Raw genomic sequence first — 576,716 nt, forward strand, 5'->3', positions numbered from 1 at the left:
AACCACTCTTCCTTAATAACTGGCTAGTTACACGGTGCACAAGTTTGCATTGCTCTATACTCACATTATCATAAACCATTTCCAATTTGATAAAGGGGATCTCATAGTAAAAATGCAAGCTATTATAATTCCTTGCATATAAAACAGAAAATTGGCATGGAGAGCTGATTCGTTTGCTTGCAATTTTAATCGGAAAAAGCATAGACAAGTATTACTTGTCTGTAACATGAATTTTCATGAAATGCTCTCTCTCTCTCTCTCTCTCTCTCTCTCTCTCTCTCTCTCTGTATCTGCATTAAAAAGACAGTTCCTCCTCCCCTAACACACAAATTAGCATACACACATGCATCTGCACACAAGCACACATCTTTCTTTTTGCCTTAGGTCAGTGTTTCAGTAAACGATTCCTAAGTCATTTTGATGGGGTATACAATAATACCAAAAAAAAAAATCGAGACATATTGGTTTTGTCTGCTGCCTGATAGACAATATTGATTACTTGTAAATCAATTGGATCAAGAACACTTTATCTGCTATCTTTTACACCCTCAGTTATTCATTGACTTTGCTCTAGCTAAGGAGGCAAGTGCTCTGCTTCACTGTCATCCTTCTGTGGTCTTCTGGTGGACACTCCAAGGTGCAAGAGAACAGTAGATTATATATGCATTGGAAGATATGAAGCTGCCTTGTCCTGACCCATTGGTCCATCTAGCTTGCTACTGTCTACACTAAGTGGCAGCGGCTCTTCTGGATTTCAGGCAGGGTTCTCTCCCTGTCCTACCTGGACATGCTATTGGGGATTGAGTCCTGGACCTTCTGCATGCAAGGTAGATGTTCCAGCACTGAGCTTTGGTCCTTCCCCATGGCAGGGGAAAGCTAACTTGTACTGTACTGAGTCATGCCCATCTATGCCTGTTGTTATTTTTAAAATTCATCAGCATTTTAGTACAAATGTCTCCTAATAGACACATTTTTACAAAGCATTTTCCCCTAATATAATGCATTTTGCACATTACTTTCACCAAAGTATGCAGTTCTGCCCCCCCGGGGGGGGGAATGCATTTTTGTACACATTACTTGGCTGGAGAACTATACTACAGAATTTAGAGATGTGTGAATTTGAAAGAACGGCTGTGTTTTGGTCGTGTATTGTTTTGCAAAGTGCAAATTTAAGTGGATCAACTCACTCCCCTATGCCTATGCACTGCTGATCACAGAGATATGTCAGCAAGTGCCTAAGACAGGTGACCTTGCCCTATTCAAGTTCAACCATAAGGACATAAGAAGAGCCTACTGGATCAGACCGATAGCCCATCTAGTCCAGCATCTTGTTCCACAGTGGCCAACCAGATGCCTCTGGGAAGCCCACAAGCAGGACCTGAGTGCAACAGCACTCTCCCCACAGTTGACTGTCAGCAACTGGTATTCAGAGACATACTGCCTCCACTGATGGTGGAGATAGAATCTAAGCATGCCAAAAATTCCTTCCTTCCTTCCTTCCTTCCTTCCTTCCTTCCTTCCTTCCTTCCTTCCTTCCTTCCTTCCTTATATTTACATGTGCTGGAAATGGTTGCATATCACTTGAACCTGAAAGTAGTCATATCCACTCATTGCCTTTGGGATGTTAGAAGAGGGATGGGGTTAGAAAGACAAGCAAACAGTAGCCAAGTGCTGTCTTAATCATTCCCGTCCACGTTTCACATCTGCAGAAGGGGGAAGCACCCCCAAACGCACCTGAAAGCAAACCTGCAAGGCAGGCATTGAAGTTTTGACAGGCAGGGAAAGAAAACTTAATTAAAGTCGAGAGAGAAATTGACCTGGGGTGGGGGGGGGAGAGAGAGAGAGAGGGAGAGAGGCAATTAAAGGCTATTTGGGGACACAAATTGTAAATAACTCCAACTATAAAATATTCATTTTTTGATATGGAGAGGGGTGGGTTTTGAATATTTCATTGCTTTTCCTCTGTCCCCAGTGCATTTCTGAAGAGAAGGGCTCGACTTCAAAGGGTGGGAGGCCTTACTGATGTGTTCGGTCTGCTGCTCCATTGAGTCTCTGCATGTCTATCAATGGCTTATAGCATGTTAGCCTTAGAGCCTCACCCTGTGAAAACCTGAAAGGTGATTGGTCCGGAAGAAATGAGTCTCATTCTGAGAGCATCAAGCAACCCCATTGTGTCTATGGTGGAAACAGCTTGAAGGTCTCACCACCTTAGGTCTTTTGTCAGGTTATATCTTCTCCCCACTTTTTGCCCCTGTAGTCTTTTGGGTTTGGATGCTACTGAGTTAGGCCCCATCTGCACTATTCATTTAAAGCATCAACATACCACCTTAAACAGTCAGGGACTGAAGCATCCTGGGACCTATAGTTTGTTAAGGCTTCTGAGAGTTGTTAGGAGGCTCCTATTTCCCTCACAGAGCAACAATTTCCAGGGTGGTTTAAGAGTCAATCCTTCTTCCCAGGAAACTCATGCCCATAGATTTCAGTGGGTTGTCTCCAGCCAAGTTCTACTCAAACTAGACCGCGTGAAGTTAGTGAATCTCAGTAAGCCATGTCTACTATTTTCAATGAGTCTAATCTGAGCAGGTCTAGCAATGGGTACAACCCAGTAGTTTTATTCTGAATAGGAATGCAATCCTTTGCTTATAGGGTGTAATTCAAAGTACTGGTGATTACATCTAAAGCCCTAAATGCAGAAGCTGGTTGCTGGGAAGGCTGGAGCCACTACACCAGCTTCCCAGCAGGAGGGTTGCTGCTGCTTACTGGAAGAAGGAGGCATCAAGATAGTTGGTGTGATGCAATAATCTGGAACTCCTGCATCACATACTAGGTACAATGCAGGTAATGTTAGGTATATCAAAATACCATTGAAGTCACTAAGACATAAGTCAATATAGACTTCTGTGTTAGGAACCTAGAAAGCTGCCTTACACCGAGTCAGTCCATCTAGCTCAGTAACGTCTATATTGATTGCCAGCAGCTCTCCAGGTTTTCAAACACAGAGGACTTTTGCAACCCTACCTGGAGATGCTGGGGATTGAATTTGGAAACTTCTGCAGGTGAAGCATGTGCTACTGAGCCTACACATATGAAGCAAGCAACATCCAAATCCGGATTATGATTGTTCAAATTTTGTCACTCACTATCTCATAACTCATGCAAAGGGAGAGGATGCCCATCCCTCCGCCATTAATATAGGATCCCTGATTAGCTAAGTGAGCCAGCATGTATGTGGTATTTTCCATTGACTTCAACAAAACTTTGGCACCCCCGGCTTCCTCTCTGCAGCTTCCGATTCCTTTCAAGTTACAAAGAGCAAAAGAAGGGAGTGGGTGGGAAGAGAGATTAAATATCAATAACCGTAACTCATTTGCAAATGAGACTCTTCACAATTTTTTCACATTGCATATTTCTTGAAGATTGGGATGAGAACTGATTTTGAAATACGCAGGCAAACCTCACTAGCTCTGGAGAACTAAGGAACTCGGGCTGTTTAAGGTTTTTCAGGGTCTGGAATTCTCATCAGAAGTGATTCTGACACCGTCCCCCTCTCCGGGTAACCTCGGAGCACCTCTTTAAAATTCCAAAACGCAGGGCTCATGTTTTCTGTGTCTCTCTTTACTCCCCATGTGATGAAAGTGAAAAAACTAAAGAGAACAAGAGCCTCATAATGGCGTGCTTGTATCCCTTTCATTCATCGGGTGTCAAAGGCTTATAATGCGGCTTCAGAAAACACACACACACACATACATGCTTAGCGGATATTTCAAATACAGATAGTGAACTCTGGAGGGACTTTGAAAAGTATCAAATTAGGGTTTGTCAGATGGGTTTCCTTAAATACTACAGATGTGCAGTACATAAACGGGATAATCTTTTCGGAGCTCAGATACCCCTTAAAAAAAACTTGACAAGCAATTAATCAATAAGGAAAACATGCTGGGGGTGTATACATTTTGGCACCTCCTTCATTGAAATATATAGCTCTCAGCACCAGCAGAACAATGTATAGTAAAATAACAGCATGTTGTAAATTCTCATTAGTGATGCCAGTGAAGTTCTCCAGGCTCTGAGTTAGATGCAGAATTTTGGGACTCATTAAAACAACCTCAAAGAGGTGAGCTTCATAAGACCCAGGGCTGGCACTAAAAGTTGGCATCTTTCAATGGTCCACACCTCCACAGGGGGCCTACTAACAAGAACCCCCAGACCTGCTCATGCTCCTCATTGTAACCTGCTTGCTGGTCCCCCCATCTCTTGCTCTGGGTCAGGGAACTGTGGTGGTAAGAGGTTTCAAATATCTGCTCAGCCATGGCGCTCAGCAGCTGACCTGGCCAAAATGCCACCTCTCAACCTCAGCTACTTCATAAGATTACTGTGAAGATATTATTATTATTATTATTATTATTATTATTATTATTATTATTATATCACTCTAAGGTCTCAGGACAGAATACAACAGGTAAAACACATTAAAAACACTTTAAAACAACTTACAGTCACAAAAATAAGGTGGATCCTAAAAACATCTCAAGTGTCAAAAGCCAGGGTAGAGAGGTATGCCTTCAGCATTCAATGAAAGGTGCATAATGAAGGTGCCAAAGATGTATTTGTCGGGAGGGTCTTCTTAAAGTCAGACTTGAGTCCTGCTGGACCAAGCTAAAGGCCCATTTGCTCCAGCATCCTCTTCTCGCAATGGACAACCAGTTGCCCAGAGGAAACCTGCAAGCAGAAGTTGAGCCCAACCATGTGCTCCCCTCCTGCAGCTTCCAGCACCTGGTGCTCAGGGGCATCAATGGAGTTGGTACCTATCCCATGTGACTTGTAGCTGTTGGTAGCCTTATCCTCTACGAATGTATCTAATCTTCTTTTAAAGCCATTCAAATTGGAGATCACTATATCTCGTGTAATAATGGGCCATCCCTTTTTTTTTGCTGCTTTACGAGAAAAAGCTACAAACAAAATACTTTATGACACCCAAATTCAATCCATCAGGGAGGATTTTAAGTTGGCACAAGTTGGCCATTTCTGGTTTACATCAGGATTCTCCTAACTGGTGCCCTCCAGCTGTTTTGGACCTCATCAGCCCCAGGCTGGATGGTCAGTAATGAGGGATGATGATAGTTGTAGTCCAAAACATCATGTAGGCACCAGATTGGGGAAACCAAGATTAGAAGTTATTGGGTGGCCTTAAGTCACAATCAAGGAGAAGAAGCCAGGATGAATGGCAGAAAGACCACATGTGTCATGAGGCAGTGTGGGATTAAAAGCTAGGAGACAAGCAGCAGGATGTTTTGTACTTGTGTGGATTAGGTGCAGAGAGAGGATTTAGAGCAGAAGTCACCAGTGCGGTGTCCATGGGCAAAATGGACATCTTCCCTGGACCCCTCAAGAAATCCTCTGCACCCCATGTCATTGTTCTTCTGGCAACGAGTTAGAGAATGTGGTCATATTTTTCTCCCAAGAATACACAGAGCTGAGAAAACAAGTTGGAAGTCTGACCATTTCCCCACTTCCTCCTTCAGCTCTATGAGCCTTCCACGGCTCCGGCTAATTTTGCTGGATCCAACTTTCACTAAGATCCCATGGGAAAGCAAAAGTGTGTGTATATATGTAGGCACTTTTTGTTTTTCTGTGTGTTGAAGCTGATTTGTGGGGAGAGGGGAAAGAAGTGGCCAGTAGGGTGGGGTGCCCACGGCCCTAGTTAAAAAAAACTGAATATGCCCACGGGCTTAAAAAGGTAGGCAACCATTGATTTAGAAACATAGGGTCCCACAGATCAGCACTGCTAAGCAATCCAGAGCTGGCCCTCTGTCTCAAATTAAAGAGAAACAACACAATCATGACATATTTGCTGATCCCCTCTCCTAATTATAGCTTTAAAGAACTACCATTTCAATTCCAAAGTCGTAAACATTTGCGTGTATCTGGAAATGTTTATCTGGGGAGTGATGCTATCGCAAAGACATCTATTCACGTTCTCACAAAAGTTCTGGTATGCGTTTCAAAGAGGCTTCCCAAGCAGTTACAGTTGTACATGTCCAAGGCGGAGGGAAATACCTGTGTTGAAAGGTAGCTTTGCAATTCTGCGCCTACAAACTCACTTACCTGGCAGTAAACCCCAGTGTGTTGATTGATACTTAATGCATCATCTTGGATAGTCTGTTGCCGTAAATCAACACCCACAGCTTTCACACTGGTTCATTTTATTTCACAGGGTGCGTGGTGTGTTTTTTTACCTAAACCCTGATGGGCAGTGGCTGTGTATACAGCCTACACTGAAAGCACATTGTTCCCCCAAAGAATCTTGGGAATGGTTGCTTCTTCTTCTTTGGCGACCACAGAACTACAATTCCCAGCACCCTTAACAAACTACAGCTCCCAGGATTCTTTGGGGGAAGAGATGTGCTTTAAATGTATGTACACAGCCAGGGGAGCATGGCTTAAAACTGTGACCAAATTGCAACAGTTCGTTTTCTTTTATTCAAACCTTCATTAAACTACAACCCTCTCCTTTTCTTGCAGATCCAAGCATGTTTGCTTTCCTTTCAGTTCAAGTTGTGCGCACAGCAGGCCAGGTTCACCCCCCCACCTCCCTCCACCCGACTGCCTCTTCTTTTACTATTAAAGAGCTTCCTTGATGCAGCGTTCTGTCACAGATCTTAACTCAAAATCATTTATTTAACATCTGCTCTGTAATCATTTCTCCAAGATTTACTTCCTTGAAAACACAACTGGGACACTTGATCCTCCCTTGTTTTCAATCTGTGATAGCCTTAAAAAAAATAATAGTAAAAGACGTTGTGAGTGGGGAGGGGGAAAAGTCAAGCTGACACCAATAAATTGTAATGACTCATTTCTTTCACATTATTCCTGCTTGGGTAATTTCTGGGAGGAGGTAAGCTGCAGAGACACTCAGAGGCAGCCTTGCAGAATTACAGAGAAATCCATTGAATATGCACTACAAAAATTTCTCCTCTCTCTCTCTCTGTGTGAACACTTACAACGAAAAGAAACATTAATTCAATTATAGGACCTGGAATAATATGTGTATTCCATATTAATTCAGACATATGACCAAAAATGTTAGCCGTCTCATCTGGGAAAGGATATGGAAGTGATGGAAAAGGTTCGGAAATGGGCAGCCTAAATGAGCAAGTGGCTGGAGCAAATTTTCCATGAGGAAGTGCCGAAATATGTGGGGCTTTTTAGTTTCGAGAAAAGGCAAGTAACAAGGGGGTGAGAGGTAAATGACAGAGGTGTATGAAATAAGGCATGGTGTGGGGAAAATGGGTAGAGAAGAGTCTCAAACCCACCCCCCCACACACACACTACATAATGCTAGAATTCGAGCATTGGCTTTGGATCCTAGAAAAGGTCTCCTGAGAGTTATAGTGCAGCAAATGTTCACCACAACTGAATATAGGGCCTTTTCAGTGATGGCTCCCATTTGTGGAATACCCTCCCTAGCGAGGCATACCTGTTTCCATCATTATTAATTTTCAGGAGGAATTTGAAAACATTCCTATTTACCTATCCATTTCGTGGCTGTAGAACACTGAAACCCTGAGATAACCGGATGAAATGATATGCTGAATTGAATCTGTTAACTAAAACTCTTTTTAGATACCCCCCTCTTTTAAAAAGTTTTTTAACTGTAGCTGCTTTTAGAATGCATTAACTGTGTTTATGATGCTTTAAAAAAGTGGGCACTTTTGCTGCCCTGGGTTCCTTAAGGAAGAAGGGCAGGATATAAATTCAATTGATTGCAATGACAATATTAAATGACTGCAATTATAAGGGCTGTAGCCTTATAGTAATGGGCATGACTAACTTAGGTCCATTAATTTCAACGGGACTACTCAGAGTAGAATTTAGTTGGCTAGATCCCTATAACTTGATTTCATTGTAGTGGATGTTTTATACTTCTTTATATTGTAAGCTTCCCTGAGCTTCTGTTTGGAGGAAGGGTGGGGGTATAATATATATATATATATATATATATATATATATATATATATATATATATATATGCAGGTTTTGGTGTCCTCGGGTGTCTTCCCGTGTAAAAGTTGGGGTGTCTAGGCGACGTTTCGACGAGGTCTCACTCGTCATCTTCAGGCTGGTGCTTTCGGCTTCTTGTTACTGGAACAGAGCAGGATCTCAGTGTTTGAGTTCCTATAAATACTGTTGAGGGGGTGTGGTGTATAGCCTCCAATGTTCTGGGCAGAGAGGAAGTTCCCAGGCTAATGTGCCTTTTCTTCTTTTGTTCCTTAATTACTTGAGGGATATCTTGAGTGATTTCTTGGGTGATATTCTGAGTACCACTTAGGTGGGTCATTAGGTGTGGATTAGTTGCTAAAGCCTTCGTGTCTTGACATCTTGAGCTTTGTGAAGAGTTTTTCTGAGAAGATGGCTGTACTGCACTTAGTTGTGCTCTGGCTTGGCTTCGTGTATAGGGGCGAGCTGTGGTTTTGTGTCTTGTGCCAGCCAGATCTGTGTAGGGATTGCAGGGGGGTGCAGCATCCGGAGGTGCCACCATGGTTTGGCTACTGGATGGTGTCTGTAATTTATCTGTGGAGAGGGTCTGGGTTTGGGTCTGGTGTGGTTGATTGGTGATGGCGTTCTGTGTGCCTCTGGATCTGGTGTCGGTTTTTGTGGGGAGGGCTAATTTCCAGATGTCTGGCAGGCGGGATGTGTCGTCACGCTTGTTCATGTTGTGAGGGTGTTTCTCTATCTCGATGGCTTCCATGATTATTCTCTTGTGGTGATGTTCCATGTTAAAGAGCAATTTGGAATCTGCAAAATTAATTTCGTGTCCTGTTTCTTTCATGTGTTGGAAAAGAGAGGAAGTTTTTTCTTCTTTTTTGACGGCATTCTTGTGTTCTGCGATACGTGCATTTATTCGTCTGTTTGTTTGTCCAATGTACGTGGCTGGGCAGACTTTGCAGGGTATTTCATAGACCCCTTGGTTTTCCAACTGGATTTTATCCTTGGGGTTTCTGAGGATATTGGCTATTTTTTGGTTGGTGCAAAAGGCTGTTTTGATATTGTGTTTATGGAGGATTTTGCTAATTTTATCTGTAGTGCCCTTGATATAAGGAAGGAGGGCCATGCCATTGTTTTCTTCTGTGTCTTGGTTTTTGGGGGGTGTTTCTTTTTGGATTAGCTTCGTAACCCTGTTTTGCTGGTATCCATTGGCGATTAACACATTTGAGAGATTCTGTAACTCAGTTGTCAAGTGGTCTTTGTCAGCCAGGCGTTTGGTTCTGGAGATGAGAGTCTTGGCTACGGAGTTTATTTGTGCAGGGTGGTGGTGTGATTGTGCATGTAAGTAGCGGTTGGTGTGTGTTTTTTTCCGGTAGATAGTGTGTCCTAGGGAGCCATCAGGTTTTTTGTAGACTAGGACGTCAAGGAAGGGAAGTTGGTTGTTGGCTTCTATTTCCATAGTGAATTGTATTTTGGGGTGTAGGCTGTTGAGATGTGTGAGGAAGCTATCTAGTTTTTCCTTCCCGTGTGGCCAAATTACAAAGGTGTCGTCAACATATCTGAGCCACAGTTTGGGTTTGTGTTCTGACTTGTCTAAAGCATTGGTTTCAAAGTGTTCCATGTACAGGTTTGCGATGACCGGTGAGAGGGGTGATCCCATAGGTGCTCCTTCTATCTGTTTGTATCTTTGTCCATTGTGGATGAAGTACGTGTTGGTTAGGCAGTGGTTGGTCAGGTCCAGGATGTATTCGGGGGGATTGTATTTGTTTTGAATGGCTGTCAAGGCTTCATTAATGGGCACTTGTGTGAAGAGAGATACAACATCGAAGCTCACAAGTAGGTCATTGGGATGTAGGTTTTGCTTCTTTATTATTTCTATGAACTGGAAGGAGTTTGTAACGTGTGAAGAGATGGATTCTGCATAGGGCTGAAGTTGCTTAGCGAAAAATTTAGCGAGATTTTGTAGAGGTGAGCCTATGGAGCTGACTATTGGTCTGAGTGGTGTTCCTTCTTTGTGTATCTTGGGGAGGCCGTAGAGTTTGGGGCATCTGGATGATTTTTCTCTGGGGATGATTCTTAGCTGGATTTCTTCACTGATAGGAGAGGCTTTTATTTTGGATTTGGTGGTTTTTTCCAGATAGGTGGTGGGATCTGTTTTTATAGGTTGGTAGGTGGGGTCTTGGAGTAGATTTGATAGTTTTGCTTGGTAGTCCGATGTGTTCATCACAACAGTGGCATTACCTTTGTCTGCTGGGAGAATGATTATGTTGTTGTCTTTCCTCAGGTTGGTGAGTGCTTTCTGTTCTTCTTTGTGTAAATTGCTTCTGGGTGGTTTGCTGGAGCAGAGGATGTTGGTGACTTCAAGTCTGATTTTATTGGCTTCATCTGGGTTGATTTTGGTTAGGCTAGCTTCGACTCCGCATATGATGTTTTCCGTGGGGATGCGTCTCGGGGCGACTGCAAAGTTGAAACCTTTGGATAGTACTTTGGTTTCAGTTGAGGTGAGGATCCTGTCTGATATGTTGTGTACTGTTTGTTTCATGGGTTGTTGTGGAGGGTGGCTGGGCTTCTGGCGTTTCTCTAGTTTGTGGAGTTTGTTGGTGTGTGTGTCTGTCTTATGTGAGGTCTCAGTTTCAGCTCTCCAGACGGCTAGTTGTTTGCATTTGTCCCAGAGTGCAGGGTGGATTTTGTTGACGACACCTTTGTAATTTGGCCACACGGGAAGGAAAAACTAGATAGCTTCCTCACACATCTCAACAGCCTACACCCCAAAATACAATTCACTATGGAAATAGAAGCCAACAACCAACTTCCCTTCCTTGACGTCCTAGTCTACAAAAAACCTGATGGCTCCCTAGGACACACTATCTACCGGAAAAAAACACACACCAACCGCTACTTACATGCACAATCACACCACCACCCTGCACAAATAAACTCCGTAGCCAAGACTCTCATCTCCAGAACCAAACGCCTGGCTGACAAAGACCACTTGACAACTGAGTTACAGAATCTCTCAAATGTGTTAATCGCCAATGGATACCAGCAAAACAGGGTTACGAAGCTAATCCAAAAAGAAACACCCCCCAAAAACCAAGACACAGAAGAAAACAATGGCATGGCCCTCCTTCCTTATATCAAGGGCACTACAGATAAAATTAGCAAAATCCTCCATAAACACAATATCAAAACAGCCTTTTGCACCAACCAAAAAATAGCCAATATCCTCAGAAACCCCAAGGATAAAATCCAGTTGGAAAACCAAGGGGTCTATGAAATACCCTGCAAAGTCTGCCCAGCCACGTACATTGGACAAACAAACAGACGAATAAATGCACGTATCGCAGAACACAAGAATGCCGTCAAAAAAGAAGAAAAAACTTCCTCTCTTTTCCAACACATGAAAGAAACAGGACACGAAATTAATTTTGCAGATTCCAAATTGCTCTTTAACATGGAACATCACCACAAGAGAATAATCATGGAAGCCATCGAGATAGAGAAACACCCTCACAACATGAACAAGCGTGACGACACATCCCGCCTGCCAGACATCTGGAAATTAGCCCTCCCCACAAAAACCGACACCAGATCCAGAGGCACACAGAACGCCATCACCAATCAACCACACCAGACCCAAACCCAGACCCTCTCCACAGATAAATTACAGACACCATCCAGTAGCCAAACCATGGTGGCACCTCCGGATGCTGCACCCCCCTGCAATCCCTACACAGATCTGGCTGGCACAAGACACAAAACCACAGCTCGCCCCTATACACGAAGCCAAGCCAGAGCACAACTAAGTGCAGTACAGCCATCTTCTCAGAAAAACTCTTCACAAAGCTCAAGATGTCAAGACACGAAGGCTTTAGCAACTAATCCACACCTAATGACCCACCTAAGTGGTACTCAGAATATCACCCAAGAAATCACTCAAGATATCCCTCAAGTAATTAAGGAACAAAAGAAGAAAAGGCACATTAGCCTGGGAACTTCCTCTCTGCCCAGAACATTGGAGGCTATACACCACACCCCCTCAACAGTATTTATAGGAACTCAAACACTGAGATCCTGCTCTGTTCCAGTAACAAGAAGCCGAAAGCACCAGCCTGAAGATGACGAGTGAGACCTCGTCGAAACGTCGCCTAGACACCCCAACTTTTACACGGGAAGACACCCGAGGACACCAAAACCTGCATTCCTGTACCCGTGAAAATCTACGAAAGCATATATATATATATATATATAGAATAAATAACTATCCCAGACTGAATGGCTGCCCTGCATTGCATTATCTTAAAAGAAAATTTGTATGCATTTCCAGCTGATTTCAACACTATTTTTCATCGGCCTTCCAGAAACTGAATATCAACTGGAGGATGCGTCAGTTTTTATACTGCTGCTAAAAGAGAAAAATGTTAACAAATAAAAACAAACAATGATATAATTGACAATCAGTTTGCTTGACCTGAACATCTCTCCATAATGAGCCAGGATAAATATTCACAACACAGTCCCTATCCTGGCACACAGAAGTATATTTTATGGTTTCACATAACATATTATGCTGGCTGTCTAGAGTAGCATGCTTAATGGTAATTTAGACTCAGAGATCTTTTTATGCATTCCTTCCCTGTGCCTGCCATAATTTGGAAAATGTCATAATTTGGATAATAGGTATGCTGATATATAGAAAATATTGGTGTCATCCAGTAATCTTTGCCATGCACCAAGTTTCAATGTGCTTATGGGATAATGTTAATGCAGGGAGCCCAATGCACATGGGTGTTCCTTTGCATGAACAAATCAGGTCCTTCTGCTCAAGTAAATGCATGCACATGTTCAAGAGATCCATTTGATCACATATCAGTCTCAGGATCAGGGCACTTGATCCTCATTTTTAACAATGCTTCTACAAGACAACCTGCTAGCACACCTTCAAAAGCTGAAATACCCAGGTAAATCCAAAGGTTTGCAAAAGTCCAAAACCATATTTTAAACCCACTACTGAAATAAGCAAGCCTCACCCATCTACCCCCCCAAAAAACTCAATTAAGAGTGGTCTTCTTGCTGAGGAGGAAAATCAAGCTGACTGGAGAAACATCTAGAGCCCAAGAGGAGGCAGCAATTCCAGCTGGTGAACAACATTAAAGCAAGACAGTTGACAGGGGCAGACTATCCGCAGCAGTCAATTCCAGTGCTCAAAAGTCTACATGGGCTTCCCATACAAGATACAAGGTTCTGGTCAGTGCCAGATTTACCTATAAGCTAAACAAGCTATATCTTAGGGCCCCACTTGCTTGGGGGCCCCAAAAAATTTAAAGGGAAAAAACACTGGATGTACATTTCCAAAATATTAATACACTTCTTCTTAATAGTATTTTAGTTCAAGAATTACTTTGATAAAATACATATTTTGTTATGTGCAAATGGTTTAGAGGATGCCTATTAGCAGTGGCAGAGCTTCATGCTCCTGCACCGGGGGGTGGAGAGCAGGTGGGGCTGAGGCTGGCACGCGTCCCAGGAGCATGGCACGCGTCCTGGGGGCGTGGGTGCTGCCTGTAGGGGTGTGCCGCCCAATGCAGGCAGGGGGCAGCCGCGATGGCACCCCGCTGGGATCATGCTGCCAGGGGCGGTGTGCTCCCCCCCACGCCTCTTCCTCCTCCAGTGCCTATTAGGTCCATAAATTACCATATAGCATATATTCAACACAAAAAGCAGTGACAATTTGTTGTTGACAAAGGACAGCTGGACATATAAAGGGCCCCATTACCTTCAGTAGCTTAGGGTCTCATCAAACCTAAATCCAGTACTGGTTTTGGTTTTCAGGTCCAGGATCCCTCAAGGAGAATCTAGCCCCTTATATCCCTGAGGCCTTGGGGGAGTCACTGTTAGTTGCCCCCACGGCTCGCATACACAGGTCAAATACACCTGTAGTACAGGCCCCAATTGTATGGCACTCCCTTCTAGATAAGATCAGACAGGCACCCTCCCTGTTGATCTTCAGTGGCTACTGAAGACGACTTCTTTTTATCCCAGCAGGCAATTTTAACTGATATTTTATTTTATAGTTTTAACTGATTCTTCTTCTTAGTATTTTTTTGGTATTGTATCTTTGTAAACCACCTAGAGACTGCTTTAGTTAAGCTGTATATTAAATTGTTTAAATAAAGGAACAGAAGTGAGGGGATCTTTCCCTGTGCGGTTTAGCTTTTAATCGCAATGTACACCAGACGCAGCGGAGCTAAACACATGCTACGTTCACCTGGCCAGATCCTCCCTGGGCATGAGGGCAGGAAACCTGCCACAGTTCAGGGGTCCAGGCCCCAAGCCATAAAGAAGACTGCATAAGTGGGGGGGGGGAGCAGGACAGACATGAACACTGAGCCCCTGGCTGCACGATGCATCCCCAGTGGCTGCCTTGGGATGCCAGGTGCTGACACCAGGCTTATCTCTGCTTTTAAATTTGGCAGCACTCAATGTGCTTGCTTTGATTTTTATTCATGCACTATGAAATCAGAGCCTCCAAGTGTCCTTATTTTTCAGGGACAGTCCTGGATTTACAGAAGCCATCCCGTTTTCTGATTTGATCCTGGAATGTCCCACTTTTCCTTAGGACATCTCCATTTTCACCAGAGAAATGTTGAATGGTATGGAGTTAGCTGACCCCCGCAAGCCACCTGTATAGGGAAGGTTTTTTTTAAAGCTTAATGTTTTATTATGTTTAGATATATGTTGGAAGCCGCCTAGCGTGGCTGGGGCAACCCAGTCAGATGGGTGGGATGTTGTTGCTGTTGTTGTTACTATTACTATTATTATAATATCAATTAGGGTGTCCCTATTTTCATTGGAGAAATGTTGGAGGGTATGTGAAATGTGTGTGTGTGCTGAGTTATGGATGGATTCCTACACAGCAGTCTGTTTCTGAAAGAAAACCAGGGTGAATGCTGTGTCATGTCAGACATGGCTCTCACTGTAAGAGTTTGAGACCCCTTTCAACACTGCACAGGTATGGACAGACAGACTGGCATTCTGGAGCAGTGGCATAGTGTGGGGGTGCAGGGAGGGCCGGCCGCACCGGGCGCAACATCTGGGGGTTAGGGGGAACAAATCCACAGGTTAGGGGGCGCAAATCCACGGGTTAGGGGGCGCAAATTACTTGCCTTGCCCCGGGTGCTGACAACCCACGCTACGCCACTGTTCTGGAGCATTATTCCCAGTGCTCTTCTTGAGCCTGTGGTGCCATGCTGAGCTTTGGCACTTGTATCCCAGAAACTAAACTAAAAAAAAAAACCTACCATCTTCTCAATGCCCCATTAGCCTCCATAACCTTTTCAGCAGATCCAGTCAAGTTTGCAAGATTACACACACACACACACACAGAGAGAGAGAGAGAGAGAGAGAGAGATGGAGAGAGAGAGAGATTGCTCCTTCTTCAACATCTTCCTGGCAGCTTTGGACCATCCTCCAATAAATGCCAAAGGGAGGCAGGGATGGAGGAAAAGGGGGGAGAGCCCAATGCACAGAGAAACTCCCCTCAAGCCAGAATGGCTCTGCCAAGTTCAAAAGGTGAAATAAATGAATCTTTACACATTATAAGAACAAAATCAACATTCTTCAGTGGCATAAAGTGCCTGGAAAAAGCAGCAAGTAAAAGCAGGTGTGAGGTGCTCCCTGTCAACTAACGACTGCTGATAAGCTTCCCATGCCTGGTTCTGCTTCATTTCAAACAAAATTGGGGCTGGGGGGGCGGGAGAAAGGGTGGGCGGGGGGAGAAAGGGAGAGTGGGGAGCAGTGGGAGGAGGAGGCAGAGCAGAAATAATTGCTGGAGCTCCGAGTTAGCTGAGAAAGCCTGGGGGCTAAGATCAGCGAGAGAGATTTCATCCTCTTCCTTTTATTTCTATAACCTTAAACGTTCTGCTATTATAAAAGTCATCCTGTCAGCTTCCCCTCAAGCTTCAACAGCGGGCCCGTTTTCAAATTGTATCAATTGGCAAAGTGCTGGGCTGAAGGATTTTCATCTTGATGTTAAGGGTTGACACTTTAAAGATGAATATATATATATGTGTCCAATTCCAGCAACCTGATCTGTTAAAAGATGGATCCACAATTCGCTTATCCCAAGGAGGTGTTTCTAATAACATATGGACATAAGAAGAGCCCTGATGGATCAGACCAAAGACCTACCTAGCCCAGGACTTATTTACTTACTTATTTCCGATATTTATAGATGACTTCCCCCCATGAATGGTCTCAAAGCGGTTTACAGGGCAATCAATAAAACAGTGCGCCAGTCAAATAATATGGGGTTTAAAGCGGTAAAAACCATAGGTGGAATCGTGAAAGAGGTGTAATGCAACTTACTTAAAAAACCAGCTGGAACCAAAAGGTCTTTGTCAGGTGCCAGAAGTTCAACAGGGAGGGAGCATGTCTTATCTCAGCTGGGAGGGACTTCCACAGAGTCAGGCCCACGGCAGTGAATCATACCTGGTGGATACAAGTCATGTATCTGACCACAACAATCTCAGTGACTGAGCAGGGATATAAGGAATCAGGAGGTATCATGGACCCAAGTTGTTAAAGGCCTTGTAAATTAATACAAGAACCTTGAACATGGCCTAGTAACGCATGGAGAGACAGTGCAAGCTTCTAATATTGCATTCAGACATGGGGAATATTGAATTTGTTTTCCTGATTCTCTTTTCTAATGTTCCTTCCACACTGTGTCATTGGACAACATGGCTATTCCTCCACCCTATCCACATGTTTACTTCAGTTCCCCCCTGATTTTTACTTGAAAACTATATATAAATGCTGGTAAAAGGTAAAGGTACCCCTGACTGTTAGGTCCAGTCGCGGACAACTCTGGGGTTGTGCGCTCATCTCACTCAATAGCATAGCTGTCAACCTTCCCTTTTTTGTGGGAAATTCCCTTATTTCAGCACCATTTCCTGCTGCTTCCCACTGCTATCCCGGATTGTTAGATATTCCGTAGTCTGTCCCCGGGACAGGTGAGGCTGCTGATCCCTTATTTTCAAAACTGAAAGTTGACAGCTATGCTCTATAGGCTGAGGGAGCCGGCGTTTGTCAGCAGACAGCTTCTGGGTCATGTGGCCAGCATGACTAAGCTGCTTCTGGCGAACCAGAGCAGTACACGGAAACGCCATTTACCTTCCTGCCGGAGCGGTACCTATTTATCTACTTGCACTTTTTGGCATGCTTTCAAACTGCTAGGTTGGCAGGAGCTGGGACTGAGCAACGGGAGCTCACCCTGTCGCGGGGATTCGAACCACTGACTTTCTGATCGGCAAGCCCAAGAGGCTCAGTGGTTTAGACCACAGCGCCACCCACATCCCCTTATAAATGCTGGTACACCACCACAAAATTCATCACTGCACTCCCATTATTTTCCAGGTTAAGGGAGCTGCAAACAGATTTTTTCTTGAATCACATAGCATGAAAATGAGTGCTAAAATGCACTATATTCCATTAGTTTCCCAGAAGAGGCTTTTGTGCCACGTGAAAGCTCAAATATAATGGAGAAAATTAACAGTTAGGGAAAGATCAGGGAAAGAGAACAAACTGCTGTGTGAATGCAGCTTCAGTACATACATACATACATACATGCATACGTAATTTTATTTGTATGCCGCCTTTCCAAAGATCATACCTTGCCCAAGGTGGCTTACAATATGAAAAATAAAATAAAATACGTAACTACAGTGGTACCTCGGGTTACATATGCTTCAGGTTACAGACTCCACTAACCCAGAAATATTACCTCGGGTTAAGAACTTTGCTTAAGGATGAGAACAGAAATCGTGCTCCGGCAGCGCAGTGGCAGCAGGAGGCCCCATTAGCTAAAGTGGTGCTTCAGGTTAAGAACCATTTCAGGTTAAGAACGGACCTCCGGAACGAACTAAGTACTTAGCCCGAGGTACCACTGTACAACATAACAAAAGTAGTCATAAGCAATAAATAAAACATTTAAAAAAATATACAACCAAACTGAACCATTTCCACAGAAATCACATCATAAAAACAACATCAGCAATAGCAACAACAGCAACAACCCTACCAACCAAAACACCCAAACAACACCCTGGTCTCCCAGGTCCTAGCCTGAAACTCTAACCACTGCACCACACTGGCTCTCCGTGATGTGTTTGTGGCACCCTACCAACTCACTTCCCATCAGATTGCTTAATCTTTCTTTCTTTCTTTTCTTAAGCTAGTGTTCATATAACACTCTCTACACATTGTCTTACAAGTTGCCTTAGGTGTTGCCATTGGAGAGGTGGCAATTAAATATGATGGGTTTGCTCTCAGTAGAACTACCCTTAACCTCTGGACAGGGTTTCTAGGAAGGTCACTCCCCCTCCCCCAATAAAGTCCCACTTCATAAGGACAGAAGACCAACCCTGCTGGATCCAGCCAATAGCTAACCAGACGCCATGGGACACCCTTGACAGCAGAGCCTGAGCGCAAGAGCAATTCTCCCCACCTGAGATTCCCAGCAGCTGGTATTCAGAGCAACACTGCCATGTCAGTTATCCCTTCCTAGTTTCTGATGCACATCCCTGAGAAATGACTGCCCCATTTTGCCACAGACGTCCTCTTGAAAACGTTGGTGGCACAGATATGAGTAGTAAGCTGCAGTAAACTCCCTTCCCTTCCAACCCTCCTCCCTTCCTCCCCTTTCAGTCACCTTCTAGAGTGAGTTAATGTGGCCGAATGTGTTTGATTTGCAGCTATTCTCAATCGAAGCGTTCAGCCTCACAATGGATCTATTAAATGTTCTTATGCGGATTTTTAAAAAAGGAAATTATGAGCCTAACTAGATGTGGAACAGCCACATATGTTGTCTGCCATCTGCCCCATTAAATGTACAAAGCAGGGGGGAAGGTCTATTTCTTATATATATTAAAAGAAACATCAAAGGGGGTCAACATTTGGGTGAAAGAAGTTGAATCTTACCCTTTACCTGACTTCTATATCCCTGTAATCCATTGAACTTTCCTCCAAACTCAGTTCCCATTTAGAGGAGGGGTCATAGCTCAGTGGCAGAGCATCCCAGGTCCAGTCTCCACATTTTCAGGTAGAACTAGGAATTTCTCCATATGGAACCCTGAAGAGCAGCTGCCAGTCAGTTTAGGCAATGTTGAGCTAGATCACGGGTAGGCAAACTAAGGCCCGGGGGCCGGATTCAGCCCAATCGCCTTCTAAATCCTGCCTGCGGATGGTCTGGGAATCAGCGTGTTTTTACATGAGTAGAATGTGTCCTTTTATTTCAAATGCATCTCTGGGTTATTTGTGGGGCCTGCCTGGTGTTTTTACATGAGTAGAATGTGTGCTTTTACAGTGGACGCTCGGGTTATGAATGTGATCCATGCGGGAGGCACGTTCGCAACCCGCAGCGCTGCATCTGCGAATGCGCGGGTCACAATATGGCGTTTCTGTGCATGCGCAAAGTGCGATTTAGTGTTTCTGTGCATACGCGAGCGTCGAAACCCGGAAGTAACCCGTTCCAGTACTTCCGGGTTTTGGCGCATCTGTAACCCGAAAACGCGCAACTTGAAGCATCTGTAACCCGAGGTATGACTGTATTTAAAATGCATCACTGGATTATTTGTGGGGCATAGGAATTCGTTCATCCGCCCCCCCCCCCAAAAAAATAGTCCTGCTCCCCACAAGGTCTGAGGGACTGTGGACCGGCCCCCCGCTGAAAAAGTTTGCTGATCCCCTGAGCTAGATGGACCGACAGTCTGACTTGGTATAAGTTAGTTTTCTGTATTCCTATGTGAAGAGATCAAGGCTGGGAGAAAGTGATAAGGTAGTCTGGGTATATGAGGAAATTCAGCAATTCTTGGTCAAATTACTGCACAAGGATCATTTTTTTAATTGAGCTATCAACAGGAGAAGGAATGCTTCACCCTCACTTCTCTGTCCACTGTGGTGCTGATGAAAATTCACCTTCCCCGACACCAAATATTTATTTATTAATTAATTAAAACCCCATTATGTGGCTTTGCATCATGGCTAGTTAGTTCTGCAGAACTTTTCCAGGAAAATAATTATCTACATACAGTGGTTCGTCGGGTTACAAACACCTCAGGTTACAAACACTTCAGATTACAGACTCCACTAACCGGGAAGTAATACCTTGGGTTGAGAACTTTACCTCAGGATGAGAACAAAAATCGTGTGGTGGTGGCGCAGCGGCAGCAGGAGGCCCCATTAGCTAAAGTGGTACCTCAGGTTAAGAACGGTTTCAGATCAAGAACTTTGTTGTGGTATTCTGTTCCTTATTTGGTTGTGCAAACCTCTCTTCTGAATAATGCATTCTATAGGGTAGGGGGCACTGGGGGTGAGTTTCTAGAACCAAAGGTGTGGGGGACTGAAAAAGTTTGGAAACCACCGTGTTCCCCACCCAATCTAGTGCTCCCCCACTCCAAGAATTTGGGCTACAAAATTCCCATCATCACTCCTGCTTATTGGCCATGAGGCTGAGGCCAGTCATCACCCAAAGAGAGTGTCTGGTTGGAAAAGGCTGGGATAGAGAAAGCTGACAAAGAAATAGAGGGATAGAGCAATGATTATTATGTAGATAATTCTGTCTACCCTGGTGTGACCAAAAGACAGAACCAAGACTGATCAGTGCAGATGAAGAGACAGGCTACGCAAATAAAAGAAGTCTTGATTCTCAGTGGCTGGTATCACCACAAGAAGCAGGTTTAGCCTCCTGGTTTCTCAAAGCGCATTCCTATACTTCCTCCCAAACAAAATGATTCCCACCCATAGGAACAAACTCCTAGGGGACGGTCCCCCCCCCAAAGTGGATGGGCATTGCCATTCAAATAGAGTGCATCATGTGATCGGTTATGCAGGGTGGGGCTTACCTGCTCCCCCGATATTTTATTCAAGTTGGCACCCCTGTTTCCATCCACCCAACCTAAAGTTCCATCTCCACATCACTTCGTAAAAATTTTAAAGTCCTTTTAAAATCTGTCCATGTTCTGTTCTTCTAATATACGTATTTTTGTATGATTTTTTGCCTAATATCTTCTTTGGAGGAAATGAATTTTCCCCCAATATGATGCATTTTTGGTATGTTGTTTTCACTATTTTTATGCACGCTCTCCGCCTAACATATATGCATTTATTTCATTTTACATTTTGCCCAAATGATTTGTTTATAGGACTGCACCACTAAATTCAGAGAAGTCCAAATTTGAAAGGAGAGCTGTTTTTGTTTATTTCTTTGTTTTGGATAATGCAAAAAGTAGGTTGGCTTGCATTGAAATGTGTCCAAAAGCAAATTCTCCCCTATCTCTCCCACTTACATGAGACTAGAAGCTGACCTTTACCTGTTCTGGCTGTGAGTGGCAGCAATCCCCCTTTCTGTTTCCCCTTATGGTCCTTGCAGTTTAGAAGCTCTTCCTCTCCAACTGTCCATTTCAGTTTTCCTCACTCTGGCCAATGGTAGGGCCAGCACTATCAAAGAGGTACAGAAGGTACTGGACTCTTGCACTTTTAAAATGGTTGTTAAATAGAGGAAACTATTATTTTTTTACTACTAGAGATGCTAGAAATGGACTGAGTTTCTCTCAGTTTCTCATTTTTGTCCAGTCTTACGTTTGGTTCTACACATTTCCATATCAGTTTATCATTTTTAAAAAACAACAGTCCTCATGAAAATTCACCAGTGTGCGAGTGCAAATTTATCCCAATGTACATGCTAGTTCGCTATTTTGCCTAATATATACCTTTTTGCTTCACCCCAGTACATGCAGTATGGTGTAATTGTTAGCATGTCAGACTTGGACCTGGGAGACCTGAGTTCAAATCTCCACTCAGTCATGAAGCCCACTGGTGACCTTGGGCCAGTCATTGTCTCTCAGCCTAACCTACATTACAGAGTTGTTGCAGGGATTAAACGAGGACAGGGAGATTCATGTATGCCACCTTGAGTTTCTGGGTGAAAAATGTGGAATATCAATGCCATAAAGAAATAAATTTTGGACACATGGCTTGGCTAGAGAACTGCATTGCAAAAAAATAATTCAGAGAAGTGCAAATTTCAAGGGATGACTGTGTTTCGGTTCACATGCTGTTTTGGAAAGCACAAATCAGGGGAGTTTGCTTTTAAATGCCAACTGAAATAAAAATTTCTCCTCATTCATACCTGCAACAATTTGCTGAACTAAATAATAATAGTGCAACGTTCCTCCATAAACCTAGATGAGGTTGCACATCCAGTCATCCTGCTTCCTGATTCCATGCTTGTTGACAAAAGCGTAAACGCAGCAAAGCTACTGCAAATTTAAAAAAGGTGCCACATAAACAGTTTAAGTGGTACATACATAAACACCAACTCTAAAATGACTGTTGGGAACTCTTAGCTATAATTGGCATGTTTAAAGTGTGCATTTGGGTGTGGGTGGGTGCAGTCAAAGCCTTAAATGTTAGCCTTGTTTTTCCGGGGGGGGGGTTGGTTGATAGAGGAGGGGTTGTGTTGAGAATGTCGACAGATTTGACAGAAACTGTCTTCATTGAGAAACCTTGTTTTGAAGTTCCTTTGGAAATAAATGGACAAAAGGAACAGGCCTAGCTCTGACAGGAGGCAGGGATTCCAGACTTCAAATGCAAACATTATGGGGGGAAAACAAGCAACATCTGCAAACAGTAAGTACTTATTTATATTTTATGGAGTGTGTGCTTGGGATTTTGACAGGTTTGGTTTTTTAAAAAGAGAGGGAGGGGGAAAGGAGAGACCGTTCTTATATTGGACTCAGACAAAGGGGCGAATGTCCCTTTTTAAAAATGCATTATGCCATTGAAAAGCAGTTGAAGGCGGCCGTCCAAGCCTCAGGTGAGACGGAATGACCCCCTCCTAACCTGGTCTAACAAAACACATATGCAGCCTTTGCAAGAGAACAGTTTACCGCTAGTTTCTCAAGGTCAGGACAAGGCAGACACTGGAGGGTTAGCATTCTGCAAGCTTTTTCCCCTGGCTGCCAGAGGCGCCTTTGAACTTTTCCCTTTTGAACAAATAGGAAGCGAAACTGTGAGGAAACAAGCGCTTGGAATCACAGAGCGGAGAAACACACACAAAGAGAGAGCGAGGACTGAAGAGAGAGAGAGAGCTGGAGAGAGAAAAGAATCCAACTTTCAAACTAGCCAAAAAGAAGCTTCCCATTTAATTTGAGGTTTTAAAATAGGTCCTTGCTTAGCGTGAAATGTTTACAAGTGCCACCCCTCTTCTCCCACAGGTTTATCCTTTTCTTTTTCAAATAAATTTATCTAGCTAACTAACTAACAACTAAGGCCACTTGGCAGGTATGCTGTGCTGTGTGCTATGAAATATTTAGTGAGGCAATAGCGACTCCCTGGGCAGCATAAGAAAACCACAATTATAGTTGGAGAGAAAGCCAGGCGCAAACAGAGGAAGTGGTGTGTGTGTGTGTGTGTGTGTGTGTGTGTGTGTGTAGGGGAGTGGAGGGGGCATGGAGTACAAAGAGAGATAAAGGTGAAGCTTTCATCAGATCTTCCTGTCCAATAATACACTCAAGCTTGATCCATATGTTGTGCTGGCTGCAGTTTGCAGAGGGGCAAGGAATCAAAGTGTCGCGGCTCTCCAAAATGTCAATCGTTCTCTAGTAAGGAATGTTGTCTAACATTTTCTCTTACATTGCTAAAGAATTTGCCTTGCGGCACAATTTGGAAGAGCCCTTTCCTTCCAAAATGCACACATCATCTACATATATGATACATCCCAGTGAGGAACAAGGCCTGCTTGTGTCAAGAGTGTGTAATATGATAACACAGTGGACTTCCCTGCTCCCTACGACAGTGGAAGGAAATGGATATCTTGATGAAAACGGGTCCTTCGCCACACCTCTCAGGTTACTGAACCCTTTTCTACAAACAGACAGTGCCGCAAGCCACTTCCTGGTCAGCATGATCTAAGGGAGGGTTCGCCACCAAGGAGGGAAACTGGAGACATCTCAGCTTCTCACCGTCGCTAATATTTCCCTAATCCTCCACCAGTGACCCCAGGAAAGCTAATTTAGCTGTGCTCTTGGCATATCTGTGTATCACATGCCTTTGCATTCACCACCCATCTGCCTGATTTCAAGGCACCCATTTCTTTCTTTCTCTATCCCACCCCTGGAGGTAGCCAACCTCTAAATAAGCCATTTATTGCAAAGCTGGTTCTGAGGTCTCCAACACGGTGCCCATGGGCATTGTGGCACCATCAGGCACCTTTCTTGGCACCCATCAAGGCCAATTGTGTTTAGTTGAGGCGAGGCTGCTTATTTTGCAGTGTAGTGGGGTCACGACGCTCACCTGACCTCTGGGGGTCAGTCGCGTTGCTGGAAGAGTGGGAAGGGCGAGGTAGCAGCAGGATCTGTGTGGTGCAAATACATCAGCAAGAGTATCCCATTGGCTTTGCTGGTCCATTTGCATTGCACCAACTTCACCACAGTTTCACCCCTTCTCCTCTGCTTCCTGGTAAGCAGCAACAATGCAGCCAACCAGAAGCCAGGTTAGCATTGTCAGACCATCATGCTGTCCACTGCTGAGCACAGGCCATCACGATCAGCATCTACTGATGGCCTAATTCTCCCTATTTTCCCAAGCATGTTTCATAGTTGGTCAGTTGCGTATTTGATGGCTTTCTCTGATTTTTATAGATTTACGGGTTCTCAGTTGCTGCTTCTGTGATTTCTGTATTGATTTTATATGATGCCATGCCATATTGTTTTATTGCACGTCTCCCTAGGAATCTTGCAGCAGAAAGACGCTTATAAATGTATTAAATCATTTTTTTAAAGGAATAATGGATGCTTAATTGGGAGCTTGGGGAAACACTGCTAGGTTTGAACTGTTTGAATAAGGGTCCTGGAAGACCCTTTGTACAGTTTGCTCCTATGCTTTCTCTGGATCCAACATGTCTTCTTGTCAGGTGATAGCCATGTAACATTTGCCTCCCCTCCTAACGCACAGGAACAGATTGGGCCACTAAAGAGTTCATATGCAATATTTAATGGAAAACTGGCACCATTTCTTTCCCTTCAGAGGGGGATATATCGTTCCCAGGTGGCTCTGAGTCCCCTCTAGTCACTAACTGTAAACAGCAACAGAAATCAAAAAGTCACAAGGGTGCAGCTGTCATTAGTATGTAAATTTTAAAAGCTCAGTCAAAACTATCAATATTTCCCACTTAATTTATTACTCTATGAAGATGGATGATAGTAAAGTGAAACATTGATTGTCAATGTTCTTTTGGAAAAAAATGGTGATGAAGAAAATACTCAAGGACAGCGACCTCAAAAAAAAAAAAAAAGCATCGTCTCAAAATTAATTATTGTATTTCATTCCTCTCTCGCTATTTTTCCTCCCTTTTTGCTGTTCAGTGCAATGCAGTTTGATTGCTTTTTTAAAAAAAAAATGAAGAAAAGGAATATACCATTTATGTAAAGAGCCATTTGAACATTGATTAGATGTAAAGGCAGGTTAGCATTTTTACAGTATCGACAGAAAGCCATTAACGGAGCAACCTATGGACATGGTCACTGAAAGTTAATCGAAGGGAATAGTAATTCAGTAGTGCTTTGCATGACAATCATGCAAGTTGAGTCCATCTGAGTCAGGGAGATGGAGCAGGGACTGATCCCCAGCAGGCCGGCAGCCGTCCCTTTTCAGCACACTGCATAATTCCTTTTATATTATCATCACTGGGTTTAAACCATCCTGAAAAATGCAGCGTTGTTGTCGTTGCATTGTTACAACCCATGCATTTAAACATCGCAAATCGAATTCTAGGTTTCAGTCCAAGCTACACTGGGGCACCCTTCCAAGTAGATGAGCATAGGATGGAACTGATAGTTGGTGTTGAGCCATGACAAAACTAAAACAGCAAGGTAAAAGAAAATCCTAAAACAGTATATGAACTGCAAACCATTTAAATCAACAGGATATAAGTAATCAAGGGATGACTTCCAACGTCAGTCCTACTCAGAGTAGACCCACTTTCAGTATCGATTATCACATAGGATACATACACACGCCACTTTCTGACAACAAGGCCCTCAAGGCAGTTACAAGTTTGTTTTTTAAAAAGGTATGCAATAAAAAATAAAAAAGATGATAATAAAATGCAGAGAACTGCAATGAATAGGAGCAACCAGGAAACAAATATTTGTGGAGGAAGGATAACTAAAGCAAGCTAAACTCCTGGCAAAATTGCTCACCTTAAGACCAAGAGAAAGAGAGGGAGGCAGGCAATTGTGTTTGTATGCACATGAGTGCCTGTGTTCACACATGCAAGCTCACAGCACATAAACATTATTAACTTGGGCCTTCTGATTTAAAATCCCAACACAGAGTATGTTGTCTGAGGGGCTTTCCCAAAGCTCCTGTGTTGTTTGTGGGTGTCGCATGAGTCAATTGCTCAACTTTCTCTATGGCTATGCAATTTCAGTCACGAGTGCTTCTTAAAGGCAAAGTGTTGGGTTCTGGGAGAGTGAAGCATCACCCTTGTTGAAGTGAGAAACTGCTCAATTTGAACTCTGAATACGGGATGCCTGCTAAAAGCCTGGTGTGATTCCTCCCCACCCCACTTTTTAAAGAGAGCTCTCATCCTCTTCTATTTAAAGGAAATCAAAACTGGAAAAAATAACAACCAAGGATGCTAAAAGCTTTCAGGACACAAACTCAGAGGCGTTTAGCAAAGGTCAGCCCAGGCTGTGATGAAAGGAACGCTGAAGCGTTTTGTGACTAGCAGAAGAAACTAGTCTCAATGTTTGTGGAACTAAGTTAGCGGGTTAGGACTGCAGTCAGGGAGAGAAACTTGGTGACACAGAGGGAATGCATATATAAAGGGAACAGCTACCAGGAAGTGGCTCTGCACAAAGTAGGGCAGGAGAGTCGGAGATATCTAGGAGTTGAATGCAATCTTGTTTCAAATTACTTGTTTTCTATGACTCCAATAATATCACTTGAAACACTTCGGGGGTGGGGAACCTCAGACCACATTTGGCCCCCAACCCTCTCAATGTGCCCCTTGGGATCCTCCCTAGGTCATGTCTCCTCTCAGGGGCCACACCCTCTGTCAGTGCTTTTGCCTATCTGGAAAATGTGCCATTGAACTTTGCTTGCCTGGAAGGAAAGTTGAGAGATGGGATGTGTGGGTGTAGAAAGCTCTGGTGTTTGCATGGCTGAAAGGTAGCCTGCAGGACAACAGAAGGGTCACATTCATTGCTGCCGCTACATTTGCCTCTGGCCCCACCCACTGCTGGTATTTGGACCACAGAAGATAAGAGGGCTGCTGGCCCATCTAATCTAGAATCCTGTTCTGATCAGGCCCTGGAGATTTGAATTCATTTAATGTAGCTAGGTGTTCCCTTACCACCTCTTTTCCAATCTTGGGGTGCAGCTCCCTCCTTGAATCATTTATTCTTTTATCACCAGGTTGGGCACTGCCTTCCTTTTGGGTGAGGACAGAGGCAAAGTAGGTGTGGAGCAGTTCCACCATCTCTCTGTCACCCATCTTCTCCATGCAGAGAACCTACTGCTTGCGTGTTATTCTTCTTGCTTTGAAAACCCTTCTTCAATACTTCTTGGGACCTGATTTTGTTAGTTTGGACTAATGTTAAGCCCAGCCAAACTGACAACTTTCCCTTCCGCCATTCTGAGCCCCTTCACTCGGTGGAATGTTCTGTGTGCTCACAGCAGCTCAGCCAATCAGTGTCAGAGTCTTCACTGCCACATACGCAATCAAATATAGATCTTCTCTACCAGGTCCGGGGTATTTTTTTTCTTCCAACAAAGAGAATTAATATTTACTTCCTCCAGACTCTATTCTGCTCCCCCACCCACCCCCACTGCACCTGCCCCAATATTCAAAACATTTATTCAAGGTCCCTTATGGAATCAATGAGCCAGGCTTGAAGTTATTTGACATCTCAATTATTCCAAGGCCAATATAGAAAGCTATTTGGCGAGTGTCAATCAAGAGATCATGGGCGCTTACAACACCTGGGTGGGGAATCAGTGAAAGGGGAAATTTGGGGTCTGTCACGTCTTAATGCAAAATATCACTGATTATAAAAACCATTTTCATAAGGCACCTTTTTCTAGACACCCGTAAAGCCATTTCAAAGTTTATTGAAAATGATAACCATAAACATGGAACATGGTGTCAAAGCTTGCCTCTCTGCTAATTTAGCAGCATTGATTAAGTTATTTAGTGATGCTTTTGAATTGGATTGTCAGGTCTGGGCTCCAAGATGTGGGTATCAAAATTGCAAGCTTGTGTTGTCTTTTCAGTAGACAGCTGAGCAGTATTCAAACCTTTCATTTCCACTCTAAAAAGGAAGAGATCTCTCATATATATATATATATATCCAACTATGTCATATTCAGATCAGATCCACTGAATACAATGTATGTATTTCAGTTGTGTTAACTGATTTCAGTGGATCTACTCTGAGTATGACTTAATCTACATTCAGGTAGCATTTTTTCTGTTTTCCTAGCATTTCCTTCCCTGATCATTCCTGCCACTTATGTGATTATTCATATGTTGTAAAAGCCACTTTTGGAAATCTAGTGGAATTTAGTGGATGTTTAGCACTCATTTCCATGTTTGATTTTTCCAGGGGGGGGGGACCCATTTGCAACCCCATTAACTTGGAAAGCCTTGGGAGTTTTGCACTGTAATTTCACGCAATAACATTTGGGGCAGCATCCTTCCATACACTTCTTTCCTGCTGCTTGAAATTTAGCACGACATGGAAGTATATCCATCAAAAAGCCACAATTCCATAATACAACAGGTAATGGAACTTTAGGGTCAGTGAAATAGAAGTTCCCTCCTCCCCCTCCCCAAAATGATGGAGAGTCTCCAGGAAAAAAATATCTGCAAAGGGTCCATCTTATGAGGAGGGTATAAGGAAAAAAGTCCCAAAAACTTTCTCAGGAAAAGAACTTTTGGCTAGCTTTCATTTGTATCTAGATCCAGATAATGAGGGCGGAAATGAAGAAGGAAAAAACCCACCAGTTTTAGGCTGCCAGCTTAACCATGTCTGCTCAGAAATAATTCCTGTTGAATTCAATGGGGTTTATTTCCAGGTAAGTGGGGGTAGGACTGCAGCCTAAGTATTTTTTGAAAGGCTTGCTGAGAGCTTTTTTTGACCTTTAACTACAGGCATGGAATTTTTCAGGGCAGACAGAAGCAAACCCTGTCATCAGTTCCATCTCATCTCCTAAGCTTAAACACACCTCACAGTGTCTCACCGGTTTTGGGGGAAAGCCCCCGGTATATTAAGGGCATCACACTTATTGACTTCATTTTTTAATATTAAACAGGTGGGACTCAATGGCCCCCATATTGACACTCCTAAGTCCATTAATGACCCCTGGTGACATCACTTTAATTTACGCTTTGAAAGGGAAACGGCAGCCTTATGAGTCAGGGGCCAGAGAGAATATTGCTTATATTAAAGAGCTGTATAAAAAGAACATCAGCCCTGACCCGCTGAGGCAAAGTTGATCACTCCAAACAATATTTCCAACTCTGCTGTACAGGAGAAATAATATTATGAAACGTCTGGGCTCCCTTCCAGCCAGAAAGGTTGAAAGATCCCTATGTTTATCTAAGTAAGGTGATGAGGTCCTTAATATTTAGTTGGGAGCTAAAGGGAAAGCAGCCTGATTCTAGGCTAAGCTCTGCAGATAGAAACCGTATAATTGTAAAAGTCCCAGGCTACTGCATGACTGCCGAGCCATGTGTGTGTTCACCTTAATGTGTCAGCAAACATTGGCCGACAGCAGGCTGGGTGATGGTTGCCCTGTCTGCACTTTAGAGCTCTTGGCCAAATAATAGTGGGGAGGGGCCATAGCTCAGAGCATCTGCTTTGCATGCAGAAGGTCCCAGGGTTCAATCCCCAGTGGCATCTCCCAGTAGGGCTGGAAAAGCCTGCCTGAAACCCAGGAGAACTGCTTCCATCTAGACACAATACTGAACTATATGGACTAATGGTGACACTTAGTACCAGGCAGCATCCTATGTTCTCAATACACCCAAGCAGATTCCCAGTGTTGGACCAGTCATCGACGAATGTTCACTCACACACCTGCTGCTATCATATATCAACCGAAAGCCCTAAATGGCTCTTATGAGGGTTGACGCCTTATACCTGAAATGGTTCCCATGCCTTTAAAAGCTGGGCAGCAGGCAGAAATTCCACTGGTGAAACTCTGCTACCACATTTGAATAGCAGGTACTAATCCCACTGGGGAAGACGGAAACTGCCTTTATCCTGAATCAGACCATTGCCTCAGCTAAGGGGCAGGGGACCTGTAGTCCTCCAGATATGGAGTTCAGTTCCCATAAACTCTAACCATTGGCCATGCAGGCTAGGGGTAATGAGGGTTGAAACCCAATAACAGTTTCCCCACTGCAGTCTACACTGATTGAGAGGCACCACCCAGGGCATCTGGTAGGGGAAAAAGTCTTTCCTGTCAACTTTTGCCTCCTACTATACCTGTTTTTGCAAGACATTTCCTCAAATACAATGCATTTTTGTATGTTATCTGCAAAAAATGTGCTATTTATTCTTACTTTCCCCTAATATAAATATTTTTGTAGCTACATTTTGGTGGGAAAACTGCATTGCAAAATTCAAGGAAGTCCAAATTTCAAAGGATTTTGCTTCATGCAGTTTTAGGAATTGCAAATTATGGATGTAGTTTCTCCCCCAACCCTGCTGGGGTATGCTAGGCTTTTGTTTTGTTTTGTTTTCATAATGCCCATAATTCTAACCCTCAAATACCCCATAAAAATAAAAGATTCTAGAATGACAGCCATGCTGCAGAAACAAAGCTTGCTGCTTCCACTGACACCAGCAGCCTTAAAAAAGCAATGTTAACAAGAGGCTAAAAATGAACATGAATGCGAGTAATGAAACAAACGCCAAGTTAATGAATGAACAATGAAACAAATCCTCCACTCCATTAATGATTAAATGAAGATCTTTTAGCAATGAAAATGAATGCACTAATGGAAAGGGGATGGAATCTTGTATAGACCTAGATTTCCTTGGACCACTACTGATGGGGGCCGTGTCTGGCTGTAACACTAAACTGAGGGTGGCTGCCCTGTGGCCCTCCAGATGACGTCAAAGTCCAACTCCCATCAGCTTGAGCTGATGGCCAGAGCTGATGAGAGTCCAACAGTACCTAAAGCAGTGCAGCCTAGCGCCCCCGCTGCCACTAAGCCATTGTTTAGTGTGTCATAGGTCCTTTTATGCATCATGCATTGGATTTCAATGTGCAAATGTAGGAGTAATAGTAAATGATAATCATTTTCCTTTTTATCTTTTACAACCATCTAAAAGTCCTGCCCTTCCTTAACATCATTTGCAGGACTGGCCCAAACATTAGCCAGAATGTGGCAGGAATGGCAGGCAGAGGTTGCTGGGAACATCTTGCCTTGCTGTCCCCCTATCAGAGAGGTGGTGAGCCTTATCCTCACCTGTTGCTCACAGGTGTAGGTGAAGATGCTGTTCCATTGCTAGTGTTGAAAGTAAGACTGAACTGCCAGTTCATTCAGCTTCTGTACATGTAATTGGAGCTGGAAGAAGAAAGCCAGGTACTACCTTGTCCTTTGCCTCAGGCTGCAAAATGTCTTGCGCCGGCCCTGCTCTTTGATCACCTTACGCCCCACATAGGCAAAAACATCTCTGTCCTTTTTTCCTTCGCCTCCCCCCCTTCCTCTCTTTTCCTGGGCACCGGCCCAGCCTGTTTCCGCAGCAGCTCCAGAGCACACAGTGCAATTTAAAGATATTGGCAGCCAGCTTTCAATAATTCCCTGTTAGATTACTGTCTGCGGAAGAGTATATATAACACAACAGCTACAAATGCTTGGAGCAAAATCTTCAATAACAACTCCGTGCTTATGATAACTTTCCCAATTTCCTGCGCCGACACCACCCCTCTCTCTTTTGCTCGCCTCTGTAGCAGCTTGTTTCTATATTGAACATCTGCCTTGGGATCGACTGTCACAAAAAGTAATAAACACATCAATCCAAAAGAAAGAATATTGTTGCAGCTTCTCTCTCCAGCACCCTCCCCCCCTCAAACCCTTCCCGAAACCAGCTACCCCCACCTCCTCTGACTACTTAACCAATCAAATTGGCAGCTGGCAGCGTGAAACTAAAGAGAGGAAGACTCAGAGGCGCATTTGAGCGCAGGACATTCCTAACGATCCTGCACACCTGCTGCCATTTTGCACACTCAAAACTGCCGGCGCAATCTTAATAAGTTAATTACCATTTGAAGCGCCAATTATGGATTTCAACCTTTGTTTACAGGTATCAAGCAATGGGATTAATTTGTAAAGCTGTTGCTGAGCCAATATTTTGACAGCTATTCCTTTGATTTCATTGAGAGCTGCAGGAAATGAAGAGGGAGGTGTGTGTGTGTGTGTGTGTGTGGAGGGGAGGCCCTCTTTAACGAAATATAAGGAAAAAGAGCAATAAGCAAAAGCCTTGTCGCTTATTACCAATAGACCCACAACATGGTGAAAGTGACAGTAATTAACATTGTTCTCACTTTCCCCCTCAGGCTTTGGCAAACACAATGACAACACCTGAAAGGAACAACAAAAGCAATTTGCCATTCCCACTTATCCTAATATAAATATCCACAGATTATTCAAACGCAATGGAGATCAAATCTAATCTTGCCACACTGCTTGTAAATTACAGATTACATTTTTTTCTGCTGTCAAGTTTTATTGATTTCAGAGAAAGTAGCAGCAGCTGATCTGGGAGACCAATCTAAGAGCAAAACTACCTACAGGCATTTAAAACAAAATAAAATTAAAATGCTACCATACCTTGAAACTCACTAATACAGACATCTTGCAATCTGTGAATAAAAAGTGTGTTTGCTTTTAAGGTGTACACAAGCACCTGGGAACGAGGCTTTATGCAATGGGCAGCCTCTAAGTGACTGTAGCAGCTAAACTCCAACAGCTGCTCCCAGCCATAAGCAGAAAGCCCTCTTCCATCAGCTGCTCATCATTCAATTGCTCACCTGCTGCTGTCTTTGCTGTTACTCTACACTCCTGGGGTTGCCATCATAGCACCCATGGGTGCGGTGGCACCTTTTGAGGACTTCCCCTGAAACCTATAAAGCATATGAGCCCTGCCACTTACTGTCCCTTCTTAAGATGGCAAGTGTGGTTACCTTACCCCTCCTTGAGAAGTGCAAAGAAATGAAATAGGAAGCTCTTTCCCAGTTCTTCCTTCGACTTTATAGGATTTCAAGGCTCAGGGCAACACCTGAGTGACTGAAAAGAATGTAGAGCACCCAAGAGGGTAGGAAGGAAAGGGGAGTGATCTTGAAAACTAGAGGGAGGGACATGAAGTGAAAAGAGGAGAGAAAGTGAGGTGCCACAGGCATCAGCAGAGAAGGAGATAGAGTGGAATGAGTATTATGTGAGCAAGGGGAGAGAGAACATAAGAAGGGATCTGCTGGATCAGGCCAGTAGCCCATCTAGTCCAGCTTCCTGTTCTCAGTGCCCAACCAGGTGCCAGTGGGAAGCCTGAAAGCAGCCCTCCCCCCCCAGATGTGATTCCCAGCAACTGATGTTCAGAGGCATACTGCCTCTGATAGTGGAGGTAGAATAAAGCTGTCACGGCTAATAGCAATTAATAGTTTTAGCTTCCCCAAAGGTGGGGAACCTTTGGCCCTCCAGATTTTCCTGAACTACAACTCCCATCAGCCCCAGCCAGGGATGCAAGTCTGCATCGATCCCCATCATTTTTACAAGGGATGCCCTCAATTTGTTGTTGGTGGTGTCTAGTTGTTTAGTCATGTCCGACTCTTCGTGACCCCATGGACCAGAGCACGCCAGGCACTTCTGTCTTCCACTGTCTCACACAGTTTGGTCAAACTCATGTTAGTAGCTTCGAGAACACTGTCCAAACATCTCGTCCTCTGTTGTCTTCTCCTTGTGCCCTCAATCTTGCCCTCAAAGCCACAACCCAATCACAGGTCACTGCTGTCACTGCAGACGATAAGCAACCTGAGTAGGTGATGCTGAGAAATTTCTCAAAATTCCAAATGTGCTTACTGGTCACCCATGTTTCAAGTATCAGCAATAAGCACAGGTGGAGGAACGGCAGCAGTAGCTCTGAGGGAAAGTGTTGGAAGGGTGATCTCTGTCAGAACTGTTAGCTGCTACAGTCATGCAGAGGCTTTTCCACCACATGCATCTTTGCTTAAACGTCTTGCTAAGTGAGAGTAGGCTAAGGCAGCCAGGTTGCAATCTTGGCAGTTACTTCTGTAATGGGCCTCAGGGCAACTTGCCCCCTGGATATACCCTAATTGGATCTCATCTGACCAGTACTGGAAAGCAAAAGTTGTAATAGCAGGGGAACATAGCAAGCTGCTTCATTGGTCCACCACTGATCTGTCTAGCTCAGTATTCACACATCTAACTCAGTTTTGTCTACACAAACTGGTAGTAGTTCCTCAGAATGGCTCTCCAGAGTTTTGGGCAGGAGTCTTTTCCAGTCCTACCCAAAGATACAAGGGATTGAACCGGGGAACTTTTGCATGCAAAGCATATGCTGCATGTAGCCCATTTGCCCTGTTCAGGAAGGCTGGACAATGAAGCAACTCAGAATGGGAGATTATACAGCAGCCAGAGGCTCCACCCCTTCCTGGACCTCAGCTACACCCTGATCAAAGAGGTACCTCCACGTACTTCCTGAGAATCCTCTGGGTAGCTAGTCAGGCACTTGGGCGACAGCTCTGCCTCATAACCTCCTCTTCTCCTGTGGCCCTGGGGAGAGATTGTGGGGTCTCATGAGAGCCAGCCAGGCAGCTGGCATGAGGATTTCAAGTTCTACAGCAGATGTCTATATCTGATAAGTCATCCAAGTCGTTGGCAATGTGGAGATCTGCTGGAGGTCCCAATTCTTATTGCCCATCATCTGGGAAGATTCAAAGTCCGTGCTGAACCCTGACACTAAATTGTGGCCATTTCCAAAATGGAGAGTGTGGCTTTTCAGCAAGCAATAGGACCTTAACCTGATAATAAACACCAAATCCCCAGTTCATAGTTCCCCTTCCCTTGAAATGAGTTACTGTTTGGAATCCTAACTTTTTTTTAAAGCGGATACTTACATACCAGTAGATCAAGGCTGGGCTATGATTCCCCACTTTTCTATTACCAAGCTTCTTCCAACATGGCAAACATCAAAAGCAAAATTGCCTGTCAAAGCAGCTGTCTTCCTAGCAAGCGTGACACAGAGAAAGTCAAGTTGGAGTTGAGAGTCTCTCTCTTTTCTTTCTTTCTTCCCCTCCAAGGGAAGAAGGTGTTCCGTTTTTAATATACAAAAGCATGCCAATTTCCCGGAGCCGGCATGGCAGTCGAGGAGTGTGAGCAGTGCCTTCGACAACAATAGCCAGAGGGCACTTTAGGCTCCGCAACTCACCTCCCCGATTGGAGCTGAGAAGAACTACAATCGGGAGATGAACGAAAAATAAATAAAGTGCCAATTTCACCCGGAGCTTTTTCCTATATTGCAAAGACTCCACTCCTGCCTGAATTGGATTCTGTCATGAAACATTAATTGAGTGAGACAACTAAATATTAATAGAAGACTAGCAATAAATAAATAACTAATAGGTGCCCACCTTTTTGGTATCTGGGCGCGCAAATCTCTCCTCTTCCTCCCCATGTTGTAGGGGACCCCCAGGTTGCATTAACGGGGAGGAAGCACCTTCATTTCCCCCAATGAAATGAAATTTCCTTAGTCTAGGGGGCCTAGACTAAGCCCTCGCTGCCAGGCTGGCTCTGAATTGGCAAGCCCAGGGACAAAGGAACGGGCTCTGAGTCCAGCAAGTGTGCTATGAGCCAGCTTTGGGTGGGTGGCTTTAAAAGAGGATTAGAAAAATTCATGGAGGATAAGGCTATGAGTGGCTTCTAGCCCTAATGGCTGTGTTCTCCCTCCACTGTCAGAAGCTCTACACTCCTGAATGCCAGCTGCTGGAGCTGCAGAAGGGGAGAGAGCTGCTGCACTCAAGGGTTACTTGTGGGCTCCCCGTAGGCAGCTGGTTGGCCACTGTGAAAACAAGACTCTGGACTAGGTGGACACCCTTTGGCCTGACCCAGCAGGTTCTTCTTACGCTCTTGTTTTCTTCTGTTCTTATGAGACAATTAGAATCATAGAATCATAGTATGGTAGAGTTGGAAGGGACCCTGAGGGTCATGTAGTACACCCCCCTGCAATGCAGGAATCTTTTGCCCAGCACCGAACTCAAACCCACAACCCTAAGATTAACAGTCTTATGCTCTACTGACTGAGCTATCCCAGCTTAGGTTTGTTCACACATTATACTGAACACAGGCAGAAGCTGTCTCTGCACATGTGTTAAATTTGCAAGTTTGTACAGCTCAACCATGGTGTACACAGATTGTACCATGGTCGGATGTTACGTGTGAATAACCATATGTACGAGTGCACAGCTCAGCCGATTCATGCGCAGGTACACAGATGGAACAGACACTGGATGCAACACTGATTCAGTATTCATGTTATTTACAGCACTCTACACATTTCCCATAAAATCAAACATACATAAAAATTATCAATAAAAACCAGGGTTAAAAACAAGCTAACCTTCTTCTTCTTCGTCTTCTTCTTTGTTTTTTACAAAATATAAATAAAACCAGCCATTAAAAATATTCATTATAAATTAAAATTACATATTAAAATACATGTCCACTTTAGTTAAGGAGATAAGTGCTCTGGTTAACAGTCATTCTTCTGAAGCCTTCCAGCAGACACTCCAATGTGCCAGAGAACAGAACATCTCTGCGTAGGAAGATAAGAAGCTGCCTTGCACTGAGTAGACCATTGGTCCATCTAGCTCAGCACACTGGCTGTAAGTAGCTCTCCAGGATTTCAGATAGGAACATCTCTCACCTGGAGATCCCAGATAGATATTACACACAGGACCTTCTGCATGCAAAGTAGATGTTCTGCCACTGAGCTATGACCCTTCCTCAGTTGTAGCCCAAATACTGGAGCTTATGGGAGTTGTAGTCCAAAACAACTAGAAGGCACCAGACTGGGGATGCGAATAATGCTGGCATAATGTGCCCTTCCAGATTCATCCATGCATTCTATTTTCAGGTGCTCTTTTTAAAGAATACTTTGGGTCTACATAAAAAAGATACAATGTCTGAAGCAGCCCTAAGAGTCTCCCTCCCTCCATCTCTCTCATTTTCTCTCCTGTTGAGGGTCACCCCCACGACCACGGAGAGCAATACTCTGTTTCAGAGCACATTATCACTGATTGGCATTCAAAGTGCCTTCATTGAGTGTTTCTCTGGCCTCCTAATGCAGATGAGGTCTAAAAACCTTTCCCCCATCTGCCTCCGAGGCTTAAGTACATGAGATCCCGGTGCCATTGCGCTAGCTTATATTTTAGCACTAGGCACAGCTGAGAAGATTTATGCCCCTCCACGTGACTGTCCCATCCATCCATCACTATTAGCCACAATAAAATCTTTCTCCTTGTTTTTAAAAGCCCTTTGAGTTAGATTCCATTATGGAGTTAACATATCACAGATGGTCAAGCTGTCATTCAAGGCAAAAAGAGAAAGGGGTGGTGGGAAGCAATGCTTTGCCGTCTTGGGATGCTGATTAACCAGAGATCAGGATGGTTGACCCGCCCTCTGTGAGCTTCAACACATTGAGAGCTCTGCATGCAAAACCAGGGAGAATCCTCATCTGAGGGGAATGGCTTTCCTGTTCCAAAACGTCAGAGGCACCATGAGATGATCCTGCTGGATCAGCCCAGAGGCCCATCTAGTCCAGCATCCTGTTCTTCCACATGCCTCTGGAAAACCTGCAAGCAGGACCCATGCAGAAGTGCACTCTCCCCTCCTGTGGTTTCCAGCAACTGGCTGGAACCATACCACCTCCAACCATGAAGGCAGAGCATAGCCATCATGGATAGCAGCCATTGATATCTCTGTGTTCCATGAATTTCTCTAATCCTCTTTTAAAGCCATCCAACTTGGTGGCCATCACTGCCTCCTATGGGAGCGAGTTCCATTGTTTAACTCTGCACTGCATGGAGAAGTCCTTTCTTTTACCTGCCCTGAATCTTCCCACCTTCAGCTTCATTGGATGCCCATGAGTTCTAGTGTTATGAGTGTAGGAGGAAAACTTTTCTGTATTCACTTTCTTCATGTCATGCATAATTTTATAAATTTTTGTCATGACAGTTCTTACTTGCCTTTTCTCTAAATGAAAAAGGTCTCAAAACGTTCTATGAAGTGGTATATAAATTGTTGAAACGAACAAATGGGTAGTCAAGATGATGCCCTCCAGATGTTGTTGGACTCCAACTCCCATCAGCCCCAGCCAGCAGGGCCACTGGTTATGGATGATGGGAATTGTACCCTAACAACTTCCAGATGGTGTCTTGTTGACTCACCTTGGTCTACAAAATCTCAGTGCTGTTTACATTATCTGACAGAAGCTGTCTAAGGTTGCAGGCAGGAGTTCTTCCCCCAACCCTACCCAGAGATACTATGGGTTGAATATTGGAACCTGGTGCCCTATAACTGAGCCAAAACTCCTCTTTCTAAAATAGGAACATAGGAAGTAAGCATCAGATGTTGCCTTATACAGAGTCAGAAAGTCTTTCCCAGTCTTACCTGGAGATGCCAGGGATTAAACTGAGGACCTTCTGCATGCAAAGCAGATGCTTTGCCACTGAGCTATGGCCCTTCCCTTAAATTGTTCAGCATCAATGGGCTAATAGCAAAAGAAAACAATCGCCTTTGACGTCCACAAATACAGGGCCTACCACACAGGTGCCATGTTTTACAACCCCGCTCTATCTTGTCATTCACGAGAGTTCCCCGAACAAATTGCCTGTCATATTTGAAGATAAAACCTGACAGTGGCAGAGCTGACAAGTTGTCCTCAACCCTGACATACAACACAGAAAACTTGAATTTCGCTCGACTCTGCTGTGGATGGGCTTGTCTTCAGAGATTCGTGGTAGAGCAGAGCACCAGCAGGAAAGAAAAAGAAAGAAAGGGAAGATTTCAAAATACCTCCAACTGAATGTCAGTCTTTATTTAAAATATATATATATATATGGCTTTATATAGGGTTCTAAGCACTGGTTTGGCCTTCCTCATTTACTTATTTTACCACTGCCCCCCCTTTTACATCCCGTGTTGTATGTCTCTGTAAAAATAATAACACAGGGGCCTTTTAAGTAATGAAAACACTGAAGCAAAAGGGGGGGGTGAGATACATTTTCATTACTCTGTAATACAGAAATGTATTTTCTTTTATAGGCCATTTCATTTAAAATATATATAGAAAAAAAGCCCTAAGAATATGTTCTATAAATAAGCACTAAACAGCAATTACCTGGCAGTTTCAGTAATTATAGATCTCATGCTTCCTCAGTGGCTTGCCTTGTGAAGCTATTGGATTCTGCCTCGAAAATTACCATAAAGATTCTGCCTTAGATAAACAGATAAGGTTACATCTATTTGCAAGAGCCTTTCTAATTACCAGAGAGGATAGCTGGGGATTGCAAACTTAATGATATTTTGCTATTTCACATGACTGACAAGTTAGATCTGTCGGAGAGCGCAGGTGACCACTGATCCTTTAGTGAACACAGGGAGTTGTCTTAAACCAAGTCAGACCATTGGTCCATCTATCTCAGTGTTATCTACCCTGGGTGCTATCCAACTGACTTGTTCCGTCAGCACAAGGATTTCCACTTGTGCAGTGGAACTTCTTCCCCTCTCCTCACCCCATGCCCTCCCCAAAAATCAGCCCCAGATCCCCCAGATTTAGTGGGCACATGCAAGGGGGAGAAAAGCTCCATTGTGCAAGCAGAAATACTTGCGCTGATGGAACAAGTTGGCTGCATACCACCCCATGACTGGCAGCAGCAGTTTCAAATGAGAGACATTCCCAAACCTACCTGGAGATGCCAAGGATTGAACCTGAGACCTTATGCCTACAAAGCTCTTCTGCTAAGCTGTGTCATGTCACTAATGGGAAGGTTTGGCCTCCTGGAAGAGAGCAAAAGCAGATTTGTAAAAGGATCTATATTTACATTTAGGGTGGCCACGGCGCCTAGAAGACAGCCCTCTGTTTAAAGTCCTCCAAGTCAAGGTTAACAATAAAGACCTATAAGACAGGTGAGTCAAGGCCTTGATGTTGCCTATTAAAAACACTTAAAAAGCAACCAGTTCACAAGGGCCTGTTGGAATAAAACAAGGAAGGGCACAGTCTAACTTTTCTAGGGAAGGGAGTTCCAAAGTCTGGGAGCTCAGTGTGGACAGAGGCCCTCAGCTTTGGATGTGCCATTCATACACACTTTAGGACTGCGCACACCCACTACACTTAACGCATATGGCTTCCTCCAGGCCACACCCCTTCCCAGGCCACACCCCTCAAAGGTATCACATTCACGCCATACATTTAAAGCACATGGATCCCCCTAAGCATCCTTGGAACTGTAGTTTTCCATTTTCCGCACCCTTCAAAAACTAAAGTTCCTATGAGTTTTTTGGGGAAGTCATGTGCTTCCAATGTGTGGTGTGTACACAGTCTAAGTCTGGTGGCAGAGATGCATGAATAAAGATATGAGGTGACAACAACAAGAAAGGTCAGAAAAGCACTATATTCTTCCTGACAGTTCCCATTGTTACCTTGTGATGTGTGGCTTATTGCCTGGGTTCTTCTTTGATGTGTTTTACTTTATATATATATATATAAAGCAAATGCTCAGTGTTAAGGAAGTTAAGTGAGGAGATTTAACCTTATAAAGACATAGAATTTTTCAAGGGAGGAAAAAACATACTGTTTTGGGGTTTGCCAGAACAGAGGGTGTTGATCAGTAAAGCAATATAGCCATCACCTTCTGGCATAACATAACTCTTTCCTGTCGAAGTCTATCTAGAGCTTGAAATATCTGTCTTTGTAAACACCAAGCACTCACATTCAAAATGAGTTGTAGCCAGAGGGGATGCAGGAAAGAAAATTTAGGGTCTGGAATTTGGTTGGTATTCAGACAACGACAGCAGAGGCATCTAAGGAGGAAGATTTTGTTCTGTGCAAGAAATTGCAGTTGCCAAGCTGATCGGTGCTTCACAGAGGCCCCTAAAAGAGCAGTGGGGGGGAAATGGGGCACTGTGCCACCAACAGCAGTCTGTGCTCAGCTAGCTCCCACCCATCTACCTTCTGAATTACAACTAGCCCAGAGGCTGGTATTAACTTGTTAATTACAACTAGCCCAGGTACCGGTACAATGGCTGGTACTGGCAGACACCTTCCTCCTGCTTAGTCTCACTGTTACCTTTGTAGAACTCAACTGGGAAGAGGATGGAGACAAAACCAGAATTAGTTGGCTCTGCATGCCATTGGATCTTTGGCTCCACCTACTGTTGGGCTCCCTGCCTTCCACCCTACCAGTCCCGTCACTTCTAAGGAAGTTGTGTGGGAGTGAGTTGGCTTTTGCATAGGACTTTGGTTAATATTATTATTACCTGTACTTCACCAGCAAATCTATTCTTAATTTAGATTTATTTAATTTTAATTTTATTTAATTAATCTTAAATTTAAATTAAAAACAGTTAACACAGATTAGACTCACATCTCAGGTATCAAAGGTAAAGAAGAAGCCAGGCACTCCCATGTATGAAGGCAGTGCAAGGGCTCATTATTAAGACGACTATGTGCCCAGGCTAGCATGCCTAAGAGGCTGGATCCAAGCATGAGTCAAGGCACAATAATTTCTATAACTCAGCAGACCAGAATATTAACTGTGAGGATCAAGATCCCCTTGATCTCCTAAAGCCCAAGCAAGCAGATGCATCTTTAGGCGACGTTGCAAGATTATCAACTGGGGGGGACAGATGACAACAACAAGTGTTCCTGTTTGGGAACTCCACAAATAGGGTGCCACAAGGCTTACAGTGGGATCCCCAACTGCAAAGAGAGAAAAAAGGCTTCCTGTTTTCTGTCTCTCTAATTGTAGATGCTGGACGTGGTTCCTGTTGGGAATATGGCAAGATGAAGGATACTTGTAACCAGAGAGTACCAGCATCTCTTTGTTCAGAGGTGGGGGACCTGTGGGCCTCTAGATGCCCTTGGGCTACAGCTGACCATGCTGGCTGTGTCTGATGGGAGCTGGAGCACAGCAATATCTGGAGGGCACGAGGTTCGTTGCCTCTGTTGCTCAGACTGTTAGGCAAGCCCAACTCAGAGGAGTCAGGTCACATCACATTATCATTTATGGCAAATCAGCATAAAGGAAAGGAAATGGCTTCCTTGTTGGTGTTTCTGGTTTCAATGCATTTCCCTTTTTTTGGCCAGAACTAGATGTTGGAATATAGGCTGAACCCAATATTCCCCATTCTCCAGTTTGTGTTTTTATGTGGCATTAGTCTTTTAATTTAGTGCCTGGGCAGAATGATCCCCTTCCATCCCCTGTCCCCCGACCCCTTTTCTCCTACCCAGATGCGACCCGATCTACCTGCTTCAGAGACAATGGATGGGTTTTGACCCATGTTCTTGGAAAGGTCGTTGAAGAGCTCATGCCTTGTGGAATGTGGTTCTTACCTCCGTGAATCATTGTAACTAAACGCTGTAATTATCATTCCCTTGAGCTGCATCAAATGTTATTTAACGGCCCGTCTTCTCATTGTGGCCTGTCTCTCAAAAGTCTTTGTGCCCAAGGGACTGGCAATCTATTACCGAAGGAACTGTTCTGACCCCATTAGCCAGGGAGGCAGAAGTAACTTTGAACTACAGACAATGGAGGTGTGAGAGGACCGGCATTGGCAAGGGAAGGAGATCAGCATTAGGAAACCATTAAATAATGGAAGGCCAATGTTGGGCTCTGGCACTGCCTGCTTTATAAATGACCCTCCTGATGTTCTGCACACAGGAACATAGAAAGAGCCTTGCTGGATCGGACCAAAGCTGGGTACTGTAGGGGCAGAGACCCAGGTCACAGATTTGCCTCTGGATAAATTGAGATTGTTGCTGGCTGAAGTGTAGGAATGGGTGAATCTGTCAATTTCTGTTTCCTCCATGTCTCATTTTTCTCGTCTTAAATTCCATTCCTCACATTTCTACAGAGGTTTGTGATTTCAAAGAAAAAGAAGAAGCACTCGTGAAATTCACCAGCATTTTTAAAGAGAACTTCTACCACTCACTGTACACATTTTTATATGCAATTTTACTTAATAGTGTCTGCTATATAATGCATTTTGTTTTATTTTTGCCAGTGTATCAGCTGATCTCTGGGGCTTGCGAAGTGCTGCACAATGACTCTGTGTAAGCCCTGACAATCAGTGTAAAGCAGGCATAGGCAAACTCGGCCCTCCAGATGTTTTTGGGACTACAACTCCCATCATCCCTAGCTAACAAGACCAGTGGTCAGGGATGATGGGAATTGTAGTCCCAAAACATCTGGAGGGCCGAGTTTGCCTATGCCTGGTGTAAAGAAGAAGAGTTTGGATTTGATATCCCACTTTATCACTACCCTAGGGAGTCTCAAAGCAGCTAACATTCTCCTTTCCCTTCCTCCCCCACAACAAACACTCTGTGAAGTGAGTGGGGCTGAAAGACTTCAGAGAGAACTGTGACTAGCCCAAGGTCACCCAGCAGCTGCATGTGGAGTAGCAGCGGAGATGCGAACCTGGTTCCCCAGATTACGAGACTACCGCTCTTAACCACTAGACCACACTGGCTCTCCTTACCTTTGAACTGATTTTTATTATGCATTCCTGGCAACTTACAATTGTCTGGAATGGGGAGGGGCAAGCTATAAAGGTTAGTAATATGCACATTTATGACAACGGCTCTCTTCTTAGTAACAGTGATGTTGCCTGGCTAGGTCTTCTCACTGACTTTGCTTCCTTTACTGGAGGTACAAGAATGCAAGAGCCTGCTGAGTCAGAGCAATGGTCCATACATTCCAGCATCCTGTTCTCACAGTGGCCAACTGGATGCCCAATATGGAAAGCTCACCGGCAGAACCAGATCACAACAGCACTCTCCCATTCTATGGTTTCCTACAACTGGTATTTCTTTTTTTCTTTTCTTTTTTGCTGGTGTGGTGGGGACAATAGAATTCCTTTGGAGAGGGATACGTTAGTGGGTATGGATATGGGTGAGCTCTTTAAAGTAAGTAGGTCATATTGCAACATCTTTCTAGATTTTATATTATTTACGCTATGGCAATCCGCTGGAGCCTTGCAGTACCTCTATCAAGTGAAACCACGCAATGTTTAATGTTCTTGAGTGATTGCTTTATCAGGTAGTCCTAGAGGTTAAAGGAATAAAAAATAAACAAAAATAAGCTATTTGTTTTTCATGTAGCTAACTTAAACAAAGCAATGGCTCCGTACATAGCTTTCAGCTTCCTGAGGGTTTAAATACTCATAAAATGACAAGATGCATTTAAAAGCTACAAATTCTATTAAGTTCCCTGGGCAGGATTTCATTTCCACTTCTTATTAGAGGTCATTAAATTTACTAGATGTTAGTAAGATCCTTGTAAGCAGGCAATATGAAGGCTTGCTAAATCCATGTGCTACATATAATGATGCAACTATAGAAATGATAATGAGCTGCAGAAATAAACCAAAGTCTCGGATTTTGTATGTTGGAACACAGTAGGCGATTCTTGGAAATTTGAGAACAATGCATGCTAATGCAGTGATAAGCCAGAGTTTGTTAGAGATGTGTTAATGCAAGCCCAAAATGACCTCCTTTATTTTGTACACACAACCCGCTCTGAATGACATGGAAGTGGGGATGGTGTGCCAAGGTTTTTCAGGGGTGTGGGACTGAAATTCAGGGTGGGAGGGGAGGCCAAACTCACCTGCCCCTTAATTGGTACTTCTCTCAACCAGCCCCTGAGAATGACATTGGGTTTTAGTAGGACTCTGCCTGAAGCTTCTGGGTAAATAAATAAAATGCAGCTCCCAGAATTATCTAGTGGACTTCTTCTTCTTCTTCTTCTTCTTCTTCTTCTTCTTCTTCTTCTTCTTCTTCTTCTTCTTCTTCTTCTTCTTCTTTTTGGTACCTATTAGTTCCCATACATGATGCTATGTTATCACATAGCATTGTTCTCAGAGTCTGTTGGGGGGAAAAGATGGCGGCTATCATCTGATGGCTGATGAGTTTTGGTCTCACTGCAGTTTTGCCTTCACTAAAGTGTACTGAGAGTTATCCCCTACTTCAACTTGAACCCTTTTCCATATTCACACTTCAGCTGTTTCATAGCACACTGAATATAGCACACAAATTTTAGCATTGATTTGTTCCACATTTGAGGCTGAATAAGTGGGAAAGTGGGGTATAAAGGTATAAAAGCAAACATTGCTTTCTAGCTTCAAGAAGTCAGTCAAAAATATGGTGATGTTTATGAAAGAGTTAATTAAAAACTCATAGGTCAAGGACTTTAGCCAAGCTAGGCATTTTGTTTATGCATCTGTTGTGTTTGGCAAAATGAAAGCAGAAGCTGAGAAGCACCATATAGAGGCTGATCTGTACCTCCTTAGAAACAGTGAAAAGACACTAATACCACCATGCAAAATCAAGCTTTCTAAGGAATACTGGAGCACAAGTCATCAGACACACTTAGTTTCAAAGTTATGCCATTGCTTGCAGAAAGAAATCAATTGTCCAATATATTAAAAGCAAATCATTGCGGTTGTTAAAGCAATGGAATATTTTAAGCTTCAAATGCATTCAAACTAAATGAAATCTTTTCTTTTCTTCTTACTGCTAAAAAATAGTTCCACTGATCAAGGCAATATGCATGAAAAACACCAATGAGTTGTGGCTTGGTTTTGTTTTGTTTTTTAAAGCAGGGGAGTTTGTAGGAAATGAAACATCCAGCACAGTAGCATTACCCTATTCAGTGTAATAAGAGATAACGGAAATCCTATACACCAAATAATTCATTCTCTCTCTCTCTCTCTCTCTCTCTCTCTCTCTCTCTCTCTCTCTCTCTCCCCCCCCCCTAATCAAAGCAATGAATCAATATTGTTGACAGAGAATAAAGCATCTGAAGATCCATAACATGCTGTGGTGAGGCCAAAATCCAGCCTGAGCCATACCCAGAATTACTTATAGAAGCAAAACACAGTTACGGAGAGGGAAAGTCAAGAATGAATTAATCCCTAGTAGAACGTAAGCTCAGTCCTCTAAATGCCTAGCACAGGGGTGGGAAACCTATTTCAGGCCAAGGGTCATATGCCCTCTTCAAGAGGTTGCATGTCAGCAGTGGGTGGGACCAAAGGCAAAAGTTGGCAGGGCCAAAATGTGAATTTTCAGGTCAGAGGAACCTTTGGTGCTCCCCATGTTGCTGAATTACAATTCCCAACATCCCTAGACATTGGTCATACTTGCTTGGGCTGGTGGGAGCAACATCTGGAGGACCAAAGGATCCCCATGCCTGTGATGTGCAAATTTCGAAGGAGCGTGTGTTTTGGAAACAGCAAATTTGGTAGGTTTGCCTTTAAATGTGAATTTAATCAATCCCCCCCTCCAGCAATACCAAACCCAAACAGAATGCCAAATGGGCAAGCTGAACCTAAGACCTCATTTCAATCTCTGCCAACAAGAGATCATGGGTGTGAATAGTGCACTGAGAATTGCACCATCCGAAACCAGGGGCTTTCTACGGCAAACTTTTAAGAATGTCCGATTATTACTTCCATCTTCAGCCTAGTGAGATGATAAAAGGATTTCATTTTCTGCCAACAATTTCATTCTGCTAATGTAAAATCACCTTTAGATCTGATTTTGTTTTGGCTTTTTGTTGTTGTTATATATAGAAAAGAGCCCCATTGCCTTGAGCGGTTCACATTTGTATTGGCTCCATGTTTAGTTGAGAGCTTTTTGTAAAATTGATGAATATTGTCTAAAGGCAAGTGCAGACAGGCAAACAGATCTGTATCTCCCGTAATCCATTTAGCCTGACACACATGTGCCGGGGACCAATTTTACTGCAATTCTTTCAGCGATGATGAAAAGTAAATGCAGGCAAAGTCGTGAACTTCATTTTGCAAGGAACCCTTTTGCAATCTAATGAAAGTCGCTAAAGAGAGGCATCTCTTTTCCACCTGACCCTGGCCCTCTGCACACAGCGGAGTCAATAAACAAACACCAGGCGTAGGGAAAGGTTTGTGTTAAGAATGCTTTTGTGCATCAAATGATGGCCAGGTGGCACACAACTTCTGAATAAAATATCTGCCTCATAAAGTCAAGTAAGTTGGAAGGAAGGAAGGAAGGAAGGAAGGAAGGAAGGAAGGGAGGGAGGGAGGGAGGGAGGGAAGTGTGTGTGTGTCATGAACTGGCAGGACTGCAGGGAGGAAGAGAAGGAAGAGGATCCTGGTGAAGGGTGAAGCGGGTACTGGGTCACATGGGGGCAGGATGGGGAAGGGAAAGGAGAGGTTGGTGTAGGTAGTACTCACAGAGTGACACAGAGTCTCCTCAAGCCCAGATGCTGCAATCAGCAGGCACAGTATAAGAAGGCAGCAGAGCTGAGGTTCTGTGTCTGCTCAACTGGCAGCGTTGAGCAGCCTCTCCTTGGACCATCAGGGGTTTCTACTTCATGCTTGATGCTGGACTGCGTCCTGACTTTGGACTTGGGCTGACCCTGAACCTCGTTTCCTGACCTTTGGCCTTGGACTTTGGACCTTGGACTGTGGACTATTGTATATTTTTAGAACCCATCTTATCTCTGTGATTATAAATTGTAAGTTGTTATAAACGGTTGTTAAACATTGTGATTTGTTGTAGCCTGCCCTGCAACCTTAGGGTGAGAGTGGTTATATACATTATTATTGGAAAATTGTTAGAAGTGTATTGGAAATATAGTGAATATTAAAATTTTATTTTACAAAAATAACTTTACAAAGAATGCACATGTGAGAGGCTGATAAAAGCTGAAGCTGGTGTTGGACTCTGTGCATTGGCAGGCCCAGCTCAACCAGATATAAACATCAGCAGGCTGCAAATGACACCACATGGCAAAGGCAGGCTGTCTGATATCATAGGACCATCGAATTGTAGAGTGGGAAAGTAGGCCAAGGGTCATCTAATCCAACCCCTTCCTTGCAATGTAGGAATCTCAACTAAGGCATCCATGACAGATAACCATCCAACTCCTGTTTTAAAACCTCAAAGGAAGGAGAGTCCATATCCTTTCAAGGGAGTCCATTCCATGGTTGAACAGCTCTTACTATCATAAAGTTATTCCTGATGCTTAGTTGGAATCGCCTTTCTTGTAACTTGAAGCCATTGGTTGCTTTTGTCTCCCTTGCTGGTGCACAGAGGGGGAGACAGACTGGAGGCTGGAGAGAGCACCTCCTCAGGAATTTGGGGTTGTATTGAACTAAGTTCTGCTCAGAGTAGACCCATAGAAATTAATATACCTAATCTAGTCATGCCCATTAATTTCAATGGGTCTGCTTTGAGTCTAACTAAAACTGGCCTTGGGCTACGAGTTCTACTTACCTTTGTCCAAGCTTAGCCTTTACAGGACAGGGATCAGAAACATTAAAGGAGGTCAGGAGGAAAGCCCATTTGGGTCCCTTGAGCTACCCACAAGCAAGGAAGGAGACCATGGAGCAAGGTGGTGCAGATCATAAAGACTTAAGGGTGAAGCAAGGTGTTCATGGTGATTATGCGACAAATGCACAATGGTAGCCAAGCTGCCAAACTTCTTTAGGAAGAAGGAACACTCACTGTCTCCTCTGGAGTAAGAGGTAGGCTTGGGGCTTTGAGGGTATCCAAAGGCTTTTTCATCTACCTGGACCTCAAGGATTGTGATAGCAACTTCGGCATACCAAAGCTTGATACTATATATAATTGTAGCAGCATAGATATGTTATGGAAAGTATTGGAATCATCCAATCAATTGAATGTAGAGGAGTTAGAGGAACCGACTATAATGTCAAAACTAACTATATATTTATAGGAAAGGAGAACATAACGATTTTGTTCAATATTGAATACTTACATTGACTACTGGAAAAAGCTAGCCATATGCTTCAAAGATAAATTATGTATATAAAATGCTATAATGTATGTTGTGTAAATTTTAGAATTTGTTTTGATGAATAGAAAACAAAATGAATCTTATTAAAAGGAGAGATGGAGAGACAGAGAGACAAAGAAGAGCAGGCAAAATGGATTGAGGCCACAATTCATATGACACACACTATGATGTACCCCAAGACATCCCCACCAGCCCTTATGCACAGTTGCTGTTGGAAGAGGTAACAGAACCAAGGAGGAGGGGATTTTGCTGGAATTCTGTTCCAAGCAGAGGTGACAGTCAGATGGTGTTTCAAACCCAAGTGAAGGCTTCCACAGAAGTTCAGGACTAAGCAGGGCCATGGACAGCTCCATGGAGTGTACAGGCTAGAGACTACCACATAAGCACAATACACAAACGTCGGAGTACTGGGACACCAAGGACATGGGTGGCCCAACTGCCTTGGACCGTAGAGGTGGTGGCATCAAAATGTGTTCCTGAGATTTTGGATGTACCCCTCCCATGCCACATCCTCCTTGAAATTCTGGACTCATCTCCTGAAGATGTGGAGTATAATCCTGGGGTCACACATGCAAGACCCACTCCTGGTGTCCCTGTGCATGGGGAGGTCTGAAGTGGAGCCAGTGAGCACAGGGATATTGGGGTTTGGGCTTGTGTGTGTCCTACTTTCATTATTATTTATTAAAATTCTCTCGCAGCCTTCCTCCAAAGTTGCCCAGGGTGGCAAGCATGTCTTTCATAAGACTGAGTAGATGGGCTAGCACACATGGATTCAGACAAATGCCTCAACAGGACTAGAGTATATAAATGAGCAAATGTCCACCAAGGAAAGAAACCAGAATAATCAAGAGCATAAAACCTATACAGTGGTACCTCGGGTTACATACGCTTCAGGTTACATACGCTTCAGGTTACAGACTCTGCTAACCCTGAAATAGTACCTTGGGTTAGGAACTTTGCTTAAGGATGAGAACAGAAATCATGCTCCGGTGGCGCAGCGGCAGCAGGAGGCCCCATTAGCTAAAGTGGTGCTTCAGGTTAAGAACAGTTTCTGGTTAAGAACGGACCTCTGGAACGAATTAAGTACTTAACCCAAGGTACCACTGTATAAGCAGAGGTTTGCTTGGAACTGAATGTGCAAGTATGAAAGAATTCAGTCACAAATATTTACATTGTAATTGGTGAAGTACCACCGAGGAGATCCTGAGAAGCAGCTCACGCAAGTGTTGCTTGAAAAGACCCCTGTGTTTTAACCAGTACTTTTTCTAGAAAAAGAGGTGCTGGAATTTGACAAGAACGCCTCCCTTGTTCTCTTATAATGGCGCCCACCTGAGAGGTGCCAGAACTGAGTTCTGGTGAGTTCTGGCTGGAAAAAAAGCCCCTGTTTTAGCCAAATTCTATTATATGCACTAACCAGGCTCCTAATGCAAAAGGAAATTAGCACTGCAGACAAAAAAAAAAAAAAGAAGAAGCAGCATTCAGTCGTCAGCCCCATTTGTCCCTTTCTTCTTTACAGAAGGCTTTCAACTTTCATGTGAACACCCTTGTTTTCCTGTACCCTTTATGAGTGTCAAGTGGATTTTGCCACTGCGAATCTCACAGCTTCTAACAATGCTTAATTAAAACAGAAATTAATCACAAATCAGCAGTAAAGGAAACACAATTGCTTTGTTCTCCACATTGCCACTTCAGTTTCTTTCAATCTGTTACATTTTTGTTTCGAGGCAATCACTTTGTCAGGACAGAGGATAACTGTGTTTTTCTTTTTCTTGCCAAAGCAAAACGTCCCTCATCTTCTATTGGGCTTGCCCTGTGATTTAAAAACAAAACAAAACAGTGTTTCTTAACCAGCGATAACTGTGCACACAGTGCCGGCTAGTATTTTTTATTATTTTTTACTAAATGGTTAAACGAAGCAAACACAACAGAGATTCAACGAATCTAAGTCTGGAGAACCAGTCCACCCACCCACCCACCAATATATCTGGCTTTGCACTCAAGCACACAGATGCCCAAGGAAATATATTGGGGGTATATATGTATTTATCTCCCCAAGGAATTTATTATTTCAGTTTTGACCCTACCCATTTTCAAGGGCTTAGAAGTTGATAAGAAGACTGTAGAATATGAGCTAAGCATTTTTTGTTTAGTAGGCCTACGAAAATAAGGTTACCAGTTTTTTTCAATGAATCTGGAGACACTTTTCAACTTCCTACTAAATAGATGGATTTTGTCAGGGGACTGATTTGTAAATCTGGGGACTGTCCCCAGGAAATGGGGACATCTGTTAACCTTACACTAAAATGAATGGTCCCATGTGGGTCATGTCCACTAATTTCTATGGGGAAACTCATCTGCACACCTAGCACTGGATAAACCTATTGTCAATAAAATCCACGGAGTAAGACAATATGTAGCATGATATGGCTTGCATCCAAAGAGGAAACATATGGCCCAGTTAGGATGTAAAACAATCCCAGTCTGACCCTGGTTCTTTAGCCAGAGAAAAAAAATCATGCTGCTGTGTGTACCTTCCTTGCCCTTCTCCTCCCCAGGTTTCATCTCCTGGTTAGGAAGCAGGGATTAAAGAAGAGTGGCAGATGAAAATGATGGACTTTGCAGAACTGGCGAAACTGACGGGAAGAATCTGGAACCAGCGACATCAAGTATTCCAAAAAGACTGGAACAAATTTATATCATATTTGAAAGACAACTGTAAGCAATTAACATCATTAGCAGGGTTATCTGAAGATTTGTAAGATGAATTAGTTATTTATTCAGGTGGAGTATTTTAATATTTTAAGTAATGATATAACAAGAATAGGAAAGGAAGTGAAATTGAAACATGTAAAATTTAATTTTGTAAACCTTTAAGTGGGAGACAACACTGAGCTAGCCTGACCCTGTATAAGGCAGCTTCCTATGAATATTGTCTCTTCTGTCATTTCTCCAAAGATGAGCAAGCCACCCTTTCCACTGGATGTGGTGATTCCTTCCTTCCTTTAACCGATAATAAACAAGCCCCCTTTTTATTACAGCGATGCAAGTATAAAAATCCTGAATATGAAAAGAGGGAAACTTCCTAGCTTGGCAACAAAGACATGGGTGCTGCAAGGTGCCCAGATGCCAACTGAAAAAGACCCTCAAAAATTCTAGAGGTAAAAAGGGTGGGAATTGTGAACATCTGAGCACAGCTGGGCCTTCTTCTGAGTTAATATGCAGTTTAGTGTGAAGTAAATTCTTACCTTCACCCTCAGCTTGCAGGCCCCCTTTAGGTCTGGTGTCTAGAACAATATTTTGATAACTCCTGACAAAGCCCATGCTCTATTATCCTTTGCTGACTATATTGAGACTGCAAGCATATTGTTGTGAAGTGTCATGGAATTTTTAAAGTGAAGAGTGGAATTTGAGATGCCACAATGGACATTTGGCCTTGTTGATTCCCACCCCACCTTGGACAGCTGATGCACAGAGCCTTCACAACACATCTTAATGGATGAGGAGACCAATCCAGGAATACTGCCACTGAATTTGAAGTTTGAGAATGTCCTAATAAGAATATGAATTGGGGTTGGACCAATAGAGGATGAGGTGGCACATTTCATGAAACAAATCATCCTTGCCTATCACCCCAGCATTGTCCTCGCTCTGAATTGGTTTTGTGATAGCTCTATGTAGCCAAATCAGTATGGTATTATAGCAACATGATGTTCTAAGGTTGGTTACTTGATTCCTGAATGTCTGACCCTGTAGTCAGAAGGAATATCTATCTATGTATGTATGAAACATGCAAAAAAAGATTTTGGAGGGTGTTTTTCAGATAAGATTTTGGTGGCCCAGAAACTCTCTTTTTGTACTGAAATGTTCAAACACAAAAAAGACTCAACCATACTAATATTTAGTATCTCAGTAGCACTTTTATTCTATTTAAAAGAATTCACATTGTTATCTTAGCACAATCCTCACAACAACCCTGAGAGGAAGGTCAGTATTATTTATCATATCCATATTGCAGATATTGCAGAAATTCAGTCCAGTGACTTCCCAATAGCTTAGTCTCTTATGGAACAATCTTGGACAAGTTTCCTTAAAAATAAGTCCCATTGAGTTTAATGGGATATACTTCCATGTTGGCATGTATAGGATTGCAAGACTCTGTCACATCCTATGCATGTCTACTCAGGCAAAAGCCACATTTAATGTAACAGGACTTATTGCCAGATTAAGTGTGTAAAGGATTGCAGCCTAAGGCAGGTTTAGTGTTTGCATTGGGTACTGGGTAGCATTTTTCTCTAATTCAGTGTTCCTTTGTTTACCATCAGAAAAAAGGGGAAAAATTGTGCTAAAACAATTTGAAATTGGCTCTTTACTTCACATAGCCCATCTGAAACACAGCAGGGCACCGGCTGCCTACCCAACTTCAAAACAAACCACAGATAATCTTACTTTCATGTTCTGGTGCTTGTGATGTACACTTTTGGTTAACTTCTTAACTGATTATGCAGCCAGAATATTACTTGGTCCAGAATACCTCCCCCCCCCCGGGCTGTTTCTTCCTCCACCCCACTGTTCTCAGAGACATCTAGTGCCTCTTACAGAAGAGGTTTCTTTGCAAAAGAACCTCATTCAGTTCATGATCAAATTGCTCCATCTAGCACTCTAGAAGACTCTGTAGCTCAGCTATTATTTCTTCAAGGTTGAATGGCAGCGGCATGCTGGCATCGCCTTCTTGCCAGTAAGGATGGCATTCTGGCTTTTCATCCTTCGGTAAATTCTCCACAAGTTGGGAATGGCACCTAAAAAAATAAAATAAATCTATAAGATTAAAAGTGAATTAGGGGATGCATTTAGGGATATATTATTTCTCATGTTTGCCTATTAATGAAAAGGGGGGGCACTAAAGGACTATTAACCAGTGAAGTCACAGGATCTTTTCTGCCTTTATGCAAGTTTTTCTTTAAAAAATAAATAATTTCCTAGAGGAATATTTGAGAAAGCCCATCACAAAGAAAACGCAGTTAGCGCACCTTTCGAAAGGGGAATTATTTTTTCATTATCTCTCCAGTCTTATTTGAAGTCAGTCAGCAGTCTATGCCATTGTGTGTGGATTTCTGTGATACTACTAGATTATTGGGAGAGATTAAACCAAATTTACTGCATTTAAGGTCACAGCACAGATTAAACAATATTGCAGAATGTGGTTTGCAAATCTGAGAGTTACAAATCCATCAGGTTTGGGGAAAAGTAACGAGGAGGAGAGTTGCTGTTGAAAGATAGATGCAAATGAAGGTTAATAACAATTTCTGCTGATGAATAGATGGGCAAAACTTCAACAAAATTAAATTAAGAGGTTAGCGTTTGCTAGGTCCCCAGAGAAACCCTTTGAATTACAGTGTTTCTTATTAAATGGATTCCTCATCAATAGTAGTGAAGTCTAATTATAATAAGCAGCTAAAACTGCAGTCCGGCACAGAGAAATTTTACGAGTAGTAAACCAACACATCTTGTAAGATTACTTTGTAATAAAGACTGCCACTTATTGGTCTTGCATTAGTAAATTTGTAGCAATTCAGTGTTTTCGGTTTCAGGGGGTTTTGTGTGGGTTGTTTGTTTTAATTTGCCAGATGCTGGTTAATTAGCTAATGTTTATAAAGGAGTGAAAGCCGAAGAGAGGCAAGTATTATTATAATATAATCAGCCAAAAAAAAAAAAAAAAACCAAACCCAAAACAACAACAACAACAAAAAGGTAAAAGAAAACTAAATATCACAAAAAGGAACTATTTTAGTAGCTCATTTGTGGTTTTAAGTTTTTAAAAGTAGCTATGCAGCAATTTAATATAACGTAAGTGACTGGCACATGCAAGAAGATATTTTATGACTGAGAGAAAATTGACCAAGTGATCAATGCATCATGTTAAATAGGCTGAGCTACAGTAAAAACCAATGGAACTAAATACCTGTAAATGAAAGTATCGTCTTTTATCCATCTATTTTATTTATCACGTTCAAATGCTGCCCAATAATAATACTGTCGTGGGGAGGGGGTGCTAAAACATGAAATATTAAAATACAACAACCCACCATAAAAAAAGAAAATGGCAGATTTAAACAGCAATTTACAAGATCTAAGAAACATGGGGAAATGAAAAGATATTTGCCTGGCGACCTCATAGTTTGCACCAGGTGAGCATCTCTTCGGAAAGCAATGCACAGCCAGAGTGCCGTCATTACAAAGGCCCTTTCTCCAGGAGTCATCTGCCAATACCTCACTCGGCGGGGGCACCTGTAGAGCATTGGAAGCTGCTGTATTCTGAGTCAGACCACTGGTTCATCTAGCTGGCAGTAGCTTTCCAGGTCTCCAGGTAAGAGTCTGTCCCAGGGATCGAACCTGGAACCTTCAGCATGCAAGGCAGATGCTTTACCATTGAGCTACAGCCTCTTAAGATGCTCTAGAGGTCCAGGTAGAGCTACATAGGGGAAGAGGTGGTCCTTCTGGTAACCTGCCCCCAAGTTGTTTAAGGAGTTAAAGCAAGAGACGCATAGAGAGAGAGGAGAGGGAGTTCCATTGAACAGCCAAAAGCGCTTGCAGAACTATTTGTTTAGATGCTGCCCATTATTACTGTTTTGTTGCTTATTCAATTTCTATCTCAACCATCCTCCCAAAAGAGCCCTGGACAGTAAACATCAGAGCGGTAAAACAATAAAATTAAATATAAAATAGTTGTGTTTTAAATTTTAAACAATTAAGAACATCCACAAAAGGCAAGACAGAAATGGTTTTATAAGTGAACATAAAAAGAGCAAAGCTGAGGCGGTTCCCTACTCCTCTACCATTCTATGCAATGCAGGGATGGATCTTCGGTTTATGAAATTTTCTACATTTCAAACGTACAGAAAATTTAATTTCCACTTCCCTTTGAATAGAGGTATTAATTGAAGCACATTCATGGCTGCTAAATTTCACATGCTCTGCCACTTTATTCTAATGCATCTTTAAGACGCACTAGACTAAAGTGGCAAAGCTCATTCAGTGAATGAGAATGTCACAATATATCGTTGACCGTTAATTGTACATAAGGCACCAGAGGCATTTAAGCAAGCAGGAGGCTAGGAGAATGCTCAGAAAAGCAAGTGAGTTTGGAAAAGGAAAAAGACCGGTAAGGGTTTGGCATTTCTTTATGCATAAGAGATTAAGAAAATTCAAGAAAAGCACTGAAAATGTTAAACAACGAAGAACATCCAGTGAAAACAGCACGGGGAGAATATGGATAAAGTATCTCCTTCTTAAAAGACAATTCCTGAATCAGGCAAGCCAAATAGAACTTTTTTTTCTCTTGCTGCGGGGAGGGAAGGAGGGTAGTGACAAATAAAACATAGGTCAACTGCCACATCTTTGCATTTGCAATGGGGGAGATAACCGACTCATCTCAACAATTAACCAATTAATGCTTCCAGTGGTTTCTACAATGATTAACACACACGACTCTCTGGCCACTTCCCTACCCTGACCCTCTCTGGGGAAAGAATGGGGGAAAAACCCACACCAAAGAAAAGAGGTCATCTTCCTCTTGGGAATTATTGATGGCAGGAGAATCCCCAAGAGAAAACATACGTCAACTTTACACCCATGTTGGTATGCGGTTAATTGCGGCTCCAGCCTCCTCCCACACTCAATCCATCGTACATTACAGCACAAGGACAGTATTAACACGTAACGTTCCTATATATCTTCAGCTCCCCACATCGGCCTGTGATAATAGCATCTGTTAACATGCACTAAGCACTATTATGTAGCACATCACTTCATAAATAATAAGATTAACCGACCTCGGGCCCTCTGAGAAGAGTAATGTGTTCAAATGTTCTCATTATTTATTTAAAACAAGAATTAAAGGAGCACAAGCTACTTTTGACAATCCTCTTAGCATAAATATTAAACTGTTTGCATTGATAAGCTGCACCGTGTGGAAGAACAGTAGATTTGTTGGGCGGGCCGCCTCAAAACAGTTGTTGAGGAAACACGGTTTAGTGAGGAGGGCTCTCAATGGTTCCTAAGCGATTCCGGAGCCCACTGCTGGAGATATTTCCCTTCCAACAAAATGGCAGAGAAAGAACTCAGTTATTAAGCAGAGAAGACTGAAGCTGATTACAGTCATACCTCATGTTACGTCCACTTCAGGTTACGTTCTTTCAGGTTACGTCCCGCAGCGACCCAGAAGTACTGGAAAGGGTTACTTCTGGGTTACACCGCTTGCACTTGTGCAGAAGTGCAAAATGATGTCACGCGCATGTGCAGAAACGGCGAATCACAACCTGCGCATGTGCAGATGCGCCGCTGCGGGTTGTGCTCTTTTCATGTTGTGAACAGGCCTCCGGAACGGATATTGTTCGCAACCAGAGGTAATACTGTATAATCTCAGACTAGGAACTTGCTTTGTGTTCTCTCTTGGTTAGAAAAATATGAATGTGCCATTTGCTGGGTGCTGTGGGTCAAGGGTGGGGAACCTCTGTCCGTTCAGAAGTTGCTGGTCTACAACTCCCATCATCGCTAACCATTGACCATGCTGGCTGGGATGGGTGGGAGTTATAGTCCAACAACACCTGGAAGGCCAGAGGTTACCTGCCCTAGCTCTTGGTGAAGACTTTCAGTTGCTTTTCTACACATTACTATACCAATCTTCTGGAATGTAGAGGCCATTCACTTAGAAGTACCTAATTCACCAGGTCGTCTTAGGGCAAAGGCACTCTTTCTGAGCCTTAACTTCCCACATCTCCAAAATATGCATAATATACTGACCTACCCAACAGTTAGAGGTCACATCGAATGAGACTGCACCCAAACATTAAAAGAATCAATAATAATAATAATAATAATGTACCCCACTGATCTGACTGGGTTGCCCCAGACACTCTGGGAGGCTTTCACAGCTAGGAAGTCCACAGGGCAATAGCCACTTCCCACTGTTGGTCTATCTTAAATGCTAGGGTTGTCATTGCCAAGGGCCCAACCACTGCTCCTGCTCTGTAGCAGCTAAATCAGGGGGAGGAACATAGAAAGTTGCCACATACTGAGACAGACCATTAGTTCATTTAGCTCAGTATTGTCTACACTGACTGGCGGGTCTGGGTTGGGGGAAGAACCAGTTTTTAAAAATGGTTTCCTGTATCAAAACCCAATTAAAAATCTTGCTCCACAAGTAGTTGGCTCAGCTAGAACCTTCCTCACTAATATGCTCAGTTTTTCCTTCTTCCAGAGGGGTATACACAGTGGGAGAAATGGATTCCTCTCCCCTCCAGTCCAAACTGGTTCAGTCCACTCTTATCACTCCAGGATCCTACCATTTTTGTTGCGTGGATGGAACTGGTCTAAAATGGTGACTTCTCCTGGAATCTGGAGGAGACAGCTGGTTCCTTCCCCTGTGGCTTTACTTACATTTAGATGATTAGGGTGTCAACTACATTAGGAGACACTGGTCACAATGCTAAAATTAACCACTTTAGCTAAAGTGTGTGTTAATTATGGGTATGCAAGCAGTCAATAAAAGGTTAATGTAAGAGTCAAAGGGATAAATTTATTTCGGGATTGCATCACTCAAGAGACTAAAAGACTAACATTATGCTTGGTGTTTTTAATCAATAGGTTTTATACTAATGTGCTAACCATTTATTTTAAAACATTATTCTCCCTTCTTCCCTACCCCCCTTCTCCCTAGCTAAGATTTGCAGCTCGTAAGGGGGAGAAGCAGTAGGGTGGGCTTTTTTCTTCATCTTTTTGTATTCCTGTTAACAAATAGTTTATGTAAGCTTTTAGACCTCTGCTTTTTGGCTATTGTCTCACTTTGGCCCACCATGTAGACCATCTGAATTAACAGAGGTTTCTAACTAGGCTACACTTGCACTGTATGTTCACTGTATGTTCAGTATGTATCATACTGCTTTAATGGTCATGGCTTCTCCAGAAGCATCCTTGGAATTGCAGCGGTGGCGCTGTGGGTTAAACCACAGAGCCTAGGACTTGCCGATCAGAAGGTCGGTGGTTTGAATACCCACAATGGGGTGAGCTCCCATTGCTCAGTCCCTGCTCCTGCCCACCTAGCAGTTTGAAAGCACATCAAAGTACAAGTATATAAATAGATACCACTCAGGCGGGAAGGTAAATGGCGTTTCCGTGCGCTGCTCTGGTTCACCAGAAGTGGCTTAGTCATGCTGGCCACATGACCCGGAAGCTGTACGCCGGCTCCCTCGGCCAATAAAGCGAGATGAGCGCCGCAACCCCAGAGTTGGCCACGGCTGGACCTAATGGTCAGGGGTCACTTTACTTTAAGGGTGCTGGGAGGGGGAGACCCATATTCCTAATTCCCAGCTGCAATTTCTAGAGTTCCCTGGGAAGAGGGATTGGTTGTTAAACTGTATCTTTGTGAGTTCATAACAACTTTTAGCAACCTTAACAAACTATAGTTCCAAGCAGTGCTTTTTTTCTGGGGGTACTCATACCCCGAAACATTTTGTGCATCTTTGTACTTTTGTCCATTTACTGTATTTATTTTCCCTGATTTGAACTATAAAGTGGTGATTTTTTGAGTCAAAATGAGAGTACCCCTAAGCATTTTTTAAAAGAAAAAAAACACTGTTAAAGTTGTTGCAAATGGCGGCAGCGGGGATATAATAAATTATATATAATTTGATGATTGAATGCATCAAATGTCTGAATGCAACAGCAGCAGCAAATACTGATTGTATTTGCTGGATTGATTTCCATTCCAGACATTGGACAAGAAAGCAAACACTGGCAATTTCTGCTTCCGTTTCTGTTTTCTTCATAATTCTATGACATTCCTAGGCAGGGCAATTGTATCTAATAAGCTGGCCTTGCATAGTTTGCACCCCTCTCAGAGAGAGAATGGAGAGGGTACTATTTCAGACATCTCTTTAGATTCTTACAAGAGACATCATCACAAATCAAAAGCAGGGATAGGGAAGATTCAAAGCAACTGAAGATTTGCCTTAAAAATTAGGGAGTTGACCCTTCAGTGTAACAGAGATGTTTGCAAGTCTTTTATTCTTGTCAGCCACATTAAACTTGGGTTATATATTTTTAAGGTGTACAAAGAGTCTGAACAATAAAAATAGTTAACATGATACCATATGTTGGAAGAAAGAAAGGGGTAGGTGTTGTCCATTGTGGCATTAAGCATATGACAAATAATGATATACCTAATTTTCATCTTTCCTCTTTCCTATAGCCAATTGTCTGCTCAAACTAACTGTTAACATGTGGAAATTTATGGCAGCCAATTAAGGTTTAGGGTCCTCAAGTAGCAGAGAACAATTTTATACCCCAGGACTATTTGTCAGTATGTCAGTTACATAACAGTGGTGATGAATGAGCTACCTTGACAACTAAACAGTTAGGACTTCGTGACCTCTGATCTTGGTCACATGATAGGGTCACCTGAAACTCACTTTGCTCCTACCTGACTGCGTGTAACAATATAGAGGTCAAATGGCTTGGGTGATTATATGTATCATGTCTGAGGTGGCCCAGTTATAAGCTGCAGGGTATGGTCGTGTTGAATTCCACAGCTCCATTGCACAAAAGCTGTAGAACAACTTCAGAAATGCGCCCGACAAAAGAGATACGATTTCAAAGGAGGATAAAATAACTTTCCTCACGACTCACTAGAATGGATGCAGTGTTCTTCCAGAGCAACAATGAAAACAAAACACATCGGTTGCAACGGTGACTCTGCCATAAGGGGGAAATGGACTGCTGTGCTGCCATTGATTTAAATTTATGCTTTTCCTTCTCTATAATATGAATGTTAATATGTGGCAATGATATCAAACAAAACCACTTTCCAATTTGTCCCAGGAAACTCTTCTAAGCACACCAAGACACACACTACAAAGCTTATGAGCTTGATTCCACTCAGTCTCCCCCCCTTTCACCTCTAGCAGTGTTCAGAGACTGCCACAAACGTAAAATGGAGCCCCTGAACTGTCTCAGGTGAGTATATAACTTCAGTATCTATTGTTTGGGACTGTGAACTCTCCCTGAATGAGGTTTAAAGCCAGTAAAATTGAAAACGAATTCAAGGTGAAAAATGTATGTGGATATGTTCTTATTTAAAGCATCTGTACCCCACCTTCCCATCTATAGAGCATGGTCTAAAGCAGGCATGGCCAAACTTGGCCCTCCAGCTGTTTTGGGACTACAACTCTCATCATCCCTAGCTAACAGGACCAGTGGTCAGGGATGATAGTCCCAAAACAGCTGGAGGGCCAAATTTGGCCATGCCTGGTCTAAAGCACCATTGACAAACTACACTTGCCAGGATTCATTGGGGGAAGCCATGACTATCTAAAGTGGTATGGTACTGCTTTAAATAATGTATCGCGCTGATGAGGCCTAGCTTACAAGGGGTTTTGAATTGCATGCAGGCCTGTGGCTCTCATTGGGTGATGGGTGTGGATATTTCTTTATAACTCGGTAATGGTGCCCACCCTGTGGAACGCCTTCCCACCAGATGTCAAGGAAATAAACAACTACCTGACTTTTAGAAGACATCTGAAGGCAGCCCTGTTTAGGGAAGTTTTTCATGTTTGATATTTTATTGTGTTTTTAATATCTGGTTGGAAGCCGCCCAGAGTGACTGGGGAGGCCCAGCCAGATGGGTGGGGTATAAGTAATAAATTATTATTATATTATATATCTCTCATCAGGGCCAGCCCCACCATTAGAGAGAGTATGGCACCTGCCTCAAGCAGCAAATGCCAGCCCCCAGCCATTTCCCCTGAGTCACTTAAGTTGGTCTGTTCAGGGCCCCTATGCTTTCCTGCTGCCCTCAAGATATGGTGCAGGATGTTGTCCCATTGAAGTCAGATCCAACTGCTAGTCTGGTCAGAATCTGTACATGGAACAGGGACGGGGATCACCTCAGGCAGCAGAATGTCTATCCCTCCCATGTAAGAATGCCAGCATGGTCTTGCTTGCATTTCACATCTGCCTGTTTCTTTTTCTGGGTGATCCACAAAGCAAGGAATCAAATGATAGACCTTGGTTTACTGGGGGTCTGGGGTGAGAGGGTAGTAGAATTCCAATTGACCAACATTGCTAAATACCGCAGCATTTGCAGATACATGAAGTCTTCTGTTCAATATAAACTGCAAACTTTACATTGCAGACCCTACGCAGGCCTCCGGGCTGTTTCTGTTCACAGAGTTTTACAATCATGCAAGTTGAAAGAATACATTTGGAATGCATGAGGGGATCATGATACATATGCATGTGCACACCTCCACATAGATATACAGACTCTTGTCTCACCACTCTGAAGGTTTAATAAATTACGCATATATTTTTGGCAACACAGTTCTGGATTCCCACAAGAAGGTTCTCGCATCTGACCAGAGGGCTGTGCAGCAAATCCTTCTCCACTCTTAAGCCGTATGACTCTTGTATCGCAGATGACCAACCTGGGGCTCTCCAGGTTTTTGTCTGACTACAACTCTCATCACTCCTGTCCATTGTCCACACTGGCTAGAGCTGATGGGACTGGGAGTCCAACAACATCTGGATGGCCACATGCAAGTCATCCATGTTGCATGATGCAATAAAACGTATCTCAGCACGTGATCCCAACCTCAAATGCATAAGGAGAATATAAGAACACACAGAGAACCCTCCTGAATCAGGCCAAAGGCCCACCTAGCATTCTACTACTACTACTACTACTACTACTACTACTACTACTCTGTTCTCACAGTGGCCAACTAGATGCCCTGATAGAAGGCCTGCAATCATCACCTCAGGTCAATAGAGCACTCAATAGAGCATTCCCTCCTCCCTTTTTAATTGTTTTTATGGAAGATTTTCTTGGGTTGCAAAAGTAAATACATTGTCTCTGTTTCCAAGTCACAAAGCCCTTTCTATAGATCACTTCTATTCAATGTGAGGTGTTGATGTTTTTATATAGTATAAGGTTCATTCAGCATTTTAACTGAATTCTGGTTTTGTGGTTTTAACTGATTTTTATTTTTATTGTGCACCACTTAAGAGATGATTGTAATTAAGTTTGAGATAACTCATTGAAACAAACAAACAAACAAACAAACAAACAAACAAACAAACAAACAAACAAACATGTAGATGTCATAAGAGGCAAAGAGAAGTGAGGCACATCTACAATTACAAACTGAGGTTATAGACATTAGTTGTATACACACATCCTTTTATTCTAGAATAAATGGAGACTAGGTACTACTATGTAGTCCACATGCAATCTAGATCTATTACACCCCCCCCTCCAAAAAAAGAAGCACTTATTGAGAAACAGGTTTAATTCTGATTTTTATTTTATTTAAAAATACTCATTTCCCACCATGATGGGTGGGAAGTCAAGGGCACTATGGAAAACTAAAAGGGTGGCTTGTTCCTACTGCCTGGCACTGCTCAGAGTGGTAGGCTAAAGAAAGCAACAGTTTTAAAGGCTACCTCAGTATCAGCATCAACTGGGGGCACTAGGGTCCTGGCAACAGCCCAAGGACGCCAGGTGCTGATGGCAACCCTGGCTACTGCTGTATTAACCTTAGAATTGGTTGGTATTTTGTGAGCTTTGAATTTTAGCACCAATGCCTACCCCGCCACCCTCCAACTGGAACACCAAGAATCAGGAGAGAATAGAGCATTAAGGATTTATACTGTGTTGTCTTCTATTGACTTTGTACCTAGTACACCAGGATAAAATTAATCTCAATTAGCCCTGCTAATATAAAAACAACCATGTTTTTCTTCACTTCTGCCTTGCAAGAGACCTGTGTGTTTTGGTTAGGGCTGGAGACAGATGAGTTAGGTGCTAGATGTTACATTTTCAAAAATGGGGGAACTGTCATTATTTTTGCTTTATCCCAAGAGACAAGGCACATCCTCGCGTCCTGAAATCCACTCAAATCTGCATAACTGTTCCTGTGATTAACAGCTTTCTTGCCACTTTGTAACATTTTGGCTGGACCTAGTAAAGGCATTGTCATATTGTGATTAAGCATGGCATGTCCAAACTCAAACTTGAAGACATTGGGGTAAATGGAAAAATGGGACATGGTGATATCCATCTAAGTGCTTTTGGTAGTGCATGACCTTGTGGATCTGCAATGGACCTTCCCCTCCCTCTCTTCTCCTCACATGCCCCCTAAATCTGTTCCGGAGTGTGGGGTCCTTCAAGTCTCCAGCGCAGATCTGAGGAGCATGTGTGTTTGTGTATGCGTCCGTGGGCATGCGTGTTGGGATAGGAGAGGGAGAGGAGGTTCCATTGCACAAGAAGAAATAGTTGTTCTAGCAGACACAAATAGCTGGACTTGTTGTCTCCTAACCCTACGAACCTTGGTGCTGATGTCTCCTTAGATTGCATAGGGAAACAAAAGGCATGCTATACACAGAGTATAAGGCATGAGCAGTTTCCATTGCCCCAATTATTGGCTTTATGCACTTTCAAAATGTGTTTCCAATCTCTTTGTATTATCAGCCTGGACATTACTTCCAGAAATACAGATAAGGTTAAGGCTGAGAGAGCCTAACATTCAGGACCAATGCTTTGTTTGTTTTTTCAATCATCACCAACATTTCTCTTCCTCTAGGTCATGAAGATAGCCTGGACAATGTTAGGATTTCTATTTTTTGCACCGGCAGCCAAAAGCAGTGACGCAAGAGCAGCAAGGGAGCTATGAACTTGCCCAAGTTATTTTACTAGAGCTGTATTTACATTGGTCCAGAGACCTTCCTTTGATTCACAGGCTATAATGGAAAACAAAGGAGAAGGAAGAGAAGTGGAAAGAAAAACACAGCAGAGGAGATGGTTCTTGGAATCTGGAGATGAATGCATGATGTTGCTTTAGACCGGGGATGGGGAACCCGTGGCCCTGCAGATGTTGTTGGACTCCAGCTTCCATCAGTCCTAGCCAGCACAGTCAATGGTCAGGGATGATGGAAGCTATAATCCAATAACTTCTGGAGGCCACAGATTCCTCATGCCTTGCCTTAGACTAAGTCAGACCCTTAATCCAGTATTGTCAGCTCTGCCAGGCAATGATTCTCTAGGGCAGGGGTAGGCAGCCTAAGGCCTGGGGGCCGGATGCAGCCCAATCGCCTTCTCAATCCAGCCTGCGGACAGTCCGGGAATCAGCGTGTTTTTACATGAGTAGAATGTGTGCTTTTATTTAAAATGCATCTCTGGGTTATTTGTTGGGCATAGGAATTCGATCATATTTTTTTCCCAAAATATAGTCCGGCCCACCACATGGTCTGAGGGACGGTGGACCGGCCCATGGCTGAAAAGGTTGCTGACCCCTGCTCTAGGGTCTCAGACAGAGATGAGTTTTCCCTATCACCTATTTGATCATTTAACTTCAGGTGCCAGACTGAACTTGGGATCTTCTACATACTAAGCATGTGTTCCACTCATGATCCTCTGCTCTACGAGCATTGAGAACTTCCTGAAGACTTCGCCAGATGATTCATTTGATCATCTGTACAATCCTACAAACACAAATTGGATGAGAATAGGTCCTGTGTGTGGAGCTGGGGGGCCTGCAAATAGCAAGGTCTCCAACTATGTATACTGTTTGTACACAGGTTAGATATCAAACAGTTACACTGTTGAGAGAATGCATGGAGATTAGAAAGGGGCTTGCCACCACTATCTCTTGCATGCTCATTGTTTGCACAATAGTCATGCTAAGAGGAATTGGGTATGACATAGTTGGTCAGGGTGATTCCAATTTTGAGTATATTTTGTAAGACCTGAAAAATGTGTAGAAGGTAGATCAGTTGCCCTAAGAGCTCAGATCAGAGAGAATGGGGTTTCTGGACAACCTTTCACAAACGCTCATAAAGTTTCCAAAAAAACACTTCTGCCGAGCCTGCAGTCCTCATCCCAAAAGGAAGTCTAAGCATGTGCTAACTTCATTTTAGCATCTGGTTGTCCACTCTGGGAAACAGGATGTTGGACTAGATGGACTTTTGGTTTGATCCAACAAGGGCTTTGTCGTTTTTCCTTTCCTCCATATGTCATCTCTTGCTTCTTTAATGTTGCAGTTTGGCTAACCGGGAGGAAATGTGGATTTCCATCCTGTTGATTTTCATGACACACTGTAGCCCATCCGTGGCTTGAGGACTGGTGTCTTGCCATTCCTGTGTTATGGTCAAAGCATTTGGACATTTTTAAAAGCATGTGGGGAATTTTCCAAGGCCAGCGAGCAGAAAGGAGCAGAAGACTTAAGGAGCTAATCTTCTCCTCTTCTTCTTTTCTACGAGAAAGCAATTTATATTGGTTTGCCTTAAAAATAAAATGAAAAATGAAATTCACATTGCACTAGTGAAACACTGGAAAGCAGGAGGTCTAGGGAATTTAAAATCCCCCAAATACAGAGTTTACTATACAGCAAATGCTGTAAATTAATGTCCCTGATTACCTATGATCATAGCTGAGATCTGAGATGCTTGCTGCTTGGTCATAAAATGAAGAAATGGAAAGCAGATGCATACGTTGTAAATACTGTCCACTAGTCATGGGGTGGGGGGATGTCTCAGTGGAAGAATTCAAGCTCTGCATAGGAATACAGGAAGCTGTCTTTTACTGAGTCACACCATTGGTCTACCTAGCTCAGTATTGTCTACACTGACTGGCAGTGACACTCCAGGGTTTCAGGATCTCGCCCAACCCTCCCTAGAGATGCTGGGGATTGAACATGGGACCTTCTGGATTCAAAGCATATGCTCCACAAAATATGTTAAATTACATTAATTTGGTTTCAGAAAACCAACACATTTGATTCTGGGAGAAGACCCCGTTTCGCATAAAAGCCTAAGTGTGCAATGGCTAATGAATTATTATTTGGACAATCTATATACTGCTTAATTAGAATAGTCACTGAGAGGCATACAAGAGGCATCATTAAATCAGACTAAAAATGAGTTAAAACTATAAAATCAGAATTCAATTAAAATGCTGGAATAAAAAAACAGTCAGTAGGCACCAGAGATTCAGTAGTGAAGGGACCTGTCTAACCACAACTGGAAGGGAGCTCCACAAAACTGGGCCTACAAAACCGGGCTTTTGGGTGGATACAAGCCACACATCTGAGACATGAGGGAACACTAAGCGTGATTCCCTGAAGACTTCAGTGATTAGGCAGGGATATAAAGGATTAAGGGGTCCTTGAGGTACCCTGGACCCACGTTGCTAATGGCCTTGTAAATTAATATAAGAACCTTGAATCTGGCCTAGTAGCGTATGAGCAGCGTATGACAACTGAGTCATTCACCACAAGTCACTATGGTGGGACAATTGCCATATTTAGTTCAATAAGCCCACATACCCACATATTACAGGATGAAGATCCATTTGGTTGGAATTCCAGGCACTGCCTCCATAGAGTGCCACTCTAGACTCTTCAGGGGGAAATCTAACCACTTGTTTTATGGATTCCTATATACAGCACTGGCTCTGAGCCATTCCACTACAAAGGCCTTTGAAGCTTTCTTCTATTTCACTTTAGGATGGTAAAGAACAAATAATGGCAAAGTCTTCCTTTACACCAGAGCTCGTCTGATGTCTGTCTACAGACACTTCAAACCTTCAATTTATGTCTAATGCTGAGGATTCGTAGAGAGGGGGTGGGAGAGAGAACGAAGAGGTAATGTAATATCCCGAGATCTATGGAAGATTGAAATGACCTTCAGAGTAAACTTGGGTGTTGTTCTTAAAATTGCCCTTGCCTGGATTGAAATGACAAAATTGCTTTTCAATTGATGGCGTGCCTGGTTCTAAAATTCCTTGCTGGATGGAATCATTGGCACAGGGCATAACCTAATGAGAATAAAGTAGGTAGAACCCCAGGCGTAAACAAAGTGGCTTAGGCTGATCCTTTGTTAGTATTTATGAATGAACTGTGAATGAGTGCTTATACTTTCGGTTTCATCCCCTTCCAGAGCAAATGTTCTGTTAATACATCCAGAGAACAGCCAGTTAAATTGGATAATGGAATCAGTCACAATATATTTCAACATGTTCTATATGTGACAGTGCTTGGGAGCGAGTCTTGGGCTTCCAGATATCCATACACTACATATAAAATATTTATTTATGAGAAGGGCCATAGCTCAATGGGAGACCATCTGCTTTGCATGCAGGAGGTCTCAGATTCAATCCCTGCCATCTCCAGGAAACCCCTTGTCTGAAACCCCAGAAATCTGAGTTTATTTAGCATCACTGAGCTAGATGGAACAATGGACTGATTCAGTTATGTTCTCAGGTGAGTGTGCATCCATACGCATATACAACCTGTTCATGCCATCCATATCTTCTTGTTTGCAGTCCACTCATATACTGATATAACCCATGTGGGCCTCGCACAATACATGATGATGCTGGAGCAAGATTCAAACACTTGATGTCACACATTGCTGCGTGTCCATATTAAATGTTGGCCAAAAGAAATTCATAAATGCAGTAAATAAAATCTAGGAGAAATTATCTTGAAGTCTACTGGCTGAATTCAACCACCAATTTATAAATACCTTCTAGTGTTTCTGAAAGAGGTTCAGAGTTCTGGAGCAGCCTCAGAGAATCTGTAAGAGAGATTCTGTAACACCTCTCATTCTGACTCTGATTTCTCTTAACGTGCATGAGAGATTTGACACACTAAGGCTATAAGCAGGAGTGTGTCGTTCATTGAGCTAAATAGTCATGGCCATTGCTACTCAAGAACATGGCTAGACCCCAGTGTCTTGCTACAGTTTTGACACTATGTTGCAGAGCTATGGAAGAACACCGGAATGAAGATGACTGCAAGTGCCTTCTGCTTCCATTAAAGCATCCCCATAACAAGTGTCATTTGTGCCACCCCTGCTGCAGGTGTAAGGGGTTAACAAACCAACATAAGAAGAACCCTACTGGCTCAGACCAAGGCCCCATCTAGTCCAGCATCCTGTTCTCACAGTGGCCAACCAGATGCTTATGGGAAGCCTGCAAACAGGACCTGAATGCAACAGCACTTTCCCAATAGGTGATTGCCAGCAACTGGTATTCAGAGGTGTTCTGCCTCCAACAGTAGAGGCAGAGCACATCCACCATGGCTAGAAGCCATAGACCGTCTCATCCTCCTCCATGGGTTGGGACAAACTGTGGGGCAGAGAAAGGCAGTGCTTTAGGCATGCCTAGCTAAAGGGTTTCAGACAGCGATGGGAAACCTCAGGCCCAGAAAAGCATGAAGGAAAGCCGTCACAGGTATCGGAGCTCCACCGCAATGCACTCAGAGTCACTCAACTTATATTGGGCGGCTTATCTGTACAAAACATATCTCCATCACGCCAAGTGTACATTGGCAGAAACCTCCTTCTGGCACAAAGCTGCTTTTGAGACTTTACATGCAATAATTCAGAAATCCTACTTAACATTATCTACCACGAGCCCCGGTACAACCAGCCTATTCAGCAAAACACAAAAGGATTCTACTTAACTTCCTCTGGACGCTGCCGCTGCCTTAGCAGAGGTTTAAAGCTAATCGCATGAACGGAGGTGTTTTTCTAATTAGTAAAGGCCTTCACTATGTGCTAAGAGGCTTGGATGGATCAGGAGGAGGATCAATATTTCCTTCCCATCTGTGCTTTAATCAACTGCTGTGCACTCGCGTACCTGAGGGTCTGGTGTGGATGCACAGGTTACATTTTCCAGAGACAGAAACAAATATCAGCAAGGCAAAGCCATGGTTGCTTTTGTTTGAATGGCAGGAGTAGCAGCAGCAGCAGCTACAATTAGGGCTGTCACCCAATTAAAGAAATCTTAGTTGATTCTTCAGGGTCAATTAATCAATCAATTGATTAAATTTGCATAACTTCCATTTCTTTATTTGAGGCACTTCCAGCCAACTCTTCATTAAATTAAATTAAATTCCAGGATGGGATGCTATGTAATAAACATAATGTAGAAAGCATAATAAAAACTAATCATTCTTCCCTGTAATCTGATCTGTGGAACTAGCGCTTCCACAAACGCTACACAAAGCCCATTCCATATTGGTAAAAACTCTATATTTTAGTGTGGCAGCACCTTTATTTTGGAACTCCTTGCCCACTGACAACAGGCAAGTGCCTTCACTCTCCTGTTTTCAGCGCCTGCTAATTTTTTGTTTGTTAAAGCAACTCTACTCAGATATGTAGTTCACCAGCATTTGTGTGTGTGTGTGTGTGTGTGTGTGTCTATGTGTGTGCACACAAAATCTATGTTTTAACTGCTGGTTTTACCTATATAGTGATTTTTTTTGGTCAATTTGTTTTAAACATATTTCAATGTATATTTTATATTTTTATGTAAGGCGCTTTGAGGTTTCTACAACTCAATGGCATACAATTTCTGTTCAATAAACAAATAAGAGAAGTCTTCACCAATGTGGATGGCTTGCTTTAATCCTATCAGTAACAACATGCCCCCAAATCAGTAGACAGTGCCAATGATCTGAAATGAACTGCAGTATACAAATATTAAGATGCACCCCCGCCCAGTCACATTTCTCAAGGTAAGACTTGCACAAAGAGAGAGAATGAGAGAGAGAAGCTCTGTAGGTGAAAGAAAGCCTTGGCCGTGCCGTGTTCTCAGTTGCCTCTTTAAGGCGTCTTGGAATTGTGTAAACTGAGAAGGTCATACTAAATCAAAGGACATCATCTGCCTGTTCAAAACGCTATTAACGGGGAAAGCAGTCTTGAGCAGTGCATTACGGCCCCAAGGTCACCTGGGAAACCACTGGGCCTCACTGGTTACCCCGTAACAGCTCTCGCAAGCAACTTGATTAGCTGAAATAACCCCCGTGCCCTTGTGACTGGACTTGATGGGAAGTCAAGTTTATCGGCAGACTGCTAAGCTGAAACTTGCACCTTCCTTCCTCTCTCTCCCTCCCTCCATCCCTCGCTCGCTCGCTCCTGCCACCCCCCACAACTTCTTTTTTCATCAAGAAAACAGCTTGGCTGGGAATTCAGATGACATATTCAGTGCTAACACAGAGCTAGCGCGGCATAATGGCAAAGAGACCAGGCCGTGAACCAGGAAAACGGCTGGTTCAAGTGACGTCTTGTCCATGAATTGACTTGCCAGCATTAAAGATGATACTGTTCTCTTGCCACACCCTTCCATCCCTGGTGCCACTGATACAATACGAGCATTTGTAATAATGGCCCACCTTCCCGGGGCTTAAAGTTTTTTTTAATGAATATTTTTATTCAAATACTTTCTAAACATACAAATAACAAGCACCAGCATAAAACAGAATCACTGTACATATGTTGTAATATCGCTTACTATGAAGTCCAGCAGCTTAACTTAACGAGTCTCCCCACAGGTCTCCATAAGAGTTGATGGAGGGATTATAGTATGGCTGGATCTGTTAGTGCATATAATAAAAACAAAACCAGATAGCATCCAAGTATTTTTTCTGTTTTTATAGGCTTCAATCTTCCTGTTAACCTTTTGGCTGAAGCAAATTGCCAAATGTTTGCATACCCCACCTGCCCATGCTTCTTACAAAGTTCAAGCGATTTGGCCTTAAGTTATGTTTATACGAACAATTTCCAAACATTATTATTGCATTGATATCCCACCTTTCCTCCAAGAAGCTTGAGGTGGCGTGCCTGGTTTTGCCCTCAGAACCACTCTGCAACGTAACTTTGGCTGAGAGACACTGACTTGCCCAGAGTCACCCGGCAAGCTGCTTGGGGATTTGAACCCTTGTCTCCCAGGTCCCTAGCTAGCAGGATCAGTGTCAGGCATGATGAAAGTTGTGGTCCAACAACAGCTGGGGACCAAGTTTGAAAAACACTGCTTGACCACTACACCACACTGGCTCTCTACATTAACAAGGTCAACTAACGTCCTATTGATTTCACTTGGTCTATCCTAAGCATGACTTGGGCCCCATCTGCATTATATACCTAAGGCAGTATCATACCACTTTAAACAGCAATGGCTTCCCACAAAGAGAACTGTAATTCATGAAGGGTGCTGTGAGCTCATTCCTTCACTTTAGCCAGTGGCACAGCGACCTGGGAGTTTTCCTCTCAACCAAGGATGGGGGACCTCAGTCCCTGGGGCCTTCCAGACCTCTCAGCCTGGCCCTTGGAGCTCCCTCTAGGCCAGGGTGTGAAGATTGCAGATTTTTCAAATAAACATTAGGAACACTAGAAGCTGAGGTTTTCTGAGTCACGACTGTTAGTTCATCTAGAAGAAGAAGAAGAAGAAGAAGAAGAAGAAGAAGAAGAAGAAGAAGAAGAAGAAGAAGAAGAATAGTAGTAGTAGTAGTAGTAGTAGTAGTAGTTTGGATTTGATATCCCGCTTTATCGCTAACTGAAGGAGTCTCAAAGCAGCTAACATTCTCCTTTCCCTTCCTCCCCCACAACAAACACTCTGTGTGGTGAGTGAGGCTGAGAGACTTCAGAGAAGTGTGACTAGCCCAAGGTCACCCAGCAGCTGCATGTGGAGGAGCGGAGACGCAAACCCAGTTCACCAGATTACGAGTCTACTGCTCTTAACCACTACACCACACTGGCTCTCTAGATCAAAATTGCCTACAATGACTGGCAGATGTTCTTCAGGGTTGCATTACATAAGAAGGTAAGAAGAGCCTGTTGGATCAGGTTAGTGGCCTATCTGGTCCAACATCCATTTCTCATAGTGGCCAACCAGATGACTCACACAAACCAGCAAGAGCACAAGGGCGCTCTCCCCTCCTGTGGCTTCCAGCTGAGCTATGGACCGTCCCTTCCAAACTTCCTAACAGCATAGGTTGCTCTATAGTGGAAGAGGGTGCCTGGGGCAGTGGAGGAATCTCTTTTGCCAGAGGCAAAGATGGGACCTTCTACTCTCAAAGCAGCTGCTCTGCTACTGGGCTCCGGCCCTATCACGACTTTCGCTGGTGACTTAGCCAATCTCAGTCAGAAGAAATTGTGCCAGATCCGTCAGCCAGCAGCACCACAGCAGCCTCGTACTCCATCAGCATCCTAAAGACAGACAAGGGCCATTCGCTTGACTGAAATGAGCCCAGTTCTCGGCAGGGTAGCCATCAGCCTGTAACATGCAAGCAGTTTCTTCCTCTCCGCCGCCCCCCTCCCCGCCCAGCTCTCTCGCTCTCTCTTTGCCTTTAGGTATCTCAGCCAGAAAAGAAATGTAACTATAATTTCATCTGACTTCAATTGTGTTCAAATTACAGCAAAAAAAGGAAGCAGACAACAAGCTGTAAATATTTAAAGAGACAGAAAATCATTGGGAATCACGCCTTTATGAATATTTGATGAAGAAAGGTTAGCTCTACTGCTGGTAAATTACAAGAAATTATGTCCGTCATGTGACTCTTGTCAGCAAAGGTTAATACAAATAGGTTTGGATTTAGTCAAGATGACAACGGGGATTAAAAAAGATTTGTCCTGTCTTCACCGCAATTAGTTTCCCCCCTTCCTATTATTAGTGTAACAGAGTTTATCGTTAGGATTATGGCAGCCAAGCTATACCTCTCGGAGAAATCATTTTGCTTCTCATAATACTGTGGCAGTTCCACAATGCATTTTTCATCTCCGCTAATCTGGCTCTTAATTGTGCATTTCCGGAGGGAAAGAAAAGGCCGTTAACCCACCGAGTGCCACCAATTCTTGGCAGATATTTATTTATTAAAATTATTGATGCCCCCGAATTTCCATCATGGACAAAAACGGAAACCTTGCATTTGATAACAACCTTTATAAAGTAACACCAACCAAGCAACTTTTTAAAAAAATAATACAATAAAACATACAAGTAGATCTACAAACCACTGCTGGGTTATCAGGCACGCACTGAAAAGCACAGCTGAACAATAATTCATTTTTTTAAAAAACCTGATGCCTAAAAGCATACAACTGGGTTTCCAAAGGCATGGAATATTCCATAGCCTGGGTGACACCACCAAGAAGTCCCTGTCAAACATTTACCAGGCTTAGGTTTCTTGAACTGCTGATTCCCAAACTCTACATTGGGGTGCACCAATGTGCCATGATAAGTGCTGAAGTGCCCTTTGAAATATTACACCACCATGCTGGGTGCATCCTGTATAATCTCTCTGGCCTTGTCAATAGATGAGCAGTGGTACCATCCCAAGGAATGTAGGGATGTGTCAGGATTCTGTGATGCAGTCCATGCTACAGCAAACAAGAAATCCTGGAAGTATCTGCACTTTCCAGAAAACACAGTATCCCTGTTAACCTTCAGTGACCCAGTGTATGGGCAACCTTTTCCAGAATGGGAGGACAGGTCACCAGCAAACTGCTGATGTTGTAGATGATGATGATTTCTTACCTGCCCTTCACATAAGGTCCCAAGATGGATTATAACGATTTTAAAATACAATATTAAAACAATATGTTAAAACAAAACACAGTCAAGAGAATATAATGGGTCCTATATACATCGAGAGAGAGAGAGAGAGAGAGAGAGAGAGAGAGAGAGAGAGAGAGACGCCAGGGTAATGATGCATGCAATGAAAGTAACATAATGAAGGTGCTGGGATATATTAATTAGTGCTATGCTGATTCCAGCCTACAGATTCCACAGATTCTTCTCCTTCAAAAAAGAGGAAATTGTTTTTGTGGGGAGTGGTAGATTTTCCATAACATTTTCAGAGGGGCCACAGTTATCTACTCAGGAGTGGGAAACCTGGGCCACATTTACTGGTGGGCAATGCTCCAGAGGTTGGTTGCCAGTGGTGGGTGGGGCAATGTTTCTTGGAGACTATGCATACTGACCAGATAATGTGCACATTGCCCAGAAAATGTACAAAATGTAAGTAAAATATGCACAATTCTCAAGGTTTGTTGGGGATTATGCACAATGATCAGAAAATGTGCACAATTCCTTCTTTATGGGAAAATATGTGCAGATTCTGTATGAGGCCCAGGGAATGTGCCCAATGACCAGTTTAATGCACATTTAGAGGTCAGCTTAACATTACTTTATTATACACTCATCCAGTGCTATTTTTCAAGAAAAAGAGGTTCTGCAACTCATAATGAGTGCCTCCCTGGTTCTCTTACAATGGCAATGGCGCCCACCTGAGAGGTGCCAGAACTGAATTCCAGCTGAAAAAAAGCCCTGCACCATCCACACTGAGCTTCCTATCTTTCGTTATATACATATTTTATTTTATTTTTCTGCAGACATCTATGGAAAGGTAGGGCACACATTTACCAATTAAACATTTCCCTTGTCAAAACTTTGCAGCCAAGACCTCTGAGGCATCCCTCCAACAAAGGGAGAAGTATAAAAGCGTGCTAAATCAAGTTGCATGGAAAAAGCAAAAGGTAACATGCAGCCGCAGACAAAAGGGGTTAACCCAGCAGCCAGCCAAAATGATGAATCGGAATTGGCGTGCCTGGCACAGTTTGATCGCAGGCATCGGTACTTTGGGGATTCCACTGAGATTTGCTTCTGCAGCCGCAGACTCTTCCTTCCACACTTAGAGCCACGTGGAAGGAGGACATTTAACACATCAGGGAACCTTGCTGGATTATCAGATCAACTGATCAATACCATTGACAATACTGCTGTCTAAAAGCATTGGGGCCTGCCATCAGAAATGTACACAATAACCGAACGTTCAGGACCTCTGCCGATACATTACCTTTGACCCGTTGCTTCCACAGTGGGCCCAAGAGGCCACTGGCTCTTCCTTCCTGAGCTTTTCCACCTAACTGACTTCCAGCTGCCTGCTTGAATCAAAAGCACCCCTTCATAGCAAACCGTGACCCGGGGAGGAGGAGGAGGAAGGGTAAGAGAAAGAACCTGGAGCTACAACCAGAGTCTCTGAGGCATAAAAAGCCCAGCGATTCAGGTCATTCCCATTGCCACTCGGAGGCAGTCATCTCGCCGTCTGCTTCCATCGGGCTTGTGTAAAATCTCATCAATGCACTCTGCATCACGGGGACTCGGTGGGATACAAATGGCTTCTTCGTGTAGTCTGCTTGCTCACAGAGATTTGAGTTACCTGCAGAGTAACTTTCCTGCTCTGTGACACACACCTGGCCCTCCTGAATAGACATCACGACAAATTTCAACTTGCTGGATTTAACGCTCTAAAAAGCAGCCCAGATTTTTATTGCTCCCGTTGAAGTTAACTCTGAAAGACAGAAGGACGGGGCTTCGTCGATCTGAAAAGACTTCAGAATGCATTAGGGAGACCCAAGAAGAAGAAGAAGAAGAAGAAGAAGATGAAGAAAAGACATGAGGGGGAAGGGAGGAAAGAATACCCATTAAATCTGGAGCATCAATGCAACGCATCAGGTTTGACCGTTGTACTTGATGTGTTGTTCTTATGGGCATCTCACCATCAAAGAGGAGGGAGGGAGCAACCTGTTCCGGAGAGGAAACATCACTCAGATCAAATGTACTACATAGGAAACATGGGCTGGCAAGGAAAGTTTGAAAACAGGTGGAAAAACCCCGATGAACTGCAGTGACGACAAATGCAGAAGATGTTCCCTTAAATGTGCAAACATCCTACGAAAGATCAAAGGTATCACAGGGTGGATGAAATGGGGCTGATTGATTCACAGCTGGCTTCTCAGTATGCTACAACCAGAAGGCTGCACGGGAGCACAGAAACACCGGAAGGTGCCTTATACGGAGTCAGACTCATTGGTCCACCTAGCTGGATATTGTCTACACACTGACTAGCAGGATCTCTGCAGGGTTTTGGGCAAGGGACAGTCCCAGCACTTCCTGGAGGGTCCAGGGGTTGAACCAGGGACCTTCTGCATACAAGAAGATGGTCTACCCACTGAGCTATGTTTCTTCCACTAACAGGCAGCAGGCATTGTCCTTGTGTGTGGGAAGTCTGGTGCTGTGTGTAACTGATGCTGTCCTTAAACTACATATTTATCTGCTCCATTTCTCTCCTGCTCTTCACCCCAAAAGAGCCCATTCTGAAGCAGTAATGCTCAGCTGTGCCTACTGCTGTATTGGTGATTTTCTAAGGGAGAGGGCAGGCACTGTGCATGCAATGAGACATTAGGAAGGACCAAATAATGTACCAGGTCCTGTAAGAAGAAAGCCCACAATTTGAATCTTCCATCTGCCATAAACTTGCTAGGTGGCCTATAATAACAGTGATTTACCGTACAGGGTTGTTCTAAGGGTTACAAAAGTACGTGAGACTAGCCAGGGGCCCATCTGTTCCAGCATCGTTTTCTCGCAGTGGCTGATCAGATGCTTATGGGAAGCCCACAATAAGGACTAAAAGCAGGGTCTCTTTCTGGTCCTCAAGACGCTCCCCAGGCAACACCCCTCCCCAGGCCTCTTCCATTACTGGCCTTCCTTGTGTGCATTGGCCTGGCTGGAAAGTGTCCTTGATATTACAGTGGTATCTTGGGTTAAGAACTTAATTCATTCTGGAGGCCGCTCTTAACCTGAAACTGTTCTTAACCTGAGGCACCACTTTAGCTAATGGGGCCTCCTGCTGCAGCTGCGCAATTTCTGTTCTCATCCTGAAGTAAAGTTCTTAACCTGAGGTACTACTTCCAGGTTAGTGGAGTCTGTAACTTGAAGCGTCTGTAACCTGAAGCATCTGTAACCCAAGGTACCACTGTAATGCCTTTCCCTTGCAGGGGTAGACGGCGGAGGGTTTGTGCATGTGAAAACCTCTGATTTTTTTGTGGCTGGATTGCAGCCAACTGCAAAAGGTAAGAGTCATATCCATTGTTTGTGACATTACTGCCTTTGGCCACACACACCACTGGGCTGTGGCCTTTGTGGAATGTTGCCCTTGAACTGAAAAAGGTTCCCCAGCCCTGAGATGGAGTGTTGAACCTGGACCTCCAGACCTGGGTTCAAATCTGTATGCATCCACATAGCTCAGCCAGCCACCTTGGCCCTACCACTGCCTCCAAGTCTAACCAAATCCACAGGCTCATTGTGATGACTGAAAGGAATCAGTTCAGATAGACTACTCTTCAAAAAAAAGGCAGAGAAACTCAAGTAAAATCAATGGACTGGGTGTGTTTTCACATAGCGATCCTGTTTCGTATTTTCCCCTGGTTCAGTTCTGGGTGGGTGGGTGGGGAATTCTGGCTTTCTCACTAGACTTGGCATTCCAAAGTGCATAAGAGTTTGTCACGGTAAGCTTCACGTGGTATAAATTCAATTTTTATTGCAGGTTTATTAAAGAATAGTTGTTTCACCAACAGTTAATTAAATCTGCTATCTAAATTGAACAGAAAATTACAGGGCAGGCAAAGCTTGTAAAAGACTCTATTACAGATAAGGACATACTTGGTCATCTGAAGAGTTTGACATCAGTTTTGAAAGCAGCATTGTGTTCCCAAACTCCTCGGCAGTTTTCCTGAGCCACTTTTGTTCTTTCCTACCCATTCATTACCAAGTCCCATTTGCTGAACAACTTCTCTGTTATTTTAAGGTTCCTCCCCCCCATCCCGCCCACCATTAATAAAGCGTGATATATTTTCTCTGCAGGCAAAAAATAAAATAAAAAACTCTGATTCTCAGCCTTTAAAGCTGAGAATGCCCTAACATTTCATTTCGCTTTGATGGCACAGCAGAATACACTATGTTTTAAATGCAAAAGCAATGGAGTAGTGAGTTTAGCATGTTAGTCCAAGGAAGAGCTTCAACCTAGATAAAGATGCAGGAGGAAGAAGAAGATGCAAACAGATTGCCTTTTCCTTGTCATCCTGCTCAAAGATGGGGAAGGGCTGTAGCTCATTGGTAGGGCATCTGCCTTGCATGTAGAACGTCCCAGCTTCAATCCTCAGCATCTTTGGGGAAGAGATTCCTTGTCTGAAACCATGGAGAGCCACGGACAGTTGGGGCTAATCCACAATTCTGTTTGCCCTGCCGTTTTCTCCTGCAAAAACATGCAGTTTAGCCCTGAATTGGAACAAACAGCAAGCAGGTTTCCCATGGATCACTGTTTGTTCCGATTTAGTGCTAAAGAGTGGGTTTTATGGGGGAAAGCAACAGGGCAAGGGCAAAACTGCTTGGACCCATGCACAGAAAGCACAGGGCAAGCAGAAAACCACTCAGACTTGTGCTTTCTAGGCATGGGAGAAGCAGAAGTGTGGACAAGCTTGATGGATCAAAGGTCTAGCTCAGCATTAGGAAGCTTCTTATGTGTCTATGAACCACTAGATCAGGGTGGGAAGGCCTTTTCAGCCCCATTTCCTTCTCTGCTATCTTCCAGTAGAGGGAGGGGTCAGGCACAAAAGCAGAGAAAGCAAGAATTGCAGATTTTAGATTTGTACCTTGGCTAGTTTCTATAGAAGCTCACACATTCCATGAGTTAGAATGACAAAGACAGCTCACCATTGTCTTTGCCATTCTTGCTAATCATTACCAGGACATTTCACTGCACAACTTGCTTTACAATAGCTATCCCATTTATTCTCACCACAATACTGTAAACTAGATTTAAAAGGACAGCAGATTTCTAGGGTCATCTAGAGAGAGTCATAGTGGAACAAGGATTTTAATGTTGGCTTTCCACATGCAAGAGCTGACACACTATCTACTGCTTCACATAGGTCCAGTTATAAATACTTGGTAATAATTCCTGTTCCTTACTTCAGATATTCTAGAGAAATTCTTCATGCACGGTTGGCATGGAGACATTGTGTGTGATGGGGCAATGCACATCATAGGGACTTTTGACAACCTCAGGGTCAGAGTCACATATTTTGGGGGAACAAACTTCTGTCCTTCCTGGACTGTATCATTGTACTTTAGAGTGCAGGTATGAATCTCCTTATATGTAGAAAATTAATTTGGGGGACAGAAAGGTTAGACACTTTCATATCGATCTGCTAACTTTCTACATGCAGGGATGTTTATTATTATTATTTTCCCAAAGAACAGCATTAAAAAATGCAACCCCCCCCCCCTCAATGCAATCTGAAGTAGTATAGTTCAGGAAGGACTGCAACACGTGAATCAATTTACTGACCTTGCAGTTTGAACCATAATCTTTCATTGTCATCAGGTTCTTGGGCTGATTTTCCATGACAGATTAAAGTGGCTATTTTGAAATTATTTCACCTTGCCTAATAGGGAAAAAATGTTTCAGCTCCTGTCATGGATTGTTAAGCTGGCAAAAATATTTCTGTTTATTCCAATTAGTGAAATCATTTGCTGGTAGGAGACATTTCAAGATAGAAGGATCCACTTTAAAAATAAACCTTGCCCCACTGGGAAACTCATCCTTTGTCTGACAATTCAGGCAATGTTATTTAGAGATTTTTTAATTGCTCAGTTGATCTGCGGGCAAATCTCAATAATCAAAACAATATAAAAACTGGGCTGGGTGTGTGATTGTCTTTTTTTTTAATAATTGTAATAAAATGCTGGTAACATCTGGGGAATGATAACTTGTCCAAGATTGGCAGTGTCAGAATTTATTTTCCAATACATCTTTGTGTCTCTGTGTGTTTTCTTTAAAAATTATAACCATTTTTAAAAAGTTCTTGTTAGCTCTGGGAAAGAAGGACAATGTGACATATTAATGTTTATTGGGACAATTGAGCCTTGTTTAACGGTAATTAGCAGGGAAAGCAGAATGCAACTAGGTCTCCCAGAAGCACTGAATAATGTTTGCAATTATTATTATTTTAAATTCTAAGTCACCTACACAATGTCACCTACAGAATGTAAGTTAGAAATATGAATAAACAAATAAAGGAGGCCTGTCATCCTTCAAGCCTGTTGTGCAAACTTCATTACAAGGGGGGGGGGGGCAGAATGTGGCCCTGGATTTTTCTACCTGGCCCTCTGGAAGCTCCTCAGCTACATCTTCCCTCCCCAGGCCATACCCTTCTCCCATCTTGCTTCACACCCTGATTGGCTGTTTCTGCCTGGCTGGAACATGACCTTGAATTGCGATTGTGACTCAAGCTTGCCTGGAGTGGGGGATACAGAAGGGCTTGAGGGTGTGTGTAATGGCAGCCATTGTTCTGCCCACCTTTGCCTCTGGCCCTGCCCACCACTGCCACGTGGCCCCCATCAGGTTGCCCACAAGGGAATGTGGCCCTCGAGCTGGGGGGAAACTTCTCTAGTTTCAGACAGGGAGTTTCTCCCAGCCTATTTGGAAATGACACTGAACCCAGGACCTTCTGCACGGAAAGCAGGTGCTCTGCCACTGAACCAGGGTCCTCCCCATGCAAGAGAAGCATCATCCATGGGCCAAGTCCACGCCTGACCTTTTGGTGCATGAAACTGACAGGCGCCTCGTGTGATTCTCTCCCCTGACCAACACTACCCAATTTTCTACTTAAATCTGTAATTCTGAAACCGGTTCCGTTTATTTGGAGGGATGGGAAGGCAAGGCATGCCGTTATTGAGACCAAAGGCACCTTTCAAGAGTGCCAGGAGAAAGCCAGCCCTTTATCTCCCTCCTGTATGCACACCGGAGAGTGTGGGTCAGAGGCTATTGCCCTATGTGAGCAGCGTCGGCCTTATCAGAGTAACACACATATCAAGCTGCCGATCAAAGCCCAACGTGTGCTCAAAAGGACTCAAAAACAACAGCTGAAGGTTATCTTTCATCATGCAATATGACTGTTGGATATTATGTATATTGACTGGGAAATGTGCACAATTCCCTCTTCATGGAACTATTATGTGCACATTCTCCATAAGGCCTGGTGTTATGCACATGTCTGGTTGTTATGCACATTGACCTCTCAACTTGCATTCCCCTTGACATATACAAATCTTCTCAACAATTACAAACAATCATGAATCCCATCTGGTGTGCAGAAAATTAAAACCAAGAGTTCAACGTTCAGATAAATGGGGTGGGGGTGGGGAGAAAAACAAGTTAAAAGCAAAGCTATATACAAAGATCCAAAAATCATTAGGAAAGGGATTGAAAATAAAATGACCACTATTATACAACCACCATTATACAAGTCTGTGGTGTGGCTGCACTTGGAACACTGTGTCCCGTTCTGATAGGTTCCCCTCAAAAATAAAAATAAAATTGTAGAGCTGCAAAAGGTTCAGAAAAGGGCAACCAAACTGATTTCTCCTTGTGCTGTGGGATGTTCTCCCCCTCTCCACACCACCCCCATATGCCTCCTAAATGTGTTCTAGGTTAAGAAACTCCTCTGGAGCAGTTTTGGACGTGGGGGTGGGAGAAGAAGGGAGGATTCCCATTGCACAAGCAGAAACCATTGCACTGCTGAGTCGCAGCAGTTGAATACTGCCCCTCAAATTCTTATTGATGTCAACCAACTCTTCAATATGGAAATTTGAACGACAGCAAAGAAACGACATCTGTGGTCACCTATGATAATACACCACTTGAGAGAGAAAGAAGGGCTTCATTTTAACATACAGATGCAAAGCAAAATATCTTGCCGTGCCCTGGTATGCAGCTGGATTATGAGTATCTGGAAGGGAACCTTTATGCTTGGTCACCCCATAAGCGGTAGACAACTGGCTCCTCTCCTGTAATGTAGTACTTCATTAAAACTCAAGACTGTTTGGCAGGCACAGACACTGAGCACGGCTTACAGTTCACATCTGTTGGTAATGACAGGAGGCTGAGTCTGTTTCTTCCCACTAAAGACCAAGTACACAATCCAGTGCAGTTAATCAATAAGATAATGGAATGAATCAATAGCAAAGATTTTTAAAAGGTCTTAATTAAAGAAACACTTGCAGATACAAACGACGTCTTCAATCTATTGATGGTACCAGGGTGGGGGGATAAACGCACATGCACACACACACACACACACACACAACTTTATTTTGCATGCATGCATTTTGCTGAACCACGCAATTGCTTTGGGGGCGGCCGGAGCTACCCAACTAATCAATGTCTTCTCTGCTCCGGTTGGGTAAATGGCTCTACAAAGATATTCCAAAATGTGTTGCCTTTAAAAGAAGACCTTGTGGTATGGTGGTGAACCCACATCTTGTGTTATTTGTTTTCTTGGACAGACTGCTCAATTACCTGGGTACAGGATCAAATTGGCTGAACAGACCCTTTTCGGCTCTGAAGATGCAGATTTAGAATAATTAAGGAACACCTAAATTGATGGATCCTATTAATGCAAAGGAAGCCTCCAGCGGGCCCTCCAAGCAAACGTTGTCAATAGTTTTGATTCCTCCATGGTTGTGTGCCAGACACTGTTTTAAAGAGACATCAATCTGTAATGTCAGCATTTATCTAACGAACCTTCAAAAATCAATGTCCAAAACAGTCCATTACATGAATACACCCTATTTGTACATTTTCCACGAGAGGTTGGAAAAAGCTAGATGTTAACCTCATAATTAGAACAAGGGGCTGGACAGTCTTAAAAGGACCAAACAACATGTTCAGGGTGCCCTGGGAGGATTTTGGCTTCTTTCTTTCTTTCTTTCTTTCTTTCTTTCTTTCTTTCTTTCTTTTTGCAGTCCAAAATAGTTTGTAATACAGAGATCTGCTTAAAAAATCCCATTGGCTGTACACTCCTTGGTCACTGGTATCCAAGTCATGCCAGTAGGAGTTTGAGGCATACCTGGTCAAGAGTAATAGTGCTCAGTCTATGTCTAATCATTTATTACAAGTTGTTTTCACCATTATCATGTTGTTATTATTAATTCGATCTGTTTGTCACTTGTTGTCACTTGAAACCTGGAAATCTCCAAGTGACTTAAAGCACTGTTAAAAGCACCAAATAAATATTTTATCCCCTCAAACAGCACACACACACAAACACAAACAAAATTAAGAAGTTATGGGAAATCCAACTCCCTCCCCAGCTCAGCTACAATTTGGGCTCAGCAAATTAAACTATTGCCCATCTAAAATGGGGAGGGGGAGGGGGAGGGGGGTGGAATTCTGAAATTCACACCCTGTTATGTTCCCTGTGGTGTCCTACTTATCAAGCCCTGGGACATTTAGTTTCCAGGGCATAGTAAGGACTCTGGGACCCTGGGAAAATAACATTTCCTAGGGTCTCTGGTGCCTGGAATTGTTGCCATGTTTAAGCCAGGAGGAAAAGAGTCACACTGGCTAGGATTATGAGCATTACATGCAGAAGATGAGTATTATGAGGATGCATTATGAATGGAAAAAGTTTGTCTACCCTGACTAGTATTAAAAATTCGTAATTACTGAAGTTAGTGCAACTATTTGCTATTGTACTGTGCAGCTCAGCAGCGTAGCTGAGATGTACAGAGGGTGCATATGAGACCTTTGGGTATAGGGTGGTATAGAAATAAAATTATTAATAATAATAATAATAATAATAATAATAATAATAATAATAATAATACAGCCTGGAAGGGAGGGACACTTAGAATTGCAACACAATTCACTGCACATGACCTTCCCAAAAGACTGGGCCACCTCTGTAGTACACAGAAGATTTAACAACTGCAGGGAATCAAGATGATCCCAATTATTATATGCTTTTCCACATCTCCCCTGCTAGACGCACCAACTTGGTTTCTTGACACTGCCTTGGAAATATACCTGACAGTTGCGTTCTCTCTTTTTCCCTTGGCTATTCTGTAGGGAAGTCCACTTAGCTCCCCCCAAACTTGTGGATGCTTCCGAGCTCTCTTCCTCCTTTTTATTTCTTGTTAGCATTTACTCTCCGCTCAGGCTCACTCTTCTGTCTGCGAGATTCCTTGAAAAATGATGTTTTTGACACAATGTCAGCCAGGAGGAAAAGGTTTAAGTTTGCTTCTCTTCTGCTTTTATTGTAAGCCGGCCCACATGATTGTCATAAAGCTGGGGTTCTTCTGCCTTATAACAAGGGGTGACAGGTATTCCATTCAAAGCTCTAGCAGATGGGTTGTCTTGTAATCTCTCTTTATTCCCAGTGACTCTCCCGCTCGCTCCCCTCTTCTCTACTGTCCAGAGTGTTTACTCTAGTTGCTAGCATGTAACTGTTAGGCATGCCTGAGACAGTTCAAAGCACTGACGGCCTGGTGAATTAGTTGGAGTAGGATGCTCGCCGGCTTGATTGGGGAAGCTACTTCCAAGCAAGCCAATTGCCAGATGTCTGTCCAATTAAATAAGTCTTCCCCAAACTTTTGATATCTGAAGACCCCCTCCCTTTAAATTATAAATCAGAGCCATGCTTCATCCTTCAGTTCAAAAAAGCTTATATTTAAAGGGTGCTGGTGTTAGCAGTCTGGGGTTGCAGGGGACTGAAAACTCGTCACTATTTCTGCAACGTCCTGGAGCTGTCCAATCAGCATTAAAAGGGGGACTTTTCAGCCACTGTCTGCTCCAAAGCTAAGTATTTGGGAACACCGAAAACACAAGGTGCTTCAGTGTCAAGAGAATGGTGGGCAATGGTTCTGCCACGTACAATGGAACTTCATGGAAAACACAACTGAAGTCAGTCCAGAAGAAGCTATTGGAGCACTCCAAATCATCTGTCCATATATGTGCCCATATAGAAAACAGTAGATCCAGCTGAAAGGCAACATGTGGAGATCTGTACTGATCATTGCACTGCACCCCTAATTATTGTTACTGCAGAATTACAAGATTATTGTATAATCTTAGAAAGGGTGCAGCTGCGACTATCATAAAGGGACCCTGCACTCCTAAATTTCTCACCATGGTACTGAAAGTGTGAAAGGGTTCACAGGAAGCTGCCTTACACCAAGTCAGATCCCTGGTCTATCGAGTTCACTGTTGTCTACTCAGACTGGCAGCAGCTCTTTGGATAGGGGGTCATTCCCAGCAGGTAATACCGGGGAATCAAACCTGGAGCATTCTGCATGCAAAGCAGATGCTCTCCTACTGAGCCACAGCCCTTCACCACATTAAAAAAAAATGACCTGCTATCATGAACCTGACCATGAGAAGAAGCCAGGCCCCCAAAAGACAGGTGAACCAACTGCATTGGGAGAACTGTGCAAGCTGTGGAGGTGCTAAACACAGACCAAGGTCCATCCAGTGAACCTGAGTCAGATACCATTGAACTGGGACCCCCCGAGACAGTATCCTCTGACCTAGATGCTCACGAGGAACTGGTGCCCTTTCTACAACTGGCCTCCGAGACTAGGATGCAGCACCCTAGTAGGTCCTGACCCGCCAGCTGAAAACCAGTGCTCTGGGCGGATTCAGTACATGAGCCGAGGAAGTATGTAATGAACACAATCCAAAATCAATAGCAAGAAACATGAGCAGCATCTGAATAATATTTGGTTGAAATAGGCTGACGGCGGAGAGAGCAAGCCAGAGACATACATCGATAGCTGTAACTGAGTTGTCTACAATTTTTGTACAATAAGAATTTGAGTACATATCAATAGAGCAATTCTTAGGGTGAGCAATAATAATGATGAAAATCAATGTCGTAAAACAAAAAGTTAGCTCAGCAGACAAACTCTCTACAAGCTAGGCAGGCCTGGGCTTTGAACTGGAAGCAGTTCACTCCAGTCTTTTAAATCTAACACCCACCCGTTGTTGTTGTTGTTGTTGTTGTTGTTGTTGTTGTTGTTGTTGTTGTTGTTGTTGTACCTTCTTCCCAAGAAGGCAAACAACACGTGGTAAAACAATAAAAACATATTTTAAAAATTCCAATTAAGATGCAGACTGGGAAAGATCTCAAGTGAAAAGGTTTGTTGACAGAGGAAGGTCTACAGGTGAGGCCTAAAAGACAACAGAGATGATGCCTGTGTAAGATTCAAGAAGAGTGAATTCCAAAGCTGCCACAACACTATAGACCCAATTCCTACGCTGTGTAGAACGAACCTCCTGATAAGGTGGTATCTGCAGAAGGCCCTCACCTGAAGAATGCAAGCTCTGCTGGTGAATTGGGTATAAAAGGGGTTAGATGATTAAATGAATAGAAAGGAATGATAGGGAACCTATGGCCCTGCAGATGGGATTGGACTACAAGTCCTATTACCCTGACAACTGTCCAGAGCTAATGGGAGTTAGAGTCCAACTACACCTGGAAAGTCACAAGCTCCCCAGCCCTGAGCTAGGGGAATAAAATGTGTTCCCAGTGCTGCAATACACAAATATGTATAAAAGCAGGAAGATACCGAAAGCTGGTGGAAATGGCACTCTTTTATTTGCATTTTTAATTGAATTGTTGTTTACTAGGTGAACAACTGTGACTCAATGCATGCTTATTCTGAAGGAAGCGTTCGTTAGGGTTTACTCCTGGGGAAATATGAATAGGATTTTAGCTTATCCTGTATCTATTTGCAATCCTACATCCATCCATTTAACTGGGAGTTAGTTCCACTGAAAACTGTGGGAACAAACTCTGAGCAATTATGCATAAGATGGTGATGTAAATTGGTTAGATTGATTCATTCCCCCACCCCAGATTAATGGGAAAGCAAATTTTTATAAAAGTACTTCCAACAAAACCCCACGAGCAGTAAGTGGCATCTCTGAAGAGAGATCCACTCCTTCTCTTACATAGAGGCAGAATGTCTCTTCCAAGATGTTAATGTAAGAAAAGCCTGCTGGATCAGGCCAGTGGCTTATCTAGTCTGGTATCCTGTTCTCATAGGAGCCAACTAGATGCCTATTGGAAGCCAATGAGCAGGGTCTGAGTGCAACAGCACAATGGATTGTATCCAGCGCCGGTCCTACTCAGAGTAGACCCACTGAAGTTAATGGACATGGCTAACTTTGGTTCATTAGTTGCAGTGGGTCTGCTCTTAGTAGCCCTTAGTTGGATACAACCCAGTACAGTGGGACCTCGGGTTACATACACTTCAGGTTACATACGCTTCAGGTTACAGACTCCGCTAACCCAGAAATAGTACCTTCGGTTAAGAACTTTGCTTCAGGATGAGAACAGAAATCGTGCTCCGGCGGCGCAGCGGCGGCATTGGGAGATCCCATTAGCTAAAGTGGTACTTCAGGTTAAGAACAGTTTCAGGTTAAGAACGGACCTCCAGAACGAATTAAGTACTTAACCCGAGGTACCACTGTAATAATATATGAAAGGGGATATATGTATTTCTAAGAACGAAACTGGGCCTGTAAAGAAGTGGGACCGACACTGCAGTGATCTTGTTCAGGATTCCAGCCAGCCATGTTCATTACCAGGCATTCCATCCTCCCTCCTCATTTTCTGCCGTTCCTTCCCAACAGCATTCTGTGCCCACTGAGCATGCTCAGCATTCACCAATCTGCTTTGGAGTCCCCCACTCCTTGGGTTGATCTGCCCCTGTTGTGTGTGGGTGTGGGCTGCTTTGTCTACATAAGGATCTTATTGGTATACATCAGGGGTGGGTAACCTTTTGCCCCACAGAGGTTGCTGAATGGCAACATCAGCCCCAGCAAGCACGGCCAATGGCCCAAGAGTTGCTGTTCAGCAACATCTGGGGGGCGCACTGGTTCCCCACATGATGAGTGAATTAACATGCTCCAGCCAAGGGTTTGTGAATTTACTCCCCTCACTTAACTGAGAGGGTTATTGTGAGGATAAATGGGCTAAGCATCGTAACGTGTACCTGGCGTGCTAAAAAGGGCTGTTGAACGTGAACAAATAATCATCAAAATGCAAGGGACGCTCCATCGATGTTGGCGGCTCCGACCTGCATTTAAAAGGGGGGTGGGAGTAGGAGAAGGAGCAGCTTAGCCTTTTGAACACCTGAAGTTGGCTGCCTTGTTTGCATTTCGCCGAAAGTACTATTGAAAGTAAACAAGGAGCTTTGGTGAATTATTTAGCATACAAATAAACCAGGAAAAAAAATCAGGCTAAGTAGGCCACTATGCGCTAACTTGGATTGAAATATTCATCTGTAAATAACTCCTCAATCTGCTGCTTTCACGTACAAATACTACATGGAACATTAGCCACAAGTAGCTTCCAGGGATATTCAGGCTCGCTGGAGAGCAATTTTTATGTCTAGTGGCATCTGTGGGTAGTGATATGGACTGAGTCTTAATATAACCAACATAAAATTTATGGGAACACTCAGAGCAATAGCAACACACCGTCAGACAGCTGGTGGCTGATGCGTAGCACATGCGGATTTTATATGCGCTGCGTAAACTAACCTTTGCAATAAAGATTTAGCAGGTTTATTAGTTTAGGAAATCGCTATAATTAAGGATAATTCATAATGGGCGCTTATCCACTCTACGGCAATCGCTAGCTTAATTTGGGCTCCATTTCTTTGAGCCATAAATAAGTGCGCCGCTATCTTCGGCACAGATGTGGCATTCAACCTGTTCAAGTTGGTTGGTTTTTGCTTGTGTTTTAATCAAAAGAATTAGGAGATAAGCCAATAAAATGCAGTGTGCTTGAAATGAATTAGCGAGAAAACGCAGAGTGGAAGTTTGCAAAACTCCACTAAAAAGTAGTGTAGCTCCCAGGCTGAACACAAACATTGCAAACATTTCTACGTATGGAGAGGATCCTTACCATACGTTTTCCGATCTGGGGAGAAGGGGCATATATGGCTGGAATAATTAACGAAGGGAGAGGGGAGGGGAGAGAAATACGAGTTTGACCTTTGTGTGCCATTTCTGTTCCACGGCGCCAGTAATTGGAGGTTTGACCTTTGTGAGTACCTGGCAACTTCCTTACGTTCTTTTGCCTTCCAAATTGCCTGCACACAAAGGAGAGCCCCAGAAAGTACTCCTGCTTAAGTAGGGATGTGTGAACATGTCAATTTCAGTTCCTGTCAATTTCTCATTTTTCCAATCTTAAATTCAGTTTTCCACATTCTTCTAGATCGGTTTGCAATATATATTTCTATAAATTCCTCATTAAAATTCATCAGCATTTTAGTATGAATTTCTCCAAATATATACTTGTCAGGGGTTCAGGAGCAGAGACGCAGAGAAGGGAGGAGACAGAGAGCGAGGGGGAGGAATACGAAGGAAGGATGAGTGGGGATGACGACCCGAGATCACCGAGCCTGTCTAGCGAGTCCGAGGATTCCCAGAAGGGAGCGCCAGCAGCCAGAGCAAGGGGGGAGAGCAGGGGGACACCCCAGGAAGAAGGGTCCAGAGAGGGATCAGAAAGCAGCAGTTGGAGATCGGGACCCACGTTCCCAGCCGGGAGCAGCGGGGAGAAAGGGGACCAGATATCGGGCTCCGGAGACTTTCAGAAGGAGGGAGGGCATGAGTCAGGAGTAGTCACGCCCACCTCGGGGAGCGAGGAAACGATCAAGAGGAAAGTGGAGAGTTGGGCGCGCGCGCCAAGTTCAAATGTAACGGAAGCTGGCGCAGCCAGCAGCCCAGAGAGTGAACCGGGTCCCAAAGCCCGCCGCAAGGAGGCGGAAGGGTCAGGGGGGTCCGCGTCAGAAGAGAGTAGGAAAGGAGAGACCCAGGGGGGCAGGAGGACCCAGAGACGGAAGGAAAGGCGCAGGAGGTGGAGCAAGGCTAGGGTATTAAGCTGGTGCGCTAGAGGCGGAGACTCAGACGGGTCTTCGTCGTTCTGATCTAGAAGAAGTAGGGCTACACGTTGCAGTTTGGAAATGGAACCTGTAATCCAATAAAGACTCTTTGAAACTGAACGCTGGCTGACTTGGTCCTATGTGAGCTGGGACTGGGCGGCAGCCCTGACAGTAAGACCCGTCTCTCAAGCTTCTGACACCTGATACCTCGCAGCGGAGACAGAAGCAGCTGGAGGAGGGGATCGGTGTGTGGGAGCAAGCTCACAACGGTTGGCAAAGATGACGGAAGCAGAGAAAGTTTCAGCGCTGCAACAGGCAGTTACCCAATTGAATGCGGAGGTACTGGCATCCAAGAAAAGGGAGGAGGATGTGGCAGCCGCCTACCGAGATCTCCACGCCAGGTTTGAAGCATGGGTTAAGCATGGGCAGCCAGGACCCAGACCGAAGGGGGTTGGGTTGGCACGGAGAGCAGGAGGGCTGGTGGCTCACTTCGATGGGAATTTACAACAGTACCCCAACTTTCGAGCAGATGTGATGTGCGCACTGCAACTGCTGGCAAAAGACTTTAGAGATGAGCAAGAGAAAGTGGGGTTTATACTGTCCCATTTGCATGGGGATGCGAAGGCGTGGCTGCGCAATTTGTGGAGGGATAAAGATCCGGCGCTTCAGAGTGCAGATGCCTTTATCAAAGCGATGGATGCATGTTTTTTGTCTACCATTGATGTGGATCTTGCCCGACGGGAGATTCATGGACTGAAACAAGGGAGGGCGAGCGTCCGGCAGTACCACGCCCGCTTTTTTGCGCTGGTCAGTGCATTGGAATGGGACCGGGACTCGCCCCCAGTCAGGGACCTGTTCTGGGAGGGTCTCAGCTCTGCTGTGAAGGATGAAATTGCGAGGGGGGAGAGGCCCCGAAGCACGCAGGAGGTGGTCCAAAGGGCGCTGACTGTGGGGGTGAGGCTGGAAGAACGTCCATGGTGCAGAGATGAAGGACGTGGAGGGCGCGAAGCAGCGAGAAGTTTCTCTTTCGTTCCAAGGGAAGCAGCGCGTGTGCAATCCACACCTCCGCCAGGAGGGGGAGTGGAACCTATGGAAGTGGGAGGCGCCAGGGCTCAGTCAGCTAGCAGAGCCTCTGCACCGACAGCAGTCAAGACTAAACCTCCTAGAGGGACCAGGAAGTGTTACATATGCGAGAGCCCTCAACACTTGGCGAAAGAGTGTCCCCAGAGGAGCTCCAAGCACACTGCAGCCTCCGCAACGGTGAAAGTGGCCACACAATGCAGCGAAGCCCAGCAGGGAAACGACGATGTCTGGCTGGAGACAGAGGCACTGGGGCCCAGCCAGACGCATCAGTGAAGCAGTCCCCAGCGATATTGCAACCCACGGACCCCCTCCCACCCAAACCAGTAGTGCAACTCACAGCGTCTCTCCAGCTACCCAATGGAGTCACCATCGAAGTGCCGCTTTCTGTGGATTCTGGAAGCAACGCAGACTTTATAGCACAGGATTTTGTGGAGCAGCACGCTATAAAGCTGCTGCCTGCCACTCTGCCCCTGCAAGTCGTCACAGTGGATGGCAGAGAGTTGCTAGGGGGGCAGGTGGTGAAGCAGACGCCACCAATGGTGATGCAACTTGGTAACCACAGGGAAGTCATCAGTTTTAATGTCACCCGACTGTCGGACACGCCCATTGTGTTGGGCATGAGTTGGCTGGACAGGCACAGTCCAACGCTGGCTTGGTACCAGAGACAGCTGATCTTCGGCTCCTCTTACTGCGCAGAACACTGCATCCTGCCCAGGCAGGAGGGGGAGGAGGAGGACTCACAACTGCAGTTGGGAACGTTGCAAGCAGTTCCCCACAAATACGCGGACTTTCTGGAGGTCTTCTGCGAGAAAGAGGCAGACAAGCTACCACCGCACAGGCAATATGACTGCAAGATTGACCTCCTGCCAGGGGCGACGCTGCCGAAGGGGAAGCTATATTCCATGTCTGAGGACGAACTACAGGAACTCAAACAGTTCATCGATCACAATTTGCAGCGCGGTTTCATCCGGGAGTCCAGCGCAGTAGGGGGCAGTCCTGTTTTCTTCGTGAAGAAAAAGGACACGCCCCAAAAAAGATTGGTCGTGGATTACCGCCTCTTAAACAGAATGACCAAGCCCTCCGATTTCCCTATGCCCAGGATTGACGACCTGCTGGCGACGGTGCGCAAGGGACGCGTGTTCACCAAGTTGGACCTGCGAGGAGCGTACAATCTCATCCGCATGAGGGAGGGCGATGAGTGGAAGACAGCCATGTTCACGCCTCTGGGCACCTACGAATATAGAGTTATGCCTTTTGGATTGCAAAATGGCTCCCACGTTTTTCAAGCTTTTATGCATCACGTGTTGGCGGGACTCCTCTACAAGAAGTGCGTCTGCTTTCTGGATGACATCCTGATATTCTCTGACTCGCAGCAAGCACACGACCAGGACGTTCGGGAGGTGCTGAAGAGGCTGCAGCAGCATAGACTGTACGCCAAACTGGAGAAGTGCCAGTTCGACACGACGGAGGTGGATTTCTTGGGTTACAAGCTGTCGGACAAGGGGCTAGCCATGGACAGCGCCAAGGTTCGTGCGGTGTTGGATTGGAAGAGCCCGCGCAACCGGAAAGAGGTCCAGAGGTTTGTCGGATTCGCCAATTTCTATCGCAAGTTCATCAAGGGGTTCGCGATGCAGACGGCAGCTATTACGGACACGCTAAGCTCCAAGAAAAAGAAATTCATCTGGACGGAGCAGGCGGAGCGGTCCTTTCAGACACTCAAGCGTCTCTTCGCGTCGGAAGAGCAACTGCTGCATATCGACCCCAGCAGACCGCTGAGGGTGGAGACAGACGCGTCCGATAGAGCAGTGGGAGCGGTACTGCTGCAGAAGGACCCGCAGGGGGTCTGGAGGCCGGGGGCGTTCTACTCCAGAAAGCTCAGCAAGTCGGAGCAGAACTACACCATCTGGGATAGGGAGCTGCTTGCCATTCATGCAGCTTTCAAGGCGTGGAGGCACTTCCTGATCGGCGCCAAGCACACGGTGCAGGTCTGCACGGACCACAAGAATCTGGAGCACTGGCGCACGGCTCGGTTCCTGAACCAGAGGCAGATCCGTTGGGCGGAGTTCTTTGCTGACTTCAATTTCCGAATTGAGTACGTCCCGGGCGACACCAACATCATGGCGGATGCCCTGTCCCGAAAACCGCAGTACCTCGAAGAGGCGACGCCAGCGGCGGCCATGCACATCTTCGCGCCAACAGCGTGGGCGTGCGCTTCAGCCACAGTAGACCTGGATGCGGTGCGAAGGGCGTTGACGGACGACTCATTCGCGCAGGCGAAGATGGCAGAGGTGCACAAGGGCACGGCGAAGGGCGACGAGTTCCAGATACGAGACGGCTTGCTCTTACGTAAAGGGGCCGTCTACGTGCCGGGAGACGAACTTCGCGCCCGGGTACTGCAGCAGCTGCACGACGCACCCACGGCCGGGCACTTTGGCACAGAAAAAACGGTGGAATTGGTCGCAAGAGACTTTTGGTGGCCCAGACTGAGGGGGGAAGTCGCGGACTACGTCGCGAGGTGCGACACCTGCCAGAGGGCCAAGCCGGTGCACAAACCACCGGCGGGACTGCTGGAACCGCTGCAAACGCCGTTTGAACCATGGGAGAGGGTGGCCCTGGACTTTGTCACGGATCTACCCAGCTCGAGAGGCAAGACAGCTGTACTAGTGGTGGTGGACTTGTTCACCAAGATGGCACATTTCATACCGTGTGCGAAGGTGGCCACGGCAGAACAAACAGCCAAATTGTTCATAGATCACGTGTTCAAAGTGCACGGGCTGCCACGGTCTATACTGTCCGACCGCGGACGCCAGTTCATCTCGAATTTCTGGCAAAAGCTGATGGGCTTCCTGAACGTCAAGATCAACCTGACATCGGCAAGGCACCCGCAGACCAACGGGCAAGCGGAGAGGGTCAATGCCATCATGCAGCAGTACCTGAGATGCTATGCCAATCAACAGCCGGCGACGTGGGTGGATTACCTGCCGCTCGCCGAATTCGCCTACAACAACACGAAACACGTATCCACAGGGGTGACGCCGTTCTTCGCCAACAATGGGAGGAATCCCAGAACCTTCCCGGGACTGGACAGAGTGGGGGAAGGGGAACCACAGACGGCGGACGCTTTCGCATCTGAGTTGCAAGAGGTCCACGATCAACTCAGACGGCAGCTGGAGCTGGCGAAGCACGCATACAAGGTCCAAGCTGACAAGCACAGGCGAGTTGGCGAGGAGATCCGAGTGGGAGACTGGGTCTGGTTGGCAGCCCACGCGGTGCCGACCCGATCGTTAGCCAAGAGGAAGCTAGGGCACAAGCAACTCGGTCCATACCGAGTCGAAGCGCAGATCAACCCGGTGGCTTTCCGGCTGGTGCTACCGGAGGGTTCCAGGATGCATCCGGTGTTCCACAGGTCGGTGCTCACTCCCTACAGGGCACCGCACAGGTTCCAGGAACCAGGAACGGCACCGAGTCAGTCTCCGGAGCGGACGGAGGTGGGAAGATTGCCACAGCAGGACCCCATCAACGAAGTCACGGAGATTTTGGACTCCAGATGGGGGGAAGACGGAGTAGAATATCTACTAGCAAGGGAGGGCACCCGGGCCAGTACTAATAGCTGGGTGCCGGACTACGCCTTGGAGGAACCCCTGCTCAAGGATGAGTTTCATGCCCTTTTCCCACACAGACCTATGCCAGCGGGCTTCTTCGATGACTGGTTGTTCACGCCCACGCTTTCCTCCAGCACGTTCCATGGCTTCGACTCGGAAGGGGAACCCGCACCGCGCACACGTTCCCCAGAGGGGTCACCGGAGGGTTCGGCGTCCGACAACTCGTATTGGTGGGACGATCGGCCAGAGGAGCAGTGGCGCCGGAAGTGGCAGGAGACACCAGGTCCAGCGACAGACGCAGAGACGGACATGGACGTTTGCGGGGAGGACCTTGGTTTCGAGCACGGCGGCACCGAGATGGAGGCGGAGGAGACCACCGTTGACGAACGCGGGGAGGAAGACTCGGAGGTCTTCAGTTGGCGGCCAGCAACGGGGAGCGAACTGTATCCGACATTCACTCCCGTGATGACGGAGCACCCACCAACCACCCTTGAAAGCGGGGAGGGGGGAAGGGGGGGCTTCGAGGGGGGGATGGATGTCAGGGGTTCAGGAGCAGAGACGCAGAGAAGGGAGGAGACAGAGAGCGAGGGGGAGGAATACGAAGGAAGGATGAGTGGGGATGACGACCCGAGATCACCGAGCCTGTCTAGCGAGTCCGAGGATTCCCAGAAGGGAGCGCCAGCAGCCAGAGCAAGGGGGGAGAGCAGGGGGACACCCCAGGAAGAAGGGTCCAGAGAGGGATCAGAAAGCAGCAGTTGGAGATCGGGACCCACGTTCCCAGCCGGGAGCAGCGGGGAGAAAGGGGACCAGATATCGGGCTCCGGAGACTTTCAGAAGGAGGGAGGGCATGAGTCAGGAGTAGTCACGCCCACCTCGGGGAGCGAGGAAACGATCAAGAGGAAAGTGGAGAGTTGGGCGCGCGCGCCAAGTTCAAATGTAACGGAAGCTGGCGCAGCCAGCAGCCCAGAGAGTGAACCGGGTCCCAAAGCCCGCCGCAAGGAGGCGGAAGGGTCAGGGGGGTCCGCGTCAGAAGAGAGTAGGAAAGGAGAGACCCAGGGGGGCAGGAGGACCCAGAGACGGAAGGAAAGGCGCAGGAGGTGGAGCAAGGCTAGGGTATTAAGCTGGTGCGCTAGAGGCGGAGACTCAGACGGGTCTTCGTCGTTCTGATCTAGAAGAAGTAGGGCTACACGTTGCAGTTTGGAAATGGAACCTGTAATCCAATAAAGACTCTTTGAAACTGAACGCTGGCTGACTTGGTCCTATGTGAGCTGGGACTGGGCGGCAGCCCTGACAATACTTTTTTGCAGTTTAGACTAATATACACATTTCTTTACAAAGCAATTTCCCCATTGGTACTGTATTTTTGTATGTTATTTGCACCAATATATGCATTTTTATGCACCCCTTACCCCAGCAGAGGCATTTTTGTACACCCTATTTGACTGGAGTACAGCATTGCAAAATTCAGGAAACAATGCTGTGAATTTCAAAATATAAATATGTTTCAGTTTGTTTATGGGCAATGTAAATTAGGCAGACCCACCTTTAAATGCACATTGAATTGAATTCCCCACCTTATGTGTGTGGTAATGGGGAACCGAATTCTGTGTCCAATACCTCCTGCTCCCCAAATTCAAAGACCAGAATAACTCAAAAGTTCTACAGCAAAGATCAGCCTGCAAAGTCCAAAATGGCCTCTTCTGCCTCTGAAGCTGAATGAACTGTGCTAAAATAATGCCAGTTTGAAATTAAGAGAAAACACAGCTCTCATAAGGAAAATATGGAGTTCATAGGGAATGAGAAAAGTGCATTGTTTTGCGGAGGCAGGGGGAGATACAGTGGTACCTCGGGTTACGGACGCTTCAGGTTACAGACTCCGTTAACCCAGAAATAGTTCCTTGGGTTAAGAACTTTGCTTCAGGATGAGAACAGAAATCGTGCTCCGGTGGCGCCGCAGCAGCAGGAGGCCCCATTAGCTAAAGTGGTACCTCAGGTTAAGAACAGTTTCAGGTTAAGAACGGATCTCCAGAACGAATTAAGCTCTTAACCCGAGGTACCACTGTATTCAGAATTCATCTAGTACCTTCCACTTTTTATTCAGTACCATGGAAATTTCCAATCTCCTAATGTCGGAATGATAAGGAATTTTGCAAGGCTCATGTTCCACCATGTCTGGGTGCATAACTGCCATGGGGGAATCACGGAACTTCCTGATTCATTTATCATGACATTTTATATACATTTTATATACAACCTTTCCGTCAAAGAAGGTAAAATAGGTGCCCTGTCTCCATCGGCCCATTCTGTCCTCCCACAGTCCTCCTCTGTGAGGTAGGTTAGACAAAAATACAATGACTGGCCCAAGGTCACCCAGTGAGCTTTGTGGCTGAGTAGGGATTTCAACCATGGTCTCCCAGGTCCTAGTCCAGCACTCTAACCACTATGACACACTATCTCTCATCTTTCTAGCACTCACAGCAGCTGTTTGCAGCCTGTAACTATGCAAGAATTTACTTGATGGAGCGTATTGAAGTACATGTGGGCTTTCCTGTGAATTGTGAAGAACAAATAACAATTCATAGCATCAAGATGGTTGGGCCGCCACTACAGCAAAGCAAAGCCTCAATGGTTAGCTCCTGACTAAACTCAGTGATGTACAGTTGTATCTTGGAAGTTGAACGGAATCCATTCCAGAAGTCCGTTCGACTTCCAAAAATGTTTGGAAACCAAAGTGTGGCTTCTGATTGGCTGTAGGAGCTTCAGAAACTGCAGAAGTCCTGTCAGACATTCAGCTCCCAAAAATAGGCCACAATCTGGAACAGACACTTCCAGGTTTGCGACTTTCAGGAGTAAAAACATTTGGGAACTAAGCTGTCCGAAAACCAAGGTACGATTGTATATGATTGCATTTTCCAATCATATGGAGTTGTCCAATCATCCTTTTCTTTGAAAACTGCCTTCATCTTGACAGTTTCTAACACAGGGACCACCAACATGATGCCCACGGGCGCAGTGACACCCTTGAGGAATCCCCCTGGTGCCCATGAAACCTCTGAGCCTCCCTGGTCCCTTGGGCATAAGGTGGTGAACGTGGCTGCCCTTTTCTCCCTAGAAAAAGTACATAGAGCTGAAGGAGGAAGGGGGAAGAGAGACCCTTTCCCCCCACTTCCTCTTTCAGTCCTGCTTCTCAAGGCTCAGATTAATTCTGCTGGATCTGAGTTTTACCCAGATCGCTTTAAAAAGTAAAATTTGTTGGTGCACACACATATGTCTCCCCTTTATGTCTGTCTGTCTTTGTGATTGCTCATCTGGGGATCTGGGGGAGAGAAGTGAACAGAGGGGGGTGTTGCCCATGACACTCACTAAAAAAATCCAAATATGACCATGGGATGAAAATGGTTGGTGAACTCTGTGCTAACTCTGCAAAGATACTATTTAAATATAGTATACTGTTCTACCACCATCTTGCTGCTTGACACAACATCGCCATTTGGATGGCACTTGTATGCAGCAACCAATGGGGCTTACTCTCAGGTAAGTGTGAACAGGATTGAAGCCTTAACTACGGCTAGACTGTGAACATGCCTCATCCACCTGATTGCTCCTAATATGCCTGATGCATAAAATCACACACTCTTCCCCCCTCCCTTTTAAAAGTATTTGAAACAGAATAAGAAAATTGTCTTTCTGATTTGCAAAATCCCTCATAATCCTTCAACAACATGTTTGAAATAAATGAAGGGGAAAACATGAACGCATTTCTGAGTTCATCAGTTAGGTATTGGGACCTGCAGTTGTAATGCTCATTCATTTCTCCTTCCTTTTCAGTCTCCTTTCCTTTCATTAGATTTGCAGATGGGGACCTCTATTGGTCTAAATAAAATGTCTCAAAATAATGGAAAATGCAATTAAGACCATTGGGGTAGATATGGCTAAGATGAAGCAGGTTGGAGGTTTAGAAAATTATGACTGGTGGGGAGAAAGTTGTTTCCCCACTTGATCTCATTAACTTAGTGCTGTGCTGAAATTTGTACACCAGAGGTTCCCATTTTTCTGCCTCGATCCCAGGGCACTTGAGAATCTCTTCTGAATCTCAGCAGGTTTTTAAGCTTACCATATCATTGCAGGGGGGCCAAGGGAAAGTGTGAGAGTTTTCCTTCCCATTTTTTCCAGCACTATACAGTTCCTGCAGCTGCCTGAGCTTCCTGATCTGAAAAAAAGTTGTCCCGTGATGACTTCCCATGGGCTTTGATTGACACGTGCAGATTTCAGACTCCTGGTGAAATGGTTTGTAGAAGGAAAGAAAGGGCACACACAAAACTCCCACAAAAGACCAGTAAGTGCATTTTCAGGCACAATTTTGTTTTCCCTTAATTCGCAGTGTATGGCTAGCGGTGGTGGGGAAACAAAGGAGGAATTTTCAGCACAGCACTAGAATTTGGTGCAACTGCAGTACATGTTTGTGCCCTAAAGGCCAGGGATGGGGAACCTGTGACTGACAGCGGCTCTCCACAATTTCAGACAAGAGTCTTTTCCAGTCCTACATGGAGGAGCCAGGGGTTGAACCTGAGACCTTCTGCATGCAAAGCAGGTGCTCTACCACTGAGCCACTGTGCTTCCCATCCCTTTGCATACCAGAAGCTGGAAGCAAATAACGGAGGACGATTGCTGCCATTTGGGGCTTCCTAGGGGCATTTGATTTGGAGCTTCCTAGGGGCATCTGGTCATTTGCTCTTTGAGAATGTTGGGTTCTTGTTCTGATTCAAAACAGGGAACTGCCCCTAGATGGTAATAACCTTAATGATACTAATTTGGTTCAAGTTCTAATTCAATCTCATGCGGAGCATTTGAGAGCAAAAGGACCACTGACATGGAGAACAAACCCCAGCGTTTTCCTTGTGCATTTTAGGCCTGGGCACAGTTACAGCTATGCAGCTATATAGCTATAGATGCACATCATAAATAAATATATATAGCTGCGGAAAGAAGAAGGTGCAATGGTGTACATTAAAGTTAACCTTTTTCCCGCAGTCGCCTGGGGCCCTGGCGCTCCAGCCTTCATGTATCTACGCAGTATTTTAGCTCTGGACTGACACATTGCTGTGTTGCGCTGGATTTTCAATCCTTCATGACTATCTATTTGTCACTTGCAGGTGAGTGGTAGCACTCAGGTTGATCCCTAGCCACTTTAACAGTTACTTATCTGTCTTTATGGATTCATCCGGTGTGTCAACTTGGTGCATAACAGCATTACTGTCAGGGTGACAAAACTGTCCCTAGAGTGTCACAAATGATTCCCCTCTCTGGATGGATGTAAGCAGGTAGAGACAACGCACAGGCAGAGTCTGGCTGCCCCCCCCCAAATCTTCCTATTGCATTCTTGCCTTGGGTCTTAATTGCTGCTTACAAGCACAGTCCAAATACCTAATTCAGATTAAAATAGGACTCTCTTGAAATGAATGGGACTAAATGAGAGAGGGGGTGGGGAGAGAATCTGCACAGTTAGGTTAGTCGTTCCTTGGTGGGATTCCCATTTACTGTATCTTATTATGAATCAATGTAGTGTAGTCTTTTTTCTTTCTTTCTTTTAATAAAGGGAAAACCAACAGGCAGAACTATCCTGTCACGACACTAACGAAGCTAGTAACAGGAATACAGCTGTTAATGCCTCCTCTTATTTGAACTACTCATTCAAGTGAGTATTCTTATGGCTTTACTGCACTGAGTTCTCAAGTTTTACGCAAAACCCATTGACATAAAAAGGGAAGAAAAGAAAGTCAGGGCACTAGTGAACCGAAGCTTGAGAATAATGACTACAGATGGAATTTCTTACCTATGTTAAACAAAAATAGCTGATCAATTATCTGCCTTTTAGCCGATTAAGTGGCTATCCATAGTTTACATCCTAGCTACGGTTTGCTGCGGATTTGCAAATCCTGATAGAGGTGTTTAGCATTACCCATGGCCAGAGCTGGTGCAACAGATGTTTCATGGAATCACGGGGAAGCAGCAGGCATAGATTCTCAGGTCTCCTGTCTTGCAAATCAAACTTTGAAGGGAGCTAACATTCATGTCTACATTAGGTCGAAGGACTAACCAGACAGAGACATGTTTTTAAATTTAAAGAAACCCCAAACCCAAAATACAAATATTGCTGCACTAAAGGGGGGTGATGGAAGAGAGTAGTAGTAGTAGTAGTGCAATTTTACATGCCAGCCCACACTGCTCTTTCAACTCCCCTTATATTTACCATTTCAGTACACTTCAATTGGTTTTGAGATGATACAGTAAACACAGGTTGAAAGGTGAGGTAGGTGTATCCTGGAACATATAACTTTTCCAGCACATGTTGAACAGGGCACGTGCCCACTCAAAAGTGTATCTATATCATGCTAAGTGAATGGTGAAAATGGGCCCCCCAACTGGGTTGAGCAAAGCCATTTGAGTGCCTGACCAAAGCTGGTGCTTTCACAGTTCTCTGCTTCCACACTTGTGATGGGACTCCAACTCCTACCACATCTGAGTACAGCAGGCTAGCTTGAAGGATGCAGGGCAGACTGTGAAGGACACAGAGCTGTGTCCTTCAACATCTTGCTGTTGCTTACTCATTGTTCTCTCTAGCTTCTGCTCAAATGCTGGGGTGGGGAACCACATTCACTTCTGGGTAACTTTCTGAGCAGCAGAACATGCCAGCAGCAGGGCAAGAGGCAAAACTGAGCAGAGCAAGGAATGTAGACTTTCTCTTTGTACAGTAAGCTAGTTTCTACACACATACACATCCCTCTCTATCCTCCACTCAGGCAAGAAAGAGTCATTATCACAGTTCAAGGGCACATTCCAGTCAGGCAAAAAACACTCAAGAAGGGTGAGAAGCAAGACCGATGATGGGTGCAGCCTGGGAAAGATTTCCAAGGGCCTAAGGTTCTCCACCTCCTGAAATGTGTGACCAAACTCTCTTCCTTTCTCAGTCACACTGCCTGTGATTCCTTGGAAGGCTGTGATGTGGTAAAGCGACCAGACAACACATGCCAGCTATGCAATAATTGCTAGTGCCAGGACGCTGGGTTAGGAGGATAGGAATAGCTCAGGAGGACTGGACCAATCGTCTGTCTGAGGCAGCTGCCCCAATCTGCCTAATGGTAGGGCCAAGCATGACCCAAAGCATTATTCTAAAGTCTGGTATCATTTATATTCTAGCTGAGGGTAGGGACGCTGGGTAATGGTGGCAGCAGAACAGCAAGGATGGGGAGGCTGTGGTCCTCCAGGCATTGCTGGATGACAACTCCCATCATCTCTGACCATTGGCCATGCTGGCTGGGGCTGATGGGAGTTGGAGTCCAACAGCATCCGAAGGGCTGAAATTTCCCCACCTCTGGATTTCAGCATCACCCTGAATTTGTTGGGACTTTTTGTGAACTTCCGTTATTTTCCCTTGCAAAGTGGTCTGGTATGTTCCTTTTCTCCTCCCCAGCCCCGAAAAAATAATAATAATGGGGGAAGGGGTGGTGGAGAGAAACCACATCAAATAAACCTAGAAGCAATTTAGCAAAACACCTGCCCGTGAAGTCAAAAAGGCAAAATATCTAAAGCTTCTCATGGAATCTCTGACCTCAGAGGCTGACACGGTTTGATAGGAAATTTAATGTAATAGCCGGAGAAAGCCAAAGGGTCTATTGTCAGCAATGAAGTCCAAAAGTTAGCAGAATTAATATAAGGATACAATGGAAGTGCCCTCCAGGGACAAGGCCGCAGAACCCAGGTCAGGAGTAAAGGCGGGGTGGGGGGATGACTCTGGAAGTCATTTCACTATGACATTCTGTCATTGCTGCTAAACAGAAAGCAAAGAAAAAAAGAAAATCACCAGATGCTTCTGTGTGCATTCTTTCCTTATCTAATATAAACTAATAACACTGACGTTCCAACGCCCCACCTAAGCTGGGGAGAGATTCTCCAGGGACTCCAGAGCCCCCCGATGCCCCCAATCGCTGAAATGCAATAAGAATAAGTGTATGTGGGAGTCTGTTTAGCAGACAGCAATGCTAGCACTGCAGCCCATCAAAACTCAATAAATCTCAATGTTTCAAACAAGAGACGAAAATGATTCTCTCATCATTTTCATGCCAGGGACGAAATCTTTTCTGAGCTAGAGCCTCCCTCCTCCCCATTTCTTTCCCTTTTTTGCAGATGATTTATGCCCAGGACAGATAAGTGCTTAGTAAAATAGGAGGGGAATAAATGATGAACAGAAAGTAAACAGAATAAGCACTGTGGCGGCTCCTAGTTATATGAAAAGTGTGTCTGATTGCTAGGGGTGTGGGGAAAAGTGTGTACATGTAAAATTTAATTGGATTACATCTTAATTCTTGAAAATATTTTGGAATCTATTTATATAAGTCGGTCCCCTTAATTTTATCCACTCTCCCAATATTCTCTCATGTTCTAGGATGCTATCTGTCTAGGTTGCGCCACTTAATTCTTCAGAACAGGTACATCTTCTTTTAAAGAGTAAAGCATGGAGTATGCCTGGGTAAAGTAAAAGTAAAGGGACCCCTGACCATTAGGTCCAGTTGTGGCCGACTCTGGGGTTGTGGCACTCATCTCGCTTTACTGGCCGAGGGAGCCGGCGTACAGATTCCAGGTCATGTGGCCAGCATGACTAAGCCGCTTCTGGCGAACCAGAGCAGCGCATGGAAACGCCATTTACCTTCCCGCCAGAGCGGTACCTATTTATCTACTTGTACTTTGACATACTTTCGAACTGCTAGGTTGGCAGGAGCAGGGACTGAGCAATGGGAGCTCACCCCGTCACGGGGATTCAAACTGCCGACCTTCTGATTGGCAAGTCCTAGACTCAGTGGTTTAGACCACAGCACCACCCTGCCTAAACAACAACATATTTTTTTTAGCAGGTGCCGCAAACAATGAAGGTGTCAGACAAATAACAATATGCAGGGAGTTCCAGGGAGTAGATGCTACCACACTGAAGGATCTATTCTTTGCAGGTGCAGAAAGAGCACCATGTGGCACTTGTAAAACTGCACTTTTTGCAGAGGGAAGTGGTTGAGTGGGTGCATATATGGGTATGGTCACAATATGTTGAGGACTTTATATACCAATAGTAACACATAGGATTGCTATTACTAGTGACACCTTCAACTGAATTCTTACATGCCAGTTTGTCGACACAGGTATCATGTTTTTGTAAGCAGGAGCATTCCAGCTATGTTTTTTGCTGCTGGAGACCCCAGATGTGGAATACTCTCCCCAGAGAGGCCCACCAGGTACTTTTTCTTGAGCTGTTTTCAGTGCTTAAGTGACGGCCTTTTTATTTTCTCAGACCCTTTAAATAAGCAGTTTTTAAAGGACCGGTTTTATTCTCTGTTGCAAGTTTTAGGCTGCATTCATTTTCTTCCTCTTAGGGCAAGGAAATTTTCTTGGGAAATGGTGCAGCGCCTTTTTGCATCTTTGAACAGCTGCACAATAGATGTGGCCAAAAGAGTTTTGGATGAGTGGTTTGGGGGGAGTGGGTGGCTCAAAAGCCCAACCACACATTTGGAATGCCCTGCTGGATCTTTGGTATGATCTTCAATAATCAGACCCACAAACCAGTGCTTCACTGAAGGCAGACTATTTTCACATTGATAAAGAACTTCCAACTGATTTGGATGGAAGTCAAGCTTCTAGTCCCTTAGGATGGAGAATCATAGAATCATAGAATCATAGAGTTGGAAGAGACCACAAGGGCCATCGAGTCCAACCCCCTGCCAAGCAGGAAACACCATCAGAGCACTCCTGACATATGGTTGTCAAGCCTCTGCTTAAAGACCTCCAAAGAAGGAGACTCCACCACACTCCTTGGCAGCAAATTCCACTGTCGAACAGCTCTTACTGTCAGGAAGTTCTTCCTAATGTTTAGGTGGAGAAGTGGGGGCGAGCACACCAGAATATGCACCCAGCATGGCTTGACGGCCTGCATGGCTTCTCCTGCCCCTAATTTGGAAAAGCAGACCAAATGCCCAATCCTAGGCATGTTTACTCAAAAGTGTCGCTGCATCTGGTGGGGCTTACTGTGAAAGTGTGCACTGGATTGGAAGCTAAATTATGCAAAATTAAAAATAAATAAATAAAGCCGAGATTCATATGGTTACATATCTACCAGAGCTTTATTTGGGGGGGGGGGGTTCCCTACTGCATTCCCTTGTGTTCCCGCCCCCACTACAAAGTCATATTTGATAGTTGTGGGGGACACGACTGTGTAATGCAGCCGGAAGGAGAAATTGGCAGACCCTCCCAGTGTACACATAGGGATGTTTAATTCTGCATCCTGGCTGCTGCACCTTTAGTCTATGGTGTTTAATTCATACTGATCGCAAACCCCAGCTTTTCCCGGGGCAAAATTTAGGCTGCGTTAGTGCCTTGCATATCAAGCACTGCCTTCAACAACGTTTCTGTGCCCTGCAGTGATTTGCTGGATTGCAAGAGATGCGGAAGGGAAGGAAATCTGTATTCTTCAGGTGGATGTAACTGAAGAAACTGCAGGGAGGCTTTGTGAAAAATAAGCAGATCTGAGTGTTTGAATAAACAATAAGATAGCGGCAAAATCAGTCAAGCCGGAAGTTGGCCTTTTATTTAAGGCTGGTTGGTTTTCTCATTTGCATGTAGGGGTGGGGGGTGGGAAGGGAGAGAGATGGTCCCTCTCTTCTTCTTCTTTTAGTTTTTAGAGATTTACTTCCTATAGCCAGCTATGGAGATGGAGAAACAAGAATCTAATTATCCTTTTAAATGCCCAAAATACCATGTCCACCAAAAGCCCGCTGCTCATTAGCAGTAGTAATTAACTTTACAACTGTCAACACAGACATCGCACGAGCTGACAGATAGATAGTAGCTCTGAGGGTGCTAATAAATCCGGAAATAACAACTTGACACGCAGATGCACAAAAGGATGCAGGTGATAAAGAAATGTTGACATCAAATCTAATTATCTTCGAAATGGCCAACTACTGCTGAATCCCCCCAGTAATGCAGCGTTATTGCTCGTGATCAGCCCCTCCGGAACAGCTCTTAACTGCAGCATACAATAGAGCTTTTACAGCCCCTTGTCATATCAATTGAGGACAATATCAAAAAGGAAATTATGAGTGTCGTGACCTCTCTCTCTCAGTAAAAATTACATATATATATATATATATATATATATATATATATATATATATATGGGAGAGAGAGAGGATCTAGTGACGAGTGTAGGCTCAGCAAGGCATAGCAGATTACCCCCTTACGAGTTTTAAAAGACTGGATGATATATGACATTTTCATCAGGCACTTCGGGAACGTCACCGAGAGGGAAAATAAAGGGTCTGAAAAGAGACGATGAGGTGAATTATGCAACTGTAATTGCCGATCATAACCTGATATGAGCTGACAATTGCTCTGTTTTCATATTGAGATTGCCGAAAATTGTCAGAAAATGCAATGGCTCCTTAATGTGGCCTAGATCAGGCTAATATTTTGATCATTTTTCACTCGGCTGCTAGGTAAATTTGGCTTCCTTAACACCACTTGCACTGGCCCAGGGCAATTGCGGGGCCCAATTTTACTCTGGAAGGGAGAAAATATGTGTAAACTACAATTTTTCATATTTTTCTGCATGCATAAGAAGATGAAACATCTTTATCATGTGTATTGTCTGGCTCAGCTTATACAAAATATTAGTTTATCTCCCTGGCTTGGGTTGATTCCATAAGCAAAAGACATAGATCTAAAGGAGAAGCAATATGCTATATACAAAATAGAGCCATATTTTATGCAGCTTCATTTCTAAGATTCTTAGGAAGCACTTTGGAAAAAGCAAGCACTGCAACCATTATTTTTCCCCCACCCGGGGGAGGGGGCAGGAGTCCCTCCCCCTCAAAATGCATATACCTTCCTTGAAAATCTCTGCAGAATTCAAACCATAGCAATCCACTTTAAGGTGCTTCTATGGGAGATGTGGTGTTTTAAAGGTGTGTTTTTTTAATTAAAAAAAAAACAATTTCTGGGCAGGGGATGAAAAAAAAAAAGAATGTCTGTAAGGCAAACAACTCATTTCCCCACTTATGCAGTGGATGGATATTGGTTAATAAAAGTCATTTGCTTAAATCCAGCCAATGCAAAATTAAAAATAGAAATAAAATAGAAATCTACACTAAAATAATGGGATGGAAATCTTGGTACTAACCATTTGGTGATAATGATCAGCAATAATACCTGGGGCGGAAAGGTCAAAGCCCATCCAATTCAGGAGAGGGAGTAATTCATTGTACATGCCTGTCTATAAGAATTAGTTTGATCAAGTCATTATCTAGACAGTTAGGTGTTGTCTGTCAATTTGACCTTCCTCCAAATATGAATCAACAAACTTCCATGTGGACAAAGGACACTTTGATTACAGATTCGGTTATTTGGACATCTTTGCTAACCTGACAGGCCTTAGTGGGGAAACAGGAGCATGAGAATGTGTAGGCATGCTCATGGAATGTGAAGACACACTCCCGCTCATTTCTGGCTTTTGTAAAGCAACAATAACAGAACTAGGACCAAACCTTTATTGAAATGCAACTTGATGTAGTACCCTTTTGCTTTAAATGTCAATATTTCAATCGGAAGTAAACAAGCAAAAAAAAGGAGAGAGAGAGTGTGTGTAAAGGGGATTAAGTTTCTTTGTTAGCATTTACATTATCTGTGTTTAATTCCTTATATATCCCCCACCTTATCTTGCAGCTTCAACGCTAATTGCAAAGCAGCATTGGTGTGGAGTAATGATCCTCTGCACTTTGGAAAAACCCAGCACATTTCTGGCTACTAGAGATAAGGGCTCCCTTTGCAAAGTTGAATATATATCTCGATCAACTTCTTTCAGGCTTCGTTTTACATGCCTGGCCTCCCAGAGACCGAGATTTTGCACCAAATTGTGTAATGTGGGGTGATATCTGCTCCGCTGAAAGAATCTTAACCCGGCTGGTTTTCAAAGGTTTTGGAACTAGGGATATGCAGTGTTATACAAAAATACTAACACTTTACGAGGTTGCTTGCGTTATCCAGCTATTTGGAGGGATATCACGCAGGAAATAAAACCATCTTACTTAATGTGGAGTGATTTCAAGCACTCTGTTCCTAAATCTATTTGTCAGTGAGTACGGTACTATGAATTTGCCAATTTCAGTTTCTGCCAATCTCTCATTTTTCCAGTCTTAAATTCAGTTTGGGATTTATTTATTTTTTTAGCATACATAATGAAAATTCATCAGCATTTCAGTGTCAATTTCTCCCAGTGCATACAATTTTGTATGCAATTTGTATAATAATAATAATAATAATAATAATAATAATAATAATAATAATAATAATTTTATTACCCACCCTAAGGTCCCAGGTTGAGTTACAGCATTGAAACACAGTATTAAATACATTTTAAAAGAACTCACGAGCCTGCAAATAAGGTGGGTCCTCAAAACATAGGATAGTGCATTTTGTATGATATTTGCAGTAATATATTCTTATGCACACCCCATATGCATCACTGTACACATAACTTGGCTAGGGAACTGCATTGCAAGATTCAGGGGAGCACAAATTTTGAAGGGTGGCTGCTTTTCGGTTTCAGTGTTATTTCAGAAAGTGTGAATTACATAGGCTGACCTGTAAGCACAACTTGAGAAATGAGAAATTGTAGCTGACATATTTGCCCATCTCTTCCTCCTAAGAAATTTCGAGTTCCAATGAGTATTTTGGAGAGGCGGTTAGGTTGAAGGCATGACTTCTCTGTGGCCATGCAATGTGCTTCACAGTTGAGTTGGGGGTGGGTTGGGGGTGAACGTGGGCTTCTTGTGTTGCCTTGGCTTCCACTCAAAGATGCAGTACTTGCACTCTCGGCTCAATTACAGTGGTACCTCGGGTTAAGAACTTTGTTCTGGAGGTCCGTTCTTAACCTGAAACTGTTCCTAACCTGAGGTACCACTTTAGCTAATGGGGCCTCCCGCCGCCGATGTGCCGCCGACGTGCAATTTCTGTTCTCATCCTGAAGCAAAGTTCTTAACCCGCAATACTATTTCTGAGTTAGCAGAGTCTGTAACCTGAAGCGTCTGTAACCTGAGGTACCACTGTACTGTCAAATAGTCTATTCCAAATTTTACTGCAGTGCCCAAATATGGATCTGGTTATGAGATATGCACCTGTAGCTATTTAAGAGCTCTAAGGTTCATGGCCTAAGACATTGTATCAACACTTGACATGCCTCCTGAGCTCCCCTGCTGAAGAGCAAGGTGGGCACAGTCATTTGTGCTGTTGTCATCCTGAGCTTCGGGACTGGGCAAGCCAACAGACACTCCTGTGAGTAGGTTGGGTTTGCTCATGCCATTACAGCTGTTGTTGCGTCCTTGTGCAGTTGACATGACTGGTTCACTGTCTGATCCAGCCTCGCCAAAGGCAGGGGGAGCTATGATGTTGTGAGGTGGTGCTAAAATCAAGTCAGGAGGCACCTCCTTGGCCCTTTGGGAGTCTGGTGTTACTGAGGCTCTCCTTTGCCTGACAAGTCTCTCCTCAGTGTCCAGACTCACACCTCCCAAACCACTATGCCCCTCCCCAGGATCTGATTTCACAGCCTAATCTCATTCCTTCTTTCCTTCAGACCAGGCCTGCCAGGACACCTAGATGGGGCTCATAGGTGTTTCAGGACAACCCCCTAGGCCAGGGGTGGCTAAACTGTGCCCCTCCAGATGAACTACAACACTCCATCATCAACACACCATGATGGAAATTGTCATTTGGCAGTGTCGTTGTTCTAGACACTAAAAATATTGCATGGGCCACAAGCAAATTGGAGCTGCATGGGGAAAAAACATTTAGGACTGGGGTGTTGGCTGGGCATAAAAGAAAACAAACTGGAGACTCATGCCAAAATTATTATGACTCCTATTACCGAAAGCATGTGATATCAGTTGCTGTCTGTGTAAGCGATCCATGCAGCAAGGGTGTGGACATTTTGAGAAGCCTTTCCTAGCCATTTTATACTCAGGCTATCATCACTGCGAAATGTTGCAGTCTCCAGTGCTTCTGTTCAGAGTTCCAGCCAGCCATGCTCCATTCTATTTCCCCTCCATCAGATTTTCCACGCCCTCAATAGCAGCCAGCATTTGGTACCCACTGAAAATGCTCTGTACTGATTGGGCTGTTTGGGGTATCCTCCATTAGTCCCCTCCTTTTTTGCACCACTTCAAAATTTCAGGCTCCTCACAGTCTGCTGATACCTCCCTCATTTGTGTAGCTGCTGCTGTTTGGGCTACGAAAGTATCCATGCTTGGAGTTTGCTATTAGTATATATTTTGAAGGGTGGTAAATGTTTTCCCATTGTGAAAAAAGATCTCATGCTTCACCTTGGATATATATATGCATAGTTCCTTCTTGCAACTGGAGTAAGTAAAGTGCTTATTTTGGGGCTGGGTTTATAGAAGCTTTCTCCACAGACAGAATAACTTGACAGCCTCCTAACCAAGTCACAGAAAGTGAGTTAATTTCATCTTTTTGTCTCTGTATCCCCCTTCCGGAGACTTGGAGAGTCTGCTGGTGCTGCGGTTGCCCAGCAACTCCAGAGCGGCAGCGCATCACCAATTTGCTAATTGTTCCCAGCATTTTCAGCACTACAAATCAGGACATTGATGGGATAAATAGGAAGCAGCTGGGACTTCCAGAGTATGTGCTGCAGACTGAAAAGTGAGAAGATCAGGAATGGGCAGGAAAAGTAATGTGAGGAAACAATAGCAGTGGTCATTGCTAATGTGTCTGTGGGCAAAGTTATGGACTTCTATGAAGCTGACTTCAAGTTAGATTAGGTGCAGGGAACCTCGGGCCTGGGGCAGTGCCAAATGTCGCCCTCCTAGCTTCGCTATCTGGCACTCTGGTCATTGCTAATGTGTCTGTGGGCAAAGTTATGGACTTCTATGAAGCTGACTTCAAGTTAGATTAGGTGCAGGGAACCTCAGGCCTGGGGCAGTGCCAAATGTCGCCCTCCTAGCTTCGCTATCTGCCACACCCCTCACCAGCCTGCTTCACACTTTCTGCGTGTGTTTCTGTCTGGCAGTCCTAGCCAGCATGGCCAATGGCCAGGCATGATGGGAGTTGTAGTCTGGCAACATCTGGAGGGCCACAGCTGTGGAGAATCCATGGCCCGGCAGATGTTGCTGAGACCCCCAACTCCCAACTTCCCTGACCCACGTTGACTGAGACTGGTGGGAGTTGGAGTCCAACAACATCGGGAGGGTCAGAAGTTCCCCATCCCTGCTCCATGGCTTCACCTAAAGATCAATCCAGTCTTGAACTGAACGTAAGATTCGCTTCCATCCCTGATATTTTTCAAAATCCCATTCAAAGAAACCCAAGACCACAAGTCTTTTGAGCTGCTCAAAGTTAATTCAAGATCTATTCATAATCAAATTTCATCCTGGATTTTCTGGTTAGTCTAACAGAGTTAATTCCCCTAATGTTGCTGATTCGCGGAAGAAGTCTCTAGCGACTGCGCCAACCTGGGATTCTGAGCAGCTGTCAGAAGGTACTCCGAGGGATTCCATATTAGCTGGGATGCAACCAGGCAGAAAACCCATTAGATGGTGCTAAATATACTTAATCACATCTATTAAAGACAAAAATGGACTTGGTAATTACAACAAATAACCAAACTATAAGGGTGGGGGGAAGTTCATGGGATTTAGGGTGGGGGCGCCTGAACCATCTGAATTTGTCAATGGAGAAAAGGTTTCCCATCATAAAGCCATATATCCCCTCCCATACCTGTGCATCCTGCTACCACAAATAAGCAAAATTCCCTTCCACACCCCACCTCTTAAATAGAAGGAAACTTTTCATGCCGATTTCAGAAACACATGTCCCACACAACCCCTATACATTTTCATGATATGACTGCACCATAAACCCATTTATTATTTGGAAATATATAATCGAGTGGAGACATGGATCCCACATATATAAAGTCCCATTAAAAGGGCTACATTTTCTCTCTGCAACCATAAAACACCTCTTAAAAAAAGAACACAATCCCTTTGTTTCCAAGCCAAGCACATATAACTAAGACAGCTTGCCTTCTTTTAAGTAAATAAAAAAATATGATTTGTATTGAATAAAATGAAAGATTGCATGTTCTTTGTAATTTAGCAATAAAGCACATCGGAACACATGCTTACTGCAAGCTGACCCTTGCCTTTGAGGTGTCAAAAGTCAGATGCTTTCAATGATTCAGAAACAGCATAGCAATTAAATGCAAAAATAAACCAACCAACCAACTAACCCCTAGAGTACATCAGATGCAATAGGAATCCCAGGGCCACAACGATTCATAATCATTAAAGGTCCCCTGAATTCTCACTGAGAAAAAATTAGGGACAACGTACAGAAATCCAGTCTAGGGGTGCCTCTGGACTGTCAGTATTATGGAGGAGAGATTAACGGGCGTATTGGGAAAATTGGTTCACGTAATTAAAGCAGATTGAAGTGCTCTAATGCTCCACCACAGCAAATCCAAAGGAAGGTGACTTTTTGCTGCTAGGAAAGTGATAGGAAAATGCATTGGAAAGTGCAGAGTGAAAAAAAAAATTAATGGGAAGACATATAAACACCCTGCAGGGAGTTTCGCATTGTGCTATGGTGAACACCCCATAAAATGCTTTGCAAGCAAGAAGCCCTCACTTGCACTGACAGGACTTGTTTGGTGAATCCCGTCCCTGCAACCAAATCAAGAAATCAGTTTTGTTTGGAGGGGATTTCCATTCATTTTGCCATTCCAAGCCAACTGTTTAAATTATGTTTTATGTTCCTCCTTTCTTTTGCGGGGGTGGTTATAAATGTTTTGATTTAATTGTTGCTTGTTACTTTAGGCACTATTTTGGTAAGTGGAAAGGGAGGAACAAACAAATATAGTATCAGGTCGTTAACATTCTTACTGATTCAGATGAAAGAAGCATCTAACATAAATGATCTTGAGGATCCCAGGTAGAAGTCCTCCCAGGACTTGCTTTCTTAGACCCTTTAACTTAAGATACTTGTAACGATGGGCAAATCTGACAATTTGATTTCACTATTTTTCATTTTTCCAATCTTAAATTCAGTTCTCCATATTCCCACATTTTTTTTTAAAAAAAGGCCTAACGAAAATTCATTTTAGTACAAATTTCTGCTAACAAGCACATCTTTGTATGCAATTTAACCTAATCTGAATATTCTTTCAAAGCAATTTCCCCCTCATATAATGCACATTTGTACATTATTTTCACTAATATGTAAGTTTCTATGCATGTATTACCCCAGTATATGCATTTTTGTACACATTCCTGGAGCGGAGAACTACACTGCAAAATTCAAAGAAATGCAAATTTCAAAGGATAGCTATGTTTTTGCATATTTTTTCTTGGGAAGTGTGACTTAGGTAGGTTCCCCTTTAAATGCAAACTGAATCAAATTTATTTTCCCCTCTCAGATATTGGGAATTATATTTGGATTTGCCAAGGGTGATTCCCATTGTTATGTATGGTGTGCCTAGATGGTGAATATTTGATCTGGTGTTCTTTACACAACAAATAAGGAGGCAGTGACAGCCACCAGCTTGGATGGCTTTGAAAGAAGATTCAAACCATGCAGAACCAAGCTATCAGCCACAATAGCTGTGCTCTTCCTCCACAGTTGAGTTCAATAGATTTAATATTTCCAGTTGCTGGAAACCACAGGAGTGGAGAGTGCTCTTATGCTTGGGTTCTGCTTGAGGCTTTTTCAGAGGCATCTGGGTGGCTTCTGTGAGAACAGGATGCTGGACTAGATAGGCTACTGGCTTGATCCAGCAGGCTCTTCTTACACTCTTCTGCTGCTGTTTCCCCATATTATTGGAGGATGGATGGCGGCTAATGGATTGAGGCTGAATCCTGACAAGACAGAAGTACTGTTCTTGGGGGACAGGGGGCGGGCAGGTGTGGAGGACTCCCTGATCCTGAATGGGGTAACTGTGCCCCTGAAGGACCAGGTGCGCAGCCTGGGAGTCATTTTGGACTCATAGATGTCCATGGAGGCGCAGGTCAATTCTGTGTCCAGGGCAGCTGTCTACCAACTCCATCTGGTACGCAGGCTGAGACCCTATCTGCCCGTGGACTATCTTGCCAGAGTGGTGCATGTTCTAGTTATCTCCCTCTTGGACTACTGCAATGTGCTCTACGTGGGGCTACCTTTCAAGGTGACCTGGAAACAACAACTAATCCAGAATGCGGCAGCTAGACTGGTGACTGGGAGCGGCTGCCAAGACCATATAACATCAGTCCTGAAAGACCTACATTGGCTCCCAGTACATTTCTGAGCACAATTCAAAGTGTTGGTGTTGACCTTTAAAGCCCTAAATGGCCTCAGCCCAGTATACCTGAAGGAGCATCTCCACCCCCATCGTTCTGCCTGGACAATGAGGTCCAGTGCCAAGGGCCTTCTGGCGGTTCCCTCACTGTGAGAAGCTAAGCTACAGGAAACCAGGCAGAGGGTCTTCTCAGTAGCAGCGCCCACCCTGTGCAACACCCTCTCATCAGATGTCAAAGAGATAAACAACTACCTGACATTTAGAAGACATCTTCTAAAACAGGCAGCCCTGTTCAGGGAAGTTTATAATGTGTGACATTTTAATGTATTTTTAGTCTTTGCTGGAAACTGCCCAGAGTGGCTGGGGAAACCCAGCCAGATGGGCGGGGGTACAAATAATAAATTACTATTACTTTTGCACAGTGCTCCAAAAGCTCCCCTCACTGTCAAGAGTGGCTTTTCAAGTGCATGAGAAGCTGTAGCATTAAGCGGGTGAAGAAGACCCACTGCGCGCGCGCGCGCACACACACACACACACACACGACTATGTCAATGATTCCTTTGAACCTAAGAAGTGCCCTTATACCAGGTCAGACTATACAGCTAGCTCAGTGTAGTACCCTCTTGAATGACAGTGGCTCTTCCAGGGATGGATCCTGAAATTTTCTGTGTGCCAAGAAGGTGCTGTATCACTGAGTGATGGTCTTCCCCCGAGGGACAAGGGTGAGCACACAGATGCCCACCACATCGCTGGGCAGACTCACACCATCATTTCTATTCGGTTAACAGCTAAAGGTGCTGTGTGATTATTTTGTAGAGACAAGGCAAAATCCAGGGTGCAAAACACAATGCCAAGCATGTTTACTCAGAGGTAAGCCCCACTGTATTCAAAGAAGGTTTCACAGAACTGCAGTCACAGAAAATAAGCCCCCTGCAGGACATGGAATACATATTCTGAATAGCCTATACATGACTGTTGTTAAATAAACAGTAGCCGCTGCAGTTAAACAAGAGCTTGCTACATTACACAATCCATTTATATGGAATTCATTGTCATAGGAAACGATGATGACTACTAGTATAGATGGCTTTTAAAGGATTAGACAAATTCGTGCAGGACAAGTCTCACAACTAAGGGTGGAGAAACCTGCCGATTTCAATTTTTCATTTGCATGCTCCATCTTAAGTTCCATTTGCCCCATTACTGCACCCATTTGTTATGCATTGTGTGCATTTTTCGATGCACATTTTTGTATGCAATTTTGCATAATATGATGTATTTCTGTGTGCTGTTTTCACTAATAGACACATGGGTGTATGTAATTTTGAGATGCAGAACTTGGCTGCAAAATTTGGAGAATTTGGAGCCAAATTCAAAGACTCTCTCCCCCCCCCCCGTCTCCATCCACACTCCCAATGACAAAGGAGCAAAATAGGAGAATCTCCACATTCAGAGGCAGATCCAGGAGAATGTTTACTCCACCAGGGTTTCTAGGAGCAACTCTTTGGCCATCACTGTAGTTAGAGGGATGAAGTGGACTGTCCTTTTGGCAATTGTTATGTTCCTAATATCAGACACTCCAGTCATGCCCTTGCACAGAGTGAATCTGAACTGAAGCAGTGTAATAGATAATCACACTGCAGGTTTTTACTATTTACATTTCCAAAGATTTGTCATTATATTGTTTTAATTCTATTACAGTTTAATTAATTATATATGTTTTAGCTTTATGTATTTTATCTATGATTTAATTGTATAAGCAGTCTTGAGTCTGGGGAAAAAGTGGGATACTACTACTACTATTATGATTATTATTAATAATAATAATAATAATAATAATAATAATAATAATGCCACCTCATCAACCACATAGATGTGGCAATGATAGTCTTACTTATCATTCAGCTTGCTGCTGATCTGTCTCAGGTGCTAACATAAACCTGACAGTTATTCTAAGCCAGTGATGGCCAAACGTGGCCCTCCAGCTGTTTTGGGACTACAACTCCCATCATCCTAGCTAACAGGACCAGTGGTCAGGGATGATGGGAATCGTAGTCCCAAAACAGCTGGAGGGACAAGTTTGGCCATCACTGTTCTAAGCACTTCCAGAGCAAGGCTTGAACCATTTTTTCAAACAAGCACATAATAAACGACATCATGTTCTAAGAATCCACCCTCTACCATTTACTAGGACATTGTGTTCGAATAAACTATCCCTCACCCCACTTGCTTGGTTACCCACTTGGGGTACTTTGGGGTGTGGTACTTTGTATCCTTGTTTATGCCAGTTAGCATTATTCTATGTTTTTATTTTTCCATAGAAGATCTACCAAAGTGACAAGCACTTGTCGGGGTGGGGGGCAGTCTCACCGGCAGATTTGCTAAATTACATGAGTAATTAAGTATGCAGAGCTACAGCTGTTGAACAATGGTGGCTTCCAACAAAACGATACCCAAAAAAGGAAAATAACCAGGCATCTGGTTTCTCTATCGAAATATCTTTCTTAGGGTCTGGATCTTAATTTTTTACAGTTGACAGCAGTATTATTTCAGCCAGTCGGCGGCATCTGGATGCTAGATAAACACACACACACACGCACACACAGAGCGAGTGAGCGAGAGAAATCAACAACTCTATGCACTTTAATTAATTGTGGAGAGATTACATGGTCTTCCAACCGTGTAGTCTGTCATCAGCAGGCATTACAGATTTATATTAGATGTTTCTCTACGGTGTCAAGAATAATTAAAAGGGGGGGGGGAGTGATGCCAGCCAGCAATACTTTACATCAGTGGCAATTCCGGAGGAAAAGAAAATCACCGCTGCCAAACCATTTAAAAAGAAGATGTCAATTTTGGTAGCCTGACTGTGCGAGGAATAAATATTAGGATGGTAAAGCAAGCCAAAATATTTAACCACCTTGAATAATGAGAGGCTCATGTTTAATCTATCAGACCCACCAGAATTGGAGTGACATGTCAGAGTTATTAACGGAGCAGCCACCAAAATACAATAACTAACATATGTTTTCCTTTTCTTTTTCCTGAAACGATTTCTGTCCAACTGCTTCTTTTTATTCGTCGGAGAAGCAGAAGTGCCAAATGCGCCCATGCATCCTAGCTATTTTCAATTGCTAATTTCCTTCAGTAGAAACTAACCAAGCAACAACAACCAAGCTTCGATTTCAAGATCTCTGACTCCCTGACACTTGTGCGAAGGCCCCATCTGCACAGTATATGCAAAGCAGCGTCATACCACTTTAAGCAAAGAATTCTGAGAACTGCAGTTTGCTGATAGTGCTGAGAGTTGTTAGGAGACCCCTTACTCCCCTCAGAGAGCTACAGTGTCAAGTGTCCCCCGCGAAGAGGGATTAAATGTTAAACCACTCTGGGAACTGTAGCTCTGTGAGGGGAATAGGGGTCTTCTAACAACTTCTCAGCAGCTTTAACAGACAACAGTTCCCAGGATCCTTTGGAGGAAGCCGTAACTCTTAAAGTAATATTGCTTCAAATGTGTGGTGCAGAAGGAGCCACACTGAACAGGCCTAGCTTTAGCATTTCAGAAGGGAGTGCAGGAAGGAAGGGTCAGAAAATCCCCTAAACCTGAAAGAAGTGGGATGTGCAAACTGAGAAATCTCATATGTTGTCTCTGACCTTCTTGAATGTTCCTTGCAGAGCTGAGAACAAGTGCACTTTAGTAGTTAAGAGTATTGAGTCACATCCATACCATATATATTTAAAGCACATGGCTTCATCTGTAGAATTCTGGGAACTGTCATTTACTCCTCACAGAACTACAATTCCCAGCACCCTTAAAAACCAATGTTTCCAGGATTCTTTGCGGGAAGCAACATGCTTTAAATGTGCGGTGCAGATTAGCGCTTAGAATAAAACAAGGAAAGCTCAGGTTCAAATCCCTTCTCAGCCATGCAGATGAACTGTGATCAACAATCACAACCTCTCAGACTAGCCTACTCCTCACAGTTGTTTTCATTTCAAAATTGCTCTCTGCATGTATTTGTGTGTGCAAACCATCAACACTATCCTGAACTGAGTGTTATTGATTGTAACATATCAATAAAAAGTAAAAAATGATGTGGAGAAAGTTGGCCCCGCTTCCCCCCTAGAGGAAGGCCTTAAAAAACCCTTGCCTCCAATTGGAAGATATATCCAACTTACTTATTTGAAAAATTTCTGTCCCGCCAACATTAACTACACCACCACAATCAACAATAAAATTGCATTCATAAAACAAATACAAAATCCCCGTAACTGATTGCCATTTATTGTGGGAAGAGAGTGCAAACACACATGTCAAATGTTTATGTTAAGTTGTGGGTGAACATATCAGTCGGCACAGTGATTCTTCAAATAGCTCTTGTTTATTCACAGGCCAGAACTGAACTGAAGGGTTCAGCCAGCCTGCTTATATAGAGCTCCACTAGAACGCAACAGTAACCATTTTCTGTAACTACCCAATCACTGAACGTCACTTTCAATTCCTTATTTGCATATGTGGACCTGAGTGAAAACTATCTACAGCATCCCCCTGCTGGCCCAGGGTGAGAACTTCAGTACATAACAGTTTACATTAAGAACATATGAGGAGCCCTGCCGAATCCAACCAAAGGTTTCTCTCTGTCTCTCGTAACACTAGAATTTGTGGGCATCCAATGAAGCTCAGTGTTGGGGCATTCAGGACAGATAAAAGAAAGAACTGCGTCACAGAGCACATAGTTAAAGTATGGAACTCACTCCCACAGGAAGGTGTGATTGCCACCGGCTTGGATGGCTTTAGAAAGGGATAAAAAAAATCAGAGGAGAAGGCTACTACCCAGCAGAGGGTCCCTTGTACCCTTGGCAGTGAGCTGTACCAGCACCGCCCAATCACTTTACTGCAATAGCCACATTAGAAATCACCACATTTTACATGACCCAAGTACTCGAAGCATCTGAAGTGAGGGCAAGGCAAGGAGGAAGGGTGGAAAAATTCACATGCCTTTATGCCATGGTGCAAGAAGGACAGGAAGCTTCTCCTGAGTTTGATCTCACCGCGACAGCAGTGGTGCATCGCCACACACAAATACGTCATACATGCTGTAGTCTGGTAGATGATTTTTGCACACACCCCTACCTGGGCCTTCGCCCCCGCGGGAGGCAGTTTTGCCAACCCCTAGCTACACCTCTGCAAGCTGCAACGTCTATGCTCTGCCTCCAGGGCCAGAGACAGTAATACTTCCGAATACCAGCTGCTGGAAACTGCAGGAGGGGAGGGTGTTTTTGTGGTCGGGTCCTGCTTACAGGTTTTTCACAGGCATCTGGTTGGCTGGACTAGACATGCCATTGGCCTTTTATGTTCTTATCTAATCCCGCATCCTATTTCCCACAGTGAGTCGCCAGATGCCTCAGAAACAGGCTCAGAAGCAGGGCCTAAGTGACAGGAGGTCACTTCTCCCCAGCTTCAGTTCCTGATCCCCTTCTCCAAATCCCGGAGGTTGCATGCAACCATCATGACTGGCAGCCATTGGTAAAACTAGCCTTCCATGCCTCGGGTCTCTGTGCCTGCTCAAATTGCCAAAATTAACGGCCACCAACAAATCTTGGGTAGCAAATCCCACAAATTAATTCCACAATGAGTGAAGCGGTATTGTCTTTTGTCTGCCCTGCCTCTACCAAACACCAGGCAGTATCAATTTCTTCCAGGACAGTGAGGAACAGAACTGAAACGAAATGCGGGAAGGGAGCCAGCTTGGATGCAATCCATAGTCTACTTCTGCAATATTGGAAATAGCTATACAGTACACACACACGCATTGCAGGGTCATACATTAACCTATAGTATCAAGAATGACCTGGAAACTCAGATACCATGAATGTGTCTGGGAAAATGGCCTTTGTATCTGGTTACCTTGTCCCTTTTTCTTCTGCGGTGCAATGACAAGTTGGCACCGGGAGCCGTGAACAAAGCTAGGCGGTAGCTACTGAACCCACCCTAGCTTTGATGATGGCTTTGATCAAAAGTGATGTATCATATTCATTAGCGCTACAGAACACCTTAGTCTCCCCATTCTCTGTGCGTACACCAGAGGGAGGGGGTGTCTGAGCGTTATCTGCCAGAGTTCTCTTTTCCAATTATCGTTTCTCCACTGGAGAACTTATACCTTGCGATGTAACTTTCAGGTCCAACAAGCCAAGAAGTGACAACAATGCAGCCTCTGTTAAAGCTTCATTTGTACTGATGGACAAACGTGTTACGGTTCAAACAGCCTACCAATTAGTCCGCTCCTTATCATCGAGCTGGGAAGAGGCTGAGATGAGAAATATCCTGCTGCATGTCCTTCAGATATACCTCTCCTTATATCAGAAAGTTAATTATTATTTGTATGTTAAGACAGAGGGATGCGGGTGGCAGAGGGATGCGGGTGCGCTGTGGTCTAAACCACGGAGCCTAGGGCTTGCCGATAGGAAGGTCGACGGTTCGAATCCCCACGACAGGGTGAGCTCCCATTGTTCGGTCCCACCTCCTGCCAACCTAGCAGTTTGAAAGCACGTCAAGTGCAAGTAAATAAATAGGTACCGATCCAGCGGGAAGGTAAACGGCATTTCTGTGTACTGCTCTGGTTTGCCAGAAGCGGCTTAGCCACATGACCCGGAAGCTGTCTGCAGACAAAAGCCGGCTCCCTCGGCCTATAGTGCGAGATGAGCATGCTACTCCAGAGTCGTCCGTGACTCGACCTAATGGGCAAGGGTACCTTTACTGTTTATGTTAAGATATATGTGGATGGAGGTTATGAGCTTTCTATGATTTTTTTTTAGCTTAGTTCTAGTGTTCCCTCCTAGCAGCCCCTTGTTCCAGACAGGATCCAGGTTCACTTTCATGGGATAGATGAAGGAGGAAAATGTCAGCCCCCCCCCCAAAAAAAAATAGAGTGTGCCAATGACATTCCGCCACCTTGAAAGGAGGGAGAAGGAGCTAGTAAGCAACTCAATGGAATATATACATACATATATATATATATAAAATAAAGAGCTAGGATTTAGAAAGCTGCCTTATACTGAGCCAGACCACTGGTCCTTCTAGCTCAATATGGACACAGACTGGCAGTGGCTCTCTGGGGTTTCAGGCAGAAATCTTTCCCAGCCCTACCTGTAGACACAAGGGACTGATCCTGCAACATTTTGTATGCAAGACAGGTGCTTTGCCACTGAGCTACAGCCTAACATTTTTTGTAATGTGGAGGGGAAGAGACAGGAGGAAGCAAGGGGAAAACATCAGAGGACTGCACACCTTAAGGGTGTAACTTTAAAAATCGGAGGAAATAGAGTCAAATGAGTGTTGAATTTCTTAGACATGTCTTTGGTTTGCAGTTATCAAGGTTTACTCAGTAAAATTTCTAATGGTGGACAAAGCTACCTGAAGGAACATTTCTAAATAACAACAGCAACCTTTGACAAACCAGGAGTCAGAGACAAGAGGAATGAATGAATCCACTAGCTAAATGGCTCCTGAAAAAGCCAGGCCTTGGCTTCCTGCCAGGTGAATTGTGGAGTAGGGAAATGACACACCTGTATGGGGAAGGCATTGCACGGCATTGTTGTCACAACTGGAAGGGCCCAGTTCACAGTGGATCGCTTCCATTTAAGCACAAGGATGGTCAAAAATAGCACTCGCATTCTCATTCCATGTGCGAAAGTGGACTAGACAGCCAGAGGGAACTGACTTCAACTGTTGCGAAGGAGAACTTCCTCTCCACTGTGCCCAAAGCACTAGGCTACCTTAGCAGGCAGGTAGCATACAGAAGCTCTGCCCTCCAACAGAGGGAGGGACGGAGCGAGATGCTCAGAAGGAACAGGCAAGGGGCTGTCATTGCTAGCCACCAGCCTCTGCTGCCTACCTCACTTTGCCTAGTGGTAGGGGTGGCCCTGCCTAGGCATCTTCTCTTCCCTTGCACAATGGACCCGTAGTACATGCTAGCATCATCAGCAACAAGCAGGAATTCAGTGGCAGAAATACAGATGCAGGAATTAATTAATTAATTAATTAAAGTCACTGATTAAGCGGCTCTTGCTTTCAGCCTGTTACTGGAAGTTGTGTATATCTCTATGAGAAATTCCTCATTAAGTTCAAATTACGAAAGCTTTTCGACATTACTAACCAACTTACTTTTAAACTTTTTTAAAAAGCTAATCAGGAAACATCTAATTACTCATATTACTGTGCACTGTCATAGCAGTGTATGTTATTTTCCCTCTGGCGAAAAAGCGAAAATAATAATTGTGTGTCAATTAAAAATAATATACTTGTTGTAAGGTTAACCGAGCGCTGCTAATGCAGGAGCTCTGTTTTGAGAAGAAATAACAGCGAATTAGCCCCATTAGCTGTTCTGGTTAGTTCAGTTTTTCATAACACTCTTTTAAAAATCTCTACCCTACCCTAGTGGGTCTGAAAAGACACTTAAAATGCAACAATAAATCACAACGAGGAGACAAGCGAACAGGCAAGCAAGCAAGCAGTCCTTTCATATTTTGAAGGGGGAGAGGTTTGGGTGGGGAGATGTAATAGAAAAAAGAAAAGTGAGGGCCAAGCCAAATGCTTTCATTTCAAAGGAGATTGGATGGTAATGCAAACAAGATTTTCTAGACCGAGGATTCTGTCTAAGCAATATTTTGCGACTAATAACAGCTATATATACTTATTGAAATCCCAGGCTCAGCAGCACCCCCAGTTCATGGGAGAGTCACCCTTTAAAGCAGCAGAGATGCTGGGAAAGCTGGGCAGATCCTCTCCCCCCACCAACTGCCCTCAAAAAGGTAGAGGGATAGTTCTGTGCTGGTGAATGTATATATTGCAATGCAACTCTCAAGCAGTGAAACAAGGAAGCAAGCCCCCTCCTTCTGCAGAGAAAAACTCACATCACAATCCTTTGCATGACTATTCAGAAGTAGGGATGGCAGAGAAATTTGGTTCCATTCTCTTGGAAAGGCAGAATGACCTAATTTGCACTTTCTGGAATAATACGCAAAATGAAATACAGCCACCCTGTGAAATTTGCATTTCTCTGAATTTTGCAATTCAGTTCTCCAGCCAAGCAATGTGTACAATGATAAACATATTTAAGTAATGTGTGCATAAAATTGCACAAAAAATGAAAATATCCTATAAAAATACATTCCATTAGGCAAAATTGCATACAAATACGCATTTTTATACCTTTTCTACATAGGTATGCCATGTTCCTGCCTTGCAGTTCACCTGGTGTTTTTGAATGTGTGACAGGCAAAATTGCATACAGAAATGCACATATTAGGAGAAAACTGCACTAAACTCCTGGCGAATTTTCATGAGGACTTTTCGGGGGGGGGGGGGAATGCAAACTGAGGTGGAAGTGTCAAGAAAAACTGAGAAATTGAGAAAAGCCGAAATGGCCAGATCCATCTATCCCTACTCAGAAGTAAGTTCCATAAAAATCAGGGGAGTTTACTCCCAGGTTCCTGGGTGTATGGTTGCAGCTGGTTGCAGGCACCCATGGTATGATTTTACTCCTTCCTTGCCCAGCCAGTTACAAAGAAACAAAAAAACAACAACAAACCACTTTTCAGAGGTGCATGCGCGCTGAACATGTGCATGCACAATATAAGAAAAACATTGAACCTGGATCCATTTGCATACAAAGCAGATGCTGTACCACTGGGCTACAGCCTTTCCTCTGAGGCTGGCCCTGCTCCCAAGTCTGCATCTTGCATAACAGCTGGACAAAAAGATCCAACTTCTTTTAGAAGTTAGAAACCGGGACAGAAGTGCTAGCGAGAAACTAATGCAATCATCCCTACATCTGCATCTGCCCTAAGTGATATTATGCCATTTAGGGTCTGGTTGCTTCTTGAAGAATGAAAGGCCTAACATTCTCTTTGGAAAGCAATTCCTACATATGCAATATTCCACATCCTCTCCCCAAACCTACAAATGATAGAAGGCACAGTGTTAATGTAAGGGGAGATCGATGTACCTAAAAATAAAATGAAATAAACTTACAAAGCCATGATTATATTATTGGAGTGTATATAAGTATCTGGGACGGAAAAGGGAGAAAGGACGCCATTTTGATGTTGTAAATGAATCTTCTTGTGAGGGAGATTTTTTAAACACACATACACACACAGATACACACAAATTTGGATTCAGAAACTCATTTAGGTTTGGGGTTAAAATGGAAAATCTGACCAACTGAGTCCTACCCCAACTTTCCATAAGCAATTTAGCATTTATTAACACTCCGAGGCAGGTAAAGTTGGTTACAGAACCTCTGTTGGAGTAAAACCACAGAGTATATAAAAATTGCATTTAGCAGTTAGGAAATAAACACCTAGGATTTTATTTGCTCGATTCAAGAGGCCCCCAAACTTTCGCCTTGATGTGCTTTTATGCCAGAGGCCTTTGCGACACACCTTTTAACCTTTCAGCACTCAGAAGTACAGCCGAGAGGGCTAAAATGTGGGTGGGTGGGTGGAAATGTTGTAAAACATGGGACACGTAATAAATTGACTTGCGGGATAGTGCCAATAAGAGCTCTAAGGTAAGCTTCTATGGAAAAGGAGCAGAAGCATTTCATACAACATACCCACTATTTTTTTAATACCTATGCACGCTGTGGAAGCGCATCAATGGGTTGAAAATAAGGAGCATTTTTTTTAAAAAAAACAAAACACGTCTATATTCCACAGTAAATTAGGGAGAGGCACAAATATCTGCAGGGGTCAGATACCTGGGAGGTCGGATGCCATAGCTGAGTGGTAGGGGCGCATAGCAGTAAGGCGGCTCCCTGCAAATTCTAATACAGCTTGATCTGATCCGCACCTCCCAGAAAAATGCATGGAGATTAACCTAGTTATGCACCAGCTTTTGAGCTGCTCCAACGAAGATCTGGACTAAAAAAAATGTTTGTTTTTTTTAAGTGCACACACACACATTTAGAAATGTGTAATTTGAGAGAATACAGGTTGTAGGTGTCCCACAAGCATCCAGCTGGCTACTGTAAGAACAGGATGCTGGACCAGATGGGCCATTTGCCATGACCCAGCAGGCTCTTATTTTGTCACTGACAGGGATGAGTTAGAAGGATCAATACTCTGACAGAGTATAAGGCAGTTCCAATGTTAACCTGAGCAGCCCTTAACACATACACTCTTTATTTCTCATTCTGCACCCTCATCTTGGTTTCTCTCCCATCTCCCTGTGCATAAGGTCAAACTCTTGGAGCCCAGCCTTTAAATTAAATCAAAAGGTGCATGCAGCACAGCTCTCCTTAGCAGGATGTTGCATTTGATACTGTTTACTCGGCTAGCAACTTCCAGGCTTCCTTGCTTCGGGGCAAAAGCAACTACTACACAGTGTCAGATAAAGTACTTTATCTGTCAACAGCACTCTTGTGAATTAATCATAATTCAATAGGTTTACTAATCAAGATTGGAGATGAATGTTCTGATAAAACAATCAGATTTGTCCCATCTATCATGAGTTGACAGCTGCTGGAGGCAGAGTGCTCACTTGGCATTACTACCTGGTTCTGATCATCAACGTGTGGCCCAGCCAACCACTAAGCACTGTTCAGGATTATAGCAATGGACCTCTCAGCATATTCTAATTGATTCCTCTCTTGTCGAACCAGCCCCCTTCCTCCGAGGTATGCAGGGCTGCCTGGGTGGAGGAGTGCCCCGATGAAAGGATCCTCCCATCCTGTAATGCATTTTTGAACAAGGAGTTCACTGAGAAATTCTCCCTTTAAATAACAGAGATAGGCCTAACCTGTTGACAAAACTGTGGTTTGATTTATGGGCAAGGTAGGCAAGCCCTGCAAGGAGCTGGAAAGGGTGGGGTGGGAGTGGGAGTGGGGTCACCGGGACAGAAAGGAGATAGATTTAATATATTGTTAAATGTTACTAATTACGAAGCCAGTCACGTCCAATGTCACTAAAATTGTTCTCTCTTTTGCCCGCTTCTGCATTCTTTGGGGGTAATTTACAGCACTGCTCGGAGCGCTCTGCTGAAGTTGAAAGCATAAAATGAAAGCTTTCATTGTCTATTGACATATTTTTCTTGTTAAGCAACATTTAAAGTATCAGGACAAGATGCTGTAATGGTGGGTTAGTCTACCAAGTGCAAGTTCAGCCTGTCGTTGTCAATAATACATTAGCGTGGGAAAAAAATAAGAGAAGGATTGATTGGTAGGAGTGTGTGTGTGTGTGTGTGTGTGTGTGCTTAGTGTTGTAGAATTGTGTAATACAGTACAACTGTTCATCAAGATATTTAGGGGTGGGGACCTAGATATTGAAAAGACTACATGTTTCCACATGAAGCTGCCTAGTTACAGTGGTACCTCGGGTTAAGTACTTAATTTGTTCCGGAGGTCCGTTCTTAACCTGAAACTGTTCTTAACCTGAAGCACCACTTTAGCTAATGGGGCCTGCTGCTGCCGCCACGCCGCCGGAGCACAATTTCTGTTCTCATCCTGAAGCAAAGTTATTAACCTGAGGTACTGTTTCTGGGTTAGAGGAGTCTGTAACCTGAAGCGTATGTAACCTGAAGCGTATGTAACCCGAGGTACCACTGTATTAGGATTATTGGCAGAGGCACTTCTCCAGGGTTTAAGAAGGTGATGACCAGCAAATATGTTGTGTGTGTGTGTGGTGGCACTCCAATTCTGGAATTATTATTATTATTTAGGCATGTCAGTTCCTTGTTACCCAAAGTGGCTTGCTTTCAAAGTCACTCAGTTTCATGGCTGAGTCAAGACTGGAACCCTGGTCTCCCTGATCCTTGCCTAACGCTCTAACCACCACACCACACTGGCTCTCTATTGGCAAAAATGCTCACGATATACCATTAAAGTAAATCATACGAAACACCTACCATTCATTCATATGTAACAACTCATAACAGACACAGGAAGCGTTAGCAGCACAGTGGCAACAAAAAAACCGCATCATTTCAGTCCATGAAAATCTTGTAAGTCTTTTTTTTTTTTATAAAATTTTTATTGATTTTACAACATTTTTAAGAAAAACAAACAAACACTAAAAATGACAAACATACACGTATAGTTTCAAACGTGTTTTCATAAACCTCTTTTCTTGGACTTCCCCATACCCCCCCTCTCTGCATCCCAATGTCCATAATTCAACTAGCAACTTCCAATTGTTACTTTCCAATCTCTATCATCTTAGTCCTCTTTTATAGTCTAGCCTTGTATCCCTGTACCCTTTTGCTTCTGGAAACCACAACATTTTAGCATTCATTAAGTTTATAGTAGTCCTTAAGATAGCTTTTAAATTTTTTCCACTCTTCTTCCACCGTCTCTTTTCGTTGGTCACGGATTCTGCCTGTCATCTCGGCCAATGCCATATAGTCCATCACTTTCATCTGCCATTCTTCCACAGTGGGTAAATCTTGTGTCTTCCAATACTTTGCGATGAGTATTCTTGCTGCTGTTGTGGCATACATGAAAAAAGTTCTATCTTTCTTTGTCACCAATTGGCCGACAATGCCCAAGAGAAAGGCCTCTGGTTTTTTAGGAAAGGTACATTTAAGTACCTTTTTCATTTCATTGTAGATCATTTCCCAGAAGGCCTTAATCTTCGGGCATGTCCACCAAAGGTGATAAAAGGTACCTTCAGTCTCTTTGCACTTCCAACATTTATTATCGGGCAAATGATAGATTTTTGCCAGCTTGACTGGGGTCATGTACCACCTGTATACCATTTTCATAATGTTTTCCTTTAAGGCATTACATGCCGTAAATTTAATACCGGTGTTCCATAACCATTCCCAGTCAGCTGACATAATGTTATGTCCAACATCCTGAGCCCACTTAATCATAGCCGATTTAACTATTTCATCCTGTGTGTTCCATTTCAACAGCAAGTTGTACATTCTAGATAAATTCTTAGTATTGGGTTCTAACAGTTCGGTTTCTAATTTTGATTTTTCCACCTGGAAACCGATTTTCCTGTCCTGTTTAAAAAATTCCATTATTTGACGATATTGGAACCAATTTTCTACTTTATGCTTCAATTTCTCCTGACTTTGTAGTTTGAACTTATCTCCATCCTGTTCTAAAATTTCCCAATACTTCGGCCATCCGACCTCCATATTAAGTTTCTTCACTGCTTTAGCCTCCACTGGTGACACCCATCTAGGGGTTTTATTTTCCAATAGATCTTTATATCTTATCCAAACATTAAACAATGCTTTTCTAACAATATGATTTTTAAAGGCGCTGTTAACTTTATCATACCAAAGATATGCATGCCAACCAAAAGCATTATTGAAACCTTCCAGATCCAAGATGTCCGTGTTCTCGAGGAGCATCCATTCTTTCAGCCAGCAAAAAGCTGCTGCCTCATAGTACAATTTTAGGTCCGGCAGGGCAAAACCCCCTCTTTCTTTAGCATCTGTCAATATCTTAAATTTAATTCGGGGCTTTTTGCCCTGCCAGACAAATTTCGAAATGTCTTTGTGCCACCTCTTAAAACATTCCATCTTGTCAAGAATCTGCAAGGTCTGAAACAAAAATAACATTCTAGGCAATACATTCATTTTAATTACTGCAATTCGGCCTAACATTGACAATTTCAAATTTGACCATATTTCTAGATCTTTTTTAATTTCTGACCAACATTTTTCATAGTTGTCCTTATACAAATTCACATTCTTAGATGTTAAGTAAACCCCTAGGTATTTCAGAAAATCTTGTAAGTCTTTACCTTGCACTGGAAAGATGTCAGTGAAGGCGCCTGGCGGACCTCACTGCGGAGAGTATTTCACAGACAGGGAGCCAGAACTGAAAAGGCTCTCTCTTTTGAGCCTCCCTCGCAAGAGGCATCTGGAGTAGGGTCTCAAAAGGCCCACAATCCCTAGGACATCTGCAGTGCCAAATAATAATTTTATAAGGACTAGCCGATGCTTTTGTTTACAACAGCCCCTATTGTCCTCTGAAATACAAACCACTTTTGAAACATGGGGGGGGGGGTCAATACCTCCCTACCCCACCTGGAACTCACTTGCTTAGCATGGATAAGAGGAGACATGATGGCTATCTAAAGGATGTCACATGGATGACGGAACAAGCTTCTTTTCTCTTGTTCTGGAGTGTAGGACCTTAACCAATGGATTCGAGTTACAAGAAAGGAGATTCCAACTAAGCATCATGAAGAATTTTCTGATGGTAATAGCTATTTGACAGCGCAGCAGACTCCCTCAGTAGGCTCTCCTTCGTTGGAGGTTTTTAAGCAGAGTTTGGATGGCCACCTGTCATGGATGCTTTAGCTTTGATTCCGGCATTTCAGGGGGTTGGACTAGATGCCCCTTGAAGTCCCATCCAACCCTACAATTCTATGATTCATCCCCCCAGCCACATTATTCATACCAGTTGCCAAATTGGGAGAAGGCCTTAAAGGAGGATCCACATCATTTAAGTCACTAATAATGAGAAGGCATTTATTAAGCTTACAGAAGCCTAACAATTTTACAAAAACAACAACCCAAATATAGTGTGATCATGTTTGTGCCTGTACTTTATTTATCTTCCCCCGACTCTTAATTTTTTTCACCCCCACTTTCTCTCCCTTCTTCTATTTCCAAACCTAGATTCGCTTAATCAATCGTGAACCACATATGGGGTCAAGGGAACCTACTTCCTTCTCTGATAGCCTCCAGTGCTTCCACTCCCAGGGATAAAAATGTTTTAAATAGAGTTATATTCTAGCAAAATCAATATGTGATTACTGCAAAGATTTGTATTGATTCTCCTGTTCCACTGCAAAAAAAGATCTCCAGAAATGGACGGGGGGGGGGCACCTTTATGGTTTACTTCCCTTCTATTTTCCACTTTGCAAATATTTGGGCAAGCTCAAAAGAAAAGGAAGGATGGAACTTGATTTCATAAGCCAAACTACTCTTCATCCAATCCAATCCAATCCAATCCAATCCAATCACCTGCATGTTTTTTCTCTCTCAAATGATTTGATTTTCCCTTTGAGTTCTTCTTTGATAAAGCCTGACATTCCTGTTTTGGGTCAGGTCTCTGAACAACTACTGTGCCACAGCCACTAATTCGCTTCTAATAAATAACCGCAATATGGTCTAGCCTAGAGATGTGAAGGCCTGGGGCAGCAGCCTCTTCTGGGGGGCAGGTAGGTTTCTTTCTCTCCAACTCTTCCACCTTCCTCCAAAAAGAAATTAAAAACAGAATGCCACTTTCTTTCGTTGCTTTTTCCAGGTCTTCATTTCTAGTCTAGCCTGTCTCTGAGCATAATATCAGGATATCCATTTCTTTCTCCTAGCGACCTTGCATTTGTTCAGTTGGGTTCCATTTTGACTGCTGCAACCCTCTATGGCAGAAGAACTGATTTTGGTATTGTGTGCCTTTCATGTCCATTTGCTTCCTTTTTAAAAAAGCAACAAAACCCAGGAGGCAATGAAACTGCAAGCAAACCAGGGATATACAACCTGGGGCCACTCTAAAAGGGCATATTGAGAATACAATATGCAAATTCTGAGATGAGCTAATCTGCATCCATGGGATAATGTGTGCATCTGAAATTACTTATCCACTGGCTTTCTACATGTGTTCTGACAGAGTTCTTTGCTAAGCATTTTTATCAAAAACATTAATATACATATATTTTGAAAGAGGAAACCTTTTAAAAATATGTACTAAGGAATTTAAAGGGGAAATTTTGTGCAGATTAAAACACACACACACACACCAATAGAGAAACAGGATGAAATAGCTTTATGAGTGAACACGCCTGCAAGTAACATTGACCACAAACACGACTGATTCACCTAGACTCAGGAGGGGATCACAGTCAACATTTTGATTTGTAAATTCTAATGCACTCCCCTCTCTGCCAGATGTTGTCTGTATTGCAAATCTCCCTGCCAGCTGTCTGCATTGCAAATCTCTCTCCTTCTCTTAAACATCTTGCCCATCTTACCCTTGTCCATATATTGCTAGAAGACATTGTGTAATATAGGAGTAGGTAGATGCCTCTCTCATCCACCATGGAAAGAACATGTGAGCTGAGTGTTCACAATGATACTCAATGGTGTAGCAGTCTCATTTCCATGAAAAAGGGGAAATTAGTGCCTCGTATTATTGTATTAATTTACACGCCATTTACCCATGGGCATAGCCAAGAGGGGTGGGGGAGGCAGCTGCCTCCCTAAATCAAGTAAATCAATAAAAATACATAACTAACTGAGGTTCTGCTCCCCCCAACATAAAGCCTGCCCCCCCAAACAGAAATTCTGGCTATGCTCCTGCTTGGGTTCAGGATGCCTCAAGGACCCACTAATCCCTTATATTTCCACTCAATCCTAGAAGTCTTTCGGCAGAGTCGCCATTGGTGGTTTGCCATGTCTTGGATGCACGGCCTGTATCCGCCAGCAGCCATGCATACAGTATTGTGGGCCCAATTTTATGGAACTCCCTTCCATAAGGGACAGCCCACTCCCTACTGAAGACTTTTATAATTATTATTCCACTAGGCATTTTAATTGGATTTTATAGCTGTAATTGATTTTTTATTGTTTGTTTATTTGTAAACTGCTTAGAGAGCTGTAGTCAGCAGTATATAAATTGCTTAAATATTTTTTTAAAAACTGCATGCAGAAGGTCCTGGTTCAATTCCACGGCATGGCTGAGAATCTGAAACCCTGGAGAACTAGCGTCAGTCAGTCTTGACAACATTGCAGATGGATGAGCGGTTTGAGTCAGCACTGAGGCAGCTTCCTATTTATCCATAATATATATAAGTAGAATGAGTGGGCTTAATTGTGGAAGAATACTTGTTTCATTAAGTTCTTGGAGGGAATGGCAAAGGTTGGAGGGTGCTGCAATGGTGCAGTGGAAATGAGGTGGGGTAGAGCTCTGGTGCTTTTTTCATAGCAGGTACAATGACATCATTCTCTACTGGGATAAACTGGAGAACTGGTCTGGCCTTCATTAGGTAGGCTAGGCTCAGACCCTGACTGACCCAAGATGATACTTTGAACTGCATGGTTGGTCAGGGATGTAAATCCAAGTCTCTTCAACCAAAGTCCAACCATGGCACCATCTTTTGCCAGTTCATCATTCTCTGAGCCTCAGATGAACTTGCTCTTTGGAAATTATTTATTGCCATTTATATCCCAACTTCTTTTCCAAGAATCTCAAAGAGGCGAACCCGGTGCCCCCCCTCCATTTAATTCCCACAACAACCCTGTGAGGTAGGTTAGATTGAGGCAGTAGCTGGCTTCCCAGATCATCTTCAGTGAGCTTCACAGCCGAGTAAGGATTTGAATCCTGGTCTACCAGGTCCTAGTCCGATACACTAACCACCACACCACACTGGCTTTCTAGCTATTGGGCCACAAATGCTCACATACTTTGGACTCTCCATGGGGGAATGGCTATTGACTATGGGTTCTTTTGGGGGCAGCACAGCAATGGGGGCTGTCCTGATGAATGGGAGCAAAGCTTTATATGTGCCACTTCAACACTGGGTGACTTAGGATTCACTTCTGCAAGCACTAAGAGATGGATAGAATGGCAGCGAAAATAATATTAGCCAGCCTCTTATAAGGAAAAATAAAGGGGTCTTCTGTCTGTGCAGGTCTGGAAAGATGCTAACCTACCTGTGTTTTTTGCACAACTAGTTTCAGCTGCAAGTCTGGTAGGTAGCAACAGCAACATGTGACTTGCACAAAAGAAAGCATCCTCTTTTCCTTCCCGATCTCCATCACATTATTTCAAAATGAAATTTTAAATGCAAGGAGCTCCATTCAAAGACTCATCCACCCCATTTCCACAATCCTTTCCATCAAAAAGCCAAATCCATTACATTAAATGTGTAATATAGAAGCAATAAGTAGAAAAATCTCATTTTTTACACAGTAGGCATTATGGACTTGCCTGCCTGATCTGTGAATCAAAAGAGGCCATCATTCCATTCCCATTCAGGAACACTAAATTCCTCGACGTACAAACTGTATATATTTTATTAAATAAACACAAACTAGGATATAATGGCATGCATTTGTTTTCATTACAAGTCGTAATGCAATATTTCTCCAAGGCTTGCTACATTAGCATGTCTCTCCACGTTCCTGGTGCCTTTGAACTTCCTGAAAAGCTACATCTGTTTGCTCCCTTGTATACAGCAGAAAGTTACCAAGCGAATTAAGTTTTAATACAAATTGCTTTGTTCCCTATTAAGATTGATGTTGGACACTGTGTACTGTAAGTTGCAAAACTTGCAATTACAGTTCACTGCAATTATCTCTGGTTGTTAATAGCACAAGATAGCATGTCACTTTCTACCCAGTGTATAATTTATCATTTGCTTTTCTCTCTCTCCTTCTCTCTTTCTCTCTCTCCTCGCCCCCACCTCCTTCCCCTCCCTTCTTTCCCCATGAACTCTTGTGGTATTTCCAAATGTATAATCTTGTTGTATTTATTTCCCAAAGGCCCAACAAAATGAACACAAGTGCTGACTAGAACAAACTAAAAAGCAGTGCTATTGACAAGCCGTCAGTTGTGTAGTAATGAACACCCTGCCTCGACTTTCACCTCGCCAAGCTAACAGCTTTAATTTATGAATAAAGCAAACGAGAGACAACCTCCAGTTTTTATTATACCCTCAGTGCTGTTTCAAATAAAGTAATTAGAAGGTCAAGATGCAGGGCGAGGGAGCCAAATAGAAATGCAACCTTTCTGCACTGGCTTTTTTTTTTCTTAAATAAAATCTTGAGTGTTCAAAGAGCATTTTATCCCTCATTTTTTTTTCCAGCAAAAGCACCACAACTCAGTTCCTTTGGCCAATGTAGCCAATCCAAAGCAGTGGCATTTCGATTGCTTCGTTTATTAATGAGCTCCATGTGGAAAATAGCCATGGTGCTTAATGAACATCAGTCTCAAGGTTCTCTGCCTTTGGTGTGTGATAGCAAGCAAAAGGTGAGGCTGTTGCTGAAAATATATAGGAAACAAGCCAAACCTCTTGCAGGGGAATAGTTGCTTCTGATGTGTAGCAAAAGGAACTATTGATAAGGTCTCAAGAGGAGCAAATTCTAGATTATTATTAAAATCTGGAAGAGATTGAATATTTGGGCCCAGTTTAGAGTAGGCATGTTAAAACAACCTTCCCAGGATGTTGTGCAAGCATTATCACATTTAAACCAGGAGCAACACATCAGCATGCCAGGGGCCTGGGATTATGTTTCACTGATATGCTAATGCAATAACACATTGGTGCCATTGGTTCAGGGTAAATGGAACCTCACAGGGTGTAGGAGCAATGCTGGAAAGGGGTGTGGCCTGGGTAAAATCCTGAGGCCCAAATATAGAGGCGGCCTGGCGGCTCCCCACCCCTGAACCGGGGAAAATACATTACCTCTTTCTGGAGGGCTTTTGAGCAGATTCTTTCCCATGAGATTGTTTTTAATGGAAACTCAGTTACTGTGTTGTTATCTCTCTGCTGTATTTTGATTACATTTATTTATGGCTTGTTTTACAGGGTGACTGCATGGCAGGCAAGCATTCATGTACAGTGCTTGCTATGTGGTGAATCAGACTGTTTGCACGTCCCTGTGCTCCTGCAATACCAAATATTGTTTCTTGCACTGGTAACATATCCCTGGCTTGAGCTGCTTTGCTAAACTTTCAGCGGCAAAACGTATCTCAAGCATGATAATATTCAGCAGTATGTCCTGGAGACTGGACAAATGCATCTCTCGAATACGATATATTCTTTCTGCATAGAGAGGGTTCATAATGTACATACGATTCATCCATATTATGCCAACAGAAGTAATGTTTTAGCATAACTTCTGCAACGTTAGCACTTATGTCCAAGTTCAACTGCACACTTGTGCAGAACTTCGGCACTAATGTCGATTTGCATATGTGAGTAGACAGTCACAGGCATTACATCACAGACTGGATTTTCATACACATAACTTCTGATGGAATGTCTTTTTAGGGACTAAGGGAAGGGCCATAGCTCAGAGGCACATTATCCGCATTGCATGCAGAAGGCTCCAGGTTCAATCCCCGGCATCTCCAGGTTGCTGGAAAATTATCGTGGGATGACTCAGTCAGGTGAAGCATGAGACACTTGATCTCAGAGTTGTGGGTTTGAGCCCCACATTGGGCAAAAGATTCCTGTATTGCAGAGGGTTGGACTAGATGACCCTCAGAACCCTCTGATTCTATGGCTCCTTCTCTGAAACTCTGGACAGCTGCTGCCAGTCCGTGTAGACAACATTGAGTCAGATGGACCAATGGTCTGGTTCACTAAAAAAACAGCTTCTTGTTCAGATACAGGTTATCCAGTGATGTACCAACAGATGTGAGCCATTCAAATATGTGTTCCTGGCAAAAACAAGGTTCATTTTAAAATGGTCTCTGGTTATACTGAAAATACTATATCTAAGGTCTCAACCTATTCATAAAAATCCCTTATTCAAAGCCTAAGCCTGCAGCTTCCTCAAGGAAAGGGTTAAACCCAAGCTCATATGGGCATTTGATTGAAAACTGGTTGAATATTATTTCAAAGGGCGGGAAGGAGGTGTATTTTAAGAAATTCCAATTACAGATAAGTAATTTGCTTCTCTGGCTTACTAAGCTCCATTTCATCCTTCTGTAATTTCAAGTGCCAAACCCTCCCCCCCTCCTTATTTCAACAGATATTTTGAGGATGAGAATCTGATGTCAAAACTTAGTCAAACCCTTCATGAGGGTGGTTGGTTGTTTTTTTAAACCTAAGTTAGAATTCCGTTTCTGAGAATAAACGGATATGGATCAGAAAGATTTTTCTACCAGCTAGCCTCCCTTTCTGGATACAAGTTCACAAGCAATGCCTTTAATCATGTTTTTGTTGATTATTTATTAGTTTCTGAGGGAAATCAAAGGATGGACAACCTAAAATATGTCTTCCATAAAATATTTCCTGACTCACAAGCTGTAGTAAAGAATTTATAGGAAGTGTCTTTCATGTGCCGATATGACCTGATTGAGGGATAAAATATATGTCTTCCGCATGCAGGCAACATGCAAATGAGATATGGTCCCAAAATGGAGCACTATATCATGAATATCTGACTGAGTAGATGTTAGCCGCTCACTACCTGAGTAGGTAAATCTGTTGGGGTTACCATGAAAGTCTGAGCAGAGAAGATTTCCATCCTTTTGGAGGAAATTAGAACATAGAACGATAATGTTAATTTAAACTAGAAAGAGAATCCTCAAATACAGTACATCTATTTTTTAAAAGGAACAACTGGTAATCTGGACAATTCCTGATGATGATCTATATACTTCTAGAATAGAATTCAGTATTAAGAAACTCAGTACTAACAAAATCTTTAATCCACCACCTGCTCAAGTTGTGAGTTAGGCTTTGAGAAAACACTAATGTACTTACTACCTTGATTGGTAACATGACACTAATTAGGAGGGGTTTGACAGTCAGTCCCTCTTCAAGGGGAACTTTGGGAATTGTAGCTCTCTGAAGGGGATAGGGGCCTGCTAATAAATCTCAGCACCTATAACAAACTACAGCTCCCAGGATTCTTTGGGGAAAGCCATGACTGTTTAAAGTAGCACCATAGGGCTTTAAATGTATGTATGAATGTGCCCTTAGCCTGCGAAAAGGAGCAGGAAGGCAGTGAAAGCTTGCCCTTTAGCCAGAAGAACTCCTTTATCCTTGTGCCCAGGTTGCCAGCTATTTTTCTCCAAAGCTCATGCCCTCAAATATCTATTTAACTCGCATCTTAAATGTTTTCAGGATCAGATGACATGACTTCAGTAGCTGTAAGGTTTCTTTATCTTGTGTTTCTTTCTTTTTTTTAGTATTCAGTAAAGATTTATATAAAATAACTTATGGAACAATAGTGAGTGATTTACAGCTTTGAGTCACACCATTTTGAGGTTTGGGTTGGGTTTTTCTCCCCTCTTTTACAAAAACAGGTCATTACTTAATTCCTAGGTGTGTTTGTGGGAAGGAAACAAAGATAAATTTGTTCGCAAGTGAATCGGCGCCCCAGGTAAGAGCCCAGGTGTTCTTTCAACTATGCTGTGAGACGAATTTCTTCCTGGCCCTCCAGGAACCAGTTGAAGATGGAGACCAGCTGGCCTATCTTCAAATCTTACATACCAACATCTTTCCCTGATTCGTAGATTTCCTTATAACCCCAGAGGTTCCACCCATACTTAAAGCTGGGGGGGGGGGGAGGACAGAATTTCAAAGACAATGCCAGTTGAAATGCCTTCCTTTATAGTCTGCTGTAACTCAGACCTTGGGATGTAACCCTGGTGCACTTTATGGAATTTATTTCCATGAAAGTAGATGTGCTGCAAAGTTCTTCCAGGGAATAGGGATGGTCCATCCCATTTCGCAGCCTGAGGCAAAACAGGAAGCTGCCACTCTCCCCACCACAGGGTTGTGAAGCTGCAGCTTCCAGATTCTGGGAAGATATTGCAAGAAGTCCATGAAATCTCTCCAGGCCCTAGAAATGGCCCACCTCCACAGAAGAAGGGGGGGCAAAGCAGTGGCAGTGAGATCTCACAAGAGTTCCACAAGATCTCGCAAGATCTCATTGTGAGGTAGTGTCACTTCTCCTGAGCTTCTCCAGCTGTCGCAGCCTGTCTCACAGGAGCCGGGCCCTTTCTAGGATATTACCTGCATGGTAGTCAAGAATTTTGAAGGAAGTGCTTCTGTCAGGGAATTGTTGATCCTGCTCATCTAGCCCAAAGGTGCTTACATACTAAGGGCAGAGGGAAGAACTCATGGTGATCAAGAATTAAAGGTAAAGGAGAACTAAAATGATTTTTATATATAAAAAAATTTTTAACACATAGTTAGACATACAAAGACAGACAAGGAAGAGGCTAAGGAGGCAAACACAAGATCAAAAACAGTCAGGATATTTTTTTACCCACATAGAGAGTGAAAATCCATGCCAACCTGACCAGAGGGCAGGGCAGATCTGGAGGGCAGGATAGCTCCTCCTCCTGGAAGAAGAGGCAAAGGATTTGAAATGCTCTGCCTACCCAATTCCGTGAAAGGAGCCATCCTATTAACCAGATGTCTTCAAGTCCACTCTGGCAAACTGTTCATGGAACATTCAGTCATGAAAACCCACCTCTCTTGCAGAATGAAATGGTATAGGCTAGAGATGGAAGTTTAAGGAAAAAATTGCAGCTCAGTTGTAGAGCATCTGATTTGCATACGGATGGCCCCAAGTTCCATCCCCAGCATCTCCAGGTAGATGAATGTCCCCTCTTTGTAACCATGGAGAGCTGCAAGCAGTCATTGTAGACAAGACACTGAGCTGGTTAAACCAATGGTCCGACTTGGGTGTAAATCAGCTTCTGTTTACTGCCTTATTTGCTGTTTGGAGAACTAGGCTAATTTCACCAAAGTAAACATATTAACACTGTTTTATGTTTTGTAAATTTTACATTTACACAAGTCCTTTTACAGCAATCGAAACACATACACTCTAATTACATGCCTTCATCTCACTTATGTCATTACATGCAATTATACTTACTAGTCTAAAATACCATAGCAGTGCAACAACAACAACAAAACTTCTACAAGAAAACTTTAATTAGAAATCTATTAAACATAGGAGACACAACTTTCAAAGAGACTGACCTCATAGCTGGCAGTGGGGATGGACCAACCCTATAAAAATCTGTGCTGCAGTATTGCTTTATAGTTAGGGCTCAATGTGAAAGAAAATCCATATACAGTGGTGCCCCGCAAGATGAAATTAATTCGTTCCGCAATTTTTGCCTTCTAGCGAATTTTTCTTCTTGCGAAGCACGGTTTAAACGGTTTAACAAAGTCGCAAGACGTTTTCGTCTTGCGAAGCAAGCCCATAGGGGAATTCGTCTTGCGAGGCAAATCGCGAATGAAAAAACCTTTCGTCTAGCGAGTTTTTTGTCTTGCGAGGCATTCGTCTTTCGGGGCACCACTGTATGTGAGTGCAGAATAGGAAAAAAAGATGTAGCATAGATTATTTTTATGTTTATTTCATTTTAATCACATTCTTCCTCAATATATACATATGGTTATCCCCTTCTCCATTTTAACTTTACAACATTAAGCACATTAGGTACATTAGGCTGAAAATGTGACTGGCCAAAAGTGGGGAATTGAACCTGGGTCTACCCAATCCTAGCCAACACACCATTCTTTACACCTCCCTGTTCCATAAACAGCTTCCCATAACAAAAAAGCTACAGTATCATTACTATTATTTTCTGACAAGATACTACTTATTTATAATAGTCTCCAAGCGGTGTACCACAAGCTTAACAAATGCAACAGAGATACAATCTAATTGTATGACTTTAAAATGCCTCTTAAAATAATAAAAAGGTATTTCATCAGTATAACTGAAATGCATGAACATATCCAACTATGCTCTAGCCTTTATTGTATGTGTTTGTGGTGAATGATGGCTGCCTGGATCTAAAGCACAAACCATTTTGACATAAATCAGGGATTGTGGATCTCTGGCCCTCCATTTGTAGCTGGACTCTGAAGACCCATCAACTTTGATGGTCAGCCATGTTTGCTGGGGGTGGTTGGAGTTGGAATCCAACCACATCTGGAGTGCCACAGGTTCCCCATCCCTGGCATAAATGAGCATGACTAAAATTACGGTCATGTTATCCAGAGCGAGTTCCCACCAGCATGTCTACTGAGAAAACTGCACTGCTAATTCTTCACTGCTGCCGAGCCTGTTTACATTTTCATGTAATCCTGCCTTCCCATCTTCCCATACAGCTGTTTGCCTTAGCAGCTGTTAATCACAGAACTTCAAGAGATGCTCATATTACATAATCATAGGACTGCAACAGGAGTGCTTCAGTAGAACATTCGAGACCAGCCCACATAAAGCCTGGACTGCAGCAACATCACTCCTGTTGAAAAGAAAATGCTATTTCACCATCACAGATTCTCCCGCAGAATCTTGTTTTCTGAGGTTGCCAAAAATGCTCTAATAGAGATCCTAAAAGCTTGTGAACAAATCAATGTCCACTCCCCGCCAACATCCTTGACATTCATGCATTGATTGCACAGAAACACATGTTTAGACACTCATGTGTACACATCCCTTCGCAGATATTCCTGTTCAATGCTCAAGTGTTGGAGCTCACAGGGCTTGTGTCCCCACTCTGCCCCCACATATTAGCCCTATGCACAGAGGCTAACAAATAGGGATTCTGCCTTTTGACAGAGCTTCACTTCATATAACGCTTAGAAGGCAAGGGCAACTGTTTAAAATGGTAGCTTAAAGTTTTAGCAGACGTATATGCCACGGGTGGAAAGGTCTTTAGTAAATTGGCTAGCTGTCATGCAACATCATTTGCACGCGTGTTCCAAAGACCCTGGCTCAGGTCTCATGTCTAAACTGCACATACACATACACCCTTCCCTACCGCAAGAGTTCAAATTCCATCCTAGTAAATTCCAGGTTAATAATGTGACTCCAGCAACCAAACCACATTTTGCAACATTTACTCAAGCAAATTAGCTCATAAGCCTGCTTAAAACCAATTGCTCCTGGAAGAAGAACTGTTAGCTGCTTGACAATATTGCCTTCGTGCTGCTTAGGCATCTCTGTGATGAGAAGCAGATGCATGCAGGCCACTTCATTTGATTGGGAAGGAAGAGGTCTCTGGGATATATGACAAACTCTGGGAACGTGGCTCCTTTAACACTAGCTTTTTATGAGTCACTTTGTAGGCAAACTTTCATTAAGAGCAAAGCAAAAAGTTCTCTGAATATTTGGGGCAGCGAAAGTCCCCTCTGAGACAGCAATTGGGATGGCAGAAATAGTGTCTTATTTTTCCTAATTGCTGGAAATTGGCTTGAAAGAAGGAGATGGAGAACAAATGTTCATCAGCCTACAAAAGTTACAATAGGAGCCAATTCTCTGAGATTACAGGAAGCAAGGTCTGGTCCAGAGATCTGGGCCCATGGTCACATCTTTCATCTGCTGGGAACTGGGGTAAGGCCACCAGGGTGCAGATGCCCATCACTATAAAACTGTCCAGCTCACATATTTGTCCTGGATGCCGGTTGCTGGGAATGACATGCACAGAGAGTGCTGTTGCCTTCAGGTCCTGCTTTCAGACTACCCATAGGAATCGGGTTGGCCACTGTTAGAACAGGAATGCTGCACCAGATGGGCTCTTTAGCATAATCCAGCGCTGCTCTTCTCTGACATTCTGCTGGCTCTGTTTAGGCAAGCATCCCCCTGAACTTGAACTTTCTGATCTAATTGTTTTAATTTTTCTTTCTTTTTTTGTTGTTATGCTTTTGAGCAAACTTGCTGAATTGCATATTTTAAGTATGGTTTTGCTTTCTTGTGCATTTTCATTATTTGTGGATATTTTATACCTACATTGGCTCCCAGTACGTTTCCGAGCACAATTCAAAGTGTTGGTGCTGACCTTTAAAGCCCTAAACGGCCTCGGTCCTGTATACCTGAAGGAGCGTCTCCACCCCCATTGTTCTAGCCGGGCACTGAGGTCTGGCACCGAGGGCCTTCTGGCAGTTCCCTCACTGCAAGAAGCCAAGTTACAGGGAACCAGGCAGAGGGCCTTCTCGGTAGTGGCGCCTTCCCTGTGGAACACCCTCCCACCAGATGTCAAAGAGAACAACAACTACCAGGCTTTTAGAAGACATCTGAAGGCAGCCCTGTTTCAGGAAGCTTTTAATGTTTGGTGTATTATAGTATTTTAATATTTTTTGGAAGCCGCCCAAAGTGGCTGGGGAAGCCCAGCCAGATGGGTGGGGTATAAATAATAAATTATTATTATTATTATTATTATTATTATTATTATTATTAATCGCTTAGAAGCTATTGTGACATGTAAGCAGTATATAAATTAAATAGTGCTGCTGCTGCTGATAACAAATTTTCATGATGAAATGATTTTTAAAAATCTGGAAACTGATGAGGAAATGTGGAGAACAGAACATAAGATTGTAAAAATGAGAAATGGAGAGGAACCGATATTGGCACAATCTCCCATTCCTACTGTGATGGATGACCCATTTAAGGTTGGTTTGTGGGCCGGGTGGAAACTTGTTAGAATTCCCAAAATAATGAGCTTCCACACAGCTGTCTCCTGTCAAGGCTTTGAGGCCGGCGTTGAAAGGTGATGAGAGATACGTGAGGGGTAAACGCCCATTATCAGCATTCTCTTAAAGTCTGGATTGGAGGGAACTCTCAATAGCCACAGCCAGACCAAGGTCAGTGTCCACTGAGACAGACCTTTGAATATATCTCATCACCCAGTCCTCTGTGATTTAAGTGTAAGAATTACAGTGGTGCCTCGCAAGACGAAATTAATTCGTTCCACAAGTTTTTTCTTCTTGCGGGTTTTTCGTCTTGCGAAGCACGGTTTCCCATAGGAATGCATTGAAAATCAATTAATGCGTTCCTAGGGAAACCGCTTGCCAGGCTGGCGGTGCGGAGAAGGGCTTTTCTCCGCACCGCAAGCCTTCAGGACAGGTACGGGAACAGAGGGGAAGGGGCGCAGCGCTTTCCCTCTGTTCCCGGGGCTTGCGTGGGAGGAGGGTTTTTCCTCCCCACCGCCAACATTCAGAACAGCATTCTGAATGTTGGCGGTGGGAAGGAAAACCCTCCTCCCACCCCAAGTCTTCAGGAAAGCCATCCGATGCCGGGCGGCGGGAGAAGGCTTTCCCCCTCCCCCTCCCGGCATCGGAGCTTCGTCCCGATGCCGGGCGGCGGGAGGAGACGTTCCCCCTCCGCCGCCCGGCATCGGGGCTTCGTCCCGATGCCGCGCGGCGGGAGGAGACGTTCCCCCTCCGCCGCCCGGCATCGGGGCTTCGTCCCGATGCCGCGCGGCGGGGGGAGACGTTCCCCCTCCGCCGCCCGGCATCGGGAGGAGACGTTCCCCCTCCGCCGCCCAGCATCGGGGCTTCGTCCCGATGCCGCGCGGCGGGAGGAGGCTTTCCCCCTCCGCCGCCCGGCATCGGAGCTTCCTTCCGAAGCCGGCGGCGGGAGGAGGTCCGAGGACAGTGGGGAAGACGCGCTGCGCTTCCCCGCTGTCCCTGAGATTTCCCTATGGGCTGTCGTCTTGCGAAGCAAGCCCATAGGGAAATTCGTTTTGCGAAGCGCCTCCAAAATGGAAAACCCTTTCGTCTAGCGGGTTTTCCGTCTTGCGAGGCGTTCGTCTTGCGGGGTACCACTGTATCTTGTCATAAGGCAGTTTTTGTTATTTTAGCCTCTGAGCAATTTTAACCTATGTAATTATTTGAAGTTTTTTTCTTTCTGGCCACTATCCAGGCGGAGTTTACCTTCCTCCATTCCAGCATTCCTGGAGAGGCCAAAACAAACAAGATGAATTTTAACAGGGAGAAATGTAAAGTATTGCACTTGGGCAAAAAAAAATGAGAGGCACAAATACAAGATGGGTGACACCTGGCTTGAGAGCAGTACATGTGAAAAGGATCTAGGAGTCTTGGTTGACCACAAACTTGACATGAGCCAACAGTGTGACGCGGCAGCTAAAAAAGCCAATGCAATTCTGGGCCTCATCAATAGGAGTATAGCATCTAGATCAAGGGAAGTAATAGTGCCACTGTATTCTGCTCTGGTCAGACCTCACCTGGAGTACTGTGTCCAGTTCTGGGCACCACAATTCAAGAAGGACACTGACAAACTGGAACGTGTCCAGAGGAGGGCAACCAAAATGGTCAAAGGCCTGGAAACGATGCCTTATGAGGAACGGCTAAGGGAGCTGGGCATGTTTAGCCTGGAGAAGAGGAGGTTAAGGGGTGATATGATAGCCATGTTCAAATATATAAAAGGATGTCACATAGAGGAGGGAGAAAGGTTGTTTTCTGCTGCTCCAGAGAAGCGGACACGGAGCAATGGATCCAAACTACAAGAAAGAAGATTCCACCTAAACATTAGGAAGAACTTCCTGACAGTAAGAGCTGTTCGACAGTGGAATTTGCTGCCAAGGAGTGTGGTGGAGTCTCCTTCTTTGGAGGTCTTTAAGCAGAGGCTGGACAACCATATGTCAGGAGTGCTCTGATGGTGTTTCCTGCTTGGCAGGGGGTTGGACTCGATGGCCCTTGTGGTCTCTTCCAACTCTATGATTCTATGATTCTATGATTCTATGACTGCCATGCCCATACAGCTCTCTTCACTCACCATTATTATGTCTACTTCTGGGTCGAAAATAGTAATGTTTATTTCGGCCTCCTCCTACTGCGTATTATTTCAGAATCTAACTCACTCCAGCCTTCCCTACTAACGTTCTAACTATCCAGCTGGCTAGAAAAAATAACACACACATCTCTGAACATTCAAAACTGTGTATTCTAAATTTTGCTCGAGAGTAACTGAACCTATCCCATTGCTACCACCATGTGATGGTGCTTTGAAAAGCTCAGTCAAAATAGAAAGATGGCTCAGGAACTCAAACCAGGTCAAATTTCATAAAATCACACCCAACTTTACTAAAACAGAACTCATACAAGAGAGAGAAGTGGGTAATCTCACCACACCTATGACTAACCTAGAGAGCTCCCTGGCTGAGTGGAAATGAACGTCACACCTTTTTATGTAGGCAACGCCATTCATCATGGCCTAGAGGAGCAATGAATGTCTCAGGAAACAGCTATCATGAAGATGCTTATGCATGAAGCACATGATGTTCTTGAGCATCATCACTGGCAGAAGCATCCTAGATAGGCTGAAGCTCTATACCCATTCCCACACAGGTTGGAAACCTGGGGCTCCCTATGGGAACACTGCACCACTCTTCAAGCAGCATCTCCTCTCTAGCCTATCTAGAGGAATTCACTGTACCTCCAGAAAGTATCTCTCTCTGTCTCTCTCTCACACCACATCCAGATACTAGTTTTGGGGAATAGTCATACCTTTCCTGCACTTGTCTTTTATAAGGATGCTAGTTTACTGTACTTTCATGACAGAATCGACTGCATTCAAGAGGTTTCTTAGACTCCCTTTTCTTCTCCTTTGCACATTGGTTTAGTGAGGTAATTGCAGCCCATATGTTTGCAAAGATCCAAGTCCATATGGCAGCACAGGAAAGAACCAGCTATTCAATTAAATTTTTAGTATTTAAATTTAAATTTGGAAGAGGTCCGTTAGGGCCCTTGAGTCCCGGTCTTGTTAGTCTTCTTAATCCTTCTTCCCTTTTTTGCAAGATGCTGGGAAATTACATCAGTGCTCCAGCATCTGCACAGGCTCCATATTCTCCTCCAAGCATAATTGAAGGCTCTGGTTATAGCCAATAAAGCCCTAGATGGCTTAGATAAAGCATATCATAAGAAACCGTTTCCTTCTATGAGCCTCATAATTATCCCGGAGATTGATCAAGGGCGCCCTTTTAACCAACTCCGTGCAACTCTCCATTGCAGAGGACCATACTTATGAGGGACCCAGTTAACTAATCCTTCCTCATCAAAAGGAAAGAGGTTTGCACAAATGCACTCATCAGAATTTTGCAATGCAGTTCTCTAGCCAAGTGCAGTAATGTAGACAAAAACTACATCAACTGTGGTAAAGTTCACAGAGAAATGCATAAACTAGTGAAAATAAAATTACACTGGGGGGAAACTGCCTTGTAAAAATGTGCATATGAGGCAAAAAGGCATATAAAAATGTGTATAGTAGGAGAAATCCACCCACAAATGCTGATGAATTTTCACAAGGACTTTTCTTTTTTAAAAAAGCAATGTCAAACTGGTGCAATAATGTGGAGAGCTGAACTTAAGACTGGAAAAATTAAGAACTGAGAGAAACAGAAATCAACATCTTTGTCAATCCCTGCCACAGAATCAGTTACAAACACCAAATGTAACCACGCAAAGTTAATTCAGTTACAAGCTTGTACAAATGAAAGCACCATATAGAAGCAAAGAAAGGATTTGCTAATGTAATGCTGTGAACATTCTGCTCTCACACGTGTGGAGATTCATCTTATCACAGGTTCCTGTGCCTCATGCATTACCACACAATCAATGAGTGCTCATGTGACCTCCTCACATAGGACCTTGAAAGATTAGGGGATGTTGTCCCTTATTTTTGAAGGAGAAGAATGGAAATCAAACCTCTTCTGAAACCTATCCCCCTTTGACATGTCCCTCATAGTCTTCCTCTGCAGAAGGTGATCTGAGAGAGCTATGCCCCAGACATAATTGATCCAGCTCTCAATTAGTGACTCTGACTAGGCTTTCCAGTGATGAGCAACAGCCATTTCTGCTGCTGTCAACTGAAAGAACACTAGGTCCTTGTGTCCAATCACTGGTTTTGTGTTACTTTCCAGTGACAGGGGGGCTAAGGATGGATCAGGCTTCAATTCCCTTTCATAGTTCTCATAAATTGATGGGGAATGGCAAAACATCAACAACACACACGCAACACACATGAGCGATGTTCAGCATAGCACTAATTCAAATGCTCCCAGCTTTCATCCAATCTGCTTTTATAGCTTCCTTTCCTTTATCTGCTACTTCTTAAAATTTATTACACTTTCATTAAATATCCTTGCCTGATTGGAGTTCAGAGGTGAGAATCTGTTTCAGGGCAATAATAATAATAACTTAATGGAGACCCTTGTTAATGAGGTATTAACAAGGAGGTCTCCAATCCTTATTTCTACTGATTTAATTCAACCCATGCTACTGTTATTGCCATGTCACAAAGAGTGGGGGGGGGGGGAGCCCTCAGATCATCCATTATTATAGCTATCTGAAGATTTACTGGCCTGTCTTATTAAAATAATCAATTAATGCAGTCGTAATGCCAAGATCTAGGCCAACCTCGCAGGCTAAAGGGGGTCAACGCCTAGTTGATAGGTGGTTAGCTGACCTCCAAAGTAGACCTAAGGTTTGGCATGGAAGACTCAGCTGGGGCATAGGGGGAAGGTTACTCTTGAAATAAAAGTGGTTTGGGTGTTAAGAGGGATATGATAATATATGTAGTTACTAGAAGGACAATTCAGACATTCACATTTTTTATCCCGGCGGGGGACGGGGGACGGGAACAGAATGGGTAACACTGGAATTGAATAACCACATGCTTTTTCACAAAAAATCAGCAAGCTGAAGTTTAGATCCTTGTCTTCAAACCCTTGTGGATTTTTCATTCCAGTGGAATTGTATCATGCCCTTTCTTCTGTGAAGAGGAAACGTTACATCAGGCTTAATCCTCCCACTTCATGGAACAAATGTAGTGACTTGGTTCAGGGTCATGCAGTGGCTTCATGGTTGAGTGGGAATTTCAGCCCACTCAGTCATACATCGTAGTCCTACACATTAGATACTATGCCACACTGGCACTGCAATTCACATCAGTTGTGGTTGCACTGGAGGAGGGTAGAGGTGCGAATCATTACGATAAAGATGGGGAAATTCAGATGTTGTTGGACTCCAACACCCACCAGCTCTACCCAGCATGGCCAATGGGGAGGGGCAATGGGAAATAGAGTCGAGCAACATCTGAAGGGCCACATATTCCCAACACTGCACTACACAATGGTCTGGTTCATTAGGTGAATTGTACTAAATGATACAAACAGGGGCTGGACACATATGAAGGTACCATATCCTAAGTGAGATCACTGATCCATCTCAACCAGCCTTCCCAACCTGGTATCCTCTAGATGTTGTTGGATGGCAACTCCCATCATCCATGACTCAGTAGCTCTGTGACACAACATGAGAAAAAGGTCCAAGGTTCAGCCTCTAGTGTCTCTAGGTAGGGATGGGAAGGTTTCCTGCCTGGAGACCTACTGCCAGTAAGTGTAAACAATACTTAACGAGATGGACCAATGGCCTTGCTTCATATTAGGCAGCTTCTTACATTCCTATTTTGTATGATCATTGGCCATACTGCCTGGGGCTGATGGGGAATGCAGTCCAAAACATCTGGAAGGCACTGATGGAGATGGATTGTGGATTAAATCTATAAATTAAAATGTAAACCTTCTGCCCCACATGTGTGGGAGAAATATGAGAGTATGCAGGCTGCAAAGGCCTTTTAGCAGAGTAAAAAAGCTCACCACAGGAAGCAGTGGTGGCCACCAAATTAGATAAGACAAATTCATGGGAATAAGGCTATCAAAGGCTACTAGCCATAATGGCTATACTCTGCCTCCACAGCTGGAGGCAGTAATGCTTCGGAATACCAGTTACTAGAAACCACATGAGAGTGCTCTTGTGCTTGGGTCTTGCTTCCAGGATTCCCACAGGCATCTGGTTGGTCACTGTGGCAACAGGATGTTGGACTAGATTGGCCATTGGCCTGATCCAGCAGCCTCTCCTTATGTTCTTATGTTTTCATACCAAAGGCCTGGCTGTCTGCTTCTGTTGCAACCCCAAGTTAGATTCTTGCTTCTCAAAGTTTTCCTTCTTCTAATCCTCCTTGTTAAAAAAACAACTTGCTATTTTTGAGTCTTTTTCTTTTTCCGCTCCCCCCTCCCTACAGCTTCTGGCAACCAACAGCATGCCAACATTGGGTAGCCCATCTGAACCTTACTTCGGAATCAAACAATTTTCTCAGTCTCGCAGAGTCTGAATCGCTCCAGCTAAATCGAGAGGATTTACCTATTGAACGCTCAGGCAGGCTCCCTTTCAACTCTGAAAGAAGGAAGAATTATGAGACTGGAGTAATTCATTGAGAGCTATCTGTCCTGGAACTTAATCAAAGGGATTAGGACTTGGAAAGGAGTGGGGGGGGGGGGAAGCCCACAGGTGAACCTCCAGGAAGCATACCAAGCAGTTATCAAAAACATACAAGTTCAAAGCAGCTCAATTTTCATATGTTAAAAGTATGTGGATGGAGCCCGGGGCTTGTTTCTAGGTAAAGTGCTGTGTTAAAGCTGTTTGTACTTGCATATTTTACAGACAAGGGGAATGAAGCAGTGAGTGGCGGAGCAGTATTTAGGGTCCACCTCGCCCCTCTTGCAACGCAATAAATCAAGCCTGGTGAGACGTGAACTGTTGCTGCATCCAAGTTTCACATGCCCTCTCCCCGACTTTGGCAGTCACAACAGATATTCATTTACCTCATCAACAACGGGGGCTGTCATAACACACACAGGCAAAGATGTTATATGCTGGGGTAAAGGTTGGAGCTGGGGAGAGGGAAGAAGGCCTTTCCATAATTGTTATTAATCGTGTCACTGGGGCTGGTCTAACAGCTTTATTTAAACTCCCAATGGAAAAGGAGACATGTGGCAGGCTGGGTTTTATTTTATTTTATTTTAAACACACACAGTTTCTCTTCTGAATAGAACAGCAGCAAATGGTCCAAGTTGGGGCATCATCTGAGCCTGGGCTGATGGGGGCTTAGACACCCAACCTGTTGCCAATGCCAGGGCGCAGAGATGAGCATACAAAACAAATAGTGGTTAGACCCAGGCTTTCCATTGTTTGGTGTCCTACAGCCTTCCCCAACCTCTGGCACCCTACAGCTTTGACCTACAGCTCTCATCTCCCTATTGGTGGCTAGGGCTGTTGGGAGTAATCGCCTGGCAATAGCTGGAGGGCACCAGGTTGAATAAATCTAGTGCTGTCTCCCCTCAAAAGCTATGCCCATGAGGTGTATGGGGTGTTAGGGGAGGGGTAGTACCTCTGGTGCGGGACAAGTTGTGATCCTTCTGGGTTAGTTTGTCCATTTTTAATCCTCACTCTGCACTCACTTGTGGCTTCTAGAAGCTGTCAGTGATATCTGCCACACCCCGGGAAAGGCTTTGACTGGTTGGCTAAACCAGGTGAAGGTGGCCAATGGGTCTCAAACTCTCCGTGAATTAAGGTCTTCTCCTGCATGCCAGGGCAGTCCCTGGAGGATTGAGTGGGTGTGACCAATTGTGGGTCCAATGGTCAAGAAGGCAGTTTCTGCATGCGCTGTAGGGGGAAGTGAGGGGCAAATGGGGATCATCAACCTGGGAAGGTAGCCCATCGAGGAGAAGGTGCACTGTCTCTCGAGACGGATGGATGCCAACTTGCCTGCACACTTGATTTTCAGCAAACCGAGTCGCCGAAGTCACTTGATGGGAGTTGGAGTCCGCCATCATCGGGGGGCAGGGGACACACTTGTTCCGCAATCCTGCTTTACAGGCTGCACCCGTAGTATGTTGCTGATGCTTCTTTCTCCAAAAGAAAAAGAAAGAAAAGAAAATCCCAACAGGAAGGGAGAGAAAGAATCCTTCCCTCTCCCTTCCTCCAGCTCTACTATAGATAGGAATGAAGGGCCATCTAAAGGTAGAAAAAAGCAAGACATTGCTGACACTGCTGCAAAACTTGCAGGACGGGGTCACTTTTTTATTTCTTCCCCATTCTCCATGGGGGAAGGTTTTGCTCCCACCATGAGTTTTATCATACAGTGCCATCCATGATGCCTTCTGCTGCCTCCAGCACAAAAAAGGGGGGGGGGGAGGAAAAGGGAAAATAAATAAGCCACCACTCATTTTCTTCATGGAAAGCATAGAATAAAGGAGAAGCAGCTATTTTTTCTATTCCCATAAGTTTCTTGTGGTAGGAAGCAATATTGTCAGGGAATGTCACAATAGCCTTTTAACTGCGCTCTCCAGGTGGAACTTTCTTATACAAATTTGACCATCAGTCTGCCTAGCTTAGTATTATCTATACTGGCTAACAACAGCTCTCTGGGGTTTCAGGCAGGAAGCATCTCCCAGCCCTACCTGGAAATGCTGAGAACTGATCCTGGGACATTCTGCATGCAAAGCTCTGTTACAGAACTATGGCCTATCCTAAAGATGAGGCTTGGAGAAAGTCAGCAGAGGGCAACAAATATCCAGGGCAGTTAGAGTAAGCTGCCACACAGTGGGAACATAGCAAGTGAGCCTCTGGTTCCTGCGCCAAACTCGGCCTGCTAGGCTTCCTCATTTGGCGCTGTTCATCTGCCCTACACACGATGTCACACACAATGTCAGAAGTGAGGCAGGTAAGGGATAGGCTTTCAAAGAAGCCAAAAACTAGCTTTTGATAGGGGGGGCACGCTACATTGAAACAGCTGCTAAAATGAAGGGGGGAAATTGCAGTTTAGAAGCATCTTGCTCTATGCGTGGTGCTTAGAAGTTCCAACTTTGGGACTTCAAAGCACCAAATCACCAGGACAGCAGGTGATTGACAGGTGGCTCCATTCGCCTGTCCAATTTGGCACACGAGGCAGATCCTGATAAGGATCTGGCCTGTGGAGCCAAAAGGGTACCCTACTCCTGAAAGAAACCATACATGGAAGTTCAATATCATAAACAGCCAATTGGACAAAGAGTTGCTGTGACACAGACATGATGCAGAGTAATCTGAAAGATTCATTTGCAAATATCATAGCAGAGATACACAGAAACAAAATTCACACTCTGTAATTCAGTAGAAGGGTGGTGTTTAGGATCTTGACACTTCAGGGATGGCATAAGAAGATGATGCCTGATAAGCACGACAGTGAAAGGCATAGCTCCCTAAATTTGCCTAAAGTGAAAGCCACAGAACATGCCAAGGTTGAGCTGAGGTCCATAGCTTCTCACAGGGACTGCGGTCAAGTGGCTCAGGATGTAGAAGGTCCTGGGTTCAATCCTTGGCTTCTTCTGTTAAAAGGCTCTCAGCAGAGTTGGAAAGACCCCCTGGAAAGATGCTGTCAGTTGAAATAGACCACAAGACGAACGTGGTACCCTCTAGATTGGTGCTTCTCAAACTTGAGTTTCCAGCTATTGTTGGACTACCACCATCCCTAGCTAGCAGGACCAGTGTCAGGGATGATAGGACTTGTAGTCCAACAACAGCTGGGGATCCAGGCTTGAGAAACATTGCTCTAGATGTTGCTGGGACTACAACTCCCACCACCCCTGATCATCAGCCATGCTGGCTGGGGCTGGTTATAGTCCAGAAAATCTGGAGGTCACCAGGTTGGCTTTCCCCAGAACAGAAAATATTGAGACAGAAAATCCAGTGCCATGTCATGTTCTATGGCATGTTCCTCTTTCCCATTTCATAGCTTCAAGTGCTTTCAATGTGTGGCTCCTATTGAATGCAGAGCCAGAGCTGATGCTGGAGACCATGCAACAATCCTGAAAACTTATTCAGCATTTCCACCACTGCCAGTGTCCTTTATTTTAATCTAACGTCTCAACAAGCAGACTTCAACCCAGTGAACTCAGGATCCCACAAGTCCAAGACGAACAGTCCACCCATTGAGTATTGAATTTTCTGTTCTTTTGCTTGCTTCTTTGCCTTTTAAATTCTTGTGCTATTTAAATGAATTAACATATGCAAATAAAGATTGACAGAGCTCTCCTCCCCCCGCACACACACCCAGAAACCATTCCCCGGAAGAGAAAAAGGAAAGTATTGATGTGTCTTAATTACTCAAAAACTGTGTCTTCTATTTAAAGCCAAACTCATAAATAAAAGAATTAGCATATCATTCATTTTGTCATTTCTACTCTCTTCTAGGAATACACAGCTTTGTTTCCTTCAGGTTCATATAAGTTGTGCATGTGTGTGTGTCACCTTTATTTTTTAAAAAGAATAAATATTCGCTTCATGGTTGCAAAATTTTGGATGGGGGAGAGGAGGGTGAAGGGAGGGCGTTTGCCTGAAAGAAAATATGGCTTTAATAGAAGTTTTACATCTGTGTGGTATTACGTGCATGTAAAACAGATGTAACCTAATTACATTTTCATTTAAATTGCTAAATAGCTACTTCAGGTTTTTTTTGGATTTTTTAAAAAGAAAAAGCTAACATAACATACAAACAACAGTTACTATAATAACAAGTGTACTTAGAACTAAATGGGATGGATCAAAGAGACATCAGACAAAATTTGAGCTGGTCTTTGAAAAAGATACAGTGACATAACAATGCTGTATTGATTTACTTAGTAATTTAACGTCTCTCTAGCTCAGCCAGAAGACACAGCTCAGTTTAGCAGAGACACATGGAGGTAAATCCGTTGAGTTTATATAAAGACTTCGAGTTGCATGAAGATTAGATGTACTCTACTGGAGATTATGTAGCAAAACCCCAAATTGGAAATTAGAATGCTAATGCAATACAATCAACATGATTACAGTTTGAATAATGTTACAAATCGGACAGCAGCTACAGCCTTGCTATTTCGTTTCTTTTTATGTCTCACGAGCAAATTCTAAGCATATTCTCCTGGCTCAGGTTATAGGAGGTCATCTGTTTGACTGTTGCTAGCATAACAGAGCTTTCTCTGCCATAAAAAAATAAAAATAAAATTGCCCCTTTTGACTAAGAGTAAAAAAAAACTAGGGATGGGTGGCTCTGTCTCTCATGCTCACCATCTTAAGTTCAGGGCACCATATTTCTGCAGCAGTTTGCAAATTTATTTATTTATTAAAGTCCTTGCGAAATTTTCTCAGTATTTTAGTGCATCCTTCTCCTAATATACACAGAATTGTGGAGTTAGAAGCATTAGGAAGTGGCATTCCTTTGTGAATGAGAGATATAACTTTGTAGTCAGAGGGAATGATTTTACCCAGGAAATATTTTATTTTATTTTAGTTCTTCCACCCCAAAAATCATCTTTAAGGTGTCCAGCACAAAGGCTTCCATATCTATTTGCCTGTAATTCTGTAGGTTTTATTCACTCTGACGAGGCTACCACGCCTGAAAATTTCATCCAATTCTGTCAAAAGGGTGGATCCTCTTTTTCATTTCTCAGTAACTGTCCACCCTCTCCCCTCAAGAAGCCTTCCAACCATGTCCTAAACTTTGCCTTAATTCCTGTTTTCCCCCATCCCCATTTGAGACTCAGGAGTGAATGTGACAATGGACCTGATGAAGATCCAGAGTCATCAGAGGAAAGTCCAAGTAATGACCCAGTAGAGGACCCGGTAGAAGAGGTCCTGGTAGTGATTATGTAAGTCACCTCTTTGCCAGGCATATAACTCCTATTTCAGCTTCTTAATCTCCAGGTGTTCCTGGATCAGTTTTAGATGCGACTTTAATGCCAGGGAGGAGTCATGGACACTTGAACCCATCATTCAGCTTTACCTTTTGCAGCTATTTTGTGTCTTCTTTCACACATAGAGACTTTGTAACTTAGTGCATTATGAAAACATGAGAAAGGGGTGGGGTGGCAGGAAAACTTGCAGATGAGAAGGTGGACAGCAGACCACTTCAAGGCGGAAGCAGAATTCAGAGTGAAGTTGGGTTCAATTTGGTAGCAACTCCAAAATTAACAACTGGGGGAGCTCACTTCCATCATTTTAGTTTGCAAAGTATTTCTTCATCCTGAGCTTTGGTGGTCAAGCAGTCCAAACTTAAACATCAAGAACCGTCATGGGTTGACTGACGGCACAGCCTTGCCTCTGCTCGTCCTGACCAAATTATCTTTATTAAAAGAAACACAAGTTAACTTGTCTGGGAGATGCTATTCCGGTGGTCCCTCCCGTGTGGTTCCAGATAGAATATCGTCTTTTGAAAACTTCCATCTTTAATACGAAGAAGTCTCCTGCATCACTATTTATAGAACCAGAACTCTTGTGATCTCTTGAAACAAAAAAGGAGCTGTGGGTGGGTGTGCGTGGGTCCCCCACCCCCAAATTGGCAAAAGCAACAGAGGCGTTACTTTATCATGAAAGGCTCACTGTTTACAGTGATATACATTAAAACACCGACACTTCTGAAAGATGAACAAATCCTCTGACCCTGTTTTGAAGTGCCAACACACTCCAGTGTTTGCATCTTAAAATATTTATTCCCTTCATAAAATATCTATGTGCTGATCTCAGTCCCTCAGCAGTAAATATTCTTATTTTTCACATTAGCAGAAGCCCCAAAGAAACTTGAGCCTGCAATCAGAAAAAACAACAAATTTCTGGTTTTTTTGTAAAAAAAGAATGGTGGTTCCTATTTAAAATATTACTGTTTTATTACCAGTTGCTGTCTTCAGATTGAGGAGACTCTTTGCTACCATATAAATGCAAACCGTTTGCTTGAGGAAAATAAGAGCCTGCTGGATCAGGCCCATCACCCATTTAGTCCAGCATCCTGTTCTCACAGAGGTCATCAAGATGCCTATGGGAAACCCACAACCAGGACCTGAGCATAAAAGCACTCTCCTCTCCTGTGGTTTCCAGCAGCTGGCATTCAGAAGCATTACTGCCTCTGATCATAGATGCTGAGCACAGCCATTGTAGCTAGTAGCCATGGATAGCCCATTTATCCATGAATTTGTCTAACCCTCTTTTAAGGCCCTCCAAGTTGGTGGCTATCTTTGCCTCCTGTGGGAGTGAGTTCCATAGTTTAACCATGTGCTGCATGAATATATACGTTGCTTCCTCTGTCCTGAAGGCTCAGCCAGTCTCAGCCTTTGCTGGGGCAAGTTGCTCATTCACTTGGTTCCAACAGGCCTTCCTAGCTGGATAAATGGGTCTTTGCCACAAGTGCCTATTTTGCATTGTTTTAGCCTTGTTTTAAATGCATCGCCTGGTTCAGAACATGAGACAGGCTCACATTTGCAGCAACTATATTTACAGTAAACCATGAGTTCCATTCCAAAATCTTTTGATATTTCAACTTGCTACAAAGACAAGTGAGGTTGCTAAACAATGAGCCTCCATCAACAGTCTTTCACCTATCATATTTCTTTACCTAGTTCTTTTTAAAGAGGCTGCAATCTGCTCATCCCCGGAGTAAGGTGAAGTCTCCTCCTTTTTCAGATAGCATTTGTGAAACTGGTTGCACTAGCTGTAAGAGTCCTAGAAAGGCACCATATGACGATTTCACTTGCAGGAACTCTGTACCTGGGACAGGGAGTCTGTGGCCCTTCAGAATGCTGTTGGTCTCAAACTCCCAGCAGCACCCAGCAGCATGGCCAGCCGGGAAGTCCAACAGCAGCAGGATGCTCTGTTCCTCTCACTGTAACATACCTCAATGGTTTGGGCAAGTAACCCTAAAAGTGAGAATTAAAGACACAATACAGTGGTACCTCGGGTTAAGTACTTAATTCATTCCGGAGGTCCGTACTTAACCTGAAACTGTTCTTAACCTGAAGCACCACTTTAGCTAATGGGGCCTCCTGCTGCTGTTGCGCCACCGGAGCACAATTTCTGTTCTCATCCTGAAGCAAAGTACTTAACCCAAGGTACTATTTCTGGTTTAGCGGAGTCTGTAACATGAAGCGTATGTAACCCGAGGTACCATTGTAACTACTTTTAACATGCAGCTTCTATGTTCCCCTTTAAAATGGCACCCTGTCCATTTTAAACCATATAATACTGGTTTAGAGTTAATAGCAAAACACATTTCGAACCAGCAATTGGAATACACTTTGCCCTGAGAGCAGCCCAGGTATCAACATTGTCAGGACTTAGTTTCCAAAGGCCTGTCTGAACAGGAAGGTCTTCGCCTGCCAGTGCAAAGATAACAAGGAGGGAGCCAGTCAATCCTCTCTTGGGAGGGAATTCCACTCCAGTATAGTTTCCCCCCTCCGCTTGCTGAGTTAATGCACTGTGCACACTGACTACCACACACACTTCACAATTTGTGCCTTTGTAACAGATTCTGGACATAAGCCCCACTTTTAAGCCTGCACTGTTCCAACCCTCTATGTGACCACCAAGTCACCCATCTGCATGAAAGGTTTTGATTTCCTCATCCACGGGATCTTGGGGGAAAGAAGTGGACACTCATTATCCACACTAGGCTTGGAGATCCTGAAGGCTACAGAACAGCCTCAGGGTAAACAACTGAGCTTCCATTAAGCCCGGGCTGTACCGCTGGCTGATTTCCTCTAGCAATAATATCCAGGGTCACACGTGCAGAGAATTCAGAGCTGAACACTGCTGGAAGAATCCCGACCAAACACCACAGCTGCATCTCCCCATACTGTTTAGTATGATGTTTTGAAAAAGAATAGCCACCTCTCTATTCAACATGAGTACCGAGCATTAGGGAAACATTCCGCCCCCCCCCCAATAAAATAAAATAATACTTTGGTTACTATGGCTATACTAGGGAATTCCGGGGGGGGGGGCATTTTTCTCAGTTACTCAGTCTGATTTTTTATATATATAAAAAACCAAAGATGTGTATATTGGGGGGGGGGGTGAAATATTTGCTTGTGCTGTGAAATACTAAATATCTTGCACCCTCTGGGCATTAGTATAAAGGATTCAAATTAAAAGAAACAGCTTGACAAGTGGGACCTGGGGGGAAAGGTAGCAATGTGGGGTGCTTCTCTCCATGATCTCAGATGCTCCACTTTCTTCCCCACTCTCATTTTCATCCCCACCCGCTTCAACAGTCAGCATTACTTGAGTACTGATCCCCTGGGGCATTTGGGGGTCCTTTCCCCCACCCCAAATAAATTAATCTACTACTTATACCCTACTAATATCTACCTCTTACGTACATAATGTTCTGCTTGGGCTACATAGAGACTGTCGCTCAGAGCCTTGCGTATGTGAAAGATCAGACAAACCTGGTACCCAAAATAATTAATTTGTAGCTGCAACAATGTAAATGGCTTGGGCAGCTTTGTTACCCCCGCAGCAGCAGCAGCCTGCTTGCAAGAACTGGGATCCTCCTTCAGTCACTAGTGGGCAAAGTTGCCATCTCATGATACAGAATCTGAGATGGAACAGCAGTGCAGAAACTGCATCCAGCTGTCTAGGACTAAGAACATAAGCCCTGCTGGATCACATGAAAGGTCCATCTAGTCCAGCATCCTGTTTTCTACAGTAGCCAGCCAGATGCCTCTGGAAAGGACAGAAGAAGGGAAGGCCTTTCCCTGGCATCTCCAGTGCAGAAAAAGAAGAAGTCTCAGATAGAAGTGGTAGGAAAGCCTGAGAGACCTCGAATTGCTGATACCAGTCATAGAACAGGGCTAGATAGGGCACTACAAAAGTAGCTTTATGTGCACTCAAGAGGAAAGGTTGCAGCGTTTAGGACTTTTCAGTTCCAAGAAAAGGCAACTAAGAGCTGACGTGACAGAAGTTGGCAAAATCATGTGTGGGATAAGTGGATAAAGGAAAAGTTTTCCTCCCTCTCTCTTAACACTAGAACTCCTGGACATCCAATGAAGCTGAACATGGTAAGATTCAGGACAGATAAAAGACAGGATTTCTTCATGCAGGGCAGTGATGGCCACCAACTTGGATGGCTTTAAGAATAGACAAATTCACAGAGGATAAAGCTATCAATGGCTACCTGTCATGATGGCTTCTTCTGAAGAGCATTTGTTGGAAACCAACAACATTTACATCCATTGCTCTGCTCGCTTTTGCCTTTGGTCCCAGCCACCAGTGGTGTGTAAACTTCAGAAGATTGGCCAGAAGGGAACGTGGCCTCTTAGGTTGAACAGGGTTTCCCATCCCTGATCCACAGGGTTTCAGCTTTGAGTTCTATGGTGATTGACACTGGAAGCTGCTGGTTAGACTCACAGCACTGTCTACTTACGCAGAGTCTCAGGCACGTCTTTCTATTGCCTCTTCTCTGCCCCTTTAAACTGGAGATTCTGCAGATTGGATGTGAATCCTTCCGCATGCAAAACCTATGCTCTCCTATTGAGCTGTGGTCTCTCTCTGCTGAATCTTGCGGATACATTTTAAAATGATGACTTTTCCAATAATACTTTTGCAATCTGATTCGGAAGAAATAATGTGCAGGGTCGGGATGGGGGGGGGGCAGAGAGAAGATATAAAAGGAAGTGTGGGTAGCAAACATAATTCTTTCTGGGACCATTAAAAGTTTTATAAGAATAGCCTTGTGGGGCGTGGGGGGAGCCCTGGACATTTTGACTATAAATTAATTGAAGCCATTGGACCTCTACCTGCATAAAATCATTACGTTGAACAATTAAAGCTTTCGCAAATGTTAATGACCTAAATTTAAAGATGTGTCCTCCCCTATTAAACTGAAACAACACCTCATGCTGTTTAATCAATACTGACAGGATGGGAGCATTAAAATAACGTGGCACTTCAAGGCTGGCACAAACAGCTACTGCGGAAAGAGATCTGGGGGGTGGTTTTTCTTTAAGTATCGAGACTCAACTCTCTGCTCTGCTTACTGGGTGACAGAAACAGCAGTGAGAGTAGATTTTTAAGAAAGCAAAGCACTGTCACATGTGTATGCAGCTTGAGGAGGCTTATTTCATCATGCTGGCTTGGACTGGCATCTACACTAAATAACAACACTATATTAAAACTCCGAACTCACAACTCCCAAGAAGCCTCAGAGTGACATTTAAAATAATCCAGTTATCACCATTCAGTACATGAGCAGAAAATGTCAGTGACAAACCCAGAGCACTCAGAAGTGCCAGGTAGCCATCGCCTTTGAAAATGAGCTTGCAGCAGAATGTCAGCAGGGATCCATCCACTACCCTAGGGCTACATTTTACCCTTAAGCGAGTTTGGCTATTTTTACACAATTAGGGAATGTGCTCATAAGGGACAAGTGGCTTCATCCATATGAACAACCCCTCCTTTCCCAACAACAACAAAAGATGTTTGAGCTTAGGATATGAAGAGGTCACCTGCTTTGATCCTCATGAGCTCCCAGTTCACTTCAAAGGAAGGACCGGTGGAATGGATCACATTTGCTCAGGTGAGCTGAAGCTGCTGCTTCGTTCTGTCACTAAAATTATGCCATTTTAATTATTCTTATTGTTTATAAGGTGTTCTGTATATATTGGTACAAACTGCATTGGCATCTTATGATTTGGCAGTATATAAATATTGTGATGAAACAAATAAACAACGTGCATTGCTCAGGCCTGACACACCATCACAGCCACAGTGGGAGGGCGAGGCAACACCACCAACAGAAAAGGCAGGGGAAATACCTTTTATATCACTCACCGCACCCACCCACCCACTACACAGTGCTTCTAACAAGCATCAGGATTATAAGCACCAAAAACCATCTCCCCTAGGGATAGTGGAGGTTCTGAGCATGCATGTGGAGGAATTTTGGGGGCAGGAGGGTAAATAAGCTGAAACATAATCCTGATGGAGAATTCCACTGATCTGGATGGAGGGAGACAACTGGTTTCTGGAGGGGGCTACACCCCCCCCCCCAGAAGAGACAAGTATACAATTTGGTATGTGTGAAATATGCAGAGTTGCAGATAGCACTGGTGGCCATGACTACCTCAGTGGTGCTTGTTCTGGTTACATCCTGACTACATTACTGTAATGTGGAGCTGCCTTCTCTTTTTTTTTTTAACTGTTTGGAAACTTCAGCTGGTACAGAGTGCAGCAGCGAGGAGATTCATAGGAGCTAAGCCATCAGAGCATATTGCACTCATTCTACCCCACTGACACTGACTGCCTATTTGTCTCCTGCTCCAATTTACAGTGCTGATACTGGCCTTCAAATGCATAAATGGTTTGAGAGCACCTAAAGGGCCACTTGCACATCCATGAGCCTGCCTGAGCTCTACAATTGGCCTCAGGGTCCCTACTCTGCTGGCAAAGACACGGTGCATGGATCCTGAAAGGCAGGACTGCACAAAGTATTTAATACTTACACTGTGTGGAAGCATTAAGATTCTCATCGTAATTTTCCATGAATTTTGTAAGAGCAACTTAAATTTTCCATGAATTTTGGAGTATGAATGAGATTTGTAAGAGCATTTAATCTTAAACTGAAGAGTTGCTGTGGGGGGGTGGGGGTGGGGGTTGTTGCACATGAAGCCACAATGTACAAAGTTTCCTGTGTCCGGCAAATCCATTCAAAGAACCAGAATAATTTATCCCTAAAATTGCGCAAGTCTCTGTCTCTCTGAATATATAGTGCGGAGGATCGATCTAGATCCAAAAAGATATATTGTTGAGACTGAAAGAACCTTTAGTCCAAGACAAAGGACAAAGGCTTTATTTTAATTAGCCAAATTTATCCTGGGGAAAAAGAACATCAGGTATATAACACAGAAGAGTCTTTTAATATAAAAAGGACAGATGGCAACATCACTCCTGGGACTTGCTTTGACTGCCCTAAGAAGAAGAAAAAGCCCATAGTTTTAAAAGGCTTTGAGAATTCCCGAAGGATTGTACATCTAGATACAAGAAAGCTTGAACAGAACAGATCACAGTCCATTTCAGCAATGTTTTTCTGCTCTTCAGGAAGTGGCCAATGAGTGCCATTTCATTAAAGCCTGAAACTTTTGGCATACCAGGATGATATCTGTCAGTGGAGGAAGGGGCTGACAATGCAGAAATTTGGGGAGGGCATGGATGAAGGTCCACATTGGTGTATGCCCAGATGCATGCAGGCACCTACCCATTAAGTATTTGTCAACAAAAGTGAATGGAGAAGGTTTGTGTGCTCATCCACAGGATCCAGTCAAATGGGCAATCCTTTTTTAAAACATTATTTTTATTAATTTTTACAATAACAAAGCATCGCATTAAAAAGAAAAACCATACATCAAAGCCTTAAATAATTATATATAAAATCGACATTTACTCCATAACCTGGGACTACAAGTCCCCTGACTCCCCCCCCCCCCATGGTTCCCTTGTTTTCTGTTATTCATACATGACCATCCATTATTTACCTCCTTTTACATTCCAATTTTGTACTTGGTAACCCTTGAACATGTTAAAGCCATGTGTGCATTTAATACACACGACTCTCAAGATTGGTTTTCTTGTGCTAACTGGAATCAAAATGCAAGGTTGCATAATTAATAAACACTGGATAGAGAAACCCCAAATGCACACAAGAAAACACAGAAATCTGCCTTATACCAAGTCAGACTATTGGTCCATCTACCTTAGTATTGTCAACACTGACTGACAGCAGCTCTTCAGGGTTTCAGGCAAGGAACATTCTTTGTCTTTCTTGAAGATGCTGTGCATTGAACCTTGGACCTTCTGCCTGCAAAGCAGAGCTACAGAAACCCTCTTTCTAAAGTGTGTTTTAATTAAAAAAAAATAGATGAAGTTTTGAGAAAATAAATGTGCAATGTGTTTTGCAACACACATCATTCAGATTCATGCTCTCAACTTCATGGGGTTAAGGTTAGAGGATGCTGAATGGATCTTCTGTACTCAAGAAGCTACCTAGTGGGCCCACGGCTGAGCTGGGAGGTACAGATCCAGGCTTCATAGGCTCAGACACCACAGTGGCTCTCAAACAGTCTTTGCTCAGGGGCAGAGAATCTGGTCTGCATGCTGGAGGGTCCAGGTACAATCCCCAGCATCTCCAGGTAGGGCTGAGAGAGAACCCAGTGTGAAATCCTAGAGAGCTGTTGTCAGTCAAAGGGAAATGAGTCAGGTGGACCAATGGTCTGACTCTGTGTAAAGGAACTTCCTATGCTCAAGTCCTTCAGCCGTCTCAAATATAGTTTACAGTGCTCCATCCATGGCATTTTGTTTTGAATGCTGTGCTAACCCTAAATTATTAAATTGTCCACCCCCATCGCTAATTTTATATACACAGATTATAAAGTATGGCGGCGCATGCGCACCCATCAAGATATGATTTGCACCCTTTTCTAAATTAATCCAATTATTCAAATGTCAGTTAAAACTGTCAGAAAGCCAGTCCTTGGGCTGGACCAAAACTGTTAAAAATTAAAACTGTTTTACTTCGTTTAGTCTCTCTGCCTTCTTAATGTAAAACCCATAGTCTTGACAAAAAGATGTGGGATTTGACACCCAGTGCAACACAACCCTGCTTCTGTCATACATGCATAATTCACTTTGGAAATGTGTGCTCGCTTTTAAAATATTACTAAAATATACATGTAACATATGCTAATCTGGCCTCTTTGGCCCGCCGGCGAGAGCCAATAGGTTAGATGTAAACTTTGCCAAGTGCATATACTGTACATAAAGGGATTATAAATGAAAGGGAAGAGAGCGCTTGTCCCTAGCTCTCTGTCTTCAGCTCCGGCCAAACTGACAGCCCCAAATCCCTGCAACATCTAACATGCCCTTCCTGTGGCGAAGACAGCCTGTTCTCTGAGTCTTAATTACATCCCAGCTGACTGCCCAGCCTTGCCAGAACCGCGCAACAAACGACGTACCTTCGCTGGCAATATGGTCTGCTAAACAGGCTCCCATTCACACAGAAATAAAACTTTCAACAATGAAGAAGGGGACACACCAGAGAGGGAGGGAGAGAGAGAGAGAGAGGGCAGGCAGCTATCAAGAGGATGTGAGAGGAAAGAAGAAGGGGGTTGTTGTTTTTTTGGGGGGGAGAGAAGCTTTTTCCCAGAATCCTCCAGGACTGGCAAGTGGCAGAATGCGAGTCAAGAAGGCAATCCCTCGCTCGCTACAGAGGCCTCTTGCGCCAAGGACTGCTGTTCTTCAAGATGGGCCGCTGTTACGAAGACTCGGTAGATTAATGATTGTTAAGGAAGGCTAACCAACCCCACACTGCTTAGGCCATTATAATTACAGGAGAACAGCAGGCCACATTCTGCAATGGCAAATGGTATCATATGTTTCCCTGGCTGGTTTGCAAAAGAAGCTTCCTTTATGCAGGCACTTCAAGGTTTAAAGCTTTCCCTTCTCTTTTAAAGGAGAGGGAGACCTTAAAAAGAAGAATATAATGAAAGGATTAGAGCAACACTTTATTCTTTCAAAAAACTGCTTTCAGGCCAAGGTTTAATATTTGGAAGCTTTCTCGACAACTATTTAACCTCAACAATGGCTGTGCTCCTAAATGTATTTAAGAGGCAGGACAACACACTTCCTCCCCAATTCTAGCCTTATTATGAAAGTGTTACATGAAAGGCATTGGGTAGTAGCCAATGCTCCTCCTACTCAGAGTAGACTCATTGAAGTTAATGGACATTAATAACCTATTAATTCTACTCCATGTAGACCTTTGTTTGATACAGTCCATTGATATCTTTTAAATGTTGCACTATTTGTGGATCTGTGAAACAAAGTGTCTTTAAACAAATAAAAATATAGCTCTGAACGTCAAAGAGGGTTACTTCTTACTAAATTCACAGAGCCGGTAGCACTACAGAGATGTTTAATTTATTGTATTGCATCTTTGTAAACTGGTTAGAGACTACTGTAGTTAAGCGGTCTATAAATTGTGTAAATAGATAGAAATAATCTCTCTCCATGTGCACTTCATGTCCTTCTCAGATCTGCTCCAGGTGGTTGAAGGAAACCCCAGAACAGATTTATTGAGGGGGGGATCCATTGTGCAAGCAGAAATTCTTGCACAAATGGAACAAGCACTACTTTGGACACATGAAATTTCTGAATGGTTTAACAAATAATTCTTCTTCAAGGGGAACTCTCAGAATTGTAGCTCTGTAAGGGGAAGAGTGGTCTGCTAACAACTCTCAGCACCCTTTACAAACTACAGCTGGGATGGCTCAGTTGGTTGAGCATGAGAGTCTTAATCTGAGGGTCAAGGGTTCGAGCCCCACATTGGGCAAAAGATTCCTGCATTGCAGGGGGTTGGACTAGATGACCCTCATGGTCCCTTCCAACTCTAGAATTCTATGAATCTACAGCTCCCAGAAGTCTTAGGGGGAGGCCATTGCTGCTGCCCCTTCTTCTTCTTCTTCTTCTTCTTCTTCTTCTTCTTCTTCTTCTTCTTCTTGTTTTAAATCTTATATTTATGTTTTTGTACCATTTTTGTCAGGGAACTGACATTGGAGCTAGAGGCGGAGGGAAGGCTCCCAAGTGATGCTGGAGAAGGACCCAGCAGGGAGAGAGGCAGCTCATCAGCTGGGGAAGGAAATCAGCGCAACACCAGGGATAAAGGGGGGCAGATGGGGGAATCGGAGAGAGGGCTCCAGGACTCTTCGCCGGACACCAGCGGGGAGAGCACGGGTCCTCCGCTACCCACACCCTCCCTGCGCAGAAGACTTTCGCGCAGGGAGAGTAGGAGGAGACTTGGCGTCAAACAGCTTTTATGCTGGAAAAGGTTTAAGAAATGCCCACTGACGGATTCTGCTAGCGACTGAGGCAGCCACGAAGTGAAGGGCTGTCCAGACAGAAAAGGTTTAACAAGGCAACACAGCCAGGAGTGGCAGCAACTTACGCATGAGCAACCCCTATATTCATTACAATTTTAAAAACTAACTTCTACCTGTTTATAGTACTTTAGTAAATCACATTGAGGTGCATGTGAAAGGCTATTCATAAATTAATCAACCCAATATATAAATAGCACACTGAAAATTTGTGCTGTTAATGGAAGTTGGGATTCAAGCTCCAGCCAGAGTTTCATGAGGCTCTTCAAAAGATGAAATGACAATAGCATAAGGTGGGACCAGTTTATCTGCTCAGGAATGAGTACATATCTTTTCTGCAGGAGGGGGGTTTAAAAATGTCAGTTGTTCTACTGTTTGCCTTCTCTGGAGAACTCCAGGTTTCTTGGACTTGGAGATGGCGGAATCAAATACAGGAAGCTAATTCTGTATTTAGTTCGGATGTGTTATTGTTGGAGCCAACACACAGGAAAGTGAACTATTTCCCCTGTGGATTTTGGCAGGATATTGTTCCCGCATTGCGTTGGCAAGGAAATGTTTCCTCCTGGGCTGGACATCAGATGTGGCACCCCTAGTGGAGTAGCTGCTTGGCTTTTACGTGCCTAGCGAGGAAGTGAGGAATTGGAAGGAGGAAAAATGTGAGTAGTGTGGCAGAAGGACAACAGTCCCTGCCTGTGGATTGTCTGCAGTGAGAGGGCCTTCAGGTGCTTTCATTGTCTTCTAGAATCTCGGAGCTCCAGTTATGCAAGACAAAAACAGCATTTGCTCTGAGACATGCCTATTGGACATAGACAAATGTGACATCACGCAAATGGTTTGGGTCTGATAAATAGCAGTTTCGCTGGGGAATTTTAATTTTTAAAATACCAGAACATAGGGACACGGGAAGCAGTATTATACTGAGTTAGACCATTGGTCCAGCTTTCTCAGTACTGCCTGCACTAGCAGTGGCTCCCCCCCCCAACCCTATCTAGAGATGTTGCAGGACTGAACCTGGGAGCTTCTGCTTGCAAAACAGATGTGGGCTTTCCCAATTACTTCCTTGTCATTGGCTGCAATGGACAGGGAGATGGTCCAAGAAAAAAGAGAAAAAGGTGTTTATTCCACACACAGCCTAGTTAATAATAATAATAATAATAATAATAATAATAATAATAATAATAAATTTTATTTATATCCCGCCCTCCCCAGTCGAAGCCAGGCTCAGGGTGGCTAACAACAATCAAATAATCAAACAGTCAAATAGTCACACAATCTAAAAATATTTCATTATAAAAATTAATTAAAATCAAATTGATGGCAACCAATTAAGCAAAATTCTGTGCAGGTTGCCAGAGGAGGGAGTCAGGCTGCGCCCTGACCAAAGGCCTGGTGGAACAGCTCTGTCTTGCAGGCCCTGCGGAAAGATGTCAGGTCCCGCAGGGCCCTAGTCTCTTGTGACAGAGCATTCCACCAGATTGGAGCCGCAGCCGAGAAGGCCCTGGCTCTAGTTGAGGCCAGCCTAACCTCTCTGAGGCCTGGGATCTTGAGGATGTTATTATTTGCAGACTGTAGGTTTCTCTGTGGGGCATACCAGGAGTTAACCAAAGGAGCTCAATGCTGTTGGAAGCACCATCCGGGGAGTCACCCAGGACTGTAGATTAAAATATGCTGCTGTCCTAAGCAGAAAAATAAAGATGGGGAACCAGTGGACCTATAAATGTTGTTGGACTCCAACTCCCATAAGCCCCGGCCAGCACATACAATAGTCAGGGATGATGGGAGCTGCAGTCCAACAGCACCCCGAGGGCCACAAGTTCTCCATTCCTGCAATGAACGGTTTCTAGGTACTGGAGTGATTCTGCCCACCCACGCTGGCCACGGTGTAGTCACTGCTATTGAGGGTGGTAGTTTGCTTGGGCAAATCTGGCCTTCCTAGCTCTTGGTGTGTTTTGACTTCCTGACTTGATCCTTAGCCCTCTGAGATGTGACCAGAGAGCATAATTCCATTAAAGTGAATGTCAGTTTATCAAGAAAGTGCACCAAAGCTTCTTGTGATGGGAGTTACCACTGTGACTGGTAGAGCAGACACCAGAGGGGAGAAAAGTAGGATTTGCCAGCACAAGTGGCTAGTGGAGGTAGAACCAATGATAGGAAGAAACCTAATTCTGGTTTTGTCCCCATCTTCCTCCCTGCTGAATTCTAGAAAGGCAACACTAAGAGGACTAAAAAGGAGGAGGCTGGTTGTATGTAAGAAGGCAGGTAGATGGGGACTGGCTGAGGACAGACAGAGTTGGAGGGGCAGTGTCACACATGCCCAAATAAACCAGCCTCCACATAGTTCAACAACATCTGAAGGGCCACAGGATCCCTGTCCCTGGTTCAGAAGTCATAGTAGTAGCAACTCTATTCATCCTCCATGAAGGAAATATATCATGCTCTTACTGTATATTTGGAGTGAGGGGGGGAGGGAGAGAAATATTCCATCACGGGTCTAATCATGCACAGAAGTACAATCTCAAAAGAAGCATGAGATGGATGCTGTGTTCAACAGGCACTCATAAATCAAACTGAAGAATGTTAATACCTGTTGCAATTTTCCCCAATTTATTATAGGAAATAACAAACATAGGAAGCGATTAGAATGAAGGTGGTGGGTAGGTGGGAGGGAGGGAAGAGATGAGTTCAGGTGGTGCAGCGTTAGTTCAACATCCAGGATCAAATGTCAGCGCACATTAACAAATTTCCATTCATTTTTATCCACAGCAACGGAGACACGCCGCAACCGGCTTTAATAGTTTGGAATGTCAGTCAGTTAAATGACTTTGTAAAGGCACTCGAGTGCAGGCAGACAGCGACAGTTTAATTAGGCAGTTTTGCTATAATTCTATCTGGGAGCTGAAGGCAGCAGACTAGGAACAAGTGTAAAACTCTGCTCAGTCCCAAGTAAGAAAAGCGGGGAAAGGGAGAGAGAAGATACTTTTGATGGCAGGTCCTTTCATTTACTCTGGCGTCAGGTTGGCTACAGGTGAACGGGAGCAATGTAACCGCTACAAGAAGAAGAAAGGTGAGGTTAAGAGACCAATCACTTGTCTTATATTGATTTCGGGACACTATGTCCCAGATATTTTTCCAAGATAGAATGACAGCTCTTGAGCCAGGCTTCATGCTGGGAAGAGATGAAATTGACGAGGGCAGTGGGGACCAGCGCTCAGCAGAGGTTGGTCCATTAGGGCCCCCACCAACCTCAGTAGGCCCCCACCTGCCTGCCTGCCTTCCTATTTATGACCAGTTCAGGGGTTGGCACTGCCTCCTCCTCCCCTTAAGCATCAGTGTTGCCCTTGCAGAAAACAGCAGGGCAGATGGGCACAGGCTAGAATTGTTCCTTTCCCAGAGCTACAATTCCCAGAGTGGTTTTGACAGGGAACTCTGGGAACTGTAGCTCTGGGAGGGGAATAGGGATCTGCTTGTTGTTGTTGTTGTTTAGTCATGTCCGACTCTTCGTGACCCCATGGACCAGAGCATGCCAGGCACTCCTGTCTTCCAATGCCTCCCGCAGTTTGGTCAAACTCATGCTGGTAGCTTCGAGAACACTATCCAACCATCTTGTCCTCTGTCGTCCCCTTCTCCTTGTGCCCTCCATCTTTCCCAACATCAGGGTCTTTTCCAGGGAGTCTTCTCTTCTCATGAGGTGGCCAAAGTATTGGAGCCTCAGCTTCAGGATCTGTCCCTTCCAGTGAGCACTCAGGGCTGATTTCCTTAAGAATGAATAGGTTTGATCTTCTTGCAGTCCATGGGACTCTCAAGAGTCTCCTCCAGCACCATAATTCAAAAGCATCAATTCTTCGGGGTCTGCTAACAATTCTCAATACCCTTAAGAACCTACAGTTCCCAGGGTTCTTAGGGGGAAGCCAAGACTGTCTAAAGTGATATCATAGTGCTTTAAAGGCATGGTGTGGATGTGGCCTAGCTGGTTCTGCCTATCACTGGGTCTGGCTCCACATACTGTTTGGTCTCCCTGCTTTCTGCTCTATCCATCCCAATGGGCACCAGACACCATTCACTGCATTTGTATTATTACACTTCATTTAATAAATATATTACACTTGGGTTTAAAGGGGGGGAACATAGATGTGGAAGAAGCTAAAAATATTTACCATGCTAGGAAAAAAAGTGAAGGGTTGGAAGCAGTACTTAATCAGCCTATTTGTTGTCACTGCCACAAATCCTGTGAGTTAAGAGGTCAGAATCAAGTGCAATTGGTCCTTAAAAAAATATATCTCAGGTAACCCCACATCTCTGGTAATTGAACCCATTCTGCCCAGTCAGAGGTCCTGTCAACTCATATTCAGTGTCGGTCATTACTGAGAAATGTTTCATGACATGTTACACTGAGAGGAGCACTGCAGCACGACTCAAAAGATTCCCCTGGCACCAGAGGTAGAAGACAATGGAAGCTCTTTTCAAGATTGGCGATGTTTAACTTCTCTCTTTTTAACTTGCTGGTGCTCTGATTAGCCGCCAAAGTATTTAGAACCTCATAAATGGCAGAGGTTTTTTTTTAAAAAAAAATGCAAAAACAAAAATAGGAAAGCTCTAAAGGCACCAGCAGACAAACCACTCTAGTTTTACATATCTAACATAAAAGAACCTATTCTCTAGGACTTTCATCCTAGCTTTTTAATGGATGATTTGGGGCATCCAACCAAATGAAAGACAAGCAACCATTTAAAATAATGTAAAGCTTTGTTACAAAGAGTTTAAACCCTCATATACCTTTCAAACAAAATTCTAGTGGGATAAATACATGGCTAAACAAGATATGAGACAAAGCGCATCACTATTAACGTCACCCATTTTTTGGCACAGGTTTAGCCACCTCTTAGGATATTGCCACAAACTCAGCGTGAAGGGTTTTTTTGATGTAGAGGTGGGAACTCTTCGTTGACGTTTTGATACCAGACACGATTTTGAATCAAGATGGCAGACTGGCTTTTGCGTGGCTGGAATGTAGCACACTGTGCAGAGCCAAGAGTGACACCCCTTGTCTGTCTATTTTGCCTCTGGCCCTACCAACCAATGGCCCCTGAAAGGTTTCCACATGAAGAAATGTGGCTCTTTGACTGGAAAAGGCTCCTCTTCCATAGAGTAGGAAAAACTGCAGTTTGATGGACAAAAATAATCTGCATCTACCAATATTTCCACCCTTAGCTCTGCTTCCACAAAGCGTCTCCCGATCAAAGCTAGAGAAATCTCAACAAGCACTACCACCACAGCCCAAGGATCGTAATTAATGGTATTCAGGCCTTACAGCCTAGCAGGGGGGGAAATGTGTTGTAACAATTTTTCTAATGCTGAAATACCACACCGCCAAATGTTCCTGTCAAAGAGCGGTTTAATTACTTTGGCACCCACGCCACTTATAATCACCTGTCATTAGCAACAACGCTTGCATCTGTTTACACGTCTGTCAGAATCGGCAGCCCAGCTGAAGCCGACGGATGCAAGACATCGCTTGCTAGGACATGGCCCCAGATGGGCAAAGGTCAGCTTAAGGTTATCCATCCAACCCTCCACCCCCACTTGGCCCCGAGTGGGATGTGAAGAACTTCTGAGAGGTATAGAAGCATACAAGGAGACACTGAAGCTGGCTTCCTCTTAATAGAAGCGCAGGGGCTCGTATTCAAGCTTAACACCCCTGCAACTGTTTTAATACCAAGATGAATGACTTTAAAGAGCACTGTCTGCTTGGGAGCTATGGGGCTCAAGCGTTCCTTAACATGATGTAGGGCTGAAATGTGTGGGCAGAGGAATTATTCAGCCTCACAGTCGTTTGGGAGCAGCCCTGGAAGGAAGAGAAATCACGTGGATATACGTACATGAGCCTGAAGAACCTCACTTACAAGAAACTACTCCCAATGTGAAAACTGCAGTGGTGGAGCCCCACAAGCTGGCTGCATCACCTCAGTTAATGAACATCTTTAACTATAACATACCATCTAATATTTTAGGGAGATTTATGCTTAGGGCATTCAATCAAGCAGATGAAAGGGGGCCAGCCCCAGGGCAATGTGGGAACCTGCTACTACAACAATCCCTCAAAGGTTTTAAAGAGCTTTAAACAATTTTATTGTTTTATTCTCTCTGTAAACCTCTTTGAGGTTTGTTTTTTTTAACAACCAAATAGCGTATAAATTTTATGAAAGACATAAATATATAACCTCTGACAAAGGAAAGTCCACCTCTTTCTGAGGCGCCCTGTTCCACCATCAAAGGGTTCTCCTTAATATTTAGTTAAAATCCCCTTTCTTGCCATTTGAACCCACAGGTTAAGGTACTGGTGCTGTTATATGGCCTTCTACACAATCATCTCAAGGTGGTGTACAACAAAAACAGCAAAAGAGCAGTTAAAAACACAAAAAAGAGCAGATATGTTTAAAAGAAAACTAAAATCATTCAAGAGAGACACCCCATTCATCCAGCTCGGAAAGCCTATTGGAATAAAAATGTCTTCAAATGTTTCCAGAAAGTGCAGATTGTGGGGACCTGTCGTATCTTGGCAGGAATTGCTGGTCCACAGAACAGGGACAGTCACACTAAAAGCCCTGCTATGAGTTACTGTGGCTTCTGAGATCTTTGGAACTTGCAGGAGAACTGGTCCACAGGGATCTACTGGGTACATAAGGGATAAGGGATCTTGCTCTATTATCTATGTGACAGCCCCTCAGATATTTGAAGGTGGCTACCACATTGGCTTGGCTCTTAATCTCCAGGTTAAACTCACTTAACTCCTCCAACCTATTTCAAAGTAAGAAGAGCCCTGCTGGACTCAGCAACCTGTTCTCATCGTGGTGAACCAGATGCTCATGGGAAGCCTTGCAAGCAGAACCTGAGCACTACAGCACTTTCCCCACTTGCAGTTCCCAGCAACTGGGACTCAGAAGCTTATTGAGAGCCAGTGTGGTGTAGTGGTTAGGAGCGGTAGACTCGTAATCTGGTGAACTGGGTTCGTGTCTCCGCTCCTCCACATACAGTTGCTGGGCTAGTCACACTTCTTTGAAGTCTCTCAGCCCCACTCACCTCACAGAGTGTTTGTTGTGGGGGAGGAAGGGAAAGGAGAATGTTAGCCACTTTGAGACTCCTTTGGGTAGTGATAAAGCGGGATATCAAATACAAACTCTTCTTCTTCTTCTATTGCCTGACAGTGGAGGAAAAATGTAGCCATTGCAGCTAGAGGCCATTGACAGCCTTATTCTCCATGAATATGCCTATTCCTCTTTGGAAGCCATCTACCGTATTTTTTGCACCATAGGACGCAGTTTTTCCGTCTTAAAAACTAAGGGGAAAAGTCTGTGCATCCTATGGAGCGAATGCAGGGGGGGGGGCAGGCAGGAAAAGTCCCCAAGAGCCACACACAAGCTTCGTGTGGCTCTTGCGGGCTTTTCCCCAGGAGGGAGAAGGGAGTGATGCGGTCAGTCAGTCCCTTCTCCCTCCTCTAGAAAAGCCTTGCGCAATCTCTCCAGCCACGGGGAGGCTGCGCAAGGCTAAAGAGGAAGCCCGGGCAGCGAGCGCGATCCATCCCCTCGCTGCCCGGGCTTCCTCCTTAGCCTTGCGCGCCTCTCCAGTCGCGGGAGGCTGCGCAAGGCTAAAGAAGCCAACTTTTAAAAAATCTCTCTATCTCTACCTCTTTTTCTTTTTTCGTCCTTTCTCCACCCCCTTCTTTTCCTCTAGATCAGTGTTTTTATCTAGATTAACGTTTTAGTTTGGTGGGGGATATTATAAAAAAGGAAACTTTGCAGCTTTTATTTTAGTATACAATAAAAACAGATTAAACAAAACACAAAAGAAGGAAATAGCACAGAAGAAGAAGAGAAAAGGGAAAGCCATTTACCAGAGGTAGATCTTAACCCTTGCCTCACCTGGGAGCTTCTCTGGGCAGGAATTCCCTAGGCTTAAGTGGGGTGGGGGGAGAGTGGCAGGTAGGATGGTACCTACCTAGACACTGAAGCCACATGTCTCTCCAATGAAAATTGGGAGTGGGCATTGTGTGAAGTGGCTGTGGATCTCCTGCCGCAGACGTGTAGGACTGTATAGAGTTGGGAGGGCCACCCGAGAGTCATCTAGCCCAGCCCCCTCACAATGTAGGAATTACAGCTAAAGAACGCTGTCTTGGCTTCTTTGCTCTTTGGGGCTGGGGGGGGGACCCAGGCTTCCCCCGCAGCCCCGAGAAGCCTGTCCCTTGCTCTTTGGGGCTGGGGGGGGAATAATATTTTCCCCCTTGATTTCCCCCTCTAAAAACTAGGTGCATCCTGTGGTCCGGTGCGTCCAATAGAGCGAAAAATACGGTAAGTTGGTAGACATTGCCACATATTTTGGGACCAAACGCCATAGTTGAATTACGTGCTGTGTGAAGAAGTAATTTTCATTGCCTCCTCACAGGACTTCGTATCCAAGCCTCTTATCATTTTCAACACAACTTTTACCTCCACAGTTTGCATCGTGATATGCTCACGGAGATACATCTCTGGTTTTCATTTGGTGGAATTATGTGTCATTATCAAGGGCCAAGATGTCTCACCCTAACAGTCTGCCTAAGCTCCCTGCTACTTGCTTCAAATTTGTCCACAGTTGTGGCTGTTCTCGGAGTTAAGGATAACTCATCTTCTTAATCGGTTGCAATACATCCTCAAAGCCAGCTCTTTTATTTGCTTAAATTAAGTGCTCACTGGGAATCCCTTAATGATGGGCCTAGGCTTTCAAGGAATGGAAATACCAGCATGCTTACATTACATCTTGCATTATAGAAACGTCTGCAATTGTTAAAAGAAACATGTGGCAACATTTGATGCTAAATTTGAAATGCATTTTCTGCCCCTGTTACTCACCTGAAACGGAGCCAAGATATCTCTTTGCTTTGCATTATAGTGAAATCCAAACTGGTCTGAATGACTATAAATGGTTAGTGTTTGTCTTGGCTCCTACCTGTATCAGATTCAGACTAAGGAATCTTAGCAAAGAAATTACATGGGATAAAATGGATATTTCTAAATTACAACCCAGCAATTCCAGGGCCCTGGTATATCGGTTTTCTGTTTCATCTAATCCTGCTGGAGAGAAAATTGTGTGGATCTGACAACAAAGGATCGAAAAGCATTTGCTTTCATGGGCCAAACGCTCCTTGTTTTGATTATATTGGAGATTTTAAAACAAAATAAAGATCAAGATCAGTTACAGCTTACTAACGAATCAAACGGTTGTAGGTTTGAAACAGTGGGAAACTTGGAAAAAGTTTAAAATTAGGCATCGTGGCACTCTCTCAAGGCCAAACTATAAATTGTAAGGAACAAGGGGCTGCCAGTGAACACACAGTCCTTTGTCAAATTCCCCGCTTCAAAACGTATTGTGCAATTTACACTTTGTGTTCCAAATACACATTACCTTGTTCTATTTATTTATTAATACTCATTATCACTGAGTGTTTGGCCACCCATTAGTGGCAGCCAGTGGGGTGGGGCACAGTGTTAACCATCATTTCTTTGTCTTTATTCACAGGGAAATGGACAATGTCAGCATCAAAACCCTGGGGACAGACTATCCTCCAGGAGTTGAGTCTAGAGATTCATAGCTGGAGTGGGAATTGCCCCCCAGGGCCAACCCCAGAATTACTTTTGCATGAAGAGCTTGTGATGCCAGTGCCCCTCCGGCCTTAGGATATCACCATGTTCTCTTCCAGATGAGAGGGTCCCAGCTCAGACCGCAGTTTCTATCAGAGTCAATGACTGCTAGAGCAAGTTGAGCCCCTTCAAATGGTGAGGATCCTCCCAGCAAATGAAGAGCTAGCTAGAAACAGAGACATGGCTTCTTCCATTTCAGGCTCAGTCCGAGGGCTCCTGCTGCTGAAGCAACATCTGAGCTCTGCCCTCAAGAGCTCTCGAACCTGAGCCCTGCATAAAACTGTCTAGGGAAGGGGTTGGCCAATGTGGCTCCCTCCAGATCATCCCTGACTATTGCTTATGCTAGTTGGAGCTGTTGGGACCTGTAGGCCACAACATCTGGAGGGAAACACATTGGGTATTCTCACCTCACCTCCACTGAGGTCAGCGCTCACAACAGAACAATCAGTGTCCACTCAACAAATGGCATTTTGTGTGCACCATTGTGATCACCCCTCAGGGCTGCAAACTTCATCATCTTACAATGACAGGGATAAATCCTGCACCCGTCAAAATTGTGGCATGGACTATACATGTAATGAAAACAATAATAAGGCACTGAATCGCTGAACAAATGGAAGGGATGTGCCAAAGGCGCTCAATGCCTCGGACGCCATTTGGTCTAGGGCTGGCCCTGGTGCTATAAACATGGCCATAAGAATAAAAAGCACTAAACACAACAATGACTTGGGAATGTTAGAAAATCATGCTGGAAAACTGCCTAGATTTGTCTGTTCAACAGAACTGTTATTTTATCACGGTCATAAAAAGCATTTTATTTTTTTTAGAAAAAGAAGAACAATTTAAATGAGCTGTGATTAAAATAATGAACCCCGGAGCCGAAGCATTTTAGATAAAAGATACATTTGGTGTTGGGAGAGATAAATTACTTATGGAAGCTAAGTGAACGTCTCTGCAGCAAATGCACTGCCACATGACGGTGCAGGGGTTGGGGACAACATAAAGAAGTTTCCACTTGCATCATTAGCTTCCGCTATAATGAACGAGGCGCTCCATGTGATGTATAATACAGAAAAGAAAACACAGCTGCTTTGCTTCGGCAGGGGAAGTGCATAGGTGCGATGCACCTGAGTCTTCGCACACTTAATAAGCCCTCTATAGTGAGGCTGGCGAGCTCATAGCATCTACTGCTGAAAACCATTATCTATGGATAATTAACTATGTCAGGACACTGAGGTCCTAACATGAGGCCCTCATAATTCCCCACTAAGGCAGAGACAGTATAACATTATTGTAATATATTACTAATTTTTAAGAATAAGGCTGTATCATTGTTGTCTTATTCGGGGGGGGGGGCTACAAAACGGCCCAGTTTTTAAATGAACGCTGCTTTGCTTCTACAGTTTGAAATTCTGCTACCTCCTCTTCTCTGCCTGCTTTTATTTTTTAGTATAGGGATTTATATCCCACCCTTCAAAGAGATTCCCAGGACAGCATACAATACATATCTTGCTGCACATTTTTTAATGTCAATTCAGAAAAGGTTACTCAATTATAGTAACTGTCCTGTAATACAATTATTTTGATTTTTTATTATTTTGGCTTGTTCCTCCAGTTTTTTTAAAGGTAACCGTTCAAATAATAATTTAGAATGAGAATCTTTTGATATGATTCTGAGGAGAGTGTAAGGTTAAACACTGTCTTGTGCCGTATTACTTCAAAGCATTGTGAAGACATTCCATTTATCACCAATCAATTACCTGCCTTCATTCCTTCTCTTCAATTTGACAATGTTTTGTCAATTTAATCATAAATACCATCTTCCAAGCACTTAACAGCCAGTCTGTTAAAAGGGTGGATTGTATCCAGCTAAGCAGTATCAGAATAGACTAGCTAAAAATCAGTGGGCATTACTAAAGTCACTTTATTTAAATGGGTCTACTCTGAGTACAATTTACTTGGATACAGCACAGTGGGTTTACTTTACCCATATCGATGACTCTATGTACCTCCTTTTGATTGCTAATGACAATCAAACATTAAACAAATATTAAACATTAAGCAAACACGGAAAAGGAAAAGAAGTGTGCAATTTTGTATATGTGTGCTCTATTATTAAATACCATGATTGTTTGGATTTGTTATATTTGTAAACAGTTTTCTTATATGGTGGTCAGATTTATAAAAAACTCACGGTCCTAAAAATTATATTTCTCTCCATTCATAAAACAGTAAATCATCAATTCTCATTTATAGATGTTGACCTTGCAATCCACTTTATCCTCTCAAAGCATCTCCCTCTTTTTAGAGGAAGGGAATGTTGGAGGAAATTTAATAAAATAAAATAAATATTTTAATCACTCAATAAAAAGGCTTTTTGACACATGGAGACAAAAGCTTGAGGACATTTATTAAGAAGACTGCCTACCGTGTTGGGCTTTGTGCTACTTCATAATTAAAATCGCACCTGAGCAGAGCCATCTGTGAGTGTGCATTCAGTCTCTGAGAAAGCAAGAAAATCTCCCCCCCATACACAAATGACAACATATTTCTGCACAACTCTTACGTGAAATAATATCAACCCCTTTCACACCAAAGAAATCACAAAAATCTTTATAGAAACCCTTATAAAGTAAGTGGCTTCAAAGTCCAGCTGTATCCCTACCATAAAGAATGGAAGGGCATCTCATAGAGAATCTTGTTTCTCTAGTTATACCAATGGACTTTAAGGATGCTTCATACAGAGTAAAGCCCTAAAGCAGGTGTAGTAAAAATGTGGATCTGTGTCGCAAAAGGACAGTTTTGTTCAGTCTGGAATTTAAACTCGGAGATTGTTTTGATTGGTTTTAATATTGTAATTGTACATTGTTGTAACCTTCCATAAGGAAGGGAAGGGAAGAAAAATGATTGATAGATAGGTAGATAGATGATAGATGATAGATAGATAGATGATAGATAGATAGATAGATAGATAGATAGATAGATAGATAGCAGTGTTCCTCATTCTCAGAGTAGACCCACTGGGCATGGCTAACAGGCCCATTAATTTTAACTGGTGTACCCTGAATAAAAGCTTAGTTAGATGCAAACCCACTAAAGCAAACCAAACTAGGTGGCTGTTCTTAAGACTTATATGTAGATCAGAACAGCTAGCATCTGGATTATATTTCACCAAATTCTGCGGTGCTGTTTTGGTTCAAAAATGTGTACAAAAATGAACCTTCTATGCGGGATACGTGTACCAAAACAAAAAAATCAAGAGGATTTAAACATGAGTTTTTTCATGAACCCTAAAAAAACAAACAAACCCAGAAACCTGGATTGAATGGATTCCTGAATGGACACGGGTGAAACTGATGCCAAACTGAAATAGGCTGATGTTGTCTATCCCTGGTTGTAAATGAAGATCACCAGTGTGTGGGCTTTAAATCATGCACTGGGAAGGTTTGATTGGCAGTGATTTCCTAGCATACATACATACATAGAGTAAAGCAGTTGGGCATAAGGTCTTCACAGTGCCATCTTAAATGAGTGGTCTGAATGCACCCAGTGAGGCAGCAAATTTAAAGCTAAGCAGGCATGGATCTGATTCAGGGGTCGCTGAGAAACCAGGGGAAACTCCAGGTTATCTGCTTGCAGCTTTCAAAAGGAGGACGTACGTTTAACACAAGCCACTAATTTCACATTATCAGATACCGGGGTTAGCCTTGGTCCACAGAGATGAGTGGTTAAGTAGAGCTAAAAGTGGGAGATTGGCAATTATACTTATGACAAGGAATGGTTAAAAAGATCAATGTTTATTGACCACAATGAAATATATGGATTCTTTATCAGTTATTTTTTGTGGGGAGAGGGAATAGAGAGAGAGTAGGAATCCTTTATTTGTTATTGGAACATGAGAGTTAAAGGAACATGAAACTTTGAGAAATGTATTGTCATTGTTAGATTGTCAGTGTACACCCAAGATGTTTGGCATCTTGTCAATTTCTCTTATTTTTTAGTTGTAATTATGGCAATAGAGTAATTGAGAACAATTTTTTAAAAAAACTATTTATGGGTTGTTTTATGACTAATTTGAAAGGCATTTCATGAAAAACAAAGAAACCAATTACTTTGATCCAGGTAAAGTTAGCTGTGCTAGCTGTGACTATATCAGTGTAATCAATGTAATGTTACTCATAACTAATTTAAGTTCCAATGCTTTCAGCTGTTATGTCATCTATTGTTAATTAAAAACTGTGCACCCCACTTTTCTTTTAAAAAGGCAAACAAAGGTAGATAGCAACATCATTAAAAACAACAACACACCAATCCAACTAATTAATTTGAACTTTGCCTATGATCCCAGGCTCACTTACCTGGGGGGGGGAGCCCATTGAACTCAGTGGAACTTACATAGGATTGCTCCAAATGTCATGGCTAACTTCACTAGGATTGGGGCAGCTATTTGTCCTCTGTTCTATTTATTTTATATGCAGTATGACCTCGTCCATCAAACTCACCTTGAGCTGGATAGGGGCTCAAATCAGACCCCACAATAAATTAATGTCGCTCATATGGTGATATAATGATATGGATCTGCAATTGCTTTGAATAATGGAGAACTGTATCAGGGGGAACCTACAGTATAAATATTTTTAGCTGCATGCATGTATTCAGCATCAGAGGGTATTTTTATTTCTGCATGTCTACAATTTATAAGTGCCTTTCTTGCTGACTGAAGGGGGGTGGGTAAACAAATGTCAAGACAGATCTCAATTTTGCAATCTGCAAATCCATAAATAAGATCCTATACAATAAAACCTAGATCTCAGTTAAATCAATGGAAGTTCTCTCAGGGCCAAGGTTTCTCTCTATAAAGGCAATTTCCCAAATGCATTTTTGACCTGGTACTGACCCTACCTTGAAAATGCAGTTTTCTTCCAGGATTGTTGATGCAACAGAATACAACAGGGCTTTTGGAATCATTCCCTCTTTGGTCTATTATTTCCTTCCATGGCATTTGCCTCCCCCTCCCCATTCTTTTTTTCAACACACACACACACACACACACACACACACACACACACACACACGTATTTCACTGAAAATATTTCACAGTTCACATGTGCCAGTAAGGTGCCCATCAGCCAAGTTTTAACACTGACTTTTAAACCAGCAAATTTTAGTATTCTCCTCCTCAAATAGTAGATAAGTATTACAGAGGGGTAACTAAGGGAAGGAGTAATAAGGGCATGTGCTTGGGGCATAAAACAGGCATCAAGGATCATGCACTACACTGACAGTTATGAAAATAAATATTAATTGATGTAATGGTTTCATTAAGCACCTTTTTGAGGCAGCCAAGGAAAAGCCAGATACTGATAGAGTGAGGGGCTTAATGAGGGAAGTAGAATGACTGCAGCCTAACACAGTAAAGCTCATTGGTTTGTTACTACTAGTGTAGAAGCATAAAAAATCAAGAAATGGGAAAGGAGACTGCAATTCTGTATCCACTTAGCTGGCAGTAAGCTCCATTAAAATCAATAGGATTTCAATCTGAGTAGACTGGTGTAGACACAGGATTACATTTGAGCAGCTATGGGTAGGATTGAGCTGTCAAAGCTGTTGTTGTTTTTTTATCAAATTGCATTGCATTACCTATTTCACAGAACTTTATCATACATTTTGTTGAACCAACCTTAAAACTGATCTATGATAAGGCATTATTTTACACAAAGGTCCTATATTTAAATCAGAAGGTATTATCTTTCCTGGTTGGAAAAATACATTGCAATACTTTCATGGGGGTTGCAGAGGGCAATGAAACCTAGGATTACTTTACATCTTCATAATTCATGTAACATTTGTTCATCAACATATTCTCCTTTTCTTTTCGCAAATATAGATCAGTCAGCATTCACTGATTTAGACAAATGGAGACACTTCCTGTTGGAGAACATGCTATGATTACTAAATACATAGTTTGCTGAATATTACCTTGCTTTGATAAGCCACTGTGTGTGTAGGAGATTTTAGCCCCACCCCAACTAATAAATAACTAGAAGCCTTGCACCTGATGTTGCTGAGTAATTCTAAGAAGCCACAATAACAGTGCAGTTTTGAAAGGTTCAGCCCTCCATCTTGATTCAAAATGACGTATCCAAATGCAGACAAAATCCTGTTTTTTAATCTCAAGAACCATCATGCAAAATTTGGCTATGCTATCTTAAGAGGTATCCAAATACACAGGGGATACAAAATAATCAACTTTCCAAAAAGATGGCTAAAGTTGCCATTCTTTAATGAATTGCATATTATAACTGCATATTGTTTGTTCACAGGTGTTCTGCAGTTGGACAGATATTCACCCCAGACAGCTAAATTCATATTTATTTACCTTGAACTCTGATATAAAAGTTGAGATAATGAAGAGGAAGAAAACACACTGTTATGAGAGACAAAAGGTTTGATTTCCGCCCGCCCCCTTAAGATGCAACAAAGAGAATGAAAATACTTCACTTTGACTATTATAAATCCATGATACCTGAAACTTTTCTGATGAACTAATTTTGCAACGAAAACTCACCCCCCTCAGAGTGCGCATGAAAATAGAAGTGAACAGATGTCCCCCTCCCCTCCCCTCTAAACCCATTCCTCCCTACAATTAAACCAGCAATGATTTTACAGACCAGTGAGTTGCTCCAGCGTGTGAGCGCGCATCTGTGTTTGTGTTTACGGGGCTAATCACTCGTGTCTTCGAGCATCTCCCCCCCCCCCCCATCCTGGCTCTTCCTACACCCCTCCAACTCCAGTACATAACCACTGCCATCAGACAGTATCAAGTTCGCCTCTCCCTCTCCCTCCTTTTCTCTTCCTGCACTTTGCAGATGATGCCTCTAACCATCATGACAACAGCGAAGGCAGGAGGGAGGTCTCCGTACCTGCCTACCTAAAACAAGTTTCTGTAAAGTAATGAATAGAGACAGCTTGGGGACCATCCACCTGCACCAGCCTGCCTTTTACTGCTTGAAAAGCAAAACCACGAGGGATTGGCAGAAGGTACTTGTCTGACAGGGCCAGGACAGGCTTCCTCCTCGGTGACAGCCCGGGCCTTGCCTCTTAAACCTGACCCGCCATAATTCCTTCACAATGCAGCAGCAAAGCAGCTGACAGTAGCAGCTGCATCTCTTAAGCGAGATGGATGGAATTTTCATAACTAGTTCCCCAAGTTGCATTTTACCTTCAAGATAATTTATGAGCCGCTCCAGAGCCTTGAAGAGACAATATGCTTGCCATAAAATTAACTGTAACAGTCTTGTAGGTTATAATTAACACTGGGAGGGTAGCACCAACTGGGTGAAACACATGGCATAATTGATAGTGAAACTGGAAATTAAGGGGAAGCTAACAATATCATTACTGTGCACGTCGCTTGGGCAAAACCAACGCTTTCCAAGGGGTTAATTGCACTCTCCTTCCAATCTACACATCTCTGGTGGGGAGTAGATGTGTGTCCCGGGTAGGAGGAAAAGGCAAAAGAGGCAGGGATACTTGGCAAGTCCACTATTGCACCTGGGCTGGTGGATTTGCATTATGGCTTCCTGACAGGAAGAGACATATGCATGGAACATGGCAGCATCTAAACATCTGGCGCCAAGGACACCACTGATGAATGGGGGAACCTCACCAGATATTTCATTGTCTCAGTAAATGGTGACCTTAATCTGCAAACAGTTCTCCTCAAAAGTTTCCCTCCCTGCTAGGTAAACACCCCCACCCAAAAAACGTATGCCTATTGGGACTGGCAGAGTGGATGGCAAGGAGGCCAAAAGTAGGTGGAGCAAGAGGCAAAACAAAAGCACCCCTGACTGGTCAGGAGAAAGGAGTAAGTAAGGAGGCCAGCCAGTGGGGATAGCTGAGTGCAGGCTGTGGATGGTGGGGCAGTGCTGTATTTGCCCTATTGGAACTGTTGGCCTCCATCTTGAGCAGCATCTCAGACTCAATTCTGATCCAGGCAAGTGGGGGCAGCCAGATTAGTTGGCGAAGCTGCCCTGGAGGCAGAGGTACTAGATATAATAATAATAATAATAATAATAATAATAATAATAATAATAATAATAATAATAATTTATTATTTATACCCTGCCCATCTGGCTGGGTTTCCCCAGCCACTCTGGGCGGCTTCCAAAAGAATATTAAAATACTGTGATACATCAAACATTAAAAGCTTCCCTAAACAGGGCTGCCTTCAGAAGTCTTCTAAAAGTCTGGTAGTTGTTGTTCTCTTTGACATCTGGTGGGAGGGCGTTCCACAGGAAGGGCACCACTACCGAGAGGGCCCTCTGCCTGGTTCCCTGTAACTTGGGTTCTCGCAGTGAGGGAACCGCCAGAAGGCCCTCGGTGCTGGACCTCAGTGTCCGGGTAGAACGATGGAGGTGGAGACGCTCCTTCAGGTATACTGGACCGAGGCCGTTTAGGGCTTTAAAGGTCAGCACCAACACTTTGAATTGTGCTCGGAAACGTACTGGGAGCCAATGTAGGTCTTTCAAGACCGGTGTTATATGGTCTCGGCGGCCGCTCCCAGTCACCAGTCTGGCTGCTGCATTCTGGATTAGTTGTAGTTTCCGGGTCACCTTCAAAGGTAGCCCCACATAGAGCGCATTGCAGTAGTCCAAGCGGGAGATAAGCAGAGCATGCACCACTCTGGCGAGACAGTCTATGGGCAGATAGGGTCTCAGCCTGCGTACCAGATGGAGCTGGTACACAGCTGCCCTGGACACGGATTTAACCTATGCCTCCATGGACAGCTGTGAGTCCAAAATGACTCCCAGGCTGCGCACCTGGTCCTTCAGGGGCACAGTAACCTCATTCAGGACCAGGGAATCCTCCACACCTGCCCGCCTCCTGTCCCCCTAAAACAGAACTTCTGTCTTGTCGGGATTCAATCTCAATCTGTTTGCCGCCATCCATCCTCCAACCGCCTCCAGACATTCACACAGGACCTTCACCGCCTTCACTGGTTCTGATTTGAAAGAGAGGTAGAGCTGGGTATCATCCACATACTGATGAACACCCAGCCCAAACCCCCTGATGATCTCTCCCAGCAGCTTCATATAGATATTAAAAAGCATGGGGGAGAGGACAGAACCCTGAGGCACCCCACAAGTGAGAGCCCAGGGGTCTGAACACTCATAGATACCAACCCATGGCACAACATCGCCTGAGCCAGATCCTGATGGTCAGATGCCTCTTCAATCCCAAATTGGGACCTCCAAAGGCAGTAAAACTTATGCCTCCTGAAGAGCCAGATTCCTCACACCAAGGACCCCATGCATATGTTCATTTTTATGTACTCATCCCTTATACAACCCTGCAAATTGGGTTAAGCTGAGAAACAGTGAATGATCCATGCTCTCCCATTGAACTTCATGGCTGAGTCAAGATTTGAAGCTGACTCTCCTTGGTCCTCATCCAACACTGACTCATTAGGAACACTGGTTGCTAGGAACCAGAGTGTGTGGGGGTGTGGGAGGGGAATTACTTTGTCGTGGGAACAAAGGCATGGATCCTAACTTTCCTTTCATGAATGGAGTAGAAAGTACCAGTACCCTTGCAGAAAGTACCATTTGAGACTGCAGTGCCCTTGGGAATGATATGGTGGTGGGTATGGTGAGAAGACTGCAGGTGGACTGAGGACTTTATCTGAACAGAGGAACAACTTAAGGCAAAGTTTAAGGAGCACAACAATGGGTAAGGATGGGTCTGTTTTTAATGGAACACCCCATTTGGCACAGTTTGAACATATAGGAATATTTTAACTTCTCTTAATGTAACAACCCAACCTGGCTGTGAATTAAGATATGCTAAGTGCATGTTCCCCCCCCCCAAAAAAAATTCTGCTCTATAACAGTTGCCTTAAGAAATGCTGAAGTGCGATTATCTTAACATCTAATTCATCAAAGGAGAAAAACAAGGAAAAATACTGATGCTGCAGAGTTGATGAACAGAACCAATTTTATAAAAAGGCAATCTGGAACACCATCCAACCACTTACCCATTCTCTAACAAGGACCAGAAACTGAAGGTATTTATTCGTGTCTTGCATACACACACACACACACACACACACACATATATATATATATATATACACACAAACATATATGTCCCTGGACAAGATATTGGAAAATGGTTTGATAAATGATGGAACAGTGTCACCTACAGGCAAGATAAGCAGTTAATAAACCGCCTCCATCCTCAGCCACTTCCCCAAGCTGACAGCTGAATTTAGACTTTATCTATAACCTGGAAAATACATGGCAAAGGAAATGACTAAGATACACCGGGGACACCCCTAGTATAAAATAAAATTACTACTCTTCATGTGTGGCAAATTGTCTTCTTAAGATAAACACACTGTACAGCTAGCGATTAATCCATTATGGGGCGGACAAATTGCTAACCTTTCCTCTCCAGGGCATTTCTTCAAATCAACCTTGACCATGATGGTCAAAAATCATTCTGATTAAAGGGCTAACACGGCAGCTAAAGACAAATTTGGGGGTGTCAAAAGTACACTTATCTCTCCTTAACATCAAGCAGAACGCCTACATAACTCATAAGCTTTGTGGAAATGTTATCCATGAATCTACCAGCCCAGAAACTAAAAATATGTACCGGCCAAGCTTATTATAAGTTTGGGAGCAAAGTTCAGAAAATATATGAAACCAAAACACCCAGCTAGCAAATATTAAATAGCTATTTACATTCTGAAATGAGGTCTTTACTGGGTTACTATGTTCACTAGATTAGTGTAAATCTTCATGAGCATCTTGGATGAAGATGGAGATCCTAATTTGTACACAGAGTTATCACCTATCCTAGGAGGTCAGGGCAGTCCGAAAGAGCAATGAGCATGTCCATGGCAGAGAATGGCTATTTCATGTCCACCTTGAGATCCTAGGCTCTCAAGGAGCTTCTGGATAGGCTTAACTATCTTCTGTATATGTCTTCTGCTTTCACAATACAAGCCGCAAAGGAAGTCCCATTTTGAGCTGGTAACAGTAAATACTCATTTGGGCCACGCTAAAGAAGACACATGCAGCAGTGTGATCTCATGCATGTTCAGTGAGTAGAGACGGAGGGGAAAACTGTTGCATTTTAATGAGTTGTGCTTTTTGAACCAAGACACAAATCGAAACAGCTATCCTTCAAAATTTGCATTTTCCTGAATTTTGTGATTCAGTTCAACAACCAAACAATATGTACCAAAAATGCATATATTCATGAATATAACATACTAAATACCTTATATTAGGGGAAATTGCTTGCAGAAATGTGTACATTAGTTAAAACCACAGGCCAAAGAAAAATAATATGTGTTTATTAGGAAAATTTCTCACTAAAGGGCGGAGAAATTTTCATAAGGATCTTTTCTTAAACAAACATGCACAAATTGTTGAGGAAATGCAGAGAAGTGAATTTAAGGTTTGGAGAAATGAGGAAGTTGCAGAAGCAACATTGACAGATTTGTCCATCTCTACCCATAAGTAAGTCCCAGTGTGATCAGTTTGTTTAGGAATGCAGTCCTACTAGAATTCCACCTCTGAAGCAAAGAACATCTGGGCTCAGCCAAGTGTTGGGAAGCACCACTGCTGAGCTCCCTGAAGAAAGTATAGGTTACAAATGGAATAGCTAGCTAAATTTGAAGGAGGCCATTCAGCCACTGGGTTGTATCCAACTAAGTTTGACTCACAACGGAACAAGTTCCTCATGCCCATTGATTTCAATAGGTCTACTCCAAGTAGAATTTAGTTGGACTAATATTATTTGCTTTTGCCAAAAAAAAGAAAGGAAAAAAGTAGACTACCTATAGCAGCAGTAGCCAAAATGGCATCATTCTCCATATGTTGGACTCCCATCATCCTATGTTGGACTCGCATTAGCCATAGTAGTTGAAGCTGATGGGAGCTGCTGTCCAACAATCCGTGTTAGAAACTGAGATATTAAAGTTAGGAGCCAGTTAGGAGCCAGCACCTTAATTAAAGTTAAGGTGCCATTTAAATGGCACCTTAAACCTAGGTTGTGGGCGCAACAACGGAATGTCTAGTCACACTTTTTTTATAACAAGAATACAAAGCTGAAAATGTACAGTATGAACTGCAGCTAAAATATTATGTTCATTTTTCGCATGGTCTAGTCCCACCCCTGCCCACCCCCCTAATATTCTTAAGAGGATCTCTTCTCCTGAGAGTAGCTGGAAGTGGGGAGGCAGAAAAAGGTCTTCCTTTCCTTCCACTTTGCAGTTTTAATCTGAACCCTTAGGTGCAGTACTGTGTGCACTAGAGCTCAGAAACTGTTGCACTAATAAAATTCCCCATCACAAAATGTGCCTAGAACAATAATAAATAATAATAATAATAAATTTTATTTATATCCCGCCCTCCCCAGCCAAAGCCGGGCTCAGGGCGGCTAACAACAATAAAACAGTACAATGAGAGTTTTGAACACTGCCAACAACATCCAGAAGACATCATGCTGCCTAACCCAATCTACAGAATTATCTTCAAAGACTGCCTGCAAATGTTAACCAAGAATGGGCTTATACAGGGTGATTTTACAGATTATCTTATATTTTAGAGTTTAAGGGTACAAGCTGATCCTCAATGGGATGTCACAGATGTTCTAGGTTCACAAATATTTTAAATTATATGTTTATATTAATTAAGTTAAAGCAAATTAATAGGGGTGTAATGATTTGGAGGTCACAATGCACAATTTTTTAAAAAAAATGATGCATAAATCTTGCTCAATAAATAAATAACTAGTGGGGGAAAGTAGAGCGGGTTTGAAGGAAGTGCAGAAAACAGGAAGTGACTTTACATCCGCTAAAAAGGGGAGTGGTTTCAAATCCTATTGAAAGTAAGTGAATGATATGCCACAGCACCCCACCACAATATGAACACCAACCAGGTCAGGTGGGGAAGGAGGGGGCAGATAGCAACACAACTCTCTCTCTCTCTGTCTCCCTCTCTTTCTCTTTCTCTTTCTCTTTCTCTTTCTCTTTCTCTCTCTCTCCCTCTTTCCTCCTCTTCATCCAGCTACATTATCCATACCTTCTCTCTCTGCCCTGTCCCTTTTGTGTCCTGCCTTTTTAGATTGTTAAGCTTGCGGACAAGGACCGTCTTGTTCTGATTGCACAAAAGCTGCACAGGGAACCTCTTTAGTGAGGGCACACATGCTCTAAATAAATACATACATTTCATCAATAACTTCATTAAGGTCTTTCACTTCTCAATTTTCCAGGTCCCATCAATGTTGCCTTTGATGGAAGGAGGTGAGGGGAGCGTTACTAACTTCAATATTAAAGTTAACCCTAAGGGCTAACTCTATGATCACTGGATGGAAGACTTTCTTTAAAAAAAATAAAAAATACAGAACTGCTTTTAGAACTCTGTTACTTATTTTAGGGTTTTTTATATTAAAAAAATGAAATTGTTTATTAGAACATTTGCTTTGTTTTTGTCTTAAAAGATACATCTGTTTGCCACCCTGGGCTCCCTAGGGAGGAAGGGAGGGAGATAAATTTAATAAATAAATGAAATGAAATAATATTTTAGACTGATCTTTTTCAGCAGCAATTTCACCAGTATTCTAGAGATTTCCTAGCATACTCAAAGCAATATGAAAATAAAAATAAAATCATCACTGGTGGGAGGGAGCAGTATTAGGATGCAAGGTGCCAGTGGGGCTTAAGAGGAGAAAAGGCATTTCTTCAAAAGGTTACCCCTCTCTGTAGTCATGGCTCTCCAGAAATTCCAATGGGTTATAAAAATGCTGGTCTTCCAATGTCACCTTCTGTCTCTACCTCCTCCCCCTTCCCTCCTGCAGTTCTCATCTGTTGCTATAAATAATTTTTCAGGGGTCACTGAGATCATTGCTTTAAAAGTAACATCTTAACAGAAGGAACCATTACCCCAGACCAGTGTATGTTGACAACCTAGCTTGCACCAGAGATTTCTTTGGCTGCCGCTTCATTGTTGAGAGCAGCGACTGCATGTGTGCGTGTGTATATATTATTCCAACAGGGAATTAGCTGTGTGAAATTCTAAGCAGAGCACAGGTTTGAAAGCATCTTATTTTTTTTTTTTTACTGTTGTTATTCTCTTAAGGAGATAAATCAGAAGCACCCTTAAGAAGGGTAGGGCTCACACACTATGAATCAGAGTCCATACCCATAAATATATGGCAGTCGTTTGCATCCCAAATAAAAATCCCTACCTTTCATAAAGCTTGTGCTCTTGCTCACCTGGAAGCAAATTTGGCTCATTACGGAATGGGTGGGATACCTGTGCCCCTCCAGATGCTGCCAGATGACACAGCCCATCATTCCTGTGTTGGCTGGGGCTGATAGGAATAGGAGTCCAGCAATAAGGACCCAGCTCCACTATACAGCTAAAGCAATATCATAGCACTTGGAACAGGGAGATTGCCTTGCCCAATAGACGCCCACTTGACTGCTTCAGTCTGCAGAACTGGCACTGCTACAGGTGTCACACAATACCCACGTTTGTAAGAAATCTATGTTGTAGTGTGGTTGCACTTACATTTTGGAATGGCATCTCTATTGCTATCAGGCAAGCACCTTCAGTGTACTCTTTCTGGTGTCTGTTAAAAACAGTTTTGTTTAGAAGAGCCTACCCAGATATCCAGAATGTTGATGTGTGTTTTGATCTGTTTTTAGTTTACTGCTGATACTATTTTTTTTCTAAAAGTTTTAAATTGTTGTAAACCTCTTTGAGGGTTTTAATTTAAAAAAAAAACCCGATCAAGTAGTGTATAAATTTTATGAAATAAAATTAATAAATTAAGCAGTCATGGCTCCCCCCAAGAAAAAGTATTCTGGGAACTGTAGTTTGTCCATGGTGTTGAGAGTTTCTAAGAGGAGACCTCTCTTCCCCTCACAAAGCTGCAATTCTTAGACCGGTTTTGCAACCAATCCCTCTTCACAATAAACTCTGAGAATTGTAACTCAGTGAGGGGAATTGGGTGTTTTAACAACTTTCAGCATCCTTAACAAACTACCATTCCCAGGATTCCTTGGGGGAAGCCACAGCTGATTGAAGTAGTATGATACAGCTTTGTGCATACTGCAAGTGAGTCCAGATAGATAGATAGATATGAAACATCCTCATTAAGCAACATACAGTCAACCCTTGGTTGTTGAACTTAATCCATTTCGGGAATCTGTCCAATTCCCAAAATGATTCGAAAACCAAGGTGCAGCTTCCAGTTGGCTGCAGGAGCTTCCTGCACTCAATCAGAAGCCGTGTCAGATGTTCGGCTTCCGAAAAACGTTCGCAAACCTGAACACTCACTTCCTGGTTTGCAGCATTTGGGAGCCAAAACGTCCGAGTACCAAGGCGTTCGACAACCAAGGTACGACTGTATAGCACACTAACTAATAAATCAACTAAGCCAGACGAAAGAAAAATGAAAATGGTCATTGGATGTAAAATGATGGGAAGAAACATGAGACTTGAAAATCCTGCATGTGTTCTGAGGGACAAAGCTTGCCCTTGACTTCCACAGCTTCTAAATGCTTCATCATTTATGAGGGATACCAAGCTGGTCAGCTGAGATCTTTTACTGGATTGGGTTCCATATCCAAGCGTGGGAGTTATCTTGATGAAGAGCTGTGTGACTCAAAAAGGCAGCAACAAAGGCTGGCCTCAGAAAAGATAACACCTGATCTGATATCCTCTTATACAACACAGTGCCATATATAACTTCACCTTGGTTTCTGATTATCCATGCAAGTGGTACATGGCCACTAGAAGGGCAGATAGTTAGATATTTACAGACATAAATAAGTGATCACTTAAATCATCTGGGGAAAATTCTACCCTGCCAAAATATTAAAAAGGTAAAGGTAAAGGACCCCTGACAGTTAAATCCAGTCGCAGACGACTCTGGGGTTGTGGAGCTCATTTCACACAGGCCAAGGGAATAGGTGTTTGTCTGCAGTTTTTCTGGGTCATGTGGCCAGCATGGCTAAGCCACTTCTAGCGCAACCAGAGCAGTGCATGGAAACACCATTTACCTTCCCGCCAGAGTGGTACCTATTTATCTACTAGCAATTTTGGTGTACTTTCGAACTGCAAGGTTTGCAGGAGCTGGGACCGAGCAATGGGAGCTCACCCCGTTGTGGGGATTTGAACCACCGACCTTCTGATCGGCAAGCCCAAAAGGCTCAGTGCTTTAGACCACAGTGCCACCCGCATCCTATGCCAAAATATTATAGGGCGGTAATTTTCCACCATTGTGCCTCTACTATGGAATGCCCTTCACAGCAACCATCAGCTGCTGCAGATGGATTGTAAAGATACATCTTTTTGCCCAGGTTTTCCTTAACCCATAAGATTGGACCCTATTTCTTTATTTGTTTGGATAACTAGATTAATAATAATGATAAATCAAGCAAAAAGTCCTGAATAGTCTGGGCCAGAAGCTGGGCCTTTTCTTTCTTTTTTTTAATATAATTTTTATTAACAAACCAATCAAGTCACATTAATTCCAAATTACAAAGCCAATTTTTTAAAATTTTTGTTGGGGGTATCCATGCTTCGAGCTCAGAAAGGGATCCAAACATCTCTCTTGCTGCTGCTTTAATGTTACAGTTCTGTCCAAATAGTATTCACAGTTCTATCCAATCTTCTCTTTATTGTTTTCCTCATTTTCTTGTTGTTGTCATATATTCCTTTCTTTGTGACCTCTGATAGTCTCCACAAGCGGGTTGAAAACAGACATTGTTTATCCTGTGTGGATTTTCCGTTCCTCCAAGAGCCATATTTCAGACAGACAGATGCCATTTCCACACTTCCGAACGATACATTCTTAAAGTCTGCCCATTAAATCCTCGCAGGTCTGACAGTCTCTCCTCAATCTTAGGGGGTTCTGCCAGGTTGAACTCACATTCCAGTTACCATGGTCTCCTCCCCCTCGATCGTAAATCCAGTAGCCAGGCCTGCTAAACAAGTCTCTTTTTATGACTGCGCCATTCCAAAGGCTCTTCATTCCTTCCCTGATGTTTCACAAACCATGTCTTTGATTAGTAATTCATTTCCACAGAGTTCTTAATCATCCCGCTTATAATCAGTAATTGCAACAGTTCTTCTTGGGGGGAGGGTTGTTGGGTAATCACATAAGATAAAAGGGGAAAAAGTCCCCCCCCCATTCCGTCCCATTCCTACATACCGACCCTTTGATGTATCTTCTTCTTGTTATGTTTTCCTGTTAAATCCAACCAATTGCTCCACTTCACAGAGGTCACTTCAATTAGCAGTCTTAACTCCCGTTCTTCGCTCGAAATATGTGCATTTGCTTCTCTCTAATTGTTTATTTTGAGCTCCTGCAACTAGGCCGCACGATCAGAGACAGCGTCAGGGAGAGCCATCTCCCACGAGGGCTGTGTGCCTAGTGCCCTCACCCCCTTCTTTTGAATCCGGGGGTGATTTATGGCAACCGCAGGCAAGGCAGTGTTCCCCATTTGCTTGGGGTAACAAGGGAGGCTGCATACTCCCATATCAGCCTCTTAATTACCTCGTGTGAGCCGGAGAGATGGAATTGTCGGCCATCTTCCAATGCGCCTCTAGCGGCCCCCCGAAGCTGGGCCTTTTCTTTCAGCTAGAACTTACAGGAACTCAGTTCCGGCACCAGTGACATTCTAAGAGAATGAGGGAGTTATTCATGGTGAGGTCCAGCTCTTCTTTCCCCAGAAAAATAGTAGTGGCCAGAAGTATATAGAACCCACTCCCACATGAACCTGCCCTCCCTCAGATCATTTTTGGAGGCCCTGCTCTCTATGCCCTCAACTATCTGAGATGTTGATAGATGATGAGAAGTCAAGGGGCCCTCCTCATTAGCGACACCTAGATCACAGAAGTCATAGAATCATAGAACTGGATGGGACCCTGAGGATCATGTAGTCCATCCCTTTGCTATGCAGGAATATGCAGCTGCCTCATATGGAGATCGAACCTGCAACTTTGGTACTATCAGCACCATGCTTTAACCAACTGAGCTATCCGGGCTATAAGTCCCTTCTAGAAAAGGCTCATTTATCTCCTTTCTTTAGTCCTCACATCAAAACTTTGCTTGTCTCTTCTATTTGGGGGGGTGTGAATCTTTTGAGAGGAACACATAAAGCTGTCTTATATTGAGTCAGGCCATTGGTTTATCTAGATCAATATTGTTTACATTGACTGGCAGTAGATCTCAAGGGTTTCAGACAGGTCTCTCCCAGTCCTACTAGGTGATGTTGGGGACTGGAACTGGGATCTTCTGCATGCAAAGCAGATGCTCCACCACTGAGCCACATTTTGAGTCTTAACGCTTCAAAAGGGCTAATATGGGCATGTGTGAATTGGAACAAAGAATTCATAAAAGAAAATATGAGTTCAGAGTTTGAATGGGGCAGCTGCAATGCTGGTTTACTAACCTAGATTGTCATATGCACTTCATCTCACTTTAAAATTGTACTTATTATGAAGTGCAACAAAAGCACCAAAGGCCCTACCAGTTCTGAACACCACCAAGATTTTGGGGTCATTTCTTGGGAAGGTGAAAAAATGTAATCCATCTCTGGGATAGTTTAAATCCTAAATGTCTATTTTTTATATACAGTTTCACCTCCTGTGCTCAGTATGTGAGCAGGTTTTATGAAGATTTCCTGTTACGAGGCATAAGGGACGTTCAGAAAAAGGGACCTAAGAAAGTATGGATGGATGTCTTGGAAATCAGAATCCTCGACAAGCAGATTAAAAGTAAATATTGGCTATTTCCTTGTTCCCCAGGGAGTCATTTTGCATTCCCAGTTGCAACACCAATTTGGTACTTGAAAACCAAGCAAGAGTCGCACACTTTCCTCCTGCACAAGCCGGCTGCCTCTGGCAGACACCATTGTTTTTAACAGGCACAATGACAGCTGATACTAATGCCACTTTGTGGTTCAACTGTCAGATGATGGAGCTAACACTCTGTCTTCACAGATTATACATTTGTCAGTCCTGTGATGTGCTGGGCTTCTGCCATCCTACACAGCCAGGAAGCCTGACCGTTTTAATTCCCCTCCACTTGCAGAGTCCGAGTGGTAAGGATAGTGGTGGTGGTGGGGATGTCACCAAGCTACCAGAATTCCAAGCCACCTCTAACTATCTTTCACGTACTACAACTACCAAAGCTGGTGAAAACAAGGAACACAGTCTGAATTCACATCATGGATTACAGAGTTTGGAATGCTTGTTGTTGAGGTGCAGAAGGCATGCTGGTCTATGTCAGAGATTCAAAAATGGGGAACTGAAGAAAGAAAGAAAGAAAGAAAGAAAGAAAGAAAGAAAGAAAGAAAGAAGAGAAGGAATCCCAACAGTGCTGATTTTAGGGTGTATGGTCACATTGTGGGTGAGGAACTTGTTGCTCCCCAGAAGTGGGCTCTAGTAGCAGTAAAACAAGAGCTGCCCAAGGTTCTGCTTGGCCTTGAACGTCTGCAGGAGGTCCCACTCAGACTGCAAACACCATCCATCTACAGCAAGGAGAGACAATCAGGTGTCCCGTCCCGTCCCGTCCCCCCGAAGTTGCTGGACTCCAATTCCCATTGTCCCTGACCATTGGTTATGGTTGGGGCTGGTGGAAGTTGGAGTCCAACAACTTCTAGAGGGACACGGGTTCCTTGGTGATATCTCTCCTCTCTCAAGCTCTGGCCATTTCCACAGTCTGCTTGGTTTTGTTTCTCAGAAAAGAGTAGAGTGGGGTGGGTTAACTTTCTGAAAAATCTAAGGTAAGAGAGTGACTCAGAAGCTTAAGGAGCACCCGATCCAGCTTGAGATATCTTGTTGGTAAGGTGACCCAAGGCAGGAACCCAAGTTCTTGACGTAATTCACCCTAATTGGCTTCATTATTTGGAACATGCACAATCCTAGCATTTCCACTTTTTTAGGGTGCTGAGGGGGTTAGGTATGGAAGAAGAGTCCCTGTCAATCTTACTAGCTGCCAGCAGCCACAAGAAACTGAGAAGTGAAATATGGAAAGGATTTGCTGCATAATTATTAACCAGGATACAAAAAAAGGGTGGAGGAGGTCAAAGAAAGAAGGTAATGAGAGTTGAGGATTTGAGAATGATGGATTTATTTTTGTTTGTTTGCGGTGTATTTTTGTTTTTTGAATTTGTATTGTTTGATGTGGTTTGTTTTTTCTTTGTCTTTTCTATTTTCTTTTTTTGCTTTGTTTTCTCTTTGTAATTTCAAAATTTTTCAATAAATATCATATATATATATATATATATATATATATATATATATATATAGAAACTGAGAAGTGACAGATATCAGAGGCATAAGGAAATTACTGACAGAAGACATTTTTTCCCTAAATTGAGCATAAAGGCAATTTAATTTAAATCAATTTTACCATTCATATGGCACTTTAGCAAACTGCTACAGTAACCAAATCTATAAACTATTTGTCTATTGTGTTAAAATTATTATAAAACATGGGTGGGTATGTGTTTTTGTTTTATTATTCAACTAGGCAATAACCTCTGATTAATTCCTGTTTGGAATCAATAGTTTGAATCAATTAACATTTTCCTGCTGTATAAGATGAATAAAAACTATTATTATTATTTGCCTTGGGCCATGATCTTTTATTATCTGTTTTTGTGTTTACGGTACCAGCCCAGTGATGCCTAAAAGCCTGGGGATACCTAAAATGTTCATTGTGCACCAGCATCAAAGCTAGAGAGGCATCTTGGCTCCAGAATGTAGAGACTAGTCTTAGATTCAGGTTTTTGAAGAAGCTTGCAAGAGAACTGATAAAGAAGTTTGTTCAAGAACTAACAAACACTTCACACAGAGACACTCACCTTTATTAGCTGTGTGTTACCAGCAACAACCATTTCAATGAGTTCGAAAATGTTATGAGGTTTGTCTCCTAAATTAAGAGGTGCATGTGATATCATACTGAATTCTTTTCCATAAAATGTCTTCCTAAGCCACAGTTGGAATTAATGCAAAGAAAGGTCTACATGCCTACATAGAGTACACTTTTTAAAAACAGAAATACATTTTATCTTTTTAATATCTATCCATCACACTAATCCCCACTGAGACACATCTTTCATGGTTATGAAAACTCTAAATAGCCATGATGCTATATAAATGAATAGCTACAACCAGCATTTTGGCATAAAATATGCAGTCTTTAAGCAGTTAAACAGCAGAATAATCTGCCCCTTGCCATGTTTGATGAGAAAAAGCAGAGAACCTATTATTGTTGATTAAAAAGCAGTATTGAGAAGACTCAGTCCTCTGCATGCTTACCTGACTGTAAGATCCATTAAAGTCAATGGAACTTACTTCTCAACGCAGATAGCATAGGATTGCACAACTTTCATAAACTAAAGGAGGGATGAGATAGATACTAAACTGCACTTTCCCCTCTCTTCTCTTTGTCTCGTCATGGGTTCATTTCTTCCATGGTCGCCATTAACTCTTAATCTATTCCAGCTCTCCTTATGGGTCATTGATTCTATATGTACCGTGGTTATTTTAAAATGCTTCCCTTTGGTCAAAGGGGAGGAGAGGAGAGAAGAGAAGGGGGGGGGGGGAGAGAGAGAGAGAGAGAGAGAGAGAGAGAGAGAGAGAGAGAGAGAGAGAGAGACGCCTTGAGCCAGATGGGTGACTTCACACTTCATTTATCAAACCCAATAGACTAGGCCCCATCTCCCTATGCTTGCTTATTGCAGTTAAATTTCCTTGCAATTTGGTAATAATTTTCATTATCAGACAGTGACCCTAAAATACAAGGAGATTCCTTCCCCCCTCCCCACTTTTTTGTGGGGGGTTGTCTTCATGGCAGGTTTGAAATTCACAGCCGCACTCTTTTAGCTTTCCGACTCTACAGTAGGACGTGAGAAGCTGCCTTTACTTTATTAAGAGAAAGATGACCTCTTGTAAGCAGAGGTCAAGAAGAGGTCAGCTCAAAGGCCTCAAGAAGCTCTTTAACAGCTATAACAATCTGTCCATCAGACCCTATCTCGCAGAATAAACAAACGGCAGCCTTTAGGAACCTTTGGTTGATTCTGTTAACACTCTGAGCATATTCACATCCTTCCTCCTTCCCTATTTATATCCTGTTCTTTTTCCTATAACTGCTGTCGCTCTGTGTACTGGGTCGCTAACACACCAAGTCTGCTTTAAAACAACCAACAAACACTGGGCAGCTTGATCCTCTTTAGATCCAGACAGGGATGCTGCTGGAAGACTTCCATCCCCCAGAATGCTCTCTGCCCTGCCAGTGCAAGAAAAGACCTGAGATGGCTGGATAAGGAACTTCTGCAAACTTGACTAGGATTCAAGGGGTGGGTCTGTTGTAAGCACATTACAAAAATCAAGAGGATTTCTAAGAAATAAAAGACACATACCCAAGAAGATTCTAATAATTATGATGATGATGCATTGCAAATTTAGCCAATTAATATCAGTTCATGTTCAATTTTATAGGAAACGAAGAGCTACCATTTTAACACACGACGTCATCTGCTAAGCCATGGTTTGTTTAACAAGCTATGAGTTAACCATGGGTTGTAGCACATGCAGGCAGGTAGGCAGGCAGGCAAAGAACCCATGGCTTGTTTCTCCAAAGTCTGGCATAGTTTTCCAGCAGCTCTTCCCTCATGTCTTTGCAGTTTGGTGAGCATTTGGTGTTCAGTGCTCAGACAAACCATAGTGAAGGAAAGGTGCTGGATTCTCATATAACACCAAACGGTGGTTGAAATAAATTGAAGTCCAAAACCAACAACAAACCACAGCTTCACACCATGGTTTCTTGGCAGTAAACAAATCACAGTTAAGTGACTGGGCAGGGTTCATGCATAAGACTAAATTAGGGTTTAATAAACCACAGTAAAATAAACCTGGCCTGGTAATATGAGCTAAGCAGGTCACTGGCTGCATTTGCATGGACTTTGCATGGTTTAGCTCTACATGGAGAAGCAAGTGGAACATTGTGTCTGCCTCTTCCTCCTCCTATGCACCCAGGAAGACTTCTGTGAAAATTATCTACATTTTCAAAGGAAGTTGACTTGTATTATATTGTATTGTATTCTGGCTTACATCAAACTTCACAGAGTTTCAAAAACAAGACAACTTCAAACCATGGATTAGAAACTGGCTTGTTTACTTGGGGACCTTCTGTGTGCAAAGTTTGCCCTGTATACCCAAGCTATGGTACCTCTTTAGGATTGTCTCTGAATAATGAGCAAGAATGAGCAATGGCAAGCTTCTCCAGAAATGGAGTCCAACCAAACTGGAACTACTATATCTTCGCAATCAGATTGCCATAGAAAAGCAGCCCTCATTGCATGCTAGTTCAACTCATTCTGCATGCTAAATAAATAAAGCCTGCTCAAGCAAGCTGCATTCTGTACCAAAAAAAATGTTGAGTTCTGCTACCTTAAGCAAATTTTCACCACTACTCCTTCGTACTCTGCAGACTTCTGTGTTTTGCTACTTGTGAAAAGACCAAAGCCAACAAGACCCAACCACCAAATATCTTGCCAGCTGCCTTGCTGGGTTCTGAGATTTCAGCCAGCACTGCTGAGTTTTCAAGACTGTTTTCACACCCATCGGGACTAGAGATTCAAAGCTTTTAAAATAGAAGTTTCAATTCTCACAGAGATGAACGGAACATGTGCTATGACACATGCCTGTTGTTGTTTTACACTCTCCCACAAAACAGTGGCATGCACACATGAAGCCCTGCTCATTCCTTTTTGGTACATACTGCAAGCACTTTGTAGCTGACACACTCCCCAAGCTCACAGGATGAGTCCAGGTGCAAGGTTCTTGTGTTAATTTATAAGGAACCACAGAGCCTAGGGTTTGCTGATCAGAAGGTCGGCTGTTCGAATCCCGTTGCTCGGTCCCAACTCCTGCCAACCTAGCAGTTCAAAAGTGCGTCAAAGTGCAAGTAGATAAATAGGTACCGCTCCGGTGGGAAGGTAAACGACATTTCTGTGCGCTGCTCTAGTTCGCCAGAAAGCGGCTTAGTCATGCTGGCCACATGACCAGCTGTACGCTGGCTCCCTCGGCCTATAGAGCGAGATGAGCACCGCAACTCCAGAGTCGTCCACGACTGGACCTAACGGTCAGGTGTATCTTTACTTTTACCTAATCCCTCATATCCTTGCCTGAGAACAGAGGTCATTAGGGGAGACAGTAGTCCACCACTGGCTTAGATGCACAACTCCTATCCACTAGAAGTTGTGTGTTAGCCCAGTTTTATGGAACTCCCAGCTGAGAACAGACAGGTTCCCCCCACTTGCTGAAGGTTCATTTAATCCAGCAGGCATTTTTAATTAATGTTTGGTTTTAAGGATTCAACTGGAGTTGTTGTTTTTTTTTAATTGCATCTATATATAGTGCTTAAAAACAATTGTAGTTCAGTGGCAGTAGAGCAGCAGGTGGTAAGCCCTCCTTAAGGAGTGGTTGGATGGCTATCGGTCATGCTCTGGTTGAGATTCCTGCACTGCGAGGGATTGGGCTAGATGACCCTCAACTCTATAATTCTCTGCAATAAATAAATAAAACTCGGAGGAGGCAGAGAGAAGGTAAAAGCTGCCCTCAGCACCCAGCTCAGATGACTCCAGCACTCGTAGAACCCCAGCTTGCCACCATCTCCATGGCTTTAGGAGGCTGCACTACTCTTAACTTCATAGTCTAAAGAATCCAGTCCAGAAACCGCAGCAGAGCCGCAATCCCACTACACCACTGGATTCAAGCACTTCCCCAATAGGGCAGCGCCCCTTCCATTATAGGAGGCTTCTTCCAGTGGGCCTTTGCCTATGCTGGCTGGGACTCGTGGGAGTTGTAGTCCAACATCTGGAGGGCACCGCATTGGCCAACCCTGCTCTTTAGCAGGCATGGCTAATTCATGGCTCTCTAGACAGTGCAGGACTGCAACTCACGTCTTCCCTAGTCATTGCCCGCACTGGCTGGGGCAGATGGGAGTCAGAGTTCAACACCTTCTGAGAGGCCACAAATTAGCTACTCAGGGCTACAGCCATTACTTGAGTGTCAGGACAATATAGAGTGAAAACTCTGGGGAAGAAAAGGAATATGATTTAGTGGGACACACATCTCAAATTTCCAGTTTTACAAGGGAGCTCACAGCCAAAACTACAGTACTTGTATAAACCCGTTAAATATACACGAATACTTACAGAGTCTCTCCCCCCCCCCCCCAACCAGCTCTGGCTGTTTTCCCTCTGATCTACTTGACCTAAATTTCTCCAAGTTGCATTGTTCATAATATGTCTTCTCTAATGCACAACGTAAGGTAATTAGAGTCATCTGTATTTAACTTCCAGAGAAGGGGAAAAGGAGAGAGAAAAAAATCTATTATCTAATCTGGCTGATCCCCTGATGGCTTGCTGAAAGTAAAATACTATAACCTATTGCCTGGCCTTTGACAAGCGCTAATTATTTCCTGTCGAAGCACATTTTTCTTGTGTAATTCCAAAGTACACAATAGGCTGATCTCTAAAACACAGGGCTGCTCCTCCAGAGCCTCGGCGGATGTTTTATAACTTTCACCACCCCAGCGAACGCTTGACGGCTACTATCGTCAGCGCCTCCATTCCAGACATCTCTCCAAACCTTTGAAGAGGTAAAAAGTGCGGGATATGGTAACAGTCTGTTTATGTGGATCATATGGATGGGACTCTTTAAGATAGGTCAGTGTGATGAGAAACATCAAATGTGAGTCAGAGGAGAGGGGAAACCGATTACAGTTATTTAATACTCTGGGGCCACTGTCTTTTCTAAGGCTTTCAAGACACCATGCTCTTGAAATTTTCTTTCAGGTGTTTAGTTTTAATGAGGTCTGCATTTCGTCTGCTGCTAAGTCTCTCCCCACACATGCCCCCTGTTCCTCCCCTTCCCCTCTCCACCCTGATGCCTGCAAAGTACTTACCATTTTTGTTCTAGAAGCTAAATTATGTCTGTTGGCTCCAGCTTCTGACTAAATTGGTAGTTGTAAGGGAAAAGGCCAGAAAACCGTGTAACTAGATTCTTTCCAAGAGGGAGTCCTCTCCCCCTCATCTCCCTACGGTGCTGCTTGGTGATTATTTGTCCTGCTAAATTGATCCACTCACTGAGTTACATTTGTTATGTTTTCTTTAAAATATATGTATGTGCACACACTACCCTGACTTTTCCATTTTTAGTTTGTTACATTTTTAACCCACAGTGCTCAGTCTAAACAGAGGAGGTATTCGCTGCTGGGCACAGACCCTGTGGAACTGAAGGCGAAACTTCTAAAACCTCAAATCTGGTGGGTAGAACCCATCTGCACAAAGAGGCACAAAGAGAAGAATCCATTTAACTGGCTTGAGGAAACCAACATCTGGTACGGTGTTGTCCCCAGAAAGTGGGCATTCGCTGCTAGTTTGAAACACTAATCTAGGCACAGATACACTGGTTCAATTCAAAGTGCTCCCCCCCCCCCACACATAGAAAGCCCAACCCAGCTCCAGGCCTCAATTATCTTTCAAAGTGGCTCTCCCATTATGAACCTGTCTGTATTCTTTGGACGTCTTTTGAGGTCCTCCTCTGGGTGCTCCCTATAAGGGAGTTTTGGAGGGTAGAAACAAGGCACAGTTCTCTTCCACTGGGGCTCCCAGTTTGTGGAATGCTTTTTCCAGTAAGATCTACCTGACGCCATCATTAACATTCTATTGGCACCAAGTAAAAAAACCAACACCTTTATCACTTCTCCCAGACATTTGACAGAAGATGATGATTTGCTGGATATGTTTTGCTGGTCCCCCCCCCTTTTCTTTTTTGCTGCTGTTTTACTGGGTCATATCAGTTTATTTATATACAACATTTCCCACAAATTTGTGCTCAGATCTGTGTGTGCCCCAATCTCCCAGCCATATAATGCTGTCCAAACTGTCAAATTCTTGTTTTCATTTTTCTCATGCACAAAAATGTATCTACGGTGCAGGGCCCAACACACAAATATGTTTTGCAGACAAACGCTTGTTTTGAAAATGCAACAGTAGAGGGATGGCCAAATAATTTTTTATTTTTTTATTTTTTAGAAAAAGGAAGGGAAAGTATCAATCAGTATTTAATAAAATCTCACTTTAAATGCAAGAGGCAACCCAAATTAAAGTTTTGGCTGACAACAACCCTGCAGTGTGCCTTTAGTCCCTTCTACCATCACCATCATCAACACATGGTGAGCTAAAGTCAACTGAGAAATAGGCCGAGTTCTTTTGGGTGTGGGAAAAGCGATTGGTAAACTTCAGGTCAGGGATGGGGCAAACAGAATGCTGTTCTGTAGAAAAGAAAAACAACGTCTCTGCACTTAGAAAACTAGACATCAAGGAGAAGAGTTCTAGCCTTGCTTGGGACATGCCAGCTTTCGACGTCTTTCCAGCTCTCATAGAGAATTCCATCAAGTGCATCCCCACCACCAGTCTAAAGCAGTACGGGCCGGAAACAGGCTTACTACCTCCTCAACTTTGAGGGGGCCTGGCCCTTTTAAAACAAAATTGAGGGGGCTGAGGTGCCGTCAGACCCCTAAAATAGGCATGCCTGCATCACGTCCTCACCTTGCAAGCCAATCCTGCCGTAGCTCCTGACGCTCTTCAAGAATGGGCAGGAGGCAGCTGATTCGTTCCTTCCTTTGTTCCTCCGCCTGTTCCTCTTTCCTGAATTCACAGAGCAGTAGGCTTGTCTTGGGGAGCAAGGGAGAGGGGTGGGTTGGAAGAAAACAGAAAGGGGGGGGGAGGCCATAAACATTACAATCCAAAAATAGGAAACAAAGCATAAAATTAATTAAAAAGCCCATAAGCAAATAGAGACAGTAAATCAATGGCCCTTCTTTCTTTTTTTATTACGGTTCCCCAGCTCCCAAATCAATACAGTAAATGATGGTCCAAAATGGCCACCATCTATCTGGTTTTTAATCAAAGTACACGGAATGCAAGGTAAAACCTCAAAGCATCGTTGCCCTAAGTAATACCACAGACCAGGCATTCCAGGTGTAATTTTCACATTTTTGCCAGACAGAATTGCTTTTCTTTTGTCCTTGTATGGGTGAATTGTTATTAGAAAGTGTGCATGAGGCTTGCTCCCCTCCTCCACCACCCCACCTCTAATGATTGTGGGGGGAACGTTTTAATTTTTCTTGAACTTCACCTGTTACAGACAAGAAGAAGTAGAAAATCTCTGTAATGCTGATTTGTATAGCGATTTCCTACTTCTCCCTTTTAACTGCTTCTTATTCTTTCCCTCCCCTTGTTCATAAAATGAATCATTCAGCAAAATAATGTTTGCATTGAGAAAAACACTGTCCGGGTGTTGAAAACACAGCCATGTCTCTTTTAAGCAATTTTACAGCTATGTAAAACTGTAAGAGAATCTAACATATAAATCACTCTTATGGCCAGATACTATACATTTTTTTCACAGAACTAAGTCCGGCAGAATTCAGTGAAGTGCACTCCTTAGTGGGTGTGCAGTGGGGCACGCGTCTTAGATAGTTGAAAGGAAAACTGGAAGCTGCTTAATACAATATCAGACATTGATCCATTTCACTCAGTATTGCCTACACTGACTGGCAGTGGCTCTCCAGGGTTTCAGGCAGTGGTCTTTCCCAGATCTACCTGGAGATGACACTGTCAAATGCCCAAGACCCCATGTTCACCTATCCTTGATGACTTGAGAGCCCAACAGGTTCGCTAAGAGAGTAACATCTGCTAAATAAAGGAGTTCGAGACTCCCAGAGATCAATTCTTCACTGAGATGGGATAGGGCTTATGGCAGCTGTCCAGGCTTGAACATGGCTCAACTTTGCTCTGGAAGTTGCCAGAACAAGCTGCCTACTTGAAACAGTCCAAGCAGTCCAAAACCTAGCATCTGACTGACCATCTTGTTTCAAGGGGTGGAGAAACTGAAGGGCCCAGTTTGGATTTAGTGGACTTTTCTGGAATTTTCCCATTTGAAAGGGGGAGAGATGAGGTCAGAAAAAACCCTGAGTTAAGTTGGAGAAAGTCTCAGTGGGTTTGCCCAACCCCAATCAAAAGACAATGTTGTAATAACAACAACAACAACAACAACAACAACAACAACAACAACAACAATAATGCTGTTGTTATTTCCCACCCTCCTACTATCCTTAATTTATTACTAATTCTATTAAGCAATTTCTTAAAAATAAGAATTAAGTCCATATAATATAATTAACACAAAACCAAAATAGCCATGTCTATAATTAGATGGCTGCACCCAACAGATTCCAAATGACTTTTTTTGCTGAAATTGTGGGCAGGATTGAAGCCTAAGAGAAAAAATATGGTTCATTAAAGGGTTTCCAATGTTCATCCCATTTTAGGAACCTGAGTTAAATAAAGGGTTAGAAGGTGAAAAGATGTGCCCTGACAGTGAGAGGTCAAGAGTTCAAGAAATGTGGTCAAAGATGTTATCAACTGGGAAAGCCGTTTCCTCAAATCAACACTGATTTTTTCTTTTTTAAGGAATCCATCAAAAAGTTTACTGGTATGACTCCTGTCCCTAGAAGATGGGAGAGTCTTCTTCTGAATGCTTTGCACACTATCAAAGAAAGGTCAACTCTGGGTTCTTCGTCTATGTAATGATCTTTAATGACAGACAATTGTCTACAGAAACTTTGTTTTACCCAATGTTGAGTGAAGCCTTCAGATTTGAAAACTGGACTCAGCTTTGGTTCAGGGCATCCCTCTTCTTCCCCCAAGATGTGCTTGGCACACAAGGTCAGCAGAACAAACAAACAAACCCTGCAGGTCTGCTTTATCTCATCAGTCTCTCAGCAGAGACTTTTTGGAGGGTGCTAATGCTTAGGACCTGATGAAGCTATCTTTCCTCTGCTCCCTATGCTGGTGAAAGCACATCCTGAATAGGCCCCAACAGAGATAACAAGACATTGCTTGCCATTGGAAAGTCACAAGCAATGTTTTTAGAATCATTATTCTCATCAATTAACTTAGTGCTCAGAAAAAGCTCTGGGCTCCTGTCACAGCCACTCCACTTCTTGCAGAACAGTGCCATGATTCCACACATTTCATTTCTCCCTGTGTTCTGGAAAACAAATACTCCAGATTTAAACCAGAGCAGAGAAGGCTGTTTTCACATCTTGCTTTATTTTGTCAACAAATGAGGTTTTCACCAGGAGATCTAATGTACTCGTTAGTATTTCCAAAGAGATTAGCAGGATAAACCTCTGAGCCCTTGCTAAGCTCTTCCCACTTCAAGGAAAGCAGTCCAACAGCCAATAATCAATAGCAAAGAGAAATGGCGGTGCGGATAAGACATGTGTTTGCAAGCAGTGAGATTCACCTTCTGCTAATTGTCCAGCTTGTTTTAGTTGCTTTATGGTGGGGAAATGACAGTATCGTGACAAGAGTTGAATGCAACTAAAAGTAGAATTTAACTTGAGATCTTGAAGGCATGCATGTTGGCTAGGACTTGGATGGTGTATATCAATGGTAGCTTGTATATCTCATCGGCATACACAGCATGTAACGGGGCCGTGTTGGCAATTGCTATGGTGAAAGTGGCTGGCATGTTTTAAGTTATCACCCAGCAATTTGGACATATTACGCTCAAACACTGGTCCTATTTTGTTTACAGCATGTCATGCTTGATATCAAAGTTTCACTCAACAACTTTTTTGGTGCGGAGGGGGGACCATGTTGAAAAATGGTACTGTGTTTGTGGAGTGGAAGAAAGCAAAGGGAGGAGAGCAGAGAAGTGACGAGGAAAGGGGAGGGGGGAAGAAAAGAAATTGTTTATAAAATCCAGCTGCTCAGACGTTGGCGCCAGAAACTTCTCATCCTGCTACTTTTACGCCTGCAACCCCTTTTACCTCCCCACCCTTCGCCTTGCACAGGTATAACTAAAATGTTGACTTCAATGCTTCGGAGAGCACTCAACTGATTCTGTAACATGATTAATTGCCGAAGACACGGCGGACCATATGGAACAGGGAACGCATCAAGTAATTCATACTTCTGTATATGATCATTTTGGCCCCTGTTGTTTTAATGTACAGGAAAGAGCTAGTATAGCACAGACCTGGTGTCTTGCCCTTGACAGCCCATTAAGAAATCTCAAAGCACCTAGTTGAAGTTATGCTGTTGGCTTTTCAATAGCAGCCCAATAAAACAGGAGCAAAGCTTTTCCAGCGAGTCTTAAATCTTTCACATATAGTACATTAACCACTGCTGCTAAAAACAACTGGTTTCTTATGATAGGAAATGGGATTTGATTTCTAGCCTCTGCATACTTACCAAAAGCCTTTTTCTGACCTTTGCAGGGTTTACAAAATTGTTGCTTCTCCCCCCACCCCCCAGCCAAGCCTTTTTCTTTCCTTTCAGCAATTTTCCAAGGGTTTCTTTTTCTTTTTCCTTCTTGGCTGCGGTGAGCCTAATAGACTTGTTTAAAGCTCAGTACATTCTACTCTTACACTTGCGATATGCAGCCTATACAATGAAGACAGACTCATGGGAGCTAACAGGCAAGAGATTATTATTAAGAGCTTTCTCCCCCGGAGTCATAGAAATCATGACAACAGGTAAAAACATCAGCTACCCTCAAAGAACCTATAAAATAAACAAAAATAGAAATGGGGTGGGGCAACCTTAATGAAAAATACAAAACACATACAGGCTTCCTATCAGCTGAAATAACAAATCATAAGGCTTCGTTAAAGAAACAAGATCAATCTATTAATTTAAAAAGCATGTTTCTCTGGAATTATGTTGCTGGAAGATTGACTGGTTGGGCTGTATCCAACTAATTCCTACACAGAGTAGACCCCTTGAAATTAATAGGCTTAACAAAGTTAACCATGTCCATTAACATCAATGGGTCTACTCCGAGTAGGACTCAGATCAGAACTCACTTATTCAGCTACACATGGAGGGTGAAATACTGGGGTCAAATAAGACCCCAGACATCAGGGATTTGGGGGGGAGGGAGGGGAGAATGAGATGAACTTGGCAATGACTCTAATTTAAGCTAAAATGAATTATGGAGTTTTAGTTTGTTTATTTAAAACATGGTTATATCACCCTCCAACTCAAAATCTCAAGTGGTTTACAAAGTTTCCAGAGGGATGGCCCTATTAATCTGTGATGGAAGCAAAAATAATGATGAGACTTGGGATACCATGAAGCTTTCATAGAATGGAGTACAAATAAAGCAGCAACAGGTAAACATAGCAAAGGGAGGGGAAGCACATCAAAAGGTTAGGAGTAAGGTGCTTCAGTCACAAAGGCCTCCACAGTATTAACCGTGACCTGGTGCCAGACACCAAGTCCTTGAAGGATAAACCAGACCCACTCCACAGGTCAAGGACCTTGATGAACAGGAAGGGCTCTCCTGGAACCAGTACAGAGGACCCCTCAGAAGAGCCCTCTTGGAGCTCTGAGGTGTGGAGAAGGTGGAGCCACCCTTCAGTCTTCAAAGTGCTGGTGCTAAGAGGTCCAGGCACAGGAAAAATAGTGAGGACTCATCTGTGGGTCCACAGTCGCCTTGTGAGTAACCCAACCCTGAATACACCTGTGTTACCTATAGCAGTGGTTAGGGTGTTTGTCCTCAGACAGTTTTCTGGGTCATGTGGCCTGTATGACTAAACCGTAACAGACAGTCAATGCCTTTATTGTTAGAGCATACATAGAGTGCCGAGGATTAGAGGGGAAGTTTTATATATATTTGTCCGTATCCATTCATGGTAAGCTATGAACCCAAATGCATAAGGAAGTCAAGTAAGTGGGGGAGGTGCCTACTCAACATAGATGTCAAATTCCAAAACAAAAGTCTCTCTCTTTGGGTCTCTCTGTTTTCATTGCAGCAGTTAAAACGGCAATAGAGGAAGAATACTGTTTCCCTTTGAAGCCACTTAAAATGACAATGCTAAAAAGTTTAATCCTCTCCACAAAGCTCTTTTTGGCAGTATCCGACATACATCGGCAGGAACATTACTTTTGGCACTTTCCATTATCCAAAATATTTACTTAGCAGCGTTTTAAGAAGTCGTCTTTTATATACACTGTAGATGTCAATATTACCTTTGCTTCCCAAAAGAAGTGTATGGTGGGAAATCCCATTTCCACCTTGGTGGGGGATTTCCCATAAATAGAAAAATCTATAAATATCCCCCCCCCCCAGGTATCTCAGTGGAAAAGTTGGCTTATTCAGGTTATGTACTTTAAGGAAGTGGGAAAGACAAATGAGAAGGCCTTACTCCTAAAGATGTCCACACAGAAGGACATTCTGTCTAAGTCTGTGGGAGCTCTCTAAGAAAATAGGTCAACTAATAAAAAAAAGTAATGTCCACAGAATGGGAGATGGCACGATCCCCAAGGAAGTGATCTATATGGGGAGCTGCCTTCAGGCATCAAGCCTGTTGGCAGACCAACTCTGTGTTACAAAGATGTCTGCAAACATGACATGAAGGCTGGCAACATTAACCCTTCCCTGTGGGAATCCCTTATGGACGACCACAGTGCCTGGAGACAGACTATCTGGTTGTGTATCCACAGCAATGGAATGACCGCTGGGAGGAATGCAGAAAGAAAAAACACCATGGTACACCTGCAACAGCACAACTGGATGTCTTCCTCTACTCCAGCTGCAACAAAACATGCCTCTCCTGTATTGCTCTCTACAGCCACAGCAGACACTGTAACTCTCCAGCGGTTTGGCTTCACCACCAAAGGTGCACACTTACATTGTCTCCCGAGACAGGCAGATGCCAACCGATAAAAAAGGTGGTAAAAGATACAGCAGCTGTCCACAGAAAACCTTTATTGACCTTTCAAGCAAATATCCATCCACACTGGGCCTCAGCCAAATAGCTGTTTCAAGGAATGATCCCTCATTTGGGAATAAGGGTTGGGCTGGGTCCCCTGATCGTCAACTTTAAAAAATAAATTCAACTGTGCACACACTCCTGCTCCCTGATATCTCCCCACACCCTCCAAAGCAGAGCTCTGTTAGTCGCTGCTGAGGCATTTTGTGTTTGGAATCAGAGCAGCACCTGGAAGGGACCTCAAGGTACAGAGGTCTTCCAGTTCCAGAAAGGGGCAGGAGGGTCTCTTGGACAGTGATCCATGAGTTGGTAGGAATGGGGTAGAAATTCAGTTTGTTTCAGATTTAATGATGATAACCTACCTAATTTCCAAGCAGTATGTGAACCAAAACACAGTTATACTTCGACGTTAAGCACTGACCTGGATTTTGTGATGCAGTTCTCCAGCCTAATAATGTGTACCAAAAAAAAGGTGCAGATTAAAGGAACTGCACTTTAAAATGACCGTATTACTGAAAATAACATATAAATCGCATTATTTTAGCTAGCATTGCTTGAAAAATGTCGGTAGTATGGGAAATTTGCACTACGATACTGACTCATTTCCATGCAGACTTTTTGTTTTCAAATTGCAAATGAATGCAAAAATGTGGAGAACTGAACTAAATGCTGAAGAAATGAGAAACAGAAATTGACATATTTGTTCATCACTGCGTTGGTGGCACAGGTTTTCTGCCATTACTTTCCATCCCAGTGTGAGAACCGAGCTGGAAAAGATGCTCCAGTTGGTCAGACCTGGACTTGTACTGTCAGATCTATAGATGAACAGGATTGTGATTTGCCTGTGATCTCCCTCACCTCTCAAAACATCAAAACCATCAAAAGCTGTAGTGAACCCAGAGACAGAAGATAATATGAAGTGTAAATAACATTCAGGAATGTGTGTGTCAGGATGGTGGTGAAAATCTTTTTTGAAAGCAAGAGGACACAACAAAGAAAGTCTCATTTGCAAAAGGATCCAGCTGAGGGTCTAACTTCTCACAAGGGAAACAAGTCACCATATTTGCAAACATTCTGAATAGAAGACTATAGCATAGCGTGTGATTTTGTTCCTCAGCCTCTGTATCCTGAACCCAAAGATTGCCTACAAGGCTGAACATATGTTCCCTATGCAAGAACTAAGTCAAGAATTCCTTGTAGAATACAATGTCCCAGGTTCAATCCCAAGTATATCCAGAATTGTCTCCTGCCCAAAGCCCTGGGAAGCCACAGCCAGTCCATGTGGAAAACAGTCAGCTAGATGGACTGATGGTTTGACACAGTATAAGGCAGCTTCCTGTGTTCATACTTGTGAGAACATGAACAGCCAGCCTTGCCTTAGCTATGAGTCAAAGCAACCCTAAGCTCATCCAAAAACTACTGGAAACCAAGGTCAGAATGCCAGATTTTGCAGGGTCACTGTTTCAGGGAAACAGCCTACGCACATACAAACTGCATGTCTCTATTCTCTGTGTAGAAGAACTCCTGAATTTGCAAAGGTCGGGGTGGGGGGAGGTGGCCCTGTTCCCTCGCTTCACACATTCAGTATTTCCACTTTGGATGCAAAAATAGTAACCCGGTAATTAAGCTTCCATTTCAGAGATCTATACCTGGATTTTTCTTCAGCTGCAATTAGGTAAACAAACATGAACAACAGAAAGAGAGAGGTGCTTTTGTTTTTTTACCCTGATTAATGCAATTTGAAAGGGGGGAGGGGCGAGACCACCGTAAACTGCTCTTGCTTCTGGCATGAATCCTCACTGAAGTATAACTTGCAGTTTTTCAGAGCAGTGTTCTGCTTTGATAAGCATATATTATTGGCTCATCTTCTAGAGATAATAGCTTCCTTTGCCTTCCTCGGTATATTTATACGTTCCATTTACACAGAGGAACAATTGCAAAATGAAGCTTTCATATAAAAATACCAAGGGCATATTCCTCAGCTGGGTTTGCTAAGAATGAGCCAGTATGTCTTTCAGAAAGCACACTTGAAACACATCAAGGAGTTTGGTGGTTCTAAAGCAGAAGCCCCAAACCCTAAATTCTTATTTACATTCTTAAATAAAATAAAATAAACTTTCAAACTTTTTAAAAGAAAAATCAGGGGGTTGGGGGAAGCACTTTTTTTTTAATGACCTGGAAACATACAGAACTGCCATATTGCAGCTGAATGCACAACCCCAGGTTTCAGTGGAAGAGTTTGCATTGATAAATGACAGGGTCCTGCAGGAGCAGAGATTAACGTTGTGACCCAACCAGGCCAGTAGTCAGAGCCCAAAAGGTTGGACTGGATGACCTTTGGGATCCCTTCCAACTCTACAGTTCTATGATTCTACTACTGTAAAAGGCTAGAGTGTCTATTCAGCATATATTCAAGCTCCAATTATCACCTCGGTCCAGTATGCCTGAAGGAGTGTCTCCACCCCCATCATTCCGCCCGGACACTGAGGTCCAGCGCCAAGGGCCTTCTGGCAGTTCCCTCATTGAAAGAAGCAAAGCTATGGGGAACCAGGCAGAGGGCCTTCTCAGTAGTAGTGCCCACCCTGTGGAACGCCCTCCCATCAGATGTAAAAGCAATAAACAACTACCTGACATTCAGAAGACATCTGTTCAGGGAAGTTTTTAATGTGTGACATTTTGATGTATTTTTAATCTTTGTTGGAAGCTGCCCAGAGTGGCTGGGAAACCCAGCCAGATGGGCGGGGTACAAGTAATAAATTATTATTATTATTATTATTATTATTATTATTATTATTATTATTATTACCTTTGTTGCTATTCAACTTCCACATTATTATTTTCTCCTCTATGTTCCTGCCAGCTAAGAATTCGCACTTCATGCATCTAACAAAGTGGGCTTGAGTCCATGACGACTTAAGCCGCACTAAATCTGTTAGTCTTTAAAAGGTGCCACAAGACTCTCGGATTGTTTTTGCTGCTAAGAGACTAAATAACATGGCTACCCCTCTGGGAATTGTTTCATTTGGGCGTCCCATTTCTCTCGTGTTGCAAATAAATTTTATCTGGTGGCACATCAGGTGTTAAGGTATGAAAAAGGAATGCAAGCAGTCTGTGCGCACCCCCACCCAAGCCAGCACCTTTGGGGTGGGCCCAAAAACAAGCCAACCTTAGCTATTCCTACTGTTTTGGATGTATTAGAATAACAAAAGTTGTCTTAAGAGAGGAAGAAAGAGAGTGAACCTGTAAGGTCAGTAAGATGTATTCCAGGTCAAAAGATCAACATGCCACACAAAAGTCCTCTCCCTTGGCAAATCAATCAAGCGGCCTGCACCAACCCACCACGAGACATAGACAAAAAAATATGCTTTCTTTGGTCCTCCCCCCTTTTAACAATAAGTTATTTAAGTATTGTGAATGCCCCCTTGCCTTGCATTCTGCCCATATACTACTCTGGATACGTATTAATGAAAACAAAAGGGGGCCATTTATATTGTAGCCATGCCAAGGGGTTAAGCATGTGACCTCGGAGGATGGCGCACTTGCACTGAGGGGAAAAGCCTCTTGACAATATAAACAAGAATTACTGCTGTCAAAGAAAGGGGAGACAATTAAAAACAATCCAGGATGTTTGTCAGACAGCTGTTCGAGTTTCAGCCCCATCTGACCTCTAAAGATGTGGTGTGTTTCACTCCGGCAACTTGAAATTTTAGGTTTTTATTAAGGGGGGGGGTAAAAACAAAACAAAGGGAGGAGGGAGAGAGCAGATTGCCCGATTTATGCCTGGTAGTTTCTGATCAATTAGGCTGTGTCGTGATACCAGGTATCACCATCTGGGCACCTCTTTGCGGCTTTTGCATAGTGATTTTTAAACATGAGCCACTCGGTTTGGCAACAGAAAAGAGTAAACAGGGAACACAAGAAGAGCATTGGCCCATCCAGTCTAGCATTCTGTTCTTATAGTGGTCAAGCAGATGTCTGTGGGAAACCTGCACGCAGGATTGAAGCATGAGAGTGCACTCCCTCCTCCTGTGGTCTCCTCCAGCAACTCGTGTTCAGAAACATTACTGCCTCCAGTTCTCCATGAATTTGTCTAAACCTCTTCTTATAAAGACATCCAAGATGGTAGCCATCACTGCCTCCTATGGGAGCAGGTTCCACTGTGCACTGCATGAAGACGTCCTTCCTTTTATATGTCCTGTATCTTCCTACCTTCAGTCCATGAGTTCTAGTGCTATAAATGAGAGGAAGAAAAACTTTTTGGTTGCCGTATTCTGAACCCTTTTCAACTCTGCAATTTTCTTTTCGAGGTGAAGCGAGCAGAACTGCACACAATATTCCAAATGCGGTCACACCATAGATTTGTGTAACAGCTTTATGATATTGGCAGTTTTATTTTCAGCCCCTTTCCTAATGATCCCTAGCATAGAATTTGCCTTTTTCACCGCTGCTGCATCCTGGGCTGACATCTTCATTGAGCTATCTGGATTGAGCGTGTCTGCGTGTGAAAATAAACAAAGGCTTACCGTACATAAATGTTGCTTTGCTCAGGAAGAGAATTCAGACAAGAAGGGCACGGGATCTTGCAAGCTGTTTAGCCCTCCTGGCTGCTGAAATAATAGCCCAGGTGATGTAGCTTCATTTATTGGACTACCACACACACAGTGAAAATAGATCACCAATTCCTGAACTGTCTCAGTTTATATACCACTTAACTACAATAGTCCCTAAATGGTTTACAATACAATATATATATAGGAATCAGTGAAGACTATAAATTCAAACATCAAGTAAAATGCCTGCTGGAATAAAAAAAGTATTCAGCAGGTACCAGAAGTTCAGGTGCAAGGGGGTTTGTCTGACCCTAGCCAGAAGGCAGTCCCATAAAATTGGTCCCACAATACCAAATGCATGGTTCCTGGTGGATACAAGCCAATGTGGGCCCACTAACACGGACTCCCCTAAAACCTCAGTGATCGGGTAGGGATACAAGGGAATAGGTGGTCCTTGAGATATCCTGGGCCCAAATTGTTAATGCATTGTAAAGTGATGCAAGAATCTTGAGCTAGGCGGCTAATGTACAGTGGTACCTCGGGTTACAGACGCTTCAGGTTACAGACTCCACTAACCCAGAAATAGTAGCTCGGGTTAAGAACTTTGCTTCAGGATGAGAACAGAAATCACACGGCGGCGGTGCAACAGCAGCGGGAGGCCTCGTTAGCTAAAGTGGTACCTCAGGTTAAGAACAGTTTCAGGTTAAGAACAGACCTCCAGAACGAATTAAGTTCTTAACCCAAGGTACCACTGTATAAGCACCAAGCGCAAGCTATTGAGCACTGCAGTTATGAACTGGCGATAGTCTGTCCCCATCAACAGTTGAGCCGCGGCATTTTGCACCAGCTGCAGCCTCTGGGCCAGGCCCAAGAGTAGCCCCACATAGAGTGCCTTGCAATAACAGGGTCTTGAAGGTATACATGTATAGGTGCAGAGCTCCTGGTGAAATCCTGGTCCAGCTAGCCCCCACTCCCACACAGAGGAACTCTATACGTGTAGACCAATATGTATTCAGAGCCACTTCTGACAAGTGGAATATGGGGGTGTAGCTGCTGGGGTCAGAGCTAGCCTTGTGCATTTTTTCAGTGTGTGGGGTGGGGTATTCGGACCTCCCAGCCCAAGTATCTTCAAGAGGTTGAGGAAGGGAAAAGATTGTGTGACACAGGACAAAAACATCCATTGTTTTCCCCTACCCTGTGTCTCTTCTGTGGCAGAGCCCTGGAAGGGGGAAAAAATATCATAGGAAACAAACAGAACTTCTAAGCAAACAACAAAAGATATTGGCTACATTTCTCAAACCCGCCATTCGCCTGCCCGTTTGATCCTCCCACAGTCAGCTGAACCTACTGATACTCCTACAGAAATGAGAAGCAGTCATGGGAAGCTATTGGAAAGCGGCATTTTCCTTGGGGAGGTAGCACAACAAAAGGAAAGTTTGTATCTGCCACGTGGACTTACAATTGGTCTTAAAATGAACAAACCAATGCACTATCATTTCGCTTTGTGAAAAGTGATACTTCCAACTTCTTCTCCCTCCCTCTCTTTTTCCCCCCAGGAAGAAAGGAAGCCGTGTATAAACAGAACAAAGAAAAGAGGCAACACAAGTGAAGCCACTCATAATAAATATTACAGTGAAAGTTTTGCTCATCAAACTAAGATTAAAAACATATTCTAATCTCCGGAGCCACCTCGCTTTGATGTATGCTGAAACAGAAAGCGTATGTATTTTGTAAGATTTACAGCATCCCCAGTGGGAATCGTTTCACGTTTCATTTTCCCCCCCTTTCTCTATTTGAGATTAAGAATATATTAGGTGAATTCAATCTCCTGATGTTTATTGTGTCAGATTGAGAATTTACTCAAAGGACAGGATTCAGAATTTCTTTGCACTCAGCTATACCGGCAATATCAGGCTCAGAAGTTGGTTTTTCTTCCCAGGAACAAAGATTTTAGGTATATGGGGAGGGCCGTGTGGTGTGTGGATCTGGAACACAATGACAACCAAGTCCTCTTTAAAGAGAGATAATGGTGGAGAGTTTAAGATGGCCATATTATAGAACAGATGCATTGAACTTTCCACAATTGTTTTTTTATTATTATTTCAAAAGTCTAAAAATGAGTATTTATCTGCTTTTAAGAATAGAGATTGGTTAAAAAAAATCAAGGAATGAAAGGAGGACTTCAGAATCATAGTCATCAATGGAGCAGAAGTTCTCCATGAATATGGATCCATTCCTAGAACTGCTGCCCTGAACACCAGGAGGGCACCAGCTTGGCAAAGGCTGCCTACTTGGTGTAGGAAACTGAAACAGCTGTGCATCACACGCTGCTTCCCTGTTTACCCTTCTCTGCTTCCTTCTTCTTTCTCCATTGTTTCCTGTCTGCCATATTTTAGACTCATACTCCATGCATCACACTGATGGTTCTATAGCAGGGGTGGGGACCTCAATCCTAGGGTCCAAATGTGGTCTTCCAAGGCCTTTCTATGTGGTCCTTTGGTTCCTCGTCAGGTTTTACCCTCAACGAGGGTTTTTGCTGGCTTGAATGTGTCCCTGAACTGTGACAATGCATCTCGCTTGTCTACAAGATGTATAGATGGGTGTGTGGATGGGGGCATGTCCCCATATGGAAACCTCTGGCTTTTACATGGCTGGAATGTAACCTACTGTACAAATGCATCTGGCCCCACCCATCACAGGTATGCCCACAAGGGAATATGACCCTAGCACTTTAAAAGGTTCAAGGTAGGAGGTGGAATTCTACGTGGTGCTAAAAAGGTCATTCCATCAGCACAAGCATTCCCACTTGCCGTGCAGCAATTTCTCCTCTCCGCACCCCACACCTCTGGGGGTTCTTCCCAACCCTCGAGAGCAGATTGGGAGGAGGCAGAAGTGGGGAAGGAGAGGGGGGAGTCCTGTTGCACTAGCAGAAGTCCTTGCAATGGCTTCCAGTAGTGCACCAGGTTATCTGAATTCAGCCCAGGTGACAATAAGGAATACCTCTGATCTCTGTAACAGAGAGAGCAGCCACTGCTGCCCAGAACACATGTCCACATCCCAAGTACAGCTGACTAAGGTTGCAATCCTAACCCCACTTACTTGGGCATCAGCAGGATCTGCTTCTGACTAGGCATGGTTAGAACTGCAGTCTAAATGATCCATTGTGCTTTTCTGTGGTTTGGGGAATGTCCTTCTTCTTACCTCTCCTTCCCTAGGCTTCTTGAGAGGAAACAATAGAAGCACAGATCCCTCCTTTAAGAGCACAAGTGAAACTAATGATATATGATGGAAGGTTAGCAGGAAAAGAAGGAAAGGAGGGTGTGTGTGTGTGTGTGTGTGTGTGTGTAAGTGTGTAACAACAGAAAGAATGTCTCATATTTGTATAAGAGAACTACAGCTAACCACAAGCCAACGGTTGACTGGCAGACGGCAGTAAAACAACCTTAAACAGAAAGTCATGCTGAAAGCCACAATGCCATATGCAAGGATATGCCTTAAACACAGCTAGGTATAACAAAAGGTGGTGGTTGGGAAGCATTTCTGCTTTCTGTCCTGCAAAGTGAGGCTAATTGTCTGATGTGCCTCAACACTTTTTGTCAAGACTGCTAACTGTATGGCTTTTCCTCTGCTTTGCAGAGACAAATAACAAACACACACACACAGACACACACACATGGGGTGGGGGAGAGACAGGATACAATGCACAAGCATAGCAACAGGCCAGAAAAGCTACTGAGAGACGGATGAGCTCTGTGAAGCTTCCCTTGGATTGGCCCAGGAATTTCCCCAGATTCCCAGGGTGGAAAAATTGAGAAAATAATAATAATAATAATAATAATAATAATAATAATAATAATAATAATAATAATAAAATTCTGGAGTCGATCTGCACATTTTGGAAAACTGTTGGCGTGGGCAGCGAGTCATCTCAGCTCTGCTTTATCCACCTATCTGGCTACATCTGGTGCCAATTCTTAACAACGCATCGTAGAATATGAAAGATACAGCAACTTCCAAATCAGAAAGGGAAATGCTTAGCCTAAAGAACCTCAAAAGTCAACATAGCCAAACAGGAACACACATTGAACACCTAAAGGGGGGAGGCAGATCTTTAACCACCATCATCACCATGCTGTTGAGCCAAATTGGGTGTTAATTGCCATAGGATTAACACTCTTTGCATCATAAATAACATAACCAGTCATCAGGAAATCGTAACACCTCATATAAGCAAGACTCCAGCACTGCTTAATGGCACAAACAGTGGGAGATACTAGGAAGAGAAACTCTTTAACATATTGTGCCAGTTTGAAAGGACTGAATCTTAAGAATAAGACATTAGGAAGGATGGTTTAATATTTAAATGCATGCACATTTTCTCTAGCTTTAACTTCTTTTCCAAGCTTATGCTTTATTCAGAAATGCTCAGTACCTATGAAACTTGGGATGAAAGACAGTTGCAGAAATTATCCAGCTACATCCAGATTATATTTAAATCCATTATCTTTCCATGTACCTTAAAGCTAGATTCCTGCCTCTCAGAGACTAAAACAATAAGGTTTATGGTATTTAGACAAAAAATACCTCCTTTCTTTAGTCCAACCTGGACATGTGGGGTACGATCTACAAATAACTGAAGCAGAAATATTTGTACTTCTGACCTGTTTTGACTTGCTGACTTGGAGAGTTCACACAGGAGCTATTGAAAAAGGCTCTATGTCAGTGTTTCCCAACCGGTGTTCCGCGGCACACTAGTGTGCCGTGAGACACCGGCTGGTGTGCCGTGGGAGGGAGGCGGGCGAGTCGGGCGGCGAGAGGCGGCGGCGGCGAGGATCCGCGTCGAGCCGGGGGCGGCTCCGCGGTGCTGGTGCCGAGCGGCGGGGCAGCGCGCGCAAAAGGGAGGAGCGCAAGACAGCGGAGGAGGAGGAGGCCGGCATGTCCGGGCAGCAGCAGCAACAGCAGCAGCAGCAACTCCCGGCGACGGCTCCTCCTCCGCCCGCTATCGCCGCCACCACCACAACAGCCGCCGCCGCCTCAGCTGCCGCCGTCCCTCAATCCCTCGCTCTGCTGCCTCCTCCCACCCCGGCAAGGGGAAGGGAAAAAACGTTCACTTTTGTGCGTCCCTCCCGGCGTGACGCTGCGCGCTGACGTCACGGGGCGGGGCTTTAATGGTGGTGTGCCGCGAGATTTTTTCCCAGTAAACAGGTGTGCCGTTGCCCAAAAACGTTTGGGAAACACTGCTCTATGTGACCCATGGGGAGCCTATTGTGACTGTAGCAGCTACCAGTTCCAACAGCTGCTACAGGCACTTTTGGAGACCCCCCTTCCGACTTTCTCTCAGCATCACCCACCTACTAAATTACACAAGACATCCCACTGTGAAAAGGAACAAGGGTAGGAAGAGAGAGAAAATACATTTTTGTATTTTGCTTCTACTTTTTATCTGTAAAAATTCCTTTCCTACTCCTCGCTCCTAATAATTTAAATACAACATATTGTTGATTTCTAACCTTAAACATGGATCCATTTCCCCAGCTCCCAGTGCCCAAGGCTGATCTAACTAAGGAGATGCTAAGGATAACCGGTGCACATCATATGTTCAGCTCTTTTGGAATGCACCCCTATTGCCTTCAATGAAATGCATGCTCAGATGTACCTGTGTTTTCTGAAGTCAAAACTATCCTTTCCGAACCATGCATAATCCTTTAAACTTCAGAGCAGTCTCACTTGCAGTTTAAAGGATCCACTAGGTGAGCTTGGAAAATGTGTGCTCCCTCCAAGCCCAATTCCCACCATCCCCATCAGGCTGAAGGGCAGCAAACAAGAGGCCAGTTGCTTCCCTTAGGTCTAATTGCAAGCCCTAGCTAGCTGAGAAGTGGTGGACGAATGCTGCACTTTCCACTGGTAACATCCCAGAGGCAAACTGACATTTTATGGGTGCTATTTGCTGATTTTATTCTTATAGATTGAATACCCCTTGAGATACATATGTATGCATATATATATACCAGTATATGTGTTTATGTGCATATGTGTATGTGTGTGTTTGTGTGTGTACATATGGACTATAGATACATCAGTAAATACACACAGGGGCAATGTGTATGCAAAGCCTTCAGCAACTTTTTCTCTTTCTCATAACATCAGGACAGACTTTTCCAACCTGGTGCCCTCTAGATGTTTTGGGCTATACAACTCCATCGCATTGGCCATCGGCTATGAGGTTGGTTGGGCTCATACAGCTGGGAAGACTGCATTGGACCTCAGTGTCACCAAAGGAAATAGTTGGGCAATAGATTCAAGACAGACAGAAGAGAGTGCTTTATGCGATTAAGCTATGGAACTCACTGCTGCAAGGTGAAGTGAGGGTCGCTAGCTTAGGTGGCTTTAAAGGAGGATAGCACAGATCAATGGCAGAAGGTCTAGCCATGCTATTTTCGGTAACAAAATCAGGATGTCACAATAGCTGACATTGGTTTCTGGGCTTCCTGGAGGCCTCTAAATGGCCCTGGTGGGCAGCAGAATGCTGGACTAGATAGAACTTTGGTCTGATCCAGCAGAACTCTTCTAATGTTGGACAAACACTGGCAAGACCTGGGTTCGAAACCCCCACTCTGTTGTGAAGCTCATTGGATGGTTTTGGGCCAGTCACTTTCACTCTCTGCGTGTCATCTATCTTATAGGATCATTGTGACAATAAAAGGGGTGCACGCACCCTGAGTTCTTTAGACGAAAAGCAGTATGAAGACAAATAATTGCACAACCACCGCCAAGTTCTTCCTGCACTGTACTCTCTGGCTGAAGCCTGGAATTAGGCCAGAGTTGGTCGTGTGACCCGCAGTGACTCTCTATAAAAGCTTGCTCACTTTTCTGTCCTGTAAGTAGACCTGCTCTGGCTGAATATAGACTGCCTTCCCCTGCCTTTAACCGCATCTCACCCTCAACTAACGTGAGGGCTGGGGCATCAAGGACGAAGCCAGGAACTCAGGAAGCCAGGAAGCCAGCACTTAGGAGCAGAGGGCAATCCAGAGGGCAGAGGGTAATCCAGGAGCAGAGGGCAATCCAGAAGGCAGGAGCAGAGAACAAGAACGGAAGCAGAAGCAAAGTGCAAGACCAGGAACACAAGACGCACCAGAAGTCCAGGAGACCTTGCCTCTCAGCCAATATTTCTCTGAGACAGGAAGTTCACCTACAGAACCTCCTGCACCTGGGAGAAACCAACAGCCAGCCTGGACTCAGTCGATCTGGGAGGTTGCCTGCTCTTGATGGGGTTATGATGCCACTGAAGGAGCAGGTTTGTAGTTTGGGGGTACTCCTGGATCCTTTGCTGTCACTTGAGGCTCAGGTGGCCTCAGTGGCCCAGAGTGCCTTCCATCAGCTTCGGTTGGTGGCCCCGTTACGCCCTTATCTGGACAGGTATAGCCTAACTACTGTTGTCTAAGCTCTGGTAACCTGAAGCTTAGATTACTGCAATGTGTTACACATAGAGCTGCCTCTGAAGACGGTTTGGAAACTTCGGCCGGTACAGAATTCAGCAGCCAGGTTGCTCACCAGAGCAAGACAGTTTGAGCATATTACACTGGTCCTGGTTCAACTGCACTGGCTACCAATTAGTTTCCAGGCCCAATTCAAAGCGCTGGTTTTGAACTATAAACCCTTAAATGGCTCAGGACCACAATACCCCAAGGACCGCCTCTTCCCCTATGAACCCACCAGGACCCTGAGATCATCTTCTGAGGCCCTTCATTGTGTGCCTCCTCCTTGAGAGGTCAGGAGGGTGGCAACACGAGAACAGGCCTTCTCTGCATTGGCTCCCCATCTGTGGAACACTCTCTTCAGGGAAGTTCGCCTGCCACCTTCACTATACACCTTTAGGCACCAGGCAAAAACGTTCCTTTTTAACCAGGCCTTTGCCTGACCTGATCTACATCCTATACCCTTTTTAAAATGATGGCTCTTTTGGGGGGAGGGGTTATTGGGTTGCTGTTTGTATTTTGATTTCATGTATGTGATCCTTTGTGTGAAACACCCTGAGACCTTTGGGTATAGTGCAGTATAAAAATATAAATAAATAAGGAAGATTCTTTACTGAGGCTCTACAGTGGCACAACTCGCCACAGGGGCAGTGGTCAGCTGTTCCTAAAACTGGGTCTAAAAATGTGTGACACAATGAAATAAGGAAGGCAAAGGGTGAGGAACCCTTTTCAGCCCAAGGGACGCATTTCCCCTGTAGGCAGTCTTCTGGGAAGTACATGTGAGTGGTTGGTGTGGCCAGAGGCAATAGTGCATCTTACCTTTCTCTGACAATCTATATTCCAGCCACATGAAAGCCAGAGGTTTCTACATAGACACACTTCTCCATCCAAGCGAACAAGAGGCATTATGAGAGTTCAACAACTCACTCCAGCCAGGGAAAAAGCATGGGGCGAGGGGGCTATGGAGCAAGGCCAGTGAGGGGTGTGGCCTGGGGAGGGTCCCAAGGACCTGCTAGAGGGGCCTTGAGGGTTAAATTCAGAATACAGAGTGGAGAGTTTCCCACCCCTGCCTTAGCCTCCTTCTATGGGACTTCATCAAGGAACAGGAAAATAAAGAGGGTGGCTACCCCCAGGTTTGTTGGTTAGTTTTTTTTAAATAAAATATATTCTTTAATATTTAATTGTTTAAAATCCTGCAATTAAATCACAGCAAAGACAGCCCAAGAAAATGAGGAGGGGGGAGATGTTTGCTTAACTCCAGTTTTTAAAGTAGCAGAGAAAAAGAGACAGAGAGCGCGTGGAGACAAAAAAAGAAAAAAGAAAAGAGTGTACGAATGTATAATCCCAATGGAATAAACTGACTCTTGCTAGACAAGCTGAAAGCTGATTAAAATATTTCTCATCCTTTGGGTATGCAACAGCTTTTGATGATGGAGAGTGTATTAATATTCAGGCGAGCCGCTTGTCAACACTTCAGACAGGTCCCAAGAAAGAATCTGAAATTGACCAGGTTTTCTCACAGTGCCAGAAATCTTTATGAGACACACAGCAGCACCCTTGCACCGGCAGAAGCAAAGATAAGCATTCGGGCTTGCCTTTTAGACCTTTTTCCACACACACACACACACACACACACACACACACACACACAGCACTATTTATTTTAAAAGGTACCAAATAGTGCTTTTCTTTTCCATTCTGACTTTGCACGTGTAAAGGTTTAAGAGAGACATTTCAGCTGTGTTAAACGGGGAAAGAAGAAAGGCATTTTGATTTCGGCCGACATCAATGATCCTGTTATTGCCTATTCAGTTTAAGCCCAACTGCCCAAGCTGCTTCCAGACACATAGGCTCCAAAGTTAATATCGGAGAGAGAAATCTCTTAACAATAATTGCTGGAAGAAGCTGAGCTGAGATGGCAAGGGCTGGTCCCTCTTTCTGCTTAACTGCTTCCTTGGCTGCATCTTTGGAAGGAAGGCAAACAAGATGCCTACTGGCTGGGGCTTCAACAGGGAGGACAAAATATCAGGATGCGCCAGCTTCTCAGTTTCTACATGGCCAAAGAGACACAGGAAACACAAAGCACAGCAAAAATGCCTCTACGAATCATTCTGTGGCCAAATATTTATTACAGCTGTGGTCTTCCCATAGGCATCAGGCTGGCCACTGTGACAAGAGTGATTCTTAATTAGTTAAATTTGGTTTGTTTTTATTAAACTCAATTATTGGAGTTCTCTCCCCACTCCTGTTAAGCTATGGGTTCACTCCACCCCTACTGCCCATACAACCAAAGCTGAAATTAATTTCTGAATTACAGGATCTTAAAAAATAAAAGTTAGGTAAGTTGCAGAGCACTAATAGTAAAAGTTGATTGAATTTTCACATTGCTACTAGCATCCAGACTTGAAAATGAAAGTAACATCAAAGTTAATATTGGAAGAAGAGTCTCCCAGCTGTCCGAATTTTTCAAACTCTAACAAGGCTGTACTGCAACCAGCCTCCTGTGTATTTCACCGGGGTTGTTCTCTTTCACAGTGCAAATATGTCTGTTTATATTTTCACTCCGAGTTTAATCTTATACTACTCTATATGTTTGGTAGTGTTGGTGGAGAGCTAAGTGGAGGAGGGGGAGCATATAGACAAACACACTGCATGATCTCTAGACTTCGGTCAACAATCATAAAAAGACTCTCTCAAAATGCCTAACCTTGGACGAATCCATAAAGAAGTTGATGGGGCAGGTGAGAAGCAGAGGGTGGCTGAAGGAGAGCATCTGTAGATCAAGGATACTTAAACTGTGTGCTGGAACATACTACAAAGGCCAAATATCTATCGAAAAACCAAGCCACTGTTTTGGATGTATGAATAGCTACAATGCCCATCACAGATGGAAGGTCCATGTAGAACAGTGTTTCTCAACCTGTGGGTCCCCAGATGTTGTTGGACTACAACTCCCATCATTCCTAGCCAGCATGACCAGTGGTCAGGGATGATGGGAGTTGCAGTCCAACAACATCTGGGGACCCACAGCTTGAGAACCGCTGATGTAGAACTTCCCACACACAGAACGGTTTTTAGGGGAAGGACCATAGCTTAGGGATGGAGCATATGCAGAACGTCCTGAGGTGCAATTCCTGGCATCTCCAGGTAGGACTGGGGAAACAGCCAAGTCTGACACACTAGGGAGATGTTGCTGCCAATCAGTAGGAAACACTGAGTTAGATGGACCAATGGTCTGACTCAATATAAGGCTGCTTCTTATGTTCCTAAGACTGTCGTATTATCCCTCGGGTGTGGGGGGAGTGAAGAGCTATGCTGTGCTGACAAGCACAGAGAAATCCCAGGTGCATCATCAAAGACTTAAGTTCCAACCCTTGAGTCCAAAACGAGCGAGCAAAAGTGGCCAAATGAGATATCATGAAGCTACTTTAACAGAACTTGCTTATAGTTGTAAAGATGATAATGCCTGCCCCGGAGCTCACCACGAAGACATACGTATATGCAACTTCCCCACTGTTAAAAAGAGTGAATTTTGAATTTTGCCTCCAGTTTAGTGCTTAAAAAAAAATAATCAAAAACTTTTGGCTTGCATTTTGAGTACCAACTGGGTAGCAACAAAAGAGTGTGTGTGTGTGTGTGTGTGTGTGTGTGTGTGTGTGTGTGTGTGTGTGTACAGTGGTACCTCGGGTTAAGAACTTAATTTGTTCCAGAGGTCCATTCTTAACCTGAAACTGTTCTTAACCTGAAGCACCACTTTAGCTAATGGGGCCTCCCACTGCCACTGTGCCACCAGAGCACGATTTCCGTTCTCATCCTGAAGCAAAGTTCTTAACCCAAGGTACTATTTCTGGGTTAGTGGAGTCTGTAACCTGAAGCATCTGTAACCTGAAGCATCTGTAACCCAAGGTACCACTGTATACACAGTCTATAATTTGCCTTTTTTGCCACCACACTCACCAGTTTCCAAGTGGTGGCAATGCAGTTCTTCCCAGTGACCACTGGCTGGCAATTGCCCTTTCTATTTCTCACAATCCCTCCCCTACTCTGCAATGACATGTTGCTGCCACTGGTACAATGGGGTTTGGAACGCTGTGCTTGCAGAGAAACTTAACACAGCATTCCAGAGTGGCTGGAGGCCACTTTACTAGAGACGCAAGGCAGTGATACAGACTGTAAACAACAGTATTACAATTTTTTTAAAAAACGCCAAGCACCTCAATACGAGCTGGTTAGCAGATATGGAAGGCTGGTCTGAATAATACAGGTTTTAGAAGACTTTTAAAAACAAGCAGCGGTGCCTCCTGCCAAAACACTATTGGCAAGGAGTTCCACAGGGCAGGCTTGGTTGCAGCATGAAAGGCCTGGTGCCTGGTAATAGGCCAAAGTAACCTCAGGGTCAGGGCCCCCCCAAAAAAGTGATCCCCCCCATCAGAGGACCTTGGCGATCAAGAAGCATGCATGTTGTTGGGCGTTTCCTATTCCTTGTGCAGAGATCACACAATGTTGCAGTTGTTGTTGTTGTTGTTGTTTCAGATGCGGGGGTGCGGTGCTGATCAATTCCAGCTCAAGAAACAGGCAGCGCTGCACACAGATGTAGATCTCCGTACATCCACAGAAGGGTTAAAAAAGAAAGAAAGCAAGTGCTATCCACTGGTTTGCTCTGATGTTCCTGTAGATATTGTCACTGGATGTATCCTCGGTAGAATTCTATTCAACACCTCTGTCTTTAAGTACAAAGCTGTAGGCTGTAGCAGCTTTAGGAAACATAAGTATCCCTTTTTTTTTACTGCACAGTATCTGTGTGTGAAATTCTCTAAAGGGGTTTAAGTATTTACCCTGAACACTATCAGACAGTTTCTAAAAAATTTCCTTATCCTATTGCAAAAAGAAAAAAGAAGGAGGGAAAAAACCACTTCAAAGAGAATCATAAACACAGCCCTTTGTGCTTTGAGCACACATTTTGTTTTGGAAGCTTAGCTTTGAATTCGCTCAGAATTGTAAATATATCTATATGAGGGAGATGTGGAAGACAACTATTTTATTAAAAAATAATAGTCATTCAGCAACTGGAGAGTGCTGAATTTTCTTCCACACTTATGGAGATTGACAACGCCGCAGCCTCAGCCATAAACATATTTATTAGGAAGTAAGCCCTGCTGAAATCAATTGGGCTTGTTCTTGCCGAAACGTATTTCAAATTGCACTCCCAGGTAGGAGAGGAGAGAGAAAAAAATGCCGTGTCCTCAGTTTAACTTTTCAATTAAGGTTCTTTTTTTAAAAAAAGATTACTGCCTCCCTCATATGCATAGAGTTTAGCTTTATGTTCAGTCATTTAATTCTACACTCCTCAGAATTTGAAATAAGCAAATTATTAAGTTATTCCTGCCAAAAATGTGAACCTATAAGGAACATTATGGATTAGGTTTACTATATAATTCTAATCACATCCATTTGACAATAAGTGACACTGCAGTCACCCATACTAACTTTAAGTACATGCGGTGTTGGCGTACCAGGTCACTTTCTAACAGTACAATCCTAACCATATCTACTCAGAAGTAAGTCCTATTGAATTAATAGGCTTACTCCCAGCTAAGTGGGGTTAGGATTGCAGCCTAAACTGTTAGACAGGTGGAAACTGGCTACACCTTGTCCTCTCCAGCACGGCAATTGGAAGTTACAATAAGAACACTAAATTATAAAAAGCTGCAATTGTTATTGTTGATGTGGCTGTCAAGCCAATTTAACAACACCCAGCAATTACATGTTGCTTAGGTGGCCTAAAGCTCTGCATACATGACTGTTAAAAAAAGCTGAGTAAATGAACTTTGCTTAATTAGTACAAATTTCTTTCACTAAAAGCTATTCATCAACAAGGATCAGGGAAAAGTTCGCATTTCTAGTAAATTAGTGCCCTACTGCTGTGGTTATTTTATAAAACAGAATTGGCTTTTGCAAAATAATAATAAAATTGATTGTTGTTGTTGTTATCATCATCATCATCATCATGTTGCTTTTTCAAAATTTGGAGATGTGTGCACTGGAGCTCTAAGCTGCTTCTAGGCTTGCAAAGCTTTAACAAAGACAGTTTTATTTTGACAAAAGTGCCTCCTAATCATACAAAAGCTCTGATGTTTCTTAAATGTTTGAAACGACCACACAAAAAGAAAAATCTTGCATCCAGAAGAATTGGACTAAAGGTGAAGAACCACACTTATAACTGGGCAGCTGTCCTTAGCAGTAAAGAGTGGGATGTTCACTTCTAACTATGGACACTCATATTTATCGGTTCTTCCAAACACCAAGCTGGGAGGAATGGTACCTTTCAACACCCCTCAAAGGGCTCCTTAGACTGACTCTTGGTGTTGGTATGCAAACGGGAAAGTCAAAAATGCAGTTTTAAATGCTCTAGCTAGTATCAGGTTTTTTAATCACTTGAGAGCTTATACAAGGAGGTGGTTTTACAGTGACATGTCAGCCTTCCTTAGTCTAAACCATATCAAATTTGTTGCTCGTTAGCCAAGCAAACTATTTGCATACACAGACAATAAACTACATGGTGGGGGGGGGGCACATTAAACCAAGAGGGCCAGTTCAGTTCTGTCAAATATTTGCTGGGAGACAAAATTCCATGGGTTTCATTGATGGTGGTCAAATTTCTATCGGTGGCAGCAAGAATAAGGAGGCAATTAACCTCCTTATAGAGTTAGAAGGATTATTTCCAAGGGCTTACCTGAGGTTATTTGATATTTTGCATATAACCAAGCTGCTGTTATACATTTTTGTACTGAATATTTTAGTTTAAGTAATGATGGTGATGAATTTATTTAGTCACCTTGTGCCAAAGCCCCTGGGATGTACAATAAGAATAACCAGTATAGCAGTTGCTTTGGTAGCACATATACTAAAAACGCTCAGTATGCACAACAAACAACAAACGTACAAACCAACCACCACAACCAGACATAACTATAAAGCTACAGAGTTCGCATCCCTGCAGACACAAAATATTTTCTTTTTGTAAAGATTTAGTATTTGCTTCCCCCCTCCAATATTTTAACCTCTTCTCTCTTTTTTACATTAGCGTCTCTTTAGTCACTATTAACAGAGGTCTGGCTCAGGGATGAGTTCCCAACAGAAACAGACTCTCTCGAACACCCACACTCATCTCCCTAGAAATCACACTTTCTCACTTTGGGCTTAATTTTTTTATTCGTATAAAACACCCGAAGCTCAGGCCATTTCTACCCTTCTTCCTCACTGCCTCTTCCCCCACAGTTCATTTTGATGGGCCACCAAATACTCCCATGCGCTCTTAAATGCTTGTACCGCAAAGGGCAAGAGAGGGTCCTCAAATGGGCTTATACTACCTGACCCTGAAGGACGAATTGCCAGATGCCCCCTACTGCTGCCCAAAGCACAGAGCCAGCTCCACCATTCTTGATGTGCCCAGAAATCACCCCTTTCCAGACTGACCTCCCCTCCCCTCCCTTCTTCAGAGGACCTAGGCTGTATACACACAATACATTTGAAGCAAATGGCTTACCCCAAAGAATCCTGGGAAGCCAGGGCCCTCCTCATAGAGCTAAAATACCCAGCACCCTTAACCAGAGTTCCCAGGATTCTTTGGGGGAAGTGATGTATTTTAAGTGTATGGTGTACAGTGGTACCTCGGGTTACAGACGCTTCAAGTTACAGACTCCGCTAACCCAGAAATATTACCTCGGGTTAAGAACTTTGCTTCAGTATGAGAACAGAAATTGTGCTCCAGCAGTGCAACAGCAGCAGGAGGCCCCATTAGCTAAAGTGGTGCTTCAGGTTAAGAACAGTTTCAGGTTAAGAACAGACCTCCAGAATGAATTAAGCACTTAACCCGAGGTACCACTGTATATGGGTTCAGCCTTGGTACTGGCCAATGCCATCTTATTTCCCCTCTGTCTTCCCTTGACTCACGGCAAAAGAGGCATGCTCTTCTTCAACACAATGCATTATTTAATCCCACCCAGCCATAGTAACCAGCAAAGTTAAGCCGGCACCACAGGTTGCTCTCTCCTAACCAGAGGCACATTCAGCCCTTCCCACTCGCCGTTTCCTTCTCTCTTAAACTTCTTTACTCACACCTCCCACAACCCCTTCAAAAGAGAATATACTTTGATTTTAAAAAAATAAAATAAACAGAAATGAGTTGAACACTGCTCCAGCGAAACTGACAAGGCTTTCCTGCACATTTGTCAGTTTCACTGGTAAGAAGAAAGGAAGGAAACAGCAACAAGCGAGCACATAAAATGTGGGATGATGCACAACAACCAACCATTCCTTCATGCCAGCTGGGACAAGAGCACTACATCAGGTCATTCCAGGAAGCTTTGTGGTAATACCACGATGGAAACGATAAAGCTGCAACATACTGACCAAAACAGAGGAACCATTTCAGGTGGTGATTAATGCCTGCTTTTTCCAAACAGTTCAGAAGTGCGGGTGCTGACACACTATAAGATCAATTTTAGTTTATCGTTAATTTTAACTATGTTTTGATTGTTTCAAATTGTTGGGTTTAACTAGATCTTTAAATGAGAATTTGATGGTTTTATTCTTTTTGTGAACCAAACTCGAGTGGGGTGTTGTTGTATTTTACAGCCAAGCAGTATATAAATTTCATGAAATAAATAAACTATTAACTGTATTTATTTATTACATTTATCTTTCATCCTTCCTCCCAAATGAGTCTCAACATAGCATGAAGCCAAGCTGCTATATTATTAGAGGAAGCTACATTGCTGTATTAATAGTTGAATAGGGGGCTAAGTTTGCATTTTCCTCTCCACTCAGCACAGTATTACATAGAAGGCAAAACATTTATTTATATCCTGGGAGATTATTGTTTAGCCAAACCTTTGTATATCTTTCTAAACATCAGGAGCACAGTCCGCATACCAAATTTCTCCAGAAATGGTTGGGATTAATTGGAGCTTAGCCCTACCTAGCATAATGAAAAATTGTTGAGATTTTGATACTGCAAGAAAACAGATCCGTTTTAATAATAATTCTTTACGCAGTGGAGTGAATGAAGGTCATCAAGGCCAACTGCATTCTAAATACACAACTCTATTGTTAAACGGACTGTCAAATGAAGGAGGGGAAGCTTCATACAATGCGACATGATTTTCATTTTAAAAAACACATATGAAATGGAATGTTAAAAAAAAAGGAATCTGCAGAAATGTGTCATTCAACGGTAAATTCTTTTTTTAAAAAAACAAGTTTACTCCACAATCAAAATACATTATTTCTGCATCATTTTATCTTGCATTAAGGAAGAAGGAAACGGTTGAGATTCTTCTTGGATTGTTTTTTCCTCTCTCATCCCCCCCCCCTTTACATCTTTCCTCGTTCCCTCATCTTCAACGCAAACGTTAAAACATTTTTATGGGTAAAATAAATGTCAGTTTTGCGAGGTTTTGCATGAGACCAGACCCTGGGAGACAAATTGTCTGTGCGCTGAATCTCAGAACAGCTTCGGCAAGAGCTCCCTGGCATCACATGAGATTTCAGCCTTTCAGAACAGACTCTACCCAGAAAGCAAAGCTTCTACAAGCCCTTTCAAATGGTAACTCTGCCTTTGAATTCGCAGAGAACTTTATCTTGATGTTGAGCATGATAACGTGCTAATCTTGGGCAACTAAAATTAAATATATAGATATACACACAAATACGTGAATTGCTTTCATATAGTTAAACGGGTGGGTTGGGGGAAACAGAAAAGAAATAGAGGACACACAAACTTTAAACTGGTTTGCCTTTCAATGTTCATAAATTCATGCAGTAATAAGCAGGGGGAGGGGATGGAGAGAGAAGGGAAGGTGGGAGAGAATGTGGTTTTATCAGAATGTCATTCAAATGAAAGGTTTAACATTTACATCACAAGAGTGAGCTGTGAGGGGAAACTATCCTTAGGGGAAGAATGCCAAGAACAAACACTAGAAGATACACACACACTAATACACAGAGAGACAGTAATGTCACACACACGCGCGGGTGAAGACATCCATTAGCTACAGACCCAGCGATGTAAACTTTTTGTAATATGTTTCTGTTAGAATACTCGGGAAATTATTGTTAACATGAATGAATTAACATTCCAAGATTTGTTTATTTTTCAAAAATCTACAAAAGAAGCAATTCTCAAGAGTATCTCCCATTAGAAAAGATCAAAGGCATAAATATAAAAATGAACGACAAAAGTTGTTCACCTCAAACAAGAGAAGGAATTAATTTTGCTTTAATGGTTTTGTTTTTCCTGTTAGTCACAGATTTCGGAGAAAAGCAGAAATGGTTTGCATATATGGGAGGGGAGGACGCTAAAATATACATTCCTCCCCCCCCAACCCCAACCCCCCACAAAAGCTTGTTTTGTCTTTATAATTTAAACAAATGCATTATCATTATGTGAAACATCCAGAGGTTTTGTTTTTGTTGTTTTAAATTAGCTTAATTTTACAGAAACCAGATCTGTCGTAACACGCTGCACTTTTTAAAAATGTTAAATTGCTGTTGAATTTGTTAGCCCACAATTGATTTCCTGTATTATGGAATCTTAGAGATTATGGTTAACTTGAAGAAACAGGGGTAAATTTTGATACTTATACCGACATGTAGCTGCATTATTATTATTATTATTTCCCAAATGGACTTGTTGGAAGCCTACCTGAACACTAGCTCAACAGTGCCCCCTGCTGCCCAACAGCTAGTGTTTTTAAGAGTTTGGGACACGGGATAGGTATGAAAGGAATACGACCAACTTGGGGAGGGGTGAGTTGAAAGAGAGTAAATCTGAATCCCAACCATAATAAGCACCCAAATTTACTTAGAGACCCAACAAAAACAACAGACATTACCTATTAACATTCTCTTCTGTCTCCCTCAATAGCTCAAATTAATTGTGATTAATGTGTTAGGAGTCATAAACATTAAAGCCATTCTTTTTAAGATTTAAATTAGAAGCAGCTTCTGTCTTGGCCTCCAAAAAAGCCTTGCAAGCTTGCTGATAAATATCGTCCCAAGTCCCGTTGAAAGGAGATACACTTGACAGCGCCGTGTTTCTAATTAGAGACACATGGAGACGTCACACCAATTGCAGACAACTCAGCCCTTGAGAATTCTCCGGGTTTGCAGGTTTTTTCCATGTCCTCAACACGCAGCGGAGATAAAGTAGCAACGGAACCATCTTGATTTCTGACTTGCTAAGCGACGCAGCTAACTAGGGGGAGAAGGCTATGACTGTAGCACCAACAAAGACAAAACAAAAACAAAAACCCCAAGGGTAGCCAAGAGTGAAAAGGGAAACCACTTAGATCAGAGTTTTTCAAGTTCCAGACAGCTGCAGGACTACCCACACCCTAATTTCAAATTTGGCAGACATTCTTATTAGACTCAAAAACTGAATTGAATGTAACAGTAAACTATGGATTAACATTATGAGGATGAGACACACACACCGACCGGCTTGTGTGCACTTCCCTCTCCTTCTCCTCCAGCGTGGTCGTAAGGAGGAGAACAGAAGCTTCTGATCTGATATGTGGACTAAAGAACATGGGAAGCTTGGGGAGCAGGGAGCCCAGGCTCTTCAAATGTGCTAAAATACAGTTTAGCTTTACATCTCAACCAGCTCAAAGAGGACCAGTCACTTTGCAAATTGGTAAGAGTAAGAATTACTGACACACACACACACCGGGCATGCCTTCTGATGAAGGGAAGAGGCAAAGCACTGAAGACTAAATCACGCACAGAAGGCAGATCCCTGTGCGACATCACAGCATCAGCCCTGATTCAATCCCACATACAGATGTGGCAGAATGACCTAGCCACAGCAAAGGCCCTTTGAATAGGGACATATTTTCCTACCATGAGTTGGTATGATGGACACCTGAGGGTGGCATGGGTAGCCAGGTGGCATGTTGGGTTTCAGATAGCACCAAGCATGAAGGTGAAAGACTTCTGGGAGAAGATTTATAATGAATTGAAATATACATTTATTAAGAAACCAGAGGCCTTCCTTCTTGGAATAATAGGTCCGGAATTGCCCAAGAAAGAGGTTAGATTGTTTTTGTATGCCACAACTGCTGCAAGGATTTTGGTAGCCAAGAATTGGAAAACACAAGAAGTGCCAACAGTGGAGGACTGGCAGATGAAGGTGATGGACTTTGGGGAGCTAGCCGACCTGACCGGAAGAGTCCAGAAGGAGGAGGAGTATCAAGAAGAATGGATGAGATTTAAAGAATATTTAGTTAAATAGGAAAGATAATTTAAATAGAAATACTTGCAAATACCAGATTGGCTTAGGATTTAAATATGTGATTTTATATAATAATATGTTTAAAATTTATATGAAAAGTAAGAAAGAAGTTAGCTGACTAAGTAAATTTTATGAGAAATTAGTCTTGGAAAACTGTTACAATGATATACATTGAAATTCAGCCGGGGGGGAGGGGTTTGAGGAAGTCACCTAACAATGTTAATAATAGTGGGATAATTACAGTCAGGATTTATGTGTGTTTGTTTGTTTATAAATTTGGAAAATCAATAAAAATTTTGAAAAAACAAAACAGATAGCACCAAGCATGGTCTGGAGCTCAAGCGGGGACTTTTCCCCATCTCTTGGGCCAACTAATCCTCTCAGGCTCCACCCACTTTCTGAAAAGTGAAGAGCCTTAAAGGTCCTAGCACTCTGTCAACAAGGACCCACACGCCCCATATGAACTGATCCAGACTCTGAAAACATCATCTGAAGCCCTACTCCACATGAGGTCCAAAGGGTGGTGACGTGAGAATGGGCCTTTTCAATGGTGGCTCCCCATTTGTGGAATACCTTACCCAGGGAGGCTTGACTGGCACCATCATTACGTATCTTTAGGCACCAGACAAAAACATTCTTTTTTTTGCCAGGCTTTTGGCTTTTAAAGATCTGTGGTCTCCTATACTGGGTGGGAAGTTTTAATCTCCCTGTTAAAAATATGGATGTGTTTTAGATTTTTCTATGCTTTATTTTATTATGGGTTTAATGTATATTATTTATTTAATGTTAAAAGTTTGCTTTGGGTTGCATAGTACCTACAGGACCGCCTCTCCTTGTATGCCCCGCGGAGGACCTTAAGGTCTATAAATAACAATACTTTGGAGGTCCCAAGCCTCAAGGAGGTTAGATTGGTTTCAACTAGGGCCAGGGCCTTTTCAGCCGACATGGTGGAACGCTCTGTCACAAGAGACTAGGGCATCTTTGACATCTTTCCGCAGGGCCTGCAAGACGAAGCTGTTCAGCTTAGACTCACTCTGACCCCTTATATGGGATTAGGTATATAAATTTTCTCTTGGTTTTTTTGCTGGCCCATGTAGGATCAGCATGGATAGCTGGCTCGGGTGAATACCTGATGTTTCCTCCCTTTATGGTCTTGATTTATGGGCTACTACTAAAATGAGGCTGCATTTTAAGCTGTATTTTAAGCCGTATTTTAATTAACTGTTTGTTTGTTTGTTTGTTGTTGTTGTTGTTGTTGTTTCTGTTTCTATTATGTTTTATTGTAATTCATATTTGGTGTTAGCTGCCCTGAGCCCAGCCCTGGCCAGGGAGGGTGGGGTATAAATAAAAAGTTGTTGTTGTTGTTAAAGATTAATAAATAAAATGAGCTCCCACTACTCCAACCAGTCCTCCACAAGAAGAACCCATAAGGTGAAGTGGGATCACATGTCAGTACCATGGATAGCTCTGAGTGCACAACTTTCTCTGGCAAAAGCTGGGGCCTGACTGGATCCTTGCGTGTCCCTCTGTCCACCTTTCGACTCCTAAGTCCCTGACCGAGATTTCACTCTCCTCTTGAGTTTTTTCCTCCTGCTCTCTGGGACTTCTCACCTGGTACCTCCCCTGCATCACTGGGTAGGTGGTGCCAATTGGGTGGGTTTAACCAAAAGGGCCAAGCAAGAGGCATGGAGGGCAGCCTCCACTGTGTGCAGGGTGGCGCTGGGCTCAAAACAGGGCCTTCATTATTCAGATCATCACGTTTTATGCTGCATGGGAGGAACTCACAGCACAGTTTGAGAATTACTAAGGTTTCCTAAGACATGATTGTATTAAGCACTAACCATTAACAAAATTAGTTTCCTTCTTTATAGGTATATTCAATGGTTGTCTTAAAACTAAAAGAGGGGAAAGAAGAAAAAGAATAAAGAAGGAGAGGGAGGAGGAGGAGGAGGAGGAGGAGGAGGAGAAGGAGAAGGAGGAGACACAGAAATAGTACCATCAATACGCATTTACAAAGTGCAAGGTTTCTGCCCCGATAGTTTTGCAATCTATAATCTGACACAGGGGAAACAAAGGAAAGGAGGTAAGAGGAGCAAGGCTGGTATCTTAACTGGACAATCATATGCACCTAGTCCACCAGCATTACCTCCACTGTATCCAAACCATATCCAACTCAGGAGGTGAAGCAGGGAGGGAAGCAGAAAAAGTGTGGTGGGTAAAACTATCTATATTTTCCCTTGCTCCCTCCCATTAGACTCAATGAGAGGGAATTACTTAAGCCTGCCATAGGTTTCCAATGTGGCTATGGTTTAGGAATTAGCATTGGTCTGCTCTACCCTCGTGCACCCTTGCTTCACTCAAATTTTCAAATATTTAAATAGGAAAAGTATGTGCATTATTTGTGCCAGGTGTTTTGGGTTAGTTACAACAGGGAATGGAGAACAGGGCGGTGGAGACAAAGTCTACTGGGGAAAGTTGGGTTAAGAAGACAGGGAAGAGGAGTAGAAAAGAGAACCCATACCTTGTTAAGTAGCTGCAACTCTTTCACCTGTAGACTGGCAACAAAAGGGCAAAACAGCATCCCCGAGGTGCAGGATTAGTCCAGGGCCAACTAGTTTCCCTTTCAAAATAAGCTTAATCAACTGAAGCCTAATTGTCTTAAAATGGAGCTGGGAGCTTTAAGGTGCCATCAACTCACCAACTCACAGCAATTGGGAAAACTAGGTGCAGAGTATGGTTAGGAGGCATGATGCCAAAAACTGGTACATACCATGAGCTCCAGCTTCCTCCAAAATTCATCCAGCGCAGCCATTGGTTTGTCCCACCAGTCAGTGCACTTCCTATAACGTTTACCCTGGAACCAAAATTGTCGGAGCCATTCAAACTCAACCTGCAACAAAGACAACATGGGGTTTTTTCCCCTTAAAATTTTCCCAAGTGGACCTTTTCTGCCTATGCAGAAAAACAGAGGAGAATCAACTGTATAGGAGTAAACAAATGTTTACAAAAAGGCTAGCTTAGGTTCAGCACAGAGCAAGACATGCCTCTCTCTGCCTGCCACTTCCAGCTCTCACACACAACAACTCTGGCGACTGTTCTTCTACCTTCTATTATTATTATCCTTCGCGACTTAGTCTGTTTGGGATTCAGAGACTGGAATACGGAAAACCTTGGTTGCAGGCTTGAAGGTTTTCCACAGGCATCTGGTCAGTCACTATGAGACTTGGTTGCTGGACTAGATGGGCCACAGGCATAATTCAGCAGGCTCTCCTTGTGTTCTTACAATCTGATTCAGTATAGCACAACTTTATGTTCCTGGAGTCAATCTGTACAATCAGACCTATATGACATGTCTGTAGCTGCACTTTACTATGGCAGACTGCACGGAGGAAATCTCAGAAGTGGGTGGGTAGGTGTGTATAACACAGACACACACACACACCAGAACAAGTAATATGCCAAGAAATAGGTTCCAGTGAGCTTTCTTTGTAGAAATTATTTAATATGGATTAATATTCACGTGAGATCACCCACCTGCAATCTGAAATGGTACAGCCCATTGACAGTTTTATCACATGAACCATCCTATCTTATAGCTTGCATTGTAAGAATGTCAAAATGTTGCTACGGTAGATCAGACCGAAAAGCTATCTACGTATGTGCAGGGGTTCAACCCAGCAACAGGTTCATCAGACAAGTGTGCTGATCATGTAGTTCAGCTCGTCATCTCCTAGCCTGCTTTCATGCAGTCAGTGATGTGCTGCAAAAGTAACTAAATCTAAACCGTGTGTCCTTTAATGGAGTCCCCCCACCCTTTCCTTTGTATGCTCCCTTCCAGTGGACTCCACCAACATTTGATGGTGCCTTTCAAAATGACATGAAGGAAAGACAGAAAAACCTTTCAGTATCTTGTGTTGCCACTACTGTAGTTAAGGAGCAACAATGCAACTTCAGAGAGCTCATTGGTTAATCTTCAAGCATAGTTCTTTTTTTCCTCCTTTTTCTTTTGTGATACCCAGATCCCACTCTCTTTTCTTCCCTCTCTCTTCCTCTTTTTAAAAAAATTCAGTTCTGGTCAATTGGAACTGTGTATTTATCTTTGTTATGGTAGTTTGTGTTTTATACACAGGCTTGAATCCCCTTTCAATCTTCACCTGAGACCACAAAGAATTTTGTTCTGTTTACCCTGACTGAAGCTATGATGGGCCAAACAAAGAGAAACCTGTGGATGGAGCAACATTGAACCCCCTCCCCCTCAAAGTCCAATGATTAAGTTCTCACCTGATAATATTCTCTTCTTTGCTGCTGCTTCCTCCCCCCCCCCCCATCCTTCACTGCTTCCTCCTCCCCCAGGCTAAACAGATCAGATACAAAAGTCTGAAAGTGATTTTAGTTGACAGTCGCTAAACGCCCGTTTGATGTGTGTAACTGCTTTCAATAGAAGCTGTTTAAACAAAAAAGGCTATAGATAAAATAAAATAAAAATTAAAGACAACCCTGTTGGTAAAACATATTGGTAGGATTAGTGGACACCGGTTAACAGAGGTACACCTTAGATGTTTTGAAAGAAAGGTTACACAAATAGTTTAACTTCTCTTAGTATACAGGCTTAATAACACATGTCCTTCCCTAACAGGAGTTCAGCTAAAGTTGAGTCATCCTTCCAGTATAAGCCATATATATGGGTCTATAGTGGGACTATAAAGAGGGATACTAGATAGATAGATGATAGAGATGATAGATAGATGATAGATAGATAGATAGATAGATAGATAGATAGATAGATAGATGATAGATAGATGATAGATAGATAGATAGATAGATAGATAGATAGATAGATAGATAGATGATAGATGATAGATGATAGATAGATCTGCAGTACCATTCTAGTAATTGGGCAAAAGACTCAATCAGCTGATCCCAACAGGCCCTATTAAGTTCCAGCTGCAAAGCTCTGAGCAACTTGTATTGCTAGAGAAGGTCTTGCCTGGCTAAGCTCATCTTCCTTGCCCCTGTACTGTTACAATTTGGAATGTCACCTCCTGACTGACTGTCCATGGCAGACCCATAAATGGGTGAATTGCCACAGCAAGAGTTGAAATGCAGGGCTTCCAATGTAGGGTGGAAGCGGGAAGAGGGGGAGAAGAGGACGGAAGCACAGCAAAGTGAAGGCAGCTTGCAGGCCTTCCCTGCCAATGCTTGATGTAGAATATTCACATATTTGCACCCAGATTCTGAACAAAGCTAAGTTGTTGGGTTGTTTTTTTAAAAAAAAGTTTGTTTGTTTGTGCCAGTTGTTCTTTCAACAGGAAATCATTCATACCAAAGCCAAATCAGGCCGCAGCAGTAAGCTGAATGGCACCACCCCAGAGTGCATTGTAAAAGCAGAACAACATAATGCTGCACACTTTTTTGTCTTGATCTCCCTCTGTTTGCAGCACTGATTTACCCCCAGCGTCACATCCAACTCTTCTCCGCTCGCCCTTTAAGCTATTATTAAAGGCACACTTTGAGAGTTACAGTCAATAAGGCACAGGGAAAAGGCCAGCGGACGCTGGCTGACATTTGGTGAGCCGGATGGGGGGTCCTCCGTTAATTATTTAAAAGCACTTGGCTTATGAAATGCCACCTAGGCAGGTGATCTATATTTTCTCTCTTCAACGCCAGCTGGCCACCGACTGCGCTGCCATTTCGGTGTAATGTGTGAAACACACACGTTAACCTTACCTTCGCTGTGTACATCGACACTCTTCTAAGCGGTGACCTAACAGTCTGCCAACACAACACCTTTGCAGTGGGCGTTAAGCTCAGGTAAGCCATAGGGACATAGGAAGCTGCCTTATACCTACTCAGACCATTGAGTCCATCTAGCTCTGTCTGCTTTACACTGACTGGCAGTGACTCTCCAGTGTTTTCCAAGACAGGGCTTTCTCCCAGTCCTACCTGGAGATGCCAGGGTTGGAACCAGAGACCTTCTGTATGCAAAGCAATATGCTCTGCCACTGAGCCACGGACCTCGCCCTAACAAACAGCCTTCACCTAGAAGCAATGCAAACTCCCTTTGTAGTAAGGAGTGTCCAATGCACTCTACAGCACTGACACTTGGTGCTGTTGGGAGAGGGAGAGGGGGAGGGGGAGAGAGAGATGACCATCACTATGATACTAGGAACTGAGTTCTACTCCCTAGCCAGCAAGCCCAGCTACCTTGAATCCAGCATTTTGGAATCACATTGCTCCAAACCCTAAAGGCCACAGGGTTGTATCCAATGTTAGTTCTACTCAGCGTAGAACCACCAAAATGAATTGGCATGACTAACGTAGGTCCATGGATTCCAATGGGCAGAACTTAACTGGATACAACCTATATTTTGCATTGAGCAGGGGTAACTGATGACTGCCCAGGCTGGATTGGGATCATGGGAGCTTGCACTCTGGAGGCCGCCATGTTGACTACCAACTTCATGGGCAATATTGTGGGAGGTAAATTGAGGGAAGGAGCTGCATGCAGAAAAGATATAATTGCAATTTACAATATTGAGATAGGAGTTCTGCTTGAATACTTTACCATGGTGCTTTTGCATTCCTGCAGACCTGCCCAACTGCTTGCAAACTTATTTTATTTTCCCTGTTTAATGCTATTTACTCATGAGTGATACCCACCCCCCATCTCTGTGCACCATTCTAGACACATCCCAGGAGCTGAATAAATCTCAAGCACTGGCCAGATCAACAGCTCAGCATTCATTCCGCAGTGCCAGATCATATATTTCAGGGTAAATTACTAGTGACCAAACAATCACCTGATTGCTTGAAGGGGTAATTTGATTCGTTCTGTAACAACTGTGTGTGCTGTTGCCTTTTTTATTATTGTAAAGATGGCTGTACCTCAGTAGAGTTGCCCCAAGTAGTTACTCCAATAAGCTTATCACACTCTTTGCCGACCTACGTAACACTAGCCAAGTGTTTCAGGCACAGTCTGTTAATTTTAAAACAGGAGAGCGAGACACATTTGTTAATCTGTGATGTTTTTATGATGCTCTCAATCTAGTGGTTCTGTGCCCTGTGCAGTCCAGTCAAGCTCCAATTAGAGTGCATTATTGGGTTCAAGTCAAAGGCCTGACAAGTATCAGGATCACAAGTGGAGCCAGATGAAATCCACAGATGGACGGGGACAATCTTTCAGGCTGTCAAGGGAAAAGATATGGAGTGGGGTCATTGCCATTCTGGACACAGCAATATAAAACTGAGAAGGGTAGGAATAGTTTTTTGTTTTTGTTTTTGTCCAATTTCTACTGCTTAGAGGGCTCTCATGGTTCAGAGAACCTTCCCCCCTTCACACACGGACAGCCCCTGCCTTGCAACCTGGCAGCAATAATCCAGAATCTTGCAGAGAAAAGTATTTATGCGGCAAACCCACCGTGGAAGAGTCCCCGCTGCAGTTCATGGACATTTTTCACCATCTCCATATAGATCAGGACTAGGGAACCTATAGCTCCCCAAATATTGTAGGAATCAAAGTCCTATTCTGAGCCAGCAAGGCCAATGGCCAGGGATGATCGGAATTGTACTCCAACATCTGATGGAGGGGAACAAGTTCCTCACTCCTGACTTAGGGGAAACCTGTTCTGCTTTGAACCAGAAAGTACAAATTTGACAGCGCTGATTGGCTGCCCTTTGTGTCACTCACAAAGCTGATTTCCCTCTTCTATGGAGCCCAGCTGTCTATTGCACTTCTTGGCTGGCCTTTGCATCAGCCACTAAGCCCTCTCCCCTCCTTCTCAGAGCAGTTTTTGCACCATAAAGCCCCCCCCCAAGAGTGTCTGGTCATAAGAGCGTAAGAAGAGCCTTCTGGATCAGGTAATGGTCCATTTAGTCCAGCATCCTGCTTTCCCAGTGGCCAACCAGATGCCTGTTGCAAGCCATCAAGCAATACTCCTATTGCAATTTCCTTTGTTCTCGCCAGAAAAGAATTCCTGCACTGAAGAAAGTTCTGGGGGACTGCTGAGCTATCTCTAGGACTTCATATGTAAAGCTGAGATTTTCTTCCAACATATGCCTCACAGATTAAGAACATACCAGTTGTATTAGGCCATGAACCTACCAAGCATTACTCTATAATTAGTATACAAAAGGCATGTGGTCCTTTTTCTCTTTCCTTTTTCTTTCTTTCCCTCCTCCTCCTCTTTTTTTGTTAAGGGAGAATCAAAGACCTGCATTAGCACCGCAGATGTCTAGGCTTCCCGTTTACAGTGGGATTCGACAAAGAAATGTGTCTCCGCAGCAATGTAAACCACAGATAAGTTGCCCACATGTGTGGCAGAGAGGAGAGACTTGTCGGGAGGAAGAGAGGGAGGGGGGAGCCTGCTGTTGTGCGGAATTAACCCACTTTCTGACTGGAAAGCTAATCTTGGGGGAATGGGCTGGGAGGGTGGGATCAAAAGCTCATGAACGGGCAATTCCAAACTCTCTTGCTTTATCATGGTGTGTAGAAATTGAGATCTACTGTTGGGGTGAGGATAGGGTAAAGGAGTTCAGCGTATAGGGAAGTACTACTGCCTGCCACCCAGTGTCTGAGAGGACCAGAAGTTGAGTATGGAGGGCAAAGCTGAAGGGGCCAGAGCCAAAGGGACTTATGGGAACAGCCCAGAGCCTTAGAAGAGCCCAATGGCCAGGCTAGTTGGGAGATGCCAATACACTGCTTAGAAATGCTTACCGCCAGGAATATGCTCCAAGCTACAACTCTAGCATCTCACCACAATACCCAAAGTTTCCACTTCTAGTCCTGCAACCTACCAGTCAGCACCTGCATGTTCTGGCTTACTGGGTGGTAGGCAGTCTCCATCAGGCAATTCCAGGAAAGCATCAAAATCAGGATGTTTGGTGTGTATTCCTGGTGTGCCACAACATCTGGCGCATAAGCTGCCTCCAGGTTGGTGGCTCACTGTGTTTGTGGGTCCAACACAAAGGGATTCATCAGGGGTGGGGAGAAAATAGATTCTGCTATTCCAGTAAACACTGGCCAAGTACTTGCTGGTTGTTGGGATTCTTGCAAAGAACACTGGAGTGGGCAGAACTTGGTCAGGTCCATCAGGGCATCTCTTCTCTTTGTAAACAAGAGAGAATACTCAGGATTTCAAAACACAGCTCAGGTTATGTCATAACTGCCAAGAGATCCTGAATGTGCATTCTTGCTTGCAAATAGTAAGGATTGTGTCATACTGAATCAGTTAGTTACCCCCATTAACTTCAATGGTTCTACTCTGAGTAGAACTAGTATAGTATATCACCCTAATACAGCAATTTCATTTTTCAAAAAGTAGATTGCACAAGTCATAATATATTTGAACCTTATCCTCATTACAAATTGAACTGAAATTCCCTTGTACACACCATGGGTTCTATATTCAATGTTAGTCCTATGCAGAGTAGACCCATTGCAAATAATGGACAAGACTATCTTAGGTCTATTACTTCCAAAAGGCCTCCAAGCTTAGCTGGATACAACCCAATGGAATCCACCCAAATCTTATAGTCAAGTGTTATGCACCACACCATGTGAAGCTACCTTATTCAGAGTCTTCTAAACCAGTGGTGCAAAACCTGTGGCCCTGAAGCCATTGTTGGACACCAGCACAAAACAGCTCCAGCAAGCATGGTCAATGGTACAAGATGATGGAATCTGAAGTCTGGTAATATCTGGAGGGTCACAGGTATCTGGCCCTTTCTCAAGACTACATAGTAAGCTTCCATATACCTGTTCAGGTCACTTGTCCATTTAACCCAGTGCTGTCTACTTTGAAATGGTGTAGCTTTCTAATCGTTCAGACCCAAGGTCTTTCCTTCCACCTGATACCTGATCCTTTTAACTGGAAACACCAGGACTGAACTGGGAACTTCTGCAAGCAAAGCAAGTGCTCTGCCTATATGAAATGCAAATTTCATATGCCCTGTGCAGCTTTTCTTTCAATGTAAACCTTCTTCTCACCTCATTATGGGTTTCTTCCACTTGCTTTATGTCATCGACATCCAGAGATTTCAAAGTCGGACAGCTCAAATGAGTATTGGTGCACAAGTTCTGAAGTGCAGCATTGCACTGGTCCAAAATATAAGGCAGGGTCCCTTGAGAGCACTGTTAGAATTCATAAATGCAGAAAGAAAATTTAGCCCCAAATGAAATCAAACAAGCAAAAAAGAGATTCCAAACCCAACTCCAGTCACTTAAGAGACTGGCACTATATTAAACTATAGGTATGCACCATTAGCATCAGTAGCTGCACTGATTTCAATTGCTGTTGTTATTATTACTACTACTATTTTGTAAGTCACTTGTTACCCAAAGGTATCCAAGTGACTTACAAGATATTTAAAGCATAAATATAAATACATTATACCATAAAGATATCAAAACAACTGTACAGTCACAGGAAGCTTTGGCAGCACACTAGTAACAAAACATTAGCTTAGTCGGTCAGAAAGCCCTTGAAAAAACAATGGTCTTTGCCTAGTGTCAAAAAGCTGTCAACAAAGGCACCACGTGGATATATTGCACAGATCAGGAGCCACAAATGAAAAGGCCCTACTATTGTCTTCACACTCCAAGCCTCAACTGTGAGGGAGAACCTGGAGAAGGGCTAAAGGTCCAGGTAGTAATAGTACTAGCACTAGTAGTACCTGATAATAATAATAATAATAATAATAATAATAATAATAATAATAATAATGTTTAAGAAGTCCTCTATGGCCCACTAACATCAGAATATGAGCTAAATAAAATGAGTATAATGTGATGCATTTAGCACTGGGATCTACCACTTCAGGCTCTTGTTGAGGTTTCTAACATACCCCCTGCAGACACAAAGCTGTCAGGGTAGACCTTCCTTACTGGCATGCAGGTTTTGTTCATATTCCCCACCCCCCACCCCCCCACACTGCATTTTGATCCCCTGCCTGCACTAGGTAACAGTATAGCCCAGCAACAACAAAAATGCTGCAACTGAAATTCAAGGTAAATAATCCATGCTGCTAGCCCAGTTCTAAGAACTGTTGCAACAACAAAGAAAAGCTTAAGATCAAAAACACGTAGCAACATCGTTGGCAGCTTGAAACATGAGAGAGAACCAATGTTGCCACAACACTGTGCTGGCATCGGAGACAGATATGCTTGCACAGGTAATTACGGGTAGAGAGTTGGATTGCCTCAGTGTTTATGACTGAAAGTGGGCAGCTTCTTTAACAATGATCTAAAACCCTCTCTCTCTACTTCTCGCTCTCTTTCTCTCGCTTTTTTTTTTTTAAAAAATGTTTTCATTTATTTTCTCCAAGGAGCTCAAGGTGGCGCATGTGGTTTCCCACCTTCTCATTTAATCCCCACAACCACCCTGTGAGGTGGGTTAGGCTGAGAGGTTAGGCAAGGTCGCCCAGTGATCAGGGGTTTGAACCCTGGTCTACCAGATCCTAGTCGGACACTCTAACTACTACACCACTCAGACTGATGTATGCAAAGGACTCTGAAGCCTCCTTACAATCACGAACGTAACAGCATAAGAAGAGCCTGCTGGATCAGGCGAATGGCCAGCCAGATGGCTGTGGGAAACCAGCGAGCAGAACATGAACACAAGAGCACTCTCCCCTTATGCAGTCTCCAGCAACTGGTATTCAGAAGCATTACTGCTTCCAATTGCGGAGGCAGAGCATAATCCTAATAGCTGAGGACACTCGCCTGCAAGGAAGCTCTTTAGCTCATTCTGCCAAGTGTGCTTAGAAACACCTTTCAGGCAAGACTTTTCTCTAAAAACCTGGAAAAAGGCTACAGGTCTCCAACCTGTTGCCCTCCAGATGTTCTGGACTACAGTTCCAATCATCCTTCACCATAGGCCATGGTGGCTGGAGGAATGATGGAAGTTGGAAGACCCAAACACCTGGGAAAGGGGATTGGGAAACCCAATTTGGGAAGAGTAGGGTAGGTAATACTGAGCTCAGTAAAAATAAAACTAGCTTTATCTCTCACTCTGTCTCTCTCTCTCTCTCAGAATAGGGCCCTATCTGCACTATATATTTAAAGTGGTATTATACCACTTTAAGCAATCATGCCTCCCCCCCCACCCCGAATCCTGGGAACTGTAGTTTGTTAAGGGTGCTGAGGGCTGTTAGGAGACTCCCTATTCTCCTCACCAAGCTACCATTCGTAGTGGATGAACAATCAATCTCTCTTCCCAGGGGCTCCGTACAGTGCAAAGGAGGCCTAAACCTACAACCCAGGGTTGGCTCAAACACTACGATGAGCTTCTTGGAGTAGCAGTGGGGCTACAAATACAACTACCATAATTGAAACATGGAATAAAGTAATCGATGGAAGATGGATCTATCAATGGTTTTGAGCTACAAGGGACTTACAAGGAGCTTATAAACACTGGGTAGGTAAGGGGCCAGGGCAGTCTCATAAGATTGTGTGGGAGGGTTGCTGTCTTCATGCACTGCTTGTGGTCTGGAGGCATCTGGGTGGCCATTGTGGGGGAAACAGGATGCTAGGTTAGCTCGAACTTTGTTCTGATCCAGCAGGGTTCTTCCCATGTTCTTTAATTAATATGCAAACTGGGGTGGGGACCTCAGGTACAAACATGCCTACGGAACCCAAGACTTTGAGGCGGTAGGGGGCTCCTTGCTTAATTCAGGGCCCAGAGGGCACCACCCGTATGCGGGAAACAAGCAGATGAAAAAAGCCACACTGCAGATGAAGAGAATACACATGTATGCATTTGGAACATCATCTGCCCCCATTCACAGGAAAACACTATTCTGGACTGAAAGAACAAACAAAACATGAAATAGACTTTTCTCTGTGGGGAGGGGGGGTGTTCTCACACAACGATGCGTCTACATCAGGATCTTTTTCAGTTAAATATTTATAAGTGCAGCTAAATCCCCAAGAACAGCCCTGAGAAAGGACCCCTTGGTGCTATGATTCTTTGTATTGAAAATTTCCATACTATATAATGTGAGGTTACAGAGGTTTATGAAAACAAAGCAGGGGCTTCTAAAGAGGAAGCTTCTTCTCCTTTTCTTTGTGTGTGTGTGGAAGTAAGTGTGCATTTTAATATCAGAATAACAGAGTGTGGGGAGCAGGGTCAGGGAGTTCATTCTTTACTGCAAAGGACAAATAACAAGCCTTTTAAGTGATGTTTAGAACCCTAGACTAATATGGATATATTACTATGATAATAATACATAATACTATTACACTAATATGTGTATATTAGATTGCTTATTTTAAGAGTCTTAGCTTGCACGGTTTCTGTAATTATGTTTTATGATGGCAGTACACAAGTCTGTGGGCTGAGTTCAACAAAATAAATGTGAGAGTGGAATGACTTCTGCTTGCGTGACCAGACTTTTGCCCCGCTTGCCCCGCACTTTCCCTGAATTTGCTCTGGAGGGGTGGGGGTGGAATGGATTTAAGGGGCATGTGGGGGAGATGAAAGGGGGAAGGTCTCATTGCAGAAGTCATTCTGCTCGCTCAGAGCATTACTTTGAATACAATCCTGTATCCTACTTTTTCTGTACTGCTTCATCAGGGTGGGCAGAATAAGTCCCACCACAGTCTCAATGTGCTAATAGCCCTGCACAGGTAAGAGGGTGTTCATGCACGTTTCACTGGAAATCAACCAACCAACCTGAGTTAACAACAAGAGTGTTCATCTGAGGAACAATCATATCAATGAGTTGTAGATTTTTCTGTTTTGCTTTATGCTGGTTTTAATGTATGTGTGATTTATTTATTGTTGTAAGTCGCTTTTGAGGTATTTTGATTTTTTAAAAAGCAACTACTAAGTTTAGTAGATATAATTTATTTATTTCAATATGTAATGGCAATGAAAACAAATTCACAGTAAACTCAGAGATGCATGGTTAGACCTAATAGCCACTTCCACCCATTCCCACCCAGCTAATCCCTCTTACTCCCCACCCCTCTCCCCTCTCCCAATTGGCAAAATTCCCACCCCCTACCCAACTGCTCCCTTGAAATCCCCTTTCCCACTTATCATAACAAGGCAATCTCATCCCCCTTCCTTGCCAAACACAAACCTCAAGCATGGTTCATTGTGAAAGACACCGCTTTCTCGCTGCTATTTTTGTTGGAACATAAATGGCCATTGGGGTCCTACAAGACTTCAGAATAGAATGAAATGGTTTTTTAAAAACCACTCCACCTGCACCACATCATTGCACCAATCCTGAATGCCCCCCTTGGCCTACAATTGTGACTTAAAGGTGTTGTTTTTTTTTAAAAAAAATGTATGCAATGCAAGCTACCCATTTAAAGTAGAATGTAGTTGGGCCCTCAGAGAAGAGCATCCAAGATCAGAGAAGGAAACCATTATTGTTCCAGGAAAAAACAAACCCCCAAATTCTCTGTTACTCACCTCTGCCACCCTATGAGTAGAACTGAATCTAGGCGGCAAGCCAGCCAGGACACAATGTTGGTGGGTCATGTTGAGATCATCTGTGAATGGAAAATAAGAGTTAGAGTCAACTGTGGAGATGGGTACATGATATAGCTGCGGCAGAGGAAAGCAAGGTAATGTAGGATCAATGCAGATGTTGCTGGACTACAACTGACTGTGCTATCTGGGGCTGACTGGAGTTGGGAGTCCAAAAGATTTGGAGGTCACCAGGTTGGCCGTGTGCCCATCTTGAGGGTCTAGAGATGCATATCTTCCCTTCACTCATTGAACATGTTCCCCACATGCTTTTATGATATCTAAATCAAGCCTTCGTGTTCAGAGGTAGTGTAACTCTCTGAGTACCAGTTATCTGGAAGTTGGACAAGCATGAGAGGGCTACTGCCTTTATGCCCTGCAGCTTCTCAAAGACATTTGGGCATCTACTGATGATGCAGGATGCTGGTCTAGAGGGAGCCTTGCTCTCATTTAGCAGAACTTCCTCTTGTTTGGTTTTAGTGCAGGAAAAAAGCAAACAGCCACTGTAAAGAGTAGACCCATCTGTAGTGTACATTTAAAGCAGTATCACAACACCTTAAACAGACGTGGCTTCCCAAAGAATCCTGTGAACTGCAGCTTGTTAAGGGTGCAGAGAGTTGTTAAAGGACCCGCTATTGCCCTCACAATTATCTGAGGTACAATTCTCAGAGTGGTTCAGCAGTCGGGAAGCTGTAGCTCTGTAAAAGGAATAGGGAAGTCTCCTAACACCTTGCAGCACTCTTAAGCTACAGTTCCCGGGATTTTTGTGTGGGAAGCTAAGAGTTTACAGTGGTATAGTACTGTTTTAAGTGTATTGTGAAGATGGGGCCTATGGCTCAGTCCTAATAAAGAATCATTTTGTAACCACCAGAAAAAGTATGCATAATGCATTTTTTTTTGGGGGGGGGAGAGGTGGGGCTGGAGAACCTTACATAATTAATTAGCAGACAACTGAACAAGATGTAGCAGATTTACCAAACTCATATGATCAAAGTTTAGCAACAACAAATAACTTTCAGGAGTTCATGGCCTTAGCAAATAGAGATACACAAAGTATGCAGATCAAATGCAGGGGTCAAGTTTCAGAGGCAAATTAACTGGATGGAAATATGAATGAGGCTCACAGTGCATATGGAAGGGTTTTGCTTTTTCATTTTTTCCATTTAATGCTGCAAATCTCCAACCACAGCCCATTCAGCCAAGTCTATGCTCCCAACTTCTAGTTAATGAAAATAATTTTTTTGATGCTCCTTGAAATATATAATTTGCTCGGTCCCCTTCCCCCACGAACTCCTCTCTCCCTTCCCCCGCCAGAAAAAGAGGCCACTGAATACATCCTCATGCCGTGTTTAAACCCCATAACCTTCAAGCAACATTTGATCTATAGGAAACAGCTGTGGAGAAGCAAGTCTTCCCTCTTTGAACAAGCCCGAAGTATATTTTGCTCCAGTGTGTTTTGAAGTCACGGTAGGCAAAAATTAGTGACAATTGTAAATCTGCTTGAAAAATCTGGTCATGTCTACCTCTTAAAGATTAGGGGTGGGGGAGACTGCAAAGACCATGACAACCTCAGTTAAGCATGCTGTGGGGCACAGCAGATGGGGCCGCCCCAGTTGCCTGCCACGTGCTATGGATTTACTGCATGCCCTCCCCCCATAACGTTTTGTATCAGACACCCCTTTGATGGAGTCCTGGAGGCGGCAAAGTTCAGCCCAAACTCCCTCTACAAGTGTGTGTGTGTGTGTGTGTGTTGAGCTAAACTGTTTCTCTTTCACATAGGACATGAAGATCAGATTTCACTTATCGTAAAAAGCTTCTGTCTGGGAAAGGAGAACACCATTTCCAGATAACCCATCAAAGTCTATTTTTGATATTAAGAGGAAAAGGTGATGATCAATTTTCAACGCAAACTGCACAGTTCAAGGTGCAGTTCACCTGAATATTCACCTGAAAAGAGAGGTGGGGGGGGGGATGGAGACAAGAGCTTAAGAAGCAGGTGTTGAACTAACCTTTAAAATTTCAACTTTAACACCTTCCCCCTCAAAGCACAACAAAGAGTCTTATTATATTCTCCAGCACCAGAGCTGAGAAAGACCTCAGGAATTCTTTTGGAGGGGGGGGGAAAGAGAGCAATAAAATACTAAAAATGCACTCACTCTTTCCAGTTCTTTGAAAGAAGTGGGGGTTTCTGCTTGCCCATTTAGCTTGTCTTAATACATCATTTATGGCATCTACGATGCAGAAATATTTGAGGAAATAATACTGCTTCCAGAATTAGCAGAGGCTCTAGCAGTGAAGTAGGCACATCCTGAGTTCATGAATTAGGCCAATTAGTGCAATTTCTGTTGCTGAGGGGTGATGTGGAAACATGCCTTTTGCCTTCCAGTTTTGTTTATGTGGGGAGTACGCTGTGGAAGATGGACCCCATTACCTATTTAAAAACTCTGCTTCTTGGGAGGGAATACTTGCTGGAGGTTTCACCATCAGTTTGCCATGTCACAGTCTCCTTGGTCAGATTTTCAAATAATGATTTGTTTACTGGTAAATATCAAAATATCATTGTCAGCACAGGGGCTGCCCTCCCACTAGCTATAGCCAAAGATTTCTGGGTGCTTTCTGTGAAGATTGGATGGGTGCAGGGATCATTCACGTATTTTCCAAGTTTCATTAATGATGATATTCCTTTTATGTCTTACACCTATTTTTCGTTTACAGTCTGGAACCAGACTGGTCACAGTCCACAGTGTAAATATACCAAAAGTTTATTTACGCTGTGGACCATGGTCAATACACAGAACACAGGGAAGCTGCCTTATGCAGAGTCAGATTATTGGTTCATCTAGCTCAGTATTGTCTTCACTGACACGCAGCAACTCTCCAGCATTTCAAACAGGGATTCTTTCCTGGCCCAGCCTGGAGATGCCAAGGATTGAACCTCAGGTGTTTGGCATGCAAAGCAGCACTGACCGTTTCCAAATACAAGGAGAAGAAAACCCTTATTTAATTCTCAGCAGCAGCAGCAATGTTAGCTGCCCCTTCATTAATTGCGTTTTTAACCTGCCTTTCTCTCAGAGAGCTCAGGGCACCCGATACGTTTCCCTCCCTTCTAGCTTTGCAACAATCCTATGAGGTGGAATCCTATGAGGTGGAGGAAGTACTGGTTCAGAGTATTATGGCTAAGTGGGGATTTGAAGCTGGGTCTCAGCAGCTGTAGTCTGACACTCTAACTGCTATACCACACTGTGTGTTTTTTGGCCCTCCAGATGCTGCTGGATTACAAACCCCATAATCTCTGACCATTGGCCATGGTGGCTGGGGACAATGTCCAACAATATCTGGAGGGCCACAGGTTCTCCATCACTGCTCTAGGGTGAGCAGTAGTAGGACTTTGAAAGTAGAAGATGGCTAGGTTGTTTGTTCACCCAAAGAATCCTACGGGAGAAAAGCATTTATTTGTTTACTTCCAGTGTAGATACAGAAACCATAAAGTACAATGTACAGTGATAACATTGCTGAATCATAAAAAAAAGATTCAAACTCAAGAACTTAAAACTCCTAACTAAATAACAGACTCTAGCCCCACACCAGGATGCCCCAAAAGCCCAGTTGAGTAGGTAGGTGCCTCTTAAATTGACAACTCCACTGTGCGGATGACTGACACACCATCGGAGAAAAGGCGTTCCCCAAATGGGGCGCTACCACAGGGATGACCCTATCCTGCATCAACAAGTAGCACCAATCAGTGTGGCAACAAGAAGGGTTGAACTGCTGTGAAGCTTTCAAGGGGCAGGTCAGCACATTAAAGCTAAAGAGGCTGAATTCCAGAACACAGCTGAGCACTCTCCAGCTCAACTGTATTCTGGATTTCAGCCCCTGTACTTTACAAAACTGTTTTCATGAGCCTAAGGTAGATGCATCCTTCAGCCTTACAGGAGGTTAACTTGGGTATACCAGATTGTAAGCTAGGGGAACAGAGGAAGCTCAAGGCCCATATAGGTAGACTGAGCATTCATATATTTAAGGTTTTTTCTAGCAACAATATAGTAGCTACTTTCAGAAGCTTTTGGGTTTTTTTTAAGGTAGAGCAACGTTGAACCCCCCCCCCCCAAAACCCCACCTTTGTCAAATATTACAAAAAAGATTGCAAGTGATTTACAAATACAGAAAGGAACTTGTAACCCCCACCCTATAAATATCCAAACCAGTTGGTCCCTATAAAGTACTGGTCAGAATAAGTAATTTATACACTTGGACTGGCAGAGAATTTAATATGTCTCCACATAAACATGATCAGGATGTTGTTACGGTGTTAAAATAAAATAATATTTTTAAGCTGTTCTTTATATTGCATTTCCAACACGGCATGAGATGTAGTATATAAAGTTAAGTATGTATCAGGGGAAATGAGCCAAGCTCACACCGACTCAAGGTTTGGTTTGGTTTGATGTGACTGGAGAGAATTTAAGAAGCACAGAATTCCACTACACGCATGGGTCTATTCTTGCTAGTACAATCAACATTGAGGCAGGAGAGTGAATTAAGTTAGGTGTGGGGAACCTGTGGAACTCCAAATGTTGCCAGACTACAACTCCCATCCCTGAGCACCAGCAATGCTGGCTGGTGCTGATGGGAGTTGGAGTTCAACATCCAGAGAAACACAGGTCTCCCACCCTGATTTAAGGGGTTACTCTGTTCAGCAATCACACGAGGGGGAGAGCAGAGCCATGCTTCCTGGCCCTGGCCCCACTTCCTCACTGATTCTATCTGTGCAGTGAAGTGCAAGAGCCACACCACACTAGCTCTCATGCATTTACATAAAAGCATTGTTTGTACATACCCCCCCATGTAATTCAACAAGTATCCTCCTGCATCTTGCACATTAAAATATTTTTCTTTTGATATTGTTTCTTTTGGTCATGCAAATAACAACAACAACAACAACAACAACAACAACAACAATGGACTGTGTATATTTTTCTTCTTCCCGATCTCCAGATGTGAAGGCTTACAGTCTACCCCTTCACCTCCTATAGTAGTGCTTTTCCTCTTGTTTTTTCCCCTCCTGCACATGTTTTCCCTTCCTCTCTTTTTTTAAACTGACTATTGCTCTCCTTGTTTTTCTGCCACTACCAAGGAGGAGTGAGAAAGTGGAAAAGAAATAGAAATGGGTACCATGTTTGCTTTTAGATACTACCTAGCATAAAGTAGCAGTCTCCTGGGTAAAGGGGTACAGCCAACCCGGGGTTCTTTATGTCCCAAGCAACTTTCAAGCCAACATGCCAGACAGCTGGGTCTCTGCCACTTGGAGCCTTCTCCTCAAGAATATCAGCGGCAGGTTCTGAAAAGGAAAAACAAAGCAAATAATTTAACAGACCTGGAAACAATCTCCTTTTTTGTTAGGGAAGAAAATCTCTGTTCCCCATCAACACGGTCATTCATGAGAGATCAGAATGGCAAGAAGGTGAAGAACGATTTGACTTCTAAGCTTCTAACAGTCTTTCACAATGCAATATTCCATGGGCTGCTTTGGTGCCTGCTGTAATGGTGCATCATCAAAAAACAAAGGAAAGTGGTTTTCCTTCAAAATTATTGCTTTTAGCTACATGCATTTTAAATAGATAAATCAATATGGTTAGTCAACAAGAAAATCCTGAAACAAAACAACATCTTTGTTGCTATCATTGGATTGGAAAGGGACTTAGCAAATGATCTCTGCAAAGCCATGTGGGGAAGGGTCCTAGCTCAGTGGTAGAGCACATGCTTTGCATACAGAAAATCCCAAATACAATCTCCAGGTAGGACCAGAAAAAGTTTCCAGTGTGACATCCTGGAGAGCCACTAGTCAGTCTATGTAGACAATGCTGGACTAGACTCGGTATAAGGCAACTTTCTATGTTCTACAAGACATCAAGAAAAACCAACAGCCTTGCCACAAACTCTATAAAACATCAAAATTGGATAAATGTGTCAATTTGTTTGTCCATACAAACAGGTGTCAAGTGCAAGTTTTTCTGCAAGTTTTTATCCTGATCAATTTTCAATTTCTACCCTCCCCCCCCAAAAAAAAAACTTTAGGGTGGGAGAACAGATTTATAACTTTCATTATTTCACACACCAACCTGTGGACCAACACTGACCTCCTGGCTTCTCAATATTCAAGCCATCCATCACGTGAGGCTGCAGCAATGTTTATTTAGACTAGGGCTTTACTAGTCAGTCATAAAATATGAAAATGATTTCCCAGTTGATTTGGTACCAAAACACACTCATCTTTCCCCACCCCCCTTCTTTTAAGTATGCATGTGGGCCTAATTCCCATAGTTGTTCCTTCCTTCCGGGGACTCTTGATTGTGACATCAATAAAATAAGCAATGGTGGCAAACAGCTTAAAAAGCAACACTGCCAGAATCAATAATAACTTGCTTTCAAGGGCCTTCAATATTTTTTGCCTCCTTTTGGGAAGAACTCTTAACAATATTAGAACAGGGGACACTTTCTGAAAACGGCAGGTAAGAGCTTTCAGTGCAATCTGACCCAGATAGTGGAAGAAAGAGGTAATTTTTGGAGGGTTAATTTTGTCTGTTAGGTTGCTTTCCCTTCATTTGTGCTGTTCACAATATGGCCTCAATAAAATATGGAACTACAATCAGAGGCAGCAATTTCAATCAATGCTTCCTGGGGTGCCCTCATAAATCCAGCACCTTTGGAATGCACTCGTTAAAGCATCTCTCTCCTCTGCAGTTTGATCATTTTCTCCCCTTTTATTGCTTAAGTGTAGAGTTCAAATATAGCCCTCGCGCTGCCATTCCCGTTCCTCTCAACTAACGTGACTTATAATTATCACCACCAATTGAAGCGGATTACTCCCACTGTGCTATTTTGGAAACAATAGAAGAGCAAGCTGCTACTTGTTTTCAAAACGTCAGTTGCTCCAAAGTGACATAAACTTTGGCTGCAGCCTGGTAGCGGAGACGATGGTCTGCATGCAAAAGTTCCCATGTTCCATCACCAGTATCTCCAGATTGGGCTAGGTACTGGATTTGCTTATCTGTGTGTCACCTTGCTCCCAGTCGTGGAACGCAAGACGGTTTACATGGAGTTTCCAGGAAATTTCCCCATTCCAGCACTGAGATGCATGCAACAGTACATGTACGCCCCTCCAGTAGTGTGCATTCATGATGGTTTGTGCTCAGGATGCTATCGGAGGAGTTACACGCAATCTCCACTTTCAGTACTGTTGGCGTCTGCCAAAATTTTGTGGCGGACAAACTGATTTGTTTCCAGTTGGTGCATGTCCCATTACATTCTGCCAAAATCCTGTAACTTTTCACACTACAAATGGACGATGGTAATGGTATTTCTCCCACTTCTGTTGCGCGGAATTGAAAGAATGCCCCCTGTCAACAGCAAAAATGCAGTAATATTGGAGAACGACTTATAAAGTGGAATGATGGATGGATGGTCCAGTATAAATCCACCACTAGGACTGCGTCAATGAAATGCTGCAGAACACACCTGCAAAAAGTTACTAGACCCCCCCCCCGACTTTCTAGTTTATCATAGTGCACCTACCACTTGACTTTGCTCCTCCCCTGCAGCAAGTGGGATAAACAAATCAGGATAAACGAAACAACCCCTTGTGTTATGTGCAAACCAGGGATCTAGTTTCTTACACCCTAAGAAGCCATGATCAGCAAACCAACAACAAACCATAGCTTCAGGTTGGCTAGTAATCATGGTTTGTTAGGCCATAGAGCAGGCTTCCTCAACCTCGGCCCTCCAGATGTTTTGAGACTACAATTCCCATTATCCCTGACCACTGGTCCTGCTAGCTAGGGATCATGGGAGTTGTAGGCCAAAAACATCTGGAGGGCCAAGTTTGAGGAAGCCTGCCATAGAGGATCTGTTTTACATGCAGAAGGTCCCTGGTTGAAAGCTGGGAAAGACTGAAAGAGCTGCTGTGAACACAGACCAATGGTCTGACTCAGGCAGCTTCCTATGTTCCTCAGTGGCAATGAAGCACAGTCCCCGGTACATTATGCCAAGCATTCCTAACTTGTTCACCCCACTCCCATCAGGGGAGGAGCAAAGGAGTGACTGGAGAGTATGTTTGACTAGTGCTCATGATGCTATTGGGGAGGTCACAAGCAATCTCGCTTTCAATACTGTGCGCATGCAAATTTTGGAGTGGTGACACTACTTCATCTCCAACCTATGCATATCCTGAATATCACAAATCTTCTTTGTTGCACTACAGGCCCGCCAAAGAGCAAGTATGTGATAGTATTGGGGAAGCATTTCAAAACAAACTAAAACAGTATAAATTGACCATTTGCACTATTATTGTGCCAAGAACTTGTTGTAAAATAAACTCACAATAAAAGATAAGTCTGAAGGGGGTTCTACATTGCCCCTGTGCTCTCTTCCAGAAGTGTCAACAACGGTTTCTTTTCCAACATGTCTTCTGTAGTCGAGGAAGATGCCCCTAGAACTGGGCAGTCTTGGAAGTTAGTGGCCTTGCTTGTGAGGATTACCTCTGTTTTGTTTTGTTTTTTTCCTCCCAGAGGGTGACGTCTTTAAACTCATTAGTATTGCTAGGAAACTCTCCAAACACAGTTCCTTGCAGGCTGTACAAATTACTGCTAACTGACCTTGCATCTATTAAGCAGCAAATAGAAGGGATTACTGGTCAATTATCAATCCACGGGAACATTCCAATTGGTTTATAAAGTCATTAGCAACGAAGAAGCTGTCAGCTCTCGCCCAATCACAGCCGCAATGGAAATGAAGTAGTAGTTGCTCTGCTTAGCCAAGATATTTTTTTTTAATTTAATAAATATAATAATAATAATAAAGTACTCTGTGTTAGGGTGGAGGGACAACACAAATTGTACATTATGAAAGTCAGAAGTAATAAGCCTTTCATGATCGGTCACCATTGCAGTCAATCACTGGTTTGTTAGCCTGTTAAACATTAACTTGTCAACTAACAGATCCAGTTGTTTATTACTCTAAGATTTACACACTCAGGCAAGGCTTAAGAGGCAGCAGGCCAAGAACAATACTGGTGAAAGAATCCACAGAAAGGAAAACTCCTTCTCCGCAATAGAATAGCCTACCCATGTTACAGAGAATAGAAAGAATTGAAAACACACACACACTACGAGAATGTTATAACAATTATTCATATATGTTAGTCTATATCCACTTTAAAGGGTCACTGATAACTAAATTAGGGGATAAGTTCCAGGATCCAATATACGCTCACACACCAAAGCCCATCATCAAGCCTACATCCCCAGAGTGGCTGGAGAAAGCCAGCCAGATGGGCAGGGTAGAAATTTTTTATTTTTATTTTTATTTATTTTATTATTTTTATTTTTATTTTATTTTTTACATGGTTACAAATACATGTACCTCACCTTGAGTTCATGAAGGAAAAAGGAGAGATACAAATGCAAAAGATCAATCAATCAATCAATCAATCAATCGATACACAGACACCCTGGGCAATCAGACCAAGATATCCTCACACAGATCCTAGGAGTAGAAATAACTATTACATGGGACAAGGCTGCAAGAGATGGAATTTCATTAATTGATTCAACACCGAATCTCTGCCTTCACATTCTGGGTCACCGTACACAGCAACATAACCATATCAGAGTCAACGCTCTCTGCAGAATAGAACTATTGCCCCCTACAGAACAATGGTGGAAAAATCTGTTTGAGAACAACAGGCTTGGACTGTCAAGACTAGCGGTGACGGGTAAATATTAAATTCACGGCTCTCCATCCCAGTTCTCAAAAGATTTACAACTTTAAAAGCTATTAGCTTAAGTAGACTAGTGAATTCCACCTGTCATGAGTGTACATGAAATAGGAGGCAGCCTCCAACTGCTAAGACTCAAGTTATAAGGAACTACATAGATCAATGTCAACAAGTTTAATTGTATACCTAAATGCAAACAGGAAGTCGAAGCAGCTGTTGGGAGAAAACTGGTGTGACGCGTTTTCAGCAGCAAGCATCCCCAGTGTTAAGGATCAAGGTGCTCCACACAAAGGTAAACTGGCAGAGACCTTGCTCTGGGAATCTTTCATTACAACAGGTCTACAGTACACATATTGCGACAGCATTCCTTCATTGTATGAAGGACTCAGTCATCTACCCAAGAAACTCTTGAGATCAGGTATTATATAGTAAGCTGTGTGCATTTGGCTCTTTGCATTCCAGAACTGCCTCCAACAGCAGTCATTTCATCTGGCTGCATTAGAGAGGTGAGACTGCAAGGCCCCCTTCTTTGGCCTGGCTGGGATCAATTGCCATTTAACTCTTCCCCTCACTGGCAATCATTCCAACTGGCTGCCTCAAAGAGGTGAGACAGTGAGGCTCGCTCCATCAACTTGGCTGGGGCCAACTGTCATTTAACCACTCATCTCCCAGGACTCATTTGGCAGATGCGATAACTTCAATTTGTTTCTCTTCTTCCTTCCTCCCAGGCAACTTCCCCCTTTTGCACTGTTTATTAAATTGTAACCTAAAATCCAAAACTATGAACTGCATTGAGCTCATTGGCAGAAATCTAGCAATCTGTGAGGCAAATAGACTGGAACAATGGAATAGAGAGAGAGAAAGCACAAATGTATTAACTTCCATACTTCTACAATTAGCTCTGTGGCAAAGGCTTCTTGAAAATATTACAAAGAAAGAAAGAAAGAAAGAAAGAAAGAAAGAAAGAAAGAAAGAAAGAAAGAAAGATGCATATAGAGGATGCCTCTTCTGACCACTGACACAATTGCCATAATGGTCCCACAGAAAGATACAAGGATCATTATGACATTCTATTCAATAGGGCTAATCGCCTCTGCTTAATCAACCTATTAGCAAGTAGCAACAGTTTTGAAAAGTTTCCTTGGATTTTCAAAATGAATGGGTTACCGCCACGTTCTGCCAAGCAGAGAAACACAAGGTAGCTATTGATCAAACTGTTCAGAGTAAATTGGGAAACAAAGGCACTTTTGTAAAGGTAATACTATCATATAACACTACACCAAGCACATATTCTGCCAGGTTCGCTCCCCTGCTAGGGAGATCCTGAGCTTCTGGTACTCCCAATAAGGGCCAGACAAACTGGAGAGATATCAGTATTTCTCAGGAAGCTCTCAGCACCTTGAAAAACAGAGTCCCGATTTAGCTGAAGTCACCTTTTTAAAGGTCTGAGTGTAGAAATACTTCAGCAGAGCAGAGTCTCCAGTTACAGACTTCATAAAGGATCACAATTTACATAGGCATTGAAGTTCCAGCTTCTGCAATCATTAGGACAATATATGAACCCATTCACTTCTGAAGTAGTCTTTTTTAGAAGTGTAATTTCATATGCTCTCTGCTTTCTCTTCCATGTTAACTGAGAGACCGAGTCTCTGCCCACACTCCTTTTCACCTTTCATATCAGTTTTCCCCTCATTATCTCAGTACTGATCTTGGGGTGAGGTCCATACCACATCAGCTTCTTGCAATATTCCCAGGGAAGTCACTCACAAGGGCTTTTCTCTAGGACCCCTGCCACTGAAGAACCTCACAGAAGTGGGAACTACAAAAAAGTGTGAGAGGCAAGAGGGGTGAGGATGCCTGTAGTGAAGGAGGAACCTGAGAAGCATAGAGAGCTACCTGCCTCCATGGAAGTTGTCCATCTCTAGCAGAGATGGAGAAATCTGTGGTCCTCCAGATGTTGTTGAGCTCCAGGTTCCATCAGCCCCATCCAACATGGACAATGGTTAGGGATGATGGGAACTGGAGTCCAACAACATCTGGTCACAGATACCCCATTCCTGACATATAGAATATTGTCTCTTTTGGCGTGGCTCTACAGCAGGGGTTGTTAACCTGGTCCCTACCACCCACTAGTGGGCATTTCAAGATTCTAGGTGGGCGGTAGGTGGGTTCTACGGCACAAGCTGAATCCTTCTTCCATCGAGCACTGGTGGGTGGTAAGGAAATTTTACCATCAAGAAAGATGCATTAGTGGGTGGTAGGTATAAAAAGGTTGACTACTCTTGCTCTACAGTGTCTCAAGGAGAGGCCTATGCCATCACCTGATGGTACCTGGTATGAAGCTGAAATCTTCAGCATGCAGATGGTCCTTCCCAGTTGCAAGGAATCATTGTGCAATGCCAGTACCAACAGAGACACCTAAAATGTTTGCTTCAGCTGTTAAAGGGATGCTCCCTCTTCAGTAACTTCTACATTCTTTGGCTAATCCATTCCAAGTGCTTATGAATCATTCTGCATAGCCATAACTAACCCTTCCACAGCAATCTGTGATGAAAATCTAAATGTTGTGAGAACTTACGTTCCTTCATGCAGCTCAGTCTAATAAATGAAAGTAATAAATACGTCATTCCTTGTAGAAAGGGTGGTTGATGTTTCAGAAATGATTACAAATTCAACAAAATTGCTATGGAGTGGGTAAGCTGGCAAGGGGCATTCTCGAGAAATGGTTTGGTTCACAGTAGCTTTGGCCAAGCATTATCTGAAGTCATGGAAAGAGTGCTTCTAAAATTGCATATAGAAGCAAGCAGAGCCAATGGCTGAATTCAGACATTGCACCAAACCATGGTTTATGCTAACCAAAGTTAACATAATGGTTTATGATCCCATACATTCAACAGACAAACAGTGGTTTGAAGCTTCTTGTCTGCTTTTGTTTTCCATTTCCTCATCCATATGTTCACTCCAGTCTGCACAGTGCAACAGTCTCTTGAGCCAGAGGAATGGCCATTGTTTATTTGTTTGTGAATCTAGGCACAATGCAAGCCACAGCTAGCACAAACTAGCTTCAAAATGTGGTATGCTATCGTGGCTTGGCAGCCCGTCGCAAACCATGGTTTAGTGAGCTTACATGGGTAAAAGCAAATCATAGGTTTGGAGTAACATCTGAACATAGCAATTAATAGTTAAGGTGCCCCTCAGGCAGAGGTTTCCAGTCCTTGCACTGCACCAACCTTGCTACCACCTTGCCCCCCCCCCCTTCTGCCTCCTGGTAAGCAGCAGCGACGCAGGCAATGGGAGGTCAGGTGAGCCCCACCAACTGCTACTGTTCAGGCTAGAGACCTTCTGCTTTAATGCCTTCTACTCCTAGTAAAGGCGGGGCTGTGCTGAGAAGCATGCTAAATGCACCGCTTTCACCCCTTGTGGAGGGTGACTGTGTGAAGTAGGGAGTCCACTGTAATCATGTAGGCTCCCTGCACATTTCAGAATCCTGACTGTCCAGAGTTTGTAGGAATCCATAGCAGTGCAGCTTTGTTTTTGTTTTTTTAATCAGTGTTGTGTAAGTCACATAAAAAGCCTTTAAAAAAAACACAGAACCAATATTCCACATTACTTTCCCCGCCAACAGGGATGCTACATTGGAAGGTGAAGCATCTGACAGGACCATAACAGTTTAGCACGCCTGGGCAAGAATCTGTGCAATGTTGTGAAAACATGTAAAAATCTCCTTCCAAAGTCAGAGCAGCATATTATTTACAAAGAAAGGAAAGTAGGGAAAACGGTACAGAGCTGAACCATGAATTTATATATAAAAAGTTGCCCCAATAAAAGAGAGAGATGTCAAATCACAGCTTTAATAATAATAATAATAATAATAATAATAATAATAATAATAATAATAATAATACAGCCTTGGAAATAGGTATCTGTGGGAACCTGGAGAGCAGAGATTTGAAAGCTTTTGCTTTCTTGGCTCCTGATCAGCAGGTTAATTATAGCAACTAAAGTGCTCCTGATAAGGGAAGCTGCAGCAAACATAGCTGTGCTCATTTGCCTCTCATTCTCCCCCCACCCCTCCGATATCCAGAAAGATTGAGAGGGTCAAATAAGTGCTTACAGGGGAAAGTGGGGGAGGAGATGCATATGGTTTTTGGGTGCCTCTTTTGTGCACCGACCGCTTAGCCTTACGGGTTTTAAAACCACACTTAAGAGCAAGACCCGGTTTTCGTATTTGCTTTACCCACCTTCACAGCTATAACTGTAGACAGCCACTGTTGACCCTTCAACTAGATTTTCATCGTGGTGCCAACTCACAGCCATTTTCCCCATTCCAAAATAAGGCTCTTGTTTCAAGAACGGCATTTGTTGTGGATCCATATAATTTAATAAAGACAGGTTGTAAGATGTTCTCTCTTTCAGATGGCTATGGTCATTCTCTGGGACATGAGAAGGGCTTTGATCTTGCAGAATGGACCCCATCTCTGTAATGGAAGTAGCATAATCCTGATGCCTATCGATGACAGGAGAATCTTCCATTCCTTTTGTTTCGGCCAAATTCTGCTCTTGCAAAGCCTGGACGGATTCTCTATGCAAGTAGCAATTAAGTTTGATTAATGCCTTGCAAGCCTTGGATATTTCAGGATGGGAATAATTTATTTCATAACCTTCCACAGGCCAGGGGACCGTAAATAACCTTGTGTTCAAATATTTGTAGGTACATCCTGGGTTTCCAATTAATATACGAGATACCGGGGTAACAAAATCTTTCCTTTTGATCCTTACAAGATCTTGGAAAAAACAACCATGCTTGTGCAAAGTCAAAAAAGCTTCCTGAACTTCTTCATGGACCTCTTTGGGAATCTTCTCAGCAGTTCTGAGGACAAGTTTTGAATATTTTGTCTTCCACTAAAAAGAAAAGAAAAATCATGGATATATTATAAATATAAAACAGTTGCATACTTGAGGTGTTAGTTATGGCTTATCAACCAAATAAATAAAGAGAGAGACTTCTTTGGAGGAAGAGGATCAAGACCTCAAGAGAAAACCCACACCGACTGAAGATTTAGAGGAGCCATCAGTAGTCAAAAGGCAGCCTGAAGAGTCCCATCTCACCAATGCTTTTGACTCCATTCTAAGCCCTGCCTTGATCCCTGATTCTCCTTCATTGCCACACACTCCACTGACCTCAGAAGTGTAGGCAGCAGTAGATCTGATGAACAGCTTAAGTCACCAAAATGTCCACCTGGATAATCGACACTCAAGGGTCTACTCAGGAAAAGGGTGACGACCCAACTGCAATCAGTCACCCAGTAGAAGCGGAGCTGGCAATAGGTGGGAAACCATTTCAGACCAAGGGCCAAGTGCCCTTCTGGGCACTTCTGCCAATGGGTGCAAATATTACTTTTGTACCATAGCCCAGTTTTGTACACACCCATCTCTATCCTCCATCCAAGCACAGAAGAGATATTATCAGATTAAGTACACACTCCAGCCAGGCGAAAACTCAAGGAGGGTGTGAAGTAAAAGCAGTGAGGGGTACAGATGAAGAGGGTGTGTAGCCTTGAAAGAGTCCCAAGGGCCAAACAGAGAATTCTAAGGGTCACATTTGGCCCCTGGGCCAGGGGCTCCCTACTCTATTGTTTTCCTACTTGCCTCTGGACTGTGCTAGTTTTTGAGCTCATTAAATCTCCAGCTCATTCACATCTTCCTGGCAAGGCTCCCAATCTGACTCCAGCTCCACACCGGATGCGAGTCATGGGTTGGTATACCACCTTAATCCATCAGTCCTCTTATTATGTTGTTACAGACTCACATTAAACGCATCTTCGTTTTTCAAAAAAAATCAAAATCAAAACAGTTTATAACAAACATACATATATACAATAAAAATCATGCCAAAAATTAAAATCAGAGACCATCAACTAGCTATCACAGACTGACATTTTCTTAACTACGTGCATAAGCCTGGCAGCCTAGAAAAGTTTTTAGCGGAAATTTAAAGATTAAAACCAAAGGTGCCTATTGCATCTCTACCAGCAGAGCATAGGACCAGGCTCGTTTCTTCCTACAGTCACAAATGAGCCTCGTCAACTCTGGGGACAACCAACGACGCTTCTGTAGATGACTGCAGTGACTGAGCTGGGATACAAGCGTTTAGGCAGTGCCTATGGTACCTTTAGTTGTTCAGGTCTTTGTAAATTAATACAAGTACTTTTCACCTGGCTTGGTAGTAGATGGATATTTAACAATGGTGTCACATGTTGTCAGTCATGTGCGCCATCTGCAACTTGGCTGCCACATTCTGACCAGCTGGAACCCTACATAGAGTGCATTGCAGCAATTCAGCCTTGAGGTTATCCACCCATGGACTACAGTGGTCCCTGCCCAAGAACGGCCATAGCTGAAGAACCAGCTGGTGAAAGGCACTCCTCGTCACAGAGGACACTTGTATCCAGGAGTACCCCCAATCTACACATCTGCTCCTTTTGAGGGAGTGTAACCCCCTCCACAACAGATAATGTGCCTGTCCCCCAGACTACTGGAACATGGGATTAAGATCTAGAGATGTGTTGGAAACAGACCAAATTTTCAGCAATGGCCAGCAATCTCGGCATTTGTTGGCCTTGTCCTACCAAGGTCCACAGGGTCTTGATTAAGAAGACAGCGGTTGTGTGAATCTGTCTCAAGAAACAGGAGGAATGACAAGAAGATGGTGGAAAAACAAAGGAAAAGTCTGCAATGACACATCTATGGGGAAAGCACGCCATGCTTGTTCAAAGGCTGTAATATTTCACTCTCCTGTTAAAAACTGGGAGTTAATGTGTTCCACATTTTAATGCCAGCCTAATGAGAGGCACATTACCTTTTGGCTTGTGAACTAAAGATTACATGCTTTGAAAGTATTTTATCAATATATCTTAAATGGTGTCGGCGGGGTTTCTGCTCTTTAAAAGCACCCTAAAAATGTTGTGCTTATTTTTATTTTAAAAAATCACACATTGGTATCTCAGAAGAAGAAGAAGAAGAAGAAGAAGAAGAAGAAGAAGAAGAAGAAGGGGAAAAAATTCAGGAAATGGAAACACATTTCCAACACATCATCTCAGAATACCGGTCGGTCTTCTTTAATTCTCCAGCCAGTCATCCTGCTATGTCCTACATCAGGAAAACATTAAGAGATCAGAAGACCAAGAAAGGGGAAAAGAAAAAGGGAAAAAAGAAAACCCCATGGAACTCATACTGGACACTTTTACTGATTGAAGGAACAAAAAAACAAAACAAAAATCCCGTGTAGTTTGTGCTTTATCTCTGACAGCTAATATTAAAGGTCACCTCACTCGTCATGCAGATAAAAGCAGTTGCATGACTGGACGCTTCCAAAAAGCATACAAAACATTTCATGCTTAATTTTTTAACATGTCCATTATCCTAGAACAAAATTTAACACACCCATAGAAACTTGAGGCCCCACTATGTATTTTCAGCAATCTACAAATCATAAAGCCTGTGCTTGAAGGAGCCAGGATGACCTCGTCACTCAAGTGACAACAGCAAACCGCAAACCAGTGAGGTAATCTCTGGATAAACAAGTTGGCACTTCAATTCTACATTATAAGATAGTAACATTTCACTCAAAGACCTCATTTGTATAGTGTTGATGTTCCTAAATGCACGTTCCTCTTCAGAGACTCATGACATAGTTCCAAGTATCACTGAATCATCGTGCTAGGCTTTGAAGAGGTTTCTTCTGAAACAACTTCTTTTCTATACAAAATTCATTGCTGTGCCCTACTGCTGCATTCATTTTCTCTACTGAAAACGGGACACATTTGCACACCATGACGGGACTATGTTTTAGTGCAATGTGAATGAGCCAGAACAAGGGGCAGTAGTGAGCCCTAGACCTACTGGTTGAAATGTGATTTCAAACTGGCTTCTTTGAAGCATACCATAGTTAATGTTCACTGTAGTATGTCAGTCTGGACAACACAATAAACTACAGTTTAGGTAAAAAAAGAAGTAGAAGCTTTTGAACTCCTCCTTCAGGCCACACAACAGTAGGCAAGGGAGGTGTGAAAGCTCACTGTGAATCATTATGGTTTGTTCATGTCACATTAAACTATGGTTTTGCACCACACACAAATACAGCCAAGCCTTCAAGGAAACTAGCCCACCCCTGTCTTCTTTTACTGCTCCGACAGGACCCCCCAATCCAATTCTATTCCCATATTATTCATATTATTCCTAGTTGTGATAATAATAATAATAGTAGTAGTAGTACCGTATTTTTCGCCCTATAGGACGCACTTTTTCCCCTCAAAAAATGAAGGGGAAATGTGTGTGCGTCCTATGGGGCGAATGCAGGCTCCTTGGCTTCAGTGATAGCAACGTGAAGCCTAGGAAGCCTGCGCTCCGGAGGCTTTGCGTTGCTTTCGCTGAAGTCAGAAGAGTCTGCTCTTTGAGGCTGGCGGTGGGGGAAAGCAGCGCTTCCCCCCATCGCCAACCCCAGAGGATTGGGGGGGCAGCAGGAAGGCGCGCGATGCCTTCCCACTACTCTCCGACCTGGCTTTGAGGCTGGCGGTGGGGGAAAGCAGCGCTTCCCCCCATTGCCAGCCCCACAAGCTGGTTCGAAAAGCCCGCAGGAGCCGCGCAGCCTTTAAAGAGCGTGCCGCTCTTGGGGGCTTTTCCCCGAGGAGGGAGAAGGGACTGACTGGCCGTTTCAGTCCCTTCTCCCTCCTGGTTGAAAAGCCCGCAGGAGTCGCGTGTGGCTCCTGTGGGCTTTTGCGGGAGGTGGAGGAATTCCACCACCTCCCGCAAAAGCAGGAAGAAGGTCTTGGAGCAGTGCACAGGCTGCGTGCAGCCTGTCCGCTGCTCCCAGAGCTGTGGGGGGGATCATATTTTTTCCTTGATTCTCCCCCCCCCCCCCGAAAACTAGGTGCATCCTATGGGCCAGTGCGCCCTATAGGGCAAAAAATACGGTACTTGTTGTCATGCCCTCTGTCTCTAAGGAACACAAGACAACTTACAAATAAGAGCACAGCTTTCTATCACACCCGGCTATTTGTCTACTCTTGACTAGTCTAGGCTATCAGACTTTTTCACATCACCTTTTGTCCCAGTCTTCCCAAAGCATGAGTCCCCATATATTGAACTACAACTCTCATCACCTCTCACAATTGGCATCTAAGGATGATGGGGATTGTACTTCAACAGTATCCAAGATCCAAAGATGGGAATACTGGGGAACCTGTTCCTTTTTTAAATGGAGATGCCAGGAATTGAAACTCAGACCTTTTGAATGCAAAGCATGTGCTCCACAGTTGAACTATGGCCCTTCAACTAAGTTGTTTGTGGTTCAGTTCTACAGCACTAAGTTTGAGATAAGGGTGTGTTTTCGTAGATAAAACTTGGCATGGAACAGAAGAGTCACACACCAAGTTTCAGAGTTCATAGTGTTCCCACAACACACATGCACACACACCCTTTGCTCTGCAGCTCACAGGTGTATATGGACTGGGTATCCATGCAAGTCCAACTTCATTCATCTGGTCCACAGCTGCGTATTTATGAATTTGTTGTTCAGAGGCAGCACATCCACCAAATTAAAGATTCCTAATGATTTTTAATTGCATTTTCACTGCCTCTTTGATTTCTTGTATTTTATTGTGTTATAATTTGAATTCTATGGAATACAATGTATAAGAAAAAAGAATTAAAATTTTTCAGTTAAACCTCATACCGCATCTAGCATAGCGCATTACAATGGTTAGAGGCAGAAAAATCACCTAGTCATGTGCCAAGACCCTCCGCTATTTTCAAATGTTCCATGAGAAAAAGCAGTTTGGGAAGCACATCTCTACAGTATTATACTTCAGTTGTGGTTTTATTGTTAATTTTTTAAAATTTCTATGTCTTGTTGTGAAGGTCACCAAGAACTGTGCTATAGGGAAACCTATAAAGTATTATTAATAAACCAGAACAAATAACAGGAACATAGGAAGCTGCCTTTACTGAGTCAGACCATTGGTCCATCAAGACTGTGTTCATGGAAGACAATCTTACTTGGCTATGAGTGATCACCAAAGAAGGAGAAGAAGACCATCAAGCTCAATACTGCACCAGTTGTTCCCAAGCTGCTATCCTCCAGATGTTTTGGATTATAACTCGCATCAGGCCTAGCCAGCATGGACAATGATTAGGGTGATGTGAGCTGGAGTCCAAAACACCTGAAGGACACCAACCGATCTACACTAACTCAGCCAAGGGAGTTGGGTTCAGATCCCTGAATCCAAAGTGGCAGAGACAGGTACAGGAAGCACCCAACGCAGCAACGTGACTGATCCTGGAGTCCTGGGGAGACTTCTCTTTTCTCACTGGCAGCAGCTCTCAAGGTTTCAGCCAGAGGTCTTTCCCAACCTTGCCACCTTGCCTAGAGATTGCAGAGGTAGAATCCAGGACCTCCTGCATGCAAAGCAAGTGCTCCAGCACTGAACTACGGCCTTTCCCTTGGAAGGCATAATGGATGTCATCTGAAAATTCAGTGCTCTAACTCAGGGAGATGTAAGAATCTTAACCTTATTTTAACAATGAAATAGAAAGAAGGTACAGAAACTTCATTTCCTTCCTGTATCAGTGGGGGAGAAAATGAGATTATTATTTTTTAAAAAGATGCTACTTTGTATGCATCTTTCGGCCACATGTCAATACAAGAACGTTGACATGGCTATAATGTTGGAACGCCTGCTGAAGCTGTTCAAGCTAAATAAGAGATTCCTTTTTATGTCTTTCATCTCACTCAATATGTTCCAACTTAGTTTGACTGAACTCACCCAAGTCTTTCCATGTGTTTCTCATTTGACTGGGGTATTGTCGAAGAGGGACTTTAGCATATTCTTCCGTTTCTTTAATAACAATCCTTCTCTATACCACTTTGGATTATACTTGTGCGTATCATTTTCAGGATGGATTTTCTTTTTTCTGCATAAGAGTCACAGAACTGCACGGCCGGGAGGGCCAGAGGGTTATCAAACTCAAACCACACTCTTCTGAAATATGTTCCACCTCCAACACACACACACAGATCAACCCATATAATCCATATAATAGGGCATCTCCCAAGCAGATAACAGAAGCAAACATGACATACTTACCACAATACTTGAAGAGGCCAGCAAGTAAGGCCCACAAAGAGTAGTTGACATGGTGAAAGCACACACACACACACACACACAGAGAGAGAGAGAGAGAGAGAGAGAGAGAGACCACAGAAACAGAAAACAGGAAGCCTGACCTTTGCAAGTGTCATGGATTAAGTCTTTAGGGCCTTGTCATCATTCTCCAGGAACTGAATCTGTGTACTCTAGAACACAGCCTACGCTCACCTGAAGCTGTGCAATTTCAGAGAAAGAATGGTGGTAGCATACACCTCCTCATCCTCACTGGGTACGACTCAGAACCAGCACATTCATGCCAGCTTTTCCTCAATAATTTTGTCTTCTCTAAGCAATGAACTAAGGAATTCCAGAATAAAAATAACAAACTATTTCAAGTAGTAAAGGAATATTTCCCGGTATGTAGAACACAAATCTTTTGAACTATTACCAGTTGATGGAAGTCATCATCCTTTGGTGTCAAATATGGAAGCCAGCTCTCTCCAAGTTCATCAAGGAGTTTCCGTTTCTAGAGGTGCAAAAAAAGATAATTTACATTGAGTTTTGGGTTTGTTGGTTGGTTGATTTGTTTAAGTCATAGGCTTGCTAGGTATTAGAACTAATGTACTGCTGTCCAACACTGGATTCAAGTTTTGGAGGGGTGTTCGGCAAGAAACCCTCCATGCCACACCTTCTTTAGTGAGTCTACCTCCTCACCACCATTGTCACCAGCTGCTCCTTTTCCCCATAAATGCTACCATCTGCTTGCTGGCCAAGTAGAAAGCCACTGAGAAAACAGCAGCATCTACTGCTCCTCTTCCTCACCACTACTGTCATCTATATGCCAAAATAAGAGTTAGACAAAGAACTTGTAGAGGAAGAACAGGCTCAGAGGGCTCTTATCACTGTATCTCCTGCTGGGATGTAGGACCTTGAAAGATGATTGACCATGCCCACCTGCCCTGCTCCCATCCATCTTGGTACATCAGAAGTAACTCCTGCTATTGTTCAACCACCTCTTACTGGGGAAAGAGAAGTGAGTCAGAATCAGATTTTGTAAACTCCACTTCTACTTCCAATTGCCACTTAAAACAAACAGCCTACTTGGTGACTCCTCAGGGACAAAAAAAGAGGGAAGGGGTAAAACATTAAGACTACAATCCTAAACATACTGGCTTGGGAGTACGCCTCATCAAAATGTGGGCCTTGCTTCTGAGGACTGGACAGTGAAATATCTTATAAAGAAGCCTTGCAATGCAACCTCTGTGAAAGTTTACTCAGAAGCAATCCCCCTTGTATTCTATAGAGTTTGCTTCTAGCTGAGCGTGTATTGTACAGTAATACTGGAGCCTCAGTGTGTGTTGTGTTTAAAGATCCTTGGTTGCAACTTGGGTGAGTGGGGCTAATCTCTTGTTATGCAAAAGAGTAAATGAAAGCAAAAACAAAAGCTCCTGTTTATGACGAAGGATCCAACCCAATTCTTCCCAGCTTACATCTATGGTTTTGTTTTACATTCCTTTGCTTATCGTTATTTTCCGCATCACGTTACAAGACTAATGGATTTTTAAGTTTTGCAGTACTTATGGAAATGGCATTTCTCAGGTTGAGTCATTAGCTCACAAAACCCTGGTGTTGCCCTATCCGCATTTCCTACATAGCCTCCACCAGCTCCATCTACCAGTGTGGGAGGGGATGTCACCCAAAAACCATGATCATTTATCCGCTCTAATCAAATCGGTCTTTGCCTCATGTGAATCAAGAATTATATGCTCAAAGGAAATTTAGCTTTTGCATTGCATGTCCCAATCAGACTTTGTTTTATCTTGGTAAATCACTAAAACCTGCCTGGAACAATGTAAATTGTTCTATGCACGAATGGGGAAAATTGAGTAAGAAAATAACAAGATGAGGACTAGGAACACAGAGTGCATTGAGCACGCATCCTGATTTGCTTGCACAGAGTTTAAGCAGAGGTTAGCCTATGTCTGGTCTTTATTGAGTACTCTGATTTGTTTGCAGGTATGTAATACAAGATTAATTTAAATGAAGCCATCAAAATAGAGTTAAATGCATCCTTCAGTCTTAAAACAAAATAATACGAAGCATTCTAAGATATCTCTGTAGTACAAATGTGTATCGTTTTCATATCAATTTATCTATCACAGCTTTTCTAAAAAGAACAGCAGAGAATTACAGTTTTGCAAGGTATTTGCTAAGTATTTTCTTAGAGCTCCACAGTCCTTTCCACAGAATGACAGAGTTTCCAGAGATCCCCGAGCAAAGGGCACAATGATTGGCAACACTAGCCTATGCATATTTACTGGGAAGAAAGCACCACTGTGTTCAGTGGGGCTAACTCACAGGTAAACATGCACAGGATTGCATCCTAAATCTGTAGTGGAGATAGTCCCAGAATGAATTGTTGTGCAGTGCGCTCAGAACACAATTTGCCGTAAAATGATGATGACGATGATGATGATATTTAAAATGGGGGGACACCATATGCCCTTTTAAAATGTGGCTCTTTTGGGGGGTTGTTATTGGATTGTTGTTTTTATTTTGATTATATATATTGTGGTTTTAATGTTGATCTCTTCTATGAACCACCCAGAGACCTCCGGGTATAGGGCGGTATATAAATTCAATAAACAACAAACAACAACAACAACAACAACAACAACGAGAGCTTTACAATCAAAATGAAACACAGCCCCAGCCCTTTCCTTAAAAACAGCCAGTTCCCAAAAGCCTGTTAGAACTAAAAAGTAATCATCTGCCAGTGGAAGGACAACGAGGAGGGAGCCAGGTTAAATTCTCTAGGAAGGGAGTTCCAAATTCTAGGAGCAGCCACCTAGATGCAATTAGCTGCAATCACATTGGTTTTTCTCTGCTTTACTGCCACTATGGATACTGGAGGTTGGGCCCTTGTGACCATTCAGAGTTCCAGGAAGAGTAAGTCCCCCACAGCCCCCCACCACCACATTTTTTTTCAAAACTAATGCATGCCAGCACAGTCAACAGAACAGTCAGTCTTTTTCAACCACAACCAGGTAGCGTTGACTAATCCATCCAACGCTTGCTTAACTGCAGCTCACTGATTCTAAGTGGACTGACAACCACAGCATTAAAATTTATAAAACAGACATGTAGCCTGATCTCGCTGAGTTTACAGACTTCTTTGGGGACACATTATGAAAGTGACATGGAGTTGCTGGTGAAACCAAGTGGAATGTAACTTTAGATTAAGCTGGCAGGCAACACATTAGTGCATTCTGAGATTTCATATACTGCCCCTCAATGAGGCCAAACTTCGAGTCACAAAATATTTAGGGGTAAGCGTACCCCTGCGTACCCCCAGGAAAAAGCACCCTCTGTGTGTGTGTGTTAGTTTTGAAAAGTATCGCAGTTTAGAAATCTATATTTATACTTGCACACTTGGATATTTGCATGTAGACACAGTGAATGTAGCTATATTAACATTATTTATGGCACTGAAATGATAAGTCTGGTTTTGCTAAACCTCAAGCAGAGTTCACCAAAACTTCTGTTTTTAACAAAGGCTTATTCTCATGTTTGAACAATAAAAGGATGTTGAGCTGGTAGAGAAAATAATTCAAATGCATGGGATAGCTATATATATACTGACAATTTCTTTGTCAAATGTTAAGCTCTTGGCAAAAGCACGCAGCATTAAAATGCACTCTGGAGTGGAGGTAGTATCAGCTCACATTTGATTGTCAGATCTGACTAAGCGAATGCTCTCCTGCTTGATGTGCAGACAAATACACACACAGCTGGGTGGTATAACACACATCTCTTCTCATATACACGGAGCTGTCACACACGTGTCAAATACATCAAGTTACTTGCAAATTCCTCCAAAACAAAATGAAAAGCGGGGGTTGGGAATAAAGGGGAAAGAAGAGGGATTGGGGGGGGGAGAGTAGCTTTGCCAACTGGCTGAGCCGGTGCTTGAAAGTGTGTTGTGTTTACAGCAACCTCAACAGGTAAGTAAAAAGCTTGTAGAAGTGGCAACTTCCTCCACCTCCAAGGAGACATGAACAGACCAGTTCTGTGCAGCCATTGAGGGAACATGAGTAATGGGTTAAATATGTGTTTTAAACACATCTGGGAGCACACAAGGAGTTACTACCGAAGAAGTGAGGGTGTGGCAACCAGAAGACAAGCTGGCGTATGTGTATGTTTGGTCCTGTGTACGCTCTTGACTAGATGGTCTCTTCATCCCGTCTAACTCTCTGAGCTGTTCTCTCAGAACAAAGCCCACAATGGTATCCGCAAGGGGGGGGGGGGGAAAGACTTGTTCACACAATGCATAGTTAACTTATGCAATTTGTTCCCACAAGATGTGGTAGTGGCCCCAGGATTAGATGATTTAAAAAGGAGGTATGGGGAAATTTATGGAGGTTAAATGCATGGATGGGGGATGTTGCTAGACTGCAACTGCCATCATCATTGGTCATGCTAGTTGGGAATCCAGCACCACCTGGAGGGCCACCGCTTCTCCACATCTGAGCTACCCTGACTAGCAACATCAGTCTCGGGTGTTGGGCTGGGTGTGGAGGAATCTTCCCCCAACCCTAGTTGAAGATGTCAGGTATTCATCCTTGGACTTCTGCAGATCCCCTCCACTGGGTAGTTCAGCCAACGCACGCTTCTTCTTACATTCTCAATCAGGAAAAACAGGCACTGCAAGGAGAGGCAAATTCCTTTGCCCAGGTGCTTGAAATAAGAGACTCAAATCACCATGCAGATCTTGGGTGAGGGATGCTGAGAGTTATAGCCCAGCAACTTCTGGAAAGCCACAGGTTCCCCACACCTGATCTAGATGGAAGCACAGCAAACAAAAACATGTATTAATCCCAACTTGCTGAAATACAGCCAACAGGCATAAGACAGGGTGAATGGGCAACATCAAGCTTTGCTCAGGAAAAACTGCCATGGGGTGGGTCTAGCGATGTGCTTGCATTTCGCTCGTAGGCTAGAAACACTGCTGGCATCAGAATGTGTTGTTCCTTCCTCTCCACACCCCCTCTGAAATGTCAAGGCTACACAACACAGATGTGAAATGCACCAGAATCTGTTTGCCAACATTTGAAATGGATGAGCAATTGCTTCACCTGTGCAAACACAGCTATAATAGAAAGCCAATAAGGCTGCTGCAAGACTTGGAGCAATGTCTTGGCCCATCTCAGTATTAGCACACACATTTTTAAGGATAAATAATACAAGTAAATGGTTTAGGTTCTGCAAAATCGTTCTCCAGCAAGAAGCCAGTGGCAGTTTGTTGTCAGGTATATACAAAGCAAGATTGCTGGGAAGAAGCTGCTTTATGCTGTTGCATCTAACTCAGGTGTGGAGAACATTTGGCCTGTAGGTGAACTGGTCGCACTTGCAGACCTGAAAACCGGGATAACCTCAGAGGAGCAGAAGCTAGCAGTGGGGCTAACAATCTAAAGCTGGAGTGAAGAAGCTATGGCCCTCCATATGTTGGTATTCTACTACTCTCATCAGTCCCAACTGGCACAATTGTCTTGGGGCATCACATTAGTGAAGGCTGATCTAAGATGAAAATGTTTGGCAGAGAGACCACAGTGAGGGGAAACAGAACTTCTCTCTCCCATTAGACCACCCTTCCCCAACCTTGTGTTCTCCAGATATCTTGGACTACAACTCCCATCATCCCTGTCCATACTGACAGGGGGTCAGAGCCATTTGGCCGGGGTGGACCACCACTTCCATCATTCCTGACCACTGGACAAGCTGGATGAGGATGATGGGAGTTGGAGTCCATCAGCATCTGGAGGGCCACAGATCCAAGCAGGTATGAACTGTGTCAGATGCCTCTCAAGCAATCTGCATAGAATGAAATCTACATAAATTGCCAAGTAGCATAGAAGCAATGTGTTCCAGGACACAGACTGAGAGACACACTCCAGCCCACAATAATAATCCTAAAACAGTTTTCAACAGCATATACACCTTGAATGAATGAATGAATGAATGAATGAATATATATACACACACACAGCTTAAATGAAGTATGGCCAGAATCCTAAATCATTGAGCACCTTTCCCTGCTTCTCTGCAGTCCACGCAATCCAAAACTACAGGTATATTGTTACCAAATCACAGTCTCCACGGTTGATTACAAGGTGAAGCGACTGTAGAATCCGATGAATATTAAGCAAATATTTTTAGAAGGAGACGTGGTACTCACATTTTATTTATCTTCACACCAGAGAGTTCCCAAATAGTAACAAGCTCGCATTCTGCCGTGATGGCTTCTTGGCACAGCTACCTATTACAGTAATGAACTTCATGTGTAATTTTTCAGCTTATGTTTGATGTTATTGCAGAGTGTGTACTTTGTGTCCTCCTAGTTTACCCTTTCTGTTCAGTAACTATTGAAAATGTACTTGCACCGGCTTGTCTGATGGAAAGTCAATCATGCTAATAGCAGAATAACTATTCTGCATATTGAGATTCACTGAAGCTTGCAGGCTAAGTACATCACTGATTGACTCTTGTTACAACGGGCTATAAATGCAAGTTGCTAACCTGTTTTTAGTTCAAACTTATTTAAAAAGAAATCTTCCAGCTTGGGAGGGTTTGGGGGTAGTTCTGAAGCTCATTCTCTCACACAAATGTATAAAGGAAATGCTTTATAGCATGGGTAGGCAAACTACGGCCCGGGGGCCAGATCCGGCCCAATTGCCTTCTAAATCCGGCCTACAGACGGTCCAGGAATCAGTGTGTTTTTACATGAGTAGAATATGTGCTTTTATTTAAAATGCATCTCTGGGTTATTTGTGGGGCATAGGAATTCGTTCGTTTCCCCCCAAAAAATATAGTCCGGCCCCACACAAGGTCTGAGGGTCAGCCAACCAGCCCCCTGCTGAAAAAGTTTGCTGACCCCTGCTTTATAGCAAGTCAAACCATTGGACCCTCTATTCAAATATTTTCTATTTAATAGGTGAAGAACCTCAGACCCAGGGGTCACATGCGGCCCTCCAGACCTCTCTATCTGGCCCTCAGAACTCTCCCCAGGATGCGACCCATAAGAAACCGGAAATGATCTGAAAGTAAAACTGTTTGGGGAACTCAGAACTTTTCACTTGGGAGAGTACCTCTATGCTCTGTTGCATGCATGCATACAGGAATGCCACTGCTTTAGGGAAGCATCTGCTTTTGGGATGTCAGCAGACATTACACCAATCTCCACCCCCACCCCCTTCAGAACTAGCGGCATGTCTAGTACAACCAACAGATCAAATATGGAGGAAAGTCTGACATGCCTATGGAAGCAAAGGGTAAAGAACAGGAATGAATCTGCTGTTTTACACATTACAAGGTACAAAGATGAACAAAGTCTAGCACAGTTAGTATGAAAAGCACATTCCTACCATTTGGTGGCCATCTTTCTAAGAAATCTAAAGCATCAGCATTTATGGTAGAGCAACCATCTACCAACTACATAACATGCTTTCTTTCTATCCAGGGATAGAATAGATTTGCTTCCCCTATTTCAATTCCTCACCTCATAAATCAGCTGGCCCACTTTCTGGTTTCCACTGAGATACACAGAGAGAAAGAAAACTTCTAATCATGCATATATGCACAATTTGCTTGCCCTACGTAACTGTGCAAAGAATTAATATATGCATAGAAACAGCTCTGCTACACGTGAAAAATGGTCTTCATTAGAAGCATTCTTTCACAGACCCTTGCCTCCGCAATGCTGAAAGTCCCCCTAATTGCCATTAAAAAAAAAATCCAAAAGAGATGTTATTTTAAACACACATACACACAAAACCTGGCACATAACAGTAGCCATTAATGAAATGGAATAGCCAATCTCCTTGTCTAGCCAAGTGTTAGATTTGTCACGTTTGATTTAACCATCAAAGTAATTATAGTAGGAAGCTAACAAATGATAAACCATTCAAACATGGCCTCTCTTTGGTGGGCACATGACCTCTTGCCCTGCCAAAGGATACCCTATAAAATTAAACTACTGGCAGGACCATGAACGCCTTGACAGCATCATCTATCTTCAAGATCAGAAACTGGTGGCCCTAGCCAATCACCACCCCTACCCCCAGTATCTCTCTCTCTTCAGCCCCCGCCTCTCTCACACTTTTCCACACACACCTAAGGTAGCAAACCAAAGGCAAAAGGAGTGTGTGGGGAAGTGACTATGGGTAACTATGGCAACAAGCCTTGCTAGGCTGGTCATCTCCTCCCATCCTTAAAGCAGTCCTCTTATGAAACTAACTAATGTTGACTTAACAGATTTAATGGAACAAAAAAGAAAAGATTATCGGGGGAGGGTACTTTACAACCTAGGCACCACAGAAAAGGCTATGTTTAAGGTGGCCACCTGCCTAACCTCTGAAGGTAGGGGCACCTGGGGAACAGGGCCTCACAACAGCCATGTGAGAGAGGCTTTGGCTGATAGAAGCCAACTGACCCAGGGCCACCCAGTATGCTTCATGGAAGAGTGGAAATTTGACCCTGTCTCTCCTGGCTCTAGTCTGATACTCCCAACCACTATACCACATCATCTTGGAATTGCGTCAAGGAATAAAATGAAAAAGGTAGAGAAGACCTCTATGTACTAAAGTACTATGCCTAGAATGGAAAGTCCTCACGAACAACCTTGTTAAATTTCTGTGTGCTTGTCAATCAGAGTTGGGAGTTGGTTCCTGTACACATCCTCTACGCCAAATATTGAAATTACTGCTTAGAGGTTTCTTACAACCAAGTGTTGTTGTTTTTTTAAAAAAATTGTTAAATAATTAAATAAAATTATATAATTTAGAGAATTATATAACCTAATCTCTCCATTAGGCACTTCATTCTGTCCACAGTATTCCCCCCCCCCTTTCTTCCTCAAAAATGGAATAAGGGATGCACACCAAACAACTTCAGCTATCGTCATAAATCATCCAGAAAGTTCACAAATTCTAACTGGCACACCAGTCTGTTTGGCACATGGAAGAGAACGTTCATCCTTTGGAGGGAGAGAGAGAGAAATCTCACTCTGAAGCAACATAGCTTAGAGTTGGAGGGGGTGGAAATACTATGTGCCGATAGCCTTCTGTCAAATCAATTCTGACATACTGAAATTATTACAGAGATGGAGCCAGGCTAAAAGATTAATGCTCAAAGAAAGTTGACTTTTGGCAACGAAAAAAGTGTGATGAGTCCTTACACTAATGTAAGACTATTCTAAACAGTGCCTCCACTGACAGTTAAGAGTTCAGAGGTAGAGACAATTGAAAACAGGAGCCTGCTTCCAATCTTGCACTGAAATGGAAACAAGAAGCCCCTGCAAGGGGGCAGGGTGGGGTGGCGGAGAGAAACAAGGCAAAGAAACTAATGGAAACCAAAACTACTGAAAGATGAATAAGTACCTATAGCCGCCACCACCACAGTATTATTACCAAGTAATTTATGTATGCCTTAAGCCAGCCAGGGCCAGCATCAGTTCCTGACATCCCCAGAGCCCTGCCACTGAACATCAGAACATAAGCAGAACCTGCTGGATTAGGCCAATGGCCCATCTAGTCCTGAATTTCATTCTCCCAGGGGCCAACCAAGATGCTTGCAAGAAACTCGTAGGAAGGATTTGAGCAAGAGAGCACTCTCCCCTCCTGTGGTTTCCAGTGAGTATGGAGGCAGAGCATAGCCGTCATGGCTAGTAGCCATCAACAGCCCTCTCCTCCATGAATTTGTCTAGACCTCTTTTAAAGCCGTCTAGGTTGGTAGCCATCACTATCTCCTGTGGGAGCAAGTTCCATAGTTTTAGCTATGTGCTGCATTAACGATTTTCTTTTATCTCCCCACATACCCTTTTTTTGACCAAGCACTCCAAAAAGTCCTTGGTAGCTAGATATCTAGTCACTCCTTTAATTCAGGTACGCTGGCTGGGGCTGATGGGAGTTGTAGTCCAAAATATCTGGAGGGCCCAACTTGGGAAGAACTGAACATGATGGATAAATAGTCTAAGGCAGACATCTACATTCTTAATCACTGGCTTTTCAGATCCCTGTAAACACTTATTTGTAGTCCAAACTGTTATTTAATGCACAACACTTATTGCACAGCACAGAGAACAGTGAAAGGAGAAAGATATCCTCAAAGACAAAAAGGCCATTAAATGATTTAAAATAGAAACTATCTCTTAAAAAAGAGGCTTAAAACATTCCTAAAGATAGCACTGATACCATAAAAAAATGATGTTCTGTAAATTCTTTGCGCATTTTAAAAGCCCCCTAATTGTCAGAGTGCAGTTTTGCAAAGTTGTCCTTGATGACCGCTCTAAAGATCTTACATTAGCACTAAGGCCAGGTGCTAAGTGCTCAGGCTTGGGCCCACACCATCGGCTAAAGAGAAGATCAATAAGTAGCCAGAGCATTAAATTTCCACATACTGTAGCTGTCATGCCCATTACATCGAATTTGAACATCTTCACAGGCGGTTACAAAATGGCTACCTCTTGACATTTTTCACTATGAAGCAAAATGTGAAATCTCCCCAGTTTACGCTTCCACCGTGAGGTTAGATTGAGAGATGTCACAAATCTAGATCTGTGCAGATAACTTCACAGTTTGACAAAAAGAGTAAGACGGACCATTTATTATTTATTCCTCTATGTTTTCCTCTCGTCGTCGTCTTCTTCTTCTTCTTCTTCTTCTTCTTCTTCTTCTTCTTCTTCTTCTTCTTCTATCTTCTCAAGGAGACTCCGGTGTCTATTTACTTTCCGCGTGTGGGGCACAGAAAGGCCTCATTCAGGTACAGGAAGCCATTATGAAAATGAGCAACTGTGGGCCTTGAGGACTGAGCTATCCTCCATCCCCCAGTGACATCCAAACTTGGACAACTGTCATTTATGTGAGCAGAAAATGAAAGCTTTCTATCTTCTCTCCTCATGGTTTGTAGAACAAACAGGTTTAAGTCACCAAAGACACCTGCCAGCAATTTTCATGTGGTCCACGAAAAAAGGTTTGAGTTTGAGAACCAATCACTAAAAGCTTGTTTTGTTCCATATAAAGCCACATAAGTTTTAAGTCTCTCCCTGGAGAGCTTAAGTGGGGGTACTCCTTTGGGTATCCCCACTGTTCCAGGAATGGGGAGAGTTACCCACAATACAGCTTTCTCAGTAATGGCACCAACACTGGAAATCCACCCAGGCAGGTTTCATTGCCTCTCTCCATTATGTTTTCAAAACCCAGTGAAATATGTGGGGTTCTAGAGAGCAATTGAGAGCTACTAAGCATGCACTTCCATGACTGCTTTTCCATGGAATTCTGTTTGTTTCTAGTTTTTTGTTTACTACTATTTAAATTGATTAACTGGCAAAGAACATAAGAAGAGCCTGCTGAATCAGGCCAATGGCTCATCTAGTCCAGCATCTTGTTCTCACCGTGGACAACCAGATGCATGTGGGAGACAAACCACCATGACCCAAGCACAAGAGCCCTCTCCACTCCTGGAGTTCCCAGCAACTGGGATTCAGAAGCATTACTGGCTCTGACCAGGGAGGCAGAGCATAGCCATCATGGCTAGCAGTCACTGATCGCCTTATCCTCCATGTTATTAAAAGATTTTTTTCTGCTCTCGGTTTTAATTGTTTTAATATATATATATGTACTCGGTTTTTTAAACCTTGCAGAATTCTCCTGCGCAAAACAGATGGGTTATGAATATTTTAATAAAGAAAATACATTTTTTCAACTCGAGCACTGTATTTGTACCAGGGAGGTTTTAATGAACCCTGCACAGTCACATAAAGAGCAGTTTTAAATGCTTGGCATCTACTTCCTGTTGCAAAAGCAAATTTTGGGGGAGGATTTCCCCCTTCGTTGTTCCTACAAGTTCCTTCGGTCAAATATTCCAAAAAGAGTAACAGCAGAGTGCTACAGAAGGCAAGAAGACAATGGGCCATTGATCTATTATGCAATCGTTAGAGAGCCGCAAAGCATGTGCTACAGAGGCCAAACGGAGACACATTCCACAAAACAAAGAAATCACTCTTCTTCATCAACAGTAACTTGCTTGAAGAATACCTTTGTTGTCACAAAACAACTTAGACATTATTGCTTTCTTTGGCCCATTGATCCCAGTAATGGATTAAGGGGACGGAAAACGAAGATATCATCTTGAAAAATAAAAATACTTTCATTTTCAGGCATTTTGTTTCATTTTTGAGAGCAGATCTTATCTATTTGATTCATAGACTGTCCTATCACTAGGGCTCAGGGTAGATAAATTGAGCACAAAACTCCTCATTGCACTGATTAAACCCAAAATGATGTGAGTCAAGATTCCACTGGAATCTTGTAGAAGGTGGAACCTGGTGCAGAATTCACGTTGCTGGAAACCTCAGTTTTACTGTTTTAAAAGCTTTCTAGTCCTTATGGCTAAGGAATGCTTGAAAGTACATGGACAATATCTGTGGTGGCTGGATAATGATTCCAACCGTTTCTAATTTCCTCATCACCTGCACCCAAAAAAGCTATGCGAGTTTACTTGGTTTGCATACTATGTGAAGATCAATTGTTATCTTCTTAGCAAAAATAATAATAATGTATACAATTACCGTATTTTTTGCACCATAACACTCACTTTTTTCCTCCTAGAAAGTAAGGGGAAATGTCTGTGCGTGTTATGGAGGAAATGCCTACGGGTGGCATGCCTACAGATTTTCCTCCTCTAAAAACTACGTGCGTGTTATGGTCGGGTGCGTGTTATAGAGCGAAAAATACGGTAATTTGGCACAGAGATTAAGTTCCATCTTGCCTGACCCCTGGCCACCAAAAGCTTGAATTAGAAGGTTACAACTTTCATTTGAGATGCTTGGGGGCCTACAAACCCCGTACAAAACAACTAATTATTTTCAATGACCATCACTCCAATCCCAGCTCCCAACTTCTGCTGTTGTACCAAGTGCCCACAGGCCAAACATAGTGCCCAGACCATCCAAGTGTCCCGATTTTCTAGGGCCAGTCCTGTAATTATGAAAGCCATCCTGGCTTCTGATTGATCCCAGAATATGAGCCAGCACTTGTCCCAAGCAATGGCAGCAGCTGTGAAGGAGCATCCCGTTACCTCTCCATCGCCACTGCTGCCAACCTCCTCCCTGCGGCAGCCCATAGTGGCTGCTGGAAAACGGGTGAGGAGGAGGAGAGGCTGCCGCTGCCGAGGCACATCCACGTGATGTGCCAGCTGTGAGGGCAGGTAGAGGGAAGGGCCGCCCTGGGCAGGAAGAAAGTGGGAGTGGAGCGCCAGGTGTCTTGACTTTAAAAAATAAAAGTGCTTTGTACATCCGCATCTAATCTTGCCCCTTTCAGAAATTTATTTATTGGCGTGTTTTTCTTTTTGTAAATCTACCAATGAATAAAATAAAATAATATCGGGATTAAGGGTTTTTCTCAGGGAGGTGGAGGGTGTGTGTGCTGCCATGTAATAGTGGTGGCACTCACCCTTCTTCTGATAGGAAATATTCTTCAGGGGGGTTGGGGGCACAAAACCGGGGGAGTCAAGGAGGCTCAACTGGGCAGGGGAGAGAGAAATGTCCCTATTTTCATTAGAGTAATGATGGCAAGTATGTGTGCCCAATTTTTCATTCAGAAGAACGAATGAAATGAATTGTGGGTGGGGCAGGGGGAGTGTGAAAATAAAATAATGCAAACTATGTGTTTGGTGTTCTCAACAGACAAGTCTCTTGCTCCACATTTCCCCCCTCCCCTCACCAATTTTATTTATTTATTACTTTATTAATAAATATATTAAATAGGAAAAAGTCTCAAAGCAACTTGACTTGATTTATTGCAGGTTGATGTGTTCAGTGGCCAAAGTGAACCTACCTTGCCAGGTTGTTGGGAAGATAAAAGGGGGAAGAGGAGGAACCATGTATGCCCCCTTGAGCTCATTAGAGGGAAGATGGGTCATAAATGCAATAATAACTAAGTCATAAAGAGGGACTAGAGTGTAATGGGTAGAGGGTTGGACTAAGGCTGGGGGGACCCAGGTTCAAATCCGCCCTTGGGCATGAACCTCAAAGAATGGCCTTAAGTCTGTTAGTTTCAGAACCAGAAGAGCAAGGATGGGCTACAACTCTCATCAGCCTTGATCATTGGTCATGCTGGGTGGGTGGGTATAATGGGAGTCAGAGTCCAACATCTGGAGAGTCATCGGTTCCCCATCCCTGCAGTATAGTAATCACTAGAGCATTTAATACCAGGTTTCATTATGGGGACTAAATCTGGTATAAAATTAAGATGACCAAAAAAACCCCACCCAGTATACAAAGATATGTTGACAAAAGTAATGGATGATGTTGCTTCAACAATCATTTTCCAAAATGACTGAGCTCTCAAAATGCCCGAGCACTAAGAAAGATTGGAATAGGGGGACGGGGGACCTAAGGAGAAAGGTCCATTCTGAGCACAGGGTAGGGTGTCCATCCCTTTTCTAGGACACTTAAAATATCCCAGAAAGGAACAAAACAAACAGATCTGTTTCACGTCAGTGGCTTTGGGGAAGAGGAAGAAACATTAACCACTGCAGTTTTAATTATATACTTCAAGTTAAGAAGCGGTGAATCTTAAACAACTCTTGAACTCTGAAGGTGGACCCAAGGTGGACATGCCCTGATGCAACAGCAAGACCCAAAGTGCTACCGTTCTTTGCACAGCTGGCAAATATTATTTCAGAAGCCAAACTTAAAACTCCAGAAGGCATCCAACACCAACTGGAGGAAATCAATGTTTAACTTTAACTCAGAAGTACAGCCCTTGCTTTGCAGGGGAAAGGTCCCACTTTCAATCCCAAGGTTCATTTCCCGGTAGGGCCATGAAAAAGCCCTGTCTAAAACCACTGACAGCTGCTGCCAGTCAGTGTCTACACAGAACATTGAGCTATACTGAACAAGTCTGACTCAGCATAAGGCAGCTTCCTGTGTTTCAAACTCACCCACTCCCTGAAGGCATGGGTGTCGCACCCCCAGCTTGGGCAACTGATGTTGCCGCCCAAGCAAATTTTTCTGCCCTCACAAAACGTCCCAATTTTATCAGTGGTCACAACGAATAATTGAAGTAGATGCTATGACATTTAAATCTGTAGGCCATGCCATGTCCAGCACCCTTATAATCAGTGAGAAGGCAATCTGCATCCCTATTGGTTGAGGACGGAAGTTTTCATTCCTTCCCCATTCATCCTCTTCTGCTCAGATCAGCTCAGGAGGGGGAGGCTATGTGTTTGTGTCGTACATGTGTATTTGTCCAGTACGTGTGTGGTTTGTGGTACGTGTTTGTGTGTGAGAGAGATAGGGGAAGAAAATGCATGTGAGATTGTGGAGCTGCCACACCCACAATTGGCATTCTACTTCCACACACGAACACGGTCACCCATGGGCAAATGCAGCCCTGGTACCAGGGCTGCCTTATGAATGCAAAGGCAATGACATTTTTAAGCAGAGGTTCAATGGCCTCCTAACAAGGACACTGTTTCCTACAATGTCAGCAGGGTTGGACCTGATGACTTTTGAGGTCCCTTTCTGCTCAACAATCCTATGGTTGAAAGGCATTAAAATGCAGGCAGCTCTGAATCCAATTAACTCTCTCTTCTTTAAAAGTAAAGGAAGACTGCTTGTAGTGGTGTTTGGTTTTTCCTGTTGCTAAAAAACATTATCAACAGTGCAACACATGTGAAACTTTTGTTCCTGAATAACCTAAAGGTGAGGTGGGGTGTGTGCGTGTAATCTACAGTATACCACAACAGCCTTCTTTCATGTTGGAAGTCCCAGTGGCATCCATTCTCTTTTTCTCCCATAGCTATTCATTTATTTTCTGCCTTTCCCACCCAAAGTTGAACAATTAACAGCATCGTGTTTGCAAACCTTTCCCAGCCTATTGCTCAAAAAGCTAAAAAAAAAAAAATTGTTTGCATTAGACGTCGCGAGGATCCAGGAAGAGGTTAATGTACACCCGCTCGAAAACAATTGTGCGGAAAATAGCGGTGTCGTACAGGGCTGAGGTTTTGACCCGCTTAACTTTATTCACAGAATGCGCAATCCGTCACGTACAAAAACACAGAGGAAAAATGTGAGGCGTTGGTAAGTGCCCCTGTTAGTGAGAAATTCTGCTAATTATTACACCAAATAAGCATAGTTAACAGGCCAGAGCTGTGAGAGGGCCATGTTTCAGGGCATTAAATGGCTGCCTTGGATGGAGATGAATATATTACACTATGCCCTTTAACAATAAAACAATTTCCTTGACACCTAGAAACCAAAGCAGCTGAAGCAGCGGCAAGGAAAGGCTCAAGACTCTGCTGAGTTCAGCGAAGTTGCAGTGCCACCTAGCGACGTGCACATAAATTTCATCTTCTCAGCCCAAGGAAGTTGCATGGCTAATTTAGTCCGTGTGGAACCAAGAAGCATCCCCGCCCACCATTACAGAGGCAACCATAGGCAAAGGCAGGGTACAATGCGACATTTGCCTTTCCCCACCCCTCTGAGACTAGACAACATAACGGGGGTATTTATGGGAACAAGCTAACCTTGAACTTACCTTTGCCATGTTGAGGTGTGCAACATGAGAATAAGAAAACGCAGACACACAATTATGGTTCTGCAACGCTGTGGCTCATTATGTTGTGCTACAGTTCTCTGTTACATCTGAACTCTTGGAATTGTGGTTTGTTTTAACCAAAGTAAACAACCCCCCCCCCAAAAAAAGAATAAAACAAAACCCAAGGATTTGGCGGGTGTAAGAGAGAAAAACAGAAAATTAACAGATCAGTGCTTTGTTCCCAGGATCTCTTAAGTACATTTCCAAGGGCAGGTATCCCCAAACTCGGCCCTCCAGATGTTTTGGGACTACAATTCCCATCATCCCTGACCACCGGTCTTGTTAGCTAGGGATGATGGGAGTTGTAGTCCCAAAACATCTGGAGGACTGAGTTTGGGGATACCTGTCCTAGGGGGTACATGACTACTTGTTAGCATAGGTCAGTTTCTAGACTGGCCTCCCGCCAAAGTTCAGATTTCTTGTCTATCTCTAGTGGGTATATTCCCCACTGCCCTACTCTATTTGAATCATGTGTGTGTGTGTGTGTTCTTCCTCACTACATGGCATAGAGAGCCAAGAAAGGCAGAGGAGGATATTCATTATTTTTTTTCAGGGATTGTATTCTTCCTTGGGACCAGTCTCATTCATTGCTCCATGTGGCTCCATCCCTCCACCTGGCAGGTGCTTAGGGTGGGTAGGAAGGGGATGCTCTGAAAATATTCATTTGCTTCTGATATCAGTAGCAGCATCATAATCCCCAGTCACTGCAACCAGTAAGAATATAATTCTGGAATATGCTCAGGCTAGGAGTTTGGAATGTTCTCCAGGGGAAGTTCTAAAATTTGGGGAATAACAGAGTTTCTCTATATATGCTAATAGCAAATGGATGTTATAGTGATATGAGCGATGGCCACAAAAACTTGGTACTGCAGCCTTCACACTAAAAGCAGGCGGTGAAAGTTCACTTTTGCTCCCTGACGCAGTAGTGGTTTTGAGGTAAACAGATGGAACCAGGAGCATCCCAAGAGTAAATGATTGCATGCCCAATAATGCAAAACACTATCATGTCTATCTTCTGTGGAATGTATGGCTTTACAGTCAGGGTTATTTTAGACTTGGTCTAGCCTTAACTGGCACATCTGCACCCACTCTCCATGGATTGCCAGCCTCCATGAGAGTGCAAAACTGTGTAGACCCAAAGACTTCAAGGTATGGATCGGGTGAAAAGGAGAGACAGGGCAGGGTGTCACAGCCTTCATGCACTTCTGTCTACAACTCATAATGTATGAGGGAGGTGTAATGGGACTAATATTTAGATAAATCACAGGATACGTGCAACATAACGACAGTAGGGATTGCAATTAATGTCAGGAAACTCAAACATTCTCTACAATCCCCATTCTGCATCGAAACATCAGTCGCTCTCCAACTCCACCAGAACAATCTGACTTATTATTAAGAAGGGGGGGGAATAGTTAGCAACCTCTGAAACAGCACACCATATATTAAATAGCTATAGGGTTTTTTCTTCCTCTTTTGATGTCAATGGCAAAAAATGCATTAAGAAAGAGTAACTGTTTCATGTCATTCTGCTTCAGTATTAATATCTTGCTTTTAATTGCTCAACATGACAGATCATTAAATCCAAACAGGTTTATCACAGTGTAACAAACTTTATGCCTTAAATAAATGAATCTAATTTACCTATACTGTTTTCTTAGAATTTATTTTTCTATAAATCATAATTGTGTGGCATGTTTATACAATAAACTGCCACAATTTATGTTCTCTAGATTTACTATTTTTAAAATAGGCCATTATGCTACACTTCCAATATGTTAATTTCCACCAAAGTTTCCATAACCAAGAATGACCTATATCAGGAGAAAGAATTTAGAATTGGACTGACCTCTGGCAGGAAGATTAACTTGCAAATGCCTGGGGACAGATGTCAGAGGAGGGAATTGTGTGTGCATAAGAAGAAAAACAGCAGAAAATGTATTTTGCAATGCTATATGGGAAAGTGGTAATGTACCAGGGTAGCAAATACTAAGACTATTGTGCTGCTACCACAATTTAGGTAAGTGACACTTGCAGTATTTGCATTAGTCAGAATGGTACCCACTCTGCTTTCACCATGGAAGAAAATCTCCATTACAGACATAGAAAGAAGCTGAATTTTCTGATGAAGATGAAGGCCATCAGCCATAAATTGAACCAAACTCACTCATACCTCGCTCCCATTGACAGGGAGGCTCAATGGGCTGGCTCAGACATAATGCTAAACCATAGTTTAGCATTACAATTATGAGTCTAGGTGAGTTTCTGGCTTGTGTGTTGTCTCCTCCCCATCCTCATTCCAGCACAACTGTGAAGAAACTGAAACTTTCCACTTTAGATTAACTATACTTCTGCATGGCCTCTGAACCCAATAAACTGTTATTAATGTTAACTATGGTTTGCTGAAACAAGTCAACTTCAATTCATACTTTAAGAAGTTTGTTTTATTTTAGCAACCCATAGCTATGACTACACTTCATTAGATTAACTGTCATTAATCTAAACTAGAAGCTACCAATCTCCTTTAGAAGGACATGTTCATGATGTTGAAGGAGCAGAGGGGGGCGGGGAGCATGCAAGCCATAACACATAGTGCTATGTCTGAACCCTCCAATTATACGATGGCCCTATTTTGTACTGCAAATTCTGCTTCACAGTATATCTTTGTGGGCATGAAATTTCTAAGAGCTGAGCATCGCCGCAGTGAAAGTAGCAAGAGGGCTAGTTTAGGCTTAAGAGCACACTATGGTCGTAACTCTGCAACAACATGGATACCCAGCACTTTCTACTTTTTGAACAACAGCAGCAGCAAGAAAGGGACTGATCCATGCCTCAATAAGCTTACAACTTAATTTATATCATATTCACCTAGCCGTTTGCTCTCTTATGGGAGTTTCATAAGGAGAGTATTAAACTTAAAAAAGAGTAACGATAATGATTTCAAAATGACATTTCAACAAAGAATTAAAACCTAAATTCATTTCCTCCACCAAAAGTCTGTTGAAAACAAGGAAATCTCTTTCTGAAGTTATTATCCATCTTGCATTCTCCTTCCAGCTCAAGACTGACATACATATGTTTGCTGAAAAGGGCCGCTATTCATTTCCTCATGCAGGAAACAAACAGACTATACCCCTATAAATCTGAAGGCTCCTTCTGAATCCAAGCCTCTGGATGTGTATTGCCAATGAGTGCTCCCAGCCTTTTACACCACAGTTTCAAGTGATTATTAACTTATCCCCAATCTTCAAGTGTTCCTAACACCAAAGGATTCCTTTTAAGAGGCATTTTCTCATTTCTTACAAATATAGTTCCCTGGTTATTCAAGGAAAAGAAAGGCGTACAGAAGCAGCCAGCAGTGCAGTTGGCTCTATTCAACTTGACAATAAGCACACCGTCTCTTTTCTCCTGTCAGGATGCTCCCTACACATGTAAATATTTAATGCTAATACCATCCTTCACTCAGGGCTCGTATTGTCTGATCAAGCATCTATTTCTGTCTCTTAGATACACTGGAAGATAAAGAACATTTTTCATGTCTCCTGCTCAGTCACACAGAGCCTTGGATTCTCCAAAGTTCTCCAAAGTTCAATAATTCATTAAATGCCGCGCACAAGGGCCAGTCTCACTCGCTGAAACACACAACTCTAGACTATGGGAAAACTATTAAATATGCCTTGGTGATTTTTTTTTTAATGACATTGCTCCCAAGAGGTACTATTGTGTGTTGTCCACAAAGAAGGAGCCCATGTCATTTCTGTGCACATATTTACCATGTCCAATGACTGCATTACCCTCAATGTTCAACATCTTGGTAGTTTGTTTTGCTGAGGATCTAAAAGCAAATCAGCTACCACAATTCTGCAGGAATTCCGAAAAGGAAGCAAAAGTTCACCAGAACCATGTTTTGCTTAACAAGGCAACAGGACATTTATTATGTAATAAATAAGGGCATAATTCACCAAGGACAGCTTTTGTACATGTTTCAGAAAAACAGAGGGGATTTTCACATGTGCACTCTTGTGCAAGCCACATTTGTTCAAATTAGGTTTGCTCAGGAGATATTCCTGGAGGATTATGCCTCAAGTTGTCATTTGGTGATGCTATACTGGCAACTATTTTCAAATTCTACAATTGCAACGGGTTTGCAACAGCAACAGTACAGAACTCAGCAGCTCAGAGCTTCTTTTAGACTTGAAATGGGGGGCAATTTTCACCTTTTGTTCCCAGGTACACAAACCCAAGTTCAAAATAACTGAAATGTGAAGGGTAAAATGTCAGGACTCAGGAAATGTAAGACTCCAGGCAGTCACAATCTAGTAAGGTGGGAGAGCTGGGTGCCACTTTTGGGGGGCCAAAAGCAGTTACATGGTCCAAAATAGGAAGGGGTCAGATACCAAAGCAGCAACTGAACAGAGGACAGAGAAATTACAAGGTCCTAATCCAACCCTCTGATCATTATACCATTCAGGATCTCTTCCTTCCCTTCATATATTCTTGACCTCAGCAATGGGAAGAGATCACCAAACACACATCCCAACACTGGGAACCACTAAGATTTACAAGACTGGACCATTCAAGCTATTCCTGTTTCCATCAGGAATTTGGTTTCCAGGTAATTGGAGCAGGACAGCAGGCGTTATTAATGAAGAACTTGAATTTGTTGTCCGCTCTCACCATCTTCTATGTTTTTCAACTGATACATCTTTCATGGTAGCACTTTATTGACTGTCTTCCACCAATGAAAGATTCCCTACACCTGCATACCAATCACGGTTGCCCCTCATTAAACACTGACCCTTCATCTCCTATGTAGCAATACTAAACATAAATTACATTTTGTTGTAGCCCAAAGGTGAGAGAGATGAGAGGAGTATAAACAAGGAATAATGCAAGAGCCGGTTGGGTCAGCCCATCATTATAGTCCTTTCAGAAGCTATTGATCTTGCGCGTAGTCAGTGGACTGAAAATAATTACTTCTCCTAACCTATGTTGTACACAAGGCAGGCAATAACAACAGGTCAGGAAAGATGCATATAATGTTTTTTTCCTGTTTAACTGTTTTAAATGATCTTTCCTGGACACTGTTGAGTGTGATGCTTCATTTCCCAGCAAAGAAAAAGAAGAGGTATCAAAAAGAAATATGGGACTATAATCCACCCTGAAATTTAATGGAACGGTCATTTGTAGCATGCTGAACTATACCCAAGTACAAACAATTCTGAATATGTAGCACACAGACATCATCACTGTGATACAAAGAACTATTCTAGTGCTAATGGTCTTAGGGATGGCTAATAAGGAGCAGTATCCAGCTACCATGAACTGTCAGTGCATGGATATATGCACTATTCTCCCCACTGTGTGCACCCTGGTTACCACATCTGCTCCTGGCTAGGGTTGGCAAAACCCCCAGAACAGACTGAGGGGCGTGGGAGTTCCATTACACAAGTGGAAATCCTTGCACAAGTTGGATACCACTCATGCTTTTTTGCCTCATTCCCCCCAGCCCAGCCCTTTGAAGTCGCGGGCTTCAATTTCACCAGGCTGCAGCAGGGGGAGAAGTGAGACCCTCTCCATCAGCCCAGCTTGGACAAGCTGCCTCCTCTTCACCCAGAATGGAATCCACCAAGTGGGGGTAAATGAGGCAGCAAAACACTGGCCTTCCACTGGCCTGCCTGGGACCATCCATTTGGCTCTCTCCACCCCCAGAACTATCCCCTGCAGTGGCTTAACTTCCTGCTCCTTTCCTTTCTCCTTAGGTATCACATCTATTAAGATGTAACTCAGAGGGGAACACATGGCACTTCAAATGGTGCTGGACTACAACTCCTATCACCCCCTCCATTGGCCATGCTGGCTGGGGCTGCTGGGAGTTGGAGTCTAACAACATCTGGAGGACCCCAGATTCCCCACCCCAATGTAGACCATTACTTTAAATTGCTAAACACCTGAATGCATTGGCAGAAAGGCAATTATTATTATTATTATTATTATTATTATTAATACCCCACCAATCTGGCTGGGTTTCCCCAGCCACTCTGGGCAGCTTCCAACAAAATATCAAAAATAGAAAACACCAGACATTAAAAACTTCCCTAAACAGGGCTGTCCCTGTTATTATTATTATTATTAAGCAATTATTAATTATGCACTACCCGCAATTCATATTAAAAGCAGTCCAAATTAAATTAGTAAGAACAGCAGGGCTCTTCCCTGCTCCTTTTGGACACATGGGACTAAGAGATTTGGTTCTTTGCTTCACTCCACTCACTTCCTCCATTCTGCCAGCCTGGATCCTGGTCCCTCAGGCCAGCATCCCAGATTGTTTGTGATTTTCTTTCCCAGCCACCTCACCTACTTTGCTGAGTCTTTGCCTCAAGTTGCAACAGACAACTGTCTCCTCCCACCCTGGAGCCATGTCCACTGCATTTTTTCCTTTTTGCCACTCAAGTTGGTCGGGCTTTTGGGGGGGGGAACATAAAAATGCCTGGGGGGGCCCAAACCAGGGATTAACTACCACTGCTTCATAGCTTAGCCTTAGTGCTGCATGTGAAAATAGCCATTGCAGGATCATTACCACAAGAGCTTCCAGCAGCTGCAGCAGCAACCACCTTTTTCAGCCTGGGAGCCACATGTACTCACGGGAAACCTTCCAGGAGCCACATTCCACTGGTGCGCTTGGGCCAGAGGCAAAGAGTGTGGGGCGTCACATGGAAAGAGTCTTAAGGGCTAGATAGAAAGTTCCAGTCCAGATGTTCCTCATCTGACATATAATGCAGACTCCGTACCTGAAGCATGCAAATGCTACTTAAGACTAAGCTACAGTGGTACCTTGGGTTAAGTACTTAATTCGTTCCGGAGGTCCGTTCTTAACCTGAAACTGTTCTTAACCTGAAGCACCACTTTAGCTAATGGGGCCTCCCACTGCCTCCGCACCGCCAGAGCATGATCTCTGTTCTCATCCTGAAGCAAAGTTCTTAACCTGAAGCGCTATTTCTGGAGTCTGTAACCTGAAGCGTATGTAACCCGAGGTACCACTGTATTTCACCGCAAAGAAGATAACCTGCATTCTGCCAAATGCAAATACAGACCATCCACTGTTCTGTATGCAAAAGTAGCCAGCCACATCCCTTGGATGTTCATAGGTAGCGCATGGTGACAGAGGGATTTGACAATATTCAAATGAGCAGATAACAATAGTGGAAAGGTAACTATCTCACCAGCAGCCTGCCTTCCTTTTGGTGCCTTGGAGGCCCATTATGGTAAAAGTTGCTCAGCTGGAGGCATATGTAAGGAAATGCCTGTCACAGTCCCAATGCAAATTTAATTACTTCAAGTTAAAACCTTCCATCTTGTCTAAGGGTCCTTTTTTCTGAGGGGAGGGAACCCTTGCAACTGTAAACAAGCACTACATTGCAATCAGGTGTCAAGGGCTTATTTGATCTCTTGCAAAATATGTCACAAATCACTGGCAGAAAGTGGGTCGAGTGAGAGAACAAAGGAAAAATCTGTCAATGGACTAGGTCGCTCATGTGAGTTTGCCTATTAGTGCACCAGATCTTTCTGCTCCTGTCTAATGCTGTCCATATAAAACAATCCCAGCCTGACAGTATTTTGTTATCTTGCATTTGATGTAATTTTGCTACAGTAAGCAGAAATCAGGGAGGAGGGAGAGGGGGACAACCGGTAGACTAACCGTAAGTAACACTAAAAGGCATCAGAAATGTTGCACTGGAGGAAAAAAAAACATACCAACTGCATCTTATTTGCTCATTTTGCCATTTACACACTGCTACTGTACACTTTTAAAAAAAGTGCCTTAAGACAATGCCTGAGAGGTAGAAGATAAAAACCACACACCAAAATGGCACTTTGTGCTGTCGAGCAACATTTCTCCATTTGTACTTTTCGCCTTTGAGCCACATCTCAGGGAAGAGCGATCCTAGGGAAGCAGAGTCGCACGGAAACACATCCACTTTCATTAATCCATTACATTTCTACGGCAACATAGCCTACCTCCTTTGAACGGTGCCCTAGCCTAACATATATCAGGAAGACTGGGGGGAAGCAATGTGAGGGATGCCCAGGTGTTCAAAATTAATATATGGGCTCTGGCACCTTCGCCAAGCTGGCTTCCTCCAGATGTTCTATATTACAACACACATCAGCCCAGAATATCTTGGGGGGGGAAGAGTGTGGCAAATGCTTGGCTATGCTAACTAGGCTTTGGGAAGGAGCCCTTGCGCCTCCTTCCTAATGCTGCTGCCACACCGGCAGCTGATTCCATGGCCCCCATCCACTGGCAGTGAAATACTGTGGCACCCTAGGAGCAAGGTAGAATGCATGGCGGCTGTAGGTAAATCATGGTCATCCTGTTAGTGGCACTTGGAGGGTATGCTAGTTTAGCAATATTTGTGCTTATATGGGCCCCAAGACAACAAACATGTGGTTTCTCTCATCCAGGCACTGACCACGCCCAGAACCTGCTTAGCTTCCTCTAGGTAGCAGCTTCATGTGCCTTCAAACCATATCCTGGGACCCTGTTTTAGCATCCTATTTTGCACATACCAGATGCTTCTGACAAGCTCACTAGCAGAGGTAGAGGGAAGCAAGAGAGGCCAAAGGCCACTCCTGATCTCACGCTACATAAAAGCTCCAGAGCCAAATAATGGTTTAAAATGCCTTTGCATGCACAACTCGGTGCATATAAATTTCTGGACTGGGTTATTTGCCTGTTGAAAAACCATCCCTCGATTTGTACCACACGGGAGGTAAAATGTGAAAATTTGCTAACCATTATTCTGAAATGTTTAGCAGATCTAATGTCTATGTATCTTTCAACCTTCAGAAGCACATTAATCACCCAACGTCTTGATAGCCACTTACAGTTATTACAACACACCTGCTTTATTAAGTTTATAAAATGGATGCTCAGACTTCTTTGTTTTCCAACTAAGAAAAAGGGAGGGGAGATAGCCTGTTTGACTATGCGATTCTGGATGTGTTTCATTTATTCATATACAGCAATACCACTATGGGGACAGTATGCTTCCTTGGTCTGGAACAGACTTCTTTTCCATTCTCCAGCTGCTTGCTAAACTGAATTCATTACAAGACGAGTGCCAGTTCTATTTATCCCATTCCATGGAAATTTAAACATTACATAAAATGTTACCATTCCCTGCATTATAAACTCGCATATGAAGTGTATGATAATATTAGCATTAATGTTTTCATAGCCTCTGAAGCAAAGCAAATAGGGGATGAAGTAATTCTGTCTATTACTCCACTATAGTTGCAAATGAGAAAATTACAAGTGGCATATTGAGTGATAATAAAGAGCCCAGGCGACAACTGTAACAATATATCTACTTTGTCATCATAGTCTTTATATATTTAAGAAAAGCTAATCTGCAATTTTTCATCACCGATATACATTAGCTCCCCTGTTGAATTTCAGCCCATTAAATTCGAGCCTATATGTTTTACTCACTTCATTTGTTGGGAGGACAAAGACAAACAAACCATCAAACCAGACGATACGCCGCACTTACAAATTCCATATAATGCTTTGCAGTTACAAAAGGAATCATTGCAATTTGTTGCATTGCTACATTAATGGAACTGTGCCACATCAACTAAACTATATTTGCTTCAGGTTACAAATAGCAGCGTGTCCTATGTCCTGGACCTTTCCATTGTCGGTAGCTACAGATGTGATATATGCTGTTTGCAAGCTCCGTGGCAGAAAGCCACAACAGCTGTCAGCAAACGTTCCAAAAGGTTTCTTGTTAACATTTCCAGACATTGTGCGACCCAAAGCAGGGGAAAGAGCAGCCGATGCCTTCCTCAAAACAGAAACTGATGTGGCATTCTGATTTTGTTTTATTTTAAGAGGCATATACATTTTCTCCCTTCAAAACACCTCAAGTGTGATCCAATCCCACGCACATTTACTCCAAGGTTAATGTCACTACTGCTGCAGGAATTACTCCTGGACAATTGTGCACAGGATCACAACCTTGAACATTTAATCTGCACCGCTTGGGGAAGTTGTGTCCAGCTAAGCTATACTCAGAGCAGACCCACTGAAACAATGAAGCTAAATTAGCCAAGTCCATTAATTTCAGTTGGTCAGAGTAGGATTAGCATTGGATACAACCTACTATTATTATCATTGGCAGAAATAGGCAGCAGAGAGCTGTAGAGTGAAATGATTTCCCAAAGTCAACTGCAAGTCATCTGAAAGAAAAGCGAAATTCCAAGCAGTGGTATTCAAAGAGCTCAGAATATCTGAAGGGAAAGACATCTCAGGGCCCAAGCCCAAATCATGTTCAAGCCCACAGGGGTCCGGTTTCATGTACCACTGAATGCCTGCAACTACAACACACTTGCAGGAAAGGGCTATTCCTACAATGCCCTGCATCTGGTCTTCTTGGATGCAGCTGGTTGGTTGCCGTGAGAAAGAAGTCGTCGATGTGGATGGGAATTCATCTGGATGGGAATCGACCATTTATCTGATGAAGCAGGGCTCTTCCTATATAGCTATGTTTGCAAATGGACGGAGGCTGCATAAGCTCTGAAATTCCATGGTTACACAGAAGAGGGAACTCTGAACAAGAATGGTCACACTTCAGGCTGGCTGGGAAGAGGGATTGACTGTTAACTCATTCTGGGAGTTGCAATTTTGTGAGGGGTTCAGGGTTCTCCTAACAACTCTCAGCACCCTTAATACACTACAGTTCCCATGATTCTTCAGGGAGGAAGCCATGACTGTTAAAGTGGTATCATAGTTCTTTAATGTGCTGATGGGGCCTTAATCAAAGCCAACACCATCTCTGATATTAGCAACTTGTATATAACTATGTGCTGTGTGTATCTCCTTTTGTCTGTCCTGAATGTCTCTACCAGATTTCCAAACATGTAGGTGGGCTTTCAGGGAGTTCAAATAGGATGAGACGCCCACGTTACTCTGCATCACTAATAAGACATCAATGGTTTCTCCATAGTATGAAGAGACTCCTGCACTGCTAAGTCGTTGTGAAAACTTTGCTTATGGCCTAAGTGAAGGTGAACTAATGTGGACCACCCCATATGAGATCTGGCCAACTCCATTTTGAAAGAAGGGCAGTAGCACTGGATGGCAACACATACAGACAGACAGTGACTGATCTGATCACGCCGTTCCAATAGCAGTGAGAAAGGATGAGATAAAACATTATAATGGACTCACGAGACCAACAATGAAGTGCTGCACTATGGAGTGATCAGGTTTAGGGTTCCAGCCAGCCATGCTATCTTTCACGATGTTGTAGTCCATTCTGCCTGCCCCAGCTTCCCAGTTTCCCCACTCCAACAGTCAGGTGGTATTCCATGTTTACTGAGCATGCTCAGTTCTCACTGGCCCATTATGAGATTCTACAAGGCCACATAAGGATCCATGCTCACAAGGATGAATTTGCTATCGAGCTGGGATATAAGGGTTCAGGTAGTCCCTGAAGTACCCTGGACCTAAGCTGTTCAGGGCTTTGTAAATTAATACAAAAATATGGAACCTGGCTTGATAGTAGATGGGCAGGCCATGCAAATGCCTTAACAATGGTGTCATATGTCATCCAGATACCCCAATCAGCCATCTGGCTGCAGGATTCTGCCATCAGATGGAGGTTCTGAATCAGGCTCAAGGGCAGTCCTACACAGAGTGCATTACAGTAATCCAGCCTCAACATTACCAGTGCATGGACTATAGTGGTCTTGCTTCTACCCCATGAGTATTTTTTTTACCTGTAGCCAGATCACAGAATCATAGATATGTCAAATGTTTCTATAGCAAGCAGAAATATCTCCGCCTATACCACACACACAAATAAACACTTATACTAAAGGGTCGAGGGGGGTGACAGTATCATCTGCCTTGAGCTACTCTATCACAGTCATTCTCCTTCTATCAAAGAGAACAATTATATCATTTTATATCTGCAACTGCAAAGAAGCCAAACTAAAAACAAGTACCCTTGAGGTGTCTTCGTTTCCATTTTACCCAATACAGACATTTTACTGTAAGTGCATTAAAGCTGATGGAGAGGCAAAGATTTGTGCCCTCGGAAATCAGCACTACAAAGGTCTCGACCTTTCTAACATGCCAACATTTGTAGTGCAATGACAGTGCAGTTGACAACAGACTGCTTCCCTCAAGATATCACCTTTGGTTTGGTGCTAGAGGCACAACATAGTATTATGTGTCTTTGACCTCTCATAAAGGGGCGGACACTGCTGATTACTTCTTGAAGAGGGGAGCAAATGGAAGAATGGGAGATGCCTGATGAATGGGCAAACAATCTCTGGAGTGTCCTTACTTGAGACATGTCATAACCTAGAGGGTGACAGCAGAGTCTAGTAACAATCAATAGTGTGTAGCACAGTTTTGCTGTGTGAATAAAACACACACAACATACAGTTTTAAAAAAACAAAAAAACTCGCTATTTCAGAATCTGACACCAATGGAAATCTTCCATTATTATTTGACTAATTGTGCTTTTTTATTATTATTTAACTTAGGATAATTATATTTCACCTTTTTTTCCTTATATATAGTATTCCCTGGGAGTCTCCCATCCAAACACTAAATAGATCTGAACCTGCTTAGCTTAAGCAAGAAGACTGCATCCTGCACCCTCTGGCCACACCCTTCCTCTGACACCCGCTCACACTTACATTTTGCTTATTCTTGCCTCTGGGGACCAGGAGATCTGTCTGATTACTCTGGGAAACCATGGTGACTATTTTTCCTCAGTTACTGAAAATGAGAAACTGTAACTCCGTAATTTGATTCCACCACCAGTATAATGGCATAGTTCTCAGAACCTACATAATGTTATCTGTATAGGCAACTCCCTATTTATACGGGGGTTGCGTTCCAAGGCACCACACATGCCACTGGTCATGCGTGTGCCGAACGCATGCAAATGGGGAGTTGCCTGTATTTGATCTGAAATTTTATATAAATTGTTATTGATGATGCTTCTATTATTGATCACTTAGGGGAATTAGTCATAAATTGGGGGGGGGGGTTGTAGACAAGGCCAGCCTGCAAATCTAGGCCTCTGATCCAATTCTACACCAGACCATAAAATCTGGCTCTAAGTAAACCACTTAGAGGTCTTCTATCAAGCAATCTGTGCATACATTTTGTTAAATAGCATAATAAAACTCAAGCTCAAAAAAAGAGCAAAACAAATTTACAACTCATGGTTGGGCTGGTAAATATTTTTGTAGGACCAACAATGCCATACAATATATGTTAGGCTGCTGCAGTTAGTATGTAACTTTTTCCCTACTACAAATTTGTACTAAGTTGCACAGCCAGTTAAACAGAATAATGTTTTGCCAGTAAAAACTAGAAGGATATTCTCAATAAACTGTTTCACAGCTTGGGAGTATCCAAGCGGTATACCACTAGCCATAGTGGCTGATGCCAATGGACTACAACAACATTTGGAGGGCCACATCTACAGGGTCACAACTTCCTCACACCTTGTGGCCAGTGGCGAGAGCGGTTGGTTTGAGCAGGGAGCGGAGGAAGGCCTAGGTTCAAATACAGTGGAACCTCGGGTTATGTACCGTCCTCCTTACAAATGCTTCGGGTAACTAGCTCCACTAACCTGGAAGTAGATGCCCCTAGTTGTGAACTTTGCCCCGGGATGCGAGCGGAAGTCGTGCGCCGGCGGCACAGCAGCAGCGGGAGGCCCCATTAGCAAAAGCGCACCTCATGTAAGAACGGACCTCCAGAACAAATTAAGTTCGTAACCAGAGGTACCACTGCACAAGCTTAGCAACGAAGCTGACTATTTGACCCTGAGGCAGTTGATCTCTCTCTCTTCTGCCTAACCTATCTCAAAGTTTTGTTTTGTTTGGGGGGGGGGGTGCGGGGGTGCTACTAAACACGTACACCATCCCAACCAGTGTGGAATACAAATAGAAATAAACCTCAACCAATCAGGTTATTTTTAATTAGTTCAATCTGAATGCATTTGCAGCTGAGTACATTTACCCACTTCCTTGGTTTTACACGGTATGTCCATGCATCACAGTAGATGCTATCTCAGAACAGGCATTCTCACCAATGTCATGCGTGCCATCAGCAGGGTTTTTAAAAAAAATTAATATGCAGTTTCGAACGAGGCATGGGCGTAGCCAAGGGGGGGCAGGGGAAACAGCTAACCACAATATAAAAATACTAAACCAACTGACCAATTGCGTAAAATATAGGTCGGTTCTGCCCCCCTAACATAACTCCAGCTCCCCTTAACACAAATCCTGTCTACACCCATGAGACCAGGTGACTTGAAGGAACCCTTGCTCTTCCCCTGCCTATCCGGGGCTTGTCATCAAGGCCTTGAACATTCAGTCCCTGCTAAGCACCGTTATCTACTCTTGGGCTTCTTTTCAAAAGCTGCCTGTACCACTTTAAAATTAATTGACTACAATTTATTCCGCTTCTAAAACTGGGGAGTCCTACAAAGAGAAAGGGAGGAAAGGGGAATCAATAAAGCTACCAAAACTTGAAGCAAGTACTACTTTTGCCATTTTAAAGTGTTCACAGAGACTTAAGAATCGCACAAGCTTGACCCTATATGCGTTCTTTCTCTCCCCCCTCCTTCTTAGATCACATTACTGAGTCCTTCAAAATGAACATTCCACTTTGACAGCTAAGCTCAGGCACCACTGGTCTAGTATCTAGCTACTTATACCGACAGCTAGAAAGCTGATAGGATATGTGAGTGAAGCTGAGAATTTAACTGGCAGAGCTGCTCAAATCTCAATCGTGTGCCGTTTGAAACTTAAGACCACAAGAGAAAACAGTTCACTGCTTTCCCCCAATACACACAGAGATTTCTTTCCTTTTTCTTTTCTTTTTCTTATAAAAAAAGCCCTGCTCTGGCAACAGATTCAACCTCATGGCCCCAAGAAAGCCATCCGAATACATTTAGCAAGTACGTGCACCAGGAATGCATAAAGAAGAAAAGGAATATTCCAATGATATGACTCGAGATGTATTCAACATGCCTATTTTTCTATGCACATTTGGTCATCCCATTGACAGCCCTGGAAGTTAAGTAATATGGGCTGCTGCACATAGGTTTCAAACCTTGATGGAACCCAATGGCAAGCTACTCTTGACAGTCAAATAATGACAAGCACGTTGCAGGCCGATGCCCGTCAATTCACGAACATCTCGGCCTGCTCCAACCGTTGCGCGGCGACTAAGCGGAGGGTCAAAGGTTAAGCTCAGAGAAGACAGCAATGAAGGGCAACTGTCATGCTCCGTTGCCTGCGGCGAAACGGCAAGGAGTGGTTGTCTTTGGAAGAACATGCAAAGTGCTCTCATTCTGTCCAGGCAGACACATATCCGAAGGTCCTAAATGAGACCACTGCCAATTCATGAACAGCCCAACTGACAGGATGCCATTCAAGCTGTCTAGCTCAAGTGGGGCTATGCTCAGGGTGGGCTTTTTTCCCTTCCTTTCCTATTTCAGATTACAAATGCATGCAAAGTATACAGTTAAACGGAGTCTACTGGCAGCTTTCCCCTCCACCTTTAGCCTCTTTTTCGTTTGAAGGAACAGAAAACTTGCTTTCCAAAAACTGATTTATTTTAGAAAACACAATGTTTCTGCTTTGCTCTCAGCAAAATAATAATAATAAATCTATATTTTCAGCAAGCAACTCTGATTATGAGGACCTCATTTCGTCACAGGCAAAGACCAGCCAAACAAACACAAAATGCAATGTAGAGAATTCAGTTGTTTCCCTGTTGTTGTTCCTTATTAGAAGTAAACTGTGGTAACCTATGTGTGCCTACTCAGAAGTAAGCACCACTGCGTTCAATAGGATGTGCGCTCTGATAAACAGGATTGTAGCCCAGTCATTAATGGGCCTGAAAACTATATGAGGAGGTTGAATCCAAGCATGAAACAAGCCACACATCTGGTCAGCAATTGTGCATTAAAAATCTATCTCAAACATTCTGGTCAATTGACCAGTAAAATATTCCAAGAATGATACACAGTAAATAGCATACTTCTTTTTAAAATCCCATTACGGTGTCATTTCTTTGCAAAGAGAGGACAGGGAGATCAACCTGAACTCTGGCCTGCAGCAGTCAGGGGCAAACTTAGCGGTGTAACAGAAGTTCAGCTGCTAATGACCTACCCAGGTGTCCACACCATTTCATTATAGATTGACTGATTAATATTTATATCCCACAAGGAGCTCAGAGTGGCATACACTGTTTCCCCACTCCATTTTATCCTCCCAACAGGTTTAGGCTGAGATGGTATGCCAGAGTGACTGACTCCAAGTCACCCAGTGAAAATTCATTGCTGAATGGAGATTTGAACTTGGATCTTCACAATATTGGGCCAACGCTCTAAGGACTACACCAGACTGCTGTAAGTCTTAGAGCAGGGCTGGGGAATCTATGGCCCCCAGATGTTCTTGAACTATGAATCCCAACAGCTGGCTGGGGCTGGTGGGAGCTGGAATCCACCAACATCTGCAGAACCACAGACTCCCCATGCCTGTCCCATCACAATTCTGCATGTGAAACCTCTTATGCAAGAACTACTTCCTTGCATTTAGTTTGTATCTTCATGCAAGGCTTTTAGCATGAGGGTGTTAAAAAGTAAAAAAGAACCTCTTTTTCCATAAACCTGGCCAATACATATATTGTTGGAGCCCGGACATGGTGAGTGAATGTGTTAAGATTAGAAGATAGCCTTATTTATTACAGAACCAAAGCAATGTTTTATACTGTGTTGTTGTTTTTTAAAAATCCTAATAATTTCAATTAGAGATTGCATCAACAAGCTGAATTTAACTACTTTCACCCTCCAAAGCAGAGTTTGGAAAGAATAATGATTCCTAGCATATGATCAAACACAAAACACCACTGCTTTGCATAACCTTATTTTAAAACCATTTGCAAGGAAGGATCTGCATGCTTGTGGTTCACATTTAAGTGATGTGAACTCATCTACCTTTGCCTGCATTAACATATAAAATACTTGCGGGAGGGGAGAAAAGTATCTTGTTTATTATATAAACATCACTGCCTTCCATCCTTCGTATCAGTCCAATGTATGCCCAACACTAAATTCTAGCCAACAAACAAAATGCTAGACCTTTATGAGACTTCAAATAAATAGCCCATCAACCTTGATTATCTGTGATGAAGGAGGGAAGATAGTAGGAAGGCAAATGTTGGCAAAGATACTTACAAATACATGAATATTTTTCCTGCATCAATGCTGTTCTTCAATTTCTGATACTACATACTACCCTGTGGGCTGATAGCAACCCCAATCCCCAAATACCCATCCTTCCTATACAGTGGTACCTCGGGTTAAGAACTTAATTCGTTCTGGAGGTCCATTCTTAACCTGAAACTGTTCTTAACCTGAGGTACCGCTTTAGCTAATGGGGCCTCCCGCCACCGCATCGCTACCGCGCAATTTCTGTTTTCATCCTGAAGCAAAGTTATTAACCCGAGGTACTATTTCTGGGCTAGTGGAGTCTGTAACCTGAAGCGTCTGTAACCCGAGGTACCACTGTATACCGAACTGATTCTCCAACGACCCATGCTAATTGTGAACTCATTCCCTAAGTATCTGCCTTTCCTATATGCTAATAGCAATCTCAATCCCCAAGTACCCACAATTCCAATATACTAATGTCAAACTGAGAACTTAGGTCCGTAGACACAAGCTACACTGTCACTCTTTAATCTAGACCCTTGGCACCAGCATTCCCCAAGATCTGAGGGGTGGCTCCACCTCCTCTTCTGACAGCTCCAAGGGTTCTTCAGCAGGTCTCCCCCCCCCCAGGGGAGTCCCTCAAGGAGATCTTCAGCCTTGGTTCCAGGAGACCCTGTACTGCAAGATCCTTGAACTACAGAGCATCTAGTGGTTTGTTCTCCAAGGACTCAGCATCTAGCACAAGATCAGAGTTAGGAATGACACTTCTTATCCTAACCACCTCTGTGGTGTTTTTCTATGTGCAGGGATTATAGAAAGGAACATTTTAAGGCATCAGTCTTCAGTGGGTGGGTAGGGACCCAATATAGCCTGATCAAAGGTAGGTCACAACAGTAGCACAACTACCATACACATATATGGTAGAAACTTAAGAAATGGATCCCCCAAAGCACTTTGGGTTAAAGATATATCCCGAGTCCGAAAAGGTTGAAGACTACCAAGTGAGGTGATGCTCACATGCACGTTAAACCACCTTCATGAGAACCAGGTCAGCGTCCCCCACAAACAGCAGTAACTACTTTACCACACGAGGTATCATTTCAAGCATTCAGCTCATGAAGCACCGGTTGCCTCAGGGTCATGAAATAATACTCAAAACTTTATAATCATTCATTGATTTAGTTTTCAGCATAGTATATCATTTGAATCCAATGGGAACATAAAGAGCTATTTGTGAGGTCAACCACAGTACAGTCAGAGGCTGACATGATATCGATGGTGAGGTAGAAAGAAATTGCCAAATACAGCAGATCAATACCTCGTTTCACCGTTACAGCCTTCTCCTGACATTATATATATATATATATATATATATATATATATATATTCATTCTCTTTACAGCTACGAAAATAATAATAATGGAAGTGGGAGATAAATGCTTCCCTCCAGCTAAACTATTTGATTAGCTGAGGGCAGAGGTGACAATCGCAGTTGCAGTAAAGTAACTTTATCACCTTAAATAAAAGCGGTGGGATGAGGAGCTGATAAAAAGAGACAATGAAACTGAGCAAAATTCAAAGAGAATTGATTCTTTGAGGAAGTAGAGAGGCATGTGTAATGGTAGCACAATGGAGGAAAAGCTGCCGAACTACAAACAATACACATTTTCCCTTACTTCAAAACTTCTGGAATTATTTTTTTTTTAAAAAAAAGGAAATAGGAACACAAAGGCCGCATTTGCACAATACACTAGGATACCACTTTAAACAGTCATGGCTTCCCACAAAGAATTCTGGGAGCTCTAGTTTGTAATGGGTGCTGAGAACTGTTAGGAGACGTTTTTTCCCCTCACTAAGCAACAGTTCCGAGAGTTCCCTGGGAAGAGGGACTGATGGTTAAAACATTCTGGGAACTGTAGTTCTGAAAAAGAAATAGGGGTCTCCTAACAATTCTCAGCACCCTTAACAAACTACCACTCCCAGAATTCTTGTGGGACTATGGTATCACAGCATTTTACATGTAAGGTGTGTATGCGGTCAGAAGCAGCCGCAAGGAGAGTATAATTAATTATAATATATACCATATATTTCGCTCCATAAGACACACTTTTTTCTTCCTAAAAAGTAAGGGGAAATGTCTGTGCGTCTTATGGAGCGAATGTGTGGTGCCTGGAGTCGATTTGGCCAGGGGTGAAAAGCCGATCGTGCTTTTTTTTTTTTTTTTGAAAGAGGGAAGGGGGTGTTGAAACAAAGCCGCTGAGCAGCTGATCGGCAAGGGATCAGGAGGGAGATAAGGGACTCTAGACATAAAGGAGGCTGCCTGGGAGGGGGGAGGTAAAAGCACATGGATCCTCAGGATTTTTGCACTGGATCACCCCAAATTCACCATCAGATCACATAGCATGCCCATGGCTACAGCCTGCACCCAAAAAATCACGCACCCACTGTTGCCTGGGGCCACAATGGTGCAAAAATGTGGTTACAAAGCACGGATCCACATGGATTCTCAGGATTTTTGCATTGGGCTACCCCAAACTCACCGTCAAATCACATGTCTGTGGCCACAGCATGAACCACAAAAATCATACATCCACTGTTTCGTTCAGAATATTTTTTTTCTTGTTTTTTTCCTCTAAAAACTAGGTGCGCCTTATGGAGCGAAAAATACGGCAATTAAGATCCTCGTCGGAGACTTTGCTCTGAGTGTCCTGAAGTGAACAGAAGAGGCAAAGAGGAAGACTCTTTTTGGTAGAACACCCATGGCTTTTCTGTGGGGGCTTTTTAGTTAAGGAAAAGGTGAGTAAGGGGGAAAACATGATAGAGGTGCATATCATTACACATGGTGTGGTGAAAGTGGATACGGAGAAGTTTTGCCTCCCTCTCTCATAGTACTAGAATTTGGGGCCATTCAATGTCGTCCCAGGAAGGCTGTCCAATGTGGCCCTCAGGCTGAAAGAAGATTCAGCCTGCCTCCCTGCTTTAAGGAATGGAAAATAAAATTAAACAGGTTGAACAATACAAACTTACTTCTTCACACAATGCATAATTAATATATTCAGTTCTCTGCCATGAGACATGATTATGCCACTTTCTTAGAGGCCTTTAATAGGCATTAAGCCAATTCATGGAGGGTGTCTAACAATATGGATGACACGAGCAGTAATAGCTATAGGCTTCCTCCAGATGTGGAGGAAACATGCCACACTGAATTCAATTTGAGGGGACTGTTGGAAGGGCAGCAACAGAGATCATTCCATGTGTGCCTTAAGGGTTAATTCTGTGGTCAGCAAGTCCAAGAGGGGGATGGGGGAAGGTGTTGCCTAGCAACCATAGCAGCATGATTCTTGCGGAGGTAACTCGTACTCTGATTGGCTGTGTAGTTCCAAGGCAGCTTTCCTGTGTTAATGTAGTTGTATGTCTCCCTGTCCTGCACAGGGTCTGAACTAAGAAACACAAAACATTTCTGTTCCTTTTTCCTCAGTTTACACCATGTTTTTGTTTGGTTTGCTCAATAAGGTGTTATCAGGGCTTTTCTCTTTGGACTCTGTGTTCATGTGTTATTTCAGTGACTTTTCCAGCGGGAAAACCAATAGCAGGAGAAGGCTTTTGCCATCCTGTCTTGCTCGCAGACTTCCCAGAGGCATCTGGCTGGCTAACGTAGGAGATGCTAGACTAGATTATCCAGCAGGGCTCATGCTCTTATACTGCACTGCAATACTAACTCTAATGTAGATTTTCATGCATTAGTCTAAGAAACATTATCCTTGCAAGACACAATTCAATAAAATGTGAGGCAAACATGTAATATATATATTTATTTTAAGTACCTTACATCCTCAGAACTTCCAGATAACCCTTGCATCCACAGGTGTTTAAACCTGGCAAGATGCATCCTGGCCTTATTTACAGCACACAAACACATAGACACACAGGTTTACATCCAGTTTTATATTTAGCCTCTTCATAAATCTGAAGCAACCTAAAGCACCAGCATAATTCAGGACTGCCAAGACAGACACTGCTCTTTAATTAAGTGGGTGATGTTCTGTTTAAAACCAGAAGACATCCTTGGGCTATAAGTGAAGATTAAGTGTCCATTCTCGCAAAAGAAGATCCAACTGTTATCAATGTTTAAAGGCTTTAAATCATGAAAAATAAACGATCTAATGGCCTGTATTCAATAGCAAGTAGAAAGTCAGGACACAGGCTGATTTGGATTAACACATTTTCAGTTATAACAAGTAATTTTACAGAGGATTAGTATCTTGATGGGCTGATCAATACGTGGCTCTGCTGCTATTACAGATGAAGAGAAAATTACCCCGCTGGTAATAAAGTGTGTGTGTGTTGGTTCTCCTTCATTTGCAGAGGCCATTACTGTAATGGTCCCTGCGTTAACAGCTGGGGCAATTTGAACCGGCGTCGGTGTGATGAATTTTAAAGCAGAGAACATTTGCCACGCTCTCCATCTTATGTTTCACACGCACCCCTCCCCGAATCTGTGCACCGCTTCCAACATATAGGTAATGCATTACATCAAACACACACCATTTCTCAGTAAGCTGTCACATTAATAGCATTTGGAGGCCAATAATGCCCCACTGGGGCCCTTCCCACCGGAAAATTTTCATTGACAAGAGCATCTCTGCAAAATACTTCCCTGGACGAAAAATCGTAATGCGGGAGAAATTTATGCTCAGAAAGATAGGGAAGAAAGGGAGTCCCAAGGAAGATTGGGGAGGTTACATAAGGCGAAGTGAAGCTGTCTGCTCTCCTAGTTGAGGGCTGTCTACTCCAGCCTTCCCCAACATGGTGCCCTGCAGATGTTGGACTACAACTCCCATCAACCATGTCTAGTGGCCATATTGACTGGGGCTGATGGGAGTTGGAGTCCAACAGCATCTGGAGAAGAAGGCTGACCTATTTCTGGGTCTCAGGCAGAAATTTTTCCTCATTTGGTTTGTTTTTTTAACTGGAGACACTTAGATGGGGTTTGGAACTTTCTGCATGCAAAGTGTGTGGTGTCATCAAACTATTCTGAGGCATAGAATCATAGAGTTGAAAGTTGGAAATGACCACAAGGGTCATCTAGTCCAACCCACTGCAATGCAGGAATCTTTTTGCTCTGTGTGGGGCTCGAACCTATAACCGTGAGACTAAGAGTCTCATGCTGTACCGACTGAGCTATCCAGCATGTCTAAACAGAAAAAGTCTTTGGCTGCTGGCTGAAGGTTGTAAGAGATACTACATGTGTGTGTAAGGGCCATCAAAGGTATTACACCACAGACTGAAACCGTCTTGCCCCAGTAAGCAACCTGGCCGCTGAATTCTGCACAGCTGAAGTTTCCAAACTGTCTTCAGAGGCAGCACCACATAGAATGTTTTGTGGTAATCTAACCTTGAGTTTAGCAGAGCATAGGCAACAGAAGTTAGGCTACCCCTGTCCAGATAGCGTTGCAGCTGGGACATCAGTCAAAGCTGGGGCATCAGTCAAAGCACTCTGTGCTACCATAGTGAATCACTCTTCGAGCCTGTAAGGCTGCAATCAAGTGAATTATTATAGGGAATGAATTCCAATTAAATCAGTGGGACATTTCCAAGTAAACAGCAGAGTAAAATCATGGTTTGAGTGTCTGACTAGGAGTTGGCAAACTCAAGTTCAGATTCCCATTTGGCCATGAAGCTCACCCAGTGATCCTTGGCCAGTAACTACCTCACTCCCTAGCCTACCTCAAAAAGTTATTGCAAAGATAAAAGCACAGGGGGGCAGAGCAAGAATCATGTATAACATCCTAGGTACCATGGACAAAGAGCAGAATATAAATATAAGAGCCAAACAAATACAAAGGATTTGTTGCAACAAGGTTGTAAGACTATGCATGTTTATCTAAACCAACTGTATTTATTTGTTTTAGCAATATTTTATTATGATATTATGCTTAATTTGTTTTGATTATTGCAACTGTACTTTGTTGCATACTCCCCTGGGCTCCTTTGGGACAAAGGATGAAACAAAAGTATAATAAATAATCGTACCAATAGTTTTGAGGCTTATTTCCAAGTAAATATACATAAAACCAGGCTACATCTTTTGAGAATCTCTGGGAATACAGCTCCACCCCAGCTGGGAATACACAGCAGCAACAGTGGAAGAATTTCAAGGATGGGACAGGAGATAAAGGCCAAGGAATCCATAACTGAACATATTTAGACTGACACATGCTGTGAAAAATAATAATAATTAGAGCTCCCCATTTGAAATCCTATGAAAAGTTAAATAATATAACAACATGAATAGAAATCACTAATGCAGTTGTTATTTAAAAGATTAATACATCAATTGAAATGTAATTTGAAGTTAATAAGAATATGAATCGCAGTAATATAAGAACTGGATGGTCATGGAGCGTGGGAAACCACTCTAAATAAATTGTATAAATCTTGAATTAATTTGATATTAATTGGTATTTGTATAATTGAGGTAATATTGGGTAAATATTGGGAAACTAATTACATTTTTTTTATTTTTTTAAAAGATCAGGCTACAAAGTTGCAATCCTGAACCCAAAGTTAAGCCCCATTGAAATCAGTACATACATGCTGATCGAAGAGTAAGGTAAGTGGTCCATTGCACACTTACCTGAGAACAAGTGGGGCTGACTTAAAAATAAGCATGTATTAAAATCTGTGGGCCTTCTTTCCAAACGAACTATGCAGAAGCTTGTACCGTTGTGCGATGTACATTACAGTGGGGAGCAACTCGGAGCCGGTGTGGCGTGTTGGTCAGGCTCTCATACTAGTATCTAGGAGACTGGGGTTCAAGTTGCCACTCATCAGTTAACCTCGGGCCACTTTGAGCCTAACCTACCTCACAGGGTTGTTGTGAAGATAAAAGGGGTGGGGGAGAAGAGAACCATGTGCGCTGCCTCGATCGCCTTGGAGGAAAAGTGTGGGACATAAATGTACAAATGCAAATGCAATGAGCAGATAAACAGCGCTTGGCTGTGAGAAAAGAGGGGATGCAATTGTCCAATGTTAAGTATTTCCACCTGCACAGAGCTAGCTGTGAATTACCTTGACATCCTTCTCTCTTTCCCCTGCTCCTCTCCGCTTCATGCCGCTCTCCTGCCCGGGCTGCGCACTTTGCCTCGCATGCAAAAGGCCCGCCCTTGCGAAGAAAAGCCTCCTTCCTTCCGGACAAAAAAAAACAGCATAGCCGGCTGGGCTTGGCAGGAGGAACCACAACTCCCACAAAGCACGCGGAAACTTCCGCTAGCGGTAAGCTGGGCGGGGAAGGGGAATATTTAGGAAGTGCACGCCTTCAGTAGTTCTCAGCTGATTCAGGTTCGCAAGGGAATTCTCCTCCTTAGAACTACGACTCCCGGCAGGCTCTGCGGGGGGTGCGACAGGAAAAGGAGTCCGCGCGGAAGCCCGTCCCTTTTCTTTCTTTCCCCGCCTTCCTTTGAACGAGAACGGAAGTGACTCTGGAGGGATAGCAACGGAGGCGGTTGCTAACGAGGGATGCGGAGAGGGCGGAGGCGGACCGGAGGAGGAGGAGGACTGGGCAGCTGTGAGTTGCTGGATTGGGGCCTCCGGGGGAGGGGAAGTATGTCTAGGAAATGGGTGGTTTTGTAGGGGGTTTGGCTCTGAGGTGGCAAGGGGAGATTTTTATGCAAATTTAAACTGCAATGTATGTAAATGTATGCATATTTAGGCTGGGATTTGATATGGTGCTTGTTTTTGCATAGGGTGATTTGAGAACCGGTACCTCTTTTTATTTTTTTAAAAAAGGAATTGGCTTGCATTTTAATGATGTTTTTGCTTTTGATGTTTTAATTAGATACTGCACATCTTAAAATCGAAATAAATTAGTGGGTGTAAATGACTTCTTATTTAACTCATTTGAAAAGTTGTTGGATTGTTTGTTACCCTCCACATCCCCACCGTCAAGCCATTCTAATGTTGTTGTATATTGTAAGTTAAGAAAATAAAATGTTACCAGTAAAAGGGAAGGATGTATTTGTTGCTCATTGTTACTGTTTAATGTAACAATGTTACAGTGCTTTTAAAGAAGGGGAATCTTCTCAAGGTAGCATACGATTAAAATGCAACACTGTAAGGAATGAGAATAAAAGAACTGAAAGCTAACTTTTATTTATTTAGCCTACTCTTCAGCAAAAAAAAACCCCCAAAAAACTCCCGGAATGTCTTGCATACAGTGTAATCATTTAAAACAAGACGGTTAAAAAAGTTTTATTGTCTAGCTCTGTGAAGCACTTAGGTGTTTCTTGCAGCTAAGCAGTATATAACTTTTGTTCAACAAAATGAAATAAATGATACAAAAGGAAAAAATGTGAGGAGGGAGGAAGAAATGAGCAAACTCGGGCATGTTTCTTAAAGTGAAATAGTGGGGGAGGGGGGTTTCTCTAGAGAACAGGCATCAGTAAAAATAAACATCCAGACCACTACCACCATATAGTTCATAATTAGAGCAAAAATAATCAAGAGAACAAAACCTTTTTTTCCAAAAAAACAGGCACAAGTGAGTGTTCAGAACTTTCATAGGAATATAGACCATTGGTCCATCTAGCTCAGTATTATCTACACTGACTGGCAGCAGTTCCAGAGGGTTTCAGGCAAGGTTCTCTTATTATCAATGTGGTGTAGTGGTAAGAGTGTAAGACTAGGACCTGGGAGACCAGGGATCAAATCCATGCTCGGCCATGAAGCTCACAGGGTGACCTTGGGCTGGTCACAATCTCTCGGCCTAACGTGCCTCAGAGGGTTGTCATGGGAATTAAATGAGGAGATGGGGAACCATGTACTCCACCTTGAAGTCTTTGGAGAGAAAGGTGGGATATACATGCAATAAATAAATAGTAAATAAAATAAATATCTGGTGATTCAAGGGATTGAATTTAGGACCTTCTACATACCAGGTAAGGGACGCGGGTGGCGCTGTGGGTTAAACCACAGAGCCTAGGACTTGCCGATCAGAAGGTCGGTGGTTCAAATCCCCGCGACGGGGTGAGCTCCCGTTGCTCGGTCCCTGCTCCTGCCAACCTAGCAGTTCGAAAGCACGTCAAAGTGCAAGTAGACAAATAGGTACCGTTCCGGTGAGAAGGTAAACAGCGTTTCCGTGCGCTGCTCTGGTTTGCCAGAAGTGGCTTAGTCATGCTGGCCACATGACCCGGAAGCTGACCTTCAGCCAGTAAAGCGAGATGAGTGCCGCAACCCCAGAGTCGGCCACGACTGGACCTAACGGTCAGGGGTCCCTTTACCTTTACCTTTTACATACCAGGCAAATGCTCTGCTACTCAGCTACAGCATTTTTCTTATTATCTGACATGTTCCAAGATATATATCCTGACCCCATGCTGCATTTTTTAAAACTCTCCTTGTTGTCACACGAACAGCTAAAATATCTCACTCAGGTATTTAAACTGTGATTTTAGTTGTTTTAAAGTTTTGTGTCTCTTGTTTTATTATTGTATTTTTACTGTGCTAAAATTGGCAGTACGAAAACCTAAATAGGCTCCAGGTAGTATAGAACAGTGTTTCCCAACCACTGTTCCGCGGCACACTAGTGTGCCGCGAGATGTTGCCTGGTGTGCCGCGGGAAAAATTAAAAAATTCGAAAGATAGCTTCATATCCGGAGAGGCGACCTTCAGGCGAGTTTTAATTTTAATTTTCCTTCTCCCACTTAATGCCCCACGCTCGCCCGAGCAGCTTGCAGTCCTCGGTAACCATGGCGACCCAAGGGAGGGGAGGGAACAGGGAAGTCGAGGGCGCCGGCGAGCCGCGATGACGTCAGTGGGCCGCGCCGCCTTGCCCTGGCACGGTGTGAGAGCCCCGGCTAGTGGCGCGAGCTTCGGAATAAGTGGGATCCGTGTGCGCGAGACCGAGATCGCGGGTAAGGAGCTCAGCCCTGGGCAGGAGGAAGCGGGGCCGCGCGTGCGGGCCACATCCCCACAGAGAGCGAGCCTCCCCTGGCCCACCACTCCGGGCAGGTCCACTCGCATGAGGGGGCGGCGATGGCGACGGCCGGCAGCTTGCCTGCAATGCCATCCCTCGAGCAGGCGAGGAGCCCGGAGGCTACCAGATGCGAGCCCTCTTTCCCACCCTGCTCGGGAGTCCAGAGCACTTGGTCGCATTCAGGATCTAGAGTGGGGGGCTTGTGTCTGGGCTGGACACATTGGGCTGCCTGTGCCGCTCGACCTGCGGGGAGAAATCAGGGTGGGAGTCACGACCGTGAGGCAGGGCTGCCAAGTGTGGCAGAAGAGGACACGGCCGTCGCACCTGTCCTTAGGTAGGAGCTTCTTCCGTGTCGACCTGCTGCCCTAAAGTCTTGGCTTTTTTCTTGGCTTTTTGGCGGTTGGCACAGAAGGAAGGCAAGGGGGAGGGGAAAAAATTGAAACTTACACTTTCGTGCGTCCCTCCCGGCGTGACGCTGCGCGCTGACGTCACGGGGCTGTAATGGTGGTGTGCCTCGAGATTTTTTTCATGAAACAAGTGTGCCTTTGCCCAAAAAAGGTTGGGAAACACTGGTATAGAAATGTTTCAGATAAACATATGTGGATGTGAAGCCTAAAGCAAGCAATGTGAATAAACAGCAGTTTAATTAAAGCAACAGAATACAGTGTAAAGTGTTTGCCTGGCACTTAAAAAATTGCAAGGTAGATACCAGGTGAGCTTACTGCAAAGGAGATAGGGCAGTAAAGTTGAAAATGCCCTCTCCCTGTTTGCAAATTGCCACCTGCCTTGTCTCTGACACCAGAGATATCCAGCAGAGAGTACTTATACAGTTCTATCCTTATGTTATATAAAATTAGGGTCACCCGACTGACAAGAATTATGCCATGTGAATCTGTGCATGTTTGCTCAGAAGTAAATCTAATTGATTTCAGTGGGACTTAAATCCAAGTAGGTTTGCAGCCACAATTAATTGTATGAAGGTTGCCGTGTAATCCAGTATGTGTTTTCTCAGAAGCTAGTCCTCCAATCAGTGGGGCAGACTTTCAAGTAGACGACTCTAGAATCTCACCCTTGATCTATTTAAATTGTGGCTTTCTGGAACCTATTCTGCATTGTGCAGTACTGTATGTCTAAGAAAAGCCCTGCTGGATCAGACCAAAGACCTGCCTACTCCAGCATTCTTTTCTCACAGTGGCTAGCCAAATGCCCATGGGAAGCCTATCTGGAGGACATGGGCACCATAGCACTCTCATGCTTGTATAACCAGCAAATTAGGTCCAAGGTCATTGAAGCACAATATTGGCTTGTTTTGTGTGCTGAAACTACAAGCCCTTTGATTCATGTAGCCCTGTTGACTTTTTTTTTTTTACAAAATCAATTACACTCTACATGGGCATGTGTATCTGGAATTAAGAGCTGCAAAATCTACATTAAAAAATTAAACTATATGAATGAATATGATTATACACCAAACAACTTTTAAAATAGAACTTTATGATGCCCCTGGTGTTGTGGTTTCTGTGTGGTGAAGACGACGTAAGAGAGTTCTGCCAGAATCTGTCATTACTTTTCACTCTCATTTAATCTCACGTAATTTACAGTGTGCGGTGCTTGTGCAATTTTACGTTACAGAGAGAATCTTTCTTTGGGTTTTGTCATCCACAGCTCAGTCATGTCTGCTGCAGCTGATGAAACATCAGAGGATCTACCAGTGAGAGACATAGGTCTAAATCTCATAGGGCTGCAAGGTTTGTTCCACTTCTTACACGTTTTAATCAGCTAGCTCCTTTGAAAGGGAAAATTTATCCAGAGGGTCAAGGAAACTGAAAAGAGGGTCTGGACTGAGCACTCCTGGAGAGCATACCTAGGGCTTCCATGCCTGGGGCTGCTAGTTGTAATACAAAACATCTTCAGGTTGTGGAAGCCAGGCAATAGAGTCTGGAACACATGTATTCACAGCATTAGTAGTAGTAGTAGTAGTAGTAACAACAACTATCTGGGCTCTTCCCACTCCCTGGGGTTCTACTTGCCAACCACCATCCCCACCAGGTCTGCCTGGATTTGCTCTACACTGGTGACTGAATTGGGAATGGCTCCCTGCATTCAAAAGAAGTTCCCCTGAACACGTACAGAGCTCTTAACCCCCACTGGGTAAAGAGCAGCCAGCAACAGATCAGCAAGGCAAGTAAAGTGGACCAGGGAACTGGCAGACTCTCACTAATTTTGGCTGATGTCCTTCAGTCCCTACCTTTAGAACCTCGCTAAATATTATGGCGACAGTCTAGTGCAAATATACTATAAAGAGAAATCATTTTATACCATTTTGTGTTCATTTGTTATTAAGGGCATTCACAACAATCAAAACTGGTAATAGAGACTGTTCTGTAGAATAGGTGCTATCACAGAATAGGCCTGTTGATGCATAGCCATGTGATGGACTTCAGAAGACTGTGGCACAGTGAACAGGTCTTGCTCCAATTTCAGGGCCAGCCTTAAATGCATCCCCACATTGAGTGCATTACAATAGTCTTCTCTCTGTGGTTACCAATGCCTGCATGGTTCATTGTGGCCAAGTCATCCCTGTCCAGGAACAGTTGTAGCTGGCATACCAGCCAAAGATGATCATAGGTGCCCCTTGCCACTGAGGTGACTTGATCCCCTAGTGCCAGCGATAGATCAAGGAGCATCACCATGCTACATAACTTGTTCCTTCAGATAGAGCCCAGCCCAATCCAGAACAGGGAAATTGCCTGCGTCCCTTGCCCATGGGGCCTTCAATTTAAAAGGATTCAGCAAGTTTACTGACCCTCATCTAGTCCACTACTACATTCAGGTCACGCACAGTCATTCTTGACTCCTCCTCAAACAGAGGAATAGAGCTGTGTGTTGTCACTATACTGATGACCTCATGCCCCAAATCTTTTAATGACTGTCTTTTGCCAGTTACATGCTAGTCATCTTCCGACCACCCAGGACTCCACAGAAAACATGAAGCAATTTATGTTCCAACAGCAACTGAGAAAATGGTGGTAGGGCCCATATTCAGCAAGTTTCTGGTATGCGTAATCACATATATGTGTATATATATATATATGTATGTATGTATATGTGTGTGTGTGTGTATAGTCCCTTGGACATCCTCTCTGTTGCAGAGCCATCAATGGTCCTAAATGTCAAGGCTCGACATGGGATTTCGCGAATCAGCCGAGAGGAGCTGGAAGACCGATACTTTCGCTTGCACGAGGAGAACCTCTTGCTTAAACAACATGCACATAAGCAAGAAGATAAAATTAAAAGGTGAGACTTCCTTCTCTTCTTCTAAAGCAAAAGTTTGGGGACCTTTGCCTCTCAGTGGAATGGTAAAAAATAAGCCTGGGTTAGGTAAGCTGTTTACATACTTTCAGCTATTATTATTATTATTATTTAATACGTTTATACACTCCTCAATACTAAGAAAATTTGTAAGTGGTTCATATAATAACAATATTTTTACACACACACACACAAATACACACACACACTGAAACTCAGCCATTTATGTGGGATGCAGCACCCTCTCTGCAACTTAACTGGTCTTTAACCTGTTTTCTCCACTGCTACAATTGGCTTTCATGCTCATCTCATTGTAAACAGATTTTTCTTTGTTTCTGCTACACATTTGAGAACAGCCTTGGGTTTTAACTACTCTCCTGGTTGCCGTAGCCTACTAGGAATTTCCTCCCATGAAATGAGTGGGCTTCCACAGGAGGGAAGGATCACTCAGTCTCTCTTCTATCAACCTCCTGCTTTACAGTAGCTCAAGATCACTCCTAAGCATCCAGCATAAGAACCAAGAGGGCTGGCTGCAGAGAGAAGGAGCATTACTTTCCTCCGTCACCAACCTGTTGTGTTTCTATGCTAAACAAACTGCTGGCAAATCTCCAGGGTGTCTAGTGTGGAGATATGGTGAGCTTGGGGTGGAGAAATGGCACAATCCCTGCCTTTGCTGCCAGCTCGCTGGGCTGGGCGTGCAGGAGATGAAGCCCCATGCTGAATATACAACATCGAAATTGAGTGAGTAGGCAGCTGTGGCTTTATCCTTCTACTGCCAGTCCACTACAGTTCTGTGCTGGGTGCGCAGGAGGTTAACCACCTTGCTGTTCACTTGGATTAGACACCAGGCAGGCTGCTGGAGGAAGCAGGCAGCACTGATTCACTCTCCTGCTTTTTACTCCTAAGCAGAACTAGCCTAGGCAGAACAGAGCATTCCATCCACCTTGTATCAGCCCCTCCAAGAGTAAAAAGTAGGTGATGAGGAAAGAACCAAACAAAACCCAAGCTAATAACTTTTGGGGGCTATTTTACAAGGCTGCTTTAGATAATAGCTTACAGGCGAGTAAGTTATTCTGTGACATCTCAAAGCTATTAACTTCCTCCGCATGTATATGTTTGTTCTTTCAAATAAGAAGATTGTCAGTATACTGTACTGAAATAAAGGAAAGCATTTCAAACAAATGAAGTGTGTCTCTATTTTCAGTCTCCCGTCTGGATCTCTTAAAATGAAAAAAAGCCTCCCTATAAAGTAGATACGGCTCTTGAAGATATGCGACCAATTTTGTAAAGTCTTGAACTTCTCTCTTCCATCAAAGCCACCTTTTCTTTCTTTGTATGCCAAGTCCTTCCCCGAACCCCCCCCAACGCCACCCCACCCCCACCCCACGCCAACCCTCAGCAACCCTATTCATTGCTGGAAGTGTTTTCTGCTCTTGTATGTTACATCACCCCCATGTGCCCTCTCTGTCTTTTGTTCTGGCTTCCCCATGTTTATCAAAACTAAGAGAAATCAAAGGTACAACTCTTGAGATGCCAAAAGCAAAATTTGTATCCTTTTAAAGCTAGATGAAAACCATACCTCCTGCATCCAATTATATCCCACGGCTAACTGTTAAACCTCTCTTAAGCACGCTGGTATTATTTGCTAAGCGTAAGATGTAGCAAGGCGACACGAGCTATTAAAGGCCTGCCTTTGAGCCTGCCCACCTACTTGTTTTTAGAACTGAAATTCGGGGGGGGGGGCAGTCCTCCACTTTTGCACTCAAACTGGAAGCACTACATCAATGGAATGTGTTACATATTGTAAGCATGCGTTGGATAGCTTAATATCATATGGGACTGAAGCTTTTATACGTGGCCCCACCACATCCCCAATCTGTAACTATACTTAACAGCATGCAGAGTTCCTCAGGAAGGTCATGCGTTCCAAATTTGAGCAGCATATGGAGTAAATATGCGTCCCTCCCTTTTACTAAACTTTAAATGATAAGCCTTAGGAAACTGTTATTTGTCAGTGCTATAAAGCAGATTGCTATCCAGTGGTTTCAATTATCTTCAAAGAGTTCTTCACAGGCAGTAATAGTTATATCAAAACCTGAAATTTATTATTCAGGTTCTGCACTGAAGTCTTCACAGTGATTATGTTCCTTTCAACAGAATGTTTTTTATGCTTAATTCCCCCCGCCGCCACCACCACCTTTTTCATCTTATATAAGTTGTATTTTCTCTCTCTCTCTCTCTCTTCCACCCCACCCCCCGCTTCCCCCCACAGAATGGCCACCAAGTTAATTCGGCTTGTTAACGACAAGAAAAAAGCTGAGCAGGTCGGTGGCGGCCCCAAGCGGCTGGGTCAGGACGTGGAGATGGAGGAAGTGATTGAGCAGCTGCAGGAGAAAGTTCGGGAACTGGAGAAGCAAAATGAAGCTGTCCGCAATAGGCTCATTTCAACCAAGCAGCAGCTCCAGCTTCACGGCCCGCGGCACACGCCCTACAGTTATGTCCAGGCGCGCATTAACACAGGTCTCAAAAAAGCGGTGGAGGGTGTTGGCGTCCAGGAGCGTGCAAAGAAAGGTACATGAGCAAGCTGTCCCCTTTTAAACCCTGACACATTCAAATTATTTGAGAAACAGTGCTGATCAGACCCTTGGGCAGAGGAACAACTGTCCCAGAAGCCAGTTGAAGCAGGTGGGATAAGACAGAGGGAGGACTGTCATCTGCCTGATACTGCCATCTTCTGAGGCCCTTCCTCATGTGACTGTGAGATCTAGAAGGTGGCAACATAAGAACAGGCCTATTCTGTGGTGGCTCCCTGTTCATGGAGTGCTCTCCCCAGGAAGGCTCGCCTGGCTCCTTCATTACGTATATTTAGGCACCAGGTGAAAACACTCCTCTTCTCCCAGGCCTTTGGCTAATTATACCATCTATGGCCTTTTAAGCTGGACGGTATTGTTTTGTTCATTATTATGTGGTGTATTTTTGTGGTTTTATACTGTAAACTGCCCAGTGATCCTCAGATGAAGGGCAGTATATAAATTTAAAAAACAAAGCGACTTTTGATAGAATGCAAAAAAAATTTAAATCAGTATAAAGCTAGAACAAAATAAAAGCTAATAACATTGGTAGACATAAAAAGAAGCCTAACAGATCTCACCCACTAAGAGAGGACAAGTATCAGACTATAGCCCAGAAGACCAGGGTTTGGATACCCACTCAGTCATGAAGCTTTATGGCTGTCTGTTGTGGGAATAAAATGGGCAATAGAGAACCATGCTTTGAGCTCTATGGAGGAAAAAGTGGTGTATAAATGCAGTAAGTAGATAAATGAAAGAATGAGTTCATTCAAAAGTATGGCTGAAAATGAATGCTTTTGCCTGGTGCCTAAAAGAAGCCAGTGGTGGCACCAGGTGTTTCCCCCTGGGGAGAGCATTCCATAGTTGATTAACCAATTGAGTGAATTTACATAAGTCAGCATGTGGCTAGAATCAAAACTTCTGAATCAGAAGTCATGGCTTGTTTCCAGACAGCACACTCATTTATCATAGCAGGCATCCTCTTAAAAGAGGAATACTCTGTTGTGTGGGAAAGATTAGGAATGTCTACTTAAAGATGGTCCTTGGCATCTATGCTTTGTAACATTAAACCTTGGCCATGATTAATTGGAGCAAGCCCTGAATCAAAAGGGTTTGTGTTTGTTGGCTTTTGTCTTTTAAATATTTCAGTCCACAGAGGGACAACACTGGCTGGGGCTGATGAGAATTGGTCCCCAGCAATATCTGGAGGGCCACAGATTCTCCATCCTTGAGAACAGAAGCTTGAAATTTCACAGGTCAAATAGTATCCAAACATAAAGTGCTCAATTTTAAGGTGGAGTTGGCTTCAGCACACTTATTTGCAGCTGCTCCTAAAATCCTCAAAATCTTTATGGGTTTTATCCGACAAAGTTTATTCAGGGTAGTCCCATTGAAATTAATGATCCTATGTTAGTTGTTTCCATCAGCTTTGGTGGGTCTACTCTGAATAGGACTTGCATCAGATGCCACCATATGTATTTACCTCCTTCTCATCTATCAGCCCATGAAAGAAATAAAAGTAGGTTCTTGTAAAAGCTGGACCCTTGAAAGCAAATTAAAATTATCCCGGCTATCACCCAAAGTAGTGAAGTCTTTGCCCAATGCATGCCAACTATTTGTACAGTGGTGCCCCGCAAGACGAATGCCTCGCAAGACGGAAAACCCGCTAGACGAAAGGGTTTTCCATTTTTGAGCTGCTTTGCAAGACGATTTTCCCTATGGGCTTGCTTTGCAAGACGAAAATGTCTTGCAAGTGTTCCGATTTTTTTCGCTTTCTCCCCCTTTTTCTAAGCCACTAAGCCGCTAATCCGCTAAGCCTTTAATAGCCGCTAAACCGCTAATAGCACTAAGCCGCTAATAGGGTTTCTTCGCAAGACGAAAAAACCGCTAGACGAAGAGACTCGCGGAACGGATTAATTTCGTCTTGCGAGGCACCACTGTAAATGGAAGAAACATAGCATTCTAACATCACTGTCAAGCACTGGATAGGCTAATAAAACTGCTTTAATGCGAACTAAAATCTCCATGAGCTTCCAGAACTTGGTTGAAATCAAATGTAGTAACTCCATTTTCCTGCAAGCCCTTCAGAATCTGTTCCCTGCTAAAACTGTGGCCTAAAACAGCAGTGACTTCTAACTGTAATGAGGAATGTATGCTGTTATGTTTAGAATTTAGACAAACTGGTCGGGATCCAAAAAGCTACTTGCTGCCAAAGGCATGAGTGTGTGATCACTGGGTTTTGTTTTACTTTTTCTCCTTTGAATAGCAGCTGCCCTCCATGCCATATTGCCATAATGTTTGTGGAACACCCCTCAACTTCAAAAGAGGATTGTCAAGTAACATTGCAAGGTTGTCATTTTAGAGGAAACAGCTCCAAAACTCCAGAACTCTAGTGGGTATGCTGTGAATGATTCTCACTGGCCTTTGGATCCATGCCACCATTTTTAATAAGCCTATTTATTTATTTATTTATTTATTTATTTATTTATTTAACACAGCATATATGCCGCTTAACTGTAAATAAAACCTTGAAGCAGTTTACAAAGGCTGTAACATATGCATTAAAACTGTCAATAAAAAGGTTAAAAACAAGTTTAAAAAACCCAAAATATGAATGAAGTCAAATCTTAAAAAGGTAGAGTCCATATTAAAATTGTTGTGCTGAAATGAATGGACTTGACTAATTTAGGTCCATCAATTTCAAATACCATGCTAGAGAGACCAATGGCCTGACTTAGTTCAGCTTCAAAAATAAGGGTGCCATAGTCCAGCAATAGAGCTCTGCATGCAGAAGGTCACAGATTTGCCTTTGATTCTTTGGCATCTCAAGCTAGAAAGGATATAGAGGGGCAGGGCTGGAAAAATACTTTTGAGTGATGCCCTGTAGAGCTGCTGCCATTCAAGTGACAATTTTGTCTAGATGGAAGAATGGTCAGACCAGCTATATTGCAACCCCAAATGAAGTCACTAGGTTCTGGGCCTTCTCTATAAAACAGGGGTAGCAAACCTGTGGTCCTCCAAATGTTGTTGGACTCCATTTCCCATCGACACTTGCTGGCTTGGTCATTAGTGAGGAATGATGGGAATTGTAGTCTAGCAACTTCTGGAGAGCTTTCCCTGGCTTAAATTCAAGGCTGTTACAAATATAGTAGGATAATGCTCAGTATGTGTGATTACTGCTTATTTTTTTTCTCCTTTTAGTCACTTACCTTTCAGTAAACATACTTCTCTGATTTTTCTCATTCCACCCACTCCCTTCTTCTTTTAGGAATGAGAATGCAGGATGTAGAAATCCGACCTTTGAAATCTCCACAAGCGTTGCCCCCAAAGTATGGACAGAACTTACTTGAGGAAGCAAGAGCAGAGATAAGAAACTTGTATGACTTTTCTATATTTCTTTATTTTCTGACATCAACTATTTGCTTGGTGTCATCAGTTAACTGACAGTCTAAAGCAGGCATAGGCAAACTTTGGCCCTCCAGATGTTTGGGACTACAATTCCCATCACCCCTAGCTAACAGGACCAGTGGTCAGGGATGATGGGAATTATAGTCCCAAACATCTGGAGGGCCGGAGTTTTCCTATGCCTGGTCTAAAGGGAATTAAAACTGGACTGCCTTTAAGGCAGGGGTGGGCTCCTTTTCTCTATCCAAGGGATACTGGATATAGATGAGCAAGGAGTTGATTCACCTCTGTGATGACTCATGAAAACTAATGCCTTTGGACAGAAGAATCTTGTAGCAGCGTACCTTGGATAGTCAAACTTTCATGAAACAAAAAAATAATAGGGGGGTTAAAAGAAAAGAAAAGAATGGACTGTTAAAAAAGAAAATGCCACACACACCCAGTTTCACAGCATTTGAAGTTAATAAGCTCTCATATTGTTTGATCTCAGCTTTGAGTACCTGCGTCAATCACCTTTGATAGGAAAACATATGGTCCCAGGAACTGGGGGCATATATAGGCTAGTCAACTTAATAGGTACCAACTGTAGGCAGCTCACAAAATCTTTTTAGTGTGGGGGAGAGTGCAGTAAAGAGAGATAACAAGACACTACCTCCTGAAATGCCGTGGAACAAATCTGTGGTTGCCTCAGGAAATAAGACTTTTACTGGTCTTCTCATATTTTGGCAATGTGTTGCCTAGGGATAATAAAGCTCATTTCCCTGCCCTGATATTTTTGTAATAACTGCCCCCCACCACTGCTTTGTAGCTTAAGTGAATGTTAAGTATTCAACCCCCCCCCCATTGCACATCTTCTGATTTTCCAGTTGCCAGGACTTGAACTCACAACACATCTTGAACCTCTGACCAGGGGAGGATTTTATCCGTACACCTCTGTGGAGGTTAATGAAGCTGCATATAAATTACCAAAAAAATGCAGTATAAAAATGTATTTAAAACAGATCTTAAAATATCCTGAATACAGATCTTTAAACAGCAGCACGTAGATAATAACGTATCATAAAATGAATAATTCAGACTTAGCTTATTATTATTTCCCCATGCAAAAGTTTAGGCATTATCCTATGGAATTGCTTTTGTTTAGGCAAATAGTTATCAAATTGTTCAGTGGTACATGGTAAACATCTTAAGCCTCCAGTCCTATACAGACTTATGTGAGTGTAACCATGTGCAACTCTAACCATGTCTACTTAAAACTCTAACCATGTCTACTTAAGTCCTGTTGCATTCAGTGGGGCTTACTGTTCTGCTTGCAGCCTAACTCAATGAACTCAGTAGGGCTAACTATTGAGTAGGCATACGCAGGATTGCACTGATATTTATTTGTTGAATTGATAGTTGCACACAGTATAAACATTTTCATATCCAGTGTTGCACAGTAAGTTTCAAATATGTACAGTTCTACAGGCCAAGCACAAATTTATTACAATACAACTCAAGCGGCTAGTTCAAAATAACCGTGTCTGATGGAAATCTCAATAATGAGCATATAACTTACATGAAAAATGTGTGGGTGACACTATGTCATACAGTGAATTTATGCATATTCAGAAGCATTACAATTTATTAAATATCTCTTAGATCTTAATATCCTAATTATCTCTTAGAAGCTCCCATGGAGATCCTTCCCCCCCCCCAAAAAAAAGATCTTCCATGGTTAGTCTTTCCAAACTAAAATAAACGTTATTTGAAAAGCAGCATGGAGACTCATCTTGAGATGCCATGGAGTGAAACGAAAATACTTTGTACATGCAATTGATTGTTTTAGCAATCAATTGTAATTATTTTAACATAGTATAGCGGCATTCATGTTTTTCATAACTGGGAGCTAGTAAAGTGTTTATTTTATTTATTGGGGATCCTTACATCCCACAATTTGAAGGACAAGGTTCTCTCAAGGCAGCTTACAAAGGAGGATAAAGCGCCACATCAAAACCAGAATGTGTTACAGTTAACAAGAGCTTTTTAAAAACGCCAGTTACAAAACTTACTAAGTAACCAAACAATTAAAACTCTGTGTTGCAAACAATTATCAGTAATATCCAAGGCAGCATGATGACCAAGTACAACAATGCAATATCAATATAAACTCTTTATATAGTCTATTTGGAACATTGAACAATATGAGAAACCAAATAGAAAACATAGAACCAAATAAACATAAGTTTTATAAGTCTCCGAAAGTCTTTGTGGACTATGCAAGTCTCTGAAAGAAGCAATGGGTCAGATTCTTATCTGATGAAAACAAGGCATAAAACTTTGTTTTATGATGTCCAACGCTGCCAAAGTGGTCAGCAAACAGACGCAGTGAACAGTGATTCCGGATATACCCACTGTTTCATAGAGGACACTATGGAAAAGTCTCTGTCCCTGAGGCCACCAACCTCATCCTCCCTAATGGTGAACAAGAGAATAGGACCCCTGACCTCTCAAGACCTGAGCATTTATATATGCAGGCTGTCCTTCAAACTGTGTTCTGGAGAACTCTCCACTTCCTCTGATAAGTATCAAAGTGGGTTATGAAAGCGAACTTCAGTAATGATGGACAAACTTCCCTAAAAGAAGATTAGCTGGGTCTGGTGCAGCAGGTGCGGCTTTTCCTGGACTAGCAGAGCTTGACCACGGGTGTTCATGTGGGTTTCTGTATTGCACTCTAAGTGGGTCTTTGCTTGTACTTGATCCAGAAGCTACAGTTAGGGCAGAATGCTACAGCATGGTTGCTGCAGGGAGTAAGGCCCTGTCAGCATATAGCACCTCTCCTCAGAGGCTGCCTATTGCTACTGGGCCAAATTCAGGTTGTCATTATTGGTATATAAAACCCTCAAAAGCTTGGGACTAATTTACTTGCGGGCTCACTTTACCCATATAAGCCCACTTGACTGCTTCAATCTGCGGAACCGGCAGTGTTACAGTTGCCACATAATACTCATTCCGCACTTGTAAGAAATTGATATTTTTGCGTGTCAGCACCTATACTTTGGCACTCACTGCCTATTGACATCAAGCAAGTCCATTCTCTGTACGATTTTCAGCACCTGTTTAAAACATTTTTGTTTTGGCAAGCCTATCCAGATGTGTGTTTTATTTCTTTTCAGCGACTAGTTATTGGTTTTAATCACTTTTTGGATATTGTTAGATACTCGTTTTTAATTCTTTTGTATCAGTAATGTTAATGTTTTATTTTAGATTTTTTTAAAGCACTTGGGAGGGTTTATTTTTGTTTGTTTGTTTGATAAATAAATAAATAAATAAGGGCTTGTCCACACTACTTATAGATCAGTGTGGAGTCACTATTAACTGGATTTACTTCACTGCATTTTTGAGGCCCAGCGCTTGTAAACTAACTTGATGCCCTAGATCAGAATCTTCTGTGACAATAAAGAACTGCCTTAGAAAAAAATTGCCTTGGGAAGAATTCCTAAAGGATGCAGGTGTAAATTTTGGGTTTCAATTTAGAAAGCTTTGTTGCCTTAACAAAACCTAGCCTGTCATACCGCAGTTTCTTTGCCTGTTTCATATAGCCTTCTCAACTTTGGGACCAGTGGGACCAGTAGGAAGTAAACCTCTTATAAACATTTATATACCTGGCAGAACATGTGTTTCATTCTAGTTTCCCATTATGTTAAGCGTAAAGCTTCCGCTTTTTAACTGACAAACTCAAAGCGCTTTGAATGTTGCAGGGAGAATGTGGTTGAGTCTCAACGGGCGCACAATGAGGAGTTGGCGCAGGCAGTAGAAACGCTCAGAAGCGAAATACAGAAGAAGGAAGAGGAGTTTGAAGAAGCTCTCCTGCAGCTGAAAGAGCAGCAGGCAACTGGCCAACGGTAAAATGGGATGGAAATGCTCTCAGCTCATAAGTTGTACCCAATTGTGTGACAGTAAAGTAATTGATTTACTTGCACACGGTTTTATTGTGCTGCTCTTGCAAGCATTTGCATGGGGAACATCAGGTATTACTTTACCTGTTACTGGCCAGTTGATATACTAGGGTCGCTTTCTTGATGACAGAACTAACAGGGCCAATCAAACCCAATTAATTACATGCAAATGAATGGACTCACATCATGTCTCCAAGGCTCAAATGTGCATGAGCAGAGTTGCTTACTATATGGGTGGGGGGGTTATGAGAAGTGAATGCTGCCAGTGGTAGGGGAGACTGGAACAATGAATTTACAAATTCCTGCACTGGTATAGCATCTACAGCAAATTGGCAGCAGGACCTAATAGCACTAGAAATGCAAGCTCAGAGCCCATATTCCATATTCCATGCTTGTTTGTTGCCACAGCAGTTCAAAATAAACTGCTGCAAGATCTCCCTCTCACACATGCACAGCAAAAAAAAAAATCAACCCTGGATCACCCCAGCATGAAATCTCACCAGGACCATGCTGTGCAGAAGAAGCAATCTGGGCAATATGGGTTGCATGTAGATGGCTCGGGTCATCCCAGATTGTTCGGAACAACAGATGTTTTCATGTTGGAAAAACATGGCTCATGAATTGTCCATCTGGAGTCTTGTTTTCTTAACAACATTCCTAGGTTCTATCATTTGCATGGGTACTTGTGCTCACGGTAATATATTTTAATTCTACTCAGTTCCATTTTTGCATTCCCTAAGGTCACTTAATCTGCAGCACTTTGGGTCAGGATGATTTAGGCCAAAAACATAGAAAGGCAAGATGGGAATATTATCTAGTCAAAAGGAAAACCTCTTAGTTTCTCTGGTTTTGGGTGGCTAGCACTGGTAGCAAATGCTTGCAAGAAAGGACTACTACAAGCCCTGGACTGTGTCATTGTCTTCCCCCATTTCCTTTACCTTCTTCTTTTGCACCTTTAAAAAAGCGATTGGAAGCTACTTAGGCAACCTTGGTTCATTTAAAACTGGGGGTCCTCAACAGGGCACTCTTGGGCACCATAGCTCCCTCATGTACACTCCTTTGGGACTATCATTCCAACACCCTCTGGTTTTCTTTTTCTATGTTTTGGGTCATTGGGAGCTGCCCTACTTTTTTTGTTTGTGCTTTATTTAGGTGTTTGCTTCAAGTTGTGGGAAGTTCTGAGCAATGTCAGTTTTTTTCTTTTTTTAAATGGAAGTTTGTGCTGTTTCTTAGATTTTCAAATGTTCCTCAGGCGCCAAAAAGTGGGGAACCCTAACTTAAACTCTAGTTAGTGACAACAAACCAGAATCTGAAATGAATCTGTATGGTTCTGACACTTTTTCACAAACCATCGTCTTAACAAATGACAGTTCCTTGAGTTTACGTGTAATGGGAAACTGTGGTTAGTTTAAAGTCAAAAGAATAAGCTTTCCACCTTTTCCCTTCTGGCATGCAAAAGAAAAGGAAAGGAGGAAAGAAAGTGTGTGAGCCTCAGATTCGCTGTACTTTGTTCTCCTGGTGGGAGACCATGGTTCCCCATTAGGTCTGAACACTGCCAAAGAGTTAGGCACTGTGGTAAAAGGTGAAGCTACCCCTGCCCGTACGGGCCAGTCGTGTCCGACTCTAGGGTTGTGCGCCCATCTCACTTAAGAGGCCGAGGACGCTTCCGGGTCACGTGGCCAATGTGACGAAGCTGCTCTGGCGAGCCAGCACCAGCGCAGCACACAGAAACGCCGTTTACCTTTCCGCTATAAAGCGGTACCTATTTATCTACTTGCACTTAGGGGTGCTTTCAAACTGCTAGGTGGGCAGGAGCTGGGACCGAAAGACGGGAGCTCACCCTGCCATGGGGATTCGAACCGCCAACCATGCGATCGGCAAGTCCTAGGCACTGAGGTTTTACCCACAGCGCCACCCGCGTCCCATAAGGCACTGTGGTACATACTAGTTAATGTCAATTGTCAGGAGACATTTGGCTTAGATCTGCATGTATCATAAATGTCATTCTTCTCAACTCCTTTTATTCAAAAATAGGGGGGGGGGGAGAGAAACTCCTGTAAAACCTCTTTTGAAGCTATCCCTGCTATTTGTTTGATGTGAGAAACAAGATTCAGAAGAACATGAAATGGCATTAGAGTTTTTAGTGTTTAGCATCAGGCAAAAATGTTTCCTCTACTTGCTACATCTATTTATATGAAGGGTGCAATAAACCGGATTCCTGGTTTGTGTGCTTTTTAATCTTCTCTGTAAGGACAGTTGACTAGGTAATGGCAAAACACAATGGACCCTGAGTTTCAAAAGAATTATATATATTTTTTAAAGTATTTCAAGTTCTCAGCTGGTTTACAGATGTGTAAGCTTTGTAGTCTATTTTCTGGTTCCAGCATGGCACTGGGACAATTTTTCCAGTCTGTCTATAACAGATAAGTATTAGAGGAGAAACAATGTATTTCAAGATGTGAGATTCTGTTCAGATGTTTATCACACTTTATTTGGCATTAGCAGTTAAGATCAATTCAGGGGTTTCCTTTAAAACATTTTTTGGTTGAAATACATGCAAAAACAATAATAATGAGGTCACCCTGCACCGTTCAAGGGATAGGTTTTTGAAAGTATATCTGTAGTTAGCTGCGTGATGACTTTTAACAAGATTAAATAGTGAATTTTCAATTGAATCTCAGCAGGGAAAATATATAACAGAATCTCAGCCATATAGAATTTCGGTCAAGATGGTCATTGTTAAAGATACATCTGCAGCTAATTTGAATGCCAATCTCGGGGCATTATCTGTGTAAAATGCTAAGCCGCTTGCCTTGGAAATACTTGGAAAGGGGTTACGTTCCTGGATAATGCTCCACTAAATACTAATTCTCTAACACCAAAGTTTTGGAAGAAAGTGTTTTCTCTCTCTTCCTATTGTAAGTATAATACTGCTCCTTTCACAACTGGCTCCACTGAAGTTTGATAAGCATAAACCAATACATCCAAATAATGAGTAATGTTCAAATATCTTCATACTGTAAAAACGTGTATTTATTTAACAACCTGTAATGTTAATTTTAAGGAAAGGAATTGTTTTAGCTGTTATACACACACCTCTCCCCAGTTGTGTTTTGGAATTAGGAAGGTGTGAAGGGTTTTAAGTTTTCCAAGGCAAAATTAACAAGGTGACTCGACTATTATTGTACCATAAACCTCACAATTACTTTCTTTTTGAACATGCCATTTTGTAGGTTAAGCATTCGGGACAATGTTGAAATGATCAAGCTCCACAAACAATTGGTGGAGAAGAGCAATGAGTTTGCAGCAATGGAGGAAAGATTTCTTCAGCTTCAGGAGGTAGGCAAAGACTTCAGCTAGAACTGTAAAGGAGACCTCATTGAACTCCTGGTGGGGTTATGTACGGAATAAACTTGTTTAGAGAGGTACTTCTTTCTTCACCAAAAGTATGATACAGATCTGGAAATTTAAGACTGCAATCCTATATACACTTAGCAGGAAGTAAGTTCCCATGAACTCAGGGCAACTTACTTCTTAGTAGATGGTATGATAATTGTGCAGTAAATGAAGGCTAGCTAAGAATGTTTATAATACACTAAGAAATAAATGGGAATTTATACTAACCTTGCAATCCTATACATGTTTGCTCAGAAGAAAGTAGTTAAAAGTTAGTCAGATTTCAGTTGTAACTAGTGCAGAATCACACTCCACCTCCCAGGTTCTTCAAGTGCTGAATGGTCTTTCGCAATGTTAAGGTGCTAAGAGCTGCCTGATGCTTAGTTGGTCTATTTATCCATCTTCTTCAGTAAAGCCTACCCTTTGCAGCATATCCTTCACCAGCCTTCAAACTGGAAATGCCAAGGAATTGAATTGGTAGGAGGTTTCTCTCCATAAAACATGGCCTGCTCTATTTCTAATCCTGATCAGCAAATCCCAGTGTAGCATTTTAGATGCTTCCTATACCTTCAGCTTAGATCTGCTCCCTCCACCAAAATTAATGATGCAACCCACATTTGCATGCAGCTTTTGGGCATATCTCAGCATACACAACTCGGCATATGCAGACCTCTGTACCAGCAATACTACTGTTACTTAGGATGGAAAATTTGGATTTTTTGTCCACTGCTTATCATTTTTGTCCACTGCTTATCATCATGGTAATATGACATAGCAGACGAAGCTGAAGCACCACAGCACAGCAACCGCATACATTTGTAAGAGAGTTATAGAGTGAAATTATTTTCAGAAGACTTATTCAGAAGGCTTATCAAAGCCTTGCAAATTGTGGTGTGTGCAACAGTTTCCAAAGCAAAATAAACAGAGGTGCACGTTTTTGAAATGTTGAGCGCAACTCAATAGTTCAGATGTCGCACAGAAGTGCAGAATCAAATTTTAAAGAGACACAGAATTTCTTTTAATTAAATCTTAATGCAGCTCCCTTGGAAGGAATTAAGAAGGCAAACAAAACATCAGCTGGCGGGTTAGCAGCAAAATGACAAGAGCTGCATGGACATATTTGTGGTCGGGTTCATTTTTGCTTGCTACTGTAGCGTTTTGGGTCAGCGTGTCCAAACCACAAGAACCACAGCAAAATGCTTTAATTGCTAAACAGATGTCTGTCTTGGTCCTGCTCATCACAGCTGAACTGGGAGTGGTTAGCATGCTGGAGGAGGGCGGAACACCCTCCACCCTCTTCATTGCCATTGTGTAACTTAACGACATTGTGTCAAAAACATGGCAAGAGCATCTCCTGTTGACTGGATTGAGATTACACTTTAAAGGTTGCTGGAGGAAACCTTTTGACTCTCAGTCCATAGCCCGCATCCAAGAATAGTGACCACAGCTGAATGTTACTCTCCCAGACCCAACTTCAGCTGCCTTCTCTCGTCTCCTCCACAGAACCAAAAAAATCTTAAAGCAAGCCACAATGCACTCATGGCAAAGGGGGACGAACTCAATTTGCAACTTAAAGAAGAACGTTCCAAGTGCCTCCACCTCGAGAGTGAGTTACAGGCCACAAATTTTTCAAAGCGGCGATTAGAAGAGGTGAGATCCTTGGGGGGGGGGGGTTGGGAAGAGCACAGTCTTTGCACAATCCTTTAAACTGGGCTAGAGAAATTTGCGTAGTATCCCGGACCAAGTTGTGAGAGGACTCCCAATAATTCAGAAATTCTGGTCTTACTTGGCTTATGACTGCACAGCTGGTGGTTATATAGCACTTAACGCTCTGTTGTTAACCTACAGTAGTATTTATATGCCTCTGAGCAGTCTTTGAACACCCATGTAAGATCAAGCTTGCAGTCGGACCATTTCAAGATGCTGCATTCATCCTAATACATGGTGATTGCATTAAAGGTGGCAAACACCATCTAAATTTCACCTATAGACAGAAGCAACTTGCAAGATGGGGCCAAGCCAGTACACTAGCTTCCCGGCAGGTGAGTCACTGTTACTGGGATGAAGGAGTACCAGATTGGCTCCATCAGCGCTTTTGCACCCCTTCACTCCTCCTCTTCTTGGTAAGCAACAGCCACCTGCCAAGAAAGCAGCATAGCAGATCTGCCCCCCACCTTGTGAGCCATCTCTACCTATAAAACAGGTGAAATGTGTCGACCCAATGCACTAATGTTTGGTTGATATTAAAAAAGGAGAAAACCTTACAAAACCAGAGCGAGGGCTTTTTCGGCTGTGACTCCGATCTGGTGGAACTCTCTGTTACAAGAGACTAGGGCCCTGCGGGACTTGACATCTTTCTGCAGGGCCTGTAAGACAGAGCTGTTCCACCAGGCCTTTGGCTAGGGCACAGCCTGACTCCCTCCTTTGGCAACCTTCACAGAACTCTAGCCCAATGGTTGCCATTAGTTTGATTTGAATTAATTTTATAATGAAATAATTTTAGAATGTTGTATTATTTTATTGTTGTTAGCCGCCCTGAGCCTGGCTTCAGCTGGGGAGGACGGGATATAAATAAAAATTTATTTATTATTTACAAAAATAGAAATTCTCCTGCATCAATGAAAAGGTTTTGCAAATCTTGTTTTTTGCAACATCCCAATCTGCCTTGCTCTTTTGTGACATCAGGGCAGTCACTGTAGTGTCAAAGCTTACCAGCCACTGACTGCCAGAAAGCACAGCCATGCATGCAGCTATTCAGAAAGCTTTACTAGTGTCGGTAATGTTGCTTTTTAATTGCATCACTTATAACGTTTGTCTTCATTCCAGCTTCAAGATAGAATTAATGATTTGGAAAAAGAGAGGGACCTTTTAAAAGAAAACTATGATAAATTATACAACAGGTAAATTATAACCGATAACAGAACTCTTTTAACATTCCATTTCTCAGTTTATGTATGGGCTAAAATAACCAATGCATGAGTAGTGGCAGTTCAGCTGCAAACACATTTGGATAAAACTGACCTATTTCAGTCTGGGTTCAAGCCTGGTTTGGGGACTGAATTGGCCTTAGTCGGTCTGATGGATGACCTTATTCAGGAGAGATGGTAGGGGAGTACAGCCCTGTTTATTTTCCTGGATCTCTCTGCAGCTTTTGATTTCATCTGGACTGTTGAGGGTTAGAAGCACTGTTGTACTGTGTCTGTGGACCCCTGGCAGTTAACCTGCAGAGTATGATTTTTGTCCCCAGTGCTATTTAATATTTATATGAAGCCACTGCGAGTGGCCATTAGGAGATTTGGGGCAGTGTTGTTTACAGTGGTACCTCGCAAGACGAACGCCTCGCAAGACGGAAAACCCGCTAGACGAAAGGGTTTTCCGTTTTGGAGGCGCTTCGCAAGACGAATTTCCCTATGGGCTTGCTTCGCAAGACGACAGCCCATAGGGAAATATCCAGGACAGCGGGGAAGCGCAAGCGCGTCTTCCCCACTGTCCTCGGACCTCCTCCGAAGCCGGGCAGTGGGGCGGGAATGCCTCCTCCCGCTGCCGCCGGGCTTCGGAACGATGCTCCGAAGCCGGGCGGCGGGGCGGGAACACCTGCCCCCGCCGCCCGGCTTCGGAGCATCGTTCCGAAGCCGGGCGGCGGGGAGGGAACACCTTCTGAAGGCGGGCGGGGGGCGAAAGTCTTTGTTCCCCCCTGCCTGCCTTCCCGGGAGAGCGGAGAAACACAGCGCGTTTCTCCGCTGTCCCGGAGGGCTTTTGAAGGCAGGCGGGGGGAGCAAAGACTTTCGCCCCCCGCCCGCCTTCAGAAGAGGTCCAGGACCTCTTCTGAAGGCTGGCGGGGGGCAAAAGTCTTTGTCCCCCCTGCCTGCCTTCCCAGGGGCTTTTAAATCGCCCCGGACAGCGGAGAAGTCCTCCGCTGTCCCGGGGTTTTTTAAAATGCTGGGGGTGGGAAGAAAAGCCCTTGTCCCCCCCCCCCAGCCTTCAGAAGAGGTCCGGGGACAGACTGTCCCTGGACCTGGTCTGAAGGCGGTTTCCCTAGGAACGCATTAATTGATTTTCAATGCATTCCTATGGGAAACCGTGCATCGCAAGACGAAAAACTCGCAAGATGAAGAGACTTGCGGAACGAATTAATTTCGTCTTGCGAGGCACCACTGTATATGCTGATTGATACCATTTTGAGGTTTTCTCCTGCCGTTTTTGGCAATAAAACAAAATACCCAACATTATTTCTCTGTAACATCTGAATTGGGAGAGACTGTACCTGTTCAAAACCAGTGCCTTGATAAAATCATGGGCTGAATGAAAGCTAATAAACCACACCTGCATCCTAACAAGATAGAGACCCTATGGATGGCCAGTCATTGCCTCCCAACCTAACCTACCTCACAGGGTTGTTGTGTGGATTAAATGGGGAGGTAGAAAACCATGTGCGCCAGCTTTAGCTTCTTAGAGAAAAAGGCGAGAGATAAATGCAATAAATAGATGGGAATATTTATTTATTTATAGATTTGCATATTGTAATTATGGCCTCTCAAAGTGATTAATAAAGCAGCTCTTGGGATCCCAAGAATGAGACCATTCTCCTAAAAGGTCCTGTGCTATTCCTGTTGATCTTTTCTACTGCCCGTCCCCCGCCTGCCCCGTTTTAACTGCTGACTCCCTTCCATATGACAAGCTGCTTTTGTAATGCTATCCAGTTTCTAAAGTAGTTTGCTCTGCTTTGTGGTAGGCAAAATAATCTTTTAAAATCCCTTGGACTCAGTGAATTAGTTTTGCAATTCTTTTGATCCTGGCCAGAGCTGAACCTGCAGGAGTTTCTAACAAAGGAAAATAGGGTCTATAACGTTGGGTGTTGTTTTGCAGCCTTGTAACAGAAGTCAGCTTAAAACATTTTTGCAGTCAGTTTTGGCAATACTTCCCAGCTTTAACTCATTAGCACAACTGCCCCTTTATGCTGGCCAACAGACAGCATTGTCATGATACGATAGCAGATTGCAGTGGGTTGGTAGGCCTTTCCCCCCCTCTTTTACTTCCAGCTTAGGCCTCAATGTCTCAATTTCCTTTTTTTAAAAAAATGGACCCCAATCAAGAGCAGCACAGGGCGTGACTCTAACTTTTTCAGGTGCCAAAACGCCTTAGGCTGGCACTGTGACTGCACTTCATATTTATGTAAAGACGCTCTGAGGTAATAGTCTGTGTAAATTCTGTCAGCAGTGCTTAATATCACATAAATAAAAAATTAGGAGGCTAAACCTACTGAACATGAAATGAGACAGGGCACTGAATTCATTTTCTGGTGCCGAACAGAAAATTGAAGCAATTACAGTCAATTTGCAGAGGCTTAATGAGGAAACACCTGATCATGGAGTCGGTGGAAGGAGAACCCTCCAGCTGTAGGAGTGCTTTTGTTCAAAAGGGAACACAATTGTCACTGCGTTTTCTCTAAGGGGGAGAGAATAATATCCAATTCCTGGGGAGCAGGGAGAAAAGCTGCTGTGGCTTCAAAGTGCCATGCCCAGTTTAGCTGTCTGACTTGCTGATTTAGGGCATATTCATGCCATGCATTTACAACATTATGACACCATTTCAGGCAGCTGGTTCCAGTCATATTATGTTGTGGTGGAAATTCCAGAAGCCCCTTTCCATTGACTATAAGAACTTGACCCCGCATCCCTCTGACCCTCCGTCCATACTAGGAGCACAGTGTGGTGGATGGTCAGCCATTTGTACATTACCCAGATGGCTTCAAAATGCAGCGGGGTGAAGTTTACTCCAAAGACATTCCAGGCAGATTCCAGTGGAATGCAATCCTAACTGCGAAGGAGATGATAGCTGAGCAGTAAATTTCAGAACAATTTTGTATGCCTTTAAAGTCAGCATTATGCGGATTTGCAGAAACTGGAATTCTACATTGCTCTAAGTTTAACCAGAGCCAGATTCTGAGGTTGTTGTTGGAAAATGTACACATGACCATGAGACTTGAATGTACACAAACTTTTCTGACAAGTGAAAACTATACATAGCTGTATTTAAACAGTACAGCCTGTACAGTGGTACCTTGGGTTACATACGCTTCAGGTTACAGACTCCGCTAACCCAGAAATATTACCTCGGGTTAAGAACTTTGCTTCAGGATGAGAACAGAAATCGTTCTCCAGTGGCAGCAGCTGGAGGCCCCATTAGCTAAAGTGGTGCTTCAGGTTAAGAATGGACCTCCGGAACGAATTAAGTACTTAACCCGAGGTACCACTGTAATTAAAATCTCCACACTGCAACAGTGATGCGGTAGATGCAGGAGTTGGCCCTCAAGGGTGGAGAATGCTCTCCTGTCACTAGCCCTAAAGTGAAATAATGATGGTGGTGGTGATGATGATGATAAGCATTATATTTATTATTGCAATTTATTTAAATTTGTGTCAACTGAACCAGAGCCTTTAGGTGGCTTAAAATATGCAACACAAATGTATGATTTAAAATATGTAAGTACAGATGCATGTCATATAAATATCTCAGTAACCTGCCTCTCCATTACAGAAAGCTGTATACAAGAAAACTTCCATACTTAAATCAAAGTAGCAATCCCAATGAACCACATTAAAACTATTGACAAGAATGAGGTATTGGCTCAAACCCTAATAATAACTTAACTGCTGTAAGATAATAAAGATGCTAAAAATTACTAAAAAGACTGGGATGGGTGGGAACAAATGTCTTCACCTAACACAGAAGGTGCAGGCAAGCTCTCTTAAGGAATGCATTCCACTGACAGGGGCTGTCACCCAAAAGACCCCTTCAATTGTTGCCCTCCCTCCACACTCCCTATAGATAGGGCACTCTGGGGAGTGCCTTTGTAGATGATCTTAAGGCCAGCATAGTCTTCTTTGGGAAGAGCTAATTCCTTCAGGTATAGGTTAAAGGTAGCAATTTGAATTGGGCCTGGAAATGCATTGGCTTCCAGATGGATTCATTTTGTGATTTTGCTATTTTACATTGTTTTGAATGCACTTTTATTGTGTTTTTCATTTGTAGTACTATGCTATCCATTGCTTTGGGACCTTTGAATCAAAAAGCAGTATATAAGTAAATCATAACATAGCATTTAAGCATTCAGTCTATTAAGTGTTTTAAAGGATCGAGCATATTGTTCCCCAGCACATTTCTTTATTGGATCCCTCTGCCCTGTATTCCATTTCTCCTGAATTCTAGTTTAATTAGGGAGCATTGGCATTCACATTTTGCCCATTTGAATATTTCCCTCCTCTTCACTTATAAAGCCCCTGCAGAACAAAACAAAACAGAAATCTTGAGGTGATCACACACATCAGTGTTCTGTGCAGAATGCAGAAATTAAAAAGGCTGAGCTGTGGAAAGCTCCAAACTCATCAATTCCTTTGTCCAAACCCAATAATTTAAAACTTGAAAGTTTGGGGAATAATTCTAGCAAGGAGACCTTGAAAGGCATCCCTACCAAGTGCCGAGAGCTAATAGCCCCTCTGGAGGAAGCTAAGTCAAGCCCTCCTCAGAGCTGCATGTGATTCTGGAACCACTGCCTCCAAAATTGCAAAATTCTGTTAACATTGAACCATAGCTGCTACATTTACTGGAACTTGAGCATTGTGAGACCCCTGTATGGGGCAGTTGTTGTTATTTGAGATCCCCGTGTTAAATGCAAGAACATTAAGTAGAAGAGGGGTGGGTAATAATGTCATTCTGTCCTTAGTTCTGTTATATCTGAAATCAATAAAATATGGTAAAAGAAAAAGTAGTAGTACACACCATGCATGCAGTTTTTTGAACTGTGAATCATTTGATAAACACTTGTGTTTTCTGGACACACGCCCCTTCCCCCTCCCTCCTAAAGGCCATCTTCTGTTCCTGGTTTCTTACTCATGTTAACAATGCAAGTTTTGGGTTTAAGGGTATAAAGTTGGCTTAAGAGTACAAAGATTTTTACTACATTTCAGAGAGGCTGTTTCATGATAGGAGAACCGCTGTTCTTCTGTAGCTGACATTTCTTTGGGCAGACAACTGCCTCTGGGCTTCCTTCGCTTCCCTGACCCCTTTCCCCTCTCTAGGTCTTTAAAACGGATCAGGTGGGTCACTGCAGGGCTCTACACGAAAAGAGGTTTGAATGTGTAAAGGCTGCCCATGTTCGGAGTCTGTTGCTGAGGTTTCGAGTAGCAGATTCCTCTGGAACAGGCCTCCGGATTCCTTCCCAAGTCCCCACAAACCTTCGCCCGCTGCCAACTCTCCTGGCTCTGGAGCTCTAAATTGAGTCCAGCCCCGTTGCTCATCCCACAAACCCTTTCATGTCCCATGACCGCAGCCTGAGAGAGGCGCCTCGGTTTCAACAGCAGCAGACCAGCATGTGTTTACTTAATTCCTAAGACATGATGACAATGATCTCTGCCACTAAAATCGCTTTCTCCCCGCACTCCCCTCTTTATTATTTTCTGTTAAAGCCTATTTCTGAGTTCCTTACATGCCATATGTTGGTCTTTAATATAATTCTTTTTTGTCCCCCTCCCTCCCTCCCTCTTTCTCTCCCCCTCTCTCCATTTTCCCCCTTTTAATTCCTCAGTGCCTTCGGCGTGACCCACGACCAGCAATGGAAGTTAAAGGAGCAGCAGCTGAAGCTGCAGATTGCTCAGCTTGAGGCTGCTTTAAAGTCGGATTTAACAGATAAAAACAACATCTTGGCCAGAATGAAAGCAGAACGAGGTATATTGCTCTGAAGGACATTGCAAGGTGTGCAAGCGAGTTTTCCATTTTTTACTCAGCTGAGAGCTTCACAGAACACCGCCTTGGCTCAGGATGCTTTGCCCCCTTAGCCCAGTATTTGTCTTCTCTCTGGAAGCTGCTCTCCAAAGTCTCTGGCAGAGAGAGGGCCTTTCCAATCACCTGCTACCTGATATTTTTACCTGGAGATGTCACGGACTGAACCCAGGAACTTCTGCATGCTGTAGCTTCCCACACTTTGGTATTTTAGGGAAAGGTCCACAGTTCAGTGTTGAGTATCTGCTTTGCATGTTGAGAGTCCCTTCCTGCAGATAGGTTGCATCCGCTTATGAGTTCCATCAGGCAAGCAGATTCTCAAGTCAACTGGGCTGGCAGTGGATGGAGTCATTCCTTCTCTTTCTGCCACTGCCTTCTCTCTCCTTTGGCGTTCCCACCAGTATAGGGGATGGGCTTTAGCTCAGCAATCAATCGCCTGCTTTGCATGCAGATTATCTCAAGTTCAACTCCCAGCATCTCTATGTAGAGCATGGAGAAACCCCTGGCCTGAAACCCTGGAAAGCCATTGCAGCGGAAAGTCAGTGTAGATGTTTGTTTATAAAAAATATTTATATCCTGCCCTCATGCAATATCCTGCCCTCATACAGCAATAAAATACGTATTTGAGATGGACCAACGGTCTGACTGTATAAAGCAACTTCCTGGCACAACTTGAACTAGGCGCACACACTCCCTCTGGTGGTGTATCTAGATTCCCCTCTCACAAATATGCTTTTGTTTATTTTAAAATGTAAAAGTGCGTTGGAGTGCTAACACACATGTTTTTGCATAACTCATTGCTAGTCCCAAAGGCAAAATGGGGAACTTCTGGCCTTCCAGATGTTGCTGGACTTGAACTTCCATCATCCCTGTCTGTTGACCATGCTGGCAGGGACTGATGGCAGTTGGGAGTCCAACAACATCTGGAAAACGCTAAGGTGAGTTGAGTCAGGCCATTGGCCAGTATTGCCCTGAATTCTGCTTTCAACATTGGCTGAGCAAATAGCCCCTAAGAGCCAATGAATGAAGCATGGAGTTGGTACAATATAAAAGAGCAGCAGCCATTAAGCAATGGTGCAATGGTACTGCTGGCATTAAGTGACAGTACAGCAGGGGAAACAGACATGTTCTCAGAGAGATACTGCCTTGGATCATGAAGGTTTGATTTGGCAATCTTGGCAAGTAGTTTTTGGTAGGCCTATTGTAACCCTCATCTATATTTTTTAAAAAAAATAATATTTGTTAAAAGTTTAACAATTACAAAAAGAGAGGGGGGAAAGAGACAATAAAGAGTTACAATACATCAAAAAAAATTAAAAAGCAGAATAAAAAACAATACAGCACAACAATAAAAAACAAAAACATTTAAAAACCAAAAACATTTAAAAACACATCCAGTATTTCCATAACTTTGTCTTTCATTTACTTGTTTCATTGACCTCCTCACACCTCCCTTTTTTGTATTCTAATTCAATTTAGCTATTTCAGCAAATCCTTTCCATCTTTCTCAATTTTTGTTCTAAAAATTACCTTAACCCAATCTGACCTTAGGTTTTACACTTTGGCCCATTAACAATCCATTACCTTATCTTACCATATAAAGCCCTAAAGCTTAAAACTTAAAACTTATTTATACATAATTCCTTAAAGCATTTCTACTAAAGCCAAATAGTTTCATTCCAACATTTTTTCTAACACTCATTAATTTTACAATAATTCTCTAAATGAATTTTTAAAGTTTCTTCCAATCTTCATCCATCGTCTCTTCTTCCTGGTCTCGGGTTTTGTCAGTCCTTTCTATCCCTTCCATCTAGTCCATCAACCTGGTGACCTTCTATCCGAGGCTCTTAAGTCTTTTCCATGTCCCTTCTGCAGGTCTTCTTCATTTTTATACCTGCACTTTACTTTGTCTTCTGCTGATCTTATTCTTAATTTCCTTCCTTTCTCACTGAGGGGTAGATCTCGGGGAGACTCCAAATTGACAGTATCTTTATCCCTTCTTGACAAGTCAGCCCATTCTCCATAGTCAGCACTGAAATCCAAAAGATATTTGAAGGCATGTTTCAAAGTCCCTCCAAGGTTAAGGGCCCCCACAACTCCAACCTCCCCCTGGCCCCAAACCAAATCGCAAAAGTCAGAACATCCCTGCATAGGGGGAGCTATCCGACTTCCCATCTCCAAACCAAACAGTACTCCATCTCTCCAAATCTGACTTTCTCCAGGTTCAGTCGTCAAAAACAACAACTTATGTTGTTGCAGGGCCGCGACTCTCTCCATTTCTATTACTTGAGGTTCAGCAACAACCTCCTCCTTTGTCTTCTGCACAACTTGCTCCATTTCTATTACTTGAGGTTCAGCAACAACCTCCTCCTTTGTCTCCTGCACAACTTGCCCTGTCAAAACAAGTTCCTGGATTGGTTCCTGAGTAGTTTCTATATAAGTATTCACTGTTTCTCCAAAATTGCTAACTGCAACAGTCATCAAATCCATCTTCTCATGTAGCTGTTCCAGTAAAGCGCTTGTCTTGCAAAAAGCAAGCACTAAAACTTCTTCTGGACACATTCTTATTCAAGGTCAATGTCTGGTTCCCACGATCTTTAATCTCTACAGCTGTAGAATTCCCCAGATTGACTCCAGCAACAGTTTCACAAGCTCCCTCTAGAGGAAACAATATCTGTTTGTATCCGTCTTTTTAAAAGCAGATCCAGCAACAAAATTCCTTTCGTTTTTCAGATATTTTGTTCCTTTTAAGTGCAAATGGAAACATTGGAATCAATATGTCTCTCTTTTTTAACTATCTGTCAAAAAGAAACGTATTCACAGTCAATGAACTTCCTCAAAGCATTTGTCTCTGACACCCGTTCCCAGGTTCAAGACGGTGGAAATTTATCTTTCTTTACTCTCTCTCCTGCAGGTTTAAACAGTCTAAGATTTCCCCCCTCTTCTCCTGCTTCCAAGGGGGGTTTGGTAGTTTTGACTGATGGAAATTTAGTCCTTTACAAATGACTTTCCAGACTTTAGCTTGCAATGTCTTTGCTTCAATCTATTTACAAAAGCAGAAGGCGGACTTCCTGTTTAGACCTTCCTGCTTCAGTACCAAATTAAGATGTTTCATAGTCCAATTTTCCGTTCTACTCACGTTTAAAGATGTTTAAAGTCCAATTGTCCACAGGAAAAAGTCAGCGCTCTCCGGTAACAGCAATGCGGCTTCATTCCGTGAAAAGAGCAGTCGATTCGAAGCACCGCGCCGCTCACCCCACGTCGCTCCGGATCCCCAAAACCGGGTTTCCCCGCAAGTAGGGAAGGCGCAAAAGGTGCCAGCCGAATCCCACGTCCACAGGCTTCTCCTGCCTGTGGTTTTTAGTGGGTCCCCGCCTCGCCGTGGCGGTCCACACCCTAGTTTCACGAAGCGGATTCCTCCCGGTCAGAGGAAATCCGCCATTGCTGGAGGCGCTAACCCGGAAGTCTTGTAACCCTCATCTATAAACACTAAAAACACACACCCTTATTTTAAAATCTAATGGATTTAAGGATCACTCTGATTGAATCTGTTTTCTGACTCAGCCACAATAGTACCATTTTCCTTCGTGTTTGTGTCTGAAAAGGACTAGAAACTTTAAAAGAAGCAAAGAAAACTATCCAGATCAGGAATCTGTCCTCTGTGGGCAAAATGGAAGCAGTACGTGAACAGCATATGAGCTGTGGGAAAGATGTCAGGAAGAGTGTTGATAAGCAGTGTGGGTCTTGGAGGCAGATAGTTCCTCCACAGAAGCTGATTTTGCAAATCCCGTTTGTTTCTCCTGTCTCTTTCCTTGGCCTTCAATTTACCATTGGTAGGCTGCCCTTTGAAAAGGCCCATGTGTTCGTTTAGATAACGCAGAACTGTTTTGGTTCCTTGCTTGCTTGCTTGCTTTCCTCCACCCCCACCTCCCTGTTCAATGTGCAGATTAGTTTCAGGTTTTGTGATCCTCTGGGTTAGAACATTTAAAAGCAGTTTAATGTTTAAATTAATTGCAGGCTTAAGAGCCTCTTTATTCCAATTCTTTCCCCCCCTTTTTTCCCTAACATGAATGCGTGGGTCAGCACCCTGTGCATATTGATTACAGATGATGATATTAGCACAAACGGCTTTTGACAGCTGTTTGTTTTACCAGTAGATTATCTTAATCTTTGTTTTCTTAAATCCCCATTCTTTTTATGTGAGCAGGCAAACACTCCGTGCGCACAATACAGAATCTTGTTTAAGTTAGACCAAAGGCACAAGTAGCTATGTTGTTCCATTAGAACAGTCCCACACAGAGTGAAACAGAATATTTCCATCTTTAGGTTGTTACTACAAGCTGCAGGCTGAGGGTCTTATCATGTACAAAAATAGCTTTTCCTCCAGCCTTTGTTTGCTTGCTTGCTTAATGCTCAACCCCGAAAAAGAGAGGAACTCAAAAGCTTGCATCATAGTTTCAGGGGTTGGGGTGGAGAGTCTTCAGTGTACTCTTTATTCTTCCTGCTTAAGTTAGATCATTACAGCCCAAGTCTTCCCCACAGAAAATGCTTCCAAACAATTACGTATATCTGATCCAGTGTGCTGTATGTGTTAGAGGGTTGGACTAGGACCAGAAGACCAGTGTTCAAATCTCCACTCGACCATGAGTGCCCTAACATAAAAGACCCTAAAAGATTAAGCAAATGAGTTTTATGTTCTCCTCTAGACTAGAGAATGTATATGTATTCAGTGATAGTCCTGTTCAGAGTAAACTCACTGAAATTAAAGGACATTGCATCCATTAATTTCACTTGGTCTGTTCTGAGTAGAGCTTAAGCTGTACACAATCCCTTGATGACTCTGAAGGAAATGATTTAAGTTGAATGTTTGCAAATTGAGTTGACAATGTATTTATAAGCATATAGTTTGTTCTCTCTCTCTCTCTCTCTCTCTCTCTCTCTCTGTGTGTGTGTGTGTGTGTGCGTGTGTGTGTGTGTTTTGGGATTGAATGCATAAAATCATCATTAAAAAGACAGGCTTTTTTGTTATTGTTCTAAAAACATTTATTGAGAACATTTAACATGAGGGGAAAACAGCAGCCCAAAATAAGCCAAGAACAAAACAAACAACCAGGGTATAGATATGTAGCTGCTTTGTGGATCTTTGGACTGTAATAAAGAATGTGTGTGTGATATGTAGCTGCTGAGATGTCAGCAGAGAATACTATCCAGTCTACAAGATACAATGTGTAAGAGATCAATAAGCAGATCAATAAAGCATTTATCTCTCTTAGTCAACAATCTACCACAATCTTCCCACCTCACCAACTTATGAACCTAGTTACCCAAACTTGACCTGTCAATAGAAGATGGGAGCATTTCTATTGATATTCATTCTGGGGAGGCAGAATAGAAATCAGGTTTAGGTGAAATAAGGATATGCTGCTGTTTTATTACTTGTCCTCAATCTATAACATACATCAACATTGACTTTAGTAAACACATTGCTTATCTTGGGAGAACTCCTTCCCATGTATCTTATAAAATACCTCTACCTCTCTATTTCTATGCCCCTTTTCTGTTAATATTATTACCTTGGTAATAATAAAAGTAAGAACACATGACAGATATATATTTGGCAGTCGAGATGTAGCTTGTGGGCAAGCAGTGTCTGCCCTCAGCATGGCACACATTAAAAGTGCTCTCTGGGGTCCCATTGCATTGCCTAAACATGCTTGTACACTCACAGCAGGGATTTCCAAATCCAGTGCATCTCTTCATATAGCAGTGAGAAGCCACTGCATGGAATCCCTTAGTTTTTACATGCCCATAGGGTAGGGGTGTTCTCTGCATGGGTAGAATTTTATTGCTGGCTCTCTGAATCCTACTTGATGAATGGGTAAGAAGGGTGAGGGGACGCGGGTGGCGCTGTGGGTTAAACCACAGAGCCTAGGACTTCCCAATCAGAAGGTCGGCAGTTCGAATCCCCGCAACGGGGTGAGCTCCCATTGTTCGGTCCCTGCTCCTGCCAACCTAGCAGTTCGAAAGTACGTCAAAGTGCAAGTAGATAAATAGGAAGGTAGATAAATACCTTCCGGCGGGAAGGTAAACGGCATTTCCGTGTGCTGCTCTGGTTCGCCAGAAGCAGCTTAGTCATGCTGGCCACATGACCCAGAAGCTGTACGCCGGCTCCCTCGGCCTATAGAGCGAGATGAGCGCGCAACCCCAGAGTCGGTCATGACTGGACCTAATGGTCAGGGATCCCTTTACCTTTAAGAAGGGGGAGGGGCGGTTCTTTGTTTAAAATGTATTTGCTTCAAGTAAAATAGGTTTGAAGACCATGATGGCTGTTTCTAGGGTTCTGCTGCATTTAAAGAGAATCTGTAATTTTCTCTTTCTTTCTTTCTTTCTTTCTTTCTTTCTTTCTTTCTTTCTTTCTTTCTGTTCGGAGACCAAAATGAAAAGCTGGCCCAGGAGAACAATGAGCTGCGGTTGCGCTATCTAGAGCAGAAGCAACAGCTGGATGACTTGAGGAACCGCATGAAGTTTTTCACCAAGGTGAACTTCTTTAGGAAATGATAGAAAGGAGTGGGGGGGGGGGAGGTGAAGCTTTTCTATATTTCATGCACCACGCAAATGTTCCTTTCTTAAAAGCAAAAGAATTGCAGGGATATGACAAGAGTTTACTTATTCATGATATCCAGCAAAATGCCATGTTTTAGCACGAATGCACTGTGTATTCTCAGTGTCTCACTCCATTATTCATTCCCGTCATACGATGCCATCCTATTGACTGTGTCTGTTTCAGGAGAGTGACATTGACATGGCCGAACTCAGCGAGGCCCTCGTGCTTATCAAGGTAACTTGCAGGAACTGTCGTACGCCGCTTCCCCCCACCCCCAGCTCTCCAATCCTCTCTCAACACCTGGTGTTTCAAGAAAGGCTTTTCTTGTGCTGCTTTTGCTAGCTAATGCGTCTTGCTTGTATGAAATGGGTATGTTGCTGTTCAATTTCCGTAAGGCAGGAGACAGACAGAGAAAAGATGGCAGCATAGAACTTTTTAAGGTTATGTACATATTTCATTGCAACATCAAAAGTAGATTAACCTTAAGCCTACATGGATTTGCTTTAAAGCTTCTCCCTCTCTCTCTCTCTCTCTCTCTCTCTCTCTCTCTCAGAGTGAAAACAGTTGCTTTTCGTGTTATCACATTGCCCCAGTACAGGTCTGATCAAAACAACTTTTTGTTTACAGATTCTGAAGGATATGAAAAATAATTCCGAATGATATAAAAGCAGGTGCAAAGCTAAAATGTTACACTCTGGAAACATAAGCATTTTCTTTTCTCCCCTGTAGCAGAAAACCTGCTAGTTGTTTATTTATAAAAGCACTAGAGGGAAATTTCATTTTTCTCCTTGCACTGCTTTGTCGTTTTTCTGTTTGCAGCGTAACTGCAGTGATGTGAAAGAGAAAAGAAGGAATAGAAAATGATCGGTTTCCTGCCTTAAATAATTTTTAGTCGGTCTCTCCCTCCCCAACCCCCGTGCCTGTAGCATTTGTAGTTTCCGTGAACAATTATAGATTAATAGCACTTTTGTATAGAAAATAGTGCTCTTTCCCCATGCCTTTAGCATAATGAAATTTATATTAAAATGTGTATTTTGGAGCACGCCCTTTAAAGGGTCTGAGAGATCCAAAGGCTGAGTACTCATATGAGGTGCCCTTCTCATTCGGTCCTGTGTCAGTGTCCCAGAGTTTCCTCAGTACTATTTTTCACTGTTCCATATGGTCCCCATCCCATCTATAAGACCCATAATTTTAGCTTCCCTGCATTCTCTCCCCACTTTCCTCTGATAAAAATGTGCATACCGTGGTACCTCGGCTTACATATGCTTCAGGTTACATACACTTCAGGTTACAGACTCCGCTAACCCAGAAATATTACCTCAGGTTAAGAACTTTGCTTCAAGATGAGAACAGAAATCGTGCTCCGGCGGTGCGGCGGCAGCAGCAGGTCCCATTAGCTAAAGTGGTGCTTCAGGTTAAGAACAGTTTCAGGTTAAGTTCGGACCTCCGGAACGAATTAAGTACTTAACCTGAGGTTCCACTGTATTAGAGAGTGCTCCTCCAATGTTGGTCACAGGGAATTAAGCAGGATGAAAGTAGTTTGTAGCACAGATATTTGAACCAGGGACTTCTTGCTTGCTTTTGTACTCAGGCTACAGTATTGTGCCACTTATCTGGGAGTAAGTTCTGTTACAGCTTAACTTACTATACCAGCTCTTGTTGAAATTAATCCCAATGAACTCATTAGAATGTACTTTTGAGTAAAGGCTGCACAAGCAGTTATTAAATGGATCTGAGTTGCTTTTGTTCCTTTCCACGGAACTGAAACATTTACAAGCTTGGTCTCCAAGCATAGATTTATTTTAATGCCGGAAAATGACAGGTCCATCAGTTTCAATTTTGAATATATATGAATATATATATATGTGCTAATTATAATGCTGTCAACTTTTGTGGCTCAGGTTCGTAGGCAGCAAGCAAGCGGCGACCTCATGTTCTTGGAGAAAGTAGAAGATGACATCCATAAAGACTTGGAACGTTCTATGCGTGAGCTCCAGGCAACCCATGCAGAAACTATTCAAGAACTTGAAAAGACACGCAATATGTTAATTGTACAGCATAAAATTAACAAAGACTATCAGGTATTTAATTCTCCACTGTGCAGTTGACTGCTGGTATCTCTGTCATTATGCGTTTTCCTTTTCCTTTCTGTAGTATCTGATATATTAAGATTAATGAATCTGTGATTTTGCATGATAACCAGGTCTTAATGAGCTGAAGTCTATCAGACTGTGCTATTGCGATGAGTTCTTTATTGTAAGATACGTGTTGTACCACACCAAGAATTCCTCCCACCCTGAAACCAGTCTGTTGCACCTGCTGAAATACAAAAGTCCCCATCAGTATTGGCATTCCGCCGGCTCTTGAAGACAAACATTTCCTTGATCTTATTTGAACCTTCTGCTTTGATTGTAGTTTTAGCTGTTAAAATATTTTAATGGACTTGTTAAACATTTTAATTAGGGGTGTTTTAATGTGCATTTTAATTAGAGGTAGCTGTATTTTTATAATTAGTTTTATTCTTGTTATTTTGCTGTTCGCTTATGTTTTTTGTGAACTGCCTTGGTATTTTTTCTGAAACCTCTACAAAAGTTGCCATGTGATTTTTGCAGAGAGGTTTGGCATCTAGAAGGAACTCTCCCCAAGACCTCAAATTTGTTAAATTAACAAATTGATCTACTGTAGCCAAGTGAAAGGGGGAGCTCCTTTTTAAAGGAAAGAGAGAAAAATAATTAGCATAAGACTAAGGCTGTATGGGGCTAACAAGCATAAAATATTTTTTTCTCCTTCCTGAGCCTTGTTTGGATTACATTTTCACTAAGGTTTATACCAGGATAAGATCAGGCATGGACCTTCGTATCTTGTTTTCCCCTTCTGTTGCTCCCCCCCTTTGCACTATGGGGAGGAATGAACAACCAAATTAAATCTCCTTTACCATGGGCAATAGAACCTCCTTAGTTCGGAGCTCAGTAGAAGAGCATGTGATTTGTATGCAGAAGGCCCCAGGTTCTATTCACACTAGGGCTAGGGGAGATTCCTGCTTGATACCCTACAGAGTCGTTGCTGGTCAGTGTAGACAGAACTGAGCTAGATGGACCAATGGGTCTGACTCAGTATAAGGCAGCTTTCTATACTGAGCCTTACTGAATTCAGGACATGTTTCTGAGAACTGGTTAGCCTAATTGTCACAGAATCAGTGAAATTTTGAGTGCTGTGTCTCTCAGTCCACATCTCCTTCAGTGAGTGGAATTGGGAGAAAAAATCAGGGGCCTGCTTTTGGTCTCTTCCCACCCTTGCCCCCACCACCAGAGAATTAATACCATGGAAGATATTATCTGAACAACAAATACATCCTGTCCCATCACACCTAATAATAATAATAATAAAAATAAATAAATAAATAAATAAATAAATAAAAATTATTTATACCCTGCCCTTCCTGGTTCAGAAAACCAGGCTCAGAGCAGCTAACAACAAATTTAAAACACTTAATTGTAATACAACCTTCCACACAAATGTTACACGAATAAGGGCCCCAATAAGAGTGTGTGTGCTTTACTCGCTCCTTTACATCATCAGGCAGAAGTGGAATCTGTGACACAGAAGATGGAGGCTCTGAGGCAGGATTACGAGGCAAAACTGGAACAATATGTCCATCTTCTTGACGTTAGGGCTGCACGTATCCGGAAACTGGAAGGTATGCTGGTCAGGACTCTGGTTTCAATAGCAGGAAATATCTTGGGTCTGATTTGTATCTGGCTGATAGATTAGGAGAGTGGAAAAGTGTCAGTTTGAGATCAGGTTCTAGGTGCAGTCCTGAACACTTGTTTCATCATTGGTTAGCTGAAATCCGCAGGGGGTTAAAAGTAATATTCTCTGGGATTGACCGGGTCAAGTCCCTGGCATCTCTAGTTCAAAAAAGGAGTCTGCAGGCGATGTGAAAGAACTCTGCCCAAGCCAATGTTAGTTGGAGCTTGATAGCCTGACCAGGTTTTAGACATCTTCCTGTGCTCCTGTTCTTGAGGGCTGCTTTCCCCTGACCGGCATCCAGAACAAAAGGGAGGACACCATCCAGTGCTGGGCTCCAGTCAAAGATGAATGGGGCAAAGGAGAATGTTCTCACTGGGAGAGGCCCAGCCAGAGCAGGAAGAAACCAAACACATGAAAGGAAGAAAAACTTCACACAGGCAGATTTTGGAAAGAGCATTACAGGATCCTTGTGCAGGCACCCTAATAGGTCTTTGTAGGGACTCCAGTTATAAAGGAGTTAGACAAGCATATTTCAGCGCTAGTTACGTTTTGTATATAGGCTTAATCCTTTATTTCCTTATGTGTTGTTTAAGAGTGGGATCATGATTGTTTCGCTAGCATATGTATTTGTGCACAGCTTCAGCTAAGCAGACCTCTCCTTTCTCCAGTCATCACAAATGACACCGTGAGGCTCTTTTCCCCACTGTATTACAGGGGGACCAAAGCTGAGAGAGAATGGCTCACTCAGGTCCACAATGTGACTTATGGTTAAGGTGGAATTAAAAGTACAAATATCCCAAGACAAAGTGCACTGCTGTTCACTTTACATTCTGCTTCAGATCAGCTGAATTTAGCGTTATTTTCTCCTATAGGTTTATAGAGTGGGACCAGATTTTTAATATTACCAGTGATTCTGGTTGTAATGTGCATATATCACAGGGCAGGTAGCCAGTGAAATTGTCAAAAGCAGCAGAGAGGACATTAATGCCAACAAACAGAGTCATATCTACTTCTTATTGTTTGCATTCCAGCCCAGCTGAAGGATATTGCTTATGGTACCAAACAGTACAAATTCAAACCAGAAATCATGCCAGATGATCCAGTTGATGTGTTTGATGAAACTGCTCACCTAGAAAGAGGAGAAAACTTGTTTGAAATTCACATCAGCAGAGTAATATTTTCTGCAGAAGCTGCCAAGTCTTTCGGTGATCAGGAGCCCACAACTTTCTGTACCTATGCATTCTATGATTTCGAATTACAGACAACTCCAGTCGTTCGTGGCCTTAGCCCAGCCTATAATTTTACTTCTCAGTATCTCATACGGGTGGATGACTTCTTTTTGCAATACATGCAGAAAAACTCTTCCACGCTTGAGATCCACCATGCCTATGGCTTGGACTTTGAGACAGCAGCAGCCTGCCAGCTGAGATTCCATGAAATATTGGAGAAGAATGGCAGAATCTACAGCTCAGCCATGTTAGTTGGTGAGTCTTGGTAATGTATGTTGCAGTGTTGAGCTTCCTTGAGTGGCAGCTGGTACCCATTGGGATTGGCAGGGCGGGAAGCAGGAAGTAGGCGGAGCCAGAGCCAGAGCCTATTTTAGCTTTGTTCTCCTTTTGCCTTCCTGCTGAGTTCTACTAAGGCAGCTCTGAGATTAAGGAGGAAGAAGCTGACAGGCAGGGCCACCCCATGGCCCAGTTGCAAATAAAAAAGCAAGCAGATGGGTGCTGACTGAGGTCAGACTGCGGCTGGTGGTGCAGTGCCTCATACATACTTATAACCCAGTCTGCACCAGCTGCAGTTGTGTATTTGTTTGCAATTTTAGGTACGATGCATTAGAAAGAAATACGCACACTCAGAAAGTAGAGTGTGGTAGGAAATACGATTTTCTGAATCAGGAATGGGGAACCTGTGGCCCTCCAGTTGTTGCTAGATTTGAGCACCCATAGGGACGCGGGTGGCACTGGGGGTTAAACCACAGAGCCTAGGGCTTGCTGATCAGAAGGTCGGTGGTTCGAATCCCCGCGACGGGGTGAGCTCCCGTTGCTCGATCCTAGCTCCTGCCAACCTAGCAGTTTGAAAGCACATCAAAGTGCAAGTAGATAAATAGGTACCGCTCTGGTGGGAAGGTAAACAGCGTTTCCATGCGCAGCTCTGGTTCGCCAGAAGCAGCTTAGTCATGCTGGCCACATGACCCGGAAGCTGTATACCAGCTCCCTTGGCCAATAAGCAAGATGAGCACCCCAAACCCAGAGTCGGCCACGACTAGACCTAATGGTCAGGGGTCCCTTTACCTTTAATCTCTGACCATTGGTCATACTGTCTGCAGCTGATGGGGAATTGGAGTCAAGTTCCCCATCTCTGGACAACATCCACTTTTCAGTTCTGTTATCTGACTGTTTTTTCACATCAGAAAGGAAAGACTCAGTAACTGCAAACTTGTGTAGTTACATTTCTGTGAATTTCAGTAAAACTAGTTCATGAATTAGTGTCACTTCACATATTATGTGGCAACAAATGCCTGCTTGGATACACATAGTGAGGATTGTGTATTTTGATGTAAGCCCTGGAAATTCCAGTTCAAGCCACCAACAACGTATATAAGTTTACAGGTGGCCTGAATCAGATAGCCTAATGTATGTATTTTTATGTTTTCTTACATTTGTATCTGCTCTTAACTCTGCTGTGGAGTCCAAGGTGATGTACTTGTGGTTCCTAGACCATTACTCATCCAAGTACTGATCAGACCCAGACCTGCTTAGTCAGGTGGTGGCTTTAGCTGCCTTCAGACCATACCTTTGGACCTTATAAATAAATTCCTTTGTTAGTAGATCAAGAACCAGTTGTCATGCATATTGGTAGATCTGAGGTCACCGCAAAATGCAGTATAATTGAGACATCAAAAAAAGATAAACAGATGTTTCTGCTTGTTAATTATGGATTGATCAATATTTATGTCAGAACATTAAAGGTGCAGGCATAGTTTTGTTTCAATAATTACCATGAAAATATCAAATTCCCATTGTGGTCTACATATTTATTGGCTATTGATGGGTCATGATGGATTTTCTTCCAACTAAAGCTGCACTAAAAAAAAAAAGCATTAAAAATATTATCTAATCGAAAGCATGACTCCCATTACCAGTAAATCAGGATTGGACTTTTACGTTCACTATCGAAAATGAGTTCCTCCTGCTACTGGTATATTGATTTAAAGGGAACTATGCAGGCTTAAACTCATAATCTTGGTTGCAGCTCTTTGCAAACAATTGCTTTGACCAAAGGAATCAGAAATTGGTCTTGCTTATAGCTACCCAGAAGGTGTGGTGTGGAGCAGTTTTCACTTCATGTCTAAACACCATTAAGAAAGGGGCTACCCAGCTTTCCCAAATAAGGATTTCCATAACCTTGGCACCAAAAGAGATGTCGTCTCTAGGACATCCATGAATCTCTCTGTTGAACATAAAACAGTGTGCTCCCATTATTACACTGATAACCTTTGCAGATACAGCACTACTAATTTCTAACTGGGGTTGTTGGACTTGTGGCCCTCAAGTTGTTGTTGTATTCCCATCCGCTATAGCCAGCGTGGTCAATGGTCAGGGCTGATGGGAGTTATAGACCAGCAACATCTGAAGTGCCACAGATTCCCCGTCATGCTCTAAATCATGGTTAAGCAAGACATACGTCCTGCTTCCAGTGCTGGAGCAAAAGGATAAGGGGTGATCCAAAAACTGCCTTTGTATACTGAACAACAGATTGTAACAGCATCAAGCTTTGAATGAAATTAGGATCGCAAACCATATTGAGCAAGTTCGTTGACTGCACGATCCGAATCAAAAAGATCGCTGTTTTTATTATTCTGCGCCAGAATGGTGATCATTTTGAGACAGTGTGTTTGGAGTTCTGGTGTCCCATCCCACTTTCTCTACTTTTCTTAAACATCTTATTCAATAAAATAATACAGTGCCACATCTCCCTCTGCAAAGGTTACTTGACACTCCACCTGAGTTTTTCAAAGTTTATTGTTACTGACAGAATTTGTTGTGAATGTGCGATTTTCTGTGCTTTAGTGATGTGTTTTATTAATACTGGATAAATTGTTCTCTTGATCTCTGGATCGTTCTATGCACAAAATGAAGGGTGGGTTGGGGCATGTTTGCATTTGTTGACAGAAGTGGATTTGGATAAGAGAGGTCTGGAATTAGGCTTTTGGCTTTGCTGTGATGGTAGATGGAGATCTTCATAAGCCTGAAAGCTGGAACACTTGACTCTCTAACTTTGTGTGATGTATCACATGTTTTATGTTTAGGAGTTGGACAAAGTGTCCGAAACTATGGCACTGTGGAATACTGGGTCCGGTTAAGAGTTCCCATGGACCAGGCAATCAGGCTGTATAAAGAGCGGGCAAAAGCCCTCGGATACATAACGACAAATCTAAAGGACCAGGCAAGCTCAAGAATCTAGATTTGTTTTATTAACCTTATCGTTGTGGCCATAATTCTGTTTCACTTCATGTAACTGTATGTTGTAGCATTTTGTTTATATGTCTTTGCTCCATATGGGTGTGTTCCTATTGAATTTCTGGTTTTGCCTTAAATGCTTTGCCAAGATGTGAACTCATAGATCCGCTCACACGTGTCCCAGGTGATCCTCCAGATTTATCATCCTAGCCAATAATCCATGCATCCATTGGTTATAGGAGGATTCAGTAGCATAGCTCCATCCTATGCTAGCAGTCCCCAAATCATAGACACTGAGATGAGACCATGGGAAGAAAGTATAACAGTGTTTAGACACATTGATGGAGGATAATGCTATCAATGACTACTAGCCATGATGGCCGCGTTCTGCCTCCACTATCGGAGGCAATATGTCTTTGAATTTCAGTTGCTGGGAATCACAAGTGGGGAGAATGCTATTGTGTACAGGTTCTTCTAGTGGGTGGAATTCCCATAGGCATCTGGCTGGCCACTGTGAGAGCTGAGTACTAGGACAAGGTGGGCCCTTGGCCCAATCCAGCAAGGAACTTCTTAGGTTCTTACAACAAAGAATAAAAAAGTTTATGGTGAGTCACCGGTTTTCCTAGTGGAATTAGCAGGAATAAGGAGGAGAAGAAAGGGACTTCAGAACCATTAAGGAACAAGCCACAATATTCTTTTTATAGATGTCCTTTGTTTAAAACAAGGACTGCCAACTTCTGGAGTTTGCAGGACTAGTTTATTCTTGAATAAGCTGCTTTCATGACATCATCAGTCCCAGCAGGAAGATTCCTGCTTCCAGCTTGAGAAAGTGACTAGGAGGAATACATTGTTCTGCACATCAGATAATGAGGGTGCCATAGTAGAAGCTGTGACCGACACTCATTAATTCTTAGAATATACCGTCTCAAATTTGTTTGTGCCATTTTTATTATGCCCTCCTTCCAAGGAGCTCCAGGCGGTGTACATGGCTTCCCCTTTTTAACCTAACAACAATCATGTGAGGTAGGTTAGGCTCCGAGTGGCTGGATCAGCCCACAACCTTCATGGCTGATTAGGGATCTTTGAACATGCCTCTCCCCAGTCCTAGCCCAGTACATCAGAGTTAATGCCAGTTCGATCTTTGTGTGCATTTCAGCTTGCCAGTATGTCTATAAGTCTCTCTTCACCTAATTAGCTTTTCCTCCCTCCTGTTAAAACAGCCAGTGCTCAGTCTTGCCCAAGTCAACACTTCAGCAGATGGAAACTTAAATGAGCTTCACATTACAATAAAATGTTGTAGCAACCTACAGTGCCGAAAGAGAAACCTCCAGCCAAATCCTTATGTTGTCTACAAGTTCTTTGATTTTGCGGATCACGATACCGCCATCATTCCTAGCAGCAACCACCCGGAGTTTGCCGATCATATGTGCTTCCCAGTGCCAATGAATGCAGATCTCAATTGCTACCTAAAATCTGAATCCTTGAGTCTGTATGTTTTTGATGACAATGAAACAGAAGATGGGGTTTATCTAGGAAAAGCAAACGTACCTTTAATTTCATTAGCACACGACAGATACATCTCTGGTAAGAACCTGCCCTTTTGCTAAACTATAAAATTAGCTGGTATATTTAAATTTAAACTGTTATATTTTGTTGAAATACCAAGCTCAGCTTGGTCGTTGCTTCCCTGCTAGCTTTTAATACCAGCATCATGTCCACATTGCAGCTGTTGTACCTTTTAAATCTTTTGAATCTTTTAAATAACTTCCAAAAAAACCTCACTCTGGCTTTCTCTCTGCCCAACCTCTTCTGAAACGAACGACAGTTGTTCAAGAGCCCCTGCACAGGTCCCATTCATTCCCATGTAGGAGAACTTCTAAATGTGTGGTCCCCTAAGGCCTCTGTCATACTTAACTTGGAAGTAATTTCCATTGAAAAAAAAGATGGGGTTTACTTCCAAGTGCATACGTGTATGGGTGGGATCTTGGTGAAAATTGGTTCCACTCCTCCAGTGGCGTAGCGTGGGTTGTCAGCACCCGGGGCAAGGCAAGTAATTTGCGCCCCCTAACCCGTGGATTTGCGCCCCCTAACCCTAACCCCCAGATGTTGCGCCCGGTGCGGCCGGGCCCCCCTGCACCCCCCACGCTACGCCACTGCACTCCTCCATGCTAACTGATTTACCAGTGTAGTACATTGCTGTTATGATAGCAAAGGCCCTACTGTACAATTACCGCTTGTATAATTCTATTAGACTGTGCCTTTTTATAATAATTTACTTATTTATTTTGCACTTATATTCTTCCATCATGGAACCCAAGGCAGCATACACATTGTTCCCAGGTGCAGTGGCCAGGGCCAGCCCCGCAAGATGGTGCTTAGTCAACATACAAAATATTCAGAATACCAGCTCATATATTTACTCTTGTACTTAATTTCAGGTACCTTTGAGCTAACGGACGATAAAGGCCACTCCACTGGTACAATTAGTGTTGAACTAAAATGGAAGTTTGCCTACCTCCAGCCAGCTGGTTTGATGGTTGCTGCAGACCTAGCAGATTACATCCAGAATGAGAAACCAGTGAAGGGCCAAGGGGAAGGTCCCATCCTGGCTCCTTCTTTCTCGTCAGCACCAATGGTATGATGTTTAAGTCTTCCTTTTTTTTTTTTACTAAAGAGTATATATGTGTCCCCAAATGAAATGAAATGGTGGTTGGATACCCACCCAGCCCAATTTTCCATCACTGGAGCCCCATGTCTCTTTTTAAAAATGAATAAACCTAGACAAAAGTGCACTACTGAAACACATTTTGATGAGCAAGCTTCTCCCAGCTTACCAAAGTATGGACACATCTCAGTTGCTCTGGCTCAGGCTCAGTTCCAATTTGGCATGCATTAATTCTTTTAAGCTCAGACCATTCCAGTTGAAGGCCCTGTCACACTCCTAGTGTGATGGAATTGGGACTCAAGACCCCCAAAGGCATCCCCCCTCAACACAGAGATATAGGAATCTGTCTTATTCTGAGTCTTCTCACTGGTCCATCTTGCTCCAGTAGCAGCTCTACAGGGTGTAAGTCGGGGATACTTTCCCAGCCCTGTCAGAAGAGGCTAGGGATTCAATGTGGGGGCCTTCTGCATGCAAAGCAATTGTTCTGCCACTGAGACACAGCCCTATTGGAGAATGATTGTTGTGAAGCTTCCCAGTGTTTGAAGAACTACTGGCCCAATCCACTGAGTGGGAAACATTGAGAACTAAGCATCCATTACAACTAGGATCCCTGGGGAATGAAGTTTGCAGTGCTTCCCAGCTCAGTAGTTTGGACCAGAAAGCAGATCTGCATATTCCTTAACTCTTCTGAATTCAGGGGGGTGGGATGGAAGACAGTGCATTTGAACCCAAACTGCTTTATCAGAAACTTTGCTGGTACTGCTAGTTTTTGACTCAAGTCTCTTTGTTCCTTAGAGGCCACAGCCTAAGCCAAGACAGCGCCCAGCTGCAGCAGACAAGAAAGTGTCTTTTGTGGAGGTGCACACGCTGCCAAATCCAGTGAGTCTGGACTTTCTCTCTCTCTCTGTGTAGAGCCCATTTCTCTAGGCAACCTAAAATAAGCTCTTCAAATAGCTCTGCCTTTTCTACTGAGTGACTATAAGATCTTAAGGTCTATGAGATCTCCAAGAACTAGGGGATGGAAAAAACGGGGCTGTATAATCAAGACAGAAACAAACTAGCTTCCTCAAGTCCTTTTGCCAAGTATTTTAATGATAGCAAAATTTCTAGGGTATTTTTTTTAAAAAGATAATATTAAGTTCAAAAAGAAAATGTTATAAATAGCATCATGCACACAGTCAGAATAGTAAACTACATTAAAATGCTTGGAAAAATAAACATTTATTTGTCTATTGATGAAAGGATGGTGATTTTGGGGTTTTAGGGATAGAATTCCAGGAATGTGGTGCCATCACCAAAAAGGTTGCTTCCCTCTCTCCCCTCTCCCTCTCTCTGCAGTAGCTTTTTCTCATGTGGGATTACACTTGTGTTGTCTTTAGGTCCAGTTTGTTGATGTCCCATGACACTGACTGCCTAATAAACAGTTGGTCTTGTTTTATCTGGATCCCCAAACTTGGCCCTCCAGATGTTTTTGGACTACAACTCACATCATCCCTAGCTAACAGGACCAGTGGTCAGGGATGATGGGAACTGTAGTCCAAAACAGCTGGAGGGCTGAGTTTGGGGATGCCTGCTCTAAGTGATGTCTTTCTGTGTTTGTCTGTTTAACTGAAATGGTTAGCTGCTTTGAATGTAAATATTAAAAACAGTAGAAATATGCTGGATATTTTTATTCATTTTTAAAGCTTTAACAATATTTGTATGCTGCCCCATAGCAAAAAGTTATCTGGGTGGCATACAATAAATAAGTATAAAAACAACTTACATACAAAATGAAATTTATACACAAAAACCATAAATACAGCAAGAAAACAAAATTCTCCACAACTCCCAAAGCTAAAGCACAGATTTAAAGACTGTGAGAACCAGATTGCATTAATTGTTTTTAAAGGACTGAGTGAACATAAAGTTCTCCTCCTGGCACTAAAAAGATTACAGGGAAGGCACTAGGTGAATCTCTCTGGAAAGGTTGTTCTATAGCGGAGTGCCACTACCAAAAAGGCCTTCTCTGTGGTGGCTACCGATTTTACCTGTTAAAAAAGTGACCATTGAGTTTTAAGAAATGCTGTCTATATTTGGCTCCTAATAACTTTAGAGTCCCATTCCTGAAAAAGAAGATCAAGAGACTGAACAGAAAACTAAAGATGAAAGGCCCGATGTTTCAAACATTCCACAGGTACAAGAAATTTAAAATCTACTAATTCAATATTTTATTTCTAATTTTATGTGGTGCTGAAAGCGTTAATTGATTGTGCAATCAATACATTTAATTTTGGATTTGAAATGATGGCTTTAATTTAGTCTTATAACTATACCATGGATGGGGAGCCCTTCAGATCCTGTTGGACTCCGATTCCCATGAGCCCCAGTCAGTTTGGCCAGTGGTGAAAGATGATGGCATTTGTAGTCCTAACAGGATGGTTGGAAAACATTTTATGTCTCTGCATACAGGGAATATATGCTGGCTGCCTTTCCAAATAGTGTGAGATTGTCCGCAGTATTTAATAGCAAAAATATAATAGCGTAGTTAAACCCTTTAGGTAAATCACCTTTGTGACTGTGGTATCAGCCTGGGGTAGGCAAGGATGCTGCAACTATAGTAACTCCGTCCATTCCACTTAGATAGCAGACTGTCCATTTCAAAGGAAGGTTAAGAATTTAGACTGGTTGTTCTTAGTTACAGGAACGTAATTCTCTCTCCTACTCCCTATCCCTGGATTGGTCATTTGACAAGCTGCTCTGAAATGAATGGCAAAAATTCTACAGGGAAAAGAGAAAGCTAGGCATTGCAAATTGAATGCTTTAGTGAATGGCTTTATACAGGTTTACAAGACATGTCATGTTATATATTAAAGAACCAAGAGTGCAGTGCCAAGATGGATTAGAGTTCATGAAGTCAGTCTCCATAGCGCTTCCGCTGTGGGCCGCTGTCCAAGTTGGAAGTTGCATTCACAGCACAAAACATTCCTAACGTGAGAGTGTAGGGTGGGAAATTCTCATACCTCTGACCTGCTGCTCACGCTGGATGCATTTGAATATATCAAGAACTCAACAAGCAAGTGGAACTTACCCTCTCTCCCTGCCCCCAACCCCGCCCAGATTTCAAACCTCTTTTATAGAAGATGAATAAATCTCAGCTGTCAAATTTAGCAGGTTGGAAATCAGACCTTAAAGAAACAGATTTTAAGTTTATATACCATGTTTGTGTAAAATTAAATGCTAACAATAGCTTTAAGGGTACCATGTATGAAGGCTTCTGTAATCCTTACTCCAGCTCATGCCAGAAGCACAAGCGGAGAGAAGAATAGAAAAACCCACAGCCACATTTCAGCGGGAACAGGAGGATCTTTCTCAGCTCTCTGAAGGTCAGTTTGCTGACCAGAGCTCAGCTACTTCAGGAGATGAAACCGAAATTACTGAGGAACTGGAACCAGAAGGTAATTTTCTGCTTATACAACATACCTCTGCTTCGCTCCCTATTAGACATATGATGTTGACAGTAGAGGCAGCCAGATCTGTCAATGTTGGTTTCTCTCACTTCTCTCACTTTTCCAATATTCAGTTCATCCCATTTCTCCCTCAGTTTGCAACTTAAAAGAAAAAAAGTTTGCATGAAAATTCATATGCATTTTGTGCACATTTCACCTAATATACACAGGTCGGTGCACAGTTTCACCTGCCATGTACATTTTTGCCAGCTATTTACCCCAGTCTTCATTTTTGTTTGCTATTTTCACTAATACAGGTATCCTTGTACAGTCACACCTCTTGTTGCCTTTGCTTCAGGTTAAATCTTTTCAGGTTGTGTCCTGAGGTGACCCAGAAGTACCAGAAAGGGTTACTTCTGGGTTTCGCCGCTTGCGCATGCGCAGATGCTCGAAATGACGTTACGCGCATGCACAGAAGCGGCGAATCACGACCCACAGACGCAGGTTGCGTTCTGCTCATGTTGTGAACGGCGCTCTGGAACAGATCCCATTCACAACCAGCGGTACCACTGTATTCACTTTCCCACAATTATGCATTTTTGTTTGCGAACTATACCACAAAATTCAGGGAACTTTGATAGGGCAGTGGGGTTATAGCAGGGGTAGTCAACATTTTTACACCTACCGCCCACTAATGCATCTTTCTTGATGGTAAAATTTCCTTACCACCCAACAGTGCTCGATGGAAGGAAGATTCAGCTTGTGCCATAAAACCCCCTACTGCCCACCTAGAATCCTGAAACGCCCACTAATGGGCGGTAGGGACAAGGTTGACAACCCTTGGGTTATAGTTTGCGTATTGGGTTGGGAAATGTGAATTTGGTAGTTCCAGTTAAAATGCAAACAGAAATAATTTCTCACCATCCTAAGTTGACTGCTGAAGTAACTTCAGCAGAGGCCATTGTTCTGCTCTCTCACATCTGTAGTCAAGTTGGAGTAGTTGGTGCGTTAGACTAAAAGAATAACTTCCAGCTTTGTAATAATTGAGAAAGAAGGTGGGAGGGAGTTTCCAACCAAGTTCCATGAAATATTAAAGTACGCTGGCTTCTGTTTTAAAATGTCTTTATATTCTCTCTTCAGAAGAGAGATTCCTCTTTCAGAAGAGGTGCTGTTCTGAAGACTATTTTGAAGTATGTGGTCCTTTTGTCTGCAGATAGCAACCATTCATAATGTCAAAGAGAGGGAGTCTCAGACAATAAGAGGCTAGTATATGACCTATCACATATCTCTGGATGAAAAGAGCTAGAGGCATCTTAATGCAAAGAATGCAAACATCCCAGGTCATGGTCATTACTATTATTATTATATATTTACTGTATAGGAAGCCAGCTGAGAGACCTTCTGTTGCAGGCCCAGATTCCATTCAAGAGCCATTGAAACGAACAGCGTTGTAGGGAGAACAGCAGTTTCTGAATTCCAGTAACAACCAGAAACATAAATTGCCATGTGCCACAAAGCTGTTTTACATTATGGGACCTATTCAGACCAGGATTCAGTTGAATCAGTGACCATAGAAGGAGAGCATGGTCTAGCTATTCCATTCATGTCCATCACTTGATAACCTGAAGTATTAGTGTAGGTGGGGGGTCACTTTGTATGTGTGAATGGACCATTTAGGTTGTAGCACCACAAACTTTCATATCAATCTAGGGACAATTAGTTCAAAGGAGTTGGTTCACAACTTCTGCTGTTAATTGTGAAGTTTATAGTAATCTTGTTGCGGGGGAGGGGAATCAAGCAGTAATCACGTCTGTGTGAAATAGCCCCATTTCCTTGAGTTGTTAAAGGGTGATAATGACCAACATCCCATTCCTACAAAACATTGCAAAATGACTAGCCCTCAGGGGCTGCATGGTCAGTGTAACTGCTGTGAAATGCATTGTTTGTGAACAATTTCTTCAAGTTGGGTAGTGGTTTTGTGTAATAAATTATATTTGTACTCCTGGATTGGCACATGATAGTAAACACTAATTTGTATAATCATCCAATAAGCTATTCACAGGGTTGCAATAGCCCCAGTGTGAACACCTCCCTGGAGTGTCACCTTTGTTAACTCCTTTGGTGGTTGATAAATCATCATTGCCAAAGGAATGATAAATCATCATTCCTTTGGCAAAGGAGACCCATAGATGTGATGGAAGCTGTCCCCAGCAGATTATACAAGTATGTAAATAAGTTATGGGTAAATAAACTGGAACCTGCACACCACAGGGAAGCCTGGCATATGGAATGACAACTTGATCTCAGTTAACCTTGGGAACTGACGGGGAGCAGCACTGTCCCCTGAACTAAAGCCATATGAATGCATGCAAAGTCTCAGCAAACTTGATATGAATTGTTCAGTATAGGCTTGGAGGCCATGCAAAATATTCAGGGTTTGGTCTTTTCTTTTCTTTTAAATAATCTCTTACTATGAATGAATTGGTAACACTGAATCTCTCCAAGTGCCAAATCAAAGTGAAACGAGGCCTGAAGAGGAATCGGGTGATTCTGCAGACCATTTAATGATAATTGATTGGCCAGTGTCACGTCGTGTCTGCAAGGAAGAGAAATCGTACACCACTCTGTGGAACTATTTCCATTCGCTTTTATACCATGTGTTTTAACAGTTTTCTTTGACCATCTCAACTGGACTTAATACTGGCTATGTGTGTGTTTGTTTCTGTTCTGATTGTTTTCACAACAGACCAAGATGATAGACAGGCAACTGATGCTGTTGAATCAGTGACAGATAGTGATGACTGTATTGTCCCAAGTTCAGTGTCCACAAGCCTTAAGCAGGTTAGTCTCTCTCTCTGTGTAATTAAATTCTTCCGTCTATACCTTATCAAAGGCTTTTTAACCCCCCACCCCACCCATTGATATTGGACTTAGAATATCAAGCAGGTTGTTCAACTTCTAATTAGTCCTTTGTGAATACTATTAGAGAACAGAATACCCATTTGTGGCATGGGGAGGGGCACTGGTGAGGTTTGATGGAGGGTGTATGTGTCTGTATGTGACAAAGAGTGTGGGAATTTTCTAACTTATTTCAGGCTTCTTAACGTCTTTCTTCAAAATCTGGCCTTGAATTTTTAGTGTTGTGCCTACAATGATTGATATCAGCCTGATTATAATGTTTAGGCACGAGCTTAGAGAAGAACGCATGTGCAACATCTTAGCCCGTAACCAGGCACATTAAACAATGTTTCGTGCTTGATTGGCTTCTTGTCTATTCATCATCCCTCACAGGGATTTTGAAATTCTGCCACCTATCTAAGCCAGACAGAGAGAGAGAAATTATTTTAATAGCTGGAACTGTATTATGATTAACTGCATATTCCATGCCATCAAATTCTTTTAAGCTGTAACAATGTGAGCCAAATAGGAAAATTACTCATTGCCAATGAGCCCTGCAAGAATGCAGCTGGGTCTACAAATCTCTAGTATTGTTGCACTCTATTATAACCAGAATGATTTAGGAGGACTTAAAATATCTTGCAGCCTCTAAAGAGCTTGGTACGTGGGTCTTTTATTCCTATCTTTCTCCACTCATCTGCCCAAGACGAAATGTAGCAACTGGTCCAAGATGGAGAGAAAAATCTTAATTATCAAGGGCACAGTCCAGTTCTCCATAAGTGATTCATGAGCAGCGGCTGCCCTGCTCACTTCAGTGTCAGGGGCAAACTGGGATACCAAGATGTCATTACAGAGTATTGCTGCCACATCTGTTAAACTAAACTAGTGGCAATTCTTTGGGCATGACCTGCCACCTGTTTTAAGGGAAACGTTTGTGCTCAGTTCCCTTTGCTATGAACAGAGAAGTCCTCGCATGCTCTGGAGCTCCTGTACATTTAGGCATCTGATGGACTAGGACTGTTAAGTGAAAGTTAAGTCCCACTTGAACTCAGGAGATTTGCTTCAGATTAATGGGGATAACCCAGCCACTTCAAAGTCTCATTTGTTTCAATAAGTCAATATTAAATATGTGCTTCACCTCTCCCTTTGACTTCAGTGGGACTTAGGCATGCTTGATGTATGCTGAATTTGGAAGGAAATCCCACTGAGCTGAAGATGACTCTTAAAAGGGGCGAGGGGACTTTCTCCTACCTAATAGCCCCCATCCAGCAGTTCTTTCTACAAATGGGAACTCTTATACTCAAGATGCAATTATTATCTGATGTTCAAGGCAGGTGTTAGAGACCCATGGCCCTGTGGATGTTGCTGGAATACAACACCCATCATCCATGATAACTGGCAGTGCTGATGGGGCTTGTTGGGCTGTGCAACATCTGGAGGGCCACATGTTATCCAACCTTGATTTAAAAGGATATGTTAAGAACCGCCACTAATTCACTAATCTGAGTGCTCGTGCGTGCATCTCTGTACCATCTACTTCAACTAGCAGCAGATCTTTGAGGTTCCTGGCCTGCTACTTGAGGCCTTTCTTGTGTGTCATTTAAAGCAGAGATATCATAGCTTAAATGTGCTGTGCCACTGGGCTATGGTTCTCCCCTTGAAATTGCTTCTGTTATAGCCGTTTGCTGAAGTGTTTGCAATATCAGTTACAGCTACGATCAAAATCTCTAGATGGAAGAAAGCCATTACACCAGAAATGCCTAGTTGGTTGTAGGAGGGGGGGAAACCTAACTAAAACCTTTGTTCAAGATCCAGCTTCTTATTTTTATCAGTGAGATAAATATCCCCAAGGCTGTTCCAACACTGTAAACACAACTTCCGATTTTATTTAGAGATTGCCTTGCTAATTATCCTGTGAATCCAAATGGCAAGCCACATTGTTTCAGCCACTTAAGATTATGCTGTTCCCCTTTTGCAGGTTGCAAATCAAACAGTCCATGGTTATTTCTTAGTTATGTTGATCATAAAAGGAATCTTAACAGATATTTTTTTCCACCCAGGATTTAACTATACCACTTGCTTTTTCTCCTTCTTTTTCTTGTCTGTTATGTATAATTAATCATAGATTACTTCATTTTGTTTCATTGCATTTACAACATTTATGAGCTTCGCTTTGTCGGTAGGAAATGCTTGTCCCCTTCTTTTTCCTTTCCAAAGTGGCGTAATTAGTGTTAGCATCTTTTTTAACAGGCTACATAAAGTTTAGTGGCTGGATTAAATCATGTCATTAACATAATGTGCTATACAATTTGCCCCTATCTCTTTTCGTTTCCACTACATCAAAGTGCCACAGAGTGCCAACGTAATTGGGCCTTGCTAGCTTGTCAGGTTGAGTCAAGATGATGACTGGTGCTTTTGCTAAAAAAAGCTTCCAGGCATGATAATTAATGGAAGGGGGAGGGAAAAAATCAGGGAAATGTAAAACTTTGGATGGTTCTTTATGAATATTTCATACATTTGAATAATCAGAAGTTAACATTATCAATTTGATGTATAATACATTGATTAAAAGCCTTGTTACAGGCCCTCGAAATAGACATCAGAACTGGAAATTTGCATTTTCTTTGGCGAAGTCTAAAAAAGAAATAAAATAAAATTAACAATTGCTTGCTCTCATCTCCACCTCTGCACTTGATCATTTTGAGTAATAATATAGCTTTCAATTATCACAATAAAATTTTACTGCTGTCAGCTCTCAAGTTATCTTCAAATGTGCCCACAAGGCAAATCTTAGCAAAACCAATTTATTCTGTGGTGGTCTCATTTTCCTCTAGGTGTGTTTACATCTTTTCTCCTTCATTATAGATAGTCTTTGTGTGCTTTTCTTGCACTAATAGCAGTTTAGTGAAAACTGTCATAATCACTTTCCTTAAATTAAGATCTTAGGGTTCTTAATTAATTTGGACATTCGGCATTCTTTAAAGAGCACAAGGCAGCCTTTCCAGGTGGCTGTGTTTCTGCAGAGCACCATATGTTGTAAAAAAAACAAAGAAGACACTAAGTGAAATTGGGGGTCCTGGAAAAGAAAAGAAAAAAGCTAGCTTTTGTTTTGGGGGTTTTCTAATATGGTATGTATTTTTAGACTTTATAACTACCCGGTCCACCTGGGCTATAGTTGGACAAAAAGATTATGAGCTTCAGAGGAATAATTTTTTTAAAAATGTGCTCATGAACTGCAAGAAAGCATGATTTCTTGGTTTGTAGGTAAATGAATAAAGTTGAAAAGCTTTAACTTTAATTCCTCTCTAATTATGATAAATCAGTGTTTTTTGTATGCCTCTTTGAAAGCTGTTCAGCTGAAAATGGCTTACAGGGACTGCATTCAGATATGACGCTCAGCCATGGTTTAGCGTTATTAGAATGAGCCATGACAAGCCTTTGGGTTCACACACTCCCTTCTCCTTTGAGTGTGAGAAGATTGAATGCTTCCATTTCTAGTTGTGAGTAAACTGCAGTTAGCTGGTAGAGCCAAAATTCAGGGAATTGGTGGCTTATTCTAATTGTGGTTAAGTCAAAGAAAGCAAGATCAGACCATTCTTTCAGATCCAGCTAGAACAAGCCACATTTTCCTGAGTTCAGGAAGGGGTAAAGCATATGGAAAAGGGCTGTATCTCTGGCTCCATTCCTGGTCATGCCCAGTTTTCCACTACCCATCCGCACGTTAGCATGGGCATCCATGGGGAGCCCTTGGTGTGTAGATCTGCTATATACATGGCCTCCCCAGATCACTCAGGATTCTAGCAGCCACTTAAAGGCTACATGCATAGAGGTATTCATGCAAAGATTTCCCTGCCTCAGGCATCAACTCTAATGCATGGTGGGCAGAGCCAAGAGCCGCCATGCTTTATTGGTGGCAGGGCCTACAATGCCATTTCTCCTTACCTCATGAGCTGTGGTGGAGAGGGGACCTAGAGGAAACCATCTCACCAGGGGACTTTCTTGTAATATTAATTTGGTTTAGCATGATTTCTAAACTAGTCCAAATTCTGAAAATGCAGTGGTACCTCAGTTTTAAAATGTCTTTGTTGACAAACATTTCAGTTTTCAAACACCATAAATGCTTCAGTTTTCGAATACGCCTTGGAAGTCAAACATGCCACGCAGATTCCACTGAGTGCAAGATCCAGTTTGCAACCAATTTGTTTTTGTGACTGTCTGCGCCTCAGTTTTCAAACGTTTCAGAACTCAGTCTTCCGAAACGCATTACATTTGAAAACCGAGGTACCACTGTAACAATATTGAGTTGCATCCAACCAAGTTCTGTTCATGGTAGACCCGCTGAAATTCTAAGTTAGTCATTCCCACCCATTTCAGTGGGCCTACTTTAAGTAGAACTAACATTGGCTACAGCCCATTGACGTTTGGGCCCACCCAGGGGTTCTGTATGTTGTCCTTTGTTTGCACAGCAGGGAATCTGATACCGGCTCGTTATTGTCTGCATTGACTGAAAGTACCTCTCCAGGTTTGCAGGTTGGGGTTTCTTTTCCAGCCTTCCATGGGGATTGAACCTGAGACCTTTTGCAGGGAAGGCATGCACTCTGCCACTATGCTACCATCTCTACCTTGCAACAGTAGCCCTCATCTCAGTACTCCCTTTAACTCAGGGTGGGCAATCTGTGGTCCTGCAGAAGTTGTTGTACTACAGTTCCCATCATCCATAACTGTTGCAGCGCTGGCTGGGGCTGATGAGTGCTAGAAGTCCAGCAACATATGCAAGGTCACAGGTTGCCCACTCCCCACATTTAAGGACCATCCTTCAGCATTCTGGAAGTGCAGGCCTCTTTTTCAGATGTCTCCGAAAAGACACTAAGGCTCATGCTCAATGTTTATCATACAGATTCCTTTGTTGGGCCATACCATCCAGCCCTGTGAAGCCTGCTTATTTATATGCCTTGGCCATTCCTGTTGCAAGCCCTTTCTTTCCTTAATATAAAACAAGTGTACTGATTATTTTCTCCATCAAACATTATAAAGGGTCTCCTTTACATCCATAACTCCAACATTTGGACTTCATTTGTTGACGGCCGTCTCAGCATGAGCCGGTTTTGACAGTCGAGTTAAATATTTGGAAGGGGAATGACTCTGAATTTCACTTAAAAATACTCCTGATATATCTGTACAATAGAAGGCGAAAGGAGTTGTTTCCGAAGTAAAATTAGACAATAGAGGCAATTTCATTTTTTATGCATGTGAATGTAGAGTGCTTGAGGTTATTAGTTGAAACTGAGTAACCTTTCCAGGCTTTCATCTCTTTCTTTTCAAATTTGAATATGAAAAGCATATTCAAGTCAAAGACCATCACTTTAATGACATTTGGCAGTCATTTGATTTATTAGGTTTTTAGAAAAAAAAATTCCTTTAAATATTTCATCATACTATGCTAATCCTAGTAATATTGCCAGCTGAAGCCATGTACCTGTATTAGCGGAGACAGAATGGTGTGGAATTTTCTCTGTCATCCTAGTAAAATTTCCATGAATCTACTGAATAATAAAACAACCTTATTGAAATATTCAGATTTGGGTTTTTAGTTAAAGTGTCTTAGGATACATAATAAAAGAAAATGTCTTTTGAAAAAAAAGGTGGGGGTAAAGTTACTTCATCAAATATTGAAAGAGGTTGACAGGAATGAATATTGTTCTTTATTAAGGTCTCTTATTTATTTATTTTTTATTTACAGTGGGGTACTCAAGCTATTCAATTGATTAATTATAGAATATATTTTCTGAAAAACGCATCGACAATTGCCATGTTGAACTTGAATATTGTATTGATTTGCAATTTGAACGCCAACCCTCTAGAAAGCTGCTCTCCCTTTCTTGTTATTCTAATTCTGTAATTATTACTGCAAGGTTAGTGATTTGAATTTACAACCAAAAGCCTTCAAATTCCACACACAGGAGAAATAGTCTTTAATGTAGAGAGGGAGCCATAAAGAGAAAAGTTAAGCAGAACTTGACAGCTGAGATCTGCAAGGTGCTAGGTTTGCTCTTTGAAGAGCAGAATCTCATGCTTTGAATGTTCTTCTGTGTAGTCTAATTTTGAAATCACAGTGGTTATGCATTCTTTGAAACCATTGACTTATTCAGGAAAATGTTTGTGTGCTGCCCTATTAGCATTTGACATGAAAACCCTTCCCAAATAAGGGCGCAGTGCCTTTCAAACCTTAAACACACTTGTATACTCATAGGTCACAGTCACACCCTACATTTAAAGTGCCTGGCTTCCCCCAATGAATCTTAGGAGCTCACAACACTTCAATTCCCAGCACCCTTAACAAATCTCATAATTATTTTGGAAAAGCCATGTATGTTTATTTGTGTGTTAAATGTACTTTAAAAGCAAGGTGTGGTCATGACCATAGATACTTTGCTTTGGCAGTTTTGACATGTAAGGAAATCACCATGAAGTTACTTTCCCCTTTCATCTTTGCATGGTGAAATCATTTTGTAAATGCTTGCCCTTATGGTAAAATGGACATTTTACTTCAACATGGAAAAACCTTGGGTTTGTTTGTATTCAGCTTAAGTTCTGGATACATTGACCCATTGGGCTTACTCTGAGTAGAGCTAACATTGCTGTGGCCCTTGTGGTCCCATCACACTTCGTGCTGCACTAAAGGGTCATTGGTATTTGTGTCAGGAAAATCAGTTACTGTGAAGGAGAGATCCATGCCTCCAAAGGTTTGGGCTTGTGTCTGACACACCAAGTTTTGAATGCAGTTCCCAAATACATGGTGATTGCATGCTTGAATTTTAAGGCCTTTCCAGCACACTTAATGTGTGCATGGATGCATTGTCATCCCATGAAAATTCTAAAGGAAAGTTGCCTTGTGGCATACTTTTGGCACATCAAAAGGGTTTGAATGAATGAATGAAACTTTATTTGCATCAGCCATTGGCCATAGCAACAAAAGAACATTGCGATATACACAAAACAGTTTGAAAGCACATCAAAGTGCAAGTGGATAAATAGGTACCGCCCCGGTGGGAAGGTAAATGGCATTTCTGTTCGCTGCTCTGGTTTCTCCAGAAGCGGCTTAGTCATGCTGGCAACATGGCCTGGAAAAACAGCAGACAAATGTCGGCTCCCTTGGCCAGTAAAGCAAGATGAGCGCTGCAACCCCAGAGTCGTTCGCGACTGGACTTACTGTATTTTTCGCTCCATAAGACGCACTTTTTTCCTCCTAAAAAGTAAGGGAAAATGTCTGTGCGTCTTATTGAGCATATGTGTGGTCCCTGGAGCTGACTGGTCAGAGTGCAGGGGCGAAAATCAGATCATGTGTCATGGAGGAGAGAAGGCTGCAGAGAGGAGACTGCTGGGGTTCTTGAATCGGGCATATTTTGGTGTGTGTATGGAGGCGTGTGAGTCATGTTGCTGCACAGGAGAGCGCGTGGTTAAAGGGGGCATTTGAGTGTCCTTGTGTGTGAAGCCTCTCAATCTGTAATGCATCCCAAGGCTACCGTCTGTTCATCAGCCCTGTTCCCCTTGCCTAATTATTGTAGCGCCAGGATTCAGTTGCGACTCCTGTTTTGTTTTGCGCTCCCCGCCATGTACGGTTTTAACTGGGCGGTTAAAGTCAGCCGCTGCTCCCCTCCTTTTGTTCTTGTCCCTTTCTGGCAGGGAGCGCACAGCTGCAGCGAATTCCTTTCCTTCTCCCTGCCTCAGAGTCTTACTCCCCACCCTCTTGTGTTTTGGTTGCTGTGTTCCCCTTTCCATTTCTCAGCGCTGGCTGCGGCAGCGTCACCTGGCAGCAAACAGACACACTAAGCAAGGAGACTGGTGGCAGACAAATGCAACAAAGAGCAGGGAAATCACCTGCCCTCATGGCAAGCAGAGAGGAAAGGATTGTGTCCTTCCTGCTAATTCCTTCCTAGTCACACTGCGCACAGGCTCCAGCCCACCCGGCTCACCTTCCGACGGCTAGGAGCGCAACCCACAGTTGCCACTGCCACCTCCTCCTCTCCATGCTCTGGTGCTGGTGCTGCTGCGTCCAGGGAAGCGTGCTAGGGACCCGCAGGCAGCCGGAAAACATGCAGGTAGGGGAGGGGGGGCTGGCTTGGGCGGGGGGGAACTTTTGCCTTCCTTTCCTCTCTCCCCTTAAACCCCTCTCCTTCATTGTTAGCCACCTCCTCCACACACCCTACATGTGCTCCTCGTCCCTTAAGTGCTTTTCCTTCCCTCCCCACTTAAAACATGGTTACAAAGCATGGATCCACATGGATCCTCAGGATTTTTGCACTGGGTCACCCCAAATTCACCATCAGATCACATAGCATGTCCATGGCTACAGCCTGCACCCAAAAAATCATGCACTCACTGTTGCCTGGGACCGCAATGGCACAAAAACGTGGTTACAAAGCATGGATCCACATGGATCCTCAGGATTTTTGCATTGGGTCATCCCAAATTCACCATCAGATCACATAGCTACAGCCTGCCTTCACTAAAAAAAATCATACATCCACTGTTTCATTCAGAATATTTTTTTTCTTGTTTTCCTCCTCTAAAAACTATATGCATCTTATGGTCAGGTGTGTCTTTTGGAGGGGTCCTTTACATATATATATATATATATATATATATATATATATATATGTATATAAAACACAGTTTAGGATTTGCAAGTAACATTCAACCATTGTTTAGTGTTTAGCCTTTGTGAACCTGAACAAACCATTGGGCTCCATCACTCGCCTCACCTCCTCTCACACAACCAGGAGGAGGAATAAATTTATTTATACATTTTATTTCACAGAATGTGCAGACTGCCTAATCATAAAAGCCTCCAAGCAAAATACACAATACACATTAACATTATCAATAAAGTACAGCTACAAATAACTATTCAGTAATCCATTGTTTGAAGTTGGCTTGTTTTGCCACTCAGTATTTTAAAACCATGAATTTGTACAGGAATTGAGGGAAATGAAATTGAATCATGGCTTATTCCTCCTCCCAGCCTTGTGGGAGGGGGAGCACTTAATTCCAAGGCTTTGCTGCGACTCTCAGAGGCTTGTGTGAGTAATGGAAAGCCATAGTTTAGCATTACATACAAACCAGGGCTTAGTTTCTGCTGCATGGACAAACCTTGGGCCCATGTGCCCCCCTCTCCTAGTTCAGCACAGCAGCAAGATCAGAAGCTCCCACTTGCAACTAACCACAGATTATCATTTTATCTGAATCAGGATGTTTTTGCTTTAGACTGTGGTTTGTCCAAACAAGCCAAGATCAAACTCTACTTTCTGATCCTGACTTGCTGAAATAAATCATAGTTAAAACTAATGGCAGTTCCTGGTTAAGATTAAGCAATACTGATGAGTTGAGAACAGTACATGTGGCCCAGAAAGGTGTCTTTGAGATGTGAAGCAACAACTTGCATCAATGCATGTTAAAGGTTCCAGGTTCAATCCTCAACCATAACCAGCAGCAGGGCTGGCAAAGAGATTTTTCCAGCATAAAATATAAATCTATAGGTCTGTTGCAATGACAGTGTTAACTACAAATCCCAGTGCATCAGGACCTCATTGTCGCTCTGTCATAAACTATCAGTCATGTTTGATCATCCAAAACATCTGGTGTGATGTGCAAGTTTGTTGTGACACTTTAGCATGACAAGAAGTATATACTGTGCTGCTTTTTCTTTCTTTCTTTTTGTAATAGTCTGGTGAAAAAATCCGGATTGAAATAGTATCCCTCAGTCTCACGGAATCCCAGGTTGCAATGGATGACACAATAAAACGCCTGTTTGTAGAGTGCAAGTTCTCCAACTTCCCAGCAGATGAAACACCAGTGTCGCTTCCAAAACCGAGAAGGGGACAACGGGTCTACTACAATTATAGCCATGGTATGTGCTCATTAAATATTATTCTGTTATGTTTCCAAGGCACCAGTGGTGTGGCTTCTTTTAAAGTGATTCCAGTTTGAATATTATCAGGTAGGCATTTGGTAAGTTATGCTTCAACTTGCGTAAGAAAGGCCCATCAGGCCAAGCTTCCATCTCATCTATGGTCCTGCTTCCTGGAGTGACCAAACAGTTGCCATCAGGAAGCTTGCAAGTGCCTGTCACAAAAATGACTTGGTGAAAGGTCTAGTGCGGATGAGCCAATCCAGAATCAGCAGCGATTGGCTGCAAGCAATGAGATCCAGTTGGCTTCTTCCATATCACCCTTCTGGGCTGGAAGCTGTAGTAGCATTCCCAGCTGTAGTGGTTCCACTGTAGCATAGCAAAGATCAGGCCAGCGGTTTTCTCAGCTTGCAAGCTGCCATGGTGTTGCAGGGACTAAGACTCTCCAGGACCCCTGACACCTTATACTTGGTTGATTAAAGCAAGGATAGGCAAAACATAACCTATTGTCCACTTCAAAAGTGGTTAACAGGGTGCTTTTCAGATATAACTGGGCTGTGTCTTCCCTCAGCTCCAGCTAGCATTGCCAGGAATAATGGGCTGTAGTTCAATAACATCTTGAGTTAACCACACTTGTTCTCATCCAAGGTACAGAAGTGTATTGCAGCAAGAACCCCAGTTTTCATTAGGCTTGTTTAAAGGGGAAAATTTCTAACAATTGTTCCAGGGATAGTTTTAAAAATGGGATAGCAAAAATGGATTAAATTGGAAACTAGGGAAAGAAAAAAAAACCTCACTAATACATAATTTTCACAATTTTAGAAGAGGCTTTCCTCATATTTTCCAATGTGAATTATATAAGAAATATTCTATAAGAAATAAGCAGAACTGGTCCATCAGTGAATGGATGAAGTTTCACGATGTTCACAAGAATTACACCCAACTTGCATTATTTCAGACTTTAATTGTGATTGAATATCACCAGGATTTAAAAAATAACACTGACAAGGCAAGCAAATGGAGGAGCATCAAATGCGCAACCCTCCTTCAGTTCAGTGGTGCTTGTTGGGAATCAGCGCTTGGCAGATTCTACCCCCAGTCATTTTTATACATAACACTAGAGTGTCACATATAAGCAGATGAATGCTGTTTGTTATGCCAAGCTGTAATAAATTTTGATGGCACATTGTCATGCAGTAAAATACAGAAAACATCTGTGGATTCGTTAATCCCCAGGATTTCACAAAATCCAGCATTCAGACATTTCCCATTAGAAAGCTTAGAGTTAAAACTTGCACTTATCCTTGGTACAGAGCGTACTGTTCTAAGTGATGTAGCTAATCAGGAACTCATCCAGCTGTTGGTGTCAGTAACTGCTGTTATTTGAGCGTGATCTTATCTAGTCTGTATGTTTTCTGTGTCAGAAGGCTGAAGTTGGGAGTGAAAGTATGTTAGCAGCCAACTTGGTTTATTATTATGGCATTCATTTTCCATATAAAAAGTGCTCTTTGTGACTTCATTTCCACCCCCACCCCTCCAATCCTGGGCTTCGAAATTTATTGCGCAGCAATTCAGACTTGAAAGCTGGAATGCACCCACTCAGCTTTATTAAAACTTGTAATTCCAAAAAGAAACATCCCACATTTTAATTCTAGCAATTTGAACATCTTATTTGAACTGATGTCAGACGGTTCTTTTTAACATATCATTTTTAAAAAAGGAAAAGACAGTTCATATCGCTTCGATGGCAAAACCAGGACTCACATTCTAGATTTAAAGCAAGTCAACTTCTTTACACTATTCCCCTGTTCCAAGCTTACTGCTACAGGTTTGACATCTCCACCTGTTACTGAGTGGTCTAGGTTCTCCTCTGCCTGTACATATCAGTCAGCATTCACTCGTCAGATTGTTACTCTAGCACAGAGAAGCAAACCCCACCCTTATGTCACATGCCTAGGGGGCAGGACTGTGCATTAGAAATGGGAACAGAGTTCTGAAGCCATTGATGGGGAATCTGTGCCTCCCCTCTGCCCAAAGCTGCTAGACTCCAACTCCTATCAGCCCCAACCAGTGGGAACTGGAGGGCCAGAGGTTCCCCCAACCCATTTTAAACTTACTTGGTTGTGCCATATTATTTTTATGCTGAACCCTGTCTGTGAGGCAGCCTGAAGGTTCAGCTTGCTGCACATTCAGGCATATAGCTAGGAGTACATCAGCCAACTCTTCCTCTTGGGAAACATTTTTTTGTTGTAATTGCCACAAAGTTATAACTCACCACTAATTTCCAACATGGTTGCTTTGTTCTTCCTAGAGAATTGCTTAAATAACTGGCCATCTAATTTCTCCTTAGTGCCAGCTTTTCTGGTAAGGGAACCGCATATCAAGGAAGCGCCCTAATGAATTTGCTGTTTGATAATGTCAGTGGGAAAGCCAATAATCTAATAGTAATGAAGTCAGAATGTGTGTGTTTACTATAGCTTTACTCCATTTCTTATTCATGCCTAATTAGATTTGGGTATGTAGAATATTAGGGGTTAATTGAATATTTTCTTTAATAAAACTGAGATTTACATGATTGGAGAAGGAAGTGTACTTTGAGCTTAGAGGGAAACTAGCAGTCCCCTAGATTTTGCATGGAAAAAATTCACGATAAATCCAGATGTAATTTGAGAAATCATTATTTCTTGGTAAATAATACATTCTTTTTATTGAGTTCTCATTATACTTATATCTTAGCACTGTGGCTGGCTTTAAAAAAAACTACTTTACATCTTAGCTGAGACAAAGAGATCTTTTGGAATTCTGGCATTATAAGCAACACTTAACGTAATGATTTGGTGCTTTCAATTCCTCAAGCCTGTGTTTTTTTAAAAAATCTATAGGTAGAAGCAAGGTAGTCTTTTAATTAATAAATTAAATCTTATTGTTATACTGTTATGGAGCCAAATGGTGTTTTGGTTCTTCTTATGTGGATCAATCTATCCATGTAAAGAACTATATATAGCTCTGTGTTAAGTGTATTTAGGAAAAGATGGAAAGCGTTCAACTATCGGGATGCCAGACATATCTAACATCTATTCTCCTTCATAGTTAAACGTCCTGCTGAAAGTGATGTAAATCTGACAGTCCCATATCCAAACAGTCCTTCCCCACCTTGTTTCCCTCCAGACGTTTTGAACTACAACTCATATCTGCCCCCAGCACCACAGGTGTGCTACCTGGGGATGATGAGAGTGCTAATCAAAAACATCTGGAATTCATCAGACTGGGGAAGGTTGATGTATAAGGACAGTTAAGTCCTTATGACAGTTGTATGTCAGATGTATGACAGTTAAGTCATACAGAGGAAGGGAAAATAAATTTGAACACTTCATAACTATACGCTATATACACACCCACACTCTGAGTTTAACCCCCTTACCTGTGTATTTCTCCTGATCCAGGTCTTAGACATGTCCTCAAACCAGCCCTGTATCTTTGTCGCCCCAAGCTCAGGTTGAGATACCACTGCCACTAGACCCTCTCTTCTGCTCTTTCTGGCAGGTGGCCATCTCCAGCTATACCCCGCTAGGTTCCTCCAAACATCCTGTACAATTTCATAGGAGTATGGCTGCTGTTACCTCCAGCCAGCATGGCCTATGGCCAGGTGTGATGGGCACCATGTTGGCGTATGTTGGTTTCAATATAAGATCCCTGGGGTAGGGCAGGGATAGCCAGCTTGGTGCTCTCTGAATGCTGATGAGCTACAGTTTTAATCATCCCTGACCATTGGCCACTGGGGCTGATAGGAGCTGTTGTCCAACAACATCTGAATAACACCAGGTTGGCTGCCCCAGGATAGGGCCTCAGTGTGGGTCAGTTTTAAAATAACTTGATCTGCTAAAGGTGAAAATAGGAAAGCAGTAGTAAGCAGGCGAGTGTCATGCTCATGTTTTCAAACTCAACCGAGTGATGATTCTAACTTTAAGGGGGAAATATTGTAGATGCAAGCAAACTGACCTTATACTTTCCTCTAACTCAAAATAGATAGTTACACCGTTGGGGTCGACTCTTAATTTCACCTTGACAAAATGATTTTTTTCCCCCCAGACAAGGCCACCATAATTGAAATAACAAAGATTAAGTTCAGTTGATAGACACTGATAACAAGGAAATAGCATTTATATTTCATAGGGCTGAGAGAATATTGCCATGAGAATGCTGAGAAGGCAAGAAAGGGGCCTGGAAATAAGATTAATGATCGAGGGCCTAAAGAATGTTATCTTGGCTGTATATAAACCTGCTTGGGAATTGACAATAGAAAGGGGCAAGATTAATGAAATCTTCCAAAGTTTTTTTTATGAGACCTATATAGATCAGAAGCCTTTGGCTCTGTGGAGTGAGTAGTTGATTATTTGGACAAATTGTAGTTACCTGAGGCAAGGCGAGAGAAAGGGGGGGGTAAGAGAGAATTGATGTCTAGATGCACTTTGGATTCTGAATAGGATGATAGAGGAAAGGAACTTTCCATGTTCACAACACGGAAAATTCTTTTAAAGTTCTCTCTCTCTCTCTCTCTCTCTCTCTCTCTCACACACACACACACACACACACGCACGCACAAGTTTGGGACCTGTTTCAGAACAAGGGGCAGAAGCACATCCCCAGTGAACAGATTTTGGCACATCTGTACTATTCTGAGACCATGTCAGCATTCAGGTTTGGGGAGAAGTGTCTTTCTAACCTTCATGGCTGTAGAAAGCAAAATGCTGAAAGGTCCAGAAATAAGGACACCAGTAAAATCAATCACACCATCACAATGTTTTCCAGCATCCCTTCCAATCAAATACTACTTGATTGCCCAAATTATCCTAGTTTATAGGATAGTTTGAAATGCATTGGCTGCATTCAGAATATTTTATTCCAGCTTAAGATGCCATCTATTTCCTTGTCACACGGCCTCTTTGTGAGCTGCAGTTAAACTAGGAAACTCTAACCGTAGTTTCCTCTTTTCTCTGAAGTGGAAAATTATGGTTACCAGCTTCAGAACTAGCCAGGCTATTAAACTAACTTCAGACCATGGTTTAATATATTGGTTTGTTCTGAAGCTGGTAGCCATAGTTCCTTGCTTTGAAAGAAATGAGAAACTAGGTTTAATTTAAGACTTACTCTTTGGTTGGTTGCTTTATACCACAAAGTGGGGTGCTTGTGTGGGTGAAAGGCACATTCCTATCTTATTAAGCCTGAGATATGTTTCCCTGAATATAGAGAGTGTGACAATAAGAAATAGAGAGACCTGGCATAAGTAGGTTCACTTGGGTAAGTAGTAGGGAGACTCCAGGGGTTTCATGGGGAGCCTTGGATAGAGCATTCCACCTACACACTTACATGATTCTTGTTTCCCATTCGTTTGTTGGTTTCCTACGTACTAAGAGAGCAATGGGCAAGGGTGGTAGTTATCTTGCCACACTCGCTTGTAAGAACATAAGAGCCTGCCAGAAAAGGCCAATGGCCCATCATAGATCAGCATCCCGTTCTCATTGTGGCCTATGAGAAGCCCAGAAGCAGGACCCAAGTACAGTGGATCCTTGTTCCTGCACTCAATCAGAAGCCACAATGGACGTTCGGCTTCTGAAAAATGTTTGAAAACTGGAACACTTACTTCCAGGTTTTCAGTGTTCAGGAGCCAAAACGTCTGAGTACCAAGGCGTTTGAGAACCAAGGTGTGACTACTACGGCATTCTCCCTCCCACTTGTGATTCCCAGCAACTGGTATTCGGAGACTTGCTACTTCCAACAGTGGATCTTTTGCTCAGTATGCCCTCCAATATCCATTGGCCCTTACATATTAAACCTTTTCAGGGCTTATAGCAGATCCCTCCCTGATATAAGGCTCCATGCTCCCCAACCCGTCCCCCCCCCAAAAAAAAAACCCCCCAAGCTTCCTGTAGATTTTTTTTTTAATTATAATTTTCCATGTTTGTGCCTTCTTGCTTTGGTGCTTAATCTAGACATTTGTGTTTCGGGAAGCTTTAAAACTGGTGAAATGAGAATTGTTGCATTTTGCTTTTCAAAGAAGCAGGAGCCTGTAAAACTTCACAGAAGAGATCAGAAGTATAGCACATAAGATTTAGTGTGCAATGTGCGGGGAGGAAAGGAATTTTCTTCATCTGACTTTTGTTAAGCAGTACAGTGTGATTCCTCAATATTATCCCTATTCCAAGTTAGTGGGTGGCAGCATTATGGGAATTTGGATGAGAACAGTTGTTGGGAGCAGGCACAAATATTTTCTCTGCTTAAAATATTTATATCCAGCGTACAAACCATAGTTCTTGAGGAAGCTTACAACATTAAAAAAACAAACTAACACAGAACAGCATGTAACAATACATTGTAAAAACAAGTAAAATATGTCATAAAAACACAGAGCAAAAAGTAGCAATATGTCATAAAAGCAAACATCAGCATAATACCAAGAAACCCCTCACAGATTAAAAAGACTACAAAACCCGAGATTAATCAACCACTTAAAAACCATTAACAGCCTGGGTAGTCGTAGCAATACAGTACTCAACATTTGGCCTTGTAGGATAACTCTGCAGTATTATCCCCCACAGGACAGAGGCCAATAGAGAGTCATTTCCCTAAGGCCACTTAATGGTTTCGTTGCAGAGGCAAAGTTTGAACTAGAGACATCCACATTTGTGCCCCAGTCTGCCCTCATTTACCCATAGCTGGTGCCCCCAAAATCCTGTATCCACAATGCTTTATTTAACAAGTTGAACAAAAAGAAAAGAGAGAGAAAACATGAGGCTCATGTTAATGATAATAATATAATATGCTGGTTAATACTAATTTAAGGATTTGATAAACTATAAAGTATAATATATCATTAATATAATAATATTATTCCATTATAAAAAGAAAACATGAGCTCAAACTATAGATTAAGAACGAGAAACACCTTTATATTTAAATTCATCTGAAAGCACAAAAAGATTTAAACGGCCCAGTTAAAACTAACAAAGGTGAAGCCAGTTTAACCTCTCTAGAGAATGGATTCCATAGTAAAGATTCTACCACAGAAAAGATCCTGTCCTATCTCCCTATCCACCTCAATTATCTCCAACAACTTTTGGTTAGGAGTCTGGGGACAAGATAAAATTTGGTTGGCATCTCTGGTCCTCAAGCCAAGAAGAGCTCATCTTAATAATACAGTGGCCATCAGTACATCCACCTCAGTTTTAAACATGTAAGTTGATATGTGTCCTGATAGATATCCAAACAAAATTGACATTTATAAGAAATAGGCTTAAACGTTGCAAGGGCAGTAAGGTCCTTGGGCCATTGCATAATATATGTTGCATGTTTCATCCTTCCAGGCTCAAAGTTTAAATCTCTTGGCAACCATAAGGACTCTCACAACCCTCTCTTAGTGTTCTGCTGAAAGTCCCGTACAAGATGAATATAATTTAAAAGTACATGAGCATCTGCAGATAACAAGGATTTATCCAATACAAAATTAATGCGGACAGTAGCTTCAGACCAAAAGGGAAATATCACTGGACATGCCCACTGCATTCTTATCAATTATTTCCCCCGTAGTATCTGTAAAATCCAGCTCATAAAAATTTGTCTTAATGCTTAAATTTGTGACTTTGTGTATGTGCCTGTGATATTGGAAGATGCTCCAAACTGGTGTCCACATTCGTAACCTGACTGAAGGGTTTTTGTTTTTTATTATTTTATTTGGGATATAAAGAGATGAATGTCAGGCTGTAGCTTTCCCCACTCTGCTGGTCTAGAAGTCTTTCTTATTGCCTGTTCTGGCAGGAGAGGGGGATTAAATTACTGGGGCTGTCAGAAAGGACAAGCGCTCTGCCATACATTATCGCTATCACTGACTTTCACTGGGCGAAAGAAAGAAACCACCGTAAATCCCCTCCATTGCGAAGCAATAAAAGCCACTGGCTTTCACAGTCGTGACTGCCAGGGCCATTAACAGGAAATGACAACTGTGTGGCATTCTTAGATGCTGCCTGTATCTCTTCTGACAGTGTGAGCATAAACCTGCCAGCAATATGACAATTGGATCACATGACTGTTCCGACTTCCATTCCGGCTTTCATTGTTGATTTTCCTTAGGAAGCATGGAAAGAGGCAGTTAGTTCTTCCCCCACCAGGTTCTCTTCCCCCACTCCTCAAATTATCCCTTTTAAAAATAGTGTTACACAAGTTCCCATAACATAACGTACCATAGGTTAACTTTTCACATGTCTTCTGTTCTCACAGCTAATTTCACAAGCTGGTATTTTAAAAGCTATTTATTTATTTTTGCATTCCTTTTACAAGGCAAATTTAAACAAAGAGTTAACTGGATATGTAGGCAATTAAGGGAATGCCTCAGATTAATTCTCCCGGTATTTCTATTTTGTACCACACCATTTGGTTTATTGCTCTTACTGTATTTGTATATTTATTTTTTTTAACTGCATTGAATTTTTAGGAAAGGTGGGCGATAAATGTTTTAAATAAATAAAAGAGATGTGCTCCATCCAGCAGTCTGTTGCAGATCTGAGTACTCCAGTTGAACGCACAGAATGTCCCCTCCTGCTTTTACCCCCAAAATGCTTTCCCATTCATTTTGAGAGGGAGTGAGTCATTACATGCAGCTGAATTGCAATTAAGAAACAAGCTAGCACGCACAAGAATTTGATCTGTGTATCTGCATGCATGCATGGTTCTGGATTGGAATAGTGGGGTGAAATCTGCATGGATCCTTTTAGGCTAAGCCAGCCCTGTTCCATAAGCCATCACATTAATGATGATGATGATGATGATGATGATGATGATGATGATGATTGCTATTATTATTATTTATTTCTACCCCTCCCATCCGGCTGGGTCTCCACAGCCACTCTGGGCAGCTTCCAACAAAAGGCTAAAAAAACATTAAAACATCAGTTATTAAAAACTTCCCTAAACAGGGTTGCCTTCAGATATCTTCTAAATGTCAGATAGTTGTTTATTTCTTTGATATCTGATGAGAGGGCATTCCACAGGGTGGGCGCCACTACCGAGAAGGCCCTGTAACTTTGCTTCTCGCAGTGAGGGAACCGCCAAAAGACCCTCGGCACTGGACCTCAGTGTCCGGGCTGATTGATGGGGGTGGAGACACTCCTTCAGGTATACTTGGCTGAGGCCATTTAGGGCTTTAAAGGTCAGCACCAACACTTTGAATTGTGCTTGGAAATGTACTGGGAGTCAGTGAAGATCCTTTAGGACTGGTGTCATATGGTCCTGGCAGCCGCTCCCAGTCAACAGTCTAGCTGCCGCATTCTGGATTAGTTGTAGTTTCCAGGTCACCTTCAAAGGTAGCCCCACAGAGAGCGCATTGCAGTAGTCCAAGCAGGAGATAATTAGAGCATGCACCACTCCGGCGAGACAGTCCACAGGCAGGTAGGTCTCAGCCTGCGTACCAGATGGAGCTGGTAGACAGCTGCCCTGGACGCAGAATTGACCTGCGCTGCCTTGGACAGCTGCAAGTCCAATAGCCAGCAGATGTCTTGTAAATGTTTGGGAGGAATTCAACATAGCATTAATAAGATTGCTTTGTCAGTGCAAGCATTTCTGCCTGCCTGATGGAAGGATCTCCCCTCCAGGTGCTATTCTAGAATTTCTCTCATGCCACCACTGAGCCAATTGGGGCAGATGAGGTGGGAAGCCCTGTTGCACTAGCAAAAGTCATTGTGTGGGCTTCTGCTAGTTGGACCCATTATTTGAACCACTTTCTTATGTTTGTGCCCCAAAAGAGGTGCCCCCTATGCAAAAAAGGGGGGCATTTCCACTGCTTTCCTGTGCTTCCTGTTCCATGTTCTATATTTACAGTTAGGAAGTCCAGGGTTTTACAAGTTACACTCAACCAGCTCTTAAAACTGTAAAGTATAGAAGGCCTAGCGGGGGGGCTGGCGGTGCTGGTGTCAACCTCTCTTAATGTATCAATTCAACAGTGTCCCTCGTTGACCACCCCTAATTTTTTAGTGTTGTCCCTTTCTGGTAGTCTCCTGAGAAATATTTATTGCATCTGCGTGTACATACCTCCAATAAAGTCTTGTGGGGAACTGAGATCATATTGGGAAAAACTTGACCAGCTACTCGAAAGTATAGACTCTCTGTCACCCAACCCTCGGCTTGTCTTGGGAGGTGACTTCAATGCCCGGATCAGCCTTGTTTCCCCATAAAGTACAATATTATCTGGACTAAACTTGGAGGACGAACCTGAAATCTGTCAGAGGGCAGCAATGGACACCACCGCTAATTGCGCAGTTAGGAACTGCTTCCTTACATTTAGATCAATGTGCTTCCCTGCAGTTCAAGGACAGTGTTTCTCCTAATACCACTTGCTGGGGAGCAACAGTGGAACCCACCTGCCCTGCTTCAAAAGGTGGGCCACTCAGTACAGGACCATTGGAGAAAGTCTTCAAAGACAAGCCAACTCAAATGTGGGAGCCAGTGTCTTACACTCAGTGCCTTGCATCAAGAGTGCTTCAGGAAACAGATAATAAACAAATGGAAATGGTTGATATAGTACATTATTTATTGCACTGCCTACCGTACACCTGTTGCAGAAAAATATATATGGTTATCTTGTGTCACTGTGTGTGTGGAGATATGTGAGCAATACAGATATGTGAGCAATACAGGTAATAGTAACTGACTTACTTTCTGATGAATGCGAATATATATCCTTTCAATGTTTCCAATTGCTGCAAAGACAATCCAGCTGCAAATCTTGAACCAAACACCAGTGGTTTGTAGAAGGTGGCTTGAAAATTTGAGCCAGTTAAATCTATGAGTAATCCTAGAAAATTTTAAATTTATTTTAATTTTGATTACCGTATTTTTCGCACCATAGGACACACTGGACAATAGGACGCACCTTGTTTTAGAGGGGGGAGAACAAGAAAAAAAATTTCTCTCCCTCTCTGCCCAGCGCCCCTTCAGCGAAGCGGCAGGAGGCGCTGCACAGGGGAGAATTCCCCCCCTCTTGTTTTCCCCCTCTAAAACAAGGTGCCGTTTAAGGTGCGTTCAGACGCCTTCAGGCAGCTACCTTGGAAGCCTGGAGAGCGAGAGGGGTCGGTGTGCACCGACCCCTCTCACTCTCCAGGCTTCAGGTTCCTTTCGACCTGATCTTCGGGGCTGGCGGGGGAAGCCTACCACCAGCCCCAAAGAGCAGGTCGGGGATTAGTGCAAAGGCGCGCGGCTATAGAGGCTCCTGCCATAGATGCATGTCACCTCTCCAGCCGGGAGAGGGTCGCAGGGGGCTTCTTTAGCCCCGTGCGCACTATCCCAGCTGGAGAGATGGCGCGCGGCTAAAGAGGCTGCTGCAATTGCTGCGTGTCACCTCTCCAGCTGGGAGAGGGTAAGCGGGGCTTCTTTAGCCCCGAGCGCGCTCTCCCGCCTGGAGAGGTGGCGCGCGGCTATAGAGGCTCCTGCCATAGCTGTGTGTCACCTCTCCAGCCGGGATAGGGTAAGCGGGCCTTTTTAGCCCCGAGCCTCCTCTCCCAGCTGGAGAGGTGGCGCGCGGCTATAGAGGCTCCTGCCATAGCTGCGTGTCACCTCTCCAGGCGGCAGAGGGTCTTGGGACTATGCTGTCTTCACTCCATAGGACACACACACATTCCCCCTTCATTTTTGAAGGGGGAAAGGTGCGTCCTATGGTGCGAAAAATACGGTACATTTTGAACAGAGAGTATATTTATCCATGTTTTATGTCCATGCTGATAGGGATTTTGCTGTATTTGCAGTAGCCTATGGCTACAATCATTAAATATTTAGTAGATGTGGATGGGGGGGAATCCCCCTCTTTACCACATTTCAACCAACTCTGTGATATGCACAGCTGAGCAGTTAAATGTATTTAAGACTCAACAAAATCATTATAAGGGCCCTCAGACATAAGGATTCTAATCCCACAGGTATTTCTACATTTTGCTTTCCTTTTCTAAAAGTAGACACTTCTCTGGATTATGTAGCATTATGTCTACTTTCTGTTCATCTACACTATACTTTCTTATTTATAAAATTTGCAGTTTAGTGAATTCTGGTTTTTAATTCTGTTCCTCAAAGCAGGGCATTAAGAACTATCCCACAATCCTTCCCTTCAGTGTGAGGGGGAGAAATTTGAGTACAGTAAAAGGATTTACTTACCCTCATTAAAGGAAGCAGACCTTTGGTACATTTAAACATTTGGTACAATGTGCTCCAGCTGAAATGAGCTCTCTTACTTAAAACCTTGGGTTAAGGCAACCTTCCCCAGTCTTGGGCCTCCAGATGTTGGACTACAACCCAACATCATTCCCAGCCAGCATGACCAACAGGCAAAGATGATGGAAGTAATAGTCCAAAAACATATGAGGACTCAAGGTTGGGGAAGACTAGGTTAAGGGGGCTTTCCCAGCCCAATGAACCGGGGGGGGGGGGACTTGTGCTCCCCAACTCAGCTGTGATCCTTCAGAGTTGTCCCAAATGAAAGAAAAATAAAATAGAATCATACGGCATCGTAATGTACAGTCATGTAAGCCATAAACAGGAACTGTTCATGGACATTGGCTGAAGGAATATTTGAATACAGGCATGTTCCCATGTAGTGAGAATTTATACCACAGAAATTTCATAGTGGTTGGATACCAAACTAGCAAAGCAAATTGTGTTCATTTTGTTCGTTGCAAGTAATCACAGCCATTGCCATTTCCTGTTGCATTTTTCAGTGATACATGTGGACCAGGCAAACAACAAAGTGAAGCGCGATTTCCTCAAGGCCATGCTTCAAGGATCAGAGCCCAGCCCCGGAAGGTAAATTTTGCAGCCAAATGGGTCAGGTGCCCTTCAACTTCACAATTTTGTATTTCCATGTGATAAATGCTACATTTTTCTTTCAAGGGTACATGATGTTGTCACATAGTAGCACCTGAATTTTATTTATTATTTATAATTTTCATTCCCCCCCCAAAAAAAAACAGAAAAGAACAACAAGTACCATGTGTACCCTTTTTTCCACTCCAACAGGACAGTCATTCTCCTTGTAGAGGAGTAATTGATCCATACCGTTTTGATTGTGGTTCAGAATAGCTGCTGGTTCAGGTAGAAGGGTTCCCAGTCAGCCTTTCACACACTTAAGTTATCCATATATAGACAGATAAGCAGTGCAGACCTGAGGGTAGTACTTGGCAATAAGACAGTAGTCTTTGTTTTCTCCATTTTACTTTAAAATTGAGCTTCATATGTTGGCTGGTGCACAATTTTTTAATGGAATCCGACAGGAAGTGCCATAAAGTGATCCCTTAAGAGCAGGCATGTATCACATCTAAAGCACTTTGAAGTTCAGAAAGATTTTTCTTTTCTTTTTTTCATTTCTGCAAACAAGGAAAAGACTTCCAGATTTACTGCATACATTAGTAAGATGGATAACATGCTGGTGCGAGCAGAACTCCAAATAAAGCTACAGATTTCCCAATAGTGCCATATTCTGTGTCCCGATCTTTGTTTCACAGGACTAATTTGAGTCCAGTGACTAAGCAGGATCTTTCGCTCAAATGCTGAAATTCCACAAACATTGGCATGCTGCCTCTCTACAATCATTGTGCAAGGTTTAGTCCATGTCATTCCAAGGGTAGAAGTTTAAATCCTTTCCCACTGAAATCTTTTGAAAGCCCATGCATGAACGCAAGATAGATAACCTTTTCCTTGTGTTCTGAAATGATTTTCCTCTTCCCTCACCTTCAAAGACTCCAGGGAAGGTCCACAGATTCCTCAGGAAGCAAATACCATTGCTCAACCATTCACCTTATGTCACAACCGGCAGTTAGTAATGCTCAAGTCTCATTTATTTCAGTAGGAATCCAATGCACATAATTGTGGGCATGTGTTGGTTTAATTCCTACACATGCCCACAATTATACTCTGTCCTGTGTTACATTTTGAAGGGCAAGGTATAATCTCTTAAAATATTTTTTTTAAAAAAAAATAAAATCAGATTATATATAATCTCAAAATACAGTGTGCTAACATGTCGTTCAGATCCACTCCTGCTTTATAGCAGGCTCACTAGAAACATGTTTCCTTTACTGCTGACATCTTAATTATGTGGAATTGGTGTACATATTCCATCGCCATGCTTCAAACATTGCTTTTTACCAACTAGAATTAGGTTGAAGGAACTACAGTGGTACCTCAGGTTACATACGCTTCAGGTTACATACGCTTCAGGTTACAGACTCCGCTAACCCAGAAATAGTGCTTCAGATTAAGAACTTTGCTTCAGGATGAGAACAGAAATTGTGCTCTGGCGGCGTGGCAGCAGCAGGAGGCCCCATTAGCTAAAGTGGTGCTTCAGGTTAAGAACAGTTTCAGGTTAAGTACGGACCTCCAGAACGAATTAAGTACTTAACCCAAGGTACCACTGTAGATGCCTCTTTCTTGATCCAATTTGTCTTGTTGGAGATTCTTCATCACTCTCTTGTTATTGTCCTTGAATTATATAGCTCAGTAGCAGAGCGTATGCTTTGCATGCATATTCATGTTCAATCTCTGGCCTCTCCAGTTAAAAGGATATCATGTACCTTCTCTGAGCAAGACCATGGCAAGCTCCTGCCAATCAGAATACACGGTACTAGGCTGGGTGGCTGAGTAGTCTAAGTCATCATAGGTTGTGCTTATTAGCTCTTGCCTTACGGTGGCCAGAAATGGACACCGTACTTCAAATGAGATCTCATGAGTAGATCCTGCCCCAAACCATATAAATCTGTACCTTGCCCTCATTGCAAACAAGATGCTCACTTTCTTGTTCAGTTGCATTTAGTCATTCATTTTGAAATCCCTACCTTTTCCTAGAAATCTGGTTTTTGACCCTTGCGGTTAAAGGTACTGTTCTGCATGCATTTCGAAAGTGTGGAGCATCGGCAGTAAAATAGCAATTCATGCCCTGCTGTGGCATCATAATTACCATAATGCCATGACTGGTGCAACCAGCTTTCCATGTGGATCACTTGCGTGTCAAGCCAGGACGTCTCCTTCTGTGGGGAATTAGTATGGCAGCTCAGCACGTGGCTGAACACGTCCACACAAAAAGCCATCTGCATCTGCTACGGTATCTGCAAAAGGCTTCCGCCACATGGAAGCGTTTTTCAGAAGTTACCATCCCACCTCCAGAACATCTGAAGCAAGCCTTGCCGTCTGGGCAGGCTCATCCATAAAGCCTCCTCACTCTCCTTCCACCTTTTAGAAGTTGGGCCATCAGGAAGGGAGATGCAGCCCTCGAATGCACAGACGCAGCACATTTTGAAGTTGGCGTATTGCTCCCTTGGCACATGTTTCCTATCACAATGCCTTATATAATAATAATAATACCAGAACTTTTTTTTTCATTTGAAACAGGAACTAAACTTTAAAGTTTAGGAAACCAAAGGACCCAGGATAAAAATATCATTCCAAATTGGCTGCACATGGTCTAGCTATAGCGATAGGATAAATCAGTGATAACGGAAATTAGGACTAAAATTGTGTAACTTGAACACTGAACCCATACTTCTCCAAAGGCCTCCCCTCCTCAGTCTCTCAGCAGTAGGGGCAAGGGGGACTGTAATAATATGGGTCTATTACCTGTTTGAAAGGAGTGCAGAAAGTTTGGAACTCTTGAAAAGTGTCCTATAAATGCAGAGTTTTAGTAAGATCATAAGAAGTGCATATCAGAACCAAACCACTTACCCAGATTTTATCTTTCAAACCCTTTGATTTAAATCTGGGATGGCTAACCTGTGGCACTTCAGATGTTATTCAACTACAGCTCTCATCTGCCCCAGCCCATAGGAATTATGGGAGTTTTAGGCGAACAGCATCTAGAGGAGGTTTGCCATCCCTGGTGTAAAGGCTCTTCCCACGGATTAATCAAGTTACAGTGCAAACCCTGTACCTCTCTACTTTGAAGTAAGCCCCACTGAGTACAGGGAACTTTCACCTGACAAATAGGATTGTATCCTAAAAATAATAATAAATTAATTTAACCAGTTTAACATCTGGGGGCCTTTAAGGCAGCAAGAGTTTCTTTAAGCCTAGAAGGGTAAAATGATGGGGAAAGGAATGAGATGCCAGTTTTGTTGGAGCAGCTAACACAGATAACAAGCACACTCACAACAAATCTCACAGAATAGGGTGCGATCAATAGTATAACCCCACTTTAACCCACTAACATTTCATGAAATGAAAGCAAGATTTGGCTTCAGTCCTATTTTATGTAGGAAGGTGCCCTTACCATTCGCATTTTGATCTTTTAGAAGCGAATGTGTTTTCTAAAGCAGTATCTACAATATCAACAGTGGGATTAATTCTCACTGACGTTGATGTTTTCATAGATGTCATTTCTTGACATACGCAGCATACTTTGACTGTCTACAAAGCCAACATTCTGTGGTCTGGCTAGACCTCCCGATTGTGGCATTGATGAAGGTGCCAGGGAAAGTTAATGAGTTACATGTGTCTCTATGGTTTGTACTATTCCGTGTTTTCAAGTAAACAAATGCAGGCGAACATAGCAGGGGGAAGTAGCGGGAAGTAGGCTATTTGTCTGCTCCTTAAAGGATATTGTACTTTTAAATTTCCCCCAAATAGTATCTTGGTTTTATTCTGTATCCTGACTTAAGCGAGTGTCGCATTCCAAAGGACAGTTCGTTCCAATTCTTTGTACTTAAGTGGATAATTTTATTGGCAGAACTTACACCACGTCTTAGCATTGTGACTAAGATATTTTATGCTATGAGGAATGCATACAGCTAGAGGACATTCTCATATATTTTACATATGTGTTTGAAAGCTCTGTTTAACGGGATCGTGGGATCTTCTCTTGCTGACAAAAGGTTTTTGTGGTGTGGTTTTTTTGAGAGCGAGAAAGGGAGAACAATACAGATACAGAGGGAAAGCTGTCTTCTTGTGTACATTTTTTTTTTTTTAAAAAATACATTTAAAGCCAGGACTCACAATGTCATATTTTCTGCAGCTTAACCTTGTTGCATGTTCTTGGAAGGCCACATAGTTGTTGTTGTTGTTGTTGTTGTTGTTATTTCCTGTGAACTTTCTGGTGAAAGAATGGCACTGCGGCCACCACAGGCACTGGCTGTGTCCCTGCTTTTTGCTCTTTGAACAGCTGAACCATGTGGCCTGTCACAAAAGGGGCTTGACACTCAGGGTTTCTTAAAAAAAAAAAAGAAAGCATTTGCCACGCAGCATGTCGAACTGCTCATCTTGACCTTCAAATCTGCAGCTCCTTGCATCCTCACCATCAGCTGCAGACCTCTGAATCCATTGGACAGTACTGGGAACTGGAGCCCCAGGACAGGATTCAAAGAGCTACTTGGAAGTTTGTCCAAGGCCTTTAGGGAGCCAAGTGGGATTTTTTGCTTCTATATCCATTTCACCCACACCAACACAATATTGCATCATCAGCTGCTTTTGAAACTCCCTTGAGTGATGGTTTGTCATTCAGCAGAGGAGTTGGGTGGCGTGTGCTTTAGAAACACAAATTCCGAAGCTGCCTTGAGCATATACATAAGCATATGCTTTGGGACTGTTGCTCAATGGTTATAGCTTTTACTTTGCATACAGAAGGTCCCAGGTTCAGTCCCCAGCATCTCCAGGTAAGGCTTGAAAACATCCTTGTCTGAAACCCTGGAGAACCATTTCCAGCCACTGTAGACCATACTGAACTAGACGGGCCCAATGGTCTGACTCTATATTAGGCAGATTCCTATATTCCTATGCTCTTTGCATCCTGACCCCTCACTGAGTGTGTTGGGAACCTCTCAACAGTGTTGTAGCCCTTATAGAACAGGAGGAACAGAGCAGGGACATAGGAAGCTGGTCTAAAGCCGTGCACAATGATCTCAAAATGAGACTGCAGCCTAGTTTCCTTCTGAAAATGCCATACACACCTTGGGCTGACAATTGCCCCCAAATGTGCTATTTACTGCAAATGGCACTCTGAGTAGGAAATAGCCACAGGCAGCAATTTCTGGCAGGAAACTGGTGGATTGGGGCCCTGTGGCTGCTTTCTCTTTAAAAGTAAAGCACCCAGTTCTTAAAAGTGTGAATAATTTGTAATTGACCCTGAGATTCTCCAATGGAAGTTAAAACTGAAATACCAAAAATAAATATTTGAGTTCATTGCCTCCCCCCCTTTTTTTCCCCTTCTCAGCATACGATTTACAGTAGTAAGTGACCCTCCAGAGGATGAGCAAGATCTTGAGTGTGAAGATATTGGCTTTGCATACGTCAGTCTAATGGAGATATTTCGGAAAGGGCAAGACGTCATTGACCAAGACATCAACAGTGAGTTTGAGGGCATTTTCTCTTTATTTTTGCTTTCTTACAGCTCTGAGGGTTGTATCCAATGCTAGTTCTACTTAGAGGAGACCCACAGACATTAATGAACCTAAGTTATTCAGGTTCATGTACTTCTGTGAGTCTCCTCTGAGTAGCACTGGCTATAACCCTCAGTTCCCAAATCTTTCCCAGGTTTGTTTGGGCTTCCACCCACTTCCCACTTGGAGAGGTGGAATTTTTATCAGGTAGTCCTATAGAAAGAGAGATAGCAAAAAAGACCCAAGTCATTTTGTTGTCTGAAACAAAGAACAAAATAACACTTCCCCCTTCTCCATTCCATGTACAAAACGCAGCCACTGCAGAGTGTTCCCCACCACCCCTGAGCAGAGGCCATGTGACACACACAACTCTCATCACCCCACATCACCTGCTGACTGAGGCAGCCACTCTACCTAATGATAGAGCTGGCCCAGATAAATATTTTTATAAAAGTGGATTTTGGATTGTGGCAGTTCTTGGAGTGCTATTCCAGACCTCAGAAGTGAAATATAGTTATAAAAGGTGTATTAGCAGCTGATGGTGTTTGGGAGGAGTTTACTGCAATTCCTAAAACAAGACTGAACCCACCATCTTCCTTACAACGTAGGTACATTCTTCTGAACCAGACATCAAGCATTTGTTCTTGAACTGGTAATCTTAGGTCACAACTAGATATTTGTTTTGGTTGTTTATCCTGGATTTTGTCCATATCTTTGCAACAGGTCAGTTAGGTTAGGGCTGGGAGATGAGTGACTGGGCCTGTTTTACCCAGTGAAGCGATGTGGAAACTTGAATGTGGATCTCTCTGCGTCATGCTGGTTTTCTGTGTGATTGAGGACATGTGTTTTAGAACAGTGTTTCCCAACCTTGGGCCTCCAGCTGTTTTTGGACTACAACTCCCATCATCCCTAGCTAGCAAGTCAGGGTCAGGGATGATGGGAATTGTAGTTCAAAAACAGCTGGAGGCCCAAGTTTGGGAAACACTGTTTTAGAAGATCCAGCTTTCATATTCTGGATTGTAAACAAAAATTAAAGCAGTTTTCCGTTTTGGATACGCTGGGAAACTGGTTTAATAAACAGCAATGGAAGTACTGAGCTGTGGGTGGAGGGAAAGGATAAGGTTGGAGGACACAGACATAAGGCTCCTTCTTAGTCCAATAAACCATGGTTTATTACATCAAGATTGTTACAGCCACCCTAAATTCCCAGGATGATAAGGTAAATCTTGGACAGTCTTTAACCTATTAGTCATGGGGAGGGACCATGTGCAGCCAGTTTGGAATGTCTTTTTTTAATGTAGTGTAATCTACCTAGGAAGAGCTCACTCTTGTGCAGGAGAGCAGGTTTCATCTTCCTCCACCATAAGAAGGTGATGGCAGTGGTCCTTCACTTATGTGTTTGTAGTTGGCGAGAACCCAGGACTTTCCACAACTCTTATCTCGTTCTGCCTGTGTTAAGCGTATGCTCCACATCTGGAGATGTGGTTAGCTCATGGTCTCAAAAGAGCAATTGACTGCGGTTCTCAGATGCGCTTACTTGAAATGGCCAAGAGTTCTGTTACTACAACACACACACACACACCCAATCTCTTTGTGCGTGTGAATGAAGGGCCATTGCATTTCCGCAACCGATGTTGAAGCTCTTCAAAGGTGTGGAATGCGAGGGTCTGTGAACTTGCTATTGACAGTGCTTTCCCTCTCTGCTTCTTTTCCAGTTTTGGATTCACCAGATGGTGGAGCGGTAATTGGGAAGCTCAAAGTAACAGTCGAAGCCCTCCATGCTCTGCGCTCAGTCTATGAGGAGGTCTGAAAATGAGAGCCTGTGTCGACAGATGTGCTTTCTCCCCGCATAACCAACGCACAGGCTAGATCTAGGAAGAGAGAGAGAGAGAGATGCTACAGAATATTTAATGTATAATTTATATGTGAAGGATGCACAATTTGCAGCTGTAAACTTTGTATATTTTCCTGTCTGTTTGGATTTTCCTTTTTATACATTTCCCTCCCCAACACACACCCTTAAGGCTACAGCCCCTACCCCACAATGGACACCAGCTTGTAAATAATTAATACCTACATGATTGAATGATGTGCTTTATTTGCATTTTCAACATGATGTTTGCCTTAACATAAAACAGTAATAAAAATGCAAGTCAAATTTTTAATTTTTAATAAAATAAAAAAAAACCTTAAGCCTTAGAAAACTGATTAAAAATACTTTTATGTTATCCCTAATCACCCCACTAAATGGAATGCCTGCGATTAGCCTCATTAAGGATTTTATACTGTGAAGCTTTTATTAGAAGCAATATATGAAAATTACTTGGATTAATGTGTTAATCTGCCTCTTTAAAATGCTAATATCCATTTTATGCACATTAAATCTCAGTATGCGTTTTCTTTGATGCATGCCGTTTCTATCAATTAAATATAAAGAAGGAGACTGGTCCCAAGACTTATTAAATTACTGCAAGCTTTTATAAAAAGAAACACACAACTTTTGCCCTTCTGCTAACATTATAATCAGTTGTTTGTGATTATCAAGTTTTTTGAAGGGAGAGGATTGCGTAAACCTCCCTTTTTTGTTTTGTTTTGTTTTTCATCTGCAGGAAAAAGAGATTTACATATTTCAACTAATAGCTATCAAAGTGCAAGATGAAACCATAAAAGAATCGATCAGATTATCTTACGCTCCAGGCTGGGCCTTTGGTTCCCTTCTCACCCTCACCCCCACCACCACCACACTTAAAACTTATATAAAACATGAATAACAAATAGTTGTATCCTGATAAACAATGATTGAAAACAGCCTGGAAACTCAATTTTCCAGCTTTCAACCAATGCTGATGAAGGATTTAATTGATTTTTTTTTAATTGAGCCGTGGATCAGCCCCTCAAAAAAGATAGAAGTTTCTAGATAAGATTCATTTGGAATAGCTTATGCTTTTTCTATTTGTGAATATCTTTTTAGTGTATTTTAAACGGGATTTTATAGGTAAAGGGGGCCCTTTGCCGTTTACAAAAAAACAGGCTATATTTATTTCGTGAGCATATGTAAAGTATTCAGAAAGATAAGTAATTTATTAAAATCTACCTAATTTGCCGTGATATATTAAATCTCTGCTTCAGTGATCACAGGCCATTTCATTTACAGAATTAGGCATTCCCTCTTTGTGTGATTAAAGCTCTGGAAAATGAGTTCTTTGCTCCTATTTGTGAACATTCAGAGCCTGCTAATGGCAAGAAGATGGAATAGATTATGAGACAATTCATTACAGTTCAACAGCGCAAAAAAAAGCCAGACAAAATGCAAAAAGAAAAAGCACAACTATGAATATCTGCATATAGTTTGAACCATCTGTGCTCTAATGGCTTCAGATACGCCTCTTCACCTTGAGGAGGCTTTGAAATGGCAGCCATACAATATTAATTTGTTGATGTACATCGAGAAGCCATCAGAATATATAAATTTTTGACCACAGAAATCTCCGAATTCTGCCATTGAATTCCCGTCCTCCTCATTTCCAAATTTTAGGGGAGGACCATCTCCAAGGAATACATTTGGCAAGTTCTCACAACAATTTAATCCCATGGAATGTTCTAGAAACCACAGATGGTGACATTCCTTAGCCCCCTTTCCATTCCCAGTCAACAGGCACATGTTTGTGTTCTCACTTGCGCTGCTTCTTAGTTCATTTCTTGGCCCATATTTCCCACTGTTCTTTGGCCCCCCACAACTATATTGTCATTAAGACTTCTTGTTATACTTTACAGTAATTTAAAACAGCTAGATTCAACACCAAGATTAATAAAGTGGCTTTTCAGAATTGGAGTTGCGGCATTTAAGCAGGAGGTTTGCATTATTCACCTAATATTTTGCAACCCAAAACAAAATCACTTCCTTATAAAGAAGTGAACATGAAGCCTCACACACAACACCATTTGTTGAGGTTCTGTAGTGTAACTGAGTTTCATGGAAAACTTAAAGGACACACCAGTCAGTAATCCAGACAAGGACTTTATTGTCCTCAAATACAAACACAACAGAAATAGGAGACTTCTGGATCCTGTGCCATCTGGTAACTAAAGCTGCAATCCTAATCCTGAAGTAAATCCCATTGAATTCATAGGGGTTTATTTCTAAACAAGATGGAGTGGGGGGTAGGATTGCAAACTATGCCATAAAAAACCGCTTTCCACACACCTATTAACAGGAATGGGTTGTGTCCAAAGTTAGTCCTAGGCTCGTTGAAATTGATAAACATGATTAACTTAGGTTCATTAATTTCTATGAGTCTACTGTGAGTAGAACTTAGTTGGACACTATTTTCTGAAATAAACCTTTTAGGCTGTACTAGATGGTAAAATTGGGAAGTTGTTAATTCTCATTTTGCTTAGGCATCTGCAGTTTTAACCTAATGTCAGAAGAGCCTGCTGCATCAGGCCACTTGCCCACCTAGTCCAGCATCTTGTTCCAGTGTCCATCCAGATACCTCTGGGAAATCCTCAAGCAGGAGCTGTGTACAATTTAAGACTTGGCATTTAGCCTTTGCCAACTGAAGGTGGAAGTGTAAAAGTCATAAATTCACCTGGAGCAAAAATATTGCAGGGCATTGTGGCTGAGTGGTTTGGTTGGTTGGTTGGCATGCATCTGTCTGTCTCAGAAGACAATGCAGGAGTACACCTTTGAGAGGTGAAGTCAAACTGTTGGAAGGTCACAGTGCTTGCTGTGGCTGTAGTGACTGATACAGGAGAGACATATTTTGTTGCAGCTGGGGCAGATGAAGGGATCTGGTTGTGCTGCTGCAGATGCACCATGACATTTCCTCTCTCTGTGACTGATGCCAGCACTGCTGTGAATGCACAACTTGACTGGTTGCCTCATACAGTGGTACCTCGGGTTACATACGCTTCAGGTTACAGACTCCACTAACCCTGAAACTTTGCTACAGGATGAGAACAGAAATCGTGCTCCGGCGGCGCGGCAGCAGCAGGAGGCCCCATTAGCTAAAGTGGTGCTTCAGATTAAGAACAGTTTCAGGTTAAGAACGGACCTCCAGAATGAATTAAGTACTTAACCCGAGGTACCACTCTATTTGCAGGGAGGACCATAGTTCAGTAGTAGAATACATGTTTTGTGTGCAGAGTATTGCAAGCTGTGTCTCTATCATCTCCTGATAGGGCTGGGAAAGACCCCTTTTGGAATCCTTGGAAGAACCTTTGCTAGTCATTTCAGGAATAGGAAATGTGGTTATGTTTGACTACAACCTCCGTCAACCCCGATAATTTGCTGTATGAGCTGGAACCAATGGACTCCAACAACATCTGGAGAGCAGCAAGCTCCTCTTTCCTACTATAGACCACTGGTCTTTGGCAGGTGGGTTGGAGTTCCCAGCTGGGTCATAGCTTGGCCCTAAGGCAGTCTGCAACAACAGCAGCAGCAGCACTATAAAAGTATATGGTAAGAAGTAGTGGATCCCCAAATTCATGTTTTACTTAAAGATGGTTGAAGGGTACTGCACACAATGCTGAGGTAGGTGAGCCAGTGCTCCATCTTGTCCTGTACTGTCTACCCCAACCTGGTGCCCACCAGATGTTGGGCTACAACTTTCCCCCATCTCTGACCTTTGGGCTGTGCTGGCTGGGGCTGATGGGAATTGGGAGTCCCAACAACACCTGGAGGGCTGCAAATTCACCACTCCTAATCTAGGTTCAGTATTTCTTCAGATGACTTCCATATCCTTCATCTACTCTTCCTGGCAGCAGCTCTCTGGGATTCCAGACTGGGTGGGGCCATTCGTAGTCCTACCTAGAGTGCTGGGGATTGAACCTGGGGCCTTCTGCATGCCAATCATGTGCTTATCACCAAGCTGCCCTGCGCTCTAAACGCTCCCCTCCGCTCAGCAAAGGGAGCTATGGACAGAAGCCCACTTGCAGTAGGGATGTGAAAAACATTTGTGTTAATTACAGAACTTTGCTCTTTGTTATGAATAATAATTCCCAGCCACCAACATGTAAACAGAGAGACCCTGACAGCTATTATGGTTTCCAAATGTGGTTTATTTAGATTATTTTTCTTCAGATCGTTGGCAGTGTTGCATCTTCCAATTTACAACGGTTTGCTATTGCTTTCCTTATATCAACTTAATAAAGGAACCTGGAGAGCCCAGATGAATGGAATTAAATTCAGTGATTACTATTAAAGCTTAACTAGACCTAGACTTCGCAGTTTAAACTTGAATAGTGCTGGTTTGTAGTGTGTTTGCTGTGTTTAACTTTCTATGCCAATAAAGGAGGTTGGTTGGTTGGTTGGTTGGTTGACTGATTGATTGATTGATTGATTGATTGATTGATTGATTGAAGTGTGCGTGTGTGTCTGAATAAATAAACTCTGTTTAATGCAAGAGTAGATTGCATGAGTTTATTGCAAGAGTAGATTGCAATCTCTGGTAGATTGCAAGAGTTTCAGTGTGCATTTTTTTTTCAAGCCACAGTTCCTATCTTGCAATGCTTTAGGAGCTGCTGATATGGACTCAGAGCTACTAGACAGTGGCGTAGCGTGGTGGGTGCAGGGGGGCCCCGGCCGCACCGGGAGCAACATCTGGGGGTTAGGGTTAGGGGGTGCAAGTCCACGGGTTAGGGGGCGCAAATTACTTGCCTTGCCCCGCGTGCTGACAACCCACGCTACGCCACTGCTACTAGATTTCAAGGGTCTTGTGCCATTGTCCATCCAGTAAAGGGTGAAAGGAGAATGCAAGGGAGGTGGTGGTGGTTGTTTTTCAGAGCAGGGGCGATTAGGTCTTGCATATACACCCTCCCTTTGCTCCTCATTTCATGGCACAGGCAATTCAACCCCAAAGGCCCTGATTAACTAGTGTTTCCCATCTCCTTTTTTATTGTTTGGAGTTTCAAGCCCATCACATGTACTGAAGACGATAATCAGCAGCGGCTTGTGCAGGGTCACAGAGGCAGTGGTAACTTTATGGTGGCGGCATGCTTGACAGGAATAGGGTGAAGCAAGGTTGGGGGGCCTCTGGCTTGCGGAAGCTGCTGTCACCAACTCAGAGCTGTCCTGACCTCATCACTGCCACTTCACCCATCCCTGGAGGCCACAGCTGCTTCTGCCTCCACTGATGAGCCACCAGTGCTAATAGTCTTTGCTTTCTGGTTCGAATGACATAGGAATCTGGTTAATTGGAAACTTCCTAGTTGAATTGTAGCCTCCACAAAGGAAGAGGTGAAAGGGACACACAGCCAAAGGCTTGTGAAGATCCCAGTTTCATGAGCTGAGCTATTATCATCCGGACATGGTCAAAGTGTGGACAATCCACACAGCCCCATGTATGTGAAGAAAAAGGTAACAACTCTTCTTACCAACGCATATAACTCTTCTTCTGCGAAATGGCACTATTGTTTGCAGTCCAACATCAGTGGTTTCAAACACAAAACATCACTTACACATGTTTGAATAACAATCCGCCCAGGATTTCTGTGGATTTAGCAAAATACAGAGTTTTCTCCCCTTAATGTATTCAGTCAAACTGGCACTGTGATAGAACGTAGAATTATTTCCTTATGTAGAAAGAGAGAGAAAAGAAAATAGTTTCTCCCCGCCCCCCCAAAGGAAAGCAAAATTTCGTTCTGAAGCCAACAAAGGGAAGCCTCTGGATTCTGAATAGTCAAGGCCAATCAATAATAGGTAGAGTGATCATTTTTCTATACGATAACAGAGCCATTCCTGCAGGGTCATTGGCCACTGCGACTGAGAGAAATGTGGTATGTGATTGATTACAAGTAATCTGTTTTCCTAAGGAAATCCAAGAATGCCTCTGTATATCTCAAAACAAGGCCCTAACAATGCTACATTTGCATGTATATTAGGAAGTAAATCATGCTGATCTCAACAGGCCTTATTCCAAAGTAAGGAATAAGCTCTGAGGTGTTCTGGGGAGGCCTTTCCATAGGTCCTGCCACCCTCACAAGAAGTTTTGATGAGGACATGAGGAAGGGCCTTCTCAGTGGTTGCTCCCAGATTGTGGAGGCTAGGCTGGCCCCCTCGCTGCTTTCCTTTTGCCAGCAGACAACTACATTCCTCACCCCCCAGGCCTTTGGCCACTAATTGGCTGCTATGGCAGAATCACCTGAGGTTTGGTGTTGTGCTTTTCTGTGTGCTTTTTAAAGGTTTTCAGTGCTGTTTTTTATAGGGTTGCTTATTTTGTTGCTTTTTAAAAAAAAAAAAATTATTGTGTGTGTTTTAGTTGTTACCAGTTTTAATTTATGCTGTGAGCCACCTTGGATCGTGCACTGGGAGAAAGGCAGGATAAAAATAAAATAAAATAAAATAAAGCATACAGACACGAGGGGGAATGTTTGCAATAGTTGTATTTTATTATTACCTTATAGTTTGCATTTTACAAATATTGCACTGTGATATGCATCCACTGTTTATCTGAGCACATCAGAATCCACCATCATTTGGAAGCGATTTATAATGGGTTTGGCTGTGATTATGCCCCTAAATGAGATGGCATTTGTTCTTTCAAAATACCCACAAGTGTTTGTCTAATTAAACAGAAGCATTATCAGACAGCTTTATTAGCTTACACTAAGCATAGATTAAGCAAAACCATACCGTCTTGATATTTTTGTAACCAAGAGAGCATGTATTATAATCATAACCAGTCACTATAAATAGACATTGATCTTTTTCTTAAGGTAGGAATAGATGTTCCATTCAGATCTTGGCATTATGCTTTGTGAAGGGGTTTCTATTCATGGACTCTTTCTGCTTAATGTGATAGTATCAAGTGAGGGAATGTGGGCCACTCGGCCAATGTTTTACCACACCTTGGTTAAATTCCAGTAGGGCTACCAGGATGGGGACACTCTCTAACTACTAGTTTGGTGTTTTCAACTACTAGAGGATTGGGACCAAAACTGGGTTGCGAGATGAGCTCTAATTATTCCTCCAATAAAACAGCCTCCCTCTCCATTGTCTTTTTGCTGATGATGATTGATAGAGTGAGAGGTCTGGAACAAGAGAAAGGGAGGGAACCAAAAATGAAGAGATAAAGGATAGCATATATATGTACAGTGGAGGGGAGGTTGTCCTATGTAGACAGAGGAGTGCCAGTGAGGGGCAGGGGTGGGGAAACAAATAGCTTATTCTGCCTCCAATGTTATCCTACTCAAAATAGACCCACTAGAACAGATGAATCTGACAAACGAAGTCAGTATGCCAAGTTCAAAACCCAAGGGTTGATCCACACAAGCGAAGTTCAAAGGTCAGGAAAGAAGGTTCCAGCTAGCCAAGTCCAAAGTCCAGCAGTCAGGGTACAGTCCAGAGTCAAACCCGAAGCACAATCCCCTGGATGTCCAGGAGCATCCAAGTTAAGGCCCATCGACATGGGCAGTTGAACAGACACCAGCACCTCAGCTCTGCTTCCCTTTTAGACTTTGCCTGCTGATTGTAGGATCTGGGCTTGATGAGGCATGTGACCCTCACCTGTTCTGAGCCTACTCCAGCTGAGGCATCACACACCTTCTCCCAAAGCTAGCAAGACCCACCTAGCCAGCTAGGGAACTGGGCTGTGGGCCCTTGCATGCCTTGGCCACCTGGAGCACCCCACCTGCTGCTCCTTAAGCCTCATGTTCTCTGGCTCTGTTGATGTGTCCTGCTGCTCTGGTTCCTGTGCACTGACCCCTATCCCCTCACTGTCCTCTGTCACCCTGTGAATACTTCCTTCCCATCCCCATCTTGCCCCGGTGTGTCCCTCTTCCTCCTCCCCGTTGTCCTGCCAGTTCATGACACCCAGGATTCTTTGCAGGAAGCTATGACTTAAAATGGGATAATGCTGCTTTTAATGTAAGGTGTGGATGTGGCCCTTGCCTTCAGGTACAGTGGATGATATTGTCCCATGAACAGTTATGAAGTAAGATTCAACTTGTCCAGTCCGATTCCAAATGTGAGGGTGTCACCTTCCTCTTTGCCTCAAGTAGCAAAATGTGTCAGGTTGGCCCTGTCCACAAGAAATAAATTTTGCGGGATTTGCTTCTCTTTCCCCCTATGCAGGAGGGCGGAAGGCTAGTCGCTTCTTTCTAAGGCAACTCCCATCAGAGCATGGGAGAACAGAAGCTCTGCTGAAAATTTCCCAGCACTCCTTCAGTGGGATTTGGATGCTTGCCTCAATACATTTTGCCTTCCTTACAGTTAGTGTCTATATTATAATCAGCCTTTAATAACATCCAGAAGGTTCTGCACTTTCAACAAATCATTCCCACCACTCCAAAAAATGTGTCTCGAATTAGCCTGTTTTGCCACAAATCAATAAACTAGCAGATTCCACTGCAATCTTCAGTTCTCCCCAACAGGGGGCTCAGTGCATGGACAGTATTTTGGGGAGCGGACATAGCTCAGTGGTGGAACATCTGCCCTCCATGTAGAAGGTCCTAGGTTCAACCCTGGCTGGATTTGTGCTTCCCTCTTTGCCTTAATTATTGGCACAGAGCCTGACCAGGTCTGCATGGGTGAATTGGGTTTATGGCCAGGGTTAGGTGTCAGGAGCTGACATCCTTGGGCAACTGCCAAAGTCCAGCATCCCAGGATGACCCACTTACCTCTGCCCTGCTGCGCAGCAAGCAACAGCTACCATTACCTGCCCTCTCCCTTTCTAAGGGGAAGGTTCCCCTAACAGGCACACATATCCCTTCATAAACTATATTGCCTTTTCTTTTAAAGTGTTAATTTCAAAGGACAGTCATGTTTCAGTTCACATACTGGTCTGAGAAGTGTAGATTATGGAGTTTCTTATTAAAATGCACCCAAACAAATTGCCCCTCCTTCCCTACTCCCAGGGATGCAATCCTAGAAGGGAGAAGCTGGTTACAGTGGTACCTCGGGTTAAGTACTTAATTTGTTCCAGAGGTCCGTTCTTAACCTGAAACTGTTCTTAACCTGAAGCACCACTTTAGCTAATGGGGCCTCCTGCTGCTGCTGCCAGAGCACAATTTCTGTTCTCATCCTGAAGCAAAGTTCTTAACCCAAGGCACTATTTCTGGGTTAGCGGGGTCTGTAACCTGAAGCGTATGTAACCTGAAGCGTATGTAACCCGAGGTACCACTGTATATCTCTTCATCCAATTCCCTGCTGGGTTGCACCAGCAGCGTGGAAGTGGGGACAAAAGTATGGTGGGGGTTTTTACAGGTCTGATTTTGGGGCATGTTGGGGGACTGGGAAGGTGCTGCATCCTTTGTGCTCCTGCCTTCCTTTGATTCACCCACAGGACACAACTTTTTTGGGCCCGGTTGATGTAGGTTGGGCAAGGGGCACCGGGAGCAATGGGAGGGTCTGCCAAGTTCAGTTAATTCCATTTCTCCTCCTTCCAATCCAAAATCCACAATTCTGCAGCAATTGCAAAAAGTAAAATTAAATCCTCTTGAAAACTGCATTTTAGTGCAAATTTCTCCTAATTAACAGACATCTCTAAGCAGTTTTGACTAATGCACACATCTCTGCAAGCAAGTTCTCCTCATATAATGTATTTTGGACTGTTGCACCAGGGTGGGATCTTGAGCAGAGAAATTATTGTAGGGAAAGAGTGGGGGAAACGGTTTGATTTGCACACACCCTGTACATTTAAAGCAAATGGCTTTCCCTAAAGAAGCCTGGGAATCAGGGCTGGCCTGTTCATGAGGGAGACTGAGGCAACCGCCTCTTGCAGCAGAATCCAAGGGGCAGCATGCCCTGTGCTCCCCGGTGCCTGGAGCAGCGAGGAGAAGAGGTGGTGGATTCTGGGTTCTGGCGAGGTCTCGTGGACCGCTCAAAGCTGTGTGATTCTGTATTCAAGGCTTTGGTGGGGCAGCTGGGGAGGCAACTTCTTGTATCACCTCAGGCACTGAGATGTGATGGGCTTCCCCTGCTGGGAATGGTAGTTTGTAGTGGGTGCTGGGAATTGAGGGGTAAACTACCAAGGTTAGATTACTGCAATGTGTTAAACGTAGGGCTGTCTCTGAAGGTGGTTCGGATACTTCAGCTAGTGCAGAATTCAGTGGTCATGTTGCTCACTGGAGCAAGATGGTTTGAACATATTACACCGATCCTGGTCCAACTGCACTGGCTACCAGTTAGTTTCCGGGCCCAATTCAAAGAGCTGGTCTTGACCTATAAAGCCTTAAATGGCTCAGGACCGCAATATCTCAAGAACCATCTCAGATCCTACTCAGATCCTGAGATCATCTTCTGAGGCCCTTCTTCAAGAGGTCCAGAGGGTGGCAACACGAGAATGGGCCTCTTTGCAGTGGCTCCCCATCTCTGCAATGCTCTCCCCAGGGAAGTTCACCTGGTGCCTTCATTATACACCAGGCAAAACCAGGACTTTGGTTGATTTGATTGACATCCTATGCCCTTTTAAAATGTGGGGTTTGTGTGTGTGTGTGTGTGTGTGTTTGGAGCAGGGAGGCGTTATTGGATTGTTGTTTTTATTTCAATGATGTATTTTGTGGTTTTATATTTTTATTTTATATTTTTATTTTTATACCTCCGGGTATAGGGCAGTATATAAATTCAATTAATAATAACCCCCGGAAAAAAAGAATTGGGTGAAGCCATGTGCTTTTAATGTGTGGTGTGTCTGTACAGCTATGCCTCATTCACCTCTGGAATAGGCAGGCTGTGTGAAGCCACTGGATTTTGTGACCTGGCCATACAGAACAGAATGCTGACCTTCTGCCTTTGTCTGGGCCATTGGAGGTCATTGCTGGACATAATAATAGCTGATAATATTTCCTTTTCTCCTTTGCTTCTAACCTGTACTTTAGTTGAGAATATAACTTTTCCTGAGGGGCGGACTTCGGTATTTCCAATTTCAGCAGCGCCCTGTGCAAGGCCAAAATTTGGCACCCCCTGCCTTTTGCCTTTCGTTCTGTGCATGCACTATGTCATAGTTGTAACACCTTGGGGCACCCCCCTCGGCTCAGCACTGCTCTAAATCGACCTCTTTCCTGAGGTTGCCATCTTGTATCCAATTCCCTGGCGAGAAGACACATTGAAATCAGTGGGACTTATTACTGCATAAATGTGTGAGTAGGCATGGATAGTAATTAAGCATGCCCCCCCAAAGAAGAAGAAGAAGAGAGATAAAACAAGGAATATGTGGGTAAATTTATGTCCAGGTAAGCGTTCTTGAATGCTGAATGCCTTGTTCAGATATTTCTGTCACAAAGTACTACCTCGCTGCCATAAAGATGGTGTTATGGCTCCATCTACAGCCAAGATAAAATAAACTGCAAGCTGTCTCACACACTTCCCCAGCCGTTTAACTGCATAGATACTTTCTTGGAACTGTGAAGTACAAAACTGCATTTATATATTTCTGCTGCAATCCTATATATGTTAACTTGGGAGTAAGTCCTATTGCACACAATGGGACTTGCTTCTCTGAAGAGCTGTGTGTTTCCATCCTTTCATTAATGGATGCCAGTCTGTCAGATGAATAGGAATTTAAGTCATGACAAACTTTTCACTTCCCTCTACAGCAGAAGCAGAAACTGCCTTCTTTACTGTTGGTTCCACTATTGGTTTCATCTGCTCAATCCACTGGAGCCTGTCTTCATATGCAGTCGAAGTCCCTAACTCAGTGAGGGTTTGAGACCCATCAGCTAACCTCACCTGGTTTAGTCAGCCAGTCAAAGCCATTCCCGGGTGTGGCTGCTGCCACATGCTGACAGCCTCCAGAATCCACAGGTGAAAGCTGAGTGCAGGATGGGTACCAAAGGTGACAATCTCCCCAGAAGGAGCACAATGTGTCCCCCACCAGAGATACTACCCCTCCCCTAACACCCCATACATCCCGAGGAGAAGTAACACAATAGTCTTCTGAATGCACCACCAATTGTTGAGAATTTGCCTTTGGTTTTCTTCTCCCTCATTGCCAAATCACAAAATTTGATGAGCCAGTTCTGGATGTTCAGTCCTGGTGAGTCGGTGTGACAGTTTATGAATGATCCGTCTGGGGGCTGCATCCCAGTAGAGGGATAAACAAAAGTAGGTGTGGCTAACCCTCTCTCTCTCACACACACACACACACAGAGAGACCCTCCCCCCCTCAACCAATTCATGCAAATCTGCTGGGAAGTTGGGTTTCTCCACTCACCAAATTCTTGATCTGATGGCCACATAGGGAGCAACTTGCCTCCACATCATCAAGGCACTGAGCTCAACCCGTCCCAGTGGCATTCCTGCTTTATTTTTATTTTATTTTTCTGCTGTCAACAAAATTGGTAGGGTCTGAGAAATTTGCTTGGGGGAGTTGAGAACTCCCAAACGGGAATTAGCCACACTTGCCCTTCATAAATTACACCCTGCTAATAAAAAGCTAGTATATCAAGAAGGAAAAGTTCTGCTTGCGGAGAATTGTTTATTGTGAAATATATTGTTATGCTTAATAAATTAAAGATACAGGTATATGTTGTCCTTTGGGCATGTATCCAGGATGGTTTATATTGTATAATTATTTACGTGTTGCAATGCAACAATACATTGACAATAGCATCCTATTTTGTTCCGCATGAATCTTAACAAGCTGTAAACCAGCTTAGGATCACAAGCTTGTTCAGTTCTGCTACAAGGATAATTGCATCATGAATACCTTGTCCATGCGTTCACTGTGACTCCTTACTAAGCAATTTAAATAATAATATTTTTGTTTGATATGAAACATTGGCATTTAAAGATATCCAATGATCAATAAAAAACAACTTCTAGATGATAAGCAGAAATTATTGCAGATGCAAAACTTTCCAACTCAAAGAAAGCTACGTAGAACTCAAAAGTACTTAAGGTGATTTTAAAATGAAAATGAAATACATCCCCATATGTTTTAGAAGTGCAGTAGTAGAGAACTGTAGAATTGTATCCGATTAATTTCAAACACAGATTTTATGCAAGGCCATTTGATTTTAATTTGATTACCTGACCTCGTAATTAAAGTTTATCACCATTTCCGAGCTTATGTGTGTCCTTCAACACAATATGCAATCCAAGACACTCATTGACTTCCTGGTTTTGCATTTAAATGGGAAAAAATACAGTAATAACATGACAAACAGGTTTGGGGTTTTTGATCATTAATCCTGCTAAGCAATATTCATAAATTCAATTTTGAATAAGTTGGATACTTCCCCCCCCCCTTTTATTAGTTTCAGTGTTATTAAATGAGATTGTTTCTGACTAATATATTTTGCGACTCAAACTGTAGCTCCGAGCTGTTATTCAAATCAAATAACATGCCCCTTACTGGTGCCTAGCACTAATAAATGCCAAGTTGTGATACATTTCCCGGAGACCGTCACGAATATTAAAGGAGGCAATAATACTGCTAATATCTCATAAGTAAGCTGATTTTTCTAAAGGGCTAGAATCAGCCATTCTGGCTTGGTGGAGGGGGGGGGGGCAGGGGGAATATCTCTTGACAGAAGCCTAAAGCTTTCTTTCTTTCTTCTTCTTCTTCTTCTTTTTAAGACAGCTCAGCTTAGCATTATTGCTGAAGAGGTAAACGATAGCAAAAGTATAACAGGAGAGAACAAGCAAGGGAATGTCTAATGTCAGATGCCATACCAGGCAGAGACAGGCCAGGGGCAACCATTGCAGGGTGGGGGAAATCAGAGACCTAATGTACTGGCACTGGCCCAAGACGTTTTCTTCTTGAGACAAGGCAGCAAATGGTCCATCTTTAAAATTCACCCAAGTCAAGATCCATGATAGTACCCGACCAGCCAGTTTATTTTGGCACATGAAAATCGGTGCAGGGAAAATCCCACATAGCAGGAAAATCCCACAAGCACCTCTTTCGCACACACTCACTGGCAATAATAACCATTATTATGTAGTAGTAAAAAAATTAGTAGTAGCAGTTGTAGTAGCAATAGGTTGTGTCCAATATAGTGTTGAGTTAGCTTATTTGTATATTTGTTCCACTGATGAAATACGCAAACAAAAATGTGGTACCATTTAAAATTCCTTTGCAATGCAGTTACTCAGCCCAGTAATTTGTGTAAGGAGGCATATACTAAGGTAATGTAATGCATATATTAGGGAACATAACATAAAAATGCTTTATATTAGGCCAAATGTATGTAAAAATGTATGTATGTAAAAATGTACGTATTGGGAGATATTTGCTCAAATATTGAATGGCTTTTCATGAGGACTTAAAATAACAATATGCAAACTGATGTGGAAATGAGCAGAACTGGGGAAATGAGAAACTGAATGAAACCAACGTTGACCGATTCACCCATCCTTACAGTGCTGTACATGCACACACCAGCCAAACATGGACCCAATAGACATAGGGTTCTGTTTACTATTTCCTAGTGAGAATGGAGAGGTTATTTGGCAGGTGGTCCAGTGCTAAGTTCTGACACTACTTTGGTTGAAAAAACACAACTCCAAAGCCTGGCCCCTTCTGGTTTTTCAATGGTGAACTTCACTGATCCTGAGGGCACACATATGTTGGAATGGCAAAGTCTGGCTGCCCACTTCTGTACAGCCGCATGGTCCTTCTACCTGACAAGGGGGAGTAGAATCCCTCTGAACAAGGCCATGGTTTCAGTAAGAGTTGGCGCAGGAGCTCATCCTGAAATTAGGCAGCAGCCCAAAGGCCTCCAGATGTTGACCCCTGTTACTGGTACAAAAGATGTAGGCAGTTTTAGAATGGATTCAGCCAAGTATTTCCACCATTAACTTTATTTGTTTTCGATCCCCATTTGTTGGTAGATAGCCCAGTGAAACTAGTGAACCTAAAGGGGTTCAATGTAGGATGGGTGTGTTGGGATCCACTCTGAAAACCTACCAAATTGATTCTACTTGGTTCCTAACACCTGCTGATATCAAAACATGTTGCCAGTTTGCTTTTCTGCTTGTTAATTTAATTCCTCTTAAAGCTGGGCTCGGAATGGAAAAGCCCAACCTCCATCCATCCCACACCACACACTCAGAACACAAACTTTCATCTTCTAGCTGGGGTGTTTAGACCTGGCACTCCAACTTCATACCATGTTCCTTCCAGAGCTGGCCCAAGACATTTTGCTGCTTGAAAGCACCCCCAGTTTCCTATATGGGAGCTGATTTGGCTGGTGGCTGAATCTTATTTTGACACTGGTGATGTGCCAGTGTTTTCCTGAGATCTTAGGGGGCACAGGGCAGGCGGTCCTCCAAGCTCCAACACCTTGGAGTTACTGCCTGCCCACTCCACCTCCCCAGACTGCCATCTTACTCTGCCTAATGGCAGAGCTATCCCTGGCTCCTCCAGAGTCGCACCCCTCCCTGCCCTTCCCACATTCCTTATTCTGATCATTCCCCCTTGTTTTCATCTCCACCTTCCCCCACGAGCCTGTTACTGATGGAGCAGTTGGGGCTCAGGCAGCTTAACTGTTATGTGGAATGACCTTTACTTTTAATATTAATATATTATTGTAAAGTCTGTGTGACTCATGAATGCAATTTTGGAATTCAGATGAAATGCCAAAGTGCCGAACCTTCCGCAAGATCCACCGCCGCCCGTCCCCTCCCTCCCCATCCCCTCCCCGTCCTGCTTCGCGTGGCAAATGACGAGAATTAATATGCATCCTATTTCTTTCCCTTTTATTTACTCAGCAAGGTTTGCCGAAGCAACTTTATCAAGAGTAACATTATCAAGAGCTTTCCGGCGAGCTGCTTTATCATATTCACATCCGTGTCTGCTTGACACTTGTCACTGTCAATCAAACCGCAATAAGACGCAGATGATTTGCTCATTTGGTTTAATAAAATCTCCCTGCTTATTTGCAGTGCAGTCATTATGCCACATAATTGCTGCACCGCGGAGGTGAAAGGCAGCCCGTTGCCTGGGGGATAAGATGAGAATCTGACTATATGAAGGGGTTGTTTCTTTCCTTCTGTCTCTCCCTAGTCACTCATATCCCTAAAATTAATATTGTATTTGAATCTGCTCCTGCAATTCCTATGCAGGCTAACATTGTTATTACTTATTATTTGGATGTGAAGTCATTTATTTTTAGTTTTGATGGCATGGCTGTCAAGCTCGATTGCATCGGGGAACGCCACATGCAATTTTTAACTGCCATTTAAAAACCTACTTTTGGAGATCCCGAGTTATGAAAAGAATCCATTCAAAAGTTAATGGGGCTGAAAAGATGCTGAGCCAGAATCTTAGCTTTCCTAGGAAATCAAAGATTCTTCCTTCTGTTGTTGTTATTTTAAGCACATGAAGCCTGAGTTATCTACAGGCTGGCTGGTCACTGTGATTTCTAGAAGAAAACAAAAAAAGAGGAAAAATTATGCACGAGACTTCAAAAGTTTATGAGCACTATCTTCTTAAGAGGGTGGGAGCCAGAGAAACAATTCAGACTTAACTTCAAGGCATGATTTGCAACACCAAACCATGGTTTGTCCTAATGGCCAAACCAACACAATCCAACAAACTATGGATGTAGCGTATCCAGATTTTAGTTAGGCTTTTGACAAAGTCTCCCATGATATTCTTGCAGAGAAGCTAGTAAAATATGGACTGGATGTTAAGTGGATGTGTAGCTGGTTGACAAAGAGTGCTCACTAATGGTTCCTCACCATCCCGAGAAAAAAGTGACAAGTGGGGTACCGCAGGGTTCTGTCCTGGGCCCATTGTTGTTCAACATCTTTATAAACAACTTGGATTAAGTTATTGAAAGGATGCTCATCCAATTTACAGATGACACCAAACTGGAAGGTGTAGCCAATGCCTCAGAAGATAGAATCAGGATTCAAGATGACTTTAGCACATTGGAGAACTGGGCCCAAACTAACTGAATGAAATTCAATGGAGACAAATGTAACATTTGACACCTAGGCAAGAAGAACCAGCTGCACAAAGAAGAACCAGATGGGACACCTGGCTTGCCAGTAGTATATGAGGAAAGATCTAGGGGTCTTGGTAGACCACAAGCTTAACATGAGTCAATGGTGTGATGCAGCAGCAAAAAAGCTAATGATATTCTAGGCCAGGCTTCCTCAACCTCAGCCCTCCAGGTGTTTTTGGCCTACAACTCCCATGATCCCTAGCTAGCAGGACCAGTGGTCAGGGATGATGGGAATTGTAGTCTCAAAACATCTGGAGGGCCAAGCTTGAGGAAGCCTGTTCTAGGCTGCGTCAACAAAAGTATAGTGTCCAGATCAAGGGAAATCATAGTACTGCTCTGGTCTGCCTTGGTCAGACACCACCTTGAATACTGTATCCATTTCTGGGCACCACAATTTAAGAAGGATATAGACAAGCTGGAATGTGTGCAGAAGCTGTTAAGGAGAGGTTGGATGGCTATTTGTCATGAATGCTTTAGCTGAGATTCCTGCATTACAGTAGGTTGGACTATATGATTCTCAGGGTCCCTTTCAGCTCTACAGTTCTATGATTCTATGGTTTGCAATTGACTGCCTCAACCAGTACCTGAAACCGTGGGTTGATGGTGGTCTGGAAGCCACAATTTGGGTAAACTGTGATTTTGCTGTTACATCTGGTCCCATAGCTTGCGATCTTTCTCTAACCTCAGACTATTGTTTAAGATAACATCCAGGGTTTCTCAAAGAAGGCCAGGAAAGAGGGAAATAACATGCATTATAGTTGGTACTTGTGGAACACAGACCTGGTTTGGAGGCTAAACCATGGTTAATGCACACTGGTTTGGTGCAACATCTAAACCAACCCATAGCTAGAATCAAATTTTCACAGTAAACAAGGCTCTCCTGATGTTTTTGAGAAAGATTGGCAAACTCCCTGTATCCACTCCTGAAAAGAAGGAAAAAACAGCATGGGGCATGTCATGGGCTTGTGCCCATTTTTGTCTATGAATGACAGCTATGTGAAGTGTACAGCCTGTAGGTTGAAGCTAAGTGGTCCAAGAAGGTGTTTTTATCTTTTTCTTTACCTCATTTCTTCCATCATGGAACCCAAAACAGTGAAGGTCACCCATCAAGGAGGTGACCAGAGTCAGACTTGCTTAGCTTCTGCAAGGTAGTAGTCCCATGTGCCTTCAGATCATAGGTTGTCTCCAACCAAGTTCTACTTAAATGAGAATGCTATCTTTTAATTTCAATGACTAACATTGGGTACAACCCTATATCCGTAATGCAACTAAATAGTAGTAGTAGTCATACTCCCTGTAGAATAATTTTGGTGCTTATAAGAACTGTAGAGGGCAAGATGCACTCTCCCTTTTCTCACACATGAGGAGGGAATGCCTCTTTTAAAATGATGCCTGCTTTGACACCCATTGGCATCATGTAAGAACAAAGGAAGTCTTTAGGCAGATAGCAATTTGTACCCTTAAATTACCAAATTTAATTGAGAGACTAAAACACAGGTGATTAATTGACCAAAACACCTTTTAAACATACTGAAATCCTAAGAACATTAAGCGTAAGCTTCTCCCCAGAAGTTATTTTTCTTATCTGTCTTCAACCCACTTCGAAGGAATGGGATCTTCACAATAGCTTAGCATCCGTGCCCCTTGTGTTGTACCAATTTTGTTTCCTTGAAGGAAATTCTTCTGCTTGTTCATCAAATCTTTATGCAGTGCTTCTGCATAACACTGACTGCCTTAGGCGATATAACCTTTTTTGCCCATTCTGATTAGCAATAGGATGTCTGCCAAGGGGGGAAATGAATATTAAAGGCTCTATAAAAAGTTCAGACCAGTCCCTTGGTGGGTGGATGTGTGTGTGTGTGTTTACAAGGCAGTAGCTGTAGTCCTTTTGCATCATCATGCTGTTCTTAATAGGACTGTCAGCTGATTAAATAGATATTTGTCAATGAAGCAGTTAGGTTTTAACAGATAAACTGAGCATAGATTCACCTGTGAAAAATTATGGATTCTGTTCAACCAAATCCCACTCAGAAAAGACCCACTGGAATGAATGAACCTAAGTTTGTCATGTCCATTCATGTCAATGAGACTGCTCTGAGTTGAACAAGCTTCGGACACTTCAGTGGCTGCGGAGAAAAACTGCATTGGGGTAGCCAATGTTGCACTGCCCCAAACACAGGCCATACTGGCTGGGGCTGATGAGAGTGGGAGTCCAGCAAAATCTGGAGGCTACTACAGCATTGGCTGCCCCTGTTTTTAGAAGATGCACACACTTGGCATAGCATACTTCATGGAGGAGCCATGACCTCCAGGGGTAGGGACCCTGTGGGCTTTTGGGTGTTGTCGGACTGACAGCTTGCCTCAGCCACAGTTAGCATGGTCCATGATGGTCAGGGATGATGGGAGTGAGGGAACCACCAGAAGGCCCTTGGAGCTGGATCTCAGTGTCCGGGCTGATAAAGAGGTCGGATCGCAAGGAGCTCTAAACTCTGGGGCCCTCCAGTCATCCTTTTAATTCTGCATGCATGATCATTGTACAGTGGTACCTTGGGTTAAGTATTTAATTCGTTCCAGAGGTCTGTTCTTAACCTCAAACTGTTCTTAACCTGAAGCACCACTTTAGCTAATGGGGCCTCCTGCTGCCGCTGCGCCGCCGGAGCACGATTTCTGTTCTCATCCTGAAGCAAAGTTCTTAACCCAAGGTACTATTTCTGGGTTAGCGGAGTCTGTAACCTGAAGCGTATGTAACCTGAAGCGTATGTAACCCAAGGTACCACTGTATATGCTCTTGTTTTGAAAACTGCTTGGAGCTGGAAAAGAAGTATCAGGGTGGACAAACTGCTTTGTTTCTGACCATAACTTCCTGCTGAAATCCTCGAACTTTGTATGCCTCAAATATTCTAGGAGTGTTGCTTTTTTTGTAGTACAAGATCGCCCCTCCTGGCAGCATTGGGAGAGAACTGTAGGACAGCTAATAGAGTGGAATGAAATAAAATGTGGATGGCCTTGTATAAATCACTAGTTTTGCACTATTACTGTATAAATGAAAGGTTGCAGCCCTCAAACCCCACACCACTCTGAATGAGTCCTATATTGATTTGGGAATGATTACATTGACCTAGACATTTTCTTTTAGTATCTAGAAATAGTGTTCCAAATAAACATGGTTTTGCTGTTATCCCCCACCCCACCCCTTGCCTATTTATCCTGAGTCCATCGTTTTTACATTTCAATATTTGGTGCTTTGATCAGCTGAATGTGTTTTTTTAATGCACTCCCCCCCAAAAAAATTATCAAGTACTAACAAACCTGTTTAATATGTCACTACACTGGGGAACTAATAAGGAGATGAAAGCAGGCTTGTGACTTTTGTGTGAAAACCTGGCTCCCTATGCAAGTGAACACAAACTTTAAACAGAAGATTTTAAAAGTTGCATTACGTCTGATCATCTCCAGAATTATGTCGGCAATTTATTTCCAGGCAAACAAATTAATTTTCACTTGGAACATAGTTTCAAATTGGTTCCCAGACTGGCGACGACCCATCACACAGTACAATCACAGCTATAAATAAAAGTCGGTAATTATATTATAGAAGCGGCTGATCAAAGGTTGTTTACAAGGGCTGCTTTCTCTGATTTACCAAGCTTGTAGCTGATCATACTGTAATGCGGGAGCGAGTGGGGGAAATTCTACAAGTTGAGCCAATTAGTCTAGGATCCTCCATTTTTCTTTGCACAGGGTGAAATTTTACAATATTTTTAGGGCAATTCCTTGCACGTTTTCCTGGGAGTAAATCTCATTGAGACTTCTGAGTGGATATGCATATAATTGTGCTATTAATTTTTAATTGGCTAAAAATTGACCAAAAAAAGGAATTAGTCTAACAGAACACAGTATTTCTTTCCTATAGCTTAAATAACATAAAGAAACCATTTTATATCATTTTTTTGGAGATCGTCCAGTATTGAATTAAGGCAATAGTCGGGTGAGTGATTATGGTAAGCATCTCCTATGCTTCACAAACTTCTGATACCTGAAAGTTACCAGGTGATGCATAAGTAGCCCCACTCCAAACCTGGAAGAAAAGCAAGGGAGTTAGTCTTAGTGCATGTCAAAAGTAAGAATGCCCCAAATGCAGAGAATCCTGGACTAAGTTATTAGGGTTATATTTTTTAGGATGGCCTTGTGTCCTTCCTGAATGTCAGGCTAGGTGGACAGTTGGCCTGATCCAGTGAGGCTTTTCTTACATTTCAGATGAGATCCCCCCCCCCATATGTCAGAAATTGCTGCAACTGAAAACATATGTTTTACCCTCTGCCAATAGGGTGGCCACAGAATGCCACCTAGTGGCACCTTTATTTCCTGGAGTCACAAGCAATATATTTGAAAGCACCTTTGACATTTCTTTGCAATGGACACATAATCAAAGGGCATTTCAGGCAGACCAGAAAGCAGGTAGCAGACCTTCTGCTGCCCTTTAGCACTTGTAATTGGGTTCAGAGGGAAAGGGATCTATGGAGCCTGGCTGAACTGGGGTGCCATTCATTTTATGGATCAGTTATTAGGGCTGTACACCAACAGAAAGAAACTTCCTTTTTAATGTTACCTTTCAAGGTTTCTGAAGATATATACACATGATAACAGGAAAAGTTGAAAGATTTTTTTTAAATGTCTGCCTTAGTCTTGTGCTATTTTTTGTCGTTCAGCCTCAATATTCCTCACCTTTAAAACAGGGATATTGTCTATTTCTAACAACATTTTTGTACAGATCTGCTGGCTAGTTTTACAGTTTCTGGACTTTTAAAATGAACAAAATCCTGACTCATGTTTCTGGTCATTTTTCAGAATCCTGACTTGCGGATCACTTACTGAGCTGATTTTTGGGATCCTAGCTGCTGGGCCACATTTTTTGTTATTTTTCAGCACCATATCCTGCGGTCATATTTTTAGCCATTTTTCAGATTCCTATTCCCTATTCAATATGTCAGAAATTGCTGCAGCTAGAAACGTAATGTTTTACCCTCTGCCAATAGGACAGCCACAGATTGCCACCTAGTGGCACTTTTTTTTCCATAAAGTCAAAAGCAATAGATTTGAAAACACATTTGACTTTTTTTTTCTTTTTTGCAAATTAGGACACATAATCCAAGGGCATTTCAGGCAGACCAGAAAGCAAGTAACAGACCTTCCACCAACCTTTAGCACTTGCAATCAAGGTCAAAGGAAAGGGATCTATGGAGCCTGGCTGAAGGGATCTATGGATCAGTTATTATGACTGTAAAGCACCAGAAAGAAATTTGCTTCCTCTTTAATGTTAACTTTCAAGGTATCTGAATATGTGTGTGTGTGATAAGTAAAGTTGCAATATATATATATCTTCTTCTTTGGCAATCACTCGTAGTCAAGTAAGATTGTCTTCCATAAACACGGGGGGGGGGTGTGCCATAGTCAGTGCCGGATTTACATATAAGCTAAAAAAGCTATAGCTTAGGGCCCCAGTCTCTTGGAGGCCCCCACAAAAATTAAAGGGGAAAAAACTTGGATGTACATTTCCAAAATATAAGATAAAAAACAAATAAAATAAAACCTACATACAGAATTTTGTGTTGTGTAGACTCCTATGATGTAAATAATGGGCCCCGCCTGCTAGCCTGCTCCCTAAAATATTACTGCTTTACTCATTTCTATATATAGGGTGCCTACATTCTGCATGGACTGGTTGCATGGCATATATTCAACACAAAAAACAGTGACAAAGGACAGCTGGACATATAAAGGGCCCCATTACCTTCAGTAGCTTAGGGCCTCATGAAACCTAAATCCAGCCCTGGCCATAGTCATGTGCTGACATTTCACATTCAGCTTCAGTGTTCCTGGGAGAAGCAGGGACCTATAAATAAGCTTGAAGTGACTATATGGAAATGGCGGAAATGACTGGCAGAATCCGAGACCAGGGAGAAGAGTTGGTGGAAGAAGATTGGAGGAAATTTAAAACTTATTTACAGAAATATTGTAAAATTTTTGAATGCTGACGACATTGAAATGAATTGAAGGGGTTCTAGCAACAAGGTAAAATGTAAGATGGGATTGATAATAGATAAACTAATAGGACATGAATTTGCTGAACCAATTTCTAAAAGGGATACAAAAAAGGGAGATGTGAGGAAGTCAGGAAAAAAAGTTAACCAAAGATGAGAAATAAAGAAAGAGGGAGTTTTTGTTTTCTTTTATATGTGTTTCTTCTTCTTCTTTTTTGTGTTTAATGTTTGTATTTTTTGTATTTTGTGATTTTGTATTTTTCTGTTTTTGTATTTTTCTGGACTTTTCTATTGATAAAACCTAATAAAATATTATAAAAATAAACAAATAAATAAATAAATAAATAAATAAATAAACAGACAGACATCTTCTAGAGGCATTGTTTGCATAGGAGAAAAAGGAAGCTTTGGCTCATCAACATAATGGCAATCAGCTATAGTTTGTCAACATCATTTACACTGTGTACTGTGATGAAACAGAACGTGGTGTTTTTGTGGATGTTTCTGTGAGTGTAACTGCATGATCTCGGCCCAGAGGGACAGCCCAGTGGAGCAGCAGCAATGTTGACATTACGGTAATACATGACAATTAGGCACAGTGCCCAATCCCTCCAGGATATTTTCTTTCTAGTTTACCTGTCATCCAGGTGCTACCAAACTGGCAAGGACACCAGATGTTCTTTGAATGAAAGAAACCGGAAGCAGAGACTGGTCTGCCAAGAAGCAAAAACGAAATGCCTGCCTCAGCAGGGGGAGAGGGGAGGAGTTGGTTAATGTTAAGATCAGCCAGGTGAAGGCTGGACCAGTTGAACTTAGGAGACGTAGCTTAGTTCAAGAGATAAGAAATTGCATCAGAAAATTATCAAAAGGAAGAGAACATTGGAAAGGGCTGTTGCTCGATGGTAAATCATCTTCTTTGCATGCAGAAGGTCTCAGCTTCAATCCCAGAGGCATCTTCAGGCGGGGCTGAGAGAGACCCCTGTTGAAACCCTGGAGAACTCCTGGCTGTTGGTGTGGACAATTCTGAGCTAAATGGACCAACGGTTGGACAGCTTCCTAGAATCTTGTTTCGTTGAAATTGTAAATTGGTAGTGCACAGAGGTTTCGTTGCTCCTACTTTACTACCAAGGTGGCCAAGGGGTGTTTGTGAGTGTGATGTCTTTCATCAGACAAATCTCTCTGGTGGTGTTCCTTGACACAGCCTAAAAACAAAACCATGACATCTTTGGTGGATGTGTGGACAATACTGAGCCAGTGGTTCGGTGCAAGGCAGCTTGTTGGACCAGGTGAAAGATTCTTCTCTAATCCAGCATCTGGTTTCCAAGAGTGGAGAGCTAGATGCCTTTGTGAAGCCCGCAAGCAAGGAACAAAGCCAAAGGCCTTCCTTTCTATATTACACTCAGTGTTCAGGGATAGCCTGCCTCTGACGTTGGAGGTTCTGTTAGCCAAGAACTTGGCTAGAAATTTAAGATAATGAAATCTGGATTAGATTCTCAATGTTTCACACCCACCATTGCCTCTTGCACTAGAAGCAAGAGGCATCCCACCTCCCATGTGGACATTAAAGAGGGTATTGTAGGGCATGACAAAGGCATTTGTTTAAAATGTGGCAAAGCACAACGATAAGATTTGGAAAAGTTTTCGAAAATATAGTATTTGTTAATAGGTGGTTCCTGGGTTAATAATTCTTCATTGAGTTATTGAGCCAGTGAGGTGTAGTAGTTAAGAGTGGTAGACTCATAATCTGGTGAACAGGGTTCGCATCTCCGCTCCTCCACATGCAGCTGCTGGGTGACCTTGGGCTAGTCACACTCCTCTGAAGTCTCTCAGCCTCACTCACCTCACAGAGTGTTTGTTGTGGGGAAGGAAGGGAAAGGAGAATGTTAGCCGCTTTGAGACTCCTTAGGGTAGTGATAAAGCAGGATATCAAATCCAAACTCCTCCTCTTCTTCTTCTTCTTCATTGCTGTAAACACCACCCGGTAACACCATCTCCTAAACTACCTGAGTACTGCAGACAACCCTCAAAATATTATTTGTTTGTTTAATTTTTCATCACTTCAACTTAAGCCACCCCAGAGCCAATCACCCAGAGATTTTCTTCTGAAATTTTCTTCTGAAATCCAGCCAAAATTTCCATCTTTACAAATCGATGGTCATGGGCCAGGAGTCTGCTTCACCTACTGAACAGCAGCCTGAAGGGGGAGAAGGCAGAATGACTCCACCTGCAGCTGCTCAGCCCTTCAGAGACAGGAGGAGAAGGCACTGATGAGAACCAGCTGGCTTTAGCCTTCTTCAGCAGAGCTTCCAGCAGCACTCAGATGCAGGAAAGAATGCCTGTGGTTCCTGGTCCCACCTTGCTGCTTCCTGCTCTCCATCTGGACCATTGGATCTGTGATCACCTGGGTTCCCTGACCTCTGGACTGTCTGACTTTGCATGTGGATTCTGCTCTCAGGCAAGTGTTCCTCAGAGATTCCTTTTATTTTATTTTGTTTATAATTTTCAGGTTTATACATTTCAATCATTTTACAGTCATTTTAACATTTCAAAACTTGACTTCCTTCCCCCTCTTTCTGCGGTTCCTTGAATTTATTTTTAATATTTTCTGCATATCCAAATTAACTTAATTTGTTCATTTATTATTCTACTTTAAATATATACTCTTATGAAACTGCAGGTTATTACAATAATCCTGCCAGTATTCTTATCTGTTTACAATTTATCTGTAAATATTCAATAAACCATTTCCAATCTTTTATAAAAGTTTTGTTATCTTGATTTCTTATTTTTCCGGTAAGTTTCACCATTTTTGCATATTGCATAAGTTTTTGTATCCATTCTTCTTTTGCTGTGACTTCTTCTTTCCATTTTTGGGCACGTAACATTCTTGCCGCTGTAGTAGCATACATACATGAATAAGTTTCTGTACAATTTGGGTAGTTCTGTCCCTGCAATTCCTGAAAGGAAAGCTTCTGGGGTTTTTTTAAATGTAATTTTTATTAAAGATTTCTTGGTTTACAAAAGTATGTGCAATGTCTCTTTTTTTCAAGTTACATTTTCTACAGGTCAGTTTTATTTGTTGAGACATTAGGGTTACATTAGGGGGAGGGGGAGGTTTTTTTTGTTTTTGTTTTTTTACATTCCTCAGAGATTCCTAGCCCCTGCTTGCTCGGTAACAGAACTTGGAGGGGGCTGCAACATCGATTAGCATGTGCAAATTTGCTGCTTTGGGGCAGATTCCAATGTCATTGTTTGTATTTAATGTATGTGAGAGAATTTTTTTCCCCCTCCATTTCTCATAATACTTTAACTCAGGGCCATCCACTGAAGCTCAGGGCCATCCAGACAAAAGGAAGCACTTCTTCACACAGCACAGTTAGACTATGGAACTCACTCCCACAAGATGCAGTGATAGCCAACAACTTGGACTGCCTTAAAAGACAATTGGGCCTATCAATGAAGGCATTAATATCTCTGAATACAAACTGCTGGGGCTCACAAGTGGAGAGGGTGCTATCGTCCTTGTGGGGTTCCCATAGGCACCTGAGTGGCCGCTGTGAGGATGCTGGACTAGGTGGATGTTTGGTCTCATCCAGCAAGGCTCTTTTAATGCCTTTTAAGGGTTTAGTAAAGCCCCCAAATAAGACAAATGGAAGCATTTCTTCAAACACATAATCAGCCACAAGATGGCATTGTTGACTGCTACTACAGGATATTAGATTAGAAGAAGACATGGAAGATGGTTAAAAGATCAAAATAAGCTTGGTTAAAATGTAGCTTCTAGGTTCAAGTGCACGGTAATTCTGAGTATTAGATGTTGATACACTAGGACTGCATTCGCATGGCAGTTTACTCTGTTTCCCCACCATTTCACTACCTGTGAATGCTTATATCTGAGCATTCACACAACATCAAAGCCAGAAATCTTGCAGGATGTAGTGGAAGCTAAATGCTCAGTTCTGTGTTAGTTCCTTCCGTTAAGAAATTTGTTTGCAACTCCATTAATCAAGAAGATCATTGTAATAAGGTGATGAAATTTGGGGTGGTATCCTGGCATACAGTTCTTTCCTGCTGTTTTCATGGGGGAACAGAAACATGAGGTGTATGTTGTTGATGTATGTTGTTGTGTGAATGAAATTTAGCACAACTTGAAGGTATATTTGCCCGAAAGCTACAGTTCTACTATGTAGCAGGAACTGCAGTGTGAAAAGAATGATAGAAATCAGGACAGAAGTGCTAGAATTCTAATCAGGAAAATGAGTGCAATATCCCCCATAACTGAATGCACCCACCATCACCCTGGTTATAAACCTCCCTGGAGCCTCCATCTGCCTAATGTCAGACTGAGCAGTCACACAAGTCTCCTGGTCACTCTCTGTCCCATTGTTGGGAGGAGCACTATATTTAAACAGCAATCAATTCTATATTTGCATCTCTACATATAAATTGGCAGCTGCAGGTGCCATAGAAGTCTCTGTCCTCATTTGTCCTGGTGATGAATTTCCTGCGCAGTGCAGAAGAGGACACTCTGACCAGGGTCACCATCGCTTCCTGTCTGAGAAAAGCAATCAACTCTGCAGATTGTTTGCCCAAGGAGGGCTGCAGCTCAGGGGTAGAGCATCTGCCTTCCATACAGAAGGTCCCCAGTTCAATCCCTGACATGTACAGGCTGGGCCTGGAGACACTCCCTGCTTGAAGTCCTGGAGGGCTGCAGCCTGTCAGTGTAGACAATGCACCTGACTCAGTATGAAGGCAGTTTCCTGTTATTCTGAGGAAAGAGAGAGGCTGGATCAAAGCTAGATAACGTTTTCCACTGAAACCTTTTGGCAGGATATGCCATAGCCTGTTCTGCTGCATGCCAGCTATGCTGTCGCATCATTCTATGGAATGACTCTCTCGCCAGAGATACTCATCTCTTCCCTGCCCTGAGGGGGGGAAACCCCTTTTTCTCCAGACATAAAGGAAAGTGAGGGGCAGTGACTTCCCCCCCCCCACTGCAGCTCAGAAAACCTGACAACTTCTTGGGGCATCTTGCTAGGATTTCTAGCTAGGAATGCAACCTTGCTGCGGCGATCAGTTTGAAAAAAAAAATCATTACAATTGCTTTTTTAAAATGTTAGTCACTCGTTATACAAAAAGGTCTCTTAAGTGACACACAGCACATTTAAGAGCATGAACCAAAGTAAAAAAAATGCATTGCAATTAAGCATACATTTTGGCTTTCCCCCAAGCCTTCCTTATTGTGGAAGTTCCTCCACCATCCCCTCACTGCCTCTACTGGCGCCACTTCCCTAGGAGGTCTGTCACCTTGCTGAACAGCTCTAAGCCTTGAGGAGCCTCTTTGTGCAGCCAAAATCCGCTTCCCTGGAATTTCTACCCATCACTTTGACATAAGAGCCTAAACAGGTGGATCAGGCTAATGGCCCACCTAGTCCAGCATCCTGTTCTCGCAGCAGCCAGCCAGATGCCGGTAGGAAACCCTGAGCACAAGAACAGGTTTCCCCTGCAGTTTCCAGCAATGAGAATTAAGAAGCTTTATTGCTTTTGACTGTGGAGGCAGAGCACAGCCATCATGGCTGGCAGTGATTTATTGGTTCTAGTCCTGCCCTCCAGAACAATAGCGATCATATCTTTTCCATCAACTTCAGATATTCATTCCACTTGCGCAACAACAGACCTATGAAAACGTAGGTGATGGTGCCTGCACGTCCATCAAGCAAAACAGGAAACTGTCTTATTCATTAACTGCCTTTATATTCTACATTTTCCTCCAAGGAGCTCAAGGTGACATAGTTCTCCTCCTCGTTTAATCCTCACAATAACTCTGTGAGGTAGGTTAGGCTGGGAGGTGGCGACTGGCTCAAGTTCACCCAGTGAGCTTCATGGCTGAGTCAGAATTTGAACCCTGGTCTCCCACATCCCAGTCTGAAGCTGTAACCACTATCCTACTCTGGCTCTCAACTGCCTACACTAACTGGCAGTGGATCTCTACAGGCACAGCTGCAGGTCTTTGACATCACCTGCAGGGAATGGGGGTTGAAATTTGATTCATTTCGCTTTAAAATATGAGCTTATTTATAACAACAACAACAACAACAACAACAATTTATTATTTATACCCTGCCCATCTGGCTGAGTTTCCCCAGCCACTCTGGGCGGCTCCCAATCAGTGTTAAAAACAGTACAGCATTACATATTAAAAACTTCCCTGAACAGGGCTGCCTTAAGATGTCTTCTGAATGTCAGGTAATTATTTATCTCTTTGACATCTGATGGGAGGGCGTTCCACAGGGCAGGCGCCACTACCGAGAAGGCCCTCTGTATGGTTCCCTGTAGCCTCACTTCTCGCAATGAGGGAACCGCCAGAAGGCCCTCGGCGCTGGATCTCAGTGTCTGGGCTGAACAATGGGGGTGGAGACGCTCCTTCAGGTATACAGAACCGAGGCCGTTTAGGGCTTTAAAGGTCAACACCAACACTTTGAATCGTGCTCGGAAACGTACTGGGAGTCAATGCAGATCTCTCAGAACCGGTGTTATGTGGTCCCGGCGGCCACTCCCAGTCACCAGTCTAGCTGCCGCATTCTGGATTAATTGCAGTTTCCGGGTCACCTTCAAAGGTAGCCCCACATAGAGCGCGTTGCAGTAGTCCAAGCGTGAGATAACTAGAGCATGCACCACTCTGGCAAGACAGTTCGCGGGCAGGTAGGGTCTTAGCCTGCGTACCAGGTGGAGCTGGTAGACAGCTGCCCTGGACACAGAGTTAACCTGCGCCTCCATGGACAGCTGTGAGTCCAAAATGACTCCCAGGCTGCGCACCTGGTCCTTCAGGGGCACAGTTACCCCATTCAAGATCAGGGAATCCCCCACACCAACCCGCTCCCTGTCCCCCAAAAACAGTACTTCTGTCTTGTCAGGATTCAACCTCAATCTCTTAGCCGCCATCCATCCTCCAACCGCCACCAGGCACTCACACAGGACCTTCACCGCCTTCACTGGTTCTGATTTAAAGGAGAGGTAGAGCTGGGTGTCATCTGCATACTGATGAACACCCAGTCCAAACCCCCTGATGATCTCTCCCAGTGGCTTCATATAGATATTAAAAAGCATGGGGGAGAGGACAGAACCCTGAGGCACCCCACAAGTGAGAGCCCAGGGGTCTGAACACTCATCCCCCACCACCACTTTCTGGACACGGCCCAGGAGGAAGGAGCGGAACCACTGTATGACAGTGCCCCCAGCTCCCAGCCCCTCTAGACGGTCCAGAAGGATGTTATAGTCGATGGTGTCAAAGGCCGCTGAGAGATCCAGCAGAACTAGGAAACAGCTCTCACCTTTGTCCCTAGCCCGCCAGAGATCATCAACCAGCGCGACCAAGGCAGTTTCAGTCCCATGGTGAGGCCTGAATCCCGATTGGAAAGGATCCAAATGGTCCGTTTCCTCCAGGCGTGCTTGGAGTTGTTCAGCAACCACCCGCTCATTCACCTTGCCCAAGAATGGCAGATTTGAGACTGGGCGATAGTTGGCCAAATTGGCCGGGTCTAAAGATGTTTTTTTTAAGAAGCGGTTTAATGACCGCCTCTTTCAGCGGGTCTGGGAAGGCTCCCTCACAGAGGGAAGCATTCACCACCCCGCAGAGCCCATCGCCCAGCCCTTCCCGGCTCACTTTTATCAGCCAGGATGGGCAAGGATCAAGGAGACAGGTGGTTGGTTTCACTTGTCCAAGCAGCCTGTCCGCATCCTCGGAGGTAACAGATTGGAATTGATCCCATGTAACAGGACCAGACAGAACTCTAGCACTCTCCCGCCCTGGCCCTGCTCCCACGGTGGAGTCTACCTCCTTCTGAATCTGAGCGATTTTATCTGGAAAAAACTTTGCAAAAGCATTGCAGGAGATCTTGGGGTCCCCTAACTCACATTTCCCTAAACATTGTGTGAACCATACCAGGGCTGCTCATCAGAGTCTGCACTTCTCTGAATTTTGCAGGACAGTTCTCCAGCCAAGTGAAGTGTACAAAAATGCATCTGCTAGGCAAAGTGTACATAAAAACACCAAAATGCATTGGATTGGGGGAAATGTAAATATTAGGCAAAATTGTGCATATTTGTCAAAACTGCACACAAATGTGTGTATATTGGGAGAAATTTGCACCCAAATGCAAATGAATTTTCATGAAGACCCCCCCCCCCCCCAGAAAAAAAAGACTGCAAACTGATGTGGAAATCTGAAGAACTGAATTTGAGGTTGGAAAAATGAGAAACTGAGAGGAACAGCTTTGGGGCTGTCAGCAGCTTTTGGGTCATCAGTAGCTCAATGATAGCACATCTGCTTTGCATGCAGAAGGTCCCAGATTCAATCCCTGGCATCTTCAGGTAAGGTTAGGAATGTTCCCTGGAGAGCTGCTTCCAGTCCATGTGGACAATACTGAGCTAGATAGACTAAACTTCCTGTGTTCCTAAATGCAAACATTTATGCTTTTTTAAACCAGCTGTGTTTTCCTGGACGCAGGTGAAGGCTACAGCACCTAACAACGGACTCCTCCAGTTCTGCAACTGCTATGAGTAGGCCTTAAGACAGGAATTTGGCCTCTCCCAGGCACCTGTTCTGAGCAAGCGGGCGGGGCGTCACCTTGTCGGCATCAGGTAACACCCACCGATCAGCTTTCCCTGGCTCCATCCTTGGCTTGCGAGGGAATGTGAGGCTTGGCCAGGAAACACACAGCAAATCACCAGCCACGGCAGCAGGTGCTTTGCTAGCTGCTGCCTTCCTTCGCCGCCTGCCCCAGCTAAGATGGGGGCAAAGCACTTGTTCTCCTTGATCTGCCGGAAAGGTGCCTCTCCCCTACGCATGAGCCGGAAATACCAGCCGGTGGGCAGCAAAGAACCCGAAGAAGAGGTAAAGCGGTGGCGGGGAATGTGTGGTGTTGCTGGGGAATGTCACTGCCTTGGAACAATGTCTCTCCCGAACAAGCCCTCTAGCTCCACTTGCAGAGGGTGGGCTGTCACTCTGGCAGCTGCCTCTCCAGATACGAAATGGTTATCAAGTGCTGTTAAGTGGTGGTCCTAACATTTGGAATCCCTTGCCCCTTTTCTCTCTTTTTTCTTAAAAACCTTTTATTCCTTTTCCTTTCCTTTCCTTTTTTACAGTGGTACCTTGGGTTACATACGCTTCGGGTTACATACGCTTCAGGTTACAGACTCCGCTAACCCAGAAATAGTGCTTCAGGTTAAGAACTTTGCTTCAGGATAAGAACAGAAATCGTGCTCCAGTGGTGCGGAGGCAGCAGGAGGCCCCATTAGCTAAAGTGGTGCTTCAGGTTAAGAACAGTTTCAGGTTAAGAACGGACCTCTGGAATGAATTAAGTACTTAACCAGAGGTACCACTGTACTTTGCTGGTTGCACTTTGCTGGTCACTGAGGACACTGTTCCCCATCTTACAGAGCAAGCTGCTCTGTACAGAACCAGACCCATGGGTTCAAATAGCTCAGTACTGTCAGCACTGACTTGCAGCAGCTCTCCAGGATTTTAGGCAGGGATCTCTCCAAGTCCTACGGGAAGATGTCAGGGATTGAACCCGGGACCTTCTGCATGCAAAGCAGATGCTCCACCACTGAGCTATGGCTCTTTCCCATTTTTCACATAGCCAGAGGTGTCTATACATGCTTGTTATTTATTGAGTGATAATGGTTGCCTAATACAAAAATCAGTTTCCAGGTGGCTTAAAAAGAGGATAAAAACACAGAGGCTGGGGTGGGGGGAGAAAAGGTTGTATCCAATTTCAAGGGTTGTATTCTGCTCAGAGTAGACCCACTGACATTAATGGCCATGGTCATATGCACACCTGTGCCATAGGATTTGTGCTCAGAGACCTTTATCCACCTTGAAAAAATGCTTCTGTGAACTTTCCAAGTTTCCTTGCAGACATAGCTCAAGGGGTGGCTATTCCTGCCTCCCTTTCCTGCTTTCTTGCATTGTGCAAAACGTCAGTCATATTTTTTTTAAACAAGCACTTATTTATTTAACTCTTGCATAGCACTTTCAAGTGTTTAAGGTGCTTCACACACATGGCCTAGATGCCCTCCATACGCCAACCCTGCAAGACAGCATTTGCTAACTGGAATCAATGGGAATTGATTGGCAAAGTGTGCTGCAATGTAAATCAGTATTTATTATCTCAACCTATATTGCAGGTGGGGGGACTGGGACTGAGAAAGTGGAAATTGTGGGGCAGGGGAGAGAGAGAGAGATTTGCCTTAAGGCCTCCTTGGGAGTTCATGGCCAAGGTGAGATTCAAACTGGACACTTCCCAATTCTCAACTCAGTCTCTTACCTGCTACATTACAACATGTATTTGGCCACATACACACCATTCATTTAAAGCATATGATCTCCCCCCAAAAAAGAACTCTGGGAACTGTGATTTACTAAGAGTGCTGGGAACTGTTCCCCTGTGAGGAGTATACGACAGTTCCCAAGATTCTTTGGGCGACGTGGTGTGCTTTAGATGTATGTTCAGCCTCATCAATCTGCCTCCCACCAGACACTTTACAGATAAGAGCCAAGGGTACTTAAAGATTCTGCACTTCTGCTCAATGAATCTCAGCCTCCCCTCTCCCAGCTGCAGTTCATTGTATTCCTTTCCCTTGCCATAGCCTGACCCGGCCTGGATCGCGCAGGAGGGTGTGCTAGTAGTAACAGTTTATGCTTCTTAAGAATGCTTAATCTCCCAGTGGATCTGACAGAACAGCTTTTACAGAACAAATACCTTCACCTGTATTTTCTATCGCAGCAGGCAGTTGAAGGGACACTTGGAACAGGAGTGTTGTGCTAGCACTGGAACTCTCCCTCCCTCGGCTCAGTTATTTAAAGTCTAGGAACCTGGAAGAAGGAGGGTGCTGAAAATTGAAGCGATCTACTATGCCCCTTATTATTTAACTGGTGGGAGGGAATCCATTTCTTTGGAAGATATATAGCTGGTCCTCTGTAGCATTTTTAGAATTGCAAGAAGGCTGTGCCAGAAGTTTAACATCCTGCTGAAGAGGCAACCCTCTGAGTTTGCTGAAGAGGCAAGCTGTATTTCAGAATGCCCAAGAATCCCCCAGTTAGAGGCAGCATTCTTTCTCAGTGCAATAGCCACACCCTCTTCCACCAGGCAACATCCCCCACCGGCCTTGAATGTTTTTGCCTGGCTGGAAAGTGTCCTTGAACTCTGAGAACGCCTCTTGCTTGCCTGGATGGAAGACAAGGAGGGCCATGAGAGTGTGCATAGAACCTAGTCTACTGTTAACCAAGGCAATATTTACATCTGTTGCTCCAGCCACTTTTGTATTTAGCCACACCCACTACCTGCACATGGCCAGAAAGGAATGTGAACCTCAGGTTGCAAATGTGTCCCCATCCCTGATTTACACTGTACTTGCCATTCTAAAGATCTTCTATGGGGCTTACAATGGTTTGCAAGTACCAAAACAACATCTCATAGAATTGTAATGCTGTAGCATTGAAAAGCGCCTCAAGGGTCATCTATTCCAACTCCAGCCAATTCCAGGAAATTCACTGCCACATACACTGCCACTCTCTTGTATACACACACACATGCTCCAGAGAAGGAGCTGCTGTAGATAGCTTCCTCCCCCACCAAGCACCAAACAGAATGATTTTAATATCTCATCAGGGACGCGGGTGGCACTGTGGTCTAAACCACCGAGCCTCTTGGGCTTGCTGATCAGAAGGTCGGTGGTTTGAATCCCCGCAACGGGGTGAGCTCCTGTTGCTCTGTCCCAGCTCCTGCCAACCTAGCAGTTTGAAAGCATGCCAGTGCAAGTAGATAAATAGGTACCGCTGTGACAGGAAGGTAAACGGTGTTTCCATGCACTCTGGCACTCGTCACGGTCCTCTGTGCGCCAGTAGCGGTTTAATCATGCTGGCCACATGACCCAGAAAGCTGTCTGTGGACAAACGACGGCTCCCTTGGCCTGAAAGCAAGATGAGCACTGCAACCCCATAGTCACCTTTGACTGGACTTAGCCATCCGGGGGTCCTTTACCTTTACCTAATATCTCATAGCTGGGGTCACTTAAAGTCAGGCATCCCCAAACTCAGCCCTCCAGATGTTTTGGGACTATAACTCCCATCATCCCTAGCTAATACGACCAGTGGTCAGGGATGATTGGAATTGTAGTCCCAAAACATCTGGAGGGCCAAGTTTGGGGATGCCTGCTTAAAGGCCTCAAAGCAACTATTGACAAGAAGTGCAAAGCAAGCAGAGCCACCAAGAAAACACAACAAAACAATGCACAAGCAGCAGCACCCAGCTGCCCAGTGGTTCATCATGGTATTAGATATCCCTATTGATTTTTGTCTTCTTATTGCTCTTTTAATTTCTTAGGCTGTATTTCATTGCGCCATAATTTAAATTCCGTGGAATGCAAATCGTAATGCGATAAAATGCAACCCAAGAAGTAAAAGGAGCAATAAAAAGGCAATTAAGAATCCTGCAACATCCAGTACAGCCCATTAGATTTGTTACAAGGGGCAGAAAAATAATTAAGCAGGTCCACCAAGACCCTCAGCAATTTTCAAGTGGTCTTTGGGAAACCAGTTTGGGAACCACTCACCCAAGGCATGTGCAATCATGCTAACAACAAAATAAGGACAGTGTGTCACCTGAGACAGGTACCAGAAATTAAAAGCTTCCCCTTGCCAAACCATGGGTTTTTTTTGGGGGGGGGGTTGATAACTCTCTCTTGGGGCTGCATGGGATGTTAAATGTATCTGTGCATCTATCATGCAGGGTTTCTTTGAATGCAAATTGCATCAGCTGGAGGAAACCCTGACTGGTTTGGAGCCGGAATGGCGGGATTTAAATCTTTCCCCCTCTGCAGTTCAGTGGAAGATTCCTTCCCAAAACAAACAACAGATTCAGATGATATATCCACCCCACCCCAAGCACAGCACAGGAGGAAATGGTCAAATCCCCATTCCATTCCATGCCTGCCCTGATCCTGTTAATGATCACCTACACAGAGAATGTGCGGTTTGCATTTTTTTAAAAAAAGGTCTGCGCACTAGATGAAAAGATGCATTCATGTCACATCTAATTTGACCCTTACGTCAAGCTCCCAGGATCCCTCTAGGTTTCTCATCTGCCTTGGGAATGTCCAGGCTCGTCACCTGGCCCCAGTTGCTGGGATGCAAAGTCCAGTCAGTGGCCACTAACTGCTGGAACAGAACTTGGGAGGCTTGTATTTGCAAGCCCACATGATGCAGTCTCAGGAGAGTTTCTCTCTAAAACACACACACACAGCCTCAGTTTTGCCATCTGTAAAATGGGAATAGGGACCTAACTCACAAAGTAAAGATGGAAAAGAAGTGTTTGCATTCTTCGCAAATTATTAGGATGAGACCAGCCTGTGTACTCACTCAGTCAAAAGGATAAAGCAGTCAATGGCTACTAGCCACAATGGCTTTTTTTCTACCTCCATGGCTGGTGGCAATATGTCTCTGGGTGCCAACTGCTGAGAATTGCAGGTGAGGGAGAGTTGCTGTGGCACTTAGATCCTGCTTGCAGGCTTTCCATGGGTGGTCACTGTGAGAAAAAGGCTGAGAGTCTGTGCTGAAAAACAGCAGAGCTTGGGCAAACAATGTACCACATATGTGCTGAATTAATGGTGCATAATCTCCAAAAGTATGTGGACGGGCATGTTGCGTTCATTTCCTTGCTTTTGGTATGCACTCTCACAAAGTTACTAGTCCATGCCTTTTTCTAAAATCCTCTTTCTCTATAATACTTCAGGTATAGGTTTGTGACAGCAATGGCCATATACCATGTTGTATCCTTCAAATTTTAGGAGAGCTTTCTTCTAGATGTCGTTATTGTATGATTGTTTGTAAACCCCAGTTCTCTGTGTTCTTTCATTTTGTTTTACATAAGCTAGATAGAAATTAAACAAAGGTGAAGATTTGGAATGTGTTGTTTTGCTTTTTCCTAGGCTTCCCAGTTGCTTAAATCAGATATTTTGGCATGGAGCTCTGGAGGTGGAGCCCTCTGGGTCAGGGGGAGAGCTCAGAACAAAAGCTGTCTATCACCCTCCCCTCAAGAGTTTTGAGAAGGAGAAAAAAATGATATTCCCTCTTTTTCTTTTTGATAACAGTCTGCAATGAAAGAAAGAAAGAAAAATATGTTCAGGGCTACCTACTATAGCAAGGGGAAGGGAGAGGAGCAATCACTGTTTCCCACCCAAAGATGAATCAAAGTTGTAAGCATCTCCATTGGTCCTGAGAATCCCTCAAGGAAACGCCCATAAATATCCAAACTATGAGGACTAGAGACTTGCTTTTCAAGACAAACAAGCCAAAGTTCCTGAGATCCTCCAGAATCCTGATTCCTGCACACTGCACCCAATTTTGCTGCTTGCATGGCAGGTTCATAGCAGGCTAGAATAAACACAGCTGTTCTCCTGACTTCATTTTCAAACATCTCTTGTTTCATAAGAAACGGTCAGTGCCTACCATGCCTGCCAACTTTGCTAGGGTAAACTAATTATTTTATTTCCTCCAGGCGTACCTGTGCTAAGCGTCATGGTTGTTTTCTTTTTACTATGTTTAACTTGTCTTTCTTACAAACAAACAAAAAAAGGGCAAAGTCTGGAAAAGGGCATCGGGACCCAGGATTTGAATGCAAACTTGCCAGCTTCCCTGCCTCTGTTTCCTGGTGTTATTAGGTTGCTCTTCTGTCTGCTTGGCTTGCTTTGCCATCAACAATAGCTAAGCCACTTATCCTGGAACCACTTCAGAAGAGGTTTAAGGGCAATGCCTGCCTTGAATCGCCAAATTGCAGGGCAGTGATCCTGTTTCCTTCTCAGAAGATTACAGCAGGGATGGGTAACCTGTGGCTCTCCAGAGGCTGCTGGACAACTGTATAAAAAGAGCCTTCTGGATCAGGCCAGTGGCCCATCTGGTCCAGCTTCCTGTTCTCACAGTGGCCAACCAGATGCTGGACATGAGCACAACAGCACCTAGTACAGTTCCCAGCAACGGGTACTGAGAGGCACAGTGAAAGAAGAACATACTGTGGTTTTATGTTTTAGCTGCCCTGAGACCTGCAGGTATAAGACAGTACAGTCATACCTCTTGTTACGTTCGGTTCAGGTTACACATTTTCAGGTTGCATCCCGCAACGACCCGGAAGTAACGGAACTGGTTACTTCTGGGTTTTGCCACTCGTGCATGCGCAGGCGCTCAAAATGATGTCACACGCATGCGCAGAAGTGGTGAATCGTGACCCGCACACGTGCAGACGCAGGTTGTGTTCTGCTCATGTTGCGAATGGGGCTCCAGAACGGATCCCGTTCGCAACCAGAGGTACCACTGTATATTATTATTATTATTATTATTATTATTATTATTATTAGCCATCGTAGCTAGTAGCTTTTGATAGCCTTGTCTACCATGAATTTATCCAATCCTCTTTTAAAGTTTGGGGGCCATCATTGCCTCCTGTGGCAGTGAGTTCCATTGTTTAACTATGTGCTGTGTGAAGAAGTATTTTCTTCATGGCGTTATGGCCAAGACCCAAATTTCATTAAGCCATTCTTTCCAAGACAGGAATACTGTAGCTTTCCAATTTTCAGCCAGTGACAATTTTGCGGCTGTTAACAGCTAGATGGTAAGTTTTCTGTGGTTTTTAACTCGGCTGCCATTGTTGTGCTGTTTTGATTGTACATCATCTTGAGACCATTGTGCAGAAGGCAATTAGTAAATTAATGCTCATGATAAACTACCCCTCAATTACCCTAGGATGGGTGGCAATGGAACAAGAACCAATTGCTCTATAACCACTTTCTTCTCCTTGGCTTAGAATCTCATAATGCTAGACATCTAATGTTGGAAGATTTGGGACAGACTTTTTAAAAGTAACTTTTCACATAAGTGCATGAAATGTGGAACTCACTGCCACAAGAGGCAGTGATAGCCACCAACTTGGATGCCTTTAAAAGAGTATTAGACTAATTCATGGAGGGGGAGGATGCTAGAAGCGGCTACTAGCAATGATGGCTGTGCTCTGCCTCAACGGTCAGTGGCAGCAATGCTTTTAAATACCAGTTGCTGGAAACTACGGGAGGGGATAGTTTTCTTGCACTCAAATCCTGCTTGATGGTTTCCCACAGGCCCCTCAGTGGCCACTGAGAGAACAGGCAGCTGGACTAGATGGGTCATTGGTCTGATCCAGCAAGCTCCTCATATGTTTTTAATAATGAGATATATATATTAATCAAAATTGCCCGGTAGGCAGCAAACCATTTCAGTCCAGAAATACTAAATAGAGATACTGAGAAGCCTCCTTGGAGCAGAGACTTGGCTGGCTTTCCAGGATTAAAGCTGCTTTCCTCCCCAACCCCAGCAATCAATTTATGTCCTCCACGGGGATGTCTTTTATTTCCTGTTGATAAGGTTGTGCTCTGAAATCTAAAATAAAATAAAATGGGAAGCCAATGAAAAGAGACCGGCTTTACAATCCGTGTGTGTGTGTGTGTGCGTGCGTGTGTGTGTGTATGTGTGTGTGCCCCTTCCAGCTATAAAAACCACTGGAATTCAGAAGTAGGAAACTTCTTTGCTTATTTGCTTTAGACCTTTCTATAAAGAGTTTTTACTGTGGCACTCAAAGCGATGTGGAAAATCATGTTTTAGTGTCCGTATCCTCTTACTTTCTCTTTTCTTCCTTTTCCCCTTGGTTTTGAAATGTTTTTCTTTCTTCTGTGCTAAGCCTTGTTTCCTTTTTAACATTTTCCTTTAACAGTATCTTAACAGTAGAGTCGAAGAGTAGGGAACCTATGACCCTCCGGATCTTGCTGGACTACAATTCCCATTGTCCCTGATTATTGGTGGTGGATGATGGGAGTTGTAGTCCAACAACAGCCAGGGGTCCACTGGTTTTCTGCTCCTGGTGCAGTGAGTTCTATTACTGTGGCAACAAACCCTCTCCCATGTTAGAGCTCTGATGTACTGTGTGTGCCTTTTGCCCTATTCTTCCCCCTTAATAAGTTCCTGTGTGAGCTGGTTCATTAGAGCAAATGGGGCACTGCCCCTCTTACCTTACTTGCCTGCCCAGGGATGGCACTGCTTGTCAACTTTCTCCTTCTTAGTCTCAGTTTTGTCCTTGTACAGCTGAGCAGGGAAGCAGATGATGGCGACAAAAACAGAATTAGTCTGTTATGTCCATCATTGGCTCTGACTACACCCACTTTAGGGCTCTCTGCCTTACCAGTCCCAATGAGCCACCACTGTTAGCATGGGCACTTAAACAAGATGAGCAGAACACAGAGAGAAAAGTCCTGATAACACATTACTGAGCAAAAATTGTGTCATTTGAGGAGAAATGAATGGAGGTTTTGCCTTTCTTAGTTCAAGCCTCATACATAGCAGGGAGACATTCTACCAAATACACAGAGGAAAAACTCCCTTCGGAGCCAATCGGGGCGCATGCTACCTCAGCAAACATCATAGCACTCTGTCAAGTTGCTAAGCAACACTTCCACCAACCCTCCTCTTAGCTAGTGGCCTTTAACACTAACAGAATTAACTATTAAGTTACAAACTGGATGATACCTGCTGTTGCACTTCCAACAAGCAGCATGGAAAGAAGAGCCTTAGACATGCCAGGGATCACTGGAAGTTCCAGTCAATAAGGCACATATGTGTGAACCACGGCTGAGCCCGTTTTCCACCGTCCCTCCACTTAAATTTCTGCTTAAAATGGTTGTAGACAGTCTCATCTCTTCCTCTTTCTTCACCACCCAACATTTTATTTGCATTATGTAGCCTGAAGAAGAATCTGAACTGAAGTCAGTGGAAGAAGAGAAAGAGGTTACGGCCCTCTCTCCCAAAGAGGCTTGCAAACGCCATGCAGACGAGTTGGCAAAAATGCTACAGGTAAGAGCCATAAAACCACGACAGAGACTTTTGAGAAACACTTCAGAAGAAAGAGGTGCAGGTTAGAGTCATCTTCTTGTCTCTTGTCTTGACATGTGTTCCTGAAATGATCTAATATTCACAATATTTTCACAATGCTGCCTGCCATTGGAAAAGCTGTGATGAGGTTAGAGAATGTCGGCAAACATACTTACTGTAACTGCTCAGGGTAACTGTGTCAGCAAAAGACTTCTGACAAACCTTTGCTGTTTCAACTGTATCAGAGCATCCAGACAGGTGACAGTTTCTGCAGGAGGGAGTTGCATGGGAGTCATTGGCCCCATTTATTTATTTTTACAATTGGCATGAATTAACTAGGAAAAGTCAATGGAGTTGTTGTTATTTACTAGTGGGGAGCACCCAGTGCTATCCTGGAATATGTAGAAACCAGCAAATATAGTGTTGGTTGTGAGCTTGGACACAATCACTCCAAAAATGGGCAAAGTCCTGTTGCGGTCTGCCATCTTGATTCAAAATGGCGGCCAGCAGCCAAACATCAACAATGACTGCCGCCTCCACGCCAGGAACCCTTGTATTGAAATTGGTGACAATATCTTTGAGAGGTGAACAAACCTATAGAGCAGAGAGACAGACGGATGGACAGACAAACCACTTTCCAAAATATATAGTAGAGTATTACATTTATGTCTCACCTGTCCTTCAAGGAGTTCAAGTTGACATTTGTTAGCTCTCTCCTTCCCTACTAGCCGCACAATCAAATCCCTAAATGGGTAGATTATGCTGGTATTATGAACCCATCAACTCCCAGCAGTAAGGGGCTCCCTAGTTATGGAGCAGATGTGTTTGGCTATGTCCCTTGTCTCTGAGGGAACCTAACGAGTGCTGAGGGGTGTGTGAAACCTTGGAGAGAAAGAGAGAGAAAGTGGTTGGCAGAGGAAGAAGGGAGAAAGAGGGTACCCCACCCAACGCCATCATACACTCCCCAACATATTATCTGAAGGAATCCCCCCCCCCCACTTTATGCTGTTTTTAAAAATACGCTGTTGTCTCTTCAGGTCGATATACAGAAGGGACTGTCTGAAGTGTCAGTGCTGCACCGAAGGATCAAGCATGGCTGGAATGAATTTGTAATAGATAATACGCAGCCAGTGTGGAAGAAATATCTAGACCAGGTAAAGAACGGGAATGCTAGTGGCAAAGGGTTTTGTGGATCATTGGATAGCGGGGTGTATGTACCCTGTCTCTGAGAGTTCTGAGGGCCAGTAAGAACGTTCAATTTAAAACAAATATGTACATCTGGCATAGGAATGGGTGTGTATACACATACACAATTACCAGGACATTTTCCTGCTCAAGTTCCCTTCAAATAGTGCAAGATGCTAATCTAATCAGCCCAGACATTTGATTGACACTTTCTTCGAGACCTTCCATAATTAACGTAGCCTGCGGATCAGTGGAGGCTGGTCCATTAAGGCACTCTGGACACCGCCCCACCAGCCTTGGCCTGCCTTCAGCCAGCCTCCACCTGCCTGCCTCCTGACTTACAACCAGTCCATGTTGCTGCATATTGGACTCCTTCTCCTTAGTCTCAGTATTGCCATGAAAGAACTTAGCAGGGAGGAGATGGGGACAAAGCTGGAATTAGTTGACTCTGCCTGTCTTTGGCTCTGGCGCCCCCTCCTGCTGGCCTCCCACCCCAGGAGAGTGATGGAGCTTAGCTACATTCCCCATTCCCTGAGCTCTACCTAGCCACCCACCAGCTACTGTCTCTTGCATCCAGGCACCGTCCCCTGACTCACAAGTCAGTGCCCCTCACCTTTGATGCTCTGGGGACATTCCAGTGGTCAGAAAGTGTCTCTAGGGCAAGGACTCCAAAGCCTTTTCAGTCTGAGGCCTGCATTCTCTTCCAGGAGCTGCAGAGCAGTGGTGGGTGGGGCCAGAGGCACAAGTGGGTGGAGCAAAAAATGCAAATGTTTACCTTTGTACGATAGGCTAGTTTCTATTCACAGATATGTATCCCCCTCTATTCTTCATACAGACAAGGAAGAGGCATTATCTGAGTTCAATGGGGTCATTCTAGTCAGTCAAAAGCATTCCAGGAGGGTGCAAAGCCAGTGCAGTGAGGGGTATGGCCTGTGAAGAGTTCTGAGGGCCAGATAGAGAGAGTTGGAGAGCCCTATCTCACCCCAGGCTTGAGGTTCCTTGCTCAAGCATAAAGTGAAACTGCCTGGATCAAGCAGAGATTATTAGTTCTGGGCATGTGTGTGACAACTTTACTCGCACTGTGAATGGCAAAAAACAAGCACCCCTACTTCAGTCAAAGGAATTTCTCCTTCTTCTTTCCTTTTAGTTTAAGAACCCCCTGATCCTTTTGCTGCTGGCCTCCGCTTTAGTAAGTGTGGTCACTAAAGAATACGAAGATGCCGTGAGTATTGCAATGGTACGTGATCTGTTTTCTTTGGAGTCCTCATTCTTGGAGACATCAGAACTAAGGGACTATTTTCAACTGTACTGAATGGGGAGAAGAAAGGGGGGATCAGGCTTCTAGGGGGTGAAGAGAATGACTCATCAGCTGATTTCACTAGGTGAGGGGTACCTTTTTGGGGTAAAGGGTCCCAGTGGAAGACTGTGGGGGGCTGAAATCCCCCTCCAAACATACACCCTTAATAAACACAGTCTCTTTCTCTTAAGCACAGAGAGAGTTATTTCCCTTAAAATCTTAGTAATTCTGCTCAAGTTGCACATTTTTATTTGTTTGTTTTCAGTTTGTCTAGTTTCCATGTAAGCCTGAAATAAATACCCACTGGCAAGTGACGTTCTACTGTCTTTGTTTATCCACCCCCATTTTTTTTTTATTTTTAGGCTGTCATCATCGTGGTGACTGTGGCCTTCATCCAGGTACAACCTTTTCTGGTAACTGACCATTGTGGGTTCTCACCCATTCAGACAAAAAACGTGCCCTGACAGAGATGTGCTTCTTTTCTCGCAGGAGCACCGCTCTGAGAAATCTCTGGAGGAACTCAACAAGTTAGTCCCGCCAGAGTGTAACTGGTAAGCCTTGTAAAGCATCTACACACTTTAAACCTTTGGTGTAGTGCCTGCCAGATGCCTTCTTCATGCATGTATGGAGGCACAAAATGCTTGTGTGCATTTGAGGGGTGATGGTTACAATTGGAAGGATGGCAGGAGAACCCCTACCTCTGCCCTAGTCCCCTGCCCCCCACAAACCTGGAGCTGATACTCACACTTCCCATTCACAACTGTGCAGTTTAGCCTCCCTACTATAGAACAGCCTCCTGCCAACCTAGCAGTTCGAAAGCACGTCAAAGTGCAAGTAGATTACCTTCAGTGGGAAGGTAAACGGTGTTTCCGTGCGCAGCTCTGGTTCTCCAGAAGCAGCTTAGTCATGCTGGCCACATGACCCGGAAGCTGTACGCCGGCTCCCTCGGCCAATAAAGCGAGATGAGCGCCGCAACCCCAGAGTCGGCCACGACTGGACCTAATGGTCAGGGATCCCCTTACCTTTTACTATAGAACAGCAGATCAGGGCTTAAGAGGACTCTCTGTGTGTATGTGTGCGCGCGCTTGCTCAGGGTAAACCTGTGTATTTACAAATGATTAAAATATCTTTTATTTGCCTACTGGTCACTTGTGCTTTATTTTACTGACCTGAACGGTGTGTGTTGAAATGTTCAGTTCTGGGAGTGATGTTCATTTCCTTCTTCACCAGAAGGACAAATACCTGCTCCAGCCTTGCCAAAGCAAATATGTAATACCTTTTATGGTTTTAATTATTATGTCCAGAGGGGTGGCCTATTTGTCTTTCAAGGTCAGAGAACGCTTTGATCATTTCCCCCACTTCCCCTTCTTCCTTCCACGCCCAGGGACACCTTGTAGAAAGAAAGGCAAGTGCTTTGGGTATGATGTTGCGTTCCAAGTCACCAAACGTGATTTTATCACAGTGGCAGGGAACGCTTTTTCAACCCAGGGGCTGCCTCAGCAAACTTCTTGGGGCCACATGCCATTGGTGGGTGGGGCCAAAAGCAAAAGTGGGTGGAGCAACAAATGTTTTAACAGATCTGAACAGTCTGCAACTGTATTGGAACTATTTTTAACTGTTTTCATATGTGGAATGGTTTTTAAATGTTTATAATGATGATGATGATGATGTTAAATAAATTTGTAGACCCGCTTCATAGCCTAAAGCCATCAAAGTGGCCTACTAGATAAAAAACAGAATAAAACACAAAAAGACAAGTTTAAACACAATGAAATCATTTCAGCAAACTCTAAAAACAATAGAAACATATTTGCAAATTCTAAAAACAGCAACGCAATATACTACGTTATCTGTCTCATTGTCCACTATTTAACATAAGTTACATAAGTTATGTAACTTGTTGCATTACATACGTTCATTTCAATGTCGACTCCAAAGCAATGTTTAAAAACACCATTAGTTACGTGTTGTTTGTGAACTTAAAAGCAACTTACTTGACTGATTTCCGTTCCTGACTACAGACAAACATACAAACGGCAGCAAATTCTGCTTCCTCTTCTGCTGCCATTGGAGTGGTCTGACATCCCTAGCCACCACAATGCATCTTCCCCACAACCCTTTTGGCAGCTCTGCTTTGCTTATACGGTGCCATTTCTTTGTATTTATCTCTTTGTGGGGGGATACTAGCATGAGAGAGGGGAAACTGCAGCATCTTCTTGCTCGAGAGCTTGTTCCTGGAGACATTGTGTGCCTTTCTATGGGAGACAGGGTTCCTGCAGACGTCAGACTCATAGAGGTAAGAGATGGATGATGGAACAGTACCATGTGCATTCCATAACTGGGTGCTCCCATTACAAAATTCAGTGTAAAATTCAACAAGCCATCTTGTGATTCAGTTTTTATGCTTCTGAAACATTGACAGAGGACAAGTGCATGGACCCTCGCAAAACCCACCTATTTCCACTCATACCTGCCCGCACACTTTGGGCACCTCCCGAAGCCCTTCTCTGCTTGACCCTGTCATTGGAGGTGCGGTGACTGGCAACCAGAGACAGGACCTTCTTTGTGGTGGGACCCAGATTGCAGAATGCTCTCCCCAGAGAATCTCGCCTGGTACTTGCTCTGTGCTAGGCAAAGCCCTCCCCCCCCCCCGCTTAATGATGCTCATTAGGTGTGTTGAGAAAACTCGATGAAAAAGATGCAAATGTGTGTTTGATGACATCAAGACAATTTTTGTGGGTTGTTTTTGTAGCATGGAATCACGTGACTGCTTTTCGGGGGGCAGCGTTCTATTGATGCTTGCATGGGGGGTGGATATGCAAAAATAACTGGAAACCGTGCCAATCTGCACATGCTCCAGTTCCAGAATTAACTGTATCAAATCTCCAAGTTAAACCTTAATGAATGAGGAATGGGAGTGTAGCACCAAAACAGGAAAGGGATGGAATTCATGGAAGTCCATTTATCCACTGTTTTGTCAGGTTACAGATCTCTTAGTGGACGAATCCAGTTTCACGGGGGAAGCAGAGCCCTGCAGCAAGAATGATGGCATCTTAGCAGAAGCTGGAGACCTGATGACCCTCACCAATGTCGCATTCATGGGAACTCTAGTACGATACGGCAAAGGAAAAGTGAGTGGTAAATAACCTCCTTTCGTTAGCTGTAAGTAGCCCATCATTATTCATAAGCTGTGTGCTCCTGATTTTTTCCATGCAGTTACAATCCGGCACTTTTTGAATGTCGCTTTGCACACACAAAAACAACAAATTCAAGACGTGCCCACAACAAAGGAAGTCATGTGACATGAGAATACTGGCCTACTGTCAAAGTAGCCCATTAGGGGTTGACTGTTCACCTATATGGCTAATATCAGCTTTGCGGAGCTGTTTAAGGCCACATTCATAACATACATTTAAAGCGATATGATACCACTTTAAACAATCATGGCTTCACACAAAGAGGAGCTGCAGTTTGTTAAGGGGGCTGAGAGTTGTTTGGAGACCCCCTATTCCCCACCCCTACAGAACTGCAAGCCCTCTTCACAGGAACTCTGGGAAATAGTAGTTCTGGGAGGGGAATAGGGACTTCCTCACCCAGACTTCCTCTTTAACTATTAAGGAGCTATCATCACTCGAAAGCTACAGATCATCTTCCTGACTTTGCATCTCTTGTAATAGGAAGGAGGTGTGTGTGTAGTAAACCAAGCTTTAACTATGGTTTATTGACTGTGGTTAACATAAATCACGGCTTGGCATTATGTACAAACCAGGTCGTTGAGTCTCCAGCTGTCATTCAGGGGAAAGTTTTTCAACTCTGGGGAATACCATCAAAATCTAAGGAAAAAGGTAACTTATTCTTTGCATTCTTCTGCTTGTTCAGGGCATTGTCATTGGAACAGGTGAAAACTCACAGTTTGGGGAGGTATTCAAAATGATGCAAGAAGAAGAGGTGAGAAGGGGTCCGGGGGAAAGTGGACCAAGTTCTTAGTAGGGGAACATCCATAAGGTTCTATTTCAGGAGGGTTTTTCTTTCTTCCCTTTGCTGTCAATTAATGCATCAAGACCCCCAAGACTCCACTACAGAAAAACATGGACAAACTGGGGAAACAGCTTACTCTCATTTCATTTGGCATCATTGGTGAGTTTTGTGAAATAATTCCCCCCCCCCCCGCTTAATGACCTACTGCCTGTTTTAAGAACTAGCTCCTGCGTATCAGAAGGGACCATCATTTTGGGAGAGACTCGCTATGTGTGTAGCAGGGACAGGGAAGCAATTTGGCTCAGATCGGATTTCAAGGCAAAGTTACTTAATCTGTGCAACATGCAAACTGAAACACAGCTGTCCTTCAAAACTCACAGCTCTCTGAAATTTGCAGTGCAGTTCTCTAGCCAAGTCATGCGTACAAAAATGCAGTTACGAGGGCAAATTATCTATATGATGGTGAAATAACATGGTTTTAAAATTATTATTTGGGTGAAATTGCTTGCAAAAGTACGTACCTTAGGCAAAATTGCATTTTAAAATGTGTACGTGAAGAGAGATTTGCGCCACACAGTGCTGAGGACTTTAGAAACAAAGAAGCCCCAAACCGGTGCAGAAATGTGGAGAACCAAAATTAAGGCTGAAAAAAATGAGAAAAAACAAAACGGACAGTTTCACCCATCCCTAGAGTATAGATTTGTACAGTAGAAGCCTAGAGTTAGGCTGAGCGAATGTGACTGACCTGAGGTCCCAACACACTAACCCAGGGTTTCCCAAACTTTGGTCTCCAGCTGTTTTTGGACTACAACTCCCATCTAGCATGACCAGTGGTCAGGGATGATGGGAACTGTAGTCCTAAAACAGCTGGAGACCCAAGTTTGGGAAACCCTTCTCTAACCACTACACCACATTGACCTTAGTTTGTACCCTCCTCCTTGTGCATACTTTGAGTATTTTCATGTTCACGTACACACCTGACCATGCCTATGGTGCCATCAAGATAGCTTCTGTGTTTTCCTCTCCCCTCTCCTGCAAGGTTTACTTATGCTGATTGGCTGGCTGCAGGGGAAGCATCTTCTTGGCATGTTCACCATTGGAGTGAGGTAAGAGCTGGAAGGACATTTTATTGTCACAGTAGAAGAACAGAACAGAATGCAAACATGCTGATCAAAAACATTCTGTGTGTATAATTCCTGCCTATCTCTAGATTGAGCAAGGGTGGGGAACCTTAGGATCTGGGGGCCAACTGTGGCTCTGCAGGCTTCACTATCTGGCTCAAGGATCCCTCCTTGGCCCTGCTTCACACCCTCCTTGAGAGTTTTTGCCTGGCTGGAATGTGCCCTTGAACTAGGCCTCTTGCTTCTCTGACTGGAGGATAGAGAGGGATGAGTGTAGAAACTACCCTAGAAATTACATTCATTTTTCCACCTGCATTTCCTTCTGGCCCTGCTTGTCCCTTGCATATGACCCATGGAAAGTTGCCCAGAATAGAATTTGGCCCTTCAGTTGAAAAAGGTTCCCCAACTCTGCGATAGATAGGTAGACGGGCAGAAAGATAGACACACTATATTTCCTTTTTATTTAAATGACTTTTGATTATGTTGTACAAAGGGTAACAGTGGTGGATTCTGGAAAGAGATTAGAGCCCTCTCCAGGTGTTTAGGAGAACATGTGAGGACTCAAACTGTGGAGGGGGCATTGCCCCATTCCCTACCCCTTAAATTCTGCTGCCTGAGGTGGCTGCTTCAATCTGTCACATGGACAGGCCAGCCCCATAAGACAGCCAGTCTAGTAACCCAAGGAGCCCATCTTCTAGCTGCTCAGGCCTCTGAACAAGGGTGTTGAGGGGCTGTAGGCCAGCAGGAAGGCCCCTGATCTGAATGGAGGAAGCCTCAAACTCTGAACAGCAAATCTCCCCACTGTACACTTGCGGAGGAAAGGGCGGGCGGGGAGCGCACTGCCCCTAGCACCATCAGGGAGGGGGGTACCATAGCGGTCACACACCCTGGACATGTGCCACACACCTTCCCACCACGCCGGGCACCAGGCCCCTGCAGAACGCACGCTACTTCCCTGTGGGCAGCGTACCACACCCCTGGGATATGCGTCATCCCCCCGGGATGTGCACCAGCCATGCCCCCACCTGCTCTCCACCCCTGGTGTCGGAGCATGCAGCTTCACCACTGCCACTGCCCTAAAAGAAAAAAATCCATTCCACATAATGCTTTGGAAGCTCCCCAACAGGGTGTTTGAACTATCAGAATCTGATGCAACCATTTTTGTCAGCTGCAGTGAAGAGAGAGCTCTTCAAGCAGGACAAATGGTAGCACCAGAACCCAAGGGTTTAATACCTGTAGGTGGTGAGCTTCGTAAGCACTTGGGCATGTGCTGATGACGGGATGGGTGGACACAGCATCCCCACCCTTCCCCACCAATATACCTGCCACGAAACATTTGCTTCTCTCTGTACAAATATTAACCTTGCTGGCCATATCTCCCTTGTTGTTTAAAGGCTGGCATTGTACATCCTTATAGTTTGCATGGCAGGCTGCCTTCTTATAAAATGACATGTGCCATCTGTTCACGTATCTGGAAAAGGGATCCCTTGGCACCAGAGGATTGTAATGTTCGTATTACTGCCCAGCGGCACGATAAAAGCAACGTGTGGCAAAGTCGCTATAGATAAAGAGAAAATGGTTGAGGACTTGGAAGGGAAAAGGTTTAGGCTAGATATAGAAACAAGGCAGGCAAGTGTCAATGGAGGGCAGATGCTGTTGAATAAAAGTAACACTAAAGTGGACCAGCCAGAGTTGTCTTCTTTTCCTGCACAGTCCCTCTGTCCCTTAAGGGCTATGAATGTTGCCTTGTTCTGTATTCTCTTGTTCACCAATATTTGCACCTGAAGCATAGATCAGGGCTTTGTTAGTGGTGGCACACAGGCTGCAGAGCTCTCCACCAGCAGACCATCTGGCCCCTACACTTCTGTGTTTTGATGGCAGGCAGAAAAGTATTTTCATACTAGACCAGGGATGAGGACCTCCAGCTTGTGAGCCAAATCTGACTGGCTAGACCCAGGAATCCAGACCCTGGTGCTTTTTGGAGGTTATGCCTTGTTCTCTGCACTGACTGACTGATGTCTCACTTGCTCTGTTCACAATTGCCATAGCAGGCAAAGCAAAGTGTACTGAGTTAGTGTGTGTGAGAGAGAGGGGGGGAGGTCCCCCACCCCTATAGTGGAAAACCTTTCCTTCCTCTGTTATGTATAAAAAAGGTTCAGGGTTGTAGAATACAATGGATTGGCCAGAGATTTACGACAGAAAAAGAGAGATTACTTCAGAGTCAACATACAAAGAAATTGGACCAATTGGTTTAGCCCAAATGAGGCTTTGCATTCTGCATTCTGCAAAGCTGGCACCAGACTTCAAACAGCCCTGCCTCCGATGGCCGTCTGCAAAGCTCCACTGGGCATAGGAACAAAGGAAGCAACCTTCCACGTAGAGTCAGATGATGGCTCCACTGAGCTCAGTGTATTGTCCACTCTGACTGGCAGTGGCTCTCCAGGGTGTCAGACAGGGGCCTTTCCCAGCCTTACTTGGAGATGCCAGGGACTGGACGTGGGGCCTTCTGCAGATGCTTTACTGTCCTTCCTGCAATTGACCCTGAAGCTCAAGTGTTGAAAGAGGCATCCAGGGCCCATGAAAAGGCAGGTCTTAATGTGTTTCAGCATCAGGGCCCTGGAGCAAGTTGATGCTTGCATATACTTCCTTACAGGAGTTAGTGAGGATGGTGGTGTGTAACACCAGTGGTAAATGATTCTGTGTGTGCAGCTTAGCGGTGGCTGCAATCCCAGAGGGCCTCCCCATCGTGGTCACGGTGACCTTAGTCCTGGGCGTCTTGAGGATGGCCAAGAAACGAGTCATTGTGAAGAAGCTGCCAATTGTAGAAACTCTAGGTAAGAGCACCATGCGCATGAAGGCGGGTCATGGGGTGGGTGTTAGCAAAACTGGATTTGCTAACTCTGTGGCTGATTCCACTGTCATTCTTTCCACCCATTCATTTAATGTGAGGGAGGCATTTCCCTCACTCTCTCATAATACTAGAACTTTGGGTGTTCTAATGAAGCTGAATGTTGGAATATTCAGAGCAGACAAAAGAAAAGACTTCTGCACATAGCACATAGTTAAACTGTGGAATTCAGTCCCATAAAAGGCAATGGTGGACATCAGTTTGGATGGCTTTAGAAGAGCATTAGATAATTTCATGGAGGATAAGGCTACCAATGGCTACTAAGTATCTACCTCCACTGTTGGAAGCAGTATATGCTCTAGATTCCAGTTTTCAGGTTATCACGGGTGCAGGGGGTGTTGTGGCACTCAGATCCTGCTTGCAGGCTTCCCATGGTCATCTGATGTTGGGGTAGATTGGCCTTTCGTCTAATCCAGCAGGTCTCTTCTTAGGTTCTTATCCAGCACATGTGAATGCTTAGCAGCACACACACGCACACACACACGCCTGTGAGCGCAACCTCTGTTCTGACAAATCCTCTCTTCTCCTCAGGCTGTTGCAATGTTATCTGCTCTGATAAGACCGGGACCTTGACAGCCAATGAAATGACTGTCACTCAGCTCGTCACCTCAGATGGATTCAAGGCAGAGGTACAGTCAGCGGTTTGGACAAAGTTGTCAGTTGTAATACAAGACAACTCTGAACCTATAAGCCTCTTTGGTTGATAGCACTCTGATCTTGTCTTTTTATAAGATGACAAGGGTAGTGATGTGCTTTTAAATGCTTTCAGTGCTGTTTTAAGTAGGGTTACTTATTTGGTTTTGGTTGCTTTTTTAAGAAAATACTTTCATTTGTCATGTGTTTTCAGTTGCCTATGATTTATGCTGTGAAATGTCTTGGGTCCTGCAATGAGGAGAGAGGCAGAATATAAAATAAATAAAATGAATATTAATCTGATTTATTTGTTGCCTGGTTCAAAACATCTCTAGTAACTGACATACATAATTTAAAACAACTGTCAAGCTTAATAATAAAGCAACAATGCCCCCCCCCGCGCCAAAAAAAATGTAGCACAGAAAGAGCAATGAGCATCATCATCATAATCTACTCTCAAATGCTTGAGGGAACAATCATGCCTTAAAATGGCACCCAAAGGATGTTAATGTCAGTACCAGATGGGCCTTGATAAGGAAAGTATTCCAAAGATGGGGAGCCCAAAACTGGAAGAAAAAAACCCTCTCCCTTATTATCACTCATAAACCCATAATTTCACTTCCAGTGGACTACTGATTCACTTTGCCAATTAACTTCAATCCATAAATGCCAGTACTTCTGCCCGCTTTCCTTAACAAGATATCCATGTCTCCAAATGTACCCTCAGCTGGCCATAGAGTTGGATGTCCTCTGCAGGTGTCTTCTGGATTTCTGTTCTTCCAGGTGAGCGGAGTTGGGTACAACAGAGAAGGAGATGTGTGTCTCTTACCCTCCAGAGAAGTCATCAAAGAATTTTCAAACATCTCTGTGGGGAAATTAGTGGAGGTAAGTTATTCGCCGGGGTTATTACTATTTCGTAGGAGGAGCAGAGTAGACATGATGGGCTAAACAACCAATGTGATGAGACTTCCGGTGTTGATGGAACGGGGTGGGCAAACTTTTGACTGCTAAGGGCAATCATGCCTCAGCAATAAATGGGGTGGAGGGTGCGTATTGGCAAGCAGTGGGGCTGAACCAGTGGTAGGTGGGAGTCAGACTAGGTAGGACCACCCCTTCTCTCTCTCTCTCTCTCTCTCTCTCTCTCTCTCTCTCTCTCTCTCTGACTCCCCTTTCTCTCCCTACCGACTGAGCTGATACAGAACAGACAGATCACTCTTGGCAGATGTCTAACCTGATCACTTGCAGAGGACTTTGGAATTTAAGCCAAGGGTCCAAAGGTTTCCTACCCCGGCCCAAAAGATGGCACCACAGACTTCAATCCTTGCTTGTGTTGCACGCCACCCCAATCTCCAAACGATGAGAGATTGTGGGAGTTCCAGGTGCTTATCCAGGGTTTGTGTTTCTTTTGAAATGAGGCATAGTGGAGACCGGGGTGTCTTTATTAAATGTGGATTATTTGTACATATATACCACCTGAGTAAATGCTGGAGGGGTTCACAGCATTAACACCCCAAGAGGGCCTTGCTTCCTCCCATAGCCAGTGTCTTAGATTCTAACAGAATCTCTCTTTCCCTCTCTCAGGCTTGCTGTTTTTCTTCTAGCTCACATCACTCCAAACTCTCTGCTCTCAACTCTGTCTTTGTCTTTCTAACTACCCATGAATGGGGGGGGGACACCCATTACCATCTCACAAAGATCCACTTCCTTTGTTCCTGTAATGGCCCATCACCCAGGCAGGCTATCAGTCTGCCTTACAACACTTGCTGGAGCCACTTCATCACAATTCATCACACTTGCAACCGAGCAATCTCTGAGCCCAGGGCTTAAGCATAACAGTCATTTGATTCATTTGCCCAGCAAATATCACAAAGAAGCAAATCTCTTTCAGGCTGGCTGTGTTGCCAACAATGCAATCATCAGGAAGACGACTGTGATGGGGCAGCCAACTGAAGGGGCCCTGATAGCCCTGGCAATGAAGGTAGGGTGGCTGTTGCAAGCCCCGGGTGCTTATTAAGTTTTAGATTTAATCGGCTCAGTTTAATTTGTAATGGCTTAGCAAGGTTGCCAAAAAATGAAGGTAGGATTTAGTCTTCAGCTGATCCGGTAAGGTATCTTACCATGGTTGCCAAAAATGAGAGAGAGAATTTAGCATTCAGCTGATCTGCCCATTTATCAACGGCAGAATTGAAACAGAATTATAGTATTATAAACTCAAGGCAGCCAGAGAGCAACCTGACTTAGTGATCTTGGCAGTGATCCTCAAAACTCAATAAGTGTAAGGAAACGTGCCCAGTGGAAATAAGTGTATAAGTCTAGGTTTTTTTCCTAAAAGATAATGTCAAAAATTAGGGGGCATCTTATACTCTCAGCCATCTTCCACCATTTTCTTCAATCTGAGTCCCCCAAAATAAAAGGTAAAGGTAAAGAGACCTCTGACAGTTAAGTCCAGTCACTGATGACTCTGGGGTTGCAGCGCTCATCTCGCTTTACTGGCTGAGGGAGCCGACGTTTGTCTGCAGACAGTTTTTCAGGGTCATGTGGCCAGTATGACTAAGCCGCTTCTGGCAAACCAGAGCAGTGCACAGAAACACCGTTTACCTTCCTTCCGGAGCGGTACCTATTTACTTGCACTTTGATGTGCTTTCGAACTGCTAGGTTGGCAGGAGCAGGGACCGAACAATGGGAGCTCACCCTGTTGCAGGGATTCGAACCGCTGACCTTCCGATCGGCAAGCCCTAGGCTCTGTGGTTTAGACCACAGCGCCACCCGCGTCCCCCAAAATAGGGGGTGTCTTATACATGGGGCCATCTTATAGACACAAAAATACAGTATTCTACCCACCTTCTTGGACCATGTCGCACAGTAAAAATGGTTTCCCTTCATCTCCTTGATATAGGTGTTGCATTGGGCAAGCTGGTATCCTTAGGGACACTCCTTTGTTAAGTGGAAGAGTGACTGATAGCCTGGGATGGTTGGGTGGTGGCAGTGGTGTAGCTAGCTGCTCAGGCGCCTGGGGTGGCGTGCATGCCCTGCACCCAGGGGTGGGGTGCACCGCCCATGGGACGGAGCAAGCCAGAGCAGGGTGTACTGCATGGAGCCTTGCTACCGCCTCCCCCTCAGCTCGGCAGGCAGATGCAAACCCCACTCTGCTGTTTTCAGGCAGCACAGAGCCTGTAGGCATCCAAGCCACTGTGTCACTCCTAGGACAGACACATGACTCGGGCACATTGCAGGCCCCGTGGTGCCGCCCCCATTGTGTGGCGCCCAGTGCCCCCCATCTCCCCTAGCTACACCTCTGAGTGGTGGTTCAATCAATGGGTTAGGAGATGGACTCTTGAAAGCTGGAGATCCCTCTAGAGTGTTTTGAAGGAAACAGATGGGGAGGATACCTCCGTCCCATGGAGGAAGTTGCCCCAAGCCTCTGTATCTGGCCCTTGGCTCAGTCTGGGCCAACCAGATTTGTATGAGAAGTCTGAAAACAGGGACTGAGCGCAACAGCAGCTTTCTCCACTTACAACTCCCAGAACCTGGGGTTGATGCCTCCAACAGTGGAAGTAGAAGACAGCCGTTGTTGAGGGCCAAATGTTTGCCATCCCTGTTCATTTGTAATAAAGCAAATATTGCAAGGTCACCAAAAGCTTCCAATGACCCCTCTCTGGAAAGGAAAGGGGAAAAACAAGTCATGATGTCCTGAGAACTTCTTAAAGGTAAAGGTAAAGGGACCCCTGACCATTAGGTCCAGTCGACTCTGGGGTTGTGGCGCTCATCTCGCCTTATTGGCCGAGGGAGCCGGCATACAGCTTCCAGGCCATGTGGCCAGCATGACTAAGCCGCTTCTGGCGAACCACAGCAGCTCACGGAAACGCCGTTTACCTTCTTGCCAGAGTGGTACCTATTTATCTACTTGCACTTTGACGTGCTTTTGAACTCCTAGGTTGGCAGGAGCTGGGACAGAGCAACGGGAGCTCACCCTGTTGTGGGGATTCAAACCGCTGACCTTCCGATTGGCAAGCCCAAGAGGCTTGGTGGTTTAGACCACAGCGCCACCCGCTTCTTACCATGTGGCAAATGGGAAGCATGCAACTGTATTTAAATATTGCCTGAGTCACACTTCAAAAACATCAGAACTTGGAAGCCCAAGATGCTGCCTTAAACCAAGTAAAACCATTGCACCCATCTAGCTCAATATTGTCTGCACTGGCTGGCAGCAGCTCTTCAGGGTTTCAACAAGCATTTTGTCACTAACATTCAGCATATTTAAAATTGAATGGTAGCCATTCCTTTTGAGCTCTACCGCTCATGTATGCATAGAATTCTTAAGTGCTAAAGTCCTGGTCCTCCCTCTCCATGTCCCCCCCCCTTTTTAGATGGAACTGAGTGATATAAAAGACATCTATATAAGGAAGAAGGAGATCCCATTTAGCTCAGAGCAGAAATGGATGGCAGTCAAATGTGCTCTGAAAAACCAGGTAAAAAGCAAGCAACTTGTTTTTTGTTATCTGTGATTATTTTTAGAAAAAGAAAAAGAATAATGATACGCCACTGGAATCAAGTTGTGATCAGTCAGTACATATTACATTTTTATCCCACTTTCTTTCCCTCATTCACTCACCCCAGTTTTACTCTCACAAGAAGCCTGTGAAGGTGCTTAGACTCAGAGAAATTGGAGTACCTGTCCCAAGATTACCCTATGAACGTCATAAGGCTGAGAGTGGATTTGAACCTATGTGTCTCTTCCATCCAAGTCCAGCATTCTAATCATACATGGTGTGGTGTTGATGGTTGGAAATCATCAACCTGTCTGATTTTTTGTGTGTTATGTCACTCCTAAAAACTCCATAAACATTTTTGCAATAGGTGCAACAGACCAGATTCACATCAGGCATTTAAAGCACTATGATACAAAGAATTCTGGGAGTTGTAGCTCATTAAGGGTGCTGAGAGCTGTTAAAATACCCCTCACAGAGCTACGATTTCCAGAGTTCCTTGCTAAGAGGGATTGATTGTTAAACCACTCGGCAGACTGTAGCTCTGAAAGGGGAATATGTAGATCATGGGTTGGCAAACTAAGGCCCGGGGGTCGGATCTGGCCCAATTGCCTTCTAAATCCGGCCCACAGATGGTCTGGGAATCAGCATGTTTTTACATGAGTAGAATGTGTCCTTTTATTTAAAATGCATCTCCGGGTTATTTGTGGGGCCTGCCTGGTGTTTTTACATGAGTAGAATGTGTCCTTTTATTTAAAATGCACCTCTAGGTTATTTGTGGGACATAGGAATTTGTTCATTTTTTTTCCTGCAAAATATAGTCTGGCCCCCCACAAGGTTTGAGGGACAGTGGACCGGCCCCCTGCTGAAAAAGTTTGCTGACCCCTGATGTAGATCTAGAAAATGGTAGAACTAGGCAAAACACAACACAGAGAGATTTGTTGTGATGAGTTCCAGAAAGATCTCTCTCTCTCTCTCTCTCTCTCTCTCTCTCTCTCTCTGCCCTAACCTGAAGGTGCTGAGGACTGAACTCATGACTTTCTGCATGCAAAGAAGATGCTCTACCACTAGGCTATGGCCCTTCCTCAATTGTTCTTTTCCTCATTTCATAGGGGCAAGAAGAAGTCTACTTCATGAAGGGGGCCTTTGAAGAAGTGATGCAGCATTGCACCATGTATAACAGTGGTGGTATCTCCCTCCCAATGACACCGCAGCAGAAGTCCGTCTATGTTCAGGAAGAGAAGCACATGGGATCACTTGGCCTGAGGGGTCAGTTCATGGCTGTACCTCATCCCACCCCTATGCTTGCTTGAGTCTTGTGTGGGTTGACAAGCTGGGCATCCGGACTGCATCCCTTCCAGCTTGTTATGCCACACACACAAACACCAGGCACCTGAATGCTGAAGGACAGAGGAAGCTGTCATATGTCCCTTTGGCTCAGAATGGTTGACACTGACCAGCCGTGTGTCTTCAAGAGCCATCAGTATCATCCTTACATTATTCTGGGTCTCAAGGTGGATCACAAAAATTAAATACAGATAAAACACACATAGCTAAGAACATGTAATAGGTCATGGTTAAAAAGCAGTTGAACAATGTGGGTGGAACCATAGTACTAGGAGCTACTGTATTTTTTGCACCATAACACTCACTTTTTTCCTCCTAAAAAGTAAGGGGAAATGTCTGTGCGTGTTATGGAGGGAATGCCTACGGGTGGCGTGCCTACGGATTTTCCTCCTCTAAAAACTACGTGCGTGTTTTGGTCGGGTGCGTGTTATAGAGCGAAAAATACGGTATTTCCTTAAAAGCAGTCAGTTCCCCAAAGGCAGAAGGACAACAAGGTGGGACCTGGCCAAGCTTCTTTAGGAAGGGCATTCCAAGCCTGAGACCAGCCACTGAGAAGGCCCTTTCCCACGTTCTCATCAAACATGCCTGTGAGGGTGGCAGGACTGAGAGAAGGGCCTCTGCTTAAGATCTCAAAGTCCAGGCAGGTCTGTATGGGAGAATTCGGTCCTTCAGATAGTCTGGACCTAAGCCGTATGGGACATTTGCAGCCCCACACAGAGATGCTGGAGGTTGGACCATTTTCCCCTGAGCCACAGCCCAACCACATTGCCACCTGGAGCCTGTACCGCTACACTCTGCCTTCCTATCTTATGCTGCAGTGTAGCTTCTGCCCATCACAGAAACACCTGGGGAACACACACACACCCCTCTCACCTGGGCTTATAAGAACCAAGCACTTCTTGACTTGAGATATTTTCATGCTTGTGTTCTTTTAGCTTAGGAGTAGCCAACCTGATGCCTTCCAGATATTTTTGGCCTGCATGCCCATCATCCGTGCCCATTGACCATTTTGGCTGAGGCTGACGCATGTTGTAGTCCAACCACATCTGGAGCTTTCTTATACAGAGTCGGACCATTGGTCCATCTAGCTCAATATCATCTTCTACACAGACTGGCACTGTCCGTCCAGGGCTTCAGGCATGGAGTCACTCTAAGCCCTACCTGGGGATGTTGGGGAGAGAACCTTGGACCTTCTGCAGATTCTCTACCACTGAGTTATGCCCCTTTCCCTTTCTGAGTGGCAGCATGAAATAACCTGGTCTGTTGTCATTTTCTCTGCTCCTTCCTAGTGCTTGCCCTGGCTTCCGGTCCAGAACTGGGCAGGCTGACATTTTTAGGTCTTGTGGGAATCATCGACCCTCCAAGGCGTGGAGTGAAGGAAGCTGTTCGAGTCCTCATTGAGTCAGGAGTTTCGGTGAAAATGATAACTGGAGATGCCTTGGAAACAGCCCTCGCCATTGGTGAGCAAGATAAACCATGCCACCTTCTTGCAACTTTTTGGGCTTTGGGCTTTAGAGAAAGGACAAGTAAAGGAGGGAGACGTGAAAGAGGTGTATAAAATTATGCACAAAGGAGAGAGAACAGCTAGTGGGAAGTTGGTTGTTTTCTTTTGCCCTCTCTTATAATACCAGAAGGGACGCGGGTGGCGCTGTGGTCTAAACAACTGAGCCTAGGGCTTGCCGATCAGAAGGTCGGCGGTTCGAATCCCTTCAACGGGGTGAGCTCCTGTTGCTCAGTCTCTGCTCCTGCCAACCTAGCAATTCAAAAGCACGTCAAAATGCAAGTAGATAAATAGGTACCGTTCCGGCGGGAAGGTAAACGGCATTTCCATGCGCTGCTCTGGTTCACCAGAAGCGGCTTAGTCATGCTGGCCACATGACCTGGAAGCTGTACGCTGGCTCCCTCAGCCAATAAAGTGAGATGAGCACCACAACCCTGGAGTTGTCTGCGACTGGACCTAACGGTCAGGGGTCCCTTTACCTTTATAATACCAGAACTCAGGGCCATTCAATGAAGCCGAAGGCAAAAGGAAGGCCTTCTCTACACAGCATGTAGTTAAATGATCGAAATTGCTCCCGCAGAAAGTAGTGGTGGCCACCAACTGAGATGACTTTAAAGGAGAGTTTGGACAAATTCATGGAGGATAACTCTACCAGTGCCAGCTAGTCTCAATGGCTATGTTCTTCCTCCACTGTCAGAGGCAATATGCTTCTAAATATCAGTTGCTGGTGAGCTCAAGTGATGTGGATGCTGTTATACTCAGGTCCTGTTTGCAGACTTCAAAAGGCATCTTATCATCCACTGTGAGAACAGGTTGCTGGACTCAATGGGCCATTGACCCAGCAGGGCTTTTCTTATGTTCTGCTTACACTGAAACACAATTCATTGTATCGCGCTGAACATCGCAGCTGATTCTCTCTACTGCCCATTTCCCTTCTTGCTGTACACTTTTTTTTTGCATCTCAGATATCTGCCTCTGCTCCCACGAGGCTGGATTTGCCTTTGGCTGTTCAAGATGCTCCAGGGGCAAGGCTAGGTGACAACTTGGTGACCTAGAAGTAGACTTTGGTGGGATGTTTCTGTCAGAAATCCCTTGTCAAATGCCGTCTCTGCCTCAATTGGGATGGTCAGCCATATCCTTTCCCTTTCCTTCATAGGACGAAATATCGGCCTCTGCAATGGGAAAATGAAAGCTATGTCTGGGGAGGAACTGGAGAACACCACAGAATCAGCACTATCATCAACTGTCAAAAATGTAATGGCGCTTTGAAGGGGTTCCAAAACGCATGGTGTGTGCTCATTCTTAAAACCCCAGCCGTCTCACATAGATCTGCTTTCTCTCTCTCTCTCCTCATCATCCAGGTTTCCATCTTCTTCCGAACAAGTCCAAAACACAAACTTAAAATCATAAAGGTATCTGCTGACCCCAAACAAGCCACAAGTCTGTCCCTTTCCCAGAGAAGCTAGTTCTGATTGCTGCACCATGGTGGTCACTACTTTGCTTCTGATTTGCCCACTTCTGTTCAAATTACATTTTCCTTCTACAGCTTCTCTTTTCCTGCAACTCGTTCTGGGAATCATTCTCTGCTGGTTCTTTGCCATAGATAAGGGAGTTGGGGAATCAATTTCTATAAAGGAGAACTGAAGCAGCAATTGCAAATCAAGGTGTATCTTCCTTGCCTTTCAGTGCTCAGAACTACATCTTCTAGCAATAACCACCACAAAATACAGCTGGAAAAGTCCAGTTTCTGGGTCCATGGGTTTAGGCCAGGCTTCCCCCAATCCAGTGCCCTCTGGATGCTTTCAACTACAATCCCCATCATCCCTGACAATGGCCACACTGGCTGGAGCTAAGGGGAGATGTAGCCGAGTAACAACTGAAGAACAACTGGCAGGGGAAAGGCTGCACTAGGCAGTGAATTACATCATTATTATTTATTAAACTTATTAGTTGCTTTTTTAAAAAAGAAATAGCCAGTGGAAATGCATTCAATGTTTCCTGAAACTATCTGTGCATTTCCTCCTACTCTTCCACATCCCTTTGTCTCATGAAGGGGAGAATTGAACCCTGCCTCTCTCTCTCTGTTTTGGTGGTTGCTGCTCCTGTTGGTTGACAATGGTACAATTGTCTAGCCAAGCACAGTCACTTCTCACTTGCTGTGATCTTCGAGGGTTGGGTGATTTGCTGATTTGTCACTTTGGTCATGTATTGCAAAGATCATGAAAGTGGTAATCAAGTGTAGGCATGTCTTCATTTAAGTGAGCCTCTGTAAGTACCCTGATTGGCTGGTCTGGGACTATTACAGGCAGCATTAAAAAAAATGTGTGCCCTGATTAGCTGGTCTGGAATTTTTCCTGGCAACATTCAACACTTCTTCATATTATGGGTTGGGTTTGATCCTGCTGATCACATTTGCATGAAGATGCATCCTTAAATTAAAACTGATTGCATGAGCAAAATAATACCTAATAAAAGCTTGTTTCTTAACCAATCCCCATTTATCCTTTCAGCTAGAATTGTTAATTCCCACTGCTGCTGAAAGCCCAAATTCTAAATGGCTAATCTCTCCAGATTGTCTTCCTGTGTACTGCATTTTGGTTTCTTTGGTTTTAATTTACTTTTTTTTCTTTATTGAAAGTTAGAAAACTACTGTGTTTGACATTTTATATTATGGAGAGGCCAAGACCACATAGATACGTGCTGGATTTTGTATCCATTTGCCATTTTCACAGGCTTTGCAACAGACCGGCGCCATCGTGGGGATGACGGGAGATGGGGTGAATGACGCAGTGGCTCTGAAATCTGCTGATATTGGGATTGCAATGGGGCAGGCGGGCACAGATGTCAGCAAGGAGGCGGCAAACATGATCCTTGTCGATGACAACTTCTCAACCATCATGTAGGTGGCTCTTAAGAGGCACATCAGACATCCCAGCGTCTCTCATCTTGCTCTGGCTTCTACATTCGTTTCAGCAGGGGAAGCTGATTTAGTCATTCACTATATTTATGAGACACCTCATAAAATAAGTTCTCTGGAAGAAGAGCGCAAAACATTAGCAACAGCATTCAAACCTAAAAACAGAACCAGCATGATAAAACATGACATACAGCACAGAGCACAAACAGCCTCCGTCCTGGACCTGCTATTGTTGTCGCTTGGCTGGATTGGGCTGGGGAGGGGCTGGGTGGTGGCAAGATGAGGGCTATGCGCACATGCTGGTAGGACCCCTAGAATGACCATCAATATCAAAAGCATGGTTGGTAGTCCAAAGAGTGAGAGTCTTTTCTGTGGCTGCTCCCACATTGTGGGTTTCTTTCTCAAGAAAGGTTAGCTTGGTTCCCTCCTCATTATCTTCCCACCAGCATTTCAGGAAATGACATCATTGCCCCTGCTGTGAAATACATGGTGCCATCTTTGCCTCACTGGTTGTTCTGCACTTAGGGCTAATCCAGACTCCCTTTTGTGCTGTGTTTCTAGGTACATGTCAACACTTTAAAGCTCCCTGTCCAAGCACTACCACCACCACCCTCTGGAACTTTCTCTTTACTTCTGAATCGGAACAAATGGCAGTCCGTGGAAAACCCAAATTGCTGTTTGTTCCAATTCAGTGTTAAAGAGCAGGTTTTCCTGGGGAAAGCAGCAAGGAGGAAAAGTTGCTCAGACATAGAGCTTGAAACCATGGACCTGGCTGTGCCTAGAAACAAAGTGTGGATGAGCCCTTTCAGCAGCACTGGCAGTTCCTGCTTCCCCCAAAATCCAGAGCTTGGTTGTCCCATAAATGGATATCAGTTTACACACTATTCCTTTTTCCCCAACAGGAGTGCAATCGAGGAAGGAAAGGGCATCTTTTACAACATTAAAAATTTTGTTCGGTTTCAGCTCAGCACGTAAGTCATTCTTGACTTAAACCCAGGGGCGGAGGAAGGGGGGTGCGGACCACCCCAGGTGTCATCACTGAGGGGGTGACAAAATGCCAGGTGGCACTCACCGCAGAGCCTGTAGCATGTCCGAGCCACGCGTCCCTCCTGGAGTGACACGGTGGCTTGGGAGCCCGCAGGCTCCATGCTGCCCCAAATGGTCCGCCCACCTCCTCCCCCTCAGCTGTAGGGCGGCTGAGTGGGAGGAGGCAGGCAGATTCCTTGGAGGCCCCACAGAGCGCCCTGCCCCTATGGGCACCTCACACCGCCCTGGGTGCCCAAGTGGCTTCCTCCGCCACTGCTTAAACCACGTAAGAATCAACCACCATCAGGGCCACAGAATATCCATGAAGACTTAACTCACTCACTCTTTGTGTTCACGGCAGGAGTATCTCGGCACTGAGTTTGATCGCTCTGTCAACAGTCTTCAATTTGCCAAACCCGCTCAACGCTATGCAAATCCTGTGGATCAATATCATAATGGATGGGCCCCCAGCACAAAGGTGAGGACACAGGAAGATTGGCCGGGGGGGGGGGCAGGATTCACACTGGAAGCCTTCACAATTCTTTTCTAAAATACTTAAGGTTCTTGGGAGGGCACCTCACTGCAGATTTACCTCTCCGACAGCTCTGATACCAGGAGAAGGAGATCCAACATTGGAGACTCCGTCTCTGATGGCACTGGCTTCTCTGATGCCCTGGACCAAGAAACCTTGGAGGTCTAATGGTAGGGCCAAAATTTTGGTTCCAATCAGGAAAAGGATGCTGGAGATCAGGCAATGTTGTTGGACCAGAGACAAACCGTTTGGACCAGTCAGTGGGTTCTGAGGTAGACATTTGGACTTGGTGGGTAAGGACTGGCTTTTGGGAGTCAGCTTGCTGTCTGGGCTGACAGTGCTGTAGCCCAAGTGGTGTCCTTGAGTCACAGACTTAGATTTCAGAGGAAACAGAATGGTCAGTACAGGTCGTTCACTGAGTACTTTACATTGTGGTTTCCTTGTGCAAGTTGCCTATTTCTTCCCAGAAAAATAAAATAGCTAATGAATCTGTGCTAATAAAACAATGGCTTGGGTTTTTTTGTGGTTTTTTCTTTTCTTTTCTGGGCCTGGCAAACAGTTTGGGTGTTGAACCAGTGGACAAAGATGCCATCAAGCAACCTCCAAGGAGCATCACTGATACGATTCTCAGCAGGTCTCTGATTCTGAAGATCTTCCTGTCAGCCACCATTATAATCAGTGGAACCATGTTTGTCTTTTGGAAAGAGGTGAGAAAGGGGGTGTGGCACTTGCATCTGTGCTCCAAACAAGCGGTAACTAAGGGCACACTCACACCAAACATGGTAACACTTTCAACAGTCGCAGCTCCCCCCTCCCCAAATTCTGGGAGCTGAATTTGTTTAAGGTGTTGAGAGTGGTTAGGACGCTCCCTATTCCCCTCCCAGGGCTACCAGGGCTCCCTTGGTTAGAGGGACCCAGTCTGGGAATTAATCTCTTTGTAGAGTACTGTTGATTTTAATAATCTTTTGAAAGTGTTTAAATACCTCTTTTTAAAAGTGCTTTTAATTGATAATGTTAGCATGCGACTTTAGTACAAACAAGCGGTGCATAAATTTGGTTACAACAAAAGAAGCATTTTAATAATAATAATAATAATTTATTTGTACCCCGCCCATCTGGCTGGGTTTCCCCAGCCACTCTGGGTGGCTTCCACAGAGACCAAAATACACTAAAATGTCACACATTAAAAACTTCCCTGAACAGTTACAGATAGGTAGCCGTGTTGGTCTGCCATAGTCAAAATAAAAAATTCCTTCCAGTAGCACCTTAAAGACCAACTAAGTTAGTTCTTGGTATGAGCTTTGGTATGATACACCTGTGTATCTGAAGAAGTGTGCATGCACATGAAAGCTCATACCAAGAACTAACTTAGTTGGTCTTTAAGGTGCTACTGGAAGGAATTTTTTATTTTCCCCGAACAGGGCTGCCTTAAGATGTCTTCTGAATGTCAGGTATTTGTTTATCGCTTTGACATCAGATGGGAGGGCGTTCCACAGGGCGGGCGCCACTACCGAGAGGCCCTCTGCCTGGTTCCCTGTAGCTTTGCTTCTCGCAATGAGGGAACTGCCAGAAGGCCCTCGGCGCTAGACCTCAGCGTCCAGGCAGAACGATGGGGGTGGAGACACTCCTTCAGGTCCTTTAAAAGTTGCCACTAGTAGAAAAGGTTTTCACCACCTTTAAAAGAGGGTAAGACTAGTCAAGGGTTACTAGTCATGATGGCTGCAGTACCTCCAGTATCAGAGGCAGTGATTCCTCCAAATACCAGTTGTTGGGAATCACAGGTGGGTGGAGTGCATTTGTGCTCAAGTCATGCTTTGGAGCTTCCCTTAGCTATCTGGCTGGCCACTGTGAGAACAGGGTGCTAAACGAGATGGGTCTTTGGCCTGACCCAACAGGGTTTTTCTTCTGTTATAGATATCTCTTCCAATCATGTCTTTCACCCTTGTAAGAAAACAGCACACACTGCAAATCAAAATCATAAGGTTGCAGTAGGAATGGGCTACAGAACACTCCTTCTCTTCTTTTTTCGCCTGGCTTCTAATTATTTCCCTGTAGCCCATCAATCATCGCATATAGATTTAAGGCTCCTTGGCACTGCAGGGCCTTCTAATCTTCCCTCGAAAAAAGAAGAAAGGCCAGCTTTCAAGGTGACTGTGACTTTACAAACAAAGGGCTCATTGTGAGATGGGAGGGCTGACTTTGCACATTCTCCAAACATCCACACTCCCTCCCTCGCCTCTCTTACTACCGAGTTTTCTCACTTGCGTTTTTTCAGATCCCGGAAAGTGGCATAACGCCACGGACCACAACAATGACTTTCACTTGCTTTGTGTTCTTTGACCTCTTCAACGCCCTGACATGTCGTTCCCAGGTAAGAGAGGTGTTGGTTGCTAAGCCCAAAGAGGAGTGTGTCTGTCAGCAAAAGAAGATTCCCTATTATTTATGCTTAAAGTGTTAATAAAGGGAACTCCCCCTCTCAACCCAAGGGACAGACAACATCTTTCTTAAAAAATGATTTTTATTTGATTTTAAAGGATATAAACTTATAACAAAATCAATTAAATATCCACATAATGAGATTACTCTGACTCTCATGACTCCCCTCCATCCTCCTAATGTCAATATTTACATCTGCCTATCAGTCCATTATCAACATTTTTTTATCCATCTAAATTGTCTATAGTCTTTGTTTCCTTACAAGTGAGATTAAAATCCTGCTAATGTTTTCATCTGCTTACAATGGTCTCCTAAATAAATTATAATTTCCCCCCATTCTTTTTTAAAGTTCTTGCCTTCTTGGTTCCTGAGCTTTCCAGTGAATTTTGCCATTTCAGCATAGTCCATCAACTTGGTCTGCCATTCTTCCCTGGTCGGGGAGGTGGGTGGTGGAACGGGGACACAGACAACCTCTTAAGTGGAGGCTTGTAGAACCTCAATGACTAACCAATTTATTACAGCTGGGATGGGGAAACCTCCAAATGTTATAGCATAGCTTTCATGGACTACATCCACTTTATCTTTCATGCAACTGATGAAGTATAATTACCATACATCAAAGGTTAATCTATCTAGCAGAATCAGCTTACAAACACCAGGATGTCTGTATTATCAATACAACTGTTGTTGTTTTGTCAATGGACAGCCTACAGTGAACCCCAAAGTGGCCATACTGAGGCAAAGGAAATTCACAGGCATGTAAAACTGCAATGTAAAACCAGCAAATTACAATTACTGTAATCAATATCTACCTATCACATTGGATTGAATTGGGGCAATGGATGTTCTCCATCGCTGGAAGTATTTAAGCAGAGACTGGATGGTCATCTGTCAGGGTTATTGTAGTTACATCCCAATTTGCAGATCCTTCACTTGGACAGATTAGGCTAGTTGACCTCCAAGATCTTTTCCAAACTCTATGATTCTATCATGAGTTTGCCCAAAAGCTGCTTTGATAATAACAGGCTAGATTCATGAAGGAGAGATGTGTAAAGTTGATTTCCCCATCCCAATTATCTTTTATTTTTTCCCCTCCTCCAGACAAAACTGATACTAGAAATTGGTCTTTTCCGAAACCGCATGTTCCTGTATTCTGTCTTGGGGTCTATTTTGGGTCAAATGGCTGTTATTTACATCCCTCCACTACAGAAGATCTTCCAGACGGAGAATTTAGGAGCACTAGGTAAGTCTGATGGCTGAAGCTCTAAAAGAGGATTGGATGTTTTTCTTCGAAAAGATTTAAGTGTGTAGCTGTGGCTGACAATTATCCCATCTTTTTCAGGAGCTTGGAAGGTTGGCCCAATAGCAGTGGGAATATATGGGTCTTGTTAGGGGGCAGTTGCAGGGGGCGGTTTGAGGGGGAACAAGCTGAAGCTGTACTTGCAAAGGAGCCACCAGTAGCAGACTCTAAGGTTTTATTTGTCTCACACCTGACCTCATTTGATGGCATGATGATGAACAGAATTCTCCCCTCTGAGGCTTGGGAAACCAAATTATCCCCACCCCTCCAAACTCCTGGAACAACCTAGTTTCTTCTGAATACAAGCCCAATTGATCCCTGATTACACCCACACCACCAAAAAAAGACATTAGTGGGAGCACTATGATATCTTCCCCCCACACACACTCCAAACAGCCTTGGAATGCCTTCCATATTATCAGACTGCAACTCCCATCATTCCTGACCATTGGCAATGCTGGCTGGGGCTGATGAGAGTTTGAGTCCATTAACAGCTGGAGGATCCTGCATTGGCTGTAGTCAACCCCTCCTCCCAGGGAATTTTGGGAATTGTAGCTCTGGGAAGGGAATACAAGCCTCTTAAAAATCCTCAGCACCTTAATAAATGACAGCTTCCAGAATTCTTTGGGGGAAAGCTTTGACTGTTTAAATGTATAATGTGAATGTCACCCTTGCCTGTATATCAGCAACAGATTGAATCTTTTTTTCTTCCCTTCTATCTTTGGTAGATTTGCTGTTCCTAGCAGCCTTGGCTTCTTCGGTTTTCTTCCTCTCTGAACTGATCAAAGTGTGTGAGAAATATTGCTGCACCCCACCAAAGATGGACAGCAACATCCAACTAGAAGCTGTGTGACCAAAATAACTCGGACTTCCCTTGTTGTGGAATGCTGTTGGAATGGAACTGTGATCTAGGACAATTCACAGGGGACAAGTGGATCTTTTTATACACCTCTCAAAATTCCCAACCATCTCTACATCCCAGCCCTGTCACCCACTGATCAGATTTCTTCACTGTCACCGTCCAGTCCATTGTTATAGTTTTGAAAGGCGGCTTGTGTTGCTCCTAGCTATCTCTCAGCTTACAAGAGTGTCTTCTGCAGGGTCAGAGAATGGAGGAGGAGAACCAAATGAAATAACCACAGCACCATCTTTATTTATTTAAGTTGCAGTTACTTCTTTTGCTAATAAAATGTGCCTTCTAGGGGCTAATATGGCGTAGTCGTTGAGAGTGTTGGACTAGGATTGAAAGCTGGTTGTGTATGTGCAGGGAGACATAGATTCAAATTCCCATTGAGGTCACCAAACAACTTTGGCCTAATTACCATGTCCAGCCTAGCCTACCTCACAGGGTTGTTGTGAGGGTAAAATGAGGAGGGGGCCTAGAGGACCGATGTTTGCAATCCTGAGCTCCTTGGAGAGAGAGGGAGATAAGAAGAAAAACAAATAATATCAGTTACAGATAGGTAGCCGTGTTGGTCTGCCATAGTCAAAATAAAAAAATTCCTTCCAGTAGCACCTTAAAGACCAACTAAGTTAGTTCTTGGTATGAGCTTTCATGTGCATGCACACTTCTTCAGATACACACGAAAGCTCATACCAAGAACTAACTTAGTTGGTCTTTAAGGTGCTACTGGAAGGAATTTTTTTATTTTAAATAATATCAGGTAAATCTTGTTGAGATGGAAGGCTTCAGTCACACCAGGGTTCGTTTTTTTCTCCAATCTTGCTGCTAGGGAAGAAGGTTCCATATGAGACATCTATCCCAGGAATCAGTTTGGAAGATACCTTGGGAGATTATGTAGTGCAACGCTGCATTGACATGGCAGTTTATTCCATTTCCCTGACGATTCCCTAACTGTTAATTTCTGCATTATATCTGAGCTTTTGCATGATATAAAAGCCACTTCCAGGAAACTAATGGAACATAGCACATATTTAGCATTCATTTCCATGTTGTTTAATTCTTGGATGGGGGAGGGGACTGTTTACACCCCCAGAAATCTTGGAAGCGAAAACCCAGAAAATCTTGGAAGTGATTAAATTTGGGTTAGTATTCTAGCATGCAACTTTTTCCTGCTACCTTCATGGAAGGAATAATAGGGGAAGAGGAGCATGCATGTGCTAAAGGATACGGGACTTGCAATACTGTCCAGGGACATTCATTGTTCTACCACATCATGCTGACTAGTGTGAATTTTAGCATGCCATGCCATTATATCAGTCAAAAAGCCAGTTTCATAACACAACAGAGTGTGGGGTTAAGAGAACGTAAGAAAACTTTGGCAAAGGTGGCAGAATAATGATCTGGGGAATTGATGCAATATTACCCATATCTCAGTGCACCCCAAGTGTGGGGATTCTTTGGCCCACCAGATGTTGCTGAAATACACCACCTATCCTACCTGGCCATGCCTGTTGGGGCTGACAGGAGTTGTAGTTCAGCAACATCTGGAAAGCCAAAGGTTCTCCCCACCTGATGTCTAGTCACCCGCAAATGCAGCATCCCTGACAAGACACCCAGCCTCTGCTTAAACACCTCCATCAAAGGAAAGTCTGCTCCATCCCTAGGCACTCTATATTCCATGGCCAAACAGCCCTTAGCATTAAGACATTTGCAGTTCATGAAAACAACAGCACCACCCAAATGTCAACGCCAGCCACACAGGTTCATGTTACAGACATGCCAGCGAAGATGGACTGTTAGTACTGTTTCAGCTGTTGAGTTGAATGGCTATCCTGTGACAGAGGCCCCTCTCTCGTTCCAAGAGCCCAGGTGGTCACCGGCCCTAGACAGAAGAACTAAATAGCTGAAAAGCATCTGATGCTTTCAAAGGCACACCTGATTCCTCCCCACACAATCGCCTTTTGCTAGGGTAGATCATTGTGGGAGGCAACTGGCAGGTGGATATCTGTGAAGGGAAGAAGGATAAGACAGATAGGGATGGTCCCCAACACACACACACACACACACACACACACACACACACACACACCATGCTCAGCCTTTTCCTTCCACCCCAATTCCAAAATGCAGCAAGATGTTCCTGTGGCTCTTTCACAAAGGGGACCGATCCAACGCCCCACAACATTTCTTTTAGACAAAGAAATCCAGAAAAGCTTAAAAACAACAGAAACATCGCCCTACGTTAAGAACGGTCCCTGGAACTAGGCAACGGCTAAGAACAAGAAATTGGTGGGTGAGACCATTTCATTCCAAGGGTCCTGCCCATTCTTCTTGTAGGGCTATATGCCAGGGGTGGGTGGGGTCAGAGGCAAAAGTAGGTGGAGCAGTTTGCACAGTAGGCTAGCTGAGTCTGGCCTCTGGACATTCCAGTGACACAGGAGTCAGTGGTTTCTACAGACACACACACACCCCTCTGTAGCCACCATCCAGGCAAGCAAGAGGCATTATGGCAGCTCAAGGACATATTCCAGACAGGCAAAAGCACTCAAAGAGGGGGCATGGCAAAGGAAATGAGGGGTTTTGGTCCACAGAGGGTTCTGAGGGCCATACAGAAGTGGGAAGGGACACATTCAAAGATAACAAACCTCAGTCCCAGTGGCTGAAACAGACTCAAATAAAAACCTTAACTGAAGAAGCTGCAGAGTTATAGAAAAGAACTGGAACATTTTATTGGTTGCAATTAATTTGGTACATGCGACTGGACGTGCATTATTATAAAACCACTCAAAAGGTGTTAAAAGGAAAACAAAAGGGAAAGAAATAGCACCATGAATAGGAACAAACTCTCCTGTGCTGGTCTCTGGCCTGGATAGTTTCTCTTCTTCCAGCATGGAACATCTCCCTTTGCTTGAAGCTGTATTCCAAGTGTTAGCATGTGTAGGAAATGCAGCTGGGCAACACATCTATCTACTGCCTGATCTACGCCACAATTTTGCCCTCCGTGAATATATACCCACCATTATATTTTAAAAAGAGGAAAGACAAAAGGATGAGCTCAAAGCAAGCTCACAGCCATCACCCAGGAGAAAAAATGCCAGCTAAAGAAGTTGGAAAAATCTACAATTCTTCCAGTTGGCTGGAACAAGATCAAAAGGAAAAACCAGGGCCGCACCCACCTTTGTCCATGGCTTTCTATGCCTGACGGAGTTGCAAAGGGTTATAAAACATCTGCTATGGCCCAGTTCCCTCGTACTGAGCAGTGCTTTGCTTGAATCGCCTCCATCCAGCTTCCTGGTCCACAGGGACAAGGATGTAACTACCTTCGCTGTCAGTCTATGCCTCTGAATACCAGCTGCTGGGAATTGCAAGCGGACAGAGAATCTTGCAATCCTGCCCTGCTTGAGGGTTTGCTACAGGCAGCTGCTTGGGAAAACGGGATGCTCAACTAGATAAGCCCTTGGCTGGATTCAGCAGGCTTTTTATGTTCCCACCCCAGGAAATGCGATCAGCTTGGTGACCTCCTTCAGCACGCTTGCTTCCCTTACCCCAGGGGTGGCTAACCTGTGGCCTCCCAGTTGGCATTGGTGATTCCCCCTGATGGCTGGACCATCCTGGCTGGTGCTAATGGGAGCTCAACATCTGGAAGGCCACAGGTTAGTCTCTGCTGCCTTACACTGATCAATATCTGCTAGAAAAACCTTAAATATTAAGCTGTCGTGTGCAGAGTCAGACAAATTGGTCCATCTAGCCTGGCACTGCCAGCTGTGACTGAGCAAGGTCTTTAAAGGTCTCTCTTGAGGAGAGGTGTTTTCTATCAGCACCTACATGATCCTGCTAGCTGGAGCTGCCTAGTATCACACTTCAGCCTTTCTGCCTACAAAACACATATTCTACCCCTCAGCTAAAGTCCATCTCTCCCAAAGGAGGGGATCAAGTGAAAATCATCCTCTGGCAGGCCTCTCTCTTGATCTTCCTCCTCTCTACTTTTGAGGGGAGGCTGGTTCCAGCAGCAGAAGAAGCACCTGGGCCACATAAACACCATACATTTTTTAATCCTGCAATACCACCTTAAACAAAGAGTTGTTCAGGAGACACACACCCTATTCCCCTCACAGGCCTACAATTCGCAGAATTCCCTGTGAAGAGAGACTGATTGTTATCGACTCTGAGAATTGCAGCTCTGGGACAGGAAGGCGGAATGGAGCTTGACTCAGTGTAAGGCAGTTGCCCCTATGAAAAAGAGACTAGGATATAGCTAGCTAGCTACCATAGGTTGGATACACAGGGAGGCACAGCATCCGTCTACACAGATAAGCCATCAATCAGGACAGAAGTAGCTCTTTCAGATTAACATGCAGATTTTCCATTTCAAGCTTCTCTTGCCTTGTCTCATAAACACTATTCTACAGAAAGACTGTGAACATGATTTAATTTCTGATCTGCGGCCTGTCCCTAAGCATTTTTAGGTAGAAGCCCCACTGAATTCAATCAGACAAGACTCCCAAGTAAGGGTGTAGCAAGATTTGAGGCTATATGGCTATAAGGCAACATGGAAGGATTTGCTATCAATGTATAGCTGCCAAACAAGAAACACCCCTATGTATCTTGTAGATTTATTGCAACAAAGCTGGTGGAACAAAATAGTTCCTTCTAAGGTTACAGACCTTAAACATGATGTCACCAAGTCAGAATAGTATACATAAAAGATGCACTCAGAAGCTGGATCTGTTCACTCAGAAGACCAAAACAGATCCAGCTATTGTGGAAATTACGCCTTTGCAACTTGATCAAATACATCAACAAGCCAAAAGACACTTCAATTTCCAACATACTGTTTACCTCTATAGACCACTTTTATTTTATTGTTATTCCCCACCTTTCAGTAATCTGCAAGGCTCAAGTGGAACTATAGTGGAAGCTAATACTTGTTTTTCACACTTGCAAAGGGAATGTCAGTTTTAGATTCCTTGCTTCGCATACTTAATTTTCTACTCAAAAGTTCACTACCTTAAGACTTAAAAAAAAGGGGGTGGGGCTAAGGACACTGTTATGAAAAGATGTCCTGAGTAGCTCTAAAATTTGCAGCTTATGTTTCAAATGCTATCATCTTATTTGCTGTGTGGTTTGTGTTGCATAGAGGTGCAGATTTGCAAAGCGGACAGTCACATGAAAATCCAAGGTAGAGCCCCGTCTTCACACCCCTTTATAATTCCCTAGACTCAATTCCTGAAGTAGGCCTTAAATTGAGGACTTGAGATCATTTCTCGACAAAACCTAGCAAAGAAAACTGGGTCTTTGGGTTTCAGACATTGCTAAGTTTGGCTGCAACCAACGTTTCATCCTTCAGAGTGGCGCCCCGACTGACAGGCTGCATCCACTGCTTCACTGCATGATTTAGCATTGATTCGTGCTGATCCGGTTATCCTGCAACTTGCCGCCAGCAGCTGAAGGATCAGCCCAATCTCATGCATCTTAAAGGGTCTGGTGCAGTGATGCCATACGCACCCAGAAATTCACCAGGGAGGCGGTCTTTTGCTTGCGCTCCCAACACTGGCCTGTGCCTGTGCCTGCACCACCCTGGAAATCTGACTTGGTTCTCCGTCCCATACACTTATGTGAACGGTGTCTGGGACAGCAGTCTGAGATTCAAAGCAGCATTGATCAAGTGCTCAGTTCTCTGGCTACTGCCTTTACAACATTCAAAATGTGAGTTTCCTAAAGCAGGGTCTGTGAATGTTCAACACTGGGTTGAACCAACTGTCCCCAACAAAACTTGCTTCAACATGATTAGCAAAGGCCCTCTTGAGCAAACAAGCTGCAATTCGTTCAGGAAACTGTTTCCCAACAGGATTCTCGAAAACTCCCTTGAGCTGCTCACAGACGAAATGTGTGACTAAATAGTGGATGCTAACACTGATCCAAAGGAGGGGGAGGGGAATGGACCTGTCTTCATTTATATTCAGCAATACCCTTGATTATTAAGAACTACCTAAAGCATGCAATCACCCCATCTGCCCGCCACAGACAAACCATCCCGCTACGCAAAGGATTTTTCTCCTAACCAGACAACATGCAACTCTAGGAAAACACATTACACTTGAGCGGTTTGTGTTATCGAGTTTTCACATGTGGTGTTGGAGAGAGATCAGAGACTGCTCTGCACAAAGCATCAGGCAAGAGCTTCCAGGCCTTGTTCTCAGTTGTCGCCCCCGTCGCCATCGGCCGGATCCCGCAACCCATCGCTCTTCCGGACCTTCCCAATCATCTCCAGCAAAGCCTGGGCCTCGGGGTCTGCGTCCAGGATGCTCTTCTGCCCCGTGCCCTAAATCGAAACCCAGAAGGCAGGTTGGAACACCAAACAAAATAAGAATTCAAGGTCACGGTCAACCCATCCTGGGGCCCTTTCATTTTCACGTCACGTCTGCGTTAGAAGGAAGTTGTTATTGCTTCCCTGTGCAGCTCTCCTCCCCCCCCCCCCCCAGCCATCCCTCTGCAAACAGCAGGACAGGTTCTGCGGCCCCCGCCCGCTTGCCAGCCTACTTTGTTGGTCCAGTCAAACAGGTTGGGTAAGGTCACGGAGCTTCCTGAAATGACTGCAGAAGGGGACCCATGTCAGAGCGTGATCTCTGATCGCTAAGAGGAGCCCTTGGGGCACCGCTGGGGGAAGGAAGGAAAGGAACAAAAAAAACCAGCACATGCACCCACACCCACATGGTATTGTTGCCAAGAAACTTAGCAGCTTTTCTGTGCCAGGAAAGCAGTATGAAAATGCCATTTTCCTCTCCAAAACTTTTACCGGACGATTAACTCTAGTCTTGCTTTGGAAGTGGGTGTACCTGTCTCTGCAATGGCTCTTGCTGCTGTTTTGATTGTTGTTTGGCAATTAGACTTGTCACTGGTGTTAGCACTGAACATAAGAGTTTTCTTTTGCTTTTAGCCTTTTCATACATGCACGGTGGTATCATAGAAAAGTGCTGGCATCCAGAAGCCACACACCCCTTTAAGGGGAAACACATCTTGTGGCCCACCAGCCCAAAAGAAATAGTACAACCATGCACAGCAGCCCACCGTGGCCTCAATAAATCAGCTTTTATTATCCAAGAGGACATGACACAAACAAGAAGACATGACACATCACAATACTGATCACCCGTCTGCAGACTGAGTGACTCAAAGAAGTTGGGGAACTGCAGACATCACAGCTGCCTGTCCACTCAACCTCCTTTCCTCAAACAGGAGACTAGCACTGTTGGGTGCCATTTACAGAGCACAATGCCATGCCTGGACTGTGGGTGCTTCCTGAAGGTTCCCACCCTCCAGTGCAACATCCCTTAGTGTTGACAGGGATGGAAGTTTGCAAGCTGTTTTGACTCAGAGAGTTCATGCATGAGTTTCAGGGGGCCACTGACCCACTGTCCAGCTACCTCAAGGTTACTGTTTAGCTAGAGAGACAGTCACAGCGGTCACTTACAGTGGCACTTTCTGGGAGGTCTCCCACTGCCCAAACCTCCATGGCGTCCAACGTGAAGTTCTCCTTGGCCGACAGCTGAGGGCTGTTGTACGTGGTGCATCTGGGCTTGGCTTTGCTGTGGCCCCTCCCATAGTTGCTGTCGATCCACAGGCCGAAGTATTCATGTTGTCCACCCATGCCCTAGGAAAGAATAACAAAGGGGTTTAGCCGACGCACTGCAGCATGCAGAGTCTGCCCCTTAACTGAATGACCCTATCAGCGTTGGGTGGGGCTGGAAGGACATGCTATGGCAATCCACCCAGAGGCAGGCATGCTGGCCCCAACATCACCCGACCCATCTAAAATAGGCCTTGCTGGGTGCTACTCAGCTCACACATGCTGCTTCTTGCAGTGCTCAATCAGCAGATGCCTCAGATAATCCCACAAGCAGGGCAGGAAGGCAACAGCACATCCATGCCACTAGTCCTCAAGAATTGGTGGCACATTACCTCTGAACAGGGAGGTCCTGGATAGCAACCATGACTAGTTGCCTTTACAGGCCTCGCTTCCTCCATGAATTTATCTAACCCCCTTCCAAAATGATCTAAGCTAACAGCCATCATCACACCTGCGAAACAGTACCTTTCTTTATTGTTCAAAGCCATAGGCTATTTGATACAGAAACAGCAAGACAGAATAAAAGTACAAATCAGTTTCCCTTACATCAAGCACCACACCGTTTTTAAGTCAAACTACACACTGAAGGGGAATACCTAAGAAGGTGTATCTGAAGAAGTGTGCATGCACATGAAAGCTCATACCAAGAACTAACTTAGTTGGTCTTTAAGGTGCTACTGGAAGGAATTTTTTTTTTTTTTGACTATGGCAGACCAACACGGCTACCTATCTGTAACTGGAACTATGGAAGGCACCACATTGAGCCGCATGAAATGGAAGTCCATCAACGGTGTATCTGAAGAAGTGTGCATGCACACGAAAGCTCATACCAAGAACTAACTTAGTTGGTCTTTAAGGTGCTACTGGAAGGAATTTTTTTATTTTGACCTAAGAAGAAAATACTGACAAAGAAGAAGCAATAAAGAACACGTCTTCCTATTCAATAGGATTTGGGGAGAAAACTCCCAACAGGCTCTCCTCTGCTGAACTTTTATTTTTTACAATAACCTTTTTTGTATTTCTATCCTTTCAACGTATGCATCCCTTACTTCTTCTTTTTTAATGGTTGCCTACATTTCATCATTTTTTATATTAAGAATTTGTAATTCTGGAATCATCTAGCTTCCCTTGTTCTCTGTATTTTGCCTTGTAAAAAAATAAAATAAAAGCTCAACTAAATAAATATAGGCTTTCGGTCAGATGCTCAGCAAAGGCCATCTGGCCAACCACGCACATGCACACACACACACACACACACACACAAAATCTGGACAAGCAGATCAAGCACACAATCTGCCCAACCCACAATCTTCAAGTGGTGTGATCCAGCAAAAACTGACCCTCACAGTCGCACTGCAGAAGAGGACTAGATTCCCCAGGGTGACTGAAAGTGCCGTTTTACAAGAGAAGGCTTTATCCTGCAACCGTTTTGTACTTACAAGGCCATTCGGCATTGTCTGCTGCCCATGATTCAGGTACATATAGTGGTCGTTGTAGCCGGTGTAAGTGAAGACCTCAAGCGAGGGGGAAACAGAGAACAGAAAGCATCCGTTGTTGCCTGTAAAATGACAGTGGAAGGAAGAAGGAGCACAGACCAAATAGCAAGGAACAGAAAGGAAGGCAATCTAGGGACACAGAACAGAGGAACCTGCCTTACACCGAGTCAGACACTTGGTCCATCTAGCTCAGTATCATTGACACTGGCTGGCAGCAGCGGCTCTCTAGAGTTTCAGACAGACAATACTCCCAGTCCTGCCTGGAGATGCCAGGGATTGAACCCGAGATCTTTTATTTACGGTAAATGCACAAAGAAATTTTGAAACGCCAGCACTTGTTGCCAGTTGTCTTCCTGGCCCAAATTATGGTGCTTAAACTGACACGTAAAGCCCTGATTGGCCTGGAACCAAAGTTTTTGAAGCAGACAATGGTCTCCTACTGGCCCCTGCATTAGATATGGCCCCTCGTAACCCCACAGCTTCTACTGCTAATTTTCGCCTGTCGCCTGCAGGGCAGCCAGTATTAAAGAACCCTCTTTACACCCTGCATGGAGGTCTGGTGAGGCAGAGGCAGGAGAGATGCACTGGAACAAAGGAGCCTGCCTTATGTCAAGTCAGACTATCAATACATCTAGCACAGGATCCTCTGCACTGAGTGGCAGTGGCTCTCAGGGCCGTCTTACCCATAGGTGCTAGGGGTGCGGGGCACCCGGTTCTCAGGGGCGCAGGCCAAGAGTCCGGGGCCCAAGAGTTGAGTCCAGAGAAGAGCCTGTGCATTGGTCAGAGCACCACGGCGGGCTCTTCTGCTGCGGGCAGCTCTGCGCCGTGAGTTTGGGGGTGACTGAGCCAGCGAGAGGCTGAGGTGGACAGCCAGCTCCGTCCTCCTGCGCGCCTAGGACTGGGCAACCTGGGGGGGCGGCGCCAGGCGCACCTTTGCACCCCGACGTCGCATATGCTTAAGACAGTCCTGCCTGGAGATGTCAGGAAATGAACCCTTGACCTTCTGCATGCAAAGCTACAGCTCTTTCCCGGAAGAACACATTTACTCTACGTCCTAGGCGTTTTGATCTGTCCTGAGAATACTCTCCACCTTAAAAAGAGTTACAATAGTTCTAATCTCAGCAGAATCAAAAGCAACGGCAGGGTCGCCATCTAGTGGGAAAACAGCAGCAAGTCATTTTGACAGCATGCACATTTAAAATAAATAAATAAATCTGCGAAGTCTGCAATTCTGTGCACATCTGCCTGGGTCTCCAACTCACTAAAACCAATAGGGACTTAAACTGGGAGAGTCAGTGGGAAGACCCCAGGCAAAATGTGGTGTTGGGTGCAAAATTTCATCTTCCCCAGAAGTTCATGTTTGCCTTGTCAGTGAAGACAGGCTTGAAAGAGAGAAAGGGGAGAGGCGCATCAGGCACAGGGAGAACACGTGGCCCTCCAGGTCCCTCTCTCCGGCCTTTGGGACTCTCAACAGGCCACACCCACTCTCCATGGGCCATGTCCTTCACAGGCCCTGCTAAGCAAAAACATGTGCTTGAACTCTAACAAAGCTTCTTGCTTGCCTCTATGAAGGACAGAGAGGGTTGTGGAAGAACTATCCTACTGTCAAAAAGTAAAATTTGCATGCATTGTTCCACTTTTGCCCCTGGAACACGGCCCCTGATAGGCAACCTCAGCAGGGAAGGCAGCCTTCTGGCAGGAACCAGCACCAACCCTCCTGCCCAGCGAAGGGAAAGCCAGCTAAAATCTCTGAAGAATAGTGGGAGAATGAGATTTCCAGGAGCCATGGAAATATGGTAAATTGCACACTTTGCCCAATTTATACAAATGATCCTGCTTTTGTTGGCAAAGAATTTGGGTTGTCTAGATACAGAATTTTCTAGACAATACTTTTTAAACAGGATGTACACAGAGCCTTGCCCCATAGCACCTGCCAGAGGAGAAGGGTTGAGATTTTGTGAAATGTGAACTATAGGTTAAAAGACGTTGGGTCTACAGGCACTCTTACCTTGAAACTGTGGTTTAACCACCCAGGAACACGATGAAAAACCACCAAAGACGTAGCCATCCGTGTCCTTCAGAACCAGCACGCAGGGCCCCTGGTTGACAATGTGCCCGCACAGCTGCGTAAAGCTCTCACCATGAACCTGGGAGGCAAAGAGGAGCCTCCATTTGTGCTGGAGCTCGGAAGGCAGGTGAGAGTTGATGTAGGTGACGGACGGGATGTTGAGGAGGCTGACGAAGCGGCTGCCTCTGACCCCTTGGCACTCCGGAAGCAAAGGGAAGGTCTCTTGCTCTTGGTCCGGGAGGGAGTGCAGGATGGGCAGTCCCTGCTGGACGGCCACAGTGAGGAAAGCGGAGACCTGTGGAACCCGGAAGACCCAATCCTCAATGCTGCTTTCGTCACAGACAGCATCCAGCGCCTGACCACCCTCAAGCCTCTTCCCATCTGCAGCAAGAAACAAAAGTTAGAGGTAAGTAGCACCAGGAAACCTGGTCGGGTCCAAAGGAGCCACTGCCAAACCTGACCACTGGATCCAAGGGCTTTTAAATGGATTAGGAGTAATGGACAGAGGAGGAAAGGTCTATTGGTAGCTATGTTGTATTCCAGAGGCAGGAAACCTCATGCCCAAGAGCCAAATGCAGCTCTCTGCGCCTCTCTGTCTCCCAAGCCACAAACCCTATGGAGCTCACAATGGCCACCAACCATCGCCAGGGCCTACGGCTAAACCAAAGCGAAAATGGACATTCTGCCACTCACCTGCCGATTTCAACTCCGACACTAACTGAGACGCCAAAGCTTTTATTCCTGTGGTTGAATTCTGCACATTCTTCAAGTTCCAGCCCTTCAGCATCTTCCTGTAGCTCAGGACGTGAACCACAGAGCCAACCAGATCCTCTGCAAACTTCAAGAGTTTAATTTTGTTTTCCTACGTGGAGTGTTTAAATGGCAGATGTACACACACAAAAGGAACAGAACTCCTAACGAGGGCAGAAATTAATACTTAGAAAAGGATACTAACAGGGACTAGTACGATACGAATAACTACAGCTTCTGTATCTGGCACTGGAGAAAGACAGCAGTGGCTGAGCATCTGCCTTCCTTTCCTTTTGCTAAATTTGTGGACAATTCCTGGCTTCTAGGTATTGATTCCTGGCTTCCCAGTCTTGGTTCCCACATCCATCACCTTGCCCCATTTCTGCTCCAGTCCCTCTTCCTCTCTCTTACAGGCAAATGGAACACACTGGGTTTTTTCTCTTCTTACCTCAATGATCTGACTTCCCTTCAGGGTGCTGTCCGTGTTCGATATCATTTTCATGACGATGCCTTTCTTTTCCTCGGCGTTGCCTTTGAAGACTGCCGACATGAAAATGACAAACTGCTCCTTCCCCACCTGCCCGTTGGACCCAGGAGACTTCTCAGACAGAGAGATGCTCTTCATCCCATTGTACAGCCGGACGACCATTGATTCAGGGAGGGCCTCCTTGACGTGGGCCTAGAGATAGACGGAAACGCAACAGGGAAGTTCAGCCATCCAGAAGGAACAAGCAGTCTCCAAAGTGGCAGGAGCTCACTCTGCACCAAATGCAATGCATCCTGATGCCAAGGAAGGGCCATCTCTCCTCTGGCTCCCTTCGCTGTATGTCTCTTTGTTTGGGCCAGCAGGCAAAAGGAACAAGCCAGCCGCTTATTACACATTCAGCATGCCAGGGATACTTTCACATTTTGGATTTCTACCTCTGGAAATCAGCTCTTAACCGGCTTGGGAACAGGCTTCCCACCCAGCATTCTGAGCCAGACTGAGTCACAGTTTGATCTGGTATAAAACTGTTTCCCAGGCTCCTTTCTGGATAGCTCAGTTGGTTAGAGCATGGTGCTGATAACACCAAAGTCGCAGGTTCGATCCCCGTAGCTGCATATTCCTGAATAGATGATCCTCCAGGTCCCTTCCAACTCTACAATTCTATGATTCTCAGGCTGCAGCGGCTACACTTTTTAATTATTTGCATGTTAAATTTCTATCCCACTCTCTTCCCAAAGGACAGCAAGCCACAAAGCAACATATACTGCAGGCATGCTGGATTAACAGTCAATGCAAAATAATTCCCAGGATTTGCAGGACAGGGAAGAAGCTGCAGTGGCTCAACTTGAAGAAAGCCAGATGCCTATTTGGTTGTTTTTTTTTATTGCATTTATATCCCACCTTCAAGGTGCTGAACATGGTTCTCGCCCTCCTCATTTAATCCCCACAGCAACCCTGTGAGGTAGGTTAGGCTGAGAGGCTGTGACTGGCCCAAGGTCACCCAGTGAGCTCCATGGCCGAGTGGGGATTTGAACCCTGGTCTCCCAGGTCCTAGACTGACACTCTAACAACTACGCCACCACTCCAGCTACATTATTCTCCCTCTCCCTAACTCCCCCCCCCACACACACCTGTCACTTTTCTATTTCTTATTTCTTTAAAAGTAATCAGTACAGTATCACTCATGCAACCCACTCCAATGTGCTGCAGCTCATTACTGGGAGACCAATGCATTATATCAGGGGTGGGAAGCCACCAACTACTGGGCATGCTAGCTGGGGCTGATGGGAGTCCAACATCATCTGAAAAGCAACAGGTTCTCCACCTCTGTGTAGGAGCATCCTCTGTAAAACAACATCACCACTACAAGCCCTGACTAATCTTAGGAATATAGGAATCTGCATTATACCAAGCACTTTTAACTCCATCTAGCTCAGTATTGCCTGCACTGACTGGCAGCAGCTCTCCAAAGTATCAGGAGGGGCAGGGGGGTGCTTTCCCAGCCCTACCTGGAGATGCCGGGGATTGAACCTGGGACCTTCTGAATGCAAAGCAGATGTTCTACCATAGACCTGCAGCCCTTCCACTGCAAAGTGTCCAGGAGACTGAGACAAAGCTCAAGGAATCAAATCTTGCCACTGCTGTGAATTCAGTAGCTGACTTTAAGCAATTCGTTTAAGGTCATCTGCACTATGCAAGGCTGCTGCAAATATTACAATAGGAACATGTCCACAAAGTGCTGCAAATACACACAAAAAAATCAGATAAGGCTAAGCATGCTAATTGTCAACCAAGTTTTGTTTCTTGCCTTGAGCATCGTCAGAGTCACACCCTTCTTGGCTGGTTTGCCCCCCTTTCCTCCGACAGCCTCCCCCAACCCGGATAAGGCAACGAAGACGCTATCAATGTCGGCTTGTTCATCAGGAAGGAACCTCGAGAGGTGCTTCTGGTAATGGCTGCTGCTTTCCACGTTCCCCATCTTTTCCAGCAGATGGTGGAATCCTACAAGGATGATGAAAGGGAAAAGGAAAGACACAAGCATGAAAACGGTGGCAGGGCTCAGAAGGTACCAGTCCCAAGCGGCGTTTCAGGAACAACCAGAAAAACCACCGAAACGGGGGCACTGCCAAGTTGCAGCAGTGGGGGGAGAAGCAGGCGGTTCAAAGTCATTTTGCAAAAGCACAAAGGCTTCAGGGTCCTGATCAAAATGGAAAAAACAATAAGGTTAAACAATCAATTTGGCTCATGAAGAATTAATAACGCCTGGCTGCAAACTGAAATCTATTATAAAGCGTCAAATGACCCAACAGCTCAGGGAAGCATGAGGGCTGAAAGCTGGATAGTAATTCTGCATGAAGTATGTGACCAACTTTGTGTGTGTGTGTGTGTGTGTGTGCACATGAGAGAGAGCGCAACAACTTAGAGCCTAAGAAGATCCCTTCAGGATCAGGCTAATGACCCCTCTAGTCCAGCATCCTGCTCTCACAGCAGCTAACGAAATGCCTGTGCGAAGCCCTCAAACAAGACCCAGACACAGGAGCCCTCTCCCCTCCTGTGGTTTCCAGCAACTGCTATTCAGAGCATTACTGCCTTTGACCATGGGGGAAGCATAGCTATAATGGCTAGTTGCCATTGATAGTCTTATTCTCCATGAATTTTGTCTAATCCTCTTTCAGATCCATCCAAGTTGGTAACCATCACTGCCTCCTGCTAACTTGAGAAAAGAACCTGCTTGCCTTCCAAAATGCCCCAAAGACAAATGTTACAGTAGAAGGCCTGGAAGACTGGAAGCCACAAGGTTGTAGACTGCCGACTATTGGCTTGCAATTCTATACTAAAAGACCACAAGTACCCACCCCAAAGAATATGCAGGAATCCACTGATATTGCATAAAACACTCCTTTGGAAGTGATGTAAAACCTGTAACTGCATGCTGCAAAAGGTGCGTAGAAAGTAGGAACTCCTCATGACATTCTGAGCATCATCATCATCATCATCATTGGTTTGCATAGAAAAGGCCCAGAAGCAGAATGTTCTTTGTCAATAATTTTGATACATTTTAAGAGAATTTTTAAGCAGTTAACAAAAGTATAAAACAATCAAGTGGGGTATACATTTTGTTAAATAAATAAGTTGACTGTGTCGATAAAGGGGCTGTTTTCATACCATCTTCATAAATCAGCCTTCGGAAATCATGCTTCAGCTGCAAGCTTTCAAGCGCTCTCTCTTCATTCCTTTGAGTAATCCCATTGGGACATAATGAAAGAAATATTCCCAGCAGCATCAAACACACACGCCCCAAGCTTCCACTCTCTTGAGGTCAGGAGCGTAAATGAAAGCCTTTTTTAAAACCAAGTGTGAAACATGAGTGCTTTTCATTAAACGAGCCGCAGTGACAGAAATACAAATTAACGATCAAAGCCCAACAAGTATGAATTATTCACAAAGCGCAGCTACCTAAACCTGTCAGAGAAACACACACACACACACATACATGCATTATCAGGAGCAACAGAAATACGTTTTGTCATCAAACAAGATGAACATTAATCTGTTCTTGTTTAGGGCAATCAAGCCAGCACTCCCATATGACATTCAGATCAGGACAATGAGACAGACGAGGAAGTGCTTCAGCTTAGAGCTGTAACCAGCTCTGTCCGATTCAGAATATATCCACTGAAATAAATAGCCCTAAGTTAGCCATGTCCAGTAATTTCAGTGGGTCTACTGTGAGTAGGACTGAGTTGTATACAACATCAGGTGGGGAGAAGCACACTACTGAATACCTAGTAGCCATCAATAGACTTCTCTTTGCTCATCTCTTATTTTCAACAAAATGCTGCAAATACAGAGGTGGGATCTGGGTTCAAATCTTGGTACGTGGATAAAAAATTAACCAAGTAAGGAAGGAGCAAGATCCAAGTGCAGGAAACAAAACACATCCCCCCCCCCTTTGACCTCATAAGCTGACTGTTGCAGCAACTGCTAAGTGTTGCAATTTACTGTTAACTTTAAGCACCACTTGGTGGAAAAGAAGGTTGCAAGCCATGATGCATCTTCACATTATTCATTCAGCCATTTAAACAATTTCTATACTTCTGAACTACAATCATCTGCAATGGGTGATTTATGAATTCATAATTAAAACCACTCAGTTACTTTTGAATTACAATGAATGAATTGTTAATGATTAACATTATTAATAATGAAATACCGGTAAATATGCTTCATTCCCAGCCTCTGTGATATACAGCTACACACAGAGATAATTATATATATATAACTCTTTACAGTATTTAAACAAAATATATACTATGTAACTACAATAGTCTCTAACATAATGTGTGCATGTATAATAGATAAAATACTTACATACCCTCAATTATACTCAGGTTCCCCAATTCATAATCAGTGACGTCCTCATTGATAGTCACACGTACCACGCCCCCTTATTAATATTAATATAGGCCACGCCCCCTCGTTACTATTCATATTTGAAACCCGCACCCCACCCCGCAAATATCCTCACTTGTCGGCGACGGTTCCTCAGGCGTGGACGCTCCCCGGACGGTCGATGTTCCTCAGCGGCGTCTCCTCATTCCCGCGGCAGCGCCAGCACCGCCGCCACTCTTGGCCTCTGGGGAGGCCTTCCCTTGAAGTACCGCCCCGCTGGCCGTTTGACTGACAGAACGCTCAGCCAATAGGGGACGCCGAGCTTTGCGCAGAGGCGGCTACTAAGGTCGGCATCATCGCCGCCGTCCGCGTTCTGTACTGCATCATCAAATCGACAGACTTGACATAGAAATAGAAAAAGGGAAGAGTGGGTGGAGCGTACTCGCGAGAGTGATGCTACATGGGCTCCTCGTCCTGCAATTCACATATCTATGGTGACCCTTCCCCCGCTATGCATTGTCCTGGGAGTTAAAACGGAAAAGGGTTCGACCCTAGGCCGGAAGTTCTGATAAAAAAACGGAAAGGGTGGACGGCTCTCTATATTAATCTCTCTATGTTGAGGTGAAGGCCGAGATGTGTTCTCTCTCGCGGGAACTTCCTTCTAGGTGTCCCGCCCTCTTTTGTCGTCGTAGCCAATGGGAGCGCTCGTGGAGTAGCGGGAGAACAAATGAAAGCGCTGGTGAATTACGGGTTCGATTCCCGGGTGCGCTTGGACAGTCATACTAGCACCAAAAAAGAAACTGGGTGGCATTTCTTGACGTTTTTACCTGGCTTCAACCTGACTAATGCATACATTGGCACTGCTAGCACAATGTGACATGTGAGGTTGGGCAAGAGTTACAGGCACCTATTGCATGCTGTCAATCATGCAGGAGTAATTAACTGGCACATTTCGAGCCCATGATTTCCCCCTCGCTGCTACAGTTCCCAGCGTCTTTAACAAACTGCAGTTCCCATAACTCTTTGGGGGGAGTCATGCCTGGCCTTTGGATTGGAGCCAATTTGATTCCCTCCCCCTCCCTTTTCTTTTTTCTTTTCCTTCTCCTGCAATGAGGCTACATTTTAATATTTTAATGTTCCATTATTTTAATGTTGTATTTTATTTTTGTTTTTAAGTTGTAATCATTCATCTTGTTTTTATTATTGCTTGTAAGCCGCTCTGAGCCCGGCCTTGGCTGGGGAGGGCGGGGTATAAATAAAAAATTATTATTATTATTATTATTATTGGGTGTGCGTTAAATGTATGGTGTGGATCTGCCTGTGGTGCCTTTCCGCAAGCCCAAAGTTAAAACCAGCATTTTGAATGGAGGCTGGTCACAAATTGGAGGTGTCAAAATTAGGTGTCTTCTCACCTGCTTCCCATCAACTCTTTGCCTGCAGCATCCGGCATCAGCTGCACATTCTGAACAATCTTCACGGGCAGCCCCACATAGACCATGTCACAGTAATCCAGTCTAGGTAGTACCACAGCTGCTTTGATGTGTACAGATCCCCTGACGCAACATGATCCCAATGTCCACAAGGTGGCAGTGGGATATTTATTACCATCAATGTACAACCTAGTCCAGGAACTGGACTCTTCCAGCATATATTTAGTCACTTAGTATTTAGACCCTTAGCCATTTCTTTTATTTTAATGAAAGCTGGAAATACAGCCAATACAGCAATCTGTGTATGTTTTTTGTTTTGCCCTACGTTCCTGCAAAATTGTGGTACTGTATCCTACAAGCTGATGTGGGCCTATGTTTTTCCATCCTCTTTTCAAACAGAAGGCAAAAATGTCAGGGGCTGGAGAGAGAAGAAGGGAGAAATTGGTGCTCGAACCATCCATCACTGCTTAAACTAGCCAATATATTTCATCTGTTCTTCCTCTCCATCTAGCCTGATACAGAATTCTTAACGCTCAAAAGCTTACATAAGGCATTGGGTGAGGATGTTGACGATGCATATTATTCTGTGACATCTTGGTCAACCTAGCAAAGTCATCGTCCTAACGTGGCTTTTTGAAACTTATATTCTTCTGGGCCAACACAACTACTTTTACCTTTTTGTGACAGTTGCAACAAGTAGATACACGCACACACTAAATAATGTCAGAATCCTACCTAATTGCTCGCTAAGAAACCACAAACTTAAGGCTCGATTCCTAAACAAACCATCTAGTGGACCTAAATGTTGGGAGATTCAGTGCATACCCAAGAAAAGTACTTCTCCACACAGTACACAGTTGAAATTTACTCCTACAGGAGGTAGTTATGGTTGCTAACTTGGATGACTTTAAAAGAGGATCAGGAAAATTCACAGGGGATGTGTTGGCTCTGATGTCACAGGCAGTATGCCTCTCAATATTGGCGTAGCACTCTGTTCTCACAGTGGCCAGCCAGATGGCTGTGAGAAGCCTGCAGGCAGGAGTTGGAACACAACAGCATTTTGAGCAGAATTAAAACACAACCACTGCGGCAGTAGCCACTGATAGACTTCTCCTCCATGAATTTGCAGGAGTGAATCCCACAGTGCTGCTATGTGAAGAAGTACGTTCTTTTGAAAAATGTGCCCCTTGATTCCAGTTGCTGGGGATCCCAGGTGAGGAAAGTGCCACTGCACTCAGGTTCTGTTTGCAGACTGACATATATATATATATATATATATATATATATATATATATATATATGCCTGGCATGTTCTAGTCCATGAGGTCACAAAGAGTCGGACATGACTAAATGACTAAACAACAACAACATATACACACTTCAGATACACAAACAGACATAGCCAGTGGAGGCTACAGTCATAGGAACATGGGAAGCTGTCTCAGTACTGATCAGACCACTGGCAGAGGGTCTCCAGGGGATTCAGGCAGGGATCTCTTCTGCATGCAAAGAAGGTGCTCTAATGTGTCCACAAAATGCATAAGCCCCATTGAACTCTATAGGGTTTGCTTCTAAGGAAACATGTTCAGGGGTGCGTTGAACAGCTCACATGACTGATGCATTGAATCGGGTGGCACCACTTGTGCAATCCCTGCGATGGGAACTGTGTATTGCTGCACTTTTTGTATTTGACTATTGGGCAATGCCGGATGCATCTGACCTTTGGTCTTCAACAAAGGTTTTTTTTTACCATAAAAGGCAGGCCTCGCCCCAACCTCCTCCCAGCTGGCCTGGTTTGCTTCACTCAAGTCATATCCTGTGGCTTTCCTTTCTGCTCAGAGTGACCTGGTTTGTCTTTTGTGCTGATAGGTTACCTGATTCGATTGCAAAAAACATATATGACCATATATGGTGAGGGAGAAAGAAGGGGGAAAAGAATGAAAAAACTTCCTCTGAATCAGAAGTGTGTCTTTTGGGTGTTATTCACAGAGGAAGCACACAGACACACACAAGCACACACTTTCTTTCCCTTTCTCTGTCTCTCGGTTTTGCAATAGACTTTCAGATCCTGCTGCAGATTAGCACAGAAGTGGAAATACTTATTTCTTCTCCTGCTATAGTGTGTGGGTGGGGCAGGGCGGAGGGGGGAAGATGCCCGAGTCATACATAGGCATTGCTGTGTAAGCATTACATGTCGTGCTGTGGTTGCGATGCTGCTTGTAGAGTTGCCAGGCCTCCAAGTCTGACCTAAAATCTCCAGGACCGTTCCAGATTGGTAGGAGAGAGCTTAAATCTCCAGGAGGGCAAAAGTGCCTTAAATAGTAGTAATTATGATGATGATGATAAATTATTTTTTTATTTAAAAAAAACTGTGTGCAGCTTGCAAGATTCAGCCCAGCAGCAGCTGACTGCAAATTATAGATCCTACATGAGATGTGCCCTTCTCCCAATTAACCTCCATCTCTAGGGCCTGCCCCCATGACATCACTGGAAGCTGCTCCTTGGTCACAGGTTTGGGCCTTGAAATCTCAAGGAATGGGATGCTCCTGACCTGGAAACTCCACCTGCTTGCACAGCTTTTTCTGCAGTGTAAGAAGGGTTGTGCCTGTGGCTCAGGACTTGGCCTAGATAGCAGGAAAACATATACCGAATCAGACCACTGGACCACTTGGCTCAGCATTGTTCACAACAGGGGTGGGAAACCTCTCTAGCCGGCCCCTGGTGTCTCTTAACTTCCACCCTCTCTTGCAGAATGCCTGACTGTAGAAGGATGAGTTTCAATATATTTGTACCCTTCCATCTAGCTCAATATTGTCCGCGTTGTCTGGTATCTGTCTTAGGCAAGGAGGCGTTCCCAGTCCTGCTTTGGGATGCTGAGGATTGAAGCTAAGACCTTCTGTTGCATGGGCTCTGCCACTGAGCCACAGCCCTTCCTAACTGCTGGATTTTAGTATATTTGTATCCTGCTTGCAGACGGAAGGTTTTGTAACCTGTTTTTCAGTCCAAAGCATTCAATGCAGCTAGCGAAGTCTGGAGAGCACAGTGTGAAATGTACAAGCATTCAAAAGCAAATAGCAGGCTGTTGCTTGTCGGGAAGCATATGTATGTGGGTGTATAGAAACCACTGCTTTTTGTGCAGCTGGAGTGTAGGCTTCTATACAAAAGATGAAGCTTGCATCCATCCTGTGGAGGCTGGGGACTGGGGCACTTTCCCACTAACCTCAGCCTGTCCCCACTTGCCTTCCTTCTTAGCTACAACCAGACAGGGTGTGCCTCTGTCTGCCATTGACTCTGGCTCCACCAACTGTCCCAAATGGTGACCTGTCAAACTTGACGTGGAAAATGTAGAGAGGATCACCATCTGGTCTGCTGGCCACATCCAACTCTCCACCCCTGAAATAAAGGGATGCAGTTGCATGGATGAGTGGAGAAGATTGGTTTGACCTCCTTGCTGAGTAGACTCATCCATCCCATACATTTAAAGCACTTCCAGTGCACACACAATTTCCCGCAAAGAGTCCTGGGAATTGTATTTTGTGCAGGGTGCTGGCAACTGGAACTTCTTAACTCGGTGCATAGATAAGATATGGAGCTCACTGCCACAGGAGATGGGGATGGCCGCCAACTTGGACAAATTGAAAGAGGATAAGGCTCTCATAAGGCTACTAGCCAATGATGGCTATGTTGTGCTTCCCTGGCCAGAGGCAGTAATGCTTTTGTGTACCAGTTGCAAGAGACCACATAAGGGAAGAGTGCTCTTGTGCTGGAGCCCTGCTTGTGGTTTTGCACTGGCATCTGGTTGGCCCCTGAGAGAAGAGAATGATGGGCCATTGGCCTGTTTCAGCAGGGCTTGTCTTAAGCTCTTAACCACAGCTCCCAGAATTCTCCGGGGAAGGCTGTGTGCTTCAAATGTGTGTTGAATGCCCTTTAAATGCATGGGGGAGGGGCGCGTGTTTCAGCAGAAAACTCAGGTTCATCCTTGAATGATGCAAGGGCCCTTTGCTTGAAGGAGGAGGAGGATTTCAGAGGCGATTCTTGGCCCCCCCCCCAGCCGAGTCCTTAACAGTAACAACGCCATCACGCCATAATGCGTCTCATAGCAGCAACTAAATTGCCTATTATAAGTAAGTGATTTACAGCCAACCACAAGGCTTTCAAATCAATAGCAGGCTGAGTGCAGGGAGAGAAAAACCCACAACTCCGGCAGCTACTTTAAATAACTAGGTGGGGGGTGGGGAGGTCTCTCCTTATTTTTGTCATGACTCAAACATGATGGTTTTGATGTATCAGCAGCTGAAGCAGCAGCAGCAAGACTTTGCTGGGTAAATGAATTGACCACACTGCAGTTTCTTTATGACTACTTGTGTAGGAACAGCGAGATCTTAGCCAGCTCAGTCTCTAGAGAGTCGGTCTGCACTGAAACCTGGAGAAAGATAGCACCCAAAATGTGTACCACAGTGGCAATGGACGCTAGGATGCTCTGTTTCCCAGCCAAGCCTTGTGTTGTTTCAAAACCCGTCATCCTATTTCACACAAGTTCCCCCCCCCCACTGTGAAAGAGGCTTCCATTTTTAAGAACATAATAAGAGCCGTGCTGGATCAGGCCAGCAGCCCAGCTTGTCCAGCATCCTGTTCTCACAGTGGCCAACCAGATGCCTTTGTGGGAAACCTGCAAGCAAAACCCAAAGGCTCTCTTCCCTTATGTGGTCAACTGCAACTGGCATTCAGAAGCGTTACTGCCTCTGACTGCCCAATCAGCTTGAAAAGGAAACTTTATAGCCCCTGACAAGTCTTCTCACCCTTTGTGCTGATTGAAGCCTATTAGAGTGAAAAGCCGTGAGTCATCTTGAAGATTGGCTGCTGGGCTTACCCTGGAGAAGATGTGTGGGAAGAACACCAAGAAAGAGTAACGTTCTGTATGCATTTAGGAACAGTGAACATGTTTTAGTTTCGAGAGAATGGGGTGCAAGTTCTGTTAAAGATAATGGACCTTCAAGGCCTAAATCACTTTGGAAAAAATATATTGGAGCACTCCAAATCATTTGTCAATGTATGTACACTGAAAATACAGTGGTACCTCAGGTTAAGTACTTAATTCGTCCCAGAGGTCCGTTCTTAACCTGAAACTGTTCTTAACCTGAAGCACCACTTTAGCTAATGGGGCCTCCTGCTACCGCTGCGCCGCCAGAGCCTGATTTCTGTTCTTATCCTGAAGCAAAGTTCTTAACCTGAAGCACTATTTCTGAGTTAGCAGAGTGTGTAACCTGAAGCGTATGTAACCTGAAGCGTATGTAACCCGAGGTACCACTGTAGTATATTTAGTTAGAAGGCAACATGTGGAGATCTGCATTGATTGTTGTACTGCATCCAGAATTATTATCATTGTATAAAATTATTGCATAACTTTACAAGATTATATAATCTTGGGAGAGAGTGTGGCTGTTACTATCACGAAGCGACCCTGAATTTGCCATTATGCTATTGCATGGAGAAACGAAGCTATCATATTTTCCCAGGGTCCATTTCAAAAAAGAAACATAGGTCTCCCTATCTAAGCAATGATCTCTATTTGCTCTATTTCTCAGGACTGGGTTGCTTGGGAATTTCACAGCTGAAGGAAACTCCCTTTTTCGAGCATTACTAATTTATAGGCAACCTTTGCCAACCGACTCATGTCCTGAGGAAGCTTCCTTCCAAATAAACTCATGATGATTTACTAGTATTTTCTCCTCTCTGTTCTTTTAATTTTCGGTTTTAGTGCGACCGATCTCTCTTGTTCCTGCTTCACTGGACATAACATGCAGGTTGACCTTAGTGTTTCGGCTGCAAGGCTATAACTTTCCTTTAATTATCTATCCCTGTCATGTGGGCAAAGAGAGGCAACATGGGGAGCTGCCTTGTACAGAGTCAGACCATGGATCCATCTCACTCAGTACTGCCTGCACTGACAGGCAGTGGTTCTCCAGGATTTCAAACAAGAGACATTCCAAGCCCTACCTGAAGATGCTGGAGACTGAACCTTGGACCTTCTGGATGCAGAACAGATGCTCTACCACTAGGATTCTGTCAGGATTGGGTTTCTCTTACTTTCTCACCCCCCCCCCCCAGTTTTAAATCCAATTATCCACATCAGCTTGCAGTTAAATAATAATAATAAAACTTCATGAAAATCACTCAACATGTAATGTGGATTTCTCCTAATATAGATGCGTTAATGCAATTATGCCTAAGGTACACATTTTTGCCAAAATTTAGCCATCATATAATGCACTTTCCTATTTTATTTCCACTAATATATACGTTCTTTATGCATGCTGGGATACGCATTTGTGTACACATGACTTGGCTGGAGAACTGCATTGCAAAATTCAGAGAAATGTGGATTTTTGAAGGATGGCCATGTTTCAGTTTGTGTTCTGTTTCAGAAAGTTTGAATTAGGTTGGAAGAATGGGATTAAATTTCTCCCTCATTCCTATTCAATGCTGAGCTACGGCCCTTCCCTAGGGAGCAATGGGCACACACCCAGAAACTGCTCTCATGAACATAAGAAGAGTCAAGAACATAAGAACTTAGTCAAGCCTAGCATCTTGCTCACCACAGTAGCTAATGAGAGGCCTCCAGGAACCCAGAATTCCCGGGGGGGGGGAGAGAGAAGAAGAAGAGTTTGGATTTGATATCCCGCTTTATCACTACCCAAAGGAGTCTCAAAGCAGCCAACAATCTCCTTTTCCCTTCCTCCGCCACAACAAACACTCTGTGAGGTGAGTGGGGCTGAGAGACTTCAGAGAAGTGTGACTGGCCCAAGGTCACCCAGCAGCTGCATGTGGAGAGCAGGGAATTGAAGCCAGTTCACCAGATTATGAGTCTACCACTACACCACACTGGGAGGGGTTGATTGTTAAACCACTCTGTGAATTGTAGCTCTGGAAGGGAAATGGGGGTCTCCTAACAACTCCCAGCCACTGAGAGGACAGAATGCTAGACTAGATGGGCCACTGGCCTAATCCAGCAGGCTCTGCTTATGTTCTTATCTTAAATCATGCTGCCAGTCAGTGTGTCTCTATTTGTCTGTAGCTGACAAATAATGTGAGCAAATGCCAAACCATTGCCTGTCAACACTAGAGGGGAAACGCTGCCATAGAGCCTAATTAATCTCCTCTCAGTTGTGATTGATTTTTGACTGAGTCAAGCAGGACAGTGTCCCACGAGATCTCCAGACTTTGGTTTTTAGTCTGTCATCAGCTGCTGCTCTTTGACGTTCAGAAGCAGAGGGAGTCATTCTCAACCCCGGGGTGAAAAAAAGGGACAATGTCGGAGAGAGCTGCAGATGGATCAGTTTTCCTCAGGCTCTCTCAGTGGTCAAACTCAGCGTTAAATTGTTTTGCTTGGAGCCCCTTCACACCTAAAGGGACAAAAGCTTGACATTTTAAGACGAAGAGGAAAAAGCAGAATCTCGTAAACCAGCAGCCAGATCTGTCAAAGAGTTCACAGGTCTCTTAAATGCTAGGGCAAAGAGGAAATGAAAAATGGATTAGATTTCTTTCTCAGCAGCTTTGAAGCATCACAGGGTGAGGTGTTGTACTGCAATGCTGCTGCCTGCTTTTTGGGTGAGATGGGAGACAGTCTGGAGAGTCGGCTTTGCAGTCTGAAGGAAAAATATATCTGGAGACTTCCTTAACTTGCCAAATGTGGAAAAAGTACCCGGAAGCCCAACATGATGGGAATAATAGACTGGGTCTCCTATTCGTGAAATGAGTTTGAGAACATAAGAGGATCCTGCTGAATCAAGCCAGTGGTCCATCTTGTCTAGCATCCTGTTCTCACAGTGGCCAACCAGATGCCCATGGGGAACCCACAAGCAGGACCTGAGCTCAACAGCACTCTCCCCTCTTGTGGTTTCTCACAAGTGGAGGTAGAACATAACCATCAGGGTTGGTAGTCATTGGTAGCCTTCTCCATGAATTCGTCTAATCCTCTTTTAAAGCCACCTGAGTTGGTGGCCATCCCTGCCTCTTGCAGGAACAGATTCCATAGTTTCCATGTGTCTTGTGAAGAAGGACTTCCTTTTGCCTGCGCTGAACCTTCCATTATTCAACTTCATCAGTTGTCCTCTAATTCCAGGATTATGAGGCAGGGAGAAAAGTTGTTCTCTGTCCACTTTCTCCATACTGCCAATCGGGGATGTTGTCAGGGAATGGCTGAGCTCTAGATCTTTGCCTTAAGGTTCTGGATCTTCTGCCTTCCTACCCCCCACCCCTGCTTTAAAACTTTATTTTTTTAAAAAACAAACAAACAACCACTTATGGATCATGTAAACACAGTGCAAACCACAGTGCCAGTGAGACCCTGGGCATCTTCCATCTTCAACTGTGGAGGGCCCAATCCACACATAGCATACTGGTCCCCAGAAATCCTGTTTGTGCCCCACAGCTCAGAACAAGCCCTGACAGGGACAATCAGAGTTTCGTTTCTCTCTGCATGTCAACCTAAATCTGCATCTATACATAAGCAGAAGCAAGCTCAATGCAAGCTGTACCCATGGGCCTCTACCGTGTGTCTCGTGAGGACTTGGAAACCAGTCCATTTCGCTCCAGAATTCTAGAGCTGTGTACATTTAAAACAAATGCCTTCCCCCAAGGAATCCTTGAGGCGTGCTAGGAATTGTAGCTCTGCGAGGGGTCAACTACATTTCCCATGGTTCTTTCTGTGGTGGGCGGGAATGCGCTTTGAATGCATGGTGTGTACACAGCCTGGGATTACAAGGAAGATTGAGAACATTGAGCTAAAACGGCCCCATCCTCTGTGTCACCAGGCTGTTCCTTCTCCCACTACCATAGATGCCCGCTTACCACCTCCCACACCGCAGTCCCCATTGGCTGGTTGCCTGCCTGCTGCTTCCCACACAGGACTCTTAGACTGCATCTACATGACAGCTTATTCCATTTCCCTCCTTGTTAGTTTCCCTATGAAATTGGGGCTTTCACATGATTTAGAAGCCACTTCAGGAAAACTATTGGAATCTAGGGCCTGCTTAGCTCTTCATTTTATTTGATTCCAGGAAAAAAAATTCACTTGCAGCCCCCTCAACCCAGAAAACTGTGGGAGTAAAGTGACAAAATTTGAGGTGGTGAGAGAGTAGCGATGCTGTCCAGTGATGCTTGTTGTTGTGTCACACCGCGCCCACTGCTGTGAATGAAATTCAGTGCGGCATGCCAGTGTATCTGTTGGAAGAGCTGCAGTTCCATGACACCACAGGCACTGCAGTGTAAACAGAAAATTAGAAAATGGGAAAGAAAACTAACACAATGTTCTTCAAATCTGAATAGTACCCCTAGTTGCTTCCCTGTCCTGCTTTCAACCTCCAGGAACTGTGGGTTGTTGTTGTTGCTGCTGCTGCTGCTGCTTTCCTTGATCTCCCATCTCAGTTTCCAGCGGCTACCACAGCGTCTGGGAATCCTCCCGTTCCTTCCGCACCTGCGGCAGAGCCCTACCAGCCCAAGTGGCAACAGAGCTTCAGCCAAGTCAGAAAGGCATTTCCCACAAAGAGTGACCTCTTCGCAAGCTGACCCTCTTCGCTTTTGCTGAGTTAACAGAGACGAGTGACAAAAGTGCTCCCTCCGCACTGCCGGTTCCTCTGTGGCTGGAAAGGGTTACGCTACAGGAAACACCAATAGGTTGCTTCAGCATTTCTGCAGGCTTCGACCCAAGAGGTCACATTTCAGATATTCCCAGCACAGCAGCCTTGAGTAGTGCAAATCGGGATACCACTGTTGAATGCTATGGGGCAAACCCAGCTTGCATGTTGTCCCCAGACGGAGAATGCGAGGGTGAAGAGGGGAGGGTGAATTTCCTCTTCTTTGATTCTCCATGGCAAACCCTTCCAGCCCCCACATAAGCAGCCCCATCCAACAATATTTTCAGCCTAAAAAACACAACAGTTGTTTCCAAGGTTTCTTGCCCATCTACTCCTGTATCCTGTTCAGCCAGCCAGATACCTATGGTCAAACCAGCAAGCGGAACCTGAGCACAAGAGCAACACTCTTCCCACTTGTATTTCCCAGCCACTGACATTCATTTCAGACATTCAATTCAGAATTGTAGAGTTGGAAGGGGCCTCCAGGGGCCTCCAGTCCATGCTGCCTCTGACAGGAGAGGCAAACCATTCATTCATCAAGACTTTAGCTATTCCACTTGACTGCATTTAAGTTTTGGTGGCTAGGAACTGTGATCTCTTTCGACAATGGGTTGTTTCACTGATATTGTAGGTGGATCCAGGAGAAATCTGGACTTTTCTGGGCAAGGTTGACTCCACTGATGGCCCCATCCCTGAAAACGCTGCTAGAACACACATCATCACTAGAACCAACCCCCCAACTGAGTTCCATCTTCCAGCCTGTACAGGGGACAGTTCACACAAACCAGCTTCCTAATGAGGATTTTTGGCTAGTCCATTATTATATACATAAATAGGTCTCTCGCGTGGGGTAATGTTAGGTTGCCATGACAATGGTTGTCAAGATCTCTTGCAATAAATTGGTTGTAGGGTAGTGGCTAAGAGAATTGTAAATATTTCTATGTTTAATTGGGAAGTGTTAGGAATTTTCTGTTATGAGAAAGCAACTGCTACATCCTTGCAAGAGGTCGTGTCCCCTGCAGGTTACCAGTAACTCTGGAACTGACAGCAGCTTCAGGAGGGGGAGGATTTTCTTCAACACAAGCAAACACATCATTTTAAAGGAAAAACAGGCAGATTAAATGCATTTAACATATCATCCAGGAATTTGACCTTAAGAAGTTCTGAAGGCTTTGCGAGGGTTCAGCTCCAGGTCAGGAAGTAAGAGGTGGCACAGTGGTCTGATTTGGATCTCTCTTTTCGGGCTACCTGACCTACCTGTTCACCGGTGGAAGTCCGCTGAGGTCATTTCCAGGTGACCTGTTTATTGAACATTCATCCTGCTTTGTAAGCACAATGTTTATTGGTGGGTTATACAACACCCAGGGGCTACTGACCATTCACTCTGGTTTGCTTGTGTTAGCATATAGAGTTTACACACAGCGGCAAAGGTTAATTGAATCCTTGCTTGGAGCACACTTTTAGTTGAAAGGAATTCCAACTGAGATTTTGTATAAAATAAGAAAGCTTGTGTTTATTAAGAGGTGTACATTCTTGATAGGAAAGAGTTCTATAGCTCCCAGCTAACCATCTAGTTGAAGGAACAAAAAGACATGCCTGCCAATTCATTCTCAGAAGATGGCTCCAGATGACCTCTCGCCTGGAGGTTCCGAGAAAGAATGCAAGGAGGGGCAGGAAGTTGTGAACTGGATGCAACCTATGAGTATCTCTCTAAACTTCAAAGAAATAGAGGGAAGTCAGCATAGAGATAAAGTTACAAGGGTAGTCTGGGAAGCTGGAGGTCCCCCACTCTTTCTGCCTTAACCCTTGCAACCCCTCTCAGCAAGCTGACCTGTACCTAAACTTCCAACAATTTGCAAAGAAGTTATATGATGTTGTTATCCCACACTTTCTGGTACATCTTCCGGTGCGCTTCCCTGTCTTCATAAAATCAGTGCTTCGATGCTGGGGTTTTTGGAAGCAGAACTGTTTCACAAGAGTGCCTAATCTACTTTAATTGCATGACCTGAATTTGCCGGTTTGCCATTGAATCCTACCCACAAAAGAGCAAAAAATCTGGAAGCTTTAACCTTTATGCTTTATGCTGAAAGAAAGAAAGCATCATCAACCACACTGCACTATGATTGCAACATTCCCTGAGAGGCAGTGCACAGCATTTCACAATATACATTTCAACACCTACTTTGTGCCATTCACTTCATGCTTAAAGCATCGAACCACTTCGCAGCAAAGCATATCTCTGTAACCCAGATAATGGCGATGATGAGCGCTACTCAACTGCTTCCAAGATGCAGATCCCAGATTCTGGGGGCAAGATTTGGGCAAAGCTTGGCAGCTCTCAGCAACGCTGCCTACTGAGTTCAGAGAGCAGATCGAGAATAGCATCCAATGGAAACAGCTGGCAGGATTTAGGTCAGTTGAATGTAATTACCCAAGTTGGAGTGTGGCCAGGATACCTGAGCTTCTATTTCCAAGTAAATTGCCGTGGGATTCACAACACGAGGAGCTGAACTCTGCCTGGGGACAGATACTTAACCGCCCAAAGGAGACTTTAAATCCCTAATGCAGCTTGCTCAGTTGTGCTTGGTGGTTATGGAAAATCTCTCACTTGATTAAATTCAAGCGGATGACAAACACTACTGAGAAGAAAAGTCCTAGACTGAACTGTCTTATTATTGATGGTTTTGTAACACTGAAAAATAGAAGGGTTCCCTTCAGTCTAGGAATGGATGCATCCATTTGTTTCACGTTCTCTGTGTTTCTCCATTTTCCCATATTAAGGTCAGGTCTCCGCATTTCCACATCAGTATGCAAATTATTCTTTTTTTAAAAAAAGTCCTCATTTGTTTATTTATTTAAGATATTACTATACTGTTGTATTGGTATTGGTGGTATTGGTAAAAAGTTTTTTAAGAACATGCAAGTATGGACTGATAATAGTTAAAAATATATATTTTACAGTAGGTGATGGTACAGAGCTAAGAAAAATGACAGAGGGCAAGGATTTGCTGAAAGGACTTTTTTAAAATGTGAATACAAAAGGGGAGGTGCGAGGAGGTCAAAGAAATAAGGAAATGAGATAAAGGATGATTGAAAGATGGACTTAATTTTAAAATTTTATTTGTTTTCTTTTTATATGTAGCTATTGTTTTTTTCTCTCTCTCTTTCCTATATATACATTTTTTCTATGTGTGCTTTTTCTTTTTTAACTTTCTATTCTTCTTAGATTGTCATTTAGGATTTTCCTGAACTGTAACGTATAATTTTATGTCTGTTTTTAAAATCTTAATAAATATTATTCAAAAATAAAATAAAATACTATACTGTTTAATTATTCACATTTCTAAACAGAGTACATAAAACAATCCACTGAAAATGGGAGAATAAAACAATCACAGTTTATCATCAAACCAAACATAAAACCAAAATGAAAATTCATCTGCACTTTAGTTCATATTGCTCCTAATATACTGTATACCTTTTGTATGCAATCTACACATTTTTGCAGAGCAATTGTTTGTTGCATTTATAGCCTACCTTTCCTCCAGGAAGCTCAAGATGGTATAGCTGGTTCCCTTCCTTCCTATTTTATCCTCCACCACAAACCTGTGAGGCAGGTTAGGCTGAGAGGCTGGTCCATGATCCCCCCATGAAGCTTTGTGGCTGAGTGAGGATTTGAACTCTGGTCTCCCAGGTCCTAGTCCAGCACTCTAACCACTATACAGTGGTACCTCGGGTTAAGAACTTAATTCGTTCCGGAGGTCCGTTCTTAACCTAAAACTGTTCTTAGCCTGAGGTACCACTTTAGCTAATGGGGCCTCCTGCTGCCGCTGCACTGCTGCTGCGGGATTTTTGTTCTCATCCTGAAGCAAAGTTCTTAACCCAAGGTATTGGGTTGGACTATTTCTGGGTTAGTGGAGTCTGTAACCTGAAGCGTCTGTAACCCAAGGTACCACTGTACCATGCTGAGTCCCAAGCATTTTGTATGTTATTTTTCACTGATATATGCATTTCTATAAACATTTTCCCTCTAGCATATGAATTTTTGTACACATTGCTTGGCTGGAGAACTGCATTGCAAAATTCAGAGAACTGTGACTTTTGAAGGATGGCTGTGTTTCAGTTTGCATACTGTTGCAGAAAGTGTGCATTTTTATGATGAGATACATTTTTTGTTACTCATCACTGATATGGAGCACAATCACCTCTTTTTGTGGTCTGTGGCATTCATTTTGTGCTGGCACCCCTGGCTTCCCATTATGCTATCTGCTATCTAGAACACCTATGTGCAGTTGTGGACTTTGGGCTCTCAAATGTCAGCGGTGCCATGTGTGATGCTAAAATTTGGCAACCCCCGCCTCTTGCACTCTGCTCTACGTCATTGTTGCAGCACACTGTGTGATGGGGCACCCAGTACGGCCGAACTGGTCATCCTACTCTAATGCCACCTCTGCTTACGTGATGACATCTCTATCTCTTCCTTCATATCTTTCACCAAACCCCTCCTTTTCCATAAAGCCTTTGACCACAGAGATGGAGAGCCTGAGGGCCCCTAGAAGTTGCTGGGCTACAACTTGTAGATTCCTGCATTGCAGGGGGTTGGACTAGATGACCCTCGGGATCCCTTCAAATCCTACAATTCTATGATCTCTGACCATTCGCTATGCTGCCTGGGGCTGATGGGAGTCCAACAGCAGCATCTAGAGGGCCCCAGACTGGTGACCCCTACTCTATGCACTACACCACACTGGATCCAGGAATTATCCAATGAAGCTGAAAGGTGGGAGGTTCAAGACAGGCCAGAGAGAGTGCATCTCCATGCAGCCCACGTTGTTGACCTATGGAATTCACCGCCACAAGATATACCAATGGCCAGCAACTTGGATGGCTTTTAAAAGGGAGATGAGACACATTCGTGGAGAATCAGGTAATCAGTGACTACCAGCCACAATGGCTATACTCTCTCTCCACTCTGAATATCAAGTGTTGGGAATTGCAAGCTGGGAGAGTGTTGTTTTGCTTATCTCCTACCTGTGGGCTTCCCATAGGCATCTAGTTGGCCGCTGTGAGAACAGGATGCTCAACTAGATGAGCCTTTGAGGGTTACCCACCCAGCTAGTGAGGGCTAGGATCCTGCTAACTCCAAGGCTGTTCCCCCATCATCTCTGTGGGAGGAGGTCTCTCCTAAGTATAATGATTTCTAGCAGGAGTAGAGAAGCTTTTTCAGCTGGAGGGGCACATTAACTACTGGACAACCTTCCAAGGGCCACATGCCAGCAGTGGGCAGAGCTGGTGGCAAAAGTGAGTGGAGCAATGTATGCAAATGTTTCAAGAATAGTCTAGTTTCTGCACACACACATCCCTCTCCATCCTCCACCCAGGGAAGTCAGAGACATCAGTTCAAGGGCAAATTCCAGACCAGCCAAAAAGCAGGTTACGAAGGAGTGCTGGTGAGGTAGTGGTGGTGGGGGGTGTCTAGGAAGAGTTTTGAGGGCCAGATAGAGAAACCTGGAGGGCCACATCCAGCCCCTGGGCTTGAGGTTTCCCACCCCTGATTTACTACCACAAGACCGGTCAGCTGCCCTACATTGTCTTTGCCATTTAATAACATGGAGAGATGAGGACAGTAAACCTTTTACGGCCTGAGGGATTTATAGCTCAGATGTAAACTGTGCCATTCCAGAAGGTCACGGGAAAGTTTCTTCCTTCAATCATTCAGCCGTCGCGCTCGAATTAATTTTGCAGCGGTTGTGCTTTCCTGCAAGGGGCGAGCATTTTGCATGGAAGGCACCAGGAGCACACATTGGAGGAGAAAAGGCCCTTCAGAGCATGCCAGAACTTGAGAATGGGACGACCAGCCAAATGCGTGACATGCCGCCACATGTTAGCAATGTATTGCAGTCAGAGAGAAAACCATTTCCAGCTTTCTTTATATATAGCATTGTTGGAGCGGCTCACTTCTGGCTGACTCCAACTCCCATCAGCCCCAGCCAGCAGAGACAGTGGTCAGGGATGCTGGGAATTGTTGTGCAGGAATGTCTGGAGGGCTAAGGCTAGCATCCCCTGTGGTCATTTGTGTTGCAAGTTCCCCAACCATTGGGAAGAGCCCTTGCTCATTGGTAGAACATCTGCTCTGCATGCAGAAAGCCCCAGATTCAATCTCCGGGTCAGGCTGCTCCCTGTTTGTACAGCATGGATGTCAGGGCTGGAGTCAGACTCAGGTCAGCACCAAAGACGCAGGGCTCTGATGTCAGTGAAGTTAACTCTTTATTCAAGGAAATGACATACAACTCAGCAACACTTCCCAGTAGGTCTTGCCCTTATGGAGCAGTTGCTAGGACTGGAGGTCCTTGCCTTCCAACCTTTCTATAGTTTTTCCTCTCCTGGATGTTTCCCAAGCAGTCTCAAACAGCGCCTAAGCACCTCTAGCCTCTGTTCTGCTCTCCTCATTATTCTGCGCATTCTTGGAGACAAAGTGGGAAGGGAGCTTGTCGCAGCAGGAGAGGTAGACTCCCTGGATTTTTCAGCAGGAGAGGTAGACTCCCTGGATTTTTCAGCAGTCCCTTGACCTCCCCCCTCTTCTGCTTCTGCTACCTGCCACCAGCTCTTCCTGCTCACTAGACCCTGTTGCCCTTTCTGTATCTAGCTCCTCCCACCCCTCACCTCTCCTCAGTGTCCCACCACCAACCCCCAGGGTCTGAGCCTTCCTCCTCTGGGGTTTCCCTTCGGGGTTCCCCAGCCAGTGCCTCCCACTGCTCCTCTTTGTCCCTGACAATAATTGGCACTAAGCTAGGTGGACCTACAGCTCTAGATGGGGAAAACTAAAAGCAGGGATGTGGGGGTTTTTTAAGTCACAGGTTTTAAAATGTCTAAATAAAATAAAATTTACATCACTCTGAAAGAAATTGAAGCCCAAATCATTTGCCCATGCACGTGCACAGAAAATAGATCTAGCTGAAAGCCAAGATGTGGAGATCTGAAATGATTGCTGCAATGCACCCCTAATTGTTAGTCTTTGAGGGTTGTATATCCTTGGAAGGGGCTGTGAGGGGGGCGTGACTGTGAGTATCACGAAGGGGCCCTGCACTCTTGAATTTGTCAGTATACGACTGCGCAGGCACACACTGCTTTTCCAGGTGATCTGGGTAAAAGCTCCAGTAGAATTAACTGGAGCCTTGAAAAGCACACAGAAAAGCAGCCAGAGCAAATAGAATAATTACCAAGGAATTGCCATCCACCTACTTGGATGTTAAGTACCCTTGACGCTTAAGAGGAGGAAAGATTAGGAGCATCTCCATGGGGTTCCAAGGCGCTATGTCCTGCTTTGCCACCAACCATTAATCCAGCTTAATGTGTTCCCAGTCTCCAGGGTGTCGGAAAAACTGTATGTGGGTCAGGGGCTGTTATTCCATAGATTGCAAGGAGTCTTCAGTCGAAACCTGAGAATCATAGGGCAAAGTGTTAGCAGGCAGGCTTTTGCACAGGGCCCCTAATTTCCTGGCATTCCTTTTATTTTTTTAAAGAAGCTACAGCACCATCCTAACCATGTCTAGTCACAAGTAGGGGGACAGGCTCAGTGGTAAAGGCCACGTTTTGCATGCAGAAGGTCCCGGGTTCAATCCCCAGCGTCTCCAGTCAGGGTTAGGAAAGACTCCCTGTCTGAAACCCTGGACAGCCTCTGGCAGTTAGTATAGACAATGGGCCAATGGTCTGATTCAGTATAGGGCAGCTCCCTCTGCTAGGCCACCTCCAGGACTGAGGATCAGTGCCCTTAATGCTATCAGAAGTCACCCGCTTTAAATATTACTTGTGCCTGCAAAGGTTTTTGGATGGTCACCCTGCTTCATTTCCAGTCTGTGCACTTCCTGCAACTTCGTGGTGGTGAAATCCTGTAAATTTGTGGGACAACAAATTGTTCTGGTTTATTTTCATTTCGCTTTTCTTGCGTTGCAGCCCCTCTGGGCAGCAGAAATGTGGGAAAGCATGGCAGAACAAACTAAAGCAGAATAAATCCACTGCTAATGCACTGTTATTGTGTCAATATCATGTTGCAAAAACCCGAAGTTCTAGTGAATCCACTGGGGCTTACACCCAGGTAAATGAGGTGAGGACTTCACCCTGTTATTTGCTCTGAAAGTTGGCCCAAGTTTGATTCCTTACATATACATAATGTGGTGTATTGGTTAGACTATTGGATGATGACGTGGGAGACCAGGGTTCAAACCCCCACTCTGCTGTGAAGCTTATTGGGTCACTGTGGGCCAGTCACTGTCTCTCAGCCTAACCTACCCCATGGGGTTGTTTGGAGAACAATCTATGCCACTTTGAGCTTCCCTGAAGGAAAAGGAGGGATATAAATGTAATAATAGATGAAATTAATGTGTGCGCATTTTATGTAGAATCTTGGTGGGGTGTTGTTTTTTAAAGCATCTAGGAACACCTCTGCTAGGGCAGCCAACTGCAAAGGTTGAGAATGTGGCTCCTCTCCTCCAATCCTTTCCCAATCATTAATTTATTCTTTTTAAAAAGAATCCCATTGGGGATGAGAACCAAAGGCTGCAAATACGCCGTTCAGTTAAATCACATCTCCCCCTGAGAACTGTACTTTACGTTCACAGAGCTGCAATTCCCAGCACCCTTAACAAACTAAACTTTTCAGGATTATTATTTTTCTTTTGGCGGGTGGGGTGAAGATGCGCTTTAAAAGTAGTATGTACACAGCCAAGCCCTTTTCTCAGTTCATCCAATGGCCAGGAATGTCTGCTCAGCATCCCTGAACACTGGAGGAGTTGCACTGATGAGTTCATGGTGCACTGGTACATAGATGCTTAGCAAGAGGAATGCAGAAAGCGAAGCATCTCAGCAGCCAGGCATGCATGGTTCCCTGCAGCATTTAACTCCTTGAAGAAGGAAGCCCTAGAGCACACATGGCAGCCAAGTGCCCATGAAAGCTCTTGCGAGGGTAAGGCTGCCCACAGATGAGAGCAGATGTCATTTGGCTGACTCTGAAAGGGACACATCAGTGGCCAACCCTGAAAGGCTGTTGCGTGAATGAGGTAAAGGCAGCAATAATAATGCACTTGTGAAGAAGTCCTGGAAGACTTAGTTCTGAGTTAAACATACATACGGTTCTGATTAAACTTTGCAAAATGATAGTGACCCAAGGGAGGGTAAAGTCATCACTTCAGTTGTCCTTCCAAAGCTCCCCACTTCTTGATCGTTCCCCCTTTCCCAAGTCCCCAACCCACACTGTCAACTTTTAGAATATAAGGTTCTCAAGGGCAGGGGGTCTCTCTCCTTTTCCTTGTTTTTGCTGCTTTCATTGCTTTATGCCACAGAGGACACAATTTCCACCATTTTGGATCAGTGTGACTTTTTCCATAACTCATAAAAGCATGTGGTTCAAAACTGTGCATCAAAAACTCCTTACATGCGGCCTGCATTCGCAATCCCTACTATCAATGGGCCTTATTAAAGCAAAGAGCCTAATAGGCCAGCGCCTGAAAGACATTGAACGGCAAAACAACCTGACTATTTTAAAGAAAATGTGTCCATGGTATACCTACTTTCCCCCTGCCCACTTTGACTTCCCAGCTTCATATTTGTCTAAATTAACCATCCCAAAATACAGACGCGCCTTTACATTGGCTAGATGGGATGTTCTTCCCTCTGCCGTACTCGATGGTCGTTACCAAAAGACTCCATTTGAAAAACGACTTTGCCCATGTAGAGATGGTAACACGGAAACAGTGTCCCACGTCCTCCTATCCTGCCCCCTTTATAAAGACCTAAGGAATGAGATTATTACTCCACTCATTCTCCCCAACCCCGGCCGTCCACAAGACATTATACTGTTCTTTCTCTTATCTGATACAGACAGTCAGACTACAGAGAAGGTCGCAAGGTACATCGAGAGAGCTGTGAAATTGAGGGCCACCATCTGAGTGACAGACGTGTTCATCTGACGGACCTCCTTTTGTATGTTTTTATCCCCTCTTTATGTTTATTTTATTTTATTTTTAATTCTTGTATAGCTGTGGCCTGTTGGCTTTGCTAATAAAGTTCTGATTGATTGATTGATTCCATAACTCTGAAATTCCCGAGAGACACAACCTCACTAGGGACACCTTATTGATGGAGGGCAAAGAAGGGGGAAATTGTATAACCCAGAAGAATCTCGTTCCAGAACTGCATTGATGTGGTTCCTAACTTCTTTCTCTGGTTACTAATTAGGGATTATAAGAATTCAGAGAGAGAGAGAAAGAGAGAGAGAAATGTCTCTAAAGCTCTATGGTTTGTTTGCCTGAATCTGACCCACCTGGCTTCTTGACTGGGCTCTCAGACCTCTTCCCAGGCCACACACCCTTGCCCCACACTGGCTCTGCTTGGTCCCCCAAGTTTTTGCCTGGCTTGTATGAACTCTTGCTTGTCTAAATGGAAGGCAGGGTTGAGGGTGTGCAGAAACCAGTTGACTATACAAAGTTAAAATTTACCTTTGTTTTGCCACCCACTTTTGCTGCTGGTCCTACTCACCACTGCAAGCATCCCTCAGAAAGTTGCCTCGCAGGAAATGTGGCTCTCAAGTGGAAAAGGATTCCCTATTCCTGATAAAAACCGTCCTATGCATGTCTACTTGGAAGTGAGTCCTATCGAATTCAACCAAACTTGTGGCACCTAAAAGACTAACAAACGTAAATGTAAATTTCTTCATCTTCCAGGTGCCACAAGGTGCTTTGTTGTTTTTGCTGCAAGAGACTATAATAGGTTTGGAAATGTTTCCATTGAACTCATTAGTATTTACTCCCAGGTTGTATAAATGTGTAAATAAACCATATATCATAAAGACACCACACTCTGAGCTGTCCCCCATTCCAAAGAAAACACAAACCCTGGAACCCCCTGGAATCTTGCACCACTCAGAGATTGGGGTGGCTTGCAACACTTAAACAGAATGGCACCTTCAAACAAATGTTGCCACTGCCATTGCATATTTTGTCTTATATGCAACAGTATCCAAAATGCAAATGCATAATTAACACACACACACATACAAAACAGTACAATCAAAAGAGGAGATATTTTACTTCTTCCTTGTTTACTGCTATTATAGCAAACCTTTAAAAAAAATCCAATAAAAACAAAGCACTTTGTTTAAAAGAGAGGGAGAACCCATATATAGCACAGAGCCAAGCAATTTTGTTAAGGCAAATTATATTTCTTCTTGTTCCTTTAAAAGCTGAAATATAGATTTATGTCTTCTCATGGCTAGAACTCAACACTTCTGGATATTTCGATTCAACATGTGATTTTGACTGGCATTGGCTTGAGTTGATCTCAGACTTGGGGAACAAAATGTACTTTAAAAACACCAACCTCCTAACTTGCTAATAGCACACGCCTATGCTTGTTTATCCCAAGGTAAGTCCCGCTGTGTCGTGGGGCTTTCTTCCAGGTAAATTAAGTGTGCAAGGATTGCTGCCTAAAGCTGAGGTCCTATACACACGGGCCTAGGAATAAGTCGTCTTGAATTCAGAGGAAGTTACTTTTGAATAAACATGTTTAGGTTTGTGCTGTAAGGTTGCGATCGTTTGCAAACTTGATTGGGAGTAAAACCCACTGAACTCAGTAGAACATGTTCCATATAGGACAGTACAGGCTGCAATTGTATTCACCCAAACTGAAGTCTCGCTGATTTCACTAGAGCTTACTCCCCATAAAGTTTGCTTAGAATTGCTGCCTATATCTACTTTCCTGCTTAGGATTTTGTGCTGATAATGGCAAGGTTGCAAGTTTGATCCCTGTATGGGACAGATGCATATTCCTGCATTGCTGGGGGTTAGACTAGATGATCCTCAGGGTTCCTTCCAACTCTACAATTCTACTTTCCTAAGAGTAAGCCCCACTGTACACACTGAGACTTACTTCTGAGCAGACAATTATAGAATTGCACTGCAAGTCCCACTGAGCACAATGAGATTTACTTCCGAGTAAGTGTGCAAATGATCAGACTGTGCCTAACTAACTGCATGCACTGCTCCTGGGAACACTTCTGTCCGGGAGTTGGAAGGTCAAGTGCGAATTCACAAAAAATGCACATTTCCCCCCTATGCTGCAACTGCAGGCTTCCCAGAGCAACAACAGATCTGCCAAAATATTGAGATTGGCACATGTCAACATGCTCTGTTGTCAAGAAAGTATCAGAGCCAATGTGTTATGGAGCCCAGTACCCATGTAGCATTTGTTAAAAGCAAAAGATAAGCAATAATAATAATAATAATTTCTTTTTTAAAAAAAACAACAACACCCAATAATGTAAAAAGGAGAGATCATGTATGAAGGAGATGTTTCACTGGATGGAATGAAAAATCAATGTCCACTTTGGGAGGCAGGAAGGGACTCTGAAGGTGCAGAAGACGAAGGAGGCTGGTCCTCCCACTTGGCCTCCGCTCATCTCCCGGTGTTGATTTTGAAGATACATTGTGCTTTTCCCCCCTCCCTCCTCTTCTGGATGCAGGCAGGTGGCTGTGAGAGGCACAGTGCATTCCCCCCCCCCAATTACTCTGCCTGCGCATCGTAATTGGCACCCCCCGCTTTCTTCAGCTCGCTCTTGATATAATCCTCATCCAGCTCCTTGTGGTCACTGATCACAAACTCTTTGGCAAAATTCTGCAAGAGACAAAAGCAAAGCATGAGGCTCATCGAGGGAGGCGGTGCAAGCGTTTCAGTGATAGGAATCGTTCTGTGCCTGAGATTAGAGTAAGGGTCCCCACCCCTATCCTTAACTCAGTGGGAAGGAATGTGCATTGCAAGCAAAAGGTCCCAGGTCCAATCCCTGCCATCTCCAGGTAGAGCTCGGAGTGTCCCTTGCCTGAAACCCTGGAGAGCTGCTGCCAGTCAGTGTAGACCATACTGAGCCACATGAACCAATGGTCTGATCTGGTATAAGGCAGCTTCCTATTTTCCTATAATGTTGCTGGACTGCAACTCTGATACTGGGAGCATTCTCTGTAGTGGCACGATGGCTGAAAAATGCTCTTCCCAGGCTGATGTGGCCTGATGAGTTCTTGGAGCCAGTTAAATCTGTATCCTAGTATTTATTATTTATTTTCTTATAAATAAACTGCTTAGAATTATTATTTTTTTAAAATCTCTTAAGCAGTTGTACAATATTTCAGGTATGTTGTTTTTCAGTGCCTGGTTAAAACATTGATCTCCTCCCACTCTTCCTCATCTGGACCCCCAACCACCACAATGTGCTCACAGGACTTAGGACAGTTGTCTACACTGACTAGCAGTGACTCTCCAGGGTTTCAGACAGGGATGTCTCCCTGCCCTACCTGGAGGTGCCAGGGATTGAACCTGGGACCTTCTGCATGCAAAGCAGATGCTGTACCACTAAGCTATGGCCCTTGCCTCTTGCTGACCTTGCTGCATGTCATGTGGTTTCTTGCCTACAAGCCCGGCCAGAGACTTCTGGTTGGTTACCATGGGAAGCAGCATGTGGGACTACAGTGGTGCCCCGCAAGACGAATGCCTCGCAAGACGAAAGAGTTTTCCATTTTGGAGGTGCTTCACAAAACAAATCTCCTATGGGCTTGCTTCGCAAGACGACAATGTCTTGTGAGTTCCTGCTGGGTTTTTTTCCCCTCCCCCCCCTTTTTCTAAGCCGCTAATCAGCTGATCCGATCAGCAGATAAGCCGCTAAAAGCCACTAATAGCGCAAAGCCGCTTATCAGCTGATCCAATCAGCAGATAAGCCGCTAAAAGCCGCTAATAGCGCTAAGGCGCTTATCCGCTGATCCGATCAGCGGATAAGCCGCTAAAAGTGCTAATAGCGCTAAGCCGCTTATCAGCTGATCCGATCAGCAGATAAGCCTCTAAAAGCCTCTAAAAGCCGCTAATAGCGCTAATCTGCTAATCCTTCAATGGGCTTGCTTCGCAAGACGAAAAAAACCGCTAGACGAAGAGAATCACAGAACGGATTCTTTTCGTCTTGCGAGGCACCACTGTAGTTGGGGCACATGATTGGATCCAGCAGGGCTCTGTTCTCATGTTCATTGGAGCATCAGAAGCTACTAGGACACCAGAGGCAGGGTGGTCATGTCAGTTTTCCTAGACCATCGCTCACAGCTTCTGGTGAAATCCTTCCCCTCTGTTTGATGCACAGACATTGTTTCTAGCTCCTCTTAAATTCCAGGCATGAGACACACATTCTGAGGACAAGAGCCTCTCAGCTCGCCTCTCTGCCCCCACCTCTCTGTCCTCCCATCCTGACCTCGGCTGTGCCCCAGGAATGAATTGCCGCCTTTGTGTTTGTTCCAGAGCGTATGGGCACCACAAACAAGCACGACCATTTATTTTAGGCCAGGAGGCCGGGATGCAGCAACAACCTGAATCGCTTCGCAAAGACAACAGCAGCAGCAGGCAAAGACTGTGTAATGAGGTGAAGAAGCCGACAGCAAATGTTCCGTCCGAAGTTCTCATTTGATCCATTGACTGCTGCAATGAATCAGAATTGCTAAGGGACGCCACGGTTCCTTAATCTGGAAGTCTTGGGGTTTTTTTTGGGGGGGGGGCTATTAAGAACATGTGCAAATGCCACATTCTGAATTAGAACAGGGTTTGTCCCGTGTATACAAGCACAGCTTCGCTGGACTTCTCCTTCATTCCGTCGAAACAACAGCTATGTAAAACAAGCTCTGGTGGCATCACCAGTAGCAAAAGTGGGTGGCATCAAGTGTGTAGAAACCTGTGGCTTTTGCATGGCTGGAATATCATCTGCTGGCCAGATGATTACTATGCCTACTTTTCTTCTGGCCTCATCCACCACTAACAAGCACCTCCTGGAAGGCTGCCCTTTGGGCTAAAAGAGGTTTCCCCATTCCTTCTCTAGGCAGATTTCCATAGGGATGGTATGCTTTGACTATTCCAAATAAATAAATACAAGTTCTTGGGCACTCTGCATCTTTTTGACTGAAGCTGCTGAAGGACCCTTAAGATATCACATTATGTTTTTACTGCTGGTCCCATAAGTAGTTGAGTGGCAAATGGAGACAGGGCCTTATCAGTGGTGGTGCCCTGGCTGTAGAATGTTCTTTACAGGGATCCTCAAACAGCACTGACTCTTGAGATCTTTTCAGCACTATCTCAAGAATAGGAACATAGTATCTGCATGATACTGCCAACACTGACTGACATCAGCTCTCCAGGGTTTCAGATGGGAGGAGGGTTTCTCCCAGCCCTTTTGCATGAAAAGCAGGTGCTCTAACCACTGAGCTACAGCCCTTCCCCTTACATGTTTATCGCTCCCGACTTTTAACAGATATTATGGTGGTTTCTTGTTTTATTGCTACAGTTTGCTGTTTTGCAGCTGGTTTCACTTTAGTCATATTGTTGCTTTATTGTTACACTTGATTTTACTTTCTTTTAAATGGTTGGGGTATTTAATGCTGCTGCTGTTTTTTGGAAATATATATATATTAAGTTTCTTTACCTCCCTTCACCCTTGGATCACAAGGGCAGTTTACAAACATATACTGTTATTTCCAAAATATTGGAAGCTTTGGCTGAAAGTTGCCCCTGATGTGTTTAAAAGAAATAATGACAAGTTGTCTTGTGCTTATTAGCAACTGCAGCTGATTCCGTGGGAGGATGAACTCCCATCAGGAAAGGATTAGGCACACACACCACTGTTTTCCTGTTTCCGTCCAACGTCAAACAGGAGGCCGTTCCTATATCCTAGTTAACTATTAAAAGCTGCTTGCTTGTTAATTAGTTTGGACTGAAAGTACAGCCCCTGGAGCCTGCACACAGTCAGATAAAATTATCTGGGGTGTTTCCAGTCTTCTGGAATCAAAGGGCCATGACTCAGTGGTAAAGAAAGAGGGAAGCCTAGTTACCTTGCAATTTACTCAGAGGCACCGGATTTAACTTCAGATCAGATGGACCTTTGGTTGGCTGCAGGGACACAGCCTACCTGGCACCCTCCAAATGTTCAGGACTATGGCTCCCATTATCCCTGACCACTGGGCATGCTGGCTAGGGTTGATGGAAGTTCTCCCAGGACTGGGAGAAAGACTCCTGCCTGAGACCTGGGAGAGCCGCTGCCAGGCAGTGTAGACAACACTGAGTTAGATCGACCAATGGCTTGACTCCGTGTAAGACAGTTTCCTGTGTTCATATGACAGCACAAGGTTGGCCAAGTGACACTCACTGGTTTGCCCAGAACAATCCAGGAAAGATGGAATTGTGGGCAGTCATGTTAAATGTATAGTAAGGAGATCTGTCTTTTGAAATCTGAATTTATCTTTTAAAAATTGCATCCTGGGAAAAAATGCATCCAAAAAATACATACAACAACAACACACAATAAAATGACATAAGACAATAAAATACAATAAAACAAGCTGTGTTCACTTGTAACACCAAGCCATGGTTTAGCCAACAAATTATCCTTCAGATGTAATTGACTACAAATCCCATCATCTCTGTCTGTGGCTGATGGGAGTTATAGTCCACAACATCTTGACGTCACCACATTCACTACCCATGGTTTAGCAATGTTCGAAGTGTTACAGCAGGTCTGCACCTTTCTTCCTCCTCTGGTGTGGTCACAAGCTTATCATGATATATGAACTGGGAGAAGTATTAAATGTGGTTAGTGGAAGCAAGCCAACCACAGTTTGTGAGGCTGGATTGTTTTCACTAACTGTAGCTAAGATTAGCCACAGTTTAGGGTCCGGTCGTCACATTAAACTGTGGTTAATCCAAAACAGAAGCAGCAGCACTTGATCTCCTTCTCATGGACCTGGTAGAGAAGGGGGAAAGGAGAGAAGTATGCATGCCTGTGACAATGCTAAACCATGGTATGCCATTATGCACATTACCAAGCCATGGTAAGAAGCAGCAGATAAAGTAACTTAAATAAATTTTGGAGACTAAAGGAGAATGCCAAGGAGATGTAAAATTCAACACTGTCAAAGGCAAGATACTCCGAGTTGCCAGTATAGCTCTAGCCTCCTCAATTTGACTGTCAAGCCAAATGCTCCCCACAAAGCATGGAGACAGGAGAAAGGGGAAATGGATATACTTCCAGGACCTGGAGATCCAGGAGGCCCATTACCAAGTGGAGGGGGAACATCAAGGCTAATATGTAGATCATGCATGAGGATGTTCATGCAAACGTATCCTCTTACACACATGTAAATACAGGCTGTTGTGAAAGGCACACGAGTAGGGATACTACTACTACTATTTTTATTTTTATTATTTGTTAAATTTATATACCGCCCCCTTCATCCAACGGTCACAGGGTAGTTTACGGTATAGAAACACAACAATACAACGACTAATATTAGTAATAGTTAAACTTGCCTGTACTACTTCTTTAACCAAAGTCTTGTCTGTCCCAGTTTTGGCTCTCTGCAAACCACTGACACTCTCACCAATCCATGTGATCAGGGCAAACTTGACTCTCTTGCTCATGGCATCACCAGTGGTGAATCGGACGAAGCCAAACAACCGAATGTCATCTGGATGGGGAGAAAAAATGAAAGAAAGGTTACAAAGCTGGTGGGGTAAAATAAGACTAGCTGAAGAATGTGTAATCAAACAGCTTGCAAACGCAACGAGCCTGGACCTAGGATACCTTAAGGAAGATGGCCTGTGGCCCTCCAGATGTCAGACTCCAACTCCCATGATCCCAGCCAACATGGCCAACAGCCTGGGATGATGGGAGCTGGAGTCCAACAGGCCGCAGATTCCCCAACCCTTCCTTCAGGATTGCTTATTGCTATATGAATCTATCAAAGTGCTAAGCTCCTCTTTGGAGAATCCGTTTTCTGGCTCTGACACCATCTGAACACAGTACATGATGTCAGGGCCATCTTTGCCTGGGGGTGCAAGGCACCCGGGCACCGAATTCTGGGGGGGGGGGGATGCCAGACGCCCACCGCTGAAGCCACCTAAGCTCTTTACTATCTACCTGTTATGAAATAATAAATAATTTTGATCGAGCTAGAAAAACAAAATACATATATACCTAGGTATTAACAAAATGTATACCAATGTTTCACTAAAGGACTTTTGACTTCGTGCGCTCATTGACCAAAGATGTGCCAGCACCGTGCCAGCAGCGGCACTTGTCATTCACAATGGCGCGTTTTAATTTCATCACTTACAGTTCAAATTCGTTTAGAGAAATCATTAAAAAATAATGTTTATTTTCACTAATTGTCAGAATTTTCTTTGACTAACTACTTAGTACTTAGGTCTCTACTACATATGACATAAGCATAATAAAGTTAATTTGGGAGCTAAACTAAATTTGGGGGCACTGGGCAGATCTTTCCACCCCAGCAGAGCATATGCTAAAGACGGCATGATGTGTCACAAGTGGAACTGTAGCTCTGAGAGGGAAATTAAGAGTCCCCAGGATTCTTTGGGTCGGGGGAGCAACGTGCATTGAATGTGCTTTCAATGCACGATGCAGTTGTGCACTTGTGTGCAGTGTAGCCTACAAAGAGCCACATCTTTTTTCCTCTAGCCACACCCACCAGCAACATGTGGCCCCCGGAAAGCTTCCCACAAGGGAATGTGGCCCTCGGGGTGAAAACGATTCCCCACCCCTTTCCCAGAAGGTTAGAAAACCAAAGGTTTGTGCAACAGGCTCTTGCAGAAACATAATATACACAGACACACTTCACATATTTGAAGGATGCTGCAGCCCCTGCTACCACCTCTCAGTGCCATCTTATGCAGGTCTACTTAGCAGTAAGTTCCATTGGTTTCAATGGGACAGGACTGCAGTCTCAACCTTCTTCTTAAACTCACCCTAAATTCATAATGGAAGCCTCTCTCTCTCCCCCCCCCCAACCTGCCCCAAACACCCTGTGCCAGCCTCCTCCCCACCAGCCCTTAAAGGAGTTTAATTCACTCTTCCACAGTTGGCTGGCATTTCTGCAATGCTTGCAACAAAGTATTTTTGTAAGAAAGCAACTTCCCTTTGAAAGAGGAAATGCCACTGTCATCATGCAAAAAATAAAAAGCAGGCGGGGTGAGGGGAGGTAAGCCACTTTCCTTACCAGGTAGCTGAAAATACATTGCTGAGGTCCAAAATAAACAAAAAATGGGAAGTCTCACAGATAATGCCAGGATGAATGCCTTCCCACAGCAGTATTCACTTTTCAAAATGTGAACATAATGGGCACATCTAGCAACATAGCAAAATATAGCACAAGTTTAGCACTCATTTATGTGTTCTTTGCACACAGATTTTATCTGGGAACGAACAACACAGAAATGAACATTAAACTAGCATGATACGCTTCTGTGTTTCTGGAATTTGGGGGAGCTCGAATTAGGGAAACATTGTGAAAATGGGGGAGACCTGCTGTGTGACTGCAGCCATAGAAGACACTCCCTCCCCAAGATTCCTTTTCGAAGTTTTTTTAAAAAAAATTTCTCACACAACAAACCTGCAAGGCGTTGGTTGTGCTTTAAATGTTTGGTGTGTGTGGAACAACCCTAAGACTCATCAACAAAAAGCTCTTTGGCTACTAATGAGCAGGCGTTGTTCACATCCACACACCCCTCACAGAGCTACAATTCACTTAACAAACTATAGTTCCCAGGATTCTTTCAAGGAAGCCATGCACTTTAAATGTATGGTGGTGATGTGACCAGGAGACTTACAGGGCAATGTGTCTACTCAGAAGTAAGTCCCACTGCATCCAATGAGGCTTACTTAGTCCCTAGCAGATGTATTGAGGATTGCAGATTAGTGAAATCTAAGCAGACTCTTTGGGGCTGCTTTGCACACAAGTGAGTAACCATGCAATTCACACCTAAAAGACACACAACTTAATCAGCTCTTCCAAAGTTCATTGCTCACTTATCAGAGGGTGGCTTTTTCTTCTCCACCAAACTGGTTTCCTGAGTGGGCAGGTCAATTCTCAACCACCCAGAATCACAATTTATTCCAATAAACCTGAAATATTCTAGTGCAGATGTAGCCAATGTGGTACCCTCTGGACTACAGTTTCCATAATCCCTGAACACTGGTTATGCTGCCTGGTACAAGTTGGAGCCCAACATCTGGAGAACATCAGATGGGCTACCCCTGTTCTAGTGCAAATATAGTGCCGTTTTAAGGTGGTTTACTTGGAAGTATGTGCCACTATGTTAAATGGGGCTTACTGCCAAGTAAGAGTAGCTAAGATTGCTGGCCTGGTGATTTACAGAAGACCAGGCAAGCATTTCTCACTCTAAAAGGTTAACAAATAAATCAAACTGCTAAAAGAAAGGTTGGAGGAAAACCAGGAGTGGATTTTTTGTGTGAAAGGACTGAGAGGTAGTTCAGAAGTATATTGGTGGTTCATTGTAAGTGTATACACCTCCCATCCACACCAGCCTCTATTTTACACTGCTTCTGCTTGGTGGAGGGTAGGTCCTAGTAAAAAAACAAAATAGCTGCCCACCTCTGATATGGTATCATCCTGTACTATTGCTTGGAAGGGCTGTACTTGTTTTTACAGGCATAAGATTAAACTGTTGCAGCCTGCCCTGGGACCTCGTAGTGAAAAGGCAAGTTAAGAAATCTTACAAAGAAATAAATGTTTTAAATAAAGCGTGCGCGTGCGTGCCTTTACGTTTGCGTGTTCGTGGAAACAACAATGTCTCTGAGAAGAAGGCCTCGCAATTAGAGATTTTGCATTTTACGAAGAATCAAAACCCAATTCCAGATGGCCACTGGGGAAGCAGAGGAACAAGTGAAATGGCATCTGCCTGACAGCCTAGGGAGGTGCATTTTGCAAAGGCAGAGAGAAAAGGAGGGGGTGGAGGTGGGAAATGATTTGCAGGCAGACAGGAACAGCCTGTCAATGAGAAACGCAACCACAATCATTGCCATAAGGAGGGTTCATCTTGCTTCTTCTTCCTTCTTTCTTTCTTACAGGCTTACCCTTTAAAATAAACATGAAAAAGAGAGGCTGGCAGTAGAAGCAGAAGTTGGGAGAAGATTAGAAACCAAAGGGTAAACCATTAACCCTTGCATATTTTCCTCCTGCCAAAAGCTTTCCGCTGCAGACCTTAGGAGTGGGAGAGGATCCTCATGAAGCCACACAGCCAAAGATCTTAGCTAGTTATTTTGGAGTGATTGAGGTCTGCTGGGCTTCTTGAGCAGCATCAAGGGCACCGCTAGGCCCTTAGAAGAGCCGAGGGCACAGGACCATGGCACGAATTTGCATGCAATTTGCGCAGGTTCTTTTATACATACAGAGAATAAGTTTAGATTGACTTTCAGAAGTGGTCCTGTAAGCAAAGCTTTTTTTAAAATAAAAATAAAAAGGAGGGAGAAGTGCCAGGAGTTCCAGGGCCCACGTGCCACACCCTAACAACATCCCTGACCTTCTGCTGAACTGGCCCACTTGGCTGGCAGCAGCTGAATATCCCCTAAATGGTTTGGCCCAACTAACTGATAGACCAGCACCTCTCCCAGTACTTGCCAGTCCACCAGTTCAGTTCTGTGGAGGGAGCCCTCTTTGTGGTCACAGCCCTGTGCAGTGCCCAAGGGCGGTGGCCCAAGTGAAGGCTTTTTTTGGTTGTGGCACCCTCTTTGTGACAATGTATTGCTGGAGGTGCAGCTCTTGCTCTTCACTCAGGGCTTTGGGTCACTGTGCTGCTGTGGCAGAAATCATAGAATCATAGAATTGCAGAGTTGGAAGGGACCCTGAGGGTCATCTAATCCAACCCCCTACAATGCAGGAATCTGTAGCTGTCCCATACGGGGATAGAACCTGCAACCTTGGCATTATCAGCACCACTCACTAACCAGCTGAGCTATCCAGTACCTAAGGAGGTCACGAAGACCACTAACTGATTGAATGGTCTACAAAACGCAATATATCTTGGTGTTCTTTGAGCCAGTGTGGTATAGTGGTTAAGAGCACTGGACTCGTAATCTGGTGAACCGGGTTCGCTTCCCTGCTCCTCCACATGCAGCTGCTGGGTGGCCTTGGGCTAGTCACACTTCTTTGAAGTCTCTCAGCCCCACTTACCTCACAGAGTGTTTGTTGTGAGGGAGGAAGGGAAAGGAGAATGTTAGCCGCTTTGAGACTCCTTCGTGTAGTGATAAAGCGGGATATCAAATCCAAACTCTTCTTCTTCTATTATTATTATTACTCTCAGCTAGGCTGGTTTTAGTTGTGTGTATTATCTATTTAAGGGACGTGGGTGGCGCTGTGGGTAAAACCTCAGTGCCTAGGACTTGCCGATCGTATGGTCGGCGGTTCGAATCCCTGCGACGGGGTGAGCTCCCGTCGTTCGGTCCCAGCTCCTGCCAACCTAGCAGTTCGAAAGCACCCCTAAGTGCAAGTAGATAAATAGGGACCGCTTTACAGCGGGAAGGTAAACGGCGTTTCCGTGTGCTGCGCTGGTGCTGGCTCGCCAGCTGCAGCTTCGTCACGCTGGCCACGTGACCCGGAAGTGTATTCGGACGGCACCGGCTCCCGGCCTCTAGAGCGAGATGAGCACGCAACCCTAGAGTTGGACACGACTGGCCCGTACGGGCAGGGGTACCTTTACCTTTACCTATTATCTATTTTATGCTATTATTTGTGAACTACTTCACTTTTCTTTTTTCTTTTTTGAAGAGCAGTACAGAAACGAAATAATTAACAAGCAAACATCTGTATGGGGCGCTTCTTCCAATGCCCCATCAAGTTAAAACATTTAGTTCCCTTTGAACTCAATGGGACAAGTTAGGAACATAAGAAGAGCCCTGCTTGATCAGACCAATAGCCCATCTCGTTCAGCACTCTGTTCTTACAGTGGCCAACCAGATGCCCTGTGGGAAGCCTAGGATTAGGACATAAGTGCCTATCACTCTCTCCCATCCACACTTCCCAGTATAGAACAGGTATTCAGAACATAATACTTTTGATAGTGCAGGCACTACACAGTAATCATGACTAATAGCCATTGATAGCCTTATCCTCCAGGAGGTTGTTCAATCTCCTTTTAAAGCCATCCAATTTGGTAGCCATCATAACATCCAATAGGAGCAAATGCCATAACTATGCACTGTATGAAGAAGTATTTTCTTTTGTCTGTCTTGAATCTTCTAACATTCACCTTCATTGAACGTCTCTAAGTCCTAGTATTAAGTAATACATGACTTAGTGCCTGCTGAAATCAATGAGCTGACTTAAGGTCAACTGAGTTAATCTGGATCCATTGCAATGAGTCTCACTCCCAGGTAGGTGAGGGAAGATGTGGCAAGATAACTTTTTTAAAAAAATGAATGAATTTTTTCAGTCATTTGAAAAGCTTTTAATCAAATGAGCCTTGCAGCCAGGCCAACCTCCTACTCCAACACAGAGCCATAACAAGCTGCTATAGCTCAATAAAGTTGCCCAAAAAATATGCCTTCTATAAGAATACAGCTTGAATCTGGAGATGTCAAGTGATGGCTAATCCCTGTCCTTTCTTTTCTTTTCTTTTTTTAAATGTGCCCTATAAAATCAGATCTTTTCCCACTTAGTGACCTCATTTTTAACCTCAATTATAAGTGCATTAAAGTGTTATTTTTACAAAAAGTGGATGATGGAAAGGCATTGAAGGTTATCGCAGACGTTTCTGAAATGCACCCTTTCCTAGTTTCAAAGTGGATTGATGGCTCACAGATGCCCATTATTAATGCTGCCTCTGGAGGTATGCCATCCCTCATGTACCAAAGGGAGCAGGCTCAAAAGCATTGAATTAAATCCTTAGTTAAGGCTCAAGGAGCCCACAGAGAGCCATCCAGGCCCTGCAAGAGGAGTTCTTGAAACAGGATGGGGTTGACTGCACATTAGCTTCAAACACATTCTAGCCATTTCCTTTTTTTCGGGGAGGAGGGGGAGGGAAGCCATCTGAAAGCCAACAGAAAGACAGATGCTGTGCATCTGAAAGGCATGGATGTAACATGCTCCGAGAAGGAGAATGTGAGAGCCATCTTCAAATATCTAAAGGGCTGTCACATGGAGCAAGCTTGTTTTCTGCTGCTCCAGAAGGTAGGACCTGAACCAATGGATTCAAAGTACAAGAAAGGAAATCCTAACTGAAGATTAGAAAGCTGGCAGGAAGAGCTGTTTGACAGTGGACTGGGCTACCTCAGAAGAGGGTGGACACTCCTTCACCGGAGGTTTTTAAACAGAGGTTGGATGACCATCTTTCAGGGATTCTTCAGCTGTACTTCCTGCATTGTGGGGAATAGATGTCCCTTAGGGTCTCTTCCAACTCTACAATCCTATGAGTCTATGATTTTTCATTGTAGCACATGCTATACCTAATGACCTGACCCAGGAGTGCCTAGCTTTCAGTTTGGGGGCCTACTTTGACCACCACCACAATTCCCCCCAAAGAAAAAAACAGTAAAGTAGGTGCAGGACAGTATCCAATGATTTTTGGCTGTGCCATGGGGAACTTCCTCGCTCTCTCCTCATGCATGTTTGAGTGTGTGTTGAAACTACCCTCCTGCACCACGGCAAAATTGGCATTTGTTACTCTACGCCATGGGTAAGCAAACTAAGGCTCGGGGGCTGGATCTGGCCCAATTGCCCTGTCAGTCTGGGATGGTCCAGGAATAAGTGTGTTTTTACTTGAGTAGAATGCGTCCTTTTATTTAAAATGCATCTCTGGGTTATTTGTGGGGCATAGGAATGTGTTGATTTTTTTCTTCAAAATATTGTCCGGCCCTCCACAAGGTCTGAGGGACAGTGGACCGGGCCCCTGCTGAAAAAGTTTGCTGGCCCCTGCTCTATCCACTTTGCCACTTGCTCCACCCACCACCAGCATGTGGCCCACGGCAGGTTACCTAGAACTGAATGAGGCCCTTGAAATGAAAACATTTCCTCACAGCAAGCACACAGCATTTGGGAGGCAAATTCTCCTTGCAAGGTTGTGGTGTTTCTCTCTGTTCATGTGAACTGATGCCCCATAAGAAGGGGGTGACACCCCCTCCAAAGGTTATTGGCTGGGGAAAGGAGGGGGAAACCCAACCACCTGCCTGAATAAACAGATGCACATGAAGCCATTCCTCAAAAGATTCATACAAAGTCATTCATTCTCTGAGAAAGCCACACACATCTTTTCTGCTTTCCTGCTGAGCCATTCTGCTTCTGCTTTGTTATTCTAAATCTAAAGACAAGCAGAAACCACTGACTGCCTCCCAGATGGAGAAAACAACAGAGCCAAACACAATGTACAGCTCTGCAAATAAACAGAGGAAGTTAATAAGGAAATTGTTCAGGCTCAAGATGCAATACTTGGAGGTTGGGATAATTTTGTGGGCAAGTTTGCTTCATGGTGCAAGTGTTCCCCCCTTCTGCAAGCAATATGAAGTTCTGTGCAGACTTTGGAAAAGAGAGAACACTGGAGAGTGAACATCTCTTTTGCAATAATGGGTTGTATTCCAACTAAGTATTAACTCAGAGTGGACCCACTGAAACTGATGGACTTCAGGTCACTTCCAGACAATCTGTTTATTGAATATGCATTCTGATTTGTGTGCAGGGAGGTTAGACAATATTGCATTCCACTTTTCAGTACAAAAAAAGGAAGCAGGTTTCTTGTGCAACACCACCCAAATCACCTATGTGATTGACTATCCCACCTGAAAAAGTCACAATCTGGAAGTGCCCTACATTAAGTCTCATGCCCATGAATTTCAGTGGGTCTGCTCTGAGTACAAGCATCGTATACAACTCCATCTTCCTACAAAAATGTAGGCTGAGTAGGTATTCTGATACTGCAGAAGGAAGCACACAGTTGAGCCATGTGGCTCCCAAGACCACATCAGCTCTGTTGCCCAACCTGCAAATCCAAATCAGTTTTCTCCCAGCCAAATCAAAGATGCTGTGACTCAGTGATCCTTACGTGTGTGTGTGTGACTCAAACAAAACAGCTCACTCCTCCTTGCAGATTGATGTGTGACTGATACAAAATCCCTAGCCTGGTGTTCACAAATGTTCTGGCTCCACCCGTGTTGTCCTTCACAAGTTGGAGGGTGGCTGCAGTGGAGAAGCCTCCTGTCACTCATGGCGTCTCCCTGCACATTTTTGAACCCCAGTCTTATAAAATGAGTAGGGGGAGCCTCTGCAAGTACAGGCTGTTCCCTGTTTCAGCTCGCTGCCCTCCAAGTTGTGTAGGATGACTGGAACAGCAGGTGGGGAGCAGAACTAGCAGGCACACACCTGCTCTCTCCCCAGCACTCTGAGCCACACAAGAACACTCGCATAGGGCTCTATCTAGATAAGGAATCCTCTGGACTGTCTGTTCCAATTTCACTTTCCTCTGCAAAGCAAGAAGTTATTATTTCTTTCCATTTTAGAGGTCCTGGTGCAATGTGTCTTGGTATCTAGCCAATATTGCAGGGCTGAATGCGCCCCACCAGGCCTCTTCCCCTGGTCCTCAGAAATGCCCCCAGGCCACACCCCTCACAGCCCCCCAATGGCTTCTGCATGGTGGAATGTGTCCTTGAACTCTGATGATGTTTCTTGCTTACGAAGACGGGGGGAGAAAGAGGGGTGTGTTGCATGTGCCTAGAAACCAGCCTACTGTACAATTTCCATTGGTTGATGTGCTCACATTTGCTTCTGGCCCCGCCCACCCCTGGCATGTGGCCCTTGGAAGGTTGCCCAGAAAGCTGTGAGGCCCTCCGTTTCACAGCCACATTTATATATAAAAAACACCCTGGAAGCAGGTGACCCAAAAGTTCATAGAAGTGCAACTGACACTCTAAAACTGCATCCAGCTGTATTTTAAGAACCAAGTCTTTCTGAAATGCAGCCAAAGCAACTTGTCTGAATCACTTCCTTAAGATCTTGTGGGCCCAACCTTCCAGCTAGCTGTAAATGGTATCTGAAGGACTGCCTTCTCTTCTATACACTCTAGGTACCCTGGAGTAATTAAATAAACCAAATTAATAACACTAATATTAATACAGGTGCAATAGCTGCCCAGAAATATTCATTTAGCATTGACCAATCTATCTTTTATATGCCAACTCAAAATTGACAAAGGCTCGTCAACACTTCCGCTTGTCCCAGCGCTTTCCTCCAGGAAAACCCGCTCTTTACTGCTGAATTGGAGGAAATGTCAATGGGGTTTTCAGCGGATTGATGTTTGCTCAGATTCAGCAATAAAGAGCGGTTTTCCTGGAGGAAAGGAGTGGTACAAGCAGAAAACTTCTCAGGTTCTAGACACAGGACAAGCAGAAGCGTGAACAATCCACTGGTTTTCTTGAGCATCTTATAGATAATTGTGTTACCCTAATTGCTACCCCGTTGCTTCTGCCATTTCTTTTGCTGGATTGTGTAGCTGGATAGATTTTAGGTTTTTTGGTTTTTTATTAAAGAAATGATATTATAAATATTTTATAAATAAACTATTTTATTTCTTTTATAAACAGTTCCTTATTTCTTTTATAAATAGTTTCTTGTTTATTTTATAAATACTGTAGTTCAACCCTATGCATGTTTACTCAGAAGGAAGTTCCATTGTACTAGTGGGCTCTGCTTCTTAGCACTGCAGCAATATGCTGGTTTTATAAGCTTACATGGAGGCGTGGTAACAGGAAGTTGGGGTATAAATGTATGAAATAATTTTTATTTTAAAAAAGTTGCAGTGTATTTCATTTTCAGAGCTTTCTCTTGCTCCAGAACCCACCACTGCCACAAAATATTCACACAGAGCTCCATGTATGCACAGATGCACAAAGAGAGGGAATGTGTGCTTAGGACTTAGATGGTGTTTTTAACAGAGGGAGCTGCTCCATAAGCACACAAGGGATGCAAGCAAGAAAGTATAACCTCCTGTAAAAAAACAACAGCCCAAAACAAAAAAGCCCACCAGCCTCTTGTAACAAAGCTTATTTTCTTCTCCTTCCCAACTCATTTTCCTTTTATGGCATGTCTTCTTAGATTGTAAGCCTGACATCACTGTGATTCATAAGATTCTGAGAGACTCTGACACACTCTCTCTCTCTCTCTCTCCTGTGGGAGGGGGGGTGATCAGGGTTTTTTAAAAAATCAAATAAATAAATAAAATGGGTGGATTGCTGAATTAATTAATACAACAAACTTTGGATTCTACATTGCCTTTTCATCCCCAAAAGATTGCTGGTTCTTGGATGAAAGTTTATAACTTTCAAAAGACCAAAAAGAGAGAGAGAGGGGGTCCCCAATGGGAAAAAAGCCATGAAAGCTGCCATCATTTGTTTGAAGTTGGGGGGGGGTTTAAAACAAAACTCCATTTGCTTTACACTTTAATTGCATTATCTTTTAAGATGCACCCCCACAAGAAAAAGATGCCATTTACACTCCAGCAATGAAAAGGAGAACATTTCCTAAAGAAAGGAAGAAATTGTTCTTGGAGGGGGGGAGGAATCCCCTCCCCAACTTAAGCCAAGGGTGAAACAAAAGAGGGATTAGCTGAATGAGATCATTCCACTGGGCTGCTTAGACATCCAGGGTGAGATCATGTAAAAAGCCAGACATTCAAACTATCTTGAAGGAATGAGACATTGGGGGGATGTAAAAACCATTTGCAATCCACAGCTCACCTCTCATTCAGCCTTTTGTATTCCTTTCCCCACCCCCAACCCTATGAGGTCATCTTCGGAAGAAAGTACAGTACATCTCCCCTCTTCTTACCTGTGCATTGCCTGATGAACTCCTCATAATCGGCTCCATGGTGCCCTGGGACGATGGTGGATCCTTCGTACTTAAACGTCACCCTTGGAGAAGTGGGGGGAGGAAAGAGCATCGTAAAATATATGGGGGAGGTATTTGCATTTTGACTCTATGGAAAAAAATTCCTACACACACACACACACACACACAATGGACCACACACTGGACAGGGGGCGGGGGGGGGGATGAGTAATGTGATTCCCAACTTCCAATCTTCCCCATCAGTGTATAAGCGGCCTAATGCTAACCTCTGGGGCATTCATCATAACTGCCTGCTTTTTGCTAGTGATTATATCCACCGGTCAAGGATATGGGCACATGGAGCAAGGCTGAAGTCCACGGGCGTCTGCTTCAGTCTTTAAGCCAAGGGGTGTGGTACTGCTGGGTTTTAAAGCTTAAAGAGATCGCTCGCCCCCCCCCCGCCCCCAAGATACCTTTCTTTTGTCTCTCTGTTATATTTGCACTGGTCTTTAACCGTCATTATTATTTTCACCCCAAGTCTAACGCTGCGCCTTACCAGTTGACATCCGTGCCGTCGTCCCTCACGAGATTGTACGCTTCTCTGCACGCCTCTTTGTCGATTTTCGTTGCCATTTCTGTTGAGGAAAAACTTCTTTATGAAGAGTGGGGCGCGGGGTGGGGGGAAGGCTCCTCTCTCACGATTCCAGGGATGGTGGGCAAATGCAAAGATAGGATCCGGACGAATAATATTTTTTATATATATATTTAAATTTAATAGTTAAACCGATAATGCTCCCCCTCACCGATATAGGCTTAAGATACTTGAAAAGAACGCCAAGGAGACGACCCTCTCATTCAGAGCGGCTGCTCGGATCCGCTCCCAGGAGCCGATTGGTAAAAGTCCAAAGGAAAGAGAAAGGAAAAGGTTTGCTGCTGATGTAGCCGGTTGCTGCTGCTGCTGCTGCAGTTGCTCATGCGGTCCTGCTCGCACAGTCTCGCTGAAAATGATCAGTCAGAGCAGATCCTGCTTTTAACCCCTTCGCTGCCTGGCGGAGAAGAAAGGAAGAAAAAGAAAAGCTCAGCCTACGTCTGGCGCGACTCTATTGGTCCCTTTGTCACGAGGAGGCGGGGGGGCTGCCCTTTCCCTCCCACCTTCTGCTCCTTTACGAAACACCCCCCTTTCTCTCTCTGAAACCGAGTGGTCTTTTCCTTACCGCCTACTCCAGCCGACTGTATCTTTTCTGTTCTGCAAAGCATTGCTAGGATTTCTGTGCGGTGATGCAATAGGTTGGGGTGTGTGTGTCTGTGTTGCAAAAGACGTAGGAAGTCTTTGAAACGCATGCATATATATATATATATAAAATGTACGTGCGTATAATATTCACCGACTTGGGATTTCTCTAAGTAGACCTGATGTGTTTATGTGAGTCTATAAAATTATATTCACTGACTTGGAATTTGCCTAAGTAGACCCTGATGGTTCTTAGAGCTGTCCTTTGGATGTCGTGCAGAGGTTGCTATGGCAACTAACCAATCTCTGGCTGGAGCACAAACTGTGACAAGAGTTGGGGGGAGAGGATATGTGCTCTGGCGAAAGCTGGGGCAGGGGTGTCCCTTGACTGTACGGGAGCCTGTTAAGCCCAATCCTTAAACACATCCCCCCCTAATTTTTTTTCATAATGAATTGAACGCTAGACCCGTTTTCTGCACTGTTCACACAAGGGCTTCATCCATTCAACGAAGACCCGTTCAAAGTCATATCCCTTAACTTCAGTGTGTCTACTATGAATAGCACTGAATGTGACCTTTGCACATTGTCAAGAGACAAGAAGGCTTAACAATGTTTGGAATACTGACAACAACAAAAGAACAAAAGGCTGAAGGTATGATAAATGGGTGGTAATTCACCGGGAGAGAGAATAGGCAAATAAACAGTGCCCTTCATCAGGAGTTGAATTTATTATAATATAATTCTCACGCAGCAGCTGCAGAAGTTATCTGAAGCAGTGGGTCTTTGTTCTGGAAAGGCTGGCCTAACCCTATGCATGTTTCCCCCCAAAGGAAGTCCCACTGTGATCAACAAGACTTTTTTCACAGGAAAGGAGAGGAAAGTTGCTAGAACAATTTCCTTACTCCAGCTTCTTGACCGCTTCCTTGCTGCGAACTTGACTGCTGTATATGTGTGAGAGAGACCTTGGCCTGTTACTAAACTTTTTTGCTCTTGACGCCCTCCCCCAACCTCTTGACATCAGACCTTATCACCTGAAATTTTATATTTGTTTTTATATTAAGTCTACCAGAACTGTGGTAGACAAGAACTGTGGTGCCTGTGGGCCACAACATTCTTACTATTTCTAGGGCATCCTTCAAAGCCATAGCTTTGGATTCAGGCCAGCGGAGGTTCAAGACAATATCAGCTCCTGGTCTGTTGTTTTCTTATAATGACATCACCCCTAGTCAGGGGAGGGGCAGAGGAGGCATGCCTTCTGTTAGCATCTCCAGTTAGTAATTGCTGTATTATTTACTCCTGCAAAGAGATACTTATCAGTCCCAGCTAGTGCCTTTAACTTAACAAAGGCTGTGTACACGCTCATGTTTACTCTGCATCCAAAGTGCTCCCACTGCTGAGTTGGAGAGCAATGTACACATGACATTAACCACAATCCACATCTATCCTGTATCCTGTTTTAAAACTGTTTAATGAAATGCTTCATGTGGATGTGTTTCCTACCTCTAAGCCAGCTTTGAATTGAAGAAGAAAAGAAGTTTGAAGCTGCTAATGTGTATACGCAGCCAAAGTCTGACCATTGCCTCTTCTTAAAACGCTTTCAGACTGTCACATTTTAGGGTGGGACTCAATCACATATCAGCAATCTATGGTCATGCAATTATAGTCTGCAGAGAGGTCTTGCCTACAAACCTGCATAATATAAGGCTGGACTTTTCGTGATACGAAAAGTGATGGGGAAAACGCACTAGAAAATTTGGGGTGACACACAACATCAGGTAACACATGTTCTCACAAACATCATCTAATCTCCCTACCAACAAATGGGGATGGTGTTGTAAATAAAAATATGCCCTTTTCCCTTATGGGGTATCCAAGAGCCCATATAGAGTCCTTACATAGGTTCCCTATTGGTAGGAGAAAATAACAGAGGCCAACCAGAGAATATTGAGAAGCAAAGCAGCTAGTAAGCTTGAACTTTATTAATCTGTTGCAACAGGGTGCTCCCCTCACATGCAGGAGAGGAAGAGGACCCCCCAAAATTGCTGTGCAAGGGCTTATAAAGACTTTTGAAATTCCCATCCTCTAGATCAAGACCACCCCCAGAAACATTATGTATACATCACAGAAGGGGTGTAACCTAAGACCACCCCTCAGATACATCCCACCTACATCACAGAAATTTTAATGTTGTTTTTCTCCTGTCACAGTTTATCTCCTGTCTGGCAAGTTACTTGATTGGATTGCCTGGTGTGTATCTGAAGAAGTGTGCATGCACACGAAAGCTCATACCAAGAACTAACTTAGTTGGTCTTTAAGGTGCTACTGGAAGGATTTTTTTTATTTTGACTATGGCAGACCAACACGGCTACCTATCTGTAACTGGGGAGCCTGGTCATCCTTTTGTAGTGGTAAAATACTTATTTCCTGGGCCAGGTCACAGGCTCACACCTTATTCAAACAGACATATCCTTGAGACAGGATTTGTGAGGAAAGACACAATGGGGAGGCTTTTCCAGTTTAACCTTGCAGAGAAAGGATTTGGTCAGTTTAGGAATCAAAATGGTTCCAGGTTGGTCTTCCTGTGTTGATCTATGTATGTGCAGTTATGAACATTACCATATATCTAAGACCATAAAATTCCTATCACAATGAATAAACAGGTCAGCTGGAAGTGCCATTCTACAAAATCCCACTTTATAGATATAAAACCACAGTCCTGAGGAGGAACCAAAATATGACATTCAGACAAATCTCATAACTATGCTACTGTGACAGGAGAAAATCATTGCAGCTCTTAGTAAACTCGGAATGGAGGTGAGATCTATATAACCCTGAATGACAGTTTGAGCCTGTGATGTGCCTGCATCATACACTGTATTAAATTAAAACAACTTTATTGCATTCGTGTCCTGCTTGCAGGCTTCTCACAGGCCTCTGGCTGGGCACCGTAAAAACAGGATGCTGGACTAGATGGGCCATTGACCTGACCCAGCAGGCTCCTCTTATGTTCTTACCTTCTTAGTGAGTTTTAAAAAAATAATAATAATATATTTTTATTAAAGTTTTCTTGGTTTACAAAGGTATACACAATGTCTCTTTTTTCAAGTTACATTTTCCATAGGTCAGTTTCATTTGTTGAGACATTAGGGTTACATTAGGAAGAAAAGGGGGGGGAGAGGTAGAGAGGGGGAAAGGCGAGTGGGAGTGGGAGGCGATGTTTCTACTTTACTTAATGTATGTAAAGATATCCTTGAAGTATAATTCTCCCACTTTGTTTCAGATGCAGCTATCTCCCTCTGCTGGTCTAGAATGTTTCCAGTCTCTATGATCCCAAGGCAGTACAAAGAGCAGGCAGAGAGGTATTAGGGGAACAGAAACCCAAGTGCATAATAATCTAAGCATGACGGTTGGCATCTAGGTTGCAGCAGAGATGATGGGGAATGGATAAATGTTTTAATGTATTTTTAATTTGTTGTTGGAAGCTGCCCAGAGTGGCTGGGGAAACCCAGCCAGATGGGTGGGGTAGAAATAAATTAATTATTATTATTATTATTATTATTATTATTATTATTATTATGTGTCCCCCATCTTATGGAGCCTCTCAAAAGGCTCCGCTGAAACCACCTGGAAAGGACCTTTAAATCACGATTGAAAGCATGACCAATAGATAGAAGCAGACCAATTAAGTTCAAGGGAGCTGTCTCCCTATTTATTTTTATTCATTTATTTACTGGCACACATTTGGATCCCAGGCAGTCTCCCATGCAGGTACTGACCAGATCCACACCTGCTTAGCTTCAGCTATGTGGTGGCTTCTTGTGCCTTAAGCTTGGGTGTGCTTGGGATTGCAGCCACACAGTAGCAAAATCCTGAGCACGTTATATCAGTAGTTAGGTGCTGTTAAGGTCACTCTGGGATTTAGCTCCTGCAGCCTGTGCTTAGCATTACTGTTAGACATTTGCATTTATGTTGTGTTCACATTTATGGCTTACAATGCTGGGAGGTCATTTTTGCTCTTCTACATTTAAAGCCATGTTTGTGGTGTTGTGCACATTAGAGAGGAGGTGGGCAGGTCTTCGCCTGATGCGCATGACCTTTTTTTGGTTTCCCTGCCCCAGGAACTCCTATTTATGAAGGAGTCATCTGCACATGTGCAATGGCTATCTCAAATTCACACAACATTCCTAAGGCTTAAGTTTTCTAGTTGTATTAAAGCTGGTTTGAGAGGCCCCCACTACCTGCACTTTCCAGAAACAAATGAAGATGTTTTTGGCCCAACAGGCTTTCCCAGAGGGATAAAACCATACCCCAATGTGATTTATGAAAAACAGTAAAAACAAACAAACCCAAGAACAATAAATACATTTAAAACAAGACTACCACAAGTGTCTACCTGTCCTGGTTTTAGTCTTGTTTTAAATGTATTTATTGTTCTTGGGTTTGTTTGTTTTTACTGTTTTTCATAAATCACATTGGGGTATGGTTTTATTTAATAAAATAATAATAATAATAATAATAATAATAATAATAATAATAATATTATACTCAGTCAGCAGAGCATGAGACTCCTAATCTCAGGGCCGTGGGTTTGAGCCTGTTGGGCAAAAAGATTCCTGCCCCAAAAGGGGTTTGGACTAGATGACCCTCTTGGTCACTTCCAACTCTCCAATTCTATGATTCTAATATAATAATAATCCTGGCGGCATGGGAAAGTTTTCAGCAAGCATTTGAAGGTGGAAACAGAAGGCGCCTGCCAATCTCTCTTGGAAGAGCATGCCACAAGACTGCTTTATTATTATTATTAGTAGTAGTAGTAGTAGTAGTAGTTGTTGTTGTTAAAAAAAAAAGTGCAAAAGCTCTTCCTTGGCTGCAAACAGACGCTCTCTTGCCTCTACCCTCCCAGGCAAAGGAGAGAGACGGCTTCTGCTTGCTGCTGCAGCCTGAGCGGAATTTCAATGCCCGAGGGATACCTGACCTCTCTGCTGCAGCAGCGAGAACAGCTTTGCTTTCGCTCCGCGCTTTGCTCGCGCCCGATTTGGCGGAGAGGCGCAAACCCGAGTTAGCCCCACCCTATCTGCCAACCTCCTTGTCCCTCTCTCTCTCTCTCATTGGCGCGCTCCCCTTTCAATCTGGGCCACAGTTCCTGGATGATTTAAAAGACAGAGAGAGGGAGACATGGCTGCGAGAGGAAGAGGCGAGCAATGTAGCCTTTTCTGCGGCTGCGAGAGCGGCAGCGCTCCTGAGCCCTGCGGTAAGAGCAGCAGCAGGGCCCTCGGCGCCTCCTTGGGGAGATGCTCGGGGCGAAGCATGATGGGAAACTCCCGCTGCCTCGAGCCCCTGAGCCCAGCAGCAAACCCGCCTCACCATCGGCTGCCTCCCCCTACCCCGTGATGTTAATTGACTCTCAGCGTGGTTGGGCAGATTTGGGGTGACGGCAGAGCTTTGGAAGCGTGGTGGAAAGTGTGTGTGTGTGTGTGTGTGTGTGTGTGTGTGTGTGAAGGCCGATTCCCATTGGCTGTTTTCTGGGCAGGATATGCGTGTTGCAATCCCTTCCTGGGCACTTTTAAGATTGATGTTTTGTTTTTCCCCAGCCACATGCTTACTGGGTTATCCCCCCCCCCCACTTATCCCCCCCCCCATGCATTGGAGTTGCTGAATTTGAATTCCCCTTTCTGCCTCTTTCACCAACTTCCTTTCCCTATTTTCCTTTGGCTTTGCAGAACAGGCTCGGGTTTAGGACAAGCCAGGAGAACCCACTATTCCCTCCTCCTTTTCTGAAAGGGTCAGATTAATCAACTTTGTTAACTGTGCCCATTTACATTATGAGAGTAACCCCTATTGATATCAGAGGGACTTAGTCCCAAGTAAACAGGTCTGGGACTGCACTGTTAATTTCAAAACCTAAAAGCAAACTAACACATTAGTTTAGTGAAAATGTCATCCTTAACTGCCTAGAATGCTGAAATATTTGTTAAGGACATTTTCTTTTACATGTTTTGGTTTCAAATCTTCTTTTTACGCCTCTAAGGGCAATCCAAAATAGGCTTCAGTCCTATATGTAGTTACCTAGAAGGAAACCACATAGAACTGGGCTTGCTTGTTAACAGTGCAGTCCTATATATGTGTAGAGGGACGTGGGGGGCACTGTAGTCTAAACCACTGAGGCTAGCACTTGCTGATTGGAAGGTCGGCAGTTCAAATCCCTGTGACGGGGTGAGCTCCCGTTGCTCGGTCCCTGCTCCTGCCAACCTAGCAGTTTGAAAGCACGCCAAAAAGTGCAAGGAAATAAATAGGTGCCACTCTGGCAGGACGGTAAATGGCATTTCTGTGCGCTGCTCTGGTTTCGCCAGAAGCGGCTTAGTCATGCTGGCCACATGACCCGGAAGCCGTACACTGGCTGCTCCCTAATGGTCAGGGGTCCCTTTACCTTTACTCAGAAGTAAGTATTAAGTTTGATTTAAGTGACTACAGAATTGGATACAGGATTGCAACTATTTTAGATAGATGATAGGTAGACACACACACACATATACCTACATACATACATACATACGTACGTACGTATATCTAAAGTCAGGATACATGACCCATTATTCCCCTTTTCTTCTTTAACCTCACAATAACCCTGTGATATAGGTTAGAATGAGAGAGAGAGACTGTCACTCAGTGAAATTTAGCTGAGGGGCAGTTGGATGCTGGGCCTTGACTAAAATGCCTCATTGGGCTGCACAGTTCTCTTGAGGAAATTAGTCTTCAGTGCAATTCTTTTTTTTAAAAAAAATAGTATAAATTGGTTTAATTTTTAAGTGGAAAAAACTACTAAATATATATATATATTGTGCTTCATATGTTCCAGTTTACTCATTGCCCTCTTCTCACAAACTGATATTTTGGTTAAACTCTTATTACATGACTTATGCAAAAACAAGACTCACTGTGTTCAGTGCTGTTTATTCTTATAAACAGCATTGGATTGCAGTCTTATCTATGGCTAATTCTCTCTCTCTCTGTGTGTGTGTGTGTGTGTGTGTAGATCTCTGGCCCCTGCTAAATTTATTCTCCTTAAAATTGTATTACTCTCATTCTAGTGGAAAGGCTGTGCCATGATTCCAAGGAATGATGTCAGGAATGAATGCACCCTCCTCTCTGGCAGTTGAAATATTCTGCAAAGGGGGGGGGGGAATGAATTGCCTGCCAAATAATGGCTGCCTTGGAAGGTGGTGGACTGTCCTTGGTTAAAGGATTTTAAGCAGAAGCTGGATTGCTACCTATTGCAGATGCTATAGCAGCAGATTTCTTGCATCAGCAAGTAGATAGCCTAGTTGACCTTTGTGGTTCTTTCTAACTTTATGATGGGGAAACCTTTTGGGAACCTCCTGATTATGGCTAACCTGTCAATGAAACCTATGAGACTTTTGGTACAATCCTATGTGTAGGAGACTACCTACTGCATAGCAAAGGACCATAGCATAGCACTATAAATTGATTAAGCTGTTGTCCTGAGCTTGCAAAACTTTTCATATCCTTAAAAACAATTTCATTTTCACTTCTTTATTGCACTGAAGAGGGTGGCATTTAAGATGGTATTTGCAGCCTGCAGTTTTAAACAATATTATCTGTTTAAAAAACAACATTGGAGGTAAATTTTTATCTGATTTATTCAATGGAGGTTTCAATCCTATACCCACATCCCCTTGAACTCAGTGGGGCTTGCTCCTGGGTAGGGCCCCACCCACTTTTCAGTTGGGTCCCACCCACTATTGGAATTCCGTGTGGCCCTCAGTCCCAAAAAGGGTTTCCCACTCCAAATCTAAGCAACTGACTAAAGTTGAAACTTAAACTCCTTGACTGTATTCTAGGCCCCCATGATTAGAGTTCATCTTTCTTTCTCTTTCAAAGGTGACTGGGTTGTTAATTTGTTTTTTGTTTTCCACACTCATAGGACTGCAAGAAGCTGCACAATGATGGAAGGAACAAGACAAGCAAGGATTTCTCGCCCACACAAGATAAGCGAATCCTCAAAGGTCTGCGACTTTTTGCATGTATTGCTTGTTACGTTGGCAGACTGGAACTTCTCCCACAGATATGGGAGACTTGCATTTCTCTGTTTAATACCCCAGAATTAACGCCCATTTTACATGTGGAATGTAGTGGTTTTCAAATTATATATGAAAAAAACCTCTCCTATTTTCCACATGTGCTGATTTATTCGCAGGTCTCTTGCCCAAGAAAAAGAAACAAGGATGGTTGCTTTTAGAAGTTGCTTTGATCCATAAATGTCTAACTCTAGTTCATAGTGCTGTTGTCTGATGAGGAGACCACTGTCTCTTAGGAAGCTGCTATATATTGAGCCAGACCATTCATTCATCTAGCTTACTGCAGTTCTTACTGGCTGGCAACAGCTCTCCAGGGTTTCAGACAGGGTCGTCTCCCATCCCTACTTGGAGATGCCAGGGACATTCTGCCTGGAAAGCAGGTGCTCCCCTTCTGAACTAAGACCCTTCCCAAGAGACATAGGAAGCTGCCATATTGGTCAAACCATTGGTCCTTGTACAGAGTTTTCTCCCAGTTCTACCTGGAGAAGCTGGGTATTCAACGAGGGACTTTCTGCATGCATAGCATCCACTCTGAGATGTAGCTCTCCTGAACTGCCCAGGAGAGGGGCAAATGGCCAACCTGGAACTGCAGGGCTTTGTGTGACCCCCTGCCTAATTCCAGGCATATACCAGGAAGGTGGCAGCCAGTTAAGATCATCACTACCCAGCATTTTCTCTCTCCTAAGATAACTCCATGCTGTATTTGCTTTTTCTCCTCCCTCCCTCTTGATTCTCCCATAAGAAAGAGATGGAAGGGCGGTGGTCTTCTTAAGAGATAAACAGAGAGAGTGTGAGGTGGCTCTGGAACCACTCCCTGTGCTGCCATGTTGCTCCCAAAGGATGACCTCCGAGGGAGCGTGGCCCTCTGCCAGATAAATTCATAGATTTATTACCCCTCAGGTGAATAGCAATTTGACACCCATTCTCTTCCTTTCAGGTATACAAATGGGCTGACCACTCCAGCCTAGTTCTTCAGAGCTTGAACGAACAGAGGCAACGGGGCCTCTTCTGTGACGTCGTTCTGGTTGCAGACGAGCAGAGGGTCCCCGCCCATCGGAACATTTTAGCGGTCTGCAGTGACTATTTCAACTCAATGTTCACCATTGGGATGCGGGAAGCCTACCAGAAAGAGGTGGAGCTCTTTGGAGCATCCTACGTTGGCCTCAAAGCCATCGTGGACTTCCTGTATGGGAGCGAGCTCTCCCTCGATGGTGGCAACATCGATTACATTTTGGAAACTGCCCACCTGCTGCAGATCTGGAAAGTGGTTGACTTCTGTTGTGAGTACCTGGAGAACGAGGTCAACGAGGAGAACTACTTGTACCTGCACGAGCTAGCCTCTCTCTACAACCTCAGGCGCCTGGACTTGTACATTGATTCCTTCATCTTGAGGAACTTTGGCACGCTGTCTTTCACGCCACACTTCCTACAGAACATTTCCATCCAGAAGCTGTGCCAGTACCTGGGCAGTGACGACGTCCAGCAGGAATGTGAGCATGACTTGCTGCAGGCCGCGTTGCAGTGGCTGACGCAGTCCCCAGAGAGGGAGAGGGAGGCCTACTCCGTCTTGGAAAACATCCATTTCCCCTTGATACCAAAGAGCGACCTGCTGCACCGCGTCAAGCCGGCCGTCTGCTCCCTCCTCTCAAAAGAAACCAACTGTGAGACCTTCGTCGAAGAGGCGGTCCACTACCACAACAATGTCGCGGCTCAGCCGGTCCTTCAGAACAAGCGGACCACTCTCCGCACGAGTGACGAAAAGCTCCTCTTCGTCGGCGGGGAGGTGTCGGAAAATTGCTTGGAGCTGAGTGACGACACCTGCTTCCTGGACACCAAAACGGGGCAGTGGGTGAGGGAAACACCGCTCCCTGCTCCGCGGAGCCACCACTGCGTTGCAGTGCTTGGAGGGTTCATCTTCATTGCTGGAGGAAGCTTTTCACGTGACAATGGCGGGGATGCCGCCTCCAATCTTCTATATAGGTATGACCCTCGGTGTAACCACTGGATAAAGGTGAGGCTTCAGCTGCAATGGGCACATATATGTTCTTGTAAAATTTTATGCTTTTAGCAGAAGGTAAAAGACTTCTGTCCTTAAAACATGAAAACCAAGGAGTGCAGCCATCTGTGCAGCAATGCTTATGCTGTGAACTGTGGAATCTGGTTTCCATATTGCAATATATCATGCCCCTCCAGATTCAATGGAGGTGGGGGGAGCAGTTTCTTAGCATTCGTGGTGGTGCATAGAAGACTGAGAAAATGAGGCACTGTTCTCTAAGAAAGGTCAGAAATTGGGGTGAGGGGTGGTGTTGGAGCTTTGATAGGCAGAGAGTGCCTTGTATGGCTTGTGAGTCTGGGTAGAGGTAGACTTTACCTGTTGCAAGCACATGCACAGAGATGTTTGTGGAGTAAGAAAATAACAAAGCAGTTTATTATAGGAAGTAAGTAACTCAAAGAGCTTGGGAGGCCCTGAGTACTGAAAAGATTGTGTTCCCGCTCCTAGTTAATTCAAAATACTAAACCACAAAATAAAATAAAAATATTTCAAAATAAAGCAAAACTTACATTGTATATTAAATTAAAATAGCTTCTTTCTAGAGTTTTTCAGTACAAAATTCTGAATAAATTCATCAAAGCTTTTTTACATTTTTTAAATACAAGTGTCAAATTCTTCCTCCTCGATGGTTCCAACAATCTCTCCCCTGTAGCAAGTCACTTCTGTTTTACTAACTCCTTGATTTCCTGTTCTCATCAAGAGAGACGTTCAAGTGAGGATGGGGTTTGGGTGCCTCTCTGTAAATGGATACATCTGTTATTGAATTAATCAGGCTTCTTGAATATATCTTTCTTCTGATATGGTTAGAATAGCCTAATCTAGACATTGTTGTAAGCCAATCTGTTTTCTAAACTATTGTCTGGCCATCAAAAATATATTTGGCTGTAAGTTAATTTAGAATATGCAGGAAATGATAAAAATAAATTTAAGGAACCTTAGAAAGAGGAGGAAGGAAGTCAAGTATTGAAATGTTAAAATGACCGTAAAACTATTGAAATGAATATAACTGAAAATCATAAATAAAAAAATGATACATACATACATACATACGTGTGTGTGTGTGTGTGTCTATATATGACTATTCAGGTCGTGGGGCTTCCTTTTCGTTCACAGCTTGCTTCCATGAGGCAGCGTCGTGTAGACTTCTATCTGGCTGCCATCAAGGGCATGCTAGTGGCTGTCGGTGGAAGGAACGAAAATGGAGCGCTTTCATCTGTTGAGATCTACAGCCCGGAGAAAGATGCATGGACCTATGTAGCAGGCTTGCCAAGGTAACATGGATCAGGATCTGGAGACGATCATTCACATGGGGGTGTATATGTGAACCTCAGGTCTGGGGGCCAGATCTGGCCCTCCAAACCTCAATATCAATCCTCCCCAAGCCATGTCCCTGCTTTGCAGTTGTCAAGTATGTGTATAGTGTATGTGTGTTTCACCTCTTGCCGTGGCCGCTAGTGGCAGGTGAGTCCTGGAAGGCTTTCCAGAAGGGAATGGGGTCTCAGGCTGAAGATTACCCCCCACCCTTGTTTTATTTTGGCTTTCACTCAATCCAGCACCCTCTGTATGTTCTTGGAGTATAACTACCATCCTCCCAGGCCACTGGTCATATTGGCTGGGGCTGGTGGAAGTTGGGAGTCCAACAAGGTACCAGGTTGAGGAAGGCTGTTTTATGTTGCAAAAAGAACAATGTGAGTTTCCTGGAAAAAGTTGCAAAATTAAGTGGTTTGCTTGTTGCCTCTTACTCATTGTGGTGGCAATTCAAAGGAAAAGCTGTAAGGATCCTCAGACTGTCCAGGGGCAAAGTGGAATTTGATCTCTTGGCTTGCAGAACTCAGCAGTAACCAGGAGTCATGGCAGTGGAATCCAGCAGAGACCGGGACACTGAATCGGGTCCATGTGGGAGGCCATGGCACACAAGAGAAGCAGAGTTTTTTGTCTGTATTTCCTCAAACAAAGGGGCCATTGCATAGGGGTTGTGGACAGTAGTCAGAGGCTTAGAAAGCCTCAGGTCACCTCCAGCCCCGCTAAAGGGCAAGTCGGTCACTAGGAGGTCTACTTGGCGCTGAGAGCCAGGAGCCTAGGAGAGGTGCATGGGAGGCTGAGGTTGAAAAGACTTCACCTCCAGCCTTCATAGGAGAAAGTGGGTCACTAGGAGCTCTCCTTGGTGCTGAAAGTAAATGTCCTGCTTTTCTGCATTGTGTGGGCCCCTATTCAGGACCAGAACACCATTAGTGTTGTATCCTGTAGGCTATTATTATTACCTCTCCCACCACTATTACTTTTACGATAACAGTACTTTATAGTTTAGTAGGATTTCTAAAGTATTCATCTTGATTGAAAGGGCTTCCTTCTGGACCCTGAAGGGAACCCCACAACTGATTATATCTTTCCCCCTCCCCCTTTCTTTCTGTCCTAGGTTTACTTATGGCCATGCTGGCGCAGCCCACAATGATTTGGTTTATATATCAGGAGGCCACGATTACCAAATCGGCCCCTATCGCAAAAATCTGCTCTGCTACGATTATCGCACCGACATGTGGGAAGAGAAGAGGCCGATGATCACCGCCCGCGGCTGGCACAGCATGTGCACCTTGGAGGATGACATTTACTCCATTGGCGGCAGTGACGATTACCTCGAAACGATGACCCGCTTTGACATTTTGGCTGTGGAGTCTTACAGTCCACAGTGCAATCAGTGGACCAGAGTGGCACCCTTGCTGCAAGCCAACAGTGAATCTGGAGTGGCCATGTGGCAAGGCAAGATCTACATCCTTGGTGGCTATAGCTGGGAGGACACTGTCTTCTCCAGAACCGTCCAGGTGTACAACAAAGAGAAGAACAAGTGGCAAAAAGGAATTGATCTTCCAAAAGCAATTGCTGGGGTTTCTGCTTGTGTGTGCGCGTTAAAACCAAGATCAGAAGAGAAAAAGAAAAGGCCAAAAATGAAACGGCATCAGAATCAAGGGAGATGACAAACTTTTGGGCAGTTCAGCCATGGAGAAAGAATGTGTACCAAACCTCTAATCATATTTTATATAGCATTGTAAACGTCTTTGGAAACTTTCATAAAACTACAACAAAGGGTTCCTCCCACCCCCTTGTCAGTTGGACTGGGTGATTTCTGATGATGAAATATCTACATGGTTCCAGGAAAGGCAGTTGAATGTTAATGCCATATTGTTCTTGGGACTGTCATTATTGAACAGAATCCAGTAGAAGAAATGGTAAAATGTATGTAGAAAATGGTGGTTGGGAACATCTGTTTAGAAATCAAAGGAAGGAGACAGGAGTTGAGAGAAAAGCAGGTTGTCCTAAAAAAAACGGAACGGTAATTCAAAGAGTTGTCCTTCAATTCTCACTCATCCAGTGTAGCTACAAGTTGGGAGGTATGCCTTTAATTGTGGGCAATATGTGTGTTCCCTATTCAGACAGAAGTATGAGGAAAGCATTGAAGTGAGAGCGAAGTGAGGGTTACTTGTGTTTAAAAATTCAGGTGTGCCGAGTATTAAAAGCTGCATTTGCTAAAGTCTCCCAAGCTTGAATGGGACATTGTTCTGGAGTAAGTAACTGGTATATTCCAGCAACTGGGTCGGTTACCTGAAACAAGGAAACATTGCTTTTGTCTCCTGCTGCATTGAGGCCCTTGTCACTTGTCTTTGGCTTGAATGGTCCATCTGTGTCCATCAGCCAGTATGTTTATTTTATACAAATGTACTACTGTAACATTTTATAAGAACTTAAATGCTGCCATTTGGATGGAGTCTCAATGACATGGTGGGGAAGATTCCCCCTCCCACTCCAGACAATGAAAGTCTGTTTTCTAAGAGTTTTTGAAACCTTTTGTATCATTTTTAAATGAGACACATTTTTGCTAATACCTAGCCTGTAGCTTGTCACCTGGTGTGTTAATTACTCTTAAAGCTTCCGATGCATAATTATAGTCCTGTCATTTCTGTTTGGGAGTGTGTTACACTGGGGCTTTCCCAGGCAGTGTGGATAACTTTGTTGTGAAATCTTGCCTTGGAAAAAGCAATTACATACCTTTGCATTGTCAGGTGGCTAAAGGTAAAGGTAAAGGGATCCCTGACCATTAGGTCTAGTCGTGACCGACTCTGGGGTTGCAACGCTCATCTCGCTTTATTGGCCAAGGAAGCCGGCGTACAGCTTCTGGGTCATGTGGCCAGCATGACTAAGCCACTTAGAATCATAGAATCATAGAGTTGGAATAGACCACAAGGGCCATCGAGTCCAACCCCCTGCCAAGCAGGAAACACCATCAGAGCACACCTGACATATGGTTGTCAAGCCTCTGCTTAAAGACCTCCAAAGAAGGAGACTCCACCACACTCCTTGGCAGCAAATTCCACTGTCGAACAGCTCTTACTGTCAGGAAGTTCTTCCTAATGTTTAGGTGGCGAACCAGAGCAGCGTATGGAAAAACGCCATTTACCTTCCTGCCGGAGCGGTACCTATTTATCTACTTGCACTTTGACGTGCTTTTGAACTGCTAGGTTGGCAGGAGCTGGGACTGAGCAACGGGAACTCACCCCGTCGCGGGGATTCGAACCGGCAACCTTCTGATCGGCAAGTCCTAGGCTCTGTGGTTTAACCCACAGCGCCACCGGTGACTACCATTCTTCTAAAACAAGACCAGTTTGCCAGCCTAACCGAAAGGCGAATGCGCTATCAAATACCTTTCTAAGTAACAGTACTTTAACAAGTCCTAATTACATAAGAGCATATGCAGAGCCTGCTGGATCAGGCCAACAGTCCTTCTAGTCCAGCATCCTGTTCTCATAGTGACCAACCAGATGCCTGTAGAAAACGTGCAAGCGGGACCCTAGCACAAGAGCATTGTCCCCTCCTGCAGCTTCCAGCAACTGGTATTCAGAAACATTATTGCCTACAACCATTGAGGCAATTGAGGCAGTGAGTTCCATAGTTTAACTATGTGCTGCGAGGAGAAGTACTTCCTTTTATCTGTCCTGAATCTCCCAACATTGGATCCCTATAAGTTCTAGTGTTAGGACAGAGGGAGAAAACCTTTTCTCCATCCACTTTTTTGAGCCCACCCAGAGTCAAATATGTCTATACACTAAAGCAGGCATGTCTAACAGGTAGATCGCGATCTTTTGGTATATCGTGGGGTGTTCCTGGTAGATCTCTGGCCCCTCAGTGATCTCGTTACAAAAAAGCAAAAAAGCAATAACTTTGGCTTACAAAAAAAGCTCCACGACTTTGGGTAGATCACTGCCAGTCTTTTTACGACAATGGGTAGATCACTGCGAGTTTTTTTTATACTGTGAGTAGATCACAGTCTATTGGGAGTTGGACGTCCCTGCCCTAAAGTATTGCCAGATTTTGCCTCCTTTTGCAATAGCCTCTGCCATATGTAAATCTGTGTCACTCAATTTGCTAATAGGGCTAGTTACATTCTCAGCCCCGGAGATCTCCCCATCCCTGATGGTTTATGCACATAACTCAGCTACAGCTGCCTAATTATTTATTTATTTTAATCCAATATGGGAACCAAGATTGGCAGTCCAGCTGCTGATGGAAATGAGAGGCATGGAAACAACTGTGATTGGAGTGATGGAGCCTTGGGGAGCCAATCAGAGGGAGCTTCTGTGGGAGTTGTAGCAAGAAACAAATCTGAAGCCAAGCTTGTTTTTCCTTCATTGTCAGATGTCATTTTCCCGCTCCTTTAAGAAGGACTTTGCAACCACAGAACTGCTTACCTCTACAGCCAAACTCAACCAGCCCCCAGAGTTGTGGGATATCTTTTTGTCATCACCAGTGATGCATGATGGTCACGGGGCATGATTCAAAGACCTGTCCATGACATGCACAGGATATGGTTTTAATCACTGCCAAATTTGGGTGATGTGCTAACAGAGCTGATTCCTGTACCTATATAGATCAACATGACTACTTCACCCCGGGTTGGGAATCAAGATGGGTAGGGTTTTTCCATGGCTGCTGAACAATAAATTGAATGGCTGAAGTATTTACAGTGGTGCCCCGCAAGACGAATGCCTTGCAAGACGGAAAACTCGCTAGACGAAAGAGTTTTCCGTTTTGGAGGTGCTTCGCAAAACGAATCTCCTATGGGCTTGCTTTGCAAGACGAAAATGTCTTGCGAGTTCCTGCGGGTTTTTTTCCCTCCCCCCCTTTTTCTAAGCCGCTAAGCCACTTATCAGCTGATCCGATAAGCCGCTAAAAGCCGCTAATAGCGCTAATCCGCTAATCCGTCAATGGGCTTGCTTCGCAAGACGAAAAAACGGCTAGACGAAGAGAATCACAGAACGGATTCTTTTCGTCTTGCGAGGCACCACTGTACTTGTTAAGGAAAGGACGAAGAACAAAGACCATTTAGATCAGGGGTAAGTTATCTCTGACCTGCAGACGTAATTAGAGCTGTGAGGCATCTACAATGGGCTCAGAGGGCCATTTCAGTCAAACCACACCAACCTGGCTCAGCTGAAAGGTTTGCAGGCACCTGATTGAGGATGTCTGCAAAGCCCTGTGCAAAGTCCTCCATGAGCCCCGCTGATCCATCAGGTCTGATGGAGTGCTTTAAAAGGCACTTGCAGGCTATGCATTTGCCTGCACAGTTTGCTTTCAACCATGGGGGCAAAAAAGTATTGCCTGACACCAGGTGATTTATAGGTGTGGAGCCCTACCCACCTGTGAAATTTGGCCTGCAGGGTGGGTGAAGCAGATAACTATCAGGCCTGCTGGGCAGATCCAGTTGCCCCTCCCCCCCCTTGCTCCATATGCTGTGGGATCCCATCAGTGTGGCCAGTGGTCAGGAAGGGAGTTGTAGTCTGAACATCTGGAGGTTGCCAGGTTTCCATTCCCGAGTTAAGGGATTTATTCCTGTTTCTCAGACCTGGAAGGGCTACTTGGAAGGAGCGACTGAAAATAAATACAAAGAATAACTTAGTGCTTCTGATTCTCTAAAGATGTGTTCACCCCATGAAAAAGCTTCATTTTAAAAATTAAAAATAAGAAATTCTGTCATTAAAAGACATACCAAGTTATCTGTAGGAGAGAGAGAAATATCTGATAACTAATTCATGTACTAGAATGAGTTTAACATAGCTGGAGTTGAATACATTTATAAACCTTTTTCTAGTATAAACACTAAACATGGGCTGACTCCGATTTCTTCTCCGCTTTCCATTTGGGCATGTTTTAATTCTACAAGCTTGTGAACCAACTTCACAAACCATTTGCAAAGAAGAAGTGGTTATACCATGTAGTCATAAATTTTGAATTCATTGCCCTTTGAAGACGACACGCATGTCAGCACTGCATCAGAAGAGACCTGCCAGATCAGACCAAAGGTTTATGTTTTGTGAGCATAACAGAAAAACGGGAATGTTTACAAGGTGCACCTACTGGTGAAAAAGAAGCTGGAGCTGGCCTAACTTCTACCAAAAATTACAAGTATATTTAGCGTTTTCCCTAGGAACTGAAATTAGGTGGTCAGGTGTTTGAATTTTCAGGAGGTAGCGGTGAGAGGAAGATCTCTTTGATCCACTCTCTCTGCGGCTCAAACCCAACATTCTCTTAGCAAAGGATTTTAAACAAAGCCAAGTTTCAGTTGCATAAGTCTTGGTTTGCTGCTCAGGATTTTACAAAGTGTTTTTTGAAGTCACCAACTGGCACAATATATTGGATTCCTAGCAATATTTTGGGAAGGTTTGCAAGAGAGCACGCCTTGTTTCATTTAGACCATTGTCCTCCTGCTGCTGGCAACACAATGCAGCAAATTGACGAAACCGGGCTGTCCACATACACCTGTCAATGTTCTTATTTGATACACACAAACCATTTTCTGAAGTTCAGCCTGGAGTATGCCCTGCAAGTCGGGCTATGACGCTGGGCACCCGTTTGCAGATCGCTGTTAACAGGTGCCGCTTGTCAATATACACAAGAAGAAGCATCCAGTTCATTTGTCATCTTTGCCCTGGGTTTTCCTGTAGACCATCTCTCGGAAGCCTGCCAGAATTTTGTTCTCCCTCTTCCGCCTCTCCTCCTGGTTGAAAGATGCCAGGGCCCTCTTTTCATCTGCACTGTAGATCTGGTTCTCCTTCCGCAGGCGCACAGCTTCCATTCTCCGGTGCCTGCTGCCGCTCATCACGTAGCCAGACTTCTCAAATGACGCAATCTCTTCGCTGGTTAAGCCAATCTCACCTCTCCTAGGGATGCGTTTCCCAGCTTTTACATACTCGGCCATGGCAGCGCCTTCGCCGGGGAGTAAAGCGTGCCCATAGTTCAGGGGTCGGTCCTCTTGAGAGGCATGGGTAATGGGAGCTTCTGGTCCTATGAAGCCCTCCCCATCTGCATTTCTTACTCTCTCAGTCCAGAGATCCCCCTCTTGCTGTTGATCACCATCCGAGTCTTCGCTGCTGCTCAACTCCCTGCTTTTCTTACTCTTTCTTTTCTTGGACTTCTTTTTCCTATGCTTCTTTTTCCTCTTCTTGGCTTTCTTTCCCCCCTCCTCACGTGAAGCAGCCTTTCTCTTCTTCCTCTTCTTTTTCTTCCTCTGCTCCTCTTCTGAGCTGGAACCAGAGGAGCTGCTCTTTTTAGATGCACCCCCCTCGTCTTCTGCAGGGGTGTGCTCATCAGAGTCCCGGTCGGGAACTTTGGGCGAGACCCCCCAAACTTCGGGTGCTCCGAGCTCACCTATTCTCTCTCTCTCGTTCAGTCGCCTCTGCCTCAGCGACTCTTCCTGCTCCTTGCCGTAGTGCTCGGGGCCCGGCCGGGGCCCGAAGGGGTGAGGGGGCCCGGGGCGCTGACGAAACCCGCCGCTGCTGCCGCGATCGTGGGATCGGGACCGGGCGCGGGAACTCTTGCAGCGGCTAGACCTGGGCGGGGACGGGCTGGTCGAGCTGCCGCTCCGCTGCCGCCGCGAGGGCGGCGTCTCCGCTGGGCTCCGCGAGCGGGACACGGGCGCCATGGCCTCGGCGGAAGTGCCTCCGTTGCGTCGAGGAGCGGAAGCAGCGCCTCCGGATTGCTGTTTGCACACCTTTATTAATGGAGAAGGAGCCTTTCCTAGGGAGGGGCCCCCATTTTCGCCTTCTCTTCCCCCTAGCCCTCAATAAAAAGGGAGAAATCCACAGATGTGAGCCACCGAGGGGACGAGCAATCCATTGCAACACAGCTTGGCCCCTCCCACAAATTAGTGTTTTTAATACATTTCTCACTAAAGTTATTTTTGGGGAGTTCCCTTTAATAAAGCCAGCCAGGCTGTCTCTGTTGCTAATTGCACCATTCTGGGGAGGCCTAGCCCCTGTTTTCTTGCCGAATCCTTTGTAGCTGGAGCACATGACATGACATGGTTAAGGAAATCACCTGTCAATTTAGGCACCCTGTACCACACCCACTTTCTAACAGGCATTTAATGTTTTTCACCTGGAACAAGCTATATAACTTAAAATAAATGGGTTTCCCTCCCCTAATTTATCTTCCCACCCATGCACATAGCTGTCAACTTTTCCCTTTTCTTGCGAGGAATCCTATTCGGAATAAAGGCATTTCCCTTAAAAAAGGGGGAAAGTTGACAGCTATGCCCATGCAAGGATTTGACTGGTAATAACTCTGCCCACTCCCCGGACCCCTCAGAATGGGACATTGTGTTAGTTTGGTGCAGTAAACACAAAAAACTGTAATAATAATGTAAACATGCAGACATCTGGACTGCCTTGATATTTGCCTGTGATCAATGAAGTTTCAGTTTTCCTAACTGAACAGGTAGCCTGGGAGTTTTCATTTGGCAGGCTGCCGCAGTGGTTAAGAGTGCTTTCAACCAGTACTGTTTCTTGTGTAGGTTGTACCCTTCTTGAGAACTTGAAATACCGATCTGTGCTTTATAAACTGCAGGTTTGACTACTGATAAATGCTCCCTGTGGTGCTTCCCTTGAAGACTTTTGGGAGTTTTTACCTAGTAGTGCAAGGGTTCTCGAATTGTGGTGTGTGAGCATCAATTCATGTGGTCTGCGGTGCCGCTGGGTACCTGGGTTTGAGGCCAAAGATGGGAGATGGCACATCCATTGCAGTGAAAGATTCATGTTGCTTTTTAATTGTATATCCATTGCTTTTATAAACGTTGTATTCTATTGTATTACAGTTTGAATTTTATGGAATTCAAATTGCCATACAATAAAGGGCAATATATAAGAAATAAAAGAAGCAGTTAAAATACAATTAAAAATCATACAGTACATTACAATTACCCAAACAGGAGAAAAATAATTATGTGGTCTGCCAAGACCTTCAGCAATTTTCAAATGGTATGTGGGGGAAATGGCTTGGGAGGCACTGATCTTCTACCAAATGCAGCCATATCTTCCCTACTATAAGACAAAGGAACTTGGGGGCCTCTTTCTTAAGCTACATAGTTGCTCTGAGAATGGGGAGCTTGAACTGAAAGAGTTCAGGGAGTTATGGAGCCTAATACCAAGCTGCAATCCTCTCATCTGAGCCAACAGAATGGGTCTCCACTACATCCAGTGGATGAATCAATGTATAATTTGCTTTTAATTGTTTGCAGGCCTCCCTGGACCTTGGGAAAGGCAGATAAAAAAATATATGCCTTTAAAATATGTCATTCCCCTTTATAAAAACATTACACAGAAATGAATGACACAGCATATACATACGATACAAAGTACAACTAATAAGCATAAAGTAAATGTGTTTATTGCATTTATATTTCACTTTTTGTCAGGCCCCCAAGGTGGTTTAGTTTTAAAATACTGATTTATTTGATAAGATTTGATCCAACTCTTCCTCTGAGAAGCCTAGTGTGTGATTCTCCCTCTCATTTTAACAACCCTGTGAAAAGGCAGGTGGCTCAAGATCAACCAGTATGTTTCATGGCAAGTGGGAATTTGAACCCAGGTTTCCTTCACCCACACTGGTTGTAGCAGTAGCCTGCCTGCAGCACAGAATCAGTAGAACAATGGTTGCTTTTACAGCATTTTTTTTGAGGAATTGCAATATATGTGACCACCGCGCCCCATGACAAACCAGTTTCCTCCAAACGCATTGGCCATTTATAGAACTAGGATCCATAAATCTGCCGCCTGCTGCACCTGTTGGATTAGTTTTGTTTCGGTTGTGTGTATATATATTATTATAACTGAAGATATAATTGCAAGATAAGAACAAGAAAAAGCACCATCCACAACTGTCAGTGTTGCTTTCCTGCTCATTCATTCACATTCCGCCCACTATGTTGAAACAATCCTAACACTGCGCCTGCGCAGCACAAGCGTTTCAGCATTTCTTTGCTCATGCGTACCAAACGGAACCGCCCAATCCCGCCCCTTGACAGTGCTGCGCACGCGCGGAATATTCATTCATCTCTTGATACAGCAAGCCCAATGCGCGCTCTCGAGTTTGGCGGTCGAACTACGCACGCGCAGAATGCACTTTTATTCTTTCCCTTCCCCGCCTTGAGGGCCGCACGCGCAGAATCCTCCTCACCCCCGCCCCGCCTTTTCCCTCACATTCAGCAGCTTTGATTTGCCTTTATCCCAGCGCAATAGTAGGGAAGAGCTGCGCATGCGTAATGTATCACCAGTCTCCCGTTTGCCTCCGCCTTGCTTTTTTTTTCTTCCAACCCCCGCTTCGTTCTCTCGCGGTCGCTTGCCGAAGCAGCTGCGCGCGCGCAAAAACGTGTCCGCCTGCGCCTCCCTCCCTCCTGTCAATCTCGGGCCACCCCCGAGTACGCACGCGCGCGAGGGGAAGGAACGCGAGATCCTCGACAAGAGACCTTTTTTGTCAAAGCGCGCGCGCGCGATAGGGACAGACGCTGGAGCGCGCGGCGTGAGCCAGAATGACTAGGTGCGCTCGCGCCTTTGCGCAGGCGCAGCTGTCCGCCCCGCCTCGCGCTGCCCGCCCTCTCCTGTGTGGTGTGTGTGCGTGAAGAGAGAAGATGGCGGCGGCGGGGCCAGCAGCGTGAGGCGTTGAGGGAGACGCTGAGCTCGCTGCTGCCGCCGCCTCCCCCGCCGAGCGGGGACGGGGGCGCCATGGCCGTCCACGGCGCGCAGGTAAACGCCTCAAGCCGAGCCCGGAGTCCGCCACCTTTTATTCCCTTTCCCTGCCTGAAGGGGTTTCCCCTCCGCGCTGTGGCCCGGCCAGGCCTCTCCTCCTCCTCCTCCTCCTCAGGGCAGGAGCACGCTGCGTGTGTGCCTGGCTTGGCAAGGGCTGGGCCTACCCGGCCGATTTCTGCAGGCTCATCGCGTCGTGTGTGTGTGTCATGGCGAGCGAGCGGTTTGTGGCGGGAGGGCTTTCTCCCCGCTAAGCCACGGGGCGCCTCTCTCTCTGTACATGATGAAAAGGAGGGGCTGGTGGGGGGGGCGCGCGTGCTCGCGGAGGAGCACAGCCAGGCGAGGGGTTTAAAGGCAGCCATCCCATTGCACACTTTACTTGGAATTGAGCAGGAAAGAAGAAATTGCGGGTGTTGGGGGGGGGGGAGAGATCTCTCCATTGACCTTAATGGAAGAGCACGCCTAAAATATTGTGTGTGCGGGATTTTATACCCCCTCCCGAGTTTCAAGCACACATGGGTAGGGGGGTTTCATCGATACATTAGTAAGGATGAATTTGCTTGAGCGGCTTTATTCGGAGAATAAAACCCATTGGTAGGACTTCCCATTTTGTTTTGTTTTAACTCGCAGTTTAAAGCTGGAGGAGGGGTTGTGCTGTTGCAGCTTTGCAGCTTGATTCTCTGAGCAGGTTAGGGAAACTTGCCAATATTCAGTCATGAGACTTTGCTCCTGGGTAAGAGTGCGCTGGTAGCAAACCCAACAGCGTGCTTTGAGGGAGTAAGTCTCCCTAGGTTCAGCCATAGGGTTTTATCTATAGGTAAAGTGATATACTCAAGTGATATTACTCAAGAGTGAGCCTCATAGGGTGTATAGGATTGTTACAGCTTTTCAGCCAGGCACCTTTTACTTTTGTTGTTGTTTAGGAGTAAGTTTCCCTGGGTTCAGGTATAGAAGAATTTTACTGCTAATGTTATTGGACTATAACTCCCATCTCCCTGATAACTGGCCATGCTAGCTGGGGCTGATTCCAGCTTGATCCCTGAGCAGGCTTATTATTATTAGGAAGTGAATTATACTACATTCATAATAGGACTTTGGTCCTAGATTAGTGTGCATGAGGTTGTAACCTCAGTCTTTATACCTTTTTAAGTGGGTGGGTAGATTAACTTTGGAGGTAAGAAATGGAATTTTACCAGTGATGGAGGCAACAAGTGCAGAAGGTAGGGAAACACTGAAAGTAGGCATTGCTTTTTGTAGAGGAGGGGAGGGAATTGCAAAAAAAGTGCCCACAGACTTGCATCCATTCATTCACTCTTTAGTTCTCACATGCTTAACTTGGAAGTTTTAGTCTTTGCTCACAGACTGCCAGACATGCAAGAGAGTTAAAAGTATTGGACAGGTGCTAATTGCGAGTAGTTTTATACTTGTTTGTTGCACTCTGGTAGTAGGTGAATACATGGGGTATACATAGGACACACAAGTAACTGGGAAGATTTCTTTTGCTCATAGAACTTTCATCTAAAGTTCATGTAATTGAAAAAACTTGTGTTGAGGCAGGATTCTCCACATTCAGGCCTTCCTGAAAACATTACAAGACTGCAAAACAGTCTACAGTCAGCTTCACTAAAGTAAAGTGGAGGATCTGGACACACTATGCTGGACACTGAAGGACAAGGACATTGTTTTAGTAAAATGAATTTGTATGACTTGCATAAAGCAGCTATGTCACAGACTATGGATGAAGGTGACTCACACCCTAGAGTACCCAGTAGTCTGACCTATATATATATAAAAAACATCTTAATATGATGGATCATGTTGACGCCTGGGATTTCAAAGAAACAAGGTTATCTCTTCAAGAGAGAGAAAATGTTACTTAAATGCCAGTATAACTTGTTTTGTATCAAATTTCTAGATTTGGGATTCATCTGATGTCTTGGTTTGTAGATGGAGTAATACAAACCCCTTCCCATTCCCAAGTTATTTTCTAGGAGACCTTTGTTTTGGGTAAGGCAGTGGCAAATACTAAGTGCCTGTTTTCACAGAGAAAATTGGAGGGGAGATTAATATTGAACATGAGGTACAATTGCAATGAATCTTTGTCTGGCTAGTTAGAAAATATAACTTGATACTTCAGGGGGAAAAAGAGATTGGATATGAGTCTTCGAACTGAGACACATGGTATCTTCTACATAATAATCTGAATTCTGCTATGTATAATGCCTGGTTGTTTCGATCTGGAACTGTTACTACTTTGCAGTTTGGGTCTAATGCTTGACTTTGGCTCTTTAATAAATCTGTAGAGGATCTTTGGCCAGTGCCTTGAAAGATATAGTAAATGACAAGCAAAACATGAGTGTAGGCATTTTGTGGTTGTATTTTACTGTTCTACTTGGTTTTCCCCTAGCTTTTTGTTCTCATCAAAGACTTCTGAAATAAAGTGCTGTTCCCCATTCTACTGTTTGGCTACTGACGCCCAGAATGATTCAGTTCATCTAGATCTCCAACTTGCTGCCTTCCATATGTTTTGAATTACAGCTTCCATCATCCCCAACCAGCATGGCCATATTGGCTGAGGCAGATGGGAGTTGGACTCCAAAATATTTGGAGGGCTTCAGTTCGGGAAGGCTGTTTTTAGTAGTGTGTCCCTGTCTGACGTGGGATATATATTAAACACAAATGACACCTATAGTCTGTATACATTCTTTCTGGCTAGTCTTTTGGGCATGGCTTAACTTCTACAGTGAGGGGCCATAGTTCAGTGGTAGAGTATCTGCTTTGTGTGCAGAAGGGCCTAAGATCAAACCCTGGCCTTTCCAGGGAAAATACTCTGTCTGAAATGTTGCAAAGCTGCTGTCAGTAACTGTTGACAATATTCGCTAGATGGACCATGGGTGAACAAAAGGTTAGTTCTACTCAGAGCGGACCCATTGAATTTAATGGGTCTAAGTTCATCATGTCCATTAATTTCAAATATTTTACTCTTGGTTGGGTAGAACTAATATTGGAAACAACCTCAGTGGTTTCCGTTGGTATAAAGTAGCTTACTATGTTCCTGTAGGAAGTTGCTTTATAGAGCAGTCCAAACTGCATATCTGCCATGCTATACAGTGGTATCTCGGGTTAAGAACTTAATTCGTTCTGGAGGTCTGTTCTTAACCTGAGGTACCACTTTAGCTAATGGGGGCTTCCTGCTGCTACCATGCTACTGCCACGCGATTTCTGTTCTCATCCTGAAGCAAAGTTCTTAACCCGAGGTACTATTTCTGGGTTAGCGGAGTCTGTAACCTGAAGTGTCTGTAATCTGGAGCGTATGTAACCCAAGGTACCACTGTAGAGGGATTTGGATGAGCTTCAGCTAGTGAGTAACACCAAAGTGTTCCCGCCCAAGGGATGGACAGACAGAAGCTAGACCAAACACCAAAATGGCCTGATCTGGCCTCCTTGCTGCACCAGTCTAAGAGCTGGTGTAACAGAGCCATTTTTCTTCCAGGTACCACTGCTTTGGGGCAGAAATTTGGATTGATTAATCTGGCTTAATATTGCCTGCACAGACTGACAGTGGCCCTATTGATTGGGGGTCCTTCTCAGGCTATCCAATGATGCCAGATTCAACCTGGGACCATCTACATTCAAAACAGCTGTTCTATCACTGAAGTGTGTAGATACACTGTCCATATAGAGTCCATGTAACATTTAAGTGAAAGTAAAGAGTGTGGGCCATGGTTGGTGTGGCTATACCAGTATTTACCCTGTCAACTGTTTGTTTGTTTGTTTGTTTTTGTTTGTTTTTAAAAGGCAGTACCCTTCAACCCTCCCCTTAGTATTGGTGTAGATCTGGCTGTGTGTGTCCCATAAACTGTTACTTGATCTTCTAATCATGGTTAAGAGCCCCAGAGCTCTTGCAGGCATGTGTGGCCTCTCTTGCATATAAATTTGCCCCTTTCTTTTCGTTTTGGTGCTAGCTATGGTTGGTGTTATGACAGCATAATTTGGAGATTGTGCAGCATTTTGCCTGTACTGATTGATAGTGGGAAAAGTTTATAGAGATGATATTAAACCTTTCAAAATACATAAAGAATGAGAGAAACATGCCTTAAACTAGTCTCATTTAAAGTTTTTTTTTTGCTAAACAGGATGTTCTGAACACCTGAAAGGGAGTGTGCATTTGCATTTCTAGCAATTTTAATAGTTAGATTAAAATATTGTCATTGGATTCAAAATTCAGAACTTTCCACAAGGCTTTAATTTCTACTGCAATAGAAGGTGTTATAGTTGAAGCCATTATGTACATTATTTTAGTAATAAGCAATTAGACTTATTTAATGCCAGAGAAACCTCATGGACATGATTCTTTGTAGTTTGTATCTGGTGCAGTGGCTAGAGTGATTGTCCTGAAAGGTAGGATAGAAATCTTTTAATAAATAGTGTTAGATTTGATTAGAAGAAGCCAAGGTTCACATAAATGAACAACTGCAAAGCTCAGTAGATGGCCTTAGACAAGATACAATCTCTCAGCCTAATCTGCTTCTCAGGGTTGTTGGGCATTGTGTGCAGTAATGTTTCTTGTTTGTCATAGATTTGTTCCTGGTTATAAGAAGTCAATTAGGTGACATGTTTGCATGTGGGTATAATGGTGTCCCAACTGACTCATGAACATGCTGCTCTTTGCTACTTCAAGGACTGACCAATTAGTAATAGTGATCACTTATATTGGTTTTTGGAAGTTTAAAAGCATTATCTCAGTACTTGGTAAAATGAAGCAGCTTCTAGTTTGTGTACATGGATGAATAGCTGCAGCAGTCTAATACAGGAATCCCCCCACTTATGCGTGATCAACTCATGTGCGACGATGTATACATGTGGCACTGGGAAATAAAAATGTCAAATAATTCAATTCAAACCTGAAATTGTGGGAGAGAGCTGGAAAGTTTTTGTGGCTCATGAGGAGACTCTCCCCAGAGCCTCAAGAGGACGCCAGTGAGCCAAAAGTCCAGAAATAAATTTTTAAAAAGCTATTAAAAGAAAAGGAGTCCAAGGGTTCCAAAATGGTGGGCAGGAAGCCGTATTGCAGCAGGCTCTCCACTTACACACATTTCACTTATGCGTGTGGTGCCCAGAAGACAACCCACTCATAAGTAGGGAGTCGCCTGTATTTGGAATTAAGGACACCATTTGGCAATGATAGCAGTGGCACAATAGACTGTAATGTAGTAACAGGCAAGTGGTAAAAGTCAGGTCTGCAGTCTCTAACAACGGTTCTGTAAACTAGACTAGTATTACTACCATTCCCTGTATAGCAGATGGGGGTGGAATTGAATTTGAGAGCTAGTGGTTTGCAAAAGACTTCCTAGCAAATTTATGTTCGAGATGACATTTATGTAAGTTATAGGCTGCGGGTGTAGCCAACATGGTGCTTTCTAGATGTTGGAGAGTGTCTGACCAGCACTGACCAGCATAGCTAGTATGCAAGGATGGATGGCCATTGTATAGCAACATCTATATGGCACCACATTAATTATTCTTGCTATACATTTCTTAAGTTGTCCATGTGCAGGTCCTGCAACCATGTTGAAATTACAAAATGATAGTTGCTGTAAATTGATTTCTACCTATAACCTGTCAGCTGTTCACTTGCAACATCTCTTTAAATACTGCATTAGGTTAGAATGATCCCACTGAAGTAAGTGGCACATGTTCTTTTAATTGTTTGATCTTCAGGCTTGGCTAACTTCAATTTGTTAGTTTAGAGTCTTTGATTTCAATGCGGATTCTTTGGCTTAAAATTTCCTTAACAGGCTCATTCTCAAACTACTAAGTGTACACCTTAACTTTTCTTGCTTGAATAACTTTGATAAAATAGATCACATTTTTTAAAAAGTAGTCTGCAGGATTCACTCATTTATCTTAGTATAGCTTCTCTCTGATTTTCAGGATTTTTCATTCTTCATACTTATTAGGCAAATATGCCTGAACCTGAAGTCTGTTAATTCCCTTGTTATTCATATTAAAGGATCTTGTTCCACTGTGATTATTCTAGTCATTGTATAGCACAGATATGTGGGTTTTTAAGCTGTTACAGTAGTACAATTAATTTTAAAAAGCAGAATATTAACATGAGCATTTCTGGAACTAAATGAAAACATTCATCATTTGTTAGAGTATGCTGTTCTGTATATAGCAATTTTTCTATATTTTAAGGCTAGGGGGCATCAAGTAGACGCTGCTAGGAAGGCTGCTGATTTTCTTGGAGTTTAGACCAGTATTCCTGAAAATGGGGCCCCTCACCCTTTTAGAGTGTTTAGAAACTTGGGGGGGGGGGAGAGAATTCCAGCCACTCAAGCATTTTTGCAGTAGCATACAAATGGCAGAAAATGACAGGAGAGCAGCAGCTGTCAGAAAGCTACATAGAAGTTTATTTCGGAGTTCAATATGCAAAAGCAAAGCAGTTAAATCCTAACATTTGAATTTAGGATAACATATACTACCTAGCAAATAAGTTAGCAAAAGTGGAAAGGCAAGATACATGTTCAATAAATAACCTACCTGCTCAAAACATTTTGGTAAGTCAAATAAACAACCTTCATTTTATAAAATGTAGTCTTACAGTTGACAAAAATTTATATCCTTGCTGTTAGTTAGTGTAGATGTGTTTTCAAGCTTGTGCATTCTGATTGTAAATGTGTACTTGGAAATATGTACCGGTACCTCTAGTTTCAGTGAAACTTAACTCCCACATAGTTGTGTTAGGATTGCAGCCAAAGTTGAAAGGCCATAGTATGCCCTCAAGTATACCTTTACCTGTAGCATCTGTCCAGAAACCTTGGCTTCTGCATACTAGCCTGAGACATTGCACATCAAGTCTTGTTATGGAAAATGGCTGGGCAACAACAAAAACAAAAACCACATCAGCTTGACTTTATCTTCTTGCTTCTGGCAGTTCTTTGGTTGCAACAGCTTTCAGGGGCTAAATCACTTGACGTTGAAATACTATTGCTAACTTTATTGGAGTAGTGGGCTTGCAGCAGAATGAAATAACAGGCTGGACTTGATCACTTTAGAGTATATGGGGAGATGCAGTTTTGGAATACTCCCCTATGAGCATCCTGCAGATGGAAAACTGGAACTTTAGCGGGAAGATTCAAACCTCTTTGCTTGCTGTGGTGGTTTCCTGTTTTCTGGGAATTAAATGTTAAGGAAGATTTCAGTAATGTGATTCTGTATTTGCAGCCTTTAGTGGTGCAGCCCATTATACCACCATATTCTGTTGCATATACAGACCAGCCCTCAGATTCTGCTGCCTTGATTCTAGAACAGAGTTTGAATATCTCTGTCTCATCACCTTCATTTAACACTGAAGGTGGTGTTTTAGTTTGAAAGGCAAACATGCCATTGCTCTAGGTTTATTATAGTAACATAGCTGTCCAAGGTTTCAAAGATCTTTCTTTACACCAAGAAAACTTCTGTACTGTGATATCACATGTTTCATTATATGCAAAATACATTGCATATCCAATCTTTTGTTGCTGTTATTTAAAACATGCTTTCTACTTGGAATTATATTTAGATGGTCAGTATTGTACAAATTGTGGTAGCCTTGAAAGCTGTTGTGAAATTACTGGAATGACATAAGAGAAGAGAAATAATTTCTGCCTGTTTTGTTCTGTGCAAATCAATTGGGTAGCATAATTTTAGTGCTCTTCAGCATTACAGATGTAAAATTTCTGGGAATTTTGAATCCCCACTGGAGGGATTTGGGGAGAAAGGGATTTTTTTTAATGGAAGAAAAATAATTTTGAAAGCTTTCTTTACCTAGGGGAATATTTACAAAAGTTGAACCTCAAATATAAATTCCAGGTAGGGGGTACTTTGTGACCAAGAGTTGTTAATATGAAAGATATGAGAGTGTGGAAAATTGGGTGAATGAATTAATGTATATGAAGCAAAGCAAGATGGGGAAAAAAAAAACTGTCATTGAATGCTGGGTGGGAAATCAAACAGAACTATTGTGTAAAAAAATGGGAAAGAAGTGTAATTGTAAAACTCATAAACTCAAAAATAAAAATCTTAGAAGCTTTCTTTACTTATCAAAAGTCACTTTGTTACTTTAAGAACATGAAATGCCTTATATATAACTTGGTTTAGCATTTATCTGGTATATTAAAAATAGTTTATTCAGACAAGCTGCTGAACTGTAAGAAGTCTATCTTCTCTTACGGTTTTGCAAGTTTATGAAGAGCAGGAAAACCCCCAATAAAGATGAGCCATCAACATAATAATTAAACAAACTATTTATTCTTAAAATTATTATGTCTCCTCCAGTCCTACACAGTGTCAAGCAGACATAAAGCACTAATTTGTTTATAAAAAGAGTCAAGAAAAAGGGTAGGGGAAACAAAACTCATTAAAATGAAATGTATTCAGTTGCTTTTTCTTCATATTTATCATGGACTTCTAAAAATTGAAAGTTTACCCAGATGGAAGCACATGTCTACCCTTTCCCATGTCAGTTTATTTCTTAATTTGGTATACAGTATTTCCAAACATATACCAGTTTCTTTCACGTGCTTCAGAATATGGAGGAATCTGAAGTAGGTAAGAAGCAAGAGCTGGAGGCTTTGTTGTGCAAAGGCTTTGCCACCATGTTGCAAGAGGGATATGTTTGGCAGGATCCCAGACTACATTTCTTGGCCAAATACCTGAAGAAGTTTTGTACTTTGCAATATTTGAAAGTACCTTTCCGGCATCAGGTCCTAAGTGTGCTGCTTTTTTTGTAATCCATTCAAATGTGGAAGTAGTGATACCATCACAGGATTTTTAAAATGTATTATTATTATTTCAATTTCTATACTGCTTAATATATTTGTAAAATATCTCTTAAGCAGTGTACTGGAAACTGAAACAACAACAGAGAACTTTAACAAAATATTGCAAAATTACACAGGTACATATAAAAATGATACATTGATTCGCCCAGGGTCAAACAAACTCAGCTCACCCACAAAAGTTTCACAATGAGAAAAGATCTTGGAAACAGCGGACCCTAATCTTTCTTTTTGGACTTGCTTTTTATGGGCTGGCTCAAGGTGGATGGCACCTCTTCAAGCTGCACACAGCTGTGTCCCATTCAGCTGCACTCTCTGCACCCAGTTCCTGGTACAGCAGGTTTATTGAGTTTCCCAGGGGGTCCAAAGGATGGGTAGAGGGGCCCCCTTCACTCACAACTCTTCCTTCACCCTCTGTCCTCTCCTCTTCTAGCATTTTTACTGTCCTGTAGCAGGACATGCTTTTTATGGGCAGACACCAAGGGTGGTACTTCCTCAGGCTTCCCACAGCTGTGTCTCATTCACCTTCTGTTGTCGTCTCCTCCGCCTCCTCCTTCATTTTTTTAGATACTGACTGGCTGCTGTTACATATGCATGCATCACACCCAAAATGGTCTCCAAAGTCACTTGCATTTCTCCTTTGAGTTTTGGGCCCAACGTATTTGCAGCAGCATGAATTGGATGGCAACAAAATTATGTTCTGTACTTTCAGTCCTTTGAGGCTTAGCGACAAGGAAAAAATAGGTCTACTTTGGCTTCCCCCCTCCCAAAAAGCTCAACAACTTATGCTTGCCCCCGTTAAAAATGCTCAACAACTTCAGGTCCCCCTCCCCAAAATGGTTAGATTACTGCCAGTCGTCGTCCCCCCCCCCCCAGGAGTAGATTGCAGTCTCTTGGGAGTTGGATGTCCCTGCTTTAGAAGAAAGATGGGGGGAGGGACCTTCCCGGGCCTTCATGTCTCTGTACCTGCTAACTTAAGTTGATTCTAATTCTTCTCTGAATCTTTGTGTCAGCCATATTTTAGAATTCCCATCTAACATTTTTGCATGTACAGAATGTGCTTTCTGCAAATTGCCATATTGCAAGAAATCTTCCACATGAACCTAATAATATAGGCAACCTACACAGTTCAGTTTCAGTTTACGGCCATAAACATTCTACATGCTGTTGTCTGCTTTGTACAGGTCTGTTTGTAGTAGAACTTGCTGGCCTTGAGCCACTGGATTATAGCCATTTGTCAGTTTAATGCTGCTTCAGCAAAGTAGATATTGAGTTTGAAAGAACTGCATTGCTAGAGCTGCAGTTTTTTTCCTGTTCAGTTGAAATGCTTTATATATAACCATTTAACATACCGCTCAGGATTAAGGAACTTTGTGTGGAACAATGGTGCTTCATGGCAGGAGAGCTTCTAGCAATTCTAAAACATGTTTATAATTGAGACTAGAAATTCCTGCTTTTCCTGTGCATTATTCACGTTCTTCAAAAGAAGCAGCTTGTGAAAAGTGTGTACTGTGTAGTGGTAGTGAACTTTAGTGTACAGTGTCTAGTAGTAAATGTGCACATTGCTTTGGCTCTGTGGAAGCTTCCAGAGAAGGCTTATTTGTGACTGCAGTTCTCTCTTTGGGAAAGGTGGGACTAATATATAGAAACATTTTTCTGAAGTGACTCCTCAGTGTGTCATAGGGTTACTGTCTATTTTGTACATTGCACATATTAAATTGTGGGGGCATTTTTGCCAAGGTGAAGTCAGAAAGGCCCTTGCAAATGCACATCAGGAACTGTTAGTTCACTGGTGAGACGATAAGAAGCTTATTAGGTCACTCAGTATCTGATTAAGTTGAAGGTGGCCTGTGTTTGATCAAGATAGAACAAGAGTTGAGTGTTGTATTGGAAAAGTTAACATGGCCAGTAGTATTGAGAGTTCTTCAGATGCCATAATTAGATAGTTTGTCATACAGTACCACATGTAGGAGTGTGTTTTTGAAAATAAGTGCAGGAATGTCTTGGACACAACCCACTGGGATTTCTCTTCACACTGTAGCATTTTGTTACATCACACTGCTGTTTTAAATTTGCCAATTTGGCTTGACACTTTTTTTAGCTGATAATTATTTGGTAGAAAGCCTTTATTATGCCCCAGAAACCACTAATCTCTCAACCCTCAATAAATGTCAAATAGGTAAAATGTGTTTTTGACTTGTTGTTCTGGTAGTGGCTGCCACAAACCCTCCTCATCAACTTTGAGAGTTCCCTAGCAGGATTTGCAGGTTTTGGAATGCAGATGCTATCTGGGTATGGAGTAAAGTTTCATTGGACAAGTAGACTACTCCCTGCCTTTTTTTCCACCCTCAAATCATCCTGATTTGATTGTCACACTGAGACAGTAGACACAGCTGACGGTTGGGGCATCCAGCAAAAAATTAACTCACTGGAATGAGTGTATTTTAGTTTGTGGTGTGGTCACAGTTCTTTGGTCCTGAATAAACAAGTGATTTGCTGGCAGCAGCACCAAGGAGGCAACAACCAAAGCAATATCCAGGGCTAGTCCAAGTTCAGGGTCTAGACTAGCAGAGTTCACAACAAGGTTTAGATGAGAGGCAAGGTCAGAGCACTTCAAGTTCTGGTTTGACACAGGGCACAGAACTGCTACATAGAATGTATCTAGTCCCTTCTCTCCAGAGGTTTCCTTGAGAGGAAAATCTTATGCTTAAGGAGCTTTTACTCCTGAGGAGTCCTTGCCTGCAATCAGACACTTTTCCAGATGGACTAGGCTTCTACCTGGCATTTAAGGCACTGTCTTTCCCTTGGGCTTCAGACTGTTCAGTCTCAGCTTCATCTCAGGGTCCTGGCTTTTTGCCACTGGGTGCAGACTGACCTGGGGCCTGGTGTAAGAACAAGGCCTCCTGGGTCTCCTCTGATGAGGGGATGTTGAGTTGGCATTGCATCTCTATTTTGAATCTCTTTTTGAGAAGTTCATGGATACACTTGTCACAGACCTGAGATGATAATGCTTCATTTGACACACTTTCTTGGTGGCTGTAGTATATCAGGCACTTCACATATTGATTTAAGCCTCTGAGAGAAGAATGTGGTGGGAACAAGTTTTATTTGTGTAACAGCATTTTAAGCTGCATGACTGCATTTCATTCTTTGCATGACTTCATCTAAAATGTTTCTAACAAGTTATCATTCAGTATGTTTTTGTGCAAGCAGCTATTTTTACTTTGGTGTGAAATTGTGTCTGTTGAATTGTTTCATTGAAATGAGTGTTACTCCTTGATTAGTGTTGAGAAATCCACTGAAATATGAGAAAGGATTCCAGTATACTTCAGTTGTGGCTTACTTTGAGGTGTTACATAGTTGATATCAAGCAGCTGCTTAGATGGTCCTTAACAGATTAACAAAACTTTAACCAAGTTCCAAAAGCAGTTTTCACTTCAGGGCTGTAGCCGAAGCAGAATTGGTATTAGAGGCTGCAGCATCATTGCCATTAAAATTGTCACATTTAGTTTTTGAGCTTTTAAAATCATAAGAGCAGTATCCCTTGACGTATTTCCAGTAGCAGAAAGATTTTTGTTTGCACAACGAAATGTCCCTTTCCCCTCCATGCCCCGCCATCTGCTCCAGAGAGTTGCGGGAATCCCCAACATAGATTTTTTTGGGGGGAAGCATGATAATACGTTACGTTGTTCAGCTAAAAGTCCTTTGTAGTAACTAAACTACTTCGCAGGATACTGCCCAAAGCTCCTACTACAGTATACATTGGTGTTTCCAGGACCCTTCATATATGTTCACACCATTAGTGGCATATCTCCATCTGCTTGTTAGAAGCCCCATTTGTAAAATTGCTTGAATGGAACCCCCAGACTGCAGTTTTTCTCCACTGATTGAAAAAGTGAAGATGCTTGAACGCCAGGATGGCACCTGACATCTCTACCATCTGGAGGTGCATGCCTAGGGTTCATTGGATTTGGACTGTTTTTCACATGATAATACCCCATCCTGTATAATTCTGTCAGTTATATTTTATCTACAAAATCAGAATGAATTTCAGGAACCAAAATGCTTGTTCTGTGCAGGAGCAGTCACCATTGAGAAAAAGAGGTGGGAAATAAGCCAGTATCTATATGGTCTGTCCATGGATCAAGTGACTTTTCTTTTTTTAGTTCTCAAAGGTCTTAACCTAGCTCAAGGTTGTCATCTGAACTATCCACATGTTTAACTGAGAATCAATCACAGTCAGTCCATCATTTGAAAAATAAGACTTTAGAGCCGTCTTGCCCCAAAATGGCAACTAGACATTCTGTTTTGGCAACTGCAACCTTCATTTAAGGAGCCATTTGGTGCCTAGCTTATATATCTTGCGTTTCTAACTAATTACATATGTAACCTTTACAATAGCTGTACACAAGACATGGATGTTTAAGCAAAAGCATAAGCATAATTGGTTTAATCTTTCAAAATTTAAATGCTGGGGCCTTCAGTTAACCAGCTACTTGCAGTTCTAGAAGTTGTGGTTGGATAATTGTCAACTTCTTGTATAAATTAGAGGTCACACAAATTTCCAATGAAGAGATTTCTCAGGATTCTTTTTGACAAAGGCCATTGAAATTTCCAGCGAACATATGCACAACAGCCAAGTTGTGTTGCCATGATCAACTTCAGTTAATCTAATTAAATACAATATGTTTTACTTTTTAGTACATCTTTGGGGAATTCAGCCCCGATGAATTTAATCAGTTCTTTGTGACTCCTCGTTGCTCTGTTGAGGTAAGAACTATTTTAAATTTATTTACCTGTACAGTCATACCTCTTGTTATGTTTGCTTCATGATACGTTTTTTCATGTTGCGTCCTGCGGCAACCCGGAAGTACCAGAAAGGGTTACTTCTGGGTTTCGCAACTCACGCATGCGCAGACGCCCAAAATGACGCCATCCACATGCGCAGAAGCGGCGAATCACGACCTACGCAGATGCGGGTTGCGTTCCTTTCTGGTTGGGAACGGGGCTCTGGAACGGATCCTGTTCTCAACCAGAGGTACCACTGTATGTGTGAAATGTTGAAATCTATTGTATGTTGAAAGCATAGAAGAAAGTTTAGTATAGATCAGTGAGTACCCTATAATACTGCCACACGGTTTTGCTTCACTTCAAATTTTGAATGTTGTTACAGTTGTCAATAGTATATCAGCCCACCCCATAAATCCAATGTGTTTATTTTATCAGTCAGCCTGGTAAAAGACTGCTGTGTATGTCAAATTGTAAAGAAGCAACTGTTAATTAAAGGGCACACTAAATGACTAAACAACAACATGCCAACTTAAATGTCAATCATCATTAAGAGAGGAAGGGTGGTTGGTGGTGGGTTCAGATTGTTCCATTCAGTGAAGACATAAGTTATCTTTAGTGAAATCTTCTTTCCCCACCACCAATGTTTGTTTTATTTTCTGTACAGCTTCCACCCTACAATGAAACCATTTCATGTGGCCTTAAGTCCACAGGAGAGCTCCATGATGGTAAGAAGCCATTCCTTCTTCACAACTGTTTCCCCAATCCTTTTGAAGTCCAATGTGTTGCAGGTTCGTTTCTTCTGTTCAGCTTTGGGGGTTTGGGTTAGTTTGCTACTTAAATGTACTAACCCAGTTAAACTTATAGCAATCCATATTTTATGGTTTCTTTAGCTAACAGTAAACCCTCACTCCCAACTGATGGCTTTGGGAAAGTTCTTTTAAAAGAATCCAGTGGTTTTGAGGCCTTGTTGGATCAGTGCTGTTAGTTGTTGATTATTAGGGACTTGTAAATGTTAAAACTTCAGCACTTCTCAATATTGAAATCTGTTTTTCTTTAAGAAAGAGAATGACTTGGACAGGGCTGGAAAAGTAAGCATGACTGATCACTGATCTGTTGAGACATGAATGTATATTGCCTGTACTGAAAGTTTCATTAGATGAAGTTTCTTCCTGGCCACAATTCAGACTTCGTACTGGTTTTAATCTTTACAGGCTAGTCTTATGTATGTTTACTTGGAAGCAAGTGCTACTGGGTTCAATAGGGGTTACTCCCAGAAGAGTGTAAATGAGAGGGCAGCCTTAAATCCCTAAATGTTTTAGTCCCATATAGACCAGCCCAGTTATTAAGATAATCATTAGTGGCCTAGGTGTCACCACCTGCTAAGGGGGTTTGTTTGGGGATGGTACTTCAACTTGGTACCCATTGTTTCCCAAATTTGACATCGTTTAGGGGCCAAATGAAAGTATTATATTTTCCTAGGGTTTCTGCAGTTTTTAACATTGGCCTTCAGCTTCTTTTAAAGAAACTGCTGCTGCTTTGATTACTGATTGTTTTTACTGTATTATGTATGTTAGCCACCTTTAGAGTAGTTATTGAAAATATTTTCACCCTTCATTTCAGAAAAAAGTTGCCATTTTTTGGATGCTGGTATCAGATGTTTATGTTGCTTAGTTGCAGTGACCTTTGAAATTCCTTGTCTTAGAGATGGGACTATGATAGTTTTATAGAATGTGTTTTTATTTTTCTTGGTCAAAGTCACAAAATGCTACTCTTAGTGCCAGCCATGTGAACATCCTATAGAGCCTTGAACATCCTATTGTTGAAAATCTTTTGACATTCCAATCTATGCTGACATAGTATTGGAAAAATAATTAAGCTATTTTCATATTTTCAGTCTGCACAATTTATATTTGATTAGGAATGTTTTTAACATTTGTGATGAAAAGGAATAACTTGAGGTGAAGACAAGTGATTGCAAACCTATCTTGTATCTGCCCCCACTTCCCAAGAAAAAAAGCACCACTTTAATAGAAGTTTATTTTTCTCTCCTAGGGGAAGAGTATCAGAGAATTGAATTTGGTGTTAATGAGGTTATTGAGGCAGATTCATCTGTGCTGAATAACAATGACTACAGTATTTCAAGTACTCTGAATCCTCAGGCACCAGAATTCATTCTTGGTTGTGCACCTTCCCAGAAGACGCCCAGTGATATACTCAACGAAGCCAACTATAACTCCATAGACTGCCAGTTCACTGATTCTTCTCTCGCTTTGGATAGCAGTTCTAATGCTGAAAATGATAGTTTACCTGGGAGCCTTGGGCAAAGGGAACGCAAAAAGAAGAAAAAAAGACCCCCTGGATATTACAGTTACTTGGAAGATGTTAGTGATGGCATTGTTCCTGCCGAGGCTTTGGTAAACGGGCATACAAGTTCATCAGGACTTAATAGCATAAGCACAGAGGATGTAGACCTTACAGGCGATGCGCCATCGGTCACTCCAAGGACTTGTAACAGCCCTGAAAATTCTGTGGACTTCACTAGCGAAGCTGTGTCTGATGATTCGGTTTCTAGTGCTCTAGATGCTACAAGGACTGCAGGGCAGCCTGAAATATGCAGTGTTACTAATTTGGAACAGTCTTGTGTCCCCTCTGAAACTGGGAGGGACAGCCCATTAAGGACAGCTGTTGTACAGCCATATGCTGGTACTGATACTACTGAAAACCTTGGTGTTACAAATGGACAAACACTTGAATCCTCTAGTGAGGGCACAGCTGCCAATGGGGTAGACTTGCATCCTGTGGAAAGCACCGACTCAGACCAAACTAAGCCTGAGGATGCTTTGCCTACTACTGAGGCAACCACCCCTGTTTCAGGAGCCGTTTCTGTTAATCAGCCTGCAAAATCATGGGCAAGCCTCTTTCACAATTCCAAACCTTCTGTTTCCATGCCTATGGCTTATGTTGAGACTAAGTATACCCCTCCTGCCACATCTCCTGTGGTCCCTGAGAAACAGGTTGAAGTCAAAGAGGGGCCTGTTCCAGTTTCTGAGGATCCTGTAGCCATAAGGATTGCAGGTATCATTAATGTGCTTCAAGCTTGAGCTACAAAGAGTGTAGGAAGATTTGAAGGAGTGGAAAGTTTGAGTGAACCTAAATGTCCTAATGCTTTAGTAGCACAATAGTAAGAAAATGATTAACTCTGTGTTAGAGTGACACTTCTTGTTTAGTGTAATGGCTTCTAGCTTTTTGTTAATGTAGTATCTGGTTAAACACACAACTGTGGATTGATGCTTACTTCCTTTTCAGTGTACAAGTAAAAGTGAACTCTTGCTTTGATGTGCACACACACAAAAGGATGTGTTTGTTTAGGCTGGAGCAATTTTGTTCTCTCTTCTAGAGCTAACCTTTCGCTGCTGCTGTGAGAGCCTATGTGTGTGACTCAGTTTGGAAAGTTTTGCCAGCTCAGGACTGAGAGCTTGCTATGTTAGGGGGTCTTTGTTCTTTTTAATAACTCCTTCAGCCCAGGACCTCTTTTGGGAGGACTGAACACTGCTCATTTATTGCTAGGGAATATTGAATACAACTACTCTCCTTCACTCATACATTTATCTGTCTCACCACAAATAAAAACTCACATTTTACTGGCCCATGGCAGCCTTTGAGCCACCAGACTAACACTGACTCTGAATGTATAAGCAGTCTTAACGGTGGCCACTAGGACTTAGGCTGTGATCTGTGCTGTGAGCACCACATACTTTGTAATATCTGATACATAGCCAGAATATGCAAGCACACGTAGCTTGACATTCTGCTCATTGTACACAATGTGAAAGTATTCTTTAAAACTGACAAATACCCTGTAACATGATAACGGGGCACAGAATGGTGCTGAAAGTTGCTGATTCTTCAGAAACATATAACTTTATCATCTGCATGCATTCAAGGCACAAGCGACCACTGACATGTGTGCCGTTTTCAACCCCAGAAGGGGGTGGAGTGGGGCTGTGGGGCTACGCGCAGTGCCGTGGAATGGCACACAAATGGGGAGTTGCCTGAAATCAGAGTTGCATCCCCATAGGCAACTAGATTGCATGAAGAGTTAACTTGTGCTGCAGACAGAACTTTTTTATATATAATACAGAAAAATAATACTCTTAACTACAGAAAGGCTTGTATAACTTCTTGGTCTTGATATAATTTCTTTATATTCCTTTATTTCTAAATATATATTTTTTTCTTTACTAGCAAGCCATTTTCTGCATGTCTAATCCCCCAGAGTGGTAGTTCTTGTCACATTTGATTTCAAGTCTAGGTTTATTAATCTCTTTGACCTAAATTTCAATAGAAACATTCAAAAGTGTAAATGCATGCACCATTGTTGGATGGTGTGCTTATAATGATTTACTTCATACAAGTTGGCAATATGTTCATTTTTAAAAGATCACCAGTGTTTATTTGGTTTGACTTTTTAAAAAAAACAATCACTAGTGTTTATTTGACTTTTCATTAAATAGTAGTAACCTCATCAGTAGCATTATTCTACCTGGGTTATTAGAACCTTTGGTGGTGGTGGGAACAAGACATATCTATATATAATGGCAATAAAAGTGTAATATGTGGCATTAAAAAAATTATAAGCTTGTTGGGGTGGCTCCATTCTATTTAGTCATTGGTGTTTGTATCTGCAAAGAAAAAGTATCTTGCAAGAAATAACTTGTTTCTGTAGCAGAGCATTTTATTAAGAGTTCCTGTTGCTAGTGTTGATTACATAAACAGGGTTGGTTGCATGTCAATCAGGATCTAGCTCTTAGAACTTTATGCTGCCATGTAAGCCCAGCCCTGCTTAAGTTCCTAATGCAGATGAGGTCAAGCACTTCAGAACAGGCTTAGAGTAATACTGTCTACTGCTTCATTTTACACCCTGGTCTTCTCTTGTAATGCACTTAATGCTTGTTGCTGTAACAGCAAATGAGATGTTTTTGCACATCCCTTGATTGTGTATGAGATTAGAATTCAAAAATGGATGTTGCAAGAAGCTTTATACAGAGTATAACTAAGCAAGCATTGGAACTGTAAGAGTAACTCTTAAGCGGGGAAATCAGAACTGTTGTACAGGTGACACAAGTCATTAGTGGACAACTGATGGTACATGCATGTTGGAGTGGTTCCAGGTGAAGTTTTATACCTGTACTTTGCCTCACCTTGCCTGCAAATCTATGGGAGGATAAATACTGGTAAGCATGATAAGACATAACCAAAAGTCTTGCAACAAGAAAACAATGTTTGTAAATTCATTTCATTGGCCACAAGGGGATGCTAAAATACTGTTTTGATTTTCCTCCACTACATGTGTAATAGGCAGTATATTTGTTCAGTTGGAAGTGGATTTGCTGACATTTTTGGATGTGTTCTTCATTTAACAGAATTACTGGAAAATGTAAAACTAATACATAAACCAGTATCTTTGCAACCACGAGGGCTGATCAATAAAGGAAACTGGTGTTATATCAACGCTGTATCCTTGCACTGGAAAAATATTACCTGAGTTAATTAACTGCTTGTGTTTCTCATACTGAAAACAAAATAGATCCTGTTATCAGACTTTAAATTTAAAGGTTCAAAATGGGAATGGGGTATATTTCAAATTAGCAGTATCATTATGACTGCTGAATGGCTTCCTTGTGCCATAAAGTATTTTAAGTTCATTTTTGTTCTCTCTTTTTGCACAAAGACGTGGGTGTGTTAAATGCTGTCTTTATTAACTGACTCCTTAATGCAGTTCTATAGACACTGCAAGCTTTGGTTGCTTGCCCTCCTATGTATCACCTAATGAAGTCCATTCCAATGTATTCGAAATCACAACGGCCGTGTACTTCAACACCAATGATAGATAGTTTGTAAGTAAATTGCAAGACGATCACAATGTTTGAATTAGAATTGTAAGTCAGTAGACATTCTTATCTTCTTTTTTTAAAAAAATACTAATTAAAGGTTGGAAACATTCAGTGATACTAGGTATTTGGTAGCTTAATTGTCCCTTCACAGAGCAGTACAAGGATAATATTTGGAGCAAACCTAAATTAATCTCTAATTGCCATATTGTTTGATTTTCAAATTATGCTGCCATAGTTACAACTCCCTCTCCTCCCCATTCTGTGATTTGGGAATATTTCAATTTATCAAAGTTAAAATACACACCCATTTCTAAACCAAAGCCCTGAGCTTTGGAGAATCTCCCATTTAATGGCTGAGTTTGGACTACCTTTCCTGATTTCATAAATCAGATCCTGGTTCGCTATTCTAGTTAAGCCAGATTTCTCCAGTTAGGTATAACAGGGAGCTTTGGTTTAAACTGAAGCCAGCACATAAAGGGAAGCAAGGGCCAAGGATGGAGCATGTGGCCCCCTGTGTGCATTCCCAGCTTCATAAACTGTGGGAAAGATTGTCCGAACCTAGCCAGTGGATTGCATTCAGAAACATTTCAACATTGCCATTGTGAATTGGGGCTCCATCTCCTTCAGCTAACGTGAGTCAACTTTCCCAATCGTGGCTCTCCCTCCAGACGTTTTGGATTATAACTACCACCAGATGGGAGTTGTGGAAAACATCTGGATGGTGCCAGGTTGAGAAACGCCACTCCAAGTAGTGTGTATGCTTAGTTCACCTACCACATGGAACAAAAACTTGTCCATCTCCGCGCTAGAGATAAAAATATTGAAATAGTTGCTTTTAGTGCATCAGCTGAGGAAGAGGACCGGTAAAATAAATGTATGTTGACACTCAAATGAGATGAATAGAGGTAAATTACCCATTTTTATCTTGAAACAAACAAGTTAATAATTTTATCTTATGTGAGCCTTTCCAGTATTAGACTTGATCAGATGTTTGTGGCTAGTTGTATCTAGTAACATTTGTTGTCTCTGTAGCTAACACCGATTTCCTTTTGTTCTACTTCAGTGTCCGCCTAATGAATGAGTTTACAAATATGCCAGTCCCGCCTAAGGCAAAACAAGGTGGGTAGAAAATAATCACCTGCTAACTGTCTGGTGACATATTGGTAGAGTGGAGGAGTTCAGTGCTGTCTTTGTATGATACAGCTGAGGTTCTTACATTTCTGCAGTACAAATTGGCTTTCACCAAGAGGCTTGTGTGATGTCAGGTAAAAAGAACCTTTCTGTTTAAAAGGCATACAACATTTTTGCAGCATCTTTTTTTCAGCTCTTAGGACCTTACATAAAATATGATCTTGTTTCAGGAAGAGAGTGTTCCTTCTGTACTCTTAAGATTGGTTTGTTTTTAAGGTGGCAACAAACCTCTTGCATCAGTTTTGGAGGTGTTGGGAAACTGGCTGTATTCAGACACAATCCTTAGGTTTGATGTATCAGCACAAATAAATTGTATTTCATGGTTGCATGAAGTCAATTGCTGTCATTCTCTCCATGCAGATCCAGTGCCTCAGTTTCTTTTGTATAGCTCTCTTAATCTTTGCATCACTGACCTGTAGGTTTTTTACCTAAATTCAGTTCTCGGTAATTTGATGGTGTAAGTAGCCACCTATGAGAACTTTAGTAGTTGCCTTGCCTGCTTTTCAGTGTTGTGTGATTGTGGTTAAGCCACAGACAAACCTCCACAGCATAGTGTTGCTAAAAGAACAGGGGCAGTGATTACTTCATTATTTGTTGAAAATGTAGCATTGAATCTGTCCCACCTTGTACTTGAAATTCTGGCCTTTTGTAACAGTTAAGTTGTTGATCTTTGTCAAATTGCTCTGTCTTTCCCCTTTTTGTTTTGGCAGCTTTAGGTGACAAAATTGCAAGAGACATCAGGCCTGGAGCTGCCTTTGAACCTACATACATTTATAGATTGCTGACAGTTATCAAGTCAAGTCTGTCGGAAAAGGTGAGATTAGATCTTTTGAGCTGTTTCTTACCCTGTATTATGTAAGCAGCTGTAGAAAAATAGTGTTTGCAGGTCCATTTTATTACGGCCCTAATAGGTTTAATTTCATTCTTCAGCAGTGGTGGCTTATCCTTGGTTGCATCTGGAACACCCAAATAGTGCCAGACATGCTAAGGGAGCCAGAGTTAAAAGAATAGTAGGCTTGTTTAAAAAAATGAGTTATATGTGTTGGGTGTCAATATAAAATGTGAGATAATGATAACTTGTGGTAAGAATACTGAAGGCGTGGTACCAGCTTCCTCTTCAAACCTTGAGGCCTAAAGAATTAGTCTTCACATGCAGTTCTAGTATTTATATGCTGTGTTTACATTCAAATGCAGACATATTGTATGGATGTTTCCATAACTCTGGAATCAAGAGTACAAAGGAGACCCAAGGATATAACACAAAATTTGTAGTTAAGGTTTTATCCAAAGCTAGGATTAGCAAACCCAATGTTTCCTTCATTCAGCTTCCAAATGTGCCAGAATAAATGCTTCATTGATGAGTGGTACTTTTTATCAAAATCAGTTGCATTCAGACATCTTGTCATTTGAAGTGAGAGCTATTGAAAGGAAGTTCCTTGGACTGATGAAAAACCATGTCAGAGTACTTTTTTCTATGCATAAGTTCTTGCACCAAATTCTCAAACTTTAAACTCTCCCGAGTTTTAAAAAACAGTTTGGAGTACAGTGGGGAGTAATACTGCTTTGTAAACTTAATTTAACTTCAGTGCACTGAGTAATGTACTTGTGCCTTTGGATCACTCCCAAGAACCTGAATAGGAAAGTGTTGGAGAATGAGTGGCTATACTAAAACACCTTTTTCTTCAGGGCAGACAAGAAGATGCTGAAGAGTATCTGGGATTTATTCTAAATGGCCTACATGAGGAAATGCTGATTCTGAAGAAGTTGCTATCTCCTCACAATGAAAGTAAGTTTTTCTTAAATGCTAATTAATATGTATATTTATATATAGCATATTTGTATATGGACTGTGTGCAGACATAATGCTTATTTATGGTTTGTTTTCTTCAACTATGCCATGAAGTATGTAAACATAGTTAATGATTTGACCTTAAGCCATTTTGTGAATCAATAGTTTGAAGTAGGTTTGCAAACCGTGGTTTACATTAACTGTAATTAACCATTACATCTGCATTGCAAACCAAAGCTAAAACAGTTTTCTCACTTCTCCAGCCACTGTGTCCAAAGTTGCCAAGTGGTTCTCACTGATGTCTCCCTACTTTCCCTTCCTCTCCCCCAATCTTTGAGTTAGACGGTAGTTTCTCTCTGAGACTTCTGGGTTAAAGAAACAAACTATGGTGTGCCCTAAACATTCTTAAGTCTTACGCCTGCACTGTGCTATAGTTTTATGTTTTGAAAGAACGGAGGTAGAACTACTCATACAACTGCAATAGTTGCCTGAACAGGTAGAGGAATGATACTTGCTTTTAATGATAAAGTTTGCATAAAGCAGTGTTTCCTTCTAGACAGAAATTATCTACTCTTGAGTATCACTTACCATATAATAATATATATATATCCAGGAACAGAAAACATACATTTCCTTCTCCCTCCAGAACTTGCCGTTTCCAATGGTCCGGAGACCCAGCCTGTAAATGAAGAGGAAGAACAGGAGGAGCAAGGCGAAGGAAGTGAGGATGAATGGGAGCAGGTTGGACCACGCAACAAATCCTCTGTCACTCGGCAAGCAGATTTTGTCCAGACACCAATTACAGATATATTTGGTGGTCACATAAGGTACAATAAATTGTAATTAGTGTTAATAGAATGTCAGGATCATGTTTATGGGTGAGGGGAAATAGACAAAATCAGTGTATGCCACCATAAGTACAGTCGAACCTCTACTTACCACCACCTCTTCTTACGGTCATTCCAAGTCACGACCGCGGCAAACCCGGAAGTAACCGGCAGGTTTGCTGCTGTTTGCGCATGTGCAGAAGCGGCCATCACCGTTCGCACATGCGCAGAAGCATGCCGTCTCCGCCTGTCCACAATGGCGCCTCTCCCAGCGCCCCTTTTCGACCACCAGACGGACCTCCAGAACGGATTTTGGTCACAATAGAGGTTCCACTGTAGAAGCTTAGTGTTCATAAATATAAAATGTGTTGTGCATTAAGGTACACCCCAAAAGTTGATATAGAGAGATTCCTATAAGCTGGTGCTGCCCCAAAGAACGTACCTTCATTTCCATTCCTTGGTGACAGGAACTCGGAAGAGCCAGCCCTACATATTTCTGAGACGGCTTCTTTGTATGTTTAATCTGGTAACAATTATTAATGGCGAGCACATCGTCCTCTGTTGACATCCAAAGGAAGCAAGATGAAACTGAGGGATTCCTGTTTTCTTCTTTTTGCTGAATGGGAGAACCACAAATCTCTAATCCCACATGTGTAGTCTGCTTTCTGCCACGCCTGTCCTACTCACTATACAAAGTAGGTCACCGCAGAAACAAGATCCCACGTTAGGATGTTGGAAAGCTTTCTCTTGTGAGGCCAGCAGCGGAGATAGGAATGGTCTAATAGTAGTCTACCAAACATAAGCTCTAGAAATAGTTGTATTTTCCATCCCACACAAAAATGTAGATTAGTACTTCCTCCCCCATCGTGTTTTTGGCTCTTCATTGCCTTCATGAGTACCTTGTTTCTTGCAAGGAAATAATAAGAATGCATTAAAATCCAAATCTGCATATATCTGAACTTTTCATGCCAAAATGTACTTATAATTATCATGCTTCACTCATGTATGTGCCTTTGTGTGGACTTTGCCCTTAAGAGCAGTAGTTGAAAAGTGCTGTGCTGTGGTGGATTTTTAGTATAGAAAAAAGAACTAAAAATTGTGGCAGGGGACACGAGAGAGGTTTATAAATTACGTTTGGTCTCAAGAAAGTAATTAATTGGCAGTAGATTTAGAGTGGTTAGAATGAAGTACTTCATCCAGGTTCCAGAATTCATTGGCACAAGATGTGGCGATGGCCACTAGTTTAATGGCTTTAGAGGAGGATTACACAAGCTCATGGAGAAAATACCTGTCAATGACTCCTATAGTCAGGATCGCTTTGTTGAATTTTGGTGTTCACTAAACACCTGTTTCTGGTAGGACGTGGAGCGCAGCCCCCCACCCCAGTGAATTCAATGACCAGGCAGAATTACTTTGAATTGGGCTTGAAAATTAAAAACTCAGCACATAATAGCATGGATGTAATATGCTCCAATAAATGTGGCTGCAGCTCTCTGCAATAGCTGTAGTTTCTGAACATGTTTCAGAGGCAACTCCACAAATTCAGGTGCATTTTTTTATTTTCAGAAAAAAACCTGCATGGTAGCAATTTCAGAAAGTCAAGATAATTTTCATCATTGCATAATTGCTGGTATTGCTAGAACATGCTTATGTTTTGTTTTTAAAAGAACTGAAAGAAAACATTTAGAAGTTGTGGATGCACTAATAGAGATAAGACAGCCAGAGAGAGAGATTGATAGAGATTTTGCATTCTTCTGTTAGTCCATAATGTATAAGCTAGAAAAACTTGGTTGCTGTGGTGGACGTTGATGTGTTGGTCAGTCTTGATAGTTTCAGGGTGGATATAGTGAAAATATATATTGATGGGAAAGAGTTATAAGGTTGTATGTAGTTAATTTTCTTTTTGTTTAAGAAATTAATGAAACTACTTCATCTTTCTAAGACGGTATTGTGATGGTGATTCTTCATTGCTCTTACTTGATAAGCTAGCTTAGTTAATAAAGTTATTTCCCAAATTATTTTAGCCAGTATATTAAGGTGAATGGTTTGTTTGTTTTCTGTAATCAAGCCATGTAGATCTTTGCACAGGTCAGAAGAATTCTGAGTAGCTATTGGCCATTATTCCAGACTTCTGATTTAAATTCCCAGGATAAAGGGAAACTATAATCGTTGAATATCTATAGCTGGTATAAATTTGTAGCTGGATATACCCTCAGTTAAACAAATAAAATTTTGAGGCCAGTCTTTATTCCTGGTGGGCAGCAGTGTAAAGAAAGAATGAGAGTGTGCCATGCTCCTGGACTCTTCACCAAACATTGCAGTTTTATTGGTGTTTTTGTGTGTTGTGGAAAAATACCGCTGCAAAATGCTAACCTGAAATATTATCTGGATTAAGTGTGGTCTCATTCTGACTTGAAGAAGCCTCTGAATAAACAGCATGTTAGTTCTTGATGAGAAAGGTATCCCAAACGTGGCTCTCATGTAATGGGTGGGGCAAGTTGTCTCTTACAAACATCAACCTTGCCATTATGAGGGCTTCACATCGTCCAAGAAAGACCTTATTCTTTCCTTAAAATAAAGATGCTACTGTATAAAGAGGTGAGTGGGTGCCAGTATTAAAGAGAACCTGGGGTTATGTGTGAACCAAAGTAACAATTTTATTTAGCTTTTCACATTCAGTATTCATGAATAAGCTTAAGCAAGTTGAATACAATTGTTTTAAGAATCTGGATGTGTTGGTATCTTTCAGTGGGCTGTAAATTTGAAAAATAATTGGACATGAGAAAGGAAGTCCTGTATGTGGCTATTTCCCATTCAATCCTAATAATGCTTTTAAAGAAGAGGAGGAGAAAGGAAAGGATTGTGCTTAAGCTAGGAGGATGGGTCAGTAACTGAAAGAAGTACTATTCTTTCCTCCCCATCCCTTGCAGGGGATGCATCTTTAAACTGTATTTCATTTCTGCATAAAACCTGACGTATTCAATTTCTGGATACTGAATCTGGTCATTACTTTAACCATATGTCTTTATATCTGTCAAAATCTGGCAGGACTTTGTAACACAAGAGCCTCATTTTAAGCCTGCCTACTGAGTTTGGCCATGAGACATTTTTATATGGGTTTCAGGGAGATATATGTGAAGGTATGTGTTGGCAGTCTCGCCATCAGTCATTCCAGAATTAATTTTTGAACAGTTTTCACAAGTGCAACTTCTAACTCGTTTCTTTAGATCTGTGGTTTACCAACAAAGTTCGAAGGAGTCTGCCACTCTGCAGCCATTTTTTACTCTACAGTTGGATATCCAGTCTGATAAGATACGCACAGTTCAAGATGCTCTGGAAAGCTTGGTGGCAAGAGAGTCTGTTCAGGGTTATACCACAAAAACCAAGCAGGAGGTAAGTTATTTAATGGCTGGGTAATGATGATGATGATGATGATGATGATTATGATGATGATGATTATTATTATTATTTATACCCCGCTCATCTGGCTGGGCCTCCCCAGCCACTCTGGGCGGCTTCCATAGAAACCAAAAATACAGTAAAATATCACACGTTAAAAACTTCCCTGAACAGGGCTGCCTTAAGATGTCTTCTGAATGTCAGGTAGTTGTTTATCGCTTTGACATCTGCTGGAAGGGCGTTCCACAGGGCGGGCGCCACTACCGAGTGGTACACTTTTGAAGTCAAACATTACCATTAATCATTATGTGGGTGTTTAATATTGTCTGTGTTGACTGACAGCAATTCTCAAAGATTTCAGGAAGAAGTCCTTAATCCTGTTACCTGACATCCTTTCAACTGGTAATGCTAGGTACTGGACCTGGGACCCTGTGCAGTCAAGACACATTCTGTCCCATTGAGCACATTCATAAGACAAGTGCAAAATGTGTTATGCATCCATAAAGCCTAGAGTCTCACATCTGTGGCTGATTGAACACAGCCATATCGGGACAAACTAATGGGGCAGCAGAAAAGAACCAGGAACCAGACAACAACTCCAGTCTACTTTGTGCTTCTTCCCTTTTATATGTTAGCTGGGTTGTTTGTGACTGGTCTTTATTATGTCTGTGTAGCATAAATATTGCTATGCTGCTTCATTTTAAAAGCTTATTCAGTGAACCGCTTTTTGCAACCAAAGTGATTTTCCCCCAGTCTGTTCCTAATGAGAGTCTTGTGGAATTTAGTGCTCTAGAATGACCTAGTGCTTAGCTCATTTATGTAATTAATTTGCATACTTTCTCAATTTATGTTGCATTCCAAAGAACCCCAAGCAATGTACAAAACAGAAATAAAAGAGACTATTAATAATTGAATATAAACCTGTGAATTTTGGAACAATGCAATGTAATTTTAACAGTGACCATGCCAAGATTACTTTTCTGGGAAGGCCTGTTGGAATTAAAATGTCTTCAGTAGATGCTGAAATCACAAATATTATTGTATTAAAATGGTTTCTTTTACATTTTTTTGTGATGTCAAGCCATGCAGATGAGTAAAAATGCAGTGCTTTTGTCCTGATTTTTTCAATGGTTAATAGAACGATGTGCCTAGTTGTATTTTTCCACTGCTGTGCTCTCATCATAGAGGTAGATAGAATCAGAGATGGGTTATTTAACTAGCCTTAATGTAGGAAGCACACACCATCTTTGTAAACAGAGTGGTTCTCTACAAGAAAGAAAAGAGTGGGCTTTACCACAGTGCTTAGGCATTGGGAGGAGAGGGCAACAACCTGAAAAAAGGGTGAGAAGCATGTTACCCTGAAATTATGTGTAGGCAAACGCAGCCCGTCTGGATTTTATGTCTGACATGATGTGTGGGAGTGAAAGTGGCAGAACATCTCTTTGGTTGTCTGAGAGACCTCCTTGTATGGGAGGAAAACTTGCAGTGCAAACTTCTCAGGGCTTGCCACACGAATTTTGTTTGGCCAGCCACTCACTTCTTGGTTTTGGTACATATATGGTTTTAGTCTCCTCTTTACTTGACAACCCAAATGTTCAATTATGGCTTCTAGAAGAAATGGGTGTTCACTTGAGGTGCTAGTCTGGTCTGGTTTATATTTTAGTGTCTAGTCTGGGAAGAGTGCAAACATCTCGTATTGCATTTTTAAAAAAATAGTTTTCTCTAACATATTTATGAACAAAATCTCCTTTTGCACTTTGCACCAGTCATTAACAAAAGCTGATTAAATATGTGATCATTAGCTCATAGGAGTAGTGTGCAGAACTGGAGTCGAAGAGCTGAACTGAAAATAAATTTTGAACCAAAATTTGCCCACCAAGTGCTTTCTGTAGTGAAAGCCCTCATGCCTATGAAAGTAGATATATATAGGCAGGTGACTTTAAATGTTGTAAATAGCCAGAAACATTATTCTGCCCTCTTTGGGGTGGAAATCCCTCATCTGTTAGTCTGGCAGTGCCTAAAAATGGAAGGAAGAGGTGTTTGTGTGTGTATTAAACTGATTTCAGCAATTTCCACTTCTGATTCTGAGGAAATAAGCTTAATTAGTGACTAGAGATTTGAGGTCCAACTAAAATTCTGCTTTCACCATGCTAGGTGGAGATCAGTCGAAGAGTGACACTTGAAGAACTCCCGCCAGTCCTTGTCCTACACCTCAAACGATTTGTCTATGAGAAAACGGGGGGGTGCCAGAAGCTCATAAAAAATATTGAATATCCTGTTGACCTGGAAATAAGTAAAGGTAAATCTTCTGAACAAAGCATCTGGGTTTTTTGTTTGTTTTACAGAAAGAGATTGCTGTTGTTTATGCTTTTGGGGTGGGGGGCGGGCCTGTTTAGGCATTTCAGAATCAGTGTATATCTTCAGGACTGGTTAAGCAGCCCAGATTGAGCTGAGTTTAACGCCAAATATCATCTCCAGTGTCATTTTCAGTATATTTCTTTATCTTAAAAAGCTTGCTGTACATTAGTTCCACAGTCTTCATAAATCAGCACATGACTATTTCTTCCTCAGAATTTAATCACCAAAATCTTGCAGCACTTGGGTGGACTTCAGTGTAGTGCTAAGGTTCCATCAGCTTAAGAATTCTTGCTTGTGCAATTGAATGTTTTGCTCCCTCAGTCCGTTCAGGATGTTTCTCCAGCCCCCTGGGACAGATTTGGGGAGGATGTGGGGCACATGGAGCTGGAGGGGTGGCATCCTGTTAGGCAAGCAGAAATCCTTGTGCTGACAGGACATGGTACCAGAATACTGCTGTTTCTCTCAAACTGATGCTATTTTAACAATTTTGCTATCTTTTTCTCTCATTCCAAGGTTTGGAATGCTTTGATTTAACTCCTTGAAATAACAATCTCTGAAGTTACTTAATCTCACATCCTAATGTATAAACATTTCTTTTTAAAAAATAAAATAAACACCTAAAAATAAAGATCTTCGCACCAATGTGCTATAAAACATATTGCTTGCCATTTACTCTTGTGTGTCATACCCAAATCTTGGCCAGATATCCGACAAAAGGAAGCCCTCATATTGGCAAAGATCAGTGAGAAGCTTATATCTCCTCAGGGAGGATGGCCATACATCCTGAGCCGGTCGCAGTGGAATAGAAGAGCTATTGTTGACAGGCTCAGCTTTCAGTAGTTCTTTTGTTCCTTGCAGTGGGTGCATGCTCTTTGGTTCGTTAAATGTGGGTAAAAGAGAGGCGGAAGTAATCCTATAATACTAAAGACAGTGATTCACTTGAAATTCTGTTTGCTTTTTCAGAGCTGCTGTCTCCGGGGGTCAAAAGTAAGATATTTAAAGGCCAAAGAACCTACCGGCTCTTTGCAGGTATGTGCTCATTTATCTCAAATGTAATTAATTTTGTCACAAGGGCTCTTGCTGTTTTAAAATATTGGCAGTACTCTCAGATCAAGCATATGCACTGCTAAAAGTAATTCTTTTTTTTAAAAGTTCCCTGTTGTGTGCCTTAATCCAAGAATGCCAGTTCAACAAAGATGATTTTCTGCAACCACTCCATATTACTCAAATTAAGAAAGTTATTCAGAGTTGCTTCACATTACAGTGGTACCTCAGGTTAAGTACTTAATCCGTTTTGGAGGTCCGTTCTTAACCTGAAACTGTTCTTAACCTGAAGCACCGCTTTAGCTAATGGGGCCTCCCGCTGCTGTAGCGCCGCTGGAGCACGATTTCTGTTCTCATCCTGAAGCAAAATTCTTAACCCGAGGTAATATTCCTGGGTTAGCGGAGTCTGTAACCTGAAGCGTATGTAACCTGAGGTACCACTGTACTCGGACCTGTCAGTTGATGGCAGCCAAATGTGCAGTCAACCTTGTGGAATTTAGTACTTGAGTCAGTACTGACTGTGATTGCGACTGTGGATTGAGAGATAGTCGCTCGCAAAGTATTGAAACTGGGGAGGGAAGTAACCTGCTGCTTTCAAAAAGCTTGCATTTAGTTGTTGGTTGTTTTGCTGCACAATTTTAGTGATTGCAGAAATTCAGCAAACAAACCAATCTCTCCCAAGCAGTCTAAACTAAAAGAGTCAGAGTTTTATCTCTCCCCCATTTTTAATATTCTCCAAAATTACTGAATGAATTTCAGGTGACCCCTGTTTTCTCAAGCCCTCTGGCAGGTAAGTTAGGGAGAGATATGGAGTTTTCTTACACTTGAGTTGAGGTTTGAAGAGCATAAAAAAAATCAGTATCTCCCACTATTTCTGACATTTTGTGCTAGCCCAATTGAGGGCACTCCTTGCTTCTTCCTTAAGCCTCTTTCTCATGCCCAAGGGTTCTGGTCTTTGTGTGGCAAGGTGTAATCATCTGGCTAATAAAGCAAACTGATATTTGTGGAACTCCATCCCTCCACATAAGTTGACAAATATTTGGACAAGCCAGCATCCATTGAAACTTGTTAATGTTGCTTCCTTCCCTGTTGTCTTATTAGTTGTTTGGTTTTGTTTTTTTGACAGTTGTCTACCATCACGGAAACAGTGCAACTGGTGGACATTACACTACAGACGTCTTCCAGATTGGTCTCAATGGCTGGTTGCGCATAGATGACCAGGCTGTCAAAGTGATTAATCAGTACCAGGTGGTGAAGCCGTCTGCTGAGCGCACAGCCTACCTCCTGTACTACCGCCGAGTTGACCTGCTTTGAAAACTCCCTGTTTTTTCTGCTGTGTTTGCCAGATTACCTGCTTTCTAGAATGCCAACTCTCTCTAACCCTTATTTCTCTTCCTCCCCTCAATGAATTCTTTTCCTTCTCTCTTCCTTCCCCTTGCAACTATGGGATAGAGTGAAAGAGAAGACTACCTTTTTGAGGTTTGTGAACAGCCTAGTTGGTGTTGGCTTATTGACTTTGCTGAATGAAGTCATTAGGGTTTGAAAGACTCAGTCTCACGAATCACACACAAAGTATTTCTTCTTTTTTTGCGCTAATGCTGAATCCTAAGAGATTATTAAAACGGGGGATTTGCAACTGATTCCCACTTTCTAATTGCATAGTAGAAGCAGCCCTGCACCAGCAACAGAACTTGTAGATTTCTGTGAAAATGTTTTATCTTTACTTAAATAAAAAAACTAAAAAAAAAATCCTCTCTAATCCTCCCCCACTAGTTTTTTGATAAATGGTAAAAATGAGCCAGTGTCTATCAAGGAAAAAATGGTCCTCCTTTAAAAGAAAATACTCTACAAAAAAAGTATAATATACAGAGTTGCCGGTTCCTGATAGGGAAAAATACACATTTTAATAATTGTGCGATGAGAAACTGCTTAAGTACACATTGCAGATCAAAATACTTTTGAGTTAAAATGTTAGTCTATATAGATGGGTGATTGTAACTTTATTGCTATTAAGAGATTTCAAAACTGCATTTATGCTTCTGTGTACATGGGATTTTAAAACAAAAAATGGGCAAAATAATGAAAGTTGATATTTTTTTCAGTCTGCTTTGTTTAATTTTGCTGTCCGCTCTCCTATAATGTTGAGTTCCTAAGTGTACACAGTCTAGTGATATCTAGGAGTATAAAGTTGTCGCCCATCAATAAAAAAAAGTCACAAAGTTGATTTAAAGCTCTTGAGAGTGTTCTTTGACCACGGGGCTCAGCTGAAAGCAACAGAGACATTCAAATGAACAGGAAAATCTGCGAAGCCAAGTCTCCTGGTGGGGTGCCAAAGACAAAACTGAGAAATACCAGTTTTGTACTTCTTGACCGGCTTCACTTTCATCTCCAATCAAATGGCTTTAAAAGGACATTAGACAAATCAATTTGGTGTAGTTCTGTCAATGGCTATTAGACCCAGTAAACTAAATGGATGTTCAAAAGCTGTATGCCTGGGGGGTAGTTTGGGGAGGGTTGCCTTTGGGGCATCTGTGAAACATCTGGATAGGATGCTAGACTAGATCAACCTTTGGTCTGATCCAGCAGGGCTCAGACCAGTTGTCTAAAGTTTCCCAATCCAAGCTTGCAAATGATGTTTCAACTTGATTGCCTTTTGAATTGGAATGTTCGTAAGGCAGCAACACAAAAAGCTTTTGTAAACTACCAAAGTTAACCATTTGTCTGTCCATGTGCCACACAAATGGGTACAGTAGGCAAAAGTTCTGTAAGCCAGTAACATGGAAGGCCATTTATGAAGTTCTGCCATTTAAAAAAGTTTTTTATTTCCTCCTCTCCCAACGCAGACCATCAACAGTTGACAACTTGAATCTATTCTGACTTCAGAGCAAATGGCATCTGCTTTCGTTGCAGTGGCTGTTGGTTCTTGGGAGTTTTTAGCGGTGGGGAGAGTCGTTTGTCCCACAATGCCAGCCTGTCATCTCTATTGTTCCATACAGCCCCCCCTTCCTTCCATATGACACATTACTCAACTTGTACTTAGGATAATTCTGGCCTACAATAATTAGCAAGCACAGTATGATTTCTGGGGAGAGCACCAGGGCCACGTCAAGAGTCCTGCACTTCCAAGCTGTGTTAACTCACCTCTTCATTGATTTTATATTTTGAATCCTTTTGCCAGAAGGGAGTTAAGAAATCTGTGAGCTTCAGTAGCTCTTCCTGTTGTAAATTCTTAGAATATTTATTTTCCCTATCTCTACCACCCAGAGGAAAATGTAAACTTGAAGACCTGGGTGGAGGGCAGTGTCTGTTATAAATTATCTTGAAGGTGTTGCAAAGGCAGGGGACTCCCCTTGTATTGCTTCATGGGACATACTCCTGTGGCCCTCGGTTACTAAATTTATCATACTTTTGTGCCTTCATACCTCTCTCTATTCAGTTACTCCATTTCCACTCAAAATAGTGTGCAAAAAATGCACAAGTTTATAAAAATATGCCTTCTGTGTTAGTTGTACTTTCAAATTTTAATATTTTTTATTTAAAAAATAGCTACATAAACCATGTAGAGGTTAGAATTGATTAAGCAGTAAATACATTTTGTTAAATGAACAAACCATGGCTTTTATGATTCTGTACATTTCACAAACAAAAATAGCAGACTAGCAGCTTGGAGATCTGTTACACCAGAACACCTCTGGCATCCTTTGCTGTTCCGAGATAATAATCTCTCTCAAAAAAATTTGCACAGTCTTCCTATTTTGAAAAGGTAGCACTTCTTATCTGCCTTGTATGCAGAAGGTCGTTTAGTCCTGGCATCTCCAGCGATTCAGTTAAACGTGTTGTAAACTTAAAAGTTCCCTTGGCAAAAAATGGGACTCCACAGCGCCATGTGGTGTCCTAGTGCTATAACGCATATAAAGCGCTTCATCTTTACAAATGTAGCTGAGTCCAAGGTAGGGTTGGGAAAGACCAGGGTTTGTCAACCTAGTCCCTACTGCCCACTAGAGGGCATTTCAGGATTCTAGTTTGGTCTTAGGGGGTTCTACGGCACAAGCTGAATCCTCCTGTCAAACACTGCTGGGTGGTAAGGAAATTTTACCATCAAGAAAGATACATTAGTGGGCGGTAGGTATAAAAAGGTTGACTACCCTGGGAAAGACACTTGCCTGAAACACCAGAGAAGCTGTTGCCGATCAATGTTGACAGTGCTGAGCTAGATAGACCAATAGTTTGACTCAGCATAAAGCAGTGTCCTATGTACATCTCTCTGTCCTTGATCCATCCTATATTGCCTATGTTTACTCCCGTCTTGTAAGCCCTAATTTTGTCTGTAACTTAACTGGATCAAAATGTAGAATGAACTGGCTTCCTGCATGGAAAAACTGTTTGTGTCCAAGTCCTACTTGGAGTAAATACCATTTAAGTCAGGGGTCTGCAACCTTTAAGACAAAAAGAGCCACTTGGACCCGTTTCCGAAGAAAAAACAACTGGGAGCCGCAAAACCATTGCGACATTTAAAACAAACATATCTCCGGAGCCACAATCTGACAGCGGGCGGGAAGGTGACGTCGGGACGGTGCGTGACTAACGCACACACTGCCCCCCATGCAACATCACAGCCAGTACAGCGCCCGCCACAGTGGGGAGTGTCGGGGCGCACAATGCGCCTCCTCCCCTCGCTAGTATCCGCCCCAGAGCCGCGGCAAAGGTGTAAAAGAGCCACATGCGGCTCCGGAGCCGCAGGTTGCAGACCCCTGATTTAAGTTAATGAACATGGGTTAATTGTGTCCATTAGTTCAAAGAATCTCCCCTGAGTAGGACTAACATTGAATGCAACCCTCCTTTTTTGGTTGGCTTTCTGTGTTACTCCGTTGTCCTAATCCTAGATCATTATCTTGAGTTTTACCTCTCATTGGAATCAAATTCAGCACTTTATCTCTCGTTTGAATTTTAGCTACTGCTATCCTTAAAATGGGATGCGGGTGGTGCTGTGGGTTAAACCACAGAGCCTAGGACTTGCTGATCAAAAGGTTGGCGGTTTGAATCCCTGCAACGGGGTGAGCTCCCATTGCTTGGTCCCTACTCCTGCCAACCTAGCAGTTCGAAAGCACGTCAAAGTGCAAGTAGATAAATACTTTACGGGAAGGTAAACGGCGTTTCTGTGAGCTGCTCTGGTTCACCAGAAGCGACTTAGTCATGCTAGCCACATGACCCGGAAGCTGTACGCCGGCTCCCTCGGCCAATAAAGCGAGATGAGCGCTGCAAACCCAGAGTCGGCCATGACTGGCCCTAATGTCAGGGGTCCCTTTACCTTTACCTATCCTTAAAATAGTAGAAACAGGACATCAAAATATTTGAAAGCCACCCCATTTAGCCTTGCTCCAAGATGAAATGTATTGCACAGCTACTGAAAGTCTCAAGCCACTGATGACTGTCAAAACCAACCTAAATTGTATCCCCAAAAGATGGGTAGAGCATGTAGCTGTTAAGAACCTGCAAGATAGGCTGTGCTGGTGTACTTGGCCCTGTTGTACTTTCTCAACACTGAAGGACTTGGAAAGTCGCTGTCAGAGGAGGCAGCACTTGGCTAGATGGGCCAATGGTCTCATTTGGCATCAATGCAACTTTACATAGAAGAGCAAGCCTTATAGCTTTATAGATTTGAAAATGATGCTCTGACAGTCACTAAGTGGAAGTTTAGAAGCTAGAGTGTTGGCACTCCACTGGGGCCAAGTCTGCAAGGACTGAAGTACATGTAACAGCTTCCTCAACCTCGGCCCTCCAGATGTTTTGAGACT

General features: G+C 43.5%; 8 protein-coding genes and 1 long non-coding RNA gene across 23 annotated transcripts; 4 read left to right on the forward strand and 5 right to left on the reverse strand.

Annotated features, from left to right (window-relative positions):
- Positions 1 to 40,046: 40,046 nt before the first annotated feature.
- FTO (FTO alpha-ketoglutarate dependent dioxygenase) lies at positions 40,047 to 310,096 on the reverse strand. 12 transcript variants are annotated; one of them, XR_014528546.1, is made up of 10 exons: positions 309,924 to 310,090; positions 269,384 to 269,461; positions 262,030 to 262,690; positions 253,211 to 253,354; positions 247,960 to 248,039; positions 243,525 to 243,668; positions 236,310 to 236,429; positions 202,981 to 203,105; positions 150,704 to 150,843; positions 53,050 to 53,948 (listed from the first exon to the last, which is right to left on the reverse strand). XR_014528546.1 is itself a non-coding variant. In XM_083513712.1 (9 exons), exons 1-9 carry the CDS (start codon positions 309,963 to 309,965, stop codon positions 40,081 to 40,083), a joined length of 1,449 nt encoding a protein of 482 aa, XP_083369838.1. In that variant the 5' UTR covers positions 309,966 to 310,090; the 3' UTR covers positions 40,047 to 40,080. The 12 variants fall into 12 exon arrangements, 10 of the variants coding, with proteins under 10 accessions (XP_083369838.1, XP_083369834.1, XP_083369843.1 ...); XM_083513712.1 differs by lacking the exons at positions 53,050 to 53,948; positions 150,704 to 150,843 and adding an exon at positions 40,047 to 40,135; XR_014528545.1 differs by lacking the exon at positions 236,310 to 236,429 and having other exon boundaries at positions 309,924 to 310,096.
- On the reverse strand, positions 159,431 to 166,615 carry LOC310711708. Its single transcript, XR_014528609.1, has 3 exons — positions 165,731 to 166,615; positions 161,115 to 165,272; positions 159,431 to 160,976 (listed from the first exon to the last, which is right to left on the reverse strand). It is a non-coding gene; the product is annotated as an uncharacterized lncRNA (long non-coding RNA).
- A 207-nt stretch (positions 310,097 to 310,303) lies between the features above and the next one.
- RPGRIP1L (RPGRIP1 like) lies at positions 310,304 to 392,763 on the forward strand. 2 transcript variants are annotated; one of them, XR_014528525.1, is made up of 26 exons: positions 310,304 to 310,419; positions 314,491 to 314,573; positions 315,978 to 316,122; positions 318,410 to 318,708; positions 321,976 to 322,084; positions 325,853 to 325,996; positions 329,284 to 329,389; positions 330,950 to 331,096; positions 332,273 to 332,346; positions 338,031 to 338,170; positions 344,655 to 344,761; positions 345,012 to 345,062; positions 346,730 to 346,909; positions 348,408 to 348,525; positions 349,610 to 350,062; positions 352,891 to 353,027; positions 354,262 to 354,625; positions 355,480 to 355,676; positions 356,502 to 356,585; positions 357,802 to 357,882; positions 358,981 to 359,143; positions 361,881 to 361,975; positions 371,756 to 371,939; positions 384,689 to 384,773; positions 390,163 to 391,183; positions 391,322 to 392,763. XR_014528525.1 is itself a non-coding variant. In XM_083513512.1 (26 exons), exons 2-26 carry the CDS (start codon positions 314,498 to 314,500, stop codon positions 392,136 to 392,138), a joined length of 3,768 nt encoding a protein of 1,255 aa, XP_083369638.1. In that variant the 5' UTR covers positions 310,304 to 310,419; positions 314,491 to 314,497; the 3' UTR covers positions 392,139 to 392,763. The 2 variants fall into 2 exon arrangements, 1 of the variants encoding a protein (XP_083369638.1); XM_083513512.1 differs by having other exon boundaries at positions 390,163 to 390,296; positions 392,044 to 392,763.
- A 31,171-nt stretch (positions 392,764 to 423,934) lies between these two features.
- On the forward strand, positions 423,935 to 461,094 carry ATP2C2 (ATPase secretory pathway Ca2+ transporting 2). Its single transcript, XM_083513593.1, has 27 exons — positions 423,935 to 424,156; positions 433,082 to 433,192; positions 434,248 to 434,364; positions 435,543 to 435,632; positions 436,055 to 436,090; positions 436,182 to 436,243; positions 437,880 to 437,988; positions 438,674 to 438,823; positions 439,572 to 439,640; positions 439,754 to 439,829; positions 440,710 to 440,776; positions 443,501 to 443,625; positions 444,231 to 444,328; positions 445,116 to 445,217; positions 446,221 to 446,310; positions 448,700 to 448,801; positions 449,932 to 450,088; positions 451,456 to 451,626; positions 452,824 to 452,921; positions 453,029 to 453,079; positions 454,400 to 454,566; positions 455,487 to 455,555; positions 455,972 to 456,088; positions 456,702 to 456,849; positions 458,418 to 458,513; positions 459,680 to 459,821; positions 460,607 to 461,094. Exons 1-27 carry the CDS (start codon positions 424,052 to 424,054, stop codon positions 460,729 to 460,731), a joined length of 2,850 nt encoding a protein of 949 aa, XP_083369719.1. The 5' UTR covers positions 423,935 to 424,051; the 3' UTR covers positions 460,732 to 461,094.
- A 2,392-nt stretch (positions 461,095 to 463,486) lies between these two features.
- MEAK7 (MTOR associated protein, eak-7 homolog) lies at positions 463,487 to 478,169 on the reverse strand. Of its 2 annotated transcripts, none has more exons than XM_083513732.1 (8): positions 477,739 to 478,169; positions 475,018 to 475,211; positions 473,172 to 473,402; positions 472,667 to 472,811; positions 471,914 to 472,354; positions 469,849 to 469,967; positions 468,254 to 468,433; positions 463,487 to 467,104 (listed from the first exon to the last, which is right to left on the reverse strand). In XM_083513732.1, the coding sequence occupies exons 2-8, from the start codon at positions 475,186 to 475,188 to the stop codon at positions 466,979 to 466,981; spliced, it is 1,413 nt and encodes a 470-aa protein (XP_083369858.1). In that variant the 5' UTR covers positions 475,189 to 475,211; positions 477,739 to 478,169; the 3' UTR covers positions 463,487 to 466,978. The 2 variants fall into 2 exon arrangements, with proteins under 2 accessions (XP_083369858.1, XP_083369859.1); XM_083513733.1 differs by having other exon boundaries at positions 477,586 to 477,982.
- A 21,556-nt stretch (positions 478,170 to 499,725) lies between these two features.
- On the reverse strand, positions 499,726 to 518,675 carry COTL1 (coactosin like F-actin binding protein 1). The gene is made up of 6 exons (XM_083512530.1): positions 518,573 to 518,675; positions 518,162 to 518,404; positions 517,915 to 517,993; positions 517,359 to 517,441; positions 506,041 to 506,198; positions 499,726 to 501,333 (listed from the first exon to the last, which is right to left on the reverse strand). Exons 3-6 carry the CDS (start codon positions 517,989 to 517,991, stop codon positions 501,223 to 501,225), a joined length of 429 nt encoding a protein of 142 aa, XP_083368656.1. The 5' UTR covers positions 517,992 to 517,993; positions 518,162 to 518,404; positions 518,573 to 518,675; the 3' UTR covers positions 499,726 to 501,222.
- A 5,035-nt stretch (positions 518,676 to 523,710) lies between these two features.
- Positions 523,711 to 532,673, forward strand: KLHL36 (kelch like family member 36). Its single transcript, XM_083512529.1, has 5 exons — positions 523,711 to 523,840; positions 526,532 to 526,613; positions 527,623 to 528,696; positions 529,852 to 530,009; positions 531,155 to 532,673. The coding sequence occupies exons 2-5, from the start codon at positions 526,551 to 526,553 to the stop codon at positions 531,708 to 531,710; spliced, it is 1,851 nt and encodes a 616-aa protein (XP_083368655.1). The 5' UTR covers positions 523,711 to 523,840; positions 526,532 to 526,550; the 3' UTR covers positions 531,711 to 532,673.
- Positions 532,674 to 535,814: 3,141 nt separating this feature from the next.
- LOC310711777 (NF-kappa-B-activating protein-like) lies at positions 535,815 to 537,930 on the reverse strand. The gene has a single exon (XM_083514033.1). The coding sequence runs from the start codon at positions 537,704 to 537,706 to the stop codon at positions 536,696 to 536,698; it is 1,011 nt and encodes a 336-aa protein (XP_083370159.1). The 5' UTR covers positions 537,707 to 537,930; the 3' UTR covers positions 535,815 to 536,695.
- Positions 537,931 to 540,273: 2,343 nt separating this feature from the next.
- On the forward strand, positions 540,274 to 573,145 carry USP10 (ubiquitin specific peptidase 10). Of its 2 annotated transcripts, none has more exons than XM_083514055.1 (14): positions 540,274 to 540,803; positions 554,330 to 554,398; positions 555,084 to 555,207; positions 556,472 to 557,494; positions 559,843 to 559,934; positions 560,207 to 560,316; positions 561,377 to 561,432; positions 562,215 to 562,318; positions 563,191 to 563,290; positions 563,940 to 564,120; positions 567,348 to 567,513; positions 569,674 to 569,818; positions 570,841 to 570,906; positions 572,048 to 573,145. In XM_083514055.1, the coding sequence occupies exons 1-14, from the start codon at positions 540,783 to 540,785 to the stop codon at positions 572,233 to 572,235; spliced, it is 2,445 nt and encodes an 814-aa protein (XP_083370181.1). In that variant the 5' UTR covers positions 540,274 to 540,782; the 3' UTR covers positions 572,236 to 573,145. The 2 variants fall into 2 exon arrangements, with proteins under 2 accessions (XP_083370181.1, XP_083370182.1); XM_083514056.1 differs by having other exon boundaries at positions 540,323 to 540,803; positions 555,084 to 555,144.
- Positions 573,146 to 576,716: the final 3,571 nt, after the last annotated feature.

This window comes from Podarcis liolepis (assembly GCF_965112155.1).
Source record: "Podarcis liolepis genome assembly, chromosome: 7".
NCBI classification, from domain to species: domain Eukaryota; kingdom Metazoa; phylum Chordata; class Lepidosauria; order Squamata; family Lacertidae; genus Podarcis; species Podarcis liolepis.

Coding starts and splice junctions, on each gene's coding strand:
- FTO (XM_083513708.1), bottom strand. CDS start 309,965: ATGAAGCGGAGAGGAGCAGGGGAAAGAGAGAAGGATGTCAAG. Junction 253,355..262,029: donor CTACAGTTATAGCTGTGAAG/GTGGGTAAAGCA, acceptor TTTCCTTTTCAG/AACCTGCCGCTGATATTCTT. Junction 243,669..247,959: donor CTACTCATAGGGTGGCAGAG/GTGAGTAACAGA, acceptor GAATTCTAACAG/TGCTCTCAAGGGACCCTGCC.
- RPGRIP1L (XM_083513512.1), top strand. CDS start 314,498: ATGTCTGCTGCAGCTGATGAAACATCAGAGGATCTACCAGTGAGAGAC. Junction 325,997..329,283: donor CAGCAGGCAACTGGCCAACG/GTAAAATGGGAT, acceptor GCCATTTTGTAG/GTTAAGCATTCGGGACAATG. Junction 371,940..384,688: donor CTACTACAATTATAGCCATG/GTATGTGCTCAT, acceptor TGCATTTTTCAG/TGATACATGTGGACCAGGCA.
- ATP2C2 (XM_083513593.1), top strand. CDS start 424,052: ATGGGGGCAAAGCACTTGTTCTCCTTGATCTGCCGGAAAGGTGCCTCT. Junction 436,091..436,181: donor TGACTGTGGCCTTCATCCAG/GTACAACCTTTT, acceptor CTTTTCTCGCAG/GAGCACCGCTCTGAGAAATC. Junction 451,627..452,823: donor GGAAACAGCCCTCGCCATTG/GTGAGCAAGATA, acceptor TTTCCTTCATAG/GACGAAATATCGGCCTCTGC.
- MEAK7 (XM_083513732.1), bottom strand. CDS start 475,188: ATGGGGAACGTGGAAAGCAGCAGCCATTACCAGAAGCACCTCTCGAGG. Junction 472,355..472,666: donor GTCGGAGTTGAAATCGGCAG/GTGAGTGGCAGA, acceptor TTCTTGCTGCAG/ATGGGAAGAGGCTTGAGGGT. Junction 467,105..468,253: donor ACCTCCCAGAAAGTGCCACT/GTAAGTGACCGC, acceptor GTTTCGATTTAG/GGCACGGGGCAGAAGAGCAT.
- COTL1 (XM_083512530.1), bottom strand. CDS start 517,991: ATGGCAACGAAAATCGACAAAGAGGCGTGCAGAGAAGCGTACAATCTC. Junction 506,199..517,358: donor GTTCATCAGGCAATGCACAG/GTAAGAAGAGGG, acceptor CTCCCCATCCAG/ATGACATTCGGTTGTTTGGC. Junction 501,334..506,040: donor TGGTTAAAGAAGTAGTACAG/GCAAGTTTAACT, acceptor TGTCTCTTGCAG/AATTTTGCCAAAGAGTTTGT.
- KLHL36 (XM_083512529.1), top strand. CDS start 526,551: ATGATGGAAGGAACAAGACAAGCAAGGATTTCTCGCCCACACAAGATA. Junction 528,697..529,851: donor GGTGTAACCACTGGATAAAG/GTGAGGCTTCAG, acceptor TTTCGTTCACAG/CTTGCTTCCATGAGGCAGCG. Junction 530,010..531,154: donor TATGTAGCAGGCTTGCCAAG/GTAACATGGATC, acceptor TTTCTGTCCTAG/GTTTACTTATGGCCATGCTG.
- LOC310711777 (XM_083514033.1), bottom strand. CDS start 537,706: ATGGCGCCCGTGTCCCGCTCGCGGAGCCCAGCGGAGACGCCGCCCTCG.
- USP10 (XM_083514055.1), top strand. CDS start 540,783: ATGGCCGTCCACGGCGCGCAG. Junction 563,291..563,939: donor GCTATCTCCTCACAATGAAA/GTAAGTTTTTCT, acceptor TTCTCCCTCCAG/AACTTGCCGTTTCCAATGGT. Junction 564,121..567,347: donor ATATTTGGTGGTCACATAAG/GTACAATAAATT, acceptor TCGTTTCTTTAG/ATCTGTGGTTTACCAACAAA.